This window comes from Melanotaenia boesemani, chromosome 13 (genome assembly GCF_017639745.1).
Source record: "Melanotaenia boesemani isolate fMelBoe1 chromosome 13, fMelBoe1.pri, whole genome shotgun sequence".
Taxonomy (NCBI): Eukaryota; Metazoa; Chordata; class Actinopteri; order Atheriniformes; family Melanotaeniidae; genus Melanotaenia; species Melanotaenia boesemani.
Genome location: NC_055694.1, coordinates 14,741,891 through 15,231,764, shown reverse-complemented (window position 1 = coordinate 15,231,764; position 489,874 = coordinate 14,741,891). Strand labels below are relative to the sequence as shown.

Below are 489,874 nucleotides of genomic sequence, written 5' to 3'. Positions count from 1 at the left end.
CTAAATACATCTGTCTTGCAGAATCAGTGTTTAAAGTCTTACAAATGTTTTTACTGCATTGACATGAGATGACTGGGTGTTAAATTTGTTTTTCCATACTGATTGTATCGATGTCAAGACAGGGCCCACAACTGACATACACCAGATTGCACGTTTTAGACATTTATTACTCTTCCGCAGCACTTTTTATATACATTTTGTTTTTTTATAAAATACCATTTAGTTCGGAAGCAGTCCTGAAAATAATTTTCATTTATAATGAATTAATCAGATTTTTTAACACTGATTAAAAGAGTGGATGCTTCACTTGTGGCTGCTAAACAGCTGATTCCACTAATAAAAATGATCATTTAACTTAATTATAAAAGAGCAGGCGTGACTGAGCCATAAACTATAGCGACAATCCTGAGATGATAGTTTAAATTGAAATGACTATAATGGAAATTCAAGTCATTCTGTTTGATGCTGGAAGGTTTAAAGTTAATGAATTTACAGCACCTAATTAAAAAACAAATGATTTCCTTCTAGATCTTTGGTAAATTCCTAATTTAATAAGTTACGAATGAATGTTTGCTGCGTTTCATTATCTTTAATATTTAAAAGGTGACCACTGAGCCAGTCAAAGAAGAATTTCTATCACCACTTGGACCTGATAAAGTACTATCAGTCATCTATCATCCATCTATCTAAAAAAGTGCAAATGAGCCCTTAGTGGATAATCCATATCCAGTGAAATAATGCACTTGTCCAAAAATCACAACAAAATTCTTTAAGTTCTGACAATGGATGTCCAGGCTCTTCTTTTCTGTCCTGTTCACATGTCATTCCTCCACTCAGGGTCCAGGTGCCGCTGAACACCACTCTCAGCAGTATTATCAGCAGTCTCATCTGGAGAGAAGAGAAAACAGGGATACAAGCTAAATGAATCTGAAAACAATTTATTTAAAAACAGCAGAAATATGTTTATTACCTTTATCCTCAATATTGATGTAGAGGGCAGCTAGTCTGGTTATAATTTCCACATCTTCCTCGGTCTGGTTCAAGTTTCTGTGACCGCCTTCATCTCTGCAGTACTGGATGAAGCTAATAAGATTCAAGAAAAAGGAAGAAAAATACAAATGGACTGACTCTTTAATAAAGAATATGCGGGCTGAAAACAAAGCATGCATGTGAAACACACCGAGCCCAGGTACTATCTGTGTTCAACACTCTGGGGTTTCCCACCACGATCAGCAGGGCTTTGGCTCGAGTCACCGCCACATTAAATCTCTGAACAAGAAAAGAGTGTGTTAGAATGATATGCAGACATACAATGTGTGTTTTCGCATTTGTGTTGTGTACCTTCTCATTCTTGACAAAACCCAGGTTGAACTTTTTGTCTATCTCTACGTAATCTGTGCTGCTCCGGACTGTAGAGACCATGATCACTCTCCTCTCCTGGCCTTGGAACTCTTCCACTGAACCAACCTGACACACAAGTATTTACATATAAAATGCATCAGTTACTGTATTCAATATTTTTTAAGCGTGAAATGTCCACTTACCTTCAGATGACTTATGTCCTTCAACTTGAACTCTTTCCCAACTTTTTCCAGGGCTTTGCGAATTTTCTGCACCTTCGTGACATAAAGAGATAAAAGCAGTTGCACCGTTTAATCTACACAAGCAAAGCAATCCATGAAAACGAAAAAATAAATATTCAAACTCCGTCTCTCTCAACAATTTAATTCATACCTGTTTCCTGTAGGGGGCGATGATGCCAATGTCTCGTGGTGCAATTTTAGCCTGGCCTTTCTTTCCTTGAGACTGTAGGAGTTTCTTCAGATAACCCATAAGCACCTCCACCTCTGCAACATTGAAGAATGACGGACTGCTGGCCTCACGTTCATCAACACCAACCACCCCATCGAAGATCACTGGGAAGTCCTAAGAAATATGGAAGAAAGACAACAGTTTGTTTTCTTTGGTACATATGTATATTTATAGGATACAAATTTACAGGGATGTACTACAAAGCAAACTCAACACAACCTGTTTATGCTCTGTGATCAGCTGTGAAAGATTGTCAGTGATATAACAAGCTCCTGTTGCACATGGAAAAATAAGGCAAATTTTTACCCAGAATGCACTTCTTTTTTCCCCATCATCCATCACCACTTGGCATAATGCTAACAGGCAAATTGAGGTACGGAAAGAGTTCTGACTCTGATTTCTAACTGAACTGCGTGTGGATTCCCTCTGCAGTATATACAAGCAGACAGGAGAATCAATACCATTTTTGGAAGGTGTTCCCAACTGCAGTAGAAGTTGCGTGAATATTCGTCTGCACAAGCCTGCAGCTCTCCATCATAGAAAAGCTCATTGGGAATCTTCAGAATGGCAGGATGAGACCTACAAAAACACATATTAGAAGGTGCTTCTTAAGAAACCACGTGCACGCTTTTCATTATTGAGGGAACTAAAACCCTTTCTACTGGCACACCTGTAGTTTTGCAGCAGTTTGGTAACAAAGCCGTTGTTGAAATCGCTCTCGTTCTTCTGGTACAGAGGGAAATTATTCATCAAGCGCTCCAAGAGGGACACTCCTGCAGACAACACAGCTTTTTAACCAAAAAAATATAGAGGCAAGCTATATAAGACAGTAGCTAATCATCCATCCATCCATTTTTTGCCACTTATCCGGAGTCGGGTCGCGGGGGCAGCTGCCTAAGCAAGGAAACCCAGACTTCTCTCTCCCCAGCCACATTCACCAGCTCATCCGGAGGGATCCCGAGGCGTTCCCAGGCCAGCCGAGAGATGTAGTCCGTCCAGCGTGTCCTAGGTCTTCCCCGGGGCCTCTTTCCAGTGGGACGTGCCCTTAACACCTCACCGGGGAGGTGTCCAGGAGGCATCCTAACCAGATGCCCGAGCCACCTCATCTAGCTCCTCTAAATGTGGAGGAGCAGCGGCTCTACTCTGAGCCCCTCCCGGATTACCAAGCTTCTCACCCTATCTCTAAGGGAGAGCCCGGCCACCCTACGGAGAAAACTCATTTCGGCCGCTTGTATTCGCGATCTCGTTCTTTCGGTCACTACCCACAGCTCATGACCATAGGTGAGGGTAGGGAAGTAGATCGACCGGTAAATCGAGAGCCTTGCCTTTTGGCTCAGCTCTCTCTTCACCACGACAGACCGATGCAGAGTCCGCATCACTGCAGACGCTGCCTGTCGATCTCCCGCTCCATCCTTCCCTCACTCGTGATCAAGACCCCGAGATACCGAGATACTCCTCCACTTGGAGCAGGACCCTATTACAGACCCGGAGAGAGCACTCCACCCTTTTCCGGCTGAGGACCATGGTCTCGGACTTGGAGGTGCTGATTCTCATCCCAGCCGCTTCACACTCGGCTGCGAATCGCTCCAGTGAGAACATCACGGCCCGATGACGCCAACAGAACCACATCATCCGCAAAGAGCAGAGACCCAACCCTGAGGCCACCGAACAGGATCCCTGCGCTGCGCCTAGAAATTCTGTCCATAAAGGTTATGAACAGAATCGGTGACAGAGGGCAGCCTTGGCGGAGTCCAACCCGCACTGGAAACGATTCTGATTTACTGCCGGCAATGCGGACCAAGATCTGACACCAGTCGTACAGGGACCGGACAGCTCATACAAGCGAGTTCGGCACTCCATACTCCCGGAGTACCCCCCACAGGAGTCCCCGGTGGACACGGTCGAATGCCTTCTCCAAGTTCACAAAACACATGTAGACTGGTTGGGCAAACTCCCATGCCCCCTCAAAGACCCTGAAGAGGGTGTAGAGCTGGTCCACTGTTCCACGACTGGGACGAAAACATCACTGCTCCTCCTCAATCCGAGGTTCGACTATCCAACAGACCCTCCTGTAGTTGGAGCACACCCTCCAGGCCCCCTTTTTGAAGAGGGGGACCACCACCCCAGTCTGCCAGTCCAGGGGGACTGTCCCCAATGTCCACGCGATGCTGCAGAGGCATGTCAGCCACGACAGCCCTACAGCATCCAGAGCCTTAAGGAACTCTGGGTGGACCTCATCCACCCCCGGGGCCTTGCCACTGACGAGTTTTTTAACCACCTCAGTGACCTCAGCCCCAGAGATAGGAGAGCCAGCACCAGCTACCTCAGACTCTGCTTCCTCATCGGAAGACGTGTTGGTGGGATTTAGAAGGTCTTCGAAGTATTCCCTCCACCGCCTCACGACGTCCCGAGTCGAGGTCAGCACCCCCCCCATCCCCACTGTACACAGTGTTGACGGAGCACTGCTTTCCCCTCCTGAGCCGCCGGATGGTGGACCAGAATCTCCTCGAAGCCGTCCGGAAGTCATTCTCCATGGCCTCTCCAAACTCCTCCCATGCCCGAGTTTTTGCCTTAGCGACAGCCGAAGCTGCGCTCCGCTTAGCCCGCCGATACCCATCAGCTGCCTCTGGAGTCCCACAGGCCAAAAAGGCCAGACAGGACTCCTTCTTCAGCTTGACGGCATCCCTTACTGCCGGTGTCCACCAACGAGTTCGGGGGTTATCGCCGCGACAGGCACCGACGACCTTACGGCCACAGCTGTGGCCGGCCGCCTCAACAATAGAGGCACGGAACACAGCCCATTTGGACTCAATGTCCCCTGCCTCACCTGGGACATGGTTGAAGCTCTGCCAGAGATGGGAGTTAAAACTCTTTCTGCAGGGGACTCTGCCAGATGTTCCCAGAAGACCCTCACAACACAGTTGGGGCTGCCAGGCCTGACCGGCATCCTCCCCCACCATCTGAGCCAACTCACCACCAGGTGGTGATCAGTTGACAGCTCCGCCCTTCTCTTCACCCGAGTGTCCAGGACATGCGGCTGCAAGTTCGACGACACGACTACAAAGTCGATCATTGAACTGCGGCCTAGAGTGTCCTGGTGCCAAGTGCACATGTGGACACTCTTATGTCTGAACAAGGTGTTCAAGGTGCATTGAAGTCCCCCAGCAGAACGAGGGAGTCCTCGGAAGGAGTGCTCTCCAACACCCCCCTCCCAAGGATTCCAAAAAGGGTGGTACTCTGAACTGCTATTTGGTGCATAAGCACAAACAACAGTCAGGACCCGTCCCCCCACCCAAAGGCGGAGGGGGGCTACCCTTTCGTCCACCAGGGTAAACCCCAACGTACAGGCGCCAAGTCGGGGGGCAATGAGCATGCCCACACCTGCTCTGCGCCTCTTACCGGGAGCAACTCCAGAATGGAAGAGGGTCCAGCCCCTCTCAAGGACAGTGGTTCCAGAGCCCAAGCCGTGCGTCGAGGTGAGTCCAACTATATCTAGCCGGAACCGCTCAACCTCGCGCACCAGCTCAGGTTCCTTCTCCGCCAGAGAGGTGACATTCCACGTCCCTAGAGCTAGCTTTTGCAGCAGAGGATCAGACCGCCAGGGTCCCCGCCTCTGGCAGCCCCCCAGCTCACAATGCACCCGACCCCTACGGCCCCTCATGCAGGTGGTGACCCCACAGGAGGAGATGCCCATGTCACCCTTTCGGGCTAAGCCTGGCCGAGCCCCATGGGCAAAGGCCCGGCCACCAGGCGCTCGCCTCCGTGCCCCACCTCCAGGCCTGGCTCCAGAGGGGGGCCCTGGTGACCCACATCCGGGCAAGGGAAACCTTGCTAATCATTCAAATCTTCATTTATCCAAACTACAGATAGTATATCCTTAAACCAACATGACTAAAGGAATGTGTCTGTTCTTACCCATCTCGTATTTCAGTGCAAAAGGAGACCTAAGAATGGGTCCCAGCTGTTTGGGGTCTCCAGCCAAAACAAGCTGACCAGACTCTGTATCGAGTAGCCCTAAGTGCCGCAAAGAAAACACAAAAATCTGTACTTGAATAGAAGTTCAGTGCTATCAAAGAATGCATGCTACTTATTTTCCTTACCAGCCAATGGGACTAAACATTCAGTCTCCACAGCATGTCCAGCCTCATCCACAAATATATGTGTGAAATGTCCAGCAGGAATGTCTCCTGAGACAAGCCTGCAAACATCAAACAAACAATAGCAAAATTCTCATCCAACAAGTTCACATGACATGTTGACTGGTGGAAATTTGGAAAGTATGAGCATAAATATTTAGTAAATAAGTAAGCATACAAAACACGTGTCATGCAGATGAGCAAAGAGCAGAGGAGTTATTCACTACCTTCCAGCCGTTAATAGGGTGGTGACCATGATCTTATACTCCATCAGCTTATCTTTGGGAGGAAAAACATAGCACTCTCCAACCAGGTTAGAGCACGCCTGTGAATCACCGCAGTATCCATGTATATAAAATCAGTAAAATAAGTAAACAATGGTGATAATGAAAAACACTTTTATAGCAACCAAGCAAAGGAATCACCCTGATTCCTGCTCAACAGACACTGCAATGCACAGTTTAGACCAATAGGGGGTAGATGATACAACTATGATTCAACACAATGTGTGATTAACAGTTGTAAAAACTATATTAACGGTTAATGCTAATGAAGTTAATTTTACTGAAAACAATGTTTATGAACTGAAACATCAAGAGTACAAGAGTACCAACCACTGACCTTCAGGAGATCTGGGACCAATTTTGGTTCCCGGCTGCTGGCGTACATGCGGTACACTTTATGTTCGTCCACATGATCCAGAATCTTGGTGCACAGGAGATCAGCAGCGCTGTTCGATGGAGCACAGGCCAGAATGTGGCAGGAGGTCTGCATCTTCTCAATCTGTTTGATGGCCTCCACCAGAGTTACAGTTTTGCCTAAACAAACCAAGAAACATCAGGTTAAAGGTACAATGTGCAAGAAATTAAACGGTTTTGGCCACTGATGGCCACAGTCATTACCGGTCAGTGGCCAAAGGTTTTACAGACAAATATTTTTCCATCTGTGAGTGGATCCAGTGGCCTCAGGTGCAGCAATGACTGCACTACAGGTAACTACTTCAAAATTGTACACATGTGTACGGCCATCTTCTATGTGCCTTTTAAAGGCATTACTTATACCAAACTGTGCTCTAGCAGCTATTAAAGAAAACTGGTAATGTGATTTTAAAGTGAAAGAGGGTCCACACTTCACACAGAGATGTTTGTCCATTTAGAGACACCGTAGTAAAAATATTGAAGCTGCCATGTATGTGAACTGAGAGCAAGTAGATATAAATGGCTCATTCTTAAGGAAATAAAAACAAAACACTTATGTTAGTATGTTGATTAGATACCCATATAAATATAGTTTTTAATTATATTTGAAATATTTTATTTGAAATACCTTGGTTGGTGTCAAGGAATTTTCTTCCATATTGGACAGGTTTATGGCAACATGTAAAAGAACGGACCCACATTCAAGGTCACATTCTGGACCTGGTTTTTTCAAAAGGTGTTGATATTTTTTCTGTTGCGGTCACTGACTTGGCCTTGTCTGACCATTTTTGTATTTTGTTTGATTTACTGATTACTCAGAATGCCCAACCAACCTGCTCCTCGGTTAGGAAGAAGTACATTAATGAAAGAACAACAGCAATGTCAACAATTCTCGCACTCTGTTTGTTATTATCAAAAAACTTACAAATCCTCCTGTACAGATAAGCCCGGAGCTCCTTTCCACTGAGAAATGCAACCAATTTGCCAACTTTTTTAGCCAAAAAATTAAAACAATTAGGCAAAATATTAAGTCCACACAGTCAAACAAGAAAAGTAGTCTGTGTCTAAAACCTGGAAATATTTCTGATGTTATGTCATAATTTAAAATGGTCGATTTAAAAATCCTACAAGAATAAGTTTGGCATTTGAAATCAGATCTGAACTGATCAAAACTCAGATCTGACTTTCAGCAGCCACATCAAAGCTGTCACTAAGATAGCTTTTTACCAGCTCAGAAACATCAACAGAATTAAAAAAGACCAGAAAGACCAAGAGAAACTCATCCATGCATTCATCTCCAGTAGGCTGGATTACTGTAATGGTTTTTTAACAGGACTTCCTAAAAAGAGCATTAAACATCTGCAGCTCATCCAAAACTCTGCTGCTAGAATTTTAACCAGGACTAAGAGATCTGAACACATCACACCAGTTTTGAAATCTTTACACTGGCTTCCAGTCAGTCACAGAATAGATTTTAAAACCCTTCTGATCGTTTACAAATCCCAGAATGGTTTAGGCCCAGAATACATCTGTGATATGTTCAGAGAATATAAACCTAGCAGAGCTCTTAGATCCAAAGACTCTGGTCAGCTAGTCCAGACCAGAGTCCAGACTAAACATGGAGAAGCAGCATTTAGCTGTTATGCTGCAAACAAATGGAACAAACTGCCAGTGGAGATTAAACTTTTACCAAATGTAGACATTTTTAAATCCAGGTTAAAAACATTTCTTTTCTCATGCACCTATGCATGAATTCTGCACGGTAACTTTTTAACTCATCTTGCTTTTAGTCATTTTAATGTAATTTATTATTTTATTGTGAGTCTTGCTATGTGTTTCTGCCTTTTACTATTTCTTAATATCTGTAATGCTTTTGTTTTATGTAAAGCACTTTGAATTGTCCTGCACATGAAATGTGCTATACAAATAAATTTCAGGTCAAATTTAAACTGTTCAACACTGCAGAGGCCAGAAAAAGAAGCACAGTGTTCAGTCAAATTTTCATTTTTCATATTTCAGACTCTTCTTTTTTCCTTGAATCGACACACACACATCATTAATTATTTTTTGTAAGCTCATTATGACTAAAGAGAAATGTTAAATGCAATTTGCATAGGTAAAGTCACAATGCTTCTGATGTCAATCAGTGGCTCCTGAAATGCTTTCTTTACAACTTGACAATGGTCCCTTTCTGCCTAAATGAATTTGTTGGACACCAATAAGACATTAGAATAAGACCAGAAACACTAAAAGACTGTTTAGATCCAGCTAACCAGCAGATCATGTACCATGTGACAGTTAACCAGAAACCCTGTGGCCACCATAAATGGAACCCATAATTCCTTTGTGGAGATGGAAAAATATTAGACAAGAGAAATCAGAGCAGCACATCACCATCATTAAAATACATAAAGCCTGCAGGACATTTAATATTCTCCAGATATGGGAATCATGGTTTAAAGAAGTATAGACTAAAAGTAATAAGACAGAAATGTTTCTCAGTGTGTGTGAAGAAGACCAGAGAATGAACAATTCTGCTTTGCTTGTAGACAGGTGAACAGTGAACAAAAGGGATGTTTGGACTTTACCTTGGATGCTACTAAAACCGGTTTTCCAATCCTATTTTTGTACACCATGTTTAAACAAGCAGAGTATTTTAACTTTTCTAAAGGCATTTTTACATCTATCTGACTGGATGAAGTGGTCTTGTAAAACCAAGAAACCAACAGAATTTCTGGCTGGGAGGATGCTGTACATTTCAAGACAATCAACCAAAGAAACAAAGGGCTAGCCAGAGTACAGATCTAAACCTAATGAACCATCTGTGGTGAGACAGCTGGTTCATTGTCCAATATCAATGTCCAAAGACAAACATTCTTTTAGAAAGCCTGAAGAAATACACTTCAACACCATTTTAGAAGATTACAAAGTCTGGTTTTAAGAACATTTTACAAAACTTTTACAAAATACTGGAGACTCACACATCGATAAGCACACAGGGGGACAACTACTGTATCACCTGATCCACATCCCCAGTCACACAAAGGTATGACTGTTTATGTAAATGAGGTATTTCAGACTTATATTTTGAATATATTGACAGAAATACCTTCAAAAATCTGTGCAATCCTTAAATCACAGAGAATTAAATGTAGACAGATGGAGAAAAAGAAATGTTTCATTAGCGCTGCATGATGGAACTAGCAGTACCTGTTCCAGGTGGACCAAACACAAGGTAAGGAGCAGGTCTGGATGAGCCAGCCACGATGTGTTGCACAGCTTGATACTGCTCTGGATTTCTTTCCAGCTTTGAGTCAAACAGCCTATTGACAGAAAGAGGAACATTAAGGTTTGAACCATGTTTAACAAGAGACATCTGGTTTAGGCCAGCATTGTAAAGAAACAGTTTGGTGGCTTTTTTTTTCCTATCAGGGGAAACCTCTTCAATTTGCTCCCCTAAATCATTTCTTCCAATTTAGTAATATGACATCAATATATTGCTCATCTAGATCTGATTGAAGTCAACAACAAACATCTTTAAAGGCGAGCAGTATATGCCATTATTGCCACAAGTATCCTGACCCTGCTGTGCATTTAATCTCTAAAGCTGCATTATTTCCACATTTTAAAGCTGGAAAGTACATTTTTAGTGTGCATTTAAGCAAATGATAGTTTTATCAATTAGATACTCAATGTGCTGTTTTTGTAGCGGCAAAATATTTGTTTACTTTTACCTTTTAAAATCTTTCTCACAAAATTAATCTGATCTGCCAAACGAATAGCTCATCAGACAAGTTGTTGACCTTTGTATAAGCTGCCATTTGAACAGCCAAACTTTACTCACGTACAGGAAGAGACTACAGGTATGAGAATTGAATGTCAAGAAACATATACTGTAGTTAGTCTGCTACAGTATCAAACCTGAGAGAGGGAAGCTCAGGTGGATGACATGAGGGAGGAGCAGCAGGAAACAGCACACTTCTCAGTCCGTAGGTAGCAGCCAGTTCTGCTGCTCTGTGCTGAAGTTGCACTGTCAGACGGTTGATGGTGAACTCAACATTGAACTTCATCCCGTCTATAAAGCGATCCAGTAACCTGCAATAAAATTGGGACAGTATGAATGTGAGATGCTGAATTAGTCTTAATCATTTGTTAGTGCTTGTTACCGTAGTGTGTTGATCTTACTCAGAGGCAAAGCCCAGCTTGACACTGTCCAGCTGCACACTGTGAACATAGCCACGGTACTTTACTCCTGTTTCTCCTTGGGGGTACACCAGGAGTGCATCTCCTCGAAGAACAGATGGACGGTTCTCAGACACACCAGGTACCTAGTAGGTAAACAAGGAGAAAAATCAAGAATCGTTTCATGACATCAGTCAGCTTTCCCCTCACGAAGTCATGGAGGTCTTTATCCCTTAAAACTAAGTAATTTATTTACTATTTTTTATGTAAAAATGCATGTAGAAGCCAAATTAAGGGAATTAATCGATTAAAGGAAATTCATATACATTTACCTCCAGAATGAGAAGCTTCTTGTTGGTTGGGTCTCTTTGAAGGACAGCAAATGTTTTGTCATCGTTGGGGATATTATATCTCCTGATGTCCACCTCCATCTGAAGTTCCTCCAGATACAGCAGCAGCTGAAACTTTTCAGTGTACTTCTCCCAGCACAGAGGACTTTTCAGAATGGTTGTTCTACAGAGATCAAGTAAAAAGAGCACACCATATATCAGTGATCAAGTCACAAAACTAGCAAACTTTTCTCACCCACCAGCTGAGGTGAATTTACCTTCTGTCGGAGAAGAAAGGAGACTGCTTCAGCACCTCGATGAGCTGGTTCATGTATGGTGGTATTTTATACTTTTTTAACCCAACCACGTTTTGCAGCTGCAACACTGAATGCCTGTTAAGGTGGACAAAATGAAAAAGTCAGATATCTCAGTAGAAAACATAATACATTAGTGCTAACTTGATGACTGTACCCTTCAGGTCGCTGTCCGTCCACAATCGGCCAGTTAGGTCCGGCGGTCCAGGCAGGCAGGGAGCGCGGCTTGTAGGGGGCGACAGGTGCCAGCTCCAGTCCTAAGGAAGTTATGCATTGGGCTTCAATGAAGCGCACAATGTGGAACGGTTTGGACGATGGCGTTAAGTCAGGTTTGAATTCAAAGGCCAGTGTAGCGGGATAAAACCCAACAGAATCACAGCGGAAATAAACCTGGATTTCATATGTGCCCCCTGTGAACAGAAAATAACAAGTACAATGTTACTGTATTTACAATGGTTTATTGTGTCCTTCATTCTATCTCAAATTCATCAATTCAAATGAGAATGAGCTTTCATATGATATCTGCATTACCTGGTGATATTCGCAGAGGATTCAGTTTGGTCACTCTGTGCTCATCAGTCATGGTTAAACATCTGAGCCAGTGCAGCGGAGTGTAGTAAGTGAAATGCACAGGCTTTGTCCCAGTGTTTGTCACGCTCAGTTTAACCCCATACTGGTAAAACAAACAAACAAACAAAAAAAAAAAACAAAAAGGTATAATTTTGTATCATTTTGACAAATGACTGTCAGAAAAGGACAATGAATTCTTAGTATAAATACCTCATATGTGTTTTCCACACGTAGGCCAAGTTTTCCGTTCTCAAACGGATGGTCACAGGTGATGCTGATCCCATGTTTATCAGAGATAAATTCAGTCCTGAGTGTGCAGAGCAAAGGTTAGGATTCAGAGTGTTCATTAAACAAGAGCCATGCTAAAACTATGTCAACTGCAGTTATTTTTCTGTAGCAGCATGATGAAATAATATAAGCAGCAAAAGGAGGGAATCGGCTGAGTTACAACCCCACACAGACTCTTCTCTGCCCTCTTCTTTCTAAAATAAATAGTGGTACGCTCTGGTTTTCCATTTCATCGCACTGATAATAGACAAAATAACTGAGTTGTAAGGAATGTGGTGTAAAGAGAAATAAAAGAAAAGCCTTGTATGTGTCCTTCCATTACAAAGAACAACAGCAGATAACAGAGGAAAGAATAACAGAGGCAATAACAGATATGGTACCAGTAAAGTTATAAGATGAGCAGTCTGCCGTTACCTGTCCACCTTGAGTTTGTTTATCAGAAGACTGGCCAGTTTTCTCCGGGCTCTCACTCCTGTCTCTGCCTCATCTGCAGAGTTGAAGGCCTGTATGGTCTCAAGGCTAGCCGCTCCATGGACAGGCTGCGGCTGTCGGTTCCTGGGAGTCTGCCACTGGTCCACATACAGATTCCTGACCTGTGCAGATTCATGTAAGTTTTGCTTTTAGATCAATTAAAAATTCTCTATATCCACATAAATTTCAGTTAAATGACAGCAGTGGGCACTTTATTTCTCTATGCTTACATATTATGTAACCATAAGAACAAGAATTATTCAGAGAAAAATTCAGTTTGATAATATGTCCATGTGAGGTTTTATTACTACAAGAAGACCAAAAAGGAAATACCAAGCCTGATCATTTCCCTAATGAAACTGCTGTGTTTCTGTGACAGTCTCAGACTTCACAAACTTAACAAACCTCCGGAACGAATTCTTCTAAGCTGCAGGGGGGACTTTTCAAAGGTTGAAATCAGAAGAGGGTTATATAATTTTAGTAATTATGAACAAATTATTTGATTTGTGCTAATATCATCAAGTTCACACTATCTGTGTGCAAAAGCTTAATTTCTGCTCAGTGTAAGATTTCCTGCTGCACTTCCGTTCCTGTTTCACAAATGTGTGTCTCATCTTTTGTGCCTTCTGTCTGTGCTTCTTGACTCCACTCAAGACAATTTCTGTGCACAACAGAGTCGATATGTGCAGGCACAAAGTGAGGAGTGGAGACACACAGTGGAGGGAAACAGTAGACACATGTAGCACAGGATGGATATTAAGGAATCATTTAAAATTTTTAACATTTAAAATGAGTAATCTGCATTTGGTGGTGAAGCCATTTAAGTCAAGACAGTCATTATATGGTGGCTCCAGGATATCTCTGGTTTCATTTGACTCTCAAAAACCCCACCCTCTGTCAGAGCCACTTCATACTGTGGGACTAGTGTGTCATTAACTAGTTTTATTCTGATCAGAGTGCTGGAAGCCCAACTGAACATAATTCCAAAATTAAATATATAATGGCCTTAACACATTTTTTCTGCCCAATCAGTTAAAAAAAAAAAAAAAAAGAAAAGAAAATTACTCTTTGGCGTCATCTTCTTCACCAAGTATGATGACTTCTAGCTCCCAAACTAACAAGGAGATTATCAAACAATAAACTCCTTTAACTTATGGTCCATGAGCAGAGCTCTGGCTGTGTTCTGGGCTATAACACATTTTAAGAGCTGGCTTTCCTGTCTTTCATGGCTTAACCCAGACTGCATCTCTTGACAGTGGAGGCAAAATTGTATTATTTTTTAATTGTCATAATTCCCATTTTCTATGTGACACCCACACATCTTTTTTTTTTAACCATGGGTTTCATTTACAAGGAAATGCCAAGTCTATATCTGTAGTGATAACACGTCACTAGAGCTCAGAGTAAACATTAGGAATGACATGGCAAGTTTATCTGTATAACACAATTCAACAACAGGGTGATTAAAAGTGCTCAAAAGTACTTGTTTACTAATACGAAACAGTTGTTTTTGGTAGACTGGAATTTTACCTTTAGGAATCTGTTAAACCACAACCAAAAAGCTGCTGTGTTTTATCTTCATCATAAACAACCAAACTGCCCCAAGTGAATATTACTTAGACCACGTTAACCAGATAACCTTAATCCTAAAACGTCATTTAGAACCTGCCTCACACTGAAACTAACTGCACTAAATGATATTGAAGTTTCTATTAAAACAGCATTCTTCTTATAAATTATTAAAAATTGGATAAAAAAAAACTTAAAAATCAAGAATCTAATTTAATATGATTTATTATGTGGTTGGCCATGTCATCCATTCAAATTACCCAAGTAATGCGATGTTGGAATCAAACTTATGCAGTATTGGTATTATCACATTACACATGAAGCAGTTAGGTGTGGCTACAGAAACTTAACTTGAGATAAACCACAGTTATGTTTTATCAGGGAGAGGAAGTTACTTTTTCACACAGGGCCATGTAGGTTTGGATTTCTTTTCCTTAATAATAAAAACCTTCATTTAAAAACTGCATTTTGTCTTTACTTGTGTTGTCTTTGACTAATAGACTTTTCTCACACACACACACACACACATATATATATATGAGAGAGAGAGAGCCTCATAGCATAATTTAAATATTGCTGATTGTGCATCATTACCTTTATAAGCAATGATATACACAACTCATAAAAACTTTGAATATTCAACTTTTAGGTGACATTAACATAAAAAGTAAAAAGTTTATGCAAAACTTATATCATGAATGTAAAACGTTTAAGTAGAAGAACATGACTCATTCATTCATTTTAAACTTTTAAAACAAAGTCTACCAAGCAAAAGTGAATATACAACAATCCAAAATATCAGTGTGTCAGTAACTAGTCATGTGTTAGGTGTGGTCTTGGTCTGATGATGTCTAAACATGAACAGGATGATGAAGAGGACTGTTTCCATACAAGCTGTCATTGAACCAGAACATTTAGTGCTCCATTCATGGTTCAGACACCTGTGAGGATTTTTTTTAAGTTAATCATCTTGTTAAAGAACAGCCTGTTGTCCAATAAATACTAAAATATTTAACAGATGGACATGTTCATTCAAAGGTTTAGAGAGGTTCAAATTAAGTTCACCATTACTGGTTATAGTGGACTTCAGGTTCATTCTGACATCAGAGCAAAAGATAAATTTCCCTAACTTTTGTGAGTAGTATAAATACATTGCCTAAATAAAAAACAAAATAAATAAAAATGCTATAATAAAAAGCATACCGTGATGTTGAACGTTATGTTTTCACGCCGTCTTGTTATTTTGTTGCACACCTTCAGAGCATAGAGGACTGAACCGAAGTTTGGATCTCTGGTTCCTGCATTCCTGCGTTAGAAAATTAAACATTTAATTTCTGATGCTTCACAAAACATACATCTCGCCGAGAATCACCAACTCACCTGCTCCTGAACTCAGCGTTGTAAATGTCTCTTAGTTGAATTCTTTCCTTTATGGATGCTCGATTAGTCTCGTTCAAAAACTCGAAGAAGTCAAGACCAATTTGGCAACGTGTACTCAGATTCATATTAACCATGATAAAAATAAAATAAAATAAACAAAACAAAACAAAAAAATAGCAACAACAATAAGCTCGATGTGATCCAACTACCCTTAAAGCGATCGGACGACTCCTGTAAATACGGATGTAAGCTTAGTAAGCTTATCCGGAAACATATGATTGCTTACAAATGAAAGTCAGAGTAATGATCACTTTCTATCACTGGACAGTCCACATGGGCGGCGTCTAGTTGCCGCTCCTAATGGCAAAGAGGACGTAATTGAGACGGCGGAGTCCGGGAGGTTCAACAGACACATTCATACGCCCGAGAAACCGGAGAAACGAAACTTAACTTTAGTTTATTTTTTATTTTATTTTATTTTTTTGTTCTTTGGAAACTTTAAAATGCACAGTGACGTGGTTCATGGTTGGTGACAGAGTCCGATTTATAATTGTAAAACTCAATAGTCAAGTGACAGCATGCATATTGAACACTGGAAATGTTTCAGCATTCCTCTCTTACACCCACACATCATCAACACAAACACACACAGGAACATATTTGACCTACAATAAACTTTTATAGCAGCAAGAGATGATGAATAGAGCAAATTTGCTCTTTTCATATGTTCTAAACATTTCATAATCAATCTTAACAAAGTAGGCCTATATTCAATTTTGACCCTCAGTTAAATTCTTAATTGTTTTAAAAACTTTCAATTCAGGTGATAATATATTTTAATACAGGTTACTGTTGTAAATATTTTATAAGCATTCTTATTCATTTACTCATTTACATTTTATCCTTAGATTTTAGTAACATTCATCAGGCTCTGCTTTTAATTAATAGAGCTACATTATTATATAGTGCTGCTGAGGTGAAAACAGCTTAATTATTATCATTCCTTCACAGCTTACAGATAGTGCATTCACATAAACAGGACACAAACTCATACAGGGTTACTGAGTCCAATATTCACAATACTGGCAAAATAGCAAGGGACCTTGAAACTGTTTTGGGTGCCCAACAGTGGAAAGCTACTGAGAAGATAAGAAATATGCAGAAATGGGGAGGATAAAACTTGTTTTGCAGGTTTAACCCAATGTGGACACCTGACTGTGAGAAAGGAAAAAGGAGCCTTGGAAGAAAAGTGAGGGAGGAGGAGCACCTTGCAAAAATACACATTCACATGAATGCGCACAACATGCACGCACATAGCCACAATGCATTTATCAGTATAAATGAGGAGGATAACTTAGGTAGGCGGGTCTTTTGGCTGAACTGAAGGGTCCCGACACTCCGTGTATTAGTGGACCAGAAGCTAAGGTTAACAGACCTCCTCTCGAGAGATATGTATTGTTATCTTATTACTGGCTAAACAAAGAATTGTCAATTCTACTAAATCTCTGGTGTTTTTGCCTTCTTTTAGAAAAGTGGATTTTTGAACACTCTTCCTTCTGATGATTTATTTACAGGTGGTGAATAAATTATAAAAAACAACATTACTCACCATGGGGATAACAAGAAAAAGTAGAATAATTCAAATACTCATTTTAAAAATCAATTTATTTAGTTATTAGTCTCATCTGTTTTTTTTTGTTTTGTTTTGTTTTTTTAAAGAAAACATCTATTTGTGGTCTTAAGTCCATGCGCCTATCTTACTCCAAAATCTGAATAGAATAAAGTATTTCTTGATTTGTTTTATTCCACCTGTATGTTTATTCTCAATCTTTACTTTTTAGTTTAGATATATAATCCTCTATCTGGGGAGTCAGATGAAGCAGAGCACAAACTAAAACAAACCACTGCACCACACAACCTTCTGGTTAGAGCTTTAGCGCAGCAGCAACAAGCACCCGCCAGCTCACACTAAAGGTGTGTGTGCCCCTCAAGTGTTTTCTCTGCAGTTTGAGTCTGAGTGAATAATTATGTCCCACAATTATGTTATTTTTTCTTTTTTTTTTTTTTATTATTTTTATTTTTTTTGTTGTTATTGATCTGTGAAACACCTGTAAAAAAAAAAAAAAAAAAAAAAAAACACCGGATGTGACAACTGAGTAGGGACAGGGCCTACTTTGTGATGACCTCCACATACAACATTACAACATCCCCTCCCCACTGTTTTTTAAACCTCTCCTAAAACTCACTTTTACTTATTGGCCTTCAGCCCAACTTTAGACTTGATCGGATTTAGCTTTTGTTTCATTAAATCTGTTTTACTGCTTTTATTCCTTATACTGACTTTATTATGTTGTTGTTGTTTTTATGCTTTTATTCTATCTATCTCAGATGCACAGCATTTTGTTTCAGTAATGGTGTTAATGTGTGTTTTGTTGTATGTCCTTGTAAATGATACTTTACATTTAACATTAGATAACCACTTTCTTTTCAATAATCAGTCCCTCAGAGAAAAAAAAGATTACAAAAGGGTCTCATTATTCTTGCCTTATACTGTATAAACATAAACAGTAAACATGAGAAATTTAGTGACTGTGTTGCTAAAAGGTGGAAGTGTGAGACAGAAGCAGAAATGACAAAGCAGTCAGCAGATGTTATAATAATAAATCCCAACAATAAGTCAGAATTAAATGCCATATTTAGACTGGAGTAACTTTAGCTTAAAAAAAAAAGAAAAAAAAAAAAAGAGGTTCACATTAACAATTATTTATTTACAGATTAACTTCTCTTTCTCATCTTAAAAATGTGCACAAATGAGAATTCATATGCAGTAACCTAAGTTAATTTTTATTATGTAAATTTTTTTCAATATTTCAGTAGCATCTGTATCGTAATTAAGTTGGAAAACAATGAAACAACACAATGCATTAAGAAAATACTGAAATACTTCATAATACTAGTCATCAGTACATGCTGTATCATGCAAATTAGAGGTAAGGTAAAATAAGAGGTATAAAAACAAAATGCAAATATCTTAACTTTTGATTGTTCTTGAGACTCAATCAAAAGTTATTTACGTAATACATGCCACAGAGACCGAGCACACAAAAGCCAAACCTGTATGATGAAGGCTGACAAATTGGTAAGTTGAGGTGAGAAAAATAGATGTGGAAACAGCAGCTGTGGCTTTTTATTTGCTTTAACAAACAGTAAAACTAATGTGAACATGAACATAGAATATCATGGCTGCCCTGAGAGCAGGTCGTCATTCACTCTTTGACCACTAGGAGGAAACACAGCCTTGCTTTTGCTTCTTCTGTATAACTTGAAACTGCTGGTTGTTGTGGCTCTCTAGTGTTGATATTTATGAATAATGTAGCCTGCTATGCATTTGTAAAGATTTACTGCATTAATTTATATTTTAGTATATATATGTTGAGTGTGCCTGCAGTGCCCAGTGTGATTGTTGTGCTATAACAACACTTTGAGTTTGGTACAGTATAATTATCCTAATTTTGGATGTTAAGCTGTTGTTGTAAAATCCATTGTTAACTGTTAAATCGGGTTACATGTAAGTATCTGTCAAGTATCTGATTGTGTATTTGATTGTGCAAGATGTCTACTGAAGACAATGACAAAAGTCTGAAAATGGCCAAATGAGGATTAAAAGGACACAGGACTGGGTTTGTTTGACACAAAATCTTCTAAACAACTAGAGGTGTTTGTTTATTCCGATTAGTGTTTGTGCAGGGCATGGTCCAGTTCATCTGTGTGTGTGTGTGTGTGTGTGTGTGTGTGTGTGCGTAACATCCTTGGCCATGTGTGTGTTTGAAGTTAAATTTTGTCAGACTGCATGCTGACTCAGCCACACAGCTTGACTAACTATATCATCTCCCTGTTGTCTGTCCTGCAGTGACTCAGTCACCATCTAACTGTCCTGGCAGCCATGACCCCACATAAGCCAGACTAGTGTGTGTGTTCCTGTGTGCAACAGAGAGAGAAACAGCACCCCTGATAGCAATGTGCATGTATAAATGTCTATCAAATGACACGTCGATGCATTGTGTGTTTGTGTGCATGTGTGTCAATGACCCAGAGAGGCAACAGGGCCAAGAAATGACTTAAACGGCCGCAGCTGCATTTCCATGGTAACTGGGTGTTTAAATGGAGGGACATTATGGGCTAGAGCACAGGGTAATGACCGCTTTGGCTGTCGGAATGCCTTGATCTTATCACCATGGCAAGAGGGGATGCTCCCACTTTCTGATGGTTTAATAGCCCCGGCTCTAATAGACAGGCAGCCTGGGCCACTGAGGTCACCTGCAAACACAGACCTTCCCACACACACACACACACACACACACACACACACACACACACACACACACAGAGACTCTCTGAAAACCTGTGTCCAGTTCTATAGTGATGTGCTGAAATAAATACATCACTTTCTTTCTGACAAATAAGCTAAATGTTGCAGCCACACAGAAAACTTACATGAAGTTTTCCAGGTAAGAAGAGCTAGAAACATGGAGCTAATGAGGAAAGAGCAAAGGAGAGATAAGAGCTTGTTACAACATGGTATGCTGAGGAATAGCCCGTCACTGTTTCGGGACCCTCACATGCTCTCTGCTTGCATGCCGTCCTACAATTCTCACAGCATGGCAGTGTATACATGGGTAAATCCTATAAGTCCATTTGAATGCCACAACAGTCTTCTAATCTGTTTGTTTGAAAATTTGTGATGAATTTGCAAATTTCAGCAGACCCAACTCAGGGTCCACTCCTATTTGTCCATGTGAAGGGGTTGAGTTATTTTTCAATGCAACTGGTTAGATGCCATCAGTTGTGTGCGTGTGTGTGTGTGTGTGCTTGAATGTTGCACTTTATCTCATTCAATGAGTGAGTGGAGATTGGTTGTAAAGCCATCTATCGCTCTCAGACACCTAATCTGTCTCTGTCGCTGTTAATGCAGCCAGTACGCACACACACATACACACATAGGTGCTCAAACTCACTTATTTTAATGAAATTGCTTCCTCGATTACATTACCTTTGTTAAATACTGGACAACTGACCTATATATTGCTGTTGAGCTTTTACCAAAGTCTCCATCTCTGATTCTTTCTCCGTCATGACAGACTGGCAGACAGCATGCCTGTACTGAAGTGTCCCATTGAGTTTGCTGAAGTAGACTTATCTACTATCATACCCTCTTACATCTTGCTCCTTCCTGGGTCCAGACAGGGTTGAGAGCCAAGCTCATAGTGCCCTCCTCAGACCAAAGATCTGTCTCATCCCAGCTCAGTCCCACACTCAGACCTCTCTCAGCCACATGTCATCTGTTACAGGTGGCAGAATGCTACACGGTGGTCAACTAAAAGATCTTCTGTGTGAAGACTGTTTAGTTGAAAGTCATGATGATGATGTCCCCACATGCCACTGCTAAGTCAACCCAACAACAGAAAGAGAGAGAGGTGTAAATCAACTCTACTACTGTCACAACCTGGCATGCTGCCAAGAGATAAACAGCATGTGGAAAATAGAACTGACACTTATTCCTATGGGGATAATATGTTTTTTTTCATCTGAAAAAGCAGGAATTATGATTTGTTAAAAACAAACAAACAAACTACAGACAATATTTATTAATATTTTTTTTATTATGAACTGTAATAAATCTGAGTTTCTCTTCTGAAAAATATTATTTTTATTAGGCTTATGTAAAATATATCCACAAAATTATAATGTCCAAAATTGTCTGAATTGACTATTTTTTCTACTAGAAACATATATTTTCTTTTGAACAAGGAGATGTTCGTGCAACCCCCTAAAATCCTACTGTGCAAGCTAGAAAATGAACATAATAAATGTGAAAGACAGTCTCTGTCATTCAGTGCCAGTAAACACAACATGAGCTAGCAAGCTTACAAACAACTCGCTTTATACTGTTGTTGACTAAATCAATCCAGCAAGTGTCAACTTCCTCCAGCTCCCAGGGTGTGGCATTGATTAGGCAATTACATTTCATAAATCCTGTTTTGTGATGTTAACTCAATGCACCAAGCAATGATCTGACTCTTTGAGTGGAGCTAATGAAACACACGTGAAGCTGCATTTTAACTTTACTTTTTGCAGAATTGATCAAAATCTTCTCCATCACCTCCATCAAGTTCTGCAGATTCTGGTATTCAGGCTAGATGTATTTCTGCAATGATGGCAGTTAGCTAGCTGGTTTTTAGATGTGCAGTTTGGTTAGCTTGTCTGGGGCGTTTCATCTGTTACAGCATTGGAATCAGCAGGTGATCTTTGGTCATAACTTCCAGAACTTGTCTTTGTTATCAGGACTGTGATGCAGAAGATGATCTGATTGATAATTTCTTTTGAAAAAATAGGAGATAATTTAAAGTACCAAGTGAGTGCTGTTCGATGTAATTAAAGTGAGGCAGTCTGGAGCCCCGCTCTAATTAAGATCTTAGTATACATGAGACAAAAAAGGAGCAACAGCTGAGGCCTTAAATGTCTAAACCAAATATGAGGAAGATTAACTTTAAACTAGGATTTTCTTTAGATTAAGGCAACAACACTCACACTGCTCCAATTTCCTCCCAAAAAAATGACAATATGTGACACATTGTTATATTAATTAAAAATAATTCATATCTGGGAACTTTATATTTTATAATAACTTAATGTAGAGTATGGATGCTGTTTTTTATCTGAATAATTTTTGTGTCATCCATCCATGACTATCCAGCTCCACTCGTTAGATACACCAGTGTAAAATATAAATGACATATCAAATAACAGCATTATGTTTTCTTGCAAGCAGCAGTATGGGAGGTCCCGTTACATGGGACAAACAAAATAGATGTTTGAAGTAATGCAATTATCCAACTTCACTATGCATACACACAAAGTATATACAGCACAAACACTAAAACGTGCACATCAGATTAAAGAAACAAAAGAAAAATAATCAGATTCTATGGTAAATGCAATTCAATCTTATTGTTTAATCTGTACAGAAGCTCAAACATAAAAATATTACAGAGGTTACTGGAACATCAGCAGAGACTGCAGGAAATTACTGATTCCTTTCAAGTCCATTTATACATTTTAATAGTTTGGTCAAATGAGGCTTAATTTGAACACTCTTAATTTTAGAGTTACTGTTTGTTACACTTTGTTATCTTTGAATAATTTAAGCTGTTTATAGTTTATTTACCAAGCTGCTAATATGAGCTTCAGATTACAAGTCTTCTCATTTAACCCTCAGCACACTTTCAATAATACCCCTTTTTATCCTCTAGAATGGTCCCACATTGCAATTTACAAATGAGTTTTGAGCTGAAATAAAGAACTTTTTCTTGCGACTGTTCTGGTTTGGTGATGGCAGTGTACTTTAGTTGATTTTTCAACATGAAAAATATATTTTGTCCTTTTAGATTTCTGTGAAAATAGAATCTTTAAAAGATTTTTCTCTGCTTGTTTGGATGCTGCACCATTTAAGGATTTTCTAATGGAGATTTTAATACTTTGCCTGTGGCACCAATTTTACACCAAAAGTAGTTTACTGCTCAACAGAAGAAATGGGCTGTATCCAATGTTCCTACCACACACAGCAATCAGTAAAAAATTGGTCAAAAGTTTGGGAACACTTTTGACAGGTGAATAATGCATGATGATTAAAAAAACAGCTCAGTTTTTGCCAGGCTAAAAATAAATAAAAACAACAACAACAAAAACACTACAACACAATAATTGTGATCCCTGTAGATTTTAATTGTAACTCTCTGCTGAAATTTAAAAGTTTAAAAAGATTATCAACTTATTCTTATTTTCTACTATAGTTTGTCCAGCTGGGAAGGACCTTGATTATAGCTGCTTGCTCTTTAATGCTTGCATATCTTTAACTGATCTTTCATTTATTATATTTTACATAAATTACTCCCAAAACTTGCCTTTTGTATCTGCCTATAGAGCATAATATGTCTAAATAAACTGGAGCGATAGATTGGAAGATGTCCGTTGGCTATTTTTCTCTGAATATCTTTGCATTATTTTGATATCCCTTTTATCCTTACATTTGTGCCAGTTTTTTCCCCACATATTTTTCATTGGTAGTTTTATGACCAAATTGTGTTAACCAATTTGTTAATTGATTTATGCGAAGAGAAGGTTTTCTAAAGATATCAAGCTATTTTCTACTCTGTTACTCTCCCTTTCTCAGTCTAAACTATAGGATTGATAAGAAAGCTGCAGCAGCTGGATATTCACATGCAGGGTGGTAATACTGTCAGATTTTCCCAACCAATCTAAAACAAACCCCCTTCAAAAATCACCTTCTTTTACAGCATGTGGCTCCATCAGATTATATGTTCCTCTTGCTGTTGTCGCTGTTGTATGTGGTCTGGCTCTCTGTGGTAAACAGCTGCTGGTGTGCGCTTTAGTGTCTGATAAACACATTAGACTGTTGTTTATTCTGGTCTAAACTATCCCAGTTCAAACACTTAATAGATATGGAGCTCCAAGCCAATTATTAAGTTGTGAGCATCACTTTAGAACTGTGAGTGAATGCTGTGAGGACAAATCATATTTTAAAACTCCCATGAAATCATCACATACTAACTGGCCCAAAAATGAGGGGAAAGAAGGACATTTGGAGAGATTTTATCAGGCTTTTCTGTTTGCTGGAAAGCTTTAAAAATGTCAACCTGTGCTGCACTCAAGGGAATTAAATAATTTTGCAGCTAATGAGGGATGCTTTTAAATTTTAATTGTAGCATATTAGATATTAAAGACCGGTAGACTGCAGGACAAATCAGGGCAGACTTGGCATACAAAGAATCGAGCATCATCCCATATTTCTATTTTTGTGAACATGTAAATATAAAAATGTGAAAAAACTGCTAGTACTCTATTAGCAGTTTCATGGGAACTTAAGACAAATAAATGCATTAATTGTTTGCTATCACTATTGAAGTAATCGTTTGACTAAAGTCTTAAGACTTCACAAATCTTTCCCTTTGCCATTCTTTACCATGACAACAAGGCACATATGACAACCTCCTTAATAATATTTTATCAAGTAGTTTTAGTATATCCATATTCCCATATAATTGAGCAGAAGAGCTGGTTAGTAAGTAGATACACACATAATTTTGTCAGACTGTGCAACACACACTATGTGATTAATACTTTTATGCATTATCTAGACTGTCCATTGGAATTGGTGCTAGCTTGACCCCACACTAAGCAAGAGAGAACTGCTTCTCCTCTCTGAGATGGATCAAAATACTTTTAGCAGCTGGCTATGATAACTAAACTAAAACATGGTTACTAGATACAAAACAAGATATGCCCTAACTTTTCTGTAATTAAAGTCCCACAATTTATACAGGCATTGGGACCCCACAGCAATTTAGAGGCTTCTGCATTACTGTCTATTTGCATGATTATACCATTGTTTTTTGCTGTTTTGGTATATTTCAGACCTTTTTAATCCTAAGAATGTGCTTGTTCTGTATATCCAGTTTGATATCCATTATTTAAAATAAAATCTCCTCCTGCTGACACAGAATAAAATTCTGGATATATGGAATCATGTCCCAGATTTTGATCAGACAGCAATAAAATTAAAGTCATGTTAAGCTTGTGTGAAGGTATTATTATACTTGATTGAATTATCTCCTTACAAAGTGCGGGAGGCCAGAGCATAAACAACGAACTCTGAACAAGGAGAGGGATAGAGGACTTTCCCTTTGTTGTTTTTGTTACTCCAGTCCTTTATTGTAAAACTGAAATGACATTGTTCCTGTGTCAGCTCTGTGTAAATGTTTTACGTGCAGTATTCCTCCATTTCATGCCGAGCTATCTCTCTGTTTACCATTGTTTACTGAGCGACAGAGGCTACTGTACTGTGTCCTTACTCTCCAATCTGCTGCCTCAGTGCTGATGGAAGGCGAAGCCTGGTCAGGAGTCTGGATGCACTGCTGCACTTGGCTTTGGATGTCAGGGAGCTAGACATGCAGAATAAAGAAAATCCCACAGTTCTATAATTCTATGTTTGGGCCTATTTGAGTGCCAACAAAGGAAGATATACAATATATTCCAGGAAGAAATGCACCATGTTGAAAGCTGCACCTCAAAACACAAACAAAACAGCCTCCCACATTCCACATGGAGTGTGTTTGTTTGTGTGGTCAGTTTGAGATTCATATTATGAGTGAACTTGTTTGTATCTTCAGAGGTTTGGGTTTTTAAAGGTGAGGAGTCTAGGAGACTGGGAGTGGTACACTGGCTCCAGTGATGTGATAAACACTTCAACTCCACTTGAGGCAACAACAAACACACAGTTGTGAGCAGGGTGAGCACAGGTAGATATTCCAGTAACATTACATAAGATATTGTTTTGGACTGTTACATGTTCAGCAGCACACTGATATGACCTACCGAAGCAGATTAAAAGTCATAAACTGGACTTAGTTTTGGTTTGATTGTTTGCACTCTGAGATAGGTCAGCACTATCTATCAATGTCACCCAGGTAGTCGTGGTATCACTGTTAGTGTCAGCATCAGTGTGGGTCAGCTGGTATCACTCACTATTATCTATGTCTGTGAGGCCTACACAATTTGACCCTGACCCTGTATCACTCCTGTTTCCCACACCTCTGCTTAGCATGTGTATTGTTAGCCCAAACCCCCAGATTCCCTGGTATGTTGATGGAATTTCGACTATTTTTCCAGGTCACCGTTGTTTGTACCTTGTGAGGTGTATCTGTAAATTTCCACACTGGGAAGGAGATAAACACACTTGCACTGTCACATGTATATACAAACCTCATCACATGGCAGTCCACACTTTGTATAGTGAAGAATCCCTGGCATGTAAGCATCTAAGAGCATGTGTCTTTTTTTTTCTATGGCAGAAAAGTGCTGGCAGGATGCTGGGGAGCCCTTCATCCCAGCACCCCATAAAAAAGCTATTCCATGCATGCGGGTATTGACACAGCCAAAAACAAGCTTGCAACTCACTGTATGAAATAACACCACCAGTATCAAGTATTCACTCTCAAAAAATGAGCTTTCTGTCTTTATCATGATCATTTCTATGATCACAGATCTATCCAGAGTACAAATCTGGATCCCTGAACAGGTCAGAATAGTTTCTTCATGTCCTTTGTTATCAGGGTGATGAATCTTGTCCCTCAAGCAAAGCAAGAGTAACAACTTTGAAAAGTCAGTCATCAAAATCAGTATGCTTTTGCAGCATTTTTTTCTCTAGGCTGCAGCATGTTCTCAGTTTCAGAACTTTTTAAAATGCTGCTGCTCAGAAAATATCTGTATCTTGACTGTCAGCCTGTGTTTGTCAGACTCTGAACAAGCTCTGACTCTTAGTCCTTTAACGTCTTCTGTCAGTGAAAGATTTCCAAGTGAATACTAATTGAGTTTTATCAGATGAGTTATGGATGAAAAATTGCTGCTTGGTCAAATCACACAGAAGATTGTGAAATACTGCTACACAGTGGTGCTGGGGAAAATCCATTTTTAATGTTTTTGGTTGCCAGTTGGAATAATATTTTTCAAAAAGAAAGCTGCTGTTATTGCTGTTGGGCTACTGCTGCACTGTAATGGATGCTAAAGCATTTTAGGAAATGACAGAGCAAAGGGGCCAGTTAGTAAAGGTGGGGGGACTGGGGGTAAGAGGTTGGAGGTGGTGTGTTGAGGGGGTGGATATTTTTTCATGTAGGTCTCAGCAGATAAATATTGTACGTCATAATCCCCCTTTTTCCCCTCAAAGCAGGCAATGCAATTCATACTTTTCCTCTCTTTCTTTCTTTACACCCCACAGGTCTTGGCAGGTCACGTAAATATTAGTTTGAGCTCCCTAACAAATCGGCACCCCCTGCTGCTCCCACAGCCTCCCAGTTCAAACCTGTTTCCAACAAAGCTGCACCACCCAATTCCTAATGTCTGACACCCACTGCAACAGACAGAAGCAGAGCAAAGGATGAAGGATGAATTGACGCTGTCAGGCCAGATTTGAATCCAACAAAGCAGGTGTTCTTTTGAATAGGTTTACCTCATTGCTAGCAAGCCAGAAAGCAAGCTGTCAGTGTTTAGGAGTTGTCAACAGGCACCAGATCAGTGATGACCATACATAGTGCTGAAGGCTCTCCGTTGTTACAGGTAAACTTTATGACCCCTAACCTCACCAGACTTCCTCTTTCAACCGCAAGCCCCCCCAAAAAGACCTTGGTTGTGCTGGCCTGAGGGCTAAACTCATCCCAGTGCACACATATACACAGACTTGTATACATGCACCTTCTGGTCATGAACCGTGAGTGACAGAGTAGAATAACTGCTAACAAACTGAACGTTTTACCAGACAGGTGATAGGTGAGTTTTGGAGATATTGAGTGGGTGCCCTCCTAGCCTGCAGGTGTGTACATGTGACTGTGTGTGCAAAACAGATCACATGGCTGACACCCGGACCACCCCAAGGTGGCTGCCCAGCTAGATTCCCACCAACAGACGCAGGAAGGAGGCAAGAGGTGGAGGGGGGCGGTCAGAGGGATGTGCCAGATGGGGCTGGTAATGATGATGAATTGTTGGGGAACGCAGTTCAGCTTAGATTAAGATCTGCTGATAAACATGCCCGTTGGGTCTCTAAGTAACCCTATACATTTCTTTCTCCCCTACATCCACCAGTTAGACTTATTGTGTTCCTTCTCACTGTCTCACACCCCTTGTTTTTTATACGCATCAGTCAAGGCTGAACTTCGTGACTAAATGTTACATTTAGCTCTCTCTCAGTTTGTTTGGTGGGGCCAGCTCTGTCTTGCACCTCTAGTATTTGTGCGCTCACATGCATGGATGTGTACATGATTGGGGTGAAGATCATTCTCTATTCTCAGAGTTGCTGTCATTTGACAACCAGAGCACAGACTGACATGCATTGCAGTCCTTACATAAGGTTAATAAATCTTTGGGACTGTCAGTTCTGAGACATGAGGAAAGTTTAGAGTGACTGAGAGAGAGAATGTAGAACATATATTCATTACATTTACTGGATAAAAAATAAATCCAATTTAGATCTGAAGTACTCTGGGATTTTATCTCAAAGATGCTCTCAGAGGAGTGAATGTTCAAGTTTGACTGCTATAATTTGTTGTTTAATAACAGGATAACTGATTTAACGTCCACTTCCATTCAATCTCTGTTAATCTGATTAGGTAAATAAATACTCAAAGAGATTATAAACCACTTTCTTTTAAAGTCAAGACAGATTAGTGTATCTGTGATGTGCATAATCATGAAATAACCAAAAATAGAATAAGTATTTCTAAAATATGAATTTTTTTAGACAGTCTGAGAGAAAATATTCATTTTTGGTCTACTTTCACCCAGTTTGACAAGGCTTTATATATCTTTTCCTGTCTAATATTTTTAACAAATATGTAAAACATTTCAATAAATAACTTGGCGTGTTATCATGAGAAAAGCAAAAAGCAATACATGCAAGAAGAATAGCAAAAAAAAACAAAAAAACATATATATCTTTTGAACCTCTTGAGCTGCTTGATGCCATTTCTGTGACCCCTGTCAGTAAGAGCTCCCACTCTCTTCTTGTCTTTACACTGCCTGCCAGCAGCAAAGACTAATGGTTTGTCTGCAATACTCTTTAACAGGAATGCTCTCAGCCTGGCATCCAGGACACAGATAGACTGCCACAGGACATTGGCACTAGAATAGACTCAGTAACTGGAAAGGCTCGATAATATTACCCCGACGGACAATAAAGCTTATCTTATCTAATGATATTGGCCTCTCATGGCTATTAAAAGACTCCTTTTAGGTTGTTCTGGGCTGTTTTGAGGCAGATGAGGTTAGTTGTATGACATGTAAATCCTTAGTCCATCAAACACTTGCTCAATTATGAAGCAGTGTTGCAGTGATTTCAGAACCTTACAAGTGTAATTTTACACTTTCATCTCAACTGCTATGTCTCAGTGATTGTTTCATGGCTGCTGTTCTCGGTCTGCAAGAGGAGAAATTATGATCAGAGCTTACTGAGCAACACAGAATGCAGTATGTAGTGTGAGAATCTTGTAATCAATTAGAATCAATTTGCTGAGTTAGAAGATGCTCTGGCCTCCTAAAAACATGTTTGTCTAAATATGTCTACATACCACTTGGACTTTATTTTGTACCTGTGGGGGATATTTTGTAGGATTCATATTGTCAAGGAGTCTGTAGACTAATGTGCCTGAGACTGAACTGGGGTGTGGGGAGCAGAGGGGGTTGAGGCTGAGAAGATTGCTGGAAAGTATTCCCTTTGATAAGCTGGCCAAGAAGCCTTTGATTAAATGCGTTCCCAGCAGGAGCCCACACTAGATCCTCTGTGGCACAACCATGTCCAATCACCAGCTATCAACAGGCCAGGGTAATTACAGTCATCTAGTCATTAGCCTGGGACCCACCTGGAATTCCTCAATGTTGAGGGGTGGGACAGGACCAGCAGGGGTTGGAGTTTTAGGCCGGGCCTTTAATCAAACACTTTCCTTCCCCTTGACTGATATAACACACCCCACCCCAATCCACAGAGAATCAGCCTTTGTTACTGACATATATTGTATTATTAGTGCTCCCATCTGTAAGGAAACGGGGATTGTGTGTGTGACAATATAGTAACACCTCATCTATGGAAGAAGACATATAAAATATCCTGTTGAGTTAATCATTCACTCTGCATGAATTTTTTTCAATAGATTTGCATGTCTAAACAAAAACAAAGATGCCAATATCTTACTAATACACCATATATTTCATAAGAACATCTGTTTAGATAAGGCAATATACACAATGTTATACAAGCACACTGGAGAGCAGAGAAGTGACATCTGTAAATGTGGGACCAGTAAGGCCTTAGTTTTCTTTGTCTTCTTCTCTACAGCAGGTTGTTGTTGTACATGCTGGAAACTAGAATACACCATAAAATCACAGTAATTGGAACGCTCTTCTCTCTCCGAGTGTCAGCCAATGTAGTGCAGTCTCATCTACAGATGAGAAATGAAACAACACTTTACAAATTAAATAAAACACTTTAAATCACTTTTAAACTGCTTTCTTTTTTCTTTTCTTTCCTTTTTTTTGTACAGTTTCATTCAAAGTTCCTATGATGCTTCTGTCCATTTGGTCACCTGGTCCATGTCCTTGCTCTCTGGTAGTCTCCTGCTTGGACTCCTGTTTGGCCACACACATCCAAATTTATGCTTAGATGTCCACTTCTCAAATTGCACTTATGAAGCTAATTTTCCAAGTCCAACCGAATAAGTTTTTATATTTTATATATTTAGTTTAATTTTTTTTTTTTTTTTTTAGTTTGTTTTGGTATATAAAAGTGTATTTCCCCTCAAAATTTAAGCTAAATTATGTGAGTATATGATGTTGTTGTGATAATACTGGATATGTTTGAAGGCTCAGTTAATGTAAAACTTTGTTTTTAAAGCATCATGAAAGCAGCAAACCATTTAAAACCCAGAACCACACACAAGGAAACTGGCCATCTGGACTGAATATGTGATAAAAGCCAAGGTGGTATCACTGTTCATCTGATACCAGGGGTTCAGTCACAGGGCCGTTCAACAACAGGGGCTAATGGGTATGAAGTAATATTGATGGGTACTGGATCCTGGTGCTTTCAAACATGTAGAAAAGCCATGCAATGTTGAGACAAGGTTGGGGAAGGGGAGGGCGGAGACGCAGAGCACTTTTTGGACAGAGTTTCCCAGAATGCCATGTTCCACAGGTTGTCCTGCAAAAGGGGAAAGGGGCGGGGCTGCATTACAGGGGGCAGATGAGGGTGTGCCCTCAGGTCTGGTCCAACCACTCTGCTCGTTTGGGAGCCTTGCATGTGTGTATGTCCACAGCTTCTTCACAGTCCTTACACTCCACTGCACAGCACCATTTGAACTTGCACTCGCACTTGGTGATTTGCTTGACTCTAGTGGTGTCGTAGCCACGCCCACAACACATGACCTCGCAGCCGTCGGTGCCACGGGATGTTTTGTTGCAGACTCTACCAGCTGTACCCAGGGAACCTGCACAACAAATTTCAAAGAGTTAGCAAGGAATCAGTAACAGTTTAAACTGAAAGCTATTTAATGGATTATTTTATGTTTAATTTTTGTAAAAACAAAAGTTAGACAATTCTAGGTTGATAGCTTTTCACTTGGCTGTTTGAAAAAGAAAACTGTGACCAATCCATGCTCTTTATATGCAGCTAAAATCAAGTCCCACCAGAATTCACTACTCATTTCGATCTCTCACTCTTAATGAAATGTAAAATGTTTCTTACCCAGATCCTTTACATGTATTTAATCCTTAACCACAACACACTTTCAGACTGTTTCTCCTTCCATGTCCATTCACACAGCACACATTATTAATTAACACACATTATAGTTAAGTCTCAGAATTACAACACATAAGCAGATTTTTATGATTTAGGCATTCAGACAAGATGTGAATATGGCATCAACTCAAACATCTTTGGTTCAGTGGGAAACTGTGTTATAAACTGAAACACTGGAATAACAATGTTGCACACCTTTTAACCATCACTGACAAATTGCATGAATTGCATGATGCTCTATAACCAAATTTATGCCTGCTATGTATTATCACTTATATTTGGGCAGAACTTTAGATATTTTTCTCTGATTCGGTTCCCGTCTATGTGGTTCAACATTGGATCAGTGTAACAGTGTTAAATGTCTTGTGGTGTTTTGCATTCTGGCTATTACCTAATGCAGTTGCATATTGTGTATGTCTTATGTGAATGTCATCCCCACAGAGATTAGAGCTCATGTTTGGTGTGAGAAGCTCCATGTTTGAACTGCTACCTATCACAACAAGCTGCCCATAGAACAACAGACCCACACACACAACTATGCAGTGTTGGTAGAGAGTCCTATAGTTACACTGCCTTTCCCAAGCCACTGCTCCCTTTGAAGCACCTCTGTGTGTGTGTTTGTGTGTGTGAGGGTTAAATGGACAGTGGAGCGTGACAGACAGACAGGCTCTCACACTCTGAGGCCCACTCTGCCCTCCAGCTACGCTTAGTTCAGACAGACAGAGAGGGAAAAAGACTGTGACAGACAGAGAAGTGACTTTTTTTTAAATGAGCTGCTTGTGTCCCTAGGCTGTGGATTCCACTGAGAAGGTGAGAAAGAGGGGGCGGGGGGATGAGGGCATGAAGGAAGAGGCGGATAAAGTGTGTGAGCATGAAGACGAATGGGAAAGAGCTTCCGAATGATGGAGGTACTGATGTCAGACATCCTAAAACTTTGCTGAACAGTGTTTTATCTATCAAACAGCCACTTGGTAACAGCCATAAACAATTAGTTATACTGTGTAAAGGTTGATCAAGACATCCCTTGACCACAGGGTTGTGTGTGTTTGTGTGTGTTGACAGAGACTGACAGAGGTCAGGTGGTCACAGAACGACTATGTCCTCAGGGTACAAGGATATTAGCTTCCACCGACATCACAGTGGAGGCCTGCTGTGTTATCTGACTACCATTATATGCACACACATACACAAACATTCACACACACTAAACATACTAGCTATGCTTCAGCATACACACAACATGCACCCTTAAAACATAACACAGTCGGGGCAATCCATCAACATTCATGAGAAACTGCTCCTCTTGTCTTTCAGTCTGCCTTCTTCTTCTCTCCCTCTGCCGTCTTACCAGCTGTTTTGTCTTGCAGGCAGTAATCCGGAGAGTTCTCAAAGTAGACCAGGTCATTTTTGGTGGCCTTCCTGAAAGCTTTGTTGGCTACGGTAAAACCTGTCCCATCCTGATTCATTGTCACTTCGACGGCCCCATTGTATTTCTTTCTCAGGTAGTCACCAGTCTTCCTGAAGTCTGACATGGCCATCCAGCATGTCCGTAGCGCGCAAGAGCCGCTCACACCGTGACATTTACACTCCAGCTTCATGAAGCGTTTCACTGCCTAAAAGTAAAAAGAGTGAATTGTTGATATTACTTCAGTGATAATTACATTTGGTGTTGCATGTTCTACAAGCACAGGGCTGCAGAATGATGGAAGGCATTGTCTTGATGAAATTAGAAAAGCCTTCTCTGAAAAACATATCTCTATAGCAGTACAAGTCACAACAAAATGTGTCTTATTCAGATTAATTGTGCCACTTTCACAGATTTACAAGCTGAAAATGTAGCAACTTTAGTGAGTTTGGGTTCATAAAAGCTGGCACAATCTGGATCTTACTCATGTTTTTTTTTCTTTGCTTTTTAGGATTTTAACTTCCATCAGTGGATACAGCAATTAACCATATTCATTAATGATGTTCCTGAGCTTAGGCATTTCTTTACACAACAGAATCATTTCAACATCATTGCTTTCTCTTTTAAATTTTCACACAGAAATTACACACTTACCGTTCTCCCACAGCGGTTGTTGTGTAGGTTCATGAGTGCTCGAGCATCTCGGAGTGTTTTCTCTTTGGCATCTATGAAGGCTTTAGCAAACTTTATCCCGTAGTTGATGTTATCACTGCAGCCGCCCCAGTCAAACTCGCCTCTGTCATCTCCAGATCGTCCACGTTTTTGAGGGTCACAGTTGCACGTCTTCAGCTCCCCCTGACTGCAGGCGCGAGTTAGAGCGTACACAACTCCTGCAGAAGAGATGGCATAGACGAAAGCTGCTTCTCGACTGCCTGAGAGGGAGACACAGTGAACACGAAAGCAAAAATAGAAATAGAGGTTAGGCTATGACAGAGGTTAGAGCAACAAAATCTGTTTGTGAATACAGACATTACAGTTACTCACATCATGCTACACAGTAGATTCTCTGAGAGCCAAAGGCACAGAGCTCTGCAGCCCAAATGCTATGCAAATATACACACATAGTGCCATGACAAGGCCTGGGTCTGAGTCGTAAGGACACGAAGGTGCAGCTGACGGAGCATATCAGGTCTGATGCGGAGAATAGAGCAGCTCTGTTTAAATATTATGATGGAAATAATCCTGGCTGTGGGCCTCTCCTCTACTCACATAAATTGTTTAAATACAGACACAGTGATACCCCATTTATCAGCACCAGGGTGATGTCATAAGAACATTATCTACCATTGTGCTCATCTGTTTTTTTCCTGGTCTTTTTAGAATATGACTTGTATTGTGGGGCCAAAGACTTTGAAAGAAGATGTAGCATTTTTGTCATAGTTCGTTTGTGCAGCGGCTCTGGAAGTAAATGACGCAAAACACAACAAGGCAGCAAGGAGCAAAAAGACTTCTCCATGCATAGTTTCTGAAACATAAACATATTATACCTGCACATTTTTAATTTGTGTCTGTACTCCAAGAAAAGGTTCCACCTGAAATGAGATTGTGTGTCTCTATTTGTCATGGCAGCTGCTTGTAAAAGTACAAACTCACCCAGTATCATTGGGTTCAGTCACTTGATCATTCCATGTGCCTGTCTGCCAAGAGCAAGATATTTGAACAGCCATCAGCCATGAGATTTGATAAAGATACTCAGGGCCCCTTATGATTTTGTTAACAGCTGGGCCCTGGAGTAGCCATCTGGAGCCAATCCTTTAAAACATGACAATAATCTACATAATATGTTGGCTATGTTTACATTTACTTTGATTATTCCCTAATATGCATGACTCCTGATCATTTCAGTGACCAAGACGTGCAGCTCTTGTGCCACCAATAAGCTCAATCATTAGGTAATGATTAAGTGAATAACTGAATAGATATGAGACTATACAAAGCATATTTGTGCTCTCCAACCGATGAAGTCTACAAATCACTTCCTCCCATGCAGAAGTGTAACTGCGAGACATTTTTAAGCACATTTAGCACCCAAGAGGATAACACTTCTTCTGACTACTGATCACTTTCCCTCATCTATCTTTATGCTCAAGATTGGTTTGCAGCCAGCATACAAGTGATGCAGTGGCTTTTATCTGATTTTTGAGAAGAAGGTTTACGTTTCATTAAATAAAAACTCTGGGTAACAGCTCTTCAAAAAACCACCAAAGAGTTTGGTGATATATTACTAACAAGTCGAGTTAGGGCCACATTGTATCTGAATACACATTCCTCTGCAAACCTGAACTAGCTTGGCCCAAAACAGTTTGTGTGATCCAACCTGCTTCTTCTGTATTCACCACAGTCATCCCATTCAATCTGTGAGGTAAAGAGATGGGGGCTGGGGGTGCTGGGGTTTGTGCGTGTGTGTGTGTGTGTGTGGGAGAGCACTGAGGAGGGCGTCGCTGGTCATCTTTCAAACCTGCGCTGTTTGTCTGACAGTGAGAAAATTTCTCTAAATATTTACATCTACATTACTGTTTATTCCTCTCCCCCCAGACACACACATACACACACACATACACACAGAGCCAGTATCTCCATATCTGCTACTTTTCTCCATGCATCGAGGGCCCCACACATGCTTGGGATGGTTCAATGAGGCACAATAACAAGCCGTGGAAAGTCAGTGACGCCAGAAACTTTGCCATGCACAAATGCAGCAGTAGAAAAAGGCGTTATCTCTGTCCACACTGTTAAAGATTTTGCATCACAGCAATACTTTTTCCTCAGTAACTTGCAGGTGCAGTACTGTATCAATGCTGGACATACAGTATATGGCCACTTCTGCATTGTTGCAAACAAAAAGCTAAAAAAAAAACATAAAAAAATACCAGTACCATTCACTGTAAAATTACTGTAAACGTTTACTTTGTAAAACCCAAAAAGCCTTTGAGGTATATTTGAGTAAGAGGTTTTGTCTGCAGGTTTTCTCAAAGAAAGGCGTGTTTGTATGCGTGTGTGTGTGTTTATGCTCATTTGTGTTATAAAGCAGAGTAGTGTGGCAGGAGTGGAAAATCAAAATGAAGACAAGCCCAGGTCTTGTAGCCTGTGTGTTTATTGACCAGGCGTAAGGCATTACAACAGTCCATTAGTGGCCATAAACAAGGAGCACCAGCGTACGTAGAGTTTGAAGAGGAAAGATGGAAGAAAAGACTAAGATGAGAAGAAATGTGAAAAGAAGAGAAAGATAAGCCAGTAAAAGGGAACAGGGGAGCTTTGCATGGTTCAGACTTGCTATCCGTGCCATTTAGCCTCACAGTCAGTCATCAGACAGACATTCATGTGCACACACATAGACTTACTCCGGAGCAAGACACGTCCAAAGACGGTGTGATCGCGGTCCAGTGTGCTGCAGTTCCATCGATGGTGTCTGAACTGGTGCTGGCACTCTCTGATCCACTCCTTGGTGCCCTCGCCAATGGCCTGCATGATGTCAGGATGACGCAGGCAGAGTTGCCGTTGTTTGCTCACCAGGCTGGGGATGTTGTCACAGATTACACGGGCCCCTAGTGCACCAATATACCTGAGAGGGCCAGATACAAAGAAAATTTGAGTTGGTTGAACTCAGTCAGCAGTTTATTACAACACATTGGTGGCCTTAAATATGCATACTCAAATGGACACACAGTGGTGAGCGGCATAAAGTAGAGCTATAGTAAAAGTCTTCTGTGAGTCAGAGTTCACTACACTTAACAGTTTAAGGTTTGTGAGTAGGAGGGGAGTGGAAGCCATTTACTTCACTCTCCAAATAAATAAGCACTTAACCTCTCCCCACAAGACCTGCGTGTGTATGTGTGTTTAAATGTTTCCCAGTGGGATAGTTGACATGTCGTCACAAATCAGAGCACAAAGTCTGGGGGCCTCAAATAACCGTGTCAAACTCAAACCCCATTTACTCACTTTACTCTTCTCTTTCTTCTGCCTGATTGCTCTCATCTTACTCAAACTTCTTCTTTCCCCACGTCCTAATAAAACTGACTTTTCCAGTAACACCAAGATAAATGTTTTGTTGATTTTGACCAAAAGGAACTTTTTTTTTTCAGGATGTGCCTCTATGTGGGGCATGAGACCCCTTGGCAGCCTGGTGGTTGCAGGGCCTTTGGCGGGTCAGTGAAGGGAGGCCAGAGAGCTTGTAGCTGTGTGGTCGTGTTTTATGAGGCCGGGCTAGAGGATGGAGACCGGAGACTCAATACTCCCCAGAGTGGGATTAGAAAGAAGGAAAAAGAGTGGAGTGCTCATCAAAGGAAAGTGCCAGAGCAGCAATTCACACTTAATTTTCTCTCTCTGACTCTCTGAGAATAAGGAGAACTTGTGGACTTTATAGGATAGTAAATCATGATCCACAGGTCTAAAACAACATGCCGTAAAGCCCTGTGAGCACTGGATCACAAGAAAGACAAATCAAAGACAAATAGGGACAATGCATCCTTATACTGACACAAGATTGTGCATCCACAACATCTTTTTGTGACACTGTCTTAATATTTTCAAGCTATCCCGAGTAAGACTAAAATCAACTTTAATTTCTCTAACATTATCAGTTTCAGTAATCATCTTAGATTTATTATCAAACTTCCCTCAAATGAACTAAATCAAACAAATACCTAAAAAAAGGATAAAACACAAGTCAGAGTGATAAACTTTAAATAATCACATTTTTTTCTGTTGTTTCATTTATAATATATATTGTAATTATTCTGAAATATTATATATTTTATGATGTTATATAAAAACATTTTCTTTTGAAATTCTCTAGTGGTATCAGAATCCCACAATTTTTATTCCCACCCTGGCCCACACTGTATTATTCTTATTATTCTTATTATTTGCACAAAAACATTCTTCAGCTCACTAAATTCTTACCAACGACATCTAAAAATGTCCTTAAGCCTACTGCTTCCTATAACTGCTTTTAATCTACATGAACTAATCACTCTCAAACCCTTCCCACGCACAGACACTTCTCTTATAAACACACACACACTAACATTTTCACTTGTTACTGCGCAGCCAACGATATAATTTATTTAACTCCTTACCTATGCTCTAGATTGCTGGTTTGGGTATTTTAGTGAATTCACCACTGCGTGTGCATCGCGTGTGTGCAGAGAGAGAGAAAGAGATGTGGTGGTACCTGGTGAATTAATGACTGCTCTGCCTGGCCCAATGCAGGCTCCAGCTGAGCCGTACACGCGCGCTCAGCCAACAGCGCCGACATAAATTAAATTTACCGCTTTGTTGTTATTGCTCAACATGGCAGGCCAACAAACTGACGCGAGAAAAATGCATTTTTGACGCAAAATCGTAAAAGACGCTCGAATCTCATTCACAAACTCATAATTTAGACAATTCTCGGCACTCCGTCGTGCTTCTTGGCATTTTTAAGGAGTCATTTAGAATGAAACTAAATTATGACAGCAAAGAGGATTTTCTCTGTCAGTGCCATAAGAAATTACGCTTTGGTGGCAACTATATAGAAATCTTTCTCTCTTGTCCACCTTTTCTTTTTTTCTTTTTACCAATCCTTTGTGCATTTGGATTATTTGCAGGAAAAGGGCGCAAATAAGAAAAAGAATGATAATGTCAAAATGTTTCCAATAACTATGCAGCAACAGCACTGACGAGAAAAGAGATGTCAGCTATAAATTAACTTCAACCCTCATAGTGGCCTTGTCTGTCTGCTGCTGGAAAATCACTGATCCGAATGAACTGCAATGGAATTTGATGCTGCGTTTGGAAAAGTGTTATTAAAATTTATAATATATAAATATTTTTTTTAATTTGCTGACAATTTCAAGTTTCAAGTTTCTATGGAAAAATCCAAAGCAGCCTTCTTAAGATGATGAACATTAATTCTTTGCTTTTTACTGCCTCCCCTTTATAGTTAGATTTAAATTATTATTTTTAGGTGAAAAAAAAGTCATAATAATCACAATAATGATAATATATTTCATACTCATATACTGGCTCAGTAATGTGGTTACAATTAAAATATAAAGCTCCATGGTGGGTGCAGTCAGGTATGGGCCTGCTTGCATGTGGATGCCCACTCACCACCATGAAGAGTCCACCCGAGGCGTCACGAGCAGCAGCAGCAACAGACAGGCACAGTAAATCCTCGAACTGGCACCGGGGTTCTGACTTGAAGAAGGCCGAGATGAGAGTTTTGATCCCGTCGAAACACAGCTCTGAATCCGAGGTGACCGGTGGCTGAGAATCCTGTTTAAACCCAGCATGGCTCTTCACTTTCCCCCCAGAGGATAAGGTCAAAAAGAAAAATCCTAGCTTCAATACAGAGAATTTAGAAGTTATGTACCTATGCAGTTGGTAGGCCTCATTATCCAGTGTGTGATTCCATGTTGAAAGGTTGTCAGCGGAGCGAGGAGCGCGTTTTCGGTGCCATGTGCGCACCAGACTCTCTCCACTAGAACTTCTGCCTGCCAACAGAAGCCTTACCTGATGGGGCGAGCAACAAGTGTAGGCAGCTTTGCCTCTACTCTCTGATCCCTGGAAACGTATCCTTTTCTTTTTCTTTCTTTCTTTCTTTCTTCTTTTTTTTTTACTTTCTCAGTGGCACAAATAGGGTCCAAGTCAGAGCTGGAGCCAAAAGTTTGTACAGGTCGAGCGATTGCTGTTCTGTCTGCTGTGGGACTCTTTGCTGGGTTGGATGCTCGCGCCGGACCTCTCCTTTATTAGTACACGGTGGACAGAGTCCGAGCTGAGGGAGAGAGAGGGAGAGAGAAAGAGACGAGGGAGGGCTCGCCGCTGACAGCTCCCGACGCTCATTGGGTAGAAGCAGGGGTTAAAGAGTTTGACGAGGAGGGAGATGTTAAAAAGGGATGATCGGATGGAGAAAGGTGCGCGCGGTGTTTGTGAGGAGTGATGATGCTGCTGAAGAGTACACAGCCATATTGTGCGTCCATCTGTAACCACAGACAAAAAACGAAACCAATTTATGGTGGTGTCTTCATTTCCTAACCAACTAAAACCAGATTATAAAATTAAAATCTAACTTATTTTTTTTTACTATTGGTTTGTTTTTGTTTAGCTGCTTCTCATCGTTATCATCATGTAATTATACATAAACTGTTTTGTCAAATCTTTTTATCCAGCAAAACTTCTAATATTGGAGACTATTCATAGAAAATCTTTCATTTTCTTAATGCTCAGCATGACATCCACACCAAAAGATGCATTTTATTAACAACAAGAAAGGTTCATTGCCCCTGATAAAGAACTGTTACATAATTGTAATGACACAAAACATTATTATTACCAAATACTTATCTAAATATCCCTTACGTTTGAAACCATGCACCACATGAAGCACAGCAGAGGTAAAAGAGAATAAAGCAGGGAATGTGGGACTTGGGGTACAGAGCCAAATAGTCCAATGGAACAGCACTATGGCCTAAATATGAACCACATGTGTAAAAGAGAGAATGCTGAGACAGCGCTGGAATAAAGCACACACACACACACACGGTTGCAACTATTCTTACCTTTATTCCCCTATTTGTTTGTGCATTTATGTTGTCTTCAGGCTTGGCTGTGTGCTGTGATCCATTATCAGATCTTTGATGCTTCTCCTTGAATGACTCCTAATGGATCAGAAATCACTCTTAAGTATCCAAAAACTTTTTGCAAAGTTAAAAAAACAAAACAAAACAAAAAACAAACATTTCCCTGTTCGTTGTCAGATGCAGTTTTTATCAGCACAAAGTTGAACTTCTGCAGGCTTGTGACATCAGATGGAGAATGCTACAGTTGATTCACCTGACCCCATTAATGCTAAAGAACAAGTAAACAAACCAGGAAAATCCCTGTCGGAATTGAAACTATTAGAATTAGCAAAAGCTGTTGCAAAGTGCTATTTCATCAAAAGCTTGGGAAACCAGTCCCAGTGTTTATGGCAAAGCTAGTGTTAAAGCTAAGCTCCTTTTAGAGACTTTTGTGTTTCTGCTTAGAGCTCTATGCACAGACGGGCTGCTGCTGTCAGACTGGGCCACATTTTCATCTTTTTGTGTGTGTGTGTGTGTGTGTGGGGGGGGGGGGGGGCATACAAGCTCATGCAAAAATTACTGTATTGCATGGGTACAAGTTTATGAGAGGCAGTGAGGTGAGGCAGGGAAACTCTGTCCTCTCTTTCTAAATATTTCTGCACTGCAGCTTAGCTCGCAATTTTCTGCTAAATCAAAAGGAATTAGGGAAGCACAAACACGTCTGAATTATGCTCTCTCTCTAGGGGCTGGAGCTGGAACAGGCTTTCTCTCTCAGTTTCTCTCCCAGCATGTGAACCTGACCCCAGCTTTCTCTTCATAAACAATAACAGAGTCAAGTGCCTCCTTGTCAGATGGAGGAAAAGTTTGTCCTGATGTGCGGGTCCAATCTGGTAACCATCTCCTCAGAGGAAAAGTACTGATGTGGGGGTTTGCTGTCTGTTTGAATGCTGCCTGGGACTGAATGAGGGATAAAGGTGAGATTTACGATGGCTGGGGGTTTTGGACTAATCCAATTGATTCTTTGTGTTGATACATTATAATTACTTTGGATTATTTCTGACTGGAAAATTGCTGTTAAAAAGAGGAATGGGCCAAGGCTGAGCCAGAGGCATGTGTTTGAGGTGGAAGAGATGGACTAATGGTCCAGTAATGTGTCCCCTATGGGGATTATGTTCTGGGTTGCCACCAGCCAGGCAGTCCAGAAATGAGCTCAGTGTGTATTCTCATCCCTCTGGCAGGCTGGAGCAGGGAGGACAGGCCGCCGTCTGGCCTGGCTGAGTTCCCACACTGAAGAGACATACAGGTTGAAGAGGGACAGAAAAAAACAAGGCGTGCTGGAAATGGTCAGGGAAAGATGGGGAGTGTTAACATTGTCTAGAAGATTCCTCAGTATCTCACGCTAAAATCAAAACCAAAATAACTTCAGTGTCCAAATTATGCAAGTCTGCTTTGTTTATGCCATTTGGACAGCCCTGATACATACCCCCTATTAACAGCACAACATAATTTGTTTGTGCCTTGTAAAACTCTTTAAGTCCCATCAATAAATCCAAATAAGGATGTTTACAGTTACGGTTTGGCTATATTTAAGATAAGCAAATGGTTTGGCTTGAAATAAGTTAGACAAGACATGGTTTTGGCTTTAAATAACAACCTCATTGACGAAAAACTGTCTGCAGTGTGACTGTGGAAATACAGATTTAACATTTGGACAGAAAGGGATCAGGTCAGGAGACAATTTGATGACTACTTTTTGCCTTGGACCTACAGGAATGGAGCAACATAACCCTCATCACCTTTGACAGAAAGCAGGTGGTAAATTATTTTTACAACCAAAAGAGCCAGACAGGCCTACCTTATTACAGGGATCATTTTTATTAGTCATAGGCTGCAGCTCAGCAGTAGTTTCCCATCATAATGGGTAGTGGAGGAGAAGTAATTGCAAGCTTGCATCAGTTGTCAACTTCAGATGAGTCAGGGAAGACTGAAAGGAGTGATGTATGCCTCAAATGTGTAGTTGTTTTGTTTCATTTTGTGTTTTTTTTTTTCTTGGTTTCATTCGTCTTTTGGCTTGTATGTCATTTGTTTACACAGTTAGTCAAATCCAGAAAGTAAATATGTTATTGTCCATCGCTATTTTGCATCACCTCCAAAATGTGGTTCACACTAAAAAATGTGATTTATGACAGCAGATCACGTGCCAAATTAAGATCATCTATAATGCAAAACCCTTACGTAGCCCAGCTTTTATCATTAGAAGTTGAACCTGGTTATTTTGACATTAAACTTGAAATAACAAAAATCAGCGTTCAGCCATGTCAGTGTTCAGGGTTTGGTCTGTCCTTTCAGTCATCCTGACCTCCTCCCTGCATCGAGTATAGCAATCTTTGAAAGTGTCACCTTGCTTCCTTCTCAGCTCCAAGTATAATTTTCTTACAACCATTCTTGGTCTCATTTCCCACTTATTTGGTTTGTTTATATTTAAGCTAAGGCAGTAAAAACTGTGGAGGATCATAGTCTGACCATGGTTAGCAGAAAGAACTGACATTTGGCAGGAGACGGGGTGAGCTGAATAAACTTTCTATACCAGGCCATCTACCCCAAACTCCTCCCTCGAAACTTAACAGCTTCCTTCGATTGAAGAAACATCATTACTCACATGTCCACAAGAGGTCATTTGTGATAAGAATATACAGTAAACACTGGTCATTTTAGGTTTTCAATAAATAAACAGTACTTTTTTTTTTCTTAAGATTGTATCCATTAAGTTTGAACTCCCATAAGCTGACATGAGGGTGACTTGTTTAAGGCCGCCATTTCTTCATACTTAATAGCCTTGAGAATAAAACAACCAGGTGATAGGCTGGATTGGATAATGATAATCTAAAAATCCTTTAGTGTTATGTGTAAAGCTAATGGAAGGTCACAATACAACACAGAGCCTAAAAATATACAGTCCTCCAGGACAGATAGGCTGCAATGTCTGTGCCAGAGAGGTAGAACTGTGATAATTTATTGTCTTGTAAATTTAGATCTGCCGACAGAGACGAACTTCTTTGAACAAACACAGCAGCACTGGAACTCCTGAAGCTTCTGTAACGTTTGGCCGGTGTCCAAAGAAGGTGTCAGACCCTGTTGTCAACCACTTTCCACCCATGGCTAAAGGTGCAATAAAAGGCATGTACATTAAGAGAAAGTTTGGGCTTGCACAGACACTAAACAGTTCTCTCTCTCTCTCTCTCTCTCTCTCTCACACACACACACACACACACATTCTACATTATGAACCCTCATGTTACATCATGGCTGGCCTCTACAGGGATAAGCTCTGCATACCTAAGAGCCTTTCTTTTTATCCCCAGGATAGCCTGTCATGAATGGACTTTATAGCACTCATGAACTCACAAAGTGTCCAAGGATGTGATGGTGATAACTCTATAATAGAATGTTACAGGATTGCTGGAAGATGCCGTCATGCTGAAGCATGCACACACATGACTGTCCACAGACACAAACATATACACACACATGAAGACTGTGAGAGTGGAGCAGGTGATACAGATGACATCAAAGGGATATCCAGGGTAGCGTGGCCTCTTTGACGTTTAACACATCTCAGACCCCTTTTTGGAAAACAGGCATGTCTCACTGGTAAAACATAGACCAGGACAATGATGAGGACAGACAGAAATAATCAGACATATATAGCACACATTAGACATGGTGGACAGTGATCAGTTCATTTTGGTGCCTCAATCTGACAGCTTGGATTTCTTTTTTCCACTTATAGCGTATCAATGAATATAAACAGAATCAAATGCTTTAAGAGGATCGTAAATGAAGTTACCTTTATGGATGCTGGTCAGATGTAGAGTACAGACGCTGCTTCTTCTGAGTGGAACTGAGTTTGTGCTGAGTAGTTTCCTGTTTTAGCAGGGAACTGTCTGTGTGACGTACACTCCAGGTCATGGGCATTTGGTCACATGGTAACTAGCTGAGATAGCAGAGTTAACACTGAATTAGTGAGCTGAGTCCTTAGGCAGCAAAATCTTCTTTTCTCTCTCAAATTCTCAAGTTGGTCAAAGTGAGGTTGCACTTCTTTAATTTATTCAGAATGTGGGTAAAAATTGTCATGAAAGCTGTTTTTGTTGTTTTGTTAAGTATTTCTAATCCTTGTCGGAGCTGGCTTTCATGTTGGAGACTGCACTAGAATAGATGAGCTTTACACAAAAGATATTTTTAACATAGACCTTCCATTTGAGGTAAAAGCAAAACAAAACAAACAAACCAAAAAAACAAAAACAAAACAAAACAAAACAAAAAATAAACCTTAAAACTTGGAAAAAGTTTTTGTATGGAGTATGGAGGTGATGATGTGCAAAATTAGCCATTATTTGTCATAGTGGCTGCATGTAGTCAGCAGAATTGTCTCTCAATATCATCCAGTCATAATCACTTAACTCACAAGATTATGAAATGCATCATATCAGAAACTTTTCTGGCATGACATGGTTGTAATATTTCCTATTACGTATCTTATTTTATATGTAATATAAATAGGAATTTAAGCCTTTAAACCTTAAAAATGCATTTGTCAACATTTTTGTTAATGACAAATGAAATGGTCATTTCTCACTCATTCCTACATCATCGCGCTTCAGCAGCTGGCAGATATTTAAAAAAGCCCTAAAAACAACCCACTCTTCACCATCCAGTGAAGAAGCAACTTATAAGGCAACATCGTTTGTAAATGACCACATACAGTATTTCACTTAAAAGTTGTTGGAAAGTAAAAGCAGAACTAATGAGCAATAAATATTCTACATATGATCAGAAGTATGATAAAAAAAATAATGAATTGGAGTTTTGAATTTTCATGTTTTTGCTTTGATTACTATATATATATATATATATATATATATATATGTGTATATATATATATGCCTACTATACTACATCTAAATCTACCTTATTTTCAAGAAGTGATATGATAACTGATCTATGAAACATCACCTGTAAGCTTTCCTGCAAGATTATTAATTAAACAAAAAAGACAAGCAGTACTATTCTTTAATTGCTCTTTATGTGATTAACTCTGTGAGCTCTGTGTGACCTGTAATGGAAGGGCATGGGCCTTAAGGTTAACGCTGCAGGTGCCCTGCTGTGTGGATGTTCTGTGAGCTGTCACACCATGTGATTGACGTTCATTTCTGTGGTGAAAGTTGTACACTTTACCTGGTATTTTAGGTTGAATTCTTGAATGCTGGCCATTGTTGGGCTTTGGCAAAAAGATGTGTGGTGAGGGCTGTAAGTTGTGGGAGAGGTCTCTCCACGCCCTGAGTGATGAGAGCAGGGTTTAACCGGCTGCAGGTGCGCTAGAGTCAGGCCGGCAGGGCCTTTGAAGTGGAAGCCAAGTGGGACCCCAGCCCGTCGCTGACCAACAGCCAGAACAGACACATTCGCTTTCAATTAACACTCTTCCTTCTTTCTCACTTGCTGCTCTTTTGCTTTCTGCTCCCTTTTTCAACACTAATCTATCTATATGTTCTACAGAGAAGAGCCTGAAAATAGTTGTGCAGCACCTTCAGCAACCTGTTTATTATTAGAAGTATTCAGGTTGTTCAGTAAAAGTACCAATAACTCATGTGAAAATATGCCACAAGTTTTAACATCAGAATATAATCCAAGTGCCAGCAGGGGGCGAAACCTTCTGCTGTAAAACAGTGTTAAACCTTTTATTACGTTGTGTCACAGCTGTTTAATATGCATGATGCATCTAGTGGCAGTACATGAAGCGATCTTTTAACTACATTATATGCTTTTGTGATAAGTGGTTTCATCTAATGTAGTTTCACGCAAAAGCCATAAACCCTTCATGAACTCAGATCAAAGCCCTCTATTGCATTTTCTAGCCAATAAAATGTTTTCGATTAAAAAAATAGTTTATTTAGATTAAGAAGTAGGGGGATTTTTACAGCCTGCAAAGGAACAGTTATCTTGTTTTACTGAGTAGAATCTAAACTGAAACTAGTAACTAAATCTGCCAAACAACTGCCATCAAGCTCAAAACATTTGTCCTTCTCATTCAGAAGGAGCATAAAGGAAAAATTCAAATAAGTAGCTTTTATTTGTACTTGAATAAAATGCTCTTGGCTGCTTTTTGACTCTGCTAATGAGTAGATGATGATCCCTATTGGACATTTGAATATTAAAATTGACAGTAATTTGCTTGTGTGTGTCTTTATGTATTCAGTTCTCGCCTCTCCTCTCAAGGTTCAGACATTTTCTTGTGTGTCAGGACCAGGTTGAGCGATGAGCCCTCAAACACCCTGATCTACTGTTTCTCATATATCATTTATGTGATGTAATTATGAATCTCTGCACTTTCCAGCTTTGTTGCCAGAACTAGAGGCACGGTGTGCTTGCTGCCAAGCAATCAAGCAGAATCATATTAGCTCTGCTAATTGATAAAATAGCTGTACCAATCCTGTTAAGACTCATTGGTTGTTTTCAACCACTTATCACAAAAGCATATAATACAAGCATGTAAATAAGCATGCATGTGCACATCTCATTAAAGAGTGAAAAAGAAATAAATGGCTGTTGCAATGGTAAGCTCCCTGTAGGCAGCTACATCTGGCTCCTGTTAGCCGCAAGCGTATAAAAATTAAATGCGGTTTAGTCCCAGGCATTCTGTACCTCACACACACACACACACACACACACACACACACACACACACACACACACACACACACATGAACACACACTGGGAGGTAGGACTCCAACATGGTGGTCACCCCCACTAGTCTCAGTATCTGCAATACCAGTCCTTGTAAACTCAACAGAAATCAAGAGGCTCAGACGGAGACTGTATTCCTGGCACAAGCAGTAACTACAACATACGCTGTATCTGAACACAACATTAAACCTTTGAAACTGCACTGATACCATTCTAATGGACTTTTGTTATATATCTGAATAAGACTGGCGAAGGGGTAACTTACAAAACTAAAGTCTTCGCTTTGTTTGTGGTAACATATTGCATTTTAAGACAAAGGCATGAAAAAAGAGCTCATGAGTGCCTGCAAATACAATCAAAGCAAGGTAACTTTGAGTTCCTTGACTGATTGCACCTGAAGGTGTGTATACCTGGCATGAATTACACGAGATCAACACTCTTGCTGCGATGCAGCACGTTCATTTCTCCAGTTTATTTATTTATTTATTTTTAGAGTTGTTCTATCATCTATGTTTAATTGCTGCTTAAAGAGTCAGGTTTAAAGTATACAGAGACGTGTTGTGTTTCAAAATTCTCCCAAATATCTCTAAGCTGTGAAGTTCTGTTGTTCTGTTTCAGTTGTTCAGTTGTTACTGACTTTCCGATGATTTTACAGGTTGCAGTTTTACAAAAAAAAAAAAAAAAAAAAGCAAATCTAATATGATTAAATAGATTCAGACATGTGAAAGCATTTTTCCATTAATTCTTTTTTGCCAAAACTTGGCACCTATATGACATGCAATGCAACTCAAACATAAAAAGTTCAGTCAGGAGTTTGGCTCTGTTCTGCTCGAAGTAAAACCTTTGTAACTTCATAGTTCTGCTCCAGTCTCAGTCAGAGATGAGGCTGCTCTTCATCGCTGACTGTCATCATGTGAGCTCACTTCTTCTCGACACTCCTCCAGACTTCACACTTGCAGGTTGTAGACTCAGCCACTGTAGAACTGATCAGATCTGCCACCACTCTGCCTTTAAGTCTTTTTTTTTTAAAGTCTTTTAGTCTTTCCAGGTTTTGCTATAAGATGATTCATTGTCATATATTGCAAATGATATATGGTGGTTTGGCACTTTTTGACAAATAAAGCAAGAAACTTCCTGGGGAAACAACGTTAGTTTGAATGTAAATTTACTCAAGTTGTGGGCTCAGCCTGATTATTCCCCATGGTGTGAATTGAGCAACAAGCCCATGGCTCAGTATGATTTGAGATAAAACCATCCTACTGTGCAAAATGAGAATACTAAGATGGGTTCATCAACCGGATGTCACAGATACTGTAGTTTAAGATGTATAAACAGACACTCACAGACAAGCAAGTTAACTCAGACCAGAGAACCTCTACATCGCAGACATCCAAACAAATTGGAGTATGCTTGCTGACTCATGGCCACACAGTGCTCTGCTAATGTTATGAATCATTGATCAGGCAGTCATCATTATCATTCCTGGTGATAGTGAAATCACTGACACACACTTGAACTATGCACTCTGGTGTGTAATCTGTATTTAAGTGTGTAACAGTTGAGAGTCATCAGGAAATATTGTTTATAGTTTAAAAAAAAAAAAAAACTTAGAGGAAGGACCAAAGAAAAAAAGTGGATGTTCCTTTGCAATGTTTTGGTGTCATTTTATCCCTTCAGATATAGATCTCTAACATCTTTATTTGCAATTTTCTGCTTCTCTGTAAGTATCACTACATCCAAAGCCAGCTTATCCTGTGTGTGTGTTCTTCAAGCCCAGCAGGTATGTCTGAAAGCCTTTGGAGTCTAGTGAGTCTGCCTCTTGCCTTTAATTTCCTCCTTTATTAAATCCTGTACAAAACCACTATCTTGATATCTTCTGGGGTGGGATGGAAAGCACTCAATACTGTGAGATGTGTATTACTGATGTGATGTTAGAGCAAACTGTGTTTTTTACAGTTTGAATCTTGGTATTATCCAAGATTTTTATTACACACACTGACCTGCGTGAAATAGTGACTTGAGTTTACCAGCTCCAAGTCTTTGCGTGTGCCAGGCTTATGTCAAGAAACATCAAGAGACTGTCAGCTTCAAAATAAAAACATTTTTATTGATGAACACTAGATTTGAGGCCATATCTTAACAATAGTTGTTTTAAAGCCACCTGAAGCAGTCCAGCAAAAGCTGGTGTACCATCAGCAACAGGCTGGCACTTGTCCTGGACTGTCAGAGTGAAATGTTGCTCTAATGTCAGCGCTCAGTAAAATGTCTGGCTGTGAAGGACGGGCTCGCTCATGGTCTCCTGAGACCTAAAACAAAGCAAGATACAGCAAGGCTGAGATCACCCTCTGGACTGCTTTAAGGTTTTGGAAGCATCTCCTTTCTTGTTGCTGCCAGGTTTCAATAGATGGTGAGGATCACACAGTGTGAAGCCTGGTTTGCACTTCTTTGTTGCTGTTGAAATGTATCTTCAGCATAAGAAGCAGAAGATTTTTTGGTATTTCAAAACACGGGAAAATTTGCATTTAAAAGTTCATGTTTGAGTTCACTCTTTACTTTGATATACGAGGCAGGCAGCCTCAGCTCTAATATGTCACAAATACCATCTCAAGTATTTCACAATCAGTTGGCCAATAAGTGTTAATATTTGTCAAAATCTGTGTCTTAGCCTTGTGTATTGCTGTTCTTCATTAGTATCCAGATGTCTCACTGGGTGAGTTGTCCAATGTGTTGTGCATACTGCTGTGATTGATCGTTGCTCTGCAGACGTTTGTCGTATATGTCTTGTGTTTCTTCCATATAAGAAAATCCAAGTTACATTTTTAGACCCACCACCCTCATTGGTTCTACTATTTGGTCATATTCCTCCATGTTATAAGGTATACATACCTTCTATTTTGGGCAGGATTTAGAAGTAAAGGCCATCTAATCTTGCAACATGGAGGCCCCTTAGTTGGCTTGATAAGTACCGCTACTCAATCCAAATGGTGCTGTAGGGTCAGGGGCCAATTAGCATTAAACACAAGTGATTTGGAAAAATTATATTTTTTTCCATGTAATAGCATTTTCAAACATTTTTTAAATGAATCCATATAAATTCTGTTTTTTTTTTATTTTTAATTTTTTTTTTTTACTGTACCAGGTAAATCAGGAGCTATTTTAGCTCCTTTCTAATGTTTCTAATGTTCATGTTGATTTTCATTTTCCCCAGTGGTCAAAATTCAAAGCTGGGAATGACGGTGTTAGGAGCAATACAAGCTGATACAGTGGTTTTGCTGATTAGTCATCACAAAATAGAAAGAAAATGGTGCCACAGCAAACCTACATAGAAAGAGTTACAAGCTGCACTGCAAAACCATATGAGGAGCACCAAAGGGAGAGAATATTTTTGTAAGTGTGCCACTTATTTCTCAAGACACAAAATGACATACATCCTAATGAAGTATTTATCACATTAATAAACAGTTTATCCCTGCAGCTATTATCTCTTTCAGTGTGCAGGGCAGCTGTATTGGATTTTGAGTTTGAAACTAGTAAAGTTCCTTCGAAGTTTACACCTCCCTCCAACTATGGTTTCAACTAGATAAAGAAGTTGTTGGTATGACAATCTCTCAGTTTGTCATACCAGCAACTATTTTGCTAAAATGACTTTTGCTTTATAAGGATTTTGTAAGACATCAGTATGAAGCAATGAAAAGATGACTTCTTCAACTTGCTCCCACCAGTGGTGAGATACTGGACTGATTTGGGGGATAAATGCCCACTCATCCCTGTATGAACTGCTATTTCCTCAGTGGATATCTCAGCCCTTTGCACCTTCTTGTGTATGTCTGACCTCCCCCTACCAAACCTTTGCTAGTTATCATACACAAATGTTTCAGATGCTGAAGCACATCTCACCATGTGCTTCTAATCCAGCTAATGGGTCGTCTTTTTCTTCATGCTTGTACACTTGGTCAGCAGTGGCAAAGCCAGAAAAACTTTAGGCATATAGTTTGTTCATTTCATATTCATACAGGCATTGCTGCCATAGACATTTTTATTTTGTTTTATTTTTTTATTTTATTTTACTTAAACAAATTTTAACTGTTTTCATCTGGCCTTTATATTTCTTTACAGCAAACCTACAGCATTTATGATAATGGTTTATGAGATCTAAACATAATAGATTACTCAGTGTCTCATGTTTTCATTTCCCTGTTTGTTTGTTTTTAGTGGACTTGGAAGAGGGTTGGAGCTGGGGTCAGGTGAAATAAAATGGAATCTTAGGAAGTATTGTTTTTAACACTCTTTTGTTGCTAAAGTATGTTGTACTCATTAAATAAAGAATATTGTACGACATTCAGCTGATGTGAAACATCCTAAACAAATAAAGCACTAACAAAAAACAATGCTCTTGCTCTATGAGTACATAGCCCTCTAAAGGACTTTACTGTTAGTTGTGTGGGAATGGGGCTAAGCTTAGATGAGTGGTGGTTGTGCGCCCGTTGGCCAGTCTCTTTTAGCACTTTTTGGTCTTAACTCTTTTGCTCTTCTTTTCTGTTTAATCATGCACTAATACGTTACATTTATATTCTTTCATTTAATATGCAACATTAAAAAATCTGGTTATGAACTAGGCACGTAGTATGTACTCTAAAAGGATGTGTGAACTATATAAATTGAGTTCTCCAAGAGCTAGTATTGGCCAAGTCTCAAGAGAAAGAATTTGGCAACTGAAACAGAGCTAAAATCTTGTTGCATGAACATCAAATTAAAGATCGCCCCACAGACTGTCTTATCAGTGGTCAGTGTGGGATTTTAAACAGATTAGCTTTTTCCCGTTCAGTATGTGTGTATTTGTGCCTTGTAGCAGACTGATAACAAGGAGAAACACATGTCCACATTAAGCTGCTATACTGATCAGGCTGATATGACTGGAGATGAAAGAACCGAGCGGGAACTTGTTGCCCTCAGTGCTGTTCTAGAACAAAACTCTTTGAGTCGGCTCATGTTTTCATCAAAACTGTATGTCAGTACTGCAGCATACAGAGCATAATAAAGTACAAAGATGAGATGATCTGACTCACAGGTTTGGACATGAATGTTTGTGAAACACATGATAGAATTTTTTTTTCAACTCAAGAAATTTCACAAGGTTTTGGAGATGTCTCCAGAATGAGAACAATGAACAGAGGGATGATAGGAGAAGGAGTGACTGATTGCAAGGCATCAGACCAAATGGGAACCAGAGACTGTGAGATGTCAGAGTTGCTAAAGATTTATATTTTACTCCCTGAGATCTGCCACACATACACCTGTTCAAAGCAGAACAAAAGAGGGAGAGTGTGGATGTGAGAAAGTATGGACACCAAGTCAGAGGTCAAACAATGTGAGAGGATTGGTGATAGAGGCCTACAAAGATGAACGAGATATGGAAGACTGGAGAATAAGAGGAACAGTTCTGAGGAGAAAACGGCACCATCAGCTGGCTCTTATTTAGATCAACCTTTTGTACTCTGAAAGCAGTCTTGTACATCTGCCCTCCGCATGTTGGACTGCGATGGGTGGGCTCCACAGTTCTGTTCTGTTCTCTCCTCAAACGGCCCTATTTCATTCTCCATGATGCCCTATACGCTGAAACAGTCATTTCTGGGAAGCTTTTCTGCCAGGCATTTTTTGATTCACCAGCTAAGATTCACTTCCTTGTGAGTTTCATTGTGAAATTTCAAATAAAATAGTAAAAAATAGACAAATGGAAATCATTCTGTCCATTCAGCTGATTAATGCCTTATTTCTGCATTTCTGTAAGGAATTTCTGTAATCTCAGATATTTGACTTGAGTATGTTGAAACAGTTGCTTTTCCAGTGTGCCTCACAAAGACTACTACGTTAACTGTTCTCTTCAGACGGACAGTGGTGAGGCTTCTTCTGAAGAAGAGTAATGTAGACCCCACTGTTTTTAATATTTATTGACCTGTATCCAACTTATCATATTTAGGTAAAATTATAGAAAAGCTGATTTTATTTGGCTTAATGAGTTTTTGAATAAAAACAATATCTTTGAAAGATATCGTTCTGGTTTTAGGACAAACCACAGTACCAAAGCAGTCCTTTTAAAGATTGTTAATGACAGATGTAACTTGGACTCCAATAAATTTTCTGACCTCATTCTACTGGCTGCAGTAGATACAGTAGACCACCAGAGCTTATTGCACAGACTGAGAAGTCTGGTGGGCGTCTCAGGTACTGTTCTTATATGGTTTTATTCCTTTCTCACAGTTCGACAATTTTTTGTAAGTATAGATACCTGCTCCTCAAGGACCCATAAAATAAAGTGTGGAGTTCCTCAAGGATCAATTTCAGGTCCAGTCCTTTTAATTTCTACATGATGCCACTTGGGGTGTCATCAGGAGACAGCGTTGATTTTCACAGCTATGCTGATGACACACAGCTTTACATTGCCTGTCTCCTGATGACCTAGAGCCAGTTAACGTTCTTTTAAACTTTATTTTAGACAAAAAGCCATGAATAGCAGAGAATTTCTTACAGCTCTACCAGGACAAAACTGAAGTTTTATTCATCGGTTCTAAAGACAAGAAAGAGATCATTTTACCAAAATCAACCTTTTCAGTGTGTGAGAAATCTGTGTGTCTTTTCTGACTCTGACCTGGATTTTATTTCACACATTAGAAATGTCACGAAGACCAGAGTTTGTCAATTTTTCTCTCTTGCCAGCATCGAGGTGCTACTGCATATTAGAATAGATTATTAAAAAGCCCTGCTCTCTGGTCTTCACAAAAGTAGTATTTTCAATTACTCCAGAACTCAGCTGCACAAGTTCTGATGAAGACCAGAGGATGGGAAGACATTACACCAGTTTTAAAATCTCTGCATTGGCTTCCAGTGCATTTCAGGATTGATTTTAAGGACCTTTAGTAGTTTGTAAATGTCTTAATGGTCTTGGGCCTTCTCATTTATCTAACCCCCTTTTGGATTATGAACCCCTTGTGGACCCTAAGGTCCTCTGTTACTGGCCTTTTAATTGTTCATAAAGTCAGAACTAAAAGCTTTGTTGAGGCCTTGCTCCATCAATATGGCCCTCGAGCGTGGAGCAGTCTGCCAGAGAACCTCAGGACTGCAGAGACTGTTTTTTTTTTTTTAAAGGCTAAAGACCTAGCTTTAAACTGAATTTTTCTTTTTTCTTTCTTTCATTCTTTATTACTTATTTTATCATCAATTTTATACATTTATTTATCACTTTTATTGTATTGTTTTACCCAAGTGCATTGTTTTTATTAACTCTTTCAGATATTTTTTTAATCTGTTGCTTTTATGCATGTAAATCATCATCTAAATGCATGTTGTTTGTGTGGAGGAGGGATATGATTTGATTAAATTTGATTTGTTCTTTACACTGCAAACAAAAGTGGACCATTTATGACATTTTTTGTTGATATTTGACTATATCTGATTTTGTATGACAGACTGAATAGCACAAATATTTCTTTTTAATTAGACCCAGGCCACACTCATATGTGGTGCTAAATTGGATAGATATTTGATGTTTTTCAAAGCGACCTCAGTCTTAACAGTCGTGTTGCATTTCATTCAATTCAGATGTAAACAATGAACAAAACAATATCATCTTATCATATCATAGTTTTGTTGGCTCTGATTGTGCAACAACTTTAAAATGGATACTCACACTGATGTTTGTGGCCTCTCTGTATACTTAATATTACTATTTATTACTAATAGTAATAACACTAATATAAATAGACAGAGTGCTTTGTGTGATGCCATGTCCTTTTCTGCAAACGAGGGCCACTTCAGGGCCATAGACTGTTCACACTGGAGACAGTCACATTTAAATATTAATGTAAACAATCACGTGAAAAAATCTGATTTCTGCAAAAAGAACTTAGACCTGTAGTGTGACCATAGCCTTACAGCGAGGAATATGAAATAACTGTGATCAAATGTTTCTTTAAATCTTCCCATTCATGCTGACTTTCTCCTTCTACTGTGTGCCAAAGATAGATTTTGAACTGTTACAAACTGTAGATCTTCTGTAATATTGTAAAAGTTTATCTTCCTAACTTGTCCAGATCTTATAGCAGGGCTACTCAATTCGGTCCTACGAGGGCCGCAATCCAGCAGGTTTTCCATGTATCCCTGCACCAACACACCTGAGTCAAATTAGGGGGCTCTAACAGCCAATCAGGTTCTACACAATAACTCATTAGTTTGACTCAGGTGTGTTGGTACAGGAATACATGGAAAACCTGCGGCCCTCGTAGGACCGAATTGAGTAGCCCTGTCTTATAGTGTCCCATTGTTTACACTCTTTATCTCCTCTGATCATCCTGTTATATTCTTTTTTCTTCAGTCATGCTTTTAAAAGGTTGAACCCATATTCAAATCTCAAATACTTGTCTCTTTTGTTTTTTGTTTTTTTTTGTTTTTTTACATGATCATAAGGCTACATTTACAATATTTATCCATTTCTTTTGTGCATAGACCTAACTAAATAACTGAACACAGGAGTGCCTTAAAACAGTAGTAATATTTTTTCTCTGACAGCTTAACTTTTGATTTTTGTTCATCATAGTACACTGCTTATTACCATCTTGTTTAATTTAAACAATTTAATTTCTCCTTATTCATTCCTTATTCATTTGCTAAAACAAAATAATTTCACAGTTTCCGATAAAGTCCGTCATATATCTGCTATACGCTGCAATTATTTATAAGGATGTATCTTGGGAACAGCCAACTTATCTTCAGACAAACTGGATAAAAATCTCTTCACCAACAGGAGCTTGTAGATGAAGCAGCCACTCTGCTGCTTTGGCAGTGTGCAAAATATGCAGACAGCTGGCATAGATAGTGTATGTCAGTCATGAGTGATTGAGTGATGCAGATTCTGTTTGTATGGAATGCAAAGACAGTGAAACACAGCCTGCTGGTCTTCAAGCAAACATATAATATTACCACATTACCACATTCATATTTCCAGAAATTAATGCATGATGGTAATAGAATTTACTTTTTCTTTCAATCTTTTTATATCTCTTTAGCCCTGAGATCTGTTAGCTAGCTATTTGGAAAAAATGCCCTGAATACTCAGGCCTATAAGCCTGGTGAACAGGCTAACTAAGTACTAGCATCACAGTTTGGACACATGTTTTAGTTAAATACTCATTGTTATATTTAGCTGACAATGAAATGATGCAAGCTGTGTATCATACAGTGCACTTGCATTGTGGTATATAAAACTTTTAACAAGGTCGTTTATAAAAATGACTACACAGATCTCATTTCTAGATGCATTTCTTTGTGCTCAGGTCAAGTTGGCATTGTCATATGGAATTATGCATGAAACTCACTTAAGGGGGTTCATTTCATATCATGATATATGGAATATGCCCCCTATTATTCAATGTCATGTTTTTTTTCTATTATCTTCATAGCAGTGATAGAAGTTATTGGTATTTTTCCTGTACAGTTTCATGGAGTATGCACATAGATTTTCAGTAACAGAACAATAGTTATACAAGGAGAGAGTGTTAAAAGTCTTAAAAGACTGCCCAGAAGTAATGTTTATAGAAGAAAAAAAATGCATGAACTACATTCCCTACATTAAACAGGTTCCCATTATATAAATACTAAATATTACCGAAATATAATTGTGAGGTTCCCACTTGATTGTTTATAAAATGTAGTGATCAGTTACACTTGCAAGTTGTAAAACTTGTAGGTTGTTAGCATGATCTCTAGATGCCCATCAAAGTTTTTGGCAAATTGTGCTGTCTTTCTTTGAAATGCTTCACTAATCTTTAAATATTCTCTCATACTTGAGAACAATTCTGGAAATAAAATAAAAAAAAGACAGAAGGTGGCGTTTGACATATTATTAAACATTGTGGAGACTGATAGGAATGAATGGACTTTCAAATGACTTTCATTTGAACACTAACACATGCAGAAACGAGGCATAAAAGGGATTTAGGTACCATAGTCTGTCATGACAAGAAGAAGAAACAAACTTACCATTAGCTTTTTTAGTGAGCCACAACCCTAAATGACTTAGACACATCAGTGTTCTGACATACACAACACATGTACACACTCCTGTTGTCATACTTACATCTGTTTCATTCTGGGGGGGCAACATGTGTCAATCTTCACAGTCTGTGTAAATGAAAACGATGAGGCTCCACAAAGCATTTATTTTCTAGGCTGTCTTCATTCAAACATTGTTGTATCAGGATGTCATTTACTCACCACACTACTGGACAGCTTTCCACCATCCTCTACATAGAGGATGAACAGCCCTTGGTAGACTGATGTGGTTGGTCCAACCCCTTTCTATGAACCCACCAACTGTAACTGACAGACACACATGACAGGACATGCCCCAGACCACCAGTTAACAGACTGCAGCTAACTGTTACTTTGACTCAAAGCTGGTCTGAATTGGATCCGCTTATCCCCTTCTGTGGACCTCATACCTTGATCTAAACCTAATGCTGGAATAAATCGCAGCTGCCTAGGTGATTCCTGACAATGAAGTTTGTCTTTAAGGAGTATGTAGTGCAAGAGTCCCACCTGCACAAAGTTAACTCGTGAAGCCTTGCAGTCAAAACCTCTCTTGAACAGACTTTTAAAATCTTTATGGATATGTCAACCTAACTTCAAGAACAAACCCACTCAGAGCTAGCATCACTGAAGACTGATACTGTTACTGTAGTTACCACATATCATCCAAATGAAGACAACAGAAAACAGCAAATATCATAAGAAATGTTGCAACACATGAGCAAATGGCATGTGTAATAGTGTGTGCAGACATGATAGGCAGTAACTGGCTTTATTAAAAGGTCACATGAAATGCCAGCCTGTGTGTAGGCATAACTGTTTGAGAAAAAGTATATCCAGATGTGTGCTATAATATGCGTGCAGAGGCCTAATGGTGGCTATCTGTAATCACAGAACAAACCACACGTACAGCAAATGAATGCATTAAAATACTGTCACAAGACTCTCCTCAGGCTCCCTCACAGGAAGACTCCATTTCACCACATTTGTAGATAAAAACAAACCCCGCCATCCTCAAATCCCACAAGCTGCCATGTGACTCCTGATAGCCATCTCCTCCCCTCAGTAGGTTCCTACTCAAGCTGTGCAAGTCCAAATCTATAACTGCCCCCCAGAGAAACTATTTAATGGACTTAAGGAGATTCTTTATGCTCCAGATAAAACAAATTTGTCTGTACTTAATGCCAGATTCCCCATATTGCCACTGGGTACGTACAAATTAGCATGCTGCGATTTAAATGTGTTCAATATTGACAACATAGTATTAACACATGTGCTTGTTTGTTGGTGGGCGGGAGCCGATTTAAATCTACTTTCAATTCCTGTTAGTTCAAGCTAAGTATTTGACTTAATTTGATACACAAACTGTTCAAATCCTACACTTGCATTCTGTCTGTCCTGTCATAAGTATGACTGTCCTGTCTGATGGTAAATGTATTGAAAAATTAGGATTAATCAACCATTTTCTAAAAACAAGATTTTTATGATATAATGACATAGAGTAAGGAGGTAGAAAACCCACCTGAGAAGTATGGATCATCAACATTTTGGGCTTATCTTTTTAAATTGATTTTACAACATGTTGCAAAGTAAGGGTTCATCAGAATATTAACATGTATTCAGTCTTCATAAAGAGGCTTTAAGCTAAAAGTGCTCCTGTGTACTATTAACATTCCCTGTTTCCCATCAGAAAAAATACATAAATCTCTCACATTTTAATGGTTGCTGGTGCATATCACAGCTACCAGTAAGTACAACACTTTTAAAGAAACATGACTTAAGGGTGCAGCCTTTGTGCATGTTGTGCTGCATCTGCTGCACAAGGATGCAATATAATGTCTGGTTTTCCTGGGAGTTTCAATGGGAGCCTCTCGTCTTTCACTGCAGTTGAAGCAATCTCATCATGACATAACAATGTAGATAAATGGCCCTAACCTGGCAGGCTCTGCTCCATCCCTGCTAATGGATGAGTAAAGTCATACTTCAATTCTTGCGCAACTCTTTTGGCAATTTGTCTGAATTACAAGGAAATGCATCAAGTTGTGTTTTTATTGATATCTCTAAAATATTAGTATGACAGTGATGTGGACAATGTTGTGCTTATTTTGGTAAATTGATGAAAATGGGGTCTTTCTCTTAGAACTGTCTAGCCTCAGGATCAATCTTGATCTCCACTTGACCTGGAAACCTTAATAATTCAAACTCCTCTTTGGCTGGCATGTACAGTATAACATTTTCCCACACACACAAAGAATCAAAATGTCTTTAGTTGTATCTCAATTTGGAGCACAGTTTGATGGAGGAGTTTAAATGAGATTGACAATCAGTTTAGTTTCTCTAGAGTCTAGACCGTCTCAACTAATACCTAATGTTGGACCTACGTAGGATAAAGTTTTAACCTTTGCACTGAGTTAACATAGTAAAATCTGAGCGAGTCATCAGGCTTCTCTCTATAGACAATAAACAGCCCAGAGAGAGTAAACCTGGATGCAGCTAAAGTGCCCAAAACACTTTGACATACATGCAGTAACAGCAAAATGTCCAGCAGTCCCTACACCATGAGGTATAAACATTATGTCTTGTGTCCTGATCTGTTTATGAGTTATCCTCTTGCTGATCAGGGTCATAGGGTGTGTGTGTGTATTAGTGTCTGATGGAGTAAGGGAATATATGAGCAAAGATTACAGATGAGCTGGTCACCCTTTTCATGCAGAAAAAAAACACAAGCAAAATGTTAGACAAGCTTAATCTTTTTTCATATCTATCTCCCTTTTATCTACTCATATCTACCACCTTTCCTTCAATGAGGTCTGTTGAACCCGTCAGATAACCAAGCAGAGGTCACCAACCCTCTTTACAGCTCTAAGCCCTTGCTACTGATGTTGCAGCTGCTCCCAGGATCCTACCACTGGCAGGTTGCAGAGAAATATTAAAGAAAGAAATGCTCTGTTTTTGTGTCAGAATAAAGGAAAGACAAAGTTACAGAAGCAGATGGTGAGTACATACACACTCTTGACTTTGAAAATCAATACTTAACCCCCATGCGTTGCATTGTTTTATCACAGATGATGTGAGAAGAACCAAATTTTAAATACTGTCCAAAATAAGAAAATCTTATTTCTAAAATATTCAGACCCTCAATGACTAAATCCCAACATATTTAAAACGTCAGAATACTATATTACCTTATACACATCATATATATTAAGTCTATCTCTTCTAGAGTTTCTAAAAGCAGAATGGGAGCAAAACCTTTCATTATTCAGCATCCTCACATATGGATCCCACTTTAGTTTCAGGGAGCAGACAGGCTCTCGGCTTTAAAAATTAGCTTTAAATCTTTTTGGTGCAACCTATAAACCCTGTGGTTAATCAATAAACTGGCTTACCTGCCTGCTGTTTATATATATGTGTGGCAAATTGATACCGCTTACAATTTACTGTGTACCTATCCTATTGGTACCAGACATCCCGTGAGCAGGACATAACAAATAGATACATATTGTATTCAGTCTCCATTCCAAGTACCTACACTTTAAACACCATTGGAAAGCTAAGTTTCTTTCATTGTAAATGATGTATTCTTTTCCTGGCTACACTCATACCTGTAGATTCAGTAACATTTCTTTAGGACCAGTCACAAATGCAATTAATCTTTGAAGCCACTCCAGTAGCAGATAATACTACAACAAAATTGTGCTGTAACATCAGCAAGGGTCCAGTAAAAGAAGTCCAGTAAAATAGTTGGTCCAAAACAAGTCTTGTCTATAAAATAAACCCCTCTTCAGGACTAGTATCTTTTTATCACTCAGTCCCACACAGTGAAGCTTGTTTTTCTTCTCGCATTGAACTTAGTGTACATAGTATGCTGGAGCAAGCTGTTCTCAGACACCTCCCTGCACCTAACAAGCGAACCTGGTTGATATGAACCAGGCAGTTCTGCGCTCAATGGTCCTTACTGCACCTGTCCACACTATGTCACATTGCTGAAGAGAGAGGGACCTCTACTGGAAAGTCAAGCAAATTTATATAAATAAAATTTAACATTACATTTACGGATTAAATATTCAGTTTGTTTTATGCTTTTTGTTCTCTCTTTGGGTTGAAGTGTGCAGCTCTTTTAATTTACTGTAAAAGAAAGTATTTAAAATATAAAATAATTTAATTGAAGAAAAAAAAAAAACTGAATAACTGAACATTGAATTACAGCAATTATAAGCTAATAATCAAAGTCATAAATACTCTTTTAATAAGTTTGTTTCTCAGTGAGATAAGTTAGATTTCTTTCTTTTCTTTAAGTCCAGACTTTAGATATATTTATTCATTCTTACACCATAGCAGCCTTCTTGCATTAATTACTTTAAATACAGCTTTATGGACTCCAGGAAACAACTGAAGTCCTCCATGAGATCCATGCTTTATTCCCAGTATTTAAAAAAAATGCATGATTCCTGTTATTTTGGGCTGCAATCTCATTTGTGCAGAATGTTTATTGCCTCATCCTATTATAGATCCTATATTAGACCAATTACTGTTGATACTGTTGGTCAGAGACAGTGGTGTTCTTCTGACAAACCAAAATGGATTCTAAGGATAGGTCCCCAATATCATACTATTGGACAGGTCAAACACTAACATGAGTGGTGACATCAAAGGGCACACACACAGTTGAAATTTGCTATGGGTGAGTCTTTGGCTTTTAATCTTTTATAAGTTGTTGTAAGGTAGTAAAGAAGTGAATAGCTGTAGATTATACCAGACAGAACCAGTTAAGAAAACATTGTTCTTTGACTTCTAGATTTTTAATAATACATGCTCATACATAGGGTGTTCACTTCTTTTTTGCAGTCATGTCAGAGTCATCTGGGTCCACCCGCTGAAAGAGAAAAGAGGAAATTCACAGACAGAATAAAGACCATAGAGTTTAAAATTAAATGTTAAAACACTTCTATCAGAAAGATTAGACCGCATAGGTATAAACATTTTAACATGAATTTTGACAGAAAACCAAGTAAGGAAAATAACGGCTTTGAAATTGGTGTTATTCATAAGAGACTCCGTTGCTGAAGGGGGCGGTAATGCTCCTACTACGATGTAATTGGCAACCAGTCTCTAAAGAAGAAGAAGAAGAATAAGAACGACGGTAACTAAAGAAGAAGACGAAAAACCATTAGGTTTGATTTGTTGTTTCTTCTGTGGCCGGTTTTTGGTTTATTACTTCGTTATTTATGGAATTATTGCTACTTGCGTACAGGGTAAGGTTGAGTTTTAGAGTCGATGTGTTGAAGTAAAATATAGCTCATATTATACAGACTAATAAAAAACTCTGTTGTTGACACGAGAGCTGTTGGATGCTATCAAACGCTCAAGCAATGCGAAGAGTATTCGGTATATCTGAATAATATCGGCCTTACACGCCATGTGGGTTAATGCAGTTTAAAATAGTGCATCTGTGATCAGCTGACTTACCTGTTACAACTGTCTTAAATTCATATAAACAAATACGCTTGCTCGGTTAAGGTGAGAGTTGAACTTTAAGTCTGCGTGTAAGAAGACTGAACGTTAAGCGGGTTTAATTTTTGTTATCTTTGCGAACGAGCTTAATTTAGTCGACATGTTTTTGAGTTAGTTAACACATTTGATAAAACATAAGGTGGTTAAGATGTAAAACAATGAAGTTAAACAGTACAACACTCTTGAATCTCCAGCGCTTAAAAGAAGAACAAAAATCAGATCTACATTTCTGTCAAATAGTTGCAAGCTTAAGTTAACTTTCTGAGCTGTGTCTACAAGAACAAAAACACATAAATACTTAAAAAAGGCCAAGAAATTGTAATACCGTGTAGTGAGTAAAGGTTTACAAATATGAAGTAGTCAAAGCATGGTTGTTTTATGCTCTCGTAAGACTTCCCAGCTTTCTACAGATATCAGAAACAAGAACATAATAGAAATGTCATACAACCCCAGTTCCCAAAAAGTTGGGACCCTGTAAAATGTTAACAAAAACAGAATGCAATTATGTGCAAATCACAGATATTTTATTCCCAATGGAACATAAACAGCATATCAGATGATAAAACTGAGACACTTTGCTATTTTGTGGAACATATGTGGTCTGGGCTAGCCTACCTGAGTCTGGATCTAAGAGCTATGCCAGGTTAATATTCCCTGAACACATCACAGATGTATTCTGGGCCTAAACCGGTTTGGGATTTGTAAACAATCAGTAGAGTTTTAAAATCTATTCTGTGACTGACTGGAAGCCAGTGTTAAGATTTCAAAACTGCTGTGATGTGTTCAGATCTCTTAGTCCTGGTTAAAACTCAAGCAGCCACGTTCCAGATGAGCTGCAGATGTTTAATGCTTGTTTTAGGAAGTCATGTTAAAAAGCCATTACAGTAATCCAGTCTACTGGAGATGAATGCATGGATGAGTTTCTCCTGTCTTTCTGGAAAACTAAACATTTAATTCTGTTGATGTTTCTGAGTTTGTGAAAACCTTAGTGTCAGCTTTGATGTGGCCCACCTCTGCCCATCTTTACACCCTATAACAGGGTTCTTCAACCTTGGTCTTCAAGGGTGACTGTACAGGTTTTAGCTGTTTATCTACATGCATTCACCCGGCACAAGCTAATGGCTCATCAACAGGCTTGCTGTTATGGGACAACATTCCTCTCCTAAGACTCCAGCAACCGCTTCCCTCATTTTCCAGATCTTTACAGATTGTTGCTAAAAGACGAGAGGATGCTACACAAGGGTATACACCCCCTTGTTCATCCTTTTTTAAATTGATGTGTTGCAGCCTTCAAATTCAAAATGAGCTAATATTTTCCACAAAAAGGTAAAATGTAATATGTTATGTTCTATTGGGAATAAAATATTTATTTATGAAATTAGCAAATCATTGAATTCTGTTTTCATTCACATTTTACCCAGTTTCCCAACTTTTTTGGTATTGGGGTTGTAATTGGTTGGATCTCACACAGAAGATTTTACATGTCTCACAAACGTCTAACTCCAATTTTTAAAGAGTACTTCTACTTGTCAATTTAAAAGCAAATCATGTGCAATAAATTTGATCAAATATGTAATGATCTTTTATTCATGTTTTGAATGTTTTTTTTTTTTAACTCAGTGATGGAGCCTGTTTACCTTGTAGAAACACTACATGATAAAGGTGAGTGTTATGACGCTGATGTCACCTCATGGGTGTCGGTGTGCCCCAGAGGCCTCTGGAAAGTCCAGCGAAAACAAACTCAAGGGTGGAGTCAACAAACAGTTTCTAATTCAGGAAATGTTAAAGGTATGATATGTTGACATTCTTTTAAGAAAGGAATCTTGTCATGTACCTTTATGTAGTATTTTAGCTCACAAAGTCTCTTTGTTTCCTTCAGCATGTTCCTCTGATTACTGTCCAAGGTTGGGTTCACTGTGTCGAGTTCGAGTGCAGCTGAAAGTTAATACAGATGAGGCTGAAAAAAGAGATGAGAAATTGTCGTTCACTGATGTTGCAGAATTAGTGGCCACGCCTTTTCTCAGGCATCAAGAGTCTGTGCTGCAGCTCCCGTTGGGAGATTGGACAACACTGAGGCTTGGGGAGGGTCAGTGTGATATCACAGAGACTTGTTTGGAAGGAATGCGAGCTGGAGAGATATGTGAGGTAGGAATTTATTTGCATGTAAATTAATTCTAAAACAACTTTGGTCAACTTTTAGTATATTCTGCTATGCTTTGTGAAACTGAAGGCAACCATTAAAAAAACATAAAAACATATTGTGATGTTTATTTACATGTTTACATTTACATGTTTTCCTGCTGAAAAATGCAAAGTTTAATTAATTTATTTTGCTTCTCAGATACTACTTACTCCATATGGAGGTGGACCAGATGTCTCTGTTTCCCTACCTTCAGATGGAAACCTTCCTTTATGTGCTACTGTTGAACTCCAAGCTTTCACACCAGGAAAAGAATCATGGGAGGTGTCTGCCAGTGAAAAATGGAAGTGGGTGAAGTCACACAAAGAGAGGGGAGGAATTAGATTTCGGAGTGGGGACATTTGGGGAGCTACGGACAGCTACAGGCGAGCCCTCAAGCTCCTCATCCCTCTTTGTGGCCTCATTAAAGAGGCTGAGACAAAGGAACATGAGTGTGAAGTGGAGGAGCAGAGAGACACAAACACTACTGATGAAACACAACAGTTTCCTTCAGCTGATGAATTCAGAGTCATCAAAGCTGAGCTTCATTCCAACTTGTCTCTGTGCCAGCTGAAATTGAAGCAGCCAGAGCGAGCTAAGGCCAATGCCACCAAAGCCACTCAGCTAGAAGCTGGTGCTGTGAAAGCCTGGTACCGGCTGGGCCAGGCATGTCAGATGCTGAATGAGCTGGAGGAAGCCAAAAGGGCATTTAGGACACTGCTGGATTTACAACCAGAACTACCTGCAGCTGTAAAGGCGCTTAAAGATATAACAATTAGAGAGAAAGAGAGAAATGCACAGCTAGGACTGAGATTAAGCAAAATGTTCAATTAAAGATGGGATATAATCAATACAATTTGTTTGTTTGTTTTTTTCCCCCCATGATTCACCATTAAATCTAAACACATTTACAACACTGCTTCTTAGTCTCAAAGACCACAATCTGTAGATGTGTGGGCTTCCACTATTTACTACTATGGCATTGAGTTGCCTGAATATAACTAAAGAAATTATATATGTAAAACGTGATATTTTTCTTTAATGTAGTAATAAAGATTTGACATGAGCTCACTGTGTAGCATGAGAACTTGTGGAAGTAAAAAAATTTTATTTTGCAGTTTCAAATGTCAACCACAAGGTGTCCCCAGCCATTTAATTATAGGTGTAAAACAAAATGCCGAAACCCGGGATCGAACCAGGGACCTTTAGATCTTCAGTCTAACGCTCTCCCAACTGAGCTATTTCGGCGCGACTATGTAATCACATGGCGTAAAGTGGAATAAACAAATGTGGGAAATCGCGACATGGATGGATATAGTAGTTATATATTTAGATAGATAGATAGATAGACAACTTTATTTATCCCCGAAGGGAAATTGCGTTGTTACAGTAGTCCAGTGTCATACGTGGCATAAACTATGAATAAAAAATAGAAGTAAAATATACAATATAAGTAAAGTGGAATAGAAGTAGAAATAAAATAAAGATAGAAATCCAGAGTGGAATAAAATTAGAAATAAATAAAATATGAATACAGAGTGGATTGGCAGATAAAGTGCAGTGGCAAGATGAAGTAATAATGAAACTAGCTATCAGATATTAATATGTAAATATGACTATGTGAATAAAGGATGTGCAAGGATGATTTGTGTTATGTTCTGTGTGTTCATACTCATTACTTTACGAATTAAGAGTTTTGTACCAAGAAGAAAGATCAACAGCTTAAATTTTATTCGATAAATTAGCAACTCCTTTGTTGCGAATGTGGTATCTGTATATTAGGTCAATAAAATTGTCTATCCCAATGCCCTATTTGGGCCTATGATGAAGTTTTGAAATATGTCAGCAAAATAAAAACAGCAGAACAAAATGTGTGATTTTTTTCCACCATTTTATTATTCAAATCAAATTAATTCAAATCAAACTTTATTTATTTTTCATGCTGAAGGCAACACAAAGTGCTTTACATGATTAAAAAAAAAAAGCAATTCATGCATATTCAAAATAAAACAACCCTTTACACACATTATTGTAAGATGCATAAGAAGGAAGTTTGAGTTAAAACACCAATCTTTTTGACAATTATCTGATATTCAGGTGTACAAATGGCATAATGAAAAAATGAGGATGTGACAATACCAATGTGCTGCATTGGTTTTGCCATATATTTTTATGCATTTCTCTCATTTCCTTGAATCTGCATTTCTTTCTGCCTGTTGATGCTTATTTCCTCTTACTCTTCTGGGTCATTGTGTTGTCTGTCCGTGTTTGGGCTGCTGAAAGTTGTCTCCATGCATCCACGATGAGCGCCAGTGGTATCACGATCCACAGCACATTCATGAACACAAAGTAGAACCAGAAGTAGATTGGATGTCCCAACTCACTGTGAGCATAGCCATCTCTGTGCTCTGTGAAGAAGTACAGGACCGCTCCATACAGCTGACCTAGGATAAGACATCTAATTTAAACAACTGATTGTACTATGAGAACTTCTTTATTACTTACAGCTTCTTACCTAATGAAATTATGAGCTGCAGAACAAATCTGTAGGGCTTGTTAGTTAAAAAGGAATATACAGCCCAAAAGCTAAAAGGCCCCCACAACCACGCAGTCACAGTCTCCATGCAAACTGTAAAGTTATCAGCTCTAGAAAAGAAACATACATCATAATTTTAACCAGTTCTGTTTTAGATCATAAAAATATGCTGCATGGAAAATGTACTCACATTACATATCTACTGTCTCCTTTGGAGTACTCTTTCCCTGAAAGACAACAATATAAAACATTAACCTAAAATGCCCTTTATACCATCACAGTAACCACCATTGTCTAAAATAGCTGTCTATGTTGGTACTCACACAGCTGAGACAGGAAGCTCTGGTCTCCAGGTAGGATATCATAATACAGTGAGAACCAGCCTTCAATGACACCATGAATGAAACCACAAACTGCAAACCAACATACTGCCAGGCGTCTCCACGTTCCCAGCCTGCCGGAGGTCCCGGTAATCAGCCAGGTAACAAACAGAAACGCACCAGAAACAGAGAAAAGAAATGCCAGAATCTCTGACATGGATCGGTCATTAGCCACATAGGTGGGAATCAAAAGCTCGCGTGGCCAATAAGGATGAAGAACTTCATTTGCTGAAGAGGCACCCATTACCTGCTTGAAGACAGAAGAATCAGCATTTCCGAAAAATATACATAATAAACTAGTGAGAAACCAAGTATTATTTAAAAAGTGAGATTAAGTCCAAATTAAATGAGTCTACTTGCACTGACAATGATCTGTCAGTCATTTGTCACAAAAAATAGTTACTCATGTATTTTGCACTTACCAGTGGTGTTATCAAAATCAAGCGGTATAAACTTGATTTTTTTTCCTACAATAATCTGTATTTTTCTTTACAAAATAAAGAGTATTACATAAAATGAACAGCAATATCTCGAAGATCAATATTAAACTGCACTAATGCAGTTGGACTCTTAACACGGAACTCTGTACAGTGGGGTCAGTTACTTGTCATTCTAAGTACCTATCAAAAATCTGTATTCATATAGTCAGCGCCTCATGCGATCTGCCGACTCAGATGATTGGCTCTTTTTTTGCAACGTTCACGTTGTCTTTAGAAATCACCAATCAACAAATGTCTTTCGCAGAAAATGACCCTCCCTCTCTAAAGTGGACGGAGCCAAAGACATAAAGAAGAGTTCAGTATGTCTATGGACGGAGCACTACGTGACAAAGTAACAATGTATCCGGGCAGCTAGTAAAGTGTAACTTATCAAACTTTATGAAAGGTATATGCATTTAAATTCACTTATACTATAATGAATGCTGGTTTCACTCTAATCCTGATATTTATGAGGATATTGGACTGTACAGTACGCGTAAGAACTGTGTAAATCTTCTACATGACATGAAAAGCTGCATGCAAAGTCAAAGGTACAAATACAAAATACACAAGATGCTACTGGAAAAACGTATAATTTAGCAACATCACAACCGTGAACTTCATAGTTATTGTTTGATAGGTAAAAACTAAAAGAATCACCCATGCCGTGTCAGGGAACATGCCCTGCCGTGACCCGGATTCGAACCGGGGTTGCTGCGGCCACAACGCAGAGTACTAACCACTATACGATCACGGCAAGCTACTGGGTGAGATATGTGAAGGCGCGATGGAAAGTATTATGTATCTAGAGAGATATATGACATCTCTGGTGAGCTGGTTTGTCTCATATTGTTGTTGGGGTTGCAATGTTACTTAAAGAGATGTGAAATTAGACGATCCGGGACCATTTAGACAACGAATAAGATCATTTAGGTACGTGTGTTACCGAGCAAATTTCAAAGTTAAAAAGTTTTATAATTAACATCGTCTTTTTTTTTCTTTTAGCAAATCTTCAGAGTACATAATTGACGGCACTACCATGTTTCTTGGTGTAAGGACATAAATAGGACATAAACAATAATGATGATTGTCCCATAGACATTTCGATCGCATCCTTGTGATGACATGGTATTATGTCGGATTTTATATGGTCATACTCAAGCTTGTTATAGGTCCCATATGGTCTAGCGGTTAGGATTCCTGGTTTTCACCCAGGCGGCCCGGGTTCGACTCCCGGTATGGGAACGAATCTCTTTTTTTTTGTGTGTTTTCAATTTTCCTAATTGTTTTTCAACTTTATTTGATCCTAGAAACTCATTACTTTCAGAACAAAACATTATCGGTAGTGTCTTAGAGTTACTGAGGTAAAACTTACTCTCAAAATTTCAAACGTGAAGTTGGCCATGTAGAAAATCAACAGCTTTTATATTTTAGCATGAAGATGTAATGATTATTTATTTATTTGTTTTTTTTTTTTGTTTATTTTTTACATATTAAAATCTATGAGAAACGGTCAGAATTTAAGTTACTTTAAAAGCAGTGGAGGTTAATAACGTGACATGTCTCACGTGATGTGTCACATGCGCCTACACGGAAGCAGTCGACGTATATCGGAGTGTGCTTTGTGTTTCATGACAGTAGTTAGAACGGCTAAGTATTGTTACAAAGAGTCGACATGGGTGTATCAGAAGTACAGGGGTCTTGTCTTTTACTGGACGAAAAGCTGCTCCGCTTCATGGACCAGCTCGAGTTACTGGAGCAGAAACGAGCCACTCTCAACTCTCTCATCGAGCAGGTAGTTGATGTGTAATGTGTGAAGCAACCCTGCAAGCCTTCCAGATTCATCTGTATAATGTTTAGTTTTAGGTTTATGTTGGCTTTAATTGCTCTGACATTTCAAAATAATTTAATAAATAGCCTCAATAATATTTAATGTTTAGTGTTTAATATTTTGACTGCAGCTTTTTTAAATGTAATATTCATGAATTTTTAGGGGTGGTTTTCCCTAACCCAGGCACGATATTCCATGGGAAACAAACAAGTATCTGCACTCCAATATGCCAGTGAGATGGAGCCACTGGTTTGTGTTAATGTCAGGTGAGGAATAATAATAATAATTATACATATATATATATATATATATATATATATATATATATATATATATATATATTATACTCACACACAATATTGCAATTCATGTATGTGTGTTTGTGTGTGTGTATGTATGTATGTATATGCATGTGAATGTGTGCGTGTATATATATACTTTTTATGTATTACAGAACCCTGGATGATGGTCAGGTGGAATTCTGCACTGCTAAATCTCCACAAAAATGTAGTGAAGACTCTACAAGATATGTAGCATCCATAGAGGATATTGGACCTCAAGAAGAAGGTGGTATAGTGTTCAGATTTTTGTAGTTCATGCACCATAAACTTAACAAGCGGTGCAGCCATGTAACATGATATATGTGTAATCATGCTATTTGATTTCACAGGTGTCAGGCAAAGAAATAAGCCAAAAAAGGATATCACAGAAAAAAAGGCAAGTGGGGATACAAGTAGAGAGAACTTTCCACAAGGAAATTCAGTAAGAAAAAGAGACCAGAATCTTCAGCAAGACCCGCTGAAATGGTTTGGAATTTTGGTGCCACAACCTCTTAAACAAGCACAGTCATCATTCAAGCAAGGTAAGATATTAGAAGTCCAGGCTGGTCCATGTTTTGTAATGGTTTTGCTTCAAAGCTCCTTCAAAATCTAAAGAGCTCAGTGCATCACAGCTTATTAGCATTGTGTAAGAATTACTGCATCTAATGTTGTGAATTGTGTATCGCATTCTAGCGTGTAGTGCATTCTATCGTCTCACTTTCTCAAACACACATTGAAACAAAGATAGCTGCCGTATGTCAGAAAGCCTCGACAACACAGACAAAAGCATGTCATTCGGGGGTTAATAGAGTATTCACTCGGGTAATTAAGTTCCCTCTGGAACAAAATGGGTCAGGGGGAAAACATCTGGTGGACAGAAATTCACTGTCAGATATTGTTCCTCTGTGTTTAGATTAAAGAATGGTTCTCACAGGGGCATCGGATCTTGACGGGGAAACTGGCCTCAACACAGCACTTGCTTTTTGTCAAAGTAAAAGCCAGCTTATAAAGCCTTCCCACCGGCTTTTAGACCAGCTTTACTGTGACTTGAAAGATAGTGTGTCATGACTATGAAAGCGACTTAAACAATGTAAACAAACTTCTATACCAACGAGACTGGTGTATTTAGCAGGATCTACTATTATGCTGCAATGGTAACGAGCAACACTGTCTAACAAAACTGAATGAAAAATGTTAGCTTTAGGCTAATTTAGGCAGTACCGTTGACTTAGTTGTCGAGGAGAAAGCTGCAACTTATGCATCCCTTTTAAAATCTTCCTCCTTCTTGAGCTCCTTCCACCTGAGGAAGCCGAACGCGATGTTGATCCTCCTTTTTGTATCGTTTGGTCATGCTACCTTTTAAGTGTCCTTTGTTTGCTTCTTGGTGATGGTAAAAACGACCCCTATGCTTCTGCTGCATATCCATGGCCCTGCATTTTTGTGAATAACAGTTTAACAAATTTTCCAAATTGTCAGGGTAATAAGCCTCTTTTGTTTGTCTCTTCTCTTCCCGTGTCCCAATCACTGTATGCTGGCTCACGGGGAAAATGCTTAGTTGGTGTATTTGTCCCTTGCAGGCGGCTGTAGTTTCAAGATGGCAGACCATCATGGTGCTGCCCTACCGGCTTAGCCATCATATGTATGAACAAATCTAAAATTCTTTGCTTATGAAAATGTGTCAGATGATTTGTAGAGGTCATAATACACCAAAGATAACACGCAGATATACATGCAGACATCGATTTTGGCCAGTAAACAACAGACAGTGTTACACAATGTCCCTTTAATAAAATAAATAAAATTATACAAAATACAAGCAAACAGATTAGCTCCAATATGGCAACATGCATGCATGGTATTTATAAAACAAAAAAGTGCTGCAAAGAGCAAACTGAACAAATTATTTCTATTTTAACTTTGCACTTTTCCAAATTCAGATTCAGCTGAAGGGAATTTTCTGGGGATATGTACACATGCAAAGAAATGTCATGGAAGTCACTGCTTTGTGTGTTGATATTAATATCAAATGTATTTTAACATATTCACAGTATTGTCACATATTGGCACGTGTGTGTATACTGACATCTACAGATGGATATGGATTTTTAAGTGCAGATATTTATATTTGTGTATTAATGAAAGTCTCCTTCTATTTTTTTCAGTGATAGAGCTTTCTGCTGAGATCGCAGCCCTCCAGATTGCAGTTTTAAACACCAGAGAGGAGATGAAGCACAGTTCAGAAAACAAACACACGCCAGGAGAAGGACTCAGTATTTCTGCTGGGAAATGTGGTGAATTAAATGAATCTGCTGTATCAGAACAGGAGGAAACAAAAGTGACCCTAGCCACAGAGAGAGAGTAGATCAGGATCTATTAAACTTTACTGTGATATTGTTGCTTAAATTAAAAGAAGGTATCAAAAATTTAGTTCCAACTTTATGATTTATTTGTAACAGGTTACATTTGATCTTGTACTGTTTTTACTGATAAATGTGCATCTTATTTAAGATGGATGTGTTTGTTGTATTTGATGATTTTCTTTAAGTGGAATAAATGAGTTGTAGTTTACAACTTAGGAAATCATAAGTTAATTAAAAAGGTGGAATGTTTTCAACAACCAGTAGTCAGCCTCCTTCATATGGTACAACTTTGAGGAATGTTTTGGATTGTTTTGCTGATCTCCGTTTCTTGCAAGTTAACTGTTCGTGTACACCCATGATGGAATACTTTAATGTTCAACACTTATATATGTAAAGGAAAACTGATGTTTTTTTTTTTTGTTTTTTTTTTGTTTGTTTGTTTTTTTAAATTGGAATAAAATATATAAAACAATAAACATTTTATAAATTAATTTTTTCATCTGAAAAAAATGAAATCATGGTATTTAAGTTGATTTTCAAAATTACCTGGGTGTCATCTGTGCTTTAAGGATGTCTTTATACATATATCTATATATGAATACAGATGTATTGATATAAATATAGATGATAAGTTGGTGGATACATATATTCTGTTGTATTTTCTTTCTTTGAATAAAAGTTGAACTATTCACAACCTGGCAACCAAAATAGTTCATAACAAAACTTATAATAAATAATGAAAAAACATTTTAATAAAACTCAGTGATGATTCTAAGATAATTGTGCCAAATAGCCTTTAATAATTGCCCTTAATTATATTATTTTTTAATTGCATATTTATAATATACAGCTTAGCCACATATAAGCATAAACACACTCATACACAAACATTGAATTATATTTATTTCTTTATTTTTATTATTATTGTCAAAATCGCATTAATGATTTAACAAACATCTAGTAGTTATTTTAAATATGTTTTTTTTATCTCTCATCTAAAAGCACATAGTTAAAAACATTAGACCGATGTTACATCCAAACAGCTTGATTGGACACAGACGACCATTATCGGGAACAGTCGAAACAGGAAACGAAAGTCTCGTTTATTGTGTGAACTTCCTGGTCCAATTAAAATACTGTCTGTATTCCTCCATGAAGCTCTCAGTTCTGCCTCCTCTTCACTTGCGTCCGACAGGAGCGACGGATGGGAGCGCAGACAGCACGGATGTGGCCTCACTATCATGTTTCTCTGTTTCCAGCCATCCGCAGCAACTCTTGCAGCCTGATTTTGGACGCACAAGCGACGCGAGTCCCTTAAATTAAAATTTCTTTTGTCTGTGCTGTGACATTTCTCTTTGTGATACCGGAGTGGGGGATGTAAACTCGGATTTGTCCCTGTGATCGCAAGCAGGGAGGAACTGTTTGGCTCCAATGGCGTCCGTTTCGAAGGTGTCCATTCTGGATTACTTTAATGTTGTGTTTGAAGGTGAAAATGGAAAAATCGAGGCCAACTGTAAGGCTTGTAGCACCAGAATCCAGGCGAAACGAAGCGTTACGTCAAACTTCGTTACACATCTCAAGGTAACGTTTTCTAAATGTGAGCCTGTTAACGCAGGGAACAGAAAACACTTAAAACAATTTTCCTTACAACAACTGGAACATCTGGCTCTAAAGCATCTCTGTATGTTGCTGGCTCAGCTTTGTGAAGCTGATCTGAGTAAAGATGGTCTGTTGCTTCTCTGCTAGGGGGCTTTACCCATTCTCTATGTTGTCACTGAAATTTACTTAAGGGTTTATAAATAATTACACTTAAATAGAAATCTTATACTCCTCTCTTTGTCTTCTATTCAGCGTAAGCACCCGACCATGTATGACGACTTTGTGAAAAGGAAGGATATGAAGCGAGAGGGTTATTCCTCTGTTCCCCTGCATAGTTTCACCACCAACGGAGGAAACACTCGATACACTCTTCCCATCAGTACTGGAGCAGGAGGAGGCACTGGAGGAATGGGAACTCTTCAAGGAGTAGGAGGAGGCTCTGGAGGACGGGTGACCAAGTTTGACAGACATGACCCCCGTCAGGTGCCTGGTTTGGTCCATTCTTGTTCAAGTAGCAGTGCCCCTGAAACCCTACAAGTGTTGCATAGTTTATTATGACAGCATAGAAATAAGAAGCCAAAAGAAGCAGGGGTGGTTTAAGGTTTTAGGGGCCAAAGCCACACTGACAGCAGGCTTTGAAGCGAGCTGTGTAACCAAAAAAAGAGATGCACAACCAGTGTTCTGTGGGTTTGACTGTAGTTCATAGATCCATGTAACAGTGTTGCTAAGTAAGGGTGTGTGATACTGCAAGATTTGCCATCAATTCGATACCAAGTAAATGCAGGGCTGGTATTATTGACACTAATACTTTTTAATACAACTATCAAAATTTACATTTCAATGCAAAGACATTCATTTGTGGAATGAATGCATTAATTTTTAACACATTAATGCGTGAATAATAACGTTATTACTCACGCCATAAAAATCTGAATTTGACATGATCTCTGATCTCTGGTGACTTGTCCCAGCAGTGATCCGAATCCACAAAAAAAGCACTTTATCCTCTGTATTTATGAAGATTCTGGCCGTTTTCAAGCCTTGCATTAAAGTATCAATGTTATCATACAAGTATTGATTGATATTGATACCAACATTGGTATTGATATTGTCGATATTTGGGTCGATCCGCCTACCACTAGCATATACAGGAACAGTGAACTGAACTGAACTCCCCTTCTTCTTTTCTTTCTTTTTTCCTGATCAGCATTTCCTTCAGATATCAGTTAGACCAGGGAAGACCTGCCAGTGTAGCCCAAATGGAAAAAAAAAGTTTTAAGGTAACATGGTTTCAAGTTCACAAGTGGCTTGAATTCTAAAATCAGCTGGACTGCATATTATTATGCTTGCAGATATTTTAGCCCTCCTAAAATCCCTGACACTGATGATGCACCATCTGTATATAAGAACAGGAAGAAGGCTACTTTTAGTTTTTCAATTCTTACCAAATCTCAGGGGTAAAAACATGCAATGATTGCATGGAGGTGTAGCTATTAATGCAATGTTGGCTTTAATTGTGTGTTTATAAAAGAAAAAGTATGTTTAGTTGTGTTATCGTTTATTTGACGTTGAGATGAGATCCTGAGACAAGTAAGGCTTCATATCATCACTAAGATGAATTACTGACAAATTCAAATATTTTTAGTCAAATATTTATATCTTGAAAATGTAACTGTTGTTAATAAGCTATTATGTTGCTTTCATTATGCAGTTCTGAAATCCTTGAACGCTGTCTTTGTTGTGTCATTTTCTCATGAATATGCCTCTACAACAAAGCATCTTGCCCTCACCTGTCACTCTCTGTAATGTTGGTCTAGAACCGCCATTGAAAATAAGTATAAAATATGTTGTGTTTTGTTACCATAGGTTTTAATCTCTGAGGCGATAGCGAAGATGATTGTGCGTGATCTGCAGTCTGTGTCCATTGTGGAATATCAAGGCTTCCGAGAGTTGCTTCAGCTACTGGAGCCACGTTACACTCCTGAGCCTCAGCAATATATCCAGAGCCAACTCCTCCCAGCCTATGCCTACCAGGCCCAGCTGGCTACCCGTCAAGCACTGGCAGCAGCACATGCTCTCAGTCTCAGCCTGGACCTCTGGAGGGGCCTTTCTGGACCCAACTCTGGGTAAGGAGGTAAAATTAACCAGAAACAGACAAAAAGCAGCTTGGTTACATTCCCCCACTGAGGGGTCTGCTTCTTTTTCTTTTTCTGTAGGTACCTTGGTGTTACCTGCCATTTTCTTGCATCTGACTGGCAGATGCACTCAGCTCTCTTGGCATGCCTCCCACTGACTGATGGCAGTTCTGGGAGTCGTGTGCTTTCAGATTTTGATGAAGTATGTCACTCTCACGGCGTGTCAGGAAGAGCGTTTCGTGTTGTTGCAGACCCCTTCCCAACAACAACAACAGTAAGGCCATGCTGTCTTCCTGGTTTCCTGATTTCACCTGGACAAAATGGAAATGACGCTGAGGCGGTGGACAACGGTAACAATGCAGAACAAGGCATCAGGAATGGCCATGGTGATGGTGGAGAGGAAGGAGACTGGGAAGACTCATGGGAGCAGGGTTTGGGCGTTTCTCGGGTAGACTGTTTCTCCCGCTCTCTGGAACAGTGTGTTAGAGAGGGGCTACTCTCCTGTCCACAGATTTCTTATACATTGGCTAAGGCTGCTTGTTTCTACAACTATATTACCTCTGCTGTGCCACCTGAGAAACTCAGCCAGGTGTTTGATGGGTTGATGATTTGGGGACCAGGAAATATCCCTGATTCCGCAAGAGACTGGGCTTATAAGCTGAAGGCAAGTAATTCTTTTTGTTATTAAAGTCGCTTGCAATATACAGGTAATACGTTTTTTATCCTCCACTTTTGCATTCAATCAGTTTGGTCCAGTTTTCTTTATATTGCACCAACAATCGCAAACAAAAGTGATTTCAGGGCACTTTACAGAGAAGGAATCAATGTAGTTAAATCCAATTCAACATAAGACAATTCTATATAATTCACTTCAGGATAATTACGTTAATGTAAAGCTAAGTTGTAAAAAGTTGTCTAGATAAGGAGACCAATGGATCGCATTAAATCTTTTGTTCGATTCAATCCCTTCTCCCTGAGCATGCATAGGGCAGCAGGCAGCAATGAATCAGAATAGCTGCCTTTTAAATAACCCAGACAGTCATCTGCCTCCACTGGTTTTGGGGCTAAAAGGACAGTATAGAACAGAGACACAAACAAACTTAAAAAACACAAGGCCAGGGAAAAAATGCAAAGTTAATGGCAGCAATAATGACATAAAGAAATGGAGATCAAAAGAGGCAAAATGAGGAGAAATTCACATTGCATCATGTCTCCCAGCTTCCTAGGCCTATACTGGCATAAATTAAGGGGTAGCTCAAGGCCATCTGAGTCAGTTTTAAGTATGAGCTTTATCAAAAAGGAAAGTTTAAGCCTAATCTTAGAGGCCAAGAGGGTGTTTGTTTCCCTAACTGGGATTTGGTTGCTCAGTTTATGAGCAGTATAGGGTCACCTAGACTAGTCCTTGCACACTGTATTGTAGTTTTGAGCTTATGTAATTATATTATAAGTATCTATGTGCCAGTAATGTTTGGACATAATAAAGTAGTAATCATGGACACTGTATGTTTGCAATAACATTTATTTATTAGGCATATTCATTAAGACTGAAATATTATCATGTATATATTATTTTCTGTTTTGGTGAAGGTTCTGCGACGACTGCTAGATTCAGTGGAATTCCTAGAGGAGATGTGCGGTCCAGGGGAGCTGGGGCTGGATGGCACAGAGAGAGCCCTGCTGACAGAGTTTGCTGACACTTTGGAGCCCTTCACTGAAGCCTGGGATATGGTGCATGGAGACAGACAGGCAGACCTACAGACATACAGGCATGTGTCCATCAGCCTTGCTCTACCCTGTGTTCTCGGTCTCCGTAAGCATCTTTCTGAGACGTCAACCCCCCACTGTCCTGCCCTCCTGCTAGGCCTGAACCAGGCTGTGGAGCGTCTGCTGGCCCCTATTCTAGAGAACCCCCTCTACATCACTGCTACCACCCTGGACCCCCAGTTCAAACTCACATGGAGCAGCAGCCCTGACTGGCACAGACAAGTTGTCCTAGAGGAGTTATCCAAACAAACGACAGCTTCCAGCCCAGTAGATCTCAACACAGACCTTCACCAACAGTCTCAGACTCTTCCTGTCCCAGCACCATCTCCAGTCTCCTCGCTTTCACGGCCTTATAAACTCTTCTCTTTCATCAAACAGAGACCCACAACTCAGGCTAAAAGCCTGGAGCAGGAGTTGGCTGTCTACCTACGTGAAGAACCCACAGACGAGGAAGCTTTGCATTACTGGCGCCGTAAAGCTATTGACTTTCCTCTGCTGTCTCTGGTGGCCAAAAGAGCATTCACCATACCTGCTTGTGGTACCATTGTGGAGAGAATTTTTACTACAGCGGGGCACCTCCTGCTACCAGAGAGAGGCCGTGTTATACCAAAGAACCTGGAGACACTCATCTACCTCAAAGCCAACTACAGATTATTATGGACTTAGAGCTTAGAGTTAACAGTCTTTTTACCCAAATAGCAACTCTAAGCTTTTCACCTGCAGTAAGGCGACTTCTTGGACACAAATCTCTGTTGCGCTTGAAAGAAACTAAGCTAGAAAAAATACACAGTGCTCATACTGCTAACCATTTGATAAAAGGCTGGAAGAACTACAATTTCCATTCTTGAGATGGGTGTAGGTGTGGATTGCCTGCATACATTCAATCACAGCACATGCTGTTAACTGAGAGGCTAGAAGCAGATCGATACTAAAGCATTCTTTCTGACATTTGTTTTTCCTGATCTGGGCCTCCAGATGGCCACAAATCTCCCATGCTCTTGTTTTCCCAACTCAAAAGACAGCTTCTGTCTGCACCAACCAATGCTGACAAACCAATGATAACAAATGGACAATTATTGCATACTGTAGCATCTGATTTATTTTCACTGATGTACAAAAACCCCGGAGACAGCCATTTCGTCATTCAGTGTCTTCTCTGAAGGATAGCATCAACTGCTAAACAATATATTCACCCCTCTATATATGTGTGATACATCATTAGAACATCATAATAAACAAGTGTCAATTTTTAACACACAGGTGTTTGCGGTTTGCAGATGTGTATGGGCATGATTTTGGAGAAAGAGTTGACATTTGCTTTACATGCCAAATTTTAAGCTATATTCTCCTCTGTCAGTCCCAAAGAATGGAGGTCACTCATTGTTCATTTTCATTATCAGAAATTATTTCCTCCCCTTACTTTTGAACTTTGAAGAACTGAAATGGTTTTGACCCTGTGTCTACACCAGAGAGCTGGAGGAGGATAAGTGCTCGTAACAGAAACAATTTCGTAGGACTTTGAAGGAGAAACAGTGAATGCAGCAGTCTGTGTTTGCCTTTATTCAGGGACTGTCTTAGTTAGGGATGGGTCAGTGGGGAGGCAGGGTAATTGCAATAATTCCATTAAAGTAAAATTTGAGTCAGCAGGCAGGCAGCTGTCACATCCTGCAGAGCCCCTTTTTTTCTCACTATAGACTAGGCTCCCAAACACATAGTGCTAATGCACTGAGAAGTAAATGGAAGAACGGAAGGCTGTTTGGGATCAAAATCACAAGCACTGGAATTGATTTGAAAATTAACCACAGATTACAAGGGAGCTTTCATACTGCAGAGACAGTGTAACTGCTTTTAGTTTTTATACACAAACCACTACAGAGACAGTGTATTAATCTGTGGGGGATACAATAAGATTTTCTTCATGGATCATAATTATCAAAGATGGCTGTGATCTTAATGATTATCACCCCAGGTTGTCTCTGTGGATTAAGATGTGTTGCCAGATATCTGTGCAGATGCGTCAGTGCATTAATCTTTGAAGCATGCTCTGTCTGCTCACTTCCTGTATATGTAATTGTTTGTTAGTGTATGTGGGGCACCCCCCACCCACCTCAGCACTCCCTCCCTCTGCTGTGACAGCTCATCCATTTGAGTTAGATGAGCAGTCCTATTGGTAATTGCTTCTGAAATGAATTACTTGGCAGAGAGTGAGACTGAAGGAGGGGAGGAAATTGTAATTGAACTGCAACCCCCCCCCCAAAGTCCCTCCTGCCCCCTCCCTCCCACTTCAAGTTATTACATCTGCAGTGCAGAGACATTTTCCATCTGCACACAAATACACACACCCTTCCAAAACCAATTCCTCCCCGCCCCCACACAGAGCAACATGGCCTCAGCAGAGCAACATATTGATGCAGAGTGATTTCAGAGATTGATTGTTCACGGGCACATGCACACCAGGCCACACTGCACTCGTGCACTTTTATTCACAGTACAGGGACAAACACTCGCCTGCACATTGTGTTTGCATTTGTTTGTGATCCTCTGCTCCAAATATTTCCCTATTTGCTGTGCCCTTTAGATGGCCTTCTTAATGCCTAATGGGCTGCAGGACTTTGGAGTTGGCATAAACAAAAGTGGTGTTCAGTATCTAGGAAGCCTTGGATACCCCATGCACGCAGCCAAGCGCTGTTTATTAATATCCTGCCTGTTGCTGGCCTGATGACAGTTAAAAACCATGATAGATTAAAGAGGTACTGTTTGTGTGTCAGGCAACACATTTATATGAAGAATAGGTTCTTTTTTCATTCTTTTCTTTTAGCAATATTTCTATATATTTCTCTTTAGTTTTGTAAAAAGAAAGATCTTACAGCAATTCCGTAACTACTTCACACAACACAATTGTAGTCAGTAATGTGTGGCCCTTGGGCCTTTTAGTACCCGGGGCATTGAAAGAGGTGAGTGAGTTAAGTGAGCCGCCTGCCCCCTCACCAAGTCAAACATTCACATGTTTTGACTACTACCTCAGCACACAATAGGATCTATTTCTGTAAATGCACTAGGGTTATCACCCCCCTTATCCAGACTCTCTCTCTCTCTCTCTATTTCTGTCACCTCTCTCTTCATCCAACACTCTCACCTACTTCCACAAAATCATGGCTGACAGAAGCAACCGGCTTGGTATTAAGAGGAAAGAAAAGAAGGCGGAAAACAAAGTAAACGATGAGAAGGATAAAGAAAAGGAGAACACTGCCAAAAAGGCAGACAAACTGGTGAAGAAGCAGGAGAAGACCCCAGAGCCAACCAAAACAGACAAGGAGGAGAGGAATGGGGAAAATGAAGGAGCAACAGGAGCAGAGGCAAATAACAGTGAGGATAATGAAGAGTTTCAACCCATAGAGCTGCCTCCTTTTGAGATTGTCACAGGGTGGGTAAGACTTACAAAGTCAGCTTGATTTTCTAGACTGGCCTTGCCCTTTTTAGTTATTCTTGTATCTTTCTATAGTTCAGAATGAATGTTCTATACTTGATTTTTCAGAGGAAAGGAGATTAGTGACTAGCACCTGCCATCTTTTCCCAGTCCAGTGGTAAGAATAGGGATGAGTCACAGAGTGAACACAGGCACCAGGCTCTGCTGTATCACTCCGACTAGCATCTGTTCCCAATTTTTGGCCTTCGAGACTGTTACCAAAGCTATAAGAAATCTATTTCTATGATCCAACTGCTTCTTTGTGTACTACATTAAATATTAATGAAAGAAGGAAGGGGGAGAATGTGCTTTGTGTGAGTCAAAAAAGGGCCAACACAATGAGATACTGGGATGATTGGAAGCTTATGATATTCATAGAAACATCGGTTTACTCAGCGGTAGTCTTAGTCTTACATAGTATCTCACTGTATTGTACTGTCATTTAACATAAGGAATGGTGACATTTTTTTAAACCACTGATAGGCTGATAGATGTCAGCTCAGAGATGATTAAATTTTTTGTGAATGAATTTAAAAGAAATTATTTGGTTATTGAAGAGGTTGACTGTGACTCTCCAACAGGGAGCAGATGAGCCCGTTCTACTTCAAGTTTCAGTTCAGGAATGTGGAGTATTCATCGGGGAGGAACAAAACCCTACTGTGTTTCAGGGTGGACACAGCAGGAGGCAGCACAGAGCCTCTGAAAGGGTACATGGAAGATGAACATGCCACAGCCCATGCAGAGGAGGCCTTCTTTCAAGAGGTAATGAAAGCTCTCACATTGCCCTCTGATAGACAGTGAACTGCAAACTATTTTGGCAAAATCAAGATGTGGCTTTGAGTAAAAGGCAACCTGATTTCCAAAAGGCCGAAAGTTCAGTGTTATATTTTTAAGCAAGATTACTTTTTATTTGCTTCTCTTACAATAAAAAAAGAGGAAATGGGCCTGAAGTAAAAGTTTGCTAAGGGTCTAAAATATCCCTTATAATATACAATAATACACACTATAATACCCTCTTTGAAAGTATTATAGTGTGATAGAAAGGCATCACACTATAATACTTTCTATAGCAGCTACAAATTCTTATTTGGGGAGTTTCCATTCATTCTTTGTGCAAAAGGTTTCAGGTCAGGTTCTGGGGTCATCTTGCACTGCTGCTGCACTGAGGTCTAACCACAGGTTTATGTTGAGGGACTGTGAGTGCCACAGCTAAACCTTCAGCTTGCTCTTCTTGAGTTGGCATGTTGTGTATTGCAAGGTTTGTTTTGGATCACTGTACCATTGTTGAAGCCAGCTTTTCACATTTTCAGCTTTATTACAGACTCTTCCGGATTTGGAAGAGTCTTCCCTATGACATTGAAATGTTTGTGCTGCAGTCTGGTTCACTGCAGTTTTATTTATATAATGCCAAGTTGCAATAAAAGTCATCACAAGGCACTTTATATGGGGAAGCAGTCACACACACACTCAGTTTATTTCTATTAAATCCAATTTGGTCCAGTCTAATCTGATCCAACATAATTGTTGCCAAATTAGAAAAAGTTTTGTAGAACAAAAAACATCCCAAGCCTGCACAGTGTGGCAGTCAACACTGTCCCTTTAAAAAAAAGATGTTGTGTTTGTCTTCCCACAACCAGCCGACTGTTGACTGAAGCACACTATACAGGCTCAAAAGTTAGCTATTTCTGCATCTTCAAAAATAAATAGTAAAGCATGAGTTTATTTTTCTTTACAGGGACAAATTCCCAATAAAGCTGCTTTCATTTACATACTTGTCAGAGAGATAAATACAACAGAAACAGTGACTGAAACACAGCCTATTCAGACTTAAAGTCAAATTGCGGTGCGACAAAGATGTTGCTTTGTTGTAAAAAAATCCTTATTTTAGAAATCCCAGCATCATCTTACAAAATCACCATCACACATCATTTGAGTGGTAAATTCAGCTTTACTGCCATGTTTGACGATCTACCACAGAGAAAGTTAGAAGCAGCATGTCTTCAACACAGTCCACAGTTTTCAGTTTCATACTTAAGTAAAATAATTAAATTTATACTGGGAAAGGGCTGGTGAGCCAATTAAAATAAAAGAACAAAATGCATCCATAGTCACTCAGCTTTGCATGTAAAGTGGAGAGGAAGGGTGTCCTTTAAACTGGAGCCCACCTCCAGCAGAACCAGACTCAGGAAGGGCAGCCAAAATACTTGGCCCGGGACACGTGGAGCACTCAACTCCATCAGTCTTCAGGACTGGTTTTCAAAATGAATAAATTTACATTTTTACAAATTTATTTTTGAATTTTGAAAAATGTACTTCTTCATTCATATGCAGTTGTGACCACCATTCCAGAGTTGGCTAAATCTTTCTGATGGTGTTTAGTGGTGAGCAAACTAAGAAAGTTTTCTCAGTCTGCCACATCTCCACTCGGCCTCAAACCTCTTCTTGATTGCAATTTTTTTAAATAAGCGACGGGCTATCTGAAAATACTTTTCTGCCTCTTTTTATACAGTTCTGCTCTGTCAGGAATGGTCTCAAGCACAGAGCTAGTCTTCCTTTCGTTTTTTTCTATTTAAATTTCAATAACTCTGAAATCTGCATCATCTGGTCTTTCCTGACAGTGATTTTAATTAACAACCAGAGGCACAACCTAATGAAGTTCTAAGATATTTTGTTGTGAGTACAGATATTTAGAAGTGCCCAGACTTCTGTATGGCAGAAAAAAGTGGCACATGACACACACACACACACACACACACACACACACACACACACACACACACACACACACACACACACACACACACACACACACACACACAGATACAAAAACTGTACATTAATCTTTATGTAATCTCCACTGCTGCTTTTTCAGGTACTGCCCAACTCATCCCAAGAGTATGATGTCACCTGGTACGTATCATCCAGTCCCTGTGCAGCTTGTGCGGCCAAACTGGCCAACATCCTCCAGCAGCGCAAAAAGCTTCGTCTCTGCATATTCTGCTCCCGTCTATTTGAGTGGGAGCAGCCGGAGATAGTGGAAGGGCTTAAGGCTCTTGTGCAGGCTGGCTGCAAACTCCGAATGATGAAGCCAGCCGACTTCCTTCATGTATGGGAAGTGTATGTGGAAAAGGAGGAAGAGAGTTTCACGCCATGGGAGGATTGCCAGGAGAACTATGACTACTATTTGGAAAAACTGGCTGATATCCTTAAATAGATGTGAGTCACTAGGGGTTGTGTTTGCAGCATACAGGCATTTTTTAGGTACATAAAAAAGTTTTAAACTCAGCTTTGATAATAACTCTGTTTTCCATGTGGGTTTTTGTTCCTGTCTTCTTGCTGTTTCAGGTTACCAGTGACTGAACCATAAACTGGCCTATTTGTGAAATTCCTGCTGGCTGGACGTATGTTTCTTGCAGTCACATCTGCTGCTGTAGACTGTTAGTTTGAATGAGCACACATGGAAGCATTTTTTAACTTTTTTATTTTGATAAATTCATATAGGCAAGCACAAAATGTGTGGATAAATATATACTATTATATCTAAGTGGTTACTTTGGAGATATGAAGAAAAACAGCTATTTTCATATTTTAACCATTTACATAATTAAAAAAAGCTTTGAAGTTACATCTACTGACATCTGATGTCTGTCCAGGAAACTTGCTGAAGGAGAAAGAAAATACAGATCACATAAATAATGTTTTTAACAGCATGAAATGTGCAGTTTTTACAGTAAGTAAGCTACTTTTAGGTCCAGCATGTCAGAGCATAGTAGGTCAAACACTGTCTTTATCATTTTGCACAGCTCTACAAAAACCATTACAGGGGCCACAGATAGTTTTTTCATCTATAAATATTTTTTGTAGGTGTGTAATCCTCATGAACGTCTCACAGGACTGAAACAACTAATATGATGTCTTCCAAAACTCATTGTTGAAAGGAAACAAGTCCACCGCCATTTTCCGTTGAGTCATGGTTGGCAGTCATCAGACCTGAAAGAATAAAGATTGATTAGTAATATTTAAAATGTGTAGAAAAACTTATAGTGATCAGCAAAGTATAAATGTGATGTTAATGTTTTACCTTGGTCCTCCTGTGAGGTTATCGGTAATGGTGTTGTTTCACTGCAGACTGTGCCATTCTCATCCACATCTGCACATAAGATAAGAAACTTTAAGCTTTCTTTTCAAATGTTGAGTACTTGCTTAAGCAAATATGTTTAAAAAATATCCCTAATTTTTGCATGTTGCTCAAGACCATTTACTAATTCTTTTGGTTTTCAGTGTGAGCAAAGTTTGAAGGCTGTTTCACAATTTCATGACTTTTTATAAAACAGATAATCCAATAATTCACAAAATAATAAACAGATTAATTGACATAACTATGAATGAACTCTTTTCAACTGTAGTCTCATTGTAAATCAGTTAGTAAGTTGTGTGATTTACTGATCTGTGGGTTTTATTTTCTACCTGCGGGCATCGCTTTAATAGATGCATCAGTGATGTACTCAACCAGTGGACATGGTGCATCTGTGAAAGGGGAGAAGAAGCTTGAGCACAAGAGCTTATTGTAAACTATGCAAAATTCACCCAAACCTGACCGCTCACAAGAGTAATCACTGATTGGGCTGTAATTACAGAGCAAACCCAAAAGCCTGTAGACTTGGTGTGTACATACCAGTAGAGTCCTTTATCACCATTTTGGCAAACAGATCCTCCTCTTCGAACTTTTCATCATTTTCGGCTATGAGATAAGAAAAGATAGATAACATGACAACTCACTATGGCTTTCGTTAATTAGTTTTTGCATGAAATGTGTCATATAATATTTTTCTGGTCTCCATTGAGCCCTGATAAAAACTCATGTTCTTTATTTGCACAGGCTGCTGTCTGTGTCAAAACAGTAAAGGTGCATAGTTTTTTCTATTTTCTGGCCTTGGTGAGGCAAAAATGAGCATGGTTATGGTCACTATAATAATCTATGCACTCTTAAAATCCCAGACACGAAGCCAAACCTGGTTTACGGAAGATTCTGAGGACTATGCATCCCAGGAAAACAGCAATGATGCCAAAGAAGAGGCACCCAGAGATGGAAAGAAGGATTCTCCTCTTCAGCACTGCATATTAAAAACAAGAATAGAGAATTAAAGCAATGCAGAATAATTGTTGGGCAATAATTTAAAATTTACAGAGATCAGTTGTACTTACGAAGGTTCTTGGTCCTAAAATCATGACTGGTTTTTGAATAAAATGGTCTCTCATTGCGGATGCCCTGGCAGGTGTAATAACTCTGTTCTGGGTCATTCTGGGGCGTGACCGCATGGTCCGCTGAGGGTGGCAGATCAATTTTTTCATTCCCTCTAAACCTGTTTTAATTAGATTTTTGTTGGATTTTCTGAGTTAGGGTTGAAGAATTTTAAGAGGGGTGAGTATAACTGTAGTATTAGTGGAATTACCAAGTGAAGTTCCACATGTGGTCACTGTCCGTCACGTTGCATTTGAGCGCTAAACTGTCTGTTGAGAAGGCCTCTGACCAGCCAGTCTGCAGGGTTATACTGGCCTGTGGGCGCTCTGCAACAAACCCAGTAATGGCTGTAACAACACATGACATCAGAGGAATAAAAACGAGTATGTAAAAACAAAAACATACCTTTGATGTTGAGTATTACAGCTTCACTCATTTGTAATGTGAAGACGCTAGAGACTCCTCTTTTAACCTGGCATTTATATGATCCAGAGTCTCTTGTCACAGCAGAGCTGATGTTGTAATTGTTTTCAGATGTCGAAAGTGGACGGTCTTCTTTGTACCACAGGTACTCCCATCCAGAGGACACATTTATGTGACAGCTAAAGGACACAAAATCGTCCGTGTGCATCAAATTGTCCACAGGATTCTGCTCCAGAGTGACTCTGGGTGTCGTATCTGAGGGTTAATAATCAGAGATAAGATGTAGAAAGCGCTGGAAAATGTATTTCAAGGAAAAGCAATTGAAACCTTTGATAAAAAAAAGGCCTCTCTATAGAGATATACAAAGAAAGAAAGGAAAATATCTCACCATAAACATCAAGTGTGACTTCAGAGCTAAAGTTGCTGGTGACAGACCTGCCCTTTAGTTTCCCTGAACAGCTGTAGTCTCCATGGTGCAAGGATGAAGCATGGCTAATGGAAAGAATGTGTCCATTTGCACTAAAAGATACAGGATTTTTAGCTTTGATTTCTTCTGCATCCTTACGCCATGTGTATGCCCATCCAGTGCTTCCTTTCATCTCACAGCTCATCTTAACACTCTCACCAGGGAACACATCCAGCCACTGGGTTAGTGGCTTCAGCAGTGGAACAGGGATTTCTATTGAGACAAAGATACATTAAATCATTTCACACATCCTATCTGTAGGGCTGAAACTAAAGACACTGCTATCTTGCATGGTTTATTTATAATTATTTATATATATTTATATTTATAAGTATTTATAATGATTAAATGAAATGGAGAAAATAAATAAATAAAATATCAACAACAACAACAAAAAGTATTAATCCTTGAAGGAAAATCCTAATAGAAAAATAGATGAAGACCTAAAAAGGGATGAATAGCTAATTTAAACTTAAACAGTGGCATGTTAAAAGTGCTTCATGTCTCTCACGGTGCACAAATGTATGGGGGTAGTGGTGGTGGTAGGGCTTTCTTCCTTAAAAAGAGGGTATTAATGATTGACTTGCTCTGTGTACAGAGCACCAAGAAAAACTATTTACTATTGGAGAGTGAAGAAATGGCACTGCTCGGCTCTTTCAGCCGTTCTTTCATTAGGCTTAAATTGACCAAAAAGAAAAATGAAAAACATACTAACTGCAAATAATATATAGCCACCAGTTCAGTGCTGTGATTGGATAATTGGCATTAGTGTTTAAAATAACCTGTAAACAACTATTTATCCTTCTACTTCTCAATGTTTGTTGTTGTTTGTTTGTCAGAATATTTTTCTCTTCAGTTTTCATTTTATCCTCTCTTGTTACTTCCAGCTTGAGGCCATGAAATGATAAAAAAGTAGATTTCTTGGTAAACTAAGTATGTAAATGAATGAACGCCGACAGTAAATGACACTGGCTTTAATCTAATTGAGTAATATATTTTCACTCATTTTTTTTTTCTATGAACATAAACGCCCCCCCCCCCCCCCTTTTTTTTTTACACTTGTGCATTTCACAACCTCTTTTTTTATAACTGATATATACAAATCACATTTTCTTTCCACAGGAACCCCACCTATTTACATAAACTACATTTAAAGAATGTTAAGCTGCACCACAACATCCTGTTTCACCAGAAAACGCATAAAAAAAACAGAAGCTAAAAGCTCTAACAGCGTCACTGTTGGTGGTTCGTCAAAGATAAAACAGGTAGTAGGTTATTTTTTAACTGAGGTAGAAGTGTTGTGTACATCTTTAGTTGTTCGGGGTGCCACATATTTATCTAAAAGTGTACGATATACAGAATTATCATACTGCTTGCATTATAAAGTGACCAATCTAATGACACAGCTTATAGATTTGCTTACCAGAAACTTGAAGAGACGTAGTTTCACTGGTCGCTGTGTAAAATGGGTCAGGGCCTCTCTTGGCTTTGCAGTAGTAGTCTCCACTGTTTGAATGATCCACAGAAGCTATAGTATAAGTACCATTGTTGGGTGCGGGAATATCTTTCCCTTTATGATACCACACATATTCCCATCCAGTGGATTCACTACACATGCAGTTGAAGTTGATAGATTCTCCAGGGTACATCGGGTTAAAGTTTGAGCTTCGAGTCACAATGGGCTTTGGGTTGCTTGCTATTCAAGATGAGGAAAGAAGAGGAAACATTACAGCAACACAATACTACACTTTGACCTCTCTTATGTTTGTTTTTGCTCTAAATGTTAATCTGCTGAGTGAAGAACACAAACCATGATATTCAAAGATGATAAAATCTACCAAAAGACCACACATATTAAAACCTTTGACCTAAAATGAGCTGACTGCAAATATTTGGTTGTTTGTTGTTGTTGTTTGGCTTTTCTTTTCTCTATTGTTTAACATAATATGTTCAACTTCAATCACACCATTTAACTTTAGATAAAAAATTTCATTAATTTTATTCTGTTGTTACTTTTGTATTTTTTATATTGGTAGAATAAAAGTTAAAAAGTTATTTTCGGTGTTTCTTATCTATTAGAAGCTGTTAAACATTTGTGTAATGCTTTCCTAGATGCTAGTAAAAGGAATTTCAGAAATGATACTATTACACAAAAACACTGTGTAACCTAAAAACTTCATAAACAAGGTGTGAGAAAAATCATGGCTCATCATTGCCTTCTTAAAAGAAGCATGAACTTTGGTGTAAGCTTTGCAGGTCCAGCAATTATTCAACAGTTATTCATTTGGAGTAGTACATCTGGACACTAAAAGGGCCTGATAAAGCCTAAAGGAGCCAGTTTAGGAGATTTAATTTTCCCCAAAGCCAACCAGTATGTGTAACCATCACACATTATAACATGCTCATATGAGCCATATTGTTTAGCACAATGTCATGAATGTAAATATTATTGTAAAATAGCATGAAAACTCACAATAGACTTTCAGATCAACCGAGTTGCTGAACTCAGAGTTGACTCTTCTGGATGTAAGATGAGCTTTGCAGGAATACTGTCCTTGATGGGTTTGAGAGACTGAGGTGATGTTGAACAATGTTCCTTTTTCATTTATGGTCAGTACTGAGTCCTTTTGGAGTTGGTTTTTATCTTTGTACCAGGTAAACGTCCAATCAGGGCTGCTCACTTCACAGCTTAATGACACATTCTCAGTAACAAACACATCTTGCCAGCCAGACAGTAGCTTTAGAGTTGGTTTAGGTGGGTCTGAAAATAAGCACACATCCTCAAATTAAAACATAAAATTATAACTTAAATCAACACAGAAATGCATGTTCATCATCAGCTATTCTAAGTACCAGCCATTAATTGAAAAATGCCCAACAACACATATAAATGGGTAATGAACAGGACGTTCTGCCTGTGTGCAGTGTAACCTTGTTAATGGCACAGTATTCACAGTGGGCTTTGGGTTGTTTGCTATTAAATACGGAGAAAGTAAATATCACAACGATACAAAACTACATTCTCACAGTAAATACTGCAAAAATAATTTTCAAAGAAAATTGTGACAGTGTGCTAATTCCTTTTTTGGTAAGAGACAGGAACATTGACCTGTGTGTTTGTTTTTGTTTTAAATATCAGTATAATCAATGGTTAATTTTAAACACCATACATAGCCTGACTCTGTAGTGTGATGTTAGCATCAGTGGATCTGAAATTGTTAACTTCATCATTAGTTTTGATTGTTTGCCTATAGGTCAGAGCTGTGTAAAAAGTGACATTCAAAAGAAATTAGGGATGAATTTCAAACCTATAAATAAGGACTGTTTGTGAGGGTTATTGCTGTCTTTCATGTAGCAGAGCAACTTAAAATCAGTTAGCTGTGAGCTGTTAGCAATCCCTGATGGCACATATAAAAATAAATAATAGGTTATGTTAAAAGGAATTTCAGAAATGATACTATTACACGAAAACAAAGTGTAACCTAAAAACTTCATAAACAAGGTGTGAGAAAAATCATGGCTCATCATTGCCTTCTTAAAAGAAGCATGAACTTTGGTGTAAGCTTTGCAGGTCCAGCAATTATTCAACAGTTATTCATTTGGAGTAGTACATCTGGACACTAAAAGGGCCTGATAAAGCCTAAAGGAGCCAGTTTAGGAGAGTTAATTTTCCCCAAAGCCAACCAGTATGTGTAACCATCACACATTATAACATAATCATATGTACCATATTGTTTAGCACAATGTCATGAATGTAAATAATATTGTAAAATAGCATGAAAACTCACAATAGACTTTAATATTAACCATGTTACTGAATTCAGAGTTGACTCCTCTGGATGTAAGATGAGCTTTGCAGGCATACTGTCCTTGATGGGTTTGAGAGACTGAGGTGATGTTGAACAATGTTCCTTTTTCATTAATGGTCAGTACTGAGTCCTTTTGGAGTTGGTTTTTATCTTTGTACCAGGTAAACGTCCAATCAGGGCTGCTCACTTCACAGCTTAATGACACTTTCTCAGTAACAAACACATCTTGCCAGCCAGACAGTAGCTTTAGAGTTGGTTTAGGTGGGTCTGAAAATAAGCACACATCCTCAAATTAAAACATAAAATTATAACTTAAATCAACACAGAAATGCATGTTCATCATCAGCTATTCTAAGTACCAGCCATTAATTGAAAAATGCCCAACAACACATATAAATGGGTAATGAACAGGACGTTCTGCCTGTGTGCAGTGTAACCTTGTTAATGGCACAGTATTCACAGTGGGCTTTGGGTTGTTTACTATTAAATATGGAGAAAGTAAATATCACAACGATACAAAACTACATCCTCACAGTAAATACTGCAAAAATACTTTTCAAAGAAAATTGTGACAGTGTGCTAATTCCTTTTTTGGTAAGAGACAGGAACATTGACCTGTGTGTTTGTTTTTGTTTTAAATATCAGTATAATCAATGGTTAATTTTAAACACCACACATAGCCTGACTCTGTAGTGTGATGTTAGCATCAGTGGATCTGAAATTGTTAACTTCATCATTAGTTTTGATTGTTTGCCTATAGGTCAGAGCTGTGTAAAAAGTGACATTCAAAAGAAATTAGAGATTAATTTCAAACCTATAAATAAGGACTGTTTGTGAGGGTTATTGCTGTCTTTCATGCAGCAGAGCAAATTAAAGTCAGTTAGCTGTGAGCTGTTAGCAATCCCTGATGGCACATATAAAAATAAATAATAGGTTATGTTAAAAGGAATTTCAGAACTGATACTATTACACAAAAACACAGTGTAACCTAAAAACGTCATAAACAAGGTGTGAGAAAAATCATGGCTCATCATTGCCTTCTTAAAAGAAGCATGAACAGGTCCAGCAATTATTCAACAGTTATTCATTAAATCATAGAATTATAGCTTAAATCAGAACAAAAACATTGTGAACATCATATGTTGAACTAAGTAACAAACATTTATCCACACAAATGCTCTCAGGCACATGTAGATGGTTATAAATGTATAAGTCATACTGTCTCTGCTGCAGGGTAACCTAGCTAATGACACAGCTTATAGATTTGCTTACCAGAAACTTGAAGAGTTATAGTTTCACTGGCTGCTGTGTTAAATGGGTCAGGGCCTCTCTTGGCTTTGCACTGGTAGTCTCCACTGTTTGAATGACCCACAGAAGCTATAGTATAAGCACCATTGTTGGGTGCGGGAATATCTTTCCCTTTATGATACCACACATATTCCCAGCCAGTGGATTCACTACACATGCAGTTGAAGTTGATAGATTCTCCAGGGTACATCGGGTTAAAGTTTGAGCTTCGAGTCACAATGGGCTTTGGGTTGCTTGCTATTCAAGATGAGGAAAGAAGAGGAAACATTACAGCAACACAATACTACACTTTGACAGTAAATGCTGCAGAGATCCTTGTCAAAGAAAATTGTCACAGCATGGGAATTACTTTCTGGGTAAGAGATGAGAACATTTAGTTTTTTAGAAATGTAATCTATATTTTCTGATCTAAAAACATGCTTCTACTTCCTTTAAATTATCTAAAACACCTAAAAGAATGCTAAATGATGTACCACTGACTACTACAGCAAATACAGAAGTGTAATGTTGTGTAGAAAAGGTAATTTCAAAGAGATTAAGGATTGATTTCAAACCTATTAATAAGGACTGTTTGGGTTATTGTATTTTCATGCTGTCTTTTATGAAGCCGTATAACCTATTGTGCACTGTGTAACCTGTAACCCAGAAACTTCATAAACAAGATGTGTGAATAACCTCATCTTGTTTATGTCAACACCTTGTTAAATAAAATCATGAACTTTGGTGTGTATAGATTATCCAGCAATTACTGAACAGTTATTCATTTGGATCAGGAGATCTGATCATTATAAAAGCCTCATAACGCCCCAAATAGGTATTTTAGGATATCTTGCTTTCTGTTAGGATAATCAGTATTTGCAACATTCACACATTATAACATGACTGCATATGTCATTACTGACATTATCATAAAAAGATTTTAGTCTCTTGAAGGCATCTGGATGACAGAAAGAAGCATGAAAACTTACAATAGACTTTCAGATCAACCGTGTTGCTGAATTCAGAGTCGACTCCTCTGGATTTAAGATGAGCTTTGCAGGAATACTGTCCTTGATGGGTTTGAGAGACTGAGGTGATGCTGAACAATGTTCCTTTTTCATTAATGGTCAGTACTGACTCCTTTGGGAGGGGTTTTTTATCTTTGTACCAGGTAAACGTCCACTCAGGGCTGCTCACTTCACAGCTTAATGACACTTTCTCAGTAACAAACACATCTTGCCAGCCAGACAGTAGCTTTAGAGTTGGTGTAGGTGGGTCTGAAATTAAGCACACATCCTCAAATTAAAACATAAAATTACAACTTAAATCAACACAGAAATGCATGTTCATCATCAGCTATTCTAAGTACCAGCCATTAATTGAAAAATGCCCAACAACACATATAAATGGGTAATGAACAGGACGTTCTGCCTGTGTGCAGTGTAACCTTGTTAATGGCACAGTATTCACAGTGGGCTTTGGGTTGTTTACTATTAAATATGGAGAAAGTAAATATCACAACGATACAAAACTACATTCTCACAGTAAATACTGCAAAAATACTTTTCAAAGAAAATTGTGACAGTGTGCTAATTCCTTTTTTGGTAAGAGACAGGAACATTGACCTGTGTGTTTGTTTTTGTTTTAAATATCAGTATAATCAATGGTTAATTTTAAACACCACACATAGCCTGACTCTGTAGTGTGATGTTAGCATCAGTGGATCTGAAATTGTTAACTTCATCATTAGTTTTGATTGTTTGCCTATAGGTCAGAGCTGTGTAAAAAGTGACATTCAAAAGAAATTAGGGATGAATTTCAAACCTATAAATAAGGACTGTTTGTGAGGGTTATTGCTGTCTTTCATGCAGCAGAGCAACTTAAAATCAGTTAGCTGTGAGCTGTTAGCAATCCCTGATGGCACATATAAAATAAATAAGAGGTTATGTTAAAAGGAATTTCAGAAATGATACTATTACACGAAAACACAGTGTAACCTAAAAACTTCATTAACAAGGTGTGAGAAAAATCATGGCTCATCATTGCCTTCTTAAAAGAAGCATGAACAGGTCCAGCAATTATTCAACAGTTATTCATTAAATCATAGAATTATAGTTTAAATCAGAACAAAAACATTGTGAACATCATATGTTGATCTAAGTACCAAACATTTATCCACACAAATGCACTCAGGCACATGTAGATGGTTATAAATGAATAAGTCATACTGTCTCTGCTGCAGGGTAACCTAGCTAATGACACAGTTTATAGATTTGCTTACCAGAAACTTGAAGAGTTATAGATTCACTGGCCGCTGTGTAAAATGGGTCAGGGCCTCTCTTGGCTTTGCAGTGGTAGTCTCCACTGTTTGAATGACCCACAGAAGCTATAGTATAAGCATCATTGTTGGGTGCGGGAATATCTTTCCCATTATGATACCACACATATTCCCATCCAGTGGATTCACTAAACGTGCATTTGAAGTTGATAGATTCTCCAGGGTACATCTGGTTAAAGTTTGGGCTTCGAGTCACAATGGGCTTTGGGTTGCTTGCTATTCAAGATGAGGAAAGAAGAGGAAACATTACAGCAACACAATACTACACTTTGACAGTAAATGCTGCAGAGATACTTGTCAAAGAAAATTGTCACAGCATGGAAATTACTTTCTGGGTAAGAGATGAAAACATTTAGTTTTTTAGAAATGTAATCTATATTTTCAGTTTTAAAAACATGCTTCTACTTCCTTTAAATTATCTAAAACACCTAAAAGAATGCTAAATGATGTACCACTGACTACTACAGCAAATACAGAAGTGTAATGTTGTGTAGAAAAGGTAATTTCAAAGAGATTAAGGATTGATTTCAAACCTATTATTAAGGACTGTTTGGGTTATTGTATTTTCATGCTGTCTTTTATGAAGCCGTACAACCTATTGTGCACTGTGTAACCTGTAACCCAGAAACTTCATAAACAAGATGTGGTCATTCACACATCTTGTTTATGTCAACACCTTGTTAAATAAAATCATGAACTTTGGTGTGTATAGATTATCCAGCAATTACTGAACAGTTATTCATTTGGATCAGGAGATCTGATCATTATAAAAGCCTCATAACGCCCCAAATAGCTCTTTTAGGATATCTTGCTTTCTGTTAGGATAATCAGTATTTGCAACATTCACACATTATAACATGACTGCATATGTTATTGCTGACATTATCATAAAAAGATTTTAGTCTCTTGAAGGCATCTGGATGACAGAAAGAAGCATGAAAACTTACAATAGACTTTCAGATCAACCGTGTTGCTGAATTCAGAGTCGACTCCTCTGGATTTAAGATGAGCTTTGCAGGAATACTGTCCTTGATGGGTTTGAGAGACTGAGGTGATGCTGAACAATGTTCCTTTTTCATTTATGGTCAGTACTGAGTCCTTTTGGAGTTGGTTTTTATCTTTGTACCAGGTAAACGTCCACTCAGGGCTGCTCACTTCACAGCTTAATGACACATTCTCAGTAACAAACACATCTTGCCAGCCAGACAGTAGCTTTAGAGTTGGTGTAGGTGGGTCTGAAATTAAGCACACATCCTCAAATTAAAACATAAAATTACAACTTAAATCAACACAGAAATGCATGTTCATCATCAGCTATTCTAAGTACCAGCATTAATTGAAAAATGCCCAACAACACATATAAATGGGTAATGAACAGGACGTTCTGCCTGTGTGCAGTGTAACCTTGTTAATGGCACAGTATTCACAGTGGGCTTTGGGTTGTTTGCTATTAAATACGGAGAAAGTAAATATCACAACGATACAAAATTACATCCTCACAGTAAATACTGCAAAAATACTTTTCAAAGAAAATTATGACAGTGTGCTAATTCCTTTTTTGGTAAGAGACAGGAACATTGACCTGTGTGTTTGTTTTTGTTTTAAATATCAGTATAATCAATGGTTCATTTTAAACACCACACATAGCCTGACTCTGTAGATACATGAGAACATCTCACCCCTTAAACTCACAAACTAAATTTGGTTTTGCCAAAAATAAGCTAACTGGCAGCAAAGGTTATGTGTTGTTGTAGTGTTTATACAGTGAAAACTTGTCAATAGTATATCGTGTTTAAACTTTTAATGACCAGTTACACCATTAGATAAAAATATTAGTGACTAAAAGTCTGGAAGTAAACCTGTCTCAGCTGTTTCTACCACTTGGTTTAGGTATGCAAGCCCAAAAATAAGTTTTTGTCATCCCATTACTGTTTGATCATTGTGATTATATTAACTATTATCTCAACCATGTGTAAAAGAAAAACATTGATTCTTATTTTTATTATTATTGTCCGAAGGAAATTGAAAAAATGCAAAGTGAAATTTTTATATAACTTTTTTCTTATTGCCAAGATTAAAGAGTTAAGCTGAATTCCAGATCACATTGCTGAGCTTGTTTGTTGTTTAGGATATCAATCAATCAATCAATCAATAAAAGTAACATTTGATTTTAACATAAATAAACTTCAAAATTTAAAACTGAATTTACTAGTTTAGCTGTTAGTGGGTGTAACTGTCAAATAAGATGCAAGCTGCACCAGCTGCACACAGTTAAACAAGTTCAACTTCCTGCTGTGTATGTAAGAAAAAAAGTTAACTTTCTGGCTTTAAGTTGTGTCAGTTGTGTTGATGAACTCTACAGCTGAAAGATTTAGAAATTCCTTGTCAACTGGGAGATTTCGAGGTCTAGTAAAACCAAATGTTAATGAGTCAAAAACCAGAACTTTCAAATCCTTATACAGCAAAGGAGCTCAGGGTCTGGCAGTAGAAACTCACTTCCTGCTCTTCATATTTCTAACATAACTAAAATAATTTCCATTTAGTTCATTTTAAGCCCATATAACCTGAATATAGAATTATATAAAAACCAAAATAGTAAGAATATGAATAAACCACAATAGAATATAAAACACAGTAAATGAATGATGAAAAAAACAATAATATAAAAAGAAATGCTTAAATAATAGTAAATAAATAAAATGAATAAATTCATTAGATAAAAAAAAATGAATTAAATAAAAAAAAAGACTGGAGGTGGTTTGTCACAAATGAGTTAAAAATTAAGATCAATTTGCTAACAGCTAAGGTGACTATTAATTAATGAAACTCTTACATACATACTGCTTATACTCTCAAAGTATTAAAATGACAGTGGCAGGAAAAAGCCCCTTTCACTATTTTTCCTGCGTTATTTTTGCTGACAAACCAGAGCAAGGTGATGTTTGGAGAGAATGGCCTCAATATTTTAACCTAAATACCTTGGTATTGTTCAAATAGAAAATTATACTGAATGCCTTCACATCTCCTTACTTATCAGAACTTTTGAAAATCCACCAGCTTTGAAGAGCTTTACGTTCTGCTGGTTAAAACCTGCTAGAAGTGCCTCGGTCCAGGTGCAAGCAGTGGGGGATCGGCCCATTTCAGTGGCAGGTCCAACATTTTGGAATACTCTTCCCCACGAGCTGCGCTCCCACACTGATCTGATTCTGTTCAAGGCCAAACTTAAGACCTTTTTTTTTTTTTTTTTTTTTAAAAAAAGGCCTTTGGCTTGTAGTATTTTGTTTTAATGTGTTTTACACTTTTAGTACTTTCTGTGTTATTAGTTTTAATCGCTTTTGTGCTTTTACCATTTTCTATTATATTTCCTTTATTTTAATGTTTATTTGTATTTATTTGTGTTATGATGTTAAGCACCTTGGTCAGCTTAAGTGCAGTTGGAAAGTGCTATTGAAATAAACTTTGATTGATTGATAATACTAGAATATTATGAATTATAGCTTCTTGGGAAAGAAAGATTATCCTGTAATGAAACTTACCGGTAACTGTGACAATGATTTGGTTACTTATAACAGTGGAGACAAGTTTTGTTTTGTGTTGACCTGTACAGGTATAACCTCCAGAATGCTTTGTTTGTGCTGTGATTGTAAGCACCAAGCCATTTTCAGAAAGTAGCTCCTTTCCATCTTTTTTCCAGGTGACGGTCCAGTCAGAGCTGCCATCAACATAACAATTTAACTCCACTTTTTCAGAAGAGAAGACATCACTATGTGCTGATTTTAGCTTTAGCACAGGTAGCGGTGGTTCTGAAAGGGAATGTAAAATGTAAAGGATGTGGTTTTTATGTGGTTTGAACAAAAGAAGCGACAAGAGACACACTTGAACACTTTTCATGCAGTAACTGGATGTCCAAAAGGTTTCCTAAGTTCTTCACTTCAGTTTTTGTGTTTCTGTCAGTGATTAAGGTCAAATGACTTAAATGTCCTTTTTCACTTTTTGGCAGCTACGGTTAAAAAAGAACCAAACAAACAAACAAACAAAAAAAAAAACAACTTGAACTTAAACTTGAAGGAACAAAGTTGCTTTTTTTTTTTTTTTTTTACAAGCATTTAGGTTTACTATGACCTGTATGATTGAGAATCTGCAGCAAAATTCAGAAGTAATCTACATAATCATTGCCAAGTATGACGCAAGTACAATATTAGCGGTTAACATCTTACCATAGGCAGGACTTGTTTGACTGTTAGACTGGGTGACTGGTGGAAGAGAATAAAGACATGAGCAAACTTTCAGCTTCATCTACATGATAGTTTCAACAGAAGCACCAGTAAAGTATCACTGACTTTGAGATGCAACAGATAAGTAACTGACAGAAAATAAAAAAAAAAATGTTGTTATATAGTATATATTGTTGTGTTTCAAGAACTGTTAATTGTGGGAAATTAGGATAGAGGACTCTCAGTTGACTTAAACCCAATCAAATAAACACTTTTCCTTGCCTTACCATAAAAATACCCAATACCGGACTATGTAAGGATTGCCATAATAACCTGACATGTTAGAAAGCGAGGTAAACAAAGAGCCCTTGGACTCGTTAATGTCTAAGTGTAGGAACTTCCATCTTCATGAAAATAAAGAACTGCATGTTCCTCATGGTAATTTTAGCTGTGTTCTACTTCCTAAACATGACTTCAGTCTGATTCTGACTTGTTTATTTAAATATTACATTAATACAGTCTGCTCAAAAACTGTGCAATAATAACATATTTTAAAATGTTAGTTTTAGTAAAGATTTTTGTTTTCTTACCATAATCTGCCTCCGTATCTGCACAAACAGCAGTCAAATCTGTTATGAGAGATGTTCAGTGAGAATTTGAGTATATTTAAAAATAATCTCTATAAATTATACAAAAATTGTTCCATTCTTTTAAAAATTAAAGCAGCAAAAACTTACATATGACAGCGAAAATCTTGAGAAGCAACATTTTCCATTCAGCTGCACATGTGAAGGCTGCGCTGTTGGGTTGACTCATAAATATGCCGTGTAGTGAAGTTCGGTGAAGGAAATAGAATACATGGGCGTGTGTATCAAATAATTTCTGAAGTCACCTCAGGAAAGCAGCTTGCTTGTCTGACATCCGCTTTTTTTGTGTGCTGCTAAAGCAACAGGAAATATGTCGGTGAACCACACTGAAATGTTCGTGCATTTAAACAAAGTGCTGATTTGGGCTGAAAATAAGAAGTTTAGGGAACTAAATTTGTAAAAACAAGCTCTTATTTGGAAATGTTTCAAATAAATGTTGATTTGTTAGGTTTTACTGCATGTAGAGGTTGAGTGTGTGTAAATTTGGAAAAGATAAATTGCATCTCTTATCTACATTTTGAAGACAATGGGCATCATGAGCAGTTAACAATAAGAATAAATAAACCTCAAATCCTTCCTAAACTATGAACAGAAAGACTTTTTCTTTTTTTTCTTTTTAGTTAAAAAACAAACAACATTGTTTTAGGTGTACAAGCAGTGTTTTATATTTATTTTCTAACATTCCCTTTAACCACAAGACATCCTTTGCTGCCCTCGAGAAATGCAAATGAATGAAGATTTTATTTATTTCTCAATGAAAACACTCATTAAAATAATTACAAATCCTTTACATAGACATAAATATTAACTTATTGGATGAAACATATAAAAATACTACACATAATATTCCTGCACAGTCAACTTGCTGTGTAAAGTATGGATTTAGATGCTGAGTTTATGAGGCGTGTGGTAAAACAAGACTTCCTGCTGGTGTGAGATGTCATGTGTCAAGATGCAGCAGGTTTCTGTTCCCCTGTCATTTTTTTCATTTACCACTCTCACCATAAGGTGTCATTATAACACAGATAATCACACTGTATTCATTCAGTGGAGCCTGAAACTAATGGCACCTTGCAGGGTGTCATGGCTGTTGCACGCAAACTGTTTGGAAAATATTACAGTGATAATCTGACTCATCCAAATCAGTGGCCACACAGTTCTTTAACGTATGCTGTAAAAGCGGTAAGAAATTCAAAATACCTGAAACGTGCAACAATGAAGATGCACATGAAAAAAACAAAACAAACAAACAAACAAAAAAAACAAAAAAAAAAAAAAAAAAAAAGAACTAGATTGGGCCACAAATTGCAAAAAGGTGTTAAAGATGTTGGGCTATGAGTCATGTTGGTGGTGACTAAACGCTGCCACAACTGGCTGCTGCTGCTCAAAAAATTCTGTTTATTGTTGCCTCTATTACTTTTACTTATCTTTTTTTTTTATCCATGTTCTGCAGTACCTCACTTTGTACTTTAAAGTTTATATTCCAACTGCATTTTCCCAGTGTTCTTCTACAAGTGCTCCCAGAAGTTTTAAACTTTTCTTTAAAAAGAAGCTTACTTAGGATATACAGTTCATAAAGTCAGAAATGCACAGTTCCTTATCCTTATAGGCTGCTGATATCAGTCAGCAGATGTTTATTATTCTGCAGTGACAGAAAATGACTTGCAAAAAAAACTTAAAAAAAATATTTAGAAAGCACAGTTTCAGTGGAGACTTCTGCGGTATTCTGAGGAACCGTATAGTAATTTAAAATAAGAACAAAGGAATAAAAATAAATAAATAAAAACTTGCAATGTAACTGTGAGTTATAACGCAAGGCAGTGTAGAAATGTGGTGGAGTAGGAAACAGAAGTATTTGCTATAAAATGCAGTGAAGTATCTGCAATTAAATCTACTTATGTATAGTACGGATACCTGAAAAACACACTTAAGTAGGCTACTGACATCCAGCGTGTCCTCGCGAACAGCACAATGTTCCTTTTATGCCATAGACATTACAGTTTGTTGCTCTTTTATTTGTCTCTTGTATGCCGTTTTTATATCAAAGTTATAATGAAAGGTGGAGGGGTAGTGGTGGGTGGGTCAGTTCAAATACTGATAGTATAAATGTTAGTATCAATCCATTCTATAAACACACTATAAACTATAAACGATATATATAAACATACAGAATACATAGAATCAGCAACATGGTTCTCTAATTTCTTCAGGTAAAAAGTGTCTGTTTAGTATGATCTTTCTAGTTTATAATGTACTATCATTTTGATCTCTGCCTGCAAAGGGTTTATGTTTCTAATCACCACAGCAGCAGTATTTTCACTGTGAGGTTTAACATTCGCTCTCTCACCACTGAGGGTCCCCTGGTGTGACTGTGTGACTGAAACTTGGCAGCGACTAAACGAATACACACAGCTCAGTGAAGCTGCTCTACCGGGTTTGTTTACGTGTGTCAATCATGCACTGCAGGCCAAGATGGTGTTTCTTGTGATCGTCAACAAAAACCAGTGGAGAATGTTTCCTGTCACTGACCTACAGTTCATCTGTATCTTTCAACAAACCAGTGGACCAGTTCCTAGTATTTAAGTCACCATTTTTTATCCCTCAAAGTCCAATAATACTCTTTTTTAACTGGCCTGTCTTCCTTTTTTACACTTGGACCATATCTCCTAATATTATAAGCTTGTATTATTTTAATATTCATAACAGCATTGCTCTCACACTTTTCTTCAATCTTAGCTTTGATTTACAGCATTGAATTGACTTTCTCATATACAACAAAGGACATATTCTAGACCTTGTTTGCTGCTCTGGTTTAATTCCTCTTGCACTTTGCACCTGATTTGTCCATCTCTGACTGTAAACTGATTTCCTTTAATATCAACCTACCTTTTCACAAAACAAATCAGTCACATTTCTTTTTATTCACTCTTTATCTTTAAAACAAACATCTTTTCTTCTCTGTCTGATAGTATCACAAATCTTCTTGTCACAATCTACTGGACACTCTTGCTCCCCTACAAACCCTGACCATTTTTTTAAAAAACTCATGTTTCCTCCTGGTACACAATTGCTTTACATCAGCTTACAACAGAAGGAACGTCTGGAACATGTATATAAGAAAACTGGACTTGTTATTGTTAGAGACACATGACAACCACAATGAATTACAAGGCTGCTCCTTTACTGAATTTACATTCTACAAAAACTAAATTTTACCTGCTGATGAGATCACCCTAACCTCATTTTCTACAATTAACAAGATCTAGAATAGAATAGAATAGAAATACTTTATTAATCCCTACAGAGAGCCCTCAGGGAAATTTGGAATCTCAGGATATTTTTCCATATCACTTATATTCAGTTTTGCAGAGTAATGTTTTTTTTTCAAACTGCAAATTATCACCAACAGCACATGGTGTTATGTGATATGGTCAATAATTCACTCCTTTTGACCCTTTTAAATAACAATGGATAAAGTCACCAATAATCTATTGGTGGAAGTTTACTTTTAATAGTCATTCTTGATTTCATTTTCTTTTATTAAAACCATTTTCTTATAACATACTTCTCAACAATTTAGCATTCACTGGTAACAGTACACCACTTCCTTGATAAAATGTTCAGTTACAACCTGCGGTATTCAAAAGATCTACTCATTCATTACAAGTGGGATGAGAGCAGAAATATTAAAGGATATCCAAGCCTTTATATACCAACTTTATATTTTGTCTAAAACCAGAAGACTCATTTTAATAGTTATTTTAGTATAAAATCCTAATTCAAAATTTGCAATGCATCTAAATATAAATATAAAAACTGTACTATTGAAGCTTTAATTCAGCTTGTCTTGAAATTAGAGTCACATAAGATTTGATAAAATACAATTTTTATTAAACATAAATTTCGTAATAGCATGTCCATGATATCACTTTTTAATTGAGTAGTGCATAGACTGTACACATGCTGTAACAAACAGCAAATGGACAAAGGCAGAAAAAATCTGCTAAATATGGTCTTACATATAGAGTCTTACATACGTGTCATCAACTAAAGTAACATACAACATTTGGCATACTGGGATAGCTAGGATGGGTGTGGTGTGGGTCTTCCTCGTATACTAAAAGGTGTGTAGGTGGAGATGAATATGGAGACGTTTGCGAGTTTTTCTGTCCCTCTATTCGATATGTACACATTGCTGCACAGCCATCTACAACTTCTTCTTTCACCTCCTCTAACACTCTGAAAGAGAAAGTAGACAGAATGATTTATAACTTGTCTGAGCTGCACATTAGATTGACTCAAACTTATTTCACAATCACAAATTAATTAATTTTCATCCCTGAAAAGAGGCGACAGTATTCCCTCATAACATAGGAAATATGTACAATCACAAACTCACCTTAAAACATAAGACCTGGACTTCTGCTGGTTGAAAACTTCTGCCCTGATGGAAAGATAATTAAAAAAAGGAAGTCAATGAGGTGTTAATGATCACTTCAACCAGGAATGTTCTGCTAGGGTGTATGTGGATTTAAGGTCTTGAGTCCTTGCGTACTTTCCATCAGGGATTATCTGGCTCGGTTTCTGCCCTCTTAGCCCATTCTCCCTACTTCTCACATCACTCCACCTGGTCTGCCGACTCATGGTAATGTGAAGAGTTTGGCTGTCTGTCAGATCATCTGGAGTTATTTTTAGAAACTGTGGAGTGCTGACATCACCCCTATCTCCCACCCAAAGGCGCTCCCTTCTTAATCCCTTATTTTCCCCTTAAGGGGGCCCTCCCATGTATGGCTGTGTTTAAGGGACGACATCCTGACACTTACTAGCATGAACGCGTCATTTGCTGGTCACAGTGTACGCTTGGCATGAAACCTCTCTTTTGGTAATCTGATCATGAGAGGATAGCTGTAAATACAGGTGTGAAAGCATCCAAACACAGGATGCACTGAGGTCTGATCACTCCAGCCTTGATTATTTAGGGTGGTTAGGAAAGTATGTAACCCCATTTACAGTAGAGTGTAGACACACACATGCCCCTGACTGCAATGAAGGTCAACTTACCGCACATAAAGCACAGCAACGACATCCAGTTTTTTTAACAAAAGTAAAAAAAAGGTAAGACAGGAAATTGAGACTTTATAATCAATGTACCTCTAACTGTGAGTTTGTGATCAAAATTAAATTTCTGCAGTATTTTCCACAATAAATTTAAACACATCTGGTTTTTGGTATCTAAGATTGTGTTAGCTCAGCTAGGTCACAGTAATTTGTGATTTATTTTATAACGTGAATTGTTTTGTACATTAAAGATTTTATTGTTTAAGCATCATATATCAAAACAATCAAAACAGCTGATGCCACATTTACATGTAGCTTTTATTTACTATATTGAACCAATCAAAATAATCCCTCTCTGACAGAATCAATGAGAAAAAGTCCAGCGAGAATCATTGGACATTGTCCCTCCCTAAATTCCCCCACAGACAACTGTCAGCCGGATGTATTAAAGCATTTACAGGCAAAAGTCTGGAAAGTCTCTTTTTTTAAGCAACATTAATTTAGTTCAGTCATTTTCCATTAAAAAAGCAATTAATATGAGTGAATTGCTCCACAGTCTTCAGTTTCTTTTTCTAACTTTTAATTCAACCTTATTTTACCCCCAAAACATATAAAGGCTTCATCAGCTGACAGCCCAGCAGTTTCATGATAAAATCTTAATAATACAGTGAAAACGTCTTTCAGGCTCTTTTCCTTCTATACAGATGGAGACAGAGCTCAAGTCTCACAGTGTCACTATATCCTCATCTGGCATATACCATTGTTGTCAAAATCTAGTCCGAGAGTCCCTCTGCCCTGTGGATTTTAGATCATCTTCTGCACTTACACACCTTATTAAATTAAATGGATCTCCTCAACAACTTGTCTTGAAGTTTTCCACAATGCTGTAAATGTTTCTCATTTTATTGTCTGATGGTAAGTTAGATACTAAAAATATGTCTGAATTTAGTGAAGTCTGTTGGCAACAGTTTTTTCTTCTCCTCACCTGCTGAATTTTAGATGTTGGTTTATTTGCCCTTCTCTTTGTCAGCCTCTGGAAGGATAGTCTCTGTGAAAAAATACATACTTAGTCAATCAGGCTTTTGAAAAGGGCTTAAATCTGGTTGATTGTTACAGCAACAGTATATTGTTAGGATTAAATATTAGTGGCAAATTTCTGTTGTGGTCTTCTGATACATACGTTTGACCTCCAGTTTGCAGGAGACTGTGGCCTCTCCCTGGGCATTCTTGGCTCTGCAGGTGTACACACCACCATCAAAGCTACAGGCCTTACGGATCTCGAGGGAGCAAATGCCCTGATTGGACAACTGACGAAACTTGGGGTCATCACCAATGACCATCTGATTCTTCAACCACTCAATCTTTGGCTGGAGGAAGGAGGAGAGACATTTATTAAGATTCTGTTTTTTAAATATTTGTAAAAAATCTGATGCAGAGGCAAATCTAAAAGATTGCATCAACCCATGTTCATGCTTATACCAACTGTGCTGATGTTTTAAAGAAAATTCCATTAAATCAAAGGTTTTTAGGTTTCAGTTTAGTTTGCATATTTATTGTCAGAAAACAAAAATCTTCTTGCCGACATGAATGTACATTAAAAGTGTTGTATCACATGTTATGAAGTGAAAGAATAATAAAAAGCAAAGAAGAATCACCAGAAGGGCATTTAGAAGAGCTGCTTTTAAAAGTTAAAAGCTCTTTGTCACACTTTATTAAAGCCAGCTGCACCTCCTGTATGACTAAATGAACCATATCATTACTTGATGTTGACATTGCAGGTCTGAAGAATTGATATCACAATCACAAGCAATTCCATATTGTGGACACATGCAAATGACCAAATATTTAATATCTATCCTAATATTTATTACTATGAATTAGCCAGATGATGCCTCCAGTGACTGTGACGCTCTACTTCCACATGTTGCTTTGAGTAAAATGTCTTTACAACTGTTTGATGTTGTTGTGATTTTCATGATCCCCAGCATATCTGGTAAAAACATTGATTTCTGCTTGGCATATAATCTTAAAGACTGAAATCACTTTCCTCAGTCTTTCCCAACTCTCTCGTGCTGGACATTGCTTGAATGTGGAAAATTCAGAATAACTAATAAAAAAAAGTTAAACAATAATAAGACAATAGCTGGTAGCAAAAGCAATCTTTTGGCTACTGTGCATCACATTTTTGTTTTACTAACGAGTCTTTAACTGGATAGAGCTAAAACCCTGTTCAAATATTAATACTTCTCAAACTACAACCATAAACCCAAGAAAAAAAGACTAAAATTTTGTCCATTGCCTAAAATAAATAGCAGATAACTGTTTAAATATGACTCAGCAGAAATTTAAAAGTGTTAGAATGTAAGAAACTAAACTAATATGATCAACATCGCTAAAAGTTTACCATCCAAACAGCATCGGCATGTCAGGACATTAGCTCTAAGACCCCCCTGTGACTTAAAGAACTATTGGAATGGCTTTGAGATTAATCGTATTTGTATACCAGACATAAGTGGCTAAACAAAGACCATGAACCAATTCATTCAACCCCCCTACACCTCCCCCATCCCTCCTATGAGTGTGGATGTTACGGAGATTGTCATTCACACTTATAATGGAGATATGCTACAGTCTGGACAGGTGGTAAGAAAAGGACCCTTTATGATACAGCAGCATCTCCAAGCAGGACAGTGCATCAAGCTGAACTTCTTATCGATGTCTCCTTTTTTGTGTTCCTCTCTCAGCCCCTAATGTAGTGTCTTCATCTATGCGTGAAAGCTCTTTATCAGAGCTGGCAGGACAGCTTATCAGACTACTGGACATGCCTTTCTGCTGGACCTCCTCAACGGTTCTCACCAAACTCTGATGTTCAAGCCAGCAAAGAAAATAGATCTATAACCACATGCTTAACATTTACAGCCCACTTAATATGACATTTAGATTTATAGCAGCTACATAGTGATGAAGATAATAAAAGCAAGAAGGACAGAACATGTTTTCAGGAGAAGATGGTCTAGAGAATTTGAAATTAAACTTTATGTAATCACATGGTTTATGGTGATGTATAAATGAACTAAAGTGTGTGTTGTGAGGTGACACTAAGGGACACATCTACTGCAGTAGTTGGATGGGATAAGTTTACATCAAGAGTGTAAAGCTCTCCTTTACAAAAGCATGCTTATTTTCCATGATGCCACACGGTTGATTATTGGACATAGCTGCTACTAAACATTTAATCCAAAGGGACAAGCAAAAAAGCTTTTTCCCATCAATCTCTCTTTTCTTGATTTCCTATCGTTACATTTTAAGTTTTTTTAAGTTTATTTTAAGGATAAGATAATCCTTTGTTTGTCTCACAGTGGGGACAACTTTAAATGGATAGTCAGGAATCCTGTCGAAGTTTGTTTGATTTGTCTCATTTACACTGACATATGTAAAGCATCCAATCACTGCTGTCCTTAGTGACAGCCCAAGGACAGCTGGGATGAACAATCATCTGCATTTCCACCCTGGCTTGCCACTTAATCTGTCTGAGTCTGTTGGACAACTGTAGCGATAAGTTTAACCAGAGCAGCGGCTGCCAAGAAGAGTGATAGACATGCTGAAACTTTGCACTGACATACCAATGTGAGTCTTGCCCAGCATATACAGTGGATCTTTTTTAGCTATGACATTAATACTTCATTTGAAGCAGCATGCCACACACTAAAATGATTTAATGTGAAGCCTTGCTTTGAACAAAACTGTTCCGTTTTGCATAAGAGATGAAACATCCAAAATTTCAAATTGTCCATATGATACAAGACTGAATTTTATCATCCATTCATTTCTATGTGGAAGTTAAAAATAACTTGCAAGCACTCAAGAAGGAAAATGAAAAATAAAAGATTTTTATTCATTTATTTATAGGTAAAGCTCTATAGAAGATTGTGCTTATCCATGAACCTCAGTGTACTTGTGTACTGACCTTGGGACATCCACGAACAGAACACAGCAGCTTGGTGGTGTATCCTACAGTGGCTGCGCGATCAATGAGGGGTGTTGTGAACTTGGGGGCCTCAGTGAAGTTGTGTTCCTGGTATTCAGGAGGCTTGTAGACGATACCTGTTTTCACACACAGCTGGGTTTAGATTGGTAAAATTATTCTAAATGCTTGTACCCTTCACTAAACAGTAAAAACTGACAACACTGGGCAGAAGTTTTCACAGGGAAGCAGCTTAAGTTATGGTTGCTGCATAAGAAGCTAACCTGTTTGTTAAAATCATTCTGCTCAAAATTCCCTGGACAGCAGCCACTGCGGCAACATGACAGCGTATCTGAAGGGGTAAACTAATGTAATGTACAGCACAAGCAGAGGAGAACAAAGTCAAGCAAATGAATTATACTGCAATTACTCTAGCACACATTAGCCAACATGGTCACATGATGCTAGCAAAACAGGCAGAACCGAAATGATGCTGTGGATTGAACATAGCAACATTTTGTTTGATGAATCAGCTTTTTTAAGGAAGGTAGAATGTGTTATTTCTTATTTTTTAAAAAAACAATGTTTATATTTATATAGTTCTCATATTCTTGTCATTTTTGTTTGCAGTCAGTTGCCAATCAATTCAGTTCTAAACTAAAATGTTAGAACATGCAACAAAGGCTTCAGAGTGCATGTTATATAACTGTTTATCCCAGAAGAGAACATTTCAGCTTTGGATTTGTGTGAAACACCGGAGGAAATTTATCACGTACTGTTACAATCCAATATTTCAAGTTTTAGTATAAGAAAGATCTATGAGAAAAAAATAATTTTATGAAAACTGTGTTTTCACTAGTATGTAATTGCTTTGCTAAAACATTTTTGTCATAATTACCTTAGAGTGAACCATTTATACATACTCAGCAGGTTCTTCTATATGGAAAAAAATGTTCATGATAATAACAATAAAATAGTACATAGGACTAATGTTCAAAGTTTGACAAAGGAAGAAGAAAGTCGTTTTGTGGCGTGTTTGAGGGTACACCGCAGCTCTGGTTATGTTTTATCTCTTTTTGTATTTTTAGCCAAGGTCTGTTGTTTAGACTGTTTAGTTTAAGATCCCAAATTATAGAATTATAGCACTTTTACACATCTGCTATGTTTCCATTCACTTGCAAAGCAAATCCATAGCCATCATTTGAAAAAGAAATTAGAAATGTTTCAATGAGCTTGTTTGAATTGAATAAACTAGGCCACGTAGTTTTGCCAGAGGGTGACAGTATAGGCTCTGCTGCTTGTGCTTGTAATTCTAAAGAAGTAATAGTCGTCCTAACATGAAAAAGGTCAAGAAATAACAACTGTAATGAACATCTACAACAGGAAAATCCAGAGAGCTCTTATTTAGGCATTACTCCAGAAATATCAGGGATTTTATATAATATGTCACTTAGTTTATGATTTGATTTTTGGCTGGTTCAGACAGGAAGAAGTTGGTTGTTCATGTCATGCTGATCATCAACAGGTCAAACAAAGCTTCAAAAACTGCTTTCGATCCTTATATAATGCCAATTAAGTCAGTCTAAAACCACTTGTAGTGAACATCTAGTCGCTTTTGTATGTTGGTAGATGTTTTGTCACTTTTACTGTTTCCATTCAGCCTTTCTTCTTTTCATGTCATATTTGTGAATAGAAAACATCAATAGAAACCCAGCCAGAGACTGCAGAAAGAGGAGTAAAAGATAAAATCTAGACCTAAAAAAAAGATCTAATTTATGCCCCCCCTTTTCCTGGACAGTGCTCCTACCAGGCCCCCCATCAGAACTTTTCTAGAACAGCCCCTGCATTTCTGAAGGATAAACCCAGTCTATCAACAGCCAGCTAGTGTGTTACAGAAGGTCCTGCCAAAACAATACTTTAAGGTAAATATGTGACGGTGTGAACCATGAACTGTCAGTTTCCTCCTTCTTAGCTGAACCATAAAAAACACATCTGATGTTATCCCCAGGGAGGATAAGTTAACACTAAATATGTGTAAGCATTGGCTTGTTCTGTTGATACATTACAGTAAAAACGGGCAAATTTCAGTCATAGTCTCGATTGGTGATTAATCATGATTAATTAATTTGAAAGCTTTGGTTAATCCGATTAAAATTTTTGATAATTTGACAGTCCTAATATATAAATATATATATATATATATGTATACATGTATTGTGTACAGTCCACGATTAACACATAGAGTGATCCACATCACCGTTGACATTTGTTGAAGGGTCGGCAGCATATGCACATATAAAAATCCTTGCCAGCACACACACATATTCACATGCACACTCACACAGAACTCTGCCAAGGGCCTTAATGTTTTCACAGCCTCTTAAAATGAATCTCAGTCATTGCTGAACACTGGCCAAGGGGGTTACCCACTTAGGTTTAAAGCAGTGCCAAGGTCATTTCCACTCCTAAAATTTCCCCTTCAGTCTCTCAGACTAACTGCAGTTCATCATTACATCCACTGCAGCCCTGCAGCTAAAGCTCGTTTCCATATAAAACAAAAAGATGCAGAAGATAAAAGCATTGTCCGCATTAAGCGAGATACCTGTCTTCTGGATAGTTGCCACTTCCTTGGTGATAGCGCTTGTCTCACTGATGCCCACTTGATTCTCAGCGAACACCCTAAAGGAGTACGAGTTGCCCATGATAAGGTCAGAGATGGTAGCAGTTAGTCTATGGTAGTGCTCTAGGACGGTAAACCATTCCTGCAGATGGAAACAAAACAGTGGTCATTTTCTTGCAGTACGCATGGAAATTTATGTAACCATCCTGGATGAGATACCATGTTTCTAGCCATCTATGTCCTTTTTGGTCCATCCTGATCCAAAGCTCTTGCTTCTCTCACTATCTGTCTTTCTTTAAACCTTTTCTAAACCTTTAACTTTTTATGTAAACATGTGTCATACCCCGGTCTTCCTGTCAGCCTTCTGAACAGTGTATCCAGTGATGTCTGAATTGCCATTATCCTTTGGAGGAGTCCATTCCAGAGCAGCATTAAAGCCCCAGGCGTCCACAAGCTTTACGCTAGCCGGAGGACCAGGACGCTCTGAGGAAACATGCCATCACATTAAAAAAGATTCAAATTAAAAGCGGCATGGTACATGAGGCATGACAGGTGGCAGCTCCAAACTGAATAAGTTCATATGTCAACCATGTCTTTGACATCTGACCTTACATTTAACAACAGCAGCTGATGACTGACTCAAATACTGTGAGTCACAAGGCATCATTGTTAGAGGAATCGTTTATGTTTTTGGAAGAAGTCATAAGTCTCAAAGAAAAAAATCAACATCTCAGTTGAGAAGATTCATCAGAGAAGTCTGATGTCAGTCAATGTGCTGCATCTACATATTTATCTATTTGTGAATGCCTGTTTACATTATCCACTATCCAAAATAAACCATGCCATGCATGACTTACCCACGATCTGAAGGGTGAGGGTGGCTTTGTCTTCAAAGCTATCCACTTTTAAAGCCATCTCGTAAACGCCAGAGTCCTCCCTCTGAGCACTGCGGACAAACACGATGCTGTCCCTGTCAGTGTTCCTTATGTTGACCCTCTTTGTATCCAAAGGCTGGCCATCCTTCAGCCAGGACACTGTGGGTTTGGGCTTTCCCTGAGGATTTGGAAATAAAGAAGAAAACACAAGCCTTACTTCTAACCTCACATCTAAGTTTTCAAGGAGTTGGTTATGTATGTGTACTACCTTACATTGAATGGGATGACCAGATTGATCTGCTCTCCAACCTGCTTGATGTAGCGGGATCTGAGAATGCGAGGCAAGCGAATCTTGGGCCGTTCTGAAAAGTCAAGTCAAACTTGTTTATATTCAGGCTCCTCCATGTTCTTAAATCTTAATAACAGCATGGAAATGTTGCATATCTTGCACCAAATCATGCATTAATTAGCAGTTTCAGCTTTAAAGGTACATTTACAAACTGTGCTGTGTAAATTTCCTGTTTAGTTCTTCAAAGTGGGGTCGGGCAATATCAAAATAGCATAACAAACAAGACTTAAATAGACCATACAGTGCTAAGCAAAGCTGACATAGGAATAGGACTGAATTGGCTATAATCAATCCTCATGTTAGCAAACAGGAAATGGGGATTAATGGAAATATATATCATTAATTGTTATTTAAAGCTAAATTTAATTTGAATGTCCACCTGAAACCCAACCTTAAATTCAGTTAGCAGCTCTATGGAAAACAAAAATCTCTTATCCTAATTCGTATTACCAGGTCAGAGTGAAATTAGACTAAAGTTGGCAAAATGTCACATTTTGCTTATGCCTTTGTAATTCACTGACTAAATGACAACCTCATGTAAATTATTCTAAAATTCTTCAGGTTCATCAAACTTACTGCAATAGAGGTGAAACTCTCAAATGCACCATGCAGTCTGTCAGTTTTAATCTGCTGTGCTTAGAAAGTTTGCAAAGTGGCATTGGATTAATTATTTTTATTAAATGTAGCCTATCATGGCTGTCTCCAGGGTGGAAGAGGTTAATAATTAATAAATTATATAATTCTGTATACTTTCTTGCAAAAAATATATATGTTCTTGATTTAAGCACTTAAACTGTGATCATTTGCTGTTTATTGTAATAGTATCTAATTTTTGGACCTTTGGTTAGAGTGATATCATTGTGAGGAAATAGCTTTTTTGAGACAAACCCTTAACATAGAGTTGGACTGTTTTTTCCTTCTGTGGTAAATTCTGAGAAATGCACACCAATATTCCACTAAGGAGTCAAGTATATAAGTGGCTTGCCCATTATCATAATTTATGATGAAGAAAAAGGACAACACAGAAGCTTTAAGAAAAATTATGAGTGTCTGTAAAAAAAAAAACTACAGTCTCTAGGCAGGAAGAGGCAGAAGGGTAAGACCCTGCATCCACCAGGAACTAAAAATAGGTTCGGCGAGTCTTGGATGAGCCGTTCCACTTGTCCCCTCATATCATGGCCAAAGAAATAGAAAGATGTCATCACTTTCAACCAACCAGTGACGTCAGATATCCCATCTCGAGTCAGTTGAAACAAGTTCTGCTGTGAATAAAATCATATGGATAAAATTGCAGTATGAGTGGAACTTGGTGTGACATCTTTGACATCACTATGCTGACTGGTTTTGCTCAGGCCAGGTGCTAAGTATCAGAGACAGCATCCTTCACGTGTTTCTGCATAAGCAGCAAATGTCTCAAAAGTTCTCTGGGCTTAGAGGATACATAAAACCTCCAAGTTGCTGCCCCCCATCACATATTTCCCCTTATCCTCTCGAAAAGTCCTTTTATCTCACACTCCATCACCCCATCTGTCTATCTTCATCTACACTGCCCCAATTTCTCTGTCTATGTGTATCATGACCTCCTGTCCTTACATTTGTCACCATATCATTGTTGCACAAGCTGGGAGCCAGCTCCTGGAGCCATCATTTCCCAGGAAGATCAGGTCTGCCTCCAGATTTGGCTCAAACTTTAATCCCTGCTAATCAACAAATCTGCTAGCAATGCCCAGTAGTGTCACTGGCATCACAGCAAGTCCCCGTACAAACAATATGTAATCTCTCTTTGTTTCTGGATAAAGTGTCTCTGCAGGGGGCTTTCAGCATATGTAGGACAGCGTGTCTTCATCAGAAGCTTGTACGGGGTTGACACACAGCTGAATTTACCCCCAACGAGCCACACAGAATCCATCAATCAGGTTAGAGTTTCACTTCCCTCAGCTGACCAGCAATTTTGTTGGCATGACCTCATTTCTCACCAAAGTTTACAGTTTGTTCACAGCACTTTGAACCCCAACCAGGACATATGCCCAGCTATATGAAGCTCAACATGTGTGAAAATGAATAAGTGTGAAACATCAGCACTGGTCTACATCTCGTGTCAGTCTATCACAATTATCACAGAAAAAAAGAAAGCCTAGTAACACAAATTATGTTTGTCTTTAACTGTCATGAACATTATAAACAAATGTTTAGTGCTTGAAAGGAAATGTGATACAGAGCAAATTAGGTTGCATAGTGTCATCAGAGGTTGGCAGTGTAAGGTATGTAAGGTTTAGCTGTAATGGGTATAAAAGTTTCCAACCAGAAACAAAACCGCAGACAGTGACAAAAAAAAAAAAAAAAAAAAAAAAAAAAAAAAAAAAAACTGTCCCCACAGCTATAATTAACAATCATTCTGGCTCACAGATGGAGACAACTGATGATGAAAAAATAATCTCATTTCCATTTCTTCTGATGCACATTAATTTATTTTAAAAAGGCAAAAACCACTTCAAGCAAGGATAAAATATCCGTTCCCCTGAAAACGTTCCATTTACATATAATACAATATTTAAAAAATGGCATTTAAAAAGCCTTGAAGGTAAAATAGGTAACAAGCTTGACAGCAGAAAATGCAGTTTGAGACCACAATGTTACTGAATGTGTTTCACAAACTTCAACTTTCTCAAAGTTAATACCAAAGAAACAAGGGCTCAAATAGTACTAATAAGCACATTTATTTTGTGACTGCTTCAGGCCTGGCAACATAACAGAAATAAAGCTGATCATGAACTGACCCGATACAGGAACCTCAGAGGTGGAAAGTTAAGCAAATGTCTTGCATTTAAGCCAAAATTCACATCTTCACAACCACTCTGCTAGGATGGTTAAAAACATAACTGTAGCACATGTTTAATATAGTTAACATGTATTATAATGTAATTAGGCCATACCTGTGTGGGACAACCACACAGCTAGAGCAGCAGGGCCGTAAATAAAGTGAGAGTGAGGCTGAAGTGACAGAGTAAAGGGCAATAAATTACATGACTGCCAGATGGCTCATTATCCAAATGTTTTTCTTTGCCTGACTGAAGGTGCCATTAAATCATCCTAAAGACTCACAGCATCAGACTGTTCATATGTTGGTGGCCTCCCACTGCAGTGAGCAGGTTTGATGAAGCTTTTAACCAGATGACAGTTTCTGTTGCTTCCAATACAGGCCATTACAGATCAGTGCAGCATTTCCATCTCATCTACTGGTGCTGAATTTAGATTTAGATTTAATTTAGATTAAACTGTAATGCTGTTAGAGGAGCAATGACAAGATTGTCTTTATTATTCATATTAATATAGGTATTTATTCAGTGAATGCTTCGTTCAGAGAAGCACTCACTGCTAGTTTTGATAAATGCAAAATTTGTAAACTTCAGTTTTAGACTTTAGGTTGTTACCCAGTAAAAAAGTAAATATGCACAAACTGCAGCTTTCAATTTATTGAAGAAAAAAAATGATAAAAAAATCTGAGTGCACATCTTATGTCATCTTATCTGTGATGAAAACTGCAGTCAGGTCTGAAGATATGCAAGTGAAAGCTTGATTTACAGCTAATGAAAGCAGCTGTCAGCACCTGCAGGATTTACGTACAAACATCTGTGCAGTCCATCTGAGGCTGGCAGCTAATAACACCTCCTCCTCCCTGGTTGCAGCATGAGTATTTTAACACTAGAAGTCCCAGGAATTTTGATATCTCCCTAAAGTCCCAGAGAAGGGTCGAAAGACCTTTAGTCCAAACTGACGACTCTGCTGGCAAAAATTAGCATCTCTTCATTTGTAAATGCAGCCATTACCTGAGGAATGCACCCATTGCATCCAGCCCCTCCTTGTTACCTTGAAACGTCTGGTAAATTCTGTGGCAGTGGGGGATGGTGGGCTGAGGGGGATAAATAGTAGCTAGCTTCACCTCCAACAAATAGAAGGAAGCAAAATGCAGAGGCGGCTTACAACTCAGCAGGCATTGGACCTGATCCTCAACGATACAAACCCTTGTGACTCAGATGGAGAAGAGATACAAATTCAGCTGGATTCGGACTCTGACTCTGAGCAGTCTTCAGGTAAGATTTGAAACTATTATTGAACTTTTTGGTATGACAAATTTCTTTCTTTCTGCTTTGTCCTGTACTGTGAGTTGCAACACTGGAATTTCTCCATTTTTGTACAAATAAAGGATTTTTTTAATCTTATTTCCAAAACATCCTATTTTCGTCCTCTGAAATTGTGAAATTGTTTACCTTGCAGATGATGAGACTGCTCCACTGCCAGAAAAGAGGGCTCGGTTGGGAAGTGAGAGGACAGAGATGGCTAAAGATGGCACAGTGTGGCATGAAGAACAGCTGGGGACATGTCTCAATTTCACCCCAATAGAACCATACGGCACAGATGGAGAGCCAACTGCTAAGGCCAGAAGAAGTATCCGGACTCGTCTTCAAAGCTTCTTCTGTTTTATAACACTTGAAATGCTTCGTAGCATTCAAGAATGGACCATTCAGCATGCACGGCAAAAGGAGCAGGCAGAATGGTTCATGAACCTCCCAGAACTAATGGCATTTATTGCAATTATTATCTTGCGGGGGGTGAAGAAAGTTCCATCACTACGTGACAATTGGTCAGCAGAGCTGGGAAACCCACGAATCATTGCTACTATGGCCCGAAACCGCTTCCAAAACATCATGCAACACCTACGCTTTGATAACATGTTCACACGCAGTGAGCGAGTGGAGACAAATAAGTTTGCTGCAATTTCTAATCTGTGGGAATCTTTTGTCAATAACTGCATCAGATCTTATAACCCTGGTCGACACATCACTATTGATGAACAGCTTTTCCCGACAAAGACTCGCTGCAGTTTTCTGCAGTACATTGCAACAAAACCGGACAAATTTGGCATAAAACCGGACAAATTTGGCATTAAGTTTTGGCTGGCTTGTGACTTGAAATCAAAGTACATTTGCAATATCCTGCCATATCTTGGCAAGGACCCCAGTAGTCCCAGTGGAGAGAGACTCTCTGAGAGTGTAGTGATGAGGCTGATGGAGCCGTTCATGGATAAGGGCAGAACTGTAACAACAGACAATTTTTTTACATCGCTGTCCCTTGCGCAACGACTGCTTAGCCGGAAAACCACCATCCTTGGCACAGTCAACAAGATTCGCCGGGAAATTCCTCAGTCAACTAGACAGAAGGACCACACTAAATTCACCACTCGAGTGTTTTCCACCACTGGTGCAACACTCACAGTATATGCGCCGAAACGGAAAAAGACTGTCTATCTTCTCAGCAGCATGCACAATGTGGTTGAGACTGAGAATACCACCAAAAGGAAGCCAAACACTGTCACACAATACAACACCACAAAGTGTGGTGTGGATGTGATGGACCAGATGGTGCGGGAGTACAGCGTGCGTGCAGGAACACGGAGATGGCCAGTCGCCGTGTTCTACAACATGATCGACATGGCGGCACTGAACGCTCATGTTCTTCATAAGGAATGCACCGGAGTGCAGGAGAGAAGAGTGGACTTCCTGGTTGAGCTCGCGAAAGAGTTGGCCAACTCTCATGTGAGTCAGAAGAAGGCACATAAGGAGCAACTGCTTCAGCAGCAACCTCCCACACCTAGCCCTGGGAAAAGGGCAAAATGTCAGGTCAACCATCGATGCAAGAACAATTGCGCAACTGTAAGATGTGTTGACTGCTACAAATACACATGTGGCAAATGCAGGATGGAGATACCATGGAAGTGCCAAGCATGTTTGGACTTAGCACAGACGGACTGCTGAAAGAGCAGAAAAGCCATTCACACAAGGGCATGCCACTGTAGCCTTGTGTAAATATTTGTGAAATTGTTTCATTACTTGCATTATTTTAACTGTTTTGTTGTTTTTTTTATGACAAAAATAAAAAGCATTGGAAAAAATTCACAGTTGTTCTTTTATATCTTTGTCATGTTGACATTTATGCCCTCTTGACTTAGACACTAATGCTTCTGGACATTTTACTCACAGACCCTGCCTGTACCACCACAATCAAAAAATGTTCATTTTAAATATTCAAAATTGTTCATTGCTTGGGCTTTTTGGACATAAGGTACATGAACATTGGGTTAGAAAGTTTGAAAAATTGGTCAAAAATTCTGAAAAATTTGTATTTTTTCATTTGTATGAAAAGAGGAGAGCTGGACCTTTTAAAGTGATTTTTAAAAAAAATATGAATTCATCATTTTGTCATATCATTCTAAATTGTTTGCTTTTTTATTGAAGGCCCACAATGATTATCTTTTTTTTTTCTTCTAAAAGCACACAAATGTGTCGAGGAGGTATATATCATATATCATATCAAATATATTTTTAATTATTTGAAATATACTAGAATGCAGGAAAACCTTTCTGAATCTGTTTGAGGTCTACTCCAATCTCATACTCAGGGGACCAAGCAGTGTCTCAAGCCAAGCTTTGGGCAAAAGTTGACAGTCCGGTTTCAAGAGTCTACAGTGTCTCCCCTAAGTATGCGCCCTCCTGGGGTGTGCCAGTAATTGACTCGTCTACAAACAAAAGAAGCTGTTCGCAGCTTAAGACAGGATTTTAGCTAAAATCCTACTGGTCAATCGACCCATCTCTGGGTTGTAAAGGTAGAAAGGTCCATTGACCCCTCTCTGGGACTTCTAGTGTTAAGAATAGGTCATAAGTTACAACTATCAGGGAGCTCCTGACAGACATTTTAAAGTTAGCTTATCACTGGTGAAATTCTGAACTGGAGGGATTTTGCATAGGACACTTTGCACACTTGTACTTATTTACAGCCCTACTAAAAAAAAAAATCTCATTGCATCAAGAGACCTGCAGGTTGTACAACCTTAGACAAATCTTATATAAAATTAAAATAGGTTTGGAGATCCCTGCTCTCTAGAACCTGTAGTGCTATGATTTTGGCTGCTACTCACCAACTATCTCACGGATCGGCACAGGCTCAGCGAGTGTTCCAGGCTCACTGCGACCTCCGGGGTTTACAGCCACTACGCGCACATGCAGCAGGTCACCAGATGTCAGGTTCTTGATGCAGTAGCGGTTAGTCGAGGTCAGCTCTGTAGTAGCTACAACCCAGTCTGTTGCTGTAAGGAAACCACAGGATTTTTTTTGAAAGGCTTTTGGGGCAAATTATACTTTTAAGTAAGTATATAAGTTATGATGGCTTGTAAAGGGGGAGAATTATATTCTTCTTACTTAAATTTCCAAACTGTTAAGCACACAAGCATATGTTAAGTGTTTTATCACCTGTTGACACACAAGTTTACAAACAACCTGCCTATAAGAAGTACACTTAGGACCACCATGATGAAATCTTAGTAGGCAGGCTGTCATCTGAGTGAATGAGCACTTCTAAAAGTGGTGTGAGGCGATACAGCGACAGCCGGTGAGCTGATGCCTGCCGTATACGGCCTGGATCCAGTTATCTGCCCTCTGACACTCTGGGGACAGGTGCAGCTTCTCACACACATATACACTTTGGCGCACACTTACTTCCATCCTTGCAGTACTCGACAGTGTATCCATCTAAGCCAGAGTCTCCGATGGTCTCTGGAGTTTTCCACTTAATCGTGAGGCTGGAGTCATTCACATCATCCACAGATACTTCTACAGGAGCACTGGTGGGGACTGTAAGAGGTGAAGGGATTGCAAGGGATGAGGATGAGCATAACAGAATAATTTCCCATTTTGACAGCATGATTACACATAGTCCTGCAAAACTATTTTTACCAGCAATTACTCTGCAGAGTTCATAATGATTTCCTTGAAATCTCCTTTTAGGTGCTTTTCTTTGACAATCAATTGTGAAAAAAATACAATTTTTTTAGAACACATTTGTTCAATTAATCCTCATTTATTATTTCTCATAGACTGTGATTGGGTGCACAAAGTAGGACCAAGCAGCTGATGGGGTTACCTGCAGGAGGTGGAGGCGTGGGTGCTTTGGGTGGCTCCTCAACTACAGCAGCTTCTGCGGGTGCAGCTGTTGTCCAACAAGCAGGAGGTTAATGCAAACCAAATTTTCTTTTAAGTAATATCTCTGCATATGATGTTGCAAGATCTTGTGCATTTTTGGGGAGATTTGGATGTGCCATGGCCAGAGAAGATTCATTTAACTGCTCCCAAAGGTTTTGTTTGGATCAGAGAAAGCCACCAGCTACAATTCAAATATTGTGAAGAATCTGCAACAGTCTTCATAGCAGCCTACACACATCTGGTAGCCCTTTTTTTTTATAGCTTTTTGAGTAAAGCAGTTTGAAGTATTTGCAGCCCAAAATATAGTTGGTGTATTAATGTGGATGTGTGTGTTGTGATTTATGTTTACCATCTACTGGAGCTTCTGCAGCAGGAGCAGCGGCCCCATCTTCAGCAGCGCCAGCTAGTGTTACAATGCCATTAGGGAAGCCAATTAGTTACATATGTTAAGACAATACTCATGCAGGTAATTAATACGTTTTTTGGAAAATTTGAAGAACATGGATTCACTAAAGCGCAGCTGCAGAATCGAAAGGAGGAGGACAAGCTTTCTGTTTCCTCAGGGAAAACCACAAATGGAGCACTGAGCTAAAAAAGAAAGTTGCTGTCAGGAAAAGATCATTGTATGTGCATAAATAGAAACTGTGAAGGATGGATAAACAGAGGAATAAAAGATAAAACATACTTTTAATGTAAAAAAGTTAACAGATACAAACCCATAAATACAAACAGTATATGTGGTACACAGCAGGTCACAAACACACATCTTGCATTACAGCTTGTGTGTATGGACTGCATGCAGTGTGTTTACCCTCGGATGGAGTTGCTGAACCCGCTGCTTCCTCTGTGGGATTCACTGAAGTTACAGATTACATGTCAAGGTTAGCAGGCACAGAGTGTGTGAGCCATTCTACTGTTGCCCAGGGATGTACATCATCACCAAGATCTGAAGATCAGAATCTTTGCATCTTTGCCAGATACTGTCTGACACAATTAACAGACAGGTGGAGAGACCTGGATGGTGATGTAGATATTAGTAATGGGTCCTACAATTTCATATGAGCTGAAGTCTTTTGCAGTTTGTGACCCTACTTGTTCTATTAGCATCTATATGCACGGTGCATGAACTTAAACGGGGGCTTATTCAACCAACAGCATGGAACTAGTTATAAATAATAATGTGATTTGCTATTAATAGCAAATAGCAAATGCTGTAAATGGTGGGATCTAGAGGTGATCCAGAAAAGAATAAAAGGTGGAATGACTTCAAATTGAAAGCTTTACAGAGTTTCAAGATTTTCAGAAGCTTTGCAGATTTTCAATCTTCAGCCACAAATCAACAGTATTAAGAAAATATGTACCAAATCTTATGCTAATTTTACACTTATCCCTGTTCTTTTTCAGCCTCACAGTAAACAGACTTTGTTGTAAAACAGAATTCCAGCCTTTTGGCTTTCCAGCTGAAGTGGTTACAGTCCTGGTGTGGTTGGTGTCTCCTTAGCTGCATGAGCTGATCCTTGATGTAAAGCGCATGTGGAGTCCAACGATAACAGCTTTAATTTATAGAAAGTAGTTATTGGGTTTGTGCTGCACTCTTACCTGTTTTATCAGTTTCTGGGTAAAAAAAAAAAAAAGGACATGCTCCCAAAAGCAAAACATTAAGATGCTTTTAAACAAATGATGCAAAACAGTTATTTTTATATTTCTATTGTAATAATTTCCTGAATTCCTGCGTTTCAGTGGCTGTAGATTATAGTAGTCTTAGTCAAGATCATTCTTAATACTTCTGCTTAGTTGCGTGTATATGGAGTAGGAAAACAGCTTATTTCCAATTTCTATGCATAGCCTATATCCTCAGTCAGTCCTCAGTCAGTTTCCTCACCTTTGGGGACTTTTGGAAATGAATCACCAGTCATTAAAATTAATTCTGCATTTACAATTTAATATTTAAGTCATTTTAAAAGATGTGACTGAGACGCTCTGGAGCGTTAGAGTCTACAGGTGTTTCTGGCGTTTAACTTTTCAAAATTACCATCATACTGAGTCAACGCCCCTCTAAAATTGTTTTAACAAATCATCAATCCTCAAGTTGTGAAGTAAAATTAGATTTGAACTCAAATACGTTTTTTTCCGCTTTATTTCCTGGTACCTGGTGCGCTTCCCTCAGCCGCAGCGGTATCCTCGGCTGGGGCAGCGGGAGTCGCTTCCCCCTCGGCTGAAGAAGCTGCCTCCGCTGGAGCCTCAACAGGAGCAGCTTCGGCAGGAGGAGCTTCCGCAGGTGGAGCTTCTGCAGGTGGAGCTTCAACAGGTGGCGCCTCCGCGGGAGCGGCTTCAGGCGCCTTATCGACAGCCTTCTTGGCTGGAGATTTCTTGATGGGCGCAGGTTTGCTTGGCATCTCGATCCCAAATGGAGCTCTGGACTGTGATCTAGAGGAGCCTTCGGGAATATATATATATGGAAAGATGGAGGACTGGTTGGAGGCTCCACCCATCCACAGATCCGCCCACCCTCTTCAGTCACATCAGCACCTTACGATCTCATCATTTAAAATAAATAAATAAATACAAATGTTAAAAAAAGAATATAACAGAACAGAGAATAACCTTGGGGTTTTCTTGTTGTCAGTGGGTTGAAAACAAAAAATAAAATTCTGAAATTGTTTTGTAATTTTATTGACTATGAGGTCTATTACTGTTGCTGACCGTCAGTATGGGGGTGTTATGGGTTATCAGCCATGTCCTGTTATCCATTTTTGTAGTTCTTTGTCATTTTTTTCCTGTGTTTCCTATAGGGGGCGTGCCGTTGATGAAAAGTTCCTGAATTCCTGTTGGTGGAATTCCACTGTAAAGACACCTTGACCTACATGAAAACTGTTTGCTTCCCTTACGAAGGCCAGTGGGCTGAAACATGCTTTTTAAGTCACTGTGACTATTCCGTGAAAAAAATAAAAATAAATAAAATAAAATAAAATTTAAAGGAAAGTGCCCTAGAGTTTCTTTTATAATCAAGTTTTTTCAACGTTACCCAAAGACCACTTCAGATGTGAAAAACTGAATCTGAAAATGCACCTACACAAACTTTTACTTTGGTATTTTTTTAACCACACACAAAACGTTAATTGATATGATTGTCTCACGTCTATTTTAATAGTGCTTATCTTGCTTTTTAAGAGTCTGAAGTGGAAATGACCTAAAATAAATTTTAGTATAACAAAAGAAAAGTATAGCACTCTCAAGTGGACAAAAAGGATAACAAATTCAAACATACAATTGTTACATAGTGGTGTGAAGAATGAATGACTTTATTATGTCCATTGCTCGATGTTAGATATATGGGATTTGATGTAGTTATAGACACATGCCATACATCCATTAAGCCCACATTTAAGCCAAGTACTCCTTCCTGCTGGAGGAAGACGATCAGTTTCTGCACACAGGGCCCAGGCTTTGCTTATATCTTTCAGCTTAAGTGATTGTTGTCGCAGATGCAGTAAGTATTTACAGTGTTTAAAATAGTGATGTCATGTACAAAAGAGAAAGAAACCTTTACAAATATTTGCATAAGAAAAAAAAAAGAAAAAAATAAATGTCTGCTTTTAAAAACATGAAAACAGGAAGATATCCAGTTATTAAAAATCTCTTCCATGATAAAGTTTAAGCATGGTAGGTCCAATGAAAGAAAATATTTGGAACAAACCAGGGATCAACGCATCAGCGTTATATCTCAAGGCTGAAATCTGTTCTAAAACTGCTTGTTGCCCCCAGGCAATTCCCCCAAAATGTCAAGCCTTTCACACTCAAGTTTAAAAGCAGCCCAGTCATGGCACACAATCTCATTCACTGCAGAGCTAACGGACACACATGTCATCTGTATTAACAGCTTATCTACCTCCAAAGGTCCAAATTGATAACCCACTCTACACTAAAATATGGCCATCTAGGTGACAACTTAAAGTGACATCAGAGTAGGTGAGAGGAAGCACTCATGTTTCCTCCTATTTGAGGCCTCCATGTGCGAGATCTAAGCAGCTCAGTGGCAGCTTTAGGCCAAATTGTGTTTCAGGCACAGATAGACTTAGGCATCACGTCTCTACTTTACACCAGCACCTTCAGTGGGAAGTAAAGGAACATCTGCACAGAACATGGCAGTCTGAGGTACTAAAGGATGAAGGGGCACAGAGTTCTCTAAAACCAGCTGCGCCCTCCTCTTATAGAACTTTCTTCCTTCGTCACACAACAGTCATAATGTGAACAATAAATACTGTAATCTAGTACTTTCTAGGAAATATTATAAGCAAATCATTAAAGGAAAGGAAAATGGGGAAGTCAGTTAAATTATGATTAAATCATTTTTATAAATTAAAACTTGTGCAAAGAAAAACATCTCCAATTTGATTAAAAGTAACATGACCACAGGATTTTAAGAGATAATGCAAAGAGGAAGGAAAACGTTTCATGTAAAGTGTTTTTTGTTGTTTAATTTTATCTACTTCCCCTTGTGGCATGGTGTATGAAAAAATGATTTGACAGTTACAACCACAGCGCTTTTTGCTGTCAACGGCTCTCTGACTTGGTCATGTTTTGTGTTCATAAAGAAGGAGAGGCAATTACTGAAGACGACTTAGTACAAAATCCTACAAAAAAGTCAAGACTTTCTTCAGCATTTACAAGTTTTTTTGTTTTTTAAATACAGAATATACTGTATGCAAGCATAGTCAATAATGGGAGACTTGATCAACAAGCATTTTTATGTCTCAACTGTTGCATTTCCATTCTTTCTGTTCACCCTGAAACTGATTCATTACTCGTACATGCATGTTCCTCTTACACCTTCACAGGTCAACTATTTGACTCATTACAAACAAAATGGCTAAGCTGAAAAGAAGAAAACATTCAAGGCCATGTTTATAATTGTGTTTCTTAAAGGTGTATGGTTTTCTACTGAGCACCTTTGAAAAAACAGGAGCACATCAGAGAACTGAGGCAGAGGTTAATAAATACTGCCATCTACTGGAATTTCTTATAAACTGCACATTTTGGCTAAAATAATAGACCCCCATTTGACCCACAGTCACGGACCCACAGTCACTGACACAGCCCCCTAAAACCCAATTTTCACAAGTAAAAAATAAAGTGCATTTTGGCTGTCATCGACTGGCGGTCAGACAGGTTGGTTATCCTCTAAAGATGAAATGTGCGTCTTCCAAGAAAACCAGTGAGCACCAGTATTTGTGAAGTTTGTGGCTGTTGAACAAAAAGAAAAGGGAACAAACAGGTCTTGATCAGCAGGATTATAGGTAATATTTTGCATCATACTATTCCGGTCACCATGCACTTGCAGATTCAACAACAACCCATCTGGGATGAGCTGAGGCAAGAGGAAGGACAAGTCCATTTCTCCCTCCCTCGACATGATCATCACAGCTTCCTATAAAAGCAGTTTGTCCATAATCACCCCCTTTACATTTAGCTTTATAACTGCTCACTGAGCACACAATACAGTTCATTTCTGAGTCTTTATGAATTCTCATTGGGACTGCACTTATGTCTGCCATGTCCATAGTTTCTAAGTTTTATGTGCAGCCAGCTCAGAGTGTAGCCTGCAAAGTGGGATCCAGACAGCCTTCCCTCTCTGGAGACTCAATGTAGTTGGCTGACTCCTGGAGTTTCAGCAGCATGGCCATCTGGGAAGCAGGAGGAGACAAAGAGGCAAAGTGAGTCAACCTGCAGATTAACATGCTTAGATTAATTTCCTCAAGTGTGAACATTAAGCATTAGTTGACCAGTTATAGCTATTCAACACTGTCTCAGAATTCTAAGGTATGACACTGACTTGCATAATAGTTTTCTGCCATTAGTGTGTTTTTGTGTGTGTGTGAGTGGGTTAATGAGAGGAAAAATGTAAAGAACTTGAAATAAAAACTCCTTTTAAACTTACAGGAAACTGAGCATGTGAAACCACCTTCACTCTTCCCTTTTCTAATGCAAACTGAAAATTTCCTGTTTTCACTGAGCCACATTAAAAACATGTTAAAACAAAAAGAAACAAAAAAAAAAGAAAAAGAAAAAACAGAAAACACAGGAAATGCGGTGTTTTATCATGGAAGTTAGCACAGACACAACTGCTTTTTGATTTTTTATCAGCAGACTAGTTTTAAATCTGCAGAACATCAGTAAGATAAACTTTACTGCTCAGTGTTGTTGTATAATCAGAAACCTGCTAACGCCTTTAGAGTCTGGTTAAGCTGTGAGCACACACCTCCTTTTCTGAGAAAGATCTCCCATCTTTAAAACACACACTCACCAGAGGGTCTGACTCCAGTGTACTGGGTGGAGGTGTATCTTTGGGGGGCTTCTTCTCCTCAATTGATGAACCTATGCTAGGAGGAGGTAGGTGAAACAGCCTGGACTGGTCTTGCTGTGCATTGGGCCAGGGAAGGGTACCTCTCACCCACTCCACTGGATCCTCCCACACTGCCTTGTGACCATGCACCTAAAAGAACAAACAGGGGGCCGCTGTAGAATTGTAATATAATAGGAGTATGGCTGCAAAGGATGACAGCTTTGCTCTAAAGCTGTCACCCTTTGCAGGTATCTCTGCTTACCTTGATACCGTCTTTGGATCCCTCCTGCAGGTATGGTATGATGGAGTGATTCCACAAATCAATGAACCACTGCCTGAACTCTGCCACGGACACTGGGCATGACAGGAAGAAGCAGGGACCTGAGGGAGGCAACCCCGTCTGTTAACATCTGTTCATCTCTAGCTCCACTCCCTTAAATCAGTGGTCCCCAACCTATTTTTCCTGAGGACCCCCTTCCTTCAATTAGCAAAAAGCTGTGGACCCCCATCTGCCTCGTATTGAAACCATGCTTGTTTTTATGCTTTCATTAGCTAGCTTTTCACCATAAATGATGCATTCTGGCTGAATCCTTTCCTTTGATAAAAAAAAAAGCCTCAAGGTAATTACATATACTTTTTTTCCCCCCAAAATAAGGACAAATCATCTGCACTGTTGCATTTGTCAGACATGTCTGTAATGGCATGTAAAATGGCACAAAGTTAGTGTTTTGGGGCTCCCAAAACACTGGTTCCATGTGAATTACACACCCAAATGATTGAAAAAAAAAAAAAAAACTTAAGCAAATACACCTCAGCTTCTCTCAGAGTGGACATGGCCTTAATTTAAATCACGCTGGTTCTGAACAGTCAAAGCTTCAGGGACCCCCTGAGCTCTTAGGGGGACCTCCCTGGGGTCCAGGGATTCCAGGTTGGGAACCACTGCCTTAAATAACCCTGTGTCCTCTGTATCTCACCTATGAGGAAATCCGATGTGCTGTGTTTCTCCAGGAAAGTGTGGAGGTGGTACCAGAGCTGAGGGATCCAGTCAAGAATACGTAGGAGAGCCTGGTGGCGTGTTGAGTCCTGCTCCTCCGCCTGATAGGCCTCCATGGCTTTTCGATGCAGGTACCGCAGCAGGAACCCATTTGCTGGTTCCACATTGTTGGAGAACATCACCATCCTGTTGCCATATGCCAAAAATGTTTCTTTCACTCTCTATGAGCCATTTATTTATTCCTACAAATGTAAGAATTAATAGTAAACATTGTGATATTTATCAGACTCTGTACTGACCTGAAGCTGAGGTGCAGCCCATGGTTAGATGTCATCTTCACAGGCTGGTTGCTTGTACCAATAATGTAAGGACTGAAACACCAAGAGGGGAAATCTTGTTTAGCTGCCATTATACAACTCTGGTGAAAAACTGAAGAAACTGAAAGACCCACCATTTGTGATACTTGCAGGTGAGCGCTCCATTAACAAGCTCAGTGATCGCAGCTGAATCACTGATGTCATCTATGATAACAACCAATGGCAGCTCTCCTACGTTCTCCCTATCAATCTGATTTGCTAGATTTGCCAGATACAACTGCAAATCCTGCAAAAAGAAGAAAAGTTAATATAACATTCTGAGGAAGCAAAAACATTTTCACAGTTTTTTATAAAAAATATTCCACATGCCACATATATTCCTATAAAATATAATTTCCTAAGAAAAGAAAAAAAAACAGCTCATAGTTTACCTTCTGCGACTGGCGGTGCATATTGAAGGTAACAGCAGCACTGCGACCCAGGACACATGGCTCGTGGTTACCCTCAGATGAGTCGATCTGGCTGCGCTGAAGGAGATAATGGGCCAGATGCTGGGCGAGATATGTCTTTCCTGTCCCACTGGGTCCAGACAGAATCAGACGTCTGTGTTTCATCAGCAGGCTGATGTAGTGCAGCATCATGGGCTTAGGAATCAGAGTCTCAAACACCAGTGAGTCAACACATTTTTCTCTGAGACCTTTAGTGTGTTAAGACACAAAGGAGAGAGAGGAAAGGCACTGGGGTTATTTAAAAGAACTGTCAGAGTCCTACCATTTCCATTTATAGACGTGATCATTTCATATTTTGCAACAGATTTTTTTTATTTCTGTTGTTACTTCAGACTGACTTTAAGCTGAATATCACTACAGATTTTACAATGTTTACCCGTTTGCTGCGAAAATTGTGTTTTTAAGCATATTAGATAAATCAAAACTGATTGGAAGGTACAAAGCTGAAAACCATAAGCTTTGAGAAATGGCAGTTATCAAGTAAGCACAATTTCAAGTAAAACCATATTTTCCTCTTTTTACTCCAGGTCATTTTAAAAATTTAAGTACCATTAACTATGTGGATTTTTGTAGCATGCAGTATCTCAAAAGTGAACATAAGGTTCCAATAAAAGCAAAGTGATGATTGAATATCTGTTTTTCCTCCTTACTGCAGTTAGTCTCTGCAGTAAAGGCAAGTTAAACCTCACCCAAAAAGGTTCCCTATTATATAGGTATGCATCCTTAACAATAAACTTCATATGGAGTAACTGTATAGTTTGATAATCTTTGCTCCCCAGTGCATTTTGGTACATTAAAACACTGCTAAAGCTGTCAGCAATGTGTGTGTTTGCATATTATGTCACCTGGCACGATGACCAAACTCACCTATCCAAATAGTACAGAGCCTGACTGATTTTTATGGCAGTTGTCAAACAATGTTGCCAAGCACCAACACCACCAACTACAAGTAACTAGAAGTCAATGGCATAAAAATATCCTTTTAAGGCACTTAACAGCAGTGGTCCCAGTTTATAATGCACCACTAACTGAACCAGCAAGCCTGGTATGCATTTGTACCACTAACCTTTCAAGGTAACAAAAATTCTAGCAGGACCACTGCCGAGACATCGATATGGTGAGACCTGGGGACTATCCTCTCCTATGACCCTCTCCCCTCCCTGGGAAAGCTGATACATGTGCAGAGAGTCACAGCTCAGGCCCAGGCTGGCAGTTGGGTCCACTTGACTTAAGTAGTCCTGAACAAAAGAGGAAAAGACAACCACAACCAAGATTTAGCTCTCAGATCAATGTCCGGTCCTCTGTTAAAACTGTAGAATAAAACAAAACTATAATTACTTTGAAGCTCTTTGCAATGAGTGAGTCCAGCAAGGTCCAGTCAGTCCTCACACTAACTGGTACTAAACCCAGATAAAACTCCTGCTGCTGCTTAATTTCCTACAAAGACAGAGAGAGAAGATAACATAAACTGTTCAGTGGAAAACCTCCATTTCATATGATTTTGTGAATGCTATCTGCTCTGTGTTTACCTCTTTATGATCTCCGGTGCGGACCAGGACTTTTGCACATAACTCTTCACGCTGAGATGACACACTTTGGAAGTCATCCGGACACACTTCTGAAAGGAATAAAAGAAACAATAATTACATCCTGCAGATTCGCATTAGCCAGTGTAAATGTTATACATTGTTCATCCCTCACCTGAATCTTTACAATCATTCAGGCTAAGACTGAAGGACTTGGTAAAGGACATGCTCATTGGCTGCCTCACTGAGGGTCCCAGGAGAGAGGCCAGGCCTGAAGGCTGAGAGGTGGAGGAGGTGGGACCAGAGCCAGGGAGATGGAGCAAACTTCCAGTTTTCAAGTGGTCATTTTCTGCCTTTAGGTTCTCCACAGTTGACTATAGCACAGGCAGATTTAAAAACTTCATCTTTAGTTTGCACTGACAGGTAGCTGCAATACCAAATACACTTTCATGGACATACAATACAGAGCATGTGCACAGACAAATACAACAAACCTGCATGTTGTTCATAGCCTCTCTGAGCTGCTCCAGCTGATGTGCAGAGTTTAAGGCCTCTAACCGGATGTCTGTAAGTTTCCTCTCTTTCTCCCAGAGCTCTGAGCGTAACTCTGATACTGCTGTGTCACCATTGTCTCCCTCTTCTGCTGTTTCCATGATCCTAGAAGAGCCAGAATGCTATTGTCAGAGGCTAACAACCATAAAGGCTAAACTGACTTGCTTGCTGCTGTCTGTATACTTACACTGAAGAGGTGGAAGAGGCTAAAGGTTGGTTCTCGCCTGCTTCTCCTCCTTCATGAGCCATCTTTGGGGAGTTGGGAGCTGAGGAGTCGGGGGTAACGATTTCCTCAATATCTGAGTAGGTTTTGGAGCCTTTCTTTATGCTGAAAGCCTTGTTAAAGGAGCTCCTCAACTACAAAATGAGAGCAGACAGATAAACTAAGATATAGCCAGAATTTTAAACTATCATTCAGTAACTGAAAATACCCCCCCCAAAAAAGAGGGAAGTGGTAGGATTATTTATTTAGCACATGCTTAATGTTTAAGGAATGGTTTACCACTTTGTTTACAGCATTTAACATCCCACAGAGATGCAATCTGTTTTAACATTTTTGTAGAATTTGAGAAAAAATGGTATGCTGGTTAATAAAAGATGATAAGGTAATTTATAAGCTTTAGAGATGCTGGCAGGTGGATTTTGGGTTATCTTGCTTCTACGTCTTCCAAAAAAACATATAAAAATATATTTTGGTGTCCATTTTACTCACTATCTGTCCAATTTATCAATACATTTTTGATAAAGCCTCATGGTCTTTTTCTAGTATATTTTCTTCATATAAACAAGCCAAATACCTAGTCTGAATTTAGCCGTTGTTTAAACATAAAAAATATATATAGAGAGAGTTTTTAAAAACAATATAAAACAAATTATTTATGAAACGTTTCGTAATTTTCTGTAAATTATAAATATTTCCATTTTCATTTTCTACGTTTAGTTTATCCTTGTGTATCAGACAAGTATAAAAATTGTGGAGAAAAAATTAGGTCCAAAATGGCAAACTATTCCTTTATTTATTACATGTAGTACCCAATTACTGGGTTAGTAAATGGTACATGGTAACACAGATGTTGGTTGCAACACCGACTACAGACATTTTTACTGAAAAATAAATTAAATAAACAAGAAAATAATTCAGGAGAAACTTAATTAAAAATTACATTTCATAAACTGAAACTAAGCTGTAAACTCTGGGTTTTATGAGGCGTCATGTCTGCTGTTTGTCTCTCTAACTGAATTACAGCCATTAGTAATGAAGGAGGTCAATCAGCAGAGATGGAGGGATTGTGTTGCAGTTTTAGATGTTCCATCATGCTGTGTGACAGACAGTTATAGAAACTTTATTACAGACATGATGACTGCACTCACCTCAAAGACCTGACACAGCAAAATAACACAACACAGAGGAGGGAAAGACTGGTCACACTTTATCTATGCTGCTTAGTCATTTTTATTATGGACAATAAGCAGACAAACACCAGGCAGTGAGGAAAAAACATGACTTTATAAATAATCTATTCTTACCCAGCTCTTCTTCTTTTTCTTCTTGGCATCTTGATCCTTGAGGCTGCCAACGCTCGACATACTGGTCAAGCTATTCAAACTGGAGATGCTCTCACATGAGTTTTGACGTTGAATACGCAGGTCTACAATAAACAAATTGCATATCAATATCAGCGACGGATGTGAAGGAGAGAAAAAGCAGGATTAGCTGGTTAGTCTACAGACCTTTCATGTTATCTGGGTTGTTTAAGGCTCCATGGATGACAGCCTGTGCCTCTTCATTCCTGGCTTTCAGAGCATCGATGGTGTCCCGCAGCTCTACCAGCTCTGAATCCTGCACAAACATTCAATAAATGTCATATAGCTGCCATAAGAACAGCTTTAATGTTCCTTGACATTGATTCTCAGATTCCTTTACAGTAGGTGTCAAAGTGTAGGCCCATGATTAATTTATTACATTATTATTTATTGAATTATTAATTTATTATTATAGTTAAAACTGTTAAAGCAGCTATTCATTTATCTCATGCTCTTAAGTGCAAAGTAATGTGACTGAGATATGGTTTGATGATCAAATATATGAGACAAGTATATATCCATATTTGTAAATAATACATTTTATAACATGGATTTTATTAATTTATGCAGTTAATAAGCAAAAAAATCTGGTGGGTTTGATCCCTATCACAATGTCAGCAAAAGACAAAGAGTTCAGAACAACCAAGTCTTTCTGTCCTTTTTATAAAGCCGATCTCACTTTACTCTAGATGGAGCGACTCGGTCCATCTCCTCAAGGTTAAAAAGAGTGCGTGCACCAGGCTGAGCTGCACAGGTCAGTGTGCTGGCACTAACAACAAAGGCTTCTCTGCTGTGGTCTAGACAGGGCTTTCAGAGAGAGCAGCAAGGCATGAAGAACTCAGAAAGACTCCTCATATTTAGACACACGCACACACACACACACACTCTCTCTAAACACTGCCTCAAGTGCTGATCAGTTCATTCACACTTAAACAGACAGCAAAATGCAGGAATGTTACCGTGAATAGCATGCCAACTGCCTGTCATTTAGCCTTAACATTTTTTTTATTTTCTGTCCTCCTTCTTCACATCAAGATTTTGCAGCCTGGACCTCTAACCTACATTCAGCTTCTTGCTTCGGGCTGTGATCAAAGTCACCTCACACCATGTTAGCTCTCAGCTGACTGCTCTTTAGACATGTATAATGCTGGAATGAGGCTGGAATTTGGGTTTGTGTGTGTTTGCGTTTGAAAGTGCAGCTGTGAGGGTACCTTCTGTTCATGGCTTATTGATAGACTCTGCAGCCGAGATGTCATCATCGCCAAACTTTGTTCAAAGGCAGCCACCAGATTTGCCTGTTCAGAAAGGATGAAAGACAAATGCAACAGTTTATTTTATCCCCAGAAGTAGTTGCACCTAACAAGACATCAATAGGGTTTAAACACAGTTTTACAGTATATTAGGTGAGAGGCACTGCAGAGTATCGTGTAGAAGCAGACTAATGAAGCTAGAAGTGAGCACCTACAAAAGAGCAGATTCAATAGATTTTTTCTGCCCCTTTGTCCCTCTCAAATGAGGAGCTAAAAAGATGAATAAAACACAAAGACTGAACAGAATGTTGTGTGTGCAAAATCCCATTTGACCTAATCTCTTTCTAACACCCCTCCTCCATTTAGCCCAGAGGAAGAGGAGAAAATTGGTTTCTATTCTCCTTTACATATTGTATTACTACAGTAAAATAATGAAAATCTGTCCAGACATTAATCAACCATATTGACATTTGGTGTTTGGTCCATTTGTTTTGCTTATAATAAGGTCAGCAGTATAAAATCCAACCTCAAGGGGAAGACATGCATACAGAATCACATGACTGATGTGTTTTGTATGAAGCTTGTGTATTGCCTCGATGAGTAAAAACGCTGACAAGGTGATGATACGGACACAACCTTGTAGTCAGGGGGAAAAAAGGTAATGCACCAAGCTGTGTGTTTGTATGTGTGTGCAGTAAAGCTAAGTGGCTTTTAGGAGGTTCGGGAGAGGGTAGGATTATTCAGGGCTAGCATGGATAAGAAATGTGCTGAGACGGTGCAGAAATGATTTGACTGACATCACAGGATGGGTTTTAAAGCTCTGTATGTCTTTGTGAGAAGTAGCTGCTCCCACTCCCAGCAGCTGCCATGTGAGATTGTGACATATGTGACGTAATCAAGTAGGATTTACATCGTGAATAGGTGTACTGAAAGTTAAATAATCTTTTACAAAAATATGTTTGGGCTTGTGATTCATTCCATCAACCCCCATGTCGACATCCTTAAGTAGACTTTGTATGCCTTTGAAAAGTCAGCGGTTGCTTCGGGTGTCACATATCACTGCTACATCAGTAAAACCAACAGACAGACACCTTGTGGCATTACCGCTTTGTCAAAACAGCAACATGATGAGTTGAGAATTAAACCAAGGTGAGTGGAGAACTGGACAGTTGTCACAAAAGGAAAAGATGTAAAGGATGTAAAACTATGTTCAGACTGTCATCTTAAATTTATTCTTTTGGCTATTCTTCTTAGACCCACTTTTATTGAGTACATCCATATCACATGGCAGTTTGAAGTATAATTCAGATCAGCTTTTTGATATGCTTCCTCACTGCACACTCTGTGGCTGCTCAAAACATCTAAGTGTCATCTTTAATACTCACAAAGAATGACTGAATGCAAGGCTGCAGAGAATATCGATGCTTTTAGCAGAGAGCTATGGTGCATATCATGGAGAAAAGCAATTTTTAAACAGATACTCAACTGGATTGCTGATAATTCAAGGAGGTTTTCAATGCAGGAAAAGCTGAATCCACAGCGACATATTAGTTAGAGATATATCTACAAACAACTCATATATGATTGTTTACAATTAACAGTTTGTCCTAAAAATTGGATTTGAGACACAAATCATATTTGACTGCAATGAAAACACAGACTAACTATGACAAGCAAAGCGTTAAAGTCTGGGCCTGCAGACATGCAAAACAAAATATAAAAGAATATCATCAGATGCTACACCAACATCATATCATCCTGCATTCACCTAATATTTCTATTGCAAATAAAAATCAAATTATGAAGATATTCAAACAAAACAACAAAGCCTAAAGCATTGATACATTGTTTCTTGATCACTTGCTGTTGCTTGTTCTGGTGTTGGCTGTTAAAGATGTGTGGCGCCTCCATGAGTATCAGTTACTTTAGCCTCAAGGTATATTGTCACTAAGGCAGAGCTTCATCAAGATGACTGATGGGTATTGTGGTGTAAAATCAGAAGGAGGGGCTAACGCAAAATTTTCAGCTACCTTGAGGTGAATGGCTGCATATTGTAGCTTTAATCATGGTGTTAAAATGCCACTCGGAAAGGTTAGGTGGGGGACATGGAGCTGAACTTAATACAGGGTTCTAGCTGGTTTTGCTTGACTGTAGCTGAAGTTGCCATCAAAGATGAATTAAGCAGCTCTTTCACTTGGTAGTGGCGTGTGTGATGCAAAACCTATTTTAAAGGATTCCAAGAGTTGCTATAGGTCTTTAAAACATATCTAGGAAATCTCAAGGACAATGCAGGCAAGCGCTTAACATGTTTTGAATAAAAGGTCATCTAACAGGCTAATTAATGTTGAGGAGGGCAGCAGTACATACGTTTGCTGTCAGCTGTGTGGTCAGGCAAGACACCTTCTCCTGCGACGATTCCAGCTCTCGCCTCAGCTTGCGGATTTGCTGCAGAGAAAAATGTCAACATCCCATTAGAAAATAGAAAAACCTTGCTAAAACTGGTGGTGGATCATGTTACATAGGTGGGTGGATGTTGCACATGAAATGAATAACAGACTTCTTCCACAGGGAACAGGGATGAGAGTGATGAAAGAAAAGAAAGACAGGGCAGGAAAGACAACACTTACCTCTCCCTGAATCCTTTCCTCAGCCTTGGGTAGAAAGAAGCAAAAAAGTAAAGATGTCAATTGGACAGAAAGGCGAGAAGAGTGGAGAGAAGACGGAATAAGAGGAGAATAATGAAGCCTCTGGTATAGTCTCAAATGTGAACCAAGAGTAAAGCATCACTGTACACGCTTCCATCCTTCAGTCCATAAACACACCACACACACTGATCTGTATCTACCTGAGTCTGCATGCTGACCGGACTCACCGAAGAGTAGCTTGATGAGGCATTGGATGCCAGGGAGAGTACAGAGCCGTGAACTGGAGAGTGAAATTAAAAAAAAAAAAAACATAATAAACCAACAATCAGCCACATGTAATAACAGGCAGGACAGATCTCTGCTCAACAAATATCTAAACAAATGGCATGACTCACCTTCGTCATTGGGCTCCCTGTCCCTGAAGGATCCGGATCGAACCATCCCCATGCTGCGTGGACGATCAGCTAGTGACAGTGTGCTGCCCAGCGGCGATGCCCCATATAGCTCCATGGAGGCATCGTGGGTTGGGATGCTGTTGGACCGAGTCATTCTTGGAGGTCCACCAACAGGGCTAGATACTGATGAAATCACAAAGTTAATAACCAAACTATATCACACAAATACATAAACTGTACTGTATCAGTTATTACATTATTCCTCTCAGTGTCTCATAGATACGAACCCATGGTAGTCTTACAAGTGCGGGGTAGGGAGGTGGGTGAGGACAGCAATGGAAGAGTGAGTGAATCAGTCATGCTGAGAGCAGTATGAGAGTGCCTCCTCTCTCCTTTCTCCTTTCCTTCCTCCTCAACCTGGGAAGCGCCGTTGAAACTACAGACAGTGGAAAAAGTCAGTACCATTTATATTAAAAGTCTGTGAAAGAATTTCTAGTTCAATCTTTTAATGAATAAAAAAAACACAGAAATGTTTGGAACTGAACACAATGAGATTAAATTTTGAGGAGATCACAAGGAGCTCTTCTAGACAAGTGACAGTTTAATAGGCAGGATCAACATCTGTAACTCAGAGTGAATCATACCCATGGCATTTCTGTACATATGCAACTAAAAGGCAGTGCCAAGACTGTGTCAATCCATCAGTAGTGTGTCAAGCTTGATTTATGGTTGTGAGTTACACAGATATGAGGTATTTTACTTCTGTTGCTATGAGCTTTTTTCATGTTTTTACAGCTATAAAAATCTCTGCAGTCAATCATTTTTTGGTTGTAAACATATTCCCTCTTTTTTATGCTGCAGGTATTCAGTAAAATTACTTATTTAATATTTTTAGACTCACAATTTGAGCTGCATATATAGTTGTATAATGAGACTAAGATCCACTAACTTCTGTCTTTAATGCACAAAAAAACTTAGTGCAAAAGTACCTGTGGATTCCATGTTATAGTGGTCTATTTGCAGACAACAGTGTTGTACATTTGTGTAAACTACTGAATAGTTTTTGAATTGATCTAATGTAGAAGTACAAAAAAAGCTTTGTGTGCATGTTTAAGAATGTAGCTACATGCACCAACATACCTTAAACCTTTCTTTGGCAGTGTGTTTCTGTCTCTCTGAGAACTGTGGAGATTAAACAATGTAATTATTAAAGCAGCAGTGGAGGGAGTTATTAAACTCTCACGAACAGCCAGCAGACACAAAGAGGCACGGTAAGATGGCTGGTGTCAGCCAGTAATTGGGATTTCAGTCAGCTTGTACAACACTGATAACAGGCCCATAGTAATAATAGCACAGCAGCCCATCAGTCTGAGTGTGTGAGTGTGTGTGTGTGCAAGTCTTTATTGCGTATACAAGATTCTTAGCTTTCCTGTTATACCAAATGCAAAAAAGTGTACCACGATGTTTAACTTTTGGGCAGTATTTAGCTAATCATTCAACATGTTTTCTCTACCTTGTTTAATTGTCAGTAAAACCTCTGCTAAAGCTATTAGAGTCATCTCTGGACAGGGCTGATTTAAAGAGAGTTAAAATGTACCCAATCTAAAAGATTGCTTCTTTGTTTTCTGGATTTTCAAGATTCAGTGGGATAAATTTGATTTTTAGAAACCTTATAGTTTCACACTGTGACAACATTTTATCTTTAAAATTGTACTAAATTGAACTTCTACCTATTTTCCAAACAAGGGAACGAGGATGTGAGAATGTAGGGTAGGAGAGCCCTTATAGTGTATTAAAGTGTTTTCTTGAACATTTGGTGCAGTTCCTCAGCTGACCAGAAGATGGGGCTACATGGCTGCTCTGTATAAGTGTTTGAGCTCTGTTTAGGTAGATTAACAACAATGAGAGCAGTGAAAGATCACATTTTACCAGGACTCAACTGACCTGTCCGTGAGAGGCAGTGAGACTTTATTTCCAGAGCTCCAGTTAGAGGGAGGGCCTCTGTCCTTCTGTCTCTCTTTGTCTCGGGATTCTAAGGTGGTGTAGTCTCTAGTCAAAGTTTCCCTCCCCCTATCCTTTTCTCTCTCCTGGGGCTCTGGGGCTAGACTCATCTGGAGTGGCAGAGACTCCATACTACGATGCAGCCCAGACACGCGAGGGTAGAGCAGAGGAGAGGTGCTCCCTTCACTCCCTACAACCCCGAGGGAAGTGACCTGTCTGGGTCCCAAACCGATGCCTGAGCTGGAAAAGCAAGCTGATGAGTTCACATTGAGTAAAGGGGCGGGGCTGGGGGTCAAACAGGTGCTGTTGGAGCTGCCTCCTGAACCACAGAGGTCTTGGAGCTTGGAGTAGGGAGGGATCTTTGGAGGCAAGGCGTCCTGCACCTCTATCTCTAGGCTATTGGAGTTCAACTTGTCCAGCTGGACCATGGATGGAGGCTTTGTGAGGCTGCGCATCCCAGACAACCTGAAGAAACACAAAAAGGTGTTGAATCAAATGTATTATAAATAACTTATTATGCAAGTGGAAGCTTGTGTTTCTGAAAATGACTATATACCAATTCAAGTACCTGTGTGTGCTGGGTGAGGGCAGATCCATGCTCTTTCCACTGCTGGGAGGTCTCAGCCCATGTGGCTTTCCTCCATTGTCTGAGGGAGTCTGAGCTGGACTTCCCTTCAGAGAGCCACCTCCACACTCAGAGTCAGATACAACAATTTTAGCTTTGGCTCGCTCTTTCTCTTTTTCTCTGTCTGTTTGATTGACAGGGCTGGGACTCGGGATCCCACGCCCACCTGCCCTACTCAACCCTGTTCCAGAAATGATCCCAGAGGCAGGCTCTTTGAGCTTCGAGCCCTGTGGTGCTGTGGTGGAAGGTTTCATTAGTCCAGAGCCTGTGTCCATGGTGGTGCTGATTGGTCGAGCTGAGCTCGGCCTGGTTAGAGTCAGGGTATTTGTTTTTGCAGGGCGAGGCAGAGAGCGGTACTGGAGAGATGTCCTGGCGTTTGGAGACAGGAAACCACTTTGGTCACTGCTTGAAACATCTAGACTTGTCTTACGTCCTCCACCACCTGCACCTGGCTTGACAGGAATACCAGACATTTTGGGAATCTTTCCAGCTGCTGCAGACCCGCTAGCTGTGGAGTTCACACTTGTACCTGTTACAGAAGGTGTAGTGGCATTGTTTGTGCCATTACTACTTGCTGTGGTGGTCTTCTTGAAACCGAAGTTTCCACCAGTTGAAGGCCTGACCAAGCCAGATGGAGGTTTGCGCTGCTCACCAGCTCCAGTGCCATTTCGGTGGTCTTTACCAGCATCAGAGGAGGAGCGCTGAAGTCCTGAAGTCTTCATAGCTAATCGAGATTTATCCATGGGCTTCCCATCTGATTTCACAGAGCCTGGAGTGGAGCCAAAAAAAAAAAAAACAAACAATTGTGATGAGTTCTTAGAGCACATATAAGCAGAACCTAATCAGTCCATAACAGGACATGATATCTAATCTGAACACCTACGATGTCTGACTGTCTGCTGATAGAAGCAAATCCCTGTCTGAGCAGAGAGACAGCTGGCAGACCAGACTCACAGCTTTACAGTCGCATACACTTATCACACAGTTACTGCTCTTTTCCATCCTGATGGGATAAAATAGTTTTCTCTTTCCAGTTCTAGTTTCAGTTTTCCACTAAGTTCGTTGCTGAATGTCACAGCTGGGGAGTGCTGAGATGAATATGGCTGTGGAAAAGTTGTGTTCACGTTTATGAAGCATGTCTAAGGGCACAAATCTGCAGGAAACATTCAGTCTAAATTAATTTTTTTGCTCTTAAAGGCTCTTTGTGGAAATACGGTGGTTAGAGAGATCACCTGGTGATTTCTCTAACCACTTAAAATATTTCCCAATTAGTAAATTATTTGGACTTAGTAAGAAAGAGAATAACACTTTATTAGACACATGAACACCCTACTGTATGTATCCCAAACAGAAGTCCAAACTACCCACGTGCTTAATTTGTGTCTAATGAAACTCGTTATGTGAGGTTTATATACAAGGCATTAACAGAGTCACAGAACTGCTGGTGAATGAGACCCACCGGCATGCTGCCTGGGGACATCTGGAGTCACTTAGGACTATTTAAAAACCCACAAAAGACATATACACACATATTTAGCAAGACATGTATACCACACGTACTCAGAGTTCTCAGTGACTGGATCCTTTAGGAATGTGACACTGACAGCAGATTACCCCTGGAGTTTTTTTTGTGAAAGTGTGAAAATTGGGTTTACAAGTCAAGTCATAAAATCAATCTATTCTGTTACCGCAAAGTTACCCTTTTCAAAAGCAGTAAGGGGCAAGAAAGCACACTCCAGGAACAGTGAAACGTAGGGGCAGAGCGCAGAATTGTGTATTCGTTTCTACATGGATGAAGGCTGACTGACTGGCTCCTGACGTGGAGCCAGTGAAACTCAAACAGGGACACAATGTTGTGCATAGAAGAGACTGCGAAGGAAGTGTCTTCATCAAGAAAAAGATGGAGGTCTGAATTTCAGACAGAAATCATTGAGAAATCATTTTTATGAGTGCAATGCTCTGTCGTTTGAATTTGAGAGGAAAATTCTTCAGTGTAAATGTGCTGCCCCCCTGTTTTGGGCTACTGTGGTAGAAGGGAGAGCAGTGTAATGGGGATGCACAGTGAGTGGTTCATAAACATTATCTGCACAATGTTGTTGTGAGTGTCTGCTAGCTACAGAGATGGAAAAGGAAACAGAGAGGAAACTCACATACGTGACCTGTCAGCAGTTTAGCCCTGATACAATGATAAACACCTGCAGGTTCACACTCTGTTCAAGCTAAAAATAACAACAGTCAACAAGCTCACTGTGCTTACTAAATCAGTAATCACTGCAGAGTCAATGAGCTCGACTGTTTCACAGCGTGCTGCTCAGGGAAAAAAGAGGCAATGCTCACAGCTGGATGAATTAAAAAAGTTCCGTTTCTGGTAAACGGTTTACTTATCGCTCACAGTTGGCTTCCTGTAAGTTAGCCAGGTTGCTGTCATTCAGTTTTGTCTCAAATGAGTCCCTTGTCACACAGAGTCATAATTCACAGACCAATTCCTGTGTTCCTCTTTGGCTGGAGTCTTCCTCTAGCTTTTAATACATGTCCCCAAGAGCTGACCAACAGCTACCTTTGCTAGGTGTCCAATATGGTGGAGCTGGAGTTTGTCCCTGAGCTGAATGACCACTACATCATCTGCATGGCCAGTGTGCAATATTGTAAACGGCCATTGTTATCATATTTTTACATTCTGTTTGATCCTGTGTCTTATATAATATGTCACAGCTGTGGAGTGAACTGTTTGACATGTGTTTATTACACAATATATTGTCCTGTAGCTAAATAAACAGCTTGTACAAGAAAAGTTTCCTCATGGGGAAAATAAGACATCTGATGTGATTTGATTTGACGGAGTGTTTTTTGTCCTCAGTAAGACCCAGCTAAGACTACAAAGTTTGCATAGAAACAATTAATTGTGAATTAGCTACTTCCAGCTTTTCAGTCATGAAGATTTTCTATTTAAAACTCTCCTTGAGACCACGAAATTTAATGATGTTGCCTTTAAAAAATTGATAAATTTAGTACTTCACCAGTTTTATACATCATCTGCAAAAATATATAACACACTAAGGCCCTGATCTATTAACGCTTTGCGTGTACTAAAACAGGTGCAGACGGCTTTGCTCCGCTAAAATCGGCCCAAGCTTATCTATCAAAGCCGCAAACATGGAACTGCGTCAGTTATCCTGGCAAAACTGCGCCGCTCTCCACTTTGCGTTTCTGAAGCTACTGCATATGCATTATGGGCGTTCCGGCCAGAAAGTGCACATTAGTGGGAGGAGACTATGCAAATAAATCTGGTTTGCGCAGCAGTGGGATTCATGTAGCCCGCAAATAGTTTGCGGTGTTTATGTTTGCTCTAAAAATAGCGTTTCTGAAAAGCAGGTGCTAATTGGCACAACAGTATACGCGCAATGGCTGCAGTAATAATTTTAAGGAGGAGGCACAGACACCATGAAAGGCGACTAAGATAATGCATTTTTTTTTATTATATTAATATATTTAGAATGCCAGAGAAGAGGATTGTGGAGACGATCCAGCGTTGCAATATTAGAATTGCTGGATAAGTTTAAAGACTTTATCATGCCTGTCTTTTATTATTATTATTATTATTATTATTATTTCTTTATAGCTTTTAAACCTTTATTATTTCTTATTTGTTCCTTGCATGTTTTTATATGTACAATACCTTGGTTCCTAAAGGTTGTTGTTAGTGTGCCTTATAAATAAATAGAACTTGAATATGAAACTATATTGCAGCATTTCTGGTGACATTTAGATTTTTTTCCTCGACTTCCGCAATATTTTTATTTGTCTACTTTATTTGTCTCAACTTCTATCGGATAAAAGTTAATTTTGCGTTTGCGGTTTCCTTGCTCTCCAGAACCTTACATGACAGAGCAAACAGCGCCGCTAAATCCTCATTTAAATACTGCTGTTTGCTCCGCAAATGATAACAGGAGCAGTCTTAATAGATCAGGCGCTAATCGTAGAAACATAACCAGAGCAAAACTGCGCAGCAAATGTTAAATAGCGCAGCAGTTTTGCCCTCGTCATAACTCAGCCCCTAAGTGTACAGCACATTTAAAATATAAAAAATATCTATTGCTAACAGTATGGGAATATGCCGCAGCGGTTGCTCGCTCCTTGAATGATTTCACACCGTTCTACTCCACATACATGCAGACACTTAACAAATGACACACAGAGCAAAGCATCCTGCCAAACCTTAGAGATGAACTGAACTCAAATGTAAGCACTAAAGACCCCCACTTAACTCCAAGAGTTTCTGCCTTCATGTGGCTAAATTTATGGGCTGTTCCACACCGATGCACCACAAAAACTTTTTCCAATCTATTTTCTCTTGGTTTCATCCTCTAATTATTTCTCAAACTCAGAGGCAGACTGAATAACCATGATGGTAGATTCAAAATGCTGACATTAATAACAATAACAGCCTGGCACACAGATCACAGGCTGCTTCACCACACTTGTCTAACGTATCTATCATTTTAACAGCTGGCAAAGCAAACACAGGACAGTCCCACAGAAAGACGACTGTTTGCACAGACTCCAACTATCTAGACCGGCACACAACATTGTAACTAATATCCTGTTGTTTTGCTTATCTATGTGTGTATGAGTGTATGTGTGTGTCTACGTAAACAGCACACAGATGGTGTACTAAAAAGGCAGCTGCACAATCCCCACCATTGTGCTCCTTGTGTGTGTGTGTGTGTGTGTGTGTAAGAGAGAGTGTGTTAAGTGTGATGGGTGACACTCTTCAAGCCTGGCACAGTCTCAGATGGGTCTGTATGCACACACACGTACACACAATATAAGACACACACAGTCTGTGAAAGCCTTTATTTTAGTGCTATAAATTCTCACTGTTCAGCACAAAAATAAAGCTTGCAAAGGAAAGGCCATGGGGAGAAAAAACATTGTTGCGCCATGTGTCTGTGTGTGTGTGGTTGGCAGGCAGGAAGGGTGTGGGTGGTGATGGGCGTTTGATACATGGCATTGCTTTCTAAAGGCCCAGGGGGTGGGCTGCACTGCAGCTGTGGGTGAATTTGTCTGACACAGAAAGAGAGTGTGTCTGTAACTATGTGGGTGTGAGACAGCTAGAAAGAAGAGGAAGATTGACAGACAGAGCCTGAGAAATGTGTCAGTCTGTTCAGGTTATTAAAATATTTTCAATGGTAGCCTTGGTACTCTGATGTGTATATGTGTGCGTGTGTGTGTGTTTGTGTGTCACCACTCACCTGCTACTTTCAGGCCACTCTGAGATGTGTGTGTAATTGGGGATGTGACTCCCACAGGTGGGTTTCTTCCCTTTTTTAACACATTTCCTTGACCCAAGCTCTGCGGTTTCTTCAGTTCACGTTTCCCTGCCTCCAGCCCATCCCCTTGCAGTCGGGTTTTCTTCCATTTATTGGCAGATTCAGACTTTAGACTTCCTGTATCGTAGCCGCTTCTGCCTTGACTCTTGCGGCCGGGTTTGTTATCATCGGAGTCCCAGGACAGACCGCTCTCCACTAGAGATCTCTTTTCTGCATCTGTTCGCATCTACAGAGAGAATCAGACAGACATGCCAAAAAATGTTTGACAAGAGTATTATTACTTTGTTGACAGTTTTTTTTCCTGACAATGAAACACAAGAACAGCTCATTTAAATTCATCTTGTCTTTCCAAAAACCAGCATGAGTACTCTCAAACAGTGATCAGCATATATAAGACCGAATAAATTCCTGACTATAATTTAAAAGTCTTTCTGCTAAACAAACATCTGTATGGCCTTGTATGTGTTTGTAAAACAACTATATCTGTTTTCCATTTGGCAAGAATCTTAATGTTCCCTGAATCATCAATCACATGCAAATAAAAACAGTAACTGCCATGCCAAAAAGAAACTTAAGCATCTTCTCAGAGTTGTTGCTACTCTGGACAATCAAAATCCACATTATGTGCAGCAGAATCAGCTCATCGGTCTACTGTCCACAGTATATATTTATTCTATAACTGCAATCTCACTGAACAAGCGCTCCCTCATCACACAAAAATCCCATTTAAACCCATTTATAGCTGCCCTCTTCTCAAATCTGTAGCATTTGTCTTAGTTAGTGCATGGACGGTAGCTGATGAGAAAGCATTGCTCCCTGGCAACACACACAGAAACACAGAGGCAAGCAGCAATCAGCATGTTTTGAACAGTCTAGTAGGCTTTATGTGTTAACCAAGTAAAACAGGGAAAGGCCAGAAACAGGACTAAAGTAAATGAAGTGAATACTGAAGAAGGAATTAGGGTTTACATTGATATTGGTACCTTTCATGCACATGATTTGCCATGTGTACACTAGGAAACTCAACCCACACATACATGTATATATATATATATATATATATATATATATATATATATATATATATATATATATATATATATATATATATATAATGAGTTTATCCTTGAGCCCAGTTAGAATTTCCCTAGAGGCATCTAGGAGATATTACATTCAAGTTGATGGTTGTGGAAGCTTGCAGTGGATGCCTAATAAGATGTGTGGATCCAGACATTTCCACAGACTGTCTGTACTTGATGCCTTCTGAGCTGAATAACACATCCGTCTCAGTCAGTCCAATCACCCTCACTGTTGTCTCATCTTCACAGTCTAAATCCTTTTGTACGCCTTGTTTAAACATTTTGAAATTGCAGGGAACTGAGACAGCAGGGTCAGAGAACGGCCAGCATAAAGCTATGATGTACACACTCCATACATATACCACAAGATACCAAATCAGACACAAAGTGTGACATCGACTTAACTCATACAGATGACTAAACAGCTTAGATATATTTCAATAAAGCAGATTAAATATTACCGATAAACTTTGAAAATCTAGTTATTATAAAAAAAACAAAATTTGTGTGTGTGTGTGTGTGTGTGTGTGTGTGTGTGTGTGTGTGTGTGTGTGTGTGTGTGTGTGTGTGTGTGTGTGTTTGTATACATGTGTGAGTGCAATAAAAACACCTGAGTTCATGTGAGGGTATTGGAGATTTTACATGAAGACATGAAAAGTTTCTACCACAGTGTAGAAAGCAGCCAGTTACACAATAAAAGTGTGTGAATGTGAGATTGCATGTGTGTGTGCGTGTTAGTTCACTACATTGCACCCACTGATTCTCACGAGGACTCATACGCTGAATTCCTTTTTTATTAAAACCAATAGACCCCATGGGCAGCTTTGTTTTACCTGATGTCGATGTTTGTGTGAGTGTGTATTCTATGTGCAAGTGTGTGTACTGTTTGACCACACTGTGCTGATGAAACACTGTTATTTCCTCTCATACATTTCCTTATTATTAAAACGGGGAGGGGGCACAGACATCTGGACAGATAAGATGACAAAACATCTATAAGACACAGGTACAGTCATATAAATAAGACCATGCACGCATTTGTTACCACAGATAGAAGAGGAGGTTCATTAATATGAATATTTGATTCACTTCCATGTGGTAAATGAAGAAATCCAGGATTTTGCCTTTGCCAACATAATGCTATGCTTCATGATTCTATCCTCCTCTTTTAAAATGCTGTCTTAGCACCCCCTTAGTTCCATTATCCATCTCCTCCACCCCCATATCAGAGTTGAATTGGTTATACAATGTGTGGGAGAGATGAAGGATGGATTAAAAAAGTCAGAGTTGCCTTTGAGGAAATTAAAAACAACAGGACCTAAAAAAGGAATCTGTGGAGACATGAATCAAAAAAACAGGGACAGGGAAATGCCTTTGCAGCAAAGCATAAAGATATAAAAATGTCATCTGAGAATGGAGCCATGTTTGCTAGACAATGTGGGGTGCATGGTGATGGGATGTTTGGTTGCCATGGTAATGATGCCATGGGGTGTAATGGTTGCCATGACTCCTAGTACTAGGCATGGTAGGAGGTGCCTATGTTCTTCTGGCTCACTGGCCCGGGTGCAGGACTGCAGATGGCCCTGTTTGTGTGTGTGTACATTTGTCCTTGTGTGTGTGCATGTAGAAGGCTATGTTTTAGACCTGTTCCTTAGTATATTGGAAAAGACAAAGGCCCACACTCTCAGCATCCCTGTGCTTCCGTTGCCATGGTTACACTGATTCCCTTTCTCTGCCTCCTGTCTACCGCCATCTCTATGCCTCTGAAATCCCACTACATTAGTCACATATACCACACTGCGGAGGTGTGACCTAAATCGGACAAAAACACACATAAACACATCCAAGCCCACACACTCTAGATCCCCACAGGCAAAACCTAAACCTAAACTTACAGACAAACTCCAAAAACCCCAAAACCTCAAAAGTAGCTATGACAAAACACAATTTTTGTTTTATTTTAAGAAACATCACAATGACTGGATATCATAAAAAAAACTATGATTTTAGTTTCTTAAGTTATTTATTACTCACTTTTGATTTAAAAATAAAAAAGTCTGAATTTACAGCAGTTCCTACATCAGACAAAAAAAGGAACCTCATGAAAAAGAAACCCTCATGCAGGGTGTCTGTTGCAGCAAACACTGATCGCTGCAGAGGTGATAAATATGATGCACATGTGTTGAATACCTAATCAGGCAATTTCTCCTGTACCAGCATCCTGCTGCCTATTGTTTGTGTCCTCAAAGTATTTGACACATCACTCTGATCCTCATCACTCCCTGAGCGTATTAACAGTTTAATCAATACAACTGTAACCACACATGCATTACTTGTCTATGTTAAACAGCTGTGTGTGTGTGTGAGTCTGAGCTGCATGATCCTTACCACAATGGTTGAGTTTCTGCGGGAGCCAATGGGAGTGGTGGGGAGGGAGTTGAGAGTGGGACTGGTGTTGAAGTCTTCGGAGCTCAGGTTGTCTGAGCCGTCGCTCAGTCCACTGCTGATGGAACTGCTCTCATCCCAACTAAAAGAAATTAAAACAAAGAAGACAAGTCAGACATTTTCATGTATTACAACAATCTTTTCTCAGCTTTCCAAGGTTAAAAACTTTGGAGTTGTAGAAAAGATCAGTTTGCAACAAAGTCAAAACAATTGTGGATAAAAATGAATAGTAAAAAAGTAAAAGTATTCAAAGTGCAGTTCAAATATTTCCTGCAAAAACTTGTTGAATAAGTTTAAGCAAGGAAATCCTTTTCTTGTTTTACTTTAAGTAATGGATAAATGGTTTAAATTTGCAGCTAAATTAAGAAGAATAATTGAAATACTGAGGTATCAATTCACAGGTTGTTAAAAAAGTCCAGCTTTTGCAATAGCAGCACAAATTCAAAGTGATTGAGAATCTAAAGTAATACTGAGCCTAAATTATGTTTATACTGTATGAGAACATTTGAAACATTGGGCTTGAGCTCTTGACCTAACTGTGCCCTATGTCTTCAAGAATGAATAGAAACCAGTATTTGCATTTAGTGAGAGAAAATATGCATTTTTCCAAAAACAAGACTACCATCTGCAATCAAAGGTGTAATTTAGTCAACAGTGCAATAACAAATCTCTAAATACAGGTGTGTTACTGTACAGCAGGTTAGACTATGATGACTGACAGTGGTACACTCCTCGTTTAGTCTTGACTGGTCACTTTCATTTTTTAAACATCAAGACGCCTACAGTAGTGTTGTCCAACTCCAAAATGTGCAGTGACTTATTCTCATCCCTGCAGCTACATCCATCAAGCTGCATATTGCAGATACAGTAGGTCAAAAGAAGTTTGTCCAGATACCATCTACCAAAGCTCCAGTATTTCATCTACTACCAATTTTTTTTACTCATTCGACTCATTTTGCTCAATGTCCTCCAGTTAGTCTTCTAATTAAATATTCAGGGACCTCATTTAAAAGACTGTCTGCTCTAAATATTAAACTTACACACAGTGCAAGCTGAAACACCATGCAACCTGGAATCTGGAGCGCTCTTGACATAATCAACCCACACACACAGAAATAGCACAGAAGAACACACAGTGATGCATGCACCCACGATATCATGCAGCACAGTGTCAGGATGATGAAGTCTGTCCACTTGGCAGAAATCTGTTGAGCGGTTTCCCTTTTTCAAAGTTAGACTCTTCTGAGGGACATGCCAGATGAAGAAGGCTTGTGGGCGCTTACAGAAATAAGTCTACGGATAAAGATAAAGATTACAAGAAGCATTAAGTGTCTGATGGTTAATGGAGTCCAATCATTTTTAATTTATGATGCCTAAAATTCAATCCAAAAATTAGATTAAAATTTCCCAAAATCAACTGGCCTTTCATGTTGACTAATAAGTTTTGATTTTCTGTCTGCAGATAATTATTGGACAAATGTGATTATATAAAGCAGAAGCCATAATTGAAAGAAATTGGCTCAACACAACTTCTGAGAATAATGGAGTGAGGAGGAAGATTGTGGGTCACATGTTTGAGGTGTATGTTTGAACCCATGTGTGCTTGTTTATATTATATAGGTCAGGTTTAGGAAGCTAAAGGGTTGGGTTTTTCTCTCATTAGGGTCAATAAGTTGAAAGACTAATGTTGTGCTGTACTGTAAAGGAAGTTAAGAGGGCAGGGCTTGTTTAATGAGGTCATATATATTGCTGTAGAGGGGAGGATGGTGAGACGAAGCGCTGTGGGCCTTCCGGTTGGGTGCCTGTATGGGTCACACTATAGCCTGAGGAGGTTGATGGGAGAGATTGGGGGGAGAGTGGCAAAGGGAAGCCCCTTCCTGTTTAGCCTGTGGATATCTTGGACACAAAAAAGAGCAGACAAGATTTTACATCTAAAGTGACTGTCTGTCATGTCGTTGCATCTATATGTCAGAGTCAGTTTAAGGGCAAATTTAAGACTGGGCCAGATGTGCACAGAGAACCAACCTACTTTTTTTCTTTTTCTTTTTCTTTTTTTTTTTTTTTTGTCTCAAAAATTAAGCTCGTCAAAATTAAATAGTTTATAAAAGATATCCTGGCTGTGGGATTTTACACCTGTTACCCCTATTAAGACAAAACATCCAGTTTAAAGACTCATTCAGAGATTTAACAACTTTCCTCAGGACACATTATAACCATAAAATTTCATCTTAAATTCATGTTTTCAAACATATTTCCACTTTACCCTCCAGTACAAAAATCACACAAAGGAACTAACAAACATTAAACTCACAGAGTGGGTTTCTTTGAACGCATCTTGAGCCACTCGTTGCCTCACTGGACAAATTCACTGCTAGGAGACAAACAGCTGTGGTTTACCACCAGTACCTCTCTGAGGCTTCTTCATATCCTGTTATTGGCCTCAAAGCTATCCGCCTGTCCACCAGTGCTCCAGTGAATGCTAGCATCCTCTTTGTTGAATAATTCAAAACTGATAGGAAACAGAACAAACAGCATCTCTGCTGGAATTTATGTCATCCAGCTAATAAGTGCGAAAACAGAAACCCACTAAAAACAGAAAAACAAGGTCTGGGGTCAGACATCATAAAGAGCACCTGTTAAATATGTACAGAGGAGTTGAGGGAATTACATTTAAAGCAGACAGGGTTTTTTATTAATCAGTTTTATTAATAAGATTATTTTGATAGTAAATAAGGAAAAGAAATAAAAGAAAAGAACACGTATTATGAATTTAGATTTTTAATTTGTAAAGATGTATTTGGAATACTGAAACAATGAAAACTCAAATTTTAGTCTCTTAGATATCAAATAAATTCAACTTGAGAGGATATCAAGACCAAAATTAACAGATTAACAGATTGACATCACATAGTTATTTGTCTTATAGTGCAGATCATTAATATGAGTATACAAGAATATAAAAGGACGTCAATGAAATATAAGTATAATCAGAAAAGGGTGAAACTGTGTGCAAAAAGAGAAGAACTTGAACAAAAAGGTATTTTAAAAAGGCTTAGCTGCAAAAGAAAGACCATTAAAGACTCAAACTACCTCAAGTCCTACGAAGACAACACACTCAGTGAAGGGTCCCTCTTTATGTTATAATCTCTTCTTGAGCCACATTACCTTTTTTTTTCTCTCACAGCAGCTGCAGAGAGTGAGGGCTAATATTAGCACCAAATTTAGATGCATTACCCCTTTTTTTAAGCATCATAACAAACATCATTTTAGCCAAGCCACTTCCCTGACAAATATTGTATTCATTTTAATTAAATGTATATATTTTTCTCTCTAAAACAAACAAAAAAAGAACTATATATATATATATATACATATATATATATATATATATGTCAATATCTTGCTGCAAACAGTGTGATCTTTGGTTGTAAGCTACAGCTATATGTTCAGCTACTAGACTGGACTCTTATTCGCTTTTGTGAATTTAGAACTGACGTGAATTCACAAGAACACAGCTGGAGGGAGAGTAAAATGATCAAATTGAAGCCTGTGACTGTAATTCTATGAGCAAAATGAATATCAATGTTGATTCAATTCAGTCAGCAGTAAAAGTCAATTAAAATGAGATGCATAAGATTAAACTCGCTTTTCACCTTCACTTGACTGCACACAGCTTAATAAAACACAGCATCCATCTATGTTACAACCTGTCATCCACAGCCAGCTGCACACATGTGGGTTCCTGCTATTATTGTACAGAAGCACAATGTCCAGAGAAAACCTATAGGTTTCATCCCCACTCTGAAAGGCAAAACATTTCATGCAATGTATGGTTTAAATATTTCTCTCTCAACAGGTTGCAGTGGTCAACATAAACAGCATTTTGTTTTCAGAGATGGGATTTCTTTGTTCCTTAACAGTGTGCAGAGAGGACCGGACAGCCACACCCACACAAACACTGAGCTTCACCAGCTATCAAGAGAATTGCTGCATAGCTGAGTAGCTGCTGCTGCGCTAAATAGCCGGCTTTTATTAAGAGGCTTCTGTGTTCTGTGGAGCTAATTGCTCTGATCTCAACGTGAGTGGTCTTTTTTGCTGCTCTTTATGAGAGCTCTCTCTTCTGTCTGAGCTCCCTTGTGTGAGAGATGGGAGTGAGACAATGAGAGAAATACAGTAGATCTAGGAGGTTAGAAAAACCCACAGCAGAGATAAAGATTCTTTGCTTGTGGTTTGTTGGCGAAGTGGTTGATGGGATGGAAATCTGCCATCCCCCAACTGCAGACTTAACAGTATTAGTTGATAAGCTTGCAGTATAAATGAGCATTAGCTAAAACTGCATGGAGGCTGTTTTGAGGAATGTGATGTATCTGCATTGAGTCGAAAGGAATTATTTTATTGGAAACAACCAAATACTTTTAGACTTTTTAGACTGATTTTATTAATCAGTTACACAACTGACTAATAAAAAAAAATAAAAAATAAAAAAATGTCAGGCACGTTATCTAATTATGTGTCATTTTGCAACAGAAGGGAGAAATGATGAATGATAAGCAATGCCACTACAATCTAGCACAAATGCTAATGCAATGACACTACTGAGGTTGGCAGGAAATTAAATTGCAACATATAAAATATTATGTCAGATAAGAATGTACAAGACTTTTGAAGGGTGTTGGTTTTGAGAAAGAACAAAGTAATACACCAGCAGGACTTAAGAATTTTGCCTCTTTATGGGGTTAAACACATCTGATCCAAGGTGATATTGTGGACAAAGCCTTTCAAACTTGTGGAAATGTATGGAAAGTGTTTTTGCAGTTCTAGACTAAAAGGAACTTTCCATTCCTATTAAAATCCACAGTGTCACATGACAGAACCCAAAATGGCTAAATCAGACGTGCTCCTGGTTGTAGAGATGCCTTTTTTTAAGCAAATGGAAAGTAGGGCACTGCCACAGTGATACTGGGCAGTCAGTTCAGACACCAGAGTGGGCACGCATGATAAGGTTGCTTAAGTCATTAAATTGGCTAAAGAGTTAATATGAGCATGTGAGTAGTGAGACATGGCGATTAAGTGATTGTCTTTAGTGCTGTCAGATACATCTGAGATCAGCCTGAAGATGGAAAAAAATCAGTAGATTTGACCTCTGAGTAAGGCAGAGAATCAGCCACCATAAATATTATCAAAAACATCATATTCTATTTTCCAGCAGGTATAAGGCTGCATGAACGATGATATCTATGTTGCTCACAAAGTTAAAGAAAAGTAAAGTAAAGAAAAAAAGGCTAATTAAACTAAAAACTTCAGCCATAAAAAGAAAATGAGAAATGTAACAGCCATCCTCAACGTCCTCTACAGGTTTTTAATCTTGGTATGTAAAACAGGATCGAAACCCAACTGACTGCACTTGCACAAATACCCAAAGTGACACAGGTGTGACTCTTAAGAGGAAAAATTACTCATTTGCAGTGAAGAGCAGCCACACCCATTGTTAGTGTTGCAACACATTTCATGGCATGGGAAAAAAAATCACTAAATATTAAAAAATGTTTTCAGTAAATTCCAGTGTAAGACGGTTTGTTTTTAAATAATAATTCTTCATTAAACATGTGCTGAGCAGCTAAAAAATAAGAGCAAAAAAAAAAAAAAAAAAAAAAAAAAAAAAAAGATGGGGATAATATGGTGCACAGATGGCTAACAATATGGGTCCCTGGACCACTTCATCGGCTTATCACCAGGAAACAAACACACACACACACACCCATGCACACCGATCAGTGGATTATAAGTGTAACAGACAGCAAAATCATTATTTTCCCATCAAAGCTGTGCAACCTTCTACCAAACCCTTAAAATACTGAAGATCACAAAGAGTCTCCTGCACAAGATTACCCATCACCACAGCACCATGAACAGAGATGGAAGAATGGACAAAGACCATTTTATAATCTCAAGCTCAACATACTCCAACACAAACCCATACAGACATACATGGTGTGAAAAATCCAGCCACTGCAGACATGTTACAGTACACATTACCTGCAAGTACACATAAGATTCATGCGTATGCATTTTATTAGCTGTTCATATTCATAAATTACGCACCATGTACTGGATTGTGAAGCTATGGTGTGTCCTCATTTAAGATACACTTCTCTACGTGCTGTACTGACATTTACTCTCACAGATAAACAAAAGAATTCCCCACTTTTTACTACTACAGATATGAGGTTGTCTGGATGCTTGGGGCACTTGTAAATTAACAACAAAACTGTCAATAAAACTGGCTTTTAATTAGCGTCCCGACACAGTCTCCCTGTTGCATCGTATTGTTAAACACTTCCAGTAAATAGCCAATGAGACCTAATTAAAACTAGACTTAGAAGCAGCCTGCCATTCAGCACAGAGACAAATTCATTTTTTCATCAGTAGTTTTTTATTATTTCCCCTCTGCTGTTTCCATAATGTGGGATGTGTGGATTATTGTAGCTGCTTGGACAGTCTTTTGTGCGCACACAACCAGCAGTATTTGGGCATTACAGGGGATTATAGAACAGGCTGGAGTTAATGAACTCGTAATTACTGCTAATTCCATCTGCCACCAGGATCACGGTAGGACAGTGGCCTCAGCTAGAGGTGCTCTACGCATGACAGTGTGTGGAAAATACAAAGGTTGGATCCCTAAATGGCCAAAGCAGAGGAGAAACGATGTTGTACCTATAGTCATAAACCTGGCAGCAATGGCCTTGAGGTTTAGGACACAAATGTCCCTGCCCCCTGAGTGGAGCTTGAATAAGCTGTAAGTAGCGTGTGATGGTAGTAGCAGCTTTGCTACAGTCATTTTTCCATTGAAGGTTAGACTGAGTCAGCCAGGCTGCATATTGCTGGCTCCGAGGTGTGATTGCATGAGTAAGAATATGGAGGTCCATCATTTTTCCAGGTTTTCTACACAAAGATGGAAAGACATTCTTTGAATGCTTTAGGGTTTTCTGAATGGAAAGTTGGATGCAAGAAAAAATCTAGAGAAAAGTAAAAAATAGGTGGATGAACAGAAGAAACTACAATTTAAGAAGAAAAAAAAATCTCTTTGGACACTAATTTTACTTCTGAGCTGCCTTTCTTCTGTGACTTCTCCCAAGAAGTTTGTTTAAAGTTCAACACATCACATCTAATAGTTTCTGTTCTGCACAGTTTCTTTCTTATGACATGAAATAGGACATATGAAACTGTGAAAAACTCCAGCCTTCTTATAAGGAATGCTGAGTAGAGCAATCCTCTTGGAAGAGATAAAACTGAGTAACTATTGATCATGTTGACACACACTGGGTCATCTTAATCTTCTCATACTGTAAGGCCCCAAAAAGGAAACCAGTAGGAGCCTAGAGAAAGTGTGAGGATGATTCCTTGAAAGGAAGTTGTCCAACAGAACTGTGCAAAACATACTAAAAGGCTTATTAAATGGAGCAGAGGTACTGTTCAATTTCTGCTGGCTGAGACAAAGCAGACACCTTTTAAAAACAAACTCAAATTACTTCCAAGGGATGTCAAAGGGGCAGACAAGTTGTTGTCTGTATGTGTGTGTTTGTTGTTGTTTATAGTCATATATTTAGAATTACCGTATGGGGTAGTGACCAAAAGGCCTTAAGCCACACCCTGCAGGAGCCCGCACCCATCACCTGCTGCCACTTACAACACGCACACACTGGTAGGACCATTTAAAGTTGTTACAGTGAGTTTGGGAGACATTCTTTGCCCTTGAGCCATTCAAAACACACACTTCACATTCCAGCGAGTGTATTCTGGGTTTCCACTCCCTAATCCTCCAACATATGGAGTCGCACATAAGCATACCACTGGACAAGTGGACACACATTTAGGCATAAAATGACAAGTCCAAGCGTTCCATTAATGCCAAAAATCCTCAGCCTCCAACTGTAAACAGAAGAATCATCTCACTTTCTTTTTAATGACACTCTGAGCTTTTAACACTCTTAATCTTCTAGAAATTTGTTTCACTATAAGGTGAAAATTACATCTTGAGGTTTTTATTCCTCATACCTGATGATGTTGGCCTAAAGCTTTTCTCTTGTCCTCTGCTGCCTGTTAAGGTACACTGTTTTTCTGACTGTGGATCCTTCTTTGGCTTTGATGTAAAGGCGGAACACACCAAACCACAGGAGGGACCACTTCGTAAAATTATGAGCTCTGTTTCTTAACACCGGCTCCTGTGTGTATAATAAAAAGAAACGTATGTGTCTCACAAGTGCAAGTTACAAGCATCTGTTGTTTCACTCTCAGGTCTCCCTAATGACCTTGGAGACACACAAAGTCAACTTGTTCACCTAATCACTAATACTGTGGTTGACCACCCACGATTAGCCCATTTCAACAAATCTCAAAATACATTAATGATGAGTATTTTCTTTCCTTTATTTAGTTTGATTTTCTCTGTTTATTTTTTGTTTTGTTTTAAAAGTTTTAGACATTATAGTTCAAGATTGGTCTTAAGTAGTGGTGCAAAGAAACTGCAGTTTCACAAATAGCCACTTGGGGCAGGCTCAGAAACCAACCCTGTTAACCCTGTGTTAAAATGCCTGAAATTTACAGCCATGTTCATTGCTAACATTCGCATACATGACAGCTTTACTATTGTATTTAAGCTTGAAGTTTTGCATATTTAGACAGGTCTGTTTTTGGTGATGGATTACAAGGTGAGTGACTGTTACCCAGAGATGTCCTCTGGAGCCCTTAAACGTCACTTCTGGCTCCAAAATCTTAAGATGACAATGGCCTGTGAAAATTAAGGATTTAGTTGAAGCTTATGGGTGACATCATAGTGGCACAATTACAAAGAACCTTGTCTTTTTTTCAAATCTGTGCTTTAGAAACTCCTTGTGTGAACATGTTTGTGTGTCAAAGTGCATTCATATTTTAATCATGGACCATGACTCATGAAGGTGTTGACTCTTCTAACTTATATACCATCTGAGTCAGCAGCACAGTGTGTTTCCAAAATACTTCTTCTGAATCTTTGACTAAATTTTCAACTCAAGCACAAAAGATATAAATCTGGGAGGGAGATGAAAACAATATTGATTTTGAGCTGAAATCCATAACATCTATAAACTGCAAGTGAACAGACCATCCTGTTGTTGTGTTAAAGCATGTGTTTCACTTTACTGCTGGTGCTTGCTAAAATATCAAATTTAAAAGACATCAGCAAAGTTAGCTGGAAGATGCTCATTGAAATACCAGATCAGAATTTCTTAATAGTATAATTAATTTGCTGCTTCACAATCAATCTACTCACTGAGATATAATTATGATACTTCAGTTAAATATAGGCTATTACCCATGCCATTTTTAATTAGCCTGCTGCATTTTTCAGGAAGCAGCAGATGCCAAATGTTTAAGTCTTCAACCATTCAGACCCACTGCTGAATCTGTGATCAAACCACCCACTAACAGCTAAATGCCATCAGCTATGACATCTGCATTACATTCAGTGATATTCCATTTTTATTAGATTAAAACAAAATTGAGAGGATTAGGGTGTGACATGTATTAATAAGTGATGTCACCCCCTTGAAAATCTGTTTTGTTGCATGAGGTGGTGAACTCAGAGATGTTCTGGATTGCTGAGTGGGCTATTTGTGTAACATTTACATGACTTCACACGCAAATGCACACAAAGAGACAAACTAAACTGATGTTAGATTGTCTTCAATGTGACTAACAGAGTTGACCCAATCCTTTTTTGGCTGGATGCAGTCAGCTAATGATGCATGTTAAATGTCTGATTGTGCACACGGACACCCTGATATACATGAGCAGAGACTCACAACCAACTCTGGTTTCAATCATGTAGGGAACACGTCAGTTTCCATATTTGACCATTTATCAAGTCTGTTTGAGCACACGTGTCTAAGTCAAACACAAATAATAAAAAGAAAAGAAGAAAAACAAGTTCGATGAATGAGTGTGCAAATAATAAAAGCATTTATGTGTTATGTGTGCTTTGATGTGTGTGTGTGTGTGTGTGAGTGAGAGAGAGAGAGAGAGAGAGAGAGAGAGCAACTAAAACGGCTATATTGGATCACTCTGCTTTAATGGGTTTACATAAAGGGTCAATGGGTGCTACAGAGGTCAGTGGACCAAAGAGAGCAAAGACCACCCCCATACCTCTTTATAGACTACGCACACACACACACACACACACACAGAGAGAGAGAGAGAGAGAGAGAGAGACACACACACACACACACACACACATAGAGAGAGAGAGAGAGAGAGAGAGAGAGAGAGAGAGAGAGAGAGAGAGAGACTAAATCAATACCCTTAGATCATTTCTGTCTGTCCATGTTTAATTTGTCTGTAAGCTGCAGAGTTACTTTTTCAGTCACAATAAACAGCTAACTCGTATCAACCGGCTTGTATTCACACACGCATGCACACGCTAAGATAATGGCGTGGTTTCAGTGTAATTTCAAAGGAGGCTTGCTGATTTTCACCCAATCACAGGAGATATACGGAGAAAAAGGCGTCGTTCAGAATGTAGGTCAGCCGTTTAGAAGAATGCTGTTCGGTCCTGCAGTGGATCGATGCGAACGCACCCACCCACTCACATACCTGCAACTGCTGACCGAGCCACCAAACACCGGAACCAGTTGTCTGTCAAGCAGCGTAAAACAATGGGTATGCCAACAGACTGTGCAATACAGATATTTAAGGCTGGTGTGCGGGCCTCCAGTGCTACCACTTGATGATTTTATTGTTTCCCCTTTTTCCCCTTTGAGGTTAATTTTGCAGCACTGACCTTCCTTCAGATGCAGCTGCTATTACTCTGTGCATGGTCGAACAATTAAAGACAGGGCTGATTCAAAATGACTTTGAGCATGCACTCATTTGAAACCCATTGACGCCCAGATTAACAAAACACTACCTAATAAGAGCTCATTTTGAGCACGTCTGTCACAATAACTTGCCACTATGCAGCTGTTGGAGTTTTATGAATGAGATGTGCGCCCCATTTTTACGCACAGGCTCCGCCGGAGCCTCTGCAACACATTCGCAGCTATTTCACACCTCACATTTGTATCAGGATCACAGAATCCAAAGCAATGTCACCAATGTGTTAATTAGCCTTTCATCCGGCATCCTCAGTCACATGCAGAGTCCAGTCTCATCCGTTTACCTTGACAGAAAGTGCATTGTCCTCCCTGCACGGCGCGGAGTCGGGAGCTGCAGCATTTTCCCATTCAGCACGCGTCCGCTCATTTCTACAACCGACCAGCCTTTACGCCGCTTTATTCTCTTTTAGCATATCCCGCCTCTGTAGGAGTAAATCAGAAGTGAGTGATAAAAGAGTCCACCCGGTGCTTTCTCCGCTGATAACCAAGAAATCGCCTGTAAGTCAGCAGCGTTGACTGACTGACCCACTCCCGCAGTGCCTCCACTCAGACACACACGCTCTCTCTCTTTCGCTTTCTCTCACACGTTTTTGGAAGGGAGGGCTTGAGGGAGGCGATGAGCAAGGGAGGGAGGTATGGATAGAAAGGCAACACCCCAAATTCCTCCTCCTCCGGCCGCGTTTCACTGATCGCGAGCAGCTGCGACTTCTGCAAAAACCGCACAGAGGTTTCTGCACGCATTCAGCCGCGATAAAAACCCACTCATCAAATTCCCCAAAAGCGACATGTCAAAGACATTTTCACACCCTTAAATCTCTTGTCCGCGCACGAGACACAGCCCACTGACTCCACTTACTCAGCACTTTGCTGGTGAACACAGTGAACGCTACTACTGAGATACTTGAAACGTGGGAATAATAACGTTCTTCATTATTGCGTCTCCAAGTATCAATGGCACAGCACAGAATTGATTTAACTGTTTCACTACATTTAATTTAGTTCTAATCTATCTCCATGCACACAGAAACAAATCCCAATAATAAACATTTTATGCTTTATAGGCTATAAATAATATGCATTTTGGGGGTAAAGCTTTCATTAAAATGGCTTTACTGTTTTAAAAAGCTCTTAAGAGAGACACTTGGTAAAGTGTATGGACACCCAATGCAGCTGCTGGTTGCTTTTTCTAAAACAAATTAACCATTGATGCATTTTAATCCCATGCATAATCTTAGACTTTACTGTAATACTGTCAAATTAATCAAATAACCCAACTCCTGCTGTGGCTCAGGAATTAGAGAAACTGTCCACTAATTGAAATGTGGTTCAGTTCTTAGATTCCAGATGAATGTTGATCTTTGGCAAGATGCTGAACTGGTGCCTACACTACACAGGTAAGTTAAAGAGAAAAAAAAAACTCTAATACTTTGATTTATGATACACAAACATCTTTCAACAGTCACTGACTGTCTTGAATGTTTGAATAAATGTTGGCTAATATCCAAACCATCAGTGCCACAAACAGCCCTAAATCAGGATGTAATGAAGCGGGGAGTGTAAATGGCTCTAGTGTTTCTATTGTAACAGAGTGTGTATTGGCTGTTGGAGAAATAGAGTGGGTATCATGTATCCACTCCCGCAAGCTCTGCCCCTTACACCCAGTGGTGTTTAAACACTTTAAGTACTGAGTGGACCCCTGTGAATAGATCAGCCTGTCTGCTGGTTTGGTTCAATAAGTGAATGAAGGGAGAGACACACAGAGGAAAGGGAATATGGAGATAATTAACACTGTCTTTTCAGTAAGGACAGAAGAAAGAAAGAGTGAGCGCTGGAAGTCAGGAAACAGAAAAGAGAGATTGAAATCACACCCACTAAGCCAGTAGAAGAGAAATTATTAACACGCTCTTTTTAAGTGCAAATGAAACAAAGACAGAACTTTGCTGCTTAGCAGTACCATGCAGGGGCTGGTGGGCACACACTGTCTGTGTGTATGTGTGTGGGTGTGTTTGTGTTTGTGCGTTTGGGGGTCTGATTGGCATGTTGGCATGCTGTACTGCAGGTGTGTGGAGCTGACACTGTTGTTGCCTAGCATTACTAATAAAAGAAACAAAACGGTTTGTGTGTGGACACTCACAAAAACACTCCAACTGTGACACAAACACACACTTGCAATCTCCCTTAAGCCAAAGTGCACATTTGCTTTTATTCATGTCAACCCTCATCTGAGTTTCTGGAAAGGCATGCTGGACAGCATTCTGCCTGTCTTGCCAGCTTTAACTCCAACTTCTGACTCATGTCCAGACATGTCCTGTGTCTCTTGCTCTGTTTATTTGCGCCTACTCATCAAAGTGCTTCTCTGTTTTTTACACTTATACCTTCCTTTTCACTCAGCATCTAAGACCACTAAGTTTGATTTTAAGGTCCATGTGTGAGTTAATTTGGTATAATTAGGCTGTGAGGTAACTGTGTAATGACAGTATACAGGCAGGGTCACCCATACAACCCTGGGAACCTGTCACTCCTCCGCTGATGAAAGAAGCATGAGACCTGGGAAGGCTCATTCCCCTTATCAGACCAGGAACACACACAGATACCCAGATTCCCATGCAACACTTGTTAAGCAGCATACCAAATATAAACAAGTATAAACTGGCTTCTGACACATTCATCAAACTGGAAAATTTCTGTACTCAAGTGCCAAGTTTTTTTCCTTAACATTAGTTTAACTGCCAGCTTTGTCTTTCAGGCTTTAAATCAAAACCCTTCACACTACAACACCCCACTCTCTTCCTGTCCACACTCAAAACACACAGGTATTCATTCTCTGTCAAGTTTCTTTCAGTAGTGTTTTCTATTTGTTGTATAGAAACCCTTTAATTAATGTTAAAGCACATCAGCATGATCTCTGTTCTTGTGGAATTTTTAAAAACTTGATCTCATTTTGTCAGAGTGCTTAGAAAAAAAATAAAAGCAACCAACATTATCCAAATGTTTTGTCTCAGGTCTATGACCGTTAAGATGGTTTAACAGCTATTCTGAATTAATTAATATTTTAACTCTGAATTGCAGGATTGAGACTGAAGACTCTTAATCCTGGAAAATATAACCACAAAGATTATTGGGAGCTCTTAGGAAGCTTTTGATCAATGTTTTGTTTCCCTCAAATGACGGACAGAACAACTATTTTTATCCTGCTTACCGTCCACCTATCCAACATCAGCTTGAGTGTCTGTGTTCCCACCTATCTATAACTTTTTGAAAATTATTACATAATAACCAAAATTTATTATTGGCACTCTTCTCTTATAAAAGCTACTTTTTCACATCCTGTTTGTGGCAGAATTGTTGTAACTTATTATGTGTGTAAAGTAAAAGGTGTATACCTGTTGAGAGACTGCATTGCAAAAAAAAAACAAAACAAAAACATCAGCTTTCTCAAAACACAGTAGAACATTTAGCCATATTTTTCTCTATTTGGCTCAAGCCACCAAAAATTGTGCAGCAGTTTGGACACTCTTCTTTTTAATTTACTGACAATCTGAACCATTCCTCAGAAAGGTTCAGATAGATACAGATAAAGACCTGTAGCCAATGTACACATTTCCCCCTCATTGATGTGACTGCAACATGTTCAGACTTTTGCTGTATTTAAAGAGAAATTAGTCAGATTACTGTATTACTGATTGTTAAAGAAAACACAAGGGCACTAATTCAGAAAAGAAGCTGACACATTCATTGTTAACTATGTCATCAGGGAAAGAGGCAAAAAATATAAACTGACATCGCTTATGATTTTACAGTTCCTACAAACTTTTAAATAGCTCACATTAGGAAAGTGCCATACCACCTCTGTTTGGTCAGTGTGAACAAGCAATGTTGATGAGGGACTGTTCTTTACAGCACAGTAGCTCAGTCTTTGTACAAAAAGTCCATGTCAAACTGCATGCTCATTCAAGTAGTTTGGTAACAAAAAACAAGAAGTTTAAAGTCTGAATGCTTAAACCCCTGCAGCAACATACTGATGGTTGTGTATTAAAAGGTCTTTTCAGGCTTAAGGAACTTTGTCTTAGTTTTTATAGCCATTGGAAGATGTGTCTGTGTGTGTGTGTGTGTGTGTGTGCATGTGCGTCTGCACTATAGAAACTAAATTTATTGCTCTTTGAACTTAGTTGGCTCCTCATTAATTCCTAGTTCAAGGTAGGCTTTCTCCTAGTACAAGAGTTTGAAGAGGTACTCTAGTGGTTAACTGAGGGATACTCCATGTTTGAACCACCAAAAAGAACTTAGCTTTTGCTTAAAAAGACCACTTTAAAAATATTCAGTCTACAGAAAATAATGTGCATGGAACCATTCAGAGGCTTGACCTAAAAATATCTTTACTTCCAAAAGGACGGAAAAGAAAATTTCCTAAAGAGTTCAAATACAGCTTAAGAGGTTTCTGCAGCCAGTTTAGCTTTTGTCTCCTAATGAGAATATGTTCGCTGCTGGGAGAATTGGTACATACTTGAAAGGATGAGATTAAGAGATGGTGTAATAGGGAGAACAGGAAGGGAGGATAATGGCGGGAGGGTTAAAAAAAAAAGTGTGTGACTAATGTCAAAACAACCCCAAAGAATAACACGGTGGGAGTCGATGGGAGGGAAGTGGGGCTCATTCTTATGCGCATTACAAACCCCCTACACTCCCCATTGTTAAACTTCCAAGGCCTGGTTTTAGTGTGAATATTGTATATATGAATGTGTGCAGTGTAGATTTGAAGCAGCTTTTCCCCAAAGCTTCCAGAAGCTTACCCTTAACTATAGAGTTTCATTTACCCCCTACAGATGAACTCAGTATGGTCTTTAAAGGCAGTACAGATGTGGGAGGCTATAGCAAGGTTAGAAAGAGTGTGTATTTGTGTGTGGAATTGTCTCTTACTGTGGGAACCAATCGTTGAGGGAATGACATGGATCATTTCCAGAAGACCCTTTCCTAATGACAAGGAAAGTAATGATTTTCCTCTGAAAACATTTTTTTTTATGAAATAATAATAATTATTTTACATTTCTAAGGTGAAACACAACTCAAATGAATTGATTACATTTTTCTAAGGCTCACTGAATAAAAAGATTAAAATGAACATAAAAAGCTCGGACAAAGTTATTGGGATTCTTTGTGTTACCAACAGCTGGGTGCAAACCAGAAATAGTTCAAGCATGCCATAATGCTAACATGCACATATTGTTAGAAATGAACAGCAGTTAAACAGTTGTTTTTTTCCACCATGATTTCACTCCTAGGGAGTAGTATTGGGTATTGGTTAGCGAGATGAGTTTGGATCAAAAGGACAGTGGACCAACCCCACTATAGCTAGCTAGCTAAAAAGCTAAAAGTTGGATGGCCTTGGGATAGAAAAATTTCCTGAATGTCGACAACAGTGTCGCTGGTTAGACTGGTTCTCCAATGTCAGCTTCTTTTAGCAGTGGGCCTTTTTACATATTGGTTGTGCCTTAAAGGCAAAACATGACATCCTTATTAAGCTGCCATTTTTCCTCCTAATTCACACAGGCTACATAGAGATGACTCAGCCCCACATCCTTTACATGCACCAAGCTGGCAAAGTGTTATCAGCCGAGTGACAGGTTCCCATTTTGCCTCTGTTACTACCTTTATCGTCCCCTCAGAGGTGCATTAGTGGCGGATCAAATTTAAGTGAATTCAAGTTTATTGCATATCCAACTTCCCTTTGTTGTTTTTCAAGTTCAACCTGAAACCTTCCTGTGGAGTTTTAAAAACAAAGGTTTGTTGACCAAATGATGTCAAGCCTATATGGTTCATATCTACGCTTGTTAGTTTAGTGTCATGTTCACCACCAGCTGTTGTTTTCAGGTCATTTGCCTCCTTTCCTCTCCTCTGTAGGTCAAGTGTGATTCTATCATAAGTAAAGAAAATACAGCGATTTCAAAACACCACCAGGAAAAGCAGGATTCGTCTTTTTCTTTTAAGGGAAGTGGGGTGACATTGGTCTTCGACCAAAAGCCGTGACATCTTGACCTCTGTAAATTAAGAAGCTGAAGCCACTCACACACTCTCTTCCTGTCTTTTACTTGTATTGTTTACATGGTAAAACATCCCTCAGAACTATGTGGGGGTCCTGCACATGAGCACAATTACACACACACATACCATGGCCATCATGACCCTCATAAAAGCTCCTTGTCCTTGCAGAAGTCCCTGAGTTTTCTTGTGCCTTTCTGAACTCTGCCATAAGAGGAAGCCAGGGATTAGGAGAGATTTTACCATAGTGTCTCTATAGGGATTTACCAAGTTCAGCCAGTGGAGAGGACAGGGGTGCCTAGGCGACAGTAGCTGTTACAGTGGTTTTGGGAGCACAAACTTGTTGGAAATGGCAAACAGGGATATGAGAAGTCAAATAAGAACGCATAGCAATCTCATGAAACTATTTTGGCTCTTAAAGGACAGTAAGTGTACTTCCAGTCCAGAGCATGTTTGTTGCTCAACAGTGTGTTTCACAATAATGATATGGCACATAGTCAAATTGAATAAATCCATGGAGGATGATGGAAGTACTAGTCCAGCTTTTTTTCAGCAAAAAACAGCAGCTAAGTTATTAATACCAACGTAAGTGACTAATTGGGCATTATGTGTTAGGGCAGCGAGAAGGTGGCATGCACAGAGAAAAAGGGATGACAATAAAGGGAGAATATAAACATTCTCTTTATTAGTGAAAGTTACAGCAGATCAATAAAAAGTCCTATTTATTTGTTTGTTGGGTTCTGTTATAAACAAAGTATTGTACTTCTGTGCCTTAAGAAAGTTAATATTAAAACCATGTGGCTCAACAGGAGAATAAAAATGGTACATTAGAAAAGCGTCCTGAGAAAGAGGAGGTGTCAGGAGGTTTGTATGACAGCAAATCCTTCTGAATCCCCATATGTTACTCTTTGTTAAATCGTTTACTCTTTGTGTAATTGTGTGTGCGAGTATATGCTTATATGTGTATTGAGCACAAGAGGGTGTGTGTGTCTGGGCCACCATAGCAGACAAACAGATTAATGCTATTATTGTTTGTCAGTAAAACCCTGCTGTCATATTTAGGAAAAATAGCCAGACAGATGAACAATACATTTAAATCCAAATTAAGCTGCTATATGTGGACTAATTGTGCTGCTATCATTAAAGTGTTGTTTTCACGCTTCGTCAGCTGAAAATCAAAATGAACAGCTTTTAAACTTCATGAAAGATAAAGTTCAGAGTGACCAAATCTACATATGACTGTTCATGTGTTAATGGTGAGAGGTTTAATCTAAACAGTGCTTTTGTGTGTCTGTATGTGTGTTCTCCATGGGTGTTCTCTGCAGTGTTTGGCTCACACGTGCTGGAACAAAGGAAGAGTGCGCTCCTCCATTCAGTCAAGTTCCATTCATAATGACAGGAAAAGTAATTGATTACACACTACACTGAGCAGACAGAGCCAAAGGAGCTCCACACAGAGGCAGAGAGGCCCAGAGAAGAGCAGGTATACAACACATACCCCATCATCACTCTCCTGAACTACCACTCAATCTGCTGCCCATCAACTTGTAATGCAAACCAAACCATCTGAGACACACAATGCTGTACAGATATGGTTGAAAAATAAAATATCATGACAAAAGAAACACTAAAATTACTCACTAAAGTTATTTTCTCTCTTTATTTTATTTCATTTTGCGCAGTAACTGTCCCATACATTAGCCTTTTAGATACTGAATTACAAACTATACTTTATACTGTGACACTGTTTTCCATTGCAACCTGAAAAATTTTCCTTTTCACACTCTTTTGGGAAAACACACACACACACACACCAAAAAAAAAAAAAAAAAAGAAAAAATCAACAAGTTTGCTTTTATTATTTTCTTTTTCAGAAGTCATTCATGACTCCAGAGCAGAAAAAATCTACCTTGAGAAAAGTATGAAAATCCAATTTGGTTTAAATTAACACGGCAGAGAAACAAATTTTTTAATATTAAATATAGCTTTGCCTCTTTTTAAAAAAGTTTTTATATGGTTCAAAAGTTCTGTGCGTAAACTTACCTCCAGCTTCAGCTCATTGAAGTAGCAAAAGTGCGAGAGGCATATTCATGAAATTTGATGAAAAGAACCAGAAAACTGTCTCCATTGAGGGTGCAATATTCTTAAACTAATGACACCCATAGACACCAACAGCAGGAAAAAAGGTGAGGAAGAAAAGGTTTACAAAAAGGTAAAACCAAAATGGATACACATGTATATTAGGTGCTTTGACTTGCATTGCACAACTTTTAATCACTCTCTGAAGTGGTACTGCAAAAGTGGTACATTGATTTAATCCAAGACACTGTTTCTGTAAACTGTTTCTTGAATTAACATTAACGTGCAGTTGTTTCCACAAACAAGAGAATGTGTCTTTAAAGCTTTGTAACGCAGTTTTGTGGAAAAATGTCACCTATAACCTCTTTAACTTCCATGACACAAGGCAAATTTAGGTAAACACACAGGCATTTAATTAACTGTGTATTATATTACACATGCATGTGTCTATGTGCAAATTATTAAGCTTTTTCAGAGCTTCATCCACCATGCTTCATAAAGGCACACTTTGATCACAGACCATGTTATAATAACATTCAGAGTGGGGGAGTGGGCTGTGCTGTTAAATTAGTGAGGGGGTCTGTAACTTGATTACAGTGTGAGTCACAGAGTAAAGACCTGGGAAGAGGGAAGACCATGTGTCCAGTGAGGATCACATCTGGAGGTGCTCTGTTGTGAGTGAACAAGTATCACGTGTAAAAAGAATTCATTAAACTCAAGTGTCAGATTGGTAACCCTGTGTGTGTGTGTGTGTGTGTGTGTGGGTGTGAGGTCCTGTTGTAGGCCAGTAGGTGGGGTCAGAGGGCTGACAGAGTAATGCTGACCTAAAGAAAAAAATCTACTCAACTTTACACATACACACACACACACATAACACACACACACGCACAAGAGTGTGGTCTTCATTTAATACCTTTATAAACCCCTGCATCCCTAAAGTAATGTTGAGAATAAACTACAAGGTCTCTTGAGTTTTACCTAACTAAAAGTAGGCTACTTTACCACTGAGCTAATCATCAGATAAAAAACCCCTTTAAAACTCTGGTGAGACCAAACGTCAAGTCATGAGGCCAAAGTAACACGATGACATCTAAATTTATTCCAGGCATCATTTATTTTCAAAGCACATTAGTTCTCTATCAAAACTTGCACATTTCTGTTTCACTTCCACATACAGTGCGTGACTGACACACACACACACACACACACACACACACACACACACATGAAAAACATCTCGGTTCTGTTTTTCTAAAAAGCACTTGGCATCAAATCATAACACTTAAAGCGGCAGACATCGACAGGCTTCAGGGAGCTGTGCGTGTGTGTGTGTGTGTTTGCCCTGGTCTGCAACAAATGTTTTCATAATTCAGGCGATTAGTGCAGTGAACCAGCATGTCTTGCAGTGTTACCATGGCAACTCTGCGTTTACTAATGTTAGGATGTTGAGGATAGGTGCTCTTCCATCCAGAAGCTAAAGCGTCTGCAGCCAGCGGGGCAGAAAACTAACCACACACTCATGCAATTGTCGCCACGTGTTTATGTGTATGTTGAGCTTATTATCATCATTCAAACCACAGCAAGCAATGATGTCTATCGAAATAATTTGGAGTGTAGCCACCTATACTCCAGTCGTTTTGGATCAAAATATCTTTGCTTTGTGGGTATTTTCCACCACGTTTAGAGATAAAATCCACTTCTTTCAGTTATCATTCTTTGGGTTGTTACCACAAATAAGCTTGTCTCCATTAAGAACACATGATAATATATTTATTTTTATTCTCCATTCAGGGAGGGGAAAATCTGGAACCTGTAACATGGATGAGGTGAATATCAATAAACAAATGGGAAACATGTTTAAATAATCTACCGTCTCCCATATAGTACAACTCTTCAACCTGAATGAGACCACACCTTAATACTGTTTAACTACATCCATGCATACACTTTTAGGGAAATAACCTCATCACAGTTTCTCATCTCACTATTTCCTTGTAAATATGACGTGTGTGTGTGTGTGTGTTGGGGGTGTACTGGGAAGACTCTGGATCCAGTTCAAACTGATCTGACAAGCAGAGGCCCCAGCTAGAAAAGCCCTGGAAATAGATAACTGACACAAGGGATCATGACTCAGTATGTGTGTGAGTATTTAAGGTCTGTGTGCAGCCAGGTCAGAATACAGTCATGGTAAGCTCACCTTCACATGAGTAAATTCAAGTGAGTCACGGTGAGTAAACAGTCAAATCCTACAAATATGTTTATGCGGAAACTGGACTTTAATAAGAATTTCCTTTTTAATTATATTTCCCTTAACAGAACAAAGGGATCTGAGACACAAAATCCCAACAAAGAATGTTTTTGTGATGCATAATATATACATGGAGGAAAATCCCATCTTTTATATATGCAGGGGTTGGATATAGTTGTGCACTGTGACCCCTGTATGACATTAGCAGTGCCTGTATGAATAATGGATTAGGATGTGTAATAAATTATGCGATAAGAAAGAGGAATTCAGCAGGGTGGGTACTCCCAAGTTGACAGGGTGGAGACAGACTGCATACAGTCAGAGGGTGGAGGAAGCAGCAGAGAATGAGGGAACAACAGAGCAGGTCTGACCTCTAGTGGTAAAGAAATAATGAGTCGTGGTTTAAGTTGCAGATGGTTGTTGACTCCCAACCAGTTCATAGTATAACACAAGATCTCTCACTACACACTAAAACCTAATGTTTTGTTGATTAATTAAGAGTTGGAATATTAAGTTAATAAAATGGTCAATGAAAAATTAAATGAAAATATCTTTGGAGATGAAGGATATGCTCTTTGCTCTGCCATGTTAAAGCAAAAAATTATAAGGAAATAACCTTGAGAATTTGAGGGCTGTACAGTATGTCTTTTGGCAATGTATAAATTAAGCAATTAGTGTTACTGGAGAATTGTATTACAGAAATGTTCACTATAAAAATAATTATTAGTATCAGGTCAACATAAAACAGCAGGACACACTTATAATCCAAATCTACTGAATTAACAAGCTCAGCTTGAAGGAACGTACACATATACGTATGTATACATGTGCAACACGTTCTTTGATTGTATTCTTATCCTGTGTGACAAAATGGTAAATAGTTGTGTTTTATCTTGTATTCTTAAAATTAGACTTCAACCTCATGTTCTTAAAATATGCACTTTAACTCTTGCACTGTAAATTATGCACTTAATGTAATATTTACCACAACCACTTTGCATTTTACTTTATATGTTTGTACATTTTTTTTCGTATTTTTTTGTTTTATCTTTTCTTGTATGGTGTTGTTTTTCCTTCTACTTACCTGCTTTGGGATTACAGATGAAAATGAGTATTTTTAGCTATATCTTGTATGTTTAAATCATGCGTTTTTGTACTGACGTTCATTAACCTGCACTGTCCCAATCAAATTACAAATAAATGAGAATAAATAAATAAATAAAGATAAGATACAAATAAATGTGTTTTCTGTTTGAGTCTATTTAAACATAATTGGTCCATTTCTAAATCTTTTTTCTTTACTCTGTCAACAAATGTTGCCTTTCGTTTTGCCTTCTCACACGAAGTGTAATATAAAACTGTATAACAACTTATTTTGGTTACAACCTGAAACACAGTAACACTACCAGGATTCAAACTGTGTTGCAATTGATTTCCTGGTCACTGGGGGTTCATTTTTGTGGTTACCTTGGAGATGTCAAACTGCGGCCAGTACAAGGCTTTTTTTTTTTTTTTTTTTTAAGCTTGGATATACACACACAGCCGGAATCATAGTGAGATAATGTGTTTTTGTTCACTATGCTCAGAGTTGGTCAGTGAAACATGATGCTCTGTCCTCAGCTGGGGTGAAATTGTGTCATAGCTTCTTATTTTTATGCAGCAGCTGCAGGTTCCCCAACAACAACCAAGAAAATCTATTTTACAAAGCTTTAGTCATTCTTTGACAGGCTTTAGAGTTAATTTCTTCTGTTGTGTGCTGATGGGAATCTAGTTATTCTTATTGAATAGTCACAAGATGCCACAAAGCAGTGATAAATAAAAATTTAACCACAAAAAACAGCTACCCTCGTGCACATTATTATTCCTATGACCCGCTCCAGTGATTCAGTTGCCACAGAACAAACAAGTTCACTCAGGAATAATTTCCATAGGTTGTGTGTCAATACCACATAGAGGCACAGACTAACATAATTGAGACTATTTTTCACAAGTGAAAAAAATAGCCTCCTCTTAAAAGATGCTGAGTTAGCTGCCAAAAAAACATGGAAATAGAAACAAAGCTTCCCTTCCTAGGTTACAACCACAACACAGCACAGCCAAGAAGCTGATGAATTTTTCTAAAGATCAAATAGCTCATGTTTTGTTTTCTGTTGTGATCTCAACTCAACTGTTTTTTTTTTCAATACATGAGCACGTTAACACAAAAATCCTTTTGCCCTTGCGTCAGCTAAACTGAACTCTTACTGCATATTAAGTTACAGATCTTTCAAAGACATCTGCATTCTAGTTTTGCCAGCAGGTTCTGGTGAGCCAACATTGGAAGGTTTCCTCCACCCGCAAAACCAGCGGGTTTGCAGCTGAATGACAGGATGATCTCTGCAAGGGGGCTTGATAATTGTGACATCACTCCCTACTCTGCCAGAGGGCAGCTTTCTGTCTACAGCAGAACCAGCTGCACAAGAGGAGATACAGCTGACTGTGTCAGCCAGATATCATGAGGGGGGTTTGTGATAAATAACAGGTTGGCTGATCAATGGTGGTAAATAATAATACAGGCCTAATACAGGCCTGACTGCAGCTGTGGGGATGTCCTGTTTTCCACACACTGCTGTGTGTTAAGTTATAAAATATTCAGGAGCAGGTTAATGAAACAAAACGTGTGCTTTTCAAATAAACATATAAACAACTCACCCATTTCCCAGATCATCAATATCATCATCATCATCATCATCCTCATCATCATCGTTTGGGCTCTTCCCTCCAAGGTCACTATCACTTAGGTAATCTCCCTTCAATAAGGAAGTATCAGACTCAACCAGGTCTTCGATGAGGTGGATACGTGGCATGTGATTGATTCGGAGGGGAACATCTGAGGAGGTGTTGCCTGTGGATGGAGCATCACCAGCCTGTAGACGGGGGCTAGCTTGACCCTGACGCCATGACAGAGGAGAGGAGCGATTCGAGAGGCTAGAAATTGAGAAGGCAGCAGCTTCATCGCTGTCGTAGCACATGGTTCCCTCGACACAGCTATGGAATGAGAAATATTTACTTATCAGAGTGCTGAAGACAATCAATTTTCACAGTAATGTGTCCCCTTCTTTCCCAAAAAACAGTAAATGAGTCTTTATTTTCCTCTTTTTATTTGTTTGTTTTTGTCCTTTCTCAGAAGAGCTTAGGATTTGCTTCCCCCTACTTAATCATAAGAACATATAAGGGTAAACTTAAATATAAAACATATAAAAAGCCTTATACTGATTTTAAAAAGGACTCTGGGGTTATTTTGGATACGTGTGTGTATGCATGTTTGAAGAATGCCTTTGAATATCCTTTTGGGAAATATGTTGCAGCACATTGAGTTTGAAACAGCATAGTTTGTTGTTTAACAAACATTTGCATCACTAACATCACATGCATTTGCTGCTCCAAAGAATCAGCACATTGCTGCTTAGTGCCTGGACTGAGAATGATGAGAATTAGCATATTAAAAGTTACAAGCTCTAAAACTGTATGACAGCACATGCATCTGCCTGCTGCATTAGAATTAATCTTGTCTGCAGGATACAGAATCATCCTTAAACACCACCAATAAAGACATTCCTAAATGAAATGCTTAACTGGTAGCATAAAACAGTCAGGCAGAGAAGAAGTGAAGAGAGGAGAGGATGCTACTAATCTTCTTACAATGCTTTTTAACAAGCATTCTGTTTGTCACACGCATGCACTATACAGTTAAAACACAAATGGGAAAAACAATTAACATTTTCTGTAATACATTTGTTTAATTTGTGCAAATCACAGGATTTATGACATCCTGTTTACATTTGAGACTTCCACAGTCAGACTGTATGCCTCAAAGCAAAACATGCCTTTAGTAACTCAAGGTTATTATAGCAGAATAAAAGAAAAATGGCAAAGGAAATGTATTCCAGCAGGGAACCATCTGCTGAGTTGCACTTCGTGTGAAGCACTCCCACTGAGGGACAAAGATAGGATACATCACAGGGGGATGCATCAACGGCCAGACTGAGGGGAAGCTCTCAAGGACAAAATCTGAAGACATGAGGAACCAAAACCAGACCAGGAAGCAGAGGAAGAGGGTGTGTAGGGTGCACAAACATGTTTGTGTAAAATCAATCAGAACATCTTTGCTTGTTGTTGTGTGTATGATTATGACTGTCATGAGTGTTTATCAGCAGGGTTGGCTTTGAGGTCAGACTACCGCTAATCCTGCATCAGTTCTGTATGTACAACATAAAGAAAGAGCAGAGCAGGTAGAGAATGACTGACTAAAAGCTACTGGTCTAACAGGGACTCTGATATTGATCAGAGCCTCTGCAGACAGTTAACCACCACACCCAACACACTGCAGCGTCAGTAAGAATCATCTTGACTGCTGTTCATTTTTTATGTTGTGTGTGTAAGGGTTGTTGTATTTGGAATTGTTTTTCCATCCATGTAGTTATGTCTATGTGTGTTGGTGTATGAATGACTGGCTGACCTGTGACTGAGCTGAACCCCCCTCAGGCTGGTCATGGTTTCCTCCAGGTTCTGTCGAAGATCCAGAACATTTTGCACGGTCCTTTTCCTCTGGGACTCTGGGTCTGCGGAAAACACACACAAGAAAAAATTGTCATGTTACACTATTAAAGCAAAACACACAAAATACCTGTTCAATAAATTTTATAAATTATGAAAGTAGGCATAGCAGAATACAAGTAAACACAAAACATTATATGATGATCAGGGAAGTTGTGCCTACTGCTTACGCCAAAAGGTGACCTAATGTTAAGTCCCTGCACATCATGGCCAAAATCTAGGATTAACAATCAAAACAAAGCCAGAAACTAAATCTAAAATAGAGGAACAAAATGATGGAGGTGAAAATTCACTTCTAAAAGACAATGCAGTCATAGTGAAAGCACAGGTATTTCTCCAGATGAGTAAATTATATATGAAGCTAATGTACACGACAACAGAAGGAGAACTTTGAATCCAAGTGGGCCAAATTCTCCTGCAGTATTCAGTTAATGCACCACCAGGCACGTTATCTTTCTATTTGTCTTGATGGATGCACCCTAGTTTAGTCCATCTGCAACCACCCTCAGTCAATGTGGCCGCTTGTTGCACTGTTCCCCTTTGCCCCTTGCTTGCTCAGTGGGAGAGCAAACCAAAGGTTGTTTTCACATAAGCCCACCAGCAGACACACTGGCATCTGTGTCACCCCATCCAAATAAACTGCAATCTGCTCAGATTGAGCCATGCAGATTCACGCTGAGACATGCAGCCACACAACTGTTTCATATGTGTGTTTTTGCATGTGCGTGGGTGTGCATGTTTTCAGGCTACTCTCACATCAGTGTGAGTGAATGAAAAACTGATATCTCATCTGCTGATACAGTGATGTAGCACTAATATTAAACTGTGGTCAGTTTGCAGTTTAATCTAAAAACATTAATTACTGCTCCCAAGTTTGTTCTCCATACAAACCAAGAAAAATAAATATAAATAAACACATTTAGATACCCACTAAGTATACCAAGGATTCATCATGTGACCTTCACCAGTCCACTCCTAAGCTTTCTGGAGTGTATTTATTTCTGATAAGGGAATGATAAAAAAGTGTTTTAGTGGTCAGATATGGGATAGTCTGGTTACCCCTGAGGTTGGGTGATCATTAAACCAAGCCAGCTGATTCCCAAATAAACACAGCAAGGTATTAATATAATTGAGGAATGTGGTCAGACCCCATAATTGTTCTTATAGACCAAGTTTATTTTAAACATGTAAGGCTTATTTGTTGACTGGGATACATGCTTTTCTGTGTCAGAAATTTGCAGTACACTTGGACTAGCTCTTGAAACTAGTCACACTTATTCAAACAAGCATTATTCATCCCTACCAACACCCCTATGAAGAAACCCAGATGGCTAGTGAGGAGGTGAAGAGGGAGAGGTCATCCTAATGAGCGAGAAAGCAAATCATGGACTGCCAGAAGTGTCAATCTCAACAACAGCTGCAGACCAATCACATACACATTTGTATATGAATGGTTCTCCACTCACATTCAAACACATATACACACAATGACAGACACTTAATCTAAGTCCAACACATAAAATTAGATTGATTTTTGCCAAAGAGAAAGGGTACTATACAATTGATTAGGCATCCCTGGGGACATGGAGCACAAAAGAGAGATGATTAAGTCATCGTGATGCAAACCAACAGTTTGCACACAAATGTACGCAGAGACACATTGCAAATGTTCTGAGGGAAGAAATAATAGTACGAAAATAGAATTTCTTTGTTCATTGGGAGGGGAGTGAAGTGGCGATGCACATTTTGGAAAAATCACGCTCTTAAAAACCACTTTTCAGAATTAAAATGTTCATATTTGCTAATGTGGTCATATAATGGTTCAGCAGGAACAAAGAACCTCTAATATGTGCAAACACAAAATAACACACACATACAGGCTTTAATTGGGTGATTTTAATTACCTTAAACGGGAGCTTTGTTTAACAATAGCATCAAATTGATTAGATACGGTCTGTGCTAATGTGTGTAAGCCTATATGTGTGTGTGTGTGTGTGTGTGTGTGTGTGTGTGTGTGTGTGTGTGTGTGTGTGTGTGTGTGTGTGTGTGTGTGTGTGTGTGCATAAGTCTGGGAGAGCCTTCCTGTCCCGCCTCTGCCCTGGTGGGCCCAGCTGGCATGAGGAGGGGGTTGTGGTGGAGGGAATTAGGGATGCAAATATCCCTGTCAGGTCTGGCAGCTCCCCTGGGGTGCTGATGAATTACATTGATCTGGTTTAAACTAAGTGTGTCTTTGTGTGTGTATGAGTATTTATGTGTATTAGATGGGATGGTACCTCCACATCACTTCTGGAATCACACATGAACACACTCCAGCTCTGAGGAGGCTGGGAAACTAGCTGAAGCGCCTCTCATAATGGCCTACTCAGTTTCTTGGAATAAGAGTCAGCATGATGGAGTGAGTGTCGTTTTAAGTGCATGCATGTTCTGCATCCACAGGGATATTGCTGCATCCTAATGGGAATTGGCTACCAGACAGAACAGACTAAATAAACTGGTACAACAACATATTTCAATAAGACTGAAGAAAAAGATAGTTATGCATGTACAGAGAGAAAAACAGGAGCCATTTTTGTTTGGGAATATAATATTCTGCCTACTGCATCCTAACAAGAGTCCAGATGGCTGTTTAACTTAAATGTCAAATGGATGAAGAAAAAAAAAGCACTGTCTGTGTTGCTGTGTGGTCAGGTCAAAAACCCATTAAAAAGTCCTGCTGGCTTTGGAATTGGCAGCAATGTGAAGGAGCTTGTTTTTAAATGCTAAGGACAGCAAAGCCAGATGTTTTCATAGTGCTCTAGCTTTTATTTATATATTTATTTACTGGTGATGAGCGTGCTATTTTTAGTTTTTTTTTCTTTTTTTTTGGTCTGTTTTATCAGCAACAGGGCTGCTGCATGTGGTATTATACAGGAGCAACCTGGACACATCCTCAGTGAAGGACCTGGAGTCATCAGGTGTTTTGGGTCTTATCTTCAGACACTCTCTTCCAGACCACCCAGCTGGGGGTGAGCAGTCCCCAACCTGTGTCTAGGTAGCTAACAGTGACACTTGCCCACCCCCTTTTTATCCAGACCCACCGGGAAGCTTTTTTTGCAGCTTCCAAAAAGTTCTTGGTGGCTTGTCTTCTCTGCTGTTCACAGATTCCTAAAAGTCCCAGGACCTGGTGTAATGATTTCCCTGTGAAGCCCCTGCAGCCTACTTTGATAGGCTCACAATGGGCCTTCCACCTCTGCCTCCAACACTCTGCTACCAAAAGTGTGTATTTGTCTCTCTTTTTTTTGCATCTCTTCCATTCTGTCATCTTAGTGGACAATAAATTCCAGCAGCACCACTTGCTTGATTACCTCAGACATAAGGACCATGTCAGGCCTGAGTGGGGTTGATGTAATCGTTTCTGGGACTTCAGCTGTCTTCCTGAGTTGGCCAGGAACTGCTAGTTTTTTGCTGCTCAAAAAAGTCCTCCCGCTGCCTTTGGACAAGGTTGAAGCTTCTCTTCTGTGCGAACAAAATAGATGGAGCACTTTGTAGGATGTTGTGACTTGTTGGAGCTGATGCTGGTACAGATTGTATCTTCTACGGCCTGCAGGACTTGGTCATGACCTTAGGTTAGAACTTCCTGGGAAATTCAAGGCCTGGATTTACAAACACGGAATCATGCACCAACTGATCTAGCCTCTTCTGGTATATGAAGTCCTAATTTCCACTGTGGAGACTTTTCAAAGCAAGATACATCACAGGTGGCTGGGCTTGCCACGGAGTCCCAGCAGCATTGCTCATTATAAACAAGGCAAGGCAAGTTTATTTGGATGGCAAGATGTGGTGTCCTTCAGATCACCAGTAAAGAGCGTCCCCAAACTCTTAACTGGCTTCTCAGACAGATTGAATTTTTGTGTTCCCCTCAGAACTGGTTTGTTACCTTGACCTTTTTGAAGACAAGCGACCTGGATTTGGCAGGTTTGCATCCACATCTTCATCAAACTGGTCCCACTCTGACTCTTTGTTGACAACAGGCCACAATACACAGCCTCAATTTTTACAGTCTGCTTAAGGGGAGTGCTTGTGGTGCTTGGAGTTTCTGGACACTGTGGGGTGACTCTGGATCCAACTCCTCCTCTGTCACACCAAGTACTATAGCAAGCGCAAGTTCTGTGTGTTGCACCACTTGCGTCCTTGAGCAGCCCATCTTGGTCTGGTGAATTTTTAACCTCTCAGGTTTTTGCCAACCTTGCAGCATCTGCAGGCAGCACTCAAAGCCGTTAATATATTAGCTATGGTCGTGTCCAATGAAAGCTAACAAAACTATTGGATAAATGCTGGTTTTAGTGTTTAAGTTATTGTTTTCCTGGTGGGAAAAAAAGAGGACGAGTGAAGTGGTAGGAATGCTGCATGATGTAGCTTGTGCAAAGAGTATGCATGTGGGAAAATAAAAAGGAGAAACTGCTGTTCACTTGCTTTCCTTTGGGCTTACTAGACTCTCTCCTCCATTAGAAATGAACAAAATCCCCAAAGATACACTAATGGGTTTGTCCTTTCAATAACAGTGTGCAATTTTGTGTGTATGTGCTTGTGGATATGTTTGCGTAGCAGTTCCACATTCTTTTTTGCGTATTTTTGCATATGCCAACTCATGAGTGTGTGCCCTCATCAGAGAAGGATTCATTTTTGTGGAATAAGAATGAAGGTCTGAGTAATGGCTCCCATTTCTATTCTTTTCCTTCTTCCCTCCGGAGTTCATCTGTCCCTGTCCTATCTTCATGTGTGCACATACGTTAGTGTCACTGCGACTGTCCTCAGGCTACAGCAGTGTTATTACGTGATAGATAGCTGCCGCTGGTGCCACAACTGTACCTCCATGGATGTATGTCTTTAAAACAGTCATAAGGCAAAGTGGCTGTTTTGTCTATTGCAAACACAATCATTTCAGCATTCCTGACTGGTGACATGAAAACATTTGTAGCCTTTGTTACAGTATTTTAACAGAATGGTGGTGGTAGGATTTTGGCTTTTTGTATTTTACTTGACAGGACTACTTGGTTTAATAGTCATGCTTCCTGTCTTCTCTCTTTTCTGTGCTGCAAATCCACTCAGCCTAGCATCACAGACCTCAGCTGACCCAAGATAGTTTGCAAAACAGGAAACATTACAACATACAGCCATTCCTGCACATCTGGACAGGGCAGACAAACACACATTCAAACACCAAAATATGCATCTGTGTACAAACCCACTGGAGTTCATCTGCCTTACTGGGATGTCGCAACAGGATATTAGAGTACTTGAAGATAATATCTGATATAAGATATGAATGGTTAATGAGCATATCAGAGTACAAGATTGCATCTGTGTAAAACAGAGTTTAGCAGCAGTTGATTCAAATGCTGTAACTGATGCACTGGTCTTCCCATGAAAAAACAATTAAGTGCATTAATGCATATTTGCAAGGTGGAGAGGAGACAAGGAGCCAATTGCTCTGGTAGTGGCAAAACCATTTAAAATTGAAAACCCTATGCAGGAAGTTACCTCAGAAACAAATGCATAGTTAAGAACAGTAAATGTTATACATCCTGAATTCTAAGTGCAGCAACTAATACACAGTTAAGACCTGCCAACTTTAAATCTTCTCAGCTCAGATTGCCTCATTACCTAAACCTGGCTTTCAGAGTGATGGCACAAACACAAACACACACATAAACACACTAAGTCTATCTCCTTAACTACAGCTCTATCTTCTTAAAAGTCACAGCACTATCCGCTTATAGGAGGATAAGATAAAGAGGCTTCAAGTGACTTTAGATAACTTTACTTTCTCAGAGAGGAAGGTCAAGAGTGCATCAATGCAAAACTGAAAGAAGATGACATTTCTAGCCTACCTGCTTAAACATCCAAGCACAAAGAGGGATTCGTATGCATATCTTTCTCTTTACAAAGCAGCACTTTGACAATAAAGAGATTAAATAGGCACAATTTTAAACACACACACAACATATAAACACATATGGTTTGCAGGCAATGTTTGGGTGTATTTATGTTCAAGAGGGTTGTTTCCTGTGGAACTGTATTTTACAATGTGCTTGAACCCAGCTGCAGCTCTACTCACACATGTCAGACACACAAGCTGCTCTCTGTGTGCTGAGCCTGGACTATTAATGAGGGGATGGGGAAACAGTGGAACTAATGACAGCAAGTCAGAGTCTCCGCTTAAATGGTACAACATACAGCCAATGAAACACATGGGCACAAACTAGTAAATAAATACACATCTTTTTGTGTATTTTGGATGTAATTTAAATGGCATTATTTTAACTGTGTATTTTATCTAAAGTTACCACTACTACTTTGAACCAGAAAAATTTATGATTGTCTTAGTTTGACTTCTATTTTACTGCAAATAGTTTAAAGACATGTTTTGTTACCATCTTTTTATTTGCTAATTTAGGTCCATTGGTACATTTTACAGCATTTTAAAAAGATTAAGTCAATCACAATTAGGCACAAAATCAGTATCTAGTCTCAAAGGAGCACAGACGAACAGAAAATCTCATATTTGTCCAAAAATGTATGAGAAAAATCATTTAAATATTTTTAAGGATCTTTAAAGAAAATGGGAAGGGATTTACATATTATTCCTACTGCAAAATGTTGTAAAACAATTAAAATAACTAAAGAAAATAATTCAGTGCTTAAAGGGTAAGCCTAACCTGGATACCTGCAACCTATGAACCCTTTAATGGCACTGTATTAAGAACTATCTATCAGTCTATCTTCTACCATTTATCCCTGGTTGGGTTGAGGAGAACTAGCTTGAGAAAAAAACAGCCCATTTAATCCAGCTCATCTAAAGGATTCCCAAGGTAATCCCAAGCCAGCCGAGAGACACAGTCCCTGGGTCTTCCCCAGGGTTACCTCTTGGTGGGATGTGCCCAGAACACCTCACCATGAAGGCGTCCAGAAGGTATCCTAACAGTAATGCATCAAAAATGATCATTCATCAAGATGAAGTTGTATTAGTGCCATTGGTAAATGTCGCTGACATTTATGTGATGTCTTAAAACAGTGCATTGAGATTTGAAAGAAGGATATGTTGTTTTTTTCTTGCAATAGCTGCATTTTCAACAAGAAAATGTGCTAAATCACATACTGCACACTTTTCAAGGAATGGCTGCAAAAGAAAAAGGTATGGGTTTGGGACTGGTGTATTTGCAATCCTGGCCTGTCCTAGATACAGAAATGTGTGCAGAAGGTTCAAATGAAATTGTGAAAATTAGAACTATTGTACACCTTAAGATGATTGCAGGAAGAAAAGGACAAAATAACACTTTATCGTTTCATCCTCAGTTGAGTAGAGCGCTTGAAATGCAAAAATGGATGTATTAACAAATTAAATAAGATGCTGAACATGACATACTATCTGCAATTAAACAGAAGTAAAGGGATATGTAGCAATCGCTGAGTTTTATTTGTGTCTTCCACGTTCAATATGTCCAAACTGTTTGTTTTGTTACTTGACCAACAACTTTTTATTTGGTTTACAGACTGTAAGAAAATAAGACAAAGGTGACTAATAGAGTGTGTTATGCTTAGATATGTAACAAGATCAGTGTATATTTACAGGAAACTTTCTTTAATTAGATGAAGTGTGATTAAGTGACCTGATGTAAATCAAATTCTTGGCAAGTGATGCCAAAGTAGTACTGTAGAATTGATTAAAAAATGACAAAACACAGCTAACACTGGCATAAAACTGGTCAGAAACCAACAGAAATGTCAATTTTCAATTAACCTGTGATGGTTAGAAAACACCAAATGGTCATCCCAATGGGCTTTACTTCTTATATCTGACCAACTACATTTCATTGAGCATCTACTGACTTTAATGTCATGGTTTTATTAAAGTAAATAATACTTTATCAATCATGTAAGGGAAATTATATTGTTGCAATGCATACTTCACTGAAAACCTTTGTCATTGCAGAGGGAGCTAGCTGTTCCATTTGCAGTTGCCGAGTCAAATACTGTTGATATATTTGAGGATCAAAGGTGGCACACTACTGATTTCAGTCTAAAGATGACATAAAAAGAACAGTTGTGTTGTGCCAGCTTTAATGCTAGTGCCAGAGTAAGCCATATACCACACATCAACTCAGATCAGTTTGTGTGTTCACAACTTATGCTATTTTGTTACAGCAGCCAGAAAATGCACAGATACTTCAGTAACATTGGACACTTTTATCTGCAAGCTTTTCTTGAGAGGAAAAATAAAAATAGAACAGAAATAGAAGCATACTAAGTATTCCTCATCACAAGATGGCTTGCATAAATTTCCTCCTGTCTTTATCACCCTCTTACTCTCACATGCAATCACATGTGCACCTAAAGCATTAAAATCTGTGAGGTTAATGGAGGACGTTACAAAGAGCAAAATTATGCTGGGATTGACACACAAACAGTCCCCTAAATGTCATGTTCAAGGAATGAGATCCCTCTGAGGGATGTTATTATTGGATTTCTTCACATTATTTGAGCAATACTCTTATGCTTCATCCATTAATATTTTGAAAATAATTTTCACATTGAGACTCACTGCTGGTAAGTTGAGGGATAGTGTAAGCACTTCAGTTTTATCCATAAGCACTTAAACCTTTCAGACTTCAACAAACATATAACAAAATGCAACCCTGTCACCTTCAACAGAGTTTATTACAAATGGTGGATGGTGAAATAACTTATTTTTAAGTGAGAGGTAATGTGTGTGTGTGTGTGTGTGTGTGTGTGTGTGTACGTTGTGAGAGAGCTGATGAGACAAAAACACACTGAGTACTAATATGATTTAGCAGGAAGACGGCAGGAAGCAGACTGCACTAATGCAATGGCTCCTGCATTAAGTCTTTACAGACTGACCACAAAGCATTGTAAACACAAACACACACAATGGAGAAAGCAATGCATAATCACAGATGCATTCATGTGTATGAACAGTTCTTTTTTTAATCCACAGTAGGAACACTCCTGGTGACAAATTTTCTATCATGCTAAAGATGTCCTCTGTCACCCTTCTGAAACACCAGAAATATCCTGCCTGCTGTCTTACTGGTGACAGAACACTGCTGGCCATCAACTCACATCAGAGTTGAAAGAGAGGAAGAGAAAGAGAAAGAGAGAGAGAGAGAGAGAGAGATCTGGAGGGATGCTTTATTCCTCACTTTCCTGTTGTCTTTTGTGTTTATTTGGTTTGTCACTACTCCTCGATGGGAGGACGACTGTCCTGAATCCTTCACTCATCAAAGCCTGGGGCGGAACCAGCCGCTCTGACCGCACCCGCTTCAACATTAGAGACTCAGCACTGGGATCACAATAGAGGAACTGACTGTGAAAAATACTCAGTCACCGGGGGAAAAAAAAAAGGATGAATACAAGGGAGGGTGGACAGGAGAGTGTATCAGTGACTGAATGTGGCGCACATTTAATGTGCATGTGTGAGCATGCTTTGGACTGAGGAAGCTGCAGTGCTTTGACGTTATTTCCTGCAGCGCTGTTCAGTTCCCTTGAACAGGCTTGTGTACGTGTATGTGTAAGCATTTGTGTGTGTGTATGTGTGTTTCTTCTTTTCCAGCCTTTGTTGATTTCTCTGTAGGGTTTATTGTTCCTCAGACAGTTGAGGCAGAAGAACCATCAACCAGACAAACATGCCCCCCACACACAATTCAATGTCGAATCAAAAGAATAAGCACATTGGTGGTCAAGGCTGCTTTAATGAGCATCCATGTGTCACAGTGTCACACTTTGTTCTCATGGTGAGTTACAGTACATGTGACCATCAACTCAGCCAAAACCAAGACCACACAGCATCTTCAATCTTCTAACCTACATCCCCAAATACCCAAATCTCTAACCAAGCAGATGTCCTGATAGCTTTAATCTTTAATTCATTTTAGTCTTTACTGCTGGCCTTTTTTAGGGTGATAGATCTGCGATTAGTAGAATGGGGGGTTGAATCTTCTCATTATCTTAATGCAAGGTTTAATCCGGATGCTTGGTTGGTGTCTTAGCTAGGATTTGCCCTAAACTGTGCTTGCCCCATGCTGGGAAAGGCCACTGCTTCAGGGAGCTTACCCTCTCACACACACCTCATTATGGGGGCTAAGGGAGGGGTCATTAGAGACACACATCTGAGGTTCAGTCCTTTAGATTAGTATAGCAGCCTATGCTGTATAAGATTTACAAGATGAAAGTCATGTAAACTTCTTTTTTACTAGCAGAATTTCTTTGACAATTCCTAACTTTAGTACTGCTGACAAAATATAGTAAAACACATTTGCAAGTCCAGAGCTGGTGCCCATGGACCCTCAAGTCAAGTAATTCTCCAAATCCAATAAATGAAAAGCTTCTCATCACCCCATGGTTAAACATGGATGTCCGCTTATCGCAAAGAAGATCATACAAATACTAATCCTAACCTTGAAATATCCAGGATTGTTTCTTTTTTCTTTTTATAAGTTATTGTGTCCAGGAGGAGGGTTATCTCTTCAAAGTTCACAGAAGATGGTCTTGGGTTAAGCGTCCTCAGTGGCATTCTTCATTATCTTTGCCTATTTCTGCAGGCTTATTTCAAAAGGACACTTTTATAGTGCATATTACCAGATATCACACAATATGACATTTACAAAGCTAAGACACATTCTCTAGTTTTAACTGTATCAAATGTTTAAAGGGAGACATTTCACACTACCAGGAAAAATATTATCTCATCTGGAATTTAATGGCAGCAACATGTTAAAAAAAAGACAGGACAACAAAAGGCTGGACAAGTAACTGTTAATAAAAAGAAATAAATGGAGAAACATATTGCAGTTACTTTGGTTTATTGAAAACAGGTCAGTGACATAGGCATAAATAAGAGCACTTTAGAGAGGAAGAGTCTCTCAGAAATAAAGCTGGGCAGAGACTGAGTGCAACCTAATAAATCTACAAATTGTGGAGCAATATTAGAACTATTGCAAACTTCAAATGTTGAATTCTAACTCTTGGGGATTTGTGGTTATATAAAACATGAATTATCATGTACAGTATAAGCAGATTTATATTTCTTGCACACAAACCATAAAAGAAAGAAGCGGTGTTGATCACTGAAAATCATCCACTGAGCATCCATAATCTATCTTCCTATGACAGAAGCACATGGAGTAGAACCCAATTAGCTAAGCGTCCCATCGGAAATGGAGAGGCAGATAGGATAAAGGATGAGCCCTCAGCTGCATGCTGCAGGGCAAGTTACAATTAACCTCTCTGTAACAAACGCATGCAATTTCAAAAAAGAGTATACATGCACAACTATCCTCCACACCTGCTGTGGTTTCTGTAATACAGCCTGTGGCAAGTTGCTGAGGCCTTCAATGACCCACAACAATGTTTCATCACTTGGGATACCAGGTAGATCTTTAGGGTACTGGTTCTTTCCCTAATTAGGGTCTCAAGCAGCAAAGGAGCAGGAGCTCTACCACATTTGTTCTGATTCATAGTCTTTAATTTCATTTAATTTAATTTTGCCACCATTTTTAAGGTTTTAGAAAACATTTAAATTTATATAGACAATCAATCAATCAATAAATCCCCCTATGTGACACATGCGACTTTATTGGTAAATGGTAAATGGTAATGTATTGCTGCCTTATTGTAAGAGATCATTCATCTCACCTGGTACAGGATGGTTTTGTTCCCTAGTGGCCAAGTTCATCCTGCCAACAATGTGGTGGTTAAAGAATTTCTAAGTGCTCACTGAAGTAAACACATGCTAAAGTTAAGTCCCAGTCTGTTCAGCCCCTGATCACTACTGACCCCCCCCCGCGCCCACACACACACACACATTAACCTTTATTCTTACACAGTTCATCCCTCATCTTTTTACCATTTTTCAACCTGGCTGTGTGTTGAAGGCGTGGCCAACATCTCAATGAGAAACAAGGTCACATACATAAACACACACAAAACAGCATGTACAGTACAAACACACTGAGGGCTGCAGGGGCAAGGTCATCCTCACTGTGATTAGGATATGTGCTGCATGCTGCAGGATGATGAGGAGAGAAAATGAGAAAATGCAGAGAATGGAGAAAGATAGAAAGAGGTTTGATGATGGACATTAAGCAATTTCCTCCCATCAAGCCAGAATGAGAGACCTGCTGCATTATTCTCTCCCAGTACTCTGATGGTATCTCCTCCCACTGAGATGGTGGATAGAAAGAGAATGAGTAGTGCTACAATGCAGACTCTCAAAGAGAGTGTATGTGTGAATGAATAATGGATGACTGGTTTAAACCCAAGTTTGACCTATTAGTCATAAACTTAGTCATCATTCTCACAGTAGACCCCCCAGTAGCTAAATGTTTGGATGCACAATGTGTCCTACTGCATCTGCTGCCAATGAGCACAACATGTTTGTAAGTATGGTGGAACACTACCTGCCCATGCCACCACCCCATCAGATTCTCCTTTCTCCTCCCACACGTTGCCCTCGGTAACAGGGAGAGGAGGTGGGGGTGGGGTGGGGTGGATAGTGACCATCTGTCAGTGGCCCAGAGATCAATGGAGGTGGAGAGGAAGAAGGAGTGAAGGCGTGAAGGTGGGGGTGAGGGGGGAGTGGTGTGAGGCTAAATATGTGGCCCACTGTGACCAGAGCCTGGCTCAATGTGCAGCCGTTTTATTTACCGAATGAAAACCCACTCCCCGCTAGTCCCACTCACACGGCCTTTATTAACGACTGGCTGACTTTGGCATGAGCCAGGAGACATGCAGAAACATTCAGATGTCACTTTGACTTCTGCATACATCGATGCTGTCATATGCTCCCACACCAACATGAAGTAAAAACATAAAAACGAGTAAGGGAGGTATAATAACAAAAGATGAGGGACTCATTTGATGGGTTAAAATAAATCTAGCTCACTGTGGCAGTGGGTCAGATGAGACTAGGCCAAAATGCTCCACTGCTGGCTAATGAATCAACAACAAAAAAATGTCAGCTTCTGTGAAATGCTTACATCAGCTGCTTTGTGGAACCCCATACTTCTACTACACATATACACACATATACTTCTATGTAAATACAACAAAATCACTCTAACACTTCTAAATGAAGCATATTGTCATCAAAGATTTGAACCACCTGCAGACCATGCTTAAATCTCTTTAAAAACACACAGATGTTATGGTCTGCTGCAACAGAGACTGCATTAATTTAAAATTCCGTTTTGGTGCTGGTGCTCGAGCAAGAGCTGAACGGAAAGGTCTGGGTGTGGAGAGGAGAAAAGAAATAAATTGCAGACTCACCCAGCATTTGGCTGAAAAGCAGCTGTTCCAGGTCTCCCAAAACTGTCACAACTAACTCTGGGTCCACCTTCAGAAAGCCCTTATCATCTTCGCCCTCTGTCCCCTTTTTTTCTTTCTTTTCTTCTGTTGACTGAGGTCCAGATTTCCCCTTCTCCCCTGGTTTCTTTCCATTAGTTCCAGTATTACCAGCTCCATTGGAGTTAGCTTTAGAAAGGTGCTCAGCAGGGTCCATGTCTGTGTTCTGGCTCCCCTCAGTAGCCTTGCTGATGGGCTTAACCTCAGCATAAGGTCCCCGTGGTTTACCAGGTGCAGGTATTCGACTTGGCTTTCCCACGCTTGATACAGCCGGGGAACAGAATGATTTGGGCTTCCCCTGGAATAGCGATTGTTCTGACTTTGAAAGTGTCCGGGAGAGCGGAGGTCTCCCACCAGCTGCTGGACCTGTCTTGGTCTGGCCCGCTTTGTTGGACCCTGTGCCAGGTCGACTTGTATCGTCATTCCATTGAGGTGATTGATACAGGTGCATTTTCTTCTCAGCATCAGTGAGCACACACAAGTTGTTAAGTGATCGCTGCTTGCGGAGCCTGGATGGATTGGGAATTGGAATGGGGATAGATCCAGAGGTGGGTCGGTAAACCTTGAGCTCAGACCCAGGGGGACGTGGAGGCCCCTGGGGAAGACCTGAGGGTTTGGCCTGTGGCTTCCTAGAGGCCATGGCCTGAGCTGAAGTATCCTGGCAGGAGACAACTGCAGACCTCAGGTCCAGCACTCTGGGCTTAGCAGTCAAGCTAATGCTAGCCACATTAGCCTCCACCATCCCTCCTGCAGAGAGCAAAGCAACAGCATCAGTGACACATTCACAAATACACACAAAAGCATACTGAAAGAAATGTACGGAAGAAGGGGACAAAGAAAGGTGTAAAGGCACAAAGACTGTCTGGTTTGTACCCCCTCTTTACCCCTGGGTCATGTCTGAGCCAGACTCCCCGTAGTGTAAGACTGTGGGTTCACCCCTCTGTTGAAAATGACGCGTGGGTTAGAAGAGTGACAGCCTTACTCACTGCTGATAATCCATGGATCTGCAGATCTGAGTCAAGTTTCTAAATCCACTTGTTTAAAGCGTTTTTGCAGCTTCCTGAGCCACACAAACAAACAACTGACCAGCGTCTTTCTCACTGTCTCCTTTGCTTTGCTCTTGTTCTGTACTCCTCCTGTTCACTGGGTAGGCAGCAGCCGACTGACAGGAGAAGCAGTTGCAGCAGCAACAGCATCCCCCTCCCCTCTCTCTCTCTCTCTCTCTCTCTCTCTCGCTCTCTCTGTCCTCCCTCTTCCTCTCTACACGCACTGCTTTGCTTACTCTACCCCCACCAGCTCATTCACCCTCCCTCTCCTTCTTCCTCCTTTTTCTTTCCTTCTCTCCTGCGTTCTTGTTGTTTTTCGCTCTGTTTCGCCTCCCACTGGCTGATTCACTACCCCATCCTCTGTCTCAAACGCGTACCGCAGATGCCGTGTTATGCTGCTCACCAGTGAGTGCGAACATAAGGGGTTGATGATAAATTACCAGCATCTTGTGTAAACTCGCCTCTTCCTTGTTTTGCAATAACAGCTTTCTTTTGAAGCATGTCCTCTTTTTAGTCACTTTCTCACTAAATCACTCAGCCTATTCACTATTTTCAATAAATCCATTGTTTTTCTCAAAAGTATCAAAAAGGAAACGAGAACACAAAGGTAAGAAGACGAAAAAGACAAGAAAACTCAACTCGAATTAAAAATAAATACTTACTTACTGTGACTCAAATAATCATGGCTTACCAAATAAGCCAGCTAAAGTAAAGACCCATTCCACAATCCTTCACAATCAAATTAACTATTCCACTCATCCATTCAGACTCATTCAGATTTTCTTGTGTGTCCTAATCACCACAGACCCTTCTATGAATAAACTGGTTAAAATCATCTGAAAAACAAGACAGGCCTGTCTCTAAATATTCTGCAATTAGTAGCCAGCAGACGTCAAATAGTCATCACATAACCCCCACCTGCCTCACATTACCTCGGCACTCATCCTTCTTTTCTCATTTCCTCCCTTCCCATCTTTCCTGTATGCCCCACCCTACCCCATCTACTTAATACAGATGTGCAGGCCATTAGGCTTAAATATTATAGATTTATCACAATTTCAATAAATCCCTCCGCGCTACTATTACAATACATCAGTGATGTAAAACAAGCACACGTGTGGGTGTGTGAATCAAACTAAGTGTCTGTATTTTTATTTGTCTTCTCCTGCATGTGTAAGTGTCTGTGTGTGCGTGTGTGTGTGTATGTGTATGAGTGGATCTCTCTATGAGCATGTCACATTGATGAGACAGGCCCAAAGAAGCCAGAGCCCCAGTCTAGTGACTTGGCTAGCTCTCAGCTGTGTCATTTTATTGCTCTAAACATTCCAACTTTAACAAGGAAACAGGAATACCTCCTTCTTCAGTCTTTTTATTTATTATTATTCTTATTATTCTTATTATTCTTATTTCCCCCATCTGATTGTTTCAGATACCAACAACATGTTTGTCTTCACACATATATTTTTTCTCTTTTTAGAATTTCTTTCAAATAATTGAGATTTAATTACCTATGCAACTGAAATTCACACATACATCTGAACACACAACTACTTCACAACAAGGACCTCAATCAATGAAATATAACATGGCATGTTTTGGGTAATTGGATAAGTTGGAATATGATCATGCAATGCCCTTGATTGTCTATTTAATCATGATGAACAGATACAGACCTAACTCAAAGACAATAATAATGCAGATGAAATACAGTATAACTTCTTATATAATGAATTTTTTAGGTTCTGATGTATTATGTCTGCAAACTATACATGGATACAATGATGTTTTCACAGCCTGTATTCATTATCTGCTTGTGTGTTTTAATTTCACTTGTATGCAAGCAGCATTGCCTGCAGCCATGATATTATCGGGCTTCCAAGTGGTAGGAGAAATACTTAAACAAGGCTACCATTTTCAGCTACATTTGCATAAACTGGTTAACACTTAACCAAAATGAAAACAAGCAATATTCTGTTTGCTCACATTCCAGCTTAGTTATAAGAGAGATGATTTAAAAACAGCCCAAAGTGGCGCCAACGAAACCTAAAATTGACAACAAAACACATTAATGTGCATGCACAGGATATTTGCCCCCATCCGAACACCCATTTGGTCTTGAATGAGTGTGTGTAATACAGGAGCTGAGTACAGACACATTTGCAGGCATACACTGGCTGTTTTACTGTGTAAAGGCCAAAAACATTCATTAGAAACAGCTAGCTTTAATAAAAGGCCAATGTCCAGGTGGTTATGCCACACTGAAGCCAGAGCTGTGTGGTGACAGTTATTGGGCATCTGGGAGCTGGTCCAGCAGGCTCATAGGGGGGATGAGGGGTGTAATTTAAGACTAATAGGTGCTGTACATCAGCTCTTACACCTCCCTGATGAGGGATTATGGTTAGTCGAAAGTGAGTGACCACATACAAGGCAGGTCTGTGTTGCGCATAGGTGCACTGGGGCAAAGAGACATGTCAATGCTCTTGAAAGCACATACAAACAGGTAAAGTGTATGTTAGCAGAACACAGCTACTTGTTTATTCCCGCACTCGTCTCCCTGGCTCCACAGTTTAATCACTTTAATATATGACTAAACTAATCATACTGTATATTCTCTAGCTTTTTGTACTTAGTGTTTGACGTTATGCACATACACACAAGCACACACAGTGTGCTGTCTGTGCAGACTCTCTAGCTGACCTGAGCATTCTGGCCTAACATCAAAGAAGCTGGCAGTTTCAGTGTGATGAGCGCCAGTCCTCTGTATCAGTCCTCACATTCAGCACGTAGCAGCCTCATGCGTTCAGTATGTGCCAGAAGTGTGTGTGACTACGTCTGTGGGCTGACCACAGTAGCTAAAGTCTTGGAGAAATTTGACACGATGACAGTTCCATAAACACATTAAGCTGCTATTAAGCAACATAAAAGCAGACAGGTAAAATTAAATATTTGGGGTGAATTGGTTGATTGAAAGTAAATTGAAAATAGAAAAAGAGGGGCAGAGAGACAGGTAGAAAGTGTAGAGAGCTGCACTACTTTGCATGAGTATATTTGCACTGGCATCCCTAAACAGTAGGGAACAGATTCGCCACTACTCAAAAGAGCAGTCATGTGAAGTAGGACACACTCACAGACGCTATGTACCTCATTATATGCATGTTTACAAAGTTATACAAGGTCTCCCGCCTTAAAAAGGAAATTTACTGTGACATTAGGAGGTAGCTTTGAGACTTTGAAAAGAATAGTTCTCATTTGGCTTAGCAGATGGCATGTGTTCTCACTTTCACCCACTCCCTGTTGTCACCCACCCCCTCTTGGTTTCTTTTGTTTTGCCTTTTTGTGTGCAAGTAGAAGAAAAAAGTACTGATTTAGAGATGAGACAAGTGTGAATGGGGTGGAGAAGTGAGAGGAAAAGAGTGAACAAAATAAGATTGACAGAACAGAAGATAAAGGAGAAAAAATATTAGAGCCAATACCAAAAAAAAGAGATCTACTAGATGCTGCGGTTGAGGAATAAGCTGAAAGATTGAGGGAAAATGTATAATATATCTCAGAAAACAAAGCATTAAGGAAAGTGAGAGGAGGAGGAAGAGAACTGGTAAGGAAGGATCTCAATATGTGAGCCAGTGGAGCAAAGGAAGCCTGTAAGACAGAGAAGGGATATCCTGCCTAACTGCCTCACCACTCCTGCTACGTTTGCTTATGTCCGCTAACATGCTAACATGCTAACACATGGGATCCACAGGACACAATGAAGAATACCAAACTATGACACACATATACACAAGGGAATGCTTACAGATGTTCTAGCACTGAACCACCACAATGACACAGCTTTTAATGTCCTGTTTACACACAAATTACTGAAAGTGCAATCTGATTGATGCATGCAGCCCGTGACCTCCTATTTTGAATTGATTTTGTATCCCTGAATAACAAAGGAAGTTTTTCCCCAATGACACCTTGAATGGTTTCACCTCATGCTGATGATGCACAGCATGACTCACTGGCTTAAACATTTTACCGATTCAGCTGCTGATGACAATTGCGCAACTGCATCAGTCATACTAACCCCCGAATGCAAAGGCACAAATATTTATCTAACAAAAACACCAGTCTTCTCCAGACAGGATGTCACACACTCATTGTGAATCACACTGCAGCTGAGAGCTGAGAAAACATCAGCTGCCATTCTGAGCATATTAAAGTGGGTGAAGAGAGACAACTTGTGGGTTGTGTGTCTTTTTAAAAGGTATTTGTAGATGCTCCCTCGCCCGATGCCTCAGTGCTGACATTCTCAGCACACTTCCCAGGAGTTTCCCATAATGCTGTGTTGCAGAAGATGGTTGCCTGGTTACAGCGTGGTGTGCATGCAGCAGAAACAGATTTTTAGCATGTAGACTCATATTATAGGTGTGTGTATTTGTTTTTTGTTTTTGTTTGTTTGTTGTTTTTTAGGGTTTTGTATATGGAAGAAACATGTTGTGGTAGAAGTACAATGTACAGAAATATTTGAATAAAAATTCAAAGATATATCCTAAACCTACAGTACATGCTTACATCCTGGCAAGTTAGAATGGGCTTCTTTGTGGGTTATTAATTTGACTGATAGATGTCTTTGTGACTTCCTGTGTATACGTGTTATCCCACATAAAGAGGTTACACACATGAATGGTTTAATTAGACTTCCTTGGTTGGGAGTCACCCAGTGGTCAAGAAGTACTTGTGTAATCATTCACCCATTCATCAATTCACCCCTCGCCCTGCATTTTTTTTCCCTGTAACCTCCTGCTTTGCCATGCAGTTCTACATTACTCTGTGTTTCCTACATTGTGAAGAAATGTCCCTGGGGGGAGTGAGATGGAAAAAGAAAGAGGAAGAGATAGTAGGAGGTGGCAGTTTGGTTTAAGTGCATTGCCACACAAATAGAAGAGGACCCTTTCTTTGTTGGGTTTAGTATGTTCATCCACATTTGCATATCCATTTGTGTTATTTTCTCATTTTCTACATATTATGTCAAATTTGTCACTTATTCCAGTTTAAGCTTGGGTCAAGTAAAGAGCAGGGTACAACATCAAACCACGAACAGTGATTACTGCTTCATTCCTGGTGATGGGCAAGAGAATAATCTTCCTATTCTCGTGTTTGATCATCTTCCTAAAGCTATTTAAACCTCTCATCACTGTCCAATGCCAACTCGGCATATGTGTCCCCTGATTAGATTGTCCAAAGAGGATTACACACTGTCTAAGAGTTGATGCAGTTGGGGTTATCAAAATGCTATTTACTAGATGTTCAGGGGCATTAAAGGGATGACAGACATTAAAATTTATAAACTGCAAGCAGATGTTATTCTTTTATTACCAAAGACTTTTTTATTATAAATGTGACCTTGTGGAAAACTGGCTTTTTAAATTTATATTTCAGTAATAAGCTGTGCCTCTGATTATACAGCATTTTAGTTTATGTTTAAAAGAAAAGCATTTATTCTCTTTCCATTGGCCTCAAAATCGAATAAAAAAACAATACACAATTGTATGAATTTTAAATGTAATATCATTTTACATTGCTTAGCAATGTGACAAATAATCTGAATACAATACACAATAAATACTGGATTGCTCCTCTGCAGCTGCTTTTACCTTCAATAAACTTTAAATATTCTCATTGTGTATTTGTGAAGAAGCAAAATGTATAATATAGTAAAATAAGTGGACTGGTACACAATCAGTTCTTGTCCACTGAACTAGATTATTATTATTAGAACTCTTCTCCAGTCCAGAAAAAAAAATAATTCTGTAAGTAACCTTCTCTTATTTTCTTTGGGAACTTTTCACTGAACTTTTCAAAATTTGGGACGAAGTCTGTTATTTCAAATCCTTCACATCTTTGACAGATTATTTCGAACAAGTCACGATCTCTATTATATCTGTAGCTGTCATGTTAGTGTGTATTTGTGTGCACGTGTGTGTGCACGAGAGAAATAGCTGACAGACTTTGAGAGTGTCCACAGGGAATATCAGGCCATACCCTTGCTGGAAGATGAAAAATGATACACACTTCACATCACATTTATCATTCAAACACCATCTGTGTACTGTCACACATGTGCACATCAGCACACATACACACATATGCTAAGATACAAATGCATGCTCAAATACATCTCTCTGGAGAGCGGCAAGGTCCGTGGGTCTGGTGTCTAATTGAAAGACCACATGGTGCCACAATCACATTATATGTTCATGTCTTCTTTATGGGTTCAGATAGAAGACTTTAGGGGTGATTGTATTACCCTGATTGAATATATGTGAGTCCAAGCATATGGAAAACATTAGATTTTTGGAAAAATAAGTTATATGATAGTCACAAACATAATTGTCAATAGATTATATAAAAAATTAGACAGTGTCTTCAGTAAGAGTCAAAAGATTTGAATTACTGAATATTATTTCATATTGCTGCAAACATTAGGAGTTTTTTTCTCTTTTCTTGACACATAAAATGAATTCCATCAACCCACTGACCTCTCCTCATTATTTTCAACCCTTTCAGTCTTTCCCTCCTGCTTGCCTACAAACTTTGCTTTCTACCCAAGTTCCCTCCCTTCCTCCGCTCCCTAAATTACAGTGATTACAGTGTCAGCCCACCCTCCATGTAAATGCAGCTTCAGAGGAGTCTAAGACACTTCGGTTCTGTTTCTAACGCCTGCTAGGGACCAATTACAAGGCCACAATGATAGCCCCGAGACACCGAGAGTCCTATAAAGACTAGGACTAGTCCGCCACATTTCCCATCCCCCTTCCCCAAACAGCTGGTTAAAACCTCAGAAAAGGCTTTATAAAGGTTTTAATTGCCAACTGTTCTATTCTAGTAGCTACTAGTAGACAGACAGCAGGAGGAAAACAGCAAACTTAAAGTCAAGGAAAAACTGTTCAGTTATTGTAAGTATTACACATAAAAACAAATTCTGATTGGCCATTGTCACCATGAAACTTGTTGAGGGAAATCAAAACAGTTTTCTAGTAACTTCCACCTATTCCTGTACACCTGAACTGCCTGATTCTGTATTGCCACCCTCACTCTGCATTTCTTCTTTCTTCTCTTCGGGTTGACACAAAGGTTGAAAAGGTAACCTTTACTGATCACAACTAAACAATAAAATAAAGAAACAACACCAAAGTGTGACCAAATTGACCATGGTAAATTGGGATGTGTATATTGACATCTATTCACATGGATTGAAATATAATTTAACAAGTAGTTTTGTTCCTTGAGTGAGAAACAATAAAAAGAAGTTTATTTCTGGATTACAGGTTGCTGAGAATTTAAATTGGTACATAAATATATGACAATTTTACAAAAAAGAGATTTCTGAGTTGTTGCTCTTTTTTTTGTATTTCGTTATTTAAACAGTTAAAAAGGAATTCTTTATTTTATCTTAAAAAAATCTAACAGGCTAAGCTATAAAGTATTAAATATAGATGTTTAAAAAATGTAGAAGTTTGCACATCCCTTATATCATTTCCTGCTGCATTAAAACTTGGGGTTGAGTTTATAAAGGGTCATGGTTTATAGTTTTAATCATTAAATGAACAAATGAATCTGGAAATCTAAATTTAATCCAATTTAATCCAAGTCCTGCGCATTAGATTATCACAGATTATTTTAAAATTCACTTTGAAAATAGCATATACTGTGTGTATTAGCTTGGAGAGACTGTTCCCGTTAAAGCTTCATATATATCAACTCTGAGCAGCACGTGTTAAAGCCAAGCAGCCTCCCACTGAACAAGAGACGTCATGTCATAAAACATCATTCAGTAAGTCAAATCTCACAAACATGTCCACATCCCTGGAGTGATACTGGCCATGCCAGTGTAGAACTATTGCTGAGGGTACTTAGCAAACTTTCCCCTAAAAGCTATGAGAGTCGGAAACTGAAGGAGTAGTCACTCTGGGACTTTTTAGGTCAAAAGAAAACTGAAACAGAGACAGAAAATTTGATGTAAATAATGATTCAAACTTCACCACTGCTCTTGCATAAAGCTGTTATGAATGTTATTGCTAACATGACATTTCCCAGGAGCAAGTTGAGAAATGTTCCATTTCATCCAATCGCTGACTCACATCACCACTGCCAATATTCTTCATGTTAGCATCTCTTCCTCATCAGGGAGGCAACATATTCGGCACATAGTCACAAAATTACATCATCTAACTTCCCACATGGCTCCTGAGGCCTGATGAGTAGCAGCATGACAAACATATATTAAGACAAAGAATGCTTGTCCCCTCGTCTTCAGTGACTCTATTCAGGTTCTATAATGAGACCCAGTGGCCAGCTGCTGGCATGTCCTGTCCGACGCCATTTATGACAATAAATTCGTCTGGCTGCAACAAAGTGGGCATCATCTATAAATGTCACAAAAGTTCATGGTGGGTTCTCTGCTACCTAAGCAGATGCTAAGAAATTGAGTTTTATTTTAAAGCTAAAAATGCACAGTAAAGGATTTCTTTCCTGTCATAATAAGAGTATCTAACCTGGTGTCAGGTCATCACAGCAGACTTCAATGGATCCAGATGAGCAGTCACTTAGTTCGTCTACTGAAAAATCACCTTCCTGTATCTGCAGCCTGTTACAAACACAACCATGAAAAATCTGTTACTGCACATGCAAATCCCTTCAATATTGTTGATTACAATCAAATGTATGTGCTGTTGAGTATGGGGTAGAGTGGCCAAAGCACTCAGTGTAATTCCATCATGAAATGGCACCTAAAATTGCATTTCCTAAAATACTTTAAGCACACATTTGTCATATTTTCTGAATTGGCTTATTTTTGTGGTCTAACAACATGAAACACCCAAAGGCATGAAACAGTAACACAGGCTCTTTAATTTAACAACCCCTCCCCCGACTTTTTTTTTTTTTTTTTTTTTTGTGTCCTACATTATAAGACTGTATGTTTGAGATTCAACCTAAAGCCCATCAAAAGGACACTTTAACAATCAGCTCTGCACAAGAAAACTCCAACTGTGTGTTCATGTATGCACACAAATGTGTCTCTGGGACATGCCTCTGGGGTCGGTCTTTAGTAACTTGGTTAGGAGCTAGTAACTGTATTTGTGAACAAGAAGATCAAGATTCTATGTGGGAAAAAAATTATCATATGATGACCAAAATGAAGCCATTTAAGCTGGACTCATGACAAATGTTGATAAATTGTTCTGGGGTTACCTGTAACTGAAGGGAGCCACAGTCGCCATGTTGACTCTGGGTATGCACATGTCTGCACCCTCCTTGTGTAGGTTTTGATCCTGTGTTTTAATACTGGCAATAACAGGCGTGGTGAATGCGATAAAAGGTAGCGGCGGGGGATCAGGAGAAGAGGCTGGACTGCTGTCCTCAGGAGTCCCCATGTCCTCGTCTGATTGGCTGGCAGAGTCATTGTGAGTTCTGATGGCATTCTCGTAGCTTGACTGGAGAACTGTTGGGTAAATGTTACTATTGTTGACTGTAGGGGACTGAGGTAAATGGTTTTCTGGGGGTCTTCCTGCCCTTGTTGGTATGCTATCATTAGCTTCTTGGGCTACAGTGTTGGAATTGCCTCCTCTTCTAAAATGGGGAGGTGGATGCAGGTTGCTGGCTCCCCATGCTTGGTTCTTATTGGTGAAGGTGCTTCTGTTATAATTACCATTGTGTGGGAACTGTGAGGGGATGTAAGCAGCTGTAGCTTTTCTCAGATCCAGTGTGTCTTTTGAGTGTGGTGGTGGTAGTCTGCGCTGGGTCATTGGGCTGCTATAGGCAGAGCGGGATACCTGGGGAACAGGGAGAGCTCCTGTCCGCTGGAAAAACTGACCTTTCAGACTGGTGTCTCTCACAAGGCCTTTTGATGAAGGCCCAGGGATGCTCGAGTTTCGTGGACAAAGTACAGGAGAGTGAGAGGGTGTGTGTGTGGGTGTCGGCTTAGGGGTCAGTGTCAAGGGCTTGTGCAGGTCACTAGCCTGGCGGGGTCGACCTGTCTTTGGAGAGGTGGGCAGCAGGTTGCGCGGAAGGGGGATTCCTGACGAGGACGTCCCTCGGGGGGCTGACTTCAGATTGACTCCCCCACTCATTCTGACCTACATGAAGAGTTACACAGAGAGATATGCAACAGTCAAAATGAGTGTTTGACTTTCAAGACATTCTCTTAGCAGAAGCATGGACCATTAGTCATAAAGCCCTCCCAGAAATGTTTGGTTATCCATTAAGAGTTTCGTTACACTATGTTAAACTTCTACTAGGGTTTAATCTAATCAGGCAAACAAGAATTTGCTGTTTCTAACACAGAGCTAAGTTATGTGAACCCAGCATGTATGAGAAACTGAGTCATCCTAAACCACGAGTTAAACTTATTTTCAGTAACAGCATGCAGCGCCTGAGAAACCAAATTTGGCAGCTGGAAGTTCAAAACATCAAAAGAGCTTCTCGTGAACGCATACACTCCCAGCAACGTCTCCCAGCTACTTTTAGACAATTATGTTTTTAAATAACTATTTTTCCACATATTGATACTAAACTATATATAACCACACTTACCCTGTAGCACTGCACCTTTTTGTGTAAAATCTTCAGATGAGCTACTGGTTCACCCTCACCTGATTTGCTGTGACTGCCAGAATGACAGAAACCTTCACACAGATCCTGAAATCTACTTGTTATTCTCTGCACCCTGCTGTGAAGGTAAGACTGATCAAGTGAACAATTTCATGTTTCATAACATAATTTAGCCGCTTCTCGCAGACACGCTGGAAGGAAAGAAGGCGGGAGTTCGTGGTGTTGGAAGAAAGGCAGGGCAGAGGGAGGAGGGAGGAAACAACAAGTGTGTGTGAAATGGGAATAATCACATCTGAGGAAAAACAGATTTCTCTGATTTCCCTCTCCTTTATAAAATAATACTGTTTTCTGTCAAATCTGACTTAATTTAAACTGTTAAAGCTTTTCATTTTAGGATTTGATTGCTCATGGTATTCATAGATTAAGTTTTAATGGGAGGATTTGAACAAATTCACTTACTGTGGGTTAAATCATGTTTACTTATTTCTTTTGACTGATTTGAACACTTTAGGATAACATTTTATGTGATATGTGATTAAGTGTATCTCACTGACTAGATTTAGTACACAGATTCATATAAAACAAAATGTAAAAGGTACAACTGTACATTTGTATCTAAGTACTATGCATTAAGTGTTTTACTATTTAGCATGACAGTGAATCCAAAGAAGAGCAACAAGGAGTCCTATAGCACACACTTTATGATGTGTGTACACACACACACACACACACACACACACACACACATATATATATATATATATATATATATATATATATATACAGACACATGCATCTATTTCCCATTTATACTTTTACTTTATTTTCTCCTCATATCTCATCAACCTTACTTGTTTAGTTTTCAGAAGACTTCTTGTGAAGCTGTCTTAAAGATAAATCAAATTAATCTGTTAAAGTAGCAAGGATATAAACTTACACTGACAGCATTTAGTCGCAGTATTGAACATGGCATCACATGATTTACACAAATGCACACACTTCCATGCACACTGCTGCACACTCCTGCAGTCCCCTGCAGAGAAAGACTGACAGCTCCATCTCAAAGACTTAAAACAAAGCCTCAAAGAACCTTTACTCTCTTGTTAGGAGACTTTCCTTCCACATACTTGTCATATCCGGCATACTGAAATAGAAAATCGAGACATTCTGGACTTGTACTCTGTCAGTGATGAAAGATGCCAGTGACAGTAACAGCAGCGATGCAGTGGAAGGTAAACAGAGACAGATGTGGTCATCCATCCTTCTTTCCCCTTCCACCTCTTTATAAATTCCTCTTCATTTCTATAAATCTCCCATCTCTGTTTCTGTCTGTCTCTTTCCGTCTTGTGTTTTCTCCTGGGAATTTCTCTTTGACTAATAGAAGTCCTGCAAGGATTTCCAGGAGCAACGATGTGTGCTGTCCCTGGGTCTATCTGTATGGAAATGAGCCAATCCCTGGGGATACGCTGGGGTCACACTGTTAACAATAGCAGCCCAAGTAAAAACACGTAGGGGCTTAGCTGCTGATGGTGATGTCTGAATGTGTTTTATGTGACACAGAAATCAGATAAAAAGGGACGCATAAGGAGACATCACACAGTTCTGCTGACTGAAGCCAACAGGTATAAAACTGTTAAATCGGTTTATGTTGTGGTTCCTTTCCAGCTGTTGTAAACATCTTACTTATGTCTGTACATGCCATAAGATCACTGTGTATCATCCTGTTACATAAGCACATTCACAATAGTTTGGTTGTTAGTTGTTGTTTTTTATCCTTTAACTTAATCTAACTGCATTTTACTTGTCTTGCAAAACTAAATAGCTAAAATATACAGTGGTGCTCATTTGTGATCATTATCAGATTTTCACATAAAACTCAACATCATACATTTATTTGCTGAAAATAAAAATTAATACATATTTTGTTTGTCGTAAGTATCTGGTATCTCCCTCTTGTGCAGTAGTAAATACAGCTAAATATGTCCAGTATCTGTACTATACACCCCCACATTAGCTGCTCAGAACAGCTTTAACTCTGGGACGTTGCTGGATTCATCCCATGAATTCCTGTTTTAGTTCGACTTTTATTCATTGGACTAAGGTCAGGACTTTGACTTGGCCATTCAGAAATGCCAACCTTATTTTTCTTTAACCACTCTTTGGTAGATCAACTTTAGATTAAAGTAATTTTCTAGCAGCTCCACTTTCTCTTAAGATTCTCTTTACTGACAGATTTCCTGACATGAAAATTTTAAAATTTCATTTGAAATTTGGTAATTCAGAGTGAGTTTGACTGAAAATCACAAGGTGTCCTGCCCAGATAAAACAAAACAAGCTAAAACCATGATACTACCACCACTATATACCATAAATTGTACTGTATATCTACATGTCCTTGTGATCTTTAGCAAGCTGAAGTCAGGGAGCAAGGTTTGCACACATTGCTAGAGTCATCTCTGTCAAGCAACCATTCCTGTGGATAATAACAAAGTTTGTGAAATCTTTGTATTTGTACATAATCTGTCTCACTGTGGATCAGTCAAACCCAAACTTTTTAATACATACTGTAAGTAGCTTTGCAATCTTTTCTACTCACAGCATAAATTACTCTCTTTATAAGCTGCCCGGAAATCTAATTTGTTTGTGTACAAAAGCAGAACTGCACCTGCGTGATGATCAAGTCATACGTTTCACACTCATGAACACTTTCTTTCTCCAGACTATCAGAGTCCAAAAACTTCATGACACGATACACTGAATGATGAAAATGAACTGAATAAGTCTTTTGTTTGACATTTTTATGTCTTTTTATCTGTTGGTTGTGTTGGGATTTTAATGTTGCGCTGTACAGAAGTAGCACTTGAAACTTCATCATTCAGCTGTTTGTACAAAGAAAATGAACTTCTTTGCTAATCAGAAGATGTTTTAGATTTGAAGGTCTAAAAACCTCTCCAATTTCAAGCATCACTGCAAAGAGGAAAATGCTGTTTATTTTCACATTATGATTACAAAGTAACAGATGGGTCAGTTATACCTCATTATATAACATTACTTTTTTTTGCCTTATAATCACACATTTGAAAATGTATAGACAGGAAGACACTTCTGGCAGTTAATAATCATTTTATAGATTAAAATAAGAAAGAATAACCAGATTGAAGGTGTAGTCACGTTGAATTGAATGAAGCAAGCTTAGTAAAAATAAATAAATAAACTATAAATAAACCCACGTGAAGCATTTCACTGCAGTGTCACAGTCATTTTGCCAGGATGGTGCTGACACCTGCTGGATATTGTGTGCAACTGCACTATCAAGAACCTCATTCACTACACTTCTCCACTCTTTGAATAAATTTGAACTGAAATAACTACAATGCGACTCACATGAGCTGATAAAAATATATTCCACCTCTGTCAAGAAACACAGTATTTTCAGGTGTGCACTCTCTTTAGGGAGAGAAAAACAAGAACAGCACGGCAGCCAGCACTGAATGTTAGCTTTCAACTTGATAACAACATTACACTGTTTTAGCTCCACTGTCTCATGACAAGCTCTGGCTGAACTGAGTTACTGTATGTCTGATCAAAGAGACATGTATACCCTTTCTCACAAACACACACGCTCACCCTTGTGATAAACACCCTCTGACTCATCACAAAATCAATACCTGAAGTGGTAACACAGGCCTCTCTGTCTGTGAACTGAAGGACATTAGCAGTGCCTGTGTGTTTCTGTGTGTCGCCCAGTCTGGACACTATAGTTAATAAATGTAATTTCCACCCAGCAGCAGCAACTGAGACAACAGAAATAATTTGCTGTCTCAGATTATAGTAAAATATAACAGTGGCCAACTACTGAAATGTGCTAAAAGGATTTCTGGAAAGACAGTTTTCTTCTGATAAAACTACCACACACTAAAAATAGAAATATCTGGAGCTCATAAAACTCTTATGATTAAATGAATGAGATCTGCCGCCTCACATCAGTAACTTACGTGTCAATGGGGTACCCAGTTCTTCAGTGTGCCTTTGGGCTGAGCAGGCGGGAGGGAGGTCACACTTCTCCGACGTCCAAGGAACAATGGGCTGTTTTTTCCTGGATCACAGTTGCATCCTCACCGCTGCTCCCTCATTGGTTCACAGCACCTCTCCATTCCCCAAGACAGGAAACTGTGACAAACAAGAATGACAAACTTAGCCAATCAGGGACCCCCGTATGGAGGTGACTCATTTTCAAAGTCACTTTCGTTGGTGAAATCAGGACTCTCATCTTCTGGCAGAAAAAAACATTCTTTCATGCACATGATTTTTTTTTTTTTTTTTTTAAACAATGAATTGAGGCCTTTTTATGTCATCATGAGTCAGGGACCCAAATGGAAATTTATTTGATCTGCAGTGATTCACGATGAAAAATGCTCAACTCAGAAATTTCCCAACACATTTTATATATATCATCTGAAACCTTGTATTTCCAGACCATCAAGCGCACTGATCTTTGTTAGTGTGTCATATGGTGAATTCTGCAAGCATTATTTGTAAAGTAATAATCGCTGAACTCTATTGAATGATGACTTTTGCTATAAAGTTTCCAGCACAGTGACCTCAAGAATTCAGTCTTTCAATATTTCCAGTGAATGTGAATCACCTGCTGTAGGAGAAAGATGTTTGTTTAATGCACATGTTGACTCCACATGAATTTATTATAGAAGCCAGGTGAGTGGTTCAAACATATGCACCCACAGACTAAACAAGATAGAGTGCAATCAGACTGCTAACAATATAAAAACTACCAGGTGTATGTAAACAAATCCACCTCTGTTCTTCTCCACATCATCTACTCTCAACTGATTTTACTTATGCCATAAACATACTATGTATGCTAAACTGAATCATGCTGTCACTGTAATGCTGACTCAGACTAATCGTGTCATCCCGGTTATAAAATACTACCATCTCTGTTTTCTCATACCAGTTAAGCTGTGCCTTTTCTTCTGTTCATCTTTTTTCACTCTACCATCATCCATCATCCTGGTGAAACATTCCTTAAATTAGCATTTAATTATTAGTAAACAAGGGAACCTACACAAGACTGAAATTGACAATGAAAAAGACAAAAGCTGTAAATTATCAACTAGTGAGCACAAGGCTTTACTCACCCTCTCCATGCATCAGTATACAAAGCAGCGAGTGAGTTTGCCTCCAATCTGTATGCTGCTGAGCGCCTGGCTCAATCCCTGCCTCTGTTGACTTTTGTGAAACTGACCTGCGTACATGTACATTACTGTGTCTCTGTTCGTCATCTCACCCCTCTATCACGTCATGCCGCTCTGCTGCTGCCGCAGTACGCCTGCAGCCGTTTCCCCGCCTCTCCCTTTCCTTTTTCTCCCCTCATCACAATCTCTATCTCTGTCTGAGTAATGGACCTGTTGGCTGGGCTCCCTCCTGGTCACTGCTGAAATATAAACCCAGCTAGCAAAGACAGGCTGCTCCATTAGCTGGATGAGTGTAATTTGTGTGTCTGTGTGTCGTTAAACCCCTGCTACTTCAACAGTGTGAGTAGCACATGGTAATTAAAACAGATGTAGTTGTAAACGTGAAACGCCTAAATCCATCATCTGGCTTTTAAATATCTAATTGGTAAGCAGAAAAAGCAGGCTGCAAAAAAAAAATGACAAAAACAAAATCGCATTAAGCTTGCATCTGCTGATTGTAATTGCATACACTCTTATAATCACACAGAAATCTATTGTTTATGTGTGTCCCTGTACTGGTGTGTCTAAAAGAAACACATCTAGAGGGAGGAACAGCCCATCCATCCATCACTCCTCTAATCTGAACCACTCTTCTAATGAAAAACGGGTGGGGGTGGAAGTGGTGTATGTGTGTAAAAAAAAAAAAATAATAGATTCAATAGAGATGAGAAGCTGGATACAGAAGGAGGAGGAGAAAGTGACATTAGCAGAGTAAATGCTCTCCTGGGATCTTTCAAACTATACAGTGACTCAGCTTGTCGAAACTGTCCTCACTGAAAGTAGAAAAGAGACCATGAGCTGTCAGCCTTGTGGAAGTATCTGATCCTGTTTACAAACAGAGACATATGCTGTTAGACATTAGCAAGACATACTGCAACACCATAACATCTTAAAGATAAAGAGTTCATGGAACCACCTTACAAAAAACTACCACTCCAAAATCACCCATTTGTATTCTCAATATGTTTGCAAAATCTAATTATTTTGCAAGTTTCATTCTGTTTCTCTTTCTGTTCAAGTATAATTCTCTGCCAAGCCAAATCTGCATCTTTCCTGCATCTGTGTATCGTTGTTCTTCTCATATTTCTGCTATGCTGGCTTACAGTTTGGTACAGTGTTGTTTGGGACAGCGCTGCATATTTAATGATGAATCTGATACACAATAGGATCAAATCCCAATGTTCAGTTCAGAACTGGGCATTCGGCAGCTTTAGTTCCAAAATGAAATGGGATTTCCGGGAATCACAATTTATTTTTGTGCTTACTAAATTATCAAGTTCTGTGCAGCATTGATGTTGCAGTAAAGTTTGGACTGAGAGCTTTCTGGCTGACCACATATCGATCAGACATTGACTCGATCTGCAAGACTCCACCAGAGAGATGCACACATAATGGATAAACTGCACAGTAAAACTGCATTATGCAAATAAACACACGAACTGCTCAACCAACCATGATGCATTATTATACAGTATGTTGCCCACAATGCACAGCACCTCCCCCAAACATGTAACCTGTACAACAGCAACTACCATCTTCATGCCTCCTCATAAAGGCTCATACTGTATGTTTGTCATGCTGAAAACAATCATTTTATTGCTCACCTCCAAACATGAACACCAGGGTTGCTCCTCTGTCCTTCTTCAGATTCCAACAAATGTATGAAACACTCTAAAAGCACCCACAAGCAAAACACACTCACATGATCTGTTGCTTTGTCTCAGTGTCTCATGAAAACGGGAAGTGACTTGTTACAGAGGATTATGGGTAGTAGTGTGCAAGCGTGTGCAAAGAGTGTATGTGAGTGTGTGTGTTGAGGGGCGAGAGGGTTAATGTCATAGCTAATCTTCAAATGTCCCTCAAGGCATATCCCCCCCCCCCCCACCCGAGAGACAGACCCTGACAGACGCTGTTTTGACAATAGGACACTTGTGTCACTGTCACCCTGAGGGGCATATGGAGGATGAAGGGGGGGGGGGGCTGACTTCAACATGGTGACTGTCTGGAACACTGGGCCTCAGATGCAGCTTGACTGAGATCAGTACCATTATGTTCAAACAAAAACACACAAAGCAAACAAACATAGCAATTTTTTTTAGTTTAGATGAAGTGAGTGGTTCTGTATGAAAATATCAACTGTATAACCAGATTGCTCCAGTGAAAGTGTGCCACCAACATCCTGAGTTTTTCTCACTCGTGTTGGAATTGGAACTGTTGTGACAGCACCGTTACCACTAGAGGGCGTCAGTGAGCCCCGTCTTAAACCACATGGTACCAACCGGAGATGAAGCCCGTTAAAACAAAGATTAGACATATATGACAGTACAGAAGATATAAATCATACAGCCAGAAGAAATATTAAAGATCTGCTGATGTAATGATGTTATTATATTCTGTGAGTTGCCAAATAAAGTTGATATAATTAACACTGTGATATTTGATTAAAGTATGGATTATGTTATTACAAAATACTGTAAAAAAAATCTGCATTTGTTCATATAATCCACCATAAGTGGATGATAAAGCAATACAAAAATTCTCACAGAATAATAGATTTTAAATCATCTCATAAAATCAATCTTTTTTCTTTACACAATACACTACAGAAAAAAATGGACTTTATTTGATTTATTTTAATTTTATGTCCCAGTTGTGATAATGAAATGGAGTGTAAGAGTTTTAGAATACTTCAAAGTCTGTTCAATTCAGCTTTATATGTATAGCACTAATTCAGAACAAGACCTTTTAAGACACTTGTTGTGATTGTTGTTGCATGGCTGATTTAGCTTCCAGATTCCCAAACAGAAGTACCTGAAAGTTTGTAAATGTTCTATAATTCTGCATAAATTTGACTTTAATTATTATCAGGTTTTCGCACAGTCCCTGATAAGACTAAACATCCTGTCTGGTTATTTATTTATTAAGAAAGATTATCATTTATGTAGAGATCTATCAAAGACAAATGAAATATTTTTCTTGTTTTTGACTTCAGGTTTACTAGACAATATGACCAAAACTGTAAAAAGAATCAACTATAAAATGTTACACTATGTAAGTTTTTGACAGTCAAATTCTACCATGTATATAGCTCTTTACTTTACAGGGAATACAAAGTTCCCTTGCCCATGTACTGTTTGCTGATGGAATTATTTCTTTAAAGAGAAGAAATTATTACAAAATAAATGAAAATAGAATCTTACATGTATTTGTAGTTATTAATAATGGCCAATCTAATGCAAATTTAATTTGAGGAAGAAAAAAAAATCTTAACCCTTAATCTAAAATTGTCAAAAATACTTTCAGGTCCAGATTAATTAAACTGCCTCACAAGGACATTTTTTTCTTGATACTAAGCTGAAAGCCTGGCAACTCCTGCTTACAACACAGCAGTTTAATCACACTTTGTTCATTAAATCCTGTAACAATGCGAGCGTGCTCTGACCTCGACATCTGTGACATTAAAAACAGTGTTCAGTGTAACTGAGGTCAACACAACAACGAAATTAGTTCAGCTTCCATCTGTCACATGACCGTCTGACTCATAAAACAGTAGTCAGTCTACTTTATTCAATACACCCTGCAGAAGCACATTTTCCTTTTATTTACACTTTAGTGCAGCTTGATGGTGATGATGATTTGAAAAAACTCAATTCATCAGCTCAGCCTGTCAAACAATCTGCCAGCTTGAAATGCCACCGACAGGAAATAGCTGTCTGGAAAAAAGCTCCTCTTGCAGACTGTAATGTCAAAGTGCTTCTGATTTTGCTCTGCAATAGAAGACTCAACATACAAGCCACGAAGACATGTGTTATTGGCTAATATGACATTTTGCTCTGTCACTACTATTTTCAATATACTGTAAGTTCACTATTTGTTCATTTCATTGCTGTTTCCCAGGTATTATAACATTTCTAACAGGGTCCAGAAGAAACTGTGTGTCAGCTTTTTACAGTTCCAGGAGACACTGACCCCATGATTTAATGTTTTGTTGTCATTTTGGGACAGTATCTAAAATATGTGAACCATTCTGAGCTGTGGGCTGCTATCATTGGTGCTTTAGTTTTGCTCTGGTGTGGAAAACAAAGTGAATAAACATCTGCTTCATCTTGGAGTGAAACTAATTGATTTATAATGAAGCCTCTGGACTTTATTCTTCTATTTACCCTTTTTAGGTGTTTTATTCTCTTTATGAAATAAGCTAACATGTCAGATAGGAAATGGAGTGCAGTAAAAAGCTACATCAACAAAAGAAAATAGGGGATGTTCGGCTCAGTATGAGTCAGTACTCAGAGAGGCCACACGATGGTAGCAAAAGTGTGAGGTGGACACAGAAGTCACTGACCATCCTCCTTGCTTTCTCTCTGCATTAGCAAGTAGCTCCAGTTTATCCCTAATTATTTTTTCTCATCCATTAAACATGTTTCAGTGACCTTTTACAGCAAGTGCCTAAATGTCAGTTAACATTGCGTTAATAAAGCTGAATTATTCTGAGAAAAAAACATTACGTCAACTTCCCATTGAGTGCTTCGAATTAATTATAAGTTGACCTCTGAACAGAGTTAAACAGGGTGAGTTAGTGCTTTAACAACTCTTTTTATGTTTAAAGAAATCCAGCTTAGATCAGATCATTATAGATTTTTTTAAACAAATTAAAAGAAATCCTCCCTCTTAACCTGATCTGGACTACTGGAACATTATGAAACTCTTTTTATTATGAAAAATCTATACAACATTCCCAGTTTAGCAGGGCTGAACATTTGTAGGCTTGCTGCAAACATCAGATCTTCTGCAAACTATAGTTGTAAAGATTCAAAACAGAACAGCACGTGCTTCTTCTTCATTTTGTGTACCTACCCCTTCATGGGGACAGAATCTATTTTCACTAAAGTAAAAGCCAGTACAGTTTAAAATGTGGAAAACTGTGTATTGCCCTTTTTGACACCGCCCCTCTCACTGATTCTGTCTCGTTTGGCGAGTCAGTCAGAAACTCCCTTTCTTACTCAACAGGCAATAATTTTGCACACTGGAGCAGCAAAAACAAAGTCTCCTCCCTGTCAACGCATCTAAAGCAACGTAGGAGCATAGGGGCGCGTACAAACACGCTACTGGAGCATTTTATCACTGGGGCAACCGGAGAAAAGTCAGTCAACTTGAAAGATCTGCATGTTTCTCTAATTTAAAGTGCAGTTACGTCATTTAACTGTGGTTTGCTGGTTTCCTGAACGCACCCTGGTGCTGCACTGAAGCTGCTCCAGTCTGGGAGTCAAACTTCTGTCAGTCCATCATCACTGACCAACAGCAACTACCATCTACAGGTAAGTCATGTTCATTTTGTTAATGCGATTCAGCTTCCTGTTTTTTGTTTGCATCTAGCGCTAATTTCTGCTGGTACATGACAGAAAAGCATTTGCAATCCATTTTCTTTTGTTTAAGCAATCAGGTATCAACATGAGACGTTAAAGACTTTAGTTAAAGTTGTTATGGAAGTTAAAGACTTCAAATTTTAGTCTCAGCAGTAACAGACAGGATGTCACATGTAGTCACACTGATTCTCACACTTCCTTATTTTTAGGCTTCACACTGCTCACCTCCATCACTTTGTTTAATCTTAAGTTTCTGTGCTTCTACATGTCTATACTTGCAGAATGGCATACATTCTTCACCTCATTACTTGGCCCTAAGACAGTTAGCTTATTTCAAGCTATTACATTCAGTGTATTTCCAAGCTTTCAGCCTCCTTTTCTGTCCTTCGGTGACTGCCTGGCTTCCAAAACTGCAGTAAAATTAAATTTTTTAAGACCTCAGACTTACCCACTGAAGTCAGTTTTTCCAAGTTGGGCTGGTAGAGAGGTATTTTTCTGTTAGTGCCTGGTGCAAAAGCATTCCTAACATTTCTGCCTTTTCTGGCGTTCATTGTGATTTCACAACTGTTGACTGAAATTACAGTTCTTTGTCAGTGTGGATGGTAATGTGCAGAACAACTGAAAGCAAGACCTTTAACTTTCCACGTCCTGTACTTGTCTCTTCTTGACCACCATTTCCCAGATTTTCTTTTCAGTTCAGACTTATGTGGTCGAGCACAAGTTGTTTCATTCTCAAAATATTCCACTGAAACTGACTCGGAGTCCATAAGCCAGAAGACAGAAATCAGTTATTAAAGCAAAGCTCAGAAATAATAGTAATAAAATATATGTAATGGGCTTTCTTTGTTGTACCATTACTGGGATGGTAAACATTAAGAAGTTATATGTTGGAAAATATTCTGAGAAAACTAAATGACTTCCTTCTGCCACAACCACTTAAAGCCATTATTGTCTGTCTGTTATCTAGCCTCATAAAGTTTAAGGTGTGTGTTACACTGCTGGAACAGCCACATCCGACAGACAGAGAGCTGAAAATAACAGCAGTCAGTTGTGAGATGAGATGCTATGTTTTCATCTTCAAACAGAGATTGTTTCTATGCTAGTGTGTCATTCTGATATTGTAATGACTTGCTTTAAAAAACAGGAAATGTGTCCAGGGGTGATAGGAAGTGTGCTCACACTTTTATGCTCTACCCTGAGAGCTCTGTTCTCTGCATTTACAAGAGGAAATAAGCTAACTTTGGTGCTGTTGCTGCCACTTTCTGGACTTCTGTCATGCCTTTTGAGAATAACATGCAACTCAGAGTCATACAGTCTAGTCTAAAAAAAAAAGTGGTTTAAAGTGATAAGGCTGGAGGAGGAGGTGTAAGCCATGGCCAGGGAAGTGGGAGGGTGCACACAGTCAGGAATGTGGAAGTGGATGGGGAGGGTCATGCTGTGAAAAACTTAGGGTAAAAAAACAGGCAGATTACAAAGGTTTTTCACATCCCACCAACTTACAATTCTCCACAAAATCCCACATTTCCATTATTTCCGCTCTGGCTGCAAGAGAGCAGCTTTCATCTTCATCTTAGTCTCTAACATACTGTAGAAAGGATTTTTTCCCCCCACAGCCAGCTGGTTCTTTGCAAAAGCCACAGAGAACTAAGAGGAATTAAATTACAGCCTTGACAAAGTCAGAATCACAGGCAACCAAATATGAATATTTAACTGGCTTTCTTACAACAAAAGCTGTATTTAAGTTTGCTCGATGACATGTAGATGAATTTATGAGTCAACTGAATGATTTCTTTTCTACTTCAATTAAAGATCTTTATATGCGTAAAAAAAAAAAACTAATCCTTTCTCTGAAATGTGAGTGATATTTTATTATGGTTATACTGTTTTGTTAAGAAATTAAATTATTACAGATTTCTATTAACTGACAATTAAAGTGTGGGTTTGTGTTTGTGTTCATGTTGAATGCATTACTAAAGGATGCCTTTAGGAGGAGGAAACAAGTGTGGCCGCTGTTTGAAGACAGTTTACTTTGCTGAGGAGGTTCTCTGTGATGGACGCAGCTTCCACAGGTCCTGCTTCCTGTGCAGTGAGTAAACTACTTGATGTTTCCTGTAGTACTCGTTGAAACAACAACTAATGACATTAGTTGAGACGGTCAAACAGCTGTCATGAAAGCCTAATGTGGACTCTAGTTTGTCTGTTGTTTAACTTCCTAGCCAGTAACTCTGGCAAGGTTAATCTGCATTTTTTTCTTTACTTTCTGCCACTGTACAAAATAACAGCTTACTAAGCAAGCCTAAAATATTTTTATTTCATTCTTTATCCAATAAAATATTTAATAAAAACAAAGTACTTTTACAAACTCTGTAATTATTGTAAGCTCAACTCTATCTTCAGTTAAGTATATGTATGACTGTTTATTAGGATTTGCTGATAACAATGGAAATCAGAAGTAGTTTCTTATGGTGCAGTCATCGCTGCGCCTGAGGCCACTGGATTCACTCACAGATGAAAACATGTTTAATTCTGGAGGAATTTTGGCCGGTGATGGCCACTGTCCAATCACAGCTGTGCTTGGCATTTTAACTTATTTCTATGCCTATCTTTAACACTAGATGTCAGTAATTCTCACATCCTGTACCTTTAAGGTGCATCAAATACAACACAAAATGATCTTTCAAAAGAAAGTCTGCACACATGAGTAGTAAACAAAGCACAGATGGCGCTGACTGCTGGCATGTCACTGTAGAATTTAGGATTTTAAACAGCTATCTGAAGGGGATCACACCCCTAAAAAGACTACAGAGACTTTTGAATAATAAAGTGTCTATAGTGCATCCCCTTTAAAAAAAACTCACTGTGGTCAAATAAGTCTCTTTTTGCCCCTTAGTTTGAAGAAAGGTTAAGTTCATGGAGTTCTAGGGAAAGATATTTATGTTCCTTCTTTGTTATCAAACATTCCTGTGATGGAATTTCAATGAGAACATGTTTCTTTAACAGAGCTGAGCCATAAAAGGAAGCGTTTAGTCTATCTAAACATGTCAATGTGCTCAAAAACATGTACACAAATATGCAAAACATTAATTTAGTTTCATGTGTCTGTGTGTCCTCGTCTGAATGTTTTTGTAAAGTGGTGTGTGGGAAAAATTTGGACAGCACAACTGTTGCCGCTCATATGGAGGAAATTTACTGTAAGGCATGCTATGGCAAGAAGTATGGACCAAAAGGTTATGGTTATGGTCAAGGAGCAGGTACGCTGAGCATGGACAAAGGAGAGTCCCTGGGTATTACACAAGAAACGTGAGTAACCTCGGACCTCATCTATTTCTTTCTGTCTTTAAGAGCCTTTATTCACGTTTGTTCCCTCTTTCCCCATAAGATCGGCCCCGCATCGTCCCACCAACAACCCAAACCCCTCAAAGCTGGCTCAGAAGTTTGGGGGGTCAGATAAGTGTCCTCGCTGTGGCAAAGCTGTCTATGCCGCTGAGAAAGTGATCGGAGCTGGGAGTGTAAGCAAATCTCACATGTACACACAAACATGTGCATGTACAAACACATCCCTTTTTAAAAAATTTCCTCTGTGTTTTCACAGGCCTGGCATAAGACCGGATGTTTCACCTGCGCTACATGTGGGAAGAGCCTTGAGTCGACCACACTAGCAGATAAGGATGGAGAAATCTACTGCAAAGGTAAAACTTCTCTGCCTTCACAGGAATGAGTGGAACCAAATACAGCCAAAAGAAAGAAAGAAAGAAAGAAAGAAAGAAAGAAAAGCCAACAGCTATCCATCCACGTTATTTAGAAAACTTAACAGAATAAGACATAGGGTGGAGTGCAGTAAGGGAAATGTTGAACAACTGACAAAACAGCAATGTTGGCAAAAACAGGATGCCCCTCCAAAACTGATTAGAAGATTAAGAAAATAACTATTTGGGGGAGGCTTCCAAGAGGGATAATGCAACAGTAAAACAGCAGCAGGAGTTTCTGGTAAAAAAAAAAAAGTACAAAGATCATCAGCCTGTTTTAGTGCAACTGTTTTAGGAGTCTGTCAGAAATCTGAAGATCAAGATGATTGTTGCCTTATGGCACAGAAATAATCCAAAACTATATCAACAAAGTGCAACTCTCACCAAAATCAAAATCAAGCAGTTGTTTTTGTAAAGAGGACAGGAAAAATAATGCAAAGTGAAGACATGGAAACTGAATGGATTTATACCCAGAAAGACTGGATGCTGCAATAAAAGCAAAAGAGGTGAAATGTGAGATGTTTGCAATTATTCATGTTTTTTGTAAGATTTTGAAACTGATTTGTAATGTTTTGTTAGTGGCCTGTGTGTGAGTTAATAAGGTGTAATAAGCACAATAAAATATCAGAGAGCCCACTTCCAATGACAAAGTATCTTCAACAATGAAACTGTCTGTGATGACACAAAAATAACTTAACAATATTTAATTTTTTTTGTAGATGTCCTTTAAAAGCAGTGAGCTTCTTAACAGGAAGTCACTGGAGCACCACCTGTGCTGCCAGGTGTACAATAATTATACATCTGTGTAATAATTTGGCCCACTTTATATGTGATCAACAATGACAAAAAGTCTGATCATTTCCTGACAATTATCGATTGTAATTAGTCAAAGTTATTTCATATTAGCTTATATTCATACATGTTTTAACAGATGCATTTAAATTACTTAATGTATATTTGCTTTTGGTGCTATTATTCCATTCATCCAGCATCTACACCCAGTTAATCCAATTCTTTAAACAAACTTCGTTATTATGAGGAATGTAATCTAAAAACTGGTAATAATGGAGATCATCGTTTAACATTCACATTACTGGACATTTATAAAATTCAAGGTCAGCTATTTCCACCAACCTAACAAGCAAATATTAGCGTAGTTTATCTATCAACCCCACACACACACTCAGCAGTGTAAAATAATTCAAATGAATTAGATGCTTAAGAGTTTCATGTCAGCTTCATCAATGCAATGAAACTTAGTTATTGATGCAAAACTTCAAAGATGTAGATATATGGTCATAAATAAACAAAACAAAGCAATGATTTCAGTATTTGTAGATGGCATTTCTCCACACCAAATAAAACATATTTGTCTTTCAAGGACATTTTTTTGTCTTATGTGTTATCATAGCTGTGTTGAGCAACCCAATTTTTAGTTTACATTGAAGAACAAGGTGAGACTTGAGCCACATTTGCCCGTTTGTTACCTCAAAAAACCTGTATATTGCTCAATGCATCAGTAACATATTATTCCCTGTGTGAATCATAGAGGGATGTCAAGCTTTTGTATCCTGCATGCCTGCTCCTGGTGGTGCAGATCTTCTGCTGCCAAACTGGAAGGATAAATGTTTGCCAAAAAAAATGGGGCTAACAAAGTCTTAGTTAAGCAGCTATTAGTCAGACATCGATGCTAAAGCTTAGTAAATGTTTATTTATGTTTATTTTATTTTATAGCTTGAGTTTTTATGACATTACCTTTGTTTCCAACAGGATGTTATGGCAAAAACTTTGGCCCCAAGGGGTTTGGGTACGGGCTGGGAGCTGGGGCGTTGGCGCACACCCAGTAAAGTCCACCGTGGCAGCAGGTCTCCAGATGACTGCATTGCTCTCTCCGTCCAGCAGAGGGCAGCCTGCTACAGTTCATCTGACGCACACTCCTCACCCGTAGATGCATTTATGAACTGTACAGTCAAGGCAACACAAACATTATACCATTGCACAATGAATACTATTCAAGTAATTGCTGATGCATCCAGTATAATTTATATTTTAAAAGCTATCTTTTTAAAGCTGTAGTTTGTACGCCTACTCTTGTTTAAAAGTAGGCTATACATTTTGCCATCTCGGTAGGTTATTTCAGTTTAAAACTGTTTACTACAGTAAATGCTCCTTGTTTACAGCACGCATTCCAGATGTAAAAATAATAAACAAAACTGATGCAAAATTATGGCTTTGATGATTTTTGTTCTTCTACAGAACTGTTAAGTTCCGTGTGAACAGGGAAGTAAGGAGCTTAGTTGGCTTACTGTAAGTTTTAAGAAATGACAAATGTACATTGTTTACATTCCTGTCATAATAATGTAGTGACACACCTCAGAGTGCTGAGATCACATTTTAGCGTCATTTTAGTCACAAATTTGTGAAAGTGAAGCATGCATGTATCTAAACTTTTCCTCCAGACAGGTTAAAGAAGAAAAATGCACAAATAAATGGCTGATTGTTTTAAAAATGTAGCTTAAAACTGTTGCCACTATTGTTTCTTTGTGTCTGATTTGTAAACATGTAAAATAATACATTAATAGGTTAGTCAAAAGTTTGGACACATATTTATTAAAAATTCTGTGGGTAGGTGTGTCTAAACCTTTAATAGGTACATATCAGAACAAGAAATGTGCGAGCGGTCATGCAAATTTTCCAGCTGAAGAAACTCAACAAAAACATTTCTGTTCTGTACTTTTCTCTGGAATTTTTTTTTTAACGTTGCAAAATGTGAACTCTTTATCCACCTTTTAGCCTCCCACTCATACCCTCAGAAAATCAAGATTAAGCAACATGTCATGCATATATTCCCCCACCTTTTTTTTTTTTTTTTTTTTTTTTTTTTTTTCAACAAACCAACCTTTACCGACCTGGTCTGTCCTTCCTGCTTTACAGTCACAGCAGAGGTGTCAGTGTGGGAGGATAAGTGGCGACCTTCGCTGTTGACACACTAACACTAGGGCTATCAAACCCAACTGACTCCTGTCTCTCTGACACATGTGCGCGTTCACGCGAAACAGGAGAGAAATATTCAAGCATTCCCTAGCAGGGAATAAGCAGCCCTGTCTCATTAGCAAAGAGGCGGAGTACAGCTTGAAGGGGAGAGAAGGTCCACAGAAGAACCGGGCATGTCCAAACATATCCAGCAGACCAGTCTACCAACCTCCACGCCGTGCTGTCATCATAACCAATAGGTTGGATTTACAGCCTGTAGTCTAGCCTATTTTGTTATCGGGAAACGACACAAAGCTACAAATGCGCATTTGATGGATTCATCTTGAGACGCGCCTCTACTAAAGACTAAAATAGTCGGATTTTTAGTCTTTTCTTAAAGACTGTGGCTCAGCTTGGCCATGTCTTTCACGGTCAAAGTGATGAGAGACGGGCTGCTGGAGAAACGCAGCAGTGGGCTTCTCCAGCTGTGGAAGAAGAAGCGCTGTGTGCTCACCGAAGAAGGGCTGCGCTTGCACAACTGCAAAGGCGGCGGTGATGCTCTGGGTTCGGCATGGAGCTCCAAAACCAAGGAGCTCCGCTTCGAGCGCATGGCTACAGTGGATTGTGTAGAATACAAGCGAGGGCTGGTGTATTTCACCATAGTTATGGCTACGGGCAAGGAGATTGACTTTCGGTGTCCGCAGGACGGCACAGCATGGAACGCGGAGATAGCTTTGGCACTGGTGCGCTATAAGAACCTACAGGCCGTGCAGACCGGGAAGAACCGGTACCTGTCCGCAACACATCTGGGCAGCGCAGGGGAGGATGAGGAGCTTTGATTTGACTGTAAGTCTTCCTCATTACAGGTTTGAGAATGTTCCTGATTTAGTTTTTGTTAGAGGCACCACAAAGATTCACATTCTTGTTAAAAACTTTGAATCAGTGAGACTGAGATAGCCCCATCAGTAGATGCCTATACAAATATCTTAAACTGTTGTCTTTTTAGTTTTAGTTTTTTCCATCAAAAATTGGTCTCTTGAACTGCAGTAACCAATTTAACAGATTCCTTTATGGGTGAAATGGTCCCAACAACTGTGGCAAGCTGGTACAATGAATGGATGGAAGGAAAACACTTGGAGATGTACATGTCTTATCACTGAGGCCCATGCTGAAAGTTATTCATAAGTACTCCTTCAGTGTTTAGATGTTCCATTGAGTCACATTAATGTTAGTACTTCCTCCCCATCTGCCTTCACTGTACCGCAGTCTTCTAAGGACACAAACCACTCTCACTCCAGGACATAATTACAGTGCAATGTGAGCCTTCAAAATAACATCTGCCTGCCTCTTCCTCACCAGGCAGTAGAGTATTTTTAAACACACACACACATGCACACACACACATGCATGCACACTTTCATATTTATTTAACAAAAACAGTTGGACGTTTGGTAGGGCAAGATCTAAATGTCCCATGACGTTTTTCAGCTTTTCATACATTTCTCATCACATAGGAGTTATTTACTGAAACTGTCCACTGAAATCTCAAATGAACTGTGTGTGAGCCTGAACTATGAGCTCACAGTTCAGGAATTCCTTGCTATGTTTCCTTAAGAGAGCTGCAATAGTCAAGCTCCTAAATTAACTTAGTAGCCCTGGTAACAGTGTAAAATAAGTCACCACAATTTGTAGAGCATCATCAGCTGCCTCCAAGTTGAAAATGTCAATTAACTGCTGGATATTAAAAATCTTCTCTTTCTTCAGCCTCCATGTTTTTTGGATGTGAACCAATCAAAGGAGGAAAGAGATCATCGGGTCCATGGGCTTGCTTCTGTGCTGCACAGCATCATGGGATGGATAAAGTCATCATGGGTCAGAGGACAAGAGTCACAGATAACCTTTTTGTCTTTCTTTACGAGTTTGTTGCACACAAAGCTTAGGAATCTGATGCCATAATCATGGACAACTTTTTATCTGTCATGACTTAATTGTGGAGGTCAGTGCAACAACTTCTGCAAGGGGAAAAATACATTTTTGGACAAACACTGTGGAACTTGAATATATTTTACCCTTTGTGCCTTGATGTTTAAAATATATCTTTTACTTAAGGCATTATTTTAAGATATTTTTGAAGAACAAGTCATTACAGTCACGTTTTTAATTAAAATGGTTTGCTCAAAAATTTTGTAACAGACTGAACAGACCTTAGTCACTCTGAAGTTGAACATGAATACATGTTTTGATCATTTTTGTTGCACATTGTATTCAGTGTATTTTCTTAAACCATGTACAGTATTGCAATTGTAAAATACATAATTACATTTTCTTGAGTTTCTGTCACCAAGATTATTTTGAACACACTTGCTGTTCTGCACATTGACACAAATGCATCATGTCTATTGGTGCTTAAAAAAAAAAAAAAAAAAAAAAAAAAGAATGAAAGAAAGAAAGAAAAAGTCAGCTGTAGCTTATTTTAGATCCACACTGTTAATTTCCAAGCTCATCTGTTTCCAGTTGTGCTGTAATCTTGCTGTTATAGCCTCTGGAAAATGTACACACCCCAGCTGCATCCGCACACACAGACACACACACATGCACTGTGGCTATTATGTCTCAGAGTCAGGACACCTTTTGTTCTGCACTAATGAGAAAGACTGTGAGCCTGAGGCATGCGCACACAAACATCCGCCCACACATATTCACCTAAGGAAGCACACCCAGCATGAAATTCAGCAAGGCCTAAGCATCAGCAGACTCCTGTTAGCAAGACATGCTTGTTTTCTTCATTAAAGATTGTTTTTCTGTTGTCAAAACTCTGTAGGCAGTCTGTGTGTGTTTGTGTGTGTGCCTCATGGATAAAGACATAGTTGTTCTGTGACTTCTCTAGTTATCGTGGAAAACCCCAATGAAAGCCACACCACATGAGTCAGCAAGAGACCAGGGGCAGTGTGAGGAGCTGGGAGACACCTACAGACAGATCTTTTTACAAATATGTGTGTATGGCCAGGCCACAGAGGCAGGTGCAAATACACACAGAACTACGTGAATGAGAGCTATGATGGTGTGGGCTCTGTGGCGTTTATTTGCCATGTGTCCGTAAAATTTTGCCCATCTTTTTATGTACTCACACTCCTCTGTGGAATGTTTTGTCGAAACATCATAATCTCAATCCAGGGCCCCTGGTTTCCTCAGCAGATAAAAAACACACATTAATGTGCACTTTCACAAACAAAATCATAAAGCTATAGATACTTATAGTAAGAAGAAGGAAAAGAACGTGGGCAAGTGTGTTTGTGAATGACCAAGATCCAAGATTATGTTTCAAAATGTTTTACAATCCACACATAGCTCTTTGAATGCTTTCCCAGTTAGAGCTGCTGTGTGAGTGTTAAACCACTAGAGGTCTGTCTCTTCACTTTCCAATGTAAAACCTCTTTGTACAGATATTTGAATTGTGTGGGTATAATTAATCAATGCCTCTCCAGGGCTGCAGGATTCACAACTTCCAAGCATAGCTAATGCATTATCTTGGAATTTTCATTGCCTTCAGCTACACCATAACTATAATGACAGCCTTAGCATGCTCACTATGTGATGCTTGTTGCATATGAAACTACTGAGTGTGCCATATTTAATTGTGTAATGTGACTGGAAAATCTTTCAGTACATGTTGATTTATCATTCATGAATTTTCCATTATGCTTCTACAGAATGTGAAATTCTGGGCTGATAGCTCATACTGATTGTTGTTGTTGCTTATTCTCCCTTTAATGTCAGGACAACAATTAAGTATGTTTCATAAAAAAAGTGACTATAGTTCTTTGTATTTTTGAGCTTCGTTGTATCTTTGAACAAGCTGTGTTTGCCTTTCTTTCAGGAATAAATGGAAAATTCGAGTAGGAGGGGATGAATAAAAAAATGTATTTTTTCAACACTTTCACTACTTGCCAGTTTACAGTATGAATATTTGAGCTTTTCTAAGTTCTTTGGACTTTTGTCCTCCTTTGAGGTGCAGGAAAAAGCTTCTAACTGCTTGCCTCTGGTTTAGCTACATGAACGTGTGAAAGACAAATGGACAGAGCCAGATTACGTAGTACAGAGATGGGCTTGACTAATAATAGCCTCCCCTAACAAAAAAGACTGAGAGCCAGACATTGGGGTGGTGCAGTTAAATAGTAGGGAACCAAATTGTTGGGCTCATCTCTGAGCTGTCCATCCTGCCTCTGCTGTGGTTGCACCTCTGTCTTCTGTTACAGACGCAGGTAAGATTCCTTCATGGTGTGGTCTGTGAAAGTGCAGTGTTCAGCTTGTGTTGTAAAATACGAAGACAGCTTAGATGCAGAAATTTGCACCATTTTGGGGGAAAATCCCATTCTCTGATATCATTGTGCTTTGAAAATGTAATTGCCTCCAAATATGTAGTAATGCTTTTCACCTTATTATTTGAACATATTAAATGTTAGAGGAGACAAAGAGGTTGTCTTTTTAAAAAATATCTCATTTAGTTGGAATCTTGTTTTTCAAATTTCCAGCCAAGCCACTGCAGGATGATTGATGGAACAAATACAAACTCATGAATTTAAGTTTAAATCTGAACCCAAGAATTTCTTTCTTTTTTTTTTTTTTTTTTTTTTTTTAATTGTGAAGTTGGGTTACGAGTATTCACGAGTCACAGACAGTAAACCCCTGATCCATTCTGGGCACCCCAGAGCACAATCACCCTCCACAGCTGTCTATCAGATATCCCCTGGTCTATTTGGGGAGACAGGCCACTCTAAATTCCTCTTCCAGAGATAATCCTGAGGAGAAAGATGTGGATGAGGGATATAAGAGGAGGATGAGGGGTGGCTTTCAGTCTGGAATTTTCCAAATCTCCTGGAGCAGCTTGCAACTACATTATTCGAGGAGGTCTTATGCCACATCATTCACAACTGAGACCAAATAGCAAAATGGGAGACACACATAAACAGAAAGGGTGAGATAAGGTGAGACAGAGTGGGCGTGAGTGCAGCAAATTGTTGATTGATGAAAGGCAGAAGTGCATGAGGCTGAGGGGGTAGAGGGCTATATGTAGGGAGATGAAAAAAATGAAAACAGCACCATAAAGTCAAGCTGTCTAAACAAATTAGGCTAGTTAAAAATGCAAAAATTTTACTGTATGACTATTTTTTAATGTTTAGTTAAACATATTTCCAAAGCAAAATAGTCCACTATGATCTCTGCAGCTCTGCAAGTAAGATCGACTACAGTTGAGTTTGTCTATTTTTTCCCAATAAAAAATTTCATTATATTCTTCAGCAAATTGATTGTCAAAGCAAACCAGCAATGGAGTCAAAAGGTCTCAGTTGAAATAAAACTTATACTTTTAAATTTCTTAATTTCAACTTTTGTTTTAATCTTCCTTTTTATATATTTTATATTTTCTTTGCATCACAGAATATATTCCAATTTCCCACTCCATCCTTGTTCCCGTCTGCAACTTGTGGTTTACTCTGTGGTTTACCCTCAAACCACGTAATGCAACAAACTTCTGAAGATGTTCTTTTTAGGAGCAGTACTGTGGATTCAGATCGGGATCATGTCTAACATGACCAGAAAAAATATAGTTTGACAGTCAAGTGACAATAAAGCATTAAAGAGCCAGAGTGTCTCTGTCAGTGTGTAATCTTTCTGTATGACTGGTCTCTGTTCCACATTAAAGTATCAGCAGTGCAGACAGATAATCTGGCCCTACAACGGCTGATAGAAAACACTGCCAACTGGGTGTGTGTTTCTAATCTCTCTGGCTTCTCCTCTAGTGAGATCTCACCGGCAGGATGCCTGAGCATGTGTGAGTGATCAGGCCTTGTGTTCCTATTATAGATCATTTACCAACACAAAGACACAATACCAAAGCAGATACTGTTTGAGTTTTGCTTTTAAATTATGTCTTTTTTTTTCTTTGCAGGCAAGAGGTAAAACCATTTCACCACTGTTTAAAATTTTTCTTGTTGCAAAAATACAGAGAAACTATTTAGATTATGATGTTTAACTACCAGTGGACTACTCAGATCATATTTGTATTGATAATCATCTCTTTATACAGAGGAAACCAAAGATCTCAGCTTCAAGAAAGCTGATGCTCAAGGTAGGAACGATCATTAATCTGTTTTTTCTACAACTCCATCATGCAGTACACGTGTTTGGCCACAAGATGGCAGTAAAGATGAACAAATATCCTTAAAAATACATATGCAAGATGCTTGACCGTTTCACTTATCATAGAAGATAAATACAAAGCCCACATGTGCTTTGCTAGTATTCAGTACAATTTGTTTGTGCAGAGCCTGATGGTGGCAAAGGCTAAGGAGGAACTAGAGCAGGAGATCATTGTCAAAGAAGAGGAAAAACAAAAGTATTTGGGAGAGAAAGCTCCACCTCTAACCATCAGCAGTCTAAGTGCTGCTCAGCTGCAGGTAACTCATCCTGAAATCCCCTGAATTCTCCACTTCTTTTCTCCTTTCACTTCTCAACAATGCAAAGAGTAGCAAAGCTAAGAAGCTACATCTCCTGTTTTACTACTGAAAACACACATCTGTTCCTCCTTCTCCTCATTCAAAACCAATTAATCTCCAAATGTATGTATGTTTTTCCCAAAAAAAAAAAAAAAAAACTCAATTAGATCAAATGAGCAAAATCCAAGCACACCCTCAGGAGAATTTAAGCACTGAAAATCAGCTAAAACAACAATTCAAAATAAGCTCTTACAACACCATTAGTTTTCACTTCTGTCTGTGTGTGTGTTTAGGACCTCTGCAGAGAACTCCATGCCAAGATAGACGTGGTTGATGAGGAGCGATATGATATTGAAGCCAAAGTCATGCTCAACACACGTGAGGTGGGTGCACATTTTTTTACAAGCTCACTTCTGATTTTAAAACTAAAGAAATAACATCTCACATTAAAAACTTCCAGGAGGCAGGCCCATAGGAAACTCTTAGAGCTCTAACAGAAAACATCTGCTGATTCTCTGTCCCTGTGTCAGATTAAAGACCTGAACATCAAGGTGTTGGACCTCAGGGGGAAATTCAAGAGGCCTAATCTTCGACGTGTCCGTGTCTCTGCTGATGCCATTCTTCGCTCACTGCTGGGTTCCAAGCATAAAGTCTCCATGGACCTTCGAGCCAATCTCAAGTCTGTCAAGAAAGATGACACTGAGAAGGTGTGTAGATGGGAAAAAGAGAATATGCAAACATGAATGTACTTTAGACACAAAACACAACCAAATCAGCCCAAGAAAATTGTTGGCAGCTGTTAGGTTTAGTGACATCATAGTATAATCCCATGGAGCATCTGACAACTGTATTTATCTGTGTGAAAGGTGTGTTAAAGATATCATGTTGTGGGCCAATGCAGGGTGGTGACTGTATGTAAGAGGAGGTGCAGCATACAATACAATGATCCCATTGTACAGAGGAGAGTAGCCTTTGTAACTGGCTCTGCTCACAGGTCAGTGTGTATATGTGTGTGCACATGAGCAGTTAGTCTTTCTGTGTGGGTGTCTCCATGTGCATTAACACAAGGAAACCAGTTATTCTAGTACAATTATTCAGTATTCTCTCAGGGGATTTCCATTTTATAGCATGCTCTCAAAGGTTTAGCTAAGCAAAGAGATTTTCTGAACCTGTTTTTTTTTTTTTTTTTTTGTTGCTGTTGTTGTTTTTTTCACAGTTTGGACAAAAGTTGTTCTCGGTCTTTTATACAAACTTTGACATTGTGCAACTATCTCCTTTATCCATCTGCAGAAGAGGCCAGTGGAGGACAGTGACTGGAGGAAGAATGTGGAGGCCATGTCAGGGATGGAGGGAAGGAAGAAGATGTTTGATGCTGCTAAAGGTTCAGCTCAGTGAAGTCAGAACCTCAGCAGATGTCACATGAACGACATCCCTCATCCAAATTTGCGCTGCCTCCGTTTTCTATTTCATGCTGTCATCACTGGTCGGATCATGCCATGGAGACAAGAATATGATCTCACTTTCCTCAAAGGTTTTCTACCCAATAATTTGCATTTCAGCTAAGTTTACTTACTATATAGAATAATCAGATTTTTCTTATAATAAAGAATGATTATCTTTTAATTATAAAAATAATTTTCATAATTAAATCAGGTATAATTATATAATCTATACCTGACATTATAACCTCAGATATTCATGCTACTATTTTTGCAAAGAAATGTCAACTTTACATTTTTAAAAATTCAAACTTGGATAAAATCATATCTCAGACAAAACTGCTGATATAATCTTACTACATTGCAAATTTGTTGTTTTTGCTTGGAAATTAATTGTAACCGTGTGTTGTGAATGTAAAAATTTAGCAAAATAATGTACATTTCATCAGTTGGATTGAGTAAAAATGTATTAAACCAATGAATAACATAAAAAGCCTCTAAAAAATAAAATAAAATAAAAGCATTTGTTACTACTTGCTCCATTCAATTAAAGTCTCCACATGTACTTCAAAAGACCACACTCTGCCCAAAATTATTAACTTCTCAGTTAAACCAATTCAACTGCTCAAAACAAAAGATCTCCTGCTTCACTTCAGCAGATTTTATTAAACATTAACTCATCGTGTTCAACATTAGAATACAAAATAATAATAATAAATAATAATTCTTTTTCATTACTTCTTGCTACTGCAGCTTTCAAAGCGATCCCCAACTGTGTTTATCCATGATTTGTGTGAATTTGTGTGTGAGTAGCCTGTGACAAAATGTTTCGTAATATATTTTTAATTTAAATTAAAAACTTTGATAATAAAATAATAACTTAGGTTATGTAACACACTGCTCAGTAAACAGTAAAGGCACACATAATGATTAGCACGCAAATCAAAGTCAGTCACATTTCTGGGATATTAATCTGTCCAGTTAGGAAGTAACGCTGATTGTGAATCAACTTTACCTGCTGTTGTACAAATAGAACAGGTGAAAATGAGAGGCAATGAGCAAGACAACTGCTATAAAGGAAAGGTCCTGCAGGTGGTGGCCACAGACCATTTTCCTGTCTTCATCCTTTCTGGCTGATTTTTGGTCACTGTTGCATTTTGCCAGCACCCTCACTATGAAGCATGTCTGCAACCCACAGAAGTTGCTCAGGTAGTGCAGCTCATTCAGCTGGCACATCGGTTTGTGATGTGGCAAAAAGGGTAGCTGTGTCTCCCAGCACGGCGTTGAGAACATGAAGGAGATGCCAGGAGACATGGAGGAGGCCGCAGTAGGAAAACAAGCAAGCAACCGGACCGCTATCAGCTCCATTGTGCAAAAAGAAACAGGAGGAGCACTGTCAGAACCCTACAAAATTACCTCTAGCAGGCATGTTTCTATTCAACTATCAGAAACAGTCTCCATGAGGGTGGTATGAGGGCCAGATGTCCTCAAGTGGGGCCTGTGCTCACATCCCAACATGTACAGCCCAAATGGAAAACATCAGAATTGGCAAATTCTCAGCTGGTGCCTGGTGATCTTCACAGATGAGATCAGGTTCATGTTGAGAGCATGTGACAGATGTGAGAGAGGCTGGAGACACCGTGGAGAACATTCTGTTGCCTGAAACATCCTCCAGTGTGGCCAGTCAGGCAGTGAATCAGTCTGGGGAGGGATATTCTTGGAGGGCTGCACAGACCTCCATTTGGTAGCCAGAAATACCCTGGACACTAATATCCTCAGAGCCATTGTCACACCATATGCTGCTGCAGTGGGACCTGGGTTCAAGCTCCTCTGGCAACAAACATCAACCAAGTGTAACACTGTTTTTTACTTTTGGACTTTGTTTTCTCTAGTTTTTTTTTTTTTTTTTTTTTTTGTTTGTTTAGTTTTGTTTTGTTTTTTGTTTTTTTTTCATTGTAGATAGTGGATTTTATTCTTAAAATTTTGTACTTGTCTTCTGCAGAATTATTTGTTACCTTTGGGGATAATAGCTGAGCTAAGAGAGCTCGGAGATGTCCTATGTACATATATATATATATATATATATATATATATATATATATATATATATATATATGTCAGAATCATTGTAGGGCAAAAGGTATCCACCTGTGAGGCAGGGGTACAGTCAGATAGACTGCAGCAGGGGAATAAAACTGTCCAGGTCATCATCAGTAACCATGTACAGAGCATCATGACTGCAATACTAACAATAGTGAGTCACCACAGAACTGTAGATGTACATGTTCACACACATATAAACACAAAATAAACTAAAAGTAGCTTAGCTCAATGCTATTACACTACATTAGAGAATGTAAGGTGAGCACACTGAAATCATAAACTCAAACCAAGAACTCCAAGATATTTGTCACACAGGAAAAATCTGCAATTGAGCAACATGTCAATTTGTGCTTTTAAGCGGCTGGAATGTTCTCATCACAGCAATAAAAGAGTCTTCTTTAGCTACAGTCTGTTTTGCATGCTCATAAAACACAAAACACTCCTCCCACACTTTATTATAATTGCCTTATCTAGTCGGATGAAAGGAGCAACTGTCATGTGCCAATAAATAAAATTCTCATGCTTTAATCTCTATCTAACTTTGAATGATTAAGTCATCCCTAAAATATCATGCAACAATAATTTCTGGTTCAGGCACAATGACAACATTTACGTGCTGAGGGCCCATACTTTACAAACACACAAGGCTTTGTTGGTGTTTTGAATGATAAAGCTCTGGTGCATGACTTTCTTCTTTGGCCAGTGTGTGACATGCAAAGTAGTTCTGCAAGATATCATCTTAATGATGTAGCCACCCTTCTCCAAATATGAGTGAAGCTAGTCATGTTTGTACTTGCACACAGAAAAAGACAGAAGAATCTAGTAATCAGTTTTTAGATCAACCTGTTAATAGTGGCTACAAAGTCTGCTCTTTTTATTGCAGGTGCATGTGTGATATATAAAGCCAACTAAGGTCTATGATTATTACGTGTGTATGTGGTGTGCGTGTGTGTGTTTGTGTGTGCATGTCTGTTTTGGACTGAGGCTGGGTCAGAGTCCGACACAGTTGTGAGAGGTGTGGCCTCTCACAACAGAGCAAACAGTTACAGTCTGTAAATAGACTTACCGCCAATTATGACAAGACACTAGTTAGAAATGCATTGTTTCACACATGCACACACTCCAACTGATAGCTTATTTAGTCCACAATGGTTTTGTGTTAATTTCTATTGTGCACCATTTATTTTCTTCTAGGCACAACATAAAACAAAGCTTTCTGCTATTTACACAGTAGTTAATTGTGCAGTGTTATATCAGTATTGTTTAGTTATTATTTCTTGTTGTTCTTTATCTATAAGAATAAGAATAACTTTATTTGTTACATCACATTGTGGCACTTGAATAAACTTGGTTAACTTGTGGCATGACACAGTCATCACATTTGCCTCACTTCCACCATACAAGGAGAAACTCTCCAGCTCGCTCTCCCCACCCCCTCTCTGTCAGGTAGGAACCTCACCTTTGTGGTCATGTGACATCTCTATGAGCCGTACCGGGCTAAAGGTGGACTGATTTGTGTCGCACTGAGTGTAATGCGACTGCTGCCATCAGAGTGTCAGTCAGTTTATATTTTCCTGTCGTCTGTGAGTGAGGTGGAAGCTTTTTCTTTCCTACAACATGTCTATCAGTCGGAAAAACTGGTCGGCTTTGTCCAGGTAAGACTAAAGCTGTCACACCTGCAGTTGCTGCTTTTTGGCAGCAGATTTAATGTAAATGTGTCTTGCTTCACTCTTGCAGCCTAGCACTTTGTCCTCAACTGTAAGATTATAATCTTTAAGCTGCATTTGGGGATATCACAGTTTACAGCTGTGCACTTTTCACCCTCCTTTGATGTCATTGTTATTATAACTGGCACTTTTTACTTTTTAAGCTGTGAGAAAACTGGTTATTGTTGTACTGCTTTTCCTCTGAAGTAATGTGTTCACCCAGAGGAAAGTTTTGCTTTCAGTTGCTTTTCAACTGTCTGTACCAGCACAAATATTACAAGTTTTTTTTTCCAACATGATGCACATTACTACTATTAAATTTACTTAGAGGAAAAACCCTAATTGTGGTTACTCATAAAAAGGTTAATATGTTTAATACAAGTGTAATCATTCCTTTTTCTAAAACCAAATTTTAGAGTGAAATATGTTGATCATTTGGACACTGCTTTGAAAGTGTTTATCATGTGTTCTACACTTCCTTAGCCTAGCACGTCAGTGGACGGTGGAGGATGAAGAGGAAGTAGAGAGGGAAAAGAGGAGGAGGGTGAAGAGCAGCAGCACTGCCGATCCAGATAGTGACTCCAGCCCTGCACCTATCAGCTCATCCACCAGTGATGGCCCCTCTGGGACAGAAACCTCCAATGAGACATCCAAGGGTCTCAGCAGGTTGTTCTCATAGTATAGATAGATAAACAAATAAATATGGCTCTATTGTAGGTGTGTGCTCTCTTTTTAACTATGACTAACCCATATTTTAGTCCCATTCTCTCTAATTTTCTTTATTTGCAGCATAGAATTGTCAACACACACAATTATAAAAAGTATAAATCAGCCCACTGTGATTGTACACCTTCTTAGCTAAATTTCAAGCATACAGAGACAAGATATATACAGTTTCACCCCATGTGAGTGTTTCACTTGCATACTTTTCGAACACCTGATACTGTAATGCATGAAAAGCTGTCAAAACACTGACCGCTGAGTACCAGGAAACAGTCTTCAAAGAGAGAGAGGAACTGTAGATCCTTTTATTGGAGAAACCTGAGCAGATATAGGGCTGACAGATCTTTTGGCTTCTCTCTGGAGACTATGCATCATACTGTATGTTTTAGTTATAAAACGTGTGTGTGTGTGGTGTTTTTTTAATTGTTGTTTTTTATGCATGTGTGTGTCAGTGTGGAGCAGATGCAGCTGGACTTTGTGGAGATGCTGCGAGTGCGAGATGAAAAGCGAAGGATGAGACATGTGGAGACGCTGAGACAACAGAAGGAGGAAGGGGAGGAAAATGCAGAGGGCAGCGGAGCAGGAGAAGGTGGTGGCAGGGTGGTGTTACTGGGGGAGCTGGATGAGGACAAGAGTTTTGTGTTCAAACAACAAACACCCCTTAAAACATCCACCTCTAGTCCTAGCAGCAACAGCAGAACTAACATGGCAAACAGACAGGTAAGCTGTAGTTACTCGTTACATTCCAGCAAAGCAAAAGAATCTTATTGAACAAAGTTTATGATTCTACACTGAAATTGGATAAATTTTTTGTCTAAGTTTCTGTTTAAATAAAAAAGAGGTAACACAAAGGACATAGAGCTCAAGTTCTTGCATTTACAATTTTCTAAACTGGAATTCGTGGGGCAGCACTTTAATGCAAAGTCCCATGCTCAGCAGCAGATGAGACATGCCCTCGCCCTGCAGTTATTTTTACGACAGAGAAGAAACAAGGACTCACGTCTAAAGAAGTGTATTGATCTTTTTCTGTGCGAGAGTTGCAGGTGAATGATAGATAAACAAATACAGGACTAATGACTACAGTTGATGAAACTTCATAAAACTGTGAGGTCACTAGTCATGTTGTCAACAATGCGTTTTTCACATTCTTTTGCATTAAAAAAGGTGAAATCTTAAAAAAAAAAAAAAAAGAAAGAAAAAAAATCTATTTTACTAGAGCCTCATGATTGCTTGAGGTGTTTTTTTTTTTTTTGTTTGTTTTTTTTTTGTTTTTTTCTTTTTTTCTTTCTGGAATGTAAACGGTGGATTGGAGCCATCTTCTTATGCAAGAATAGCGACTACTTTATCTTACTGATCGCATGAAGTATTGAATGTTTCCGCTTCCAGAGGAAAAATATGGCTAACAATCAATGACATGAACGAATAATCAATGTTCACAATTACCAAATAAATCCTAAAAAAAAAGTACCTTTGTCATATATGACCAAATTGACTAATTTTGCTTTTGATAAGTGACCAATACCCAGTTTAATACAGCCATTTCTGTTGTAGCCTATATTGCTACCTAATGATGAACCTAGTAAATTATAAAAATTAATTATAAAAATAAATCTAAAGCGTTTTTGCATTAGTGCATTTTAATGAAACTGAATCCTTTGTCATGTAATGAAGGTGTTGTTGGGACATATTAACAGAAATCTTAGCCTGCTGATGGTTTCAAAGGAAGAGTAAAGAAACAGTAAAAATCTCTGGAAAGAGTCGTTTGGTGACGTTGAGCTGTGAGATGATTCTTTGGACCAAACAAGTGAACACACACACACACACACACACACTGTTTGAATGACCTCAACTGACAGCATGATTAAAACTGACCTTCTGAACTTTCTTTTGTAACAGTCAAATCTTTTCATAAGTCAGGTGGACACATGCTGTTACAAATCTTTACTCACAGTCTATTAATGCTTCACCGGGTCATAACACTATGTCACCAGTACTGTGGTTAATCACAGTTATCTGTTACCCCACGCAGCGGGAGAACTGTGTTAATCATTTTCTAGTTTCTCCAACAGCTAAAGCTAAACACCGATCATTCAGGTTGATTAGCCCAGTTGTCAGCAAGCAAGGTTGTTTTGTGGCCGCTGACCATTTCTGGTGAACTTATACTTTGATTTCAATTTCCAGATTTCACCCAGTTTTGATTTTGTGTATTTGAGACAATCTGGGCTGAGAATGAACTAATTTTACATTTGTTGTAACTATGCGCCACTTGTGTTGTGGTTTGGACTAGATGTAGACCTTGCCCAGCATCATCACCCAGACTTAAGATGCATCTTGTTGTATCTGGACTGAGTTATTTCCACTAGCTGCTAGGCATTTTTCTTTTTACCCACAGAAAAACATGTTACATCTTTGGATCATGCTGACCAACATTTATGCATCATGCACAAACAATTTTGGTCATTTTCTTGCTAAAACATGCATTTAAATTTGATCCATATAGTAAGTCTCCCTTTCATTTTATAGACTTGGACTCCTCCTGTGAATACATTGTCCATGCAAATCTAACTAAAACTCTGATAAGATGTACTTAAGGTCATATTTTGAACTTTATCTGTTGTTAAATATGTAGGCAGAGCCATTTCATTATATCTGCAAATATGGCTATAACTGCACAGTGTTATGTAATGCAAGGTGTGTCTCATGTGCAGCACAAGCTTGTATTCTGTGTGCTTATACTGATTCTCATATTTCTGATCTTTTCTCTTTAAGCATGAAAATGGAGAGTCGTCGAGAAGCGACCCTGACCCTCAGCCCAAATCGGTTACAAGCCCAGCTCGCAAGTTTGTCAGGTTAATGACATTTTCTGGTTCTTTCTTTCACTTATCAATAGTTATATGTGGACTGAGCATTTTTCAGTAGATCAAATTTATTAGTTATAATAACACATGTATTTACTTTATTCAGTAACTTATTAAGGCATTCTCACACAAACAGACTGCTGCTCTGTGAAATAGCTGAGAAAAGACAAGTGCTGGTAGCTTTGGTTTTCCCTTTTGGATAAAAGTTATTGATTACATCATTTTATTGTTTTGATAGACCCTTGCATCTCCTATAGGACATTTTTTACCCTCATGTAAACATAACAAAGCTGTAAACACAAAATACTTTTGTATTTCTTCAGGGCATCTTCAGCTGATTTTTAAGCTTGATCATATTTGGTGTATTGCAGTTCTATGTCCATCTCCCTCGACAAGACTCCATCTGCCAGCGGTCGCACAACTCCCATGAGCCCTTGCTCTCCTACGGCCACCTTGTCGCCTCGAGAGCAATGGCCTCCATCGTGCCAGAGTCCCTCACCTCAAGGAGCACAAAGCCCTGTTCAGAACGGACACGCGCAAGAGGTTGTTCAGCATACAAATATACTGTCAGATGACACCATTTACAGCTTTATCGCTGCTTCATGTTTTGCTTGTCAAATAGACTGAAAAGTGATATTTAAGTGTTGTCGCCACGGCTCAACAGTGTAGTAAAAGAAACAGCATCCTCTGGTGTTTAAAGGCTAAAAATTACCATCTTTGTAATAGCTTAATTATAACCAATATCTACAGCTCATCCGTCCAAAATGGAAAGAAAATATGTTCACTCGAGCTCATCTGCATTTTGACTAGGAAGACATCCTACAGCAGGAAATTAATCTATTCTTTATCTCAGACCAGTTTGAATGGCCGTTCCACCAATGACAACTTTGAACAAGCGGCCAAACCTGCCTTCGCCAGACAGAGCTCCAGGACCATATCTTTTAGGGTAAACACACACACACATGCACACATCCTGCATGAGCACATCCTCCTGGCCAAATGCCAACATGAACTTTTCCCCATTTGACTGTTAAAACATGATGCGTTAATCTTGCATCAGCTGTCAGACTATCAGCTCAGGATTATTTGCTTGTGTCACTCAAGCTGTGCGGTTCTGTTATTAGCTGAAGCAACATTTACCTGCTGACTGCCTACTTAGTTAACACCCAAACGGATCACAGGAGAGGAGATGACTACGGACTAGCTGCTGACTTTTAGGTATCTGTAAGGACTACAGGACAGACACCAACTCATTTAGGCTTGTTCTTCTGCAGATGATGAGAAAGAAAGAAGAGGAGAGTGCACCGCTGCAAAGGAGGTAAACAAGCATCCTTGTCTGTGTTTTGACTGTTTGTATCTGCTTCCCTCTGTGTGATTGCTGACTGCTTTACTCTGTTGTAGTGCAAGTGTACGAATGGCCTCCAAGAAATTTGAATATAACACAGTAAGAGAACAAAACATTTTTGTTGTACTTCATTTAATGTGACACCGTTAATTTGTTGCTCGACACTTACAACATTCTTTATGTGAAATCATAGAGGTATAAATAAAAAAAAACAGGTGTTAACTTAGACTTCTGACTTCTCTTTTGATAGGACCAAAATGAAGATGAGGACAAAACATCGTCTTTCCAGAGAAAGTGTGTTTGTTTAAGTCAATTTTTCCACCATTTAAGCGTTTTTTTGTTGGCATTGCTGTTTAATATTTTAATCATAAGTCAGTGTGAGTGATAACAGCTGCTTTCATGTATTCGGTCTTTGCAGCTCAAGGCAAAGGATTTCATCCAGATCCATCCGAGAGAAGATGGAGAGACTGGCTCAGGCAGCACAGGTCAGAATCTCAGCTCACATTGCACAGTAGTCATGGACAGATTAGGTACACATCAGCTTCAAATATGAGGGGTTTTTTATTATTTTTATGTTTTTTATCTGATCCTCTAATGTTCTCAGAAATCCGAACTGGCACGATCTCCAGATGTGACCCAGAGGACCTTGTTCCTGCTGGAAGAGGTCTCCAGGAAGAGGAGCCTCTTTGAAAAAGAGCAGCCGACACAAAGTCCCACCAGCCCGGGAGTTTCCAGACAAGTAAAATCATGAACAAAATCACTTTTGCATCAGATGTGCTTGTACTCCAAAGTAACAGATTACTTTCTTGTTTATTTTATCAGGAATTCCGGAGCTTCACTTCAGGAATGTCAGATCGCGTCAACCGCTTGCTCAATAAATCCAACCAAACTGGGTCATCATTCAATCCTTCTGTAAGGTTAACCTTCGTAGAGGGTGTCATAACTGTGTTTTTACATGCCTGTTAAAACTGCAGCATCTGGAAGCCAGGGGGCAGTAGCACTCTGTAGGCAGCTGTGTGTCCTGGTTGAACAGGATATAGCTTGTAGTTCCTGTTGCTTCTTCTGTGCAGTTTGTTGATTTTTTTATTTATTTCATTTTGTTTTATTTATTTATTTATTTATTTATTTATTTATTTTTTTGTAGGACTTGAGACACGTGGACATCACCAGTAAGAAGAGTTTGTTTGAGAACAGAAGGGAGGACAGTGTTTCAAATGTCAGCCCTGAAAAAACTCACAAGTGAAGGACACACATTAAGGTACTGACCCATGTTGGATGGTCATTGCTATGGAAACAGCTTTAACAGCTCCTAAATTAAGAAAAAAGAAATAGAAAATGGGTAACACTAACATTACAAGAACCTTTGTTTGCCAGCTTGCTGTTAAACACACAGGAATTTGACTTTTGCATTAACCCCATCTGAGGACACACTTCAAGCACTGAGAAGTTTAAGCACACACACACACTAGAGAAAGTGAACACACATAACAATAGACACCTGTAGTTAAAGTGCCTGGGATGTAACTTAAGAAGTTGGGTAACTTGCTCAGGGAGGCTGGGTGGGCAACACACTGGCCCACATTTTACCAGCTGGCCAGGGAGCAAACCTGCTACCTTCAGGTCCCAAGTCCCTCCTCTGGCCTCAAAGCCCCATTTTACTACTATTAATTATTGTTTAAAATGAATAGATTTTAAATTAAGTTTTCATCTGATGATGAATGCCTGAATCTGTTCCTGTATTCACAGGAGAGGCAAAAATCTGGACAATCAATGGATGCTGTGACTGCTTTGCTTCTTTATTTTATTTTTTATTCACCGCCAAAGCACACAGGACAAGCAGAAGTGTAAGCATGTTGAGTTTTAGCTTCATATAAATGATGAAAAGAGGATTTTGCTTTTACAGTTAGGAAGCTTCCATCAAACATATAATCTCATTTATTAAAATACCAGAGAAAGATGTTTGAACGCTGTTAAATAAAGTGAAAATGCAGTGATGTTTGGTAGAAACTCTTCAGCTTTTAACTTTGAATGACTTTTTCAAGCACTTTAAACATATAAAAGTTGTCGTGCTTTCAGTTGATGCTCGCCTTTATTGAATTCTTGACCTGTAATTTTGTTTTCATCAAATCTGCCAAAATTAATTTTTGTTTTCTCTTTTATCTGGAGTGATGGACAGAATGCTTGTCTGAAGAATAAAATGTTTTACTAATACACATGTCAGCCGTGACTTTCTTTTAATTGCTTCAAGTCGAAAATGTTAACATAAACTTAGATCTTTCTCAGAGGAGGAAGGAGATGCAGATAGATGCATGTCTGCATTTTGTCCGTGGCAGGGTGCCATATAAGGGTTAGAGCATGTGTGTGTGTGTGTGTGTGTGTGTGTGTGCGTCATTGTCTGTGAGCAACTGTGGCTTTATCTGGATCTTTTTGGCACAGTCACCCCACAGCCATGCACACTGTAGCCTTTTTAGGAAATGGCGATAATAGAGAGTACATGGTATCTTAAGTTATTAATAACACAACAAGAGGGTCCTAAAGCCTCTTTCCAGCATCACAGTCAGATCCTTTACCCTCTGATACTCACCTCACATTCCCATCAGTGAAACCAAGCAGCTCTCCTTTGCTGAAACTCCCTCAGTCTGTCCATCAGCTCTCTTTCTGAATCACTCCATCGGATCCCCAGGTAAGATTGCAAATGTGTTATAGCATTCTATTTGATGTCCAGAGCAAAATGACCTCTGAGATTAATTTACAGAGTGTGTGTTTAATGTTTGGATTAACTTCAGCTCACCTGAACCTGCACTACCATGTCGGACAACGAGGAAGTGGTGGAGGAGTATGAGGAGTGGGTAGAATCTTGTTTTTGTTTGTGCAGTTTCTATTCACACATGCTGAGCATATCTTTTGATACACCCACATTGCTGGACTGTACAGATGTACATAGATCTATAGTTATAGCAGATGTATGTTATTGTGAAGTGATGACAGATTGTCATGTATCTCAGTTTGAGTGACACGAGTCATTTACAGACGTGTTTGTTTTTCACAGGGAGGTGGAAGGTAAGAACTCATTTATCACCATACTATTGTTAAAGAACTAAAAGATGTCATTTACTGTTAAAACTGTGGCCGTGTTGAGTAGACAGACTTTTTTCCTGATAATCCTAATAGCTTTGTGCTACTGCACTAAAGACATGCATTAAAAAATCTAAAGTAAATCTCTTTTGAATGAAACTGTGAACCTTATTTAAATGTTTAGTCTCTTTTTGGACTCAGGTGTAATAGATGCAAGTAGGAATGATCTAATCAAGCCTTATATACAATATAAACAATAGATTTACAGTACTGTTTAATTACTGTGGTTAATATTCTTGTGTTTAGCTATGATGTTATCTTGGCTTACAGATCGTTATTACATCAGTGGCGATCTTCCAAGTTTAGCTGCACATAACATGTTGTGCTGTGAAATCACAATTTACATCTCTGTTTATGCAGTAACAGTGCTAAATTCCTTCTTTGTGTATTGTACTTCCCTGGCTGCATGATTCAGACGAGGTGGAGGCGGCTGAAGGTATTCACAACTATAAAGCATTGACATTGATGAATGGAGTTCAGGCTCATGAATGAATGGTTTTTGGTTATGTTTTATGGGATGTAGTGGCACAGCAGGTGCTCCTCCTGAGAGTCATTGTGCTTGTGTTTAAAATAATATAGCAGTGTACTAACCAGTCCTGTACTTTGCTCAGCAGGGGCAGAGGAGGATGTGCAGGAGGAGGAAGCTGAGGAAGGTACTGCTTAGACTTTGCATTGGAAGTATTTTAGCAGAATGTTGATAAACTGCATATAGAGGGTTTATTTTAGCAAAATGAAACCAAGTGGACCAGGAGCTGATTTGTTTCCCTCTACAGCCAGAAACGATATACCTTGTTCAGAACTGGATTGAAAAATATATCCTTATAAAATTAATAATTGAAGTAGGTATCTCAGTGATCTTCAGGTGGTCTTGAATCTTAATATTTAATTAGCCACACAAGTTTACAAAATTTACTGTATAAGTGGGAGGAAAAACATTGATAAACCTTTTCACATATTCCTTTGTATAATTTTGTATGTTAATATGTTAATAAAGAACATGGTGCTTTAAAAAAAAAAGAAGAGAATGGCCAGATATAAAAAGAGAAAAAAGACTGATATCAAATTGTAATATATAAAAAGACATGTATGTGTATGCACAATAAATGAATGCTTTATGGCTTATTTTTTAAAAGTTTCTCTCAGGCTTTTATCTCACGTACACTCACACATACACATAATATAAAAATATAATTACAGTGACACACCTTTTCAGCTCTTTGTGCTGAGAGCTTTAAATGCTCATTTTAAAATGATATTGTTATTGTTTTGTAAATGCTTAGGAGGCATTCTGTTAATCCAACAACCAAATGATTCTCAGAATGGATGCACAAGTGCAAGCAAGTTGCTCCAGTAGAGAGAGAGAAAGAAAGAAATGATTAACCCAGGACTAATTTTATTTCTCATTTATTTCACCATGAACTTCTGAAAAATTGCAGATTACTGACAAATGCAGGCAGTACTTCACATATGACCATGAGTCATCTTCACACCCTGTGACAGTGAAGAATTCTCAGTTATGTGTCAAGCACTTCTCTCTTTACCCGCAGAGGCTGAACAAGATGAAGACAAACCTGCTGCAGAGAAGGGGGAAAATGAAGAACAAGGTGAGGGATTTTTCTTAGAGGTAATGTTGCTGTCAGATTGTTTCTGACTGCTTGTCAGGGATCCTCTCTCAGTGATTCCCCAGCACAAGTGAATAGTTGAGTCTGCGTTGACAACTAAATGCAGATGATTAATGTTTCTAACTGTAATCAGCAGTCACAGACATATGCTGGTATGTGACTATATACAGATCCTGAAAGTTCATACGGACAAGCTTACTTAGTCAGACCAGACACAACTGTTTGAGATTAATCTGCAGGCCTCCTAACCCTCCCAGTCCTGAGGTCCTGAATCATTTGTCAGTCACTTTTGAGGTGTGTCCCTTTCTTTTGTATTTCTCATTGAGTAAACCAAACACAATGAAACAAGGGACATGTTGGGTTCTGTCTCAGTTTCCTACCTAAATCCTGCCTTCAAATTAACACCATGTGAGCTGAAAATGAATGTGTCATACATATAACAGACAGGAGAAAGTGACTTTTCACTTTCCAAGAAAAAACAGCAACATAATGTATAGTCATGCTTATCATTAAAATAGTTTAAATTATTGTGCATCAGTTGCTCACTTTAGTGGAATGTGCAGCCTTGCTACAGCATTTCATGCATATCACTCCACATTTCAAATTCACCTGCTTTACTGTATTTATCAAATAAAAATCCCACTTTTATTAATTTTTTCTGAGCCAGAATTGACTATCTTAAGAAGTTCCTCACCAATTTCCAGAGAAATAGGCACAATTTAGACTATAAATCCTTCTGAGTTTGTCGTTCCTTGAGCTTTACAAGTCATGCTAATAGCTGCACTATGAGGTTTTGTTTAAACATAACTAACATAGTGATCTCTCCAAACACCTGGAAGATTCAAGACACCCTAAGGTCACCTGTACTTCTTCACTCAGCAACTGTTAGCATTAAGACAATAAACTTGGAAAACATTTTAAAAATTAGCATGTTAGTATTATCACTGTTAGCACTATGCTCTATTTGGTCTTAGACAGTAAGTGACGTCTAGTCTAGCATAATAGATCCACCTCTGTTATACATGATTTTACACTATGAAGATTTACAACGCTAGTCCAAGCAACATGTAGATATTCTCTTTTTAAAAAAACACTTTGTGGTCCAGACTTCTTTTGTTCAGCATCGCCATGGAAGATGCTGACATAATGTCTTCTTAGCAGCCACTTTGGCACATGAATCAGCAGCTGATTCATAAGAGCGAGCTGATCCTTTCAGGACAGCTGGCTCAAAGGGGCAGGAGTTTGAAAAAGAACCAAACACAGACACAAGTCAAAAGTGTTTATATTGTATGCAATCGAGAACCGCGACAAGTGCACAGATCTTTACATAAGGGAAACTAGGCAACCACATCACAAGACCATGGCAAAATGCGTGAGAGCCGAATCCTCATGCCAACACTCAGTGTTCCTCCTACCTGTCAAAGATATGTAGGGAAGACAGCTGGTTTGAGAAAAGGAAGAAAGAAGCCATCTTAGCTAAATTAACAAAAAACAAAATGACACGAATGAGGTGACTTCTAAACATTGATATTATGGTCTTGAATCTCATAATTCACACCTTGAAGATAGTCACACATCTGAAACATCTTAGTCAGGCCAATGAACAACTTACAGGTGATAATAACCTGAACAACCCACAACATGAGCCAGTCTGTGACACACGTGTGACCTCAATGATCCAAACTTTGAATGTCCAAACAAACACATAAACCTGAAACATATCTGTTTGTTAATAATAATAATAATAATAATAATAATAATAATAATAATAATAATAATAATAATAATAATAATAACAATAATAAACAAATCTTGCCTGTTGATATTTTTATGGCATTTGTTAGGTGTCATGCAAAGGTCACAGATGCATTGCCTTTTTTAACTGTAGTACGTTTATTATCAAGACTCGTCTCTCTAGACATCCTCTCCCACCTCTCCAAAGTGTATTGATGGTATGTGACACTTGATGAAACACTTCTGACAAACACAGATAACAGTAATAATCTAACTCAAATACTTAAAATACTGCTTTTAGAAGGGTAATTGTCACTTATTTAGCACAGACAATCACAAGCACTCACTTGCTCTATTATTTTGGTTTCAGATGGAGAAGGAGAGGCAGAGGAGGGGGAAGGTAACACCATTTGTCTAATTCTCTGGAACACTTTGCACCTTCAGTGTCTGTTGCTCTCAAATGAAGCCAGACTTTACTTTAGTCAAGCCAGAATTACAGGCCAAAGAATTTCCCATGCAATGCCCATCTTTTATCAGCAAAGAAAGACTCCATTGTCATTGCTTGGTTAGACTGCCTGGCAAGATTCTGAAATGTTCTGGTGTGGTCTGAACTTGCTCATCTCTGTCTTCTCTTTTTATCGCTGTTTTCTTACTTAACAGAGGAGGAGGCCAAACCAAAATTCAAGTAAGTAACACCCACGGATAAACGCATATTTACTCCCAACAGAAATACCATGGAAACACTTCAGTCATGTGAAAAGTATTTGGGGCAGTGTCATTCTGAGGACTGATTCCTCACTCTAGTCTACATGGCTGTGTATTATATAATATACCAGCAGTTAGATTAGCTATAAAACATAGAGACAAACATTTGAATTGTCCTCCATCAAGGGACTGCAGACAGAAATTGCCTTGTAGTTATAACAATAATGAAGTCTATGGACACCCGACCATTTATTGTCCAAACTGGAGAATGGTTTGGGAATTAAAGCCCTTTGACATAATATAACCCTTTTTCCAGGAGTTATGATGTAAATCTCCAGATAATCAATTTTCATCCTTTTTGATGCTTTGACAAACCAGATGCCCTCAGTTGTTGTTTGTTTGAGGGTCATTTTTTTCTCTTATGTTGCATCTTCAGCAAAAGAAATGCAGCTTAATTTGAGTTTAAATCAGGTGACTGACTTGGACTTTGCAGAATATTTCTTAACACGAGAAAATCTTCTGGGTTGCTTTCGCAGCATGTTTTGGTTCTTGGCCACTCAGTCTTGCAAGCATCATCCAATCAGCTTTACTTCTGAATCCGAGCTAACTGTGCATTCCTATACACTTAAAATGTATCTGCTTATGTTTTCAATGACGTCTTAGCATTTTTTTTATTGTGTTCTTTTGGTTTTGCACCTCAACCTTCAGTATTTTCTGTGAAGCCCAACTCCATGTGCATGTGTTGGAAAATAAAATGTCTTCCTTCTGGAAAAATCCTTCTTTTGATTTGATTTTGTGAAGAGGATTTGTTTTGTTTTATTACAGGATTTTTGCCAAAGAATGGTTTGACAGGAGCTCTCACTCTGAAACACAAATAAAAATAAAATCCTTAAAAAATTACAGCATTATTAAAAGACTTACTCCAATCTAGCTTTGAACATCTGTAAATTAAACCTCTAAGTCCAAGGTTTAGGCTTGTTTTCATTATACTAACTGTTCCTTTTGTTTGTTTTCAGTTTTTAGTTTAAAGTTTGAGATGAAGTAATGACATTTGCCCTGAGATATGGTACACTGAAAGAGATGTTTTTTGGTCCCTGCTGTTTTCTTAATCCTCATCAGACATCAGAATTGTCCACAGTAAATATTTTTTGTTTTTATTCTTTCCAGGTTTCATTTGATCCCAATTTATTTTTTTCTATTTCCTCAATGTTCTGTTTGTTTTGTTCATTTACATTTTTATTTCAGGCCTTTTATCATGCCAAACCTCATCCCTCCTAAGATCCCAGATGGAGAGAAGGTGGATTTTGATGTAAGTGACACACTGGGCAACAATGGGATGTTTTCTGTTTCTGCCTATAAAGAGTGTTTTGTTATTCTGCACATGACCAGACTTGGGCAGGAATAATTTTACCCTGAGAGTTGAACTTGTATAGTCCCAACTTTGTCCATTCTTCATTGACTAAATCAATGTTTCTGAAGGATATACATCGTAAAAGGATGGAGAAAGACCTGATGGAGCTTCAGACTTTGATTGAGGTTCATTTTGAAAGCAGAAAAAAAGAAGAAGAGGAGCTCATTAGTCTCAAAGACAGGATTGTAAGTGCATTACATTATAACCAGACAAATACTGTAACACTTTCCACTCAGATCTCTTATGATCAGATGTAATGGCCTGTTTTTCAGGAGAAGCGCCGTTCTGAGCGAGCAGAGCAGCACAGGATCCGCAGTGAGAGGGAGAAAGAGCGTCAGAAACGTCTTGAAGTAACGTTATGCTCTAACTGCTTAATATAATCTATACATGTGTTAACATTTCACTGGTGGTCACCTTCCTCTTTTCATCTATGTTTTCTGTAGGACGAGAGAGCTCGTAAGGAGGAGGAGGAGGCCAAGAGGAAGGCAGAAGATGATGCAAAGAAGAAGAAAACCCTTACCAGCCTCCACTTTGGAGGCTACATGCAGAAGCTAGTAAGTGGCTTCCAGTGGATCTATATTTTTTTATTGCCAAATAGAAATAAAACCATGAATTATTCTGTTGTCTGCAGACAGAGAAACGAAGTGGTAAGAGGCAGACAGAGAGAGAGAAGAAGAAGAAGATCCTGAATGAAAGACGCAAATCTCTGGACATTGAAAATTTGAATCAGGAAGGTCTCAAGTAGGTGGAGAAATATAATACTGCAAAACATTTTGTTTTCTTTTTTAATCACATGAGGTGATAAAAATAAGATAATCCCTGATCATAGTCAGAACAACTGAACAATGTAGTGTCTCACAGGTCAAAAGCTAAGGAGCTGTGGGAGTGGATGAATGAACTGGAGGCCGAGAAATTTGAACTGCAGTACCAATTCACAAGGCAAAAATATGAGGTGTGTATGCAGCATTGTTTCGCTGAAGGTAAGACAAGCACCTTGTGGGTTAAATTTGCATTTTTTCTTTGTTCCAGATTAAAGTGCTGAGAAACCGTGTGAGCGACCATCAGAAAACGTGAGAAAAACCTCTGAATTTTTTTTTAATCTGGTCCCAAACATACACATAAAACAGATCCATTAGCTGTCCTAAAGCTGCAACCTCATCAATCCCCTCCGGGGCTCTGGCTGGGGTGTGGGGCACAATTCAGCCATTATGCCTGTCAAAGACAAAAAGAGGACCATGAGTTATAGTGTGCCAGTATTTACTGGTGACCTTGTTATTTTTTTAAATGTGTGGTAAAAGACTCTTCTCTCTCAATACCTTTTGTGGACAAACAAACTAGACCAGATTTTTTGGCCTCATGACCTTATCTTTGTTTTCACAGATCTAAAAGGACCAAGAGAGGCCTGAGGAAATAGATGCTATCATTGCCAAGAGAGCAGTGTGATCACCTCCCTTCGACAGCTGTCACTGCAAACAAAGACCTAGCTTTCACATTACACCCAGGTCCTATGTAATTCTCTTAAAAACCCCCACCTTAATTTCCATTCAAATATGATATGTTGTTTTACATTATTCTGTTGTTTTGATTCCCATCCTTTGGCATCAGAATAAGTGTTTAAGGGTATAAATAAAATTATTTAATCAATTTCTGTTTGGCTTTTTTTTTTTTTTTGCCAAATAAGCTCTTCGAAAAAAATTATTATTATTATTATTATTAATATTATTATTATTATTATTATTATTATTATTATTATTATTATTATTATTATTATTATAACCTTTATTTAACCAGGAAGAACCTCATTGAAATTAAAATATTTTTTCCAAGAGTGCCCTGGCCTAGACAGCAGCAGTTACAAATTTTACAGACACACAACAAAACACATTCACACTGGCTAAAATGACTTCTGATCTGAATTCAGAGAGCTTATGGAAAAGTCAAGAAGACACATCCTCCTGCTGACAGACACGCTCAGACATGAGTAAGGCTGACATTATGCTCCTTGGACTAAAGCCCAGACATCCAAGCAATATTTCCCTCCCACACACAAGCACACTCACAAATGCTGAAAAAGGATCATTCCCATATGGAAAAATCAAGGTGGAGATTCTTTTAATAAGTAGCTAAAAGCAGCTCCTCCTTTAACAAAGTGAACGTTTGACAGCAGTTTTGATCAGTGCGTGCAAATGCAACACTAAATCTGCAAAGTTTTCCCTCATTTCAAAAGCCTTGGTGAAACTGAGTGATCTGGTCAACTGCAGCAGGAATGAACATAAAAGGAAAGAGAAAATTAAAATCATGCACAGCTGAAAAGAATGATTTTGAGAAAATTAGGATTAAATATCTGCTTCATCCACATCCAAAGTCAGTGATTAAGACACTTTCAAAGAAATTTGTAAAGAATAAAACTGAAAACCTTCCCCATTTTTCCCTGACGTAGCAGCGCTCTTTCTTTTATGGCAGAAAGGTGTGTACATGCCACATAACCTCTGCTGGAATGACAGCCTGAGGTTTAGTTTGTTGGCTACATCTACGAGTAAAGCTAAAAGCAGATTCAACTCCTTCAACTATGTTTGTACTGTACAAACACTACATTTGCATGTATGTTCATTTTCTTAGCACACAGGAATACTTTCACATTATCAGAAGAAGAGACCACACAAAATGCCATCTAGAATTTTATTTTTTAATTCTGTGTGCAGACTGAGTGACAGGCAATGCTCCTAATAAAGTGCCACACACCCATTCTTAGCAATACTGACTTTAATCCACCCCAAGGCAAAATAACCTAAATTAATGAAGTCTCAATCATTAAACCGTCCACTGTCTTGCACTGTTGGGTCGTGGGAAACCCCCATAGTTGCCAAGCACCGTGTCTCATAGCAGGGATATTTTCCAGTTTTATAATCTGTCTTTATATTGCAGCTGAGCTTCACGTGGATGGCAAACGTGTTTGTTAAGAAAAAAAGAGAGCGTAATCTGGTTGTAAGGACTGATATTGTAAAATGACTCCTTGAAACTGTCTAAAGTTAGAGAAAAAAAAGTGACATGTTAGATTAAAACAAGTGTTTAACATTATCTGTTGTGAATGTGCTGCTCCTCTTGCCTGAGGATCTGCACATAGATCATAATTCATGAGGATTATTTTAGAGGGTACAGCTTTTTTTCTTTTCTTTTTAGCATAACTTTTCAGTTCTCAATACTTAAAAGAACATCCACAATCTAGCCAGGGCATATCAACAGGAGTTAGGATGTAATTAAATTTCTACACAAACATAAAGAGTTAATCTTATGTGGACTCAAGTCTCTGTTTCCTATTACTCCGTTTATGCAAAATAGAAATGACAAAACAAATGCAACATGCACATTTCATTAGGACAAAGCAAGAAGAAATAAAACAAACAATAAAACAAGGCATACACTCCTACATTTTTAAACAGCTAAACATGAGAAATATCAAGTTGGGACATCAGATACCACCAAATATGTGTGCAGTAATATGAAGCTACTCCCGGCAGCCAGTTAGCACGCAGTAACCGACCGCACACAGACACCGCATAAGTATTAATCCGCCTTAAGAGGAAAGACAAGAAGTGAAAATATTTCCACTATTCTTAATGTTTCGAGCGAGGTTTTATTCTTTTGTCTTTTGTGGTTTGAAAACGTTAGAGAAAAACAAACTCAAAGGAAAATTAATTTTGGTTTAAAAAGTCACATCAACCTTGTAAAGCCACAAAATACAGTTTTAATACTTCAGTTATTTGCTTTAAACAGGCGTGACAGTGTTAATCAGTAAGCTTTAGAGGGGCAGGCAGGTGGATTTAGCTTTTTTGGAAGGAGTCAAGCTCATTTTACTGGTTTTGCAGTCTTTCTGCTAAAGGTTTAATGGCAGCTGGCTGCGGCTTCATATTCAAAGTACAAACCTGATATGAAACTTTGAAAAAAGAAAACAAACTAAAATAAAGGTGCACATAACTTTAGAAATGTAACACTTTTTGTCTATTTTTTCCCCCTTTTTTAACTGTTTGAATTGACAGTTTGTGCATTATTTACAAAGAAAAACAAATTGTTGGTACATTCAACATGAAAAATCTTTTGACTTCAACAACATGAACAAGCATATATGTATATATGTATATATATATATATATATATATATATATATATATATATATATATATATATATATATATGTGTGTGTGTGTGTGTGTGTGTGTGTGTGTGTTATTTTTCTTCAAAATCATTTAATTAGATCAGCCATTTTGCATCCAAAACTAAAAAACCACAACTATACACACAATCTTTAAATCCCCTTTCTTTCTCATAACTCTCAGTTTTGGTTGCTTAGTTCTTAAAGCCACAACAGATAGTTTATCTTTTACCTTCTGCAGATGTAAACATCATACATCGAAGATGCGTGAGAATCTTAAGAACTACCACATGTAACATTTTACCATACCAAATTTCAGTGCACTTTTCACACGGTTGACCTAAAAAAAAAATAATAATGTATACACATAAAAACATTTTCAGATTAAATACATACATCAAATGATCCTTTCTCTTTATATACAATGCATTATTGACTCTTAATTGATAGACTCTTTCTACAAGTTTATGGTTGAAGAGTTTGGTTAGGGTGTGGCCACAGCAGTCTGCAATCATGCTGGTTTCCATCTGCAAGCACAGGCACGAACACATGGGGACACAGGGAGAAGAAGCAGACATAGAACTGAAATGGTTTTTTTTATACATTTGGCTCCTTCCACCCCCAGAGCTTTCAAATCTATGAACACTCAAAAGAAAATCGTACCTTCCAAAAGGCGTGTTTTGTTAACCTTGTCCGTAGCATTCACTCAATAATCTGCACCGACTGGTGTGCTGCTGTGGTTTTTTCATTGTGAAAGAGTGATTTATTCATCCCAAGCTGTAGAGCAAAACATTTAGAAGAAAATCAGTTAGGGTGTTGCACAGATGCAAGAACACACACGCAATGCAGCCTTTGCAGTAAAACTGAGAGCTAATGTTCTCTGCCAGACTCTTGGAGGAGCCTCTGGCAAATTGTGGCAAACTGAGTGAAACTGTCATATTTTCATGCTCAAACCAGCTCTACTTGTCCGTAATTCTTTTTTTAAACTCATGACATTTATAGTATTGTTAATAATTGTTGGATGTTGTAAATGTAGGTACTTGTATTCATGTAGAAATCTTTAGCAGAAAACATTTCACATTCTATCTATCCCTACCCCATCCACCTCTGACTCACTTTTTTCACCTCTTCTTCATTTGTCTCATTTTTCAACATACAACTCTTCCCGTAACAGCCTGCCTGCCAGGATTCCAGTATAATGTTTTCTGTATCCAATGAAGTCCTCTGGTTTGGCTGAATGAATGAGCAAGTGGCTTTGTGAGTAATAATAAACACCCACTTCTTGCAGCTTTATCACCCCGCTGCTTGTGCAAGGCAGTACAAACAGAGGCTAGGCTGAAAACCCAAATACAATACAAGCTGTGTCTGCTTGAGAGAATTAAGCAGAACCTCATCTGCACTCCATTTTATTTGTTATTCTTTACCTTTTTAACAATGCTTTGCAAATTTTTCTCGCTCCATATGCTGTACAGCAGCACTGAGGCTGCTTTGCTGCCTTTGGGAAGAGACCTGCAATAGAACAGAGGTGATCGGTCGTTGATGGCACTGAAGCGTGTCACTGCTATGAAAGACATTTAAGATATTAGAAAACTCACTCATTTTCACTGAGCTCTGCAAGGGAATAAACCAGATCACTATTGATGACCTTCTTGCTGACCTCATTGTCTGCCACAATGAGTCTCCGTACTGCGCTGCAAGCTGTTGCTATAGCTTCATCAGAGTTTCCCATTTGTTTTGCGCCGTTGGAGAGGAGGCTGGTGAGCTCAGGTAACACAAACTTTGCTGCAGAGATGTAAGGAATCTAGTTTTATTCAGGAACTCACAAAGTCAAACTATTCTAGTTGCTCATCCTTAATCAAAATCATGCTTTTTCTCACCCATGCTGGCCTGCAAACTGCTGGGGCGGGACATGTTATCAAGCAAAGACAAAGCGGTCTTCTGGAGGGTTTGGTTGGGTGATTTCAAAAGAGAGGGCAAAAGGAACAGAGACTTGAGCTTTTGAATCAAAATCTGGCTCACAGCGGTGGACCCCTGAAAGGCAACACAAAGGGAGGAAAACATGTCAGCTTTACTTCACTGAAACGGTCCAGTACAAAGCTCAGTCACCAGAAACAAAACTTTCTGTTGTTAATTCTACTACATTCCTGTCTTTTGCTTCCTCTTTCCTAAACCAACCTGAAATTACTCATTAACACAGCTTAACAATTAATATCTAAAAACAAACCCGTTCTCCACTGGCAGTCAGGTTTTGCAGGGCACCGCAGCTGGCCTCCAGGGTGGCGTCATTCTGGGAGGAGCTTAGCAGAGCCAGGTAGACATCCACGGCTTTAGGATGGCACAACCACTTGACCCCTGATGGAGCGCCATTTCCTGGCAATGCTTGACTCTCGTCAAAACAAAACTGAGAAGAGAGGAAAATGTAAGCTTGACTAAAGGCCGGTCATGATTGGATGAAAACAATTTTAAATTGATTCCCACCTCCTTTTGAGCCTTGCTGCTCCTGGGGCTAAAGCACCCAACTGTTGGGCTTTTCTTACTCTCAGCTTGGGTCTCTTTTTGTGGATAATAGTTGCTGAAACTCTCAGGGCATTCCTGTTCTAGCTGGTAGGTCAGGTTATGGAGAATACATGCACAGTTCTCCACAGACTAGAAGGCAGAACAAGAAAGGACAACAAAAGTTTAATCAAGCATGTTATTATCAAATCTCCAGCAAAGTTGCCACAGTATGCCAGAAATAATTAAGAGAAAATAGCAACAAATGCATGGATGCGTCTGTTTCATTGCTTCCCTGCTGCTATGTAATAAAGGAAGACTATATTTGTGAGGAAGCCTTTTTTTCTCCACTGTGAAGAGGCCGGTTATTATTAATTTAAAGGTTTGGTGGAATTTTAATAAAAATGTCACTTTTTAACTGGGATCTTTTAATTTTTAGCCACCTTGATGACATGTTTTTTCTAACTTTGTGGTTCAGGTTTTCTTTTTACATGTTGGCCTGACATTATCAGAATGTTACAGATCAAATCAGACATGTTTTTCCAGGTGAATAAAAGAAAAAAGAAGCCAAGTGTTGTCTAGAAGTCTTTTCAAATTGGTCAAACATCCCACTAATGCCTGCTAAAGCCTGGGTTTTCAGTGCAATTGGAACATTTTAAATTGGTTTTACATCTCACATAAAGCCTCTAAAACTGACAGCAACTACTTGCGAACAAAAAGAAATGGGATTGATCAATTTTAACATCTGTAAGACGGCTCATAGGTCACTCTCAGTCCTACCATCGTCCAGTTTACTATAACTAATTATCTTAGAAAGCCGCCCTTTATGTGGTTTCCACCGGGGTTCTTCAACTCTGGTGCTTGAGGGCCACTACCCTTCTCACCTAGCCCACATTAATGGCTCATTAACAGGCTTGTCCAGAACTGAGAACAAGGTGTTGAGGAGGCCTGCTTCATTTAATTCAGGTGTGTTGAAGCAGGGAAACAACTAAAACCTGCAGGACATTGTCCCTCAAGGTCCAGCGGTAACCTGGTTTACAGGTTTGTCTCCTGGGAAATAATAGTAGTGAATGGACCCCTTTACAATTTGCTGTGCCTCCTGGTGAACAAACAAAAAAACTTCTACTGGCAATGACAAATATGACAAATGTTTGTAGATGTGTGAGAATGGCAGTGCGCATACAAACTTTCACAATCCTCCGTCTCTGTGTGTTTGGACTGCGAATGTGTGTCAATGAACTTCAGGAAATATTAAGGATGAGGACTAAACACGTTCCATGAAAGACACGTGAGCTCTGAGTGTTACATAATGTGAATTTCAGCATGTCTGTTGTTAAGAGGAAAAACAATACTGTGGTAAGCCAGAAACACTGCTGTAGACTGATAGACAAGTAATAATTGATTCTGATGCTTGTGATGCAACTAAACAATTTTAAGTATTTCTATAAGCACTCCATGTAGAGACAAATAGTTCACAATATTTCCTCTCAGAGGAATTATTAATTAAACATTTAATTGATTTTATCCAAGCCTGAATGTCAGGCAGCATACATTTCCATTGATGGATTCTACTGATTGATTTTATGAACATTGATAATGATGATGGCAATATAGAGTGATAAAAAAAAACCTAACGATGATAGGAAGAGGGCTACCTTGTCATCAGGGTTTTCCTCTGCCACACAGGACTGGAGGTAACTCATCAGGGAGTCAATGAGGCCGGGGCAGGTTCTCATAGCCTGCCTCTCATTCTTTATGCCACAGCTCAGGTTCCTGCACATACACCATTAAATCATTGTCAGTCATCAGTTAATATGGTAACACCAAATGGTCATTTAGTAATAAAAGGAAATCATCTCACATGATTTAAAAAATTATGCAAATCCTATATTGAAGCGAAAACATTAGCATTATCATACTTTTGCTGGCAAAATCTGGACCACAAACTAGCTCTCTGGCAATCAGATAAACAATTAATTAACTTGTTTATGACATTACAAAGTTCTGAGTAATCTCTTTGCTATCAAATTACAGCTCTGCGGGATTTGAAAGATTCTCACCGCAGGCAGCCTGTGGCAAAGTAGAAGACACTTGGATCTATGTGGCTGCTGCCGCTGCTGTCTGACCAGCTGTTGAAAGGCATCACCACATTCTTCGTCAGGGCGGGCAGTGCCGTGGCTGTAAGTTCTTTCTTTAGATCATCAGCGGAGGACAGGTTCCATAGCAGACCTACACATGACATGTAGGAAAATGACTTTTACAAGCAATATTATTTGATTTTGATTGATTGAAAGTTTTTATTTGAACCAAAGACTAATTTAAAAAAAATAGGAAAACAAAAGGAATATACAAAAGAAGGAAAAGTAAAATAAGTCTTTGTTAAAAGGCAGTGGGAAGAAGCCAGTGTTTATTCAAAACTTATTGGATTAATATTAATAAAAATTAAATACAATAATAATATCCTCATCAATAACAGGAACAATACTTACACCTATGTATTCAATAACCATACTGCTAATACATGTAATAATAATAATAATAATAATAATAATAATAATAATAATATGACCCATGAAAATCACTGCCCCTCGTTTTTATGCTTTTGGATTACCACGTTCTTCTATGATGATTTAAATAAATCCTCCCCCATTTGCAATACGAGACAAAGGCCAGATATTAGTGGGCGTTAGCATTTTATTTTGTATATTCCAAAAATTTTTATATTTTGAGATCATTTGTCAATCAAAGGACCTACCAGTGACTTGTTTTTGGGTCTCAGTAGAATCTGTCTCTTGCAGTAGCTGCAGGGCCTTAGCTATCCCACCACAGTCCTGAACCACCAGCTTGTTTTTCTGGTCCTTAAAGACAAGATTCCTCAGAGCCCCAGCAGCAACCTGACTCACGTCTGGGTTGGGGCTTCGCAGCAGAGTCACCAAAGCTGGAATACCCCTGAGCTGTAATACCTGTAACTCAGAAATGTGCAGAATTGTGGGTGAAAGAGATGCAATGAAATGTTAATGCAAGCAACAGGTTTAATAATTATGTTAATTATATCTTTAGAATCTTATAAGATTGCTCATGTGTTGTAAGCGTGAGATTGTCTGAAGAAGGTTTAGAGCAGGGCCACTCCATTCAGCCCTACGAGGGACGCAGTCCTGCAGGTTTTCATTGTACCCCTGCTCCAACACACCTGACTCAAATTAATGAGTCATTGTGCAGAGCTTCATAGGGTGTGGAATCCATTTAACTTGACTCAGGTGTGTTAGACCAGAGACACATTGAAAACCAGCTGGACTGCAGCCCTCGTGGGACCAAATTGAGTAGCCCTGTTTGAGAAAGATACAGGTGTTGATTACAAATTTACCTGGAAGTTTCTGTTGATATATGGCGGTATCATGTGAAATATTTGAAAAATTCTCATGGGTTTAAACTAACCGACAGAATTTATACTTTTTCCCTAAAAGCTGCTTGAGTTTTTCATTTGAGAAAATGTTTGAGTGGAAAATGCTGCATAAACTCATATAGGGAACAAAATGATATTCATAGTAAACAGAAGGCATGAAAATGTATTTTGTGTTGTTGTTTGTGAGAGGAAAATTTATATTAATCAATGAATAACAATGATTTCTCCCTGGGAAGCAAAGATGAAGCTGAGCTTGAGGTGTTTACTTCAGGATAACAGTTTGCTGACCTGGTGGAAGTCCAGAGTCATTCATGTATGTCATAAATCCGGATTTTTAACCCCTCAACAACAGCTGGAAGATCCATTGTCTCCACACTGTTTTTGATTTTTGAAGTAAGTTTATCAGCTTTTTTTTTGCCTTTTCCTCAAGCCAAGTTACACAAAGGTGCTCTCAGAGTGATCGTCCACAACCACCATCCTCACGAAACACCATGTGAAATCAAACAGCAACATGCTGCGATTATCAGTAGACCAACCTCAGCTTTGGTGCTGTCCTCATTGAAGGTGGTGTGTTGGATGAATGTAGCTCCACACTGCTGGTAATTCTCCTCGGGGTGAGACAGAAACTCCACAGCCTCCTTGAGGGTCAGATCTGACATGTTTAATCCAGAGTTCACTCTACAGAAATAAATAAGAGGGGTGAGGATGAATTGTTCTGAGTTTGGTCTGAATGGATTTTGTTGCTGGAAATTACTTGTTGCTGAATTTAAAGATAATTAAAGCTAAATAGCAGGAAAAATGTGAACTTACGCTGATGTTTGCCCTATTTTAGATATTTTGAGGGTACCCATCTTGCCCTCGTTATGAGAGTGAATAGAGGGCGGGCGGACCATGCGTGTCTGGCTGGTGGTGATGTATGTGCCATTAATCTTGGAATGGGTGCTCTGTCTATTTCCTCGAGCCTGAACAGTGTTTTGGTTTTGAGCCGTCTGTCCTTTGGCTTTCTACAAGAAGATACGCAGTTTCTAATATTACTATGGTGCTGTGCAATACTAAAGAAAATGAAAATGAAAGAAAAAGTTAATACCATGGTAGCTACTGGAACAGCAGAAAAAGGTGGAACCAGAGCAGGATCGCTACGACTTGGTTTCAATCCATTGGGTTTCTGGGGCCAGTTAGAAATGCTGATTTGCTGCTCCCATGTGCCCGAGTTGCTGACATGTCTTCCTGCAGTGGTTCTCGCGGATGTCGAACGACTCCGCTGAGTATGCATCTACAAACAAAGAGGAGTACTTACTCTATGCAACACATTTTAAGGTTCCTCAGGAGACAAATAGGTATTATGTTTGTATTTTGTTTTAAAAAGCCTGGAAAAATATGTATAACATGTGTGCAATACCCAGTTCAAGCTGAGTGGACCTATAAATAGCATTATCTGTTAAATCACAGCATAACTTTTAGGATTAAAAGTGTAGCAACAATCCAAGTCACAAAAAAATAAAAAACATTTTCCACATGAACAGTTTTCAAACACATCCGCTGTAACCAAAGACAGAGGAATTTGACCTAACTCAAAGCCTGCATGCATCTTAGTTTCCTTCCCTTTCTCAGCAGAATGCACTCTATACTTACATAAACCAAAGTAACACAATCTCTCACTGAGACCAACCCGAGCTATCTGCATCAGAGCACTGCTGGCACAGGTGAGTGCTTTGCGTGTAGTCAGACAGAACACCATTTCTATCTGTTTTTATCCTTACGTCAATACTTCTTTTCTGTGGTTTTCACACACGTGTACAAGACACATGATCAAGCTTTCCTCAAACAGTGTAACAGAAGGAAATCTTGGAACAGCCTGAGAAAAATATCAAAAAGATATCTTACGATAGATTTGGTGATGAGTCACTGGTTGAAAGCAAGCATGTGTTGGCTTGTTAGAAAATGTAAACAAAAATTAATAATCTGGTCGATAAGAACATTCTCATTAGCGTTGAAAACACTAAGCATTACCAAAGAGGGAAGATAAGATTCATGAGGATTAACAACCAAGCTAAGTAAGCCAACATGACTTCCTATTATCAGGAAGGGATATTTCTTTACTTGAAAGCAGGCGACGCAGACAGAAAAGTCCTGTTTCAAACTTGACTGGTTGCTTTGTATCTAACATGTCATACCAGCAGCTTGGCAGCCAAAGCACAACGAAGATTTGCCAACTGCATGCTCAATCAGTACCATCTGTGTGTTTACTCTCACAGCGCTGCATCCTCTCTTCGCTTGCGTAAAGTCTAACTGAACCAGCAGATATTTTCTTACATCAGAGACTAGGAATGCCCAAAAAATACTGTACAGAAGTCAAACAGACAAACTGCCCAAGTTTTTATTCAGGGATTATATATATATATATATATATATGTATAATATAACCCACTAGACCTAATTTGTTCTTTAAACATGCGTTCTAAAACCTAAGTTGGAAACCACCTCCCGAAAGCTGTTTTTCTCCTAATAAAAACTCACTCACTTTGATGGGAAGATACACACATATGTGGTCATAACGGGTTGAATTGGCAACTTATAGAAGATCTATGTGATCCGTTCCACTGAAACAAACAGAGCTTTACAACACAGTGTGACAAAGATCTCTAATGATGTTTTGATTATGAGCAAAAGAACACAACCGCACTCCCTAGAAATGCCTCAACTCACTGTTAGTAGGTCAGGTCAACCCTGAGCAAATACCAACACATAGATACATAATCACAAACAAAAAACACACTGCTGAACTCTGGATTAGTCCACTCTTCCAAATGTGTTGATCTCACCCTTCAGAAACAATTTCATATTCACACAGCTGTTTGTAAAAAATACACAACTGTACATACATCCTTTAAATGTTATGAAAACAAACATGATGCTCAAATGTAATGATTCACGTGATGTGAGAGGATAAGTGAATCTGTTAGAAAGACGGCCTAATCAGACAGCGACGTCGCTACACCAGGTGCACAACCAGCATCCTAAAACAATACCATAAATCAGTCATAACTGAGCACGCCTCCCCAGTCAGGTTCAACATTTACAAACAGACATGAGTCAGTCTTCACTAATGCTTTGCACTTGTTCTGGCACACATTTTGGAGCAATTGGCAAATTGTTTATACGACATATTCCTCATATTTCTTATTTACACATACTGAAAATATGGAAAATTAAGACCAAGTTGGGGTCTTTTGGTATTTTCAAATGTAAATGGACTGTATTCATATAGTGCTTTTCTAGCCTTATTAAACACTCAAAGCACTTTTACACCCCACCACCCACTGATACACTTCTTAGTCATCAACCTCTGGTCTGGGGAAGCCAAGGATCAAACCACCAACGTTCCCATCTGGCAGATGACTGTTCTTCCTCCTGAGATACAGCTGCAGCAATATAAGCTTATTTGCAAAGTGGAAAAAGACAAATAAAAACACTTTTGGATCTATTCAGTATCAGCCAGTAGATGGTTAGTTTAATGTAGCATGAAGGCCAGGAACGAGAGGATTTACCAAGCCCACTCTAGCATGACAAGACTGTAACTAAATCAACCCTTCAGTAGTATACACACAAAACAGACATATTTATTCCAATTTATGCCCTATCTGCTGTGATTGAAATAGATTAACTAAAACTAATCAAAAGTAAAATTGATAAATAAATGCAAAATCACTGAAGTAATTTAATGAAGTCACCAATTTGGATATTTTTTATTCAGGGTCTGTGAAAGGGAGACAGGTTTGCGCTCTGATTCACAGCTTGTGGCTCTGTTACAGAAGAGAAACAATTACCGCTTTGTCGTAGCCTGCTGACATGGCGGAGCTGGTGCGACTGAAGGTGCCATTTACTTTGGTTGGCGAGAACTTGAACGCCCCAAACTCGCTATAGGTCAAAGTGGTTGGAGTCAGACCTATTGGAAGAAAAGTCATTTTTAACAACAAAAAGTGGGGCTTTATGATTTTTAAGAAATACAAAAAAAACATGGGTTGATGCTTAATTCTGTTTTGCAATGACTTCCAAAAAACTGTTTAAAGCTGCACACATAATGTAAGATTTAAAATCAGTAAATGCTTATGCTAATCTTTAGTGTGACAGAAACACAAACCAGACATCATGTCAGTTAAAATGGCTAAGTTAGGTGACTATATGTTATAATTAGGGTATTAGCTGAGGGTTATCTATCTGGATTCAGCCCTTTGTTTGTCTGTCTTGAAGGGTGAATCACTAAGATGACATAAGTGTGCATTTGGCACACCATCATTCTTGTGGTGTGCTAAATGCCAGGTTGACAACTTGAAACAAAGATTTTAATCATTGGTGCAAATGTATGAGAACCTTTTGTTTTGAAGGGAAACTTTAGAACAATCTAACCAAATATACAGACAACAAAAAAGACTCACTATAGTGAAATAAAACTTGCAAAACACTGCTGTATTTCAGAAACCTGCCTCTAAAACTTCAGCTGTCATGCCAAGTTAGTGTAAAATCAAGGATAAGCAGCAACATGTTCCTCCATAAAAATACAAAATACAAAATTCCAGAAACTACAGTAGCTGTGAGCAATTTTTTAGGAAAATAACTTAAGTGGTGGAAAATAGTTTGTATTCCCTGGCAAACTGAAAAAGGAATAACCAAATCCTGCAGATAATACAGGACAGAAGCTGTTGCATGGAGCTTTAAAATGCATTTGGACTGATTAGAATGAATCAATGCTGTATGTCTAAGAAAACTCTCATTGCAGACTCAGAGCTACCTGATGAGTTTGCACACATGCAACCCATTTCAGTTTTGTTTTTATGTAAGCATGTTTTTCTTCCACCTTCAGGTCTTTGAGCACCACAAACAAAAGCACTTTATTATTTATACAAACTGTGAGAAACTCTCCACTCCAAATATTTTGATCCAAATACTTAAGTTCAAAGCAGGCTAATGACCTAAGAGATGTGTTCAACTCAAATCCATTACATGTTTTACCGTAGTCATTATTACTGTTTTACAACACAATCTTCACAAAGTCATTAAAAGCAGCAAAACCACTGTCAGACAGTGCATGTATCTAACTGTCTCTGCTAGTCTAAACAAGGCACTTATTTCTCTAGTTAGTCCTACATCTAGCCTCGGTTTTAGAGAGATAATGCCTCTTTCTGTAAAGCCAAATCCCAGAGTTGTTTTGAAAGACTAAAACGTCATTTTGAATATCTATGTGGGTTTTCTTGGTCTATGATCTGCATTCCTAACGCAGGGAGGAACAGTTCAGAATAACAAGTTGAATGTGGTTTTTACACCATAACACAATTTGAGTAGAACATTTCACATCCTTCCTAGCGTTTGCATAGTAATAATAAGTTGAAATAGTTGATAGTCGCGGATTAACATACCTCCACTGCTGTTGTCTTAAATGCCTTAAAGATGGCAATGAAAAAAAAAACTGTACCAACAAACTAACTTTCGTAGTAAACTGTATAGGTAACTTCCACGTGAGGTCTACAAACATGGAAACTATGTGTAGGCTACGTTATTGTGTAGCCAAAAACAACACAGAGAAACAGTAAATAAAGCAATAAGTGTTCTTATGTAGATGGATTTTTCCTACTTGTAGGTGAGGGAGAAAGAGTGCCGTTCCTGCTTTGCCTGGACTTGCTCCTCTTAATGGTGTGAACTTGATCCAGCACGCGCTGCTGTCCCGAGCTCAAGTTGTGGTCGGAGGGCAGCGCGAGCGAAGTGTCCTCCGCGATCCCAATGGCCGTAGCCGATCGCAGAGGCTCCGATACCATCATTTTACCCCAACTCGGCGCCTTTTCCGCTGAACAGACAGGTTAAAACCAGTTTCCAAAACAAAAAACACCCGGAAAAGTTCAGGAGAGGTGAAGCAGTAACGAAAGCAGTGGATCTTCCGAGTATGCAGATGGGTTAAATCCTCCCAGAGATGAGCTGTGGCGGAGAACTCCACCCCAAGGACCGCGCCCCGGTGAGTGCTGCGAAGAGTTCACAGGCAGGTGGGGGGCGGCGGGGTGGAGCTGAGGCGGAGACGTAGGTTATACCACACCACACCACAGTCACAGCGCGCAGTGGAAGTGTCACTGTGAGGAGACGCTTCAGGTTTAATATCTCCGCACGTGTGATATGTTAGCTTTAGAAGACGTTTTCATAAAATGTATGTTTGAAGATACAAATAAGGTATATTGCAGTTACTTGCAAAACGTTTAAGAGCAAAAATAAAAAATTAATTAACAAAATTATGCAAATATGGTATTTATTATTGCAGTTATTTGCATAACCTTTCAGAGCAGAAATAAGAAATTAAGATCAAAGTTTAAAACAGCTCTTTTTGTTAATATAGAAGAGTCAAGAGCAGAAAGTTTTTTAAATATCTGCGGTGTAAAAGTACTTGTGTTTATCAGGCCAGAATAGCCTAATATTTGAGCAATCTCCCATTGTGGACAAAAATAATAATAATAAAAAAAAAAAGATTTTGTACTAGTGCCATTTATTTATTTTTACTTTTACAGAACGTCAGCAGCGAAAGAATTGCATGATGAGATTTCATTCTATTTCAGAGGAAATCTTTTTATAGATACACATTTTTATAGTTGTCATCATGACACTGTCTCCACTCCACCCAAATGATTACCCACAACAGGAATATCTCCCTCTCTCTCCCTCTCTGTCTCTCTCTGTCTGCCTGTTTATCTTTTTTAGGGGGTTTAATATGAATGAATTGTTTACAAATAATTTTGTCCATTTTCTGAACTAGCATGTTTAAAGGTGCTATGAAACATAATTTCATGATTTAAAAAAAGTTGGGTCACACAGGCCTTGGCCTTGAGGACTGGAGTGAGATCCTTCTGTTAGAGGTGATGCAGCATATAAAGTAAAGGTTTTCCCTTCCCTTCAATGTCCAGCAGGACATTAAAAGATACTGCAGTTTTCCAATTCAAAATAGTGCTTCACTACATTTTTTTAAGCACATAATTTAAAATCAGTGTTGAAATGGGCTGTACATCCAGTGCTTTCTTGTTTGAAAAATCACAATATAAAACAGATGTTTCTAATAAGAGTAAATTACATTGTGAAACATTCAAGACAAAAAAAAGCAGCGAAATTAAATGTAGTTATGATTTTATCATTAACAGAAGTAAAAATATTTTCTCCAACGTTTTCCACCACTGGGATTGCTTCCAAATGATCTGCACACACAAGACAGGATGAGCTCACCTTTACAGGAGAAAAATTAAAAGGGAGGAGTCAAAACGGAACAAAAACAGGGGTGGCCATGATCAAGGAAATTGAAAGGGAGAGGAGTAAAGTGACAGTGTTATGAGCACGTGCTTTTTCATAACTTGATTTTTTTTGGCAAAGGTTCTGCAGGTGTTATTTTCCCACCACACCCTTCGCCTGAACATTGCCAGGCAATAAATACTGTCATTTGTATAACTTGCCTGTCTGCATGTGTGTCTAAAAAAATGGAAATCACCATGGCTATGGAAAAACTCAGCCCCTAATGATTCATGTCTAACAGATTTTTATCTCAGACAGGAAGGAGCCTCACTCAACTATTTAACTGATGGTGCAAAGGAATTATAACAGGGTAGACTATTGGTTAGGAGAAGGCATCATTGTTTGGTTATGTTTAATAACTTTAGACCAACTGGAGAAAAGAGGTAAAAGAAGGACAGTCTGCAACTCAGAATTTTTTTTAATTTAGTACTTTCTGTTACATAAAGTCTGCAGTACCAAGTGTGTTATATAAAAGTCTTTTATCACTGTTCATCACCTGTTTGACAGCATGGTGTTGGCAGTGTTTGGAAAACAGGAAGTCAGCGGTTGTCCAGTTTGATTGAAATGCCACTGACTTCAGCTATAAAAGCCACCTGTCAGAAAAGCTGCCATACTTTCTGTAGTCGTACATACTGTATTTACCAGTTGTCTGTTTCAGTGTTTCTACCGCTATATGCTTAAAGGCACATCGAAAGCCAAGAGAAATGTCACCACTTTTTTTCTGAACTGCAGTGTGAAGGTAAGCTGATCACTTCAGCCTCCTATGGGAGGGTTGCAAGCATGCAATAAATCACTTTTGACAGATTCCCAAAAAGTCAAGCTTTCTGATTAATTGCAGCACTCACATTCCATGATATATTGTACATATTAAATTGATGTTGAGGGTCTGACATTTGATAGATCACAACTTTGCTGCTTTAACCTGTAGTATCTCTACATGTCAGTACTGGTCTTCGTAGCTCTGGCTTTTGCGCTTACTTGCTTAAAGATGTGGGTCATTGCATTTAAAAACATATTTTAGATTGTTAAAAAATGGCCCACAGAGGGACTGGTAAATAATAACATAAAAACACAGCTACACTTTTGACCAAAGGGATAAAGTCTTTCCAACATCTGTCCAAGGACTCCTGTCATTAATGGCATTGTTTGATAAGAACGGAGCAGGTGTGATACAAGTGTAAAAGCTTAGTATCTGAATTAAAAGTCAATGCGTGTGGAAAAGGTGACGCCTTCATGTGACTATCTTTACATGCATGCTTGTGTTAACATGTAAACGTGAGGTAACAGCACCATCTAGCAGGACAATTGCGTACTGCAAACTGAAGAAACTACTTTCTCTCCAAGAGTGATGCAGATTTGCTCAGCTTTGATGTTTTCTCCTTTACACATGGGTTTAAACTGAAAGGTATCTTTTAGTCTAAATTCCTTTGATGGAGTAAAGGCTATTTGGGTTCATATTAGATTCCCAAATATCTATACTGAGATTACAACACATCTCCAGATACATCATTTCAAAGTGTTAATTCTCCTGGTTGCTATTTAGACAGTTCTTAGCCAGGACATAGGGCATAGAATAAAATACAAATGAAAATTTGAGCAGAGTCAAAACAGAGTACCATTTTTATTTTAGAATTTATTAAGAAGGATTTCCTCTCTTTCCACCATCACATGATTTTCTATTGGTACAGAATAAAAGCACAGATTTAAATATCTGAGCAGATCAGACCAAAAGAGTGATGTAGCAAAGCCAGAGTACACAGATATAAAAGTGATGGTATAATGCAACACTTCTGGCTTACCACACAGTTAAAAAATTAATTGACAGTCTTTATTTTTCTTTTTACAAAAAAGAACCAAATGGCTCTTGTTGTCATAACAGTCAGAGACAAATCTTTTCGCTCCACATGTTTAAAGATAATCCCACCAGGACAGGGTGTGATGGAGTCAAATAAGATATATGTATATATAAAAAAGAAGACAAAAAAATGCTGGTAGCCATATATACCAGTAATCCAAAACATTACATATATCACGAGAAAAGTGTCAGCTGGATAGTTTGTTAGTGTTATAAGGCAAAAATCTACCCCAGCGCACTGTGGGTGACCTTAGTGTGGACTGTACCATACATACAAGAAAAAGATACAACCAAAACATCCATCATTAATGGTGTTTAGTGTGCTGGTGAAATACACAAAAACAAAACAAAAAAAATTACAAAAATGCATCTATTTATCTTGTTTTGGCTTATAAACAGTACCATTAAAAATGCAGTGTACACATCCTATACATCAGTGCTCCTCTGCTTAAGCCTGTAAGAATCAAAGCACATTCTTATCCCAACTCATGTGGAGGTAGAAATACTGCAGCGAGCCCACATAGTCAAGAGTAAAATCATTATTTTGTTTATAAACATTAAATGTAATTTTCTCATTAAAAATGTGTGAGCTGATTTGGACCTATTCTGTTGTTTCCGAACAAACTCCTTGAGATTTTCCCTCCACATGTGTAGCACTGGAAACCTTTTAAACAGCAAATGCTCTTAAACTTCGGTCTCTCTTCACACCAATATACTGTTTGAAAATAAATACGACATGCACATCTTTACATATAGTGCATTATTTCATGAAAAGGCAGACTTTCTGCAATGTGATTCTCAATCAAACTAGTCACTTATCACACCCTAAACTGTAACAGGATACGTCATAAAAGGCTCAACTTGTACCTGTCAAAGATACTACAAACCGTAATAAAAAGTCTTTTTGGCAGGTTACATTAACAGTGATTAAATGTTTTTTTTTTTGTCAAACTATATTCAGACTCGTCTCACATCAGTCTCACCACTGATGTAAATGCATATACTGGGGAAAATTCAGTGGAAATGATGTCTTGACTTTAGGTGGACAAAAAGCTACTGTCTTATGAAATATGATGAAAGGATCACACAACACTAAATTATAGTTAGTTTGGATCTTTTCCTTCTGTTTTTTTTTGGGGGGGGCTCTTAATGTCTGTCGGTAAATCCGAGTCCCAGTTTAACTTGAAGCTGTCCAATAACACCTCTAATGTCTCTGTATTATAAGAAACTAGAAACATGAAAAAAAAAAATTAAGAGATGAAAACTTTTGGTTTAACGTTAATTACTGATTTTTCCTTGTGTGCTTTAAACATGTTGATGGGTGTGATCATGTGTGTGATGGTCCATGCATGAAAGGTAAACGCACACACACTTCAGACCAAGTCATAATGGGTTAAAAAAAAAAAAAAAAACAATTCCGACAAACTTGTACCATTTCTATGATGGTTTGCAAATTCTGGGACGCTGCTCTCCACGCTTGCAGCAACATACACATAAAAACAAGCAACAGGTATGACTAGTGTGACGGTTGGTCGGATAAAACAAGTCTGGGTTTAGAGTAAAGGAGTGGAGGTTCTCTGTGTTGAACTGGAAATTGTGTTCAAACTGTATAAAAAAGGATGAAGAGTCTTTGCATGCATGCAAGATGCTGCTAGTCATTAACTAGTCGATAAACATGGTACTGTGCTCCGTGTTCACTTGTAGACACTTCAAACACAAAGGCGATGCATAGCAGGGTCTCCTGAGTTTCTCTGTTGGACACCACCTGACAAAGACAAGGAAAAGTAAGGATAGTTGTTGTATAATTAAAATCAATTCAGTTGGCAGATACCAATTTATGATATAAGAAATTCATATATCTAAACTGTATGGGCCTGTGTAGTAAAAAACTTTATCAGACCTAAAATTTGAACAATATCTTTATTTTATTATTTTTTACAGTATCCTGCTAAGAATTTAACAAAGAATAAACTGAGTTCATAACTTTAGTCTTGAAATGGCAGTAAAATACCTGTAGAATAGTGAAATTCTCCAGTACGCTGTTCATCATGTATTTCTCCGGCAGGTGTTTGAGTTTGTGGATGAAGTTGATCATGTATTCACACATGGGTGAACGATGGATACGGAAAACGTACTTTCCTCCTTCCATACGTGCATATTCTGTCTGGATGAGGAGAAATCCACCAAAACACACCTCAATTAAAATGCATGCTCATGCATATCAAAATATGAGAGATTTTCTGCATAGGAAATATAAACGGGTTCATTTTCTCACCTCAACCTTCTCCACCACCTGTTTGCCAAATGAGCAAACCTTTGTAGAAACACTGATAGTGATATTTTCTGTTCCACTGTACTGGCTGCTCACTCCGTAGAACACACCGGAACCCTCTTCAATGTCACTGCTCAGGTCAGCCTACAACATGCAAAACGTGAAGCACAAAGACAGTGAAAACACGAAGAACAGTACGGTGATTTAAAGCAAGAAAACACCATAGAAGAGAAACACAAAAACTTATCTCCTACACTGTGTATCTACATAAATCTAGCTCAGTGGATCTCAGTAGGAAGACTGGATTTGTGCACTAACCCAGAACTTGACAAGAAAGAACGCATTGTGTGGGCCTTTTTCGTACAGCTCCTTCAGGCCTCCTTTCTTCTCCGAGAACTTGTCGTAAATCTGCCTCACGTCTATAGACTCCAAAACAGGATCACTGTAGCCTGGGTTTGAAGGCCCAATATGTACGAAAAGATGTTTATGCTGTAGAAACAGTTAAAAAAACAAGGAGAGGAATAGAGAACAGTTTTCTTTTTGACAGCATCTTGCATTGTTGATTATTTAGTAAAAAAAAAAAGTTCCTGTTGTCTATACCATCTCTCGGTCTCTCTGGGTCTCCATATATGCAGAATACTCTAGTAACCGTAGTTTTGCCGAGGCGATGGTTCTGTCTTGCCATACAGGAGCTGCTATGGCTGCAGGCCGAGGGGGTGGCAAGGTATCATAACCTGTTATATATTTAAACCAGAAAAACATAATTACTATGACAACACTAATACTAATTAGGAAAATTAAAGATTTTTTTTCCACACTTACTGATAGGTGCAGGGACTGGGGCTGGTAGTGTAGTGTAGGGAGGCTGTGCAAAAGGCTTAATGCTGCGAAATCAGACCAGAAAACCCAAATGAGAAGCTGTGTAAGTTAAACCAAGAAGCTTTATCCACTTAAAACCAACAAAACCAACGCATCTGGCACTGGCATACTTACTCATGAGATTGTTCAGGCTGTCCTGGTACAGGACCAGGCCAAAACTGAACAGGAGAGGGAAATGGTTCAGACAGATAAAAACAAAAAAGGACAATTATGTGTGTCTTAGTGGGTTTTTGTCTCACTCTGACTGGTGGAGGGAAGGGGGTCTGAGGTTTCATTACACTTGCAGACACAATCTGAGCTGATGACAGGTTGGCTACTGTCTGTAGTGCCTTGTCTTTGGATGCCTGGTCCTGAATGATGAAAACAAAGACAAAGTAATACATAATGAACATATCGCATATTAAAATTTCCAGTTAAATGTTGGTTATCATTCCAATATCAGTCATCTTTGAAGGCCAATTTAGACAGCAAGCCAGCCAACATGTACTGTACTTCGGCATGATGCAGTAGCTTTTACAAGAAGTAAAAACAGGCAGCAAAGCAGACCTAAGAGGAAGCAAAAGCAGGAGGAGGAGCACCAAGCTAGAAGAGCTAACCATCACCAGCCCTTAACTAAAGCCACTAGAAACAAAAGAGCTATGAGCATGGTTTTTGAGTCTGGCAGCAGAACTGCGGACTGTGGACTAGCAGTAATGTGATGCCAACCACACAGCACAAAGCCTGAAGCAGAGAACTGTAAGTAACACGAAAACTTACCAAGTTCATGGCCTATGGCAAAAAGGACATGAATTAAATTCAGTACATTTGATTATGAAATAAGGTGACAGATGGACTATTTGGTAATAAAGGAAAACAGCTGGCTGACTGCATACACACTTGTTTCAGAAAGTATTCAGACCCTTTCACTTTTTGAACATTTCTTCCCTGATCATTATGCATTAAAAATGAAGAACTGTTACTGCTAAGATTCATTTTATACCACATAACAACAAAGTAAAATATATTTAAGAAGTTACATAAATAAATATTAAATCTTTCCATAAAAGTATTTAGGTTCTTTCTTGATGCATTCTAAACCAGGGATGTCAACTCCTCTCCTCCAGGACCACTGTCCTGCAGGTCGTTCACCAGCTTCAACACACCAGAGTAATGAAAGACTATGTAGAACTTTACAAGCTGTTGATTCTATTTATTCTTAATCAGGTGTTGGGAACCACTTAAAACCGGCAGGGCAGTGGCCCTTGAAGACCAGAGTTTAAGATCCTTGCTCTGAACTGATCAGAGGCCCTATTTTTTTTTTTTCCTCTCATTTAATTATCTCTGTTTTGCTGCAAACATCAGTATTTCATTTCACAGTGATTTCTATGCTCTGCTCCATCAGAACATAGCCTGTGTCTTACCCCCTCTTACCTTTCTTTATCAAATACTTAAATTCGTCTTTTACACCATTGCAATTTTGGTGTAATGTTTCAAATATCAAAACATAAAAGTAATGGAGGCATTTTTGCAGCAGTTTTAGCACTTTAGCAAAACTTCCTAAATATATTTATAGGATCCACACTTTTACTTTTAAGGAAACAATTGTGAATTATTACATCTATATTTGAAGCCCCAGAATATTTCTTATACCACTGACTAATTGAAACCTAAAATGATTAATTAAATATTAATAAAATAATAAATGCCTGGCATCGCAAATAAGAACTTCTGCTGACTCCAGACTGACTTTACTTTCCCTAGAAAGTGCACTTGTTCTTCAAAGGCCAGAAAACACAAGCATGCAAGGATGCCTGGCCATATTGATGCATGCACAGAGCAAATACACTCTGGCACAATTAACTGCCAAAAAAATAATCAATGGTAGACTGACAACATCTTAACGGTGGGACCTCATTCACAATATGATGTATGATTTAGCAATTTGTGCCATCTTTGAGCTGAATATGGATGTTTATACCAGCAAATATACTGACCTGCAAATTTTAAAGTCACTTTAAAGCTGGTGTAAACAAATGTGTAATCACAGGACAGGATGAAAACCACAAGAAATGTTCTCACAAAGAAAAGATCAAGTATTGTAGAAAATGTTCAAGAACAAGAATGTAGAGATCAGAAATGTATCAAGTTCCTCGAGTGTGTATGTCAGTGAGGGGCATATTGCAAACTCTTTGCATGTCTGTGTGTCTGCAGGCATCAATGTATATTATCACAGCCATATTTAAGGTCCAACTAAACCAGCTACAGAATCCCATGCAATTATATGCCCAAGGCTGCAAATGCTTTAAACATAAAACAAACTTACTACCATGCATTATACATATGGAAAAAAAAAAAGAATAAATGACTGACGCATCTATAATCCTTGAACATAACATAACACAGGCTTTGACACTTAGATACTAACATATGGACAAGCAAAGAAGGCCTATAAAGCACACAAGCAAACAAATAAAATGTCTAAAAAATGTAAAAACCTTGACTCTGTCACACGTTCGCGTTCATTAACAAATGCCGTCTACACCCTAATGAATGTGAATTGTCATGCACTTAAATGCCCATGGAAATGATAGCTTGGCATGTGGACCATCACCATACTAAATGGATTTATCATGCATTGTTACTTTTGTCATTAATTAAAAAAAAAAAAATCACTGGACCTTTCTTTACCTTACTGTGTTAAAAGTGAAAACTACCTAACATATTTGTGGCCTCAACCAAGAACTACTATGTACATTAGATGTATTAAGAACCAGATAGAGAAGCAGTAATCATAGGATCTACATCTATGATGATAAAATGGGTGACTTTAGATTTGTGTTACACGCAGAGCAAAGCCGTTAGCACTGCAAAGTCAGTGAGCTTGTGTACCTTCAGTTTAGACTGAATCTCACGAGACTTTCTCTTGGCCAAGACTTGCAGGTGACTAGAGACCTGAAGAAAGACAGGATGAAGGGAAAAGGATGGGAAGAAGAGGGAAAAGAAAAGGAGGAATGTGACTAAAGAGGATAGAGAGTGCTGATTCTGCTGGGACCCACCTTGATGCTTGCCTGATATTCTCGCACCCTCTTACGTGCCAAAACTTGAATGTGACTAGACACCTGTGGGGCCAAGGTTGCCCCATGAAAACACATTCACAGGAGGATTTTACTATTCAAACAGGCATTATACATTAATATATTTACTTATAAGATAAATAAGATTAATTACAACTATATATAAGAAAATACATGGGCTGTGTTAAAGTATTTCTACATATATAAGTTGTATAATCTTCAGTCATATCTGTGCATACTTGCTTGCGTGTCCGCGTCTTCCCAGTTCGTAACTTTATATAGCGAGCTATCAGCTCATTTCGACCTGGAATTGAGGAAGAAGGGAAAAATCAAGCTAGCACTTCAACACAAAACTATAATAACAAGGTAGCAAGAAAATAAATCTCAGTTACAAACACACTATATTCCAATATGCTATATATCTAGAAAAGAAAGGGGGAAAGAATTTATCTATTTGTCTAAATAGCCACACTGAGGCCACCCTACAGCTAATGCTCCTATTATGTTCTTTCTAGTATTTTTGTTGCTATTTTTCTGTGTTTATAAAGTAAACAGAATAATTTTAATATAATATAAGCAGCAAGGCTTTAAAAAGGTCTATTCCATTTTTGGTCAGATAATAAAAATAGATGTCAAACTTTACATTTCTGTTTCTATAAGAAATTCCTGATAAAAAGTCAACTTCTCTTAAGTTTGAGTCAGATTTGGTTTTGTTTGGTGGCACAACTACAAAAGATGGAAAGATGGAATGGCATAAGTGGAGTGGAAAAGGAAACAGAAGTTATTATATTACGACCTGACTTTCAAAATGTGTTATTACTGACTGCCTGCTCAGCTTTTCCTTTCTTTGCCTCCCAGTACCTGATGATCTGCTTATTTCAGATAAGAAATGATGAACAACACAAGATTCTGCTTCAAGGAGGTCAAATGTGGGTAACCACGTTGAAATCAATGATCACATATATGAAGTAACGTCATCAGGATCACCATCAGTCTTTCTGGGAAGTGGTATGACACTGTAAGGGTTTTATATGAGTCACATCAGCTCAGTTAACTTACCAGAACCCTGAATACCCCTAAAGTCAACAGAATGGGCTGACTCAGACCTCTTCAATTCCCAAAACAGGTCACAAAAACTCCTTTAGCAGCTACCACAACTCCACAATAAGCACAAATGCTTATTCTTTTAAGAAGTATGCTGAAGTTCAAAACTATGTTGAAAGCGCCGTTACCTGAATTCCACTGAAAAGCGATAACATCTGTAACACACCCACTTCCAACCATATGAGCATGGTGGACACAGCTCTGTAAATCCTACAGTGCGTACATGATGTAATCAGACACATAAACATCAGTAATGAGAGAAATATGCCAAGTTTTTCTAAAAACCCTTACAGATCATTTTTAAATCCCCGAGACTGAAATTAATATAGTTCCTTATGCGTTGAGTTTATGCACTGACCTCAGGTCAAAAAGAGTTACTCATCTGCAAAAACATCCTGGGAATCTACCAGTTTAGAACACAGTAACATTTCTGAAACATTTTCCACAGTCAACACATGCAGTGGCAGAATAGGTGAGCAGGGAAAAAGTGACAGAACTTCACCTCTGGATGGCTGTGGGCAAATATTATGATATAGGATGTTTTTTTTTGTCTTTTTGTTAATAAACAGATGATATCTCATCTCTGATTCTGCACATTAAGATGCTACTGTTATTAAAAATAAAGTTATACCTTTTCGATCTCATTTACGATAAAATGTACAATTTGTGCCAGTGATGAACATATGAACATAGGTTTTACATTCAGTCTCAATGCAACTTTCAATTTGGGAATGTGACTACCAGCGGTACCATGTTCATGAAAGGGACATGGGGGAGATCGACACAGTGAGCCCACACTTCCACACAAGGAGAAAATTCTGCAATGCTGAAACAAACTTTCCTCCCCCGTCACATGGGTTCACAGATCCAGTTTCCCTAACAGTTTCACTATCCACCCTCACACATACACAAACGCATGGCACAGGCTGAAGCAGATGAGAAAGTCATCATTTGGCCAATCAAGAATGCTATGACTTTTGAGTTTAAGCCAAGATCTTCAATAACATATCAAGAAACTGTCAAAATACAAAGCTGTTAATAATATCCTAAAAAAAAATCCTAATAAAAACAATGAAAAGGTCTGTTGCATGGCTGCAAGTGTTTAATCAATTAGCCTATGTAAACCAATATTTAAGAATTCAGTGCCTGAACAGAGCAAGGAAAAAGCTTCTTTGTATGATTACTCTAACTTGACCTGAAATGTCAGCTTGGTCTGTCCTTTGATCCTGTTACTGCTGGCTGCCCTCTGACCCCTAAGCTAAATAGCCCTCTCCAAAAATACCTACAGGCAGATGAACAGTGCACACACTAAAACGACTGCAAAAGGACCAGTAACTAACTTAGGTCCAAAGTATAAGCAGCTGATCATTATAAGCCTTTGTTGTGGCTCTTTGGAATCAGGGTCCAAAATAAAGACCTGCTAAGAACTAAATTAGGGCAAATTAGGTTTAGTAGGTAAATAAATGCAGGTTATAACGCTGGTGCATGATAAATAATTTGAAACAATAGTAATTTTCCCCCCTCAATCCATTCATTCTTGAGTTCAGCAAGAAACCCTGGCATAAGAATTAAATGTTATAAATACTTAAATAACGGAGGGCCAGACGAGACGAGATGAGAGGCCAAACTACAAAGAATTTAGTGGTCATGTTTTTATGGAATCAGCTTAAAGTTCTAAATTAAATTATATACATTCATAAAGTGAATCAAGGATGAGTTTGTATAATGAACGCAGCTACTTTGAGTCAAATAACACGGTAAAGCAGATATGTAACCTGAAACCATTAATCTCAGTTTTAGATCTGCTACACCCCTCAGTCAGGTATATTCGGCTTGTTTTTTTTTTTTTTTTTTTTTTACAATATATTTTTTTTCTCTTTTAATTTAGGAAAATTTAAGGCTTGCAACAATATGATGCAACACTTCTTTGCAAGTCTTGTACTTAAACCTGTGTTCTATTTACAAATTCTCTAATCATACAGCTTACAGAGTGAGATCTTCTGAACATATAAGGATTCTAAAATTAGAAATACATCAACATTTAATCAGTGATAAAAGCCAGTCTTTTCAAACAAACTGAAAACCACCAGTCCGTTCTCTATTGTTTCACAGTGACCAGATTAAAGGTCTAACATGCAAACAATAGATGTCATTACCGTGGTAAGCTGTTTTAGCTGCAGCTGTAAATCTGTGTCTAGCAAAAACACTGGTAGTCAGTACAGTCACCCTTATATTATGTTTGCAGTTCTTGATCTGTTTTTTCCCCTCACGTACAAAGAATAGTGATATCTTTCATTCAATTTACTGTTCCTCACCATACATCTTCCCCTCATCTGAAAGTATGATTTTCCTCCTGCCGCAGGGAGGGTAGATGGCGAGAGCTTCCTGAAAGCTCTGCTCAATGTCTGGACTCCACACGCCTTCAGGGTCCCCATCCAGTCCACGGTCTGCTCCATCTGCCACTGCTTCTCCATTGCCACTCTCCTCCTGCGCCCCATCAGGGCTGCCACGGCAACTCCACTCCGACGCAATGATGACGGTTCCAGCCACAACACACCTACAGCAAAGAACATGCAATATTATTTTTTAAGCTAATTATTTATACTTCTTTTGATTACAGCCATCATTACTAAATTCCATCACAGATCATAAACTAAAGCACAGACTGACAAGTCTTGGCCTGAACTTTAGGCTCATAATAGTTTCTTCCACATTAAGAAAAAAATACAAAACCATGAATAGAAGAACAGATTAGTATTTATTTTTATAGCTGATGAATTTAGACCAAAAAGGCATTGCAATCAGCAAGGTTTAAAGAAATAAAAGCAATGGGCCCCTGACTGTTTTGAGAACACAGACAAAGTTTGATTAATCTAATAAAGCTGTAAAGACAAACCCTCAGTGTCTAGTCTATTTTCAGGTGACAATATAAACAAAAGACTTTTTGTGGTGAAGTAAATGTTCTTTCTCTTCAACTCAACAGCATCTGGAAGTTACCAACGATCACTGCGAGCAACAACAAAAGCTTCCCAAGAGATGTTTGTTTTCTTAAATTTCATAGTAATGCAGAAAAAAAAAACACTTTTTAAAAAAAGCTAAACATTTATTATATAAAATTAAATTACAGGGATGGAAATGTAAGGATTTTGCAAGGAACACTGTACTTAAAAATACAGTAGATAAATAATTTAGTTTTAGAACAGACCTAACTGGATTTTGTTATTTTTTAGCAGCAGAAATGAAGAAAGTGAGCAGCACAGAGGGTGGAAGCATGCCAGACCAGAGTTAAATGCTGCATCAGCAGTCAACCACACTGACTGAAATTGAAATGTAGCCTGATTTTGAAGCGTAAAGGAAAAAATAATAATAACAAGGTAAAGTATTACATCCCAGAGAGAGATGAGAGAGTTCAAGAACATGTGAAATAGGAGAACAGCTTGGTGAAATACTTTTTGATTGCTTTAGATCTGTGGATACAGACACTGGAACAGTAAATAGTACAAGACTGCCTAAATATCCAGGAGTTGTGCTTTGCCAAAATGAATATATTTTAATATGTATAAAGTCTTACAAATCAAATATTGTTTAATTTTACCCACCATCACTTTAACTACTTTTCATATATATTTTCCAATATGTACTGTTTTGTAATATCTGATTCAGGTTGTGATTCAGGTTAAAACACACATTATTAGTAGCGTTGGTGGTACAGTTTCCTCATGTGCCATCATGACACCTCCATCACCACTAGTGTACATTTTATATGTGTATACATAAAAGTCGCTTGATTACAGTAAAAAACATAGTTGTGTTAATTTTTTTTTTATCAATATTGAAATCACATTCAATGAATAACTACCAAAATTATTAATGAAAATAAAATTTTATTAACCGGACAGATTAAGTGTGTTTGAGTGGTTTGAAATCTCTATGGCAGGGGCGTTCAGCTTGGGTCCTAGGGGACCATAATCCTGCTGGTTTCCATAGTTTCCCTGCTTCAACACACCTGATTCAAATTAATGAGTCATTGTGCAGAACTTCATCAGCTGGTGGATAAATTTAATTTGACTCAGGTGTGTAGAAGCAGGGAAACATTGAAAACCTGCAGGACAGCGAACTTCAAGGGTTGACCTTGGACACCCCTGCCCTAAGGTAGTAAAACGCCAACATAAACAATGATCGTACATTATACAAAAATCATGTTAGAAGTTAAAATATATTCTGAGAGTAGTTATAAGAGGAAAAACAAACAAACAGAAAAAAAATAAAATAAAAATAAAAAAAAACGCAGTTTCATTGGCCAATTCACATCAAAGACATTTTGATGGATGGATGGGATAGGGATTAACTTTATGGCTGCCAAGAATGGTGTAAGATTTCTTTGGACTACAAATGTCTCAACACTTCCCCATGGCTGAAATCAGATTCATCTGAAGTTGTTTACAGCTGGTGCATATTAATAGCTCTGTTACCCCAGGTTAAAGATCTGACACGCAGAACTCCCAAATTTTGAAAGCTTGTAAAATTATTAACGTAGCCGAATTATACTGTCATACGATACCATAAACTTTATCATCCCTAAAGGTAAATTTCTCTTGGACTCCAAAAAAAAGTAGTTGGCACAGCTAAACAGGTTACACAATTAGACAAATAAGTTCACAACAACACTACTAACTAGCCTCTCTCACAAGAGAAAATCATGTAATATAGTCTTAAAAGGCATACAAACTTTTAGAAGCGTGTTACTCTTCTTGTGAAGGCCACATAAGGAAATTACACATTCTTTTGTTATTGCTGAGGATCCTCCAAGTTTCTTCAAACACATATATGCAACATGAATGTAGTTATATGTGTAATGTTTTCCAGAGTGTAGCAGAGATGGTCCCTGCCACAAAAGAACCGCAGAGGATCATTGTGGTTGCTGAGCTTCCCCTGCTACAGTGGGTTTATACAACACTCTGTGTGCAGGGCCTTTCCCATTTCACATCACTGCAGACTGGGCTGTGCTGTTGCCATAGTGATTAGACAGGCCTAATGGGATGGTTAGGAAAGTCTAAAAGAACATTTTGATGATCAAGGGGAAGAAAAGTGATGGTCTTGAACGTTTTACTGATTGAGAAGTTGAGTAAAATTTGCCAACAGAACAATGATAGAAACTTGACATTGCTTTTTAACATCTTAATGCGTACATTGCTCCAAATGAATATTTCAATGAGATTGGCCTGGGATGTCCTTGATGCCATGCATGAAAAACCTCACTTTACACTATTGGTTCCAACCTAGGAGTAATCTGGGAGTAAGGGTGATGTGTCACAAGCTGATTTATAATTGCAGTGTAGATGCATTTGTTTTCCTTTAAGAATGTTGGATATAAAGAGAAAAAGAGAGAGAGAAAACGAACACGCAATTATTACTACATTTATGCTTTTTTTTTTTTAAATGCAGCAAAAGGCTGTGTGGAAATGTGGGGTGAAACAACAGGAAAATTATGTCAGTCTCAAACCCGAAAGGTAAACCTTAATTTAATTATCAAATATGTACACTGCCCATAAATTATGTGACTAAAAAGCCACGCCTATTCTTTCTCCTTTTTTTCTAATTTAGGAAATTTCTTCATTGTTTAATACAATATTTTTTACCAATTCATGAAATAGTCAACCCTCTTGTTGTGCTGCAGTAATTTTCAACAGGGGATAGCTGAATGTATGCTAATTATATCACCACTATGTAACTATACCATATAAACATTGATGTTTTATACCCTGAATTAAGACCACCGTGTATAAGACCACTCATAGCTTCAGTTTTGTCATTTAAAACTGGAGTGGTGATGCAAAGTTAGGACGTTATGCTCGGTAGGCACATGTGGCTCTGCCTGTTTCAATATAGCTCTGAGCGGCCAAAAGGTCAGGTGTTCAGTGCAGTGAGGAGCCACTGAAGCGTTGAGCTAAATAAAACTATGAGCTCAGCAAACTCTGAAAGGACACATGCACAGTGGTTGCCTCCTGGGCCAATGAGAGCACCAGTGATATGGTTACTTAAGCTCTCTTTCATCACAACACTTTACAGACTTCCATGCTAACTTCACTTAGTAGTGCTAATAAAACTTTAAAGTTTTAGACCGAGTTTAAAACATTGCATAAACTTAACACGAACCGAGAAATCACAACCTATGAAATTCGGATAAATCAAGCAAGACAGAGGACAAAAAATTGATCCGCCCGCTCACCTCTCATCATTCCTAAGTATCACCCTATGTCGATAAAGTTTTCACAAGAAATAAATACTAGCTGCTAGCATGAAGACGGAAATTAAAGCATATTGAAAAGTTGGAAACAGCGTAGCCAACTGTGAGCTGGCAAAACGTCTATGAGCTATAACAACAAATCTCACATACAGTAGACTCCTAATGTATTTAAAATGCAACAAGAAGACAATATATTGTTACACGTTATTTCCAGTTTGTTAGCATCTTAGAGGCAAGCCCCCGCTAACACTTGGACTGACATGCTAGTTAGCTTGTTGGCTAATAATTCCGTAACAAACTAAAAACTAAGCCTGCGAGACGAATAAAAGTAATCATTTAGAGCACGAATGGCTGAATAAATACTTGAGGAACTTTCCGCTAAACACGCGGGGATCTGAATCAGCAAAGCCGCAGCGGGAAAATGAGAAATATGTCAAATATCCCAAAACTTCCAGCACACACGAAGCCTAGCAGCTGCTGCGGCGGCATGAAAGTTGCTGCACACAACAAAGAACTTAGTGGGAGCGCACTCACCTCACAACGACTTTCCTGCTCTGCTGTTATTGCCGCAGGCTCTTCTTGTTGTGTTTATGTTTTTGCCGAAGACTTGTTTTGTGATTTGTGGGTACTTCCAAGTCAAAACAATCGTCTTTGACAGAAAAAAAGACGGAATGCAAAGTATGAGCTTGGTATGAAATCAACGCGCGGAGGAAAATGCACAGAGGCGTGGCGTCGAAACACACGACACGCAAAAGTTTTGTGGGTCCCAAAGCAAACTCCTCCCATGACATCAGACTCCTGATGGGAGAGAAGAGGGACGGTGGCAGTGCTGATTTAATTTTCCTCATGAAATCGGGGAAAGGAACTGTGTAGACCTTAAAATTTAAATAGACCTTGGATTGAGGCTTCCTCATTTTAATCTGCTCTCAACTTCAGCTTCAGATCATTCACTGTAGGAAAGTGAGAAGGCCAAGGTTATGTCCAGGTCGAGTTCATTTATATAGCACATTTAGCAGCAGCTAAAGTTGGCCAAAGTTCTATTCTGCCCATTAGTTCTTCAGTCAGGCTTTAATAAATAAAGTATGTCCGCAATTTACTTCTCAAGTGGGATACCTGAAATAACTCAGGATACCTTAAGTTAAATGTTAATTTCACACAGATTAAAACTGATCTGGTCCATTTTAAAATTTCACTCTAAACCAAGTTCACAGTCCAAAGAATGCCAACCCAACTTTATTTATAAAGCACTTTATGACAGGAGCCACTGAACAAAGCGCTGAACATAAAGTAAGTAAAAACAACAAAGCAATGAATGAACAAATCCATGCTCATATCTCACTTTTCTATAAGCGCCTCTGAATAATTCTCCTTTTATAGTGCACAGTGTTATGTGTCATGGAGCACTGGAACATAGTTACCTTGGTAATCTGGCCACATTAACGGATTTATCAAGACTCAAAATCAAACTATGGTGATATTCTAGTACATATGTAATCTATTTTTATTTGATTGAGTCTAACAAACTGCATTTGAGACTCGGCAGTCGTTTAGCTGATTTAAATACAACTTTGGCCTCTAAAATGCCATTCAGCCATTCTTATCATGGGAATGTAGCTTCTGCCACATTAAATACAAAACACACCAAGACTCAACTCCTCAGCTCAAACCACTTATCAATTATCATGTCAGAGCCTACTGTGAAATATTGTTTTTACCATTCTGTGAAAATAAAGTGAGAAATGCCACAGAGTTCAATATTTAGGTGTAAGACTTGAGTTCGTTCAATCTTTTTCTCACATTTCTGCTTTTGTAAAAAATGTTCCTGCATCACATTTTTTGCATCTTTTTCTAAAACCTCTTTATCTTGCAGAAACTCTGAGTCACTTCACTAGTTATTTACAGAAAAACTGTTATACAGAAACATTTGGATACCTGAAGGTCACGGTGACCCTGCAACACCCAGCTGTTCATGATGTAAACTAGCCATAGCATAAGTTGTGTCCTCTTGAATTATCTTAAGTTTTGTTGAAAGCATCTATGCGTGGTGGCAAATAAGCTTCAGCCAGCCCTGGGTGTTAATTCTCACCCATTTATCATGGATCTTTTACATTTGAAATAGTCTCTGAAATAATAGTCTCTGAACCTCAGGGTGACAGTGTTTATGAGGCTTAAAATGTCTTATATTTGCCAAACATCAACACAAACCTTAATTTTTTCTTTAAACTTACAGTCTGACCAGGACAGTCAGGTTGGATATTCAAATTCATTTAAATTTTTTATGATCTGTGGGGCCCTTTCTGACCCTTTACATTGTTAATGCTGGTATAATTGAAAGAAATAGGAAATAAAAATGGTTTTCTGGGACAATATAAATGATGAGAAGTATCACAGAAGTAACTGAGGGCAGGAGGAAGCACACTGTCAAGGTAAGGTCATTATACTGATGTCCCCCTGTTGCCCACTAGAGAGCAGTATTACTTCAGTCTTGGGCATTTCGCAAAGCTTGAGAAAAGAAAGTCAGACTTGTTGAATTAAAAAAAGTTATTCTTCTTTTTCTTTCCTGCCCTGTATGTGTATGAAACCTGAATCAAACTGAATCAAAATTTAGATGAATGACCTCGTCTCAAACTGTGATATCAAAAGCTATACATGGAATAGATATTTGTGCTAATATGGACTTAACTGATAATGGACAAGAGAATGAAATATACAGCAAAGATTAATAACATCAGCGGGGGTTTGCTTGTGTCTTTAACATATAGGCAGGTATTATTTGTCATTATGCAGCATGTGGCTTATAGTTTGATTACAGGTGCTACATCATTTGTGCTTTTAAAACATGCAAATAGGACAAATATACTCACTACAACACAAGGAAATAAAAAGCACAACTTTATAAAAAGACAAGGCATACCTATAGGAAAACAAAAATTACATGTACAAACACGTCTGCATTGCAGCCTGTCGATACAAAGTTCTCTCCCTTTCCAGAGATGTCTGTGCAGCAGCAGATCAGCTTGTTTTCTTCACAGCCTCAGAAATGTTTCCAGAAAATGGATGAAAGAGAAAGAGAAAATTTTTGCTTTTAAAACATGTCATTTAATACCCTGAAATTCAGCTCACAGTGAGTATAATTTTTAGATATGTTATCTACTGTTTGTGTATTGTAGCAATATAGGAGTACACAAGATTTAAAAATAAGTTTAAGTTTTTCCTTTTTTTTCCAACTCACTGAAAGTGTCTGGCTGACATTTAAGAACTTTACATTTAATGTACATCCTGTTTTTTACTGCAAAAAGATTGAAGTTGAGAACATCCATTCTAGTGCCTTCATTCTCCTTCTTCTTTACCAGTTTACTGACTCTGTTGGTGACACCTTGACTAGCTTGGCAGGATCTACTTCACTGTTGACACTTTGGCCATTTTGGTGACATTAAACTAAGTCAGTGTGATTACAGGACGTTTTATATACAAGCTAAAGTATACAGTCAGACACTGGAGCCCAATTGTTCAGAAAAAAAAGTATTTTCTGAAGAAAATTATGCAGGGTGACTGGAAGATCAGGATGTGTTGCAACTCACAAACTGCATTTACACCTATTTACCACTAGAGGGCGTTCCTCATCTTTCCACCGTAAAACAGGAAAGTCATGGCCGCTTCCAATAAACTATTAGTATTTTCTTTAAAAAATTTTTAAAGTGCAGGCCTTAAATATTTATTTTACTATTGATTTTAAATACTATGATATTTTTTCTTTTTTCCCCCAGCTGGTGACCTCAGTAACCTGATTGCTACTGGCTATTCTTTAGGCAATTAACTGAGCCAATTAAAAGACGGAGCAAGCAGCGTCAGTCCACCTGTTGAGTGGACTGGTGCAAACTTGCTGTAGGACTGTTACTAAAACACTGCAACCAGGTATTCCAATACATCTAAACATTTTCCATACCCGTATACTACATTTCAGAGTCGCGGGTTGGCCGCCTCAGAATCCCATTTACCGCAAATCTTTCACGTTTTATTTGCACTAGTTTGAACCAGATGAGCAGACACCTCTAATTAAGGAAGAGGAAACAACGCATACTGTTGAGTGCTGAGTTGGATTTTTAATTTTTTTTGGCAAACTCAGAATATATTTTACTTAACATATTGTGAGAGTTCAAAACTAGATTCAACTGTATTTTTTCCTATCAAAAAGCTTAAAATAGCCAAACGTCAATGCTGCTAGCTATTAGCGGCCATTTATCAGTGTAGCCTAATTTAAGCTAATAAAAAGCATTTGATGTTCTGCTTAAATAAGACAGACTTCTAATAGTATTCAATTAAAAATTATAATCGGAGTTTTAATGGGACTATTCATACGTGTGTCACCAACTGTGGTAAAGATAGCAAATATGGACGCTTGTATAAAGAAGTGTTTTTAACGTCTTGTATTAACTAGTGCAAAGTATTTCTATTCTGAAAATGGTGGGCCTCTTTGTGTTTTGTAAAATGTCATTGTTTGAAAAAAAAAAAAAAAAAAAGCAGCCCACCTGAACTATTACAAAAACCACAATAAGAAAAGTAGATCATAAGTTATTAAGAGTAGCTACAACAACAGAGTAGCAGGTGTGTCACTAACCAGGCACCTAGTTTACGTGGGTAAATCAGTAACAATATGTCTGTGTGTGCCCACGGACTTAAAACAAAGACATATAAGCGAGCAAATGTGTTAAAAAAATGGAAATATACAAAATTGTAAATGCGTTTGTGTGCTAGTTAAAATATTACAGCACTTACAGGCAGTTGAGTTGCTCTCATTATTTATACCAGAAAAAATAACAGGTTGTGTCCCTGTGTGAACTGGGTGTAAGCGCCAATACTGCTATCAGATAATGTTGTCAGAGCCAGTTAAGGACAAACTTTTCAAGTGTGGCACAGTTTTTAAAAACACTTCTGCTATTTTGACTGTATTATGCACTGCATCACTATATAACTGTTGTAGGACGGACTCTGTCTTCATGTTTCGGTTAGTCTGAAGTAAAAATGGTAACTGTGCTTCTGCAACTTCACAGTACAGTCTAGCTGTGACTATATTTGTCTTCTCTTCCTTCTCTTGCTTGCAAGGGGACAGGAGAGTTGAAACCTGGATAGCTGCCAAAAGAGGCTGGTCCACCGTGCAGCTGAAACTTTTACAAGTCAAGCAGGAAAAGAGACAGGGAGCAATCGAAGAAGAAAAGGAGGAAAAGAAAAAAGTGAGACAGACATCTGAGCTCCTTTCTCTCCCTCTTTCCGTCTCTGCTCTCTTTGTCTCTTTCTCCCCGTTTTCCTTTCTTATTTCTTGTTAAAGCCATACTGTATTTGCCCGCCTTCGTTGGCAGGGGGTAAATGTAGGGCTCCAGGACAGGACAGGAGGGGAGTGGATAGGGGAGGGAGGGGTAGGGGTGGGACTTTGGGTTCAGAGAGTTCAGCTGAGGAGAGAAATAAATTCATAAACAACAAAGGAGACGTGACGTCAGGTTGAGGGGCTGTCCAACCTGCTGGCTGAATTCGAGGCTCCATGGAAGACCCGGATTGTTCACACCACATGTGTTTGCTTGTGTGTACAGTATGTATATGTTGGTGTTCATTGTCTTGTCTCCGACAAAATACTAATGGACTTTAAGCAGAGGAGCTGGGTTGTTGTAGTCTCTTATGTCTCCACAGTGAGTGTTTGAGGACTGGGAAATCCCTCCAGAAATGTTTGTTGGTGTATGTGTGGTCAGTTTGAGGATCCAGTGGCTAATATCACAGCATCTGCAATGAGGGATGAGCTGTTTTTCTCTCCAAAAACAAAACAAGGTTTGCTTTTTGTCTTCGAGTGGTTGATGGTAAGTTTTTGACAAGGTTTTGATTAACATTTAGTGGTTAGAAGTATCCCTTTTAGGAACACACCCAGCATTTTAAAAAATGATTTGGGGTCAGTAGTGATTGGTTGGCTCATGTTGGGACACCAGCTCAAAACTCAGCGATTGGCTGCGCAGGCAGGCTATAGAGAGGGCCGGCCATTTATGAACAGATGAATTAATCTTTTCTCTCCCAATGATTTAGTTCATCTGTAGGCTTCTACTTGCTGATCCATGATCGACCTCTATTGTTCAGCTGTTGTGCTAGAATTAAAAAGCAAAGGGAGAAATGGAAGGGATACCACAGACTGGGAAAAGTTACATTTTCTGAAATATCCACCCTCCATGCTCATTGATTTAACTTGACTCCTACATACCCACCTACTGAGCAGGGCTGATATCCTGTAAGGAGGGAGACTGAGAAATCAGGCAGGACAGAAATGTCAAAAATGATATTGACTCTGCCAGGACCCCTCTTCCTGGTGGGAAAATTTCTGACCAAAAAAAGAAGAAAAAAAAAGCAACAGCTGAGTTTTTTTAAAACCCTTGGCAGTAAAAATATGGTGAGATAAAACAGCATGGCAGAAGTGTCTGGACCTGCGTGCCTATTTCGCCATCTGTGTGTTGCTGCAGGATAGTATAAGTGGAGTATAAGGTGAGGGGTATGTTTTAGATGTTTGATGATTAACATGAAAATATTCACAGCGCTTCTAGCTGCTATCTCACTGTTTTATGTCTGCTCATGACAGTTCACACTTCCTCTCTTCTTTTTTCTTGTCTTTCTGTGGCACACTGTCTTAACTCCTCCTCTTTCTGTTCCTCCTCTCACTACAACATGTCCCTCCCTTCCTCTTTCTGTCTCCGCACCCCCCTCCTCCCCTCCGTTTTCTCTCCTTCCCTCTTGGCAGCGGTGCCAAAGTGGGCAGGCAGACTGAGCAAACACAGCACAGGGCAGAGCAGAGGGCGATCCAAAGGCTGGCAAATTGATCATGTGTATGTTTGTATTTTGAACTGTCCTCTGTGTGTGTTCGCTGGTTCGACTCGGCTTTGGTCATACGGTACTGCAAGTAATGTGGGCCTATCGCGGGTGTGATCTGGAGCTTTTCTCTTTTTGCTGTGCACTCTGTGTTTGATATTGTGGTTTGTGTGTGTTTTGTGTGTGTATTACAGGGCTGTGTGTGAGCAGACGTCCCGATGTCACCCTGTGTTCGGACAGACGCACTCACGCCAGTAGGAGGGGATTGTGGGAAGGGGGCGTAGCACTCAGAGGGTGTGCTCTACTCCTCTCGTTCCCCTTCTTCCCGCCATCACGGCCCTCTTCTCCTTCAGTCCTCCGGCCCAGCCCGCCGCACACATACAGGCTTCAGGTATTTTTCTCTTTTACGCTGCGACACCTCTTCCCATCTTATTTACTGCCCTATGATCTGTCTTCTGCAGTCCCTCTCACCCTCTTCTTTGCCCTTCATCATGGTCTTCCTCCTGTAAACGTGCGTTTTGTCGCTGGTTGCCACGCCGCACTCTGCTCGCCGCCATTTTGGCTCAATGGACATAACAGAAGCAACTTTTCTCGAGCTGAGAATGACTCTATGATATCCCTGCTGACCATCCTCTGTCTCTTACTTTCTTTACCACCTCCGCCTCTTCCCTCTTTGCTCCAGGACAACAGGCTCCACCAGGGTGGTAAACACTCTCTCTGTGGCTTTCTGTACTAAACAGGTGTCTCTTTTGAGACTGGCCAAAGGAAGACCAGGCCCTCTCTGATACTTTCTGACCCCAGTGGACTAAGCTTGTGCACCGGTCAGTATAAGTTTAGCAGATGATCAGTGTGTTGAAGTGCAGCACAAATAGGACAAGTAAGACGCTTGTTGCATTTCTTTTTATCTGGAGCGAATGTGATGGGTAATACGAATGAAATATTTACTTTGGTTAGCACTTTCTTTGCACACTATTTGCACTTTCTGCCACTGTGAAAACTCAGGTTAGTGGCAGCTGTCTGACAGAACAAGTGTGTTTGTGCAAACGAGTGTTAAGTTTTATCTCTGCAATCGAGGGGTGTGGCAGTAAGTTTCAAGGTGGTAGTGTTTGTCCTGGAAATTTGAGTCATAGTCTACTGTATATATGACACTTTAGACAAAAGAGGAAACTCAAACTGAAACAAAACCTAATTCAAACAAGCAGTTGATGCTGTGTGTTCAAAAAATGTGGCTGCCTAATTTAATTCTTTTTAGTTGTTCTTTAATGTTAATAAGTGAAAGTTCTCCTGTTAAAGAATATATGAAAATTATCTGGTCAAAGTTTATTTCTGTCTTCTCCAAGAAAACATTCAGGTATATTAACAATAACATGGTGTCAGAAACCAGATTACCAAAAAACAAAAACAAATATTTCTTTCAGAATTAGACAAAATAGCAAATGCATATCAACCACCAGACGATCCGCATGTTCAGCTTAATTTTAATATTATATTTGAGTGTCTGCGTGTACCATTAAAATCGCGACTGGGAAGCTTATTGCCTTACTGTACTTCATGTTGGTCTAAATAGGGGTTGGTGTTAAGATGGCGCCTACATGCCACGTGTAAACATGAGCAGACCCTTTCAACATACCCCTCACAATTCATGGGTAAGCTACTGCCTGTTCCTCCTCATCATCTTCTGTCATTTCTGATTGCTCAGCTTTGATATTAAGAGGCAAATTATTGTATAAAATCCATAAACAAATAATCAGAAGAACCTGATTTTAAAAAAAGGTGACGGTATTTGGTGGTAAATGTGAAGAAAGAAGCTTGAGAGAAATGAAGAAAACAAGAGTTACTGTAGAGAGGCAGAAAGAGAGGTAGGAGTGGGAGCGCTTTATCCCCGCCCCTCTCTTATCCTCAGATGAACTTATCATGTTGCCTCATAATGTTTCTGAGTTTTTTTTCCTAGAGGCAGTCAGGCTAACTTCCTGCATTCAGCCTCAACATAGTTGATTGGTTGATATCTCGGCTGACCGGCCGCAGTTTGCAGCGAGGTAACAGGAAGTTTCTTTGCTCATGCAGGAAGCTGCAGCTGTTTCATCCTGACATGCACTAATTTGCACTTTTGCACACATACTTTGTAAACAGGCACACATATATGCAAACATACTGGTTTAAAAGAGAAATACCTAGTTCTGCATGCTGTTTATGTGTGTTTATATGCTTTATGCAAGTATTTGTGTGTATGTGCACGTGTGAGGAATTAGTAAATGCTATAACATGTGGGCGTGTAATGACACATTAGGCAAGGACTTCGGGCTATCAGAAACATTTGAAACCATAGTAACCACACATCTCATTAGCAAAGTAGAAGACAAGTAGTAAAGATGGAAAGAATTAAGTAAAACGTTTTTTGTCCCCTCTTTCAGGTTTTTAAAGAAAAATGCCTTCCCTCTTCTCAAGTAAGATTTATATTAAAATGTAGAAAATTTATTGCTAATGTCGTGACAAGACACTGGCATCAGCCTAAAAAATAGAAATTTATGTAAAAGGAAAACTTTTTTTAAAAGCATAATATTTATCTTAGGGTCATTTAAACTTATTCACCCAAGGTATAAATTATTAATTATTGTTGAATCGGCATGATAGACTACACAATGACTACTTTATTCTTGTGCCAAATGTGGGTCATTCTGCCATGTTTAGCCAACTGTAGTCACTGTTATCATTTTCAGTTGACTGCAAAGGAATGGAAGGTGTTCCTGTTTAATCAGTAAATCAGTGGCTTCTCTAATGCACACCGGTGAAGTAGCTGTGGTGTGTGGTCCCCACCAGTGTGTAAGCAAATGCATATGGTGGCATATTCCTGTATACATGCACACACGTGAGCCATGTGAGTGTTCTGCCTGGTTAATGAGGATGTACAGAACATCAGAGCGGGCAGCATGCCAAGTGAGATGGAGGAGGCTCAGTGCTCACGTCCTTCGTCCTTTAATGTAGGAATAAGGCATTCCTCAGGGGGTGGGGAGATGAAAAAGCTGGCGTGATGAAATCACAACAACGCTTTGTGGAGGATCAGTAAAACCGGCAATAAGTAAGACAAGACATCCGTTTTCATCTTTTTAACAGTGGGATTTCTTCATCCTGCCATCTATTGTGTGGCATACTTCCTCTGCCAACGCCAGCTGCCCCACTGCGCCGCCGCCGCCTCCTTTTTTTTTTTTTTTGCCCACCACCACTACCTCCTTACTCCCTTATTGAAATTCTGCCTGGCAGACAGACACTGCCCATTCTTGGCACAAAGCTCAGAGAGGCAGAGACTGGGAAAGAGAGAAAACACACACAAGAACCTGTACCAATCGTCTGGTGCCCCTACCTCTGTGGTGTCTGTGCCAAGCATTCATCCTGTCTCGTGGACGAAGGGACCAGGCAACCCAGTAGGTATTTCCCTGCCACTGCTTCCTGCAATAATCTGCTCCAAATTTGAGTTTTGTTGGCAACTGAACGTGCCGTGTGTGTTTTGGGTTTTGCCAATTAAATTGTGTAAGCATTATGTGAGGAATAAATCTAAGGAAATCTGTGTCCAGTCACAATGTGGAGGGGGGAAGGGGAAGCTAAGGCCTTTTGTTTCCATTCAATTTTTCAGCTTAAATTATGCCCGGATTTTTATTTGTTTTATTTATTTTTTATTTTTGTGTTTTTATAAGAGCATGGGAATTTTAATTTTATGGTGGATGCTAGTTAAATCTGCATAATGAACAGTGATTCTCATTAGCTGCCATTTTAAAGACATTTTGTCTCAGTTCAGGAGTGGAAAAATGACAGATGGACATTACAAAAAAAAGGGAATCCAGCAGAAAGCAGAACAAATATCCTAACTATATGCTGTTGTTGTTTTGTAATTGTTGTTTCCTTTGTTTATTTTATTTGAAAGAAAGAGTTATTGGCATTGTAGTTAAGCAAGCAAGTGTAAAACATCTGTTGCTGAAAAGAATTAAAAGGCTATAATTTACACAGAATTTGGAAACTTAAAAAGAAACTGTCATGCAAAGGCAGATAATAATGCTGAAGCAGGAAATTGCCTCCAGAACAACATATCCTGGTCTGTCACAGCAGACTAGTGTTATCAAAGGGCAGAGGGGGACAAGGTCTGTGTTTCTTGGCTTACTTCTTTTGTCAATTTATTGTTATTCAGCCATAATTCCGCTGTGACTGTTGCACAGACAGTCTGATTGACAGTTGAGATTTACTCACTAGGTCACATTTCTTCCTTTTCTTGGCTGAGAGCCTCTCAGCTGTCCCTCGGGCTTGAGGAGCATTTATTTTGTAGCTGCTGACCGAGAAAATGATTTGCCCCAGCTGAGCCGCGCATGCCCCTTTTATGTGGCATAGAAAGTGCCCACAGTCTCAGACGACAGCATCCTGCAGAGCTCACATGACTGACCGAGTTCGGCCTCAGTGTTTCAAAAACAGTCGAGGAAATGGGACACCAATTTTTTTACAATTAACCCACAGGCATTTAACGCGGTAGATCTTTTTTTTTGTTGCCGTTTTGTTGTGTCGTTAAATCTTCATTGATTTGACCCGTTTCTCCCGAATACACTGTCATTTCAAAATTAGTCTGTTCGCCTCGTCCTTCAAACACAGCTCCAGTCAGAGGACGTTTCCTGGCGACCAAACAGAGCTCATAGATTTGTAACTGGCATGGTGGCAGAGGTGGGCATCATGCCAGCCCACCCCCACCCCATTTTGTCTGTCTGCCCCTCTGTAATCAGGCTAGTGGGGTTTACTGCATGCTAACTACAAAGTGGTCTGGACCAAGTCTCAGGGGTCGTGGCTCTATGCTAATTTATGCAAGCAGTGTACTTTCTAACTCATTCTCTGTCTATGAGGCCGGGCCTGACATTTAGTCTGGCACTCATTAACCCTTCAGTTGCTTCTATGTTAACCTGCTGGCACATTGCAACTTTTCTCCCGTGTCTCAATGTTTACCAGTTTTTGGCAAGCAGAGGGGGCCATAAATTTCTGGACAGTCTGTTCAGTGAGAACACATCCACAGCGACACACTCTATGTGATCATGCTTTTCTCTGAAGTGTCCAGCTGTCTGATAAGAAATGCTTCACTCTGTTTAGGCACTCGTGATCGAGTGTATCATCTGGGTTTGCTGGCTTTGTCTCAGTGCTTGGCACGAGATTGATTCTCCCTAACTCAGGATATAACAGCTGCTCTTTCTTCATCATCACGCAGCAGGCTCAAAAGAAAAAAGAAAAAAAGAAAAATAATAAACCTGAAAGGTGGACCTTGTAGTGTTTTAAAACAGACCTAAAATGGCCGATGTGCAAGACGCCATTTTGTGTTTCCTTGTTGTGTTTTGGGAGGCAGAATCCCAGCTTTGTATTGAATCAGAGGCGGCTGGTGGAAGCCATATTTGCAGGCATCTGTGTGTGTACCTCCGCCTGAAATGCAGCAGCCAGCCTACGCAGGGATAGCCCACTGGAATGAGCTCAGTTTTTGGCAAAAATGGAAAAGGATTCCTGGCACAGAGTCGAGTAGCCCCCCCCCCGTCTCTCTCTTTCGATCACATGCCAGAGTCTCAGGAAGCCAGTAAGTTGTTTGTTGAGCTTTCACACATTAGTGCTCTCACATTCTGCTGTCCGCTTACCGTCTACTTTTTTATTTATTGTTTTCTCTGTTATGTATTTTAACAGCACACATTTCTTAAAGATGTTAAGCTTTGAAACAAAACTGCTTGGTCAATCGGTATATATGTTTTTATTCATATGATCAAGCGTTTTCTTTTGTCCACATCTTGGCAGTTAAAGATTTGTCATAAAGAATGAGGAGCTTGAGTCAGAAGTTGTCATTTTTAAGCATTTCCAGGAGACGGGTTACAGAAAAAATACCAGATAAAGACATTAAACCAAAAATACTTGACACTCCTTTCAACAGGGATTGAATTTAAACACAATATACACAAGATTGTGGTGTAGCAGTCCTCTCCAGTGTACCTACAGCATGTATTTAAGTTAATTATTATAACCCTTTGTTTTTTTTTTCTTTTTTTTTTTTTCTTTTCTGTGTACCTCTGCAGGAAAGTCAACATTGTGGATCTTTGGTGCTGAAGCAACGTGGATGCTGTCCTTGGGGCTGAGGTAGTAGATTGAATAGTTGTGGGGTTTTTCAACCTCTTTTTCAGATAACTATACAATCTACTGTCTTTCCCAAGGAGACAGCTGAGTCAGCCACTCGCCAACTGTGTTCTGCTGATGGACAATCATACAATCCAATCAGAAAATCTCTGTTAACTTACTGCTTTTTGACAAGTTTGTTAGATGTTCTATGCTAGAACAGATCCGGTTTCAAGCTCCCTGAAAGGTGAACTTATTTCACTTGGGCTCTGACAGGGTGAGGTAGTAGGTTGTATAGTTTGTTGGGTGGGACTGCACCCTGCTCAGGTGATAACTATACAGTCTATTGCCTTCCCTGAGGAGCTCACTGGACACTCATGGATATTCACCACTCTTCTCAGATCAAGTGTAACATTTATTCAGAGAAATTGCAAACAACAAAATAAGAGCAGGAATTTACAGTGTGAGCTTAGAAGCATTAGTGATGACTGCATCTGTTTTACTGATTGAAGCTGTAACTTCCTTCCAATATGTAAATCTCAATAAAAATCATTCTTGCTTCAAATCGGTTGTCGAAAAATGAGTGAAAAACATAAAATAGTTTGTCATACACAGCTGTCCTATTGTGATTGAACTGCAGCTGTTGCGTTTGTTAGTCTATAGCACCCTCTAGTGGAGCTTTAGGAAATTTCTCTGCTTAAAATAAAGTTTGAATCTAAAACATACAAAGTACATTGCATGTGTTGAATTTGCATGGAAGCGTAAATTGAACCATATACTGCAGACTTTGTATATTTAAACATTGTGCTTACTTAGCTGTAATAGTGATAGACTTCCTTCAGGTTCCATGAACTCAAACCTCATACACCCCCTTTTGTCCTCCTTATCCACACATCTGTGATTGGATTAGCTGTCCGTTGCTGATCTCTTAACTTGCTTGTTTCTCTGGCAACAGTTTAGCCTCAGGAGGAGGCGCCTCCATATTAGACTGTAGGCCTGCCGGATCTTTGGGATGCGATAAGCATACACCACAGGGTTGACTGCAGAATTGGCGTGAGACAGGAGGATACCTAGAAGAGTTAGATTTGTTACAGGCCTATTTTACATTAAAATCTTTTACAAGTACATTGTTTATGACAAAACACTTCAAAGCATGTGGTGGAACTAATATGAATATGAAAAAAATGACCTATTGCTGGTCATATAAGTCGTTGAAAAAGTGCTGTGACCTGCCTGCATAGAGTGCTCCTTGCTTCACTGCTTGAGGACCCTGGAACAGCAGAAGACAGTTCATCAGGTGCAGAGGAATCCAGCAGCAAGCAAACAAAATGAGAACTAGAGCCAAGGAGCAGGCCAGCCGCTTCTCCCTGAGCAAAGAGGCCTGCGCTTGAGGACAGCTGTCCTTCAGACGTCTCTGCAGGCTCCAGAAAACTCTAGCATAAAGGAAAGTCATGACCAGTAGAGGGGCCATGACACAGCCAAAAAAGTTGAAGTATACCATAAAAGGGAGGGAAACAACAGAGAGGAAAGTACAAGGTTGACAGATAAAGGCAGTGGAAGATATGTTGGTGGAATTGGAGGCTTGAGAGGAGTGGTTGTGCCACCCAAACAGAGGAGTGAAACCAAGTAGACAAGAAAGTATCCAACAAACAGACACAGCCGACCATGTACGCCTTTGTGTGGCCAGGGCTTTGTATCTGAAAAGGAGGGATGGAAGAGGAAGAAAAGATGAACTAGATAAGATTATTTCCACAAATAGCATGTTGTAAAATGGGATGCCTCTCCCTGTGTTTTAGTGGTCAGACCTCACCTGAGAGGTATTTGTAACCGCAGGTATCGGTCCACAGCAATGGCCAGCAGTGACAGCACGGAGGCCTGTGTCAGCACAAGCACGACACAGCTGAGAAGCAGACACAGGTCAGGGGTCAAACTCACCCAGCCGTCCAACAATACAGCTAGGGGTACTGCTGCCACACCCACCAAGAAGTCAGCCACCGCCAAGGAAACCAAGAAGCAGAAAGTTGGCTCTCGAAGGGAATCCCGGATACCAACACAAACCGCACACACCACCACAGCATTTCCAAGGCAGCATGCCACAGCAATTAACACTTCAAGCACTGTGTAGACCCCCCAACTCCATTCAGCCATCACTGCAGGTGGAAATCGCAGGTGACAGAGAAGCTACTTAGTTTCATGGAGCTTGTTTTCTTGAAGAAAGTGCACATGTATGATAATATCCAAAGCAGCCACAAATCTAATATAATCTTGATATGTTCATACAGTCTATTGATATTTCTCAGTTCCTTAGCTTCAAATGACTAAAGAAAAAATAAGCGGATGCTTTTTATATGTTTGCATGCGCCTTTGTGTGCACACACAACAGGAAGGCACTCCATGGAGACACCATCTGTGTTTCATTAATAGTTAGAATTCCTCCTCAAACAATGATGAATACACCCCAGGAGTGTTTGAGGAGGGGTCATCTAAATGCACCTCAAAAACTTAAAAAGGTGTGGTTTTTATTTTGTTGGTATTTTTCTTTCAGTTCAACTATGTAAAAGTTTGGAGTAACATGCTACATAGACTTTTACCATCAGGCAAATGCACTGATTTACATACATAAAGCAGACATGCAAAACATGCCCAAAATGTTCTATATTTTGATGGTTATAAAGGTACATAAAACCCTAAGAAGCCTAAGATATCACTGATGTATTCATCCATCTATTGTCTATACCTGCTTATTCCAATGCAGTGCCATGGGGGGTCTGGAGCCTGTCCCAGCTGCTACTAGGTGGGAAGAAGGGTACACTATGGACACGTGGCCTGTCTGATGCCTTCATTTGCAGCATGTTAACCCTTTAAAGTTTGCACAAAGAAACCTTTGTTTTTTAACAAATTGTTGAGATAAAGATGGGATAAAAAAACATAAAAATTTGGAATTACACATCAAGTGGTAGAGATCATGCAGGTTTGTTTCCACACATTTTTTGTAAGATTCATCATAGTCAGTGAAAATTTGCTCTACCAAAGACCCCCCCAAAAAAGGTTAAACAGCAAATTTCCAGTACCCTTCACTTATTGTTTGTTCCAAAACAGTGCACCAAATTCAACAAACTAACTGAAATAAAGAACTAAAATTCTGAACAGAAGAAAGAATACAGTGCACTTTCAAGATGAAGCGAGTCAAATGAAAGTCCAGTTGTGACTTGTCCTTTAGCGACACAAATGTTGAAGACAATACTTAAAAAAAAAATAATAAAGTGTCCTTTAATAATCTTTCTTTAAAAATAAAAAAAGTTCTGTACTTCACAATTGTATGAAATCATATGAAAACAATACTTGAGTTGAGAGAAAGATCTCTTTATTTTATCTAAAAAAAGGTATTTACACAAACAGATCAAGTTTACACAATCTCATTTTGCTTTAGGAGTATAAAACGATCATATACTCTATCTGCTGAATATCTGCAACACAGGATCACAACAAACAAGACACAACTTTAACTTTTATAAAGATATAAGTTCTACTTATAAAGTAGATTTTATGTGAAAACCTTTTAGATTTACTCAACGAATGCCAGCTGACCTCACATGTGGCCTGCTTCTATAGATTACAACTTTGTGTCAGTTTAATCATTTCCAGTTCACCCTTCATCCCAACTCCAATGTGGTTCTTCATCTCCAGAAAACTCTGAGCCATCAGTGTTTCACGCTCTGGCTTGTTTAAATACTCAGTATTAATTTATCATTTAAAAGTCCTTAGAATAAGAAAGAGCAGAAAAGATGTCAAGTAATTTCCATTAACGTCCCTTTGGCTCAGTCTACTTCTGTGCTGATGTCATGCTGTCTACACTGTATTAGAATCTCCTTGTAAACATCTCAGTGTCTTCTCATCAAACCGATAGGTGAGCTTCCTTTTCACTTTGTGAATCTCGCCAGTTCGGGAGTAGTTTCTTAGCGCCCGTGCCATCTTCTGATATGTCATAGTTTTGCGATTCCCCTTTCGTCGACCCCACAGCTGCGCAAGGCTCTCCTTGTTTTGGGAGGAGAACTGAAAAGTGCCAGAGGAAGACTGGACCCACCAGATGCAGCTCCGCATCGATGGCGTCTGAAGCATCTCAAACAGGAACTGGAACAGGCGCTCCTTCCTCTTTCCTGTTGAGGAGGAAGGGGATGTAAACAGAAATATGAGGTGGCAATGTCTTGTTTTGCGTATGTAGCCAGACATGCATTTGTTTATTATACCTGACAAAGGTACAAGTGGTAAAGAATTGCTGTCCTTCCCATCCCCTCTGTCAGATGGTGGTGATGGGGAATCTTGGTAATCGTGATACTGGGAGCTGCTAGACTGTGAATCTGAGTCAACGTATGTAGGTGCCTCGTAGCAATACTGAACATGTTTGTGAAGAAAATACAAATAAAACATAATTCAGTACAACCATCATAATAAGAATAAAAATAAAACTTAACAGTATTATCATACAAAAATCCATGATCAGAATAGTCAAGTATGTCACACACACAATGGTATCTTTAGCATTTATTAATGGAAAAGACATATTTTAATTCACTTGGAGATTGAGGTTGGCCTACTTGAACTCACCCACTGGCTGTCATGAGGGCGAAGACAGGCTGGATGTGATGCTGCCTCTTTGTATTCCTCATTTGAAGTGTGAGAGTCATAGTGCCACTCATATGGATGCTGACCTGACCAGCTATTCTCTGTGGAGGAACAACATCCTGTCAGAAGGTATAGAAATACGCTCTAACATTCCACAAAGAGACTCTACTGTCAACATTATGCTAACCTATGATCCTGGCCTCCTGATGGGAGTTTGTATGTGTTTGATGCCCCAAGGTGGTCATGGATGATGCAGGTGCGTGCACAGGCTGGACTTCCAGTGAATGCTCCTGCAGGTACTCCTCAATGACTTCTAAGTCCACCTCTGGACAGGTGGAGGGAGTCACTCCATTCCAGGCCCCCCGACCTCCACCCAGCTTAATGTCAGTCCCATATGCCAGCTGACAGATGTAAACAACAGCTTTCAGACAAAGCAAACTCAAGTTTTTTCTTTTTTTTTTTCTTTTTCTATTAGATGCTCACAGGAACAATTAGTTTGTGTGACGTTTCGCTTTTGTCAGTAACAGCCTGGGGTGATGCCAGACCGAAAACCTGCTGTTTTATTATCATCATTATTATTATTATCATATGAAAAGCATTGTCTATGATTTACCACTTCATCAATTTTAAATGAGCTTGTGTTTTTTATTTTTTATAAAATGAATTTCTGATGTTCCAGATGTTTCTAAAGGACAGGGATAATTTCCAAGTGGTTAATGTAAGTAACATAAAATTGTAAAATTTTAAAATTCTAATCCAAGCTTTGTGCTGCAGGGTCCGTGTCTTGGAAAAGAGCCAAATAACAACACTAAGGCCATGTGTGTAATAGTTTGACTGGCAAATTTATGCAAGTGTTTGACTTACATCTGCATAGATAACATTCAGGTAACACTAATGTGCGACTACAAATAAGCATGTGTACACTCACAGTGTATGTGTCAGGTCAACAAGAATTTTCTGTGCTTACAGATGAATAGATGTAAATATAGAATCAATAGTATCTAACCAGTTTTTCTACCAGAGAATAACGTCAAACTCACCGTCTCCATTCCCGTCAACATATTTTGATGACAATCTATAAAGAAAAAAATATCAGATACCAGAGTCAAACTCAAACTTGAACAGAGAAGTGAAAGTTGATTTCACACACACACAGACACGCACACACCCCGCCACACACACACTCTGAAACAGTCACATGGTAGCATATTACAAAATAAATCAGAACAAATGAAGACAACGAAGGATGTCCGTACCTTAAGTTGAGGTGCTTTCCTGTGTCTGGTACAGTGAAGTAGTATCCTCAGGCAGTGGTGTGAATGCTCACCTGTATGATTCCCCACCACCTGGATGTCATCTCACTTATATTATTTGCACACATGCCCTCCTTCCTCCTCTCATTGGCCAATGAGGACAAGTGGGAGCGGTTTTGGAGAAAAAAAAGGGTAATTCTGGCTAACTGCTGATCTAATGGTATATTTTTGGTCATGTCAGTCCCTTTTATAAACAAGTTACGGTAAGCTTTCTTTTTATACAAGTACACGTACAGTATATGTACATGCGCTCTCGTAAATGAGACCGAAATTAACGTGTCTCAGTGGGACTACCTGTATAAATAAAGGTTGAAATAAACACAAAGTGGTTACACAACAGGTCTGATGGCAAAGAAAATTAAAATTGACCCAGTCTTTGGCTATTCAGTATGTTTTATTTCTACGAATGTTTTAGTCAGTGTTAGCCATGTGTGCAGATTTATTTCTCTAAAATCAAAGCATGTGGTGTGTGGTTTCTTATCACTGAATATGCCACAGAGGATGTCATTTAGGTTCAGTAGCTTTAGATTTTTTATGTTAAACTGCTGATAGATTCCAACAAACTCCTCTTCCTCAACATGAAAACATGTATGTGACTAAAGATGTTTTATTTGTTATATTTACTCTATAATAACAAATATTTACCCAATAAACATAAGGTTTGAAAAGAAAGACCCTGACCAATTTGCTTCTGAGCACTATGTGCTAACATAGTTGCCTACAACTAATAAACAGGTTTTATTTTATTTTATTTTTTTTTTATTTTATGATGATATGTGACATCTGTAAATATGACCAAAAACTAGTATTTGCTTGTGTACTAGCAACATGTCCCATAAGAAGAAATGGGAAGGTGTTAAGGTCTTAACACTCCTTCATCCTCCATTTCCAATTATAGTGAACATAGTATGACAGTAACTTGTTTTAATACATTTTAATAAAGTTTTAACTTGGTATCAGAACATTTAGGTACTTAATATATAAAATTATCCTTTTAAAAATATGTTTGTGTCTTTCATGTTTTTTTTATCAGGATGAAGATATGAATGCTTTACATCTGGTTTTCAAATTATTGACATCAAGTAATAATTAAAAAGACCCCGCTTCTCCTTACAACCACACTAAAGTGAGTTATAGACTAATTATTAAATCTACATAAGATGCTTATAAAAGCTTAATAGTATAACCATTAAATATAGCACTTTTTTCTGGCTATTCTGACAGCAGTCTAGAAGGTTTATAAATTATTCGTTCTGCTCAGCTTGACTTGGTCATATATTAATTTGTTTTAAAGATGATCTCCTGCTGCTCTAGATATGAATGGTTTAACTAGCTACCTAGTTAAGTAGACAGATTGAGACTGACTGTTATAAACCACTGCAGGGAAGCAGAGAAGGATTGCATCATGCCTCAAGTTAAGCACATATGATGTCACACATACTTCACTCTTTTTGCTATAGCCTACATTGTGTGTCACTGGTGCAACTGTTCCTTTTTTACTGTTATTATTTCAGACGTAGATTCCAGCAAACAGCTAATGCAACATGTGCCTCTGTTTTTTTCTCTTTTTTTTCTGACTGCGTGGAGCTGAGGGACTTCCCCAACCCTTTTTTGAGCTGACTCAAACAGCCCATTGTTTAATCACTGTGAATACAGGACAACTGATAAATAATAACCTCTGGAGTGTAGAAATAAATGACATCAAACCAGTCTTGAATCCTCAACAGCAATTCTGGGCCTCAGTGCTTCAACTAAGGGTGATCTATTATTTAAAAAAATGAGCAGAAATAAAAGCCTAAATGCTTTTGTCAGAGCCAGAATTAACTTTATCCAACCTCATATGCTTTGAGGATTTTTGCTCCATTTTTAAGGGTGTATGTTACTGTCAGGGAAACTGAAAATTAATGCCTTGAGCTTACAGGATTCTCTGTGTAGGTAGGCTGACCTGCATTTGTGAGATGCACAGTTAGTCATGACAGCTAAAAATCTCTAGTTGTAAATAGTTTAACAAGAATGATAAAGATTTGTTGTGTGAAAACCTTATAGCCATGTTGGAATGATTACTTCTTTGAGGCATATTCATAAAAATGCATGCTGAAATGATGCATGAGAATGCTGACAGAAATACTTTAATCTTTAAGGAGTTAAACCAAACAGAAAAGAATACAATTACTGAACTGTGGATCTGGAAATTTGGGGATTGATGCAGTGGCACAATGAACTGAAATGCAGCACCAGTAGCCTATGACCTCCTTAAATGGGTGATTTGTGACTTGATAAAGTACAGCCTGGCCTGTATTTTACACCTGGGCTGTCATCTCATCATGATAAAAACTCAAAGTTCACTTACGGGAAAGACACTAATAACTTGTCAAAGTTTAGTGCACATATTATTTTTTTTCTGAAACGTTATTGCAGTACTATAAATCATTAGGCTATACACAGATCCAAGGCAAAACATATCAAAGTTCATAAGCAAAAAGTTGTCTGGATTCCAAACTTTTAAAGAGCTCTTCTATTCTTCTAGTTTTGTGACATCGCTTTGGTTATATATACAGTATCTCACGTAAGTGAGTACACCCCTCACATTTTACATTTTACACACTTATGTGAGATACTGTATATATATATATATATATATATGCTCAGTAAAATATGTATATTTTTTATTCTTATGCCACTATCAAGACTATATATATATATATAATATACAAATGTATAATTTATTTAACTAGATTAAGACTACTTATTATATTGGGGTATATAAGAGTGCTTATAATAATTCCAGGGACCCTGCTGTATTTAAACAACAGATAAAAAAAGGAGCATAAAGTTTGTATATATGTAACCATGACAACAAGCCTCCCCCTGGCAACCACACTCTCTGGAACTGCTTTCACACATGCACATGCACAGGTCTGTGAGATGTGAATTTCATCATCTGCACCAATCTGCAAGAGTCCACCGAGTCTCTCTGAGGGTGATAATATATGAAAAATTTCACATAATTTGGTTGACGTTAATTTACAGAATAGAATTTGATATAAAATTAATATAATTTCAATGTGGTGATAAAGCATTGCTTAAGTTTTTATTTGGTTTCACTGGGGTCACAGCATTAATGTTAGTCCATGCTAACTGAAATGCAGTCAGTCAAATATTCAGCAGACTGTGCTGTAAAAATGTTGTCATAAAGCTACACGCAGAGCCACACAGACTACTTTTAACTGATAATTTATTATCATTGGTCTTTGTTTTTAGTGAGGTTTGAACTAATTTTAAACAAAAACTAAAAAGAAGTCTAAAGTCCAAACAGTACTAATTACTAGTTGCCAACTAGTTGCCAAAACATGAAGACTTTAAAAAGATAAAGTGGACTTGATAGACTTGTTTGGAAAAACCCTCAGTTTTCAAGGTAATTGGGTGACGGTTAGGACTACTGTAGCTCAGCTTGCACCTGGATTCAGGTAAGGTGATAAAGCCAGACAGACTCTGGACACATGCAGTCTGAAACACAAACATATAGACGTACACCGTGAGGCAGGTGGGAGTTGTTACTTCATCAGGACATGCATGAGTTTTACCTTTCTGAACTGTGAGACTTTGAAGTGTCCCTCTGAAAATAGAGTCTTTATCTGACGAGTCTGGTCTAAAAAAAAAAAAAAGAATGGATTTATGTATGGAGGGGAGATCGGCGAAGAGGGGACAAACAAAAGCAGGGGATTAATTGCTATTTTGTTTTAACACAAAGCCCTTTTACTGACTCTAGTGTGACACAACAACTGTTACGTATTAAATCCCCTCAGTATTTCACTATAATAATGTGAAGTTAACTGTACTCATTATGTGGCTGTTTGCAAGCAGTCAAGAAATTTTGTTGCAATTAACTTCAATTTGAATCCTAATCACTTATTTTCTTTGATGTTTGTGTGCAACAGTGTTTGCCCAGAGAGAGATTTTATCATCTGGGTGTATCTGACTAAGTTATGTGTGAGGTTCAACTGTCACACACTGGCAGGTGACTTAAAACCTGACTTGTGAATGCTTGCATATGGATACACACACACGAGAGCACACACATGCGATAGACTCATATTGAAAGCAATTAAAATAATCTTAGTGTGACAACATTGTCATCAGTTGCTGATGAGAAAGGGTCCCTGCATGGGTGTGGGTTTTTTTCTGTCTGTGTGTTCAGGTGTAATAAGCTTACAGTTAAAGTCTAACCATTTGATTGGCGAACATACGCAAATCACCTGTATGCATGCAGGTTTACTGGGAATTCCCCCCCAACACCTGCACAAAAAAGGTGTGTGGATGCATTTATGTGTGTCAAGTGATAAGTGACAGACTTGTTTGTTCATCGATGTAATCCTTCTCGAACACATGGACTTGATTCAGTGGAGTAACTGAACTGATTCAGTAGTTACTGCCACACAGATACGGGATTGAATCATATACGTTGCTCTATTATTTGCTTTCTTTGTGTTGAGTTGTTTCTGAGAAGTAACAGTTTTTTTTTTTATAATCCTGTTTAGGGGTCACACCCTTGGTAGGGCCTCTAGCTGAGGCCAGGTGAGTCAGGTAAACAGTCTAACCGGTGAAGGGGCAGTTGGGTGTTGGCATAAGAACTGTGTAAGAAACTAGGGAAAAAATATGCAAAGTCTGAGGTTGACCTTGTTTTTGCACCTCCTATACAGTTTTCCTACTTTTGACTCAATGCTAAACTAATTCAAAGTGCAATATATTTATTCTTTTTAACATATTTACTTGTTTGTTTGTTTTATGGATTTGCAATTTTTTAAAGTGTGCACATTTATTCTTTTTGGAGCATCTCATCCAAATATTACCAAATTTAACTAACTTACAGTAAATATGCAAATGCATGCCATTTGCATATTGTTACAAGACGGCCAGCAGCCCTCCTCCTGCAGGATAATATATATTACTAATATGGGAATGCTGGCGATAAGGAAAGGGACTGAGAACTGGTGCGACTTTGCATTCCCACGGAAGATTGCTTGTGTCCTCCAGTAGGCAGTCCTTCAATCTGTGGTCTCAATAAACACTCATAAACCTCACAGACATGCATACAACCCCACCAGCCTTATCAGAATAACACATAAACTCAAGTGCGAAGACTGTACATAAATCATCTGTTTTCACAGTGAGATAAGCAGAGAGCAAGACAGTGAAATTTTATCTGACCTCTGAGCATAAAATAAAACATCTCCATGAGATTTTTCCAAAGGGAAAAAAACAAACAAAAAATAAAACTCACAATAAAATGCCTGAGGGTATTTTGATGAGCTATTTCAAAATCAGTCCCCATTGAGCCAAAGAAAGCCCCCACACAGTAGACTCAGTAAAGCCTGCATGAGCACAGCTTCACCACATCACAGTCTATCCTCCTGCTGGAGGCCTAAACCTCCACTGCACAGCTGTCAGCGAGAGCAGGGGAGGTGAAAACAATAGCTTTCTTTTCTGTCACACATCTGAACTTATCACCTCATTGGCAACAAACTTGCACGTAACAGCTGCGTGTTGTCCTTTTTGGATGGTGTATGAATATTTAAAAAGGTGATGGACCTGATAAGTTAAAACGTATAAACATTGAAGTACTTGTATTTTCTTTACTGCAGTTTATAAGAGTTTTACAGTGGCATGAAGAATAATGTTGGTGTGTGGATGTGTGGTGTACTGGTGCTAGAACGTAAGCAGTGTACAAAACCTTGTACAATACCACAATATAAGTGATGGCATTCAACTATCTTATAGGGTGTGTTAAATCACAAGCATAACTTGCTAAGAAAAATATTTATTTACTTGACCAAAGGTGGTATGAATGTCAAAGCCAGCCTGAATATTGTTAGCATTTGCATCTTTTTACACCCATGATTTACCATTTTCTGTTTATTGTATCCAACCTGAAAATGCACCGTTTCCTCAAACTGGTTTGATGAACATGACAGTTAGTTCAGTGTGCTGTAGTTTCCCCTGCAGTCATCAGTTTAAGGCTCACAGTTACCATGGTACCATTATGTACTTTTTGTAGACAATTACTTATCATGTAAATGATTAAATTACAATTAATCTCTTTCAGTTTGAAAACTTTCAGTGACTTAACAGTTCAGTTAAATCTTATAAAAATAATAGCATTTTATTAGAAACTGATAATGGAAAGTGAAACAATATATGTATGTTTGCCTACTAGGCTTTCTAATAAAAACCTGCTCAAAGTAGATTGTCATGTTTACACCAGAGAACAGGCATGCAAAGAGATGACATCATGACTAGCGTAAACATACCTTTTCTCATAAATAGGCATAGTTTTTGTACACCAAGAAATACTGCATGTTTTGTTTTAACAACATAAAATAAAACGGCAAAACTTTAAAGTAAATGTAAATGGGACGAGAAGTATGGCAGAAGTGACTTGCTTTTTATATATGTTGTCATGTGATCATGTCAGTCAATGCTATCAGAAAACTCTATTAAACTATGCAAAATAATGCACAATTTTTGCCATTTCCCCCAGTTGTTTCAAATAAAATAATGAAGATAATAATGATGATTATGCAGTCATGCTTATGATTATCTTAAATAATTGTGATTACATGAACAATTGGTAATTATGACAAACCTACTGATAATATGACTGAGCAGCTGACAGCTGAAAAAATCTATACACTTTATCAGATGGATAAGCACAATACAAATGCACAGCTCTCTTGTAAACTGAGAAAAAATAAGCATAAAAACACAAATCGTATTTTGACATTTTGTCAATAGACACAGTATCATCAAGAAATTCCAAAGGAGGACACTGACACTAATGCAATCAACATTTTTTATTAGATTAAAGCTGAATCTGTGGGAACCAGCTGGGTTTTTCTGTGATTTCTGCACCTTTAGGAATGCCCAGTGGAGTTGGGATAAGTGTGTCAGCTTGCGTGTACAGTACTGAGGGCTTGTTATAGTTTGGAAGAGAACCGGCTTCCTGTTTCCACAGACAATGTCATCGTCAAAGTGAATACACTGGTATTTATCACTTCTCGTTTGCTGAAATCCTCAAAGGTCAGAGTGTGGTCAGTGGAATACAAGGCAGGGCAGTTTTTGCTGTTTAATGCATGAGATGTGGTTAAACTTGTGTGAGAATGCAACAGCAGAACTATTGTGTCAAAGCTCTAAGAGTAACTACAATGCTCTAGCAAGTTTTTTGTTAGGTTTATGAATTGTAATTACAAGCTTGATGTTTAAGAGGACACATTTAATACTAAATATTTTAAAGCATATCCACTTTACATTTGTATGTACTTTTAGGTGTGATTTAGTCATACTTGGGGCTCTCCCAGGTAGTATAGTCAACATTAGCTTCTGCCTATGATTATATTGATAAGAGATTTTCTATTGTTCTTTTGTTTGTTTGTTTTTTATCCCTGAAAAAAAAGTCCTATTCCAATTGCCACATCAGCAGAAAGAGAAAAGTAGTGTGAGGGAGTATTGTGACTACACAGATTAAATTAAATGAGATACAACTAACAAAATCTAAAAGCACACTGCTTGTAATGTTGTCTATCAAAGGTTCGCAAATGAAAGAGGAGGTAAACGTAAGAATGTTATGTTTTGTTCACAGCTATAAATAGCACATGCGGACTGATTTGGAGGAAGGTATTTATAATACAGATTTATATTTAAAGGTATTTTCACTTTTGTAGAATTGAAAAACAACCTAAATGACAGTGGAAGGAACACTAACACCCCCCACCCCAACCCCAATCCCAAACCCCAAGACCGTGAAGCACTCGTTGTTAAAATGGTCATTCACTGATCTTTCAACAATTTTGTGTGAACAGGCCTGTAGTTATTGTAGGCTACTAGTTACCAGTGCTGTGTTTACAGTAAGCTACTGTAACGTACTGCATTTGTATAAACTGTAAATACACTGTTGTAAAAGTCTATATTTCTGTATCACTTGCTGTACTAAACCAATTTTCATCTATTTTTATATAGAAAGTTTGACCTGGCCAGACCCCAAACAAAGACATGATGTTGGAGAATGTATCTCAGGGACTTTGATTACGCAACAATATACTTTTTCCTTTAGTTTATCACATTAATCATTTTTACTATGTTTTTTTTTTTTTTACACAGACAAATAATATTTCCTGGTCTATATATGCCATAGATATTGTGTCCTAAATCATGTTTGCTTTTGAAGGAAAAATCTGCGGATTTGTGAATGCAGTTTGAATTTTCGGATTTGTGTTAAAGGTTTTGAAATTATATATATATATATATAGTGAATGGGAATGTGTATAAGGTATTGAAAAAAGAGCAAAATTGTATCTCAGTGCCTGAAAAGTGTTTAAAATTTGGACAAAAGAGTTTTATAAAAAAAAAAAGTTAAGGTAATTAAGAAATCGGTTCAGAAAGTTTAGTGTTTTAGTAACTGAGAAAAACCTGTAACATTTCACTGACGCCATCAGCTGGTTGCTCGGCTCTTGAACGGCTGCAGTAACGCTGTTCTGCCTTTCGCCACAAGATGGCACCATTTCATCACTTTGTTCACAATCTAACTTCAGTTCCCATAAAGAGCAGCTCACACAACATAATTGGACTCATTTAATAAGATAATTGCAACCATACTTTCAGTGATGATAATTTTCATACTTCCCAGATGTCTCATTCTTGTTTTAATAGCTGTAATTTTCCAGCTGTTATGTACCAGTCAGATGCCTGGAATTCTCTGACACTGAGGTGAAACCTGCTATAATAAGGCTTTCTTTATCTGTCACTGTAATATTTTGAGTCTCCTGCATGTCCTGTCTAAGTTCTGCATGAATGAGACTCTAAGGAGTCAATGCAATACTTTCCATCAATGTTAACATTCCACATCAGCTCCCCTCCACAGTAACATTGCTGATGCTATCATGCAGAACTGAGTACGACTACAAAGAAGGCAGAAACACTCATCATTCACATGTGCAGACAAAAGTGCACATACATACATGCACACACAGAAATGGAGTGCTACAGATATAAATTTGTTCACACATATGTAGACATGATCAGGCAGTCCTTGCTACAGTGATATCTGCTGTTTTTAAGGTCAATCAACTTTTTATAGAGCAAATGAACAGGTGTAAAAGTTAAACACACACACACACACAAACACAGAGTAACAAACTCACTCAAAAACACACAGCTCTGATTGCAGTGCCAGTGGCATCTCTCAAAATAGCATCAAACAGAGTGGAGTGTCTCTTTCTTTGGCAGTGTGCATGTGTAGACCCGTCTGCTTTAGTCAGCTTATTTCACCATATTAACCCTCATATATCACACTGTCACTGCAGAGAAAACAAGCAAAGTGGAGATCAAACACAAGGGAGCTTTGTCTCTTTTAGACTGCTGCACCAGATACTGATCATGTTAAAAAAAAGTTTGGCTCTGTCACCTTTAGATTTATATGTCCTCTTAAAATAACAAGTATTTCAAAATTGTTTTATTTAACAAGCAAGATTATAAATATACTGGAATGTATTACCTCCTTGCATAAGTGCAAAATATTCTCTTAGGATTTGCGTAAATAAAAACCTCACAGAAATAAATTAGCAACCTTATTTACACCACAGCGTATACTGATGACAATAAAAATGGGAGACTAATTATTTAGCTATGTTGTAGTTTGGGTCCACTTATCCTTTATGGGGGAAGAGTCAGGGCAGATTAATACAACGTTCTGTTGACTTATCACCTGTATCCTATGGCCTCTTTCTACCCTGTGGGCAGTGGTTTCTTCCAGGATCACAATGTCCACATACACAAGCCTTGAGGAATCACTGAATGGCTTGATGAGTATGAAAATGATGTAAGTCATATACTTTGGCAGTCTCAGTCACCACATCTTAACGTCACTGAACACTTTTCACACTGCAAAAAGGGCCAGAATCTATAGATATCTGTAGGGGATACTTTCCTAAATACTGGAAGAATCTTCTTGTTTCTATGAACTTAGGTCCAGTTTTTAAAAGTTCTGTTCTAACCATTTCTGGTGCATATTGAGACATGTTTCTTATCTGGTGATATACTGACACAAGATGCTGCATGAGGACATATACTGTGTCCGGATGCCAGATGTGTCTTTGTCTTTTGTCATATAGGAGTTCCGGATATGACCTGGGATCCTGTCTGGAAGTATCTGAACTGCCAGAATCCTGACATATTTGTAGATGAAATTTCTCTAACTCTGCAGGTGGATTTATGCTGGCGTGGCGTCTGCGTGCGGTCGGCCGTGGTGTAGCTGACGCTGGTGAGTTTGCTTTCACACTCGAGCGTAGGGGGTGCGCATTGTTCAGGTTTAAAGCATTGGAGAGGGCTCTTCATCACCATCAGCAACAATAAATGATTAGATATTGTTTTGTAGATCTAATGAATCAGTGTCAAAGTGCATTCAAGCTGGAGTGGTGACCAAACACTACATGTTTTCCTTTAATTTGACAGATTTTTCTTAGTAGGCACTTTATATTTGTCTAATCTTTAGATGATATGCAGAGTTGGTTCAGTCTTAAAAATTCCAAATCACCTTGCTTCTCCTTGATAAATATGTCTTACAAAACATTTTGCTGAATCTTTGTTGAGTGAATTTGTCTGAATTAATAGAAAAACACAACTAGAAGACAACACAAGAGTTCTGTTGCCATAGTATAAGCCACAGATGAAATTATCTACAGTGCTTCCATCTGGAAGTATTGACGGTTTTTGTTAGCCATGCTAATAAGGCAGCTCTTTTGATGGCAGCATCTGTCTGTCAGTTCATCATTTTTGGCTCAGACTGAAGTGGCATTAAAGTGTTTCATGCTATAAAGTCTTATGCAGACTTTCATGGTCTCCAGTGTCCTGCTGATATCAAATTTCTGATGATGTTTACCTACAGGCTAGGCTGGTTCAAACAGGGCTGGTAGGACTGCTCAAAACTAAAAAGAAACCATAAAAGCTCCCAAAAGTTTGTGTCCCTTGAATCTACCACAATATGCAGATATCTGTTTACAGAAATTATTACTTCCTTAGTTAAGGTGACACTACATTTTTTTAAGCTGTGATAAAAAGCTTTGCTGAACTCTGACTAAACACATCTCCACATGCCTACCCCCCAAAAAAAAAAAATATTGGAAAAAAATGCCTCCACCACCCTGCTTTGCCCATTCATCAGCACCTCTCTTTTTCCAGTTCCTTGCTCCACCCTTGCATCTTCATCCCCTTACCTCATCCCCCTTCTTGTGCTGCCCTTTCTTTCATTCATTCCTTTCCTTTGTACTGTGAGATGCAGAAAGGAAGAGGGAAGGGGGTGAATGGGTGAGGGGAAGAAGAGGGACCTTTTGTTGGCTTTCAGGTGGTTTCACATGAAAAGCCAGAGTACACACCTATGTTGCCGCCACTGGCGACCCACAGCGTCTCACTTGCTTCCGCTGAGTATACCTGAGTTAGCTTTCAATTGCCTCTACAGCCCAGGCATACACAAGAACACACAAAGGCACAGTAGGTACATGCAGTCACAGAAACGTGTGTTCAAGTGTGCAGAAACACACACTTCTGTTCTTTTTGGTCTATGACATAGATTCGTGAACCACTTTGTGTGATAAGGACGGCAAGAGATATGAGTTAGGGGGTGAGGTGATTGCAAGGCTACTTTCTCTGTTCTTTTCCTGAATAGACTCCTCTTGCTGCAAGGAGCTCAGGTAGCCTAGTGTGTGTGTGTGTGTTTTATACCCCAGGTAGACCATGGAGAGTGCTCTCAAGTTAGTGTCAGGTGTCAGGTAGCTACTTGTCTTTGTGTCTTCAAGGCTGCCGTTGCTTGGATAGTGTTTACAGCCCAAAGAGCACAGAGGGGGGGGTACTGACTTTGATCTGATGCAGTATGTTTGAAAGTGTGTATGAGTGGCAGAGTGAGTGTGAGAAAGAGTAATACAGAAGTAGAATATGAGTGCATGAATGCTTTAGTACAAATGTTTGCACACATGCTAGCAATTGTGTGTGTGTGTGTGTGTGTGTGTGTTTATTTGGGCTATTCATTCACTGAAATGATGGTTGAGAATTTTATTTGATCTTATCAGGGTGTATGTCAGTTGATTTATTACACAGCCTCTGTTTAGACTTGGTGTTAACATGATTTTTAGGTCATTCCACCACAAGTGCATAGCTCTGAGTACAGACGTAGATGCACTGTGGACACATTCAGTTCCAATCACTTTGGGTGCATTCACAGTTTGGTAATAGAGCAGTTATATAAACAAGTCAGGACAGGTCCAGATTTAACTTAAACGCATTTATAAGTAACAGGTTGAGTCAATCAGTGTTCTTCTGTGCAAATTCAGGTGGATGAAGTGGATACATATGTGCAATACTCTACTTAGAAAGATGGAAAGATGTTCTGGAAATATATGTATATATTTTTGCATACACAGTGCAGTGGCAAGATCTGATCACTAGCTGTCACTTAAAACCAATGTGGAGACACCTTTAAGACCAGGTGAAAACTGTCACACTCCGCTGTCAGTCAGCTCCATAGGATGACTGAAATCAATAAGAAACTATGCTGATGTGTTAGAAAATGCAATCTCTACATCTCCACAGTAATTAGGATACCTGCCATTTAACCCCCTAGATTTGTTGTGAAATGACTATTTCTCATCAAACTACAAATCAAACACATTGGTAGGAGTAAAATGGCAAAGAAAAATAAAATTGGTCTTACTTACAACTTAAAAGTGCTTTTCAAAACATGCACACGTTCTCATTTGACAGTGATTCTTTCATTATATACAAGCAGCTCTTCTTCTTTCTCACACAAGTGGATAAACTGGTATCATGCCTACTGGGTGATCAAAAATGAGTCTTGCAATGAGTGCTGCTCCACTGATAACTTTGTTACACTCACATTTAAGAAATCTATCTAAACTGTGAGACCAGGTGCAGTTTTGACCAAATCCTGCTTGTGAGTAGGGGTGTAACAACACGTTGATCTGCACCGATACATCAATGCAGTCATTAAAGAGCCAACAGCAATGATTCCAAGTGAAAGTATTCGATCAAACATGCAGTAATCATTTGTGGGATGTGTCTAAGAAAGAATATGTGGAATTGTTTAATTACCAGAATTGTTTTATTTTAATTTGATAAAGAAAATGCTGATATCCAAAAGTGGTGTGTGACTTTGATAATGCCAGACTGTACTACCTTATACCTTGTACTACTACCTTATTATAACTAAATATAGTCCTGAAAATATTTTGTTTGAGACTTTAAATAGGAGTAAAGAATACACTATAACCTGCTTTACTGTATACAAATAGAAATTAATTGCTTTTTTGTGAAAATTCATTATTTGTACATTGTAAAGCTGAATATACAGAAATAGTAAAAAAAAAAAAAAAAAACCTGTTTTCATTTAAATAACTGATTGAGCTCAGTAATAAAATCCCATTTCAATATTTTAATTGATTTTTTGTGCTTTAATATGAATAGAAAGACTTGTGTTACATCAAGTCCTGAAATTGTCTCATAGTCAAATCAGAATTGTTTTGTTGCAGCATTTGTGTGGAAGCAAATATCAAATTTTTGTCCACTGAATCAATATATCACATTTATATTTACCTTGTGATTTACACCCCTGCTTATAGGTGACTCCAGTAAAGGGGCGCCTTATCTGATAACACAAAGAGAGAAAGATCGAAAAGCAGGAAACCAGACATGCAGGTTTTTACAGTACATTGTGTGTGTGTGTGTGTGTGTGTGTGTGTGATTTAGGGCTCCCCTGGGGCCAGATAATTAAAGAGCATTTAAAAAGATGACAAAGCACTGTGTGCCAGAAGGGGGAGAGGTGGAGAGCCTAGAGAGTGGAGAAGATTGCAGGTGTATGAAGAGCATGAGCATATTTTTGTGTGAATGTATACATGCATGTGTGCCCATGGGAAAGAGGGCATGTGCTTTTGTGGGTGAGCTGTAAGATCACGCAAGGTGTGCCTGTGAACAATGTTAACGTTATTTGTATTTTAGGTGTTCGGAAAAAAAAACAAAACAACAAAAAACAAACAAACAAACAAAAAAACATGCAGGACACAATTCATGCAAGATTTTCAATGTGTCAACAGACAGAGCAACAACAGACATTCAACTACAAAGATGACAAGAGAGGATGAAGAGAGCATGAGAGAGAGAGAGCAAGAGAGAGGGACATTGTGGAGAAAAGCTCTGAAAGAGTTTTTGTGGGGCCATAACAAAGGGCCCTCTGAAAACACAGTGGCATAGGAATGTTAATTAATTAATGAGAAACTATTCAGGCTACAGAGGACTGTGGAGAAAGAGAACTGAAGAAGAAAGAGATTTCATCTCTGTAGTTTTATATTTTCCTAAGCACATTGTGCATGCATTGTAAGTCCAGTATCAAGGGATGGTGCCTTTTAAGGCTGCTTACATGTCATAAATGTACATGTTACACCCTTGTACTTGACTTTGCATGTGTGGATATGCATTCACTTATCATTCTGCTGTTGTCTGCTGAAAGCCTCACCTTCTCACGCCACAACATTTCAAGAACTAAGACAACAGCCTTACTTTCATTTTGATTACAAGGCTTTTTTGAGCTATTCCAGTAATCTTTGAAAAGTTTGAGAGGCTGATTTTATCAGCTCATTGAGGACCATGTAATCCTTCATGGAAATCACTAAAACAAAACTTACAAAGAATAATTGTAACGTCTCTTTATTACAATATTTTCACATCTTGGAAAATATTGCTGCTGCACCTCCAATTTAACAAAAGTACTGAATCCTGTTGGTGCAGCTTTGAATACCAAGCCTGTTTTCCTTTTGTATGATTTAGTGCAAACATATGTTCAGCATGTCGTACTTAACTGTGTAGCAAATATAGCAAAGTTATATAAATTCTATCAAAGGTTTGTCTTAAAACTTTCTTGCCCTCCTCTTTGCTACACTCTACAGATACTGGTTACCAGTGAGATATGGGACTGTTTAGTATTCATACAGAACTTTACTAGTACTTTAACAGCTCTCCCCTTTTACCAGGAATCAATGATTCTTTGTTGCTGTTCTCATACTTTGGAACAAAAATGATCTGTATATTAAACCTTGCTCATACATTGGTAATTCTACTTTTTTCTCTTTCTTTTTGCTGTGAGGCGACCACACTTATTTTGTTTTGACCGCTAGTAGCTTTTATTTGAATTTATGTCCCTTATCATTATGAGTATTACTCCATTATTTCATGGTTTTAATTTTATGTTTTGATAATTTTCTTTTTTTTTTCCACCTTCACTTTTAATTTATTCATCGTTCCAAAATGGAAAGCACTTTGATCCAGCTATAAACATGCTACATAAATAACAGTGACCGGACTTGACTAACACATGAAAAGAATTATGTGTTGTAATAAAAGAAAATGAGATCAGATGACATTATTGTCAATATTATGAGGAAAAACTAAACATGAGCATAAACAGTAGTCAGGTTTGCATATTTTGAGGTAATGCATTGTGCATTGTCTTTTGGGAAAGGGTAAAACATGTTCAACTAAGATGTTATTTTTAAAACTTATTGGTTTATTTTCTTTATTTATTCATGTAAGTTTTGGAGGTGGTATGAATGTATATGGATTTATCTCAAATAACTCTTCACATGAAAGATAATTTGATTCTGCTTTTAAAAAAAACACGTGATCAAAACCGATGATGAAATTAAATCCCATCAAGAACAAATCCTGTGACAAATCCTGCATTTTTCTCCTCTCTGATGTGACCAAGGAGACAAGCTTTGTTTTTGCTTTTCCAATAAAATTTTGAGAAATTATCTTTGCATTTATTTGAGAAGACAAAACTGTAATTACAGAGAGACTACCCTTTTCAAATATCCACACTCTTCTCTCCTTAGGCTTAAGTGAGAGTATATGAAATGGGTTTGTGAGTTCTTTTGCAATGATCACTCATAATATCCTGTGTATTGATGGGTATTTGAGTATGTGCATGTGTGTGTTTTTGTGTGTGTGATTGTGAAATTCCCGCAGCAGAAACCTGAGAGGGTGTGACTTACGAGAAGCTGGATTCTACTCATTCTGGGGACTGAGGGGTGCTGAAGTGTCAGAATTCCAATTTTCTCCAACACCCCCAGTCACACACTTTGACCCTCTATGTTTGTGTCACACTGCCAAGTGCACTCTGCTGCCTTCATCCTTATCCTGCACAACTTCTTTTACTCCTCAGTTGTTTAGCTGTGATCACCTTCTCTTGTTTTCTCTCAGTCTCTGGCCCTACAAGCAGCAACTCTAACCCACATGACTATATTGTATCCCCAACTTCTTCCTATTAGCCCTTCTTCAAAGTAATTACACACACTTTCTTTACAGATTGAGTTTCTAGGCTGAGTAAAGAAAGGGGGAAATGAAGAGAGGGGAAAAAGAGAGGGAAGAGTTTGAGAATCGCGGGCCCCTCCCACTTTCCGGAGATGCTCCAGCCCATCCCTAAATTGCGGGCCAATGAGGGTGGCTCATTCACAACTCATGCGTTCCTTCCTACAATAGGTAAGGAGAGAGACAGAGAGAGCGAGAGATATATTCAAAGACAGGAAGACAGAGAGGGAGAGAAACAGTGGATCTGTCTGGGGGAGAAAATATAAAGGAAAGACCAGAGTGGGAGGGAAGAAAGGAAAAAAAAGATAGAAGTTACAACAAAGTGGAACCCATGGGAATGAATTAGAGTCTGAGAGACTGGCAGATGAATAGAGATGAAGAGGTACACCCTGTGACAGCATAGATTTATAGCGTGGGGCAACCTGCAAAGGTAAAAAAAAAAGGCATTTGAAAAAGAGAGGAGCATTTAAAACAGAGCAAAGTCTTTATTTATCACAGTCCTTGCAAGACATCACAGAGGACAGTCAGGAAACCCTACAGGTGTAGATGCAGACAGGTGGAAGTTCAGAAATGCTACTTGTGCTTCTGCTTCTCTGTGTTGCGGGAGAAGTTTGGGGGTCCACCCCTGGAGAGTGGGGTTACGAACGGATCCAGGACAAACGGGGACCAGTGGCAACACAGTGCCCATCTCCATGCCAGTGTGAAGAAGATGGCATCTTTATGATGGTGGACTGCTCAGAAATGGGACTATCATCTGTGCCAACCAGCCTCAGCCCTCTTACCACATACCTGTGAGTAACAGCTAATTGTTGCAGCTCTTAAGGACTTTCTGGTGTGTTATAATTACCCATTTCCCTTAAACCTTTTAACCTTCCCACTTATGGGCCTCTCATTGAGTGTTTTCTTGACCCCAATAAATTGTTTTCTTGTTTCCATCCCGGGTTCCCCCCTTCACCTCCAATCCTCCTCACTTCTGTCATTTATCGTGGCTGTGTGCCCATTTGATTCAAACTGAGCAATGTAATAATCATGCTAAGTAGCGGCTAGCATTTCATCATTTTGTAAAAATAGAGTAGTATGCGACAGTTGGTTGGATGTGTGACCAGGAAACACAGGCATATTCCACATGTAGATAAAAATGGACTGTGCCAAGTGGGAACATGTGTATGTAACAGCGAGAGAGAGAGAGCGAGCTAGAGAGAGAAAGCTAGAGTGTGTGTTTTGTGTGTGCTTGCCACTATGGCAAAATAACTGGACCACTTTCAGTGTCAGGTTTCCCAGCACCAACTGGAGACTGAGAGCTTGTGTGTGTGAGGGCACTTGTAGAGGGGGCTTTTGCATGAACGTATGTTAGCAAGTTAGTGTGTCTGCAAACATACGTGTGCAAGCACTTTAAACAAGAATTCATGTGTGTGTATGAGGTGTTTGAACACAGATGTGTGTAACATTTAACAAATGGATTTTTTGCCACTTGGTTCTGTTGTGGACATCAGGTAGAAAGAGTTGGCAAATTATCTATTTTTTTTTTTTAAATAATTTAACAAAACAAATTCTTTTGTAGGAATTAATTTGCAAAAGTCAAAGAAAAGCTAAAATACTTTTTAAACATAATTGAAAGGTGTATCCTGTAAATACAATTGAAAACACAATAACTAGCCACTTGAGGGGTAATAAAAAACATTTTAGATATATATTACATAAAAGAGCGGATCTGTGTCTTACGCCACCCTGCTGTGGCTTAAAGCCAGACCTTTCAAACTGTTTCACTACGTAAGCCCTCAGAGGACAGATTACAGACACTCTGTGATAACTGATATTGAAGTGATAGAAGTCAAATCCAGGAAACAGGGTGTGATAGAACAGTTTTCACTAGGGGATCTGTAAGTATTACATGAACAGAGGGGCAGAATGAAGAAAGATCAACAGTTTGTGCAGCAAATGACTTTATAAGTGACACATAAAAGAGTTCTACTTGAATGATGTCTGACTTCTCAACTGTCCTGGGAGCTTGCAATGGCCAGATTTCACTGTGCTCATTTTAAAGTTAAAACATATGTACAGTTTATGGGGGGTTAAGTATGGCCTATAACTCCATCCAAAAATCACACTATCTTTGGGAGTGTATGCTTTGGCCTAGGGGGGACGTTTAGCCTCTCAGTCCACTTCTAAAACAAAAACCAAGATTCTTTTTATGGAAATCTAGATTGCTCTTAACAGCCACACGTAAATAGACATCAGTCCCTACAAACACAAGCTTAATTGTTCATTTCCCCTCGTTACCTAACAGTGGAACTGACCATTTAGTGAGTTTGAGGGTTGATTTAGAATAAGATAAATAAACTCAGTGACCAACTGCACACACCCACATGTGCAGTATCTGACACACACACATGCATACGACTTGTAGACAGAATACAAGCATCAATACAAACAGAATGTGAGACAGTGAGAGAGATGTCGCAACAAATTAAGATCCTACAAACAAAAATCCCAGATTTCTGGTTTGACTTTCTGATAAGAATCATCAAGCAAGAACAAAACAATATCCCCTTCCTGACTGTCCCCACATGCATTCACACACATAGCTCATAACACAACCGCAGCCTCCACAGCAGGCTACAGTTTCTCGTTTCGTCCTGGAGTATTAAAGGTTACAACGGCGGTGAGTTAGTCCAAACCCCAGCAGGATCTGCTGATGTGTCCAGTGCACCCCGCTGTGCTGTGTAGGCTGGATTAGCCTCCAAGCGCATAGAGCAAGCTGTCGAGGTCACAGGGATTTGCTTGGGAACGGTCCACCTTACAAAGCACATGTGAAAGTATATGACATCATTCACCCGTGTCACCGGAGAGCTCTTCAAAGTGAGCCGAAACTTTCATGCTATATAGACTGAGAGGGCAATCCAGGCAACCCATGATTCACTCTATTTTCTCATGTTTATTTGCACATTTGGAAGACCTCACTGGATACATCTACAAACATAATTAAATCTAAATCATCAAAAACAACTGTATCATAACAACAAGTGAAAACAGTCTGACTGCAAAGGAATTTAACCACTGGGACAAAAAGGTGCTTCAAGCAACTCAGAGCAGAGTGGATAGAGATTTATGACAATAATCGTTTCCGTGGGCAACGCATGGAATGAGCTGTCATGTGAGACGCTTTGAAAGACCTTCTCTTTGATATCAGATTAGGAAGGAAAGACATTGCCCAAGGGTGTGTGTCTATGTGAGTGTATGTTGAGTTTGAGAACACTGAGTACAGTAGAGGGGTGGGAGATCTGTGTTGTTTTACCTGTCATAAGAGATGGCTTCACAAAGGCACAGTAAGTGGCTTGTATGTCACAAATGTACGCTTAGATAAAGTGATTCAGTCAGCTGTCCCCCTGATGGAATCAAACATTTAAATAACTGAAAATAATTAATAAACTTTTTATATGACTGTGTATGTAAGCTTGCCCGGATATTATGTTTACACATCCTAAACTTAATAAAAAGTGTGTGTGAGGAAACTAAGCTAGTTCGATACTGAAGCTCTGCAGCATTTAGGTGATGCTTCATGGTAGCGGTGAATGTGGTAAACTTCTAACAGTGTTTTGGCCAAGGCCTAGAAACCACAGCTAGCGCATTACCAGACAGAGGAAAACCAGTGAGTGTGTGAGCACGTGTGTGTGTGCATGTGTGTGAAGACCACCCACACTGCAAAGGGGATTTTTTTTTTCTTGTCAGTGGAGGTAAAACAAGAGTGTAAAAATAATGGGGAGATGGAATATGAAGGAAAAACAGTGGAAGAAAACCAGTAGAAGAAGCTGGAAATACAAAAAAATGTATCTGATTATTTTTATGATCCGGTTTAGGTTGTGTAGCAGAAAGCACGCACACACAAACTGTACATGCACATCAAGGGGACAACATCCTGCTTCTGTGTGGTGGCCGTAACAGTAACAGTCCTGTGCGTGTCATTTAGCCATTATGTTGATGGAATGATTCCTATCAGGAGTGACCGGGGGTCACACTGTAAACATCATGTCTCAGAGACAGGGAGAGAAATTAGAGGAATTGTACGTGATAAAGGAGGAAGATGATTTGGGGGAAAATGAACAAAAATAAGAGGACGGAAGAAAAGAAAGGGAGCGGCATGAGTTTTTGAGTGTGTGTGTGTCTATGTACTGACAGCGGAGGGTCCTCTATTGAGCAGCTATCAGCTCCAGCATCAGTGTCCTGGCTCCAGACTTCTATGGTAGCCCCCCGCCTTAACTACACACCCCTCCCTTGCTTCCTTTGTTATCCCTCCTTCATACCTGTTCTCCTTTCCTCACCTGTTTCCTCTGGTCTTCTTCAGACTGAAGAGAAATCCATACATTAAGTGATTGTGTGTGCCTTCAGCACCGGTGTAAATGTATGATCATTGATGTGCAATGAGCTTTCTAGAAAATCAAACTGAACGCATACAGCTCAGGGCAGCAGAATGACAGAAGTGAAGGGTGTGTGCCCAGGTCGAATGGTGTAAATGTTTTCAGGGCGAGTGTGTATATCAGTTGGAGGAGGAGTTGCCTTGGCTATGAGCCAAGAAACTGTCAGTAAACTACGCACTACTGATTGTACAGAGGCCCAAATCAGTGGTATCATGGTTAAACTGTTTTGCTGAAAACATTGCAAAAGGTACTGCAAGTTACTTCTGTTTTCCATCCTTGATACTGTCCACCCTTCATTCATTCCTTTGCACAAACTTGAAATGTTTACCTCATGGTATCAATTCCTCAGTTCTATCTGAGATTCCCTGAAGGCCGAGTGGTGAACACTAGCATAAAAAGCCACTTCCGTCTGCCACAAAACAGATATTTATGCCACAGGGTGTTAGAGAGAAGGGAGAGGCAGTTAGCATTGGATAGTTCACTGGTTTGTGGTTTCCTGAAAGCAACCTGGTAGGCTTTTAAATGCCGCTCAGAGACAGACAGCAGGTAGACAGGTACAAGACAACAATGGGAACAATGACACTTCCCTTAGGAGTGGCAGGCAGAGAAGACACAGAGGCCATAGTGTGCTCTACCGCTCCATATCCTGTCCTTTAGAAAAAAGTAGAAAGCAATCATGACATGAGATCTTGAAGGGAAATAGGGTGGAGGAGGTAAAAGTCACTGGAGAATGTTTGGAGTCTATATGCACATGAGACTATGTACTAAAAACACAGTCTTTGGTATCAAGCCACTTCTGCTGACTAAATATATGAATTTTTATCATTCATATGATGGTGTTGTAACCTAAGTATGACACAAGTGCTACCAATGTGCTCCTCATGATGTGTGATTGTGGGGTGTAGAGCCGCTTCTGACAGAATTTAGATTGTCTGCATGGCCCAGATTCCTACTCCGACCCTTTTCAACTCTGGGAATCCATGGGAATGTTTGTTTGTGTGTATGTGTGTGCGTATATGTGCATGAATCAGTGCAAATGTACTGACCCCCTCTTTTTCACTACAGAGAAGTCATTGTTCTATCCCAGGACAAGCTGTTTGCAAATGTCCCTATCTGTCCCGGTGCATGTACTTTCATACAGCAAGTGGATTTATATGTCTGAATGATATGTGTGCTCATGTTTTGTGTCTTTGTAGATGGTCATTTGTGTGATGATATGCCCATCTCTTAAAATGAGAATGCATAAGTGCTCGTAAGCAGTTAGCAAATTAAGGTTTATCTTTCCAGTGCAGAAAAAATTCCAGTTCTGTTAAGAAACAAAAATAATGAGCCCTTAATAAGACATAAAGGGGAAGGCTTACATGAGTGCTGACAGCAGCGTGTGTAAGACATAGCTTTCTAAGTTCCCCCTATACCACAGCAAAAGTCAGTCTGTCTCTGTCTGCTATCTGTGTGATCGCTGGCCAGGTCTGCTGAGCAAAGTGCCTCATGTGGGACTGGCAGTGTGCAGGTGATGACTAGTAAGAGCTAATGATACTTAATTCCCTCACCAACAGTGTGCACACATGCACACACACACACTCGCATGCACCTATGAGGCACCAAGGTGCACATAACACAGAAAGATGTTGCATGAGCCTGAACGTGTGTGTGTGTGTATATATATATATATATATATATATATATATATATATATATATACAATGAGACACAAAGATGGAAGTTGGCTATAGCTACCTAAGATACAATCATAAACATAAATGAACTAGTTTAAAATAATAGAGCAGGGCTACTCAATTCGGTCCTACGAGGGCCACAATCCAGCAGGTTTTCCATGTATCCCTGCACCAACACACCTGAGTCAAATTAATGAGTCATTGTGTAGAACCTGATTGGCTGTTAGAGCCACCTAATTTGACTCAGGTGTGTTGGTGCAGGGATACATGGAAAACCTGCTGGATTGCGGCCCTCGTAGGACCGAATTGAGTAGCCCTGTAATAGAGGAAGGAAACAAAGAATCATTATCTCTTTTTCAGGATGATTTGGGAGGATTATTTAAAGTGACTCAAATGCAAACAGGGCTGTCAGGTCATTTTTAAAAAATTGTGCTTAAAAGACAGACAAAAAAAAATGATAAACAAAATAAAAAATTGAAACGTCACAATAGAAGTGTGTGGAAAGGGAGGAGAATAAAAGTGTCTTTAAAAGGTGAACAGGACTTAATGCATTGGAAACAGGTTCATACAACTAATGATAGCCTACATAAATTACATGACTTATGGATGTACACAAGGTTATTACAAATATCCAAGGGCACATTGGTTTGATATTAGCCCATCAAAATTCTCAGTTTCCATAGTTCACCCTGCTCTCTGCAGCCACGCCCCAATCATGCTAATCTATTCACAGTTTGTTTTTCTTTGTTTGAGGTTCTGCAGTTGTGGCTGGATAATAGCTCTACCAACAAATTAGACTGATAAATCATCCCTTAATAATGACATAGGATTAATGGATGAAAAGGCACATATGTTTGCATCACATTTTGAAGGTTTTCTGAAAACCTGGTCAAATCTAAAATTAAATTGGCCTTTTTGTAATGGCATAATTTTTCTGAAACTTGGAATATTACTCTCTGTTAGACTGGATGTCACAGGTGAACTTTCCATCTGTTGTAAAGAGAGGAAAGAGGGACTTTTGGATTGCAGGACATCTGCAGCTGCAGCCAAACTTACTTGTGTCTCTGTTACATGTCTAAGAAGAAATAAAAGAAGAAATCTGGACTTTTTACATGCGTGGCAAGAGGCCAAACTAAATCTCTTTAAACCAACAGCAGCCGCATGCCTTCATTGGCATGGAGTAAGATTTCATCAAGTGCTGATCTAAGTTCAGTTCAAGATGTTATCCATGGGCACTGTTAAAAATACAAAGCAGATTAGTTGATCATAGGTCTGGAAAAGCAATAGCAAAAGAGGAGGGGGGCAGCAATGGATTTGAGCGGTCGTCTAAATAGATTCGGAGTCCTCCTGTTTCTGCCATTCAACCAAATGAAGTCATAATAAAGCCTGACACTAATACTCATCAGGTTTCATTTACTGTTGTATCCGCTGCTGAGAATCTGCCCTGAATCAGCACGCAGGAAAAAAACACCTCTGTAAGAGATTCGCTTTCAGGATGTGTGGAAAAATGGTGAAATTTGTAACCATTTTCCACACATTGTTGCCATCATTTCAGCAATTTTCATGGCATATGTTCTTCATATAGCTTATTCTCATGTGTTGGAATTAAGGGGGAAAAAGTATAAGTCAAGACACAAACATGTTGTAAAACCAGACAAAATGTACATGCCAGAACAACAGATAAGTGGGCAGGCAATGAATCTATGAATGCCTTTCTGCCTTCCAAAGCTATGGCGTACACACAACAGCTGCCTGTCAGTCCTGTCCACATGTTGGAGCCAGTTGTATGTTGTGTAGTGCCGACTGTTCCAACACTTCCTGTTCCATTACTGAAGTGCTTGACCTTTCACCCTCCTCCCCTCTGTCTCATGACAGGGTGTGTGTGTGTGGGAGGACCGGGAGTGGACATGGAGTGTGTAAGTGCACGCGTGTATGTGCGTGCACAGTATACCAGTGTATGAATAAGTCCCAGAGGGCACGGGTATGTTTCCCATGACATGGCCTCAGACTAAACAGCCGCTCTCTCCACCCAGACATCCGCCTGCCATTCTCCGCTAAACCGCAGCAAGAAGGGAAGAGCACAAAACATGGAGCCATCTCCCTTTTCTGTCTTTTCTTCCCTTCCTCTCTATTTCTCTGCACTTGTGAAGCCAAGTCCTCCCCTTGGCCCTCCTGGTCCAGGTGAAAGACTTCTCCTCCCTCTCCCTTGCTCTTTGTGCCCCATGAATGAGAGAAAGAGAGAAAAAGAGAGGGAAAGATAAAGAGAGAGTGCCTTTGGACACAAAGGGCAATGTACCCCTCCCAGGAAGTCTGAGAGAGGGAGAAAACACACACACACACACACACACACACACACACACACACACACACACACACACACACACACACACACACACCTTCAGAGGAAGGAGGAGGGAGGACAGCATTGTACCCTCCTTCCTGGCTCTTTGTGTGTGTACATGTGTGTGTGGAAGCTCATGTGAGACCAGGACAGAGACTGAATGCCAAAGCAGTCAGTCTATTCAGACAGAAAAAAGCAAACACACTTAGACCTCACCCTTGCATACAATACACACACAAACTGTTCTCTTTCACACACACTTATGCACACAACAATTTAGACCCTTTTAAAGGCGGCACCCAAGCACCGACTACTAGTTGCATTGTGCGGAATAAAAGGTCCTCTTTCATCGTGCCTTAACTGTTTCAAAGGGCTAAGCGGCGAGGATCAGGCTGAATCCGACTGAAGACATTACTGTCATAGTAACAGTAAAAAACAGCCAAGGTGGGGCTCAAGCATCCCTAACGCAGCTCTCCTGCCCTCGGGGCAAGGCTATGGCTCCTGATTTCCTCTAAAGATCAATTGCTATAATGTTCTTTTCATATAAGTCACCTTCAAAGGCACAAAGCTTACTGCCATTATTGACTATTTGTTTGGTAATGTCTCCACCTGAGGAATGGAGAAAAGAATTAGCAGGAAGGCAAAAAGAAAGACAATAGAGAAGGAAGTGAGACAAAAAACCTCAGGGTATAGCCCTTGTAAGTTCATTGTGTGCATGTGAGTGTGTATGAGTGTTATGAAAAACATCCCTCTCAGGGATATCAATGTAAGCTTGATGTTTGAGCGAAACACCACCCCTTCAATTATCAATATTAATTCAACATTTATCAGTTAGGAGACTAAACAAATGATAAAATGCTTATTATGAACTAGTCTCTGCAGCAGGTTTTGCGTAACAGAAGTTACATCTCTTTCTTCTCGGACCCCGTCTTTCATGTTGTCTTCCTACTCTGACACTTTCTCCTCCAAATCACTATTTGAACCCCCTCCAATCCTCCCAACTGAAACTGCTTGGTTAACGATTAACAAAATTGTTAATTTGGGTGCAGATAATGCAGATATTGTGTAGGTGTCATGGCACTGTTTGACCTCTGCATGACATATACAGTAGCAGATCAAATTTACCCAAACGGTATGTAAGGGTAAGAGCTCACAGTGCTCATCAGGTTCTGTTTTTGGAAAAAACTTCCAAAACTTCCAAAAAGAAACTTTCATATGGAAACCCCTAACTAAAATTTTGAATTCTGGGTGGGATCTTTTCATTTCCTTTTCTAGACTATGTTTTATCAGTTGGGATCCTTAGACGTCAACCTCAGATGACATGTTTGATGCTCAGTGTAGAGGTTTGCTTATACCAAATTGTTGCTACCACACGGATCTGACTCATTATGGATATTTTCAGAGAATGTAAAGGTGTATTCTGCTGTGTTGCACACTGGAACTGAAGCACCACTTTGCAAGGATTGCCCTCCCATTACTTCTGTTTACAACCATTGTTCCATGGTTAGTTTTTGTTTGTTTGACGGAGAAAGGAAAATGAGACAGAAGATGGATCTAATCAGGAATTATTAAATCATACTGCTAAATACAAGTTCGGCTAATTAAAATGCAATATCCCCCCCCCCTTCCACACACACACACACACACACACACACACACACACACACACACACACACACACACACACACACACACACACACACACACACACACACACACAATCCAACTGCTCTTTTTTGGTGAATTTGTTGAAATAAACAAATTCTAATAGTGCAGATTACATTCCTTAGTTTGTTTATTTCTGTACTAATATGAATGGATGCAGATCTCCTGCACATGTATAGAATATGATATCCAGGTGTACTCATAGTGAATACAATAACATGGCAACTGTTTGCTGGTTGTTTACTGCAGCTGTGCAGAGCCTGAGCATGCAACCAAGCTCAACTGGGCCGTAAAATTATATCCTTTGAAAATGATAGTTGCATTAGACACACTTCTCCCTGCTGCTAAAAAATTTTCTGGGTTAAGCATTAAACTACGATAAGGACACCAGCCAGAACATTTGGCCAAGATCTTGTGACAACTACTTCAGTAACTACAGAATTTTATTAAAGCCTATTGGATCATCTTGCATGTTGAAAAGTTGAGCTTTTGAAAAGCTGCACCTTGCACATTGAAATTTGATGGAAGAAGGCCTTATCAAGCTCCCATATGTGATAAGGAACATGTGGAATTCAACCACGATAACCCATTGGAAACCCTTCCATTATTACTTTGAGACAATGTATTTACTTAAAGTGAGATTATCTCTCTTCAGGTTGCTTTGCTTCGTTTTGAATGACACATTTCAGCACTAATGCTAGAAAAGACACCTGACTACTGATGGTATCTGTTGTTGTCTAAGGGTACATTCACTCACCAGGGTGGTCCATCATCAACCCCCACAAAAGCACCCGGAGCATGAAGTGTGTACGAGTGCCTGTGGGTGTACAGTACAGTGTGGGTGTGCATATCTAAACATAAACAGAAAGGGGGTTCATATGATGTGGCTAGTTGTTTTGCTGCGCCAAATCACCAGCTCTTGTCAGAAAAGCTTCCAGTTGGCTACAATGGAGCTAGGGGCACATTCACACCAACACACACACACACACACACACACACACACACACACACACACACACACACACACACACACACACACACACACACACACACACGCACACACACACACACACACACTACCTTTGGTCACAGGACCAGTAACATACATCAGTAGTTCTGTTGACGACAGAAAGGAAACATGATAAATCGCATTATTCCAACTACAGGACTGCGTAACCCCATGCTCCAATGGAAATTTACAACAGAGTAGCAAAGAGAATGAACGTGAGAGATAATGTGGCATGAGAGAGCGGCTACAAGGTCCAAGGCTGATGAATGGAAATGTACCTCTGTTTCTTCGTGCTTCTGTTCCTCACGTAAGACTAGCTCCTTGCCACGGATACTCGATCAATCACAGCATAAAGCAGTGACGTAACCAGTCCTTTACCTTTTTTCTCATGCCAAACCTTCCTCTTTTACATTCTCATGCACACTAGTTTACACATACAAACTTTGGAGAAGAAAGATTAAACAAACTATCAAAGCAAATTTGTATCTGCACTTCACAGAACAATGGTAGAATAGGAATGGAAAATTGTCAAATACTTTTTTGTCCTGAAATTGCTTCAGTACTGGCTTCAATTTCTCACATGCTACCGTGCTTAAACACAACATGCACACACAGTGCACACACAGTGAAATCTAATTTCTCTTCAGGGAATAAGAAAGACATCACTGAAGACTTTTTCATCCATTCTGCAGAATTTTAAGAGGATTAAATGAACTACTAAGAAGCACATTTGGGACTATGTTTGTTGACTTCTAAAGTCTGTTTTCCCTGCTCCACATGTTAGTGAGGAGGCTTTAGCTCCTCATTCAGCACCAGAACATGATCTAAACAAGAGGATGGCTGGTTGAGAGATATTTGGTCCTACTAGCAACATCAGACTGTTGATGCTGTGATGGCCAAAATATGGCAGAACAGTTCCTTAGTGAATACTCACATAGAAAATAAAGAAAAAAAACCACATGTGCCTCTATTCCGTCCCTCACACAGCGATACGTTTCTCTGCCCTAGTAGTGTCCATGTCTGATGTGGTGAAAGCGCAACCGGGGACTGTACCCACCACATCTGCAGGCTCACTGGGAAACAATAGGGGTGTGAAAATGAGTGACAGACATCATACCACACACACCACAGCAACCTATAAATTTAAAAATTATTGTATGGTGCACAGACACAGATACTAACACAGATATTTTTACCTCTCCCACAGAGCACACACAGACACACTGGAGGTGCCCATAAAATGGGGACACAGAAACCCCAGTTCTAATTGTGAAACTCCAATATGCTGTGGAGCCTGCAGAATCTTTAAGCACTCTTTTTCTCATTTCTTTTGCGGCCGTTTATTTGTGCTGAAAATATCTGCACGTCACAGCGCCAGCCGACACAATGCACATGTGGTAGTCATCAATCATAATTATCATGGTTTAAAAAAGCCACAGCTGTTATTTGATTTTAAAAACAAGCCATAGCACAGTGCCTTCCAACGATACGTCAAGTTGTCAGCGGAGGCCTTGGCCTGCACAACAGAAATGTCTCTCTCTAGCTTCCCAATGAGCTTGTTGGAGTGCACAGCCGAGCGGAGCTGCATTCAACCTTTCCCCATGACTCACCAGCGTGTCTTTATTTTTAAACATTTTCTCTCTCCATTGCTGTGTGTTTATTCTGTCTGAGTGAGGCCGCTGTTATGGACTTCACACAACGTTTGTTTATAGCTCCTTTAATCAGGACCAGATAATGAAGAGCTGTCTCCATCTGTGGGCGCATCCCCAGAAGTCAGCGATGTATATCTACAATACACGTGTGTCTGTGCGTCGCTGCACTTTGATGATCCCTCCAGAGCCTTCCAATAAATATTGTTCTAAATAGAATATTAGTACAAAGGTGATGATTAGGATTAAGGTGTGTATGTGTATTGTTCATGAGGCCACACGTGTTTCTTATGTACATGATGTCACCTAATCTTGATTATGTTAACTGGTTTGCTGTTACTGCTTGCTGTGTTGTCTCCATGGCAACTTTGCCATCCCTTATATTTACCTCAGACATAAGTAAGTAGTAATGGTACTTATTTCTTTTAATGATACAATAATTTATCACAAAATTACTTCCTGAAACCTGATTATATTTAGCAAAAAAAAAAACAAAAAAACAAACAAAAAATAATAAAAAAAATTGTTCTTGAAGATAAAGATGGAATTTTTGAAAAATAACAATGTTGTAATAGTAAGTAGTAATGTAATAGTAGATAGATAGATAGAATACTCTTAGCATCAGAGGTTTATATTGCCCACATGGCAAAACTAATCGTGTAGGTGCTTTACATATTGTATTTGTCCACCTGACTATGAAATCATTGTGATGTTTTGACTATTCTTCCTTTCAAAACCTTTTTAAATTGTAAAAGGGTTTTCTTAACAAAAACACTTTCCATGGAGTTTACTGACTTTTCATGACTTTTAAATTCAAGGGCATAAAAAGGCACACATAGTTTGTCTGGTTGCTTAAATTTACTGAAAATTTGCACATGACATTTAAGAGATATAATCTGTCATAACTGATCCCATTTTGAGAATCTGATTCGTAAATTTCAGTTTAGTAATATTTACCACATCTATTCATCTCTTAGGTCATTTGTTAAGTCATATAATTGAAACTTCAACATGTTTAATACAAACTAAAGATTTGATTGGAAAGGAGAATATCATTGCCATGCAATGAGGCAATAGTAATAATCAAAGTTGTCTGGTTGTCATTGTAAGCAGTGCAGCTTTGATTACACAAACATGTTGAATAAATATCATGTTCTTCTGTAAATATTTATTAAATCTTTATTGAATGTTTCTGTACCTGAGTTAAAAACTCTGCTTTCCAGCCTCTATTTTCCCCAGTGTTATTGGCTAAGTCTTACAGAATAACACATTACCACCAGCTGTCAATATGCATTATATTTTCTTTTCTCTTGTCTGTGGTGTGCCAGCAAGATCCAACATTCAAACACAGGGAACTGCTGAGGAAATATAAGAATGAAACAGTAACAATAATATAATACTAAAATTCAATGGTTAATAGCCTAAATCTTTATTTTACAGAATGCAATTAGAAAACAAGCCATTTTACCCTTAAAGTGGCTTATTTAGAATAGTTTTGAACACTGATCAAAATCATCCTTGAAAAACACCTTGAACCCTTCTCTCTGATGTCAGCCGACCACAAATGGGGCATTTTTAATAGGAAACTCCCACTCAAGATGCTAACATGCCATTACTATAGTGTCATTAGAATTATCAAATGCCAGCATATGCTGTGAAAAGGCTGCATAATTATCTGAACTACAAAATATAATGAAAGAAACAAATAGTTAACACTCCATGCTCATCACATGGTGAGATAACTCTTGACAGTTGCAGTGTGCATCTCATTGCTTGATATCAAATGTTGTATTCGACAGGATACCAAACTCTTAGAACACTCATAACTCAAATACTTATTTGAACCTGATTATTGTCATGCAGCAATTTTTCCATATTTCCCTTTAATCTGTATATAGATCACCCCTGAGGACAGATTCATTCAGCTTGGCTGACTTGACAAACAAACAGCCAGTGTGTCAAAACTCCCAACTGCGAAGGGCTTCTGAGAGCACAGTTTACACTTGCTAGCCCGGTGGTCTGGCTTTATGAGCAATGGTTAGTGTCATACACACATTCAGACACACACACACATTTGAGCAGCACTCCTGAAGACTCATGCAAGACCCCAGGGGCTGTAAAAGCAAAGATGGGGTGACGTAACACCTCCTTGCTTTCATTATGTTTATCAAAGAGATGACCTTACATGACTGGGACCACAAGGTTATATATGTTTTCTACCAGAGGCTGACAAAAATTGTCTTGAAGTGTTAAAAAAGCCATGCGCATGAAATACATTTGTACATATGTTCTCTACCTGAGCATCCTTCACCTCTCAGTCTTTTACCACAACCAAGCTGCATCAACACTCACTCCGAAACATGCTAACATCAAAGTGCGTGTCACAGAAACAGAGAAATAGAGTATTGCGAACTCTTGAGAAACCTGAACAAGAAAAAGAGAAGACAGGAGTCTGAGAGGGGGAAGAAGAAAGAAAGAGACAGATATGAGGGGACGCTGAGGGGTCAGATGTGAGAGAAAGTCGAATGAGACATCTGGAAAAGAGAGTCACTGTGACGAGGAGGAAATTACAGCTGCCCAGCAATGATTCATTGGGGAAAATTCTCTTCTGCATCTACCTCTCCACCCTTTTGTCCTCCAACCTCTCTACCTAACCTTTTAACCCTTCTCTGTCCTGCTCCCTGCACTTCATGATTGATTACCAAGTGAAAAGCACATTTGAAACATTTATTTTCAAAGACTGATATTAAAGCTGATGTTGTCTGACTCTTCATATTGGTGTTTTCCATTTCATGTCTCCAGGGATCTGAGTATGAACAACATCAGTGAGATTCAGCCCAGAGCCTTCCATCGACTGCACCTGTTATCAGAACTGTAAGTAAAAAAATCATTCATCTAACACTCAGTTTATGAACCCCCACTGTCACAACTCCCACATGACAAGAAACAGTCATTTCCTGAACTGCTGATATGCACAGACCTCAGTGATGGGGTTGATGACTCTGGCCTGTGACTGATCTTCTCCCACCAAGAAACTGCCTGCAGCAATAAGCTAGTAGATCCTGGCTGTACAAAAGAGGGAACAAAAGGGAACTCAATAGTCACTCAGAGAGTGCATATATGCTCCTCAAAGTATTTACAGAGTAGGATATGTGTTTAGCATCCAAGCCCTTGCTTCCTCCCAACTTTACTTTGTTTCAGTTGGACAACTCAGCAGGCGCAACACACACGTAGACACAAGGTTTTGCCAAGACAGACACATTTTACGGGAGAAATACGAGTGCGCACAAATGTTGGCCCACAAGCCTTAATCCTCCATACTCGCTCACAGCAGGTCAACACATCCGATCCGATCACCCATCAGGTTGATTTATGCCACTTTGTTGGCTGGACTGAGGGCTGAAGTCACCTCTGCTTTTTGACACTGATGCACTGGTTAATTAAAAAAAGGCACATAAAAGGTATCATCCCCACAAGACTTCTAAGGTGAGGTGTTTTTATGATGCACAATCAGGGGGTAGTATGATCGTACTGGTGATGAAGAAAATATCCCATTTGAAACAGTTCCACTACCACTAACATTAACCTAGTACATCCACTACCATGGTTTTCACTACTACTACTAGTAATGCTGTAGACACATTGTATTCACCTCTAATATCTATCTATTGAAAATAATGGTCCAAATTGTACTTCACCAGCTGAAAACCATACAAAAAACAATGTTTGATGGTAGTAAAGTAAGTAAAATTTATTATATAGCACTTTTCACAGATAAAAATCATGAAGTGGTTCACAACAAATAAAAATATAACAAGTCATGACAATAAAAAGAGAAGAAAAGTCAACAAAATAGTTAAAAGCCAAAAAATAATTTGCAGGTTGACATGAATACCACCATAACAATTGATAATGGAGAGAAAAAAAAGTGACATAATTAGTCTCTGGCCCCACCCTTGAAGTCATAAAAGACACCTTGATCAATGAGTATTGAGCTGTTGCTTACTGAGTATCTTTAGAGATGTTTCCTTGCATGCATTGAATACATTTCTTTTTCTTAACACAGCCCTGTTCTTGGCTTGTTACAAATGTAATTATATTTGACATGAAATTAAAGAAAAAAAATGAAAACCTTATAAAAAACCTCGATTTCTTTAAAAGCTATGCAGATGCAAAGTGGTCAGTGCTTCTAAAATAATAAAGTACTTGTTTTATTTCAGGGCTGATGAAAGAGTGCACCACAAAACAAATTCACCACATGAAACTTTCTGAACTTGTCTCCATCAACCTTGCTGATATTCGATCTGACCGTTCAGCAGAATTCAGCTAAGTCTCCGTTTGACAAAAGCTGCCCACAAATTTGCCCTGAGGGTGTGAATGTGTGTATGTCAGTCTTCACATGATTATTTTTCCTCTGAATCCTGCAATGTGTGTGTCTGCTCTGGTTGTTTGAACAGTCCTCTGTTTTCTTTACTAATTCTTGCAGCTGCAGCCTGTGAGGCATGAGCTAATGATGATGAAAGTGAAAGGTTAGCTGGATAACCACTCGGTTCACTTTGAGTCATGGGTCCACTGTGCATGAACAGCAGAACAACGCTGAGTACTACAATTTTGTGACAACTTAAGATTTAAAGATTGAATTAAAGACCTTGATTTATCATAATTTGTTGTATTGCAAATCACAACATTTGTTGTTGTAAAGATGTTAAAAGGAACTCATTGCTGTCGGTGTAATAATGACAGCCAGATAAAACTGTCCGATGCTGAACAGTAAATGCACAGTGACCAGTTAGACTGACATTTGCCTGCAATGGGGAAACAGGGGATGGAGTCTTGGATGCAGCAACACCTGCAGTATTTGTCAGCAGACAATCCTCCCAATGTTTTACAGCCCCATTGATCTTGCTTTGTCTGTATCCTCCTCAAGTTCTGACACTTTATGGAGACATGCTGTTGCTTTGTACCTCTTCCAAGGAGGCTTTATCTGCCCTAAAGCCAAGTTTTGTTGCCTTCTGACCATTTCTGGAGATGTGCTGAGATGATGACGTTCCAAGGCAAAGTACAGCTTTTTGCATCCACTTTTTTTTAGATGCGTAGAGATGGAGTATAACAGAGGAGGGTAAACACATTATAATTACAACAACTTATAATGCATAGAAAAACAAACCAATGTTCTCAGTACAAATACGGTTGGTTTGAGAGAGACAGCTTTTGATGTGGGAATACCGCACTGGTTGGTAGCACAAGGAGATGCAAGAGCCAGGCATGTTGTGACTGGTAGGGTGATAAATTGCTTGATGTTGGGCTGCCCTCCCTTGCTCTGTATCTCTCTCTTCCAATTCATTTCTACAAACCCCATATTCATTTTTCTGCAGGCTCGCTGCTTCTGATAGATCCTCTGTTTTGGCTCTCTCCACGTTTCTTATACACCAAAGCAAATCTGCTAATGGCAAAAAACTATTCACAATGGGGAGGAGAGAATAATATCTTAAGAGTAAGCTCCTAAACATGAGCGGCACCACACTGCCTCTTTACCATACTAATCTCTTTGCTTAGTTCTTACCTTTATAATCAAAGTGCAGACAGTTAATTCCTTTGAACCTCCAGCGAGGTTATTAAATCCACTCACAAAGCAGGTAGCAAACCTTGCCAGGATAAACCTGCCTTTGATTAAGTGCAGCATTAACATTGATGATAAGGTGCAAGTGTAATTGCCCCTCCCTTCAGTCCTTTCTCTATTTCTAACTAGTTATTTTTAATCTCATTCTATTGATCCTAGATTCCACTTATTAAGCCTTCATTTAACACTTTGATCAGTCAATTGCCCCTTAATTTAAACTCACAGAACTACACGCAACTGTCAATGAAACATATCATGAAAGCAATTTAGAGGTAGACTGCCTGTCTGTTGTTTAATGAGAGGGCATTAATGCCCACAATCAGGTACAGCCTGTGAGAATGGTTACTTATCTACCTGACATTTTAAAGACATCACATCTTTTGAGATGTTCTGCTCTAATATTAGCAGATGTGCTAATATTAAAGACCTATTTCTGGTCAAATTGCAGCTTGGAGCTAGAAGAGGATAGTTTTGATGAAAGTGCTCTCTATGAAGCCCTTCCTGTAAACCACCTTAGAGGGTGACAACACTTCCAGCCTGTCATGTTTTTCCAAGTCTATGCTGTTCTTGCCTCCTGAGATCATGTTTCACTCTGCCTTTTGGCTTTGATTTTCCATGTAATCAGTCATTTGGATCGTCTCTCCTACTCACCATTATCTCACACTATCAATCACCTGCTGTTGCTAAACATAAGAGCTGAAATAACACCAGTCATTGAAACCTAATGGAAACCATTGAGCAACCTAGCTAATACCTCTTCAGTATTACAGATTTGCTGTCCTGATTGAATTAAATGGTAAAAAATGTGCCCCAATTCTGGTATATTCTTCCTGCCCCTGTCAAAAGTGCCAAAGAGGAGAGAAGTAGTGAGTGGAGGCCAGTGCTGCCTTGCTTATCTTCTTTTAAGTGATAAGATTGTCTGAAGATATGTCAGGAGTATGACGTAGGTGAGGGTTTAGAGGTTAAAACATTGGCTGTCTTGATGCTCCAGGTGCGCCCCCACAGCTGGGAGTATCTAGGTCAATTAGGAGTTTTCCTTTTAAAGTTGCCAACATTATTATTTTTCTGCATCTCTTTCTCTCTCTGCTTCTCCCACAAACACAGCCGCTCACACAAACATACACTTCTTGTGTCTATATTTAACTCCCACAATTTCAGAGGTTAACGGCAGGTTAAGTGTTCAACCCTGAGGCCGGACCAAAGGGTCAAATGCTTAACCAATCATTTCTTTTGATGAACTACAGGAATCAAAGGTCACACATGCAAAAGTACTAACAGAAAATACCTATGCACAAATTGTCCTCTCTCAGATAAAACCTGTTTATCCCTTTCTTCTTCTTTCATCATTGCTCCTATCAGCCACCCAGGCCCTGCTTTGCCTTTATCACTGCACCAGATTGTATCCCAAAATATGATGTTGGTCTCTATCTTTGTTCTTTGACTCTTTAATCCGTCAGCATGTTTATTATTCTGAGGCAATGGGACATGGTGATACATGGGATAATCAACAGTTGGTATGCTTCAGTAAAGTCATGACTGAATAGCACCGATAGCAGGGTGGTCTCACCTTTATTACAAGAAGACCACTCCCATTCTTCTTGCATACAATTAAACCACACTGTCCTTTGTTATTTTACATATGAATCATCTCCAAAGAGCTAAATTGTGTTGAGGTGGAATTTTTATCTATGTGGTGTGGGGGCCAAAAACAATTCTGACAATCCCCAAATCAAATTAAAAGAAAAAAATATTCAGAGCCATGGTTTGACAAGAGCAAGGCGCCCTTCATTAGTATGAGATTGATGTGGAACGTCTAAGAGGCTAAGTGTGGAACATTCACTCATACATGCAATCATTTACACACAAGTACACACATAAATACACACCCTGATATCATGGAAAGAGTAGGTCAGTGGCAGCTGTGTTGATGTCTATCAAGAAGGTTTGAACATTTCTTCTTTTTTTAATATCCATCTTCACTTTCAACATAGTTGTCCTTTTGACAAATGAAGTCTACAAACACAGTTCCAGTCTAAATCTGTTTTGGCTCCAGTGGTGCAGCTATTAGAGAAAGGCTGTGTCAGCAGATGGACGTGCACATCATTTTATTGGCTTAACTACAAAGTTTGTTTTCTAAAACTTTTACTGGGGTTCCTTATCACCCCATATAGAACACTTTTTTTTTTTTTTGCAGTTACCTATATTTTATTGTCAACCAATAAATCTTTTACTAATCATTGTGCTTTGAGCTGGGACCAAAATAAAGTGTCAGCTCTTTGCAGAATTGACTTAAATGTATTTTACCAATGCCGTGACTTCAGCAAAACCTACTGAAACAGCTTTCTCTGTTTATGTTTTTTTTCTTTTAATTGCCCTTTGGGATCAGCTTATGTAATAGCAGAAACTAAAATGGAATTAAAGCAGTAGAATCTGAGGGGAAAACTGAAGTCCGTTATCTTAAATCAAGAATGAGTTTTGGAATTTGTAGGGCCACAGATCAGCTGTTAGTCATGTGTGTCTTATTTTTGTGAAATCTATACAGAGACATTGTGAGGCACAGTCGGTTGTGTCTTTCCCTGAGTTTGAGAGACATGATTAAACAGCACTGCAGTAGCTTGGATAACAATCAGTCTGATCTCGTTTGTATACTTGCATGCTGATGTGCATTTTTATATTGATAAATACAAGCTCTGGAAGGGCTCGAGACTGAGCTGAATGGGAGATTTGGCAAGCATGGTTGAGATTGTGGTTTGCCACTGCACAGTAATACCAATGAGATGTGTTGAAATGAGTATTAGATGTCAGAAGGAGTTTGCTGGGTGTCCTTGTGCGTTACTACCAGGGTGATGGGGGCTTGGAAAGGCACTCTGCTCTCAATTTTAGTATTTCTTTATCCTGGCACTGACGGTGCAACCTCACCAGAGGCAGGCTGCATAGCATTAAGCTGAACTGTCACCTGTGGAGAAACGGTCTGAGGTGGAGGAGGTTGCCAGTGACTAACCTTTAACGTATGTGTGTGTGTTTAATAAAAGTGGGTGGTCTTGGGCCGTGAAGACCAAATCTGTGTTTAAACTGCGCTTCCAGCTTGTGACCTTGAGTTACTCTGTTGGACCAAATGGTATTTATTTGGACATCTTATACACACTCACAAATGACCATTAGGTGCTGTGTTTGATAAACAATCTGATTGGATTGCTTGTGTGAATGTGTGTGGTTTCTCTCCTTTGCTGTCCTCAAGGCCCCTCAGAATGAGCCCAATTTTACCTCAAGGACATGGAAATTGACACGCACATTTACACTGCACACATTTGCGTATTCTTGGTATACATCTAACTATACACATATGCACGTACACTTATGCATTGCACTTGTTAACTCAATTTCAGGCTTTACTCACTCATCAGAGCTCCTGGGATTGGTTAAGGTTTCAGGTTGTGCTTTGGGCCAATAGTAACCACACTGAATATTGTTATTTGCATACTGCCCCAACAGTAACCCCAAAGCAGTAACTAGAGGATGAAGTCACATCACAGCCCAATCCAAAACTGCTGAATACAGTAAAGGGCAAAACTACTCTTCTGAGACTTGTAGACTTTCTGTCAAGATGATTGTATTTCATTTTTCATTTTATTCGTTTTTTATGTAATTCATGTTCCTCTTTCAGGCGTATCTCAGGGAATCAGCTGAGGTATATCTCGGGCCTCGCACTTCAAGGTCTCCACAACCTCAAGGTTCTGTAAGTAACCTCCTCCTTTCACTCGCCTGCATTTGAGCTTTGTCTATATCCAAAGCTGAGCCATCATGTTCAACTCCAACCTCTTAGGAGTTGTCCTCCTGCCTTAAATAAAACACACAAGCTATGCATCATTAACTGCAGTAAAGGTTTATGGGTTGGTGGAGTACTGCTCTCCTTGTAGCTCCTTCAGGTCCTAAACAGTAACAGCTGCAAGCATGCACACATACACACACATACACATATGCACCTTCACAGGTGTAATGTAGGGACCTCCCAGTTGTGCCACCCGCCACGTTTGAAGCTAATTTAAAGTGAAAAAACGTTCACCTTAATGCTCTATTCAAAGGTTTCTCATAACATCCAATTTCTCATACTGTGTTCAGAGACTTATGAGCCATGGCCACCAACTGTTAGAGCTGCCATGAAGTATTAAATCACAAAAAAGAGCAAAGCAACAATAAACTACACAGTACCTTCTGACTTGTGGCATTTAATGAATTGTGGCCATACTTTTTGGGGGTGAAAGACAAGTTTTTTAAGGAGGTTTTCATGAGGATTGGCAAACAGCTCAATTTCTTTTGGACACTGGCTGAAAAATATTTTAGAATCAGTTCCACAGAACATAAACTCAGCTAGCAAACTGTGGTTTGCAATTTAAGAGAATCTGGAGAACAACTAGGGGCATAATTGAATCTTCTGAGACCTTGTATTGTGAAACTCACCAACACAAAACGAGTAAACCAGCTATGAATCCTGAAACATTACACAATTACTACTGAAGGAAATGCATCCTAAATTAATACACATCTGAATGCATTTTAACAGTAATGGAGGGTCTCTGTGGCCCCATAGCACCTGAACATTCGGCTTTCTTTCCTAATATGTAAGAGGAAGTCAGACCATGCCAAATACAAATGTAATGCGGACCTTGTCCAGGAAAACCATGAAATGTCTGTTGACTCTCACAAACACATATTATCATGACTGCATAATGTAGAAGACCAATCACAGGAAATTTCTCTGAAAGAGAGAATGACTTAGCTTATTTAATTCATGGCCACATAATTTCACAGCAGAAAAATTTGCCTGCTCTTTAGAAAAGGAGATGTGTGCAGTTAAGCAATCATAAAAAAGCATGTGACACAATTTAGTTCAGTGGCTGAAAAAAGGAAAATGCCCTTTACATCCTAAGAAAATGTCTTTTTAATGGTAGCATCAAAGTTCTGTGGTTGCAAAGAAAAAGAACATTATATGATATGTGCATTGTTGTCAGCTGAGATTCTAATTCCTTGACTCAAAGACTCACAATGACAGGGATTTGAAATATTACAGTCACAATGAAAGCACCGCTGAACAACACATTGGCATTTAAATGCACTGAGCTACTTTTAATCAACAGGTCAAGATAAAAACTAATGGTGAGAGAAAGAAAGAGAAACCAGTAGAGGGTGAAGAAAGAGAGAACACTATTGTTTGCCTCCACTTCTAATTTTTGCTCCATTCTTCTGAGAATGACATCAGCAGCCCACCCAAGGAGGTCCTTCTTCTCTTTCCTCATTCACTGCATCTCTTCAAGCTTTCACTGGCCCTTTCCTCCTTGTGTCAGATTTCCTCACCATGGAATTATTTGTTCTGCTTGATGTGCACTAACACACACAAAATCATCTATAGACCTGATGCCTATTGCTGAGTCTGTATGTTGTTTTAGGATGCTGCAAAACAACCAACTAGAGAGACTTCCTGATGATGCTCCGTGGGACCTACCCAACCTTCTGTCCTTGTGAGAATCTCTTTTACACACATACATATACACTAATCATATTACTTTACCTCATCCAGTCAGGAATGAAACATCCCCCGGCCACCCACACATCTCAGCTCTGACCACAACGCAGGTATAGAGTACCACTGACAAATTACAGACCATACCCCGAAGCTGGCTGCAACAGTTGTGCATGCAGTGCTATACAGCCTGACGGCTGGAGTCACAGCCCTGATTGTGTCAGTACAGTTCATGGTAGCATCTGGAAGCCATGAGAGAAACAGCAGACACTGCAGACCAGGGAAAGCATCTCCAATGAGCTGTGAAACAACCCCATTTTCCATCAGTTCCCCTTCTCTTCCTCCTCCGCTTCTCTCCCACCACCCACACTGCTATCACCCTAATGAGAATGTTTGGTGGCTTAATTGACTAATCTTTGGGGGGGTCAGAATGTGTATGTCAGTGTGCAAGTGTTGGACATGTGCACGTGGACAACCTCATCTATAATTCCTCCCCTCTACTCATCCCTCTCAACTTTGTACCATACATGCACTCCAGCTCTGTTTTCCAAATTAATTATTCTCTGTAAATATCCATAAAACCATTTCCTTCATTACTCAGACGGATGTTCAGTTTGCTGCAGCTGAAACGCCACTACCACCTACAATGTTTCTTTGCCTGTTATAAAACAGGTCTGTGTTCCCTCAGTGCATTTGCAGAGCCTGCACACACAGATGCCATACTGTCATTCATAGGGAAACACTCCAGCTGAGGCTGACCTTGTGTTAATAAGTCTATATCTGAATTAACATTATAGTCACAATGCTGTCTGTCTTCAGTCTTGGCGTGTGTGAGGTCTTCTCCTAGTTTTTTTAGATAGAGATCATCTTGTAATTAAAAAAAAAAAAAAAAAACATGTACACACACATTGAACACAAACACACAGGGCCAGTGTGTAGAGACGCACCTTGTCATTATAGTAATGATAAGCTCAGCAGAGAAAGATTACTGGAAAGGCTTTGGAGAGTGAAGCTTGTTGGCGCCTCTCATTGGCATAAAACACACCAGGTAAAAAGGCAGAGAGACAACAAATGAGTTAACACATGGATTATACATCAGTATAAATGTATAAAGGAGGCTTTCATCCAAGGTAAACTGTGATTAATCTCAGACCAAAATCCTTTTGTCTGCAGAAACCAATTCAAGAACTTTCTCTCACCATTTGGAACAAAATAGTTACAGCACAGTTTGAGCTCTATTGTTTAGTTTTGTGCCATCAGAAGCAAAGGTTATGCGGACTAATAACTTATGAGTTTCACAAGCAGTTTTAAATCAGCATAAGCCTGCTTTAAGAGATTTGGCAGTGAAACGTGTGCCTCCAAGTTTCCTGCTGTATAAAACTTCAGCCATCTGGAGAATCAAACCGCCACAAGCAGGTCCCCAGATCTCCCGGATTATTGAAGAGATCTTTGTCTTTCTGTTTCTACTTCTTACTCATAAAATTGTATGTCAGACTTTGATGCGATGTGCAGGAAATAGTTTGCTTTATTGGCCTTAGTGGACCAATTCCCATTCTGTCTGGACCTTATGGAGACCTGGCAGGTCTACCCAAAGGACCAATTATTGTTTGGCCCCAGAGGACAAGACAGAGAGTTCAAGGGCCTTCTGTAACTTTCATCCTATGATTTAGGTCTGGGACAAACATTTTCCTCAGCTGGAGCACACAGTTTGTATGAGGATGATGCTGAGCACTGTTAAAAAAAATAAAAAAATAGAAAAAAAAAGTGTACTCAGGAAGCAGACATCATAAAATTCCTTAAAGCTGTTTGTGTGTGCGTATGTGTGTGTGTATGTAAACACATTCAGTATGTATGTGTATACTGTGGGGTATCTATGTGTGTGCCTATGTTGAGCATCTGCCAGTATATACAGTTGGTCCCTTGATGGAAAATTTCCTCCAAGAGAAAAGTCCAGAGTTCAGAGTTCAAGTTCAGATTTCACTTTGATGATGCTTTCTGGTGTGGCCTCAGAGACGCAGGGAGAGTACGGAGCACAGGAATCAAAGAACCTCTGAAGATTGATAAGGAAGGATGTTTGAAAAACCAACAAGAGTTAAATTCTGAGATGCAAAAGAGTTCAGAGAGGCTGAGAGTGCATTAATAAAGACGTAAAAATAAAACTAAATGAGTGTGCAAGAGAGGCCGGAGGGAGGAAAAGGAGATTAATGAATGAGTGTGAAGGGCCAAGGAAAGAAGAATAGCAGGAGGAAGTGGTCTCAGCTTGTCAACCCTGCCTTGAGGGGATCATTTATCACTATCGACAGTGTGTATGCATGCGTGTATTTACGAGGGGTGTGTGTCTGCACTTGTTGCCTCTAGGCTTAAGCCATTTAAGAGGAAAGAGGACAAAACTGTCAGGTTTTCTTAAAGCTGAAGAGATGAAAGGACATATGTGAGTGAAAATGTGTGTCTATAACTTCATAAGATGAAAGAAGCCGTGTTTGTGTGTGAGAAATGTGTAACTGTTAGGGTTTGATGGGAACAGCAAGACTCCGATGGAAAGAATGAAGAGAGGAGGAACAGCTGAGGACGAATCTTTAACTGTCCTTTCTGTCTTTCCCCTTTTCCAGACACCAAGCATGATAAATAAACGGAGGACGAATAAAACAGGCTCAACATAATTGTTCCTACATGTTTGTGTTTTCCTCATCTTGCATTTTATACATGCCTGTGCTGGCAAAGCTTGACATGGCTTATTTAGCATGGGAATAAATCAAAATGAGGAGCTTCTAAGAGGCTGCAACAGAGATGAAAGGGAGAGAATAAAAGACATGTAATTCTTATAATAACCCTCCCATAAGCCAGATTGTTTCAGTGTCATGACACATTACCACTAATGCACACGAAAGTACAGAAATTTATGCACACAAGCAAAAATACTGCACTTAGAGTTGGTGACTATCTCTCTAAGCACAGCTCTCATTGTCCCGCAGGCGTCTTGATGCCAACCTGTTGTCTGAGGTTCCGAGTGAGGCCTTTAGGGGTGTTCGTTCACTGAGACACCTGTGGTTGGATGACAACTCTCTAACAGAGATCCCAGTGATGGCCCTGGACTCTTTGTCCTCCCTGCAGGCTATGACGCTGGCCCTCAACCAGATCACACACATCCCAGATTACGCGTTTAGCAACCTCTCCGCACTTGTTGTACTGTAAGTGACGTCTTGAATTGTTTACTTAAAACTTCTCTGAATCTGGATTTCTCAACTTTCCAGAGAAATTATTTGCTCTTGTAGTTTTGAAAGGAGCGGTAATGACTCAATGCGTAAAGTGACTTCTAATTTACTGAAAAATATTTGTGGACTTTTTCCCAGGCATCTCCATAATAACCACATCCAGAGTATGGCCTCAAGATGTTTTGAAGGTTTACACAGTCTGGAGACACTGTGAGTATGTCACATGCATGCATATGCACAGAAACATTGACGCATACTTTTGTACTGTGGTTACTATTGAAAAATTTTGCATTTTCATAAGCTTACATACACACAAACTATATGCATTTACCTTCATATCAAGTGATTTAATTTCATCAGCCTAAATAAGTACCTCCGTGTTTCCCCAAACACCTTGTGATGATCAAGTATCAGTGAGTATCAACATTCATTTAGTGTGGCAGTGTTTACAGCAATCACATTGCCTTAGAATAACCCCAAGATTTATGAGGGACTCACTGAATATAATCTTTAAGGATAACACAGCCAAAAGCCATCACTTCTCATATTTCGTATCTAAAAACTTTAAATTAATTAGTTTTTATAAATCATTTGGTACAGTATGCCAAAGAATTTTGAAGTGTAGAGCTAAATTGTAAAGTCATAATGATTAATGTCATGGTACTTTCAGCAGGTGCTTGAACGTTTCACAAAAACCGCAACTAACAATTGAATGGCAGGAATGTGAAGATGAAAAGATACTCTTTGATTACCTTGAAGTATCATCAGTGGATTCCTCTATGTTTTGTTTTAGTAATTGCTAACCAGTACTAAAGTCAAAAATAGCACAGTGCAGCTCCAGGAGTTTTTTCAGGAGTACATGCCATAGCTTCAATAACTAAATCCCAACCACACACCAATATGGAAACCACAGAAAACTGAGAGAGGTGAAGGAAGAACATGAGAGAAACTTACACAGTTGCAACTGTGCCTTCTGCAAAATTCATGGTGGTCTGATGAAAACACAGTTTCTGGCATACTGCTTAATAACCTGTTGAAGTGTAAAAAATTACGTGTTCCTTTTTATGAGCATGTGTGTGGGCACATATATGCATGTGTGTGCATATATGCAACTACTTCTGCCTGTGCAATCATAAGCGTTTGGCCAGCTTTACACTCAACTTAAAAGCCATTATGCATGCTGGGGAAAACATGGTGCAAGTCAGGGTAGCCATGGTTTATGGGGATGTAAGGAAACTAGAGAATGTGAAAAAGAGGGATGGAGCTCTATGGACCAGAATAGTGCGTGTTAAAGTGTTTGGGCCGTCAGTGGTGGGGAGAGACGGATGATGCAGCAGGATAAGATGACAGGTGTCACTGACGTGGGGATTGTGCTGGTATGAGGGGTTAATCTCTCACAGCGGCCTTGCTTATGAGAAATACGAGAGACCATCTGCATCACCACCACCCTCCCCAACCCAGAGTGTGCATTATAAAATCATTACTACAGGAAGCCACCCAAAGGCCTAAAATGCTACATTATAGACAACAGACACAGAAAGGCAAACATTTCACAATTGCCACTGAAAACCATAGATACATGTTTCAAAGTGCTTCTTCACATGCATCTGGCTGTTTGAATGGTATAAAAACAAATTCAGCTGAGTAGAACTTTCAGATTTCCTTGAATCTGGATGGTTGAAAATCTTCAAAGACATCACATATGTGCACACATGTCCCGGCAAAGGTTTAAGTATTGTCTTATGTACAAACAGACTAATGCACACAGTTCTTTTCCCAAGCACACAAGCTAATCTAAAGTTTATATTATACTTACACTGATAAGCCACAATATTAAAACGACTCAATATTGTGTAGAGCCCCATCGTTCTGCTTGGAAACAGAAACTCTGGGTGTGTCCTGTGGTGTCTGGCACTGGGAGGCTTGCAGCAAATCTTTTGGGTCCTGTGGATTGTGGGGTGGGGCCCTCTGTGGATCAAACTTGTTCCAGTTCATTCTGTTGATGCCCAATGGGATCGGGATGTGGGCAGTTTGGAGACCAGGTCAATGCTTTGGGCTCTTTGTGGCATTCCTCAAGCAACCTCTGGGTGGTTTTATCCACAGGTCAACCACTTTGGGCTTTTCAATGGCAAATCCTGATTATTTGGCGATCAGGGTCGGTTGATGGCCTATGCACTGTTAGTCTTGAATCTGACTAAATACAATATGACATTAGATAAGTAAAAAAAAAAAAAAAAACTAGCTGAACTTATATTCCCATTGAACACAATATTTGCATTGTTTTAGTTTGTTTATGTATGATTTACTCTAAATAAAAACATATACAGGTTGCCAAAAACTTGTTAGACAGTAGTCACATTGACAAAGGTGCCATCACTATGAGAGGCTCTGCTTTCATTTTCTGTTCATGTCACTTTGATTAATTTATCTCAAGTTTTTGGGGAGGGTCCAACTGGGGAAGGCTGCTGTTATCAGGGAATACCACTGCAAAGTGTGTGCTTGCTTTATCAGCAACATATTTAGGTGGGCAGTACAAGTAAGAGTCAGAGGAATAATCAGAGGTATTCATTTCACCTGTTAGTTATTTCAGTGTTATGGCAGATTAGTTTATATTGTATGAAGACCAGAAATACAGTCCAACTCTTTTTTTCTGGCATCTGCTTTAGAACTGTGTCAGCTATGGCTTTAGTTGTTTTGATCCCATGTTTCCTAGGCAGCTAATGTAACAGCACATAGGTCCAAGGCAAATTTCTCTTTGGGGACAGTAAAGTGTATCATATCATAAACTAATGAGGCAAATTAACCTAAATATAAAGGTCAAAGCACTTCACACACTCAGGGGAAATAGCATTGCATACATTTGCAATCAGAAACTTTCTCACATGTAGCAACACTGAACATCAGATTTACATGAAGTTTAATTTCCACTGTAAGGATAGAAAACATCCTGCATGACCTGGAATGAATGGCCTTACATATCAGTTAATTAAGACTGTTTGTCTTGCTTGTAGGGATTTAAACTACAATGATCTGCGGGAGTTCCCCTTGGCCATTAGGACACTGAGCAAACTTCAGGAACTGTGAGTATGCATATGCACGCACATACACAAAAACACACCTGCCCGACATGACTATCATGGTTGCGTTATCCCAAGTAATCCCGTTAAGTGATTTTAATGTGGCACTCGGATACAATCTCTCTCGCACTAAGCAGGTGCTGGCTACACACCCACGCAGCCGCTCGCCTGCACATACACACAGTTGCGCACACACATATACACAAGCCGTGTTTTTCCTTTGCTTCAGCAGATGTTTCGCAGCATGCATATGGGTCACAGATACAGTGTATGTGTGTGTGTTTACATCTCATGTATCCAAAAATGTTTTTCAGCTGTGCAGCAGCAGGTGCAACAAGGACATATGACTTACCTCTAATTCGAACGAACAAATTATATCCCTCCTCCAAACACACAAATCTTAAACTTATTGATAGATTGTCGCTCTAATAGTGTCTTTTTTTAAATTTCCAGAGGCTTCCATAACAACAATATCAAAAGCATCCCTGAGAGGGCCTTTGTGGGAAACCCTCAGCTGCAAACCATGTGAGTTTGGTTCTTAATCACAATTTTACAATGTGCACATATGAAATAGACACAGTTTTAATTTTATGTCAATATCAAGTCCAACAGAATTAATTTCACAAAACAAATTAATCTGCATGCATCCACATCATTTTCTTCTTGCAGCCATTTCTATGAGAACCCCATCCAGTTTGTGGGAAAATCTGCTTTCCAGTTCTTACCTAAGTTACACACACTGTAAGTATGTGGTCAGTAAAAACCATTCTACTGCATTAGCCCAAACACTGTTTAAATCATCCTCTGTCCCTTGCAGTGAGAGTTGAGTGGACATGTGTAATAGCCTACTGAATGATGTTGTGTTAGCATATGGCTTTGCTGTGTGCTGATGTGGTAAGAGAGTGTGTTGTGAGAACATGTTGAATGGTTTGACTTATGATGTCTGGTGAGACGGCCAAATCGCCTGTGTTGATGTTGGAGGAATAGTTTGATGGCTGAAATGAGCTGTTAGACAAGGTCTGTGTTCACGCATGGGTGTGTGAGTGTAAGAAAGAGAAACAAAGAGAAAGATGGTTGTCTGACACTTTTTTTCCCCCATCATTTGACTGCAGTTCCCTGAATGGGGCAACCCAGATTCAAGAGTTTCCAGATCTGAAAGGAACCACCAGCCTGGAAATTCTGTGAGTGTCATACACGCTCACTATAATCTCACAGCATACTGCATCAAAGAATGTGGAAAGACACCTGGGTTGAGGTCAGAACATATGCATTTTAGAGAGTTGAGGGATGATGAGAAATATTGGGAGGGGTGGGCTAGTTATGCCAGCCAGTGACAGGTTTGGCGAACCTACACAGCTGTCTGTCTGACCAAGTTAGACTCACGAGATGGGGGGATCCTTTCGCTTGCTTGCGCTCCAACAATGATCAGAGGAACCTCTTTTTTTCCCCTATAGGACGCTGACTCGGGCCGGACTCTCGGCTCTCCCTGTGGATCTATGTGAGCAGCTGCCTCGCCTCAGAGTGCTGTAAGTGCACACATGCACACATACAAACACACACAAGCACAAGGGGGTGAGTGAGAGGTACAAGAACTAATACACAAAACCCAACTGTGGAGAGTTTTGCCCCCAAGCAGTCACTCATACAATCACTTTGCTATGAAATCCAATCACCCCCAAGAAGAAAAAAAGTCCTGTGATATCACTTTGCTCATAGAACTGACACCCAAACAATTCTGTCATGTCACGTCACCCCATAATTTCCCACACCAGAAATCCACAGCTGGCCCCTGTGTTCCTGTATGCTTTGATTAAGTGTGTTTGCTGTGTGTGTTGTTGTAGGGAACTATCTTACAACCAGATAGAGAATCTCCCCAGTTTTTACCATTGTTCAGCACTGCAAGAAATGTGAGTACTTCATCTCCTAAAAACAATCACACATTTCAAAGCCAACTTTTTCTCCGTTTACCTCATTACTGTACTTTCTTGTACCATATAAGTGGTTTATAAGCTCATATATTTTTATAACAGAGGACTGCAGCATAATCAGATCGGGAGGATAGAAGTGAACACCTTCCAGCAGCTCAACTCTCTTAGAGCACTGTGAGTAAATCTTTGTTCAAATTGTTCAATTTATTTTTTTATGTAATACCATTTTCTTTCAAATTTATTATCTAGGGTAGAGTGTCTCATCTTGTAGTTGAGATGTCAGTGGTTTAAACCCAGCTGGTCCACATTTGGGCCTTGAACAAGATGATGTATCAGCTGTGTGTGAGTGTGTGTGTGTTGGAATAAGCACCATATGAATTCAGTAAAAACACTAGGTGAATATGACTTGTGGTGCAAATCATTTTGAATGACTATTTTATTTGAGCTTATCTTTTGTTGAATACCACATATGTTAACCTTTTCAAAGCAATAAGATGATTTGACTGAAACAATAAGTGAAGTTGAAATCACTGAGAGTGTATTAAAGTACCGTATCACAAGTACACACTGATTAATTATAGGGAAACTAAAAAAGATTAGGAAGCACAGGTTAGAATCTAAGCTAAAAAGACATATGTTCTGATACTGGCACCTAGTGGTGACACACAACACTGAGAGGCAGGCAATGTCAAGCATGCAATTGTAACTTCTCTAAGTATACCTCGATTTATTTAGTATTTGTGTGTGTGTTACAGCGATTTGAGCTGGAACAGGATAGAGTGGATCCATCCAGATGCTTTTACCACACTCCACTCTTTGATCAAACTGTGAGTAAAAACAGATACATATCACTCAGTAAAACTCTCGTACCTTTCATCTGATCTTTCAGCAGTGTCACTCTTCTCCCCTAAAGGGCATGACATGATTTGTGTTTCATAAATTAGCAGCCCTGGGTTCACACAGTTGCAATGCTGCTGTGTGTGTGCCATAGAAATCCTATCTTCTCTGGCTCAGTGCACAGAGAAAAATTGCATGCATTAAGTATTTTAAAAGCCCCATCTGTGTAGCCAGAAGCCTCATCTGAGGTCATGCCAATACAAAACTGCATATTTGTGTAAAGACTGATTTAAGATTCCAGCCAAATAAGTGCATTCTCTATATGACTATAAGATACAGAACCTTGTCTGAACAGTTTAAAATATCTAAAAGACATTAAAATTGAGCCTAAACAATACCTGCAATACATTAGAAAACATATTTTGCAAACATCATATTCTGTTTCTTTCATAGGGACCTGACTGAGAACCATCTCAGCTCTGTACCAGTTGCAGGTTTGGGAGGTCTCACCCATCTCAAACTGAGGGGAAACACAGAATTATACGAGGCCTTTAGTCCTGATCACTTCCCCCACATGAGGTAATGTACAAATACACCATCCTTAAGCCTTCAACGTATTTCCCCTTTGTTTTTCATTAATATGGTGTCTAATATGTCTAACTTCATTATTTTGCTTTCTCAACTACAAGTGATTAAATGATCCAGGTGTGTATCCCATGGCTATAAGGAACAACGCATCTCATCCGATCTTTTAAATTATCCCTCTCCTCACAATTCTCCATTTATATCACCAATTTACCAAAAGCAGTCTGACAATCAGCTACTTACAGCATAGCCCTGCAAGCCATTCCTGGGCTGAACTTCAACACGGAGGAGGCATTTGATAGCAGCAAGTTAAATCCTGTTGCAAATATCCCTGAAGGCCTGAAAAGGTGCAGTGAAGTAAAAAGTGTGAGGGAGTTTCAAGAGCATTGAAGGGTGACATGTGATCAAGGCACAATAACAGTAATGAAAGACACTGACCAAAACAAAAGACCTGGCAAATATCCATTTCCAAAGAACTATTAAAGTACAGTAAATGTTTACTTCCAACCATTCACATAAAAGTTGATCCAGTCTTAAGAAAATAAATTAGGTGTACCTATCTTTTATAAAGATATATGCACTTGCGGAACAAGATCAGAAGTTTAAAATGTTAATACGAGCTAAAAAAAAGTTTAAAAAAGTACCAAGACTCTGCCTAAATGACATAAATATGATGCTCACAACAAAAGCAAAATTAATGAAGTTAGACAGTTTTGCTATTTTATTGAATATTTTATTATGCATTTGTTTTATACCACCTTCTGTGTTTTTTTCTGTCTTGTAAACCTATTTTGTACAGGGTGATAGAAATGCCTTATGCCTATCAGTGCTGTGTATATGCATCCTGTGATACCTACAAACCTGCCAGCCAGTGGGATACAGAGCAGAGCAACACTCATGAAGACCTTCACAAGAGGACTCTAGCCATGTACCCCATCCATGCTGACACACACTGTAAGGCAGCACAAACTTACAAAATCCATTAAAGCATGCACTCAGTATTAAAATGTGTTACACATGCAGGCCATGTTAGATGGAAATCTAATGGAGCTCTGAATGCTTATGCTCAGTTTCTCAGCCTAAAAACATGTCAGAGCCTCACTGAAACTATTATTATTTGGCTCTTGACTTGCTTACACTTACACATTAACCATACTATACATTCCTTTGGCTGGTATAAAATATAAACACAAGCAATCAAAATTAAGTTGAGATCAAAACCATTACACCTACTCCACTAAAAGTGAAACCAAACAAATACTAGGTGCACTACATGGCAACAATAGCAAAGTATAATTACAACTTGAAACGTCTCTGAATAAAATTTCTTCTACTTTGTATAAACATGTTATAATAATTAAATATTGTGGAAGTGCCAATTATTTTCTTGAAATAGTCGTCCATCACTGCAGAAGAAGGTTTGTTTTTACCTTGCTTTATTATTATTACAATACAAAACAGTTAATACCACACATAATCTACAGTGCATATACTCAGTATAGACATATAGTATAAACTATATTTGGCTGATAAAAAAAAAATATTTCTGACACAATAGAAGTGTAGTCAAGAGAGTTTAATCTCTAAATTTTGACCCTATAACAACATTTTCTTCCAGATGATCCTGACCTGGAGGAGTTCCAGCTTGAAATAGAAGAAGCCAAACTGCAGACCAGTGTGCAATGCACACCCATACCTGGTAACTCAAGTTACACCTTAGGAGATGTAATAAAGCTGTAGTTATGATTTAATTATGAGAAAACTTAGTCTTCACACTTTCATTTTCAGCTTATGAGTTGCCTTTGTTCTGTTTCAGGTCCCTTTCGTCCCTGTGAGTCTCTTTTGGGCAGCTGGCTAGTTCGTGTTGGCTTGTGGTCCATCTCCCTGGTGTCTCTGCTGGGGAACTCCATCCTGCTCTTATCCCTTTTTGGCTCACCTGGAAACTTGTCACCACTTCGCTTCACCGTGGCTTGCATGGGTGCTTCCAATCTGATGACAGGGGTGTGCACGTGCACCCTGGCCCTTGTGGATGCTCTTACCCTGGGAGAATTTAGTCACTATGGAGCCCGCTGGGAGGGAGGTCCTGGGTGTCAGGCAACAGGATGGGTCTGGGTGTTTGCGTCTGAAGCAAGTGTGTTGTTGCTCACTCTCGCAGCAGTTCAGTGTGGTATGAGTGTGACATGCGCTCGTGCGTATGGGAAATCCCCATCCCTTGGGAGTGTACGCACATGTGCACTTTTTTGCCTTAGTCTGTCCGTCACACTAGCTTCTCTGCCATTGGTAGGAGTTGGAGAGTATGGATCCTCACCTTTCTGCCTGCCTTCGCCCTTACCACCTCCACCTCCTCGTCTGCCATCCTCCCTTGGCTTTCCTTTGGCACTTATTATGATGAACACCCTGTGCTTGCTCATCGTCACAGGTTCATACATCCGTCTTTACTGGGAGTTACTCAGGGGGGAATGTGAGGGCTTGTGGGATTGTGCTATGATCAAACATGTTGCCTGGCTAATATTCACTAATGGCCTCCTGTATGTACCAGTAGCTTTCCTCTCCCTTTGCTCCCTTCTGGGTCTCCTCTCTTTGGGGGATGAGGTTCTGAAATCAGTCCTGTTGCTCCTCCAGCCCTTGCCTGCTTGCCTCAACCCTCTTCTCTTCCTCCTTTTCTCAAGAGATCACTCTCAGTTGTTCTTCTGGCCTCGCCCCAAAGCACGCCCACAGCTGCGCCGGGACCACACCCTGGACTCATTGGTCTCTGTGGAGACGGAGAAGAGCTCTTGCTCTGATTCATCAATGCAGGGGTCACTCAATGATGCTGATGCCATGCACAGGGGGGTTTCTCCTCCTCAGCCCGGACTAGATCCAGTCAGATTGTCCCACTGCTCTTCCACTTCCTCTGTTCCTCTCATCCCTTGCCAAATACCCACTCTCACAGTCAGAGATAGAGAGAGGGTGACAGAATGAGAGAGCTATAGAGACAATGGATATCCAGAGAGTTTGGATCAAGATGCGATTCATAACACTTTCTCTCTGTATCGTCCTATCATGACTCACTTCTCATCCATGAGCCACCAAGCTAGCTGTGTGAAAATCTGGGACACTACAGGCATACAAGGACCATCTCTTGGCTATCGGTTAATAAGCTCTTTAGAATAAGTCAACAGAAGCTGTTGAGGACAATAGAGAAGTTGATGATAAAACAAGAAGAGGCTCGACAAATGGAGGCTGGGAAAAATTTTCTTTCAGAGCAAAGACTTTCTTTCAGGAAATATCAGTACTGTTGAACTACAGGACTATTTCGAGGACTCGAGAAATGTGATCACAACAAAGGCAAATTAGAAGTTAGATTTTAAGTGGAATTATTTTTTATAATATAGATTTTATCCTGTTGCTACGGTCCAATAATAAAAAAAATGGGACTCATCAACCACACCAGGCCATTTTACCAGTGTAAGCCAGTATTTTTCATCCATAGCAACATTGTCGGATACAGTGTGATTTACCAGTTTTGATTAAAAAAATATATAATAAAAATTAAGGTTTAGGTAGCAGCAAAACATAAAATAAAATAGGCTCCACATACAGCTTCATATGGTTTACATGGTTTGGTCTCAAATATGCAACTCTGCCTAACTGGAAGTAAGAAGTCATACGGACTGAATGGGACGTAGCTATCTTCCTACAGACTTTAGAGTAGGCAGGTGATATCTATACATACAATGTAACTACCTCTGAGCTAGCATGGTATTGACTCACTACAACCTTATGATGTTTTGTCTTCTTTTTATAAACAGCAAATATATAATTTTATATATTAAGAAATAAAACTTTAGTTTGTAAAAAAAAGAAAAAAAATGTACCATTTAGGTTGTACATACTTTGTATACAATTGGTAAGCATATATTTGAATAAAATTATTATCTTTGTACTTTATATACCCCTCTAACCCTCCCTCTGACTATGCTGCTATTCAAAAGCATAACAACGCTACACAAGAAGTCAAGGCATTGAATGAAATACATTAATAAACTTTAATATCACAACACATACACAGAATACTTATCAATATGCAGATGCTTAAGCCATCAATCCATATGTGTGTGTGTATATATATATATATATATATATATATATACACACACATAACTGGAGGACAGTGTTGGAGCTAAGTGAAATTTAAATTCTTCACTAAAACTTGGGAGATGTACAAACTATTGTGGTTGGCAAGATGGGATAATGAACAAGAAGGGTGGAAACTAAACACAGGGTCTCTTTGCTGGTTCTTCTGTCTCTTGGCGTCCATTGAGCACCTCTCTTTTTCGGGATAATTTATTTTGATCCAGAATATTTTCTTTGTTGTTCTCCACAAGTCCCTGGACAAACATACATGAAAACAATCAGTTTTATCTTTTTGTATGATTGTGGTTACATCTGGATATAAATCACATGTCATTAACTATGGTAAAAGCAAATGTTGCATAGCAGATTTTTTGAGGGGCCACAGCACAACCTTGTGGGTCATATGAGCTACTACACATAACTAACACCATGGAAGAAGACTGCTGTGGAGCAAGTAACATTACATCACTAAAAATAATGCAGCTACTTAACAAGTGGGCATGATGAACTTTAAAAAGCTGTTCCAAGAACAGCACTGAAATACCCATAACATTGAAAACTTACAGCATTTCTCTGAACTGCATGTTCCCGTGTCCACTTCCGGGCTTTTTCCATGAACAGGTGCTTGTTGTATTTGAACTCTGATGACTGCATTAAAACAAGAGGGAAAAGGTAAGTTTGTTACAGACCTAAAAGAGTGTGTTCTTACCCAATCTTTCTCTGTATTACCAGCTCAATAAACTACAATTTGAAAACTTTTCTTTTAGTGATAAGAGGTAGAGTGCTCATGAAAGATATCTTAATTTCTTTGTGTGTGTTGAGCAAAAGCCTGAACTTTAAATAAAACCACCATATGATAAGACTGCAATAGAGCCCCTCAAGATGTTTTTTAAATATTAGATAACTTTCAAATAAATCCTTTATCATTAATGATATAACAATATCGACTGTATCTTGTTAATGGAAACCTGGTTTGGCACTGACGCACCAGTTGTTTTCACTGAGGCTTCATTCTTTTAATAACTGGTGATTTTAATTTATACGTCAATAACAACTTTGAGCCCCATGCAAATGAGTTTTTAAGCCTTTTAGACAGTATTGATTATAAACAGCATGTAACACAGCCTACACAGAACAGAAGACACACCCTGGGCCTGGTCATAACCTATGGCCTGTCCACTGGTGTGTCCTCTGTTGTTGACCTGGCTGTGTCAGACCACTACAGTGTATTTTTTAATATCATCAGTTTTATCTAAAAAGAGGCCTCAGTGAGAACTCCGAGGAACTCCTAAAGTGGCTGCAAATTTTATTGACATTTTAAACCAAACTCCTGCTCAGATTTTACCTGCTTTGTGTGATTTTATTGTAGACAATTTTTACAGCAAACTGAAGTCAGCCATTGATGCTGCAGCTCCAATTAAAACAGAAACTATAATATCCAAACCTACATTGTCGTGGAGAAACGAAGAACTCAGAAACTTAAAAAGAAATTGCAGGAGCACAGAGAGGAAATGGAGAAAATTCAAAAATAACTAGACATTTTTAAAGAAAAAACTCAAATTTTTAAATAAAACAGTAAAACAGGCCAGAACACTACACTTTTCCAAACTTTTTTTTTTTAACTAAATGCGTTTTTATCTTGGTGGATATAAGCTTTGAGGCAAGACAGCAATGGTAAGACATTTTATGACTGTTTTACAAACAAGAAGCATAAATTAAGCCTTTGTTTTTGCATCTGGTTTGGTAAATCTTGGTCAGTGAGATGAAACTTACAGTTGTGGAATCTGTGAGATGTGAGCTTTCAGTAGAGGTGCCATTTTTGCACATTCATGCACATCCTGCTTTCTGTCTGTTCACCTGATGCTGATATTCATCACATATTGTTTCTTCTGTGTTCTGCTGACTTTTTACCTTTTAGTTAGTAAATGCTGAACATTTCATCCTTCTTTGTCATAAATATTTGATTTTATAAATATAAATGAAGAAATATTTTAACTGTTGCTGTTTAAAGAGAAAACTACCGATAAATGTTTGTGTTTAGTGCAGGGGTCTGCAACCTTTATAATCCAAAGAGCTGTTTTTGCCTCAGTCCATCTAAATAAAACTTCTTTAGAGCTGCAAATGTTACAAGACCTTTTGAAAAAAAGACAACTTGTACTTTTTGATAAACATCTACTATAGGAAATTTGTTGTAATTATTAACCACATTTTTATTTCTATTTTTAGGTTTTAAAATAAAGAAAAACATATATTTTTTACAGACAGACTTTCTTCTATGGGATGTAGATAATTGTGAAAAATGTAAAAAAAAAAGAAAAAAAAAAAAAAAGGAGAAAAACAAGGAGAAAAAAATGTGCTTTTTAAATAAAAATTGATTTGATATAACAGATATAACAGAAGATTTATTAAGTTCTTTTCCAGTTACATAAAAACTCTATTGTCACATAGCTATACTGGCTTAAAACATTTTTTTAAGAATTAAGCACTGCAGGGTAATTATGTATTCAAGTAAAACCACTGAAAGAGTTAGTATATGTGGCCAAACAAAGATCACATGCAACTCACTATGTCAGCCATAAGTGGGTCATCTGGATTAGGTTCAGACATGAGGAGCTGAATGGAGGTGAGGACTGTGGAAATGTTTAGAGATGGCTTCCAGGCTCCCTGAAAAAAAAAAAGTCAAAGCAAAACCTTATCTAAACATGTATATATCCCTTTTCTTTAAAAGCTGAGAAAAAGCAAAACATAAAGAGATAATTGGGGTGAAACATTAAGATTTTCTTATGTGTTTGAAATCTCTTACAACCTTTGGTGGGAGTTTGAGAGCATCATGGCAGATACGTCCTGAGTTGTCAATGTTTGGGTGGTAGATTGGGGTCAAGAATCGTATTTTTGGAGGCTCAAATGGGTATCTAAGAGATAAAGTAAGTCAGCTGAACATGTTTTTAGTAAATGCTTTTAACTGGCAAATGGCTAAATGAGATGCAATATTAAGCTCTGAAGAAAAGGTACCTCTCTGGGATGTTGACTTCTAGGGAGAAGAGTCCACCTTCATATGGAGTTCCTGTTCCACCCACTATCTCTACAGGGGAAAGCAAATGAATGAAAATGAACCACAAAGTTTTAAGCACTCTCATTCTGCAGCACTTGGTAACAACCTCAAACACACATCATTAAGTACTTTCCTCGTTATTCTCAAAAACCCTGATCTCAACCTTTTGAAGTAAATCTGTGATTTTGATGAAGTGACAAAACAACTCAGCCTAAATCCAGTATAGAGCTGTTCAAGGTTCTCTCTTTTAGCAGTAATACATAAACATGAACAAAAAATAAAAACAACATACTGTTTATCAAATTTATAGTTCTCTTAACAAAAATGGTATAAAAAACTACTGATAAAATTGTTAGTTTCACAAACCAAGCAAAGTCTCATCAAATATTACTCTAGCAAGTTTTTCTTCTCTTTACCCTAAGTATTGCAAAATAACACTCTTTAACTATGAATACCCCTCTTAATCTTTTCCAAAAATCTAAAATGACAGAATAATGAGATGACTAAACGTATATATGTAAGAATGTAATGTCACAACTTAAAATAAACAACTTTAGATAGTTTTCACTATAGACCATCATTACTTTAGACAGACTAAGGAGATTCATGAAATAGCTTATACAATACTGATTTATGCACTTTTTAAAAATGGATTAAATTTATTTCATTCCACATCAGTCTACCCACAAATAGGACTGGATGCAAAAATTTAACTGCATGAATATTTGTTAGATGGATAATCAGTTTTAAAATTAAGGTCCTTGGTACAGGTTTTTTAAAATATGGAATTCTCAGTATCGACAGGAGTTGTCAAGCAGAAATATCAATACAACAATGTAAAAATCTGTAAAAGTGCAGCCTGAAAAACATCTTAGAAATATAAAAGTGCATAAGAACTATGGCAAAGTGCAATTCAACTACTTAACAGAATTTTGAACACAGGTACTGAAAGTTCTCAGTACCTGTGCAAGCTATATGTATATAGGTCGGATTCCAATAATCAGCTTTCATCTCCATTTTTGATTTTCTGACATGACAGTGATGAGGTACTAACGTGCACGGAGCTCGTCAATCCGTTCTTCTGTCTGCCAGCATGTTATTCCGGGAGGTGGCTCGGTGCTCAGCATCTGAAGCTCACGCTTCAAACGGGAAGCCCTCTGCATTCTGTAAAGCAGAGAATAAAGCAAACGGACGTTATTGGTGCTTTGTTACTGGCAGAAAATAATTGTCAGCACAGTATGTTCTGCTTACTTGCAGTCTTCAGTTTTAAGTTAAAATATTTATTCTACAGGTTACCTTGTTGCTACAAACTTACAGTTCTTTTGACATGCGTGTCTATGTTTAAAATATGCTTGTAGATCAAATGAGGAAATACACTTACATTAAATGTTATTTGCTCGATTCAACATTTAATCACTTACGCTGTCCTGTCTGCTGTTCACTTTGAACCCGCTGTCAAGCTCTCAATTTTCAGCTTTTTAGTTTTACAGAAACGCTTCTTGCTGTTTTGAATTTCCCTCTTCGTCCGCAATCAGCGCCAACTGCGCTTCTTCTTCGTGTCTTTCTTCTTCTGCGGATTTAAAAGTGGTTATTTAACTGGAGCACGATCGCCACCTACTGTTCAATTTCTATGATTGTTTCTAATTGCAAAACTCAGTGAATGGACCGTAACATCTGTTATCAATCCAGGCAAAAGACGACTTTAACCACCTTCTGCCTTAACGACTGTGTTTATTGAAGGTACAGTAGGAGGTGATTTGGACATTTAATTTCCGTTGCTTGTCAGTTAAATCCAAATTATTTAACCATATTGTAATTAAAGGTCAAACTCAGCTTAATTTGGATTTAACGTGGGACATAATAGTTTTTAAGGCACTTCATCATTTATACTCCAGGAAAAATTGCAAGAGTATACCATGTATTTATCTACGATGTATGCCACTTTTGCAAAAATACACACTCAGAGAAATGTAGTAACTTTTGATTATTTTGGTTCTTTTTCCCACTTTAGTAAATTAGTTATTATTTGATCTAATTTAAGCCTAATATACTTAAGTTCATCCAACTGTTAGATCTTCCCAATATTTTATGTCTTTAAGCTTAATGATTTTATGAAAATATAACATTACCATTCTGCTCCGAAAGAATCTGAATCAGATGTACTTTATTAAATAAGTTATTAAAGAACTAATTCCAAGCATGTAATCTGTTTTCAGACATAAGAATTTAGACATTCGTTTGTCAACTGAATAAATTTGCACTATTGTAATTCTGATATCGGAAAACAAATCTTCTTGGTATTGACATATTTCAGTCACAATATTAACAGAATACAATACAACAGAATGATCTTCTTGTGCCAAGGTGCAACTGAGCAACCTCCAAATATGTTGAAATAATCAAGGGAAACATTTTTAACAATGCAGTTACATATAATAATTCATGGTAAAAAAGGCATACTATGTTAAATTTAGGTAATTAGAAAAATAAAACAAATTAAAATAACAGAATCAGGGTGGAACATGCACTTTCATTTTAAGGCAGTGGCATAAATAGCCTGAAAAGTTATGTCCTTGTGCTGTTTGTCTTCCATCTTGACATCAGTGAAGCCAGAATCTTTCAGAGCTGCCATATAGGTGTCTGGGTGCCAGTTCTTTCCTGGCAGCACTCGCTTTGCTGTCAGTGTCGCCAAATGAGAAAATCTTAACGTGGTAATCATCAGTCCTCCTGCGTGGGTTAAAAAATGTCAAACTTATTTGAGGCAGATTTTATTTGAAATACAAATACATCTTGAAAATAAAGTCAGTCCAGCTGTTACAAAGATACCTGGTTTCATTACACGATGTATTTCTGTGGCTCCCTTCCTGAGGTCAGGCCAAAAGTAGTAGCAGTTACAGTGAAAGACTTTATCCACAGTGTTCTCTGCCAGAGGCATTGCAGCAACATCACAGTGGTGTAGAGTCACTTTCCCACTGGTTATGAGTTCTTTCATTCGCTCCTTTGCCATCTGTTATAGTAGAAAAATAAATAATCTAGACTGTTCTAAGGTGTGTTCTTTCTCCAAATACAAATTTGCTAAAGATATTTCAGCTTTTTGGGCAACAGTTTCTTCAATTTTGTCCTAATTATTATTCTTTATAAAAAATATTAAAGTATGTGACTAGTTAGGTTGACTAAAGAATTTGTTTTACATTTTACAAAAGTATGATCATTCTGTATTTTGGCATTTATTTGAGTACTTCAATCAACTCAAAGTATTTATAGTTCACCTGATGCATGTACTCTGAATAATCCACCCCAATGAGGTGGCCATTAGGATCTGTGAGCAGTTTGGCTGCTGACTGCAGACCCAGACCCGGACCATGACCCAGCTCCAGCACAGTGTCCCCTGGTTGGATCCCGCACAACTGCACAGCATTTTCCTCAAGGACCTTGTTTCGAACTGTAAGAAGCTTGCTGACCAACCATCCGCCCACTGATCGTGTGGGGTTGCCCAACTGTTTCCCCAGCTTTGCAGCCCACATCACTGAAGAAATATGAGACAAATCATGAGAAAAAAAGTATGTACATTAGAAAATTATATTAGCTTTTATTGAGTATGTTTTGTGGTCCACTGGGAGCAGCACTGGTTTCCAGTGTAACTGCTGTAGTAATTTGGGACTTGCACTTCTTCACGCTTTGGGTGCAGCAGTCTGTCGCTGAAGGAGCTCTGCTGTCAGTGTGGATGAGAGCTATCTTTGTCTCCCCAGCTGTCATGGGGTCTATTTTGATCAATAAAGTCAGGTGTAACAACCACTAACTTTGAGCCCACCTTATTCTGTTATCCCGTTCTCACAAGAAAGCGGTCTACGTGATCTTGAGATAACGAGAAAATTAACTCGTTATCTCGAGATAATGCTTTAAAAAAAGAATAGAACTCGAGCATGGCCACTCTCGGCTTCCGTAATTTTATGCCCAGTTAACAACAAACTAATAATTTGCTTAATGCTGAGATTTATTTCAACAAATGAAATTTATTTTAAAATACTTCGCAAATATAACATTAGAACAGGAGTATTAGTGGGCGATTGACTAGGTAGGCTCATTATAGAGGAAACATTGAAGTTGGGAGATGATAAAAGTTACTCATAGTCGGTCCCAAAACATTCCTGCAAATTCTCCATCTGTTTTACTATTTTAATGCGTCGCATAACAGCAAACTCATTTCTCACCACTGTAGCAGCTGTAGTTTTTGGATAAGGAGTTTTGTTTCTCTCCCGCTTGTCTTAATAAACGTCGTACCTAATTTTATTTTCTAGTGAAACCCCGTCCAGCAGTCTGTCGCTGGCTCTGCGTTACTTCCTGTTAAAAGGAGGCGGCGCAGCTCTGTTTAGTCGGCGCACGCGCTGCTTCGTCATTTACATTGCAACGCTCCTGAAACTTCAACTCACTCTTCTTGCTATTTCATTTCATTCCCTCCCACTTGAATTCTCAGTTTATGCAGTGAATACACAAAAAATTTGAAAATCACATTTATTGTGTTACGTTTCATGTATTAGCCTACAAAGATTAAAATGCGGAGCCGTCCCACAATTATCTGTTATCAAATAAAGACAAATGCTTGTTTTGGAAGTAGGATCCCCTGTCGTTGCTTCCTCCAACGAGCCTGTTTTACACACACCCCCCTGCGAGGATTATGTTTCGTTTTCATTTCCCGGAAGGGTCGAATGTGAAAATCGTACAGCATTTATTTAATAAGATAACGTCTTTTATTTTCATTTAGAATTGAGTTTGGCCTAGTTGAACCTTTAGATTATTTCATGTAGTGGACGAACGGGACATCTGCTTACGAGGAAACCATGCTGTTTTTTTGCTCCATCGAATAAAGACATTTCCATGGCGAACACCTTCCCGTCACCTTCGATCAAGGTAAATTAAACTGCAAGTGGGAAAAAAAAGCCCAGAAATTGGAGCTAATTTATCCCTGTAATATCAGAGTGGAGTCAGGGGAGAAAGGTGTAAATCTTGTTTATGCTGTTTTAAAATCTTAGGTTACTTTTGCTCTGCATGGCTGTTTGGCACTGAAGTTTGTGTAGGCCTATTCATGTTTGTGTGGATGTTTTGTAGGAAGAAAACGGAGCAAATAATCCATCTGAAATGCAAGGAATTCAAGTCAACCTTCCTCCAAGTGTGATTCACCCCCCACCTAATCAGGTTCTTTTAGTCAGTTCTCCAACTCAGGAAGACCTGTGGCAGCTACCTGGACGCCTGAGTGAGTCAGATTCTCCTCTATGCGTTTCACTTTTTTTTTTTTTTTTTAAAGTCAGCACCTTCAAAAGCCATATGCAGCCAGTGTTGTTTGGCTTTATATTAAACTGTGCATCTAATAGGAATAAACCCATCTCTGTGGGACAAGGAAGATGTTGCCCACTGGCTCTATTGGGCTCAGAAGGAGTACTCACTGCGAAAGCCAGAAAAGGGATGTTTTGAAATGAATGGCAGAGCCTTGTGCCTCCTTACCAAAGAAGACTTCAGACGCCGCTGCCCCAGCTCAGGTAGAGAGAAGTGTCCGTGCATTGAAACAGTGTGCTGATGTTGCTTTGTCTGTGTTTTCTTGAGATCTTCTGGATTTTCTACAGGAGACGTTCTGTATGAGATCCTTCAGTGTGTGAAGCAGCCAAGGAGAAATGTTGTCTGTGAGCCCCCTAATACATTGTCTTCTGTGGCAAGTGGGCACATTCTGGTTGAAGCCAGTTGCCAGATACCCTCTCACACTGTGCAAGAGCCACAGTCTTTGACAGTTAGTGGCCCACCAGGTCAGTGAAAATTTGATTTACGGAATTACGATTTTATTCCTAAGTTTTTATGGGTTTTTATCCCACAAATGAGCTAATGACCTCTCAAGATAGAATGACTGAGATATGAGATAAATGCCCAAACTGTACAAATATAACATCTAATCAAGAACTGGGCAATGAATTATCTACACATAGATACACGTTCTTGCAAATAGATAAATATGTCCTGTGTGCACACACACATTACATACAGTGTCATTACACAGCTAATCCTTGAGTTATGAAAACAAATTTGTTATTTTAAGTTATAATATGGATCCAAATGACTTCTGATCAGCATGTACAAACACATCAAGGCTGAGTTTATGCTTTCTGTTTTGGTTTTTCTCTTTCTTTTGTGAATACAGCCATTAGCTTATTTCCTTTCCTTCTTTAAACCTGCCCCAGCTTGACCATTGCTTACCTATTCTCATTTTCTTCTATATGTTTTATTTGCCACTTATGATTTTTTTTTTTACTTTTTGATTATTATAATGGATAATTCTGTATACTATGCTTTGTAAAAAGTATATTCATTACAACTCCTCACAACAAATAAATGTATTGGAGATAAAAGCGCAGTATTTCTGTATTAAAAAACTATAAAACCACACACGTACTCTACAACCACACACATTCTGTGTTTGTATCTACCATAAAAAGGTGCTTTCCATTGTAGGAAGTAGGGTGTGTGCCAATGAGTTGTGGCAACAAGAATTACTGATCTTACAAATCCAGAGTCCAATGTGTTGACTTTGTCCTGCTTTCAAGATAAAAAATGGCTTCTTCATGTTTAACATTACATTAATCCGTTCATTTTAAATTTTCAAACTGTGGTAAAATAACTTTTGCTTTCTTTTTTAGCATTTCACATTTCTTCATTTTTCTGTCTTGCAGTATCACATCCTGCCACCACTACAGTGTCTGCAGCTGTTGGAGCCACTGTGAGCAGCGCACCTGAGCCTGTGTCACCTCTAAGAGATCGCCCCATCATTCACCCCTACACTGTTCCACTCACACATAATAGTGGGTATAAATGGAAACTTGCCAGAAATACTGCAATATTTTGCCTTGCATTTCTAATAATAAGCATGAGAATGCATTTTCTGTCTCTCTTTTTTCTTTCTTTTTTTTTTTGTCGCTTTCTGTTTCTGCTAATAATCAACAGCTGTATCTACACTTCCGCACAAACAAGGTCAGTGTCCTCCCCTAACAGAGAACTTCCTCCAGGAGCCTCTAAACCTGTCCAGTCGAGAGAAGCCAAGGAGTCCACTGCACAAAGCCAATGGTCGCATCCCAGGTATTGTTCTATTCATTTGTTGAGAACCACTTACAGACATACACACACACAAAACAAAAAAAACCCCAAAAATTTCATCACATAAAATCTGCAGAGATATACCAAAAAACTGAGTATCAATTTTACAACAAAGTCAGCAGAAAAACTCACATTTACCAGTCCTTAAATATCAGCCACCAAAGTTCTGATAGTTGATGATTTCACACATTCTTGTAAAAGTAGACTGACTGATTACAAATGAATGAACAAAATCCACTTTCAAAAACTAACAATTCCTTTCAGACATGCAAATATCAGTCTACAGACAGAAATATTTGCATCTTGTTGACTTCTTTTACATTGTTCATTCATATTTTACTGTTATAGAGCTGTTATCTAAACAGTATATTAAACAAATATTCTGATCTTGAGTTATAAGAGAAAAATGATATAAAATTAGTATTTGTAATGCAGGTGCTTTAAAGAACTACGAAACCAAATAACTGTGTGTTACTGCTGTTTTAATCATGGTCAGAGTGCAGACTGCTGTGGGACTATGTGTATCAGCTGCTGTGCGATGACCGCTACCATGACTACATTCGATGGGAAGACACAGACCGCCTGGTGTTCAGGGTAGTTGACCCCAATGGATTGGCACGTCTGTGGGGAAACCACAAGGTGAGTTTACTACTTTTGTGTTTCATCCAACAGGAAAATATAACGCACATGAAGACAGTTATTCAGCATAAGCAGGGGATATGGGAGTAAAATCATGCTTTGCCTGGCCCCTGACGGTCTGAAAACTCTTTTGACAGAACCGGGACAACATGACCTATGAGAAAATGTCCCGTGCCTTGCGTCACTACTACAAGCTCAACATCATCAAAAAAGAGCGAGGACAAAAACTCCTCTTCAGGTCTCTGTCCATTTTTCTTTTTCATTCACTTTTTGTCTCCTCAGAAAAGCAAGCAGCATTATTATTACAGCTTTTTCTTTGACTTCCCCTGCAGGTTTCTGAAACTCCCACAGGGCATCAGGAAACAGCAGGCTGATGCTGCTGGGTCCCCTGGGCGCACTCCACCTCAGGATGGGGACTTTCAAGACAACAGCCCCGTACATGAATTCATTGAGGATCATTTTGAGGTTTCACCCGATCGGGCTTCTCCACAGTCTTCTTCAGCGGCTGCTGAAGTGAGATAAACAAACAAACAAACAAAAAACAAAACAAAACAAAAAAACAAATGGGGATGAAAGTACAACAATACTAAAACTCATCTCAATTGCAGCTGATTTTTTTTCTGTCTTTGCTGTTAATGACTATAAATGTGATCTGGATTAACACTAACAAGAAAACTTGTGGTACAAAATAATATCAATATTTAGCTAACAATCATCAGAACTTAAATTTCTCAGGCTTGCTTAACACAACTGCAACACACAGACTATTTCATATTCAGTCTTGCAGGTGGGTGGTGGATGTGATGTGGGTCATTCAGGTTTCATTGCAAGATGTAGCAGCGGTAATGGTTTTTACACATAAATGTTTATTTAAATGTCAGTTTTTTACTGAAGATGTTTTTTTCTGCATTGTGAAATAAATATTTTATTTGGTATAGAAAGAAACTGGGTAACTGTGCGTTCTTTCACACGAATAAAGCAAAGGAAATGTAATTAGATGGTAAAATTAAGCAACATGGCGATTCAAAGTGACAAAAACAACATCATTATTTTTACCAGAAGTATTTTATCCAACAACATAAAACCAGTCCCAGCACCAGCAGGGGGTGCTGTGGTTGCACAGTTATTTAGGTGTATGCTGGCGGCTTTTTCCCCCCTAAATTCTAACTTTCATTGACTGTCTACAAATCATCTCATACACTGGAATTTATATTCATATAAGAAAATCATTTACATTTTTTTTTTTTTTTTTGTGAAATAAAAAAGTAAATGAAATGAGACTATGAATTCAATGATGTTATTGATATAATTTTTTTTCTTGAATGAATAACAATAGTAAATTTCTTTAAAGCTACTGTGTTTTAAAATCCAATAAATCCAATCATTTATCTGTCATCCTTTCCATGTAACTACAGTTCTATGTAACTACATAACAGTCTGAAGAACTTAAAATGCCTTAAGAGATGGACAAAAAGCCATTGAGACTGCCATGTCACATGGGCATAACCAATAAGATGTGTCAAATTGTAATGTATTTAAAGACACTGGTTGAGCAATAGTCAGTCACTTTTTTACTGACTGCATCATCTTTGTTTAACACAACTTTACTTTCCTGACTTAAGGTTTTTGCCAGAGTGCTAATGTTTTTCCAATTAAAAAAAGAATCAACGGGTCTTTGAAACAATTTAGAAAATGGTCCCCAGCATCTCTAACTGTCACTACCATGAATTTCCCAAAGACATTTCTTTCTCTGGATCTGGATTTCTGTCCACCTACCAGCTGGGTGTTGCCCTCTGCTTTTTCAAGTATGCACCCTGGATATTGCGCTCAGCACCCTGCATCCTCGGTTCATCTGCTGGATCTCTAATCGCAGCTGCTGTGGTCTGTGAAATGAACCTCAGTAAGTGACCATATTGTGTGTTATAGACTTACTTTGGTTGTATGTTTAAATAACTTTTAACTCAATGTTGTCTTATCTTATAGCTACCATACGGGATGAGCTACTTCTTTTTGCCAAAAAAGTGATGGGTTTCAGACTTGGACCATTTCACCCCGCGATCGATGTTTTTGAGTGGTTAAAGTTTGTTTTACATAAATATCTTCCTGCTGACGCACACTGTGTGGCTAATGGTCGCCTTGGTGTTGCAATGACCCGCCTATCTGATGGGAAACACTTCATTATGTCTGAGTTCCAGTCCAAAGAAGATGTAATACAGGTAAGCAAGCACTGCACTTCATAACTGTTAGGAACTTTTTATTTTTTGCAGGTATCTCTATTGCCAAAGTATCAAATATTCAATGCTGAGGGAAATCTGTGGATTATTTAATTAATTATAAATAGAAACTACAATCCTGTGCAAGAAAAGTTAAAATAAGTTTTAACTAGTCTTCCTAAAATGGTAAAAATCCTGCTTTTATATGAATGTAGTAGTCACTAGAATCTTATAATGTGATAACTTCAGCCACCAATGACACTTTTCCAGTGTTAGTACTTTCTGTTGTTACATTTATGTTACTGTTGCTGTAAGTATCTCACAACAGTACTTAAAATACTCGCAAACCTTTAGTTACATTGCCAGTGCAGGACATTTACTTATAACAAATTACTTTTAGAGGCTGGTTTTTGTACTTCTACTAAAGTAGTTCTTCTGTGTGTCTGGGAGAATCCTGCTTTTTAGCAGTCTTATAATACTCCTCTGTTGTCCACAGGCCCTGCTGTGTAGCTGCTTTGTTCCTGGACACAGCGGTTTTCGTCCTCCAACCTTCAAGGGAGTAGTGAGTAACTGTTTACTGGTCCTCTCACAAAATCAGGCGTATTGTTCGCGCTCTTCAGTTATATTTGTAATCCTGTCTGACAGCATTACATAGATGGTGGTTTGAGCGGCATGCAGCCAAGATTGCCCGATGGAGCCGGTCGCACATTGACCGTGTGCCCATTCTCAGGAGATGCTGACATCTGCCCCTATGACCCACCTTGCGTAATAGAAATGGTATTCAGTGGGGTCAATCTCAAGTTAAACATTGCAAACAGCTTCAGGATCCTCAATGGCCTTTACCCTGTGGCTTTGGCGGTAAGATCCTTGTTGTACTGTCATCTGGTTTCTCACCAGACTGTCTTTAACGTGCTTATCATTGACCAAGAAGTCATTTCCATAAACATCCCTTAGGTCAATAATCCCACCCAAATAAGTTTGTAATACATGAAGATTGAAGAGTTTTTGATGGATTAACATAACACAATACAATTTTATTAAAAATCAATAAATATAAATGTCAATCTGAATATTAAAACAGATACAAATGCAGTTTTCATGTCATAAATCTCTACCATACAGATGATGATAAATCACTGTGAATGAAACAGGACTGTCTAAAACTTACATTGAATTTGTTTTCTTTCTCTTGGTAGACTCTTGAGCAAGCCTTCCACAGTGGCTACAAAGATGCTAATTTTTTCCTTCTTAGTAATGGTGGGTCAAATGAAGAATTAAAGTTTTAGGCGTATTCACACTTCATCTTATCTAAATTTCTCCTCCATGTCCCTCCCTCTGTTCAGATCTGGTCCCATCTGTGGTAACTTACAAGTTGCCCCAAAGCTCATTATGCAGTGACCAAACTAATGTGCCCATGCAACTGGAGAACACAAAAGTAGAAGACGAGATGAAGGTGGAAAAGGAGGCTACACTGACATCTTTTGCAGACTTCAGATCCATGCAGATGGTCAACTCCATGGACTCAGAAACCGCAAGAGATCATCTTCTTCATTTTGATGTGGTGAAGAATGGTAAGAATGCACACACAAAAACACAGTATCAGTAGCTTCAGTAGCTTCCTTTAGTTTATAAAGAAATATTCATATCACACCTGATATTGCAGAGGCCCCAGGGAAAACATGCAAACTCCACAGAGAAAGCTACTTTTCTTGTGATTTGTGATGCAGCAACTGCCTCTTCACCATGCCAAATACAGGATGAATAAACACAAATTGTATACAAAAGAATTGCAAGAAAACACTTTTAAATTCAAAGATGCAAGCGCTGAAAATTAAATAAAGGCACACGCTAAATGCACAAGCAGTGTTTGTTCCTGGTATACTCAGATGGTGAATCATGAAGAACATCACAACCACAAACAGGCAGAATTTTTAAGTAGTAAGAAAAAGATCAACTGTGAATTTTGAAATGTTTGTAAAGAAATTAAAAGGAAAATAAAAATCTCCTCTGCCATGTTCGTACAGAATGGGGTATGGGTGGGTGAGGGGAGTGTACATGCTCTTTGTTTATATGTGTGTTTTTAATTTTTTGTTATATACTTTGGTGTGTGAAGGCTTGTAAAATTTTGTTTTTATTATGCATAATTTGTTGTTATTATGTGAAGCACTTTGTGTTGCTTTGCTCATGAAAGCGGCTCTATAAATAAATTTGATTTGATTTTGACTTAATTAAGATTTATTCACCTTTATTTGACCAGATAAGTCAATTGAGAACCAATTCTCATTTAAAATGATGAGAATTGAGGCTGATTTTTCTTTTGCTTTTTCATTTATTATGTCACCTCTATATCTATGTTTCAGTTCTTCTGGGCAATGTGATGGCTCATCAGAGCATCCATGGTCTACCAGCCAGAATCTTGTCCAACTTGCTCCTACTCCTCGTCTTGGTGTTTTCAGCCCTACTCTGCATCAGGCAAAGGTAAAGAAAAACATAACTCAGGTCACCAGATTAGATGATACATTTGTGTACTTTAAATCTTCTTTCTATCAAACAGAAAAAAATCCAACCATTTAAGTTTTTTAACTTACTTTTTATTCATGTAGTCTATTTTTTTCCTTTTACTGTGATGTTACCACAGACATACCTAATCATTTAAAATTGTTGCAGCTTTCTGATGAGAAAATAGTCATATTGATTAAAATATTTAACATTTCATTTTAAACTTATCTAATAACTAAAACCACATCATGGGACTTAGAACCCAAAGTCACATCTTTTGTGGTTTGAGATTGAGCAGCTGCACCTCAGACATACAAAGAGGAAAGGAAAGGAAAGGAAAGGAAATGAAAGAAAAGGAAAAGAAAGGAAAGGAAAGAAAAAGAAAGGAAAGGAAAGGAAAGGAAAGGAAAGGAAAGGAAAGGAAAAGAAAGGAAAGGAAAGAAAAGGAAAAGAAAGGAAAGGAAAGGAAAGGAAAGGAAAGGAGAGAAAAGGAAAAGAAAGGAAAGGAAAGAAAAAGAAAGGAAATGAAAGGAAAGGAAAAGAAAAGAAAAGAAAGGAAAGGAAGGAAAGGAAAGGAAAGGAAAGGAAAGGAAAGGAAAGGAAAAGAAAAGAAAGGAAAGGAAAGGAAAGGAAAGAAAAGGAAAAGAAAGGAAAGGAAGGAAAGGAAAGGAAAGGAAAGGAAAAGAAAGGAAATGAAAGGAAAGGAAAGGAAAGAAAAGAAAAGAAAGGAAAGGAAAGAAAAAGAAAGGAAATGAAAGGAAAGGAAAGGAAAGGAAAAGAAAAGGAAAGAAAGGAAAGGAAAAGAAAGGAAAGGAAAGGAAAGGAAAGGAAAGGAAAGAAAGGTCTAATATTAAGCTTATAAAGAGGATTATAGGTTTCTCTGTGTCCATAGATTTTAACTAAGTAAAGTGGTTTATTTAAAGAAGCAAAACCTAAAATGCTGCTTACTCTGAAATATGAGAGGGAAATGTGAAGCATGCAGAGATAAAAGCTGCATGTTTCTGTAAATATTTCACCCATCTATCTACCCCTGTAATATTACCCCCTCTTCATAATGTAAAACATACTATGCTGCAATTAATGTTTGATTATTTTCTTGAGTTTATGTTTATAGCTTCAAATTCATGTACTGATTTAATTTCTTTCCACTAGATTGGAGATGCTGTTCAGGGAGATGCCTGACTTAATTATCTGGACTTGGCTTAGCCTGAAAAATTGCAGCGTTTTTTTTTTCAGCATTCTCATCTGCACCATGAAGAAGAATGTGTCAGACAGGTAAAAAATTCTTAATTATTACACTGGAAATTATGTTTAGTGGTTTAAGGATCCTGCGACCCTTAATGGAGAAAGTGGTACAGATAATGAGTGAATGAATGAATGAATGAATGAATGAATGGTTTAAGGATGAAAATTTGCCTACTAAAGTGATCTGCCTCCATACTTATATCATTTAACTCCTGTTTGTATTGTTGTTCAATCATCTTTTTGTTTTAGAGTGATGAATCTCATCCTGCTGTTGCAGTGGCTCAAACTTTAACCACAAAATGAGCTTTTTTGAGGGAGAAGGGATTCATCACCAAGAGCTCAACAAGACAACAACATTGTATCAATGCATCACCAAGCTGGAATATAAATATTGCATTATTTGCATAGCTTACAACATATATTTATTCAGACAAACCCTTTTAGAGCCAGCTTAAAAAGTGCTTGATGTTTTAAGTGAGTTCAATGCATTCTATGTTACAATTTCTGTAATTTCATACTTTTAAACTATATTATGTGGTAGTGCATGCATCCAACCAAGACTAGATCCGATAGTATTTGTTGTTGTTGTTGTTAGATCAGTAGTCAGTTTACAGGACATATAGAAAAAGTAAGAATTGCTAGTTTGCTTAACTGCATAGAACATGTTGCTTTTAATTGGGTTAACTGGCAACAAGACAGAAACATGATGGATATAAAAAGAGCACCTTAGAGAGGTAGAGTCTTTCAGAAGTATAGAAATAAAGATTGGAAAAGAAAAGTATCAAGAAATTGAGCCACAGTGAGGTACCTTCATTTTTTTTTCTCTATAAGAGAAATTAATTATAAGTATAGCTTGACTTACTGCATAGATGTTGTCTTTAAAAGAATAGCTGTTACATAGTGGTAAACATCCACTTCCAATGTTTTTTAAAATGTGTTAATGCCATTAAATATAGATGAACAAATATTTCCAATGAAATAAAGTGTCTCACTTATCATTTTATATGCTTCCTAAATTATTTTGTGAATGGAATATTCTGGTTTTAATAAAAAAACAAAAAACAAAACAACAACAACAACAAAACACTGTACCAGTGTTTTTAGAATTGTGGTTGCCTGATCTGATGTGCAGTTTTATGAGTCCTTTCATGTGAGGTCCAATGACCATGTTAACATCATCTTTGCTTGATTTTCAAAATTTCAATCAAATGTCTTATAGTCAGATATATATGATTTACTGTATGTAATTATGGTACTTCTAAATAAGGTGCAGGGGTAAGTTCATGCAGCCCTCCATTTATTTAAGAACATATTAAGTATCCAGCTGAACATCCCTGAAAAAACACTAAGTAATCTGAGTCATATTTTAAACTGGAGCTCCAGGGTGTTTATCTGGAGTGTTCCATGTTTCTTGTGAAAGAGAAAATTGACATATATTTCTCTGATGTACTACTTTAACAATGCTTTAACTCATCTTTTACTGTATGCCTTTTCCCTCACTATTCAGTGCACTGATACAGTGGTGAGTCTCAGTGACCTTTTTATATGCCCTCATTTTATTTAGATGTGCTCTAGGAAAATATTACTAATTCAGTATTTGTGTCATTGCATTTGATGATGTTGTTTGAGCAAAAACCTTTGACTCTATTGCAATTTATTATAACTAGAAAGAAAGTGATGTGGTAACCCTTTTATGTGACTGCAAATGAATAAAATATATTGCTTTGAAATATGTCGGATTTGACATCTATAATGATTTTCTGGTGTTTTGTGGTACTACTGCTGACAGCTGTTAACGTTCAACTCACAATGTCAGAAACATATTGATATCATTGAAAGCCATATTCAGTCCACATATCATAATCCTACCACACACATCTGTAACTCTGCAATTTTTGCCTTCACTTAAAGGGTAAGGAACTTTACCCAAAGAGAATCAGTATATCCTCTGGATAGACAGGATATGTCATCCAAAAGAGTAAAAACCATCTATGTAGTTGGACAAATGTGGTTTTTACTTTAGCAAATTGGTTAGGTTGAAGTTATAGCGAAGTTATAGCTATTAAAATCCCCCAAAGTTGGGTCATTGTGTAAAATGTAAACAAAAAAAGAATGCAATGATTTGTCATAAACCCATATTTATATATATATATATATATATGTATATATAAAATTTGTAGCCTGAGGGTTGCTGTTCCGATCCTCGGCCTGTTGAGCTGGTGTTTCCCTGAGCAAGACACCGAACTCTAAATTGCTCCTAATGGGTCGTGGTTAGTGCCTTTCATGGCAAAAAGTGCTTTTTTTTAGTTAATGAAACATGAAACACCCATTGCTTATAAAATATTTAAAAACTTGTTGGAAGTTTAGTTTAAATGTGTCATTTAAAGTTTTTGCATCAGTTTTGTTTTTTTTCCAGCTGTTTGGAAAGTCCAGATGTTTTTTTCTTTAGCATAGTCCAACAGTGAAACATGACTACTTTGTTTTTATGTGATACAAAGGTAACATAATGTGGGGGGAAAAATTGCCAAAAGTATGTATATATATATATACTTGATTCAGGGATTTGGCTCTTTTAAATGTCTACCTCAAAACTACGCCACATATCCATTTGATAAGCTAATCCACCTTTCACACTCATTTCTGAGCAGAAGCATGTGTTGGCACAGAGCTAGAGCGGATGATTTTGATCACTGCATTCCATGGCCTCTCTAATACTGATGGCCTATTACCTGCAGAGAAATCCTCTTATATAATGAGTGTTGATGGATCATACGGATAACACAAACATCTGCTACTGTTCATCCACTGATCCACCAGCTGGCTTTATAATGACAGAGCAGAGACAGGCGACAGTATCTGTGTAATTGAAACATGCAGGGGTTCAAATGTACATGATAAAAAGGTCTCCTCTATTCTCTTTTCCTCTACTCTCATTTGGGAAAATGACGGATGTAAGTAGAATTATGACACAAACTGTTACTTATCTCTTCGGTGGCTACAGTATACCTTAAAAAGCTCATGACATTTTCTCATCATCCTCATGACCTAAGATGTTGTATAGCAAGGATTTATGCCAGTTCATTTTCACTAGTTCGTGTCAGTTTATTTTTCTGTTTTATTAAAAAAAAAAATAAAAAAAAAATGAAGATGAGAAGTGATTAAAATAATATATAGTAGCAGAAGAACGGAAGAGAGACTGTTGTGTAAGTTTCTGTGAGTTTATGGCACTTTTAAGTCGTCTGACAAAAGCTCTATTTGAATGCAGTCCATTTAAAATACTTTCATAACATACAGATGAAAAAAAACATGGATATCTCAAAGACTCTATAATCCAAGTCTCAAAGACTTCTTTCTTCCAACAGAAGAATGGTGATTCTGAGGTGTCATGGGTAAATAAAGAGCAACATGTTTGCCACTTTCCATTGCTTTCAGTGCATTAGTTATGGGTAAGTATACAGTAATTTACTAGTAACTATTTCCTAATAAAATGTAGCATTAAAACTTAAATTAAACTGGATATGGGAAGAAAAGATGTCACTGAAATCACAAGTCACGATGCAGTTTGGTCAGTTCATGTATGGGTTCTGTTCAGTCTTATTTTTAAAAAATTGTAGAAATAACTCTGAGGTCAAATGCTAACAATTTAGATTTGTCTTAACCTTTTCTATCTCTATATCATCAGGTCGAAGTCTAACCTAGTTATCGACCACCAAATTCCAAAAAATAAAAATAAATAAATCTCACTTTCGCTGGAATACCAGAAGAAAATGGAAGAGAGGCAGTAAAAGAGTGGAGACGTTGTATAGTGTACATAATAATAAAGCAATTTTGATGAAATAATAAACAGACATATAAAAAAAAACACCTTGTGGAGTGTTTATTTACAAATTAGGTTGATCAGTAACAATGAAGTTACACATTTAATAGGATCATCGCAGAGAGGCAGAATCTCTCAGCCACCAAGTCTCATGACAGATCATTACGTTGGTCTACTCTTGAAATGTGCTGGTACATCATGACATACACTTTCCACGCTTTGGCCTCAAATGCTTAAGAGGAATGTTATGACAGAAGGAGCTAATCGATTGAATAAAAAGAGATTGCTAGTTTGAGACTCATTCAACACTTTTGTACTGCCCTCCACTCAGAAAGTTGTGACTTTTCTACTTCATTCTCATCCATAGGTTACAGTTAGAATTAATGCACATGATTAGGTCACAAAATATACATTTGGACAACTGGAAAAAAAAAAAAAAAAAAAAAAAAATTACATTGTTATAGTTAACATGATTTACCATTAGTTTCAATGTATGACCATTTGTCCTTCCTATTCATGAATGTGATTTTTATAATTTAAAAACTTTTCTTCATCCCAACATTTTTGCAGATTGTATGAAATCTTCATTGCAAATCTTTTTCCCATCTAATTTTGAAATCAACATGTAAGCATTGACCCTTTAAATGTGTTAGCAAGCAGTTAATTATTACTGTTGTCTATATTTGTGCCACATACAGGGGCCTACCATCTCAATATGTGGTTAACAGAAATCTATGATCTAGAAAATTCTGAGGCCATAGGTGCTCAGTACTTACTATATGTTGGTGTCACACTCAGCCTTAAGGGTGGGAAATCTGTTGAATCTGGAAAGGACATTTTAGAATAATTCACTTCACTTAATCAAACAGATGTTTCACTAGGGTGTGTTTACATGTTTTAATGAGAGTTAGCTTGTGGATTGTTTCTGTGGATGTGTGTCTTCTAAGAGTCGTTCTACTCTTAGAAGGACAGTATTTTCATTTTTTCTATTTTTCTATTTAGTCTTTTTTTCTGCCTCCTTCAGCTTCTTCCATATCATCTCATTGTTAATTGTCCTTAGTTGATTAGGTTTTAGAAAATGTGTCTTATGGTGACGATTGCTGGCACTGGGAATATTTAATAGACTGGCAGAGCTCCATTTCTCCTCATTCTGCCCAATCTTTATCATCCCCATCTCTCTTTTCTTTTGACAGCATATAGTATTATTTCTAGAACAGATCGAAATATAAATTTCAGTCTTACTAAGTATAACATTTAATGTTTCCCATGAAAAATCCCACCCACCCACAACACATCATAGATTTTCAAGCTAAAATGCAACACAGATCAGGGAAGGGTTGAGCAAAGAAGAAAAGAAATACATTTCACATTTAAGAAAAGAGTATAACAAAAGTAAATATGGTAGTAACAGTTTAACATCAAGTCAAATAGCATTAAAAAATCTTCTTAACCCCAATAGTTCTTTTCAACCAGGTCCAGGTGTGGATGTCCAAAATTTGTGATTTTTGTTTTCCTTCATAAATCAGTACTATTGGTCACCCTTTATGGCTGTCTGTTGTTTTACAAATATTTAAAGATATATGATGTGAAAAAACACAATACCAATTTTGATGACATTATGTCCAATTATTACAAAACCATACAGTTTTTTTCATTATTTGAAAAATGACAGTTTTGGAGATAGGAGATTTGCACCCGACAGCAGCGATTGGAAATTTATCATTATTTAATTGCGTAAAGTCTTTGCTACCTTACTTCGGAATAAAAATACCTCAGTGCATTCCCACTGAGAATGCATTAATGTGCTGACCATGTTATGTTAGCAAAAAGTGTTTGAGCAAAACAGTACAGATGAGAAGCTACTTAAATTTTGTATAGATAAAAAGTATTTAATCAGTAATGTTTAAGCATTCTTTTTTTTTTAAACCAGAGATAAAAACTTATCAGAAAAGAATAATCAACTTCAGCCTGTTTTGCTCTTGTCTGTGAAATTTGAATAACTAGAGAGTGGTAAATGCATCCCATGACTGACTGCAATGAAACCCAGCTTTGTTCTGAATTGGTCTCAGAAGAGGGGAGTTTCAAACCTACAAACATTTTATTTAACCATCACTCCCATGTTGTCCTCTTATGACCAGCAAATAAGGTAAAAATCTCATCCAGTGGACTGTTGAGACTATTGTCCCATGGCTTGATTTTAATTTAACCTTATTTGTTCAGGGAAACAAATTCACTGAGTGGCATTTTCTTCTCAGAACTTCTTCTTTCCCACCCACAATGGTTCAGCCTCAAATGACCTTAAGATGTTTTAGAGGCAAAGAGCTTTCAGCAAGAACTGTGTTTTTTTTTTTTTTTCTTATCTGTCTATAATCTTTATAGGTAGTTAAAGGGCACAATTTGCAACATACAACTATGACACAGTCTGACAGAACAAATTTCTCTACAACAAGAGATAACTGTGACATAACCCAAAGGATTGCTGATCATGAGGATCTGGACTGAAAACCTTTCACTACATGGAATATAATTAGTTGGATTTGGAAAATAATATAGACCTGGATATTAATTTCTACTCCAACATTAACAACAACTGTTACTGTTACACAGATGAACAGTCTAATAAATCCATCATTAAAACTGATGATAAATTACCAGTCATCCACTTAATGTAAGATAATAATAATAGTAAGAGCCTATATGCAAACTTCAACAGCGTTAAATAATGTTGGATGGGTATGATTAAATTACATTAATAGAAAAAACAAGAGTGAAGGAGGACTGGCCATGCATGTGGATAAAAATATAAACAATTATGTGGTACAAAGGATGCCATCAGAAACTGACAACTTACTGGAGTGTATGACTATTGAAATCTGTAATGGAAAAAACACAAAAACTTATTAATAACCTGCATAAATAGAGCATATATAAAGCTTGAAGTTTTCAAGGACTGGATTGAGGCAAACTATTCAATAATTAATGAAAAGATCATTTTTAAATGTGGTGACTTGTTGAATCCTAATAAACACAAAATGACTGATGATTTTATAAACACAATGTATAGCATGAGCCTATATCCAAAAATTCTCCAAAAAAAAAAACAATTGTCAGTTTTCTAGACTAATACCGCTCATTTCCACGTCACGTTAATGGGCGCTGGGATTGCCCTACTATCGTATAAACTTGCTGCTGAGAGTCATGTATACAGGGTGTGTGTGTGTCAGAAGAAAAACCAGGGGGGAGACGAGCGGGAAATGAACTCGCAACTGCAAGTCTTTCCTTTCTGCTGCTGTCAGACTTTACGATGGGCACATGTAAAGTGTGTTTACATGTTTACATGTTTATGTACATATTTATCTACTGTACATACTCGCCTTGTCAGACCATATACTGTACATATTATTATTTATTATTTGTGTGTGTGTTGTTGTTTGAAATCATGTGTGTACTTCTGCTTACTGCACCTGTACTGTTGCAAAAAGCATTTTTCCCACTGAGGGACTAAAAAAAGTTTTCTTATTCTTATTATTCTTATATATTCTTTGAGCTCATGATCCAGCCATGAAGTTGAGACATTTCTAACCGTTTCTTTTCTTATAGGAGCATGTATGTCTCTTACCCCAGTTTTCAAGTTGTTGAAGTTGACCACATTGAATTCTGCTACCACGTGAAGACCAAATGTATTCTGTACTGTATGTAAAAAGTCTGTGACAATTTACTTATTTTCACTGGACACACACACAATTCTTTCTCCAACCTACACTTGTTGTGACCTCCTTTCTCTTCTCATCTCCCTTGCTCCTCATATCTCTCCCTCAGTTGTGGAACTTTCCATCAAAGCATCTCGTTAATGATGGAGCACTCTCATGCATTTTTGAGCACTTGACAGGGATCTCCCTCTCTGTAGTTTCAGCTTGTTCACACAAACTCTCACAATGTTTGTTTTTCTTTTTTAAAGTCAATAATTATTTTACTCTTCAGTCTGTTCAGTAAAGAGGTGAATAAATACTCTATGACATTTAATTTCACTCTGGCTCTAATCTGCATTTATATCATGTATAAATAAAGTATGTGACCATGTTTTTATGTTTCTAGTTTCTTCAAGTGACAAATATGTTCAAATCTACTTAAACTAAATGAGGAATATAGACTTTTGGAAACACTTTTGAGGCTAGAAAGTGAACCCCAGGAATTCAGACAAATAGGGAAATATGTATGATTTACTAAAGTGATTTTATTCATTTGTTATTTTAGAAACAGTATACTGTGTTGATCTGTCTTTGTTTATGTAACAAATACAGAAAGTAAGTATCTGTTACTGGGTTTGGGTAATCCCTTGGATTACATTTCGACTTACACTTTGATGAGGTATCTCATGACTGTAATGGAATTCAGCTGTAGTACCACCAGGTACTAAATCTTACACAGGATGCAACTGGATTCACTAAAGGTGTTTAAAACATACATAAAACATCTTCTGGGAAACAGATTCTGGGAAAATATACTAAGATTAATATCAAAAGCTGTGATACCCCATTCAGATTTGATATCTCATGTACTGATTCAAATTTTTGGATGGGTGTCCTTTACAAATTTGACTTTGAATCTGTAAGTGATAGGGCTCAACTGTGTTTGTAGTCAAAATAAAGCTCTAATTGCAGGTTAAGAAACCTGAACCACCAACAAAGGCCCAGATTCTATCTTGGAGGCAAGTCTCATCCTGATTTGCTAAGTCAAAAAAGAAAATAAATAAATAAATAAATAAGGTCCTTGAACATTGGTTGGCTGTTTTCAAATGCATGGAAACAGAGCCCAAATCAGTCTTGCTATCTCAGTTAGGATGACACCTTAGAACATTACTTGAAGATAAAATGTGGCATTGTATGCAGATATAAAAATGTATTTTTTTTGAGAGATGTGGGTGTTTGAAAAAACAAAACAAAAAGAGAGCTCCATACTTCTAGTTGCTTGAATATTAATCATTTAATTTAATTTCAACAATTACATATTTACAGAAGCTCCATAAGAAAAAAATAGTAACCAATTAAACGTATTAGATTACATATCCAGCTGCATCATTTATAAATCAAGAAAAGGATCTGATGTATATTTTAAAGATGGAAAAGCTAATTTGAAACTATAAATATTTGACTGGGGTTATTCACTGAGATGACAATCAAGTCTAATCAGGCAGCCTTTCATATATGACATCTATTATCCACACAACACATGTTTGTATCTTGACATGAAGAGAGAGATTTAAGAGCTCAGAAAAACAGTTGTTGAAGAGTTGTGAAAAGATCTCTCACATGCTGTATTGTTTATGATCATGACTGCATCATTAAGAGAGCAGCAAACAGGCCTTAAAAGAGGAAAGCTCCCCCACCCGAACATTATGCTTCTAATTTGCATTTTACTTTTAGGGATTACATAGACAAGCCAAAACGCTGTTTGAAAAATGTTCTGAAGATGGATGAGACCAAAGCTGAACTTTGTAGTTTTAATGAGAGGTGTTTCAGGAAAACAGTGCATCCCAACATCTTAACTTGATCCCATCTGTGAAACATGTTCCCTAAGGCATTGCCTCTTTTCTTTTTTTATTTCTTTTTCGTTTTAATTTTTTTACAAACTGGAGAGGGAAAATATGTTATCTCAAAGGTAGCTTGAAAATCTCAAACTTTTCTGGATTAATACTACAATCTCTGAAATGTATGTGACCAAGAACACTGATCGAACCCAATGTCATCACTCAACCTGGTATTTAGACTTGTTGCTGAAAATAGTTTGTCTGGAGCACACACACACACACACACAAAAAAACTGTATTTCTGAGCTTTTAAAAAGGTTTTGGAATATTATTTCTTATATCCACAATACATGTTTCCACTGTGTAATGGTCCCAGACGCATCCATGATGAAAAACAATCAACTCTGCCTTTAAACGTTAACATTTTCTCCACACTCAAATTTCGATTGTTATCTGTAAATGAAACTGTTCTGTTAGCCGTTGCTCATGTGGTTATATTAGTTATTGACGGATGAAGGTTGTTATTACAGTGCTCTCTGAAGGAACGCAGATCAGGCGTGTTTAGCTTAAGCTTTTGCTCTTGTTCTCTGGGCACTAAAGTTCTTTCAGAAAAAGTCTATAAAATGATGAGCTGCAGTGGCAAACCTCTTTCAGTCTATCTTTGAGGAACGTGAACGTGGTTCATAGGTGTTTTATATATATTTTTGTTAATACTTTAGATTTAATTTTCTCAATTTTTTTGACAATATTTGTTTTTGTTTTTTTTTCTGTTTGTTACAGATCTAGAGGAAAACCATAAGGCCAAAGTGGTGATCAATAAATTTGGAAACATAAAGAGCAACACTTTTAAAAAAGTTTTTAATGATTTGTTCCTAGTGAACTCAATACAATTTTTGGCCTGCTATATATTGTTACTATAAACTGAGAAAGACTCATCCATTTGTGGAAACAAATGGATGATCCATCCATCCATCCAGGGAGCCCTAAATGACCACCATTCCAATATTTTTTTATTTAGTATTAGAATATGCTGCAGGCCATAAATTGTGTGTGGTCCAACACATATCATATAAAACACTGTGAAAGTCTTCATCTTCATCTGCCCTTTATCTGAAGTGAGCAGTTCATGTATGAAAATTAACCAACATCAAAGACTTACTGCTGTTTCTGTGGTGAATGATAAGGGTCTAAGATTAATTAATTTTCCTGGCACTAATACAGCCAGTTAAAACACCAACCTGAAAATAATTTGAGATCTGTTTTGGTCAGAAGCACTGGATATGAAATGTTAGGAACACTTTTTGTGGTTGTTGTTAACTCTGCATGATAACACAACAGTTGTGATGTGACACAACAAAATTCAACTCTAAAGTTGCCTGTGGGTACATTTGAATCTGCATTGCAAATTAGATGTCTCTTCAAAAGATGTTAAGATGGTGTAAGAAGTTGCTGAAATTTTTCTGAACATCCTAGAATTCGCAGCTTAGTTTCACATCTTCTGCTGAAACACACATACACAATTATGCCTGATAACTTTATAAATATAACTCCCTTTAATTTTAATTTAAACATGTTAATAATGACAATAAATGACGTGAATATTTTGATGTTTTATGACTCTCTAACCCAACTTTGGTATTTCTTTACAGATGCCAATAAAAGCAATTACCCCACACTGCAGAGGATTCCCAGTGTATTCTCAAGTATATTTCCCAGTCTTTGTTTTTTATACATAGAAATACTTATTTTGTGCATATTACTGTTTATGCTGTGTTCATATTTTTCCCTAACTAAACCTGTGCTTCTCTTTATCTTGCAAAGGTTTTTCAATAAAGAAATCTGTTTTTCTATCGCAAAAAAGAGATTCTGACTCTGGTTGAAAATAAACATTTGTGCCAAGAATAATGGGAAGAATTTCCTAAAGAAAAATTACTTGTGTTTTTAAGGTAATTCTTAAGAACATGTGAGGCTGCTTGTTCTGTCAAAAATGTTTTAACTTGGGTGCAGAGTCCTGAAATTTTTTACAGTATAATTATGATCTTTAAGTCTATTATTTTTAGTCAACTACCAGCCTGGTGCTTGGTCATTGTGCAGTATTCAGTGTAGAAAGACGTTAAAAACTAATTAAAATACATTTTAAGATGAGGCTTAAACAAGTAGAAAACCTGAAAGGATATTAAAATATTCCATCTGCACTACTTAGATGACAGCAGCTTTCCTCTGTCTGAGACAAGGTGTTGAGGAGAGTCTAAAGAGATGTGGGAATAGATAGCAGACTAATCCTTGTTAACCAGAGGGTGGCAACCCTGTGGTGTCTGGAGGACTTCCAGTGATAGGGTGCTTACACATGCTTTTTTCATGTGACCTTTATCACTGTCTATTGCACCAACACTGCAGTGAAAACAGAGACAGGTTAATGAAAGTAATAAGGGTTTTCTTACCTGAAGGGGATCACCAAAGAGCGTAATGTTATCTTCTCTCACAAACATGCATATTCATTATATACACTTTCCCATATAAAAACAAATAACACATGAAAAGAGACAGATCAAAATCCCAGAATGTATTGCAGTAAATTATATACTGACATGGTCTCATACATATAATTACAGTGTAATGGTCTTGTTGATATAATTAACATATTGTCTAACTCTGAACTTGGTGACAATAAAAAGTAAGTGATCATTTTGAAATTGTGTTTGTGTATAAAATTAGGAACAATTATGGACAAGCAATCAATTTTAAGTATAGCTGCACAAGTTATTGTTTTGTTTGTCACTATGCTGAATATACTACTAAAAATTAAATGTGGAGGCTGAAAGAAAATGATCCTCATTCTGTTATTAGCTACAGAAGTTAATTAAAGTCAGGAGTTAATACCTGGAGTCCAGCAAATAAATCAAGATTTGTGGCCTGGATTGCTTAGACTTTTGAGAAGATACTGTTTTTAATGTTTTTAGCTTGTGTTTAACAGGGAGCACATGCTAATATGAAGAATACTTCAGAAGGATAAATCATAACTGAAAATATAGAGATGTTTGGACTTTAAATGGACCAAATAAAGTGGTTTGCCAGATGTGGGCACAAAGCTGTGATAACTACAAAGGGAGTACACAATTATAGATAAACAAATACAGCAACCAGAAGTAGCAGCTGGAAGTAATCACTGGAGGTGGTCATTAGTCAGGAGTGAGATGAAGTACAAATTATTTTATCCCAAAAAATCAACCCAGCACATCTGAAGTTTGCATAAGACCCAACTACAAACTGAGAAATTGTTTTTCTAACCTCTGAAACTGAGGTTGAACTGTCTGGAGACAACTGCATAGATTACAGATTTGTAAAATGTGTAAAGGTGGAACTAGCTGCCATTTGGCTGGTTGTTGCCAAAAGGGCCTTTTGAAACGATTGCCCTGTTACTGTGTTGTGCTATAAATAATTTAACTATATGAGCATTTCTTTTATTAGTCCAGGACGAAGAGTTACCTCCTGCTAATCAGTTATTAGGCTGATAAGAAATAACAATATACACTTTTACTGCATTTGCAGTAAAAGCATATATGTTCATGTATTTCCTGTAGGATGTCAGTGTGGGTGTGGTCAACAATGAGATAGTAATCTTGTCTTAGTAGCTTAGACTCATTGTGCTTGTCCTTTTGACTTAGATGACAGATTATATTAATTTACCGAATTCAGAAAAACAGATGATCATCAGGACATGTTCACATACCTTTTCTGCCACAGTCTAATGTTAATTTCATCATTTGGTTAACCAGAAATGGAAACATTATACAAGCCTAAAACTAGTTTAAAATATTATATTCCTGGATAAACATGTAACTTCCATTGCAAATGATATTTTATAGTAAAAGAAAAACTCAAAGCATACCACCAACATGTCTCATTAAAACAGCATAACTCACAATTATTCTTGCAAAATAAGATGGGTCATGGGGACATTTTGGCCCTAAGGTCCCTTAGTCCTGTATCAGTTCCCTTTATTCCTCTTATTAAACAATGAACTTTGGCTTCTTCTTTCTCTCTCTCAGTTTCTTAATGTTCTTCCATTACTAAAGGATTTTCTTCCACAAAACGTTACCCAATGACTGATAAAAAAGAAGAAGAAGAAGAAGAGAAAGAAGAAGAAGAGAAAGAAGAAGAAGAAGAAGAAGAAACAAAACAAAAATCCAAAACAAAACATGGCATTTTCAACACCTGGAAAATCATATCTTCTCCACAGATGGGGTCAGATAAACTTTGTATACCTTTATATTTATGTAATTCATATAATAATTAGTTTCATTGTTGGGAAGCATTTTGGAAAAACAATTATAACAAATAAATGCTAGAATAGAAACAGTGCAGAATTAATTAGCTGAGATAAAAAAAAATTCATTAACATATTAAAACATTATATATAACACTTAGATTATGTATGGCAAATTCAACAGTATAACAACATTGTACATTTTAAGGCACACCATTAAAATAAATAATATGAAGTAAGTTGTCGGTTATTTGAAAATAAGACATTAAAACCTTAATACATTTAAAAATGAATAAATACAGCAGGGCTATGATCTAAATACTACACACAACTTCTATTTCAATACTTTTACAGGAAAGTTGAGGTTGTATTTGAGATTGGTCTTATTTGTAGTCAAATTGTCATCAATCCTATCAGTTTTCTGAGGCATTTGCTTTCATCAGTGAGCAAGTAATGTGTCAAACACACACATACACACTAGATTAGCCAGCTTTCAACAAGCAATAACTCATCATATTTCATGATTTAAAAGTTTTGGTTTTGAATGGAAAGCTCCTTCCTGTGATCAGAAACACAATGTGAATATGGAATGTAATCTGAATTACATCAACATCTGGCCATTCTCTCTCTCTCCCTGTCTCTCTTTTAACCTTTGATCGAATTTGATTTTTAAACATGCTTGCAAAATCAGTCAAAATCACAGTAGAGAACCTAGTGGGCAAACAGGATTGATGGACAAAAAGATGACAATAAGACCAGTTACACTAAAGAAAGTTGTTAAACATAGAGTTGAGATAAGACTGTAGAGGATTTTCTTTCAGTTTCTATGCATCTTAAACTACAACATAATGTTGAAATATGTAAATCTATTTGTGTGCCATGTTACATAAAAAAAAAAAAAAGAGGTAAATGTAATACAAGCTGTTGGTCAATAAAAATGATGTATTTTACAGAAACAACTCATTTAATTGCTTCCATATTGTCATTCCTTGAGGGCTTTCATTACACTAAAAATAAATCATGCCAAATTTCCACATTCTTCTACAACAATTTCCCTTCACTCTGCCAGATACCATTGGTTTTATTGAGTGAACTATTACTTCCCTGTTTGGTTTCTTCAGCCTTAATGGCTTGCTCAAGAGTATCTGACAAGGGAAGCTTGTCCTCAGCTTCTGTCTCTCTGTGGTAGAAATAGTTGAAGTTGGAAACAATGACAGGAACAGGCAAAGCAATGGTCAGTACACCTGCGATGGCACACAAGGTGCCCACTATCTTACCCGCCATGGTAATAGGGCACATGTCTCCATAGCCTACAGTGGTCATGGTGACTACAGCCCACCAGAAACCATCAGGTATGCTGACAAACTGTGTGTTAGGTTCATCTACTTCAGCAAAGTAGATAGCGCTGGAGAACAGGATGACTCCAATGAAGAGGAAGAAGATGAGCAAACCAAGCTCACGCATGCTGGCTTTCAGAGTCTGTCCCAAGATCTGCAATCCTTTAGAGTGACGTGAAAGTTTAAATATACGAAACACCCTAACCAGGCGGATGATGCGCAGGATAGCCAAAGACATGTTCTGTCCAGAGCTCTCTTCTGGCGTTGTAACCAGCTCTGTTATCAGAGTTACAAAATAGGGGATGATGGATATGATGTCAATGATGTTCATGAGGTTATGGAAAAATTCACTTTTGCTTGGGCAAACTCCAAATCGAATGCAGAGCTCAAAAAAGAACCAAGCAATGCAGGTAGTCTCTATGAAGAAGAAAGGATCAGAGAAAGTTGTGAGCCTTCCACCAGAACCAGAGGGGTAACTTCTAGATTGGTTGAAAGGCAATATTGCTGTGGGCACCACTATGTCAGCGTCATCTCTGAATTCTGGTAGCGTTTCCATGCAGAATATAATAATGGAGATCACAATAATCAGGACAGACACCAGTGCTACACCTCGTGCTGCGTTGGAGCTCTCTGGGTACTCAAACAGCAGCCACAATTGCCGATATATATCATTGGTTGGGAGTGGAATTTCCACATCTTTTAGAAATCCTTCTTCTTCCCTGAACTGCTCCATGGCATCATGTCCAAGCTCGTAGAACACAATTTCATCAGCAAAAACATCTAGGGGAACATTAGCTGGTCTTCTGATTTTACCCCCAGACTGGTAGTAATATAAGATCCCGTCAAAGCTTGGTCGGTTCCGATCGAAGAAGTACTCATTCCTCATTGGATCAAAGTAGTCCATCCTCTTCGAAGGGTGTCCTAAAAGTGTGTCAGGAAACTGGTCCAATGTTTTGAGCTGTGTCTCAAAACGAAGCCCAGCAATGTTGATGATGACTTTCTGATCGCCATCATCCAGCCCTCGTTTATCTACAAACAGATCCTCGCAGCATTCCTTAGCAAGCCTACTGAAGATTGTCTCACTCTCTTTGACTCCCTCGCTGTTTAATAGCATTTTCCAGTTGGAGATCATACTGGCACAGCTACTACGCCCCTTTCTGCCTGGGGAAGGCATTGTTGGGGACTGAGGTACTCCCAGCATCTGTGTTTGTGGAATGGGTGAAGATGAGGTGGATTCCCAAATATAGGAAGGCCTAGGGCTGTAAGGGGAGAGTGTGGGGGATAATTGAGGGGCTCGCAAATGGTAGCTGACATCTGGGCTGTTGTGCTCTGGGGACATGTCCACTGTGAGAGCTGTGGTCTCATCAGCATAGGTGTCCACCTCATCGTCAAGGCTGCCATCAAGGTCCTCTAGGCTCTCAAAGTCTACTAGGGCCACCTCCATGGCTGTAGGTCAGCCAGTGCAAAGCCTTGGAACACCAGGATAACAAAATCAAATTCACTGATTGATGGAAGGCTCAGTCACCAAAGTCAGCAGTAGCTCTGTACTAGAGCATTGAGCCGTCAGCAAGACTCATAGGACAAATCGTGAGCCCCCTTTATTCTGAGTTTCCATCCAATATCTGTAGAATTAAAGACAGAAAAAAAGAGTCAGTGTATTTCTGTCAATTGTTAGTTTGTTTAGTGTTAAATTCTTGAGGAAACAAAAATTTGACATCCAGAAGCAGATATTCTATTAGAATACAAATTAGATTAAATTAAATTAATTAATTAAATGACTGAAAACTTTGTATCACTGTATTTGACATTGAGGTATCTAAGCATGGCATTTGTATGGTACACACTCAAGTTTTTACCATATAAGGTTCTCTGTCCTACAGACTGGATTGACACAAGAACATGCATTACATGCAAATGAGCATCCTATAGGCAAACTCTATGATTGGAGGACACAGGACTGAGGAATTTTCTTTGTTTAAACCCTATATAAGACAGAACGACACATCAGGTCTTTAGGTCTTCGTTCTGGTTTTGGGACCTCCAGATTTTGCTGCAGAAATCTGTTTTGATGTCTGAACTTTTGTAATAAACTTCTTTTTAATATTCAAGTTAGTGTCCAGAGACCTTTTTGCCTGAAAGCCAATTTTTCCACATCTCCTGATCAAGATACATCAACATTTGTTTAGGTAGGCTCATTTCATTTCGAATCTTGTTCTTGAATTGATGAAAACAAATACTGTCTACTGTGCAAATCATGTCACTCTTAAATGTTAAAGATTTCATTCTGCTTCTTCACTGTTCTTAGATACTATTAATGCCCCAACTGCTAAAATCATTTAAGCAGGCCCACAGCATAATATAACCTTCCCAATGTTGTGATGCAGATACTATGTTCCCTGTTTTCATTTAGTTGGTTTCACCTAATTTGTAATCAAACCAATCAACTGTGTTAAACCCCCTTATATTTTGGGCTTATATTTGACATTAAGTTTCCTTTTTACAGTATTCTTTTCAGTTAATATTACGACATGGAGGATTTCTTGATTAACTGTGCAGTGTATCATAAGGGGTAGAAGAGCTTTCTCTATAATAACTCTGTTTTCCTCACTACAGTGGTAAGTGAAAATGATAAGACTCCCTCATACAGTCCATTTTACTGGTCATTACAGATCATGTGAACACTAATAATTAAGCAAAATCTTGTCTTAGTAATTGAGTCTTTGCAATTTCCTTCGATTATTCCACTTTCTTTAAAGGTCTGACTTGCCACTAGGACCACACTGGAAATCTTTACTTATTACTTACTTATTTACTCAAAATTCTAAGAAGTCAGTAACTACTTTATTAGTTGTTTTCACAAATATAAAAAGTGCTTAATATAATAAGAGTCAAGGTGCATACTCCTTAATGACCCTAATGTAGGTTGTGGGAGGAGAGGATAGCGCAGGGTAACTAGGGCTGTGCATACATTAGTGCATAATTAACTTGCTGTGCTGTGATAGCATGGGTCTGGCTTCTTTGAGACACCAGGGTTCACATGGGTTCACATTTAAAATGCAATTTGGTAAGTTATTTTTAGAAGCTCTGATGTCATTCTTGTGTTTGCATTTACATGTAACTAAGTTTGTTTACTGTTATTATCAGCATAGACCACATTAAATAATTAACTGTAAGAGGTACAAGTCATTGTATGAATGACTATTTGTGTTTGTGTGTGCTTATATTGCATGTGTGCAAGTGTGTGACCAAATGCTGAGGCTTGCAGATGTTTAATTAAAGACTCCACAGATGAGTCACCACCTAAAACTAGTGCCAGCCATAGCAATCCAAGTGGGAAAGAAATAGACTGACAGAAAGAGACAGAAAGAGTGTGAATAAGGAGGATGACGTGAAAATTGTTGGGAAGATTGATGAGGGTGGAAGGAATGAGTGGGATGAGGACAGTGATGCAAAAAAAGGAAAGCGACAATGAGACGGAATGGGAGTTGTTGGGTGGGTGGGTGGATTGACAAAATGATGAGAGAGGACCTCTGTAAAAAAGAGAGATTTATCATGAGCAGGGGAATGTCTGAGGATGAGAGGATAAAGGGAACACAAGCAGTCACAGCCAGGGGGTTAGGTTTTTAAAAACCAAATATTTCATCCAACCAGACATCTTGTCCAAATATCCTGATCTTGAAAAGAAAAGAAAAAAAATTGTTTTGTATAAAACACAGTTGCTTTTATTGGACATTATATATTTTACATTAAAAATAAAGGCAGTGTTTAAACTAGGCTTTTTATTTTAGTTTTCAGAGTAGAATTTTAACAGATTTAGCGCTGCTCTTCCTCCCATCACATGTAAAAAGAATTCCGAACTTTCACTTATTTAGGAGATTTGGTACCATTAGTAGACATTATTTAACAATTAAAAGTGAAACTAAGGCCTAAAGGGAAACACTGACAGTGCTTTTGTTCTATGCCAATTATATCATGCAATTAGCATTTCAGTAAAAGCAAACACTTGCAAATAGACTTAGGTGATATGATGAATAAATACATAAAAAAGCTTGTTTATTTTATCTTAAAACACAGAACTAAGCAAATTTATTTGACCAAATCAAAATCAAAACCAGAAACCACTTTAAAGAAACTTACATTTTGATCTACAAATGAACAGCTTTGTTGTATATTCTTTACCATTTAACACTCATTCCTCAATGACCCAATAGAAAAAAGGGTTTTAAAAACAGGTCATAGTAGTGGTGATTAGCTTGGATTCAAGCTGTTAAATATCAAAATGTCTCTTTAGCCTCTCTCTGTTGGAAACAAAGACATAAACTGTCCAAACAGACTCACAGGTGGAACAAAGTATAAGCAACACACACCTTACCTTCCTATTCAAGAAGACTTCAGACAATGTGTTTACAAAAGGCAGTAATAAAACTAAAGAAGGACAAGGTGACAAGGCCTCCCCACAGGTTGTTCTCTTGCTGCAGCTTCCTACTACATTGTCATTTGTCCGAATGACTTATCTTTCATTGACTACATTGGGAAACCTTATGCTGGAGTAGAAACTGGAGCTGTGGCAAAGGCCACTTGCACAAACCTGCACACACATGCACACATACAAACAAACATGCACACAGGTCACAGATATACAAACCACAACTTTGGAGAGCATTTATTGTAGACGACTCATTGTGTTTTTTTTTGGTTTTTTTTATTAAATGTTTCTCAGCTTGTGTGTTTGCACGCACACCCATGTGTGTCACAAAACCTTTCTCTTAGCGATCTAAATGATGTGTTTAAGGGCTTCTAGACTGGAACGGTGTGATTACATCCTCAGATTTCTCCATGCATGACTTACTTACATTACACATGCACATTCACATGTCGTATCCATAGCTAACTTATTTACAGTATCATAATGAATAATTAATATTGAACAGCACCATTAACTACGACTGGATAGAGAGAATAATGAAGCTGCCTTTCTCACTTCACAGACTTTCTCTTTCTGTTAAACAGAGCTATTTTATTATTAGTTCCCTTAAGTCTTTAGCTCTTAGCTCCATCTAGCATGAACACCTTAGAAACATGAATCTTTAATGAATCTTGGTCTAAATTACTGTCTAAAACGTTGAATCATTAAAGCAGAAAAAGTAAGACATTTAAGCTCTTCAGTGACCATTTGATATTTTTTGTCAGCTAAAGAGGTTATAGACCTCACCTTCTCAGTCCCAAATGTCACACAGTGATGCTGGATTAGATACCTGCTGCATCAATTTCTAATGCAGACGGTATCCTCAAACTATCACTTTTGGACATGCAGGATTTCCTAAACTGGAAACATAACATAATACATTAGTTTAGTAGTAGAGTGAAGAGAGTCAAACTTATAAAAAATAAAGTTAGAAAATTAGAAAGAATATAATAACAGAGCACATAAGAATAAATGAAGAACGATTTAGAAACAGATACATAAAATGTATTATAAACATATGTTTTGTGTAGTGCGGCAGGTGCAGAAGCATTAAAAAAGTACATAAAAGAACATGAAGAAAAAATTATTTTAAGACATTACAAAAATCATAATAAAATCATGTAAAACAATTAAATTGAAATGATGCACTTAACCTGGATTTAAAAGTGTCTACATTTGGTGAAAGTTTAATCTCCACTGGCAGTTTGTTTCACTTGTTTGAAGCATTTCAGCCAAATGCTGCTTCTCCATGTTTAGTGTGGATTCTGGTTTGGACTAGCTGACCTGAGTCCTTGGATCTGAGAGCTCTGCTAGGTTTATGTTTTTGAAACATATCATATATATTCTGGGCCTAAACCATTCTGGACTTTGTGTGCACTGGCTAGGGCCTTCCTCTCCCACCTTCTGGGCAAATGCAAGGTCATATCTATGGTGGGCTGGCAGGGAGTTGCGCTCTGGGGTGGCAGCTGGTCTCGCAGGTGATGGAGGACCCCTGGTCTGCCTTTGATCTTTGCAAGAGCCAGGTCAAATTTGTGCAATCTCTGATCGCTATTAATTCCTGATATTTGGCCCCCACATTTACTAACCTGCATGCTGATAAAGTCACTGTGTTGTCTTGTGGGTTTAATCAGCAACAACTACAGTTATGTTCATTTTTTTTCTTTGTGTTGCTGATGTGTATGTTGTGATTCATGATTATATGTCAGCTTATATGTCTTTTTATAGGTGCTCCCATTGATTGTCAGCTTTGTTCTTTTTTTTTTTTTACTGCTGTCAATGGTTGTGTGGATACAGGGTGTGGCCCTCAAAAGATTTGCAGCTGGTTGATCTTGAGAAGTTTCCGGAAAGTCACTTTCTTGATCAACTGGACCAATGTTGCAAGGATGATTTGGCTCAGCTTGCAGTCCATCTCATCTCTAATCCTAAGCAGCTTCTTGAAAAGAAGCTCAAGGATCTGGCTGTAAGGAAATTGGAGTTGGAGCTGTTGGTGCTCACTTCCTTGTCAGAGGTTGAGGCTCATGGTGTGTCTGCTGCGTTGCCATCTGCTGGCCAATTTTCTTAATAGGCGGGCAGCCACAAGACTGAGCATGAGCCTCTGTGGTTCTGAGGTGCATGATAATGTTGATGGTGGGATTAAAACTCCTGGGTCTGGAGTCGATGCTCAGCTGAAGGTCGGACTTGCTCTGCTAAAGTTAGGAAAAAGCACACCGAAGGCAGTTCCAACTAGGCAAAAAGTTGAAAATTGGAGAATAGAAAACCATAACTAGCTTTAGCTACATTACCTAGCAAGAACTAGGGCTGCACCAAGATTTGGCAGGTTGAAATAAAAACTTACAGCCACTTTGGCAGGTGATGCCTCCTCCCTGAGCCGCCACCTTACCATGGTGAAGGAGTTTGCGTGTCCTGATGATCCTAGTGGCTATGTTGTCAGGGGCTTTATGCCCCTGGTAGGGTCACCCATGGCAAACAGGTGTCTAGGGGAGCAACCAGACAAAGCGCGGCTCAAAAACACCCATATGATGACGACAAATCATGGACCCAGGTTTCCCTTGCCCAGACGTGGGTCAGCAGGGCCCCCCTCTGAAGCCAGGCCTGGAGGTGGGGCACAGAGGCGAGAGCTTGGTGGCCGGGCCTTTGCCCATGGGGCTCGGTTAGGCTCAGCCCGAAAGGGTGACATGGGCCCCCCCTCCCGTGTGCTCACCACCTGCAGGAGGGGCCATAGGGGTCAGGTGCAGTGTGATTTGGGCGGCTGCCAGAGGCGGGGACCCTGGCGGTCTGATCCTTGGCTGCAGAAGCTAGCTCTAGGCACGTGGAATGTCACCTCTCTGGTGGGGAAGGAGCCTGAGCTGGTGGGCGAGTTTGAGCAGTTCCGTCTAGATATAGTTGGACTCACCTCGACACACGGCTTGGGCTCTGGAACCACTGTCCTTAAGAGGGGCTGGACCCTCTCCCGGATGAGAGAAGCCGAGCAGGTATGGGTATGCTCATTGCCCCCCGACTTGACGCCTGTGCATTGGGGTTTACCCCCGGTGGACGAAAGGGTAGCCTCCCTCCGCCTTCAGGTGGTGGGACGGGTCCTGACTGTCATTTGTGCTTATGAAGCAGCTGATGGGTATTGGCAGGCTAAGCGGAATGCAGCTTCGGCGGTCACTAAGGCAAAAACTCAGGCATGGGAGGAGTTTGTAGAGGCCATGGAAAATGACTTTCAGATGGCTTAGAGGAGATTCTGGTTCACCATCTGGCATCTCAGGAGGGGAAAGCAGTGCTCCATCAATACTGTGTACAGTGGGGATGGGGGGCTGCTGATCTCGACTCGGGACGTTGTGAGGCAGTGGAAGGAATACTTTGAAGACCTTCTCAATCTCACCAACACGTCTTCTGGTGAGAAAGCAGAGTCTTGGGACCCTGGTGTTGGCTCTCCCATTTCTGGGGCTGAGGTTGCTGAGGTGGTTAAAAAGCTCCTCGGTGGCAGGGCCCCGGGGGTGGATGAGGTCCTCCCAGAGTTCCTTAAGGCTCTGGATGCTGCAGGGCTGTCTTGGCTGACACACCTCTGCAGCATTGCATGGACATCGGGAACAGTTCCCCAGGACTGGCAGACTGGGGTGGTCCCCCTCTTCAAAAAGGGGGACCGGAGGGTGTGCTCCAACTACAGGGGGATCACACTCCTCAGCCTCCCTAGTAAGGTCTATTCGGGGGTGCTGGAGAGGAGGGTCCGTCGGATAGTAGAGTGTGGTTTTCGTCATGGTCGTGGAACAGTGGACCAGCTCTACACTCTCTTCAGGGTCTTGGAAGGGGGCATGGGAGTTCGCTGAACCAGTCTACATGTGCTTTGTGGACTTGCAGAAGGCGTTCGACCGTGTCCCCCGGGGACTCCTGTGGGGGGTTCTCCAGGAGTGTGGAGTGCTGGACCCCCTTGGAGGAGCTGTCCAGTCCCTGTACGACCGGTGTCAGAGCTTGGGCCGCATTGCCAGCAGTAAATCAGAGTCGTTTCCGGTGAGGGTTGGACTCCGCCAAAGCTGCCCTTTGTCATCGATTCTGTTCATAACTTTTATGGACAGAATTTCTAGGCGCAGCCGAGGTGTTGAGGGGATCTGGTTTAGTGGCCTCAGGATTGGGTCTCTACTCTTTGCGAATGATGCGGTTCTGCTGGCTTCATCAGGCTGTGATCTTCAGCTCTCACTGGAGCAATTCGCAGCCGAGTGTGAAGCGGCTGGGATGAGAATCAGCACCTCCAAATCCGAGACCATGGTCCTCAGCCAGAAAAGGGTGGAGTGCCTTCTCCGGGTCGGCAATGAGGTCCTGCCCCAAGTGAAGGAGTTCACGTATCTCGGGGTCTTGTTCACTAGTGAGGGAAAGATGGAGTGGGAGATTGACAAGCAGATTGGTGCGGAGTCTGCAGTGATGCGGACTCTGCATCGGTCTGTCGTGGTGAAGAGGGAGCTGAGCCAAAAGGCAAGGCTCTCGATTTACCGGTCGATCTACGTTCCTTCCCTCACCTATGGCCACGAGCTGTGGGTAGTGACCGAAAGAACAAGATCGCAAATACAAGCAGCCGAAATGAGTTTTCTCCGCAGGGTGGCCAGCCTCTCTCTTAGAGATAGGATGAGAAGCATCTGGGAGGGGCTCAGAGTAGAGTTGCTGCTCCTCCGCATCGAGAGGAGCCAGATGAGGTGGCTCGGGCATCTGGTCAGGATGCCTCCTGGACACCTCCCTGGTGAGGTGTTCCGGGCACGTCCCACTGGAAAGAGGCCCCAGGAAAAACCCAGGACACACTGGATGGACTACATCTCACGGGTGGCCTGGGAACGCCTTGGAATCCCTGGTGAATGAGTTGGTAAATGTGGCCAGGGAGAGGGCAGTCTGGGTTTCCCTACTCAGGCAGCTGCCCCCGCGACCCGACTCCGGATAAGCGGCAGAAGATGGATGGATGGATGGATGGATGGATGGAATAAGTGATGTGACTTAGTCAACTCACATCTGGAAGAGTAATCTTCAGCAGCTGGGGCAGGACTTTACTTTGATGGACACACTATGTGGCCAGTCACAGCAATGCAAAGGCCAGGAAAGGGGGTCAGACGCTCAGAAGACAGTGTAGTGGTACACCAGGTTCATGCAGCAACGGAGATGGGATTTGGATTTCAATGCAAGCACGTTGGTAAAAAGTAAAGGACTGAGCTAAAATTGGAAAATAAAAAGCTGGCTGCATTTAAACAGTATTGGACACTTTACTTCTCTGGTTTGTTTGTTGTGGTCTGTGTTCAGCTGTGCATATAAAGGTTTGACTAAAATGTTAAATAATAATAAAAAATAAAAAAAAAGACAGCATAAAAACAAGGCTTTTATATAAACACGGAATAAATTTTTTTTTTTTTAACCAACACAAACCTTTTGCTCAGAGTGATCCTAAATTAACCTATTGGTTAATTATGGTGATGAATGAAGCAAATCATTTCCTAATGACATTATTCCATGAATAAAATGCAGCTAAATGAGGTAAGACATTTAAATAAAGAAATTTTAAAAGAAAAAGCAAAAATGTGGTGGTGGTTGGATGGTGTAAACAATTAGGCTTGTTAGTAACTGGTTAGTCAGTTACTTAGTTTCTTGCTAGAAAATAGATTATTCAGAGAATGTTGTTGTTAAACATTTAAAAAAGAATGTTAGTTTAAAAACTATTTAAAGAAACATGCCTGGTTAAAAAGGGGGTACAACCAACCAGGACCGCCACTGACTGTGGGATTGTTCATGTTAGAGGAATTCAAAAACTGCCTGAATGTATTGTTGTACACACTTTTCTTTAGGGGGATAGGAAAGCTGGTCTAAGTAGACTGGAAGATAGATGGTGCTAAACACAGGCCAATCCTGGAAGAAATCCTGTTAGAGGCAGCAAAAGACTTGAGACTGGGGCAGGGATTCAAATTCCAGCAGGACAACCCTAAACATGCAATCAGAACAATAATGGGATAGTTTAGATCAAAATGTGTTCATTTGCTGGAATGGCCCGGTCAGAATCCATACCGAAATCCAACTGAGAATCTGTAAAAAGACTTGAAAATTGCTATTCAGACATATCTTGCCGTGAAAAACCGGTAGTCTTTCCTTCCAAAACACAAGCAGCTGTAATTACAGCTGCAGCTGGTTTAACACAGGGGAGCTGTATACAAATGCACATCACACTCTTCAGATTTCTTTTTGTTTGTTTGTTTGTTTGTTTTTTAAATGTATTTAAAAAATTTCCCTTCCACTTCACAGTTATGACACATAAAATCCCAATAAAATACACACAAGTTTGTTGTTGTAATGTGGCACTGGAAGATTCAAAAGGTATGAAAGGCAATGAATCTCTTTGTATCTCCTCTAAAGAGATGCAGTTAGACACTAAAACTCATATATTAACTGCATATGTGAAAATGCTCTGAAGTAGAGAAGGGAGGACAGAAAGCACGACCTTGACTTGTTTCAGCACAGTGTAAAACAAAAGTGCCATATGGGGCCACTGCCAACCCATAGTGGTGTAACTATTCTAGCCATTCTATTAATACACACAGAGCCATCATGAGAGAAAGCTACTAAATAAAATCTCTCACGACATTTGATGCCCTCATACTCAAACAGACAAGTACAGAGCAGGGATTTAAAAACTCCATGTCGACAACAATATCTGATCTGCTTCGGGAATGTGGTAACCTGTGCTTAACTGAGCTGTGCATTTTAGTAAGATATCCTCTGGGACTTTATTACATGTATGTTTAAACACATGCTGGTGTTAGGAAACATCTAACTTAAGCCAATCCTTTGCTAGCTGGTTGCCAAGAATAGCATGTATGTGTTCAGTACTTAACAATACTTAACTAAGAGGTGACGTATTTGTTGCATCAGATATAAACTTTCCTACTTTGTTTATCTCAACAAGGGATTTGCTGCATTAGCCACTGTCATACGCATGCACATAAAACACAATCGGTTCTTGTAGTTTTAAGTTGTTAATAACATTGTAAAACTACTTTTATTGCCATTTACACTTATTCTCATTTTGTTCAGCGAACATACTGCCTTGCCTAAAAACTGATTTTCTTAACAAAGTTGATGTTGAAAATTTCAATTTTCTGCCATGCAAGTTGAAATAAAAATCCATTACAACTAAAAACAAAGGCATAACATGTGATGCAAGCATGAAAGAAAACTCCCATTTCTATACATTGTTTTTAAAGCAACAAAAAAATGTAGCTTCAAGATATACCACCAAGCAAGAAAGAAAGGGGTCCTCCATATTTAAGGTCAACCATCTTGTCCTTCTTGAGGACACTTTGAGCTCTGGTGCAATTACTTTTTTTTTTCTTTAATGATAAACAAAAATAATCAAAAATAAACTTGTCTAGCTTTACAGTCTTCATCATCAAGCATGGTCTCCCGAAAAAAAAAAAAAAAAAAAAAAAAAAAACTGTACAGGCACCATGTTAAACTTTTTAACTCTATGTAAACTATGGAAAACACTCTCTTTAAAGGCATGGCAAGAACAGTATGGTTGACCAGTAAATTATACACTGTCACTATGTTCTGGTGATATGATAGGGTTTAGGGTGGGAATAGAAGGTCTGAGACGATGGACAGCATTGGTTGGCGAGGCTCAGAATTTGACCCTATTAAGCAGATTAATGCAGGGTGGGCAGCTCAGCGCTATAAGCCGAGGGATCTCTTCCACCAGATCAACATAGATACTAGTGACTCATGACAGATCTGCACACATCATCACACATCATCTACACACAAGCTCAAAAAAAAAGACGAAAACTCTCACATACAGTGTACTGTACAGAGGTGCAAACAAAGAAGAACCTGATACAGTTTTAATTAGGTTTCATGCTCTGCTTTGTCACCTTAGTCCATAGATGCTGAAGATGACATCGCACTACAAAATTCAGCTACAAACTCTCAATCATTGTTAAACTGTATCACATGACGCACTTACAAATACAGTGGTCTTATGTATTTTTAATTTTCATTATTCATATGCAGACATGGTCAGACTAAAGGTCACAACATCAAACTTACTTGGGCTGATTTATTACAAAAAGTCCAGGGTCTAGTATCAACACCATTAAAACTAATTCCACTACTACATAGCACAAATAACTAAATAAAATTAATAGATTTGTTTAACCTTATTTAAACCCTAATTCATCCCTGTATGTATAGTACAGGAAAATAACCCTCTAATCATAAAGTCAGTTTATCATTTGGTCATGTATAGTCAGTTGTAGCTAGCTGACAGAAATAAACTTGTTGTCAGTGGATCAAACGTTTTATAGCCTTAGAAATTAGCTTCAAATATATATGCACATGTGTCATGATTGTACTTGACTTCTACAGAAAGCACCCCGCTTCCCCTGCCATGACTGATGGCAGACTATATATTGTGGCTTTTGGATTATTAGTCATATGGAACAAAATGCTGTATCTGAACGAAGATGATGTGTGAGAAATTATAAAATGCCATAGTTTTTTCTTTTCATTTCATAAACAAACAGATGTGTTATGTAACTATCTCACTCACTTGATTCGACATTTTTCCACTCAACCTTGGATAACAACAGAATTTACAAGTGAAAGACGTATGTTTCTCTGTAACCATCATGAGTCTTTTGATAGAAATCATGAACATTTTCAGATGGACAGACAGACAGCTTTTAAAAATAAACTTTTACCTCCCTCTTAAGCTTTGAAAGCACTTGCTTAAATATTCATTTCACCTCAATGCAGCTCTAAAAACCAGAGCCAAACATACGTAGTTCTTATTAAATGAGTTAAAAATAGATGCAGAGATGACTCTTAATGAGCATCAGAATGCCACTTTACTGTATGTACTGAATGATTGTGAGCATGCATGTGTGTATGTTTGTATGTTTGCATGTGTGTGTGTATTTCAGCATCACAAAACTTGGTTGGAAGTGGTTTTACTGATCTATTCTATTGGAAATGCAGAGATACATTTTGAGCTGTAGTAAGAGAAGGGTGAGCGGGTGAAACGCAGACACACATCAGGATAATAAAAAGTAAACGTTCTATAAACCACATCCAGTCCAACTGAATATGAAGATGTAAATTAATGTATTCATGAGCTGTTAGCGGCATATTATCAACCTAATTCAAACATTTTTTGTTTCTAGAGTGACATCTATATGTGAGAATGTTTCCCATGTTGTCATTTTGGACTTAAAGACTGCCCTGCCCCCCACATACACACACACAACCAACAACCACAACAGACACACACACACACAGTTTGTTACTACCACTTATAATGCAGTTGATTTTGTCAGTTTTAAGTACAAAAAGAGGTGTGATGTAAACACCAACATGTGGTTAGTTATCTCATGTTGTGTGTCTTGCCCTGTTTACAAAGATTAAAGATGATTATCTCAGAGGAGAAGCTATAGCCCGATTATTGCCTCCAGCTCAAACGTACGTTTAGTGAGTAAAGAATAAAAATAAAAAAAATCCAGCAGTCATTCTAAGTTAACACACAAAAGTTTGGATGGTGCATATGAATTATACAGAATTAAAGAGACAGTAGGTAATAGGAAACATTTAAAAGTTATTTTCCCCCATACTACCCTTTCTATGCTCTGGAGCAGACTGGTTAGTGTCTGTGCAACCCCTGTAAGGCAGCCGTAAGATGTAAGCTGCTGATGCTGACATTGGATGTGTCTGCAGGCTTCAAGCCAAGTTTCAGAGCACAACAGCTGGAACCAAAATCCTCCTCTGGCCTTTTGACAAGACACAAACACACACACATAAGCAAACAAACAACAACAGTAAAGAACAGCACAAAAACCCCTAACTAATAAACTAAATGCTTCCTGTGGTGCATCTAAAATAAGAACAATGTAGACAAACTACAATACAGTATCTTTGGAGGCAATTACATGGGATTAACTTTAAGCTCCGTGCAGACTACTGTCTTTTACTCAACCAGACAAATTCATCAACTGATTAAAAATACATAGAGAAGTTTAAATGTGATTTTTGTGTCACTAACAATGTGAAAACACTGCCTGGAACAAAGGTTAGGAGTCTTCCTGGAGTTTGGGATTATCTACATTTTATCTACAGTCATTAATACTAAGCAGAATGAATATTGCCCTTGCTGCAAGTTAGTATAGCAAGTCAAGCAAAAAATATCAAAAAGATTACTGTCATGTTGTGTAATATGTATAGCCTTTATTAATTTATTTTAGTTATAGTACAAAAATATATTAGGAAACTCTATAAAAAAATAATAAGACCCTTTCTGGAAGAGGTTTAAATGGGCTGGAAAAAAGTGCTACTGTCTTTCTCTATTTACCAGTTTTATTTTTACTAAAATAAAATATATGTACACTTTAGTTCCATTTAACAGCATTCATTGGATTTTGTAAATCCCATTCATCATAAAAGCAACAAACAGCTCTAATGCATGTAAATAATCCTTGTTGTTCTTTGCGACTTCTGCTCTACTGTGCCATGCCTGCTTTACCTCATGCCCTTACAAACATTCTTTATGTGAACTTATTTAAATGTTTATGCAGATTTTCTTGACTTTTGCTCATCATTCAACAGAATTCATTTGTTGCTTTTTCTTAAAAAAAAAAAAAAAAAAAAAATCAGCCACGAGATTAAACACTATCATTTCGTTTAACTTAAGAGCAATAAAATCAATGCACTCACAACCCACTGTGGACCCGGGTCACCAAAACTCCATCCAATGGCATCCGTCCTCCAGAGAGGGGATTAACGCTGTCTCATTTACAGAAATGTTACTTTTTTTTTTTTTTTTTTTTAGAAGCCTTTTTAGTGCCAGAACCAGACGGGGAAAATATGGCCATCTGGTCTGACTCTCTATTACATATCACTAAACTCAGGTGGTGCACAAGCAAGCAACAAACATACACAAACGTGCACAAATGCACACATGCTGATGCAAAAATACACTATGCATATCGAGTGAATCTTCACATCTGCTTATAAAATTACCATATGACACATACTGTACTGATTTAATTGTTCCCTAAAGATTTCCCTAGGTGCAAAGATCAACTTTTAACAAGTCCACTAATAGATGTATAAATATAACAGCTAATAAGAGGAATTAATTGGTAAATATTATCCTTCAGTTAGTCATCTCAAGCTGTCAGGGGTGTTGATGTACTGCAGGCTGTCCTTGAGCTCAGTCCAGTCTCACTCCCAGATAGCAACGTTTGACCACATCACAAAAATCTAACCATATATCTCTTCATAGCTTAACCTTAAAAATCAAACACCGAAGAAGAAAATTCACAGATTCATAAATAAATAAACAAATAAATCTGTGGTTAAAAAAACATATAATGGTAATACTTTTTCTCTTAAAATTGTCTTATTTATAGTTATCTAAGCTGTGAACTTGCATAAACACGGTGCTGGAATATTACAGACTATGTAGAAACTGTGGATATAAAACATGAATGTTACAGCTAATATGAAACTGTCGTGATTTTCACTAGATTGTATACAGCACAATAATCAATATGTTATACTACATACTCAGTATTTATAGCGAGTAAAAAAAGTGTAAACAGGTATTTTCATCTTTAAAAGGCAATGTTCTTGGAATATATATATATATATATATATATATATATATATATATATATATATATATATGTGTGCATTTTATTTTTGCAACAATGAGTTGCAGCTCATACTGTAGTATAGTATAGTAAAGTATAGCATAGTATAGTATAGTATAGTATAGTATAGTATAGTAAAAAAAGATGCTCTCTACAGGTAAAACACACGTGGATGATGGCAGCCTTTTTATGTTTACTCATGAGAAACTTTCTTTCTTTCTTTCTTTCTTTCTTTCTTTCTTTCTTTCTTTCTTTCTGCGACTGCAAGAACTAGCCTAGTTAAATATGTTGTGGTTCACACAGGAACATATAAAACTTGTAAAAGACCGCACATGCTCTGAAATTAAAGAAAACTTGCCTACCTTCTCACCTTCAGTCGCGCCGCAGCCATCGTTAGTTTGTGCGCCCCGGATCGACAGACCACGATGCGCTTCCTGTCATTCCCCGGCTGACCTGCCGACAGCAGGCACGGCTGGGGTCACCGGCCGATCTCCCGCTGAAGCCAGATGTGGGTGATATAACAATGTCATGATTCTGTTTAATTTGGCCAATTCTTTTGCATCGCAAAATCCCTGTTTTTCTTCGTCCTCCAACTAAAGCTTTGGTCGTTGCCACGAGGGAGGGGAAGAGAGAAGGACACGCAGAGTTGTGTTAACATCTGTCACTCTTTATGCTCTCTTAGCTGGATCGCCACAATGGATATCTCGTTTGATTTCTAGCTAAAGAAAAGAGGATTGTGATTTTTTTGACAATATAAATAGATCCATATTTGATTCATTTCAGAAGGGATCCCTTCCCAGGAAGGGATTCCAGGACTCTGTGTCTTATGTAAAGCAAAGTGAAAATTAGCTTCCCATAAATTTAGCATTTTACCCATGTTACTAGCATGACTTGCAGTTTAAAGTTTCATTAAAATAAGAAAACATATTATGCCACATATTCTTCCTGCCATAACATTAATTTTAGGCCAGACTATGTCTGAGTCTCCATGGTTTTTAAAGCTGATCAGAAAGACAAAAGAAATAAAAAAAAACAAAACACAGGTATGACGTTGAACAAGTCATACTTGATGATAACCATGAGTTATTTTTGTATAGCAGTTAACAATTAGTTGGGTGAGAGGCAAAAAAAATTAATTAAATTAAAGTAAAAAAAATAAATAAATAAATAAAAAAAACCAAATTTACTGATGGAAGACAAATTCAAGTAGCAACAGGCAAATAGGAACTAATTTTATGTCTTCTGTTTGAGGTCAGGGGTAAAGTTAGGGTGAAGTGTCATTCGTATACCACCAACATCTGTAAACAACAAGCTTGTACAGTGTCTTGCAGCAACAAGTAGCACTCTCATTGTAGCTCAAGTACTCCAAGTATCTTCATAGAAGTTTTTTCTGCAGGCACCAGTACCCTATTATTTTATGTCTACAGGATACTCACGACTACTGAATAAAACTAATTCACTACCAGGCTTACTGTAATGTTGATATCCATCTTGAGTTAATTCATCTTGCACAGACTGGCCAATAAACCTGCCCACAGCATCAGTCTGGGAGAGGTGAGGTGACATCCTGGCCCCTCATTGACTGAATGGCGAGTCACATGGGTAATACTGAAAAGTATGGATAGGCTTCCCTCTGCAGGCTTCTAGCAGGACTGCCTATTGGAAAACAAACTTTATTTATGTGACTAGTTTAAAGTCAGTTTAGGATACACCATTTCACCATTACATATTCAGTGTAGTACTGTTTCCTTCAGAAAATTAATATCTTTTTGCTTATTAAAACATACTAAGCTACTACTTTTTAAGATTTTCCTCTAAAATGGACATAAACTATAGAGCATTAACACAATATTGTAACAAATGTGGCAACCCTTTTCAAATCTGAGATGAAGAAAGTAGGTTTATTAATCTTTATATTTGGGAATATTTCAACTGTTATTTTAATCATATTTTAATGACGGCATTTAAAAATGCTACATCCTTCCCAGTATTTTTCCAACTCAGATCTTCCCAACTAGATCAAACATGCTCTGAAACACTGTTTTCTCACAAGCTACATAACTGGAATATTCCTGATTGTTTACTTGTGTTTTTATCAACTTAGTTCCTGTTCACAGTTTATCTTTTTCCAGGAAACCTTCGCTGCATGTCTCAACAAGCCTGGTCTTCTTCTCTTTTCGCACTGATTCACACTGTTTTTCCCTTCCAGAGATCTTACAACTAACAATGTATCTCTGCTATGTACTTTCATCGGTGTTCCAGAAAGTTAGTCGATAACAAAAACAAACCCGGAGACAAATGAGATGAAAGCAGAGATTATAGAAATTAGGAAGATTTAAGTATGTAAGTCTGCTGAGCTTTATTTTTGCTTTCAGCCAAGTTAGCTAAATCTATCATTTATTATCATGAAAACAGAAAACTTAGTTTTTCATCCTAGTATTTCCTAAACCCGGTATTGTGAGGTCTGTATTAACTGAGAGAAAATCTTTGGTAATGTTTTGCTTCCTGCTTCATTCTTGGAGCTGATTGGTGGTAAACAATGATGCAGACTTTCTATCTGCTTTATGATCTCTGAAAGCTTTGTTGTTAAGAGCTAAGCTTTTATTGGATGGGTGTTTTGAAGACTGGAGACCAAGCAGATGGAGGGAGAATTAACCCTATACAATTACGGGAGGAAAGTAACCAATCATATTTTCTAATTAGCACCAAAATAAACTCCCTCAGAGGCTGATCGACAGATTTATGAAAGATGGACAAAGATGAAGAACAAAAATCATTTTGTCTAGTGGAGCTGTGAGGCCACAGCTTACATTTTATATAGCACTCAAAACAATTTGGCCATGTGAGTTTGGAAAGTCGAAATCCCATTTGTAGATAACAGTCAAAAACAATGGGGACCAAAGAAATGGGGAGAAACAGAAGAACAGGGAGAGATTGTAGAGCATGTTTTTTGAGCTTATGAATAGTTAATGCAAGTGGGATATTTTAAGCCCCTCACATTATGTCTCTTAGTAATGAGTGGGTAGAAAGTACTTAGATGAAAGGAGGAAATGGATATCTTTTTCTTTTGTTTATGCAGTGGTGCCTATTATTGTACTTTACAACACATTCATAGACATGTGCAACCTGTAGAAGAGTTGTAAATTAAACTTGTTGCACAGTTTAACAGTGTTGCACAAATGTGCAGAATGCTCCCCATCATGCAGGGTATTGTAATACCTTTAATGGACACTTGGGGGGGCAGAAATTATAAGGGTAAGGCTGTAAATGACAGGAGAGATGGTTCATCTTTCCATAGCTGTCCTGTCAGATTTTTCTTTAGTTTATATGGTTAAAAAACTGAAAATTTGTGTGTGTTTGTGTGTTCTTACCATGATGTGAATTCACTGCGTGCACAGACTTATTTATTAAACCAGCTGAGTTTTTATTTGTAGACTTTATGTCTTAGATAATAAATTACCTCGTAACATTTTATGATGTTACTACAACATGGCTGAAAATACAGATATTTTTCTGTTTAATGGCAAACTTCTATGTATCATGGAGAACATGTTCGCATATATATTATATCAAACTTAAATGTTAAAATGATACAATTGAGGTTTAAAAATTACTGCGTTTTATTAAATAGAATCATAACTTATGTGGACATCTCATAATAATATAAAATATAGTTACTTTGTCACTTTTAAAACTCCTACTAATTACTTTTTAATTGAGAATACCATAAACATGTTTTATATGCACTTAGCCCTAATTGAACAAAGTGGTACAGAAAAGAAAATAAATGTTTTTTATGGTCATTATAAATAAAAATCAGCAATAAACGTATAACCATAAAAGTAGCTTATAAACAATATATGCTAAATCTGCACGACTTGGTTAATTAAACACACGGACAATCTTAATCTCCCTTTTTTTTTCTTTTTTTTTGGTCCATATCCGTACAATTCTCAAAAGTTGAACTATTCTTGCAGTCCACCTGCCATGGAAGTTTAAAAGTCTTTGTATAACTGACCTCACCGGTAACAGTGTGGATAAAAGGCATGCCTGATGACGAGTCAACAAAAATAAGTGATGCAAAAATAATAGTCATCCATATGTCATGGCTGTCTGCACATCCATGCATATTGCCCTTTAGCTGTTCATAATTTATCTGAGAGCAAAACGGAAAGCTACTGCTATCAAAAGATTGAATAAATGTGCAATAAAAAAGGGCTTCCCCTTTTACATACAACCACAAATACACACAAGTACACAGGCTACCCCTCATGGTAAGCTATGTGCTATAAAGAAAGTTCAGGTTGACAGGCTATTAAGTGGACCAAGTATTAGGTTATAAATCAGCTCTTAGTGGAGGAAGGAAAGTGTTTCTAGCCTTCACTTGGCTTATTGGGTATTGCCTCATACAGCATACAAACACAAGCATACTTGTTTTAATCAAACTGATTGATGAGAAAGAAATTGGTTGGAAAAGTTATTGGATAAATTGCTTTGGATTTATTCATTTTCTTGGTGCCTGCAAATTAAATGTAAATAAAATTATGCTTGCAGAGAAAACAACTTCATGGGAAGCTTAGGGTGCAGTAAATAATTGGGATATTGTCCATCCAGGAAGGACATCATGTTCTTCCTGGATTTCCTCTTGCACTCAATGTGTCAGCTCTACGTGCATGAAGGTTGGCACAATGTGGCAAAGCCCAAGTTGACATAAAAATATGTTGTTCTCTCCCACAGAAGGGTTTACAACTGCAGTTTTTTTTTAGTTTAGGTATTTATTCCTTTACTTATCGACATGATCATGTAACATGATACTGTCCTTGTGACTTGTTTAGTACTCCTGAAGCAGAGAATGAGCCACTGTCTTACAGTCCACCATCAGCTGATCTTTAAGAGCTTTATAAAATGTAAAAGACCTTATACACCAAGCTCACTGTTGGCTTCTGTGTCTCTAACTGGCTGTTCAGTGTAATGAAAGAGAGCATTAAGAGATCCGTAGTGATAACAGAAAATTATGGTCTAACATTACATGTAAAAAACATTCTCTTCTCATTTTTTCCCAATAATAAGCATCAATTTCAAAAGACCAAATGGCCGACAGTTTGAAGTCATATTTGTGACTATTTGTTTTTGACACTACTGACAAGAGGTGACCCAGGATAGGGCCTCATGTGAGTACTGTTACCTTGTATGTTTGAGAGCCCTCCATTGAAGAGTGTTTCACACTATCGGGACAAGAGGTTCTGCATAATGTATTATATATAGAAATTTATTTCTGCTTTTTTCAATTAATTCATGCAGACAGAAAACTGAACTTGTGAATTTGTATAATAAGGGCTCTTTGTTTTGAGACATAAGAATAAAAGAAAAAGAGAAAGCACAGTGGAAAAATACCCAGGAGTTATCTTGAAAGCTGATGGGCTGCAGTTCTCAGCTAGCATACCAGAATGCAGACAATTGAGACGTCCAGAGGGAGTATTGCTTTCTACCTAATATATGTCTGGGTGGAGAATCAGATCGCCCACTGTGCATCACTTTGATGCTTAGAGCTGCTGGAGAGGGAGTGTGATAAACACCAGAGAAGCTGTGTGGGAAATTAAAGGGGCAAATGATAGAGAGCACAACAAGAACAAGTGTAGACAGTGATGAGAGCAGGAGGCGAGACGGAAATCAGCTCCTACTTTACTAAACAGCACTGATGCAGAGAAATGTTTGTATTTGTCCCACTCTGAGTTGAGCCACAAGTCAAGAGCATTTTGTTTTCCTTTATCTCTCTCACTCTATTTTCCTCACTTCACTTCTTGCTGGTTTTCTATTAAAAAAAAAGGGCCACTTTGCTTTCTCAGTAATTTTTATGGGGAGAGGTGAGGCACAAAACCATCTAATACGTGAGGACGGAAAAATCAATTCAACTGTACCATCTGGAATAGAAATAAGAGCAGCTGTTCCAGTCATATTTTCACCTATTTATACTGTGCCTTTATTGCTTGCTTATTTTTTGCCTCTCTAAGAGCACTGTCTTTCCACAACAGGTTATATTTTGTTACAAAAAACATACTGCTAATGTGAACATGCATTTTAAACATATAACATCATGACTGGAATCAGTATGGGATCAACATACCATTAAAATGAGATTAACTTAAACTTATCATAAAGGTATTATGGAATATATTCACTGGGACTGTTATTTGTCATAATAATTTCTGAATTTAAACATGATGAAATAATGACACTTGTCTCTGAAGTTATTTTACTGATCAGTTTTTATCCATTGGAAGTCCTTTTGAAGGGCATGGCAAGCATTTACATTTGTGCATTATTATACAGTACAGCTGTTGATTCAGTCCTTTCAATTCAGTTATAAACGGTTGTTACATAGACAGGTAGGTATAGACATAAAAACAGTAAAGGAGCTGAGGATTACCTATATTTCATTTACAGATATTAGTAAATGGCAGGTAGTTGACTTTACATTAGGAACATAGGTTAAATGGGATTGGATTAAGATACTAGGCCTGCAAAGACATTCAAACTGAAAAACATAATGAATAACAGAACATTTTGACATTGTTCTCATTGAAATGATATCTTCATATATATATATATATATATATATATATATATATATATATATATATGTATATATATATATATATGTTCTTTGTATAATTCTGTCATTCCTGTCTGTAGTATAAACCTGAAAGACAATTCACTTACATACTAAATTACTTCAGTTTCAGGGATTCAGCAAGTATACACCTCAATTTCCTACTGTAATACAGGAATCTATACATGGCAGAAGCTTAATTTAAAGCTGAAGCTTTAGGCATTTTAAGACATCATTGAAAGCAGCTGAAAATCTTAGATATATCTACATGGCTACAGGAGTGCAAACCCATCAGCAGTGGGTTGAAGTCCATTGTGGCTGTGAGGTCCGATAAGGGCATCTGTCCTGACAGTAGACATGTCCATGAAGGCTATTGTTCACAGGCAGTGTTTGTACACATGAGCACACAGGCAACATGCGTTCAGATTTTCAGTTTGGGTTTGTGTGTTTAAATGTTCATTTGTTTGTGTTGTCTAGTGCAGCAAAGATTTGTTTTCTGCAGTTCAGATCCTGATGCGCCATCCTGTTGGTTTCTCAAAGAGAGTGTTTTTGTCTTGACAGAGTGTCACTTCAATTTTGTACTTGGTAACAAGAACTGAAAGGACAGCAGTCCAAGACAAGTTTAAGATGACATAGGTGCTTTAGAATACAAAGACAGATCAGAGAAAAACAAGTGCACACCAGAGTAAAATGCAAAGGAGGGTGTGGGCAGTGTTTATTTTACTTTCATTATCATATTTTCCTTCCAACTGTTTCCTCTTCTTCCTTCCATTTCCTCTCTTAACTGGTCCTGGATGTAGCTTATCTCACAAGTCAACACATACTTACACACAGATTATCTTAAGGGTGTAGCAGGACATTTATTTAACTTTTCTCTGGTTAATTTAGTATATGCTTGTGTTAAATATATGCAGCAGACAGACTGCAAACCGTGTGCTCAGATGCAATAAACCGCAAAGAGCACCACTATCATTGTAGATCTGTTCAAGAGGAGCAGCTACATGCTAATAAGCTACACACTCAGCTTGTTTTTATCTAAAAGCTCTCCTTTCCTCTCACAATCTATTTGTCTCTCACTCACTCCATGACACACAAATGTACAGACAACATAACATACTAAGCTTGATGGACCTATATATCAGCTATAGGGGTACTCAGACATTTCCTTGTAGCATTCTGATGCACTCAGCAGAGCAAATTCAGACTGACCCGACTATGAATCTCTGTGCATCCATTGGTCTGGCAGCAGATAGAAATTGTTGTGCTTTCATTATGGCACATGGTTACACATGTTGAATTGTAGGACTGAGATTTCATCGTCTGGAGACAGCTAGCTCGTAACTTCACCATGTTGACAACATCTTAAACATTTTCTGTTTTCTCTAATGATTACTATGCTGATACGTCCTCAATCCTGATGGCACCAGAGATGACTTATAAGTTGCCTCCCATAAGTGAGAACTTCACATTGATTGCAACATAAGTACCATCTTCTCTAAAGACATAAGAATATAATGTTGTTAATTTGCTTTTTAAATAGTATTCATATTTGTGCATTCTATAATTTCAAAGGACATGCAGCTCCACAAAAAGCAGAAATGGACCTGCTCTGTAGTACATAGGGACCCCTATCTTACGTTACTATATGACAACAAAATGGTACAGTGGAATGACAGGTTAACTTGCATACAGCAAACTGAGACAGATTATTTTTTAGAGCCCATTACATATATAAACATGTGGCAGCACAAAGTAAAAAACAGTGGCAAATGATTATCTTGAGATCAACTTCTTCCACAGGCATGTGGGGAATAACTATTTGGAAGTATTGCTTAAGGGGAGAAATAAAAGGGAAATAGGCAGGACAGGCTAAAGTGGTGAATCACCTTGAATTGGCCAAATTATTCAAAATTATCACTATGATTATTTTATCGCTGGAAGCTGAAGGCAAGCTCACTGTAGCTTCACACACTTCCATAAATTCTTCCAAGATTTAGTAATACAAAGGTTTGCTGACAAGTTGTGGACGTTAACACACTCAGACTAATCTTAGTTAAGCTTTTTCTTTGGCCATATGTTTTTGAAAATCTGCAATTTCTGTCTTTTAGAGTTAACAGCATGTAAAGCTTAACTGATTCCATAACAGATTGGTTAACTTTGCAGGTAAAAAAAAAAGTCCTAGACTGTGTTGATATGAGCTTCAGGTAAAAATTCCAACTTACTAAAGGTCATTTGCCTATAAATCTAATTTTAACGTGAAATGATATGAAGTGAAGAACGGACACATTATTCTGGGCAGTGGAGTCAAAATCAGTCTGGAGAGACACTTAAAGGTACAGTTAAAGAGCATGGTGCAATAGGCACTCTGAACACGACAATGAAAATATTTCTTATCTTTCATTCAACACTGTGCGTGTTAACTATACAAAATATATATCAGAAGTACATTATCTATTTAGAAAAAAAATCATACAAAAAAATAAAGAAAAAATTACAAACTATATGAAAAAACATTAATAAGCAACCAAGACATTCGGTATGTTCAGAGAGACATTTCTTATGTTTTTCTGCTAGTCCTCATTGGTAAGAGCACAAAAAGGCAAAGTCTTGGCTAGTGTCTACATACAACATACATATAATAAAGTCACTTGAGATAGATTTGACTGACAAGAAATGGAGGGGAAAGAACACTGATGTGCTGTTGAGGTACATATTTTCAGCACTCCAGATCCAAGTAATGGTCTTTACAGATGTCACTAGTTTGTACTGTAAAAGATCTACTGAGGGTCAGAGTATGACTGAATGCTGAAGTGCATTCAAGATTTTTAACTAACACAGAGAGCAAAAACTTTCCTTTAGACAGAAAATAGCATTACTGTTTTGTCTATCTGTTTTGCTCAGTTCCTCTCACAGAAAAGCTGTGACGTTGGTGATTCTGTCTTTCTCTAAGTCAGGACCTTGGCAGTTAAAAACAGCAGATTAAGGCTGCTCATGAATGCTGATGGTATTACCTGTTTAAATCACAAGTTACATTTCTATTTTAAAAAAGATAACATATTTCAATCATTGTTTTCATGTATCTACTCTGTAGCAGTGTGAGCAATAAGGTAGAAAGTGGTGGTCTCATTACACTGTTTGAAATTGATAAGTACTGGTTTGGCTACTATTTGGCTAATGATGCAAGCAGGATGACTGTCACATATTGTAGGTATTTTAAGACTCACTCCATGCAGACATTCACAATGTCCTAAATAAGATGGATGGCAGTTTTAAGATATGCACAAATTAGTGAGGGAATATGACCCTTTTTCCATGTTGATCTCACTCTCACCCTGCTCCGTACGCCCTTACTCGGCCCCAAACATGGCCAGTAGTGGAAGCCACCCATTCTTCCTCTTGCTAAAGTCTCTTCAAATCCCAGCAGAGGTTGACATTATACATCTGTACGCATCTTAGTGATGTTTACATAGTTAGTGTTGGTCAGTGTACAGTTTCCTGTTTTCATGCCTTCTGGTCTGAAGTCCTCTATGCTGTGGTTAACAGCCTCCTGGATCTCCACATAGTCAGACTTGCTAAGAGTGGATCCACTGCCACTTCGACCACTCTTCTTCAGATCATCAGCTGAGCTGGCTTTAGGCACACTTGAGATATTTAGATATTGTGCCTGCTCCTCACCTTCTGTCTCTCTGTGGTAGAAGTAGTTGAAATTGGATACAATGACAGGCACAGGGAGTGCAATAGTCAGCACACCAGCAATAGCACAAAGAGACCCCACAATTTTTCCTCCAATAGTTGTTGGGACCATGTCTCCGTAGCCTACTGTAGTCATAGAAACCACTGCCCACCAAAAGGCTTCGGGGATGCTGCTGAACTGGGAATGTGGCTCATCTGCTTCTGCAAAGTAGACTGCACTGGAGAAGAGGATTACACCAATAAACAGGAAGAAGATGAGTAGGCCCAGCTCACGCATACTAGCTTTAAGAGTCTGCCCTAAGATTTGGAGCCCTTTAGAATGGCGTGAGAGTTTGAAAATACGAAACACCCTCACTAGACGAATGACACGAAGAATAGCCAAAGACATAGCCTGCTGGCCTGCCTGGCTGTCCTCTGGTCTTTCTGCAAGCTCTGTACCCAGGGTAATGAAGTAAGGAATGATCGCTACAATATCTATGATGTTCATGATGTTGCCAAAAAATCCAGCTTTGCTCGGGCAGGCAAAGAACCTAACTAGGAACTCAAAGGAGAACCAGATGATGCAGAGGGTCTCCACAATAAAGAAAGGATCTGTAAAATATGTTGAGCTATCATAAGTAGAGGTGGAGTTGGACATGGACTGGAATGGATAACTGTAAATCTCCTCATCTTCATTGCGGAAAACTGGCAGTGTTTCCAGACAGAAGCTGACAATAGAGATAAGAATCACCATGACAGAGATTATGGCAATGATGCGAGCTGGACCTGAGCTTTCTGGGTATTCAAACAGAAGCCACACTTGTCTCTGAAACTCATTCTCTGGCAGTGGTCGCTCCTCTTCCTTTATGAAACCTTCATCTTCCCTGAAGATTTCCATAGCCTCCTCACCTAATTCATAAAACCGGATCTCCTCAGAAAAAATGTCCAGGGTCACATTGACAGGCCGGCGCAGCCTCCCTCCAGACTGGTAGTAATACAGAATAGCATCAAAACTTGGTCGATTCCGATCAAAAAAGTATTCATTCCTGAGGGGATCAAAATACCTCATCCTTTTCTTCGGATCACCCAACAGTGTCTCTGGAAACTGAGACAGCGTCTTCAGTTGAGTCTCAAAGCGTAAGCCAGAGATGTTGATGACAACCCTCTCACAACACTCGTGATCTGGTTCTGGGTCGTATTGCTCATGAGGCTGACCTGGATGTGCTGCTGCTTCATCCGTAGGGTCGCTGGTAGCAACCGTCATGGTGGAAAGAGATAGGGCCTGCAGCTTTCAGACAAGGTGGGGCCACGTTTGGCCAGGAGGATGTAAAGGCTCCACACACTTAGATACAGGCAGATCTGCCTGCAAACAGCTACAGGGATAGAAAGCAGAGGAAAGCTGCAATATTAATATGATTGCTGGTTGCTCTATGCTAAACAGTGAGCAAGAAAACTTCAATATTCAAATTGAGCTGGCTCATTTATGTAGAAGCGTTGAAGCCTTATAGGCTCCATTGTGTCTATGTGTATTAGGTTATGAGTTCTCTCTCATATGGGACCCTGCAGAATCAATGCACTCGCCAGTAATACTGCATCCACTCTCAGAGGGTTCAATTATAACTGACAGATCTGATTATTTGGTGAGTGCTCTGTAGAAGCTCTGAAATAAATCTTCTCTAATAATGTGTGGTGTGACTAACATTTGTCACCAAAACTGAGACAAAAACAACATAAAGTCAATTTTAAAAGTTTTACTATTTGATTATGTAGTACAATTGTTATAACAACCCACCCACCGCATAACTATGTGGTTCCTGCATAGAAAAAAATAGTTTGCAGCTTATTTAAAGCCACACATGCAAGAGACATGCAGTAAAACAGCAGTGTTTCAACAAAATCAATAGTCCCTAATTGCACTGGCACTTGTGAGGGACGTTTGCAATATCCTCTGTTGATAAAGGGGCCAGGCTATGGTGTCTGTTCCAAAGTAAGACCATTCGGTCAAAGCAGCTCCCTGCTGTTAGCTATAAATCACCCGCGGCTCCGGCTCTGCAACAAGGCGGCAGAGGGAATTAGGAGGAGAGGGAGCAAGGTGTGAGGATGCACCTCCGTCTCGTCGGTGATCATCAGAAACATGTTGCGATGCAGCTACGATACAGATTGAAGCAGGTTTGGGAGTGAAGCTGATTGAAATGTATTTTCGCTCAAACCATTTAGAAAATGCTGTAATCGGCTAAATTTGTCACCGCTACTCCAGCACAATATCCCGCCACCGGCAGCAAAAGCAAATGTTATCCTTTTTCATGTTAACTGCAGACTGATAGGAGAGAGGTCGCGCGGGGAGAGCATTTACTCACAAACACCCTTGCTTCAGCAGATGATGTAGGCTATAAGCCAAAATCACCTGTTTGAACTACAGATTCCGCCTGGAGATGTTTTAACCCTGTATCTATTATTTTTTAAACCACCCCACGTGAAATCAACCAAATCTCTCTTTTTTTTTTTACTGATCGGAGATATCCATGTGAATACACCAGTGACATCAGTGCACATCAGCAACAAACAGATGTTTATGCTCACAACCCATTCCAAGGAATAATACAGTTCTCCAAAAACAGCTTTGACAGCAAAACAAAAATAAAAATAAAGTGTTTTTTTTTTATATAGATTTGACATGAAGCAGCCAAGCTCATGCACTGTGATTTTCAAGCATTACATGGCATGTTGATTGGCAAGCTCGAGAGACTTTGAAACGGCAGGTGCCAGACATGCTCAAGCCATTTTGCAGCCTCTTTTCCTGTGTGAATCATAAACAGCCACTACAGACTGCATGCAATAAAAAAAAGCAGCATAACATCAACCTTCGGACTATTTAGCATTATTTCAGGCTAATGGCATGCAGGAATTCACCGCGATTCTCTTGGCGCACAGACGCATGTATTTTATCCAGTTTGTCTCCTCTTTTAAGTTGCCTTCAGGTCGTTCGTCTATTCCTTCATATCTGTCCTTCTCCCCTATTTGACTAATCAGTGCAGCGGCTGTGTCATCTCATCACGACTAACTGTTTTTGAGCTGCCGGCTCTTTCTGTGTCTCTCATATTTCACCATAATTCACCAGATGCGTGGGCTGCAGTTGGGCATTGCAGCGCATACCAAAAGCTTCTTGCGCGCCTCGCCCAATCCCTCTGCGCTCCCCCCTTTCAGAAGGCACTCCTATCCTCCCTGTTCTCACATTAAAGAGGAAGCATCACCTTCTACAAAGTTGAAATGTTATTCACACAAACATGGGATTCTTGTGACAGAATAAGCCATTATATTATATTAAAAATAGAGAGGGAGAAAGAAAGAAAGAAAGAAAGAAAGAAAGAAAGAAAGAAAGAAAGAAAGAAAGAAAGAAAGAAAGAAAGAACTGGTTAAATAAAGACAAGGGAATATCTTAAAATCTCAGGAAACCAACACTGTATCTACATAGAAAAAATTATCCCAGTTAAGGTAAAGGCAGGGAGTTAACCGAAGGGGCGGAGCTAGCAGCTGCAACATGTATGTGCAGATCACTAAAAAATCTGAATATTTCCAGTGTGCCTAAATCACTCAAGTAGTCATAAGATCCCGAAGTCAAATAGTTTGATCAATTTATTTTTTACAATCTTGAACGCACGTTACTAACTCTTTGTATCTGAGGACAAATATGTCCCCAAACAAAATAGATTTGAAGTGTGAATAAAATGTGTGTCCCACTTATGAGGCGCAAATTTGTTAATGCACTTACCATATACAGAACTACACAGTATTTTCCACTAGAGACCAGAGCAATTAAGTGCATCCATTACACTCTCAGAGGACTGATGCTAAACTCTTAATGCCTCACAAACCAGATAAAATTTATACCATTCCAGTGATTAGTCGCATTAACTGCTGTGATCAGGTTTTCCTCTAGTAAGTCTCCACTAGCTCCTTGTCTCTCAGCTCTTGAATCTGGGTCAGGTGAAAACCCAGATCTGTCTTCAGGCAGAGAGCAAGAATCGCATATTAAATAATAAAAATTTCCTCAACTCCTTGGGGTTTATATAAGGAATACTAGGTGTCCTTCTCTTCACTCTAAAATGTTCTGTACCACCCAAGAACAGGTCCAATGTGATATGCAGTCCTTCTCCAATTGAAGTGTTAAAATGCTGATAAATATATGGGACAAAAAACTGCAGCAAAGCTTATGCTGCACAGAGCTGGTAACTGGTTTACCAATTTTGATTAGATGTCTCATTTCAGGGACTATTGACACTTTTGCATAAAAAAGCTAAGTGATGGCAAGCACCTTTTAAAGCTGCATTACCAATGAATGTAAATCAGGAAGACCCATTTCAAAATCCTGAACAGATGAAGACTGAGTCAACAGTTCCTATAGTGCTGGTTGTCAGTAGTGTAATGATTCATCATCCACCACCACAATGCAGGCAATTATCTGTAACACAGTTTTACTCATGGGACTTGGAAGAGGGCACTTAGAAAAGGCTTTGAGAATGAGTTTGTTGGGATTGAGAAAGGATTGCATCTTTGTGTGTAATGTAACAGTGTAATACAGGCAGTCTTAAGAAGTCATGATGCTGTGTCAAATCCACAAAGAAGAGAATACAATTATTTACATTTCTCATAAACCAATATTTTATTCACAATGAATCACAGAAAACATATAAAATGTTTATAACAGGGGGAGACAAGTGCGGTCTAAGACAGTCGCAGTTCTGGAGCTTTTCAACATTCCCCTGCTTCAACACACCTGATTCAAATCAAATGGATCCAACAGCTTGACAACCTTTGGAAGAGGCATGTTTCCCATTGTTGTCTGCTGTACTGTTGCTCCTGGACCTAGACTCTTCTACTAAAAGTTGTGACGTTGCAATAGATGCAGTATGTGGCGTAGCATTGTCTTTCTGAAAAATGAACGGCTCAAAAACTTCTCGCTCTAAAACCTTTAAGTACATTTCTGGATTGATGGTGACTTTTCAGAAGTGCAAGTTGTCAGGTCCATTAGCACAAATGCCTCCCGATGTCATCACATATGCATATGCAGTACACAACACTAGTATTGCACAGAAAAGACACATATCAAGACTAACCAAAAAAGGAAATAAATGTTTTAGATTGGGGTCATTTTTGGGACCAAGACCTACATAACTTTGAAGTTTCTGGGCATATGTTTTTGACAGACAATTAAAACAATAACTTTCAAGTATCATTACATTTGTTTGTAGGTTATAGATAGAAGTGACTAACAACTAACATAATACCTGAAATACTGCAATTTTCTATGTACAAATATTATTAACGGGTCATTTGAAGAGGCTTGCTCTTTCTTTCTTTCTTTCTTTCTTTCTTTCTTTCTTTCTTTCTTTCTTTCTTTCTTTCTTTCTTTTTCTTTTTTCTTATTTTAACATTGAATTAGAAAATATCTGATCAATACAATACAATAAACGTCCATCCATCCATCCATCCATCCATCCATCCATCCATCCATCCATCCATCCATCCATGGGGAAGCTGGAGCCTCTCCCAGCAATTAGCAGGTGAGAGGCAGGGTACACCCTGGACAGATCACCAGTCTATTGCAGGGCCTATGAAAAACATAATAAAAATAAATACAATATATTCTTCACCACAGAAAATGACCTTTGATCCTCTCTTCTGTTCAGTCAAGCAGACTGCACCCACACACAGAAAATGTACAGTTCTTTCCACCTCTTGAGATTCAATAATAATAAGTAAGTAATTTTTTTCTCCATGCTGTAGGTATTCCACTTTAGAGAAGACCCAGAAATGTATTGTGCTGTCTTTGAGGTATAACAAATCTTGTAGACTGAAATGCTAGGTCTGATCAAAAATCTATCTGCAGTGTAGGAAGGAAGTTACATTTATATAAGTTTCTAGATGAGGATTTTACTTTAAATTGTGGAATGATCAGGATATTTGTATATTAGTGTATGATTCTGTAAAAATTTACACCCTTTCTTATGTAGCAGAACACAGGGAAGTTAACGAGGGAAGGACAAAGTGAGAAAGAGACAGCAAAGGATAAAAAAAGAAGGTAGTGGCAGAAGACTGCAGGGAGGAAGATTTGTCCTGGCTGACCTCTATTGGTGCTGCAGCAGGTGAGGCACACATCCAAAGTACAAAACAGTCACACAGTAAAAATGCACAAGTATCTGCATGAACATGCAACCAGATCACATATGCAGTCATTTGGACACTGTAATTCTTCATGCAAATCTTTCCTAATTTGTATTTAACAGAAAGAAAAGAAACATATCCAAGTATGTATACCGTGCATACATCAATGCACATTTATGTTGGCTGCTTTGTCACAGTTATATATCTAATAAGTGAATGGCATATTCACATGATTATAACCTAGAACATAAGGAAATCATCTTATTTATTCCAGGATGTTGGCATCAGATTAGACTTCTAACTTAACTTACTCAGATTGTTTTGAATCTTTACCAGTGGCTTCTTAAGCAAAATCTCTCCTGTATTCCTCTCTCTAGGGACCCTCTATACTTAGAGATTGACCTTGGAAGTTATCTACCTACTTGTTAAAGTGAGCCAGGCTGATCATGATCTCTGTTTTCATGAGATATAGGCTTACTTTCAGAGTGGAGTACTCCAGTATTGATTTGGTTTCACATTCTCTAGTTTTCTCAGCCTTAAAAAAGATAGAAGACACCATTTTAAAAAAGGGGGAAAAATCAATGGCTAGCCCACTAAGTAGTATAAATATAGTTTTGCATGATTAGATATGCATGGCTAACTATTTATGCTGCTTGCATTTTCAAATTCTGTTTGTCTGAAGCGTTCTGTGAAATTAAGCTATAATGGTTAAGCATGCAAATCACAGTCTGGCAACCAAACTCATCAGTCACCATGTTGTGCCTGGTGAGATTGTTTTTGTTTGATGTGGCTGCAACTTCTGAAGACACTGTCAGAAACCACATTCTTTCCTTGGAAAAGACTGTTTTTTCTCACAAAAGCATAAGAAGAGATCTGATGGAGGAAAAATGGAAGGACAAGGCGGAAATTAAATCATCAGGAGTAGGTATGTATGACAGAGTAAGAAGAGGAAGTGGTGAAGAGTGTAATATAGTCAAGCAGGATAAAAGTGAACAGAAAATGAAGATGAAGGGGAAGAGATGGAACAAAAGAGGTGGAAAGGAGAGTAGAGAAAGGTCACAGTGACAGTATGATGACTCATCCAGTGTGGAGCACAGCAGCATCTTTCACAGTGTTACACTATCATGCTCTCCACCATCTGTCAATTTGTTTTGACAGCAAAAACTGAGACGACTTGCAACAGATTACCCATTCCCACAGCTAGAAAAAATAGATAAATAAATAAATACATTTAAAAAAAACAACTTTTTCTTAATATCAGGCTTTGAACAGAAGTATGCACATGATGAGTATAAAAATTTGGGCATGCATGTTTGTTTAGACCATTGAGCATGTCAGAGAGGGTGTGTACTTTTGCTTTGTCAGTTTGGATTTAGATAATGTGTCTGGATAGGGAGTCCTGCCTTGTCTGCTGTGCCTAGCACTGATCAGCCAATCAGCTTCAAGATATAATCTGATTTTTGTGGAAGCACTAGCAACAGCATCACCCTCCTTAGCAACCATCCTTCTCTGCTTAGCCAATGTATGGTGAACATGGAAATATCATCTAAAAAGTCACAAAAGGATCTGATTTGTAGGTGAAGGTAAATGTCTTGTTACTATGCTTAGGTAAGTTTATTTAACTTGGATTTATAATACATGTTATTAATCATAATTCCACCAATGATTGACCAGTTGTCTTCAGCATTTTAAGTGCCGCTTTGATGCTAAAGGTTAATTAAATTTCTATTAGTAAACGGTTTGGTGATATTGAGAAGTTTTCTATGTAAAATGTTTTGTTTTGCTTTTTTTTTAAAGAAAGAAAAATGAAAACAACACTGCAGTGCTGTTAATGACTAAGGGGAAAAGAGTATTGACTGGCAAATGGTTTACGGTTTATAAGTTAGGTAAATAATTAATTGACCCATGTGGTCTGCAGTCATTAGTCTGTTTCAGTCTTATCTCTGACCTTCATGATCAGACACAAGACCTCTCTGGATATTTGAAATGGCTGCTTCTGCACATCCTGTACATACCTGGTGTTAACTTGTGACTTAGCTGATCAGATCACAGGGAGGCAGCCCTAAATACAGGTGTGAAAACATTCAGACACATTCAGTGGTGATCACTTCAGGTCACATCACTACAGTCAGCTCACAAATCTGGCCTAGGCCACCTTGAAGGACCACATGATATGACTCCACACACAAATGCATTATTTGGATTGGGTTCAGGAGAAAATTAATGGCCGAGCTTGAACATGTGTTATTTGGGGCTTGTACCTCAAGCTGCTCTTAGTCTTTACGGTTTGTTGGTGCTCTGTCAGAGAGTGACTTTGTCGTATAGTGTTCTTGGTTTTCAGCAGCTGGGGAACCATGTTTCCCAACAGAACATTTTATTGTAACCAGGTGACAGTAGTAAATGTGGCTGATTGATGTTTATGATGAAGAGAACAAAATTCAAACTAAACCTTCGAGTTTAGCTTACTTTTGTGAAAAAGAACGAGGCCGGGCTGTTTATAATTAGAGCATCCTCTGATAAGGTGCATATATTTCTGATACCACAAATTCATGACAGTGTGGTGTGTCTTATTAGTTCTCTTTTCTGACATGTATTGCATTTGTTTAGATGTAAACCTTAAAATGTAAAAATAAGAAAGTGAGAAAATAATCTAAAGAAGGGTTTGTGATGTGACCATTCTGTGGAAAATAAGCTTTACATCTGCAACAAGTTTCAGAACATGTGACATGTGTCTTGGAATCCAGATTTCTGTTCTGTTCTGGTTTTTTTTTCTTATCATAACAGGTGGCTACTTTCAGTCAACACCAGAGGATGATTTATGGCTCATTGGTGGAGCATAAAGCAGACATAGAGCTGAAATTTGTAACCAGGCGTTGTAAAGAGACCACAAAGCTGAGCTGAAATAAAGTGAATATTGCTATTAGGTTCACCAGATGACTAGAAACACAACACCAAATGATAATCTCACTTATTCTGTAATGATTTTAAGTGTATACAACAAACTATTTCTTAAACATTCATGAATTTGAACTTAAAATGTAATATTGTTGCTAACAACTTGGATTCTCTTTCTTAATTTTTTTTATGGATTTGGACTAATTCCATCTTCCTTTAAATGTTGGAATGTGTATTCATCTGTTGGTGTTGAGGCTTGTAATATGTTTATAGTGTCTGTGTGAACGTGCAGTCTGATGTTTGCTTATGGCTTTGGCATAGCCTTAACTTATTTCAAACATGCTATCCAAATGGAGTTACTGCATGGTGAGAACCAACCTGTTTGTGAAAAAAATGCAGATCATTTGCCAAAGACATACACACAAAGAGTGCAATGCTTCTGAATACACCACGATACTCTGCCACCTTTCCCAGAAGCTGTGTACACACACAGTAAATGCTGCAACAGTTGGCACTAATACAGACAGCTTAAGTGGTGATTCCTCCCATGCACCTGCAGGGCTGAATCTGCCACTCTCTTCATCTTACCAGCAGCCCTCCCTTGTTACTATGGAGATTTCCTGCTGTAGGGCCATGGCTGGTAGTGTGGTTTGATGACGTCAGGTGAATTATGCCAGTATCAGAAGAAGCAGGATATTTATCTCTAGCATACTTAGTAGTAAAATCATGGCTATAGTAAGACAATGCCAGGCAAACATACACAAACAGATGCTCCAGAAAGTTTGTTCAGAGTTGTGTGGCTCTCATAACCATGTGGAGCACTACTTTCCCAATATGCCTTACAAATAGGTGGTCCAATATTCCACCAGCCAAAGAAGATGTCAGAGTCATCAGTAAACTGATAGGGTCGCTGAAGCCATAAAGCACACTTGCTCATATACAGCATGTCAGTATGATAGCTGCAAACCTTTCTTAGAATGTTAATATTTACCTCTTTGGTGCAGAGATTATATAAAGTTTTCCACTGTGCTGCTGCTCAGTTCAGTTCCCTTGACCATCCAAACATGCAGCTCTAGCAGCAGGGAATCACCTTCTGTTTTCCAAGCCAAATATACATCCCTGCTGCTTGGGTTGTTTGTGATTCTCTTATCTGCCAGACAGACTGTGCGTGTGTGCGTGTGTGCGTGTGGTTGTGTCTTCTGTTATTATCAGTGTATTTGCATAGAAATGCCCAATAACCTCAAGAAAGAAGAAGATACTGTACATTCAAGTGGTTTAAAATGTGTCACATATGTGTTAGTCATGTATTAATCACCAGTTTTATATGTCAGGAGATGCTGGTAAGATGGTGATGAATGGCGGTGAATGTTTTGTAATCTCTCTAAACTATGGAATATATTTAATCTACTATATGTATGTATCATGAATGCACACATTATAAGGGCCTAAAACACTTTCTCAAACTAAGATTTGTGCTATTTTCTCAGTCATTGAGTGAACAGAAACTTCAGCTCCTCTCAATAAAAACAGTACACATAATCTCTTTATATGGGTCATGTTTAAGACAGCATACAATAACATAGAACAAATACTGGCATACACAGCTTTCTACTGACAACATTTCATCCCATCCCAAAAATTAAGAGTGCACTCTGAGATAGAAGAGAATCATTCAAGGCATATGTACACGTGTGTGTGCACGTTGATGTGTCTGTATTTATATGTGCATGAATGCCTTCATATTATTCTTCATGTATGTGTCAACAGAATTGCAACAAACAGCACATGTACATTATGTGTGTGTTCACATCACATGTTAGCACTACAGAGCACACAGAGCTAACAAAGGCATATGGCTAACAGTCTTTGATTGGTATCACAGTTTCATATCAGTAAATCACAGATGGCGCCAGTTTTTGCCACTTGTTGACTTGTTGTCAAAACTGGTCAGTTGTCATCTGTGATGAATGTCACCTCCCAAAAACATGAATGCAGATTAAAGAAATCCTTTTAAGTTCCAATAATGTGAAATTTGCTTTGCAAAAATGCTGTATGGTTCTTGAATATTTTCCTTTTTAATTTCATCTAGAAAGCAGTGTGGGGAAATGTCAGACTTCATAACACAGTTCCAGCTGAGCTTTTGATTGTCTGAATAACTTTCAGTCCCGTGATGGTTCCTTTTGCAGGATTTCGACTCCATAACAGAAGCAGTCTGTTCACAAAACTGCAGCTACAAAACTTTATGTGGAATTTTGATTTTATATTGCGTAGCGGTCCATTGTAGGGGGGGATACTGCTAGGCACCACTTGTTACTTTATGCTGGATGGCATCAATCAAGGACAAAAGAGCAAGGGAAGAAGGGCTGATTCATTGCAATTTCTGCTCCAGTTTCCTAAATTTTGCCCATCCAGCCCAACAGGAAGACCAGAATCACTGCGCCCCTATACGGGAATAAGGGTCACTGCAAGTTAGTAGCTACTTTAAAGTACATGGCTTTTAAAAAAAAATAACAACTTTGCAATTTAGCATATTTACACTCCTAATCAAACACAGTGTAATTACCTAAATAGGAAGCAGTTTAAATGGGGTCGTCAGGGTTTCCAGGAGGTCTGAGCAGAAAAAACTTTCACCTGAGAGCATGAAAGGAAGGTGGAGAGAGAAAAAGCAAAAATGTTAGAGGTGCAGCCTGGCCACCATTCTGTTTGTTTGTCTCATTAACAAATGAAAAGATCCAGCGCCTCTCCCTGCTCTCTCATCTTGTACAAAACTACAAATGCCATCATTTCAAAGGGGTGGGGGGAAAAAAGAAACTGTCCTGTGACAAGAAAGACAAATCTTACAACAGTCTCTATGTCTTCGACTGAAGCGAATCTTGCTGTACAGGACCAGATGTAAAAGCAATAAGAACTAAAGAGATAAGTACATGGAAATGTATGATGTGGGTCTCCAGCCCAAAGAATGAGTACCTATAACCAGTCAAGCTAAATGATAAACAATGAGTCCTTGTCTCCCATCTCACTTACTGATGCTTTTCACTGGAAATTTTATGAAGTAAAGGAAACAGGGGCTTTCATTTAAGGGTTTTACAAAATATAATGTTATCAGAAGTTAATTAGGAAAGTAGCAATTTATGATAATACAATTCAATGGTACTTTAATTTATGCCACTAGTGAGATTGCCCCAAATATTATCCAACACTGTCTGAAGAGTTAAACTGATTAAATTATAATATTTGATAAAAAAAAAAAAAAAAAAAACCTTATTCAAGCACATACACTGTGACAAGAAAAAACATAAAATCTTGTCTTGTTTTTTTCCTCCCTTTTCCCTTTCTTTGTGTATTCCCGTTTGACTTTTTTTATTTACTGGGAGTAATCACTGTCAGGAACACTGAACATAAATCTGTATTCATATCTGCAGGAAAAGCTGTGTAGTAGTCTCAAGACATGAGTATTACCCATCAAAGTAAATAAGTGGAAAATATAATTCATTAAATCATACAAGCATTGAAGAAAAAGTTTTTATCAAGGTTATTAGATCTCTGTCTCCTACATGTTGGCACGAGAAGACAGAGGTCAAGAAGCAGGTGTGGGCCACCTGTTCTGATGAATATGGCCACCAGGGGGCAGCGCTTACAGTAGCTGATTTGGCAGCTGTTGTTGCTCTTTTGCATTTCATTGACAAAGTCAGCTGAAGGTGAAACCTGACCTATGCACACAGCAAGAACATCTTATACATACACAAAACATAAATGCAAACCAACAGATCATGAAGGGTCCAAACATATTAAACAAGTAAGCATGTGTACAAGATTATACCCTTTCATGGTCAAACAAAGTTAGACACTATCCTCCCCTTCAGATTATGTCATGTTACTAGTTCTGAGAAACATGCAAGAACTGCAAGGAGCTTTATGTCATAAATCTGTGAGAGGAGCTCATGCAACATTAATAACCTGACTGATGCCATGTGAGCCTCTGTTCACCACCATTTTTCTATGTTAAAATGGTCTGTCTTAATAATAATAATAATAAAAAATGTGAGATAAACTTTCATATGTCTAAAAAGAGTGAAAACACAGGTTAATGAATCAAAGTCACAGGGGCTGGTGCTCAGAACTTACCAGTCTTGTAAGTGGGAGAACAGCAGCATCTGCTGAGTAGCCGAGGTAGTGCACTCAGGACAGCAATACAACGTGCTCCTAGTCCATTCATAAATCCTCACACTCTGTGTCTCCTTTCACTTCTCCCAGCACAGGATTTTCCCAAGTTGTGTCTGATTTTTGTGTGGCAGTTCATAAACAGACATCCTTTCGAGAATTTCTTTTTGTATTGATTTCAAAGTCACATTACAAGCTTGCTGATTTGCAGGGGCGCTGCACATGTTTATGCTTCTATTTTACGCACGCAAAGCGTGATGACAAAACAGTCTTATTTCAGACCGAAAACAAGCCACTCATGTGAATCTTCAATATAGCTTCCAAGCCATCTGGGGGGTTACTGTGGCAACAAGGGTGCCATGGCAACGGTGACTGGGGTTACCGAGGAAACGACCGTCACCATGGAGACTGCATCACAGCGGGCTATATTTGAGGCATCCAAAGACAAACACGCTCCATCTTTGATCACTGTTGGAGTACGCAAGCGAGCTCCGTGTTTCTCCCCTCACGTGTGTCTTGCACCGATAATAAGATACTGACAGTCGGCTGGCCCAGTGTTTACATGGCGCCATTTACTCATTAAAGAACTTAGCAAAACAGTCCATATCCATGAATTATAGGGAAGTATTTTAAAGACAGCAGCATTTGGACTAGACTTTAACGCACAATAAAGGCATAGCACAAAACGGTCTAATTGAATTGAATAGGCTGAACTATGCTTTTTCAGACATTACATGTGTTTGAACACATACATATTTAAATGACTGAATATTATACATAGGCTACTGACAGATAACGAGTCTTAACGCATGATAATACAGTGTGAGTGTCCTTCGTGAAACATACATTTGTATTAATCTTTCACAGTAATAAAGCTTCTATTTCTACCTGTTGTGATAATAAGATGGCTATTGCACAACGCACAACAGGTTTCCCTTCTCAGTCTGAGAGGAACAGTAAACCAAATACTTTAAGGAATAGCTCTTTCACTTTATGCAAGCGCAAATGGAACCATACAGGATTATGAATTCATGTTGCTGAAATGGAAATAAAATCCCGAATCTTAAAAAAGAGCACATGGCATCTAAGAACTGACAGTACACGCTCTTTGTTTCTTTTTTCCTTTCTCCTTTTCCCATCTGATCTACCGCTGCTTCCACACGCTGGTGCGCTACGACAGAACCAGCTGTGTGTTGACTCACCACCTCTTTCTGCGTTCAGGGTTGGAACTCTTAAAACTGGCTATACGTCGGTGAAAATCTTTTTGTTTATATTCACACAGTTTTGCGAGTTGTTCTGAGTCGTAGTGGGGAAGTTAGGTTGTTGTTTGAACGCGCTGTTGATCCCATGCTCCTCTATCACCATATATTCGCTCTTACTTAGGGAGGAAGAGGAGCGGGTCTTCCTCAGCTCCTCTGTGTCTGTCAGAGGTTGACAGCTGCCCACGTGCAGATACTGTGCCTGCTCCTCGCCCTCTGTCTCTCTATGGTAAAAGTAGTTAAAATTGGACACAATGACAGGGACAGGCAGAGCAATAGTCAACACACCAGCGATTGCGCACAGAGACCCCACAATTTTCCCCCCGATTGTCACGGGATGCATGTCCCCATATCCAACAGTAGTCATGGTGACAACAGCCCACCAGAATGCGTCCGGAATGCTGTTGAAACCCGAGTCTGGGTCATCGGCCTCGGCAAAGTAGACAGCACTAGAAAAAAGGATGACACCGATAAACAAGAAGAAGATGAGCAGACCCAGTTCACGCATACTGGCCTTTAGAGTCTGTCCTAAAATTTGAAGCCCCTTGGAGTGACGCGAGAGTTTAAATATGCGAAATACCCGAACAAGCCTAATTACGCGCAGAATTGCTAATGACATGGCCTGCTGTCCGTTCCCTTGCCTCTCTGCCAGCTCTGTGCCCAGGGTGATGAAATAAGGGACGATTGCCACAATGTCAATGATGTTCATTATGTTTTTGGAAAACGTGGCTTTACTCGGGCATGCAAAAAAGCGCACCAGTAACTCGAAGGAGAACCAGATGATGCACAATGTCTCCACCACAAAGAATGGGTCTGAAAAGGGGCTGATGAAATATGGAAGCGTGCCATTAATCACAGGTGCTATGGTAATCGGATCCCTGTTCTCGTCCCTGAACTCCGGCAATGTCTCTAAGCAGAAGATAACAATGGAGATAAGAATGACCAAGACAGACACTATTGCTATTCCCCGGGCGGGACCCGAGCTCTCCGGGTACTCAAACAGCAGCCACACCTGTCTTTGAAATTCGTTCTCTGGCAACGGCCGCTCCTCCTCCTTTATGAAGCCCTCATCCTCTCTAAACTTCTCCATAGCCTCCTCACCAAGCTCATAGAAGCGTATCTCCTCAGAGAAAATGTCAATGGGTACATTTACGGGTCTTCGGATGCGCCCGCCGGATTGATAGTAATACAAAATGGCATCAAAGCTGGGTCGGTTCCGATCGAAAAAGTATTCGTTCCTCAGAGGATCAAAGTATCTCATCCTTTTCTTGGGGTCCCCCAATAGCGTCTCTGGAAACTGTGACAGAGTTTTGAGCTGCGTCTCAAAGCGTAACCCTGAGATGTTGATGACCACCCTCTCGCAGCATTCGTGATCCGGTTCGTAACGGTCCAGAGAGTGGTGGCCCGGGAGAGCCGCCGACTCCTCCAGCATGTTGTCACACGCCACAACCGTCATCACGTCGGCCTCTGTCTCTGTGTATCCGTGGTTCACCAGGTTGTCGCCCCTGGTTTTGCTCACGCTCGGCGGGGGTGATTGCAGGAGGCTGAGGTGGTCGTCCATGCGCGGTTGAAGACGCATACAGGGGCGGCCGCCTCGCCCCCTCCGCGAACCCCGGTCAACCACAGCCGCCGCCAAAGCCTCGTCTCCTCCACGTCTCCTCCACGTCTCTTCCTCTCTAACTCTCTCTCAGGCGCTTTACTTTCACTCCTTACTGTTGCTGTTCCCGCCCACGGGGAAAGATGTGGGTTTATAAACAGGCGTTCCACCCGCCCACAGCGCACCAGTGCTGTTGTTCGCCAATTGGACGCATCGATGTTAAGAAGAAGCAACAGACGGGCGTCATTTAATACCATCATTTTGGGCGTAACCCCCTCCCTCTGCCCCTCTCCCCGTCTTGTAGACACAAGAGCTGAAGCGCACATACACGTACCTGGTGAGAAAAGAGCCCTTTTTAAACAAGGTCATTGTTCACAGATAGGATTTTTAATTTGGATACTCATCTCAGAGCCTGGTTTCTTCCCCAGATGATTTTGAAACATATTCCCGCGTATCTGGATACATCAACAAAATACCAAGTTAGGCCTGTCATTTTGCAAATGGTTGGTTATATTTACACTTGCTGATAAGTCTTTTTTCTTAATCAATACAAAGAATTTTTTTAAAGGTTGGCATGTCATTTGAAATCTCAAGTATAAAAATGACGTGGGACCCAAAGTGGCGTGAAAGTGAAGAAGCTAGAGGGGGTGGATGCAGAGAGGACACACACATACACATAAAAAGCAAGTGGTAGGAAATAATATTCACAATATCAATGCACACAGCATACCAGAAGCATACCAACATTATAGTCTCAGGATTGACATGGTGAATGTCATGAGGGCATCTACAGTGTGCAGCATCTTCTGTTTACTTAGATATAATCACAGAGTAATTCCTGCCTTTCTTATCTGAAACGTGACCAGGTTTTACACTCACCGACTACAAATTCCACTGTGTAATATGGTCTACCTTGTTTGACCGGGACCACACATCAGTGTGAAATCATAATGAGAAGTGGAAGTGTGGATGAGGGTAAAGAAAAATGTGAATGGTCTCTGACTGGCTCATGTGTTCTGTTTCCTAATTAGTGTCCTGGGAGAAGGAGAGTCAGGGAGAACCCATTTAATGACTCAAGCCCACTCACCTCAAATTGGCAGCCATAGGCGCAAAGCAGGGGTTGATTCTGAATTCAGTTTCAGTTCAGTTGAGTTTATTTATGTGGTGCCAATTCACAACACAGGTCATCTAAGGCGATGGTTCCCAACCCAGGGTTCAGTACCGCCAAGTGGGTCCCCCAAAGATAACAGGAGGTTACTGAGATTACTGAGGCTTTGACCATACAAAGCCATTGTGATTAAAAATTAAGACCATGTCCACACAGAGGTGAATTGAAGTGTGCCTGCTCAAGTTTTTATTAGTCATCTAGACATTTTGTTTACACAGAGCTGCTGAAGTTCATCAAAATCTGCTATACTGTTACGCAGGGACTCCACAAAGACATAGGCAGGTTAACGATCCTTTATTTATCAATCCTGAATACAAGGTAATGGTCTTACTTAAACAGAACTGAAGGAGTCAGTTGGAGGGACAGGAACCAGGAACGGAGAAGGGGTGAGTCCATGAAGTGTGTAGGTTTAAGGTCCCACAGGGAGTGACTGAGGTGCTGGTGTAAATAAGAACTGGGAAGTTAATGGGAGACAGATGTGACTGGTTGGGCGTGATTATGATGAGCAGATCAGGATCAGGTGTGGAGAATCTGAGATGAGCTGCCGGAGGACTACCAGCCCTGGCCAGGTGAGGTTGTAACATATACAATATTTTAACACATGCATCCTTAGTTAAAAAAAAGAAACAAGAACAGCTCCTTATAAGGCTACAGTTTTATTCTATTCTATTCTATTCTATTCTATTCTATTCTATTCTATTCTATTCTACAGTCATTTAGCAGACGCTATTATCCAAAGCGACTTACATTTGAGAGTAAGAACAACACAAGCATGAATTCAAACAAGATGGGACGTCATAATTAAGTGATAGTCAGACCACTTTTGAGTCCAGTTGGACTCAAAAGTTGGAGTTTGTACATCCAATCAATTTCCTTCCATGTTTTGGGGTTTAGTGAGGTCAGTGAGCAGGAGCTATAGTAGTGGACCACTTCACCTCTTTCCTGGTAACTTTAATTTTTCCTGTAACAGTTAATTTATAAAATGTGTTTGAGAAACACCAGAGCAGATGATTTGTCCCTATTTAGAAATAAATAAAAAGAAAACATTAAGGCTATGTTGTTAGTTTAACTCTGGCTTAATCAAAGGACATGACTCTGCCAGAATACAGTAGTCAAGGTGAATGAAAGCTTAACACCAAGCATGGTTTCAGCACGGGATGGGGTCCTCAAGGAAAATAGGTTGAGAACCACTGATCCAAGGCATTTAAAGATGCACTACACAACTTTTCTCATTGATCAAGCCATCATGCTGTGAGGCAGTGATGCTAAAGATCCCACCAGCTTGTAGCCCACCTTGCATTTAAAAATTTGTAATACCTGAAAATGCATGAAAATAGCAAACCTTTCTTTTCATCTATGTTTTAAAGTGACAGTCATTTGCCATAAAGACTGTTTGAATGGCAGATTGGAGTTAACTGGTCTACTAACAACAAAACATTGAACTATTGGTAAATTTGCCATCCAGCGACGATTTCAGTTTAATTTTTCAGTTTAATGAGCTTGTTGGTTGCTGTCCAAGGTGCTGAAAAGGCTAGTGACAAGTGATCCAAATTTTTATCAATATTATCATAATTAGGATTTAAAAATATTTCTAGTAGATCTTTGTAGTAGGCAAAAATGGACATAAACTACAATAATTATACCAAATGTTGCAGAGAAAGACAAAAGTGTGATATCTGACACAGACATTAGCTGCACTGAGACTTGTGTAGTTGTTTTTATTTGCACATTTGGCCTGATTGCATATTGCCAGTTTTGCAATTATGTAGCATCTGGGTCAGTTTGTGATGCTTTAATTAGATTATAGATGTAAAGATTAAACTTGTGGTTTTTGTGTCCTCCATGAATCAAAATGTTCCCCAGGTGCAGCTGAGGAAGTTCAGTTTTTGTCCATATCTTTCTCCGTCTTTCATAGCTTGATTTTGCAATAATTTCAGTTATCTGAAAGGCAGTGATGTAGTGACTAAATGGAAAATGGACATGTCCACACCATACACACCCTTCAGTCTCTGGTTGTTGTTAATCAATCTAGTATTTCGGGTGAGAAAATATGTCCAAGTAGCATGAATCCAACAGCTGGAAAAGATCCAGAATCATCTCCTGTAAGATTTCTTGGGTAATTCATTGCAGCCTTTTTATTTTTTTTCTTTGAAGTGAAAATAAAGTGCCCTGCTTATTGATCCAAAGTTGTTTGAAAATTGTATACTGGTAGACATCCCCCTGTCCATATAAGGATCAATCCTTCTCACTTGTAGAAGAAATCTGGACAGCCCCAGAATATGACAACATTGTAGGACATGTAGGTTTATTGGACCTTCAGCACTTGACTTACAGCACCAAACATGCAAGCATCTTCTGTGTGTGTGTGTGTGTGTGTGTGTGTGTGTGTGTGTGTGTGTGTGAGAGAGAGAGAGAGAGAGAGAGAGAGAGAGAGAGAGAGAGAGAGAGAGAGAAGAAAGAGTGGGTGTAGGTGGGTGGAAATGTAAGCTGAGAATAAACTGAAAGAATCAAAGCATTAAAGTTCTCTGGTAACAAAGCTAAATAAGTGTTTTAAGCTTCTGTTTTTTTACACTGCTTTTCTTCTGTCTTTGACAGATGGAGCTGAACTTGTAAATATTTGCACTCTTTATTTTTATCCTCCGTCTTGCACACGTCTCAGGCAAATAGGCACTCCATCAACAAGTGGAAGGAACAAAACACAAAAGGCAGAAAGGGAAGAAAGAAAACTAATTGTGAGGAATGACCATGTTTGTTTCTCATGAGCATCTGCTTCCTCCAGATTAAATTAAATGAGCATTGGCTGACTGAACTAGTCTGAGAAGTCTTCCATCAACAAAGGCAGTCTGTGGAAACACCCAGTCTGAGACAGCACCAAACCACTCCCAGTACTCAGTAACAAAGATTGTGTGAAAAGTATTCAGAGCTTTAAATTCCTGGGAGCGGCAACTCAGAAAGTCTCTTCTGGCCTGCCAATGCTATTGCTACCCTCAAAAAGGCTCAGGGATATCTGCATTTTCTGAAAATACTCAAGGAGAACGTGACTAAAAAGCTGCTGGTGGCCTTCAACTGTACCACCACAGAAAGCACCCTGGCATCACAGTGTGATATGTCAGCTGCTCAGCAGCAGACAGAAGGACCCATCACAGAGTGATACACAGCACAAAAAAATTAGCTGCTCCATCCCTTCCCTTGAGGACATTACTAATAACTGCTACCTCTCTGGAGGTAAAGACATTATAAAATACAGTTCACACCCTGCACATCACTCATTTGAACTGTCACCCTTGGACAGGAACTACAGATCATTCAGAGCACAGCTGTCAGACTCATGAACAGATTCTTCTGTAAGACCATTCAAACTCCAACTCTAACGATAATACTGTATGAGGGTAATATTTTTCAGGTACAATGTAATGACGTCTAACTGACGCTTTTTATATCTCTGTTTGTATTTGAATGTTATTTATGTGTGTTGTTAAGGATTTTGTTGCCAGTGTAGTGTCATTTACTCTAATTAGGAGTGGTCCTTCTTATTTTATTTAATTGTAACATACAATACACAAGAATAATTGCAGCACCTGATTAACAGCATCTCCGGTTCCTGCCCAGTTGGATCATAGAGTCAAAGTGTATAGAAGTACAGTGAAATGGGCTGACTGCTTTGGTGGGGGTAGTGTGATAGTGTGGCAGCATCTTCCTCACTGGAGCAAACAAGGCATCATTGTCTTCATTGAAGGTAATCTAAATGCAGAGAAACATAGAGATGGGATTCTGCAATGAGAGGCAATCCCACAACTCCATGGTCTGGGACTGAACACTATCCTGCAAGATGACAATCAACACAACCCCACTGGCTTACCATCCCACAGTAGTGTGTGACCAAGCTGGTGATCAACATGAGGAGGAGGTACCAGGCTGTTGAGGTTGTGTTTGGTTCCTCCATATGCTCATCTCTTCTGCTCATCCCACAAATGCATCTTCCTTACAAACATGGCTCCATTTAAAATGGAAATAAACAGGCTTTCCAACATTAAAATTCTTTTGCGAAGAAACATTGTTACAATGAAAAAATAATCGACCCACACATATTTCCTTTCTTTTTGTACTAAGAATATATGCCCACAAATCCGTTTATTTATCACACGTAAACTGCTGTTCTTTTACATATGTCTGTTAATCTGTTCTTCACCAGTAAATTTTCCCTTCTTTTGCTAGCAATATTAACTTCTTTTTATAAAGGTTGTACTTGTGCAGACAGGAGTGATGTCTTATTTCCTGTGCAGGTAAAGCGAAAATCATGTTTCGCCACTTCAGTCTGATGATAACAAGCCTGATAAAGGTCTCTCTCAGTTAGGTTTAAATTTTATTTTCTTCTCTGTTCCATAATTATGCCTGTCTTAAAGTTTCTTAGTCCTCCAGGTCTCAACTTGACCTCCGTTATTCTTTTTAACCAGTGTCTCTTACTTTCATTGCAAAATGAGAACTTTGAAATATTTTGCTATCTACATTAGCCTTTTGCTGCTTTATACATGGGTTATTTTACTTTATATTGATAGTATTAACTTTTGACAAGTTAGATAAAAGTGGAGCAATGTGATACTTCTGAGGAAGTTGGGGATCAAACCAGCAACCTTGCAACTTGAAGACAACCATCCTAACCCTCAGTCATACTATATTGATTTTCAGAGTGCAGCTGCTTAGAGGAGAACATTGATTCTTTTGTTGGGAAAAGGAGGTTGTTAGTATTTAAAAAGTTTGGGGATTTGTATCAGAAAGCATTTCTTAACAATAACTATGAACAAGTCAAGGCACTAAAAAACTAATTAAGCCCTAAGATTGAACTTAGTGTTATCTGAAAAAGCTGAAATCTCCATGTGCACCCACATGGCTCTTTTTCATCTTTTCTCCATAAAATGGTAAAAATGAAAACTAAAACTTTTCTCTTAGGAACTCTCCCCCTAATTTGGTTATTTATAGCTGTTTTATTATTCTATTTTATCTTTATTTGCATTTTAATCTGTGTTCTTTATTAGTGCTGTTTTTATGCTTTTAGCTGTTATTTTGCATTTATTGTTCAGCACTTTGGTCAGCTGTTATGTTGTTTTTAAAGTAATTTAGAAATAAGATTATGTGGTATTTAAATAATTAAAGTGAATGTTCAGCGTTCACTCACATAATAATTCATATTAAAATAAAATTCTGATTATGGATGTGCAAACTTATGTACATTACTTCAGAAGACAGTGTTTGTAATAAGTGTTCTGTGACATTCAACGCAGACCCTGTTTTTCTTATTGAGGCCACTTTGAAGCGGTCTTGTAATAAAAGGGCCAGTCAGTCTACAGGGGAAAAGCTCAGGGACAGCCAAAGGGCTTTCTAATGTGGTTTCCACTGGGCATGTTAAATATAGGCCCATCCCAACTCTCTCATTAACCTACGAAATTAGGCTACCTTGCACATTGCACTCGAATTCTTCAAAGCTGCATGTGGCTGACTGAAAGCTGTTGAAACATGCTCAAGGATGGTGTGATGGGGAATTGGGTCATTTGCAGGAAGAACAGCTCTGCTGGCTGAAGTTTTGGACAGCTGCTTACATTTGGCTTGGTTTGGATCTTCTATAAGGATACACAGTAGTGTCCTTTCACACAGCTTTTTGGGAAACTGTGAAGTGAATGTCTAAAGGGAACTTAAAAAACAGCTCTTTTTTTCACTTAGGAGCCTCTACCAGCTTCTACCGGTTAATAATTCTATGTGTTTGCAATCTTCAAGCTTTCAAGTTGACTTCCTCTGCATGCTCTCCACTTTTGCTGTAAGAAAACATTTGTTGTTGTTTTTCCTCTTTGCCAATTAGAGTGTATTCTGCTAGTTTTATTTTCTTGTCATGTTATCTTCTCATAACTGTCTTTGAAAGGATATTAAATTATGGCAACATAATTGAGTTGTATTTTATAATTGATTTTATTGTGTGACTCTATACAGGTTGTGATGTGATGTTGCTGAGACGTCATCAGAACTGCTGCTTGATCTCCACTAAGACTTTCTCCACTAAATTGTGGAGAAAGTCTCAAGATTTTTCTGGTCATAATTCCCATGAGGGACCTCAGGGAGTGTCGGAAGAGTTTCTACCAAAGGAAGCAATGCTTTTCAGGACCTTTTAAATTTTCCAGCAATCAAAAGGGAATTAAATGAATAAATTAACAAATTAATGTCTTATTATTGTTGATGACCTATTTAATTCAACTGCATGTTAGTCTTTTCATGAGTCTTCATTACGTACCAAAAACTCAACGAGTTGTGTAAATTGAAAAAAAAAAGTACTGTAAGTATGAGGAGTCTTTCTCTAACTCTCGTTATCACATTTCCTCATGAGTCCCACATTTACACAGGAGCACAAAGAGGAACAACCTAAATCCTATCAACTGAATATTTGCGTATGTATATGTAAGTGTATATAGAAAGCCCATTTGGACGGAGCACATGTGCATTTACACCAATGAATAACAGCTTATATTAGCATAAGACTTATCAGAACTGAAGTGCAGCTGTTCATGACAGAGACTCAGTAGAGGCAGACAGGAGGATAAGCAAAAGGAAGCGAGGACAGAACTGTTTGTAAAACAAAGCGCAACTGGCCAAGAGCCGCATCAGGTCCTGCTGTAACCCCAGCAACAGCGAGAAGGATGTGGGAGAAAGGGTGAGGATGGCTGTTGGAACACAGCTGAAGCACGGCTGGCTGTGGCACTTTGTTGTTGTTTTAACATGATGATCTTGTCTTTTAACTTGAAAAAAAGAGCTAAAACAAATAGCAGACATTCATATAAAGCATGCATGTGCATTAGCGTGCATGGTTGCATAAACACAAAAAAACACATTTATAGACAAGGTTAGGCTTTGCTCAGTTGTGCTTTGTCACCATCTGGAATCTGACTTTGTCACTTGAAGGTATGTGATTTTAAGACTGAATTAGACAGCAGGAGATTCTTGAGAGTTCCAGCATGTAGTGTCATAAATATGAAAATATTGGGGTAGGCAATATGTATGCATAATATATATAGTCCCACCAAAGCATATAAGCTGCAGCAGCAGGAGAAAGGGGCTTCCCTGCTTTAAACACCAACTATATTCTCCATTTAGGCCCAGAATGAAGATAGAAACAGAGGGGGAAAAAGTCCACAGGAAAGTTTGGAAGAAAATATAAAAACAACATTGCAAGGCTTGCAAAGTCAACAGAGTATTTGATCATATTCTGTTTAGCAACCTAATCTACATAATCTATACACTACCACAGCTTAAAAACAAAATAGAAACAAAAACAAAAACCCCATTCCTTTTGTTTCATTTCCCCTCCTTTGTCTTGTCAAAGATGTGATTTGGCTACAAGGCAAGCCAAAACAACTTCAGCTTTTGGCTGTTAAGTTGATATTTTTTATTGCATTACATTTCATTGTGAAAGTAAAATTAAAATATTTGTTAAAAATTGTAATATTCATAATTTAAAACTACTGCCTGTATTTTAATTTTGATAAAATATATACATCGAATACTAAGTTGACAAAGTCATGTGCCATAAACTGAATTTATATGTTAAAAATATTCTCTATTTTAAGTTTTTCTTACTATCCTAAGGAATCATTTTCATCATGTTAAATAACTGCATTTTATGCCAATAAAATCTAAATCAGTGTCCATATTCTCTTCCATGATAATAGTGATAACACACTCAGAGCGCAGACCACTACCATTGTAAGCCATTGTAATTTGTTTTTTTGCCAGTGATTGTAGGCATTATCTTTGAGTTACAGAAGCTGTAATTATCTATATCTCCCTATAGCAAAGAATCCTTTAAAAATCTCCTCAATCTTGGTGGTGATTCAGATCACCCTAAAAATCAAATCATATATCCGTCATTCATCCTTATTCCATTTCTGAGATTTCATGAGAATTTATTCAAAATCTTTCCATAATGTTTTGAGTCATATTGCTAAAAGACATATAGACAGACATGCATTACCTCTGCCTTGGAGAAGGTAATAGTAATGAAAGTCTAAAGAAACCATGTTTTTGGAATTCCTCAAATTTAAAGGGAACAAATGTGAAAGTCCCTCCCCTCCTTGGTATAACACAGCTCATACTAATTTCTCATGTCACTCCACCTTTTAATCTTTACGTCATCTGCTCAACCTTTAACATTTTGGCTTTGCAGTTTGAGGCAAAGCCATTGCTTTTTCACCGTCCTTTCAGAAAAGAGCTCTGATGCACATACATTAAACCATTTTTCATCTTGAGAATTGACTTTCCAGTTTCAGTTGAGAACCGTTTTTTTGTATGAATACACTGGCTGCATATGCTGCATAGACTCTTTTTTTGTAACTTATTTATAAGCCAGTGGTTGGCTGTAGTCTCTGGGTGTCTTTTTTTAAATTAAACACTGTATGTTGTCCTCTTCAATACTGTGACTTTAAATTGTGTTTTTATTTTGTACATATTTTATACTGCCTATGGCTTATTTTAGTGTTATGTCTGTACTTAAGGTTGCCCCCCTCAAATCTCATTATACTTGTATAATGACAATAAAGACTTTGTACTTTGAAATTTGAACTTTGCCCGGCCCTTGTGAAAGCTTATAAATATTTATTTTATATTTATATATATTTTATTTAAATATTTATATTTAATATTTATTAAATAAATATTTACAGAAGGTACAGAGTTATGTCACCTTAGCTTTACATGATGATGTCAGAGAATGTAATGCTTTTACAACACAGTCATCAAACCACGCAGTGATGATATTAGATAAATAATTTTGCAAGCACAGACATTGCAGCTGCAAGATAAAATATTTTCTTTCATTTCAGGGGAACATGAATGTCTATACCAGATGTGGGCTGGCAGATTTATAAAGAATCAAAAATCCAATTTCCAAAGCAACAACTGTGCCAGACTAACCCGTGGATGTTGTCCTTCACATGTTGCCTTTATATTGTGCAGGAGTAGTGTCAGAGAAAGACTCACTTAAACAACAGCAGCTGCTCTATAAATTCTTAATGAAGAACTTGAAGGAATGGTGACCTCCACTGCAGGCCACCCATCAGCACAATTTCCATATTTCTCTTCTGTGGCCCTCTCCCACTGTGTGTTTTAGTGATAGATGAAAAGGGAATAAAGAGGTATTTATCCCCCTGGATGTGTGTGTGCTTCAGTAGTGGTGCCATGGGAGGTCCAGTACCTTTCAAAGCGAGTCTGAACTGCAAGGAAGCAGAGGCAATATGTCATTATAGAGCTTAGCTCACACACACTCATATACACACAGAATTACACTGTGGCTGGAGCTCCTTGGTGGCCCTCCTGGCCGCCATATACGTCCTTTCTCAAGCAGTACATCCTTCCTAAGTGGGTCAGCCTGTCTTTGCCATTAGCAACAGAGCACCGGCATCACCCCCCCCACCCCCCCACCCCCCATTTTTTTACTTTTTACACCCCCCACCACCCCATCCCATCCTTTACTTCTAACCTTGTACCATTTATTTTTACTGTGAGCTTAAACTGCTGATGTTTCAGATAAATTAAATGTGCATGGATATGAATAGGTTTAGAGGACATTAAAAGGCATCTAATTTGTAAAGTAATTGTTTACCCTTTGAATACAAGGTAGCACAAGCAACATCAGCACCGTGCAGTCAGCAGTCTCTTAAGTGACAGATTACTTTCATCAACATGTTACTCACGTGATGGTTTACTGCAGTTTTGTCCCCAAAGACATATTGTTTTGAAAGGCATTCCTAGGGTTTTCATGATGTTGAAAGATCTTACATTTCTTTCCTTTATCAGTTGAAATGGTCAATGTTAAGATTTTTTAATGTGAGTAAAGAATTTAATTTTCCTAAATTAACTGCTCATGAAAAACAAAGGTCTTTGGAGTGACAATGAAGTTGCATCTTTTTAACCAAGCAGGTAATTTAGGAAATGTCATGTAGGCAAAAATGGACCATTTCTACATTAGAAAAAATTTCAGTTGTGAGAACTGTATGTGATGGGGAAAAATGGTATCCATAATGTGGATGGTTGCTATTTAAAAGGAACATGTTTTAGACTAAACATGATTCTTTTCTGACCTTAACCAACTGATGTTGCAGCCAGCCACAAAATGACCAGGTGTCTTTGTAATGTGTTGAAACTGTAAAATGGTATCTATGACAGAAAGGAGGTAAAGATCTATTATATATATTATATATATATAATATAATATACATATATATTAGCTCAAAATACATAAATTTGAAGTGATAAAAGTGTTTTTGTGCCACTGACAGAACATATGTTGGTCTTAATCTCATGTCTCACCACTGTCCATGGTTGAATTTTTTCCTTAAACCGCTTGTATGTGTGATACTGTACAGGATGGAGACATGCTTAACATTATGAACAAATGACAGATTTGACAGTTGCAGTTGAAAGAATTGCTAAGTAATTTAGCCTATTGTTGTATATACAATTTTTTACTAGACAGTGTATGGACACTCTTGATAATCTATTTTTTTTATTTCTTTATTTGTTTAAATATATTGTTTTATTTTATTGGATTAATGGAATTTATGTAATCTTGCTGGACCTGACCAGAGGGGACAAGACGAGAAGACAAAGATACAGTAGATAGAGGCAACGGCCCTTCAATCCAACCTAATACCAGACAACCAGCTGCTACACCTGTACAAAAACACAACAGAGAATTTCCTACATCTTTTGCAGGTAAACTAAGCTGACATTAGGAGCTCCTAAAAAAATAACCAAGACAACAACAATAAGATATATCACGACAACAACCAAAGTACCAAAGACACACAAATAAAATAAAATAAAATAAAATAAAATAAAATAAAATAAAATAAAATAAAATAAAATAAAATAAAATAAAATAGTTGCTTGTGTATAAACCCACTGGACATCTCAGTGACTGTGTCAGCATACAGAGTACAAGGAGTCAGGAGTGAGCAGAGATAAGTGTGATTGTGCAAATATGACCACGCCTCCACAGAGGCTATAGCAGACTGGGGAAGCCCACAGACCCGGGCGATCAGCAGCAATCACAAACCCAAGCCACTCCACCACCAAGAGTACCCCAGACCCATTCTGAGGGCGGCAGAGGAAGGTCCCAGTCAGATCCCCCTGAGGTCACAAGGGCACAAGCCCCAGCAGGCCAAGATCAGCGGCTATCAAACCCACCAGGCACCAACCATCCAGGGTGGCCAGAGCAAAGGGCCCTGAGCCCCAAGAGCAGAGGGCCCGCATGCATGCCCGGGAGGACCAGACCACCCAGACAGCCACCCGGCGCAGGCCAGCACCCACCCCAGTTTTCTAGGGAAAATTGGGATGGGTGCTCGTTTTTCTCTTTTCTTTATACCCAGATATGTTAATTCCAAGCATCCATTCTATACAAGTAATCCATTCCCCTCGACAAGTCCATTACAAGACCAACACACAGGCACACACAACTAGGTATGTGTACACTTACAATGATACTTATATGCCCGACCAGTGCACCTGACCCTAAAATGTCAATGGCCTATTAGAAGAAACAAGAACATGTGAAACTAATGGAAGCAGCACTCTCTAAGTAGATTTCCATGGGATTCTTTATTGAGCATGTTTTTGGTTGAAAATATGTGTTGTAAAGAGTTCTAAATGGCTCCATGGAAAATGTTTGTAGACATATAGTCTGAAGAGCTAAAGAATTGATTCATTTGTTGTTTTTAGTCAAGAAAAATCATTGCCAGCGCTTCCTCTCATCTGTCAGTGCACATGCTTTCATCACATCAGCTTTCACCTGTAACATTAACACAAGAAAATAGGTTTATGTGCAGCTGTGTAACTGTAGCTCCCGTTTGCGTGTGCATATTGTCTACTTTGGCCATTTTCACACTAGTTCTATCTCTTCACTTTCCTGCCACTCACTCATGACACTCATCATCTTTCCATCTGTCTTCACCCCCCATTACTGGCCTCACTGAATGGTGTTGCCTTGATAAATTATTTAGCACTGATATTTAGAAATCTCTGCCCTTGTGAACAGGAGCACAAATATTTAAATGTGATGTTATATTAGCTCTGCCCTCAGCATGTGTGACATCCTCTCCCCACTGCTATGTGTATTTATCGTTTTCCTTTTTTCTTACATCGTTTATAGTTAAACTTAGATAAAGTTAGTGTAGACGTGTATATAAGTGAGAGGTATGCTGTAGCTTTCAAAGCAGAATTGCAAAAAAGGCATTACAAATGGAGACATAAGATCAAACAGATTGAATCATCACAAGCAAAGGATTCCCCCTTAGATTTCATCAGAAATAATAATTCAAGTCTCAGTCACTCAGTGAACTGCGGCTGTATATTACATTTTAGTAAGCGCAAAATCAAAACCATCTAAAGCTGCAGAATGAAGATGGCTCAACATTTTTGTTGCTACAAATAACTACAGATGATCTGATTTCCGAATGCATAAACTTGAAGATGATATAATAGAATGAAGCAAAGATTTGACCACCCTGTCCTCAGCATGCATCATAGCTTCTAAATGTTAAATCCTTTCATTCTTGTTTATTTTTCATTCCATTCGTTCTGCAGAAGGTCTAGTTCAGTGGCATTTTTCAGCCTTTATGTAAGTTGTTTTTATGACGTTTGTACTGCAAGACTGCAAGGGTCATGGCAAATGTTTGGCTCGAGAATCTTAAAATAGTTCATGTGGATTTTTGGATTATTTCAACCTTTGGCATTTTGTAGAAGCTAACTTCTGTTCTGCTCATTACAGCAAAACCAGCCACCATGTTTAATATGTGAGAGATCTTTTATTAATGGTTTTATTTGTTTTTTCACCTCCAAGTATAGATTTTCTTATTCCAACATGATAGTAGTGTAGCAGAGATAAAGTAAAATAAAATAAAAAAATAAATAAATGGAGCTCCAAAGACGCTAACAAGTGTTGATTAGACTCCAGAGTGCAGTGAAGCCTTCAGAGCATTGAAGGTTTTGGCACACAACTAAATGTGCCATATGTACAGTAATCATTTACCAGTGTGTGCATAAATGAATTGTAGCAGAGATAAAGAGTCCACATGTCATTTTATTTTACAACTATGTTAATTCTTCAACTTCAGTGTGAGTTTCCAGTGGGACAGCTCTGGATGTACCACAAGGACTTACATGGAAGATTGTGGGATTTATAGATATCTACAATAAAGGCTAAATGCTTTATGGCGTCGCTTCAAACATCCTCACCATACCGGCGGTCATGTTGCCACAGGTTTGCTCTCTTGCGGGATCTGTGGTATCTAATGGAAAGTGAGTGATCTGCACAAACATAAATACTCTTATTTTGCTGAAATCTTGACAGATTTACAAACGATTCGATTTCTTACAAAAGTTATTAGTGTGGCTATAATTCAGGATACTTGAACACGTTGAAATTGCAGCTTTTGTCTTTGAAAAATTACTTAAACTTGCAGCATAGTTGTGTTCTAAATCAGAAAGCACAGTAAGGGTCATCAGAGCAGCAGAACGGCTCATTCGTCAAGCATCAGCAAGTTCCAGGCAATCAGAGCCCATCAGACTGCTTGAGGTCCTGTACACTGTTCTGAAGCGGATCAGATCAGAGGATGTGTTTTTTTCTTGAGGAGGACATCGGTTGCACACAGTATGGCTTAGACAGTCACTACCATATGCTGCTGACATTAGTTGTGTGTTTTTTAAGCTAAGGCTGCACCACATTGCCAAGATGACTCCACTTAGCTTACAGAGAAACAACATGCAACATGCACCTATTTTGTTTTCCAAATGTCACTTTTATGTTGAATGCGAATGAAGTATTATATTGAGTTATTATAATAATAAATTATATAATTATAATTATATATTAATAATATAATAAAATACGTTCAATTATTACATGATATAAACCAAACATGGAATAATTCAAATTATATATATATATATATATATATATATATATATATGTATATATATGTGTGTGTGTGTGTGTGTGTGTGTGTGTGTGTGTGTGTGTGTGTGTGTGTGTGTGTGTGTGTGTGTGTGTGTGTGTGTGTGTGTGCATAAATAAAATCATGTCATTCTGTACGATGAGTTTTAGTAGCCTAAATATTGATTTTACATACCTTGTGTGTGTATATATTCACTGCACGTATCTGTTTATTTTCATATAAAAGTTCATGGTTAAAGCTCTGCTCTAGAATCTTTAGTTACAAGTATGCGTTGTCATCGCTACATCTCTGGCATTTATAACCAACCAAACCTTTTGAAAATTGCTAAAAAACTGAGCAAGTTATGGTTATTTATAAAGTGCATACACCATTAAAACAATGTTATAAGTGAGCAAGCTAACTGTGGCAAGATGGCCGCCAGCGCTGACATTCAGCCCCATTGGCCAAAAGCACGGATGAGACATCTACCCTTTATTGTAGATATCTATGTGGGTGGGAATTGTTGCAAATATTTTATAAGCATTTTGATTCATTTACTCATTTATTATTCATTTACTCATTTAAGCATTCTTATTCATTTATTCATTTACATTTTATCCTTAGATTTTAGTAACGTGCATTAGGCTTTGCTTTTAATAGAACTACAGCTTAATTGTCATCATTGCTTTGCAGGTTACAGATAGTGTATTCACATAAACTCATATAAGGTTACTGAGTTCAATACTGAGAAAACAGCTGACCATTAGCGGCCTTGACAATGTTCTAGATGGCCACTAGGGAGTGAATCGTAAATATTTTTGTATCTCTTTGCTTATCTATTCACTCCTAGCAGAACGGAATTTCCCAGTAACTCAGAAATCATTAAAAGAATAGCCTTTGTGTGAATATTGTGAGAAAAAGTACAAGGGAGTCAGTAGAAAGGCAGAAAAAGATAGTGAAGCAGAGCATAGTATCTTTTTCCTTTCAGCTCTGACGCACCTCAGACGAAGGACCTGGAGGAATCAAATTCCCGGAAGAAGGATGGACCACCTTGCAAAATACACATTCACATGAATGCTCACCACATGCACGCACATAGCCACAATGCTTTGTATCACTATAAATGAGGAGGATAATTTAGTTAGGCGGGTCTTTTGGCTGAACCGAAGGGTCCCGACACTTTGTGTATTAGTGATCAGAAGCTAAGCTAACAGGCCTCCTTCTCGAGAAGATATGTATTGTTTTCTTATTACTGGCTTAACAAAGAATTGTCAATTCTACTCAAACTCTGGTGTTTTTGCCTTCTTTTAAAAATGTGGATTTTTGAACACTCTTCCTTCTTATGATTGATTTACAGGTGGTGAACAAATCTTTTAAAGCCAACAAAGAATATTTTAAAACTTCAGAATCCCCTCCTGTTGAAAGCTATCCTCATGGTAAGATGTGCTGAAAGAAGCTCTGTTAAGAGGCTAGCATAAAGTTTAGTTTTTGCTAAAGATTTGAAAACAAAACTGCCTTCAATTAAAAAAAATCTATTCAAAATAACAGAACAGCATCATAAAACATTTTTATTATCAGAATATTATCATTGTATGTGGAATCATTGCAAGACATTTCTTGCCTTGCAGTCATCCTGCACCCACTAAAAAATATTTTAGTTGTGGGTCATACTTTTAAAAAACAATTAACTGTCAGAAAAACTAAATAAAATGTTTGTTTTTGTCTTCTTTCTTAATACATTAAAGGTTTCTTCTTTCAGACAATTGTTAAGGTAGAGGATGTGGTTTTTATCTTAACATGTTTCGACCTGCAGCCTACCTCAGAAGTGTCCAGGAAGCTTCTGAGGAAGACTGCAATTGCCAGCTAAAACAGATCAAGGTAAAAACAACAAACATCTACCTAAACAAATGTCTGAAAGATGAAACCATCCATCCATCCATTTTCTTCTGCTTATCCTGGGTCGGGTTGAGGGGGCAGCTGCCTAAGCAGGGAAGCCCAGACTTCCCTCTCCCCAGCCACATTCACCAGCTCGTCCGAGGGGATCCCGAGGCGTTCCCAGGCCAGCCGAGATATGTGGTCCCTCCAGCGTGTCCTGGGTCTTCCTCCTGGTGGGACATGCCCAGAACACCTCTCCAGTGAGGCGTCCAGGAGGGACCTTACCAGATGCCCAAACCACCTCATCTGGCTCCTCTTGATGCGGAGGAGCAGCGACTCTCCTGGATCACAAGCTTCTCACCCTATCTCTGAGGGAGAGCCTGGCCACCCTGTGGTGAAAACTCATTTTGGCCGCTTGTATTCACGATCTCATTCTTTCGGTGACAGCCAAGCTGCAACTTCGGCTGGTAAAATGTGAAGCCTATGCAGAAGTGCAAAAAATTGCAGTTCAACCCTCATCCGCTGGGGGTTGGCTACAAAACAGAGTCAATCCCCATAGACTCCCATGGTAAAAAGACCAACTTCGCAGCAGAAATAAACATGTTTAAAGCCTGGTACAAAAAAACATTTTTGGATTAATAGATCAAGTTTACCTTCATGACAACTGTAAGTGGGATGAATTTTTTTCTAACTCATCCTTTTGGATGTTATTTAATCTTGAAATTCAGCATAATTAGGGGAGTGACCTTTTGACTGACAGGTATCCAATGTCCGCGGGAAGAAGAGAGAGTGCAGCACAACCACGGTTTTTAGCCAACTAACAGCGCGCCTCAACTTTAGCCCACCTACCTCTCTTAGCTGGTTAGCGCCGGGTTATGTTGGTTAGCTTTTAGCTACAGGCAGCTTGGATTTTTATGGGTGTCAATCATCCACCCCCACCTTCACAGTCCCCCTCTCAGCTTCACCTCTTTGCCCATTTTTTGAATATTCCAGGAATGACAACATGCGTGACGCTGCCAAGATGGCAATGGTGGGAGCCACCCAATGAGCTTCAGTTCATCTCTTCAGAAACCAACAGGTGAAGTAACAGAGGCTCCGTCCATCTTTTATATACAGTATGGTCACTACCCACAGCTTATGACAATAGGCATGTGTAGGAGCATAGATCGGTAAATCAAGGGCTTTGCCTTTTGGCTCAGCTCTTTCCGGTCCCCCTTTATGAAGAGGGCGACCACCACCCCAGTCTGCTTGTCCTGGGATTTTGTCTCCAATGTCCACAGAGGCATGTCAACCAAAGCAGCCCTACAGCATCCAGAGCCTTAAGAAACGCTCAACCTTGCGCACCAGCTCAGGCTCCTTCCCCACCAGAGAGGTGACTTTCCAAATCCCTAGAGCTAGCTTCTGCAGCTGAGGATCAGACCACCAGGGTCCCCACCTTCGGCCACCGCCCATCTCATACTGCACCTGACCTCTATGGCCCTTCTTGCATCTGGTGAGTCCAAAGGAGTGGGGACCCTTGTCACCCTTTGGCACTAAGGTCCCGGGCCCCAAGGGCAAAGGCCCGGCCACGAGGTGGACTACATGTATTAAGTTATTCCTTTAGTCTGCAATGGAAAGGCAAAGGAGGTTACAGTGTGGTACTAATTACAGTTAAGGAAGATTACACCAATTAAACAGGGGGCTGTCTTTCAGTTGTAATGAAACTTAAGTTTTATTGATTTTGATATTTGCTGTTTTACAACATAGATTTTAACAGATTGACAGCCTGTTTTTAAACAAATGCAAAACTTTGTCTAAGGATGAAAACATTTTTAAATTCTTTTTTCACTTTTCTTTAAAAAGTCAGTCATTTAGCACATTTTGTGACATCAATTCTCTGCTCAGTAGATGCATAAGCTGTTTGTTGCAGGAGAGCACAATGGTATGGAAGAACTAACCCAGTTATTTTAGCTCTTTCTCTGAATTGGTTTGGTATGATTATCATATGCACATGGACTACACACAGGTTCACACATGTATACATGAGCACGCACAGAAGCAATTTAATGACTTGAGAATGAGTAGATCTCTGGACCCCTAGGCATTTTCATAACAAGTCTAAATAGCTTAAATAAACAGATTTCCACAATCACAAGAAGGGGGAAAAAGCTTTCCGTTAGTTAGAGTCAAGCAAACAGCTTTAGTGAGTAGTATCATTTAGTGATTCTAAATCCATGCTTTTCACTCATTTATGGTCATTTGTGCTGTTTTTGGAGTCAGAGCTATTTCTAATAAGAGGAGAGGAAAGGACAGAAGAGAAGAGAAGAGAAGAGAAGAGAAGAGAAGAGAAGAGAAAAGAAGAGAAGAGAAGAGAATTTGTTAATGGCATAGAGTTACAGGGTATTTTGTTCTGCCTTCCCTTTCAGAACAGGGCAAAAGGCTAATAGCACTGAGACTGTGGAAGGCCTGAGCAACTGAGGGAATCAGGGCAAATAAAAACTGTCCTACAAAGACCGTCAAAGACACAAAAACATACGTATAGCAAAGGCATAACCTGCCTAACCCAGCTACCACCGACGGATAACATCATATATCTGGAAAATGTGAGACAGAGTATATTGATTTTCTAAGAATCTAGGAAAGAAGACAAAACACACACACGCATGCACACACACACATATATATATGCCAGTACACAGGTCATAACTAAAGGTCTTCAGCAGCAAACATATGGGATATAGGTGGGAGAAAGAAGTCAGATAGATTTCAGATTAAGTTTGCCGTAAGGACAATGATCATCACACAAGTTCACACTATGTGTAAAACTATCATCTTCTAACCTGAGCAAGTAGTTTGCTGTCTTAATCTATCCAGGAAATTGTGTTCCCTAAACCTAACTAAAGATGTAAATAAGTAAATAAAAGCATTAAAGAGAAACAAACTGTAGGTTTTGAAATCAAGTCCTCATGTTTGTGAGTCATGTGACCTTTTCCAGCTTCCTCTGAAGCCCACAGAGAATTTGGTCTCAGGTTCAGAAGTCATCAGCCCCAAAAATGGCTTTTGCTAAATATTATCAGCCTTTAATATAACTGTAAGTACACTTGGAACCCTGAAGGATATTATTCTGGTGTCGAAGTGCCACCAGTGCATGAAAAAAATAACACTATTTGACTCAGTAAATAGTCAAGGACTACATTTAGATGTCATCTAGAAACCAGAGTGAAATCTTTTGAAATTTTGGCAAACACTGGTACGTTTCTGAGTAATACAAATGAATGTGCATTATAAATGCACATTATGTTTGATTTCTAAACAAATTTCTTTAGTGTACAGGCAAAGCAGCTTAGGATGTCCTGGACTTAAAAATAAAAAAAAATTGTCCCCACCAATTGGGGGGATTTTTTCTTTCAACAAAATGCCCCCAAAATCCAAATGTTCTATTCCTAACAAAAACGCCACATTCAGTTATCCAAACTACTATATGCCTGCATGTGGATGATAGGCACAACCACATGGAGAAGGTTGTTGTTATTAAAATACTTAACTTGTCTTTGGTTTTACATGGGCATCAAAGTCACTGGTTAGCTTTGCTAAATAAAATACTAGGTTAGGGGTAGAAAAATAAAAGACTGTACCTGTTTGGAAAAGTATATCTTGTCCTTGTCCTTGGAAAAAGTACATGGAATTATTATTATTATTATTATTATTATTATTATTATTATTATTATTATTAATGTTGTTGTTGTTGTTGTATCAAACCCATGCAGAAACAGAATACTGATCATTGGTCTTTTTTGTTTTGTTTTGGTGTTTTTTTTTTCAGAGTTGTTTTTACTTGTACAGACTAGCGAATAAAATCTCTACAAGTACTCTTGACTTTTATGGCTTTTTGATCCTCAGACTAAATTAAGACACATCGAAAGGCCACTTAAAACTAATTTGCTTGAACTCTTTCTCAGCTATGTGGAGGGGGCCTTGAGAAGGACAAACCAAACCAAAGAAGGAAGAAAGGATGTGTGGAAGAATTGAAAGAAAAATTGAGGATTGAGGATGTTTGTTTGGGGTTAAAGGAGGTCATTGCATTAAACTGCTGACTCCCGCGTGGCCTGCAATGACCTTTACCATGGCAACAATGTCCAATAGAGGAATGTTAATAATGTAACAGATGGGAAAATAAAGCTGCCAATCAAAGAGCTTCAATCCTCACTGCACTGAGTGAATTATTCACTACGGGCACTGATTAGAACAGGTAGAGAGACCAAGACAAAGAGTCTGACAAAGGTATGGAGAGAATGACAAGGGACAGTGATGTGACTCGAAGGGGAGCAGAAGAGAAAAAGAGAGAGAGAAACAAGAAGCCAAGAGGAAGAAAGGTATTCATTTGTTATGTAACTCAGTGGCTGAAAGAAAGGAACAGTGGGTTGTGGTTTATGTCAAACAGCCCAAGACAAATCATTGTTGAAAGCAAGGTGGCAACCTCATGGTACAATACAACGCTGATTAAACATAGTGCACTGTCCTTATATGTCAAAATCCTGTCGGACAAGTATAACAATATAACCGTGGAAAGTGTTGTGTTTGTGAACCCTTTTCTGACCCCTCCTGTATGTTTGGCATTCCTCCTCTTCTTTTTTCGTGCTTTGACAGCATTAGAAATGAACCCTCACAGAAGGCAGCAACATAAACATGTCATATACTAGTCACACAGAGGAATGCAGATTAGCAAAGTAAAAGACAATGACATACTGGTAATCCATTTACCAGGAAAAACACAAAGTAATTCTTTCTAAAAACATAAACAAGTTGGCAGTTAATTCAGGTAATTAAGTAGGTTATTTATTAAATGAGATTTCTGTTCCTCCTGTCAATGATTATGAGTTCAGACACACCACTGTTTCCTTCACTTAAATGAGCAGTATTTAGACACACCCTTTCCTGGCAACCTTTCGTCATTAGGACGCAATTAGCCTTAAACACACTGAGCTCATGAGTAAATTAAGCCTTTATTTGATCACTTTATACTTGCAAGGGCAACATAGGCATGGAAAGACACTTATAATTAGAAGCTTTTGGCACAGAGCTAAATGTGCCATATGTAGAGTAATCATTTACACATGCATACACACAATGCAGACATGCCAGTACGCACACACAGAGACACTACACACACATTTTGTTTTTGTTAAAATAAACATGACGGTCTAAAGATCAGACAAGATTAAACTAATTCCAGTTTGTAGGGCCATATTTTGTTTGGTTTAGGTTTCACTTTTGTTTAGTTAAGAAACAGATTGATCCCTGCTGCAGCATTATTAACCGTCTCTAAAACTTATTATAAACAATCCAAATCGGGGATAAATAGTTGAACAAAGCAGTTAGGCTGCCAAAGTTCCTTTGCTTTTACAGTAAAGCAAAACATTTACAGTCAGGTCTGCACTCCATATCTGACATGGCTCATGGTGTGTGTGTGTGTGTGTGTGTGTGTGAACACTTCAGCCCACATGTGTTGCAGTGGGAAACCAATTCACCAGTATTTCCTTCATTAAAAAGTTTACTGTTTTTCCAGGACTGAGAGCAACCCTCTGGTATGGAGCTGTGTTAAATGAAACGTCATCTTTCCACATATTGGCTGCGTCCTTGTTTGTGTGTGTGCGGCTTTATTTGAATTACTTATGGCATGTTGTGGGAACATAAATATATTTAGACTGTCTTTTTAGTGGTAAACTTGGTTTAAGACTAGGCTTATGTTAAGGCTGAGGGAAGGGTTCAGGTTTATCTTGAAGCAGTTGTTGTTATGCTTATGGTTAGGTCTCCAAGAAATGACGGAGACTGTACACTCTCCTCCCCTCAGGCAAGAGATACAGGAGTCTGAAATGCAGGACAACCAGACTGTAAGTAAGAATTTCATTGTTCAGGGAAACTTGTTTCCTTACTGGGCAAATGACAATAAACACTTTGAATCTTGAATCTTAAGTCAATCTAGAGTCATCTGAAGTGATGGTAACACATAACACACATTCTGTGTGTTTGTTGAGGGTGGTAAGACATTGCTGAGTTTTGTTTTTGTCATGATTACACATGGTGGAATAACGCTTGGGGCAACCAGATGGAGTCGCTCTGTGTGAGAGCCACATAATCAAATTTATCTTCGCAGTCCACTACTTATTCACTGTGTAAACACAGATATAGGGCTACAGCAAAAATACTGACTATAAGCAACCCTTTTAATATGCATTTCTTTGTTAAGGTTGACTTTTAAAATAGTTGTCATATACTGTTGCCTATTATTTTTATAGCTCTATTTTATATGTCTCTTGTACTTTTGTATTTAAAGTACTTTTTACTGTATTGCTATTTTAGTCTTTGGTCACTTGTTATTTTGAATTTTCCAGTATGATTCATTTAACCAGATATGACAATAGCTAGATGACATTCATAAAGCTTGATGATAAAGTAAACAAGTATGAAATACTTTGCCTAATCAGAAATTACAATTAAGTAAAAACTGTTGTACATGTACTTTACTTCAGTTAACATTCAATGAATCCACTTATTTGGTATATTGCTAGAGATTAGAGGAATTGTAGTTTGTGTTCTTTCTTCCTGGCGGTGCTTTGTAACTCTATTTTAAATGAAAATTTAAATAAAATTTTAACAAAAGAAAATATGTTGTTCTGCAGTGTGTCAAGCTCTACCGTTTTGGGTTGGATCGGTTAGACTGGTACCCCAACAGAAGGGTCCCAAAAAAGTAGGATGGATCAGGTTGGATATCGGGGTACCTTTCCCAGTTGTCGCATTTGGAAATGCAAAAAAAATCCCACACTCGTTGTTGGAAACTGGACTAAAATGACCAAAATATCAGATACTATAAAATACACACACACACACACACACACACACACATACATATGTGTGTGTGTGTTTAATCACTTCTGAAATGTCAAAAATAAAAACATGGTTGGATTACAATAAACTATCCTTAAATTTAAGTAAAACTAAATTTATGTTATTTGGAAATTGTAAAAGAAAAATATGTGTATATAGATTGTACAGAAATAATACAAGATCATGAAAAAAAGTTCCTAGGTGTAATACTGGATGACAGTGAGAATGTGTATTGTGCCCATGACAAACTAATCCTGATCCAAAAAACATTGTTACAATAAAGAAATAATCCACCAAACACAAATACCATTACTTTTTGTTCTATGTTTATAAGAATAATGCCTCTCACCTGGCTCTTGGTAGACATGTCAAAGCAAAACACTAACATTACTTTAAAAACAATCAAGCAAACAAACCACAACCCAACTTGTGTTACATTTATAAAAGTAAGCTTTAAAGTCTAGTTGCTTTATTGTCAATTTGCCATTTATAGGTACATACAAAGAATCAAAATAGCTGTTCTCTAGGGTCATTGTGCCATTAAGTAACACACAAGTAAAAAACTGTCAAAAAAAAGTGCAAAGGGCAGGAATGGTAGGGGAGCCAGAGTAGGGAGAAAGTTCAGCTTCCTGACTGCCTGATGGATGAAGCTGTCCTTCAATCTGGTCCTGACCAAAGACTCTGCAACCTCCTCCCTGATGGCAGCAGTTGTCAGACAGGTGGGTGGGTTCACCAGCGATGTGGAGGGCCTTGCAGGTGTGTTGTAAATGCTCTGAAGGGAGGGGAGAGAGAGACCATGATCCTCTCAGCTGCTCTCACAATGTGCTGGAGGGTTTTGCAGCAGGACGCCATGCAGGTGCTGTACCACATGGATGATGCAGTAAGTGAAGATGCTCTTGATTATGCCTCTATAAAGATTTCTCAGGATGTGGACAGGAGCTCTGTGTCTTCACAGCTTGTGGCTTGTAGCTTGTGGCTTTCTTGGCCAGTGATGCATCGTTGTTGATCCAGGAGATTTCTTTTGTGACATGCACGCCTAGAAACTTGATACTGCTCAGCCTCTCTACAGCAGCACCATTGATTGTTAGAGGAGCATGCTGGATGTGCTCTCTCCTAAAATCTACAACAATCTCCTTCACCTTCTCCACATTCAAAAAGAGATTGTTGTCACTGCATTACATGGCCAGGCATCTCACCTTGCTCCTGCAGTTTTTCTCATCCTCGCTGTTGACACAACCACAGTTGTGTGCAAGCTTGACAAGAAGATTAGTGCTGTCTGTTGGTGTGCAATCATGGGTCAGCAAGGTGAAAAGGAGGGGACTCAGCACACATCCCTGATGGGCCCCTGTATTCATAAGGATGGTGTTCTTACTGCTTGCAGTTTCCCTGTTATAAAGTCCAGCAGGCAGTTGCACAGTGAAATGTTGACAAAAGACACAAGAATAGATAAACCTGGTCTCATGTCATTAGATGTTATTACTGTTTTCCACAACACAAAACATTGCAGTTTATGATTAGGCCAGTAAATAACTTGGATGACTAAATTTTTCATTACTTAAGTTGCAACATAGAAACAACTTACATTTTATCATGTGATCATGCAAAAATGAGCATCTCACCACCTTGTGTGTTCACATCAGTGTCAAGTGTTTAGCTGCATGATGATTGACACTGTTGATTTAGTCACAAATGTTTTTTAGAAGAAAAAATGAATGGTGGAAGGTTAGATTTTGTGTTTTTAATGCAAGACATTAAAACTTTACATTTCATCCCACACAAAATGTTTCACACCCACCTGATTTTTTTTTTTTTTACTTTGCTACATTGCTTTCACTCACAAATGCATGGTTAGTTAGAATTTATATAGAGACAGACTTAATTTTTCACATTTTACAATTTATGTGTTGTGACTCACTTTGAACCTGGCTAGACTTCCATAGTTTAGAAGCTTAGTCTAGTGGCAGAAACACGACACAAAAGTTCAAGAGAATGAGAAATTTCAAAACAATTTGGTGAAAAGGATTGAAAGGAGTTGTGGGTGTCTTTGTAGTCAGCTGAGCTAGTATACAGATTTTTATGCCTGATCTCAAACCTTTGAGCCAACCAGTAGTTGGTGCTGGCTCCTTTGGTGTTATTTGCAGTTTCTTTCTTTGCATACTCATATTTGACACATGTACTTAGTCATTTTAGCTGCTATGATCCCTGACAGGAGCTTTCAAATTATGGGCAGGTTTTTGGCCCTGTTGAGTCTATAAAGTACTGATCAAAATGTGTTTGTACATGCATTGTAGTCAAGAGTTAACAGTATGTAAATTAAAGAGCTTAACTGATATATGAAAGACTAATATGTATGTCTGTATACCAAAAATAATTAGCTAATTTAATCAAAACTGTATTGTTACACTCCTGTGATGCAAAGAACCCATTAACAGGAGTGTCTGCTTTGAACATGCAGTATTAATTTTCTTCAGTTGCAATAGATGAATTTCACACTCTAAAGGTTTGCCACTTTTTCTCAATGTAGAATTTAACAGTTATAGTCAGAAAAGATTTTAATGGTTAAATTTTCATTATGATAACAGAACAAACAAGTGGAGCTCAACATTATGTAGAGTTTCTCATGGTGTTCTTGGTAATTTTTTTTTCCACTTAACACAGAGGATCTGAATATAGACTATTACACCCCATATGCAATTTAACACAAGGGTACAGATGAGGTCCCCAAGCCACATGAGCATAGTCGTGTGATCTCTGTGCAAAACTTACACAATAACTATCTCCATTCACTGGACTGAAAGAGGGATTTTTCCAAATATTTTCATTTGTCAAATGGTTCATGTGCTGTAGCCACCACGAACACACACCTGGTGCTACATGTCCTAATAAGATCATTTAAAACCTGAACAAATACAGTGCAATGCTAAAACATGCAGGTTTGCTTAGGTGTGATCCTTGTGGTTTTATGAAGTTGGGTGTAGGGCTTTATAAAAGGACCCAAATGTATTTCCAGCCATCATTTTTCCACTGAAATGAGCAAGATCACCACTGCACCCTAGTGGCTGATGCTGTGAATTGAACGGGATTTCTTTTACCAGAAGTAATACATGGGAAGTAAGGCACACACTTAGCGTCATAAAATGACAAAGAAGAACAAGATACAAGATTCTGACAATAAATGGCATTGAAAAGAGGTAAGCAGAAGGAAAGGAGTATATTCTAAGAAAAAAAAGAGAGATGTAGACAGAGACAGCTTGCTTTTGTTGTCCCATATAAAAGAGCAGACATTGAACCATGGAAACCTGATCACAAGTTGCCCTTGGACCAGAGAGAATGAGCCAAAAGGAATAAAGAGAGAGAGAGACGGACAACGGCATGAGGTGCATTTGAGTATGTGTGTGACCATACAACTGTGTGTGTGCTATCCAGAGAAGGAGCCGAAGCCAGGAAACAGGTACCCTTTGTGCAGTAGGGAGTAATGAGCGAGCTAATGAGGGTTTGGGTTTCCAGAGCTGCCCATTGTAAGTGCACCATGTCTGGGCCCAAGAGAGCCAGGGGGCTGAGAGAGCAGAGAGGGACTGGCGGGCATCAATGAAGATAGAGTAGTTTGATCTAGATAACATTGAACAGCCATCAGTCTCAAACTACCACACAGGGAGTAGAAGTGATAGTGTGGATTTCTATAACTACAGATGATTAAAGTTGAATATGTCAGACTATTAGCTTAATTACAATTAAGAAAACTGAACAGTTGTTGCATTTAATGCAGTAAATTTAATTGACATTATGTATTTGTCTCTGTAGTATAATTATTGACCACTTGGGGGCAGCAAACAACACTGAAGCTGTTCACTTGCATCCCAAGCTCTGAAATCATTAAAGAAAGCCTCATGCTATAAATATGTCCACAAGGTAATAATTTGCAATATCTGATGAAAACAAATAAATGAATAATAAAAACTGTCTTACCACCTAAATTAACCTACACATATGTACATGCACATACATACACTGACTAAAGAGCTCATGCTCCTTCATCCTAACCTCAACAGTGACCAGAATTTAATAGCTGTACTCAGCTATTTTAGTGGTACTTATGAAATATTATCATCACAATCTATATGCCAGTGTTGAAACTTAACAAATTAGTCATAGCTTAAACATATCTAAACCTATAAAAGAAAGAGCCTCAAACAACTGAGGACTGTCAGTTATGTTCTTAAAAATGTTCCACATTGTAATGTCCTACTGCTATGAGAAAGAAAAACAACACAAACTCCATGCTCTACATAAAAATAACCTTTCATGTTCAGTCTTCTGCAGAGGGTGACAAAGGAAACCAAATTAACCCTCATTAAAGAGCGCATATAACCTAACAGCGCATAACAGTTGCTGCTGATGTACAGATTTTTTTTAAAAATGGAAAAATTTATTGTTAGCATTTGTACTGTAGAGTCATAACTTCCTCTTCCAAAATTAATTTTAATAACCAAACAATAAGCTATAAAGCAAACAGTATATATTGCCTCATCTGACAGATGGAAAGTCAGCAGTGGAAAAAAACCCTCAATGAGTAGGTGAGGAGCGATTTATTATATCGTCCATGTATACGCTCAGTATGTACACACAGTGAATTGGAGAGCTGTCATCTTAATGCAGAAAATCTGTAAGCACTTGGGCCTGCTGGCTAGGATATAATAAAAGATTCACACAGGTTAATTTGAACTTCAGCAAAACTTCAGCACTTTGTAGTAACTCTTTAAAGGAGGGGCTTTTCATTTCCCCTGTCTTAGAGAGCTTAGTTTTCCAGCTTTACAAGAACTATCCCAGAGACACAAATATCACTAGACTTTTCTTTTTGTATGTATCCATCTGGGCTGTCAAGCTTTTGAATGCCACCTTGTCATTACCCTTGCTTAGTTGTCTGACTGTGTATACTCAGGAGACTGACACTGGGAGTGGGGCAGGACCAGCTAGCAAGTGGAATGTAAGCACTTTGGAAATGTGAGAACTTGTCTGTGACCTGCACTCTGTGTGCAGACCAAAGTAAAGTCTGCATAAGGGGTCTTAATACTCAAATTATACTTAGCTTGTTTTTAGAAAGAATTAATTTGCTAATGTTTACTGTGAATATAATACTGCCAGTGTTCACACATTGCTTTTGCAGTAAAAGGTACAGCTCAAAATGAAAGAGGAGAAAATGGGAGTGAGAATGTGACCAGACCTGGGAAAAGGACATAAAAAAGGGAAACAGCTTTAGGTTATCTGGCATCTTGCCATCCCACCTCTGTGAAGAACATGTGTGTGCATGCAAATCATGTCATAATGGGACAAAAAAATATATATATTCACATCATCATGTGGATACTTGTCAACCATATGGGGACAGAAAGATTTAATCTTTACTTTTCTTTATTTTTCTCCTCCTGAGCCACCACCTGGGGGAGTTTCCATCTCCTGAAGCTCATGGGAGCTATGTTGTCGGGGGGCTTTATGCACCTGGTAGGGTCACCCATGGCAAACAGGTCTTTAGGGGAGGAACCAGACAAAGCATGGCTCAGCAGACTCCTGTGATGAGTCAAATAAATGGATCGAGGGTTAGGTTTCCCTTGCCCAGACGTGGGCCACCGGGGCTGTCCTCTAGAGCCAGACCTGGAGGTGGGGCACGGAGGTGAGCGCCAGGTGGCCAAGCCGTTGCCCATGGGGCCCGGTCAGGCTTAGCCTGAAAGGGTGAATTGGGCCCCCACTTCTGTGGACTCACCACCTGTGGGAGGAGTAGTAGGGTGCAGTGTGAGCTGGGTGGCAGGCCAAGGTGGGGACCCTGGCGGTCTGATCCTCAGCTGCAAAAGGGACAAGGAACGTCACCTCCCTGGCAGGAAGGGAGCCTGAGCTGGAAAGGTGTGACTGGTTCATTTATGATTGGTACCACATCTTGGTCCACATTGCTGACAGTAAGTCAGATTTGTTTCCAGTGAGGTTTGGAATTTGCCAGGTCTGCCCTCTGTCACCGATTTTGCTCATAACTTTCATCACCAGAATTTCTAGGTGCAGTTGAGGCATTGCAGGGATCCAGTTTGGTGGCCTCTGTATTGGGTCTCTATTCTTTGCAGATGATGTTGTTTTGTTGACTTCATCACACTGTGATCTCAAACTCTTGCTGGAGTGATTCGCAGCCAACTGTGAAGAAGTTGTGATGAGAATAAGCACCTCCAAATCCAAAACCTTGGTCCTCAGCCCTAAACAGGATGATGTGTCCTCTCCAGGACAGGAATGAGGTCCTGTCCCAAGTGAAGGAGTTCAAGAATTGTCAGGGTTTTGTTCGGGAGGGAAGCAAAGATGGAGTGAGAGATTGACAGGCGAATTGGTGTGCCATCTACAATGATGCAAGTTCTGCATCAGTCTTTTGAGGTAAAGGAGAAGCTGAGCTGAAAGGCAAAGCTCTTCGTTTACACATCAATCTACATTTTCCCCCTCACCTATGGTTAGAGCTGTGGTAATGACTGAAAGAATGAGATTGCTAATACAAGTGGCCCAAATGAGTGGGTGGTCGGGCTTTCGGCTAGAGATAGAGTGAGAAGCTTGGCCATCCAGGATGGACTTAGAGTAGAGCCACTGCTCCTCTGCATCAGAGGTGGGCTGTACTATAAGGCAAGCCAGGCATTGGTTAATGGTTCAGTTTGACCCGGTGATGCGCGACTATCTCAGACAAATCCAAGCTAAGGAAGCCTCATACACGTACCTGAGTAGTCGGATCCAAAAGGAAGTAATCTTACCTGTGGCAAAGTGCACAACAGATGTAATTGTTGACAGAGTAAAAAAAGCCAAATATTATTCAGTTACAATGAACAAATGAGACATTAAAGGTCCCATATTATACACTTTATTCCCAATCTGAGACCATTCATTAATATCTAAATGAAATATTTCCGCCATGGTATGGACAAATCGACCCTCAGTTTGAGTGCAGCGGCTTCTCTTCACCTCCCTCTTTTTAGCAGCTTCAGAAATGTGCCGTTTATGGTGGGCGGAACCCTGGTGGAGCAGCTCAGCTGTTGGCTCCGCCCATCGCATCGCCCGTCATGAGGTGATTGACAGGTTAATATATTTTCAAGCTATCAGACTAATAAGGCCGAAACGATAAAATAACTGCCAGCTCTTACCTCTCCAGCTGTGTCACGGACAGTTGGTATTGAACCTGGTTTCAGCTTCAAACAGTTGGCGAAGCCTGCTTTCCATGCCCCCATGTTGTGGAAACAGTCCTCTTTGAAATGCTGGCCACAGACATGCAAAACCTTTGGAAGTTTTCCGGGTACATTTCCTCCAAAAATAAAATTAATCCACTCAGTCCTCGTGGGTTCAGTGGATGGAAGTAAAAAAACGTTTTCGTGTTCATTTATGCAGCCACAAACAGAACAGTGCTTCTGTCGCTTAGCCATGTCCGCTAACGAGGGTTGCCGAAGAGGGAAAAACACTGGGCGCTAGGTGATTTTTAGAGGGCGGGCTTTGAGAGCCGGTAGACGGGTCCATCGCTCTGTGGGGAGTGGTTATTGTCCCTTATGACGTCATAACGTACACGCTTTCAAACAAGCTCATTTCAGCGCTTACTTCCCTAGAGGTGGAGCAGGGGGGAGAGAGAGCGCCTGAAAGAGTTTCACAGTTACGGGTCTCCTACACATGCGGGGGGACCAGTATGACTGTTCCAAAACCATTAAAAAGTGAATTTTGCATAATATGGGACCTTTAAGTTAATATTTACTGTAATATGTGTCATCACATCATCATGACTGACTTCACCCATGCTAGCATGGACAGAACACTGACTGACTTCACTCAGTATGTGGACTGCTCCACTCGGGACAATAAAACTCTGGACCTACTGTATGCAAACGCCCAGGGAGCATACAGTGCAACCGCCCTTCCCCCACTCGGCAGGTCAGATCACAACCTGGTTCTGCTTTCACCAAAGTATGTGCCTATTGTCCGGCGGCAGCCTGTGCCCACAAGGAGAGTGAGGAGGTGGACACAGGAGGCTGAGGAGGCCCTGCAGGACTGCTTTGACTGCACAGACTGGGATGCACTCTGCCTGCCTCATGGGGAGGACATCAACAATATGACGGACAGCATCACGGAATACATCAAATTCTGTGAGGACACTGTCATGTCCTCCAGGACTGTTAGATGCTTCCCAAACAACAAGCCGTGGATCACTAGCGACCTGAAGACCCTACTCAACAAGAAGAAGAGAGCCTTCAGGTCTGGAGACAGGGAGGAGTTGAGGAGGGTGCAGCACCAACTGAGGGACAAGTTGAGGGAGTGTAAGGACTCCTACAAGAGGAAGCTGGAGGCCAAACTCCAGAAGAACAACATGAGGGAGGTGTGGTCTGGAATGAAGGAGATCACAGGATGTGGGGGGAGAGGCAGACTGGCTGATGGTAATAGGGAGAGAGCTAACGAGCTTAACACCTTTTTCAACAGGTTTAGCTCTCAGACTCCCCCTGTCTCCTCTGCCCCTACCCCAGCCACCCCACACCTCCCCCCTCCTCTTCCAACTGCTCCACTGCTCTCCCCTCCCCCCCCTACAGGGAGCCCACTGGATCAGACTGGACTTCAACCGATAACACCTCCCCCCGCCCCAACCCCTTCCCCTGGCTTGACTGTAACAGCCTGGCAGGTGAGGAGACAGCTGGAGAGACTGAACAGACACAAGGCTGCTGGCCCGGACGGTATCCGCCCCAGGATACTGAGGACCTGTGCCAGCCAGCTGTCTGTAGTTCTCCAGCACCTCTTCAATCTGAGCCTCAGCCTGGAGAAGGTGCCACAACTTTGGAAGACCTCCTGCCTGGTTCCTGTTCCTAAGAAGTCATCTCCATCTGGCCTCAGTGATTACCGTCCAGTTGCCCTTACATCACATGTGATGAAGGTGCTGGAGAGGCTGGTGTTGGCCCACCTGAGGCCGCTGGTGAAACCTTCTCTCGACCCTCTGCAGTTTGCCTACCGGCCACGTGTGGGGGTGGATGATGCTGTCATCTATCTGCTGCAGCGAGCTCACTCGCACCTGGATGGTAGTGGAGGCATTGTGAGAGTCACATTCTTTGATTTCTCCAGTGCCTTCAACACCATCCAGCCTTCTTTACTGAGTGGGAAGCTGCGGCTGATGGGTGTCGGCGGGTCCTCTGTCTCCTGGATCGCTGATTACCTGACAGACAGGCCGCAGTTTGTCCGGCTGGGCGGTGTCCTGTCTGATGTGGTTATGAGTGATGTAGGAGCCCCGCAGGGCACTGTGCTCTCTCCATTCCTGTTCACCTTATACACCACAGACTTTCAGTACAACTCAGAGTCATGTCACCTTCAGAAATATTCTGACGACTCTGCAGTTGTTGGGTGTATAAGTGGTGGACGGGAGGAGGAGTACAGGGGGCTGGTGGACGGATTTGTGGAGTGGGCGGGTAAGAATCACCTGCTGCTTAATGTGGACAAGACCAAAGAGATGGTGTTAGACTTCAGGAAGAAAGGATCAGCTCCACAGCCCCTCTGCATCCTGGGTAGTGATGTGGACACGGTTGAGGAATATAAATACCTGGGAGTGACTATTGATAACAGACTGAGCTGGAAGACCAACAGCACAGCTGTGTACAAGAAGGCCTGCAGCAGACTCTACTTCCTGAGGAAGCTGCGGTCGTTCAACGTGTGCAGCAAGATGCTGGAAATCTTTTACCAGTCTGTTGTGGCCGGTGCCCTGTTCTCATCTGTGGTCTGCTGGGGGGGCAGCATTGCAGCCAGTGACACCAACAGACTGAACAAACTGATCAGGAAGGCTGGCTCTGTCATTGGCTGCAGACAGGACACTTTAGAAGCAGTGGTGGAGAGGAGGACACTGAACAAACTGTTATCTATCTTGGATAACCCGGACCACCCTCTCCACCCTGTGCTGGACAGACAGCGGAGCTCCTTTTCCAAAAGGCTCAGACAGCTTCGCTGCCTCAAGGACCGCTTTAGGAAATCTTTCCTGCCACACGCAATAAGACTGTTTAACTCATCATCATGGTCTCAGAGATAACAATATGAGTGACTGTTGTAACTGGTGAATTTTTGCACTGACTGGATCAACCTTGCACAGTTAAACTCCTCATCTTCACTACTAATCATTGCACTGGACTATATTATTCGCTGGCTATTCTCACTCTTACTGTGTATAGCTAAATATCTCCTTGTATAAGTCTTGTAAATATTGAAATTTTTATACTGTTTTTCATTTTTTGCTACCTTAAGAAGCACAACTGCTAAATGACTGTATTGCTGCAACACCTAAATTTCCCAGCTTGGGATAAATAAAGTACTTCTATCTATCTATCTATCTTCTATCTATCACAACTGATCTAATTGTTTTGTATGCTATTCTAACTTTCTATATGACACAAGATGGAGCACAAAGCCCTTACCTAACCCTGTTTTCAGTATTATACTTCTTTCTTTTTTTTTTTTTTTTTTTTTAATAAATCCTTATTTAGCTCTGGAATAACAAATGTCAAGTCAAATGTTAAGTGTTTAATATTGTATAACCAAGGTCATATGAATCTTTGCTAAGAGTTAAAGAGTCAAGATTATCCTCAGTGAGAACAAGCATTAGTCAGGGGTTGAAGAAAATCAGGAAAACTAAAGTTGAAACTAATTCATATCTGTTTGCACTAGGGCTGTCAAAAATAACAAGGTAACAGCAGTAACAAACTAAAAATTTATTTAATTCTCTAACACAATAGGTGGCTGGACAGTGTTTATACTCCAGATATGCATGGGCGGATCTAGAAAAGTTTTGATGAGGGGCCAGGCAGGAGCACTGTTTAGGAAAAAGGGGCACAAATGAGACCTTTGTTTAGGTATAGATTTTATAAAATATTGAACTGATTATTACAACTAAAGTGATTATTTAATGTAAAAAAAGTGAAGAAAAGCTTGTAAGACAAACAGCCAATGATCTGTTCTATAAGGTAAGGTTTGAATCTTTATTCAGAAACCTGGTAATAGATTACTTTTCAGTTCAGTTGTGACGAAAGTGTCATTAGAGGAATATTATTTCAATATATGCTGTATATTTTAATCTTTTTGTGCCATTCTTGTTAATGTTAATTGTATTAGCGTCCATGGATTCTATATAAGTTTTACAGGGTGAGTGTTCAGATTTATTGTGCTGCTTCTAAAAATTATGCTCATCTTCCATTACCAGTGGGCAGACTTTGACTCAATTTTACTTCCTTCCTCTATCATGCAAGTTTTTTCCAGATTTTAGATTTGATGGTGCAAATCATGTCAGATGATGTGGTCAACTGTGCCATCATTGTCTAACATTTTTTTTATTTTACTTTTAAGAGCAACAAAACTCTCGTTAATGTAAAAACCCTCATATTGACTTTCAACTGTATGATTGGGCCATTGACTGATGGCACATTTAAATACATCCAGGACTCCTTAAAAGAGTTTCTTTTTTGATGGTTTAATGGGTATGATTCACACCATTTAATCTTTTAAACCCCTTGTATGACTGGTAAATGTAACTTAAAGTATTTTGTGACATTTTACTATGGAAGTGGATTACTTTTATATTTAGTTGTAGACAATTTAATGACATTTTAGTTATCTAGAAAAGTTGGTCAATGCATTTTAAATGAATTGCCACCAAACAAAGTAACTGAAAAGCAGTTACAGAATCAGTATTTTCACTAAGTCTATATTTTAATCTTGAGCCTGTTCAAGTACTAAATAATGAAAAACAGCTCGAATTAGGTACTATTTTATTATTTAAAATATAAACAAATCATACACTCACCGTGGCTTTCAACGTCATGTATTTATTTGCAAATGGAATTGAAATTAAAATCCCATGGAAAACTGATTAGAAATGCTGCAAGCAATTTTGACTTTTAAACAAACCAAAGCTTCTTGCAGACTAGTTAGACTAGTAAGAATTGGTTTTCATGAGCTCCTTTGTTTCATTTGTATTCAAACATTGAAAAGATCATGTGACAGGATATCTTGGCCCAGATATCTGTTATCTATTATTCAACATGAGAAATCTCAGAAAAAAATGCTGTTGTCCTCAGAGACTAAACTCAAAGGACAACAGCCAGTGGATCCTGAAATGGTACATAATTTAACAATTAATGAAATGCATTAAAGTAATTTCTACTGAAAATTGTGAGAAAGTTAGCGTCTGTAACAATCTGACATCAATTCTCAATCCTGCTCATCTTCACAGAAGCAGGAAAGTTGAAGTTATTTTCATCAGTTAAGAGTTCAAACTGTAAAAGGTTTTAAGGCAAAATAAGAATTAGCTTTTGGTTAACATTGTGTAAACATGTAACTCAGACAATCAACTAATCACACACTTTAACAGTGATCCTCAGCAGATTGTCGTTATAAATATTTCTGCAAATAAAACCCTGAATCACTTCATCTTTCCACAGCTGTAAGGAACAATGTAACATGTCAACTGTAATTTATAACAAAACACTGATTAAATTACATTTTTAAATAAGCAAAAACACAAGTTCAGCAGAAATGTTTGACGAAGTCCAAAATGTCAAAATCTGAAAACAATTACTCAGGGCTGGAAAGAGACCAGAGCAAAAAAGTACAAGTATTTCAATATATAATCATTTAGTGTTTTGGCCACTGTCCATACCACCCATATTCTCATGCTGAGTTGTATTTATGTAACTCCAACCAACACTAGACTGATTTACTGCAACTTCTGGCTGGGCAAAATCTGGATCTGCAGGTTTGTGTTTTAGAGCTTCACTGTAATCTATAGGAATTTATTACCAATTATGCTTTCAAAATCTATTTTTTATTTTGATATGAAGTGATTTAGGCATAATCTTAAAGAGACAATTGTACTTTTATATTTTGCCTTTCAGCAATAAATTCCAGATGTGTGTCTGCCAGCTTGACGTTGCCCCAGTCTAAGCTTAAGAGAAAACAGAAGTCAATACGTCATGCCTCCTTTGTCAGCCTAATAGTTCTCAAATATACCCCAGACAATAAAAAACAGAGACCACTGCAGCACAGCAGAGCTCACAGCTGTAATTTTTTCTCCTTATCCTTTTCCTTTCTTTTTTATTTACACACACACACACACACACACACACACATACACACACACACACACACACTATTTGGCTGAAGTCCAAGAAATGCTACGCCGTCATTGGGGTCCAGGTGGCAGTGGGACGGTCCTATCCAATGCCTGCTTCCTGTTTGATCCCATCCTGGATTTCAAAGGGTGACACATGATCTATGCCATGGGTGACAGTGAGGTTGGAGGGGGGTGGGCATGGGGAAGGATATTGGGCAGTGAGTACAATGTTTGCAATAGATGGGTATAGACAGAACCCTGGTCCCTTCCTTCTCTCTCTCTCTCTCTCTCTCTCTCTCTCTCTCTCTCTCTCTCTCGCTCTCTCTCTCTCTCTCTGTCTGCCTGTCTCTCCCAAGGATCCAGTTTCAGCGAACAGGTAAAGGCAGGAGTTGGGTTGGGGTGGAGTCAGCGGTTTCTCACATATGTCAAATCCTCATCAATAATGAATTGTTTTTGAGCTTATGTGCAGATTTAGAAAAACTCCTGCCTAATGTAAACAAACACTATGGTGAAAGAAAAAGAAGAAGAAAAAAAAACAGTCTTTCTGTGTTCTTTTCAAGTAAAGCTGTTAGATGTAACATGAACTGGATTCATATTTTCTCAGTGATACAGCTGTACTTTAAATAATATATTTGGTCATATAACCTTCCTAGTTAACATCATAAGTTTTACAGAAAAACATTATGAAAAATTTGAAATTTTGTGGAGGAAAGTTTGTGAACCCTGAAGTCATAAGATCTGCATATGAAATAACAGTACTGAATGAAATGTTAATGCCAATAAAATAGTATTTTTTTCTTTTCAAATGAAATATCAAAAAATGACGAGGCTGTACAACATCCTAGTATATATATATATATATATATATATATATATATATATATATATATATATATATATATATATATGCATTTACAGATGAAAAAGAAATTGATCTAATAATTTAAACATGCAATAGGTGAGCTAAGGTAAGTTTCTTTGTATAGTGAGGAGCATAAAAGCTTTATGCTGCCTCACCATGTTTAGTTCTGACTCTGGGAACAGAAGGTAGACCTGACACTGATGACGAACCAGAAGCTCCTGAATGTATTTTGGTTGTAAACCATTCAGTGCTTTCTAAACTAACAGCAGGATTTTGAAGTCAGTTCTTTGACAAACAGGAAGCCAGTCTGTCAGGATTGAAGTTATCTACTGTCTTGGTCGTAGTGAGGACTCGAGCAGCAGTGTTCTGGACTAACTGCAGCTGTCTGATGGAACTGTGAGGACAGCATTACTAGCCCAGTTTACGAAAGATATTTCTAAATCCTGCTGAGTCATCAGTCCTTTAATCCTTGATATTTTCTTTAAGTGATAATAGGCTGACTTTACAATTGTTCTTATATAACTGCTAAAATTCAGGTCTGACTCCATGACAGCTCCAAGATTCTTGGCTTGGTTGTTAGTTTTGAACTTAACTGTTTGAAGCAACGTGCTGAATTTTATTCTTTCTTCCTTGGCTCCAAAAGCTATTATTTCAGTGTTGTCTTCATTTAACTGAAGGAAGCTCTGGCACATCCAATCTTTAATTTGACAGATGCAGTTAATTAGAGCTTAGATCGGACTGTAGTCTCCTGTTGGTTATGTAGATTTGTGTGTCATCAGCATAACAGTGGTAACATATTTAGTTGTTTTTCATCACAAAACTGCGGCCTGAGGGAAGCAACATAAAGTAGCCATGTAGTCAAAACCCAAGAAGAACGGCTTACATGTTCTAGTCTTCAAAATGTCCACCAGGTTGTCCAGTGGGATTCTCACAGTCTTGTTGCAAAGCTTGACAATACCCTAGAGTCGTTTTTTTGTTTTGTTTTTTGTTGTTGTTGTTGTTGTTTTTTTTGTTTTGTTTTGTTTTTTTTTGGCTCAAACGCCCTTACCAGCTCACACAAGAAAAGGTAAGCACAGATTTAATAAAACACAAATAAAACATTCTTAAATACATACCACCAACATCAAAGTTTTGGAGTTTGCGATAAAAGAACAAATTCTGATGTGCTTTTTTGGACACAGCATCCACATGTGCCATGTGTCATGTGTCACATGTGAGGTTATCATCAATCAGGGTGCCTAAGTACTTTGTATTGATGAACCTCTTCAACTGCCTGGTTTTCGATGGTTAAAGGAGAGATGAAAACTGGATTTTTCCCAAAATCTATAATAATATCTTTTGTTTTGGTAATATTAATGTCAGGAAAAGAAGACTCATATCACTGAATACCGTCATGAACCACAGGGCCATAGTCAGAGTTTCCCTAATTAACTAATGAAATGATAACAGTCATTAGCAAATTTCACAATGTGATGCCCTTTGTACTGACTACGACAAGAATTTGTATCCAGAACAAACAAAAGTGCAGATAAGACATAACCTTGTGGGGGGATCCAATGGATGACAAAACAATGTCAGAGAATACTCCATTAACTTTCACACATTGTGATCTTTCTGTTAAGAAGTCCAGGAGCCAACAAATGAGCCCTGGATCAACATTGTGGGTCCTTAATGCTAGGATACGAGGCTAGATAAAGTTAAAAGCTAAAGAAAAGTCAATGAAAAGTAGTCTCACAAATGTCTTGGCACCCTCTAAATACGACAGTGTCATGTTCAGCAAGGTGCTGATGGCATTGTCCAGCCCCCTACTGGACCCATAAGCAAGTTGAAAGAGGTCCAGATCAGTCTGAACTATAGATAATAGTGCCTCTTTTGCGATTTTTTCAAATGTTTTAATAACAAGTGAAGTAAGGGCTGCATGTCTATATTAAGACATTTGGGCGTGTTAATTTTAGGTACTGGAACAATAATTTAGTTAGTTCAGATTCAAGGGACCCTGTTTAGCTGAAGGGAGGTTAAAAAGATAAAACTAGGGTTGTCAAAAATAACGAGTTAACGGCGGTAACAAATTAATGTAATTAACTGCATTAATATTTTTAACGTATTAATGTGTGCATGGTATGACAAGCCCTATACATCTTTCATTTCTTTGTTATGATGGGAGGATGTAAAGAGGCAAGGTGGAAAAGACGAGTCGGCTGGCTCCATCGATGAATTTAAGAATAAACTCGAGATTAATGGAGAAACCCATGGATGTTGCCTCCATGGAGAGTGAGGGTTTTTAACACACACTCTTTTTCCAGTCAGAGGGTTCCACACCCACACTTTTCCCATATTTATTTATTTATTTTCTTTAATTTAACCTGCATTTTGCACAAACATGTCTGCTCTTGTGGCTCTCAGATCATCTCCATGTTTGTGCAGCAGCTGCTTCCTCCTCCTCCTCTCATGTTGCTCCATGGATCATGATGGCTGTCGGTGATCAGCTGATTGGCTTTTCTCTCTTGTTGCGTTTGTTTATTTTTCAGATGAGAAGAAGGAAACTGGCGGTTTATGGTTCACACTGTTACATATTTACTCTAAAGTATTGTTTTCGGCAGGACCTTCTGTAACAAAGTAGTTGGCTGGTGGTAGACAGGGTTTATACTATGCAGGGGTGGTCTAGAAAAGTTCTGATGGGGGGCCAGGCAGGAACACTGACCAGGGGGTCAGAAATGAGTCTTTTTTTTAGGTCTAGATTTTATTAAATATTGAACTGATTATTACAACAATGATCTATTTTATCAACAGTTGTTTGCTTTGGATGATGCTGCTGTAGGACTTTTATCACTGCTGCACAAACATTTACATTTCAATGATAAAACAAAAAACCTGTTTTTATCAAGATCATCAGTTTTATCAGAGTTTCTTTATCATTGTAGAGATGGTAGAGATGATTTAGAACAGCACATAGAAGTACATCACATGCTCCATTTACTTACCATTGCACATCTGATGTTTACCCAAGGGAAGATCAGTTAATGCTAAATATTTGTAGCATTGGCTCATTCTGTTGATACAATACAGTAAAAACAGCCTAATTTCAGGCATATATAAACTCGCAAATGGTGATTAATCTTGAATCATTTCAAAGCTGTGTATAATCTGTCCTAATTCACACACATCAATGCTTTAAGACATTAGATTGGTGGATGCAGGGGCTCCCAAATGGCTAAGTTCACCACTGGTTGTTACTTACTGTCCAGGAGAAGAGCTAGCTCCGAGTCAGATTACAGCTTCTTTAGCTTTCACAGTTCTCCTTACTTTGGAAGCAAATGGCTGATGTTAATCTGGATTATTTCCCTTCCTTTATTTGTTAACTTCTTTACCAATGGTGTAGTTTTTTAGAGATAGTGTTGGATCCTGGTAATCTGCTGGCAAATATTTTGTTCCACTATCTGCCATTTTGCTTCGAAAATATGAGCTGCCATTGCTCACTTGCTGTAGCCTTTTATATAGGGAGGGAGCGTCAAGTGCTCTGAGAGGAGGGAGAAGGCGGTGATTTACATAAACGTACATGAACATGAGGCTGGACCGGCTGGAGATTAACACAGAGAGACGGTATGTGAAGTTATGCTATACTCCAGATAAAATTACAGCCCTTGTTCTTCACAAAGGGATTTTATAATTCTTTCAATCTGAAAATGATGAATTTCCACTTATTGCCCCTTTAAAGCTCCAGTTTGCACCAGCAGTAAATATAATTATATTTTCAGCTCAGAGTTAAAAGTTTTGTTTTTCTAGCTCTGTTTCTTATTTCTTTGCCTTTTCTCATGCCATGTCTTTTATTAGCAATTTCTTTTTGGGTGTAAAAAGTTTTATTTGAATCAGAATTCCTCAGTCAGTGCAATGCCAGTTTAAATGTGTTATAAACATGGACTTTAGTGGCCTAATGGTGTTCTGGAGCAACAGCAGGAATATTTACAGTTTTAAATTGGGGTCCAGTCACACTTTGAACAGGTGGAATATCTGCCATCGCATGTAACTGTTGTTTACAGGGGCTTTTTGAATCTAAAAAGAGCAACCTTAGCTCTGATTGGTGAAGCAACACAAGAAGTCCTGGCTTTATGTGTCGGACATATAAACACTTGCTTGGTCTGTCTCTTAAAGAATATACAGGGTGTTATCTTTTACTGCACACATGTGAAGAAGTTATTTCTTACAGTGTTTAGGAGCTAAGATCAATACGTTTAAGTTCAGGAAGGTGAAACAGCATCTAAAACTATCTCATGGTCAAATTTGAATAGAAATGTTTCTGTTGGATACAGACAAATTGTTTATATCAGAGAGTCCATAAAATTCATCACTATCCACACTTGGCTCTTAAATCAAAAACGAGGCATAAACTTGTCTTTCCCTGCCTTATAAAGCAATGAAGAAACTTGCTCACTTTATGCAATGCTGAAAACATTAGCCAACTGTTTTTTTAAACCAAGACCTTAATGGTTTTTAAAGACTGAAGTCAGTCCTAAAAGGATTACAAAAGTCTTAAAAAAATCCTTAAAGACTTCAATATATGGTTGAAGCAATGTGCAGTACTCATATTGTACAAACTCCTAATGAAAAGGAAAAAAACATAGTGGAGATTACGTATGTCTATAAATTACACATTCTGAGGAGGTAAGAATAAATCAGTTATGTAGCTATAAATGTCTAAACCAATCACGTGGAAACATCTGATGCAAGACTGCATTTGTCTTTTTGTGTGAGTTCATGCATCTGAAACTTGAATCCTATAGGGTCAACTGTAAAGGTTTTTCCAGGGCAAGTTTCACTGCTGTGTCACAAAGGCGCAGATGCCAAGCATACATCAGTTTCTGGAGCAATGTCTGTAATTTGAAAACATCTGTTAAATAACAAACTTTTTTTAAAAAGCTATACACATCAGAAATGTTAACAATAAAAGCAACAAATTTTTAGTCACTTTTTTTCACAATAGGGCATTCCTGTGTAAAGCAATTTGTAATATTCTGAATAGTGCTTTATAAACAAAGAAGATATATTGTAAGTCAGAGTTTATCGTCTGAAGGGGTCTTTATGTGTGGAGTTACTCATGAGTTTTTTGATAGGTACTCCATCCAGTTAACATAAGATTATTAATCAGACAAAGGTATAAAAATGTATTTTAGTGTGCACAGTTGTCTTTCTTTCTGTGTTATGGCTCATACAGCACAATAACAAATAGTTATTGGGAACATCAGGAGGCATTTGTCTATTGACTTTTCTTTGTGTAACACACTATCATTTCTGTTTCAATACCCTGATGAGGACATCTAGTTAGTCGATAAGAGGCTTCTTAGTGCAATGAGTGAAATCTATACATTATTGTGATATCAGTTATTTTTTATGTATGAAATGTATGTGCTTAGCAAGCATAAATGTAAAAACTCTTTAAATGATGTTTAAATTTAAATTGAAATACGATAAACTGAGTAGTCAAAACACATTAAAAAATGACAAACTGAGCCAGAGTAGTGTTGGATATTAAACTCTGAATTAATGATGCACTGAACTAATAATTTATGCAACCATTGCTTCATCAACATTTCTTTCTTATCTTTGTGTTCTCCCTTAGTGAATAATACAGACAATACTCCCTTGAGCTCTGCAAAGTTATGTGCTCTTGCACAGTGTAAATTTTACCTCCTAGCTGGCTGCTAGGGCAGAGACACAGCAGGGAGCCTTTTATTGCCAGTGGTTCTCAGTGTTGGTTGAGCCTTAGGCCTGTGATTGACTGGGGTCCTGGGTTTACTCTGCCTCTCACCCAAAGTCAGTTGGGATAGCCTCCAACTCTCTGCAACCCTAGCTAGTATAAAATAAGAATGGAAAATAGATGGATTGTGTACAGTAAAGAAGTCCTTGTATTGGTTTAATTATCTAGCTAGATGCAGAAAAAAAGCAAATGTGGGGATTTAATTGGTATAAAAGAAAAGCTTACTCACACAGCGCAGCGAGTTTGGATTAGTGGTGGTCTCTCCTTTTCTTTACAAGGTAAATTAATGAAACACACAGCAAACCATTATGAGCAGCACTTACCGCCTTCTTTCTTCTTACTGTTTGCATGCTCCTTTCCATGCATGCAGACAGTTGAACCAAAATGCTTGCACATACAGATACACACACGCATTTTTGACACAACTTCCTGGAAGGCTAAGTAATTAACTGTGATTAAGCAGTGAGAAAGTTCACGCAGTGGAAATATATTGTTACAATAATTAACCTGAACTCTTACCAGGCAATTACAGCATTACTGTTTCAACTAATTATGTAAACATTACAACTGTTTACACCATGTTCAAGCATTCAGGTTTTAGTGGGAAGTATTTGCAGCAGAATTTCATTATTTTTGGCCTGCAGAATTGTTGGATCCTTCTTTTTTTGTTTGTTTGTTTCTCATTCATTCAACCAGATAAGTCGTTAAAGGTCAATGTATTTACAAAGGTGGCCAAACAAAATGTAAAGCCCATTGAGGAAATTGGCCCTTTGCCACCACTAACTATGCCTTAAGGTAAGATCATGGTAGCTTGCACATTACTCTGTCATTACACTACTAATGCATGGGGTTTAATTAAAACATTATAAACAACAGGGACAAACAGATCTGTCTCTTTTGGGGGGTTTATAGAGCTGAGATTGTAGTGTTGGAGCACTGTAAACAGTTTTCATCTAATTAGATATAATGAGCCACACTGAAGGAGGCAGAGCAGCTTTTACAAAATAGATGTCATAATTTGTCCTTATGGATAATGTTAATGTTTTATTTCATCTCACAGTCTCCTGCATGCCCAACTACATTTCTGCAGATGTTCTATGGCAGGGGTCATCAACTCCTGTCCTCGTGAGCTACTGTCCTGCAGGTTTTAGATGTTTCCTACTCCAACACACCTCTGCACAAGCCTGTTAATGACCCAGTGATTTGAGTCAGGTGTGTTGCATCAGGGTAGAATCTAAAACCTGCAGGACAGTAGCTCACGAGGATCGGAGTTGGAGGCCCCTTTTCAAGGAAGTGCTGAGTGTGTACTTCAGCTCCTTGTGCAACCGAAACCACATCACCAGGATAACTGAACGACAGGATTCTTGTCAGGTTATTTTGTTCCACATCAAGTCAAGTTTCCTCAATGAACAATATTATCACTGGCCAAAAAATCAGCAGTGACAAAAGTAAAAAATAAATAAATAAATAAATAAATAAAGATTTTGTTTAGCTGTGAAAACAGTTTCCGCCTCGCTTTCTCAGCTCACCAGTGTTATGTTTTGTAAATTGAAACTCAGGCCTGCAGAATGTCATACATCGGTACAATGCTGTGTGCTGGCCCTACTGTGCTCAGCATATGTGGGCAGGATTGGTTTACTAGGATCCAATGTTTTATTTAGTATGTGTCAAAGTACTTGTGTGTATATGTGAGTGTGTCTGCCAATGTAGCATGTGTCCACCTTTTAAAGAAATATCAAGGAAACCTAATCAACAGTCTATTATTTATTTGATCGATGAACTTTGGCAGACTACTGTAGTTACATATTATGTCCCTTTTGTGGACATATGTGCTTCAGTGTGTCCAAGAACCTTTCTGTATATCCATATGAGGATGATATTTTATTCAACAGATGTCACTGCTCCTGGTCACACTCTTGTGAACATGAAGACACACACGTGCAACCTTAAACCACAGACCTGGATAGCTCTCTTGTAATAACCCTGACAACATTAAAAATAAAGGGGAAACATGACAATTACCACCTATTAGTCAGTCTTGCTCAGGTGCACACAGTCTGCAGCTGAGTATTTAACCATGTCATTTCATTCTTAAACAGCATTTCTTAAATCATTATATTCATTCTGATGTTTAAGGAAAGCATTTCAAAATTTATTTTTCCTCTTAAAGTATGATTGGACAAAGCATCAAAATTTTGCTGATTGTCAAAAAGCTTTTAAATCAGATTCTTGTGAGGGTATAAATAAAATAATTGAAATTATAAACTGGCTATAAATGTGTTTTACAAGCACAGTCTTCACTAACTCTAGCAACATATTTGGAGCAGCGCTCCTGAGGGAGCAGGGCTTAAGAGGAGGGTTGAAGTGCTTTCTGCCCAATGCTTATCGGTAAACATCTAGTTTGCTGTACATTAGGAGTAATTTTTATCTTGTCCACATCAAAAACTGATTGTGGTGCTTGCTTCTATGTGTACAGGTTTCTTGAGGTGTTGTGTATCTGTAATGTCTGGTCTTTTTTGTCAATACTGTATTCTTGCATTTCACCACTGCAGTTTTTCCTTTGCACTTTCACCTAACAATCTATCACATAGGCTCTTTATTATTTTAATGTAATTGTTGATCTTAGTTTTAAGCCCAGTTTTGCATTCATGTTGTACATACAACACTAAAAGCTATAAATGCAGGCCCCATGTGCGTTCCTTCCCTGTCTTCGTAAACATTTGAGTGACTTAAAGTTTATTTCTAAGTCTGTGTTTGAGACTGGAAGGCGATCTTTTTGGGTACACAGTTCCAAAGAAGCAGTCTTTAATGATGGTTTCTTAATAAACATAAACACAACAAGATGTCTATGTAGCAATAATGTGTTAGTCCTGTCAAAGCATGAATGTTGACAGAAGGCTAATAAAATCTCCAGAGTACAAAGCTACCATTGGATGCTTCTGCAAACAATGAATGTTTGTAATTTTCATGTTTATGAACTTCTAAGCAAACCCGTTCTCGTGCCACAGCATAAGTTACTATAGATCTTTCAAAGATTATGGAGTTCTAGGATGTGCAAAAGGCCTGTGGCACTGGTGTCCCAACATACCAGTAACAGTAATACTGAATGGCAACAGTGGACTTTTTTTTTACAGAGTTGTAATATATTTAACAAATGAGAAGGTCTTCATAATAATCTTGAAGGAGAAGTGGTGGAAAGTAGCAGGACTTGTAATAAGACCCAATTCCTAACTATAAGGTCCAGCAACTTTTTACCTAATGTGTGGTTAGGTTAAAGAATCATCATAGTTTGGTTTGGTTTAAGCAAAACAATTTCCTGTTTAGATTTGAACACTATTTTAGTTTAGATTAAGGAAGCAAAACTAATATTTTGAGATTAGAAAATGCCTTAACCTTGTGTGTTGAAAAATAACATACATGTTTACCCAGTGTGTTGAGTGTGACCTCAGGTACTCCTGACAAAGCTGTAATGTAAAATATGCAAAAATCTGATCTTTTGGTTCAGACATGATATGATCATAGACCATTGTCAGCTTTCATCCCTGATCATGTGACTTGCACATTGGCACATTCATGTGTGGCATAAAGATAAACAAAGCAGGCATACTGCCACCAGCTCAGCTGCTACAGCTTTTCGCGTAACTTAGATAAATTATATAATAATAATGGTACATCTGTGCTGTGCTTTTGGATGTTCCAATCAACATCCCAAGGTTGGGGTTTCATTTTAAAGGCTGCCTGCTCACCCTGAATGATGGGCCAAATGTGCTGCTGCCGACAAATGAGATAACTAGGAACTGTTAGAGCTCTCAGCTGTGTAGAGATCACTTTGATCACTTTGTCGGTGGTAAGTTTATCAAAAAATTTGTTTTGTATGATTTCCAAGTCATTTATGGTGGGCTACTCAAATTAAGAATATATTTTTTTATTAAAAAGTGAAGACAATGCGTTACTAAAATGCAGCATACTGCAGTGGTTTAACATTATTGCACCCCAGGACCAGACACTTCAGGTTAGTCTGTTGTTAACGGACATGTAATTGAGGCTAATTTAGTCTTCCCTTAATTAAAAGTGCAAAAAGTCATTGTTCTCAGCCCATCTTTTTGTTTGTCTGCACTTATGAGAAAAGAAGGCAAAAGGATGATCTGGAAAATTTTGAAAGACAACAACAACCAAAAAAGAGAAGAATACAAATTACATGAAATGTTTTAAAAATGGTCTTGTTTATTTGTTTAACTCTTGAACAGATATTTTTGTTCATGCAACAAGAAATGGAAACAATCTGAGCTGTGGGCTTCTCCTGGTTGTGTCAGTGCTGTTGTTGGTTTTTTGCACTGCTATAGAAAACAGGATAAAAAGATCTACTCTGTGTTGGAGTGAAACTGTTTAATAATAAACTGTCCAGTACAACTGTTGTCTGTGTTTAACTAGTGTTTGCTGTTTTTTTTGTTTGTTTGTTTGTTTGTTTGTTTGTTTGTTTTTTTCTTTTTTTTTTTTTTTTTTTTTGCTATGTATCCATTCAGTGCATTTTCCTCTGCTATGAAATCAACTGTTGTTGACTGGAGTCAGCCCCTCCCAGCATGACCTAACTTTCAGACAATTGAAATTGGATCAATGTGTGGCCTCATCCATGAAAGTCATGAGAAATGAAATAGACACTTACCTCTTAAACATTTTACCTATTTGAGTAGAGTCCATCAGAGATCATCCTTGTGAAAGCTGTGCTGGCACTGATATATTATTCAGCTGCAACTGTCTGGCTATATGGCAACAGTACTGATTACAGTATTGTTACCTACTTGACATGTATGACAGCCTGCATTAGGCCATGCTTAACTGATTGCCTCTGAGAACATTGCATCAGTTATTTTCCCCAGCTTTCTACCCCACCGCAGACATCAAGAATAAGCCTCCACACAGAGAGTGTGAGACACAGCTATAAACACATGTTAATGGCCATGGACACCTGTGAATACTTCAGTGCAGTACTTTTTTCTCTCAAACACACACACACACATTCACATTCAAGTACTGCTCCAAACTACCCAGATCACATCTGCATCTGTCAGGGTGGGCGTATGTAGTGAAAGTTGGTGGTTTTCCATGTTATTATTCTTTCTGTTCTTTGTGAGTCATCTCCATATGTACAAAAGCACATGCACACAAACACACACATACAAACACACACATAATCCTTCCTGCAGACAAGCAATTGAGACCACCTGGTTACAATCAGTCAGGGCCAGAGGTTAAAATCATAGTGTCTTTAGTGTGGTGGAAAAGACTCATGGCGGGACTGGCGAAACAGAAGGGAAGGGCTGAGTTGGATATGGCAAAGTGATGCAACTACGCTAACTTATCCTGAACACCTTCAAAATCCATTCATATGTCTGTTGAACCTACCTCTGAGGCTTGCCAGGCTGTCAGCCAGGGTGGATGTGGTTACTGTGTCATGCTAGCTTAAATACAGAGTGTGTCTGTAAAGGCTGTTAAACCACACTTTAAAGTCTTTTCTGAATTGAAGTTCCAATTACGCATTGCTTTGACGAGTTGAGTTATGACTCAAAGAAGGATAAAGCACACGTCAAGGAATGCTTAAACAATATCAGGTAATTGGAAAAGGCTAATGAGTAATGTCCATTCTACTGTCTTGATGTTTTCAGGAAATTCATCCCCAGCAGTCCACAAACACACCTCTTAAGAATGAGTCAGCTGTTTGACACTGACAAGAGCAGACAGTGGAACACAAGATGGCAACTACTGTGTTGGTCATAACAAAATAAGCAATATCATGCTATTTCCAGCTTATTATTGAGGCTCAGAGTCTTCCGTGCTACAGCATGCTCCAGGTAAAAGCTGGATCTGGTTAAAGCCCCAGTAAAAAAGAAATGGTCTCGTGTTGCATGTTTTCTTTTTGCTGCTCAGTGATACTGCTCATGTGAAGTTCCATTTTTAATCGTACTGTTTCTTGCAGAGCATTGAATGTTATGACATTGTTTACCTTCGCCTCTGTCTGCCCAGTAAAGTGTGATCCTTCTTGTCTGAGAGTTTGTGTGTGTTTTCTTTAGACACTTTACTGTAACTGTGCTTTTTAAACAATTTGACAATTTAAGACCCATCACTTTGTTTTTTGTTTGCCCGCTCCCTTTTAGCACAAGGTAGTGTTTCAGAAGTAGCTGGAAGTTGTTGGCTTAAAATAGGACACAGGCAGTCCCTGTGTTTTATCCTGCTATTACAATCTCTTCTGTGCCAGACAGGGAGTCAGTGGCGAAATCAGTCAGTGGAATTGTCAGCTGGTTTTAATGTCTGACTTGTCTCAGTGCCATGTCATTCTTTCCTAACTTTTTTTTTTCTTTTTGCTTTCTATCGTTTTCTCTTCCTCATCCTTTCCTTTTCTTTCTCCTCTGTTTTCAGTCAAGATGTAAATCAGAGTTCCTCCCAACGACAATGCACAAGAGAAACGTGTTGCTGTAATAAGCAGCTCTAAACAAGCAAACAGAGAAATAAATTTGTTGGTGTTTGCTGAGCCCCCACACCCCTCATATGTGGGCTGTGCTCAGCAGACCTCTGATGTGGCAGCAGGACCATGCCATCAGTATTAGGTGGCAGGATATAATGCAAACAGGACATTTGTCATACAGACACTGTTTATTAGGTTGGTATGGGCTGAACTTCATTCACTGTTTTCATTCGTTCGGGTTTGCCTCGCTGTTTCATTAAAATATATCCCATAGATTTTCACTCAAAGTTAGATTTATGTTTGTTTTATATTGTTTATATTATTATTTTGTGTTCTTAGACATATTTGATACATTTACTGTTCACAAATCAACTGATTATGTAATTGCAACCCAATGTTTTACTTTATTTCTTTTGCTTTTTTTTTTTTTTTTTTTTTTGGAGGGGGGAGGGAGGCTATTTTCAATGACTGTTAGTAGTTTTACACTACTTCTTTGGCTAACCACGTGAAAATATTTTTTTAACTGAGCTTAAATGGTCAGCAACCTTTGAAAGCAGCTATGCATTTATCCAGTAACAATGAGTAACAAGAGCAGAAAGCAGGAGGTTTAACATGTTGACAGCTGCCAAGTCAGCCATCAAAACAATAGCTAAACAGACTCTGCATATCATAAACTGGATGTGGATTTAACCCTGAATCTGTATACACTAGATAAAATAAACAGACTCTTGAAAGCTTGGGTGCCTGTTTAGGAAACCATCTCCCAGTGCTTTGAACGCCTGTATTCCCTCTCACACTTGGACCATGGCTTATACTGGCTCCATATGCACCTCACTGCAGGACTTGATGTCATCAGTTTGTGATATGCCATGGCTGACATCAGTTTATTCGTAACTGTCTCACTTATTCATTTTCTATGGCCAACCATTTTGTCACCATGAGCCCTGCAGATGGACAACATAAATCACTGAATCAGTGTTGAGGATGTCATGAAGCTTTATAATACATTAAAAACCTTCAACATGTATTTTATATTTTATAAATGCATGTATTATGTTATTTTATATATATATATAGTAATGTTGAATCTGAACTTGAGTTCTTGAACAGAGAGAACCAGTTGTAGTTTTAATAGTTAAATGTTTCTCTTTTTTTTAATTGATTTAACATTTACTCCTCTCAACAACCCAGGGCCTCTTTTTATAATAACATATTAATATGCTTACTTTCCTAATATGCCATATAACAGGAAGGTGGCCAGTTTATCACCTATTTTTCTAGTAAGGGAAAATGCTGCTGTAATATGTACAGAATTTGGTTTCGTTTTTTGTGCTACGCAAGTGATTAACACATTTTTCACCAAAAACACTCATTTGATAGTCTGGAGTCATTATCATTAAAATGATTGGAGGCAGTTCCTCTTCTGCTTTGTGTTGGCACATCAGGAAGGACAACCACTTCTAGTTCCTAGAACTACTTTCATAAGGAGGTTTAGCTCCTACTCCAGAATATGAGCTTTTCAAGCATTAAAGGAAGCATCTGTGTTGCAGCTGTTGCACGATTACTCAACAGTGGAGTTTTGTGGTGACTGTTTAAGATGTGTGAGTGTTGGTTGAATGTGCACCAGAACTTACAATTAAAAGAACAACATTATAAACATTGGTGAAAGGTTCACTGAGCGAGGTAGCAGCAGTAAGTTAGTAAGCAGTTAATTAAACTGCAAAAAAAAACTGAATAAAGACTCATATCGGTTTATGCTCAGTGTACACAGATAGTCACCATTACCTGAGAGGTTACCCTGATGAACAAGCTTTTGTTATTGAGCTTGCACCACTTTTATTTACATAATGTTTGCATTTTTTTACTGTAATTTTTTTGTTAGTATATTTTGAGTTGTGCTGTTTCAAATTAAATTAAATAAATACCATTTTATATATCCCCTAAGGGAATTAAAATGCTGTACTTGCGTTTTTGTGCATGACAAAACCTGCAGCTTGAATTTTACCTGAGGACAAATTTAAGCTATCTCATCAACAGCTAAGGATCATGAAGTTTTTTTATGTCATCCCTTAACAGAAATTCTAGATTTGATTGACATTTCTGATAACTAATGTGCTTTAGCAAGATATAAGCAGCACAATTTTATTTTTCTAAAAGGATTGAACATTTACTCTGAGAATGGAGATTGCTGATGTGTTATTGCTCTGAAAACAATGCATTCTTCTTACATTCACTTCAGACCTTATGATGGTTGCAAAGCAGGTCAATAAGGAATTTTAATTTGTCCACATCTCAGTTGTTCACCAGGCTACCGCTGCTGATGATGTCATATAAACACATCTAATCTCTCATTGTTACTACTGATCACTGCATTTCCTTTTTCCATCTTTCTCTTTCATTCACAGATAAGGACATGAGGTTGCAGAGATACATAATACACACATAAACATACACACAGTCAAAAAGACACATGTCTTACGTGGTCTGGTTCATGGTGATGTCATGTTAGAAACAATCATTGCTCCAGCAGATGCTTTGTCAAGCTTTGTGAAGATGAAAACAGAAACAAACTTTAAATCATGTCAAAAGCCATAAAGGCTTGAATGTAAAAACAGAAGTTCCTAACCAGACTGTTCCTCGTATCCAGTGCTTTTCAATTCAGTCTATCCATCCATCTATCTATCTATCTATCTATCTATCTATCTATCTATCTATCCATCTATCTATCTATCTATCTATCTATCTATCTATCTATCTATCTATCTATCTATCTATCTATCTATCTATCTATCTATCTATCTATCTATCTATCTATCTATCTATCTATCTATCTATCTTTCCTTTCTTTTTTCTAATTTCCTGTGAAGTCTGAAACATGATTTTTTTAGCTATAATATCACCCAAATTCCTTAAAAAGAAAAAAAAAATCAGCATTGACATCATAGCTGATGCTTTTGGGAAAATACCTCTAACCAACTAGGTCTCCAGAGATTGAATGATGAACTTAGTTTGGGCAGAAACTAAACAAGGGTTTCTTACTGTTTTTCTGCTTTGGTTTGGCTCATTTCTTGAAACATAAATGGCATTCTCAAAATAGTATGGAGAAATCTCCAAACCACCTTGTAATTGTTCACAACAGAATGGCATTTCTCATTGATTTCATCAAATTGCAAATGTCTTATAACATGTCTCAAGTGTCTCAGTGCATCTTTGCAAATGGTTATGTACAAGTAGCCTACAGTTAGCACAATGAGCCCACATTCAGCACATTTTCCAAATAAATAGATCTTGCTGTTCTAAACTGCTTACTTGATTCTCAGTGTAATGGCTGTTCTCTCCAAAACATGTCAGCATGATTTCATTGTGTAAGCCACAGTTGTCAAAATTAGTCAAGAACACCATATATGAATGCGATGTGGATGAAAATCTGTGGCCAAACAGAGAGCAGCACGTGGATGGCCAGCAGGGTGAGGATGGTGGGAAGGAGAGGGAGGGTGACGACAGCGACTGGTGAAAGTGAAACTTTATTTACAGCACTGTAGGCTAGATATGATTTTTCTTTTTTTGTTTGGGTTTATATTTCATACATGTACAGAATACTGTATACATTTTCTTTTTACGTACTCTAATGTATGCACCTTACTTTATGTGTGTGTGAATAGAAATGGTTACAATTTCCTAGGCAGGAAAAATTGTATTTTGTTAGCTAGACCTCTGCCATAGTGACAAAACATCTAGGCATTTCGACTTGCAGTGCTTACACACTGCCAAAGAGACGATGCATTTTGGGGGCGCTAACTAGAAAAGCACACTTGAGTAATTGATTGATGCTAAGATTGATGGCCAAACAGTAACAATTTTGCGGACGTGTCCTTGACCCTGGGGCGCCTGGCCTTGGTATCGGGGCGGCGCTGGCCTGCAGTGGTTTTGCTTGGGGCAGTCTGGTTCTGTCGGGGGGGCTTCGGTCTCTGGGACGTCCTTTGCTGGGTGGGTGCGCAGCTCTTTGTGCTTCAGCTCTCCTGGGCTCTTTACTCTGTGGGCCTGCTGGACCCTCTGGCCCCTCCCTGTCTTCTTCTGATGTTTGGGGGCTGGGCGTGGTCGCGGCCTCCTCATGAGCACATGGTTCATGCCTGTTGCATCATAAAACTATTTGCGTTTCCATCACAGTTTTTCGAAAATTAAAAGCAATATTTCTCAAATTTCAACAAAGTGTAATTGTGTTTTGCAGGTGTTTCCATTGAATGAAAAATTTGCGCATTAGCCGTTATTTTTATAAAATCTTGTTCCCCGATACTCCACTTTAAGGAGGAAGGAGATTTCTAATTCTTTGTAAAACTCTGCATTTCACTGTTCATTATATTTTTTCTTTAATTATTTGTTAAACAATTTCCATCTTCTTCTACTCATACCGTGCCCACTTTTATTTGAAATGAACTGGTCACATTATCTCCTACGTCACGTCCAGGGACATGTAAATGCATGAAAAGTGTTTCCTTTACACTTTTGCGATATACTTTTGTATTAACATATCTGAAAAATCCCCTCATGAGATCGTAAAATATTTTTAGTAATATTTGAAAGGTTTTTCGAAATGTAGGTGTTTCTATTACCATTTTTTATTGCAATATTTAGGTTTTGCAAAATTCTAGGGGTAATGGAAACACGCCTACTTACACATTCACATGGAGACTGAGCTACTCCTGTCTCCATCAGCTTTCAGCTGGTTACTACTGCTGTTTGTGTCTGTACATCTCTCTGCAGGAGATTATATGACGCTTTTGGTTTGCTTCATGTCTAGATGTAGTTCCTGGATGTCGAGTTATCCCTATTCTTATTTTTTTTATTTATTTTTTTTTTATTGTATTTACCTATTTTCTTTATGTAGTCCTTTGTCTACCATTGAAATTGTTTATATTGTTATTGCAATACTGTTTTCCTTTCCAACTTTTTATTATATATATAAATCTATATATATCTATATATATATACATATATATAGATATATATATGTATATATATGTTATGTATGTAAAGATATGTTAGAAAATGTAGGTGCGTTCATGTTGGAAGAGTCATTGTAAAATGCAACATTTCAGTATAGAGGATTGCTATGGTGATGTTTAATATAATGTGGTCACAGGGTCTTGTGTGGTCCCACAGGATTTAGAGTGAGTTAGTCACAGGTTTACGAGTGGGGTGTAAGAGACATCTTTATGGCTTGGAGGCCCTCTTCCACTGCCAGAAAACACTTAACATCAGGAAATCTACTGTATGTTCAAAAGACCGCTGGGAGCCTAGAGAGGGGTGTGTATGGATTTACATGCGTCTGATTATCCTCCCCGAAATTCTAACTGCAGATCAACTAAATTCATTAATGTGTTGTGTAAAATATAAATATAAACAGAATCCAATGATTTTAAAATCTCATAAACCCATATTTGATTCCTGATGGAACATTGATAACATATAGCTATTTGAAACTAAAACATTTTACCATTCCATGTAAAATATTAGCTCATTTTGATCAGTGAGCATCTGCTTATCTTTACATCTGAGAGGCTCTGCCTCTCTGGAATGCTCTTTTCATACCAAGTCATATTGCCCTTTTGGAAACTAACCAGATTAGTTGACAAATGCTACCCAAGTTGTTTTTGATTTGCACCAAATAATTTTCCAGCTTTTTGTTGTTCCCTTTCCACCTTTTTTCACATGTGTTGCTGCGTTTCTCATTGACTATTAAAATATACGTCAAATTTAAGGAAACAGGACAAAGGGAAATTCCTAATGTATATAAAAAAAAGAAAAGGTATTGTCATCATGATGTGTTTACATGCATCAAATGTTTGAACAGAATAAATAATTTTTCCATGCACAGAATTGTACTGCTTGCTGATTTCAGTCACCCCACCCCTACCTCTGAATAATTTAAAGCAATGTATCAGATACTGATCAGTTCTTATTTGGTCCTGCCCTGACTTTCACTAGACTTGACTTCTTTTTATTTATTTTTTATTTTTTTTTTAATAAACTTTTTGGCTAAAGCAAATTGTTTAATATTGGCAGTATCACACTATGTTGATGTATGACTGATGTAAGAGGCCTGTCCAGTAACAAACATGTCTTCCTGACACTCAATATATGTGTTTTCAATCAGAGCAACAATCGGTATAACCCACCTTTCTCAAGCGGAATGAAATTTTGATCTAAATGATTGTGATTAGATCAGAATCGTCTGAATAATTGTGTCCATGTAAACATGGCTTATGATAACCCAAAGATTCTTGGTACACAGACTGAGGTCTTTGGCAAAGCAGTCAGGGCTTGTTCAAAGGATCTCAGTTTTGTTCTTGTAAATTTCAGGGAATTTTGAGACATTTAGTTTAAAACATTGGTTTAAGATTAATGACATTAATATCTTTAACTGACAAGTAAATGTGTATAATTTGTGTTACACTAGATAAAGCCTAGAGGAAAGGGAATAGATACAAAGATTGACCCTTGAAGTATGGCAGACTCATGATTCTTAATATGAGTGCTGAAATAGCTGTCAGACAAGCATAATGAAAACCACATGGGAGCAATATCAGATTGTCCAACATTATTCAAAATACTGACAATTTGCCAAAAGTAGAAGCTAAATAAAACAAAACCAAGACAGAGTATTCAGCCTTACCCACACACCCATAAGGATGTCATTATTCATCATTTAGCAAAGTGCTACATCTTTGATGAAGGTAAGATTGAAATTCATCAAAAGTAGTGTGTGCTACAAATTAGAGGAGCTGTTGAGTCTCATCTTTGCAAAATGCAAGGGAGTTTCAAAATGGGCCTGCTCAAAGCTGAATCTGTCGTAGGTACACAGCAAGAGGGAAGTGTGACTGGTGGGAACGCTTTGAGAAATTTCCTCACTGTGTTAGCAGAGCAGGAAAAGAACACAATTCATAAACTTTATCCTGAAGACCTGTTAAAGTGTGATTTAACTTTGAGAGTTAAATGAGGCAGGAAACACTATCAGGGGCAAAGTTTTTATGACTGAAGTTTGATCTAAGAGCACTGATCTTGTCAAAAAAGAAAATGTGTCACAACTGTTTTGTGAAATTAGAAAGTTCAAATTATACATTTGAATTCTAACTTTTGTTTCTAAGTAGTCCCAATTTCTTACAATCAGCAATACTGCTGCTGTTTTGGATGGCAAAGAGTAAGTGGGAAACAGCAGCAATTGTTTAAGAAAGTTAAACTTGGACATAAACACAGGTTGGGAATGCTTACTGCAAAGTTTGGTGTAACACAGTGAGTAACCGACCTTCACTGTGCAACACAGGATATTGAATTCTCTTTGGGGTTCATCATGGAATAATTATGAAACAGTCCTCATCTCTGAGTTAAATGTTAGAAATTTGCAGAATGGAGAGTGAAGCCACAACATCTTTTCCCAGTTAAGGAGGCTTAGGTAACAGCTATCTAGCTCCACTGACCTATGATTAGAGAAGTGTCTGGCATAGAAGCAAGGCATTTTTTCATTAAGCTCAAACCACCCAAGAACTTCAAAATAAGCATGTACCTACATACACACACTTATTGAATACTTTTGCTATCATTATTTCAATTTTTTTTATATTTTTTATTCATTTAGCTGTAGCTGACCTCTTAACATCCCTGCTTTGTTTTGTTTTTGTACTTGTGCCTAAAATGGCAACTTCAAGTCCAAGCCAGTCCGGGACTCTTCATCATTTCCAGTTATTCAGGATCAGTTAGGAGTCATTCCATTGTGCTGATGTTTTCTTTGCCATTCATGTAATTCAACAGAGCATCTGTGAAACATTGATAAAGTTGTGGGAATAACTGTATTTATCTGCAGTATGACAGAGACTGTGGAACATATTCCAATAATTAGTCCAACTATGACTCAGCTACATGTACTATACATGGAGAATATTCACCCTGCTTTTCACTTTTTAGGAAGTGTGTATAAAAGGATCACATAAAAACTGGATAGATATGTGTTTGAAGGGATCGTCAGATCAGACTGATCTCATTTGAAATAACGTGCCAAGAACAATGAGACTGATTTTTTTTTTTTTTTTTCAACTTAATTTAAGCTCTTTCAATAGACAATATGACATTTATTTCCTCTCAGTCACTGTTTCCAGCTTGTCGGATGAAGCTTACCTCATGATATTGTGTAATTTGTCTGGCTGCACAAATTCAATCAGCCCCAGATTTCCAAAAGCCAGAAGAGGGATTTTTAATTATTTTTTTTTAAAGTAGAAAAAATGTAGTTTTTGCTATTCAAACAGCAATTTGGACTGTGAAGGAAGAGGAAGGTTGGAGAGATTTAATTTCATTCAAAGCTGGCATTTTAAAGGACCATTCCTAAATATTAAGTATTACTTTTCCTTAATATAACTATTCTAGAGAAAAAACCAAAGAAGTGGTCAGTTGATTAAACATTTTTTAATAAACTTGGTCAAAAATGAAAAGACATGTTTGAGGTTGTAAAACTTTAAAACGTGATGTACGGTTGAAGTTACAAAAGGCAACCGAGCTTTTACTTCTCTTGCTATGAGTAAGTAAATCACAAGCAAATGGATCAGTGCTGAGTAAATGTTTGCATTCGGTGATCCATGCCTCTATTAAATAAATCGATGACTTCAGTGAAAATGGAGAGACAGGGGAAATGATTCAGTCATTTTTTTATGTTTACATCACTCAAAAGAGACTTGAACCCTCACAGAAAATAACATTCAGTTTTAGTGGTTCTCAGAATGCGTAAGAGAAAGAGAGATTTAATAGATCAGGAGTGCAATCGATGTGCACCTTCAGAAAGCATAATCAGTTCTGTATGTATCAGTTCTCTTTCAACTTAAATGACTTTTCTATTGTATTTGTCAGTGCAATCATCATTTATGTTGGTAGTTCTTCACCCTATAATATTTGTTGTAGGCAAATTTAGCTATGCTTGTGTTGTACTGTACTGTGAAATAAACGACATCTGCATTTTGTCTAATTCAAGTGTTTATTATATTTTCTCCATTTGTGTTTTATGGTTTTGGACAACTTTATCCCGTTGAGAAAAACTTTGTCACCAAAGGTCTTCCCTGATTGTTGTATTTCTCCATACTACTGTCTTTCCCTTTTCACCTCATATAATTCGGTCCACCATTCCCCATAGAGCTAAGTAGTAAGTGCTTTAGCAGATGTTGTCTTCAAATAGCAGATCAGAGCTACTGTGTGGCAACAGATGTGTCCTGTGTTCTGGGATGTTGTTTATGACTCTAAGCTCTGCAGGCCAGTGCCATCCCTGCTGTCAGACATCTATTACATCCTGCCTTACACAGTGTTTTTGCCTAATTAACCCAGGAAGCCCAGTGAATCTAGCATTATATTGTCAGAGCTCCACATTTCTACAGAAGTGTATTAGCACCACAAAATGACCTATTTGCACCCATTTACACCAGTATATGGGAAAGTGCTCTTGGTCTTCTTAAAAAAATCCTCATCACAATCATACAGCAGACATGAGTTAGTTATTTTTTGTAATTTGGGTGACATTTTTAAATAAACTGGTAAAATATTGCAAAGGTTATCATATAGCAAAAATACAATGCAAAGAGTTGTTATTGGGCTAAAGGCCATTGTAATGGTTCTCCTGTAGAAACACTACAAGCCTTATCCTTAAAAAAACCTAAAGAACACAAAGTATCCCTCAAGAAAAAATAAAAGGTGTATTTCATTGACAGAAGACAGAAATTAATTATGAGAATGACTGAAATCTGCCTGGACAGATTCAGTAGAAGAGTTATGCAATATGCTATAAAAAGAGTTTATTCCTCAAATTGTTTGGAAACAAGGATTTCTGAAGAACATGTTTTTAAAGCAACAGAAACACGTGCATTAAACCAAAGGGTTCAGAGGAATTCTTAATCATCCCGATTCTACTGTTTATATCAGTAGGTCTGTGTCCCTGGTCCTTCCAGCGAACTCAGTCACTTGATTATTACAAACAAACTAAAGAATCTCAGGGATTTGCGGATGTTAGAGCTGGCATGTCTGGCTCTGTTGTGTTTATGTGTTCCTATGAATATGTGAATTATCTGAGCCTAAACATATTTAATCCTGGACTCCTGGTTGCTCTGAAGCAAGCTGATGAGTTCACCTCCATTACATGCTGTGCATAATACTGGCATTTCATATCTAATCCCCTGTGCAGGCTCAGTGAATATACCAAAGTGCAGGTCAGGATAAATTAACAAGCCTAAAAGCTCATAAAAACATCAAACCAAACACTCATTTTTATTATGTTTGTAAAGGTAATTAAAGTCATCTTGAATTCTCATGTCTTCATAATCTTGCACAATACACATCATATGACAAATCAAATGCTTTCATGTACATAACAAGATAAATCAGAGTCCCATTTCTATTTACTGCAAAGTTTCATCATGCCATGTTGAATTTAGGATTATTGAAGGTCACTGTTTTGGTTACTTGACGTATGAGGATCTTGATTGCTCTGAGACTGACTCTGGAATTTCCGGTATAATAACCTCTGTATATGAGCTTTCATGTTATTATAAACACATTGCAGGACTAACTTGTAAAATTATCCCAGAATCCATTTTAACACAACATAACCAGATATTTATTTATATACTGGGGTTTCTTCCATCTATCTTTACTAGCCTTACACATCATGCATGAACTAGCACAGTGTTTAAAACCAGCATTTCCCTCAAAGAAGGAAAAGAGTAAAGAAGGAAATTTTATTTATTTATCACATTTTAAAAATAAAACCACAAAGTGCTTCAAGTAAGAATGACCTTTCTGGCCACAACTGATTATTACTTGATATTTGTGCTACTTAATTGTGTGTAAACGAACAGTGGATGTCAGCTTAACACAGTAAAAGTAGCCAGCTGTCTTGTAATTAAATTCCTCATACGCAGATCTGAAAAGAAAAACAAATGTGTATAAACGTGTTCTTTATAGAAAATCTATGTACCCACTTATACAGCACCAATCACAGCATCCACTGTAAAAATTAAAAATGTGCATCTGATTGTTATGTTCCCATCAGTGCCATCTGGAGCCAATTTAAAACACATGACTACCGTTTAGTAAATTGGCTCAGACCTTAATGCAGATTAAACACTTTCACATTTTTCTCAAAGTAACTTAACTTCCATTAGTGATGGAACCTGACAATGTAATGTATGTGACTGTCATGCCTGTTTTAGCATGGTGTTGGCAGTGGTCCAACAGATTAAAAGGGAAAAAAAGATTAAATTGCTTTTGGTGCTCAAATATGAATTTTTTTAGAAGTTTTGCTGGAATAAAATATTTAGAATCAAAAAACCAGTTGTGTGAATGAAACAAAGATGGAGCATAAGAGGCAGCCCTACAAGGTGTCTGGATTCTTCACACATTATTGTGACCCTCACATTGCCAGGATCACAGAGGTCACCATTTCTGATAGCTATCAGAATGTGTGACTTTACTGTATCTGCATTATAATGAACTCAGATTTAATTAAAAGTGTTTTCAAGACTCATCTTCTAAGACGTACATACAGAGAAATGTACACTATCGCCCCCTGCGGTCACAGATTCTGATGGGTCACAGATTTTTCTGAAACATTGGCTGGGTCATTTCTTTGTAATTGTGTTTCCTGAACTTGTAAAAGTGTTTCGGTAAACTTGTAAGTGTTTTGCAAGATGTAAAATCATCCCAAAGATTGTAGAAGGGATTCATGTCAATGTAAAGTTGCTTTGTCATTGGTAAAAGCGTTTCAGCAGCATATTCAGAAAAAAAAGTGTTTTGCAGTTGCACATGCAAGTTTGCATCAAGGATATAAAAATGTTTCATGTTTTTACAGTAATTTTTTCTGAAGTGTGAAGTAATTTAGCCCTTGGTAAAAGTGTTTCATTATTTACTTTTGGTTTATAAATGTAAACATAGTTTCTATGATAATGTGTATCACGAAAGTGTAAAAGTGTTTCACTCAATGTAATATTGTTTTGCACTTCTCGACCACTGTAGATTTTAGATGTTTTGGTAAAACTAATGATGAAATCTCCCAAACATTCAACTCCTCTTGAACAGGTGGTATTTATCAAGCTGTGAAAGCTTCACAGAAAGAGTTTCACAACAGAGACGCATGCATGCTCTTGCACGAGGCCCTTTGTATTTCCTGCATCTAATAACATTACCCACAGTAGAATTGTAGGCCATTAATTCTTGTCTGTACTGACAATGAGGACTGTGTTTTGATTGTTGGTTAAGGATGTGGGAGGAGAGGGTCATGACTAGATTATAGCACAGCTAATAAGGTAATTGAGGTTTCCTGAAAAGTGTAATCTTTAATGAGTGTACCACTGTAATTTTCTCTCCCATGCATTCCATTTATGTACAGAAACTGCCTTTGGGGGGTTTTGCATGCCTTTACCTGGATGGTAAGCTATTCAGGTTAGTCAGAGCTGGAAACACCCTGATATCTCTTTGGTGTCATAAGGTTGTCATATCATTTACATCTACTTAGATAAACCAGCTTCCTTCGTTCTAAGCAGGGATCCTTCCTTCTAATTTACAGTTTGTCAAAGGGAAAATGTTAATAAGGTATATATCACCAATGATATCCCTGATTACTATTTAAGTTCAGTTCTGTTTGTCATTAACACACGTCATGCTGGTAATGGAGAATCTCAGTGCACAGATGACAGAGTACAGAAACACTAAACCATTTTTATTTCAACCTAAGAAAACACAGCTTCTCACTTGACAAGTTGTGTTCGAACGTGTGTGTTTATGAGCATAGAAATACCTGGCTATTTGTGTCTGTGAGAGGGTATGTGCAAGAGCGTGTATGTTGACCCAGTTTAACCCTTTTCAAAGACTCTCAGTGGGGTAAAGTCAAAACAGCTGCTTCTTTGTTCCTTTCCCAGGTGTCTCCTTTAACTCACCCCTTTTTTTCAACCTCTGCTTTAGCTATTTGTGCACTTCAAGTTCCCTACAATTCCCAGATTTCTATTTACAAACTGGTCTGATTGGTCTAAATTGTAGGTACAAATTATTATTATTATTATTATTAAACCTATCAAACCATTTTGTATTGAAATATTATTAAATAATAATATATTATTTTAAGTTTATTAGAAATGTTATTAGAAAATGTCCAAATTTAAAAAAAATCTCTTTAATATGTATTCATGTTTATGTTCACTTACTGAATCCTAGTTCTTTACTCCGTTTTTAGCTTCTTCATTGTTTCCACCTACATTGAGTTGAGCTGTTATTTCTTTCTCTTCTTAAGTATATATATATATATATATATAAATATATATATATATACTTAAACTTAAACCTATTTATTATGACTACTTAATTAATTAAAAAAATGCATTAAAAAATGAGCGCATTTAATCACAACTTTTGTCAGTCTAATGTATCAGGTGTTACACCAAAATCTGTGACCCATCAGAATCTGTGACCACAGGGGGTGACAGTGTACATTTCTTTGCATGTATATCTTAGAAGACCAAGTCTTCAGTCGGAGTTTATTATAATTTATTATAATTCACACATTCTGATGGCTATTAGAAATGATGACTTAGGTCCCACTTCTTATAGACTGGACTCTTGTAACATAATATGTGCACAGAAGTCACCATTTCTGATAGTCATCAGAATGTGTGACTTTACTGTACCGGCATGATAATGATCTCAGACTTACATACAAGTGTTGTATATATATATAAATATATATATATTTGTGTGTATAATACTTTTTGCCCCTTAAAAGAATATCACAATTGCACAGTGTGTATTATTTCTGTATTAATAGAGCAGTATGAAATATAAATAAAACGCAATACTTCAATTCAATACATTTAACACAATAATAAATTATACAGAAGAAATTAAAATGAAGATGAAAATGAATCTTTCTAAAATGATAAATGATCAATATATGATTATTCACATTCAATACATGGAAAATAAAAATAATATAACATGTACAGTAAACAAAGTCAAAGTCAAAGTCAGCTTTATTGTCAATTTCTTCACATGTACAAGATATACAAAGGAATCAAGAGTACATTTCCCATTGTCCCCCGGTGAAGAAAGGACAGGACATTTCAACACTGAAGTAACCATTAAAAATAAAAATAAAAATTGCACAGGCACAACAAGTATCTGAAAAAGAGAGAAACTGAGATTATTGCAGATTGACAAAGCTGCCAATAAAAAGGGAAAATTGCACAGGCCCAACAAATATCTAAAAGAAAGAAAAAAAAACAGAGATTATATTGAGAGTAATAGTTATATAATAAATATAATAAAACATAATGTGCAAAAACCTACAATAAACCAGTAAAATATCAAAACAAAACATCAACGGTGAAGGAATACACTGTGGCTGAGCTTCGCACTCAATGTTATTTTCTAAAACTCTCAGAAGTGAAAACAAATGGCATATTTTGTATCAGCAGAGTGGTATCTCGATTTTGACTGGCTGATATCACAGTATCGACTCCAGAGTATCAATATGCCCATCTCTAGCCTGTAGTAGCACATTTTAACAAAACACTGGGACTGTACATATATATATATATATATATATATATATATATATATATATATATATATATATATATATATATATATATATATATAGTTTGAATAAACATATTGGCTATAAGTAAAAGAAATAATAAATAAAACTGCTTTGAAAATGAATATGCATGTGGTTTGCTTTTTGTGGTTGTATGACTAAATGAGTGTTGGCAGCAGTACAAAAGAAAAGATGCCTGCTTGTGCTTGCTCATCGCTTAGATATGCAGTAATAATGACGACAACTGTGGTGTGAAAGTGAATGGGAAAACAATCGTGGCAAATTGGGAGGATATTATAAGTTTAATGTGATATGTAGACCTAGAATATGTTCTGACATGTACTGAGGTGGCATGAGTCAAATAAGTCTGCGGTCTGGTGGAAAAATGTGATCTATAAGACTCTGTGGCTTATATTGTTATAAATTAAGTAATAACTGGAAGATTCTGAGAAAAAAGGTGGAAATCAAGGGAGGGGAAACCCTTACAGAAATTTGATTACGTCAAAGATTATAAGTGAGGTAGAAAACCCTGGCACTATCTTTGGCATGACTGTGAGATTGTTCGTGGAAAGTCTGACCGCAGAAATAGATTTTGTTATGTTGGTGAGAACTAAAGCCAAGCGATTTCCTGCCAACAGCTCATTTCTGCTCTAAGAGTTCTATTGCTCTATTAAAACCATTATTGCCTCCTGCCTTTGATTGTTTGTATCAGACTGCATATACAGTATAATATAGCATCATTTTTCTGGAATTAAAACATCCATCCATCCATCCATCCATCCATCCATCCATCCATCCATCCATCCATCTGCAAGAGTCCATAAGTCAATAATTGTGGGATGGGATGGGATGTTCAACAACACTGGCTTTTATCCTTCCCTTCTTGGCATTGTCCCACATGTCAAATTAACACAAGATGTTGGTAGATTTAACATTTCATCAAAATCTCTGGGAATTGGAGTCTAGTAGCAGAGGGACACGTCATAGAAACAATGGTGAGAGAGGCTAAAGGTTAATACACTTACTTACCAAGTATTTGGAACCACAGTAACAGGCACAGCACACAAAAACACACACATGGACTTTAGGTTTAATAAAGTCCTTGGTTTCCTCTGAGACAGGATTTGAGTTGGAGGTCAAACTGTGGGAACAACTGGAAAACTGTTTAGCTTGTGAAAACTTTTTTTTTTTTTTTTTTTTAAATCATAAAGTAAAAGAAGCAAAGTTTGCTTTTTCTATACGTTCTAGTGTAATTTGCTCTGGCTCTGGACCCATCTGTACATACTGCGCATGGTGTGTATGAGTGTGAGCTGTTTGTTAGTACAGCATAGTCTGTCCTTGGTGGGACAATAGCGGGATTCTGAATAGTGAGGCCGTGGGAGGAAGGGGACAGAGGAGTCAATGAGTGAAGAGGCTTCTGGGATGCGTCAGCACAAGGCCATGATGAGGGTGTAGGAGGACAAGCCTTCTAACTCTATAATGTGCAGAGGAACAGCCATTCAGTTACCTCACAGGACAACACGCTTGCACGTATGCAACCATTTGTACTCATAGTCAACAAAAGTGCAGGTGAAATTAAGCCATTCATTCACCTGCTCCATCATGTCTAGAGAGAGTCTCCATCAATGACTGATTCTGGGTCATCTAGGCTTTTACTTGCTCTTAAGGAAAAGAAAGAATAAATGCTATAAAAATGTTATGGCCATGTCCTCGTTTTTTTTATCCTATCAATGCTTATTTAAAGAAGAAATGGTTCCTAATTCATTGTCTTCGGAATGAACATTTTATATTCATCAAGTACTACAAAAGAAGGGGAAAAAAAAGTGACGTCAGAGTTTTGATGCACATGGATAATGTACTAATGCATAATAGTAAAATACTCCTGCAGTTTTATAATAAGTCTTTGTTTGTTCATCCGGAACATTTTGCTCAGATCATGTTGCTTACATTAAGTTGTGCACCTGTTTTTTTAATGTAATTCATTCATTTCAAACTTTATTTGACCACATGAATATGACTCTTGGCTCTTGCTATTGTGACCTGGTGAAGACACAGTAATCCAGTCTCATAAAAAAATGAGTGAAAGATATATCTGTCTACATTTCCAACATATAGTAGTGTCCCCACATAGGTTAATAAATAACAGATAAAGCTAATTACCCTCGCCAAGGGGAAGGTTGTGTTTTCGGTGCTGTTGGTTTGTATATCTGTGTGTCATAGCAACATAACTCATAAAATTATGGACGGATTTGGATTAATTTTTCAAGATGACACCAT

The 489,874-nt window shown here is 38.7% G+C and overlaps 26 protein-coding genes, 2 long non-coding RNA genes and 3 other non-coding genes across 52 annotated transcripts in view; 15 read left to right on the top strand and 16 right to left on the bottom strand.

The window, feature by feature from the left end:
* The window catches only part of LOC121651979 (putative helicase mov-10-B.2), a 17,216-nt gene extending 1,219 nt beyond the window's left edge, over window positions 1–15,997 (bottom strand). The window contains exons 1-23 of the mRNA XM_042004481.1: window positions 15,750–15,997; window positions 15,573–15,675; window positions 12,744–12,922; window positions 12,252–12,348; window positions 12,003–12,144; window positions 11,629–11,881; window positions 11,436–11,549; window positions 11,161–11,341; window positions 10,832–10,974; window positions 10,568–10,741; window positions 9,857–9,969; window positions 6,570–6,766; window positions 6,176–6,273; window positions 5,913–6,010; window positions 5,728–5,826; window positions 2,483–2,585; window positions 2,274–2,391; window positions 1,735–1,926; window positions 1,545–1,616; window positions 1,342–1,467; window positions 1,181–1,269; window positions 971–1,083; window positions 1–888 (exon numbers count right to left, since the gene is read on the bottom strand). The exon at window positions 1–888 is cut by the window's left edge and continues 1,219 nt beyond it. Of these exons, the coding sequence (XP_041860415.1) occupies window positions 815–888; window positions 971–1,083; window positions 1,181–1,269; window positions 1,342–1,467; window positions 1,545–1,616; window positions 1,735–1,926; window positions 2,274–2,391; window positions 2,483–2,585; window positions 5,728–5,826; window positions 5,913–6,010; window positions 6,176–6,273; window positions 6,570–6,766; window positions 9,857–9,969; window positions 10,568–10,741; window positions 10,832–10,974; window positions 11,161–11,341; window positions 11,436–11,549; window positions 11,629–11,881; window positions 12,003–12,144; window positions 12,252–12,348; window positions 12,744–12,922; window positions 15,573–15,675; window positions 15,750–15,883 (3,012 nt within the window). The 5' untranslated portion in view covers window positions 15,884–15,997 and the 3' untranslated portion in view covers window positions 1–814. The remainder of the gene's footprint in view (window positions 889–970; window positions 1,084–1,180; window positions 1,270–1,341; window positions 1,468–1,544; window positions 1,617–1,734; window positions 1,927–2,273; window positions 2,392–2,482; window positions 2,586–5,727; window positions 5,827–5,912; window positions 6,011–6,175; window positions 6,274–6,569; window positions 6,767–9,856; window positions 9,970–10,567; window positions 10,742–10,831; window positions 10,975–11,160; window positions 11,342–11,435; window positions 11,550–11,628; window positions 11,882–12,002; window positions 12,145–12,251; window positions 12,349–12,743; window positions 12,923–15,572; window positions 15,676–15,749) is intronic.
* Window positions 15,998–31,072: 15,075 nt separating this feature from the next.
* Window positions 31,073–45,064, bottom strand: LOC121651997 (protein Wnt-2b). Of its 5 annotated transcripts, none has more exons than XM_042004508.1 (8): window positions 45,020–45,064; window positions 41,173–41,271; window positions 40,127–40,593; window positions 39,725–39,955; window positions 36,973–37,193; window positions 34,226–34,503; window positions 33,515–33,779; window positions 31,073–31,852 (listed from the first exon to the last, which is right to left on the bottom strand). In XM_042004508.1, exons 4-8 carry the CDS (start codon window positions 39,904–39,906, stop codon window positions 31,623–31,625), a joined length of 1,176 nt encoding a protein of 391 aa, XP_041860442.1. In that variant the 5' UTR covers window positions 39,907–39,955; window positions 40,127–40,593; window positions 41,173–41,271; window positions 45,020–45,064; the 3' UTR covers window positions 31,073–31,622. The 5 variants fall into 5 exon arrangements, with proteins under 5 accessions (XP_041860442.1, XP_041860441.1, XP_041860444.1 ...); XM_042004507.1 differs by having other exon boundaries at window positions 39,725–39,915; XM_042004510.1 differs by lacking the exons at window positions 41,173–41,271; window positions 45,020–45,064 and having other exon boundaries at window positions 39,725–39,889; window positions 39,987–40,231.
* An 18,056-nt stretch (window positions 45,065–63,120) lies between these two features.
* Window positions 63,121–66,989, top strand: fkbpl (FKBP prolyl isomerase like). The gene is made up of 4 exons (XM_042004514.1): window positions 63,121–63,168; window positions 65,129–65,296; window positions 65,388–65,653; window positions 65,850–66,989. The coding sequence occupies exons 2-4, from the start codon at window positions 65,131–65,133 to the stop codon at window positions 66,519–66,521; spliced, it is 1,104 nt and encodes a 367-aa protein (XP_041860448.1). The 5' UTR covers window positions 63,121–63,168; window positions 65,129–65,130; the 3' UTR covers window positions 66,522–66,989.
* Window positions 66,863–66,935, bottom strand: trnaf-gaa. Its single transcript has one exon. It is a non-coding gene; the product is annotated as a tRNA-Phe (tRNA).
* An 860-nt stretch (window positions 66,990–67,849) lies between the features above and the next one.
* On the bottom strand, window positions 67,850–69,190 carry LOC121652009 (EBP cholestenol delta-isomerase). The gene is made up of 5 exons (XM_042004532.1): window positions 69,026–69,190; window positions 68,547–68,850; window positions 68,414–68,450; window positions 68,203–68,333; window positions 67,850–68,131 (listed from the first exon to the last, which is right to left on the bottom strand). The coding sequence occupies exons 2-5, from the start codon at window positions 68,845–68,847 to the stop codon at window positions 67,911–67,913; spliced, it is 690 nt and encodes a 229-aa protein (XP_041860466.1). The 5' UTR covers window positions 68,848–68,850; window positions 69,026–69,190; the 3' UTR covers window positions 67,850–67,910.
* A 577-nt stretch (window positions 69,191–69,767) lies between these two features.
* On the bottom strand, window positions 69,768–69,839 carry trnah-gug. Its single transcript has one exon. It is a non-coding gene; the product is annotated as a tRNA-His (tRNA).
* A 416-nt stretch (window positions 69,840–70,255) lies between these two features.
* Window positions 70,256–70,327, top strand: trnae-uuc. The gene has a single exon. It is a non-coding gene; the product is annotated as a tRNA-Glu (tRNA).
* Window positions 70,328–70,740: 413 nt separating this feature from the next.
* On the top strand, window positions 70,741–74,065 carry ccdc115 (coiled-coil domain containing 115). The gene is made up of 5 exons (XM_042004544.1): window positions 70,741–70,877; window positions 71,076–71,179; window positions 71,368–71,480; window positions 71,584–71,775; window positions 73,396–74,065. The coding sequence occupies exons 1-5, from the start codon at window positions 70,758–70,760 to the stop codon at window positions 73,593–73,595; spliced, it is 729 nt and encodes a 242-aa protein (XP_041860478.1). The 5' UTR covers window positions 70,741–70,757; the 3' UTR covers window positions 73,596–74,065.
* A 643-nt stretch (window positions 74,066–74,708) lies between these two features.
* On the top strand, window positions 74,709–80,359 carry si:dkey-109j17.5 (zinc finger BED domain-containing protein DAYSLEEPER). The gene is made up of 5 exons (XM_042004490.1): window positions 74,709–75,174; window positions 75,445–75,675; window positions 77,059–77,318; window positions 77,409–77,991; window positions 78,915–80,359. Exons 1-5 carry the CDS (start codon window positions 75,025–75,027, stop codon window positions 79,755–79,757), a joined length of 2,067 nt encoding a protein of 688 aa, XP_041860424.1. The 5' UTR covers window positions 74,709–75,024; the 3' UTR covers window positions 79,758–80,359.
* A 1,779-nt stretch (window positions 80,360–82,138) lies between these two features.
* apobec2b (apolipoprotein B mRNA editing enzyme, catalytic polypeptide-like 2b) lies at window positions 82,139–86,041 on the top strand. Its single transcript, XM_042004528.1, has 4 exons — window positions 82,139–82,515; window positions 83,139–83,319; window positions 85,430–85,773; window positions 85,903–86,041. Exons 1-3 carry the CDS (start codon window positions 82,244–82,246, stop codon window positions 85,769–85,771), a joined length of 795 nt encoding a protein of 264 aa, XP_041860462.1. The 5' UTR covers window positions 82,139–82,243; the 3' UTR covers window positions 85,772–85,773; window positions 85,903–86,041.
* LOC121651976 (obscurin) lies at window positions 86,022–101,186 on the bottom strand. Its single transcript, XM_042004476.1, has 20 exons — window positions 101,074–101,186; window positions 100,927–100,965; window positions 100,340–100,375; window positions 99,659–99,925; window positions 97,070–97,357; window positions 96,066–96,338; window positions 94,774–95,061; window positions 93,770–94,042; window positions 92,477–92,764; window positions 91,162–91,449; window positions 90,112–90,384; window positions 88,611–88,901; window positions 88,205–88,477; window positions 88,011–88,125; window positions 87,763–87,920; window positions 87,570–87,671; window positions 87,233–87,298; window positions 87,025–87,084; window positions 86,639–86,707; window positions 86,022–86,547 (listed from the first exon to the last, which is right to left on the bottom strand). Exons 1-20 carry the CDS (start codon window positions 101,150–101,152, stop codon window positions 86,483–86,485), a joined length of 3,591 nt encoding a protein of 1,196 aa, XP_041860410.1. The 5' UTR covers window positions 101,153–101,186; the 3' UTR covers window positions 86,022–86,482.
* A 3,484-nt stretch (window positions 101,187–104,670) lies between these two features.
* Window positions 104,671–124,326, bottom strand: mybpha (myosin binding protein Ha). Of its 3 annotated transcripts, XM_042004493.1 has the most exons (14): window positions 124,032–124,326; window positions 122,232–122,285; window positions 121,824–121,889; window positions 121,400–121,534; window positions 120,823–120,990; window positions 113,774–113,862; window positions 113,483–113,678; window positions 112,969–113,108; window positions 112,608–112,767; window positions 110,009–110,145; window positions 107,222–107,408; window positions 107,027–107,089; window positions 105,383–105,427; window positions 104,671–105,222 (listed from the first exon to the last, which is right to left on the bottom strand). In XM_042004493.1, exons 1-12 carry the CDS (start codon window positions 124,276–124,278, stop codon window positions 107,049–107,051), a joined length of 1,620 nt encoding a protein of 539 aa, XP_041860427.1. In that variant the 5' UTR covers window positions 124,279–124,326; the 3' UTR covers window positions 104,671–105,222; window positions 105,383–105,427; window positions 107,027–107,048. The 3 variants fall into 3 exon arrangements, with proteins under 3 accessions (XP_041860427.1, XP_041860428.1, XP_041860429.1); XM_042004494.1 differs by lacking the exon at window positions 122,232–122,285 and having other exon boundaries at window positions 104,672–105,222; XM_042004495.1 differs by lacking the exons at window positions 121,824–121,889; window positions 122,232–122,285 and having other exon boundaries at window positions 104,673–105,222.
* An 834-nt stretch (window positions 124,327–125,160) lies between these two features.
* Window positions 125,161–204,414, bottom strand: LOC121651974 (neuron navigator 1-like). Of its 5 annotated transcripts, XM_042004471.1 has the most exons (33): window positions 204,379–204,414; window positions 199,025–199,908; window positions 198,328–198,419; window positions 188,667–189,488; window positions 175,246–175,348; window positions 173,439–173,774; window positions 149,421–149,559; window positions 145,876–146,179; window positions 140,567–141,392; window positions 139,942–140,463; window positions 139,138–139,179; window positions 138,285–138,433; window positions 137,998–138,180; window positions 137,803–137,882; window positions 137,585–137,608; window positions 137,325–137,402; window positions 134,919–135,002; window positions 133,855–133,963; window positions 133,651–133,772; window positions 133,495–133,503; window positions 132,311–132,480; window positions 132,066–132,228; window positions 131,747–131,945; window positions 131,575–131,663; window positions 131,384–131,482; window positions 131,112–131,283; window positions 129,968–130,233; window positions 129,671–129,822; window positions 129,519–129,590; window positions 129,200–129,405; window positions 128,488–128,606; window positions 128,187–128,375; window positions 125,161–127,566 (listed from the first exon to the last, which is right to left on the bottom strand). In XM_042004471.1, the coding sequence occupies exons 2-33, from the start codon at window positions 199,900–199,902 to the stop codon at window positions 127,471–127,473; spliced, it is 6,894 nt and encodes a 2,297-aa protein (XP_041860405.1). In that variant the 5' UTR covers window positions 199,903–199,908; window positions 204,379–204,414; the 3' UTR covers window positions 125,161–127,470. The 5 variants fall into 5 exon arrangements, with proteins under 5 accessions (XP_041860405.1, XP_041860409.1, XP_041860408.1 ...); XM_042004475.1 differs by lacking the exons at window positions 198,328–198,419; window positions 199,025–199,908; window positions 204,379–204,414 and adding an exon at window positions 189,724–189,869; XM_042004474.1 differs by lacking the exons at window positions 198,328–198,419; window positions 199,025–199,908; window positions 204,379–204,414 and adding an exon at window positions 189,728–189,869.
* Window positions 204,415–210,622: 6,208 nt separating this feature from the next.
* On the top strand, window positions 210,623–217,277 carry csrp1a (cysteine and glycine-rich protein 1a). The gene is made up of 7 exons (XM_042004538.1): window positions 210,623–210,775; window positions 210,882–210,950; window positions 212,975–213,084; window positions 214,130–214,298; window positions 214,378–214,507; window positions 214,591–214,687; window positions 216,515–217,277. Exons 3-7 carry the CDS (start codon window positions 212,976–212,978, stop codon window positions 216,589–216,591), a joined length of 582 nt encoding a protein of 193 aa, XP_041860472.1. The 5' UTR covers window positions 210,623–210,775; window positions 210,882–210,950; window position 212,975; the 3' UTR covers window positions 216,592–217,277.
* Window positions 217,278–217,669: 392 nt separating this feature from the next.
* phlda3 (pleckstrin homology-like domain, family A, member 3) lies at window positions 217,670–220,533 on the top strand. Of its 2 annotated transcripts, none has more exons than XM_042004543.1 (2): window positions 217,670–218,583; window positions 219,482–220,533. In XM_042004543.1, the coding sequence occupies exon 1, from the start codon at window positions 218,137–218,139 to the stop codon at window positions 218,554–218,556; it is 420 nt and encodes a 139-aa protein (XP_041860477.1). In that variant the 5' UTR covers window positions 217,670–218,136; the 3' UTR covers window positions 218,557–218,583; window positions 219,482–220,533. The 2 variants fall into 2 exon arrangements, with proteins under 2 accessions (XP_041860477.1, XP_041860476.1); XM_042004542.1 differs by having other exon boundaries at window positions 217,672–218,563.
* A 1,330-nt stretch (window positions 220,534–221,863) lies between these two features.
* Window positions 221,864–226,195, top strand: tnni1a (troponin I type 1a (skeletal, slow)). Its single transcript, XM_042004540.1, has 8 exons — window positions 221,864–221,979; window positions 223,516–223,547; window positions 223,665–223,671; window positions 223,803–223,844; window positions 224,041–224,172; window positions 224,505–224,594; window positions 224,742–224,918; window positions 225,502–226,195. Exons 2-8 carry the CDS (start codon window positions 223,534–223,536, stop codon window positions 225,604–225,606), a joined length of 567 nt encoding a protein of 188 aa, XP_041860474.1. The 5' UTR covers window positions 221,864–221,979; window positions 223,516–223,533; the 3' UTR covers window positions 225,607–226,195.
* Window positions 226,196–229,199: 3,004 nt separating this feature from the next.
* On the top strand, window positions 229,200–236,596 carry lad1 (ladinin). The gene is made up of 14 exons (XM_042004500.1): window positions 229,200–229,408; window positions 229,943–230,125; window positions 230,635–230,902; window positions 232,952–233,031; window positions 233,412–233,583; window positions 233,894–233,986; window positions 234,315–234,358; window positions 234,442–234,484; window positions 234,636–234,679; window positions 234,804–234,870; window positions 234,990–235,124; window positions 235,208–235,297; window positions 235,530–235,643; window positions 236,132–236,596. The coding sequence occupies exons 1-13, from the start codon at window positions 229,371–229,373 to the stop codon at window positions 235,626–235,628; spliced, it is 1,356 nt and encodes a 451-aa protein (XP_041860434.1). The 5' UTR covers window positions 229,200–229,370; the 3' UTR covers window positions 235,629–235,643; window positions 236,132–236,596.
* A 239-nt stretch (window positions 236,597–236,835) lies between these two features.
* tnnt2a (troponin T type 2a (cardiac)) lies at window positions 236,836–244,628 on the top strand. Of its 2 annotated transcripts, none has more exons than XM_042004525.1 (16): window positions 236,836–237,068; window positions 237,172–237,230; window positions 237,435–237,445; window positions 237,936–237,956; window positions 238,135–238,173; window positions 239,068–239,124; window positions 241,247–241,276; window positions 241,537–241,561; window positions 242,827–242,890; window positions 243,061–243,177; window positions 243,265–243,342; window positions 243,436–243,546; window positions 243,624–243,733; window positions 243,854–243,944; window positions 244,022–244,062; window positions 244,373–244,628. In XM_042004525.1, exons 2-16 carry the CDS (start codon window positions 237,193–237,195, stop codon window positions 244,404–244,406), a joined length of 867 nt encoding a protein of 288 aa, XP_041860459.1. In that variant the 5' UTR covers window positions 236,836–237,068; window positions 237,172–237,192; the 3' UTR covers window positions 244,407–244,628. The 2 variants fall into 2 exon arrangements, with proteins under 2 accessions (XP_041860459.1, XP_041860457.1); XM_042004523.1 differs by having other exon boundaries at window positions 236,837–237,068; window positions 238,132–238,173.
* A 2,537-nt stretch (window positions 244,629–247,165) lies between these two features.
* On the bottom strand, window positions 247,166–259,053 carry LOC121651984 (plakophilin-1). Of its 2 annotated transcripts, none has more exons than XM_042004489.1 (15): window positions 258,668–259,053; window positions 256,866–256,984; window positions 254,126–254,311; window positions 253,849–254,042; window positions 253,575–253,716; window positions 252,391–252,598; window positions 251,696–251,864; window positions 251,291–251,408; window positions 249,621–249,788; window positions 249,367–249,543; window positions 249,020–249,173; window positions 248,738–248,924; window positions 248,567–248,651; window positions 247,806–247,919; window positions 247,166–247,724 (listed from the first exon to the last, which is right to left on the bottom strand). In XM_042004489.1, the coding sequence occupies exons 1-14, from the start codon at window positions 258,849–258,851 to the stop codon at window positions 247,845–247,847; spliced, it is 2,166 nt and encodes a 721-aa protein (XP_041860423.1). In that variant the 5' UTR covers window positions 258,852–259,053; the 3' UTR covers window positions 247,166–247,724; window positions 247,806–247,844. The 2 variants fall into 2 exon arrangements, with proteins under 2 accessions (XP_041860423.1, XP_041860422.1); XM_042004488.1 differs by having other exon boundaries at window positions 247,166–247,669.
* A 2,901-nt stretch (window positions 259,054–261,954) lies between these two features.
* tead3a (TEA domain family member 3 a) lies at window positions 261,955–276,505 on the bottom strand. 3 transcript variants are annotated; one of them, XM_042004516.1, is made up of 13 exons: window positions 276,297–276,505; window positions 271,831–272,072; window positions 268,651–268,715; window positions 268,227–268,289; window positions 266,115–266,126; window positions 265,598–265,708; window positions 265,473–265,516; window positions 265,302–265,363; window positions 265,080–265,213; window positions 264,798–264,968; window positions 264,483–264,623; window positions 264,219–264,371; window positions 261,955–263,972 (listed from the first exon to the last, which is right to left on the bottom strand). In XM_042004516.1, exons 2-13 carry the CDS (start codon window positions 271,835–271,837, stop codon window positions 263,859–263,861), a joined length of 1,077 nt encoding a protein of 358 aa, XP_041860450.1. In that variant the 5' UTR covers window positions 271,838–272,072; window positions 276,297–276,505; the 3' UTR covers window positions 261,955–263,858. The 3 variants fall into 3 exon arrangements, with proteins under 3 accessions (XP_041860450.1, XP_041860449.1, XP_041860451.1); XM_042004515.1 differs by lacking the exon at window positions 268,227–268,289 and adding an exon at window positions 268,394–268,456 and having other exon boundaries at window positions 276,297–276,504; XM_042004517.1 differs by lacking the exons at window positions 266,115–266,126; window positions 268,227–268,289 and adding an exon at window positions 268,394–268,456 and having other exon boundaries at window positions 276,297–276,504.
* Window positions 276,506–282,521: 6,016 nt separating this feature from the next.
* On the top strand, window positions 282,522–289,275 carry LOC121652018. 2 transcript variants are annotated; one of them, XR_006012550.1, is made up of 3 exons: window positions 282,522–282,616; window positions 282,794–282,990; window positions 288,674–289,275. It is a non-coding gene; the product is annotated as an uncharacterized LOC121652018 (long non-coding RNA). The 2 variants fall into 2 exon arrangements; XR_006012551.1 differs by having other exon boundaries at window positions 282,522–282,681.
* Window positions 289,276–292,063: 2,788 nt separating this feature from the next.
* LOC121652006 (transcription factor PU.1) lies at window positions 292,064–294,749 on the bottom strand. 2 transcript variants are annotated; one of them, XM_042004526.1, is made up of 6 exons: window positions 294,590–294,749; window positions 294,374–294,408; window positions 293,521–293,734; window positions 293,316–293,434; window positions 292,958–293,102; window positions 292,064–292,867 (listed from the first exon to the last, which is right to left on the bottom strand). In XM_042004526.1, exons 2-6 carry the CDS (start codon window positions 294,392–294,394, stop codon window positions 292,560–292,562), a joined length of 807 nt encoding a protein of 268 aa, XP_041860460.1. In that variant the 5' UTR covers window positions 294,395–294,408; window positions 294,590–294,749; the 3' UTR covers window positions 292,064–292,559. The 2 variants fall into 2 exon arrangements, with proteins under 2 accessions (XP_041860460.1, XP_041860461.1); XM_042004527.1 differs by lacking the exon at window positions 294,590–294,749 and having other exon boundaries at window positions 294,374–294,554.
* Window positions 294,750–311,269: 16,520 nt separating this feature from the next.
* On the top strand, window positions 311,270–348,765 carry LOC121651981 (leucine-rich repeat-containing G-protein coupled receptor 6). The gene is made up of 18 exons (XM_042004485.1): window positions 311,270–311,856; window positions 326,623–326,694; window positions 333,105–333,176; window positions 334,885–334,956; window positions 337,931–338,146; window positions 338,309–338,380; window positions 341,182–341,250; window positions 341,701–341,772; window positions 341,917–341,988; window positions 342,360–342,428; window positions 342,702–342,773; window positions 343,089–343,154; window positions 343,278–343,349; window positions 343,931–344,002; window positions 344,466–344,591; window positions 345,397–345,551; window positions 346,216–346,296; window positions 346,414–348,765. Exons 1-18 carry the CDS (start codon window positions 311,612–311,614, stop codon window positions 347,556–347,558), a joined length of 2,820 nt encoding a protein of 939 aa, XP_041860419.1. The 5' UTR covers window positions 311,270–311,611; the 3' UTR covers window positions 347,559–348,765.
* On the bottom strand, window positions 348,607–353,342 carry ube2t (ubiquitin-conjugating enzyme E2T (putative)). 2 transcript variants are annotated; one of them, XM_042004535.1, is made up of 7 exons: window positions 353,187–353,342; window positions 352,820–352,929; window positions 351,726–351,795; window positions 351,520–351,625; window positions 351,279–351,377; window positions 349,278–349,361; window positions 348,607–348,967 (listed from the first exon to the last, which is right to left on the bottom strand). In XM_042004535.1, exons 2-7 carry the CDS (start codon window positions 352,926–352,928, stop codon window positions 348,851–348,853), a joined length of 585 nt encoding a protein of 194 aa, XP_041860469.1. In that variant the 5' UTR covers window position 352,929; window positions 353,187–353,342; the 3' UTR covers window positions 348,607–348,850. The 2 variants fall into 2 exon arrangements, with proteins under 2 accessions (XP_041860469.1, XP_041860470.1); XM_042004536.1 differs by having other exon boundaries at window positions 353,147–353,339.
* A 416-nt stretch (window positions 353,343–353,758) lies between these two features.
* On the bottom strand, window positions 353,759–356,120 carry zgc:194242 (uncharacterized protein LOC100005854 homolog). 3 transcript variants are annotated; one of them, XM_042004531.1, is made up of 4 exons: window positions 356,047–356,120; window positions 355,035–355,291; window positions 354,592–354,772; window positions 353,759–354,492 (listed from the first exon to the last, which is right to left on the bottom strand). In XM_042004531.1, the coding sequence occupies exons 2-4, from the start codon at window positions 355,287–355,289 to the stop codon at window positions 354,296–354,298; spliced, it is 633 nt and encodes a 210-aa protein (XP_041860465.1). In that variant the 5' UTR covers window positions 355,290–355,291; window positions 356,047–356,120; the 3' UTR covers window positions 353,759–354,295. The 3 variants fall into 3 exon arrangements, with proteins under 3 accessions (XP_041860465.1, XP_041860463.1, XP_041860464.1); XM_042004529.1 differs by having other exon boundaries at window positions 355,895–356,101; XM_042004530.1 differs by having other exon boundaries at window positions 355,977–356,101.
* A 305-nt stretch (window positions 356,121–356,425) lies between these two features.
* Window positions 356,426–360,230, top strand: etv7 (ETS variant transcription factor 7). Of its 2 annotated transcripts, none has more exons than XM_042004505.1 (9): window positions 356,426–356,673; window positions 356,872–357,016; window positions 357,135–357,299; window positions 357,384–357,560; window positions 358,479–358,607; window positions 358,798–358,881; window positions 359,396–359,538; window positions 359,676–359,776; window positions 359,871–360,230. In XM_042004505.1, exons 1-9 carry the CDS (start codon window positions 356,641–356,643, stop codon window positions 360,058–360,060), a joined length of 1,167 nt encoding a protein of 388 aa, XP_041860439.1. In that variant the 5' UTR covers window positions 356,426–356,640; the 3' UTR covers window positions 360,061–360,230. The 2 variants fall into 2 exon arrangements, with proteins under 2 accessions (XP_041860439.1, XP_041860438.1); XM_042004504.1 differs by having other exon boundaries at window positions 356,430–356,673; window positions 358,750–358,881.
* Window positions 360,231–361,230: 1,000 nt separating this feature from the next.
* Window positions 361,231–363,198, top strand: LOC121651913 (patatin-like phospholipase domain-containing protein 2; the record flags this gene model as incomplete). The annotated part of the gene is made up of 6 exons (XM_042004367.1): window positions 361,231–361,438; window positions 361,522–361,754; window positions 362,248–362,313; window positions 362,397–362,609; window positions 362,948–363,008; window positions 363,095–363,198. Coding segments are annotated over exons 1-6 (885 nt in total), but the record flags the coding sequence as incomplete, so codon positions are not given.
* Window positions 363,199–363,201: 3 nt separating this feature from the next.
* LOC121652019 lies at window positions 363,202–365,475 on the top strand. Its single transcript, XR_006012552.1, has 3 exons — window positions 363,202–363,322; window positions 364,112–364,229; window positions 365,403–365,475. It is a non-coding gene; the product is annotated as an uncharacterized LOC121652019 (long non-coding RNA).
* A 14,507-nt stretch (window positions 365,476–379,982) lies between these two features.
* LOC121651987 (potassium voltage-gated channel subfamily A member 10) lies at window positions 379,983–382,050 on the bottom strand. Its single transcript, XM_042004492.1, has one exon. The coding sequence runs from the start codon at window positions 381,885–381,887 to the stop codon at window positions 380,148–380,150; it is 1,740 nt and encodes a 579-aa protein (XP_041860426.1). The 5' UTR covers window positions 381,888–382,050; the 3' UTR covers window positions 379,983–380,147.
* A 21,127-nt stretch (window positions 382,051–403,177) lies between these two features.
* On the bottom strand, window positions 403,178–409,991 carry kcna2b (potassium voltage-gated channel, shaker-related subfamily, member 2b). Its single transcript, XM_042004499.1, has 2 exons — window positions 409,749–409,991; window positions 403,178–408,211 (listed from the first exon to the last, which is right to left on the bottom strand). Exon 2 carries the CDS (start codon window positions 408,100–408,102, stop codon window positions 406,600–406,602), a length of 1,503 nt encoding a protein of 500 aa, XP_041860433.1. The 5' UTR covers window positions 408,103–408,211; window positions 409,749–409,991; the 3' UTR covers window positions 403,178–406,599.
* Window positions 409,992–417,434: 7,443 nt separating this feature from the next.
* LOC121651989 (potassium voltage-gated channel subfamily A member 3) lies at window positions 417,435–423,087 on the bottom strand. The gene is made up of 3 exons (XM_042004496.1): window positions 420,021–423,087; window positions 418,459–418,526; window positions 417,435–418,337 (listed from the first exon to the last, which is right to left on the bottom strand). Exon 1 carries the CDS (start codon window positions 422,892–422,894, stop codon window positions 421,299–421,301), a length of 1,596 nt encoding a protein of 531 aa, XP_041860430.1. The 5' UTR covers window positions 422,895–423,087; the 3' UTR covers window positions 417,435–418,337; window positions 418,459–418,526; window positions 420,021–421,298.
* Window positions 423,088–489,874: the final 66,787 nt, after the last annotated feature.

Bases quoted from the DNA above. Each gene is read 5' to 3' on its own strand.
- tnnt2a (XM_042004523.1), top strand. From the start codon at position 237,193: ATGTCGGACAACGAGGAAGTGGTGGAGGAGTATGAGGA. The intron at 237,957-238,131 runs GTATTCACAACT...TACTTTGCTCAG, and splicing joins CGAGGTGGAGGCGGCTGAAG to CAGGGGCAGAGGAGGATGTG. The intron at 243,734-243,853 runs GTAGGTGGAGAA...AGTGTCTCACAG, and splicing joins TTGAATCAGGAAGGTCTCAA to GTCAAAAGCTAAGGAGCTGT.
- apobec2b (XM_042004528.1), top strand. From the start codon at position 82,244: ATGGCTGACAGAAGCAACCGGCTTGGTATTAAGAGGAAAGAAAAGAAG. The intron at 82,516-83,138 runs GTGGGTAAGACT...ACTCTCCAACAG, and splicing joins CCTTTTGAGATTGTCACAGG to GGAGCAGATGAGCCCGTTCT. The intron at 83,320-85,429 runs GTAATGAAAGCT...CTGCTTTTTCAG, and splicing joins AGGAGGCCTTCTTTCAAGAG to GTACTGCCCAACTCATCCCA.
- ccdc115 (XM_042004544.1), top strand. From the start codon at position 70,758: ATGGGTGTATCAGAAGTACAGGGGTCTTGTCTTTTACTGGACGAAAAG. The intron at 71,180-71,367 runs GTGAGGAATAAT...TATGTATTACAG, and splicing joins CTGGTTTGTGTTAATGTCAG to AACCCTGGATGATGGTCAGG. The intron at 71,776-73,395 runs GTAAGATATTAG...TATTTTTTTCAG, and splicing joins ACAGTCATCATTCAAGCAAG to TGATAGAGCTTTCTGCTGAG.
- tead3a (XM_042004516.1), bottom strand. The intron at 265,364-265,472 runs GTAAGTATGCCA...CTGATTTCGCAG, and splicing joins CAGCCTGAACAATCTCATGA to CATTAAGCCTTTTGCACAGC. The intron at 264,969-265,079 runs GTATAGACAACA...CTGTTTCTACAG, and splicing joins CCCAGAGAGACCGAGAGATG to CATAAACATCTTTTCGTACA.
- ube2t (XM_042004535.1), bottom strand. From the start codon at position 352,928: ATGCAGAGGGCTTCCCGTTTGAAGCGTGAGCTTCAGATGCTGAGCACC. The intron at 351,796-352,819 runs GTTAGTACCTCA...TTTCCCCTGTAG, and splicing joins GATTGACGAGCTCCGTGCAC to AGATAGTGGGTGGAACAGGA. The intron at 351,378-351,519 runs GTTGTAAGAGAT...TTTTTTTTTCAG, and splicing joins CTCTCAAACTCCCACCAAAG to GGAGCCTGGAAGCCATCTCT.
- etv7 (XM_042004504.1), top strand. From the start codon at position 356,641: ATGGCGAACACCTTCCCGTCACCTTCGATCAAG. The intron at 356,674-356,871 runs GTAAATTAAACT...GATGTTTTGTAG, and splicing joins TCCCGTCACCTTCGATCAAG to GAAGAAAACGGAGCAAATAA. The intron at 358,882-359,395 runs GTATTGTTCTAT...AATCATGGTCAG, and splicing joins AGCCAATGGTCGCATCCCAG to AGTGCAGACTGCTGTGGGAC.
- LOC121651981 (XM_042004485.1), top strand. From the start codon at position 311,612: ATGCAGACAGGTGGAAGTTCAGAAATGCTACTTGTGCTTCTGCTTCTC. The intron at 333,177-334,884 runs GTAAGTAACCTC...ATGTTGTTTTAG, and splicing joins CTCCACAACCTCAAGGTTCT to GATGCTGCAAAACAACCAAC. The intron at 343,350-343,930 runs GTGAGTAAATCT...TGTGTGTTACAG, and splicing joins CTCAACTCTCTTAGAGCACT to CGATTTGAGCTGGAACAGGA.
- fkbpl (XM_042004514.1), top strand. From the start codon at position 65,131: ATGGAGCCTGTTTACCTTGTAGAAACACTACATGATAAAGGTGAGTGT. The intron at 65,297-65,387 runs GTATGATATGTT...TGTTTCCTTCAG, and splicing joins TAATTCAGGAAATGTTAAAG to CATGTTCCTCTGATTACTGT. The intron at 65,654-65,849 runs GTAGGAATTTAT...TTTGCTTCTCAG, and splicing joins GAGCTGGAGAGATATGTGAG to ATACTACTTACTCCATATGG.
- mybpha (XM_042004493.1), bottom strand. From the start codon at position 124,278: ATGCCAAGCAAACCTGCGCCCATCAAGAAATCTCCAGCCAAGAAGGCT. The intron at 121,890-122,231 runs GTAAACATAAAT...GTTGGACAACAG, and splicing joins TGCAGAAGCTCCAGTAGATG to CTGCACCCGCAGAAGCTGCT. The intron at 107,409-110,008 runs GTCAGTACACAA...TCCTTCCTCCAG, and splicing joins CTGTTCGTGGATGTCCCAAG to CCAAAGATTGAGTGGTTGAA.
- tnni1a (XM_042004540.1), top strand. The intron at 223,845-224,040 runs GTAGGAACGATC...TTGTTTGTGCAG, and splicing joins CAAGAAAGCTGATGCTCAAG to AGCCTGATGGTGGCAAAGGC. The intron at 224,919-225,501 runs GTGTGTAGATGG...ATCCATCTGCAG, and splicing joins AGAAAGATGACACTGAGAAG to AAGAGGCCAGTGGAGGACAG.
- LOC121651989 (XM_042004496.1), bottom strand. From the start codon at position 422,894: ATGCGTCTTCAACCGCGCATGGACGACCACCTCAGCCTCCTGCAATCA.
- zgc:194242 (XM_042004529.1), bottom strand. From the start codon at position 355,955: ATGCGACGCATTAAAATAGTAAAACAGATGGAGAATTTGCAGGAATGT. The intron at 355,292-355,894 runs ATGAGTAACTTT...ATATTTCTTCAG, and splicing joins GGAATGTTTTGGGACCGACT to TGATGTGGGCTGCAAAGCTG. The intron at 354,773-355,034 runs GTGAACTATAAA...CTACTATAACAG, and splicing joins ATTCAGAGTACATGCATCAG to ATGGCAAAGGAGCGAATGAA.
- LOC121651974 (XM_042004471.1), bottom strand. From the start codon at position 199,902: ATGAGTGGGGGAGTCAATCTGAAGTCAGCCCCCCGAGGGACGTCCTCG. The intron at 173,775-175,245 runs GTCAGCCAGTCA...CTCATTCCATAG, and splicing joins GGGGTTCAGCTCAGTCACAG to CTGTGTCGAGGGAACCATGT. The intron at 128,607-129,199 runs GTGAGATACAGA...TGCCTCCCTCAG, and splicing joins CACATCGGATTTCCTCATAG to GTCCCTGCTTCTTCCTGTCA.
- kcna2b (XM_042004499.1), bottom strand. From the start codon at position 408,102: ATGACGGTTGCTACCAGCGACCCTACGGATGAAGCAGCAGCACATCCA.
- LOC121652006 (XM_042004526.1), bottom strand. From the start codon at position 294,394: ATGTTGACGGGAATGGAGACG. The intron at 293,735-294,373 runs GTGAGTTTGACG...TACATCTGTCAG, and splicing joins TGTTGACGGGAATGGAGACG to CTGGCATATGGGACTGACAT. The intron at 292,868-292,957 runs GTATAATAAACA...CCTCCTCAACAG, and splicing joins ACCACTTGTACCTTTGTCAG to GAAAGAGGAAGGAGCGCCTG.
- lad1 (XM_042004500.1), top strand. From the start codon at position 229,371: ATGTCTATCAGTCGGAAAAACTGGTCGGCTTTGTCCAG. The intron at 233,584-233,893 runs GTTGTTCAGCAT...TCTTTATCTCAG, and splicing joins AGAACGGACACGCGCAAGAG to ACCAGTTTGAATGGCCGTTC. The intron at 235,298-235,529 runs GTAAGGTTAACC...ATTTTTTTGTAG, and splicing joins GGTCATCATTCAATCCTTCT to GACTTGAGACACGTGGACAT.
- si:dkey-109j17.5 (XM_042004490.1), top strand. From the start codon at position 75,025: ATGGCGTCCGTTTCGAAGGTGTCCATTCTGGATTACTTTAATGTTGTG. The intron at 75,676-77,058 runs GTGCCTGGTTTG...TTGTTACCATAG, and splicing joins ACAGACATGACCCCCGTCAG to GTTTTAATCTCTGAGGCGAT. The intron at 77,992-78,914 runs GCAAGTAATTCT...GTTTTGGTGAAG, and splicing joins ACTGGGCTTATAAGCTGAAG to GTTCTGCGACGACTGCTAGA.
- LOC121651997 (XM_042004508.1), bottom strand. From the start codon at position 39,906: ATGCTGGGTTTAAACAGGATTCTCAGCCACCGGTCACCTCGGATTCAG. The intron at 33,780-34,225 runs GTAAGTGTGTAA...TTTTACTTTTAG, and splicing joins ACAACCGCTGTGGGAGAACG to GCAGTGAAACGCTTCATGAA. The intron at 31,853-33,514 runs GTAAGACGGCAG...TTTGTTGTGCAG, and splicing joins CCTGCAAGACAAAACAGCTG to GTTCCCTGGGTACAGCTGGT.
- LOC121651984 (XM_042004489.1), bottom strand. From the start codon at position 258,851: ATGATGGTATCGGAGCCTCTGCGATCGGCTACGGCCATTGGGATCGCG. The intron at 254,043-254,125 runs GTATTAACTTTT...ATCTTCTTGTAG, and splicing joins CTGTTCCAGTAGCTACCATG to AAAGCCAAAGGACAGACGGC. The intron at 249,544-249,620 runs GTGGGAATCAAT...CTCTCTTCTCAG, and splicing joins GCAGCAAGGCTCAAAAGGAG to TTTTGTTTTGACGAGAGTCA.
- LOC121651987 (XM_042004492.1), bottom strand. From the start codon at position 381,887: ATGGAGGTGGCCCTAGTAGACTTTGAGAGCCTAGAGGACCTTGATGGC.
- LOC121652009 (XM_042004532.1), bottom strand. From the start codon at position 68,847: ATGGGTGCCTCTTCAGCAAATGAAGTTCTTCATCCTTATTGGCCACGC. The intron at 68,334-68,413 runs GTGAGTACATTT...TTTCTTTTCTAG, and splicing joins GGAGACAGTAGATATGTAAT to AGCTGATAACTTTACAGTTT. The intron at 68,132-68,202 runs GTAAGAAGCTGT...GTCTTATCCTAG, and splicing joins GCAGCTCATAATTTCATTAG to GTCAGCTGTATGGAGCGGTC.
- csrp1a (XM_042004538.1), top strand. From the start codon at position 212,976: ATGCCTTTAGGAGGAGGAAACAAGTGTGGCCGCTGTTTGAAGACAGTT. The intron at 214,299-214,377 runs GTGAGTAACCTC...TTTCCCCATAAG, and splicing joins CTGGGTATTACACAAGAAAC to ATCGGCCCCGCATCGTCCCA. The intron at 214,508-214,590 runs GTAAGCAAATCT...GTGTTTTCACAG, and splicing joins AAGTGATCGGAGCTGGGAGT to GCCTGGCATAAGACCGGATG.
- phlda3 (XM_042004543.1), top strand. From the start codon at position 218,137: ATGTCTTTCACGGTCAAAGTGATGAGAGACGGGCTGCTGGAGAAACGC.
- LOC121651976 (XM_042004476.1), bottom strand. From the start codon at position 101,152: ATGAGTCAACCCAACAGCGCAGCCTTCACATGTGCAGCTGAATGGAAA. The intron at 100,376-100,926 runs GTAAGAAAACAA...CTCTTCCACCAG, and splicing joins AGATACGGAGGCAGATTATG to TCACCCAGTCTAACAGTCAA. The intron at 88,478-88,610 runs GTGAGATATTTT...ATTAACCCTCAG, and splicing joins AGTCACACTTGATGTTTATG to ATACGACACCCAGAGTCACT.